Raw genomic sequence first — 576716 nt, 5'->3', positions numbered from 1 at the left:
ACTTTCAATGTTTGGCTCACCTTAACCTATAGCAGATGGGCACTGGCTTTAAGTTCTCATAAAGTCAACCCCTGGAGACTTGTTAAATAATTTATCCTCAGCTTTGGAAGAGCAAAGGTATAAGGTGATTAAGAAAAATGGAAAGCCACATGATAACGTGCCATTGATGGAGCGGTGTTGTCTTTCACTGGGGTACACGGTGAGTGTAGCAGTGAATGGGTTTGGAAGGAGCTCCGGGCAGGAAAGTTGGGCCTGAGAGGGAGGAGGCCTTGGAGCAGGCAGCTCCTGCCTTTAGCCCCAGCAGCTGCAGCAGAGAAAGTGAGAAAACCTCCACTCTCTACCCAGGGAATGGCCCCAACTTTAAGACATATTGAACCATGCTAATTTTAAGGCCTCCCAATATAACCATTTTATTTCATCCAGCTGTGAGGCCTGACTTTTGGCTGGAAGGGAGAGCCAGAAAGAGAGGGAGGCAGGGCTGGAAAAATAAATCCACAGGATGCCTGTCAGTACCTGCTTTTAAGTTGGGGGTGTGGGAACTGCAGGAGAGTCTCATGGGTGACTTGACGTGGACCCCCACCGCCTGCTGGCTGTCAGGGACCTCCTTTCCTGTTCTCTGTGCAGCAGCTGGAGAAGGAAGCCTCCTTCGAGTTTCAGGCGTGAAGCTGCTCTACTCTCACTCCCTGTTAATAAGAGGTCGTGTGCAGTGTTCATGCTTCAGATACTCACTGATTGCAACAACTTTAAGTAGGTGAGGCTAGGCAGGATCTGAGGCTGCAAACAACAGGAACCATTGCTCGTTAACAGAAGCAGAAGAGGAATTTTTAGGAGACTGAACCCCTTACAGCTCTGATGGCGATGCCACATGGAGAACCAGGCTTGAACAACACACAGGTGCCAAGGCAGTCTGGGCATGGGAAGCACAGCCAAGGTCATGCCAGAAGGCTCACTCCTGCTAGTCCTAGACTGCTTGTTAAGCAACTGTTAATGCACCGGGCCTGCCAGAATCACCCTTTAAGTACCCCATGGTATCCTGGACCGTTCTCTGATGACACAAAAGTCCAGGGACATTGCATCCAACTCCACACAACTGTGGCCAAGTCACTCTGCTTCATGGTGAGAAGCAAGCCCGCCTCCAACACACCTTGGGAGGTGCAGACGCTGGGAAGGGAAAATTTCCATACGTTTTATAACAGGGCTTCCTCTTCCACTGAGAGTTCCCTCTCCCCAGAGAGAGATAAAGAATGAGGAGTTCCCAATGTCATAATGCACATGCAGACTGATAGAGAGGGTTTGCATTTTGTAGTTTCCATGAGGTTCAGATTTCTGTAAGTTTCAAAGGAAAATTGGTTTTGAAGTTGCTTGTCCAAGAGAAGTTGATGTGTGTATCCCATGAGTCCAGCAGGTATGGGCTTTGTACATCTAGGAAGACAGCAGGAGCCAGAGAAGTTCCATGCCTATAAAATAACGACCCACTCTCTACAAGTGGCTGGACTGATTGGATCACAGGCAGGAAATCAAAAAGAAGTGTTTGTTTCTTTAAGCTCCTCGCCAGACATGACATGTGTTAGGTTGGAGCGTTCAACCCAGAACCCAGGGTGGAGTCCACTGGGCCTCTCTACTGAATCCATGTCATCCAAGTGTTTCTACCAGGTCCATGTCAGCCAAGACAGACCCCAGAAACGCCCCTCCCACTGCTGTGGAGGGAATGACTCCCAGCTGTTGGTCTTCTGTGTCCATTACCATTGTCATCGTTTTCCTATGGGAGGCGCTGAGGATACAGGAGGAAAGGGAACCCCTGTAGGAATTGGAGACTCCTCCATGTCAGGGCAGCAGTGTGATCCTAGCCTTCAACTTAGGGATGGGAGGGAAGAAAATCCTTCCCAGTCTTACTATTAATCCATGCACTAGGTAAAGTTTGAGGACATTTCCTTTTAGAGACCCAAAGTTTCCCATCTCTTGCATAAACAGATTCATTCTCGATCGCCAGAGTGTGTCTGACATGACGAGCAGCCCAGTGCCTCTCGCCTGACACTCACTCATCTCGTTGAGGCATGCATTTCTTCTCCCCCAACGGAAGGACCCAAGTTAGGCGTGTGGGCTGGGGTCACATTGCACTGGTTTGCACCCCTCTGATGTCAATAGCTATGCAGTCTCTGCAAAGCTAATTAACCCCTTTGCCTCTTCCTTAAATACAGACAGCAACCCTCCCTAACATTCACAGTGTGGTGGCCCTAGTGGGGTGGGTTGGCATGCTGTAGGAACCTAATACGTGTTCATTGTTGTTACCAAATGAGTACGTGTTCTGAACCCTCCTTTCCATCAACGTCTTCCAAATCATTATAAATTACAATGACCTTGTAGAGTGAATTAAACAGATCGGTGGGTGCAGAAAACTCACTTTTCAAAAAGGAAAGGTGGACTGGAGAGCTGGGGAGGAGAGGATTTTGAAGGGAAGGACTGGATGGTAGCAGGGCAGCACCCCTCCACCCACTCTTCCTCCTCGTACTTCCGCACTTCCATGTCATTATCCAAGCAGCCAAGGGGCCAGGAGGCCTGCTTATAATAGGCTCTCTGATTGGTGAAGATGTTGAAAAAGCACAAATTACTTTTTTGGAATTTGTCCTGAGGACCTTCTGTCTTCCCTATCTAGATCCTGTCCTACTCCTAGCACCTAGACGCACCTCCCATGCACCAAGTAGAGATACTTTGCATATAGTGGGAGTGCCATCCCGAATAACTCAAGACGAAAAAGGGGTGGGGCTGGGGCGAGCTGAAAGAGAGAAGGTGAGGGCTCATCCATTCCTCCCCAGACCCCACCGCCCCCAGCAGACGCCAGAACCATTCTGTTCCAGGTCCTGCCACCTCCAAGATAACTAGGGAAGTATCCACGAAATCTAATTTTTTTGCATCGTGTGGAAGCATAAAATGATACATGCAGTTTCATTAAGGTGTAATTTTTAAGTAAGTATTTTTTGTGAAACCCTTTAAATCTCTTTCAGTGGTTGGGTTTAAGCAATCCCTTAAAACTGAATTTGGGGGATAAAACGATCATAAAGCAAGTCCCTCAATTTCCCCCAATTTCTTTCAGAGTTGCAGAGTTTTAAGTTACAGGATGTTTTCAGCACCGTTTGGAGTTAGAACACAGTTTCATTTTACAGCCTGAGAAATGATTCCTAGAGTAAATACTCTTCAAAGAACTCTCTAGAATGAATGACTATTACAAAAGGCAGGTGCGGAGGGGGCAGGGGAAGGAGGAGATCAAGTAAAGTGGGATGCAGACATTTCTGGGAGTATCTGAAGCAACACATGGGTGGGTCAGCCTTGGGAGGCTGAGGAGGCCCCTGAGAGACAGAAGTCTTTGTGGGGATAGAAGCCACGACAGCAGCGGGACCTGAAGCAAACTCTGCTGTTGGGAGCAAAGGGAAGTTTTGAACATAGCGCAGGAGGTAAGAGGGAACAGGTCTCTAACTCTGGAAAACAAAGGGATTCAGACAGTCCCACTGTGTGCAGCAGAGAGGCAACTCAGACAAGCCCATGCCTCTGAGCTGTGCTTCTGGTGCCCACGGCAGAGGGAGGTGGCGGCGGCCAGCGGGAGATGGCAGAGTAGTAGCCGCGCTCATGGTCATGGACCAAATACTGGAGAGAAGCTTCACAAGGAGCCCAGCCCTTCATGGGAGCAAGAGGTGGTAGAACTGGGGCAATTATTGTTAATGTGCCCTTAGGCAGCGGTATGGTATGCAGGTAACCACTAACCTGTACTCCAGGCTCCTCTGTCTAGTGCTCAAGTCCTAGTCTGCCCCCTCCCACGGATAAAGACTATCACTCGAGCCAGCTTGCTTTATCAGAATCCTACGTGCAAAGCTTATAGACACACAGATCATAAACAGCACGGAAAGCTCTCCACGAGCGGTGCAGTAGCAATGCCCCTGTGAACAGGGAGAGATCACATGAGCACAGGGCTCTGCACCAGCTTTGAACCCACCAGGACGCATAAGCACATAAGTAGCCAGTGAGGTAAGCATCAAGTGAGAACGCCTGATATAGGACCAAGCAGAACTAACCACGGGGGAGCTGAAAACCCCTCCGTTCCGGGATCTACAGTTCCCACTGACAACTGCCAGCTTCCCCCAGCGCCAGCTCTAGCTCCTCCCGAGAGCCAGACCGATGTGGTTTTCTGAGATCTTATCAGTTCTGGAAGGGGAAGATGAGGAATTCCCGTGGCCTTCTGGAAAGGATCAAATGTTTTGCCTTCTACCTGGAGACTGTGATTCTTCTTGCCTAGGGGCTGAACTGGATGAGCTAATGTAGCGGACGGGTTCACGCAGACTGGGTTTGTTTTAAGACGTGTCTGCCTGTCACGGTGACACATGCCAGTGCGTCTGTGCTTAGGCAGCCCTTGGAGAACTCTGACGCTTGGTGGTTGCCGTCCACGCGGCCATACAAAGATGCGTGTCACTGTGTGCCTCCGGCCACTGTAGCCTGGAGTTTACTGGGGGTGCAGAAAGCACAGCAGGATGTTGACCTTTAACCTCAGAGGCCCCCTTAACCCTCTGGATCTAACGCCCCCCCCCCCCTTCTGAAGTGAGTGCGAGTGGATTCCATAACCTTCCTCTCACAGTAAGTCTGTGATCCAACGGGACAGACTCTTCACCATGGAACTTCTGGGCTCTCCCTTTGAGCAAAGAATGGGGTGCCAAAGATCTCAGGGAGCTGAGAGATTCATCTGGCCATCTGGGGCAGTCACCAGAATTCCTCCCTGCACTGCGGTCACGGTCACGTCTTTGCATGTCTACAGCCCACAATTGCGGTTTTGGAGCTCTGGATGGGTGCCTTCCGCTCCAGGGCTTCCTGATGTCTCCCATGCACTCACGCATTCATCACCCAGCACAGGTGCACCAACCACTACCGACTGGACACTAACGTTTCATCTGTGGATTTGAGTTGTAGCTACTTTTCTGCCTAGTTTCCTAGGAGGAAGTTACTATTAATATGCACCTGTCATAGGTGAGGAAATGGAAGTCAGGAAGTTGAAAGAAACACTAGTGGGTAAAGCTGCCGGCATCCCATATGGGTGCCGGTTCGAGTCCTGGCTGCTCCACTTCCGATCCAGCTCTCCGCTATGGCCTGGGAAAGCAGTGGAAGATGGCCCACGTGCTTGGGACCATGAACCTACGTGGGGGACCAAGAAGACTTTCCTGGCTCCTGGCTTCAAATCGGCACAGCTCCCCCCGTTGCGGCCATTTGCGGAGTGAACCAGAGGATGGAAGACTTCTCTCTCTGTCTCTCCCCCATTCTGTAACTCTGCCTCTCAAGTGAATAAATAAACAAATCTGAAACAAACACTGGAGTCACAGCCCCATGTAAGGCAGCCAATTCCAGAGACCAAGGCCTTGGCCATGACCCTACGTTGCCTCTGGGAAATTCAAAAGTGAGGCAAGCAAGGCAACTGCCCTCATGGTTCATGGTTTAGGGAGGAGGCAGATTTTTTTTTTTGACAGGCAGAGTTAGTGAGAAAGAGAGAGACAGAGAGAAAGGTCTTCCTTCCGTTGGTTCACTCCCCCAAATGGCCGCCACAGAACAGCACGCTGCACTGATGCAAAGCCAGGAGCCAGGTGCTTCCTCCTGGTCTCCCATGCGGGTTCAGGGCCCAAGCACTTGGGCCATCCTCCACTGCACTCCCGGGCCACAGCAGAGAGCTGGACTGGAAGAGGAGCAACTGGGACAGAATCCGGCGCCCAGACCGGAACTAGAACCCCAGGGTGCCAGTGCCGCAGGCGGAGGATTAGCCTAGTGAGCCGCCTGGAAGCAGAATTTTAAAACTAGTATAATGAAATATAAATATCTTAAAGAACGTGCTCTTAAAATAGGCTGGGAGGCAGGAGCACCTCTGCCTGTCTGGTCTGGAGGGAGGGGAAGCAGAGGGGTCGTGAGTGGGCCAAAGGGAAGTGAACCTGCAAGCTGCGGTGCAAGCTTCGATTACTCACAGGGTTTCTCTAATAGAGTCGTAAAGTAAATCCCAAATTATTGGCAGTTAAAAGCCTCATATCCTTTGGAAAACAAGAGTTCTCACTGGCAAGAAAGATTCAAGATGTTCGCCCAAGAAGTTAGAAATAAGCAATTTGTATAACCTTGTGCTCGGAGAGGCAGAAGCATCAGATAAGGGAGCTGGCCTTGTGGCATGGTGGGTACAGCCACCACCTGTGACATGGGCATCCCATGTGGGCCATGGTTTGATTCCCAGCTGCTCCACTTCCTATCTAGCTTCTTGCTAAGTTCACTTCCTATCTAGCTCCATCATCCTCGCGAAGATGGCCCAAGTGTCTCGACCTCTGCACCCATGTGGGAGACCCAGCTAAAGCTCCTGGCTCCTAGCTTCCACCTGGCCCAGCCCTGGCCATTGCAGCCATCTCTGTCTCTCCTTTTCTGTCTCTCTCTGTAACTCTGACTTTCAGGATAAATAAATAATTTTTAAAAAAAGAAAAAGAAGTATCATATAAGAACACAAATAGTAATATAAAACATCCACGTGGTGCTTGGCTCCCATGCTGGGCGAGACCCAGCTGAGACTGTTTACATTGGAAAATAAGGGATACTCAAAACAGGAAGAGAATGGGTTCATCGTGTTTGATGATCTTAGAAGAGGAGAAATCTGAGCTGGATTAGTGCTGCCCCATTTAGCACTGTGTAGGACAGAGTAAGCCTTTCTAGGCAAAGCTGGGCTGCCAGTACATCCGCTCACAACTGCTGCCTTGCCTGGTGATAACCTCTGTAGAACAGACTCCTCATCTTCTGCTCTCCCAACTTTGTTTCCCTAGGACACTCTTTATAAGGTTAGCCAAACTGTATACTTGCTTAGGCTTGGAGATAGTATTTCTCAGTGTGAAATGAAAAATTGGCCTTCTAGCCACACATTGGCTATGTGGGAAAACTGAAGACCTACAAATTCTAACGAACTCTCTGTAACCTTCTTACATAAATGTCATCAAAGTAATAGATCACCATCACCCCCCTTCCACGCTGGACCGCACAGAGCCCCTGTCTACATAAACAACCTGATTTAAATTTATATGAGAAACTTCTTGGGCTCCTGTGATGTATTGTGATTTGGAATAATGGGCAGAAAAAGGGCCTTGGTGCATTTGTTTGTTGTTCAAGAAGTGCAGTTGAAGATTCTTCATGGTGTTCGGATGTCTTTTATTCCTACATTCAGGAGCTAAATTATATTTTGTGTGTGTTTTTTTTTTAATTGTCAAATGCTGAGTTCCTGGCTAGTTTCATTTGGGCCAGCACAAGACGGTAGCAGCGCTGTTTTCACTGACAATGCCATGCCTCTTGGATCCTGTTTATGCTGCAGTAGCACGGATTTGCTTGCCTCTGCACTTTCTTCGTGCTATTGACTTAAGGCTCCTCACATCTTAATTCACAGTGCAACATTCATCAAGCTGTTCGTGCATACTGGCTACCAGTGACACTCTTGGATGTTGTGACTGGGCATTGCTGATGACGCCCACAAATTAAAGTCTTGCCCAGAATGTATAGGAAAAGTGAACCTAAGTCACGTTTTGTATGGGCTAAATCTACTCCTAGAATTTTGCAGGATAAACATAAAACAACTCAGCTTCCAAGGGTATCTTCTCATGACGCCTTTTGTCCATGATCAGAGCCTCCCTAACATCTGATCCTTTCGCTGCTGGCTGCACTCCTGCCTTCCAGCACCTCCACTGGTACAGAGGACCTGCAAGTGGCACTGGTCCATTCAGACAAGAATGCCCGTCATTTATCCGGCAGGGATTAAAACCCATGCAGGAGACTATGAGCTCACCACATCTCTTGGAAGCACAAGAGGATATTAACTGGCAGTTCTGTTGGCATCTTGGAGCAAAGGCCTCACAAGCCCTCTGGAAACATGTGTGCCCATCCCCGGGACACTGTTAGACTGCCTCGGAGTGAGTATTTCACTACTTAGATTTTTTTTTTCTTTTTAGAATAAGAAAAACACAGAGAGAGAGAGAGACAGAGAGAGTTTCCATCCATTGGTTCTGGACCAGGGCCAAAGCCAGGATCCAGGAACACAATCCAGATCAGCCACATGGGTGAACCATCAAGCATCAGAAAGGATAGAAGGATTGAAGAACTCTGACTGTTAGTGGGAAAGATTTGGTGCTTCCTCTGACAATGGCAGCTCTTCTTGGATGGACCATTGCTCATGGAAGAGCTAACGATCAGAGAAACAGTTCTCACCCACTCCACAATCCTTCCTGGCTTCTTCACCATTTCCCCACCCACTGAGATGCCCAACACCTAAAGCCCTAAGGCATGGCTTTATGGACCGGGATGGTTACGACTGTGTTGATGAAAATTGGCAGAGTGATTTGGAGAGGAAACCCACATGTGAGCTGTATTTTCTATTCTTCACTGAGACTCTCACAGGTGAGTATATGGTGACAGTGTTACAGCTGCTGTGGGTGTAAAGACATCCCCAGGTGCACGCTCTGAAAGTGACACAGGGGAACTGGCAGGGGGCTTAGGTAGGCATAGTGGAACTGGAATACTTTATTCATAACTTCCATGTAGCACTGCCTTGTAGCCACACCCTTTACCTGTCAATCCAGTATGTCCACTTCCCCATGATGCTCCTGTGTTACTCATCTGGGACTGGAAGGAAAAAGCACATGATGGACACATGTAAACTCTACATGGAGGCGCCATGAAGCTCCCAGAAAGCCTCACGCATGGCAAACCGTACCCTGTTCATTCTTCCATAAGACACCACCCCTATTTCATACAAGGAACTGATCCACGAGCAAACACTCTAGCCTTGCTTATGGGTCCTACTCTGGCTGCCTCCCACCCCAGCCTCTGGCCCACTCATGATGGGTGGCTGGCCACGTGTGGCAGCCCACACTCTCAAGTGAAGGTCTACTCACTCTCATTAAATAAAACCTGCTCTCACTTGTGCCCTGTATTTATGCCCCTACTTTGAGTTCTTTCCTCTGTGGGGGCAAGAACATGGTATAGAGATTGAGATACTTATGCCTCTAACAGAAGGAACATCATCTAATCACGCTAACTTCTCAAGTCTGCTTTTTGAAAACCTGTAGGTTTCCTGAAATACACGTTGTTACTTAATTGAGTTGTAATTTTACTCTTTCTTTGCCATGCTAAGGGAACCTGAAGGAACATTTTCAAATTAGAACCAAGGCCAGACCGGCGCTGTGGCTCAATAGGCTAATCCTCTGCCTTGCAGCGCCGGCACACCGGGTTCTAGTCCCGGTCGGGGCACCGGATTCTGTCCCGGTTGCCCCTCTTCCAGGCCAGGTCTCTGCTGTGGCCAGGGAATGCAGTGGAGGATGGCCCAAGTGCTTGGGCCCTGCACCCCATGGGAGACCAGGAGAAGCACCTGGCTCCTGCCTCCAGATCAGCGCGGTGCGCCGGCCGCAGCGCACCAGCCGTGGCGGCCATTGGAGGGTGAACCAATGGCAAAGGAAGACCTTTCTCTCTGTCTCTCTCTCTCTCTCTCACTATCCACTCTGCCTGTCAAAAAAAAAAAAAGAAAAGAAAAGAAAAGAAAAAGAACCAAGGCAGACAAAACGAAGGCAACAAGAACAGGGAGCATTTATATGATCCGTTTAAAAATGCTGTCTTTGGCCCCTTCCTATGAAGGATTTCTGGGAGTTTTGTATTCTTCTGGCTGGAGGCCATGTGGATAATGGAGCAGATCAGGTTTATCCTTTGTCCGTTAGCACAAAGTGTTCCCATCAGCCTCCCAGTACAACAGTTGTCTCCCTCTCCTCTCCCCAAAGGTGATGGTTTGGGCTGAGAGAGGATATGTTTCAGTTATGGATCCTTAACATTTCAGGCAAAAGCAAGCCCAATTTAAATCTTCCTTCTAAAAGATTTTCTGTTGCTTAAAAATACAGACTTTGTGGATCTGTGAACACCTCTAGATATTCCTTTCTTTAAAAAATGCAATGGAGTTGGGGCCAGTGCTGTGGCATAGTGGGTAAAGCTGCTGTCTGCAGTGCTGGCATCCCAGATAGGCACTGGTTTGAGTCCTGGCTGCTCCACTTCCAATGCAGCTCTCTGGTATGGCTTGGGAAAACAGTAGAAGATGGCCCAAGTGCTTGGGCCGCTGCACCCATATGGGAGACCAAGAGGAAGCTCCTGGCTCCTGGCTTTGGACTGGCTCAGCTATGGCCATCACAGCCATTTGGGGAGTGGACCAGCAGATGGAAGACCCTGATCTCAAGCTCTCTCTCTCTCTCTCTCTCTCTCTCTCTCTCTGCCTCTGCCTCTGCCTCCCTGTAGCTCTGCCTTTCAAATAAATAAAAAGAAATGCCACGGGGAAATCTATGTTGCCCTATATATCAGTAGATCACTCACATTCAGACTGATCCCACTACTGATCAGAGACGAAGCTTCTTATAAGGTTAGGCAGAGGTACACACAGAGGTCTCATTGCACCCATTGCCCCCATGGCCATGCCAGGAACCTGCCGGGTCTGTGTGAATGTGGAATGACTGAAGAAACGCACGGCTCCTGCCACAATCGGAGACAGTCGCCACTCGTATGGAGGAGAAAGCAGGTTGCCTGCAGGGCACAAAATCAGATTTTCCAGGTAGCACCAAGGAATTGATACCGTGGGTGACCTCTGCCCGCAGCAGCCCATTTCAATCTGTAGAAAGTGGCATTCAGGCGAGCTATCCTGCCTGAACAACAACAAGCCTGAGGAACGTTCCTGTCTTTGTTCTCACAGCTTTGTCCTAATTCACATGTCCCCAATGGCCTCATGCATTTTTTATGGAATTATTCATTCATCCACCTGAGACGCTAAGTGGAAATCAGATTGATCAACATACCCTGGCTCCAAAGGCTGCCTTTGTTTTTGTTGTTGTTGTTGTTGTTGTTTTGAGGCACACAGCAGTATCTTTTCTGGGTTTTTCAGATCTTACCTTTAAAAAGTTATCATCAGAAAGGTTTTTGGAAAATAGAAAACTGTAAGCTCAGATAAGCCACATCACTTTTTCTTCTTACTGATGACTCACTTATATATTCAAAATTAATTGGTTTCTTCTGGATTGTGGCAGAACATCTATCACTGAGAATGAGTTTTTCGGGTGATATTGAATTTATTTAAATACCAGATTAAGGTAGGCAAGCCAACCAACATGGAAGAAATTGCATGCCTGTCCTTTGGAATTGCTCAAAAATTAAATCATTTTGGAAATTTACTCCATAACCTATTGCTAGTCTTGCAATTCATGACATTGAATATGCCAGCGCTTCTAAACTAGGGTTATTCGGTTCAAAGCTGGAGACCATTCTAATTCCCCAGGTAAGGAAAATGGACTGAGAGCTCTAATGTAGCAATTTGGGGCATAAATTATACAACGGCAAAGAGCAGCCCTAAAAAGATCACAGCTCCTTGAGCTAATTTAGATTTTAATCAGATTTTTCATTCCAACTTTAATTAAAGCGTTTGACTTAGAAAAATGACTATTGGTAAAACTGACTGCCAGTAAAGCAAAAGAGAAAAGTTAATTGGAAAAAAATGTACCCGGACTGCTATGAAGATTCATAGCATATGTTAGGAAAAGGAGCAGAAGAATGCTTTAAGGAACTCCTATAGCAGAGTATTTTTCTTCCTACAAATAGAAAAATGCTGTGTGTCACAGGCTTCTCCTTAGATGCTGACATCAGAGAAAATAACAGAAAATTTCTTTTCTAAATTTAAAATTGAACAATAACCTCTAAATAACAGGTTATATCATATTAGCTTCTTCCACCTGTCTTGGTTGGGCTGATTTCTGTAGATATTAATCAGCCAATTCATTCTGGTTGAAACTTTACTGCCCAGGCCGGCGCCGCGGCTCACTAGGCTAATCCTCCGCCTTGCGGCGCCGGCACACCGGGTTCTAGTCCCGGTCGGGGCACCGGATTCTGTCCCGGTTGCCCCTCTTCCAGGCCAGCCCTCTGCTGTGGCCAGGGAGTGCAGTGGAGGATGGCCCAAGTGCTTGGGCCCTGCACCCCATGGGAGACCAGGAGAAGCACCTGGCTCCTGCCATCGGATCAGCGCGGTGCGCCGGCCGCAGCGCGCTACCGCGGCGGCCATTGGAGGGTGAACTAACGGCAAAAGGAAGACCTTTCTCTCTGTCTCTCTCTCACTGTCCACTCTGCCTGTCAAAAAAAAAAAAAAAAAAAAGAAAAAAGAAAAAGAAACTTTACTGCCCAAGCACCAGAGGATTGTTTTTTTTTTTTTTTAAGATTTATTTATTTATTTATTTGAAAGTCAGAGATACAGAGAGAGAGAGAGAGAGAGAGAGAGGTCTTCCATCTGCTGGTTCACTCCCCAAATGGCCGCAATGGCCAGAGCTGCGGTGATCCGAAGCCAAGAGCCAGGAGCTTCTTCCAGCTTTCCCACAAGGGTGCAGGGGCCCAAGGACTTGGGCCATCTTCTACTGCTTTCCCAGGCCACAGCTGAGAGCTGGATTGGAAGTGGAGACTGGCTCCAGGACTCAAGCCAGCACCCATATGGGATGCCGGCGCTGCAAAGGGCAGCTTTACCTGCTACGCCATAGCGCCAGCCCCATGCATTGGTTTAATTGAGGAAACAAATGGAAGAATCTAAGAGGACCGGATCTCAAACTGAAGAATCGGGTGGCACATCCCTGAGGCTACAAAAGCTGAGGTAAGGAGGCCCGTGCCTGGTTACAGCAACTCCACCAGGGTCTATAAGGGCAAGTGATTGGAAGATGGACAGGTGCAGGGGAGCAGGATGTTGCCATAGTGGAGGGGACATTGGAACAGGCTAAGGCAGGGACAAGGAGCCAGGGCTGACCAGAATGGAGAATTCATGTGAGGTAGCATGGCCTTGATGTCAGTGAGGTATCAGTGCCTTACATCAGCCAAAGGCATTTCTGGCAGGTAGGATGGACTATATTTTATACCTTTATGCTATTTTATGCAACACTGCTTCTTTGCTATAGGCACTAAGGTTCTGGGATGAGAGGATGCATCTTTGAAAAGAGCAGCAGATTACATGGCATAAAGGAGACGGGCAGAGGCAGAGGGAGGCTAAGAGGCCAGTGTGTGAGCACGGTGAGGGGCGCCTGTCTGAGCCAGGATGGTTGCAACAATGATGGGCCAGGCCTGTGGCCCATGGAAAAAGAAATCAGCACAACTCAATGGAGGGAGGGAGGGAACTCATCGTCGTGTTGGACCCAACCAGCGACCCAGCGTCAGGACTCCAGGGAGCCTAGCACTTAAGAGAGCACAGAGTCCGGTGTCGCAGACCTGGCATAGAAGACTCCACCTAGATCACGTTCCTTTGAGGGACAAATCCACACGCGCCAGGCAGCCAAGAAAGCAAGCAGGAAAGCAGAGGATCAAAACGAATTGGAAACGTAGGCCAGGAAATTAAAGACAGAAATCCAAAAACTGAATTAGAGTGCTACCAGCATCTTCATTAATCCTATAAATCCCATTTCTGATGTTAATACACACACATACACACACAAGCATACACACACACACCAGTTATAGAAATGCAGAGAAGAAAATACCTGGGAAAGTCCTGGAAAATTCAGGCTGTGTCACTGTGGTCCCCTCAAACAACAGCCTGGGCAAGGTGTAAGCGCTCATGCTTCATTAGAAAATAGAATCATTTTAATCAATTTTTTAAAAAATATATCATGTAGGATCTCTGTCATTAATGTGCTGTACACTGTTATTTAATGCTATAACTAGTATTCCAACAATATTTTTTCACTTTGTGTTGCTAAGTGAGGGCAAACTGTTGAAATCTTTATATATACTAAACTGATTTTCTGTATATAAAGAGAATTGAAAATGAATCTTGATGTGAATGAAAGGGGAGAGCGAGCAGGAAAGGGGAGGGTTGCGGGTGGGAGGGAAGTTATGGGGGGGGAGCCATTGTAATCCATAAACAGTACTTTGGAAATTTATATTCATTAAATAAAAGATAAAAAAAAAGAAAATAGAATCATGGGAAAGCAAGGATTAAGGAAAAGGGAGTGAAGGAAGGATAGGCATGGGAAAAAATCGCAAGGGCATGCATGAGGGCCTTGACCTCTGTACACAGCAAGGCACAAAGTGCCATGGCCCATTGACCGACAGGTGTATGATGTCTCATGACGTCATATGGAAACTTTACTGCAGAACAATTAATGTACCAGAGGCGGGGACTGAAGGTTTTCTGCTGACTTCCTCCACTTTCTTCTTTCCATTTACCGAAAAGAAGCCCATAGACGTTGCGCCCCTATTATCTGGACTGCCTCCTCCAGGCAGTTTTGGCAACAGACCTCATTTGGGGAAGCAGATCTTGTAACCTAAGCAGTGGCATTTTAAAGGATCCGAATTAAAGGAAGGGCTGAAGGAAGTCCAGGGACAAGTGAGGCCAGGAGAGTCCGAGGAGACCATGACATGAGTCCTACACTTGATGCATTGTTATGATGCATTATCTCGAGACAACTGTGACCAAGAGTCCTTCTCCCATGCCGACAATTTTCCATACTCCTTGCTTCTTTGATTTCTCCATTTTGAATTCTTATTTATTTATTTTATGCTTTTTTTAAAAAATGTAATTAGTTATGAACAGATCCAGTATAGTTTGTAGGTAGAATTCTAAGAATATGATGATATTCCTTGCCTCCCTCACTCCCTCCCACCCTCCTTCCATCTGCCTTCCTTTCATATTGTTCCCAATTCTTTAGATCTTCTATCAAAGGCTGTGTGAGGCAAAAAAGGGCAAGACCCCTGTCACTTAGAAGATCCTGGCCAGGCTGGCTAAGCCAGGTAGAGATGGTATTAAAATGAGGGGTGGGAAGAGCAGTAGGTTCCTAATGGTGTTGGCTTCATTCTCAGCCAAATCTTTTCCCTTTACGATTGGGAGAGAGGGGTTGGGATGAGTGGGTCCATTTCCTTGAAAGTTGGTCCCGTTCTCAGGAGAGGAGCAGGCAGAGGGGATGGCTGGACCACAGGGACACAAAGGCCATGTGAAACCCAAGTGCTTTCTTAAGGCCTGGGAGCTGCTGCCCGAGATGGATAGCACTGGACTAACCACCGTGTCCACTGCGGCCTCATCTCACAAATCCACACACTTGGAAATTACTTCAGGACCAACGCTTTAAAACATAAGAGATGAGAACAAGACAAAATAAAGCTTCGAGTTCATCTGCGTTAATGGTCTAGAGAAAAACCAGCCCTAAAAGGGATCACAGGCTTTCCCTGGAAGGCTACTTTCCAACCTGAAACCGGTGACATTAGCAGCAGCTCACCGGGAGCTTCGGGTCCATGTGAACCACGGCTCCACAGGCTCGCCCCTAATTAACCTCTGTCCCGCCGACTGTTCCATTCAGCAGGGGCCTGCATACGCTCTGCCTCTTAGTTGACCCAGGCTGCCTGCTCACTGAAGCTAAGCCCGATAGCGCTTTAAAAGGATGAAAAGATTCGCCATACCTGGGGCTACAAAAGGAAAGGCTGTGTGGGTGGAAGAAGAGGAACCATTAGTCCCCTGCTTTGTCTGTCCGAGGCCCCTGTTTTTTAAGCTGTCCGGTGTGGCTAATTAGAGAGAATTCCCAATGCGCCTTTTTACTATGCTTATAGCCAAGTTACCAATGGAAATCTGTTTCCTAAACAGATTTGATGCCATGTAAAATCTTTACCGAATGTTTCCACCTTTTTTTTTCCCTAAAATCTGATCACTTTCACATACCCTAATTTCTACTGTCTCTGGATCATCTTTAAATAGACTTACTTTGAAGAAAGAAAGTGGTCATTTAGCCTTGTCTAAGCAAAAAGTGTTGTAAAATTACAGTTCTGATGTGCTCTGTATTGAGTATATGTGTTTGTGCTTAGATCACCTTTTTTTTTTAAGATTTATTTATTTAAAAGACAGAGTTGTAGAGAGAGGTAGAGACAGAGAGAGAGAGGTCTTCCATCCACTGGTTCATTCCCTACATGGCCGCAACAGCCAGAGCTGTGCCGATCTGAAACCAGGAGCCAGGAGCTTCTTCTGGGTCTCCCACATGGGTACAAGGGCCCAAGGATTTGTGCCATCCTGCACTGCTTTCCCCAGGCCTTAGCAGGCGGCAGCTTTACTCACTACACCACAGTGCCAGCCCCCCATATCACCTTTAAAATGTATTGTCTCATATCCAAATTTTCTAGAGCCTTGAGAATAAAGCATGGGTGTGGCATTCTTTAATTTGAGCACTGAATCAATCAAATGGAAAGGAAAACATTGTCAGAGCTTCTTCATTCCTGGAAAGATCCAGGAATCCAAACTGGTTTATTTGTTTTTAAAAGGGAACCATTGCAATGGTTGCCACTAGTCATGCATCTTCAATGTCTCTGTGTGTCCGAAAGCATTCTTCAGGGCCAGCACTGTGGTGCAGTGGGTAAAGTGGCTGTCTGCAGTGTTGGCATCCCATGGAGGCGCTGGTTCAAGTCCCAGTTGCTCCACCTCTGATCCAGTTCCCTGCTAATGTGTCTGAGAAAACAGCAGAAGATGGCCCAAATTCTTGGGCCCCTGCACCCACATGGGAGACCTGGAAGAAGCTCCAGGCTCCTGGCTTCGGACCAGCCCAACTCCAGCCATTGCAGCCATTTGGGGAGTGAATCAGCAGATGGAAGACCTCTGTCTCTCCTTTATTTCAAACAAATAAATAAATAAATCTTTTTTAAAAAGCACTCATCATATCAATGTACATTCACATTTATTTATCTTTTTATATAAGTTGACTCTTCTAGTAAACCTAAGATATATTAGTCCTAAGAAACTCAGAAAATGTTAGTCCTCTACTCTACAAGACCATACCAAGGTCTACAGTTTGTAACAAAGAGTTCAACTGAATACTGTTGGCTGATTTCGAGGTAGTGGGAGGAGCTCTTTGATACGTGGCCTCAATCCAGTGGGTCTATGTCACTGAATTTTCTCATTTTCTGGCGCTCCAATCACTGAGCGTGGTGCAATAAATAAATAAAACCAGATAAATCAGAACAACCCCAGGTGGACAACACCACAACTGGAATGCATATCACCCTCTGCTCATCTCGGTTGGAAAGTTGGCCCCATTTCACTGCCCTGAGAAACTGGATTCATATGAGGTGGCTACAGCTGAACCCCTCACACTCCAGAGGCTCATGGAAATAAGCTGCTGTTTAGGCTCAGGAAAGGAACTACGGGAAGTTCCACTTTGAGAAAGGTAGTGAATGGAGCGCCATGGAGCCACTCCTCAGTGCGGCAACCTTAACAGTGGACGTTATTTTTAAAAGCAATCATTTCACATCTCTGAAGTTGCCCTAAGGACGTACAACAAATTAATAGACGTTTGTTCAGGAAACTCTACAAAGGCTTGGTCAGGACAGCAAGAGTCTGGCACAGGTGTCACAACCCACTCCCACCTTCCCCTATTTCCCAGGGCTCAGGGAAACAGCAGCTCCACTTTGGGTGAGCGTGGCCAAGGAGAAAGGCCACTTCTCCCTTCAGCCCCCGGTCAGGGGATGCAGTACACCTCACTGGCAGGTGACAGCCACACTCCGCTCCATCTTCAAGTTGCAGGGACTGAATTCCTGGTGAGTGCAGTTAAGAAGTCGCTCCCTGCGTCCCCCATGAGGCAGAGGCTCTTCTTCAGTCATGGCAGGCCAAGGTCAGGGAGCTCAAGGTCCTCACTGCATCCGGGGAGTGGAGAGTCCATCACTCTGCTGTCAAGTAGGGCTCTCTCTCTCACACCCCAGCTCCAGCAGTCCACTGCAGAGTTTTTGCCTGAAGGGCAGGACAGACCGCAAAGAACGGAGAGCTCTGACGCTCACCCTACAGGAACTGACTTTATTTGACACAATGTGTGGGAAATTCAAGCCCAAGGGTGTTCTCAGAAACAGTGGAGACTGGTGGCAAGCAATTAGTTGGCAGCTGGTAGCTCTGGGACAGTAGCAAGCCAGTTTTCCGGAGATGAAGGGCAAGGAGTAGCTAAGAAAAGCCTCCCTGGGGCTTAAATTTCAGAACACTCCCTGCCACAGGGGCTGGATTTAATAGGATCTAAGTGTCCCAGGCACTGTCCGAAATCACACCATAGTTGGCCAGCCATTAAAGAAAACATTAGCTGGGCAGGACCAAGTGAGACAGACCCCTTAACAGAGAGAGCAGAGCAGAGAACTCTGTTTAAGCCACGGTCATCTCAGGGTGACCCTGCCATGAGCAAGTCTTTACCCTTTCAGAAATGCCTTAAGCTTCACATTAAATCACTAGGCTGAACCAACCAAACCAAATAAGAAAATAGCATCAAAAACAAACCCCTTTGTGCCGGCGCCATGGCTCACTTGGCTTAGCTCTAGCCATTGCGGCCATTTGGGGAATGAACTAGCGGATGGAAGACTTTTTTGCCTCTCTGTAACTCTGCCTTTCAAATAAAAAAATAAATCTTTAAAACATATATTTTATAAAAGATATCCAATTTTCAACAAAAAAAATGTGAGGAATGAAAATAAATAAGAAAATATGACCCACACACAGGAAACAAAGCAGGCCACAGAAATGGTCTATGAGGTCACAGATGTTGGATTTAATAAAGACTAAAAGAAGCCAAGCTTTAAAAAGTAAAGCAAGCCATAATGACAATATGTCATCAGATAGAGAATATTAATAAACAGATACAAACTATTTAGAATTCTGGGGCTGGCGCTGTGGCACAGCAGGTTAACACCCTGGTCTGAGGTGCCAGCATCCCATGTGGGCACCGGTTCTGGTCCCGGCTGCTCCTCTTCTGATCCTGCTCTCTGCTATGGCTTGGGAAAGCAGTACAAGATGGCCCAGGTCCTTGGGCCCCTGCAACCGCATGGGAGACCCGGAAGAAGCTCCTGGTTCCTGGCTTCGGATCGGCACAACTCTGACTGTTGCAGCCATTTAGGGAGTGAACAACCAGATGGAAGATTCCTCTCTCTCTCTGCCTCTCCTCTCTCTGTGTAACTCTGACTTTCAAATAAATAAATAAATATTTTTAAAAAATTATTTAGAATTCATTTTGGAAGTGAGATTTACCCATTTATTTATTCATTTATTCAATCATCTATTTCTATTAGAATGGACTCATGAATATTTATTTGATACTTTTGGTTATAAATCAATAAATTTTGTTTATTGCTATGGAAGTACTCTTTTATTATTTTTTTTAAAAAAAATTGTTTATTTGAGAGGCAGAGACAAAAAGAGAGAGAGACAGAGAGAGCTCCTATCTGCTGGTTATTCCTGAAATGCCCAGAAAGTCCTGATCTGGATTGGGTTGGATCAAAGCCAGGAGACAAGAACTCAATCCAAGCCTCCCAGGTGGGTGGCAGGAACCCGCCCACCTGAGCCATCACCACTGTCTCTCAGAGTCCACATCAGCAGGAAGCTGCAATCAGGACCCAGGGCCAGGAGTCAAACCCCAACACTCCGATGTGAGACGTGGACATCCCAACTGACACGAACTGCCAGGCCAAATGTCTGCCCAAGAGTCCTCTTGTACATGAAACAAGGGAGAAATAATCTACAAAACCTCTACAAGATGATGTCTTTTGCTAATTACAGTCAAGCATGTACCCCCAAGGTGACCATCAGGATGGAATATTGTCCAAACACCAGGAATTCCTGCCAGCAAATAAGAAAATCTTAAAAATGTGTGAGCACTTTTGAAAGCACATTAGACCATCCCAAATCATTCAAATTCTATCTTTCTGAGAGCCTCGGGAGTATTACATGTGGCATTGCTTAACTAGGGCTCTGCAACAATAGAATGGAAAGAACAACAGATCAAAAGCTCCTATATTTCTGGAAATGCTCGCAGTCTAAACCAGTTTAGTCATCTTTAATAGGAAACATTGCAGTAGGTTCCAGGCAGCTGCCATGAACTTGTGAAGCATTCTGGCTGGTAAGAACCCCGCTCTCTACTTCCCTGAAACAGAGACCTAGGGCCACTCTCTTCCCCTAAAGCTGCCAGACAGCATAAGGCTAACCAGCCGTGAGTTTTGCTTGTTCCCTGGATGGACTCAGAAGCATAGGGTGCCCTTGTTCCATATGTGGGAGACTATCAGCATGGAAACGTGTGGGAGAAATAAAAGGAGGTAAGGATGCAGAACCGTAGAGCTGTCTACTCACCTCTGATGTCTATTGTCAGAGCTCTTGGAGAGTTGCCTACTGACTTCCAATCTTTTCCTCACTTCATAATCTGTTCAGGAGACGATGCATGACCATGGGACCATATGGGAAAATGTGTGGATATAAGCACGAATATGTATAGAGTTAGCTAAGGGCATATGTACATACACACTACACTGTGTGGTGAGAGATCTAACACAGTGGTCAACAACATCTCTCCAGTGTTAGCCATGGCAGGTCCAAACTCCAGCTCTGTCATTCTCCTCCACAGGAGGAGTGTGTAAATGAGGGAGAAAATATACCTGCCTGTGTGAGCCCTGTTAATAACAATTAAATGAGGGACCAGCACTGCGATATAGCAAGTAAAGCCGCCACCTGAAGAGCTGGCATCCCATGTGGGCGCTGGTTCTAATCCCGGATGTTCCACTTCCGAGCTAGCTCTCTGCTGTAACCTGGGAAAGCAGTGGAAGATGGCCCAAGTCCTTGGGCTCCTGCACCCATGTTGGAGACCCAGAAGAAGCTCCTGGCTCCTGGCTTTGGATCTGCCCAGTTCCAGCTGTTGTGGCCATTTGGGGAGTGAACCAGTGGATGGGAGACCTCTCTCTCTGCCTCTGCCTCTCTGTAACTCTGCTTTTCAAACAAATAAATAAATCTTTAAAAATAACAATTAAATGAGACTGTGAACAGAGTGTTTGACATATAGCAAAAACATGATGTTACTACTACTATTATAATAGCATTCTGTATGTCCCCTTAATCATTGCTGATAGAATAGGCTGCATCCAATTTCAATGCTGCATATTAAGCCTAGAGATGATCAAGTGATTGATCAAGAAATTGTTCCTTAGCACTTTCTCTACTTTGTAATCGTATTATTTGCAAAGTACTTTCTCAAATATTTACATTATTGGTTATACAAGTCACTTATGTGCACTACACAGGATGAAAGGACTAAGGAGAAATTGAAAGCCACCATTATTCTATCACACAAACATAAGTAGTAAAAATTCACATTTTGATATTTTCCTAATACATTTTCTGTGCATTTTAACCTGCTTAAGATCACAATGTTTATACAGTTTTGAGGGCCTAGCACTGTGGCGTTACAAGTTAAGCCTCTGCCTGCAGTGCCTGCATCCCATATGGGCACTGGTTCAAGTCCTGGCTGCTCCACTTCCAATCCAACTCTCTACTATGGCCTGGGAAAGCAGCAGAAGATGGCCCAAGTGCTTGGGTCCCTGTACCCATGTTGAGACACCTGGAAGAAGCTCCAGGCTCCTGGCTTTGGATTGGCCCAGCTCTGGCTGTAGCCACCATTTGGATGTGAACCAGCAGATGGAAGACCTCTCTTTTTCTCTCTCTTTCTCTCTCTGCCTCTGTAACTCCGCCTTCCAAATAAATAATAAATAAGTCATTTTGAAAGATTATAAAACAGTTTTGATGTTTTCATACCAAGCATTATAAAATCAATTATGTCACCAAAATTACAAGCGGACTTCTCATTAAATATGGCATATTGACTGCATGACTTTGCACCCTCTCCATTCTAAAACCCATTTACAATGAGCACAAAGAATTTTTCAAAGTGTACAATGATGGGGACAAAGGAAATGTGAGACAAACAAGAGCAAATAAGCGACTGCGGAAGCAGACATCTGGAAGACAGGAGGCGGAGGAGATGTGTAGTGTGTTTCAGAGCAGAGGACACCAAGACTCCAGATCTGCAGCAGGAGACGCCCAAGGAAGACTCCGTCCCCTACACAGCTCAGGCCGGCCCAGGACTCGGTGGCAACAGGTGTGAATGAAGGGCAGAGTCAGGTGCAGACCCGCAAGCGGGAGGACTCACTGTGCAACTGTCCATTGGGTTCTCAGCTCTTCCTCTCGTCTCCCCCAGGAAACCAAAAGTGTAGTCTCTGGATTACCTGAACCAGAGAGAATCCAGACTTAGGACTTCCACATGGCAGGGGTTAAGGAGAAAGCAGCAAGGGCACGCATTCAGGAGAACCAAGCGACATTCTGGATGCGAGTTGACAGAACTTCCCTGGCTCCTACCCTCTGCCTCACAAATGCTAACAGGTGTGCAACCTGAGAAAGACTAGTGGGGGAATCCTCTCTAAAAGAAAAAAGAGAAAACCCTGCATTCCCCTGGAGAGAAGAAGTTCAGATCATGACCTATGGAGGGTCCAGCTTGCTACTGTGTCATCCTCAGTTATGCAATGTCATGTCCCGCCTCCCCCTGCACCCACCTGTCTCTCTCTCTCTCTCTCTCACACACACACACACACACACACGGATTCCAGCAGGGTTTTGGTGCTTCATTCTTTAAAATGAACAGGACATGGAGGTCATCGAATAAGAGGGAAACCCCCTGTGGGGGAGGTTGCAGATACTCTCCTCCCAGATACTCCCCAATGACCCTGACAACCCCTTGCATCTGGGTGGGACCATAGCGACTGGTTCTTGCCAGTGGAATGTGAGCAGGTGGTTGGTGTCACCTCCAGGCTTAGCCATTGAAAAGCAGATGGACTTTTTCCATATTAAGAAGATAGCGTGAGGCCGGAGCTGTGGTGTAGCAGGTAAAGATTCCACCTGCAGTTCCAGCTGCTCCACTTCTGATCCAGCTTCCTGCTAATGCACTGGGAAAGCAGTAGAGTCCTTGGGCCCCTGCACCCACGTGGGAGACCAGGATGAAGCTCCTGACCCCTGGCTTCGGTTTGGCCTAGCCCTGAGCTGCGGCCATTTGAACCATGAACCAATAGAAGGATGACTTCTCTCTCTGTCTGCCTCTCCCTCTCTGTGACTCTGACTTTCAAACAAATAAATAACTCTTTAAAAAACAACAAGAAGATAGGGTATTTACAGACACAAAGAAGAAGTAAGGGAAAGGAACAATTAAAGAACAGGAAATCTTGGAAAATAAAAATATAAAAGCTGAAATATGAAATGTAGTAAGAAGATTCTACAAAGTCATAAAAATTTCCCAGAAAAAAAAGCATAAAGAACTGAAAAAAGACAAGAAAATTACAGCTTCCTTCAAGGAGGTCCCACTCTTAACTGATGCACTTCCAGAAAGTATAGGAAAACAGAGGGGGAACATTCTCAAAGAAATAACAAGAAGTTAGTCCCAAGATTTAAAGGGACCGTCAAATTCTCAGTCAAACAAAAGCAAACACCGAAGGCCAGCTGATGAAATTTGAGAATGCAAGAAATAGGAAGAAAACATAAAAACTTTCAATGGAAGAGGAAAAAAAGATCGGGAATGTTATTTACAGCAGATTTCACAACATCAGGGTCTGAAGGTTGATGAGACAGAGAAAGGATTTTAAACTTCTGAGAAAGAATTACTGCACACAAAGAATTCTGTACTGTGAGAACACAGAGGCACATCCAGACATGCAGCATTTCAAAACATCGACCTTGTCTGCAGCCTTGGTCAGCACCCCGATAGCCGCTCTCCTCCACTCTGAGGGAACTACATCAATAAAACGCAAACACGGGGCTAAGGCACGGAGACATCCAACGCCAGAGCATCACAAAGGAAAGCCCAGATTGACAGCTGCCCATCAGACCAGGGAGACTCTAGATGCAGACCATAGCAGATGGATGATAGACAGGGACTTAGAGAAGGGCTCTCCCATAGGAAGAATGAGTCACTGTCCAATTTGGTGGTTATGTGGAAAATAAAATGACAAATCTTTTGAAATTTCACTTTAGAAAATATCAATAGACAAACATAAAAATGAACAGAAGAGTGGCAACTCAATAACGAACTCAAAAAAGTATGTTCCACAATCAGGCAAATGTAATAATACATTGTGTGGCTCTCCAGTCAACAAAATGTGCATAATACTAATAGTGTAAATATTATCTTTGCCTAAAGGAATAATTCTATTATTAGGAGAAATAAGGAAGATGATACCATAGGTACTTCATGCAAAAAGAGATTTAAGAGAGTTAAGTTTTTGCTTTCCATAACAAGAAGACAAGAATTAAAGCTAAAGTTAATAAAACAAGAGATTGCACTATCAAGCACTGTATTTAGAAACGTGGATGTCTACCATAAGCAAGACTCAAAAGAACTGAAAATCTGTACCTCTTAGGGTGGAAAAAAAACAGGAGCAAGGGAGGAGGGGGCTGAACGCTGCTGTTTTTTCTGTTTTGTTTTGTTTGTACTATTGAATTTTCAATATATGTGTATGTACCCATCACATAATTTTAAAATTTAAAAAGCATCCTTAAATAGAAGTTTGACGATTATAGAGTACATTTTATCATGTGGATAAAGGTAATTATTTCTCCATTCTTTCACTGACAGGCATTTTCATACTTAGAGCCTCAACTCTTGTGTAACAGGCAAAAGGAGTGGGCACTTTGAAGAGTTTGCTTTATTTTACTCATTGCCAAATTGCTTCGCTGATCTTCAGTCACCTCAGTAGGGCACGGAATTGCTTGTCCCATTGTGCTGTTTACTATGCAGGAAGGGTGAGGGGCCAGCTCAGTTAAGCTGCCACTTGTGACACTGGCATCCCATACCAGAGTGCTGATTTGGCCCCATTACACTGTCCCCCTTTTAGCTCCCTGCTAATGTGCCTGGGGAAGCAGCAGATCATGGCCTAGGAACTTGGGTCCCTGCCACACATATGGAGACCCAGTTGGAGTTCCTGGTTCCTAGCTTTAGCCTGGGACAGCTCCAGCTGTTACGGCCATTTAAGAAGTGAGCAAGCAGATGGACGATCTCTCTCTGTCGATGTGCTGTTCAAATAAATAAATAAATCTTTAAAGAAAATTCATAAATTGTGAATTTAATAAGTAAAAAATGCTACCACTTTCTTGTTTTGGTTCTATTTCTTTTTACCCCTGAAATTGCCAATTTTTTCCCCTCCCTTGTGACTTCTCTGTTCATCTCCTTGCCTATTAATTTTAAGGATCTTGGTGTGATCATCAAACTTTATGACTTCTCTGAATAATTTTTCCCCAGATACAAATAGTTCTTCTATTTTATTATGTCCATATTGGTCTTCTTTATATTGTTTTTGACATGAAGACATTTAGCTTTTTTTTGTAAGGAAATATTTAATATTTGTTTTATTATTTTATTTTTCTATTGCTAACTTCAGTCTTTTACATATCTGAAAAGTATTAACACATTTCTTTGGTATGAACCCTCCCAACAGCGATTCAGTTAGTCCAGGATGACTTCCTTTCCCGATTGATTAGAGATGCCACGTTTGTCAAATGTGAAACTTCCTGTGTATGCTGGGATCTGATTCTGTCCTAGCTCTTGTGGATAACTGATTTACAGTTCCAGTTTTGCATCCATGTCACACTGCTTTAATACTTGCAGCTCCAGGGTATATATATTTACTCTCAATATCGGTGTCCCCATTCCTTTGCTAGGGATGGGGAAGGAAGATACTAGGTTTAGAAGGCTGGGCTCATTGTCCTCCATGGTTACCCATATGCTATTGTTGTTTCATGCAAGGCTGCTCTCTGGTTTTATCTCTTTGTTTCATACTACCTCTATCTTCCCAGACTTATTCCCCTACTCCCTCTGAAAGCAACAATTTTAATGTGTTTGATAGCTATATTTTTATTTATGCATATTCTTATAAGACATATATTCGTGCATTATTACTTCACATATACACATGTATATTTTACTTTTATTATGGAAAATTCCAAAATATACAAAAACTCTAGAATAGCATATGTGCCCATTATATCACTCAGCTTTTTATTAGTACAATTAAAATACCTGACAAAAGCTAACTTATAAAGGACAAAGGTTGATTTCCACTCATCGTTTTGAAGGTTTACCCTCTAGAGTTGGGATGGATGGATCTAAAGTTGGACACACTCAGGATCATCTGGTGAGCCAGGAAGAAGATGGAGAACAGCTGGGCTGACCTCAGTTTATATCACCAACCCTCTTGCAAAGAACTATCTTCCAAGAGCTAGCCCAACCACCCAAGGAACTCCCACCTCCAGACACAATAATTGGATCAAGCCTCTGACCTTAATCCATCAAACATCAACACTGATCCATTAACTGTTAATGTGAAACTTTGGGATTTAACTGTTTGCATGAGTTAAGGAGCCAAATCATGCTCAAACTATAGCAGTCATGTACTAATCACACAACTTCAACAATTACCAATACTCTGACATTCCAGCATTATCTCTGTTTCTACCTACTCCTACTCATTTGATATATATATATATTAGAATTCTGTGGGACTTTTCTTGAGGCAAATTGACAAATATTTTAATATAAGAACTTCAGGCGCAAAGTTTTGACAAGTTTATACATTTGTGTAACTCCTATCCCTATCATCACAGAAAACATTTTCACAATCATGAAATGTTTTCTTCTGTCCCTTCCTAGTCAACACCTCCTGTCCACCTCTGGGGCCAGTGTTGTATTACACAGTGCGTTGAGCCACTGCTTGCAATGCCCGTGTTGTTTACCAGAGTGCTACTCTGAATGCCAGCTGCTCTGATTCCTACCCAGCTTCCTGCTAATGCACCAGAAAGGCAGCAGAAGACAACTCAGGTACTCGGGCTCCTGTCACCCATGTGGGAGACCCAGATGGAATTCTAGGCTCTTGGCTTTGGCCTGGCCCAGCCCAAGCCAATTTGGCCATTTGGGGAGTGAACCAGCAGATGGAAGGTCTCTTTCTCACTCTTACTCTTTCTATATGGCCCTGACTTTCAAATTAATAAACAAATATTTGAAAATAAAAATTTCTCCTCATTGAAGTCCCCTGAGTACATCTTTAGGTGCTCTGAAGAGAAAGAGCTATACACTTCCCTGCAGAACATGGGCCCCAGAAAGACAGTTATGTGCCCCACTAGCAGATAGCAATCCCAGAGGAGGAAGGTGAGGTGCACTGCCTGCCATGTAAGACAACACATGGAACAGGGAGACCCCCAGGAACTGGAAGCATGACACTCGGGGACCACAAGGATGCCTTGTGGAAGAACTTCAGTGTCTCAGAGCCACCAGTATCCTCTAGGAGGCAACACTGTGAGCACACGTGAGACACGATTTGAGGACTCCAAGAGGCAATAGTGGGGATGCTTGGAAGGCTGACATGAGCAGTAGGGAAAGGAGCCACATTAATCTGAGTTTGGGCAAGGTCTGAAGAGTCTCAGATTTTTGTATTGTTTCACACTTTTATATTTTTGACTCTGGGATTCTGGAATTTGGATCAGACTTTGCACGTTTTAATGCATTAACCCATGTTTAAAAATATTCTCTAAATACATAAAAAAGACTGAGGTAACACTTTGCTATTTCAGAATACTTAGAACTATTAGTTGTCTAAAATAATTTTAAAAATTACATCAATAAGTAATAAAATGTACCCCAACATATTCTTCATAAAATGAAATTAAAAGATGTTCATTTAGTTAAAAAATATTTTAAGATTCATGCACACGAAGGATATTTTAAAGTCATGAAAATGCATAATATGAAAAAACTATGCATAGATTTTAAAAATTTTTTGCACCAAATAATTCCATTTTCCATGAACTTAAAAAAAAAACTGCTCAGATACAGACACCTACAGAGATATATAGATTTAACCTAAAGGAAGTGGTTAAATATTTGCTAATTCAATGTTTGCAACAACATTATAGAACATAATTACTTGGATATTTTTAGAAGATGGCGGAATAGGAAAGGAGCACACTGATAGTCTGGGAAGAGACAGTTTAATAAAAGTGGAAATACTGCAGATTCAAGGAAGAGTAGGGGAAGAAACAGCAGAGGAAACTTTTCTGGAACTAGTGATTCACAGTGGACCTGCGTGGAGAGTGTGGGAGCCCACAATTTGGTACACCAGTGGCGGGATCAACACACCAGTGCTGGAACACGAGGTGAGCCGAACCTCAATAGCCTGAGACACCAGCGGGCAAGAGGAAAGAAGAGACTAGAAGGAACAAGGCTTGAAACCCCATGGGGAAAAGTTCACCTGGCTAACTAGAAGAGAGAGGGAAAAAAAGTAACCCATACGGACATGAGTTTCTCTCTCTCCACTCACCTCTCAAAGGCAAGCAAGACAAAGAGCAGGCGCCATTTTGGACATACGTCATAAGCAGGGCGACCTCAGTCAGGACTGCACCGGCCCTCAGCCAAGCAGAAAAACCTGACTCTGCTTGGGGGGGGTGTGAGGTGAAAAAACAGGAGATTAGGACCTAGTGGATGTGTGGTGCTAATGAACTGAGACTGTGAAAAAAGAGATGGTGGGGGAGAGAACTCATGGAATTCACATGAGTACACTCCAGAGACGCTACAGTTTGGTAACCTTGGCAACCCAGTGGAAGACTGCCGGAGAATTTGAGCCCACACTGAGGGCAGCACAGATTCCCTATGTGGTCCTTGGGAAAGAGCTTCCGATCGCTGGCTCCTGTGGGTATATCATTCACCTGCTAACAACCTCCAATTACGCTCAGCTGTGCAGAATTACTTCCCTTCTGAATCAAAGAAAGAAAGATTTACCACGCCTAACCTGGGAGTATCACCTTTGGCACACCCTTAACCCTGAGGAACCAAACAGAACTCTCAGGCCACAACCATTTCAAGCCTCTAAGGCTCCATCAAAAGCAGACAGTCCACTTAAAACAGTCATAGTATAACAAGAAAAAACCACAGTGAGGGAAGGAGAATCCAAGGAATATCTCTACAATGCCAAGCAACAAACGCAAAAACCGAGAAAACAAGAACAAGGAAGACATTATGACACCCCCAAATGAACAAGACACCCCAAGCCAAGATTATGAAGATGATGAGATGGAAGAAATGCAAGATATGGATTTCAAAAACTTTATGATAAGAACAATTAGAAGTGTTCAAAAACAAATGTTTGAGCTACGGAAATCCTTACTGGACAGGATAGAAAATCTCCTTCGAGAAAATGAAATCTTAAGGAGGAATCAAAATGAAACGCAGAAACAAGTAGAACAGGAAAGTGTGATAGTGAAGAGAAATCAAAATGAAATGAAGAACTCAATAGATCAAATGACAAACACATTAGAAAGCCTGAAAAACAGAGTCAGTGAAACAGAAGAGAGAATATCGGACTTAGAAGACAGAGAACAGGAAAGTATACAGTCAAACCAAAGAAAAGAAGAGGAAATTGAGAATCTAAAATATATTGTTGGGAATCTACAGGATACTATTAAAAAACCCAACATTCGAGTTCTAGGAGTTCCTGAAGGCATGGAGAGAGAAAGGATTAGAAGACCTTTTTAGTGAGATACTGGCAGAGAACTTCCTGGGTTTGGAGAAGAACAGAGACATCCTAGTACAGGAAGCTCATAGAACCCCTAGTAAACATGACCAAAAGAGATCCTCACCATGACACGTAGTAATCAAACTCACCACAGTGAAACATAAAGAAAAGATTTTAAAATGTGCAAGAGAGAAACCTCAGATTACTCTCAGAGGATCTCCAATTAGACTCACAGCAGATTTCTCATCAGATATCCTACAAGCTAGAAGGGAATGGCGAGACATAGCCCAGGTACTAAGAGAGAAAAACTGCCAGCCCAGAATATTATATCCTGCAAAGCTCTCATTTGTGAATGAAGGTGAAATAAAGACCTGTCATAGCAAACAGAAATTGAAAGAATTTGTCGCCACTCGTCCAGCCCTGCAAAAGATGCTTAAAGATATGTTACACACAGAAACACAGAAACACGGTCATCAATATGAAAGAAGGTAAAGGAAGGAAACCTCACAACAAAAGATCACAGGGATTTCAAAGCATATATTAGAAAATATCTTTGGCAAATGACAGGGCAAAGTTACTACTTATCAATAGTCACATTGAACGTTAATGGCCTGAACTGTCCAGTTAAAAGACACAGATTGGCTGATTGGGTTAAGGAACAAAACCCATCGATTTGCTGTTTATAAGAAACACATCTTTCCAACAAAGATGCATACAGACTGAAAGTGAAAGGCTGGAAAAAGATATACCATGCCAACAGAAATGAAAAAAGCTCAGGCTAAAATTTGTGTTACCTTATTTAAAATGTTATTTTAATTGTGTTACTAGACATGATAGTTATCTTAATGAGAAAACCCCAGAAGCTAAAGGGTTAAATACTTGTAAAAGCCTACAGGTGCTTTCAAAAATACTGTGAAGTAAGCAAGTGCCTCTTGTTGGTTGATGAGTTTATAATTTTAAACATGGCAACTTAAAGTCTTTTGTCATCCACAGTTATGTATGATTTGCTGCTCATAAAACTAAAGCGTTGTTGGTTCTGTGATTAGCTGTCCTCCTATAGGTTCCTATTGACTTTTTCCATCCAATTCTATTGTATTCAGTACTTTGGGATGGCTCTGTAAACAGATGAAGCCAATAATGTATTAACAGTACCAACTGAGAGAAAGTATGGTTAACTGAGATTACTAAAAACAAAAAGCAATTCAAATCAATTGGCAATTTACAAAAAGAGTTTAAAGACTTTAAAAGCTATTATTAAAATTGCTATATTGGTCTATTATGTTAGGTTATATGTGTGTACATATTGTATGTCCACATGGGAAAATTTTATTAAGAGTTTTATGTTAATAGGCTTATAGATAAGATTGTCCATAAATTTAAGCTGCTAAAATTAATCAAAGATACATTTTAATTCGTGTGACCTGAATCTCTGTATCATGTTTCAAAATTGTTGGTAGAAAGAAACTAAAAACATTTTAGATGGTTGTGCTTAAGTTTACTGGTTAAACAAACTATACCATGTTAGATATTTAAGAGGTGTTTCCAAATACATGATTCTTAAAATTTATAAAAGGCATTAGATCTTCTGGTAAATGTTTTATTAAGTTGTTATTTAATTCATGAAACTGTTTGCTAAGTTTTCATGTGATATTGCTATTGTCAGTAAGCCATCTAGGACTTGCTCCCTCATTTCTCTATTCTAAGCCCAACTTGTTCTTTCATTTCTCTATTCTCTTCAAGGTAGGAAACTAATTCTATTATGAAGGAATCTGTAGGATGCACAATTTAATCTTTAGGCCTTATAAAAGAGATGGCTAACATTTTTCTGTAATAGCATAGCCAAAATAAGAGCTTAAATTATAATTTCATAGCTAGATTTACTTTACCATCAGCAAAGTAAACAGTAAGTAGAAAAAAACCTCCCTTGCAGACCAAAGGGAAAGAAAGTTTTAAAGTGAGAATATAATTTTCCTCATGGGCATTGTCTACCTTAGAAAAACTCCTACAGAACATGCCTGTGACTATAGACTTGTAGTTCAGGCCACCGAAGATTAGAGATGGGACTTGGGCACTCCCTTGACTTGCATCCTCTGGTCTGCTTTAACACAAACCAGGAGGAAAAGAAATCTGGGCATCAGAAGCAATGGGTGGAAGGCCTATTAATGGCTGTTCTGTACAGTGATCTGCCCTCAAAGAGACCAAACAGGCCAGTCCACTGCAGTGGCTTTCATGTGGTAAGCCTGGGCTTCAGCAGAAGTCAGCTTGTGAAGAGCCCTGGCAGCTCTGCCAAGAGTTGGATCACTGGAAATGGACCTGCCCTGGAGTTGAAGGATGCCCAGGTCAGAGCCATAGATCTTATTGGCTCTAAGCTGAAAAGCCCTTCACTCAGCCCAACTTCCAAAGTGACCACCACAGCTGAGGGGACGGCCAAGTAGGGTCAGCAACATTGCAGGCAGAACTGTAAATTTCTTGTTAGAGATGCCCCCTGCCTTTACCTGGCCAGCTAAGTCATGAAAGTCAACAGAGTGCCTTCCCCTAGGAGGTTCACACCTCCTTTAGGATATACCCCATGTGAAGAGATAGATAGGTCTGGGCCTCTTAACTTACAAGGCCTAAAGCCCAACAGATTATTATCAAGCCCCTTCTGTCAGGTTCTATTTGCCTCTCAATCAGAAAACTTAGTTGTAGCTTAGACAGCACCTTTCTTAGCTCCTCTAATAATGACTCTGTCCTTTGTTCTAGACCCTGTCTAGCGCACTTGGGCCTCATTTCTTTATAATCATAACCTCTACTCTACCACCAATGGCTCTACTCCCAACCTGTGTGTACTGATGGTCCTCTTCCCCACTTAATGCTATATAATTGTTCAAAATTTCTCTACAGACAAACCCCTCTACCTACAAAAGATGAGTGACTTTTCTCCCAGTCTTGGCTGGAATCAGCTTTCCGGTCTGTTGGGTGTTCCCCAATAAACTCTTTCCCTTAAAAAAAAAAAAAAGAGCGAGTTGCCTTTCTCTGAAGGGAGGAGAGAACTTCCACTTTGACTATGACCTTGTCTAAATATAATCAGAGTCGGTGAACTCGGAAGGCTTCCATAGCCTTGGCAATTCATGACAGGAGCCTAGGGTGGTTACTGGTGCCATAAAGTAGAGTGTCAATTTGTTGGGTCAGCAACAGGAGTCACTGTGCGCTTGCTCCTCATGTGGGATCTCTGTCCTTAATGTGCTATACATTGTGATTTAATGCTATAACTAGTACTCCATCAGTATGTTTCACTTTGTGTTTCTGTGTGGGTGCAAACTGTTGAGATCTTTACTTAATATATACTAAATTGATCTTCTGTATATAAAGAGAATTGAAAATGAATCTTGATGTGAATGGAAGGGGAGAGGGAGCAGGAAAGGGGAGGGTTGCGGGTGGGAGGGAAGTTGGGGGGGGGGAGCTATGTAATCCATAAGCTGTACTTTGGAAATTTATATTCATTAAATAAAAGTTTAAAAAAAATTAAAAAAAGAACATAATTACTGCAAATAATGAGAATCTGCTGTGTGTCTAAATTAGATATTGCTTAATTTGCTAGATTTTGACTTTAGAAAAGTGGTAGTATAGTGTAAGCAATCTTGCAATACTTTGCTTTTATCCCATTTCCACTTAGTATTACTTGTGAGATCTGGCATAATAGTTCTAACACATTCATGATTATTGCTGTATAGTAAATACTCCATTGTCAAAATGTGTTTGCAATCTTGCCTGTTGGTGACATTTTGGATTGTCAATAGGGTTCTGCATTTTCAGTGTATCCTGACTCTTCTTGTGGCTGCACCAGGATTTACCTTAGGGATTTATCCAGCAGGAGAATCATTCAGTTAGTCAGCAAAGCCAAAACAGTTTCCAGTGTTGTGGTACTAATGGAAACACACTTGTGTACATAAGAAATCCCTTTGCATGTTCATCAGCACTAGATATTGTCAGACTTCTCAGTCGTTAACCATTCTGGTAGGTGCAAAAGAGAATTTCATTTAGGTTTTAATTCTCATTTCCTGCCTGCTAATGGTGTACATGGCATTAGTCAGCTTTTTGTTTCTACAAGGAAATACGTGAAGCAGCTAACTCTGTAAAACAAAAGCTTCATTTAATTCACAATTATAGAAGCTAAAGTGCAAGATCAGGGAGCCCTGCTGACTTGGCCTCTTGTCAGAGTGGTGAATCTCAGTGGCAGAGGATCACACGGCGGGCCAGGAAACAGGAGAGAGTGCACCCAAACTCTGGCTTTTACAATCACCCTCTGCTGAGAACTACCATCTGAGGATACGCCCCCAGTGACCAAGCCCCTCCCACTGGGCCTTGCCTCCTAGAGGTTCCCCAACTCCTAAATGTCCCTTCACTTCCCAGGAGTGCCACCCTGGAGACCAAGCCTTTAACAAACGGGCCTTTGGGAGAACTTAACATCAAAACTAACATTCAAGCCATTATATATGTACATGTGTATGTGTATATACACATATATTTTTATGTGTATATTAATCATCTCTTTCCTTTACCATAAGATGTCTAGTTCTTCCACTTACCCAGTTTTTCTCTTGGTTACTTTTTCTCCATTGATTCCTTACCTGGGTTTATTATTTATCTATTCTTGGCACTACATTTGTGGGTATATGTGTTGCAAAGCTCTAAGTTTGGAACTTATCTTTCTGTTTTCTTTCTGGTTTTAGCTGATAAGTAGAAGTTGCTAATTTTCTTTGACGTGTCCCTATTTTTGGACCCTACCTCTCATTCTGCCCATTTCGTATAAAGACAGTGCAGATCCCACCTAACCTCTGTGGCCACGCCCCAAGAACAAAGGTGAAGACAGCCCTCTGGTGGGGAGGCCACCTCAGACTGACTGTTTGAGGGAAGAAAACTTCTTTGACCTACCTTAGCAAAATAGCAAGAGAAAAATGCATTTCCTTCTAAAAGCACTTTTATATCGGGGTGGCTATTGTGGCACAGTGGGTTAAGCCTGGTTTGGGACTCCCACGTTCCGTATCAGAGTGCAGGTTCAAGTACCAGCTACTCTGCTTCCCAACCAAATTCCTGCTCATGCATCCTGGGAGGCAGCAGGTGATGGCTCAAGTCCTTGGGCCCCTGCCACCCACGTGGGAGACCCGGATGGAGTTCCAGGCTCCTGGCATTAGCTGGGCCCAGCTCCAGAGGTGTGAGCATTTCAGAGAGTGAACCAGTCTCTTTCTCTGCCTTTCAAGTAGATGAAAACAAACAAAGAAAGTCTTCAAAAAGTCTTCATATCAGATTAGTAAACCTGGCTGCCCAGTGTCTTTTGTGACCCAGAGTGTCCTGTGCTAATGGCCGGCTCAGTGCCCCAGGCTTCCTCTCCTCTCTCTACGGGCACTCTGCCCTCTACCCAAGTCTCCTTATTAGGACTGTACTGATAAGGAGTAAATTGGTGAATCTGCCTCTTTTCCCTTGTGAAAAGTTTCTAATCATTCTTAGACCCAAGTTTGTCAGCCTTAAGTTTCCCAGTTCTGAGGGAAATAGCAGTAATCCTTTTCACACTTAGGTCATGCTAGCTTCCAGCAATTCTTCATGTGTGTGTGTTGGAAAAAAAAAAATAAAAAGGAAAAGGGAATACAATTATTTTACCACCTCCTTAGGTTTCCCAGAATTCATGAGCTGCCCTAAAAGAGTGAACAGAGGCTGGGACAGGACAACAAAATAACAAGCAGAAAAGTCCCCTACTCGTCACTCCCTCTGCACTTTGAAGGGTGACTGGCTCCGGCCATCCGGACGCAGGGATGAAGCCCACTGACCAGAGTGGACAAGCGCATTCGTCAATCTGGAAAGTTCGTTGGTGTTTCCAGACTTGGTGGCTTTTAAAACCGGCTTGGTCCGTAACACCAGAGACTCTGTGAGAGGAAATCATGGCTGGAAGCCCAGGCTGCACCCCCAGCGAAAGCCTGTGCCTAGGAAGGAGCCCCTGACCCGCCCCCTCCGGCTGGCCCGCAGGGTGCAGTGTTGGAGGGACAGTCCTTGTTTCCGGGAAGAGGTCCTGGGGCATGCTGCGACGTCCTCTCTGTGGGATAAAGCTTGCTTACCGTCTGAGGTGTCGAAATGGCGCGTGGCAGGTGCAGGGCAGGGAGTGGCCGGGGGATGAGTGGGAGGGCAGGAAGGAGGACCCCCAGCTCCGTGTGGGAAGCGAGAATGAGGTGGCAGCTTTTGCAGACCCATTGGAGCGCCAAGTGCCAGCTGAGGCCCAACTCCTTGTGTTATTGTGCGAGGCCGGGAAGAGATCTCTCAATTATCTTCAAATTAACTGCCTCTTGCCTTTCTCTGCTCCCCAAGGACCAATCAGAGCGTGTGGCTGAGAACACTGGGGGTCTGCTTCCCACTTCAGCGGCTTGCTGGGGTCCCTTCCCGCCTGCCCCTCCTGTGCAACCCAGCCCAAGTCATCTGAGCCACAAACTTCAGTGCTTTAATTAGGAGGCATCTGTGTGTCCACTTTTCACACACCATATGGCGCTGGCCTCCGAGTGTGGTTCATTTCCATGAAGGCACAGCAGCATTTTGAATATCAATTGTTGTTCCCACGTTGGGCAGAGAATAAATTCCCTGTGTTTTAGAGGAGACCGCACGGTCCAAGAGAAGGAAAGGATTTGTTCTTAACCTGGCAAAACTTGGAGGAAACGATGTCTTATGTTAGAAGAAAGTAGAATCCTATTTTTAAGGCTCAGAGGTTGGAAACCGTGAGAGGTATATTCTGAGAGTCTTCTAAGCATTTTAAAGATGTAAGATAAGCGCTGGCCTATACTGACATGAAGATTTTAAGCAGAATGTTAAAATAGCGTCTCTTATGTGATGAGTCTTTAGAGTTTCTGGAACCCAGTCTTGGAAGCTGGAAAGGCATCTACGTACCAGAACATTCTGCTTATACCTGCTCCAAGGACGGCTTTCCAAGGGCATGCCGCATGGGGAAAAATGAACCACTCGCTTCTACGGCAGCCATAGACTCATGTGGGAACCATGGCCCGATGAGATGTGGTCTTTGGGTTTGTTTTCTTTTCAAAGATTGTGCACTTGAAATAACAAATCTGGGTTTCCCACCGTTCACATTTCCCCCACCCTGAAGGGCGTACATAGGCGAGCCCAGTGTCAGGATCTTTTCCCCTGCATGGCGCAGGGGGAGATCCAGGCCAGATTCCAGCGTGGGCCTTTCCCTGCTATTATGCAAATCACTCAGCATGCAAATGATTCAATAATTAAACCATCATGGTGTTTAACTGAGCCATTTCTATTGTCTTTTCTGCTCTGCTACCATTTTTTTTTTTTTCTTGTTGGACGCCATAGGAAAAGGGTTAGGGAAGGCCCCTGTGGAAGGTGAGGGATTGGGCCAGAAAGAGCTGTAATTAGTCATTTTCGTTTTAAAATAAATAAAGCATTTGATGCTGTAGCATGAACACCAGCCCCCTGTCCCCTAGCGAGGGGACTGGTTTCTTTCTTCCTCATCACCAGGGGCTCTATTCTTCACTCAGGCCCAGGTGCCAGTCACCTCAATGTCCCCTTAGACGCCACTGCATAATTATGAGCTACCACATGTGGCTTCGGAGACACGATTTTAATTATCTAAACTCAGGCACACAACAGACTCAGAATTGAGTGAACAAAAGCCTATTAGAAGGTGATCCCCTGTGGTCACATTGTAATTATTGTCAGGGGCCAGGCCGGCTCTGGAATTATCTCTGCAATATCTTGCTCCCCCTCCATACTAGGGTCACGTGGGCGATGATTTGTGCTATAATCTCATCTCCTTTCATGGTGCGACACTGAAAATAAAGGGGTGGGGGGGGGGGGGAGCGGGGCTGCCGGGCTGCAGCCTGGAACTCAATTCCGAAAGCCACTGCAGATGCGCCAGCACAGCACAGCCAGCCGTGACTGCTGTACCCGCCGCTGTCCCGACACCCCACAAGCAAGGAGCTGAGAACAGAGGGGTGTCGCTGCACCCGGCCAGAGCAGCAGAAGGTCCCAGTACATGCAAATAAAGAGGAGCCACCCTGTGGGTTGTTTTTCAAGGTTTTCGTGATAGCATAAAGGGCAATGCCACCGCACTGGAAAGTCTGGAAATAAAGGACGTTAATGAGATGCTCGTGAGCCTTTTCTTTGCGGAAATTAAGGCTGCTTTACCCCTGTGAGACTCATATTTTACCCTTTGAACGCCTTGAGCCACGTAATGCAGATTTTCCATTCTTCACCACGACAAGGGCCCTGTTCTGCCTTCGCTCAGAAGCCTTAGGACTGCTTGTTCCAAAGTTACTGCCATTTTCATTGCTTATTTCATGAAACTGACTTGCTGGCTTTCTTTGCATCTTATTGTCTGGACACATAGCCCAGGAGCACTTCAAAAAGTTCATGGACAATGTGCATTATGAAAAAAAACTACATGCAGATTTCAGTTTTTTGCACCAAAGTAAGCTTGTCTTTTAATTCCATTTCCCACGAACTTTTTGAAGTCTCCTTATGGTGATTTAACTACAGCGTGGATGCCTACATTACAAACAGCTGATTCTGACTTGTCCTCATAGAACCGAATGACAAACCACGCATCTTATTATCATAAATGCTCTTTTCTTTCCTTGATTTCCTGTTGTTTTTTTCTCAAATCTACTTCGTTTTTTGAAAGATGTGCTGAACAAACCTACCGCCATCCCAAGCCAGCCTCTACTCGTGATTTATCTGTGTCTGTTTTCACTTCCAGATTAGCAAACCAGCGCGTGCTAGGTCCTGCTTGGGGTGCACCTAGGGCCTGAGTCTCTTTGGGTTTCCTTTACTCACCTCCAGAGGCCACACAACCTGTGTGCACTGAACTCTTGGAAGTGTTCACTGGGGACCAGTGCTGTGATATAGCAGGTCAAGCCTCTGCCTGTGATGCCAGCATTTCATATGGCCGCTGGGTTTTGTTCCAGCTGCTCTGCTTCCAATCCAGCTCCCTGCTAATGGCCTGCAAAAAGCAATGGAAGATGGGTGGGGCCCTGCCACCCAAGTGGGAGATCTGGATGAAGCTCCCAGCTCCTGGCTTCAGTCTGGCCCAGCCTCAGCCATTACAGTCATCTGGAAGTGAACCAGCAGATGGAGGATCTGTCTCTGTGTGTGTAACTCCTTCAAATAAGAAATAAATCTTTGAAGAAGAAGAAGGAAAGAAAAAGAGAGGAAGAAAGAAAGAAAGAAAGAAAGAAAGAAAGAAAGAAAGAAAGAAAGAAAGAAAAGAGGTCTTTGTGACTTTTCAGCATGCCGTGTCAGTTCTTCTGTTCCCTGGGCTGGAATGCCCTGCCTGCCTTATTCCCCATTCCACACCTTCTTGGACAATCTCGGTAACCGTAGCCTTTGCCTATTTTCCCTGGAGGCCTCACCTTCTTTGAAGCTAACTAGCATTTTCTAACTAGCACATTCACTCTAGCAGTACTTACCTTCTTCCACCCTGCAATATAATCATTTGTGTGCTTCTCTGTGCCCCTTTCCAGAGGGTAATCGCCTAAAGGCAGTGATTAAGAATTATTCATCGTTCATTCATTCAACCATCAAGCCATTCAAAAAGCACTCATCCATTTTTGGGCTATGAGCATTTATTGAGCACCTGCTGAATACTTGGGGATTGTTTCAGGCATTGAGGCCTCAAGAATGCAAAAGATTGGGGCCAGCATTGTGGCATGGCAGGCAAAGCCGCTGTCCACAGTGCTGGCATCCCATATGGGCACGTTCAATTCCTGGCTGCTCCACTTCCCATCCAACTCCCTGCTAATGTGCCTGGGAAAGCAGTGGAAGATGGCCCAAGTCCTTGAGCACCTATCATCCACGTGGGAGACCCCGAAGAAGCTCCTGGCTCCTGGCTTCAGACTGGCCCAGCTCCAGCTGTTGCAGCCATTTAGGAAGTGAACCAGTAGATGGAAGATTCTCTCTCTCTGTAACTCTACCATTCAAATAAATAAATAAATCCTCTTTTTAAAAAAGACACAGTTCTTGCAGCCTGAATTATCAAGGAACATAAGAGTTTAATAGAAAGAAATATCCAGTGTATCCTAGTTCCAGTAGGAGTGACCTAGCACAGTGCTAAACACACGACAGTGGCTCAAGTGATATTCATTGGATTTAGTTGGATTTAGGGGTATACCAAGCAAACACAATTTCCCCATGCTCATTTTTGAATATGAATCACATCACCTAAAATGTGCTATGTAATTTTGTTTCTGATACCTAAACTAAATAACTAAACTAAGGTACTCACGTAGCTCCCTTCGAATGATTCAAAAGGGAAAGAATCCAGAGCACATTCTTCATGCCTAAAACCTCAGGGACGCTTGCTGAAAGCCCGTTAGGTAATGGGGTGAGAGGTGGCAGGGAGTAGGCGAGGGGCAGCTGTAGTAATTGCTTCTGGAGAGCACGCTGGTCCCTTTCTTTCCACGGGTGTTGAGTGTCGATTAAGTGCCAGGCGATGCAGTGCAGAAAGTGCGACAGAGTTTCGTTGAGTGTGCATGTTGCTGAGGGATCAGGGAAGGCTGCGCAGAAGAGGTGGCCCTTAGCCGCATCTGAATGAGGGGATTCTGCGTGTCCCTGCTGGGGAAGCGAGTTCCCAGTCGAGAGTCGCTTTGTCTCTTGCCACGTTTCATCCCTGGCTTGCCTCTCTACAAGATACACGTTGTCTATTTGTTTTAATTAATACTAATAGGTGCTTCAATATGTTGCTTTTTACACCAATTCTTGCTTAAATTCAAAGCCACAGACTGAAAAGAAAGAAATCCAATGTAAAATCTGGAATTTAAGGATAATTGTTACCTGGTGCTGATTTCTTGGTTTTGACAAATGTGCCATTCTTAGGTAAGAGGAAATTGGTAAAGAGTACACTGGGATGCTCCATAGGATCTTTGCAACTTTTCTATTAAGTGTAAGATTATTCCAAAGGAAAAATAGGTCTAAACAAGACAAGTAGTCGATGATAAATGGTGCTATCTTTTGGAGTCAGAGCACAAAGGTGCCTCACCCTCATCCATACGAGCTTCTTCGTATGCTCACCCACGTCCTTTGTGAACGCAGACCCACTCACCCCATCTGTAACCTCTTAAGCTCTTGAACTCCCCCATTGCAATTATAGGTCAAAGTCTTCTCAACCGGATTGGATGAGGTGGCCCAAGGAACATTTTGCCTTGAGGCGCTAATGGTGACATAGGCTATCCCTGGGGTTCTGACCACAGCTCTGTCATTAGCCAGCTACCATTGTTTTGTTAACCTAATGAATGACTCCATAGGAAATAACAGAGTAAAGGCTTATTAAAGGTGAAGGCTCCATCCATTAAAATGTCCTTTGTCCTTAATGAAGGTCAGTGGAAGACTGATTGGAGGCGGAAATCTCGCTTTGTGCTCACCCATATGTCTTAATTAATCACTGTGTCACGCAGGCCCTCAGACAGGATTTGCCTTTGCCCTTATTATTTAAAAATGCTTGAAGAGGGGGTTGCAGAACATCTTAGCCTGTTCTGCCGTCATGGAAGTGTGTGTGACGTGCAGCGTACTCCAAACTATTTGAGTTTGTTTTCCAAAATAAAATAGTTTTACACACATATTTTTCATCTCTAATGTCCCTTGGCACACTGTCTGATATGACAGCACCAGTCACACATGCTTAGTAAGCACGGCACATGTGGCCAGGGTGAATTGAGATGGGCCATGAATGTAAAACTTGCACACTGGATTCGAAATCTCAGCATAAGAATATTAAATAGCTCATTGAATCTGTTTGTATGGATTATAAGTTGAATGATAACACTTTTTTTTGTATTGGGTTAAATAAAATATGTTTTAAAATTTTATCTCACCTGATTCTTTTTCCACTTTTTTTAATGGGGCAGATAGAAAATTGATTGCCTATTTGGCTCAAATTATATTTTTGTCAGAGGGTGCTGCTTTGGGACAACCAGAGAACTGTATCCAGTGACTACTTGAGCTCACTGTGTCCACAGCTTCTTTTAAATGTGATTTCCAGGCAATTGGGCAAATAAATGGTGTGATTTTTCTTTCATTCTCTATGTTATAGTAAACTAAACCAAATTGGGCCTAGCTGCTCCACTTTGTTTACAAGATTTTTGAAAAATGTAGCTGGGAATCTTCGTGCCACTCAACTCTTACTGAGAACCAGTAATAAGACAGCACTCTATGCTCTAGGCAATTTGTTCTTCCCCTTAGCTCAGTAATGACCTTGTCTCAAACCTGCCCGAGAAAAAGGCACAAGCCTGGGGGCTTTCAGAAGTTCATGGGAAATGCATACTATTAAAAAAATCTGTGTATAGATCTTCGAAAATATGATAACGTTTTGATAAACCTTATGTTTAAATTCTATTTTCCACAAGCGTTTTAAAGTGCCTTCCTATAAGCTGCTCCATTGCTATGCGTCAAATGAATCAGAAAAATAACAATGAGAACCTCATTTACTGAACACTTATGTGTATGATTTTTTCCCAAGTTCTTTTCCTGTGTTTTCGCATGGAACCTCCCCCTCACACACACACACAGCAGCCTTAGGAGGTAGATGTCAAAAACACTTCTATTTCGCACCTGAGGAAACCAGGAACAGAGAAGCCACCAAAGCGCCAGTTTTCACTCGGGGGCAATTGTGGAGCTGGATCTAACCAAGCAATCTCATGATTCAGTTATATGGTGTGGGGTGGGCAGTCAGCAGTCTAAACATTGACTTTATTTTTTTTTTTAAGATTTATTTATTTGAAAGGTAGAGTTAGGGGGAGAGAGAGAGAAAGAGAGAGAGAAAATTCCATCCACTGATTCGCTTTCCAAATGGCTGCAGTGCTTGGGCTGGGACAGCCCAAAGCCTAGAGCTAAGAGCTTCTTCTGTGTCTCCCAATGTAAGTGCAGGAGCCCAAGGACTTGGATCATCCCCCTTTGCTTTCCCAGGTGCATTAACAGGAGCTGGATCAGAAATGGAGCAGCCGAGACTTGAACTGGGGCCCATATGGGATGCCAGGGCTGCAGGCTGTGGCTTACCCTCTTGTACCACAATGTCAACCCCTAAACATTGAGTTTAAAGTGAGAAGGCAGAGGATACCATGCTAAACCTGACATGAAAGTATGGAAAAACGTGGAGCTGGCCCCGGAGTCTCCTTCCAGCAAGAACACTGGTCCCTGAAAGAAAATCTTGCATTGCAGCCTCTGCCTTTGCGACTCTGACTCTGGAAAGTTGATTGTTTGAAAGCTAAGTTACTTTAGTTTAGGCAACCGTCTATTGCACCCACCATTTAACACCTCATTTTGGGGGCTGGCGTTGTGGTGCAGCAGGTCAAGCTGCCCCTTGCAATGCTGGCATCCCATCCTGGAGTGCTGGTTCAAATCCTGGCTACTCTGCTTCTGATCCAGCTTCCTGCCAACGTCCTTGGGAAGGCGATGGATGATGCCCCAAGTAGTTTTGGGCCCCTGCCACCCATGTGCGGTAGTCAAGATATTCAAACAGAGAGGCTGAACACCAAGGTTTTTAGCAGGAGGCAGAGTTCACATCCAAAGGCTGAGCCCTGAACAAATGGAGTTTTGCCTTATATATCCTTGCTAGTTTCCCCTTACAATCTCATTCCCTTGTCCCCTTTCTGTAGTTACATACATTCTGACGGGGTACTCTAAGGCGATAGGGTTGCTTAGCGTTACGCGTGCACACAGTAGTGCTATTCGGGCCATGTTGCTCTTTCTTTGTTCCCCTGAACAGCTTTAGTATTTTTCTCCCTATGTGCACTAAGCTATATGCTGATTGGGTAGTCTAACACAATAGCGTTGCACTTGGGCAAGCAGATGCTGAGATTGCCACTTCCTCTTTGTTCCTGGAAGGCCTTCTGCCACAGTGGGAGACTGGAGTGGGGGAGCTCTGGGCTCCTGGCTTCAGCCTGGCCCATTCTCAGCTATTGCAATCATTTGGAGTGTGAACCAGAGGGTGGAAGAAGACTCTCTTTGTCTCTCTCTCTCCCTCTCAAGTAAATCTTTAAAAAACAAACCAAAGCACCTTGTTGGCAGGTTGAGATGGAGCTGCTTACCATGGCAGCCCAGTACTCTGTGGTGAGACTATGCCTTCAGCCTTACCTGGCCTCAGGGTGCTAACTGGCCCAGGTCAACCGGACGAGCTCAAGCCTCCACAGTCACCCTGACTGGGAAGAAGCGTGTTGTTGTTCTTCAAGGTGTGTTAGGGCTGGGGTCTTTCTTTGTGTCTATGGTGCTTCCACAGTCTCTGTGACGACTTGGAAAATAGCGCTGGGCAAAGCCAGTGTCGACAGACACGCAGCAGAAGGAAACTCTTTCCCTTTCTCTATTTTTAAAGAGTCGTAGGGATGTGGAGGAACTGAGCAGGAAAACTAGGCAAGAATAGTTGAGCTGGAATATCTTCTCACAATTTCTGCCAGCTCTACATTGTAACTCAATCCTTACCCATCAACCCATTCTGCCCACTTCTCCATGATGCACCTGTGTCTCATCCTGTACCAGCCAGGAGGAGACACCACGATGGCCACGTGGAAGTTAACCCCCGTGTGGAGGCACCAGGAAGCCTCATGCACACTGGGCTCCACCCAGACTCCACCCACTTGTACATTCAATAAAAGCACCACCCCCCGCTTCATAAAAGTGACTATTAGCCCTTCACTTTATGGCTTCTAGACCTTGCTTTTGGGTGTTTCTCTGGCCTCCTCCCACTCTTTCTCTCCTCCTAGGCAATTCGCTGGCCCCCAGGTAATGGTTTTCTCTCCATGTGGGGTTTCTCACACTCACACATGAATCTATACTCACTCACTTTTAAATAAATCCTGCTCTCACTTGGGCACTGCATTTATGCCTCCGCTTTGGATTCTTATCTCAGAGGGGCCAAGAACTTGGGATAAAAAGGAAAATACATAGGCCCATGACAATAGGCAAAAAGTAAGCTAGCAGAAAGAGAAGGAGACTGGGGTCCAGGTGGGAAGCAGACTAGGGTGTGAGAATGAAAAGATGAAATGCCCTCTGGATGCCACGGTGATCATGGTCCTAGGGCCAACCCCGAGATTAATTGGTTTCCTGATGATAAACATTTCACCTTACCACACAATCTCATCACGAAATGAATTGAGGTGCTCTCGCCCTAAAGTTCCTCAAAGTATAGTGACAAATTAATACTGCTGTAACCACGCCACCACTGCTTCATAGAAAGGGGCAGCTATGTAAAATGAATTCACTTCTGCCACTCCTCCTGCTCTAGATGGAAAGGAGTAAGTCACTGCCAGGAAAATTCACTGGGGATTGAGGACAAACGGGGTATACTTTAAAAATAAGATATGTCTTTTTCTGTATTTGAAAGGCAGAGTGACAGAGAAGACAGAAAGGCAGAGAGAGAGAGAGAGAGAAACACAGAGAGAGAAAGTGAGAGAGAGAGAGAGAATTTTCCTTCTGCTAGTTCACTACCCAAATGGCCACGACAGCCAAGACTGGTCCATGCCACACCCAGGAGCCAGGAACTCCACCTGGGCCTCCAGCAAAGGTGGTGGGGTCTCAAGCAGAAACTTGAGTCATTATTTTGCTGCCTCCCAGGTACACTAGCAGGAAGCTGGACTGGAAGTGGAGCAGAGCCAGGACTCAAAGCAGCTCTGTAATATGGAATGTGGTATCCCAAGTGGTCGTTTAATCTGCTGCCCCACTATGCCTGGCCTAACAAACATCTCACAAATGTTCAGAATTAACACAGTGGTCAGCTTGACTTTCAATACCGTAGAAGCAGTTTCCTGGTTATTCTTTAATTGCCTTGTGAAATAGCACCCCCAAATGATTGTGACTTTCAGAACTTGGCAAGTCATTCAGAGCACCAGCTTTTGGTCATTTCTTTTATATGGTGCACTTTTTACAATACATCTTCAGTTTATTGCTAAATCCCAGTAATCACAAAAACACGCTATCTGCTTCCAGATCTGAACTAAGAATGCAAAACACTTTCACCAAACTTTAAAACAATTCCTTGTCAGTGGCATTTGTACAATTTTTCTTTCCTGTCTCCATAAGGTTTTAATGTGTACTTTCTGAAGAGTGTGCAACTCCAGGACTCAAGGGAGTGAAGATGAGTTCCGAGAATATATCATGCGAGGCACCACACCCAACTTGTCTGGGATGTTCCTTTCTTTGACAGGGTGTTGCTATTTATAGATGTTAGCCTCTGTCTAATTTTAGACTTGTCCAGTTTTAAATCCTCAATCCTTTAGGCATCACCCATGACTAATTGTATGTTTTGAAAAGTACTTAGCACATGGTTGGTGCTCAATAAATGTTAAATAATTGAAAATGTTCACAATAATCACATTCATAAGCACACTGAGCAGAGGCTGTTCCTAAATATGTTTTAGCGGAGAGCTCATGGAGTTGTTGGCAGGCAAACATTTGGGATGATGATAACACCACATGGTCCTCTTGTTTTTTTCCAGAATTAAAAGAGAATTTCGTGATAGCCACACTGACTCTGGGGCTGGAGCTGGCAGATGCCTTTGTCCTAGTCCCTGGAACCTTTAGATGTGGTAGGTTACATGGCCAAGGGAGATCTAGGCTGCTAATCAGATGACCTGGATTCGGGGAGATGATCCTGGGATCACTGTAATCAAAAGAGGACCTTATGAAGCCAAGAGGAAGACAGAAGAGGATGAGTCAAAGAGATCTGAGGATGCTACCCTACCGCCTTTGAAGGTAAAGGGTGTGGCCATGAGCCACGGAATGCAGGTGGCCTCTCCAAGCTGAAGAAGGGACTCAGTTGGAGCACAGTCCTCCTGGAGCTTCGGTCTAGGACTTTGGGCCTCCAGAATGTGAGAGAATAGAGTGTGTTGTTTTACGGTAGCTTGTTTTAGCAGCAAATGAAAAGCAATTCAGGATCTTATTAGCATAGGCACACTGGCTGACCATTGGTGTTGAGTGGTTTGCAGGTGCTCTGGGTTTGAATTAGAATATTACCCAGCTTTACCTCAAAAAGATAACAACAGGGCAAAAATCAGAACTCAAAACCTCTGGGTTTACCAACAATGACCATTATGCAGGTGTGTGTATGAATGCCACAAGCCTGGCAGGAAATATGGGCAGTTGATTGTGTAAGGCAGAAAAAAAAAGTTTTGTTATGTTTTATTGAAAGTCCCTTTAATGCTGCCCTAATATTTCAATAATAACTTTTTAAGAAACAAGGAAAAAAGCCCATTTTTAGAAATAAACACATATACCAGTATTTCCTGACTGGTTCATATACACTTTCCAAGGAGTATGTGATCACATGTGGGTCTTACAGAATTTTTCTTTTCCCAGATCTTGAACGTCTGCCAGCACTTTATCCTAAAAATTAATCTGACCTAAACATGGGACGCTTCTCTAGTCTACAATAAAACCTCAGGGGCAGGTGTTTGGTGCAGTGATTCAGTCACAGCTCGGGAGGCCCGCGCTCCGTATCAGAGTGCTTGGCTGAATCCTGGTTACCCTTCTTCCCATCTGGCTTCCTGCTAATGTGCGTCCTGGGAGGCAGCAGGCAACGGCCCAAGTGCCTGAGTCCTTGCCGTACACCTGGGAGACCCAGACTGACTTCCAGCCTCCTGGCTTCAGTCTGGTCCATCCTCGCTGTTGTAGGTGCCTGGGGAGTGAACCAGGGGGTGGAAGATATCTCTCCCTCTCCCTACCCCCCACCAGAAAGCCTAACCCTTCACTCATCTCCATGGCTTTGCTGCTTGCAGCAAAGGAAGGGGTAGGATTTTCCAGGGCACCAAATGAAAGAGGTGCACTCTCTGGGCACCGAGTGCCTCCAGGGCTCCAGTCATCCCAGGTGTAGGGGCATTAGGGCTCAGGTCCCGACTTCTGAACACCAGTCTGTGGTGAGACGGACTGCAGGAATGATGATGGATTCGTCACTCTCTTCTCTCTCCCACAGTTACCATCAGAGTGCTTCACTCCCGATGAAGGGGCCCTAGGCACCAAACCAACGAGAGCACAGGAATACTGAACCTGAAAGTAGCTTTGTTCCCACACATTGAAATAAGAGTTATAACGTTCAGCTGCTCCCCAAGTCTCTCCTGGAATATGTCATTACCTGGAAAGAAAAGCATAAACAGTCCAAGTGGTAACGACTTCCAATGTTTACTCTTTCTTGTGTAAGTACGATATGTTCTGAGATTGCTGTATTGTGTAACATACACTAGAAAAAATTTATTGGGTAAGTTTTGAAGGTTCTTTTATGCATTGGCTGTGTATATTAAGATGCCTAAAATATATTTTATTAAATTATATCATGAGCTACATATATACCGTATACATCTAGCGAAATGTTTACTAATTTCCACCTCCTTTTTCCAAAACTGGATTAAATACCAGCTTCCAAATAATTGGCTTTTATTGATATAAACCTTTCTCTTTCATTAAATACAAGGGGGAGTATTTAATGAAATTAGTTTCTAATGAAATTCTAATGAATTTATTTTTATAGATGATTTCTTCATGTCTCCTAAATTTAAAAAAAATCACAGCTTAATACATACACATACATACAGGCTTGCCAAAAATTTACCACGCCAATCATATAAATTTTGCTGGGCTTTTTGTTCTATATTTGAATTCATATCTTACCTCTGCATCACACTGCACTGTTACAAATTTGAACAGCATATTCATTTATCATTCTGTATTTGAAACATTATAAAAATGAATTAATTATATTTGTCATCATTGTAATCGTGACCTAACCAATCTTATCAAGATACATTTCATCATTCTCTACTCAGATCTTATAATATTTCTCAAAACACATTTCAACACGCTTATTTCAATTGAAAACAGAAGTCATCATTTTTAAGACAGAAAGTAATTCTCATTTAGCTAATTTGCTTTAAAATCAATCTGGCCTTTGCTAATTAGAGTTTATTGTCCATATTTCCCACAATGCAATGAATTAAATATTCAGATTCTGAAAATATTAACTTAAAGAATATGATAAGAAAGTAGCATGTAGTAAAAATATTGAATTGGCAAATATATAATAAAATTAGCAATATGTGTATAACATCTTTAAAATATATATCAGGTAAATAGAGTATCTGTAAGTAAAAGAGCAAGTTTAACTGATGATCATTTAATAAGTCTTGGTGTATTTTTGGTATTCTTCCCAGAAACTGTGAAAGTAAATGACTATAATGACAAATTATTTTGGAAGCCAAGTGTTTTCCAATTCACTGATTTGAACAGAATTGAAGAAGTGCCTAATAAATTTGCCAGCTAACTGATCCTTAAATATAAATTTTGATGGTAGATCGATCTGATTTTTTTTTTTTTGGCTCAGATCTCAAAAGAAGTTCAAAGAGTTGCATGAAATATTGCAATAAAATTTTCCCTTTTTAATCTCATTTTCATGAAGAAAATTTCTCAATATTTCCACCCAGAAAATTGAAAAAGAGGAATAGGACTGATGTTGAGCCTAGCATTAAGTCATGGAAGAAGTGGAACCAAGAAGAGAAAAAACTGTTCCATTCATTCGATTAGAGGACACAAATGCTTAAAATGTTTCTGCTTTGCATTTAATAGTTATTTATAAAAACACGTTTAGGCTGCTTTATCAATTGAGTATTTATAATAAGCATAATGGCCAAAAAGCTAGAAGATTTTAACTTTTAGAGTGTCCCTGTCCAATAGAACTTTCTATATTGAAAACATTCTCTATCTGTGCTAATACAGCAGCCACTAACAAGCCACTCATGGCTACCGAACATTTGTGGCTAAGGTGATGCAGCATTGCATCTTTTATTTAGTTTTAGCTAATTCAAATTTAAATAGCCGCAGGTGGCTAATGGTACTATATAGGATAGTGCAGACTTACAGGTTTTTTTTTTATTATTATTGTTATTATTGCTTAAAAGTCAGAGTCACAGAGAAAGAAAGGTAGAGACAGAAGCAGAGAGAGAGAGGGAGATATCTTCTATCCGCTGGTTCATTCCCTAAATGGCCATAACAGCCGGGTCTGAGCCAGGCTGAAGCCAGGAGCCAGGAGCTTCTTCTGGGTCTCCAACATGGGTGCAGGGTCTGAGGACTTGGGACCTGTTCCACTGCTTTCCCAAGCACATTAGCAGGGAGCTGGATCAGAGGTGGAGCTGGGACTCGAACCGGTGCCCATATGGGATGCCAGCACTGCATGTGGCAGCTTTACCCTTTACCTGCCATGCCACAGCACCAGCCTCAAGCTTGGAGTCTTATGAATACATAGATTAAAATAAATGTCCACTTTGTATGCATATTTTTCTTATCTGAGTATGTACACACACAAAAAAAAAATACCAGACTATAATCAAAGAAGGACCACATTTCCAGGAGACTAAGTGACAGAAATTTTCAGTGGAGAAGGGTCAGGACAGAACACAGACTCTGTAGGACATCAAGGAAAGAGCTTCTGTGGCTGGCCATGTGACACAGCCAGCTGCCAGTTTGGAGTTTCCATCTTCCCAAGTCAAGGTAGGAAAAAGTTGTATCTCCAGTGAGGGACAATTCCATAATCACCCACTGGATTTGCCTCCAGCCTGGGGACCTGCCTGGGATCTGAGTGACCACTTGACTTTGAAAGGGAAGCCATATTGCCTCCCACTCCAATACTCCTGTGGAGCACCAGTCCAAACTGGCTGTGCAGAATCGCACAACTGATCTCTGTCCTGCTGTTACCAGAAGCGACTAGAACCAGAGTCGGGGCAATCTGTGTGGCCAAGAGCAGAGCCCTGGCGTCAGGCAGCTGTGGGAGCTTTGGGCACAAGCCTCAGAGCTGCACTCACACACTGTATGTGAGCCAGGGGGGTCCCCCTCAACCTCTTGGGGCCAGCACCACCAGCAGCTCATAAAAAGCCCAGACCCAACCTGAGGAATCTCCCTCCACACCTCTTAGCTCATGATGCTGCAAGCCCTGGACACAAACCTGAGCACCCTTTTGTGTGACTTGGGGGCAGTTTCATCTGTGCCTGTGGAACTTGAACTGTTGATGTTGGTGTTACAGTCTTTGAAGTAATTCTGACACATTCATGGTATCTGGAGAGCTGTATCTGCATCACTCTGCTTCGGACAGATGGCTGCCACTCTCTCCAGCACCTGGTTCCTACCCTGGGAGATACGGGTAACAACTCCCCTGAACCCTGCCACTCCAAGACTGGAAAAGTCAGTGCTCACTGCCTCAAACCCACTGGAGTCTACCCAATGGGACTGAGGGAAGATCCTGCCTGCATTCTACCTCTCCAGACCCAAACCTTGCCAGTTAAACATTTCTTGTATGCCTTGTAGTTACACTTTAAGACTGGAGTAGGGTTCAATTCATATCCCCCAGTCCCAAGCCTAAGGCTGTTGGTGTCATAAACTGGTTGTGTTCCACTAGCAGGGCCTCAGGAAGGGTCCATCCACATCACACAGTGCTAGGGCCACGGAGATTGGTGCCACAAGCTCCAGCATCACTCAGGCTTGCTAGTAGGACAAGGGATCAGCCTCCAATGTGTCTCTCAGCACCTAGAATGAGGCTCTGGCTATTATAATCCCTAGCATAACTGAGGCCAAAGTCTCTGGGGACTGAAGATACACACCCTAGGAAGCTCATGTTTACCATAAATTCACATTTATGCCACTACGAACTTGAGCAGACAAGGCTACTCTGTCACTTGTAGACCCAGCTGACATCGATCAAAGCAACAGAGGTTGGGTTTTGGGGCTCACCTACCAAAGTTAAGTAACAAGCCAAGCGATACCCTGCATTCTATCTAAGCCAGAAACATTTTTCCAGTAATACCTACTCCATAGAGGAGAAGGGCCTATTACACCACATGTCAACATAAGGACACAGGAAACATGAAGAAGCAAGATAGCATGACAGCTCCAAAAGAACACCATAGTTCTCCAGAATTAGACCCTGATCCAAAGGAAATTTATGAAATTCCAGAAGCAGAATTCAACACAATGATTGTAAGGAAACTCAATACATTGCAAGAAAATAAAAATAGACAGATTAGAGAAGTGAGGAGATCATGGGTGACATAAGTAAAAAGTTCACTAAGAGGTAGAAATCATTAAGGAAAAGCAAATAGAAATTTTGGAGATAAAATCTTCAATCAGTCAAATAAAAATTCTGATTGAGGGCCTCAACAGCAGAATAGACAAAGTAAAGGAAACATTTTCTGATTTTGAGGACAAGACTTTTGAAATAACCCAATGAGACAAAAATAAAAAGAAAATAATTTAAAAGAATGAAAAAATATGTAAATTAATAGGATACCATTAAATGACCAAATATTTATACTACAGGGATTCCTAAAGGAGAGGAGAAAGAAAAAAGATGTTGAGAACCTGCAAAATAAAATTTCCCTCAGACATCCAGATACAGAAACCTCAAACCCAAGTAGACTCAACCAAAAACATTCTTCTCCAAGGCAACTTGTAGTCAAATTATCAAGTTAAGGATAAGGAAAGAATTCTAAAGACAGTAGAAGAAAAAATTCAAGTTACATATAAAGGAAAACCAATTAGATTAATAGCAAACTTCTCAGGAGAAACCCTACAGGCCAGAAGAGAATGGAGTGATATATTTAAGGTCTTAAAAAAAAAATCTTCCAACCAAGAATTTCATATCCAGTGAAGCTTTCCTTTAGAAGTGAATGAGAAATGAGGTATTTCCCAGATAAGCAAGAACTGAGAGACCAGTCTCACAAGAAATTCTGAAGGGAGTCCCACATTAGAAGTAAATATCATAAAAATACATGACACTACCAAATTCACTAACACAGCAGATGCAACCAGTAACCAACCAACCAAATGACAAATGTTAGTTCTTATCTATCAATACTAATCTTGAATGTAAGTGGATTGAATAAACAAAAAATGAGCAGGTGTAGCTATCTTCATATTAAATAAAACAGACTTTAAACAAAAACAGTAAAAATAGATGAAAAAGGGCATTAAATATTAATAAAATGATTGATTAGTGAGAAGACACATAATCATAAATATGTATGCACCAACAGAAAACCACCCAGATACACTTACATATAGCATATGATATTAATACATATTAAAGTTAAAGAGAGAGATACACTTCAATACAGTAATAGTGGATGATTTCAATACCCCACTTTCATCATTAGACAGATTCTCTAGACAGAAATCAGCAAAGATATATTGCAGTTGAACCATACTATTCAACAAATGGACCTAACAAATATTTATAAGATATTCCACCCAACAACTATAGAATACAGATCCTTCTCATCAGAACTTAAGACATTGTCTAGGATAGCCCATATATTAAGTCACACATTCAGTCTCAGTAGATTTAAAAAGATTGGAATCATACCATGTATCTTCTCAGATCACAAAGGAATAAAATTAGAAATCAAAAAGAAAGAGAATAGAATATTCACAAATACATGAAAATTAAACAATACACTACTGAATGGGTCATTGAAGAAAGTGAAAAGGAAGTCAACAACATTCTTGAAATACATGAAAATGAAAACACAACATACCAAAACCTGTCAGTGGAGGGGGCGTGGTGGAGAGGGTGCTGATGCTGTGGCATAGCGGGTAAAGCCGAAGCTTGCAGCTCCGACATCCTTTACGGGCACTGGTTTGAGACCTGGCTGCTCCTCTTCTGATCCAGTTCTCTGCTATGGCGTGGGAAAGCAGTAGTAGATGGCCCAAGTCCTTGGACCCCTGGACCCATGTGGGAGACCTGGAAGAAGCTCCTGGTTCTTGGCTTCAGATTGGCTCAGCTCTGGCTGTTGTGATCATTTGGGGAGTGAACCAGCAGATGGAAGACCTCTCTCTCTCTCTCTGTCTCTGCCTCTCAAATAAATCTTTAAAAAAATCTTTAAAAAAATTCTTAAAAATCTTTAAAAAAAAAATCTATGAGATACAGTGAAATCAATATTAAGGGGGAAGTTTACGGCCGGCGCCATGACTCACTAGGCTAATCCTCCACCTGTGGCGCCGGCACCCCGGGTTCTAGTTCTGGTTGGGGTGCCGGATTCTGTCCCAGTCACTCCTCTTCCAGTCCAGCTCTCTGCTGAGGCCCAGGAAGGCAGTGGAGGATGGCTTGAGTGCTTGGGCCCTGCACCTGCATGGGAGACCAGGAGGAAGCACCTGGCTCCTGGCTTCAGATCAGCACAGCGTGCAGGCCACAGTACGCCAGCCAGAGCGGCCATTTGGGGGGTGAACCAATGGAAAGGAAGACCTTTCTGTCTCTCTCTCTCTAATTCTGCCTGTAAAAAAAAAAAAAAAGAGGGAAGTTTGCATTAAAAAAGAGAGAAATGTCTAAATAAAACAGCTAATGATGCATGTCAAAGACCTAAAAAAACAGGAACAAATCAAACCCCAAATCAGCAGGAGGAGAGAAATAATAAGGTTCAGAGCAGAAATAAGTGGGATTGAAACAAAAAAAATCAACAAAACAAAAAGCTAATTTTTTGAGATGTAAAAGTGAAAAGGAGATATTACAACCAATGCCACTGGAATGCAAAGGATCATAAGACGCTACCATAAAGAACTACATGCTAACGAACTGGAAAACCTCAAAGAAATGAATAAATGCCTGGAGACACATAATCTAGCAAGATTAAATCAAGAAGATACCCCAAAAAAACAAACAAAAAAACTAAACAGGCCCATAACAAGAAACACAAGGTTGAAGAAGTAATTAAAAATTTTCCAGGGGCCGAGGCTATGGTATGGGAGGTAAGGCCACTGCCTGCAGTGCTGGCATCCCAAGTTGGCGCTGGTCCCAGCTGTTCCACTTCCAATCCAGTGTCCTGCTGTGGCCTGGGAGGGCAGTGGAGATGGCCAGAGTCTTTGGGCCCCTGCACCTGCATGGGAAATCTGGAAGAAGCTCCTGGCTCCTGGCTTCAGATTGGCCCAGCTCTGGCCATTGCAACCATTTGGGGAGTGAGCTAGAGGATGGAAAACCTCTCTCGCTCTCTCTGCCTCTCTCTGTGATTCTGCCTTTCAAGTAAATAGATGAATCTCTGGGGAAAAAAGTTAACTTTTCAGCTGAGCGCAAGTTAAAAAAAAAAAAAGTTTGCCAAACGAGCCAGTGCTGTGGCATAGCAGGTAAATTTGCTACCTCCTATATGGGTGCCTGTTCAAGTCCGGCTGCTTCACTTCCAATCCAGCTCTTTGCCAATGTGCCTGGAAGAGCAGTGGAAAAATGGCTTAAATACTTGAGCTCCTGCACCCATGTGGGAGACCCAGAAGTTCCCAGCTCCTGGCTTCAGATTGGCCCAGCTCTAGCAGTCATGGCCATTTGGGGAGTAAACCAGCAGATGAAAGATTTCTCTCTGTGTGTCTCTCCCTCTCTCTCTGTAACTCTGTTTTTCAAACAAACAAATCTTAAAAAAAAAAAAAAAGTCTCCCATCAAGGAAAAGCCTAGGACCTGATGGCTTTACTAGTGAATTCTACAAAACATTTAAAGAGGAACCCCAGTACTTTTCAAACCATTCCAAAATATTGAACAGGATGGAATTCTACTAAATTCTTTTGATGAGGCTGGCATTACCTTAATACCAAAACTCAACAAAGACACAAGAAAACTATAAATTTGTATCCTTAATGAACACAGATGTAAAGATTCTCAACAAAATACTAGCAAACTGAATCCAAAACCACATCAAAAAGATCATACATCATGATCAAATGGATTTACCCAGAGAGGCAAGGGTGATTCAACATTTGCAAATAAGTGAGTGTCATAAATCACATCAATAGAATGAAGAACAAAAACCATATGGTCATCTCAATAGATGCAGAAAAGACATTTGATAAGATTCAACATCCCTTTGTGATAAAAATCCTCTAGAAATTAAGTATAGAAGGAGCACACCTCAAATTATAAAGGCTATATGCTACAACCCGACAGCCAATATGATGCCAAACAGGGAAAAGCTGGAAGAATTTCCTCTCAGACCTGGAATATGTCAAGGATGTCCACTTTCATCACTCTTATTCAACAATGTACTGGTATGATTAGCAAGATCAATTAGGGAGGAGGAAGAAGTAAAGGGCATCAGAATGAGAAAGGAGGAAGTCAAAATATCCATGTTTGCAGATGACATGATGCTGTGCATGGAAAAACCTAAACACGCCACCGAAATGCTGATAAACCAATTCAGTAAAATTGTAGGTTACACAGAGGAAGACAACCTGCAGCCTATTTATACGCTAATAATGAGCTCACCAACAGAGAACTCAAGAAAGCAATCCCATTCACAATCTACAGACAGAAATAAAATATTTAGAGCATAGATTTAACCAAAGAATGGTTAACCATTCTTTGGTTAAATCTACAATGATAATCATAAAAAATCAATGAAAGAAATACCAAGGACACAAAAAAGTCAAAAGATATTCCTTTCTTATACATTGGAAGAATTAATATCATTAAAATGGCTGTACTACCTAAAGCAATCTAAAGATTCGGTGCAACCCATATCAAAATCCCAAGGATATTCTTCACAGAATTAGAAAAAGCAATCTTAAATTCATACGTAACCACCAAAGACCCAGAATAATGAAAGTAATCCTGAGCAAAAAAAAAAAAAATCAAGCTGGAGGTACCATACCTGCCTTCAAAGCATACTACAAAGTTATAGTAATTAAAACAGCATGGTATTGGCATGAAAACCAACACATAGATCATTGGAACAAAACAGAGCTCAGAAATTAATCCATGTACATATAGCCAACTGATTTTTGACAAAAGTACTCAAACCATACACTGGAGAAAGGAATGTCTCTCCAATAAATGGTACTGGCAAAACTAGAAGGTACATATATAGAAGAATGAAATTAGATCCCTAACTCCTCCCATATACAAAAATCATCTATATCTATCTATCTATCTATCTATCTATCTATCTATATATATATTTTAAAGATTTCTTTATTTATTTGAAAGGCAGAGTGAGAGAGAGAGAGATCTTCCATTCACTGATTCACTCTCCAAATATCTACAACAGCCAGGGCTGGGCCAGGCCAAAGCCAGGAGCCAAGAATTTCATCTGGTTCTCCCATATGAGTGGCAGGGGTCTAGGTACTTAGGCCATCTTCTACTGTTCTTCCAGGCTCATTAGCAGGAAGCTGGTCAGCTGGGGCTTGAACCGCTGCTCCAATATGAGATTCTGGTGTTGTAGGCAGTGGCTTAACACACTGCCCTATAACACCAGCCCTACTGTATTTTTTTTAAATTGACTATGGTGGATATAAAACTTTCATGTGTTTAAATTCTTCTAATACTTTTAAAATAGAAATATATCAGTGTCTTTTTCTTTTTTTATAATTTTCTAAAGATTTTTGAAAGGTAGAGAGAGATAGTGCACACATGAGTGAGAGTGCTTTCATCCACTGGTTCACTTCCGCCAAATGGCCGCAGGACTAAGCCAAGCTGAAACCAGGAACCAGGAGCTTCTTCTGGATCTCCCAGGTGAGTGCAGTGGTCCAGGGGCTTGGGCCATCCTCCACTGCTTCTCCCAGGCCATCAGCAGAGAGCTAGATCAGAAGTGGAGTAACCAGAACTCAAATTGCTGCCCATATAGGGTGCCAGCACTGCAGGCAGCCGCTTCACCTGCTGTGCAACAGCGCTGGCCCCAGTTTATTTTTCAATGCCGATATGTATAATATGGAAGGAATTATCCTTGGTAATGTTTGCATTTCAATGATTCCAAGAGAAAAATTATGTGCTTTGCTTTTTAAACATTTCTTACATTGAGGTTCATCTTATAATGTTGGTGGGTCATAGTTCAGTTGACAGTATTGATTCTCTATTAGATATATATATATAATAGAATGCAACACATACAATTAGAATATCTTGCAACCAATTGCTGCAAATTTTATGGAATAGGATACTTAAACTTAAGATAAAAATGTAGATGTTAGTTTGATAAAATTCGGGTTATACAGTTTGGCAAAACCCTGCCACTGTGTAAGTAAAAACATCGTAAATGACTAACGTCCACTGTGCCCTGCAGAAGTTCAGGGTTTTAATCCCATCTTCATTGCACACACAGCACAAAGAAGATTGCATCATCTGGTCAGAGAACAGGCTGGGGGCTACGGGGGGGGGGGGGGGGGGGCAGGGCCCGGACCTGGAGCTCTCCAAGGAGTACAGCTCCAAGAGTTCTCAGCACAGCTGATCTCAGGGACTGGAAAACTCATTTTCCCAGTGCTCTTCCCTTGTCTTGAGGGCTGTTAGTTTCTTCCCCTATCTGCCCTACTTCCCTGCTTCTCTTAAAAGAGTTTTCTCTGATCACCCATCAAGACCCAGATAACAAGCCTCAGCCCTGAGACTCCCCAATCTCAAAAATTGCTCACTGGTCCCTAACCAAGGAGAAGGTTCTGATTTCTCCAGCCCAGATGAAATGACCACTCCTGATCCAAATAGGCCTGACTGGATGGGAGACATTAACACAATGCAGGAGTCACTGGGAGCAGAGACGGGGTAGTGGCTGGGGGTAGTTCCTAAGGATGAGAGCTGTGAGTAGGCAGGCAGCCCACACACATCAGCCATGCCTATGGTTATACAACAGCTGACACTTGGAGTGTTCTCAACAATTATGAGGCACCGTGCTGATGGCTTCAAACACTTTGGCTCATTTAGTACTGAGCACAATCCTGGGAGGGAGGTATTAATATCCCTTTTACAGAAGAGGAAACGGAGGCAAAGAAAGCTCTAGTGATTGCCCAAAGTCACAGATTTGGGAAGTGGCAGAGCCTGGATTCAAACCCACTGAGCCAAACTTCCCCAGCAGCAGTTCCAATTCTCTGTGGCCAGGCTCTGCATTACAGCAGTACCAAGCATGGGATTTCCATATCAGGAAACAATAACTCACAGGGAAAAAATGGTTGCAATAAGAATTTATCAAGGACTAAAAGCCATTGGCTACTTTGGGAACAAGGAGGACAGGAGAGGAGAACTCTAGCATTTTCTTTTCTTTTCCTTTTTTAAAGATTCATTTATTTATTTGAAACGCAGAGTTACGAGAGGCAGGGGCAGAGAGAGAGAGAGAGAGAGAGAGAGAGAGAGAGAGAGAAGTCTTTGAACCATTGGTTCATTCCCAAGATGACTACAACAGCCAGAGCTGTGCCAATCTGAAGCCAGGAGCCAGGGTCTCGCACATGAGTTCAGGGACCCAAGGACTTGGGCCATCTTCCACTGCTTTCCCAGGCCATATCAGAGAGCCAGCTCAGTTATGGAGCAGCCGGGTCTCGAACCGCGGCCCATATGGGATGCCGGCACTGCAGGCCGCGGCTTTACCTGCTACGCCACAGTGCCAGGCCCTCTAGTATTTTTAATACTTACTCCCGTTCAGGCATTTTGTATATATTTATGATATTTTATGCACACTAATAGAAAGCAGTAAGTATGAAAACTTCATTTTACTGTTGCAGAAACTCAAGTTCAAGGTCTCGAGTAACTTGCCCAAGATCCACAGCTCAGAGGTGGTAGAGCCTGAGTGCTTACCCAAGGCTGACCCCTTGGCCTGTAAACTCTCCTCCACATCCCTCAGCAAGGATTAGTGTTGGGACAGATGAGGTGACAGGCAAGGGAGGGAGAACTGCCTTCACTCAGGAGACGAGCCGGAGTCAGAGTCAACTTCCTCAAAGCAAAGTCACTTTCGACATTCACTTGCAGGTGTGAATTTGATTAATCCACTTAAATATATTTACTCTCTATCCCTTGTGTCTATACACGCATTCATATGGTTCGTGACTATTCTGGAAGTTTCTATCACATAATGAAGTTTCCAGTGAAACAAGGAAGAGCTCTGGCCGACACTGCTCCAAAGGTACAACTGCCTGATAAAGTTTATTTTTGCCCTGCCCTTCCTTGTAGCTAATTCCTCACTTGTTGATTTACAGTGAACTTTCTGGGGCTCACAGAAGAAGAATTTTAACTCTCAAGAGCTAAACACCAAGGGCTGGCGTTCTGGCACAGTGGGTTAAGTTTCTGCCTGAGAAAAGAGCTAAATGCCAAAGGCAGGAGCAAATATTTTTAAATTATCTTTTTTCTTAATATTTATTTACTTATTTGAAAGGCAGAGTTATGTATAGAGAGGGAGAGACACAGAAAGAAAGATTTTCCATCTGCTGGTTCCTTTCTCAAATGGCCACAATGGCCTGGCCTTGGCCAGGCTGAAGCCAGGAGCCAGGAACACCATCCAGGTCCTCCACATGGGTAGCAGAGACTCCAGCACTTGGGCCGTCTTCTACTGCTTTCCCAGCCATACTAGCAGGGAGCTGGATCCAAAGTGGAGCGGCCAGGACTCAAACCGGTGCTCACATAGGATTCCAGCATTGCAGGTGGCAGTTTAGTCCACTGTGTCGAAATGCCATCCCCTAAATTATCTTCTTTAACAGTGGCACACCATGGAGGGATTAACAAATGGCAAGTAGGTCCTGTTAGGCCCTTCTGAATGCTAAGAAACCATCTTTCCCTATTCTGCCCAGGAGTCGCAGCAGAAATACCTGGACAGCCTCGAATGGATCACACCAATGCCCTGAGCTCAGGGTACCCCCCAAGCATTTCTTAAATCTGCATATACATGTATTTCTTTTTTTCTTTTTTTCTTTTTTATTTATCTATTTGAGAGATAGAGTTACAGAGAGAGACAGAGAGAGAGAGAGAGAGAGAGAGAGAGAGATCTTCCATCCACTGGTTCACTCCCCAGTTGGCTGCAACCGCAGGAGCTGTGCCAATTCAAAGCCAGGAGCCAGGAGCTTCTTCCGGGTCTCCCATGCAGATGCAGGGGCCCAAGCACTTGGGCCATCTTCGGCTGCTTTCCCAGGCCATAGCAGGGAGCTGGATCTGAAGTGGAGCAGCAGGGACTCCAACCGGTGCCCCTATGGGATGCCAGTGCACCAAGTTGAGGCTTAGCCTACTACACCACAGCACTGGCCCCACACATATGTTTCTTTAATTTAGTGTGTGCGCCTTTACTTTTTTCATCTCATGGAACGTTGTCTTTGCAACAACACTTTGAGGGAGGTCTTTGAAGCCTCGGGTTCCAGATGAGGAACTGAAGCTAAGAGAATGTAATAAGCTGCCGAGGGTTACACAGGGAGGAGGTGACTTCAGCTGTGAGTCAAAACTCGTCCTGAACAACTCCTCCCACCGCCCTGAGAGACGGTCTACCAACATAGTAGCAACAAAGATCGCTTGGTCCTGATTTCTAGGAGAACCCTGTTTATGGTGCGTTCAATCACACTCCATTATCTGAGCCGTCTCACTCCTCTCCCTGCCTCCAGACCCACATCCATCAACGCAGGCTTTACTCAGTAGCCAGAAGGCTTTCTCCCAAAATGCTTGTGATCCTCCCCTGCGAAGACTCCATGGCCTCTGTGATAATATCCTAGAGTCCTGCACCTGTGTAGGAGAGGAGAGAGATTGGGGAGAATCATTGGGAGGACAAGGTTCTGCGGGAGGTCAAGAAGGGGCAAGTTCAAGTTACAGGTGAGACCTTAAACTACGACAGAGAAGGGACTTCCTTCTTCTGAGCCACGAAGGAAAATTAATTTTTTTTTGACAGGCAGAGTTAGACAGTGAGAGAGAGAGAGACAGAGAGAGTTATAGACAATGAGAGAGAGACAGAAAGGTCTTCTTTTCATTGGTTCACTCTCCTAAAGGCTGCCATGTCCAGCACTGCACTGATCCAAAGCCAGGAGCCAGGTGCTTCCTCCTGGTCTCCCATGCGGGTGCAGGGCCCAAGTACATGGGCCATCCTCCACTGCCTTCCCGGGCCACAGCAGAGAGCTGGACTGGAAGAGGAGCAACCAGGACAGAACTGGTGCCCCAACTGGGACGAGAAGCCGGGGTGCTGGCGCCGCAGGTGGAGGATTAGCCCAGTGAGCCACGGCGCCTGCTCGGAAGATGAATTTAAAGCTGGACTGTCAGAGGTGGAGCTCTTACAAGAGATATCCTGAGCAGACATGGGATCTTTGGGAATCTGCCAGAAGTCATAAAAGAAAACCTGGCCCGGGAGATGAACGCTGCGTTCGGTACTATTGAGAACACTCCCCGCGCGGCTCCCCTGCTGCCAGAACACTCACTCAGGAGTGATGTTCCCGGGGAGGACACGGGGAGGCGCCACCCCCACCTTCCTGCTGGGAGGCCCTGCTGCCCAAGCAGCTGGAAGTCTGTGAGCAGACACCCCTATGGGCCGGCTGCCTGGCCCAAGCTCCCGCCCCTCCCAGGCAGTCGTATCTAGTGGAGCAAGCAGCACCTAGCTCCGTGAGAAAGGCTCTCCGAGCTCAAGAGCACCCCACACCGTCAGCCCAGGACTGTCCCTGAGCCTGTGTCACACCTCAGCTTCTTCCACGGTCCAGTCTTGCTTTGGCACTGTTCTTTCTGCAGAAGTGGATCCTGAAGACTCTCCTTAAAAACCACCCCGCGCACTAAACACTAGCTCCAATCCTGTGTCTGCAACAAGCAGCCTAGAAGAACACTTCTTATGGGCAAGGCGCTGAGAATGAAAAGAAAGAAAACTGGTGTTCGTTCCCTTTGCTGTTCCCTGCGTCCATGCAGGCCATCACAGCACAGCACAGAATCAGTCCTCTGGAGCTGGGGTCACATCTTCAGCCAGTCTGTTGGCTGCCTGAGCTGTACCCAAAGCAGCCTCCCTGCTGCAGGATTCTTATTTTCAAAGAGCTCACCAGGGTTTATCCTTCTTCATAACATGTTGTAAGGCTGGCAAATTTCATCTTTCCACATGCTCACTGAAATCGAGACTTCTTAAATGCCCACCCGGGTAGGCACTGAGCTGGGACTTGGGGGGCAGAATGCAAAACGTCTCAGCCGTGACAGGAGTCCCAGGAGAATCCAGGGCCCGGCCTCCGAAACACATAAAGAGAGCTGACGTGGAAACACAAGCGGTATCTTTTGTGGAGATTCAAGATGGCAGAAGAAGTGGCCAGAGCACAGGGGAGACATTGCCTCTATTATAGGCACTGGTGAGGAGTACAGGTCCTGGGTTGGAACCGTGCCTGCACTTTTCTTTTCTTTCTTTTTTTTTTTAGATTTATTCATTTATTTGAAAGGCAGAGTTACACAGAGAGAGAATAAAAGGCAGAGAGAGAGAGAGAGAGAGAGAGTCTTCCATCCTCTGGTTCACTCCCCAAATGGCCACAACGTCCAGAGCTGTGTTGATCTGAAGCCAGGAGCCAGGAGCTTCTTCCGGGTCTCCCACACGGGTGCAGGGGTCCAGGGACTTGGGCCATCTTCCACTTCCTTCCCTGGCCACAGTAGAGAGCTGGATCGGAAGTGGAGCAGCTAGGACATGAACCCGTGCCCATATAGGATGCCTGCACCCCAGGCAGCGGCTTTACCCACTATGCCACAGCGCTGGCCCCTGCCTACACTTTCTAAGATCTTACTAAGATCTTACTAGGTAAGGCACCCTTTCACTCTTTTTTTTTTTTTTTTTTTTTTTTTTTTACAGGCAGAGTGGACAGTGAGAGAGAGAGACAGCGAGAAAGGTCTTCCTTTAGCCGTTTGTTCACCCTCCAATGGCCGCCGCGGTAGCGCGCTGCGCCCGGCGCACCGCGCTGTTCCGATGGCAGGAGCCAGGTGCTTATCCTGGTCTCCCATGGGGTGCAGAGCCCAAACACTTGGGCCATCCTCCACTGCACTCCCTGGCCACAGCAGAGAGCTGGCCTGGAAGAGGGGCAACCGGGACAGGATCGGTGCCCCGACCGGGACTAGAACCCGGGGTGCCGGCGCCGCAAGGCGGAGGATTAGCCTGTTGAGCCACGGCGCCGGCCCCCTTTCACTCTTAAGTCTTGATTTCTTTCTCTGTAAGGTAGTGGTTGTATTTGTCAGCTTGTGCTCCCCCAACAAAACACTGTAGATGGAGTAACTTGAACAACAGACATTTCTTTCCCCCAGTTGGAAGCCTGGGAAGTCCAAAATCATTTGGGTCCCTGGTGAGGGGCTCTGAGGCTCACTGACAGATGAGAGCCTTCCCGTTGAGCCCTTCCCTTCTGGGCAGGGTTGGGGGCAAACCCCCTGGTGTCTCATAGAGGGCCCCTAATCTCATCAAGGCCCCATCACCCTTGCGACTTCATCTGAACCTCATCACCCCCAAAGGCCTCACCGCCACCTTCCATCACTTTGGGGGTGAGGCTGCCAACATATGCTTTGCTGTGGGTGGGAGAACAGTTGGGTCTACAGCAGGGGTACAAACTGCGCTTTCCTCATTGGACTGTGAGGATTGAATGAGCCAATACACGTGGTCTGCCTAGACTGATGTCGGCCATGGGTGAAACGCTCTGCGTGGAAGAGCTTGCCGTTGACTGCTAAAGTCACACACGCTGAGTCAGACACTGGCAGATGTCGAGGTTTTCCTGCTGCCTCTCGATTCCTTGGGGTCCTATTGCCTCTCAAAGAAAGCGGGAACGTAAGCTTATTCTTGGGCATGAAGACCGGACCGCTTCCCATACAAACGTGTGCACGGAGAGCCCCTAGGCTCAGGGAGGTGAAAATCGCAAGCCTTCTGACTTACTTGGAGTTCATATCTCCCTCTGCACTCTCCTCTTTCATTGGTGATCAGATGCCTAACAATCTCGGAAACGCGGCCACTTAAGGGATTACTCTTGTGAAAAAGTGTTTACCCTTGAACCCCACAGGGTCCAAGCAGGTTGAAACATAAGCCATCATAGAAAAAAAGAGAATTTAGCTGGGTTAATCTAGAGGTGAGAGGTGAAGTGGGGTGAAATGGAATCCAAAGTATACTGGTCTCAGTGAAAAGACCAGTGAGTTTTAAGAGGAGCAGGCAATGGTTAGTTTTTTCAGCCTATCAGTAGCTCGGGAACTGTGAACAAAAATGATGCATTTTATTCAAAGGTCACACTTTACTACCTAGTGAAGGCTTTGGGATGTTTCCGCCTGGAGGCTGAGGCAGGCTGTGGGATTCAGTTCTGCTGCGGCATTTATGTCTTTAGTGAAGTAAACAAAGGATTTTAAGAAACATGTCTTCCATCCCCCTCTGGACTTCCGAGGTCTCCTCCTTGCTGACTTCATTTAGAATGCTGAATTCCCTCGCAACCCTGGACAAACTCACTGCTTTGATTGCTGCCGCCCTGGCGACTGCCTTTGTTGTTAGATGGTAATGGTCAGGGCCTGAATCCTACCGTCCCTGGTTGACTTTTTCATTCTATTTATTTTCGGCTCAGGTCCTCCTCCTTTACAATTAGAGAGGTTAATAAGGGAAAAGTGCGAACATACAATGTCAAGGACAGGGCTTGGGGGTAGTGGGGAAACCGTTTTACTAAGATAAAATTCATATGTCGTGAAATGTACCCTTATAAAGTGTATATTTCAGTGCATCTTAACATATTAGTAGTTGTAACAACATCACCACTGTCTCAATTCAGAGACTTTCACCACCCCAAAGAGATGTACCTAATAGCAGTTGCCACCAACTCCTTCACTCCCCCTGGCCCCTGCAACCACTAAGCTACTTTCCATCTGTGAATTTGCTTATTCTGGATATTTCATTATATAGGAATCATATGTTATGTGGCTTTTGTAACCTGCTTCTTTGATTTAGTAGTATTTTCCAGGTCTCACACATTCTTGATAGAGTGTAAATTGATTCAATATTTGGAGAAAGATTTGTGAATATCAAGCAAAACTTAAAATGCACCTTCTCTGACTCAGAAATTTTACATGTAGGAATTAGTGCCTCAGAAAGATCGCCACATCCCGAAGATGGTCGTGCAAAGACATTGCAGTATTGACGAAGACTGGAGAATACCTAAGGTGCATCAGTTAGGGGCCTGGTTGAATGCATTGTGGTTCAACCCTACAGTGGGTGCGATGCAGTTTTCCACAGGATGAGCTCCACATGGAATGTGTGGAATGCTCTCCACAATCTGTTATCAGTGAATATAAGGGAACATAGGAAGATATAGAACTATGTTTAATTTCTCCCTGTGTAAAAAATGTGAGTACTTGTATGTACATTGACATACCTGTGTATGAGCATGTATGTATTTTATATTCATCTATATGACTGCATACGCATATATAAATATAACTTCAAACGTTCATGGAAATAGAACTAAGACTATTTTAGTGCAAAAACTTTTTGAAATCCATGCATTTTTCATGAATTTTTTTGAAGAATCTTCATATGTGTGGATTTCAAGTATTTTGCAGCAAAACACACTTATATTTTAATTCCATTTTCCACAAATTTTCTGAAGTTATGTATAGACTGAGAGGGAGTAGGGGGAGCAAGGGGAGTCTGTATCCCTGGTAGGACTGTCACCAGGGAGGGAAGATACCTGCCTAGGGCATATGTTAGGAGATAGAGGAAAACTTACTTCTCACCCTGTGTCTTCTGGTATTGTTTGAATGTTATTTACCAAGTATATATATACCCACACACACACACACACACACACATATATATATATATATATATTTGCTGAAAATGTTACATAGAGATAAGATGAATGACATTATTAGGTAGCTCCATGTGCACATTTGGGTCTGGGAACCACAGAGGGAATCCCACACCCTCTGCCTTGCAGGGTTATGGGACTGACATCCAGATAGACAGGACCAGTCTCTGTGAAGCCTAAAGATCTCTGATTCGAAGCTCAGAGATTTCTGTGCTTCTCCTCCCAGAGTCCTGTTGTCACCTGCATGGTATTTTTCACTTGCCAATTACAGGTGAAATTGTTGCACGTTGAAAGGTGGCTTCCATGAGGCCTCTCTCCTGAATGCTCTTGACCTCAAAGTGCAGACATACTTTCTCAGACTGTGTTTCTGTCACTGAATTCCTTTGAAGAGGACTCAAGGAATCCAAAGGGGCAGGGCAGGTCTGGGATGCTGGCCATGATTTTCATACTGCCTTGACCTTAGGTGGAAGGGCTGCTTTTCCTTCCCTGTAGCCCCCAGGCACTCTGCAATCGACCTAACCACTGACCCCAAGCAGGAGAGGAGACACAGGCACCGTCTCCCACCAGCACTTGTTCTCTGCAAGGTCAAAGTCACCTTCAACGTCCATAGCAGCCAGAGCTCATCTTTTCCACTGGTGTTGGAACGAAAGCCAAACACAGATGATGCAACTTTCATTATTTTTATTTTTACTATGGAAAATGCAATTACTATTTCAACACTGCTTATTATGGTTTCATTTATTTATTTTTTCAGCCAATAAGCAGTGAGAAATTCTGTCTCACTTACCCATCATCTGAAATGGTTCTTCCACAGCTATACAAACACTTCTCAGTTGCTATCTAGAATAAAAATGCCAGCGACATCACGTATTAAATTCCATGTGTATTTACTTGGCATCTTTTAGATGTCTCTCCAAACTGCCTCAGTAACCTATGATGTCATAGGCTGGTAAAAATGTGTGGAGTTTTTCTTCTTGCTTGAGAGACGCCTAGGAAGAAGAGTGCCCATGAAAAGCAAATTGTAGTTTTTAAACCTGAAGCAAAGTTATTGTCACTGAAAAAATATTCAGTTACTGAAGTGTTAGCTAACACCCATTTATATACACTGTGATTAGGAATGAAACAGGCAAGTCCAGGGGCCTTGAAACCAAATCTCTCTTTTAAAAAATTACCAGGATAATGGAAGTTTGACCCAGCAGTTACGATACTGCTTGGGATGGGCGCAACGCACGCACACTGCAGAGTACCTGGGTTTGATCCCAGCTCCATTATTGACTCCACCTGCCTGCTAATGACATCCTGGGAGGTAGTATGTGATGGCTCCCTGCTGCCCATATGGGAGACCCAGATTGGTTTTCTAGCTCTTGGCTTTAGCATGCCCCAGTCCCAACTGTTGTGGGCATTTGAGGAGCGAACTAATGCGTGAAGATTTCTCTGTCCATCTACCAATCTTTCTCTGTCTGCCTTTCATATAAATAAAAATTAAATCCTTAGAAACCCATTGTGTAAATATCACACAGGCATGCATAGGAAACCTCATCCTTTCTAGGCACTGTAGCTGCTCTAGTCCTGGCAGTGCTACCAAGCACTGTTACAGGGTCTTCCTGCCACCAGGTTGGTGCACTACAAAGGAGCTGAGAATGGGCTCAGCATTCGATGCTGCAACACCAGCTTCAGTTTAGCCCGGTGAGAGCCACAGAAGGCGCTGTCCAGCCCTCAGCAATGCTCTTGACCTTGAGAGGTATCTATGATGGTTCAGTGGGAAACCCACTAAAGCTGACTTTGGCGGTGTCTTGAGATTAGCATCCTTCTCAGAAAGCCCATGCCTAAACCAAACAAAAAAATTCAAGTCCTCTTCTGCTTTGCAGTTGCCACTGCCCTAAAGAGTATTAGGTTTACCTCTGGCTGCATGTTTTAGAGCCACCTGGGCATGGGGGGAGGTTGAAAGTACACCAGTATCAAGGCCATGTGGACACTTCTCTGGTTGTTTCCAAGGGGCAGCCAGAGCTCCAACCAACGGAGCTCAGCATAAGCTTTCCTCATTTCCTGCCTGGATTATGACAAATGCCTCCTAATGTCCCGATGCTAGTCATCTCAATGTTTCACAATAATTGATTTATGTCCTCTGTTAATCCACGGTTTCAATAGAACAAATGAAAAAATAAAAAGGAGGCAGAGAGAAAAAGTTACCAACTCCAATCAGAATTAATGACACAATATTTGTTGTCTTTCCTGCCAGATTTTTTATGCACACAAAATATGTATCTTTTAAAAAAGACATCCTCCTGCTAGGGGAGTTCTCCATAGTCTCCTTTTTTAAAAAAAAATTATTTATTATTAGAGAAGCAGAGCTACAGGCAGAGAGAGAGTGAGAAAGGTCTTCCACCTGCTGGTTCACTCCCTAATTGGCTGCAATGGGCCAGAGCTGGGCTGATCTGATGCCAGGAGCCAGGAGCTTCTTGGGCACTTGGGCTGTCCTCCACTGCTTTCCCAGGCCATAAGCAGAGAGCTGCATCAGAAGCGGAGTAGCCAAGATTTGAACTGGCACCCATATGGGATGTCGGCACAGGCAGAGGCTGAACCTACTGTGCTATAGCACCGGCCCCTCTCCATAGCCTTCTATGCTCCTTTATGGATTGTGGGCAGATTTCCATGGCAGTAAATAGACATCCACATCCTTTCCAACGGCTGCCTAACATCTGACTGTGTGGCTGTGCCATTGTGTCTTTCACCGATTCTTTATTTTAGGGTTGGGTATTTTCATTGTTTCTTTGTGGGTTGTTGTTATTTTGCTTTGCTTGCTTGCTTGCTTGCTTGCTTGTTTTCTGGTTGGTTTTTTGTTTGTTTTTGGCTGAGTTACAGAGAGGGAGAGAGATATCTTCCACCTGCTGGTTCATTCCCCAAATGGCCACAATGGCCAGAGCCAAGCCAGTGGGAAGCCAGGAGGCAGGAGCTTTTTCCCAGTCTCCCACGTGGGTGCAGGGGCCCAAGGACTTGGGCCATCTTCCACTGCTTTCCCAGGCCATAGCAGAAAGCTGAATTAGAAGTGGAGCAGCTGGGACTTGAACTGGCACACCCATGTGGGATGCGGGAACTGCAGGTGGTGGCTTTACCCTTTATGCCATAGCACCAGCCCGTTTTCTGTTTGTTGTTTTTGGTTTTGTCTCTGTGTTTTTTTTTCCCCCCTAGGGAAGTCATATTGGAAGGAACCATTTGGAAAAAACAAGTTTACGGATTGACCCCATTTCCTTAGGATACAAACCTGAGGGTTAATTAGTGAGTTGGTGTAGGCATTCATTGAAAAATTTCCAAATTTGCAAGTTGCTCTTCCAAGCCATAGATATATAAGTAGTGTGCCAAAGTGTCACTTCCTCCAATCCTTTGCTAACCCTGGCCTTGTCATTTTTGAAGAATCTTTGTTCAATCTGGTGAGTGAAAAAATGATATCACCTGTTTTGTGTCTACTACTAGTGAATGTGAATGTCTTTCATCCATTTTTGGATATTTGAATATTTCTTTATGCTAATAGCTTTTTTATGTTCTTTATGCACTTGCTTACAAGGTATTCTTGTTCTTATTACTTGTGTGGAAAAGCCATTGTATTTCAAAGCTATTCAGTTTTTCCCAGTTTGCCCATGTTAGCAATTTTAAGTTTTTTTTAAAAAAAAAAATTGTCCTTTTAACTTTAAATAGTGGCTTTGTGGTATATTTTTAAATCTGTACGTGTTGAAATCTATCAGTTTTTTTGGTATGGTTTTAACTGTTTTTACCATACTTTGAAAGCTTTTCCTCAAATTAGAATTGCATATTTACCCATGTTTTTTTCCCTTGTACTTTAATAGTTTCACTTTTTATATAATTAAGCTTATGTGGCTAATTAAATCTTTGTGGCTGACTTTTATAGTACAGATGCGATCCCACCACTCCCTTCCTTAAATCCTTCCCTGTCTCTCAGTGCCTACAGAATTATGTTCAAGCTCAGAGTCAAGGTCCCTCACGCCCCACACATGATCCGGTCAACCTTTAGCTTTTATGCCCCTTTCATCTGTGCTCACGGTGTTCTTACTTTCTGAACTACACAGGTGGATCCTCGTCTTCCTTTACAAATAGACTATTGCTTCAAACTCCATGAGAATAGAAACCAAGACTGCCATTGATCATCTCAGCACCTAACACAGTATCAGGGAGGAAATACACACTCACCAACACTTGTTGAAAGAATAAATAACACGTCATCATCCCCTGGGAACCCCCTTCCATGCCTCCAGGCAGGATATGCTTCTCTGTATTGTGTTTCTGAAACACATTATCATGATCACTGTCGCAATGATGTTGTAGCATCAGTCATAATGTTGTAGCATCAGCCATGCCATTGTAGTATCAGCCACACTATTGTCACATAGGTCATGCTGTTGTAGTATTGGTCATGCTGTTGTAGTGTAAGTCATGACATTGTGGTGTCAGCCATGCTGTTGTAGCACCAATCGTGCCACTGTAGCGTCAGTCATAATGTTGTAGTGTCAGTCATGCTGTTGTAGTGTCAGTCGTGCTGTTGTAGTATTAGTCATGATGTTGTAATGTAAGTCATGACATTGTAGCATCAGTCATGACATTGTAATGTCAGTCATGATATTGTAGTGTCAGCCATGATGTTGTAGTGTCAGTCATGAGGTTGTAGTGTCAGTCATGATATTGTAGTCAGTCATGACATTATAGTATAATTCACGGTACTGTAGTGTAAGTCACTGAATCCACACCCACCCGGGCATCAGACTCTACTCACAACTCGCCCTTTGCTCCTCCACAAGGGTGGGACATGCAGCTGGTACAGGATACACGCTATTGAGTTCACATAAGTGGACTCTCATGTGGTCTCCCTGGCTTACAGTTAGTTCTGCCTTGGGTGTACCTTGATATGTCCTTGCATTTAGAAGGAAAGAGGCTGACCATCTCTAAAAGGCCAATGAAATTATTAAGTGACAGGGTGTGTGCCCGGGTGAAACATGCAATCATCAATAAGCAATTGAGAAGCAATGGGGGCACTGTGACAGCAATGCCTTCTGGCGCCCCCTGCTGGGCTCAATCCAGCATATGATTAAGAATCAGCCCTTCCCTAGGCAGAGTGGAGAGTGTGAGTTATTCAACCAACTAAATTGTCTCCAAGAATTTTGTATCTAAGAATTAACATCCTTTCAGGCCGGCGCCGTGGCTCAACAGGCTAATCCTCCGACTAGCGGCGCTGGCACACCGGGTTCTAGTCCCGGTCGGGGCGCCAGATTCTGTCCCGGTTGCCCCTCTTCCAGGCCAGCTCTCTGCTATGGCCCAGGGAGTGCAGTGGAGGATGGCCCAAGTGCTTGGGCCCTGCACCCCATGGGAGACCAGGAGAAGCACCTAGCTCCTGCTTTCGGATCAGCGCGGTGCTTTCTGTCTCTCTCTCACTGTCCACTCTGCCTGTCAAAAAAAAAAAAAAAAATTAATATCCTTTCAAGAGATGATGAGAACTGAGTTATTCATCTCTTTCCCCCGTGTTCATTTAACTTAGGAGTTTGATGGTTTTTTCCTGTCCTTCAACATAGTATTTTTCCTTATTTTATGCTAATAGCTTTGTTGTAGGCTTCCCTTCTGTAACAAAACACCTGAAATCACTTTAGAAGGTAGCAAAGTGCCCATGATAAGTAACAACAAAAAGTCTCATCTGCCTAGAGAGGTCGGTGCGTGAAGAACACACAGGGAGACCCAACTCACAGAGCTGCTAATCCCTTTCCCAAAGCGATGTTACAAGCTGGTTCCACTTAGTAGCTTGGGACAGAATTGGGGTCTTCTTTGGATGACTTGGATGATGATTATCTCTGACACTTCACCGACCTTGGGCATGTCATCTTACCGTTTCAAGGCTCCGATTCCTTATCCGTAAAGTAAGAGTGCAGGTGGGTTTATACAATCTCTGAAGTTCCTTCCCACCCTAGGACTGCATCCAATCACAGCTTCCAAGAAGACAGGGACAAAGAGACCACCCAGGCAGCACAGAGCCAGCCAAGTCTCCTGTCTGGCCCTGTAACCCTACCTTCTGTCAGTCACCCTCCTGCAGATAAGGGGTGGGGAGGCAACTCCTGGCCCAGCCACACAACACAAAGAGCCTGCTGAGGGCACCTGCTTTGTGCCACTCCCGCACAGAGAAGTCAGACTAGGAACCAACCAAGTGTCTCCTCCTGAACCAGTGTGTGCTGGACTGCTTTTCATGATGCCATGCTCTCATTTGTATGCCCAAGAAGCTACTAGTAATGAGCTCATTTGTAGCAGCTTTCTCTTCCCAAGAGACAAAACACGGTTTTGTCATGGGTGCCTGGTTACTCCACACCCTCAACGACTGTGCTGGATCAAACAGAGACCCGTGTCTCCTGGCTTTCCCTGAACACACAGGCAAGTTCTCCTGTTCACACTGCGGCCCAGGTGCAGTTGCAGGGGCTGGAGCAGGCTTTCCATGCTCACACCCGGCCAGCACAAGCAGCCCAAGGCGGTGGGAAAGACTAGAAGTGAGCATGCCCGTGTTTTCCCAGCTCACCTTCCACCTGTTGGGTGAGTCAGTGACACCTGCCATGGAGCTCACATCCTGAGTTCTGAGGTCTGACAGAGCTCCAGGGGCCAGCCCACTCTACCAGGGAACCCAAGCAGACACATCAGTTAGCCCCAGGACTAAGGAACTGTAGGCCTAGATGGCCTGGTTTCATAGCCTGTTTGTGTTACATAGATCTGAGCAAATTGTTTAAACTCTACCTGCTTCGGTTTCCTTATCAGGGAAAGAGGATCATTGTGATAACTACATAAGTGCGGGGAACAGCACCTGGCACGGAATAAGCCCACCAAAAAGTTAAATACTTTATGCAGTTGTCCCTCACCTTATCCATGGGTTCAGTTACCTGTGATCACCTCCGGTCTCTAAATATTAAATGAAAAATTCCAGAAATGAACAATTCATAAATGATATCATACTGCTTGGAGTAGCATGGGGAAATCTTGCACCATCCTGTCCTGTCCCATGAGGATGTGAATCGGCCCTTTGTCCAAAGTCTGCATGCTGGGGCTGGCACTGTGGCGCAGTGAGTAAAGCCACCGCCTGCAGTGCCGGCATCTCATATGGGTACCACTGCACGTCCCAACTGCTCCACTTCCCATCCAGCAATCTGCCGTGGCCTGGGAAAGCTGTGGAAGATGGCCCAAGTCCTGGGCCCTTAGGCCCCTGCACCCCCATGGGAGACCTGGGAGAAGCTCCTGGCTCCTGGCTTTGGATCAGCTCAGCTCTGGCCATTGTGGTCATCTGGGGAGTGAACCAGCAGATGGAAGACCTCTCTCTCTCTCTCTCTCTCTCTCTCTCTCTCTCTCTCTGCCTCTCCTTCTCTCTGTGTGTAACTCTGACTTTCAAATAAATAAATAAACAAACAAACAAAGCCTGTGCTCTGTACACACTGCCCAACCGAGAGTCACTTAGTAGTCCTCTTGCTTATTAGATCGACCCCTGGGGTATTGCAGTGCTGTGCTCCAGGAACCTTTATGTCACCCAATAATAGCCCCAAAAAGCAAGGGAAGTGAAGCTGGCAACTCAGCTATGCCAAGGAGAAGCCATAAAGTCATTCCTTTAAATGAAAAGGTAGAAATTCTTAACTTAATAAAAGAAGGATTATATGCTGAGGTTGCCAAAATTTTTAGTAAGTTATCCTTATTAATCTCATGCTGTGCCTAATTTATAACTTGAACTTTATCATATATAAGAAAAACCAGCATAGATGGGGTTGGGTACTGTCTGTGGTGTCAGGCAGCCACTGGTTGTCTTGGAACATACACCCTACAGGTAAGGTGGGCACTATTCTGTGCATCAAATAAGACCACGCTACCACTTGTGTCCACCTTGGTGAAGCACAGAGAATGATTCCTATTGACGTTCATGTTTAAGTCCTAATTTGTGTTCTCCTTCCAAGACCTCTTGGGTGGTATCCCTTCTCATGGGATCTACCAGAATAACAGTGCTGACAGTTGGTGAGGTTGCTAGAGAGGGAGACATAACAGCCATTCACTGCCTAAGAGATATATTTGAAAGGACATATGAATATTGAATAAAGGGGACAGTGCTGTGTCTTAACTGGTTCAGTCACCACCTGCAATGCTGGCATCCTATATGGGTGCTGGTTTGAGACCTGGCTGCTCCACTTCCAATCCAGCTCCCTATTAATACACCTGAGAAAGTAGTAGAAGATGGCCCAAGTCCTTGGGTCCCTGCACCCATGTGGGAGACCTGAAGGAAGCTCTTGGCTCCTGGCTTTGGCCTGGCCCAGCCCTGGCCCAGCCCTCCTTGGCCATTGTGATCACTGGGCAGTAAACCAGCAGATGGAAGAGCCCCTCCCCCTCCCTTCCCCCTCCGCTCCCCCTCCCCCTCCCTCTTTTTCTTCTCCTTCTCTTTCTCCTCCTTCTCCTTTCTTCTTCTTCTCTCTCCTTTCTCCCTATAACACTGCATTTCAAATAAATACAATCTTAAAAAAGGACTATTGAATAAAGATGATATTTTACTTGGAAAGCAAGCATAATATTCTAAGTATCCTCTGTTCATCCAGGGGACATTAACACACATCTTCAAGGCTTGAAAGTAAATATAGTCAGAAAATGGCAAGTAGACTCTCCCATTTTGCTTGCTTGTTTTTGCATTTATCTAATGCAACTCTCATGTTATTTCAATTGGTACTACATTTGTCAATGTTTATACATACAATAATATTAATATGCAATCTGATGCATTTTTTCCTGGAGGAATACACTCTTCTAAAGCAGGTCTACTGATTTTCTGACTGTAATCAAGACATTTGGATCAACTTAGTGATTCAAAAGGGTTGACTACTAAACAAGCACTCTTATGTTTAAGTAGTTCTGGAACCATGAATGCATGGGTATTGCCAGCCTGGCTCTCCATAGCTGACCACAGCCAAGGACGTTAGGAAGGAAGGACAAGTCAAGTCCCACATTAGCCATGAGGAAAGGTTTTAAAAAGAGCTGCTAATGAGGCAATTCACCAGTGCAGAGTTCTCCATCGCACTCAATCCGGGAAGCTAAGGCTACTTTACACAGATGCCTGCCGCTGTGCACACCCTGGAAATGCACCATCTTGGAAAAACTGAAAAAGGAACACATGGACCACGAACACAAGAAAAGTGGGCCTGCTGCTCCTGAGTTCCTGAAATTGTAATTTGATCTCATTTTAATCAGTTCCAATTCAAAAGGCACCTGTGGCTAGTGATGGCCATATTGCACAGTGCAAATAAATACAGGGGAATTTCCACTCCAAACTCCATGGTGATGTAAAGGGCTGCAACAAATCCTTGAAAATAAAAAATACAAAAGTTGCACATACTATAGTCAATATTCCCTCTACACATATGTACCCAGTTCTTGAAGATATTAAGCGTATTACCCGAGATGTGCTTAATGGTGTTAGCCCTGAGCCTCTTGCCATGAAAATGTCAAGGAAAGACATTAGGAGACAGTTTATTCCTTTATTTTTTCAAGTCCCTGCAATTCTCGGATGTTAGCCTGGCTTCCTCCGATGACCGGTGTCTGGATCAAGGTGTCCAAAAGTGGATATGCAAAGGCATTGCCGGAGATTTCCATGCAGGAAGAAGCTGTGACAGGATCTCATTACTCTGAAGGACACCCACAAATGCCCAACACGTTGACCCTTTCCTATCTGACTCGCTTCTGCTGTAAGAACTGCGAATCCTATTAGCAGGTGTTCCCCCAGCCCCCTAAGCAGTCTGTGAGTGACCCACACATTTGAACATCTCTGTGGCTGAACTACTTTGAAGGGCAGAAGTTGGCCCTGCAGCAAGGATGGGCGGCAGGTGGGAGGCAGAGCTAATATGTGCCTTGTTTGCAAGTTTTCATCTCAGTAGTTTAAAAATCAATTAAGGAAAGGAATGAGGGTCCTGATGAGATGGAATTCAATTCACCTCTTTTAATGATGCAGGGGATGAGGAAGCAGAAGGGTAATCCATCATCACATTACCGCCATCACCCGGCTTGTCCACGTTGCTGAGTGTTTATTTCCTTCATCAGGAAGACCCAGGCCCCTGCGTGCTGACTTAGGCATCAGGAAAATACACAAAGGATCAAAGTAGAGGGTTGGAAGCAGCACGTCTCCGATCAGAACTGAAATGGCTGCTTGTATTCCCTGGGTCTTAGCTTCTCATGAGTCCAAACACCTGTCACTAAACTATGTGACTGTGGGTGGCCCTATTTGTAGGAATTCCAAGCTCCTCTGACCCTAGATAAACCCTGGCACTTTTTAAGGGCCAACTTGGGTGCTGGACTGAATAGTGAAAAATTGCTGTCTAATTGATGAGCAGAGTCCTTTGATGTTCCAAGTGTATGCGTGAAGCTAAATGTGCTGTATCGGAAGGAATGCTGGATCATGCATGGGATGTGACCAAACCACTCGTGGGCTGCTTACAAGAGTCAAGCCATCAATAATGGTTTGGAGGCTGAGGTTACAAGTCATTCATGCAGATGCCAACTAGAGGCTGGTGCAGGCCTTGGTGATGCAAAGAACAAAAGCATGCTTGCAAGCATATAGTCTCAGATCATTCTATAAAATAACAGCCACCATGTATCTGGGTGTGCTTTCTACGTACTACGTCTCAATCTCACAGCTACTTTTGATGAGTAGTACCTTTTTCCCAGGTGAAGGACTTGAGAGCCAGAGAGGTTAAAAAACCTCCCCTAAGATCACAAGGATGAAAAGTGACAGAGGGGCTGGCGTGGGGCAGCGAGTTGAGCTACCACTTGTGACACTGGCATTCCAGGTCAGAGCACCAGTTGAAGTCTCAGCTGCTCCTCTTCCCTCCATTTCCAATCCAGCATTCCTGCTAATGTGTCTGGGAAGGCAGCACAGGATGGCCCAGGTGCTTGAGCCCCTGTTACCCATGTGGGGAGACCTGGATGGAGTTCCAGGCTCCTGGAACAATGAATGGTTTGGGGGCCAATCCAGTGCTTGATTCTTAAAGGGAACTAAGCTGAGGTCCTCACTGGCTGCATGTATCTTTGGCACGCCAACTCCAACTAGCAAACTGCTAAAATGGGTGAAAGTGCTTGGTGTCTCTTTCGGGCCTTATCAAACTTCCGGCGACTTCCACCAAAACGCTACACACACGCGCATTTCCTCAGCAATCCTGCGTTCAGAAAGTAAGCCAATACCCGTGCTAAAGGGCGAACATACATTGTGTAATAGTGAGAAGCAGGAAACAGTTCTTTTTAATCAATGAGGGGCTCATTCAATAAATTAGAGGACATCCATACACTACAACTGTCAAAAAGAATGAGGAAGCTTCCCAGAAAGTGATGTACGGTTAACTGAAAAAGAAAGGTGTTGAACAGCTTATAATGTGCTTTGGTGTAAAAACAGGAAAGTGAAGAGGGTTCTTCATTAGAGGGAGAAGCTATGGAAGACACTGGGAACAGTAGTTACTAGAGGGGTGGGAAGAAAGGAGATTAAAGATGAGGAACAGTGAGAAAAAGGAGAGTTTTATAGTTTGGGGGTCTGAAAGAAAGAAAGAAGTAGATTATATATAAAGATAATTGAAAATGAATCTTGATGTGAATGGAATGGGAGAGGGAGCAGGAGATGGGAGGGTTGCGGGTGGGAGGGAAGCTATGGGGGGAAAAAGCCATTGTAATCCATAAACTGTACCTTGGAAATTTAGATCTACTAAATAAAAGTTAAAGAAAAGATAATATTCAAAAGTAAAAAAAAAAAAAGTGTTTCATTTCCTAAGGACTCTCTGACTCTCTGACAGCATCCAAGTTTCTAAAACAAAGCTGTGATCTTCTCTCTAATAAAAAAGACTAGAATCCCAGTCCAGTGGCCAGGGTCCCAATGCTGACTTTCCCACTTCCTGATTCTGTTGATTGTCCTCACCTTGGCTTTCACATTTAAAATAAGAAATGCAGGAAATATCAATATCCTTGTGTTGATTGTTGAGCAAGATAACATGTGAGAGTGCATGATTAACCTTAGAATAGTGCAAACGCACAGTACTTGTTGTCACTTCCGTGGGGGAGATAGTCCTTGCTGAGCATCAGGGACCAGAGTTCCAGAACACACCATTTCTTCCTCTTTTGGCGTTGAATTTCACTAAGGAGTCTTGCCAGAATGGACTTAAGATGCTCAGCTCTTCCATATTTCCCATCTCTATGATCCAGTCGGCTTTATCGTCTTAGGTCCAAGGGTGGCTCAGTCCATTTTCTGCTACTATCACAGAATACCTGGGACTGAGTGATCTGTAAACAATAGACGTTTATTTGGGGCATGTTTCTAAAGGTTGTGAAGTCCAAGATCAAGGGGCCACATCTGGTGAGGGCCTTCTTGCTGCATCATAACCCATACAAAATATTGCAAGGCAGGGCCAGCGCTGTGGTGTAGCTGTGGCACATATGGGTGCTGGTTCAAGTCCTGGCTGCTCCACTTCCAATCCATCTCTCTGCTATGGCCTGGGAGAGCAGTAGAAGATGGCCCAAGTCCTTGGCCCCTGCACCTGCATGGGAGACCTGGAAGCAGCTCCTGGCTCCTGGCTTCAGATTGGCGCAGCTCCAGCCATTGTAGCCTGCAGTGAACCAGCAGATAGAAGACCTCTCTCTCTCTCTCTCTCTCTCCCTCTCTCTGCCTCTCCTTCTCTCTCTGTGTAACTCTGATTTTCAAATAAATACATAGATCTTTTTTTAAAAAAAATCACATGACACGAGAGAGTACATGTGAGAGAAGCAAGAGAGGGCAGAGCTGACTTTTACAAGAAATGCACTCTCTTGGTAAGGTCCTTCCTCACTCAGGTTCCACCTCTCAACAGCACTGCAGTGGGGCTTACCTTTCCCGTTCACAAATCCTGGGGAACACGTTCAGAGCCTGGCACCGTCTGTACTTGTCCGAGGAGTGATCCAGGTCCCAGGAGCCCAAATGTTCACTTGAATTGGTATCTGGGACTTAGCGACTCTCCCCAAAGATGATGCTCATGATGACGACGTCCACATCGCATCTGCCAGGAGCTAAAGCTGGCAGTGGCTCCTGACGAAGTGGACGTAGTGCAGAGCACATGGCTGCTGTGGCCCTGATTTCCCGGTCTGGAAGTTCTTCAAGGTTACATTTGCATTCTGGGTGGTAAAATGCCAAGCCCAGGCGCCTGCTGTGGCTGTCAGTGCTGACACCCATCACCACCCAAGGCCTTGTGCCTGCTCCCTCCTCTGGGGGCCGTGCTCCCGTGGCCCCGCCCCTCAGCTCCTGGTGAAGGTTTTCTCCCCAGTGGCAACACATCCTGGGAGGAGATGCTTCCTGCCCTTGCCAGGGACTCAGCTGCTAAAGCCGGCTCAGAATCCCCTTCCTGTGTGCGCTCCTAAACCCCCTTGAAGCACTTCTCTGCTTTGTAGGAAGCGCCTTCCCATCCTAGCAGATAAGGACCCCTCCCTGGCCTCGCCTGTCTTCTTGCTCCCCGCCCTCCCAAGATGGATAGAAGTTTCTTCTGCCCTAAAACAGGACAATGCCCCAGGCCTAGTCACCCCAAACACCCAAGTGCCAGTGTTCAAGCCTGGGCCCTGACTCTCAGCAAATGAGCCAGGCCTGAGCGTTGCTCCGGCTGTATCCCACATTTCCCGCCACCTAGAACCCCTGAGCTCCCAGCCAGTTCCCCACCTGTGCCTGCGCACCTGCAGGCCTTGTTCTGACCACTCTCTGGCAGATCTGAAATGTGTCCTTTTAAGGCATTCGAGCACCACCGTGACAAGAGAAGAAAACATTAAAAGAGAAGCTGATTGTGGAAACAGTTATTTTTTAGCTCTGATGGTAAATCTGTAAGCCACTCAGTTCTTTTTTTTTTTTTAAGATTTTATTTATTTATTTGAGAGGCAGAGTTACAGACAGTGAGAGAAAGAGACAGAGAGAACGGTCTTCCATCCACTGGTTCACTCCCCAAATGGCCGCAGCCAGGAGCCAGGAGCTTCTTCCGGGTCTCCTACGTGGGTGCAGGGGTCCAAGGACTTGGGCCATCTTCTACTGCTTTCCCAGGCCACAGCAGAGAGCTGGGTCAGAAGAGGAGCAGCCAGGACTAGAACCAGCGCCTGTATGGGATGCTGGTGTTGCAGGGGAGGGATTAGCCCACTGTGCTACAGCGCCAGCCCCAGCCACACATCTCTAGACAAGAAAATCTCCAGTTTATACACCAGCCTTAAACGAATTTTTTCCCCTTTTAATCCTTAGTAGCTGCTAACATTTATTGCATGAGGGCTCAGTGCCCTGCACTTTTTGAAATACTGGTTTCGGGTCAAGGTCCCCAGCAGAGCCCGAGACAGGGATGCCTGGGCACATAAGTGAGGGCTCTCACTGAGGAGAAACCAGTAAAGGAGCGAGAGAGGCAGGGTGGGTCTGGGAAAGGAGCCAGGTGAGGTGTGGTGCCAGAAATTGGCCCAGCCTAATTGCACAGGAGTTCTGGATCACGGATTTTATCAGCACTTTTTCCTCCCAGGAGCGAGGGTGCTGGCTCTTTAACCCTGAACCAGGCGGTCACTGCCATGAGCCACCTGCAGCAGGGAGGGGCTGGGGGAGCACAGCTAGCGTGGTCAGCAGGACCCCACCTGTCAGCCAAGGGCAAGTGGAGGAGGGTGCAGCTGCGAGCCACACCTGCAGCCAGTGAGGGAGGCTTTGTGTCTGAGGGGAGCACCCACAGCGCGTGCTCCAGCACCCTGCCATGTCAGGGTGTTCCATCTCCATTTCACACGAGGCACAGCGCCACTACTACAATCCCTGCTTTACAGAGGCAGAAATCAAGACCTGGACAGAGCGAGGGAGTGGACGGAGGTCACACAGAGCCGTGAAGAGGCTGAGACCGGCTGACAGCGGCGCCTCAGCTCCAGCTGAACCTCTGCTTTGCGTCGAGAGACTCGCGACAGCGTAAAGGGGTGAATTCCTGTCCTTAAGCACTGGGCTGGGCCACTTCACGTAGTGGAAACAGCCACTCAGGCGAAACCACGCTTCATCTCATGAGCAGGTATTAAATAGTCTCCATAACTGCAACATAAAGATTAAGACCCACATCTCTGAAAAGCAAATAATAAAGACTCGGTGACAATGTTATTGCACCAAAATGCACACAGGCACTATAATAATATATTACCCCATTTCTAATTTTAAAGCATCCATCCATGCTCTGTATTTAATTAAATCAATATTTCTCATAATTTTCATGAATATATAATTTTTAAAACTCCAAGCAAGAAGTTGAAAACAGTAGGAAATAAACTTCTCATACCCAAGTTACCAAAAACTCTTGAAAATGTGTCAAAGACCAAGAGTTCCTGTGCCACTTGCCATCATTGCATTCACGTTGGGGCCGTTTTCTTTCTCCTGACATGAAAGATGAGACAGAGCTACAATTTCCAGTGCTATGGTTGTGCAAATGGTACGGAATGGAACTTGATGTTCAAGAAAATGTTTTAAGAATAGAGATTAATGAACTTCCTTGAAGGGCGCAGAATATGTTTCTGTCACTCAAACTAATGATGCGCCCTTACAAAAGGCATTAGCGTGTGGACCAACGCCAAGGTAAGGGGACTACTCCCAGCCAGCAAAACAAAGAGGGAAACCGCCTTGGGTTAGCATCCTGAGAGTTTCTCTCTTGTCTCATGCTTAACAATGCCATTATACCACCGGGAAATTGTGCAAACACCTTTCTTCTGTTTCCAAAGCTGCTCCGTCTCAAGAAAAATGTGCAAAAACTAAGGGGACTTTAAATACAACCCCAACATCTCCCATTGCAGGCGCTTTGTCCTCTGGTTAGCATTATTCTTTGAGATAGAGGCAATCTCTCTGGGAGCCTCAGACCGTGCATTTCCTGTGGTACCTTGGCTGAGCTCCGCAAAGCCTACGGTTTCACTAGGTGTTAGGTAGCAAGATCTACTGTGACAGTGTGGGTTTCCCCTTACGGGACCTATTAGCAGGTCAAAATACCTAGCAAACCTGCCTAAGAGTGGCCCCAGAGGACCTGGGGACGGTTAGCTCAGTCAGTGCAGCGAGGAGGCAGCAGCTGAAATCAATCAGCTGAGTGGTCCCCATGGGGCCCTTAGCTTAGATACCTGAAAGCTAGGAAGGCAAGGAGAGAAACACATCTATTTTCCAAGTCTCAGAGGAGAAGCAGGAAGTTGGCTAATTAAATTTGGGAGCCCAGGTGAGGGAAAAGACTCCTGGGTTTCCCTAACCCAGGAAGGAGATAAATTTGTTGGAGAATTACAATACCAAAGCTCTCATTCCCTCCCCACCCTGCTTTGAATGCTTGAAAGTGGAGTGGAGGGTCTTTGGAAAAAGCAGGCACTTCTGTATTAAGACTCTGGGGGCTGCGGTGGCGTCACCATGCTGCGGGCTTTGGTGGAAGGAGGGTCCTGCTTGGACCCCATCCAAGGTGGGCTCATCACCAGCATCCCCTAGGGGAACTCTTCCATTCTCCAGGGGTTCTTCTGCCCTGGGCCACTCAGCCCGCTCCCTCTCGTGTCTGGCCAGACCCGTGACATTGGGCATCTCCTGTCTTTCTGATCTCTTAAGTCCTCCCCTTCCTTGGCTCCTTCCCCTTGGCCTGCACACTCAGCTGTCCCCTCCTCCGTGACCTTGCTTCTGTCCCAGCTTCCTGCTGTCACCACTCAACAGCAGCCGCCTGCATCCTACCCCATCCCGGCAAGTGCATCGTCCCAGTGACACTGCCCAGTGTCTGCTCTGCTCCCTCTCAGCTGTAGCCGTGAACTCTACAAATCACGGGCGCTCTGAAGCCTTCTCCTTCAGTTGCCTCCCTGACCGCAGACACTCCTCTGGTCTCACCAGCCACTAGCTGTAGACATGCCGGGAGACCCCGCTGCTTCCACACTCCTCTCCCCGCTCTGGTTCCTCCCTGACTGCTTAGCCCCTGCCTCACTACTGACCCCAGGCTTCCAATGCAAGCGACTGGTTAGGAGGCATCTCAGATCCCACCACTGCAAAGGCAAGTTCATTACCTTCCTTTCTCTGTACTTGCACTCCGTTCCTTAGAATCATCTTTGACTTGTTCCTCTCTCATCCGCCCGGTGCGCTCTCACTAGAAATTCTTGATAATGTTCTCTGTAATGTACCCAAGGCCTTCTTACCAAGGCCCTTTGAGACGGCCTCTTTCTCACTCGAGGAATTTAGAAAGTCACTGGGCCAACTGGCCTTCACCAGCTCCTTTCACTTGCTAGAGCTGTGCGTTTTTTCCTGGTATTTTCTCTACACGAAAACACTCCTTCTGGTCGCTGCCTTAAATCCATGAAATCATTCCAGATGGCACTCCCATCAAATCTCCCATCGATCTTTCTCTCCTCTACCAATAACTGCATAACTTGTGACTTGGATTATAACGTAAAGTGGGGTCAGAGCAAAGCAGCATGCCTGAGAGTTTGTTAGGAACTGTGAGCTCCTGGGCCTGCTGCTTGCTCCAGGTCCGTGGGGCTGGGTCCAGGCTCTGTGTTCCAACGCGCATGCCCGAGCATTCGGAGACAGGCTCAAACGGCAGTTGGGCTGCCTCGCTGGTGCCAGCGCTGTGTGTTTGGACGCGTCGCCCCCACGAGACTGTGCACTTCCTGAGGGCAGGGCCTGCCCTATGCCAGGCTATGCTGTAGTCAGTGGAGCTCAACACAAGCGTGCTGAGTTTCCACTCACAGCCGCCTGGAGCGCGGCTTGCGTGCTGCGGCTCTGTAAGCCATTTGCTGCACATCAGTAAAAGATCGACCTTCCAGTTGCAGTTCATGTATTTTATTTTTATTTTTTTGTTTATTCGCAGGATTTAACATCAGTAACAGGAAAAGAGGAACACGTCCTATTCCATAGAAATAACTCAGAAACGGTTTCTTGCCTAGCTATCAACTTCGCCTTGCTTTCTACCAAGTGACGGGAACATTTATGACCTGCCGGGCGCTATGCTATTTTTGCTAAATCCTCACAACACAGGCCGTGTGCAGTGCAGGCCAGGATGACCTGCATTTCAATGATGCCCAAACCGAGGCTCAGAGAGATTAGGAACTCATCTGTGATCACGCAACCAGAAGTAGCTCGGCTACACTCCACACTATCACACCACATCCCTCTGTGCTTCCGCGCCTACTAGCTGGGTCTGTCCTTTTAGGGTACCCTGGAAGACTCTCTTTGGGATCATTCCATTTTCCACCCCAGTTGTGAAACCAGGTTTTACTGCATCTCTGTGTGCCTGGCTTTGCTCCGCTCTTCCCAGGCACAATAGCATTTGCTTGCCAGTTTTCAGTAGACTCAAGGTCAAGGCGATTAGTTCCTGGGCAGAGCCTCTCTCCTGCCATTGGAGGGTATAGAGAGGATATACTCCTGAAACCCATTCAAGCCTGCCTGGGAGCCCTCTGAGTTGGACCGGGCCACTGGGCCGTTGCTTTTTAGGGCAATGTACTCCGTATGTCCTTAGCCTTTTAAGGCTTTGGAAAGCTCAAGTTCTGGCTCAAGGCTGCTTATTCATGATTGTCCCCCAGATAGAGGGAGCCTGGTTCTGGACAAAGCCTATGGGCTGGAAGGCTCTGCTGGCCCAAAGCCCTGTCTGGAGCTCTGGCCCAGGTTTTATGGCCTTGCACTTGAGAGCTGCAGAAGGCAAAGGTCAGACTCACAGCCGTCCCCTCGGCTTTCCTCAGGCACAGGTTTACCGGGGCAGCGGGACACAGGCCCGTGTTAGGACTGGGACTCAGCAGCTGGCTTGGCACCCAATCCAAGCCCCAGACCCCCTCTTGTTGTAGGGTTGGGAGGAGACTTGCTGGGGACTGTTGGGGTGGGGGCAGATTTGGAGTACTCCTCTGGGGCACAGCCTAGAAAGAAAAACTCCACATACTGGGCCGGCCAACTTTTGAGCACTTTCTTTTTTTTAATTTGAGAGAAAGACAGAGACAGGAGAGAGTCAGAGACAGACAGCGAGTTCCCATCCACCAGTTCATTCCCTGAACAGACAGAACTGGGTGAAGCCAAAACCTGGAGACTGGAACTCAGTCCAGGTCTCTAATCCCTACTGCCTCCCGGGGTCTGCATTAGTAGGAAGCTGGGGTCAGGAGCCGAAAGAGGCATGGAATCTAGGTACTCCAATGTAGGACGCAGGCGTCTGAACTGCCAGGCCAAGCACCTGTCTTACTGAGCACGTTCTGAGCATTGAGTCTTTAAGCTCAGCAAAAGCACCATTGGTCTCCATTCTTCCTTCATTCGTGGGTTAATTCACTCACTCATTCAACAACCACTCAGAACTAATGGAGCCTCAGCGATTGTTCTGGGGGCTGAGACACAAACAGAACCTCACATATCTCCTGCCTCCAAGGAATTCCACCTAGCAGGGCACCCAGTCCCTGGGAGTCCTGCCTGTGACTCACAACCCCCAGAAGTTGGAAGGAAATATCTTTGGTGCCTCAGGCCCAGGAGGCTTCTGGCTCCACCCCCTCACATGGGCAGGTTCAGGCCAGGTCTCCTGACACCTGGCTCCCTCTGCTGCCGCCGCCTCAGCCCTGAGGTGTCCTCCCGAGGCAGCCACAGCCTCAGTGCCCTCAGTCTCAGCCAAGAGAATTCTTTGTCTTTCCCTCACTCAATTGAGACCCCTGTGGCCACGCCCTCAGAACTTTCTAGAAATCTAAAGAGAAAATATTATCATCTTGACAAATGTGTGTCACTTCTCAGATCCCAGCCTTAACTACACACATGCTAGAAAAGTCAAAAGCGAGAAGGGTCTGTCACATCCTAATTTGGAAACTCCCCTACAGAGACCTGAAGACCCAGAGAAACAAAAGAACCCCGCCCACCTCCCCCTCGCATTGTCACCTCCCATCTATGGAAAAATGGCTGAGAGGAGAGAAGGATGGTGGAGGTGGCCAGGCTGACGGCACAGCCCCTGCACACCTTCAGCGAGGCCGCACCTCTCTGTGGGTGGCGAGTCCCCCGTGTGTCAGGAAGAGGACCTGCAGGAGGCGAGAGTGGCAGTGGGAGGCGGGGTGCCCTGTTGACCTCCCCAGCACTGCAAAAACCACGAAGCCCCTTAGCACCAGAGGCCAGGAGTGAGTCCTGCTTACAGCCCTCTAGGACACACACCTGCAGGGGCTGCTCCTATCCCTCTTCAAGGTGGGCAGTGAGGCCTCAAGCTAGGGAGGAGACCAGCGGATCCCAGATGCCACAGTCCACGGGGGTGACTCGTCAGGCAAGGATCAGAGAGCCGGGAGGTAAGCTATGTTCACATAAGCAGGTTCTGATGCTTCCGTGGGGAGAGGAGCCTCTTAGCACCCTCTGTGTCTGCAGGGGACGTGGTAGGGTGACTATAGCCGAGGGGTCTGGGGGCAAATGGGATGGCAGCAGAAACAAGAATAGAATAACTACCTCTCAGGAAGACGTGAGTCAAAACTCCTGCGTGCTGTTTTTCCTCCATTCTAGAACGTGGTGGTAGATCACACAGAAAGAGTTCTCCCTGTCCTTACTTTTCAACTGGCCCTAATCCGTCCAAAGTTTGGTAAGTTGTTCCCTCAAAGAAATGCAACAGAAGACTTGAAGCCCAGTCTACCCTCTCCAGCTGCAGGTGACACCTGTCAGCTTCCTGACTTCCTCCCCGCCCCGCAGCCTAGCGTCACGCAGTTCATCCCCCCCAAACCCCCACTCCAGGATCCATTGTCCGCCTTCATCCACCCAGTGCAGAGCTGGGACCAGGAGCCCTGGTGCTGTGCTCTACCCTGGGCCCCATTGCCGCTGGCCTCAGGTGGATGGGGTCAACGGCAGGCAGGAGGACAGGGCTCAAGGTCCTGCTCGCCGTGCTGCTGTCTTCTTCGGGGCCACCAAGTGGCAGTGTCAACCTCCTTTGGAATCTAGGACAAGAACTCCAACTGTGCAGCCTCGCCCCTGGGTTCTGGCCCTCAGCATGACTGGGGAACATGATGCTCTCCCTTTGCTTTTTGAGCCTGGAGGATAATGAGTTCCTGTCATTGCTACTCCTGGTGCCTCAACTTCCCTTACAGCTCCCTCCATCCTGCATGTGCCTCTGTAACTAGCCCTTTCGTTGCGAGTCTTCACTCAGCGGAGTGCCTTGTGGTTCCTGCCAGGATCCTGTCTGACAGCCCATATCCTGTACCAGTGTCCTCCGTCCCCAGCAGCAATACCATCCAATGGTTCACTTAGGCTTTTTTAACATTTATTTTTATTTATTTATTTGAGAGGCAGAGTGATATAGAGGTGTCTAGAGGCACAGAGAGAGAGAGAGCGAGAGAGAGAGAGATCATCTATCTGCTGGTTCACTCCCCAAATGGCAGCAAGGGCCAGGGCTCAACCATTCTGAAGCCAGGAGCCAGGAACTGCATCCGGGTCTCCCAGGTGGGTGGCAGGGGCCCAATCATGTGAGCCATCTCCTACTGCCTTCCCAGGTGCTTTTAGCAGGAAGCTGATCAGAAGCCAGAGCAGCAGGGACTTAGAACTGGTGCTCCAACCCAGGATGCCGCTGTCAGAATCTTAACCCCCTGAGACACAGTGGCAGCCCCGGGAATTTTATTTTATTTTTTAAAAGATAGAAATGAAGGACAAGCCAAAGGACATTTCACTTTATTTTTAAATTTATTTATTTTATTTATTTATTTTCATTTTATCTGAAATGGAAAGAGGCAGAGAGACAAAGATCTTCCATCTGCTGCCTTACTCTCCAAATGCCCACAATAGCTGAGGCCAGGCCAGGGAGAAGCCTGGAGTCCAGACCCCAATCCAGGTCTCCCATGCAGGTGGCAGGGGCCCAGGTACTTGAGCCATGACTGCTGCCTCCCAGGATGCACATCAGCAGGAAGTTGGATTGGAAGTGGAGTAGCCTAGGCTCTGATGTGGGATATGGTGTCCAATGCAGCAACTTAACCACTATGCCAAACACCTGCTGGTATCTATTCTTTATGAGGGGGCTAGGAACTTGCGTTTCAAAAGAAGGGGAAGCTGCCTGGAACAGAGGTTCTTTTGTGTCAAAATAGTATTTCACCGCTGGTTGCTTTCCAGGAGGCTGCTGGGCTGGGTGTCTCTCTGCATCCTGGGGTGGCCAAGTTGCCCAAGACCCAGCTCTGTCCTCCGCAGCTTTCAAAGTATGCTGATCTCCCAGGCCACCTCCCCAGGGAGTCTGAGCGAATTGGGCTGGGGTAGAACCTGGGTCCCAGGGATGACTCAGATGTCTGTCATAATCTCTCACATTGGTCAGATGAAGAAGAAAGGTATAACCTAGTCTGGGCCTAGCAGGGGGCAGCAGGTTAAACAGCCATTCGAGATGCTCACAGCCCATATCAGAGAGCCGATTTGAGTCCCGGCTCGGCTCCACTTCCAGTCGAGCTTCCTGCTGATGCACCTGGAAGGCAGCAGAAGATGGCCTAAGTCCTTGGTCCCTGCCATCCATGTGGAGAGCCAGATGGAGTGTCAGGCTCCTGGCTGCAACCTGGCCTAGCCTAGCCATTGCAAGCATCTGCAAACAGATGGAAGATTTTGTTGTGTCTTCTCCTCTCTCTCTTTCTCTGTCATTCTACCTTTCAAATAATAAAAATCAACCTTTTAAAAAAGAATTGCTTGGGGAGCTTTTCCCACATGCTGATGCCTGGCCTCCTCCGGACCTACTCTGAGGCAGGAAAGCGAATCTTCCGGGTCCCTTGTTGCACCGGCTCTTCCAAGGCTCAGGGTTGTGAGCAATGTGTTCACCAAGTCAATATTCTTTTGCACTTTTTCTTTGGGGGCCTCAAAGTGTATCCAGGACTCAGCCACCTGGGTTAATCCCTAGGTCCTACCGCAAGCCGACTCTTTCAGACTACCTGGGGAGGTGGCCTGGGGGTCAGCACGTACGCAGAGCTGGAAGAGATCTCGGCAGCTTGGTCAAGTTCTCTCACTTGAAGTCTGCAGTGACAGGAATCCAGAGAGGGAAAGGGACAGGGGGCTACCCCACAGCTCATTGTTGAAAAGCCGCCATCTAGATCTCGTTCCCCCAGCCTCAACTCCGTGGTCCTGCTCCTGAGAGATCTGGGGCTATTTCCAGGAACAAGTGCCAGGTCCCAAAACACAGATGCTATCGCTTCCTTCAAAATCCGAGTCTCTTAGCATTGGGGCCAGCTGGCACCCGAGGGGCTTCCGAGTCAAGGAAACACAGCAATGGGGGAAGGAGGGCCAGGGAGCTGAGACTGGGCTGCTAGAACTGACAAGGAGCACCTTGGCTAATCCAGTTGAAAGTCCCCATGGTCAGAGGAAAAAAAGCACAAACTTACAGCTGTTGTAGCCAGAATATCCCGTGCCACCACAGAACCCAGCGCAGTATGCCCAGGGCCCCTGCTAAATCACATGGGGTCTGCCAGGCCAATCATTCCTTCTACCCACGCTTCCTAAGGTGTTCATAATTAGTCTTTAAGTGCTCTTGTATTGAAAAATTATCACAAGGGAAAATGGAAATCGCGAGGTCATGTGGGGAGTCTCCAATGGTCCCGTCTCACCCGGGAGCTAGAGCAGCCCCTGGACATTTTCTGTCGCGGGGTCAGGGGGAGGGGTAACAGGAGAACTGTAAGCTCCATGTGCTGGGGGAGGCGGCCATGTGAGCCATCCTCCCCCCCCCCACCCCCCACCCCCCCGGCCACCCCACAAAGGAGGTGTGTAAAGACCCAGCTCTGCCCAAAGCCAGTGGGAGAGTTTGGAGTTTGCACTGTGGAGGGAGCAGGAGGGGCAGGTGCACACACACCGAGATACACTGGCTGACAACACCGCTCGGCAAGCTGCAGACTGGGACAGTGTCTCGTGGGTGCTAATTTACTCTTTAGAAGATGTAATTGCTATTATTACTCCAATGCCGATGAGATATGGATATTAGTAATTACACTTTTAAGTACCTGGCACTGCTCCTGCTTTGCCCCATCCCCCACAGCCGTGCATCCCTGAATGTCCTCGCAGTCCCGGGGCTTGGGCAGTACAGGGCTGCTGTGGCAATAAAGAGATCACTCAGCACCCATGGAGTTAGCTCCACATCCGGGAGCACAACTGCCGGTCCTGTACATGGCGAAAGAGGGAAAGAACTTGCTTCCATTAGGGATATTTTATAGAGAGCTTCTGGTCAATGAAAAGTCTATTTAAATTTTTAAAGAGAGTGTCTTGGCCATCGAGTACTTTCTAGCCTTCAGAGTCTATTACTGACCTCAGGTTCTTTGGTTCATTTGCAAATAGAAATTGACAGGAGGCCCAGTGTTCAACCCAGACAAGGTTTATTGGGGCTTATGCTCAAACAAGGAGACAGCCCTGCAGGAAGTACTTCCGCTGACTGGCTCCCCCGTGGGAGCTGAACAGGTGCTTTTATTTGCATTGGGAAGGCGTGATGCTTCCCCTCAGTGCAAGGACTTCTGGCTGCACCCACACTGGAGTGCTGGCTCATCCCCCTTGGAAGACCACACTTCAGCTGGCACCTGGCTCGGTGCTCTGTGCAGGCACTGGTTTTTTGTTACTGTTTTTGTGCACACAAGGTATTCATCATGGTGGTGCTGCTCACTGCCTCCACCCCAGGTTGGTCACATATCGGTCACTTGGGGCTGCTCTGGGCATCTGTGCAGGCCAGCAGGGGTCTTTTGTGGTTAGGATCCAGATGTTCCTTGCCCCTGATTGGTTTGGAGCTAGCGATGGATGCTTGTCAGGCCAGGAGTGGCTGGATTTAGTGAGCCCTGGTTCTCTCCTGTCTCCCCATCACAGGTGCCTGATTTGATGTGCATTCATAGAATCACTGTTATTGAGCCAAATTTTGGAATCCAAACAAGTTGAATTTGGGGAGAAATCTTGAGTAGTATCTTTGCTGTGAGAATCCATCTATCCTAGGGGCATCTAAAGTACATGCTTGCATCATTTCATCCTAACTACAAAATACACGGATACACTCCCGTCAAAGCTACCATAAGAAGATTAAGACACAGCTGCTGTTATTAAGAGATATTGATCCAGACAGGGGAGGGAAAATACCCCTGGGAAAGAAAAGAACTGCGTGTACTCAGACAAAACTCTGCCAGACAGGTGAGGGCAGAGGAAAGAGACTTGTGCTCAAGAAGAGGATGAAACATGAAGGAAATTAAATCAATTTAGGGCAACATCATTCTCACAATTTTTTTTCATTTTTAATTAGTTATTTGCAGATATGCCATTTAGCATATTCCCAAAGCTACTCACAATGGCCTCCTATATCTCTTCCTCTTGTGGGAACGGAAGTCAATGAATGTAAACTACATTGAGTAGAATTGAAGTTTAGATTTCAAGTCTTAAGAAGAAAATGTAATTCACTACAAAACATTTTTTTTTTGGACAGGCAAAGTTAGACATTGAGAGAGAGAGAGACAGAGAGAAAAGTCTTCCTTTTTCCATTGGTTCACCCCCCCCAAGTGGCCGCTACGGCCTGCGTGCTTCGCCAATCTGAAGCCAGGAGCCAGGTGCTTCCTCCTGGTCTTCCATGTGGGTGCAGGGCCCTGCCCTAGCACCTGGGCCATCCTCCACTGCACTCCCGGGCCACAGCAGAGAGCTGGCCTGGAAGAGGAGCAACCGGGACAGAATCCAGCGCCCCAACCAGGACTAGAACCCGGTGTGCCAGCGCCGCAGGCGGAGGATTAGCCTAGTGAGCCACGGCGCCGACCTACTACAAAATATTTTGAGTAGAGGGTTTCAACCATGAATGTAGGCTACTAAGATTTTGCAAGTGTGGTACATCTTTTGAATAATAAATAACACTTACAAAGAACCTTACTATGTGCCAAGTATTCTCTTTGATCTTTACCACACTCCATTAATTGGGTACTTTTATTAGCCTCTGCTCTTTATGGGTGAGGAAGCACAGAGAGCTCAAGGTCTACCGCTGTCAGAGCAAGGTTTTGAACCATGAAGATCTGATCCCAAAATGATCAGATTAACTCCTGTGCTGGCTGTCGGTCTGGAGACGTACAACTCAAGGCTCCCCTCGAGGGACAAGGTGCCGCCCAGTTTCAGGAGCACTGTCCAGCTTCCAGCTGCCTCATTGCAATGAGCAAGGGCATGGAAGGTCGTTTAGATGCAGCGCTGGGCACAGCTTACCCAAGGTCGACTAAGACCGACTAAGATGTGTCGAGTCCAAGCACTTTCTACCACCTAGTAGAAAGTTCAAGCACTTTCTACCCAATCTGAGGCAGTGCCATGCTCCCCCTCCAAGTCTTTATGCATATGCATATATATATTCATATTCTTTGATAGCATCAAGGAGAGCATTGTAATTCCATGTTGGATGATTGTGCTTGCTATATTTGAATGTGTGCCCCCCCCCAAAAAAAAATTGTGGTGGAAGCTTAATCCAGAATGCAATAGTGTGGGGAGGTGGGACTTATTGAGAGGTATTTAGGTCAGAAGAATTCCACCCTCATGAATAGGTTAAAGCCTTTTATAAAACGACTAGAGGAATGCGAGTGTGAGAATTTGCTCTCTTGCTTTTCCACCTTCTGCCATGGGATAATGCAGCAAGAAAGCCCTCACCAGATGCCAGCCCTACCTCCAGGACCACAAGCCAGTAAAGTTCTGTTCATTATACATTACCCACATTGTGGTGCTCGGGTGTAACAGTGCAAAACAGACTGAGCCAGTGTCAAAAATACAAGGACTGGCCAGCGCCGTGGCTTAACAGGCTAATCCTCCGCCTTGCGGCGCCGGCACCACCGAGTTCTAGTCCCAGTTGGGGCACCAGATTCTATCCCAGTTGCCCCTCTTCCAGGCCAGCTCTCTGCTATGGCCCAGAAAGGCAGTGGAGGATGGCCCAAGTGCTTGGGCCCTGCACCCCATGGGAGACCAGGAGAAGCACCTGGCTCCTGGCTTCGGATCAGCGAGATGCGCCGGCCGCAGTGGCCATTGGAGGGTGAACCAACGGCAAAAAGGAAGACCTTTCTCTCTCTCTCTCACTATCCACTCTGCCTGTCCAAAAAAAAAAAAAACAAGGACTACTTTTGAAAAAAATTCAAGGTTTCATCATTTTTATTTAGGGCCTCTCTTCAGGCTTTGGTGTGTAATTCCATTGCATGGAAGTATTCATGTGATCGATTCCTCTTCTTTCATTGGTAACTGACCAAACTTCCAACATCTGTATTCGTCAATTGGCTGTGTGTGTGTGTGGGTTGAACAGTAGCCCAGCATCACATCATCGATGTCAGAAAATCTTGCATCTTTTGCAAGACGTGGAGTTTCATTTTACCTTTTGTTTACTTTGTATTTTGTTTTCTTTTAGGTGTTTTCAACAATAGGCAATACGTAGGTAGCCCAGCCATGGTATTGACCCAATGGGCACGAATAGACCCAATGTTTTGCTAGTAAGTCTTTAACACCTTCTCAGAAAAACAAACAACTCTCATTTATAGCGTTCGCCAGTCACCATGAGTTAAATACTGCATCGCAGCCAATTCTAAGCTATTAATGTGATGTCACTGAATTAGCAGAAAACACACACCTGATTCTGGAGTGTACCCTGGCCAGGTGCTAGTGTTGTATAGGAAGTGCTTTCTGAGTGGTCCCAAATTTGTTAATTGTTAGTGTTTCAGTGGATGTGTTCACACCATGAAAAGTCTGTTTTCCTGGCAATCCTTATAACCTCTGAGATTCAGAAGTCAGGAAATGCATGTAGATCATGTAAAGCTATCTAGAGGGGCCTGACACAGTGGCACAGAGGGTTAAGCCACCAACTGCAACAGCAACGTCCCATATGGATGGCAGTTGGTGTCCCAGTTGCTCCACTTCCAATTCAGCTCCTGGCTAATGCACCTGGGAGAGCAGCTGAGAATGACTCAAGTGTTTGGAGGCCCAGATGAAGCTCCCGGGCCCAGCCCAGCCATTGCAGCCATTTGGAGAGTGAACTAGTGGATGGAAGACCTCTTTCTCTCTCTCTCTCTCTCTCTCTCTCTCTCTCTCTCTCTCTCTCACCACCCACCTCGCTCACACCCTTGTCTTTCAGACAGATAAATAAATATTTTTGGAAACTAAAGCTCTCTCAGCAAAAGTCAGCTTATGAAAAGCCCTGGCAGCTCTGCCAAGAGTTGGGTCACTGGAAATGGACCTGCCCTGGAGGCAAAGGACTTCAGGTCAGAACCACAGATCTTGCTGGCTCCAAGCTGAAAAGCCCTTCACTCAGACCAGCTTCCAAAGTGACCACGCTGAGGGGATGGCCAAGTGGGGTCAGTAACACTGCAGGCAGAACTGTAAATTTCCTGGTAGAGTTGCCACCTGCCTTTACCTGGCCAGCTCTCCTCCCAGGCCTGCTGGGTAATGGAAGTCAACAGGGTGTCTTCCCAAGGAGGTTCACACCTCCCTTAGGACATACCCCATGTGAAGAGAGAGATAGGTCTGGGCCTCCTAACTGACAAGGCCTTAAAGCCCACCTGATCATTATCAGGCCCCTTCTGTCAGTTTCTATTTGCATCTCAATCAGAGAACTTATTCATGGCTTAGACAGCAGCTCTCTTAGGTCCTTTAGTAATGACTCTGTCCTTTGTTCTAGACCCTGTCTAGCCCACTTGGGGCTTCATTCCTTTGTGATCATAGCCTCTACTCTACCATCAATGGCTCTACTCCTGACCTGTGTATATTGATGGCCCTCTCCCACACTTAATGTTGTATGATTGTTCAGAATTTATCTACAGACAAACCCCTCTACCTGCAAAAGATGAGTGGCCTTTCTCCCAGTCTTGGTTGGGATCAGCTTTAAGCCACATCCATCAAACAGTCCTCACAAGGGTCCAGAGACCCCCCCTCATTTCCACTCCTGTATGAAATCCTCTCATTACCTAGTTAATGCCACTCTTAGGATCACTGGTTGCTATTCTCATACTGTGTTTTATACTACAATGTCTGTTTAAGTGTTTATAGGAGGTGATAATGAAATGAACCAAGGCCTTCAGCAAGCAGGAGGTCAGCCAAACGCTGCTACAGGGATATACTTGGCTCCCCACCAGGAGACAGTGGCTTGAGACATCACCCCAGGCCAGTGAAGAGTGCTTCTTCACCCCATGTCAGCAGGAAGTAGGTCTAAAGACAGATCATTGTCCCTCTACCCCTCCTGGACTTTTGGGACTAATGTAACCCCATACAACTCCTGCTTTATAAAAAACAAAAGGGGGAAATGTTAGGAAAATGATGAAGTCTTATCTATGGAGCCATCTACACCCTGACACCATCCTAGGCTCTAGCCCTAGCTGACATTGCTGGAATCCAGGTGACCACATGGCCCAACCACCGGTGTCAAGCTCCACCCCCATCCTAATGAGATTCACTGCTCCTACTTCCCTGCCTGCCCCTGGCAAAGTTTTAAAAGGACCTTTTCCTGGGGCCAGTGCTGTGGTGCAGTGAGTTAAAGCCCTGGCCTGAAGCATCGGCATTCCATAGAGCCACCAGTTCGAGTCCCAGCTACTCCACTTCCGATCCAACTCTCTGCTATGGCCTGGGATAGCAGTAGAAGATGGTACAAGTCCTTGGGCTCCTGCACTCACGTGAGAGTCCTGGAAGAGGCTCCTGGCTCCTGGCTTCAGATTGGTGCAGCTCCAGACGTTGCGGCCATCTGGGGAGTGAACCAGCAGATGGAAGACTCTCTCTCTGTCTCTACCTCTCTGTAACTCTGTATTGCAAATAAATAAAAATAAATCTTTAAAAGTACATGTTCCTGAACACATATCTCTTTTCTCTCATTTGCTCTCTTTCTCTTCACTTCCTGATCTCTCTGTCTTTTTCTTTCTCTTGATCTCTCTCTTACACTTCCTTCTCTCTCTTCTCTCTTCACCCCTTCCCTCCAGTCTGTCAGGTTTCCCCCAAATAAACCCTTGCCCTTTAAAGAAAAAGAAAGAAAGAAAGAAAACTGGAGCTCTCTACAGTGGCCTGAAAGAGGGAAACAAAACCCAATAATATCCCATGGTATCTCTAGAGTCACTGATCTTTCCTGCACCTTGGTGAGGTTTTTTTGTTTCCAAAGATAGTAGTCTTGGGGCCGGCGCTGTGGTATAGTGGGTGAAGTGGCCTCCTGCAGTGCCAGCATCCCATATGGGTGCCAGTTTGAGTCCCAGCTGCTCCACTTATTATCCAGCTCTCTGCTATGGCCTAGGAAAGCAGCAGAAGATGGCACAGGTTCTTGGGCTCCTGCACCCATGTGGGAGACCTGGAAGAAGCTCCTGGCTTCAGATCGACACAGTTATGGCCATTGTGGCCAACTAGGGAGTGAACCAGCGAATAGAAGACCTCTGTCTCTCTGCTTCTCCTTCTCTCTGTGTAATTCTGACTTTCAAAAATAAATACATCTTTAAAAAAATATATTAGTCCCCCCAGTCCCTCCACTACTCGTATAGCAAGACTCTTGGGGCCAGTGCTGTGGCGCAGCAGGTTAAAGCCCTAGCCTGAAGCGCCGGCATCCTATATGGGCACTGGTTCTAGTCCCAGCTGCTTCTCTTCCAATCCAGCTCTCTACTATGGCCTGGGAAAGCAGTGGAGGATAGCCCAAGTCCTTGGGCTCCTGCACCCATGTGGACACCCAAAGGAAGCTCCTGGCTCCTGGCTTCAGATAGGCACAGCTCCAGCTGTTGCGGCCATCTGGGGAGTGAACCAGTGGATGGAAGACCTCTCTCTGTCTCTACCTATCTCTGTAACTCTGTCTTTCAAATAAATAAAGTAAATCTTAAATAATAAAAAAAGAAATAGCAAGACTCTCACACCTTCTTAGCAACATTCTCCTGTCTATGGCCAGACCACCCAAAACTCGCCCCATCTCATCTGATCTCGGAAGCAGTGTTCTGGGAAACACTGGGAGACCTGAAACTAAAGCTTAGATCTCTCTCTGAAGCACAGAGATTCCACTGCAAACTGATGGGCACTGCACAGTGTCCCTTCCCCAAACCCAAGTGTTGAATGTCTAACCCCCAGTGTGACTGCAGCTGGAGTCTGGGCCTTTAAAGGAGCAATCAAGTTTCAGTGATGTCGCAAGAGAGAGGCCTTAAACCAATGGGAACGGTGTTCTAGAAGAAGAGGGAGAGATGCCGGGGATGGGGATGTGCACATGCACATAGAGGAGAGGCCGGGTGAGCATGCAGTGAGAAGGGGGCCGGCTGTGAGCCAAGGAGAGGGGTTTCTAGAGACCAACTCCACTGGCACCTTGATCTTGGCCATGTAGGCTTCAACACTGTGAGAAAGTAGATTTCTGAGGCTGGAAGCACCCAGACTACAGACTAATGCACCCATGGGTAGCTGGGTCAGCCTTGAGCATCTCCTAGTTCCACATGGAAAACCCACAAACTTCTAATAGTCCTGCGGCAGGTGCAGACAAATTCGTGTGCATGCATTGATGTTACTCTCACCTTATCACTTGGTATGCCTGGTGCTTATTTAAAGATGGCTGAGAAGATTGATAGTGGACAACCTGCAGATTATTACAACTCACTCTACCAAAGAAACTGTAGCGTCACTCTCATTTAAAAGCTTGATTCTTGTTTGGAATGGCCATCATTAATACTAAACATTTTTGTGCATACTGTATTAAATTCAGTGTAATGAAAGATACAGAGGCTATTCAAACTGACCTTCAACGTTGGGTGAAGTAAGCCTGGAAATTCAGATAACCGCAGCTCAGCTTATCTGTTTGCTTGTGAAGCAGGATGATGGGGAGAATCAGTGCGATCTGGAGGTTGCTTTTCCATTGCATAAGGAAACGGGCGCAAGCATGAACAGAGCTTTCTTTTAAATGAGGAGTATTCCTTGGCCCAAGCAGACGTTACAGGCCAGAGTCTCACTAATCTCAGACCTAACTAACACTGCTCTGTTTGCCAAGCCCTCCTCGTCGCTCCCACAAGGCTGCCAGTAAGTCCTAGTCACTGGCTCCCGCTGCCAGCACACACAGCAGCTCTCTGTTGGAGGAAGCGGGAACAGAGTCTGACTCTTGGATCTTAACTACATCTCTGTTTGCTGCTCACAAAGAGCCAGTTGCAGATCTGGCCGAGAGACCAGGCTCTCTGGCTTTCAGACTACCTTGGCTCAGCTTCTCCATCCCAACCTCCCTGGGCCCCTCCTGGTTCCACAGCTTCCCAGCACACAGAGAAGCTTGCTGCTACACAAACCCCATGGGTCCCACTGGCTCTCTGCCCTTGGTGCTGACCCGGATCTTGTGAGTGCTCTGTAAAACTAAAGAAAATATGACAACGACTACGAACAGCGGCCAGCGCTGTGGCATAGTAGGTTAAGCTGCTGCCTACATTCCATACGGGTGCCAGTTCAAATCCTAGTTGCTCCATTTCTGTTCCATCTCTCTGCTAATGCACCTAGGAAATCAGGTGAGAGATGGCCCAAGCGTGTGGGCCCCTGCACCTACATGGGAGACCTTGGCTCCTAGCTTCAGCCTGGCCCAGCCCCAGCTGTTGCAGCCATCTGTGGTGTGAACCAGTGGATGGAATCTCTCTCTCTCTCTCTGACTTTCAAATAAGTAAATATATCTTTAAAAAATAAAAGGACTATGAACAAGCAAGGCCACCACAAAGGAAATGCTCATACATAAATGCTATAAAGAACTGAAAGTACATTTATTTCCTTGGCAGTTAAAACAATGGCATGTAAAAAATAATATTTCTATGTATCAAATTGTCACATTTTTAATAAAATAATGAGAGTGGAAGATAACCCTGGGCCCACCTGCGCCTTCAGTCTTCTGAAGTTCCCAAGAGTGGCGTGGCAATATGCATTAGACGCCTGCAGAGTGTTAACCTGCCTCCTGCTGCCAGCCAGAGCCAAGGGAAAGGCTGGAGAGTTCCTCTCCCAACTAGAAATACCAAAAAGATGAAGCATAATAGAGAATTATCCAGTCATGAGCCCCACCCCCACCCCCTGCAATGAAAGAGGGAGAGGCAGGGAACAAACACGGTGAGCTGGCCACTAGCTCAGCTTGTTGCTCTGATGGTCCCCGGACAATGGTGCTGGAGCCTGGAACCTACTGGAAGTGAGAGGGAGCCAAGAGGCTGCAGGACCCAGAGCAATTGCACTTCCCAGAACAATGTGCTGGAGACATGAGAGCTGCGCAGAGACCCTGAGCCGGGGCGGCCTTGCGTATTCAGTGGGATGGTGAGTAGCACGCAAGTGTGGAAATGTCAACCATTTAATAGAATCAGAGGCAAAACTGCCTGGTGCCCACACAGGGCTGGATGGGGGAGCATGTCCCCACAAGACACACAGGAAAGCTTTGCAATTCATTAAGCAGATACACAGCCCTAGGAAACATGAAGCTCTAGACTGAGCACTACCCCAGTGTTCCCTAAGAAATCTTAAAAGCAAGACTAAAGGGGCCAGTACTGGAGTGTAGCAGATTGGGCTGCCACTGTCCTCCCATATGGACTCCGATTCCAGTTGCTCCACCTCCGATCCAGCTCCACCCTAATGCACCTAGGAAAGCAGCAGGCCATGGCCAAAATGTTTGGGCCCCTACACCCATGTGGGAGACCCAGATAGGGTTCGTGGCTCCTTGCTTCAGCCTAGCCCAGCCCTGGCTGCTGCGGGCATTTAGAGAAGTGAACGAGTATGAAAGATCTCTCTCTCTCTCTCTCTGTGTGTATGTGTGTGTCTCTCTCTCTGTAACTCTGCTTTCAAACAATAAATATTGTTGAAAAATACAATAAGAAAAGGCCATGCTTTCAAAAGCAATATCCAACTACATACCACCCACAAGAAGCACACTTCAGTTACGGAAGCCAAATGGTTAAGAGTAAAAAGGTGGGGAAAATCTGCCAAGAAAGTCAAAGCGGCTGCGTTATATTTAAAAAGTAGACTTCATAGAATGAATATCACCAGGGATCAACAAAATCATTGTGTAACAATCAGGGAGTCAGCTCATGAAGAGAAAGGAATGATTCCAAAAGTCTGTGCGCTTAATAACAGAGCTTCACACTACATGAAGCAAAACTTACAGACTTGCAAGAACTAACCAAATCTGCAAATACAGCCAGAGATTTCCATAGCGGACTCTCAGTAATTGATGGGATGGGTATACAATAAAATCTTGTTTTTATTTGACAGGCAGAGTTAGACAGTGAGAGAGAGAGACAGAGAGAAAGGTCTTCCTTCCGTTGGTTCACCCCCAAATGGCCATTGCAGCCGGTGCTGCGCTGATCCGAAGCCAGGAGCCAGGTACTTCTTCCTGGTCTCCCATGCGGGTGTAGGGCCCAAGCACTTGTGCCATCCTCCACTGCCTTCCCGGGCCACAGCAGAGAGCTGGACTGGAAGAGGAGCAACCGGGAATAGAACCCAGTGCCCATATGGGATGCCAGCACCGCTGGCGGAGGATTAACCAAGTGAGCCACGGCGCCGGCCCACAATAAAATCTTAAGAATATAGATTATTTGAATGATATTCTTAACCATCTTGACTTATTGACATTTATAGAAAATTCTGCCTAATACAGCAACATTCTTCTTAATTGCACACACAGAGCATTTATCAAGACAAACTATTTGCTAGGTCATAATAAAGCCTCAACAAATTTTAAATGATTCAAGTCATACAAAATGGGTGCTCTGGCCTTGGTGGAATTAAATTCGATATCTGGAGCAGGAGGAACTCTGGAACAACTTCAAAAAGGAACCAAGTTGAAGGACTAATAGTGCCTGATCTGAACACTTACAAACTTCACTCATCATGGCCATGTAGCACTGAGCCAAGAGGCAAAACACCAAAATGCCCCAGGAGACTGCACGCCGGGCACGAGGGAGGGCTCCTCTCTCAGACAGCTCCCGCTCCTGCAGGGATGGCCAAACCTCTGTGACCAGGTGACACCCACATGCAGAGCAGAAGTGAGTACACGGGACTCTCAGATACCCCAGGCGCTCCCAGCAATGATGGGGGGAGGTGCGGGGGGGTACAGCACTACAGTTCCCACAGGCCTCGGCTAGCAGGGAACAGCAAGCACAGGCATTCTGTTTTAAGAAACCTCACAGGGGACCAGCACTGTGGCGTAGCAGGTAAAGCCACCACCTCCAGTGCCGGCATCCCGTATGAGTACTGGTTTGAATCCCGGTTGCTCCACTTCTGATCCAGTTCTCTACTATGGCCTGGGAAAGTAACAGAACATGGCCCAAGTGCTTGGGCCCCTGCACCCACGTGGGAGAACTGGAAGAATCTCTAGGCTCCTGGCTTCAGATTGGTTCAGTCCTGGCCACTGCCGCCATCTGGGGAGTGAACCAGTGGATGGAAGACTTCTCTCTCTCTCCCTCTCTCTATGCCTCTGCCTTTCAAATAAATAAATAAATCTTAAAAAAAAAGAAATCTTATAAAATTCCATGAGATAACCAGTGGTTATCTTGGGATGGTGGGGGCTATGGTCATTAATTTTCTTCTTTATAATATCTGTATTGTCTGAATGTTTTACAATAAACATGTATACTTTTATAGACTTAAAAAGCAATAAAGCTATTTTTAATTTATTTTAAAATCTCCAAAGCAAAATAATAGTAAAATTTTTTAGTATGATTCCATTATAATGAAATACAAACTCATTATAAATGTACAGAAAAAGAAGAATGGGAGACAATATACTAAAATATTAATGAAACAATGATTTGAGCAGTACAATTAAGAGTGACTTTTTTCCATTTTGCTGTTCTGTTCTGTTCTTGTTTTTTTTTTTTTTTTGCTCATTTGTCACTTTTATAATCAGAAAGACTATCAAGTTATTATGAATATATATATTTTAAGTATTGTAATAGGAATTAAGCTGGTTAGATACAGAACTGTATACAAGCCCATTTGTTTCTCTGGCAATTTATTTCTTATAAAAAGAGGCCACTGGACTCGATCAGCTTCAAAGCCCTTTCACTATAAGACTTACTCTTGAAATGTTCAGAGAGCAGATGTGAAGAAATTTGATACTTTGTGTTTATACATAAAAATACAAATAAGTAATACGAGGGGTTGTAATTATCTCCATAAACTTTCCCCTTCCCCAGATGATCTTCTGAGCTGGGCACTCTGCCCGCGATTTTCTTCTTTCAAATTAAGTCCATTGTTGATTCAGATGAGATGAATTCTGCACTTGCAGATTGCTAGGCCTTCATGTTTATTTATAAGCCCCTTATTGAAGCACATAACTTGTATTTGCTCAAAAACTGATGCAGACTTTTCCATGCCATACTGCCCATAAATTATCCAAATACCAAGTTTTCCAGATTGATTTTTTCCCTTCTCTCTCCCATTAAATCGTCACATTAATCACTCCAACATTTTCCTTCATTGAGGATGTTGATGAACGGGAAGTAAATTATCTGTCAATTGCATATTCACCAAAGTATGTAAGAGTATTCCAGACTTCTTAAAAAGTAGCTATACCAAATTGCCCACTAGAAATACCAGGAGTCTAATTTCTTTTGAGTTACAGCAGCAGATGTGCTGGGCTCTCCCTGGAAAGGCTAAGTCTCGAGCAATCACAGTGGTGCACATGAATTTGATTTTATTAGTTGCCATTATTATTTATGGTTTGCTGAGGAGCAGTGATGCATAGCTCTTTGTGGGCCCATGTCTTAGCTCACTTACCATGGCCGTCCTGGACCCAGAACATATTTTTCCTCTGTGAATTTCTTAAAAGCATCAGTTCACAATCTCGAAACTGAAAAGCGCGTCTGGAACAACTATGGGATAGGAGTGATGCTTTCCTGTCTGGTGTCTGACAACCTCCTGCAGGAGGGCCCTTGTTATAACCTGTCCAATACGGATACTGCAGACAGCACTGGGAGTGCCCTGCACTCGGGTAAGAGGCACCAGAGCGTTCTGGGCACATATGTGGGCTTTAGGGTCACATCAATGTGGAGCAGAGCCTACCTCTGCTGCTTCCTAGCTGCCACCTTTAGAAAGTTACTTAACCTTGGGGGTGATGCTGTGGCATAGTGGGTAAAGCCACTGCCTGCAGTGCTGGTATCCCATATGGGCACTGGTTCAAGTCCCGACTGCTCCACTTCCAATCCAGCTCTCTGCTATGGCCTGGAAAAGCAGTGAAGGATGGCCCAAGTGCTTGGGCCCCTGCACCCATGTGGGAGACCTGGAGGAAGCTCCAGGCTCCTGGCTTCGGATCAGCGCAGCCCTGGCTGTTGTGGTGATTTGGGGAGTGAACCAGCAGATGAAAGACTTCTCTCTCTCTCTCTGCCTCTGCCTGTCTGTACCTCTGCCTTTCAAATAAATAAATAAGTCTTAAAAAAAAAGTTACTTAACCTTTTGGGACTTCTCTTTCTTTGGCCATAAAATGGAAGTAATAACAACAACAACAACAACATCTACTCTTTGGGTTATTAGCCAGGATTAAAAGAGATAAGATCTTGTACATCCTGTAAGAGAGAGCTTAGAGAACAGGTAATACTCTGTAATAAGAAGATACAGACCAAGGGCTGTTGCAAAGGGACAGTGAGCTCGATTTTCTTCCATCTGCCCAGAGAGATTATTTGACCTCCCCAGGCAGACATTCTCATGTCTTGTGTCCGCTGAGTTACTTTCATTACTTACTGTGGTTTCACATCTTATCTTTAAGTCCTTGGTGTGGCATTCCTACTCCTGGTTAGCATTTCTCTACACTGACTTCCTTCTGCACCTGCGTTGTGGTGGTGGGTGGATAACTGAATGAGCTAGCTTAACACAATAAGCTTGAAAAGCAGCGCTTTCACTTTCCTGCATTTTAAAGCCCATTTAAAAAAAAAAAAGACAATAAAGGAAAGAAAAAAAAAACTGTATGCATTTCACTCTAGGATGCTGCATTTTCCTTTCCAACATGTTTTATAAAAATTATTTTATTTTTGTAGAAAAACAGGGAGGGGAGGCGGAGGCACAAGTATTTTAAATGTGTTTGATCAGCTGGGAGGTCAGTGCATGAAGAGGTTCAGCAAATGTTCTCCACTCAGAAACCAGCATTCACAGGGCCATGAATGGTCTTCTCACGTGTAATCCCTGCACCTCTTGGGGGCAACCAGAGCCTCCTAGTGGCCTTGCAGGGGAGTCACTCTCTCCACCACCACCATCACCAATAATGATAGTGGCTAACAACATGAATCCTATTAGATGCTGGTCACTGTCTTGCATTGCTCCCAGGTGTCAACTCATTCATACCTTCAAGAATTCTGAGACTGATGTGGGCAATGTGTGGCAATTAATTTCCAATCCAGGTTCTTGTCTCCCACAGAGGTAAAAACACTAACTTGACACTAGTACTGTGTGCTACAAGGAACAGAATTTGTTTAATGAAGAGGGAATAAGTGAACATTAATGGGGGGGGGGGGGCTTTCCCCCTCCCCCCATAGAAATACTCAACATAAGTGGGCCAAAGCATTGCCCATAAATGAGCACACAGCAGAAGAGAAAAAATGATAGTCCATCCCAATGTGTTCCACAATGGAAAGAGAGCTCTTTTGGCTGGTGCCACGGCTCAATAGGCTAATCCTCCTCCTGCAGTGCCAGCACCGCGGGTTCTAGTCCCAGTCAGGGTGCCGGATTCTGTCTTGGTTGCTCCTCTTCCAGGCCAGCTCTCTATTGTGGCCCAGGAAGACAATGGAGGATGGCCCAGGTCCTTGGGCCCTGCACCTGCATGGGAGACCAGGAGAAGCACCTAGCTCCTGGCTTCAGATCAGTGTGATGCGCCAGCCACAGTGGCCATTGGAGGGTGAACCAACAGAAAAAAGAGAGAGCTCTTTCCCATCTTGCACCTGTTTATATAAGGAAGGGGTGGTATAGCAATCAGATACACAACCTGTGGTGGAGTGTGAACGTGCACTGTTGTCCCGGATGTGACAGGTACACTCGGGAAGGTGGTGGTAGCAATCCAACAGTTAAAGAGACAGCATCGGGCCAATGCCACGGCTCAATAGGCTAATCCTCCAACTTGCGGCACTGGCACACCGGGTTCTAGTCCCGGTCGGGGTGCCGGATTCTGTCCCGGTTGCCCCTCTTCCAGGCCAGCTCTCTGCTGTGGCCCGGGAGGGCAGTGGAGGATGGCCCAAGTGGTTGGGCCCTGCACCCCATGGGAGACCAGGAGAAGCACCTGGCTCCTGCCTTCGGATCAGCGCGGTGCGCCGACCGCAGCGTGCTAGCCACGGTGGCCATTGGAGGGTGAACCAACAGCAAAGGAAGACCTTTCTCTCTGTCTCTCTCTCACTGTCCACTCTGCCTGTCAAAAATTAAAAAAAAAAAATTAAAAAAAAGAGACAGCATCATCAACATCATTTTGCAGGGAGACAAGAGTTCCAGTTCACCTAAACTTTAACTAGTAACACCTGCAAATACCAAAATCCACAGATGCTCAAATCCCTTACATAAAATGGTATGATATTTTAATATAACCACACTTACCCTCCTGTACACTTTTTTAAAAAAATAATTATCTATTTGAATGGCAGAGACAGACAGACAGACACACAAATATACAGAGAGAGCGGCAGAGCCAGAGAGAGCAAGAGACGTAAGAGAGAATCCTTCCATCTGCTTGTTCACTCCCCTAATGAGTGTAACAACCAAGAATGCGCCAGGCCAAAGCCAGGAGCCAGGAACTCTATCCAGGTCTCTCACAGGGGTGTCAGGAGCCCTAGCACTTGGGTCACCTTCCGCCATCTTCCCAGGTGCATTCTCAGGAAGCTGGGTGGGAAGCAGAGCAGCCAGCACTGGATATGGGGTGTCAGCATCGCAAGTGATGGCTTAATCCATTGTGCCACAACACAGACCCCCTCCCAGAAACTCTAAGGCATCTCTAAATACAGAGTAATTCCTACCCAAATAGCTGTTATGCTGTATTACATACGGAACAATGACAAGACAAAAAGTCTGGACATGTTTAGTACAGAAGCAATGTTTTTGTTTTCAGTCCATGGCTGGTTGAATCTGAAGATACAGACCCCATGGACATGAAGGGCAAATTGTACCTGTCAGCTGGTGTGTGGTATAGGTCACGGTCAAGAGCATGGGATCGGGCAAAGAGAACCTCGTGGACTCTGCTTCTTTTCCTCTCATCCATCTTTCCATGAATATCCCTCTGCAGCTACTTCAGAAACAATGAGTTGATTGACATTACCTGAAGTGAAAGAAATTTCTAAAGATAGGAACGTTTGAGGCGTTGGCTCAAGCACGAGTTTCCTTTTTCCAAACATTTACCATTTCCGATCCATAATCATGGGTGATTAGAAGAAGGGATAATCCACAAGGGATGGGCAAAATGAACAATAAAAGAAAGAATAGTATGGGAGCTAGACCTTCAATCCAATAAAACTGCCTGTGATACACCATCTAGAACAAACCAGACACTCACGGACATCGAGCTTAGAATTTCCCCTCTCCCTGATACTAAATGGGTGTGTGGAATATTCCATCACTGGGAGGGACAGTAGTAGGGCTGTGATGACTTCTGTATGACACTGATGAGATCAGCCTTCAACTAATTCATGCCAGGGGAGAGGGGAGAGAATATCTTTATTTCATTGGTTGTTACAGGTGGAGGACTGGCTAACGTCACAAGTCACTGTGAAAGCTTAACACTTGGTGGACATTTGTGAAATGAGGCCACTCCAAGAACAGCTCCTTTAATCATGTCCTTTTTAAAAGACTTGTTCATTTATTTGAAAGGCAGAGTTACAGAGAGAGGGGAAGAGGCAGAGAGAGAGAGAGAGAAAGAGAGAAAGAGAGAGAGAGAGAGAGAGAGAGAGAGAGATAATCTTCCATCTGCTGGTTCACTCCCTGAATGGCTGCAATGGATGGGGCTGGGCCAGGCCAAAGCCAGGAGCCCAGAACTCCATGCAGGGAACTAGATTGGAAGAGGAACAGCCAGGACTCAAACTGGTGCTCATATGAGATGATGGCATTGCAGGCAGCAGCTCAACCCACTGAGCCACAACACCAACCCCTTGGGTTCTAACTTGCAACAATAAAACCTATAACTGAAAGATTTGCCTTGGAACAAGTCCCCACCTAAATGATGAACTGTTAATTCCAGGATCAGGGAAGAAAGAAACTGGGAGGCTCCTTCATCTGTGGGCCCCCAAATCATGTTTAAGCAGGAGAAAAACTGGTGGGAGGGGATCAAGTAAGCGAGACCTCACCTTGCAGAAGGGCGAGCTGCCCTCCCAGCTCCTGTGGGCCACACACCCAGAGATTCTCTGCATGCCACTTGTGATGCCACCCTGGAGTGTGCATCGTGCGGTACAGAAAAGACAGGGAAAGAACAAAATGACGCCAAGGCCTGGCTTCAAAGTTTGCTGAGGGTTTGGGTTTCCTTGGAAGAGTTATTCAACCATGAGCTTCTGCTCTGTCAAACAGGCCAGTTGTAAGGGCCTCTCCCATGAGGGCTCTAAACTCATGTGAAGAAATGAGGGAGAGACGACGGACCAGTGAAAGCAATCCCTTCGTTCCTGAGTGAAGTTGTTGGGTAGTGTCCATTGCACTCCACTGACACAGAATGCATTATTTCTGCCAGCTCCTGCATCCCAACACAGTCAGGAGGACCAGCCACTGTGAGAGGGATTCATACAGGTGGGAAGGCTGTCAGCACAGCAGGGCAGGTGCTCCAGCCAGCACAATGCTGGGGCAGGGGAGACCAAGGCTGTGCCTGGCATCTGGTAGGTCCTCAGTGTTGCTCACATATACCACACACCTTACCTCCGCCTCCCAGGTGTCCCCCGTTGCTATGCTTGTGGATCAGTAGGAATTGTACTGGCATTTACTCACTCATTCAAAATATAATAAGATAGAAATAGAAGTTTCATAAAAGAAATATAGTGTTACAAAGTATACAGTAGAATGTCTAGCATCACAAACTCACATTAAAACCACACTAAGATAGCATTTTCCACTTCCATATTAGCAGAGTTGTATGATTTAATTCTCCTGGTAAGAATGTATTCAAAGAAACCCCTGTTGATGATGATGATGGCAACAACAAAGACAATGATGATAGCTGTCAGAAGCCTGGGACACTGCTGGTACTCACTACAGAGCTGGTGAATGAGTGAATGTCAAGTTCAAGAAATTCCATCTTTAGGGGCCACGCTGTGGCATAGCAGGTAGAGCCACCACCTGCAGTGCTGGCATCCCATAAGGGTGCTGGGTCGAGTCCCGGCTGCTCCACTTCTGATCCAGCTCTCTGCTGGGGCCTGGGGAAAACAGTATAAGATGGCCCAGGTCCTTGGACCCCTGCGCCCGCATGGGATACCTGGAGGAAGTTCTTGGTTCCTGGCTTCGGATGAACACAGCTCCAGCCGTTGCGGCCAACTAGGGAGTGAACCAGCGGATGGAGGACCTCTCTCTGTCTTTCTCTGTCTCTCTCTCTCCCTCTCTATGTGTAACTTTTTCAAATAAATAAATAAATAATCTTTAAAAAGAAAAGAAATTCCATCTTTCACATGACTGGACTTAGGCTGCCCCACCCACTCTGTGACATGCTGCACCTGCAGGACAGCAAAGACAGGTGGCGCCCTGGACAGACAGCTGTTTGCTGAGGTCCTATCTGGTCTAGAGGACTTGCTTTATCATTCTGACTCACACATCTAGCGTGGTGAATGACTGTGTATTCCTCCACATTGAACACTGGGTGGAAAGTGTGATGAGTTTTGTAATGGACTTGAAGTTCAAGGTATGATTCATGCTCTCTGAGAGTAATCTGTGTAGAGAACATTCAATATGTAAACTGTCCCCTGCAAGGTTTGGCTAGTGGTGGGATGGTTAAAAGCAAAACTTCTTGGTTCTCTCAATACTTAGGTGAGCTACAGAAGCGGTAATGGGTTGTGATTGGAACATCGTGTGTAAGTCTTGCCCTGGTGGTGGGTTGACACGCCCAAAGGGTCTTTCGAACACATTTGGGCCAGACAGAGATGAATGTGAGGAAACACACAGGAGGCACAGCAGTCTAGACACATTAGGACCAGTTCACTCCCATTGCACATGAGAAAACTGAGGTCCATCCTTAAAATGTCCAAAGTTAAACAGCCAGCCCTGGAACCCTGAGCAACTAATTCCCATGTCTGGGATTTTTTTCCACTGAACAATGTAGGCCACAGAATTCTTCATGCAGAGCCAAGTCCCCCTTTCCAGGGGAAGAGGACAGAGGAGGCATGCATGGGGAAATAAATCTAGGAACAATTTGCATGCACTGTATTTTTTCCATCCAAGCTCAGCCTGCCATCCCCACTTCTGCCTGCAGATCCCTGATGCACCTTGGCATTCCAAAGGCCCTCTGATGGCGTGCAAAGGGAATGCTTCTGCAGTTGAAATCAGTGCTTCCAAGTTCATGTGATCAGAGCACGTCTAACATTTAGTGACATGCTGTAGAGCTTGTACTCTCAGAACATTCGTCAGAAATGCTGGACTGTTGCTTGTGTAAATCTTTCATTGCTTGAACCAAGCCTCGAACAGGTGATGGAAATCACTGCAGTGGAAGATGGGACCCCAGAAATAGCTGTGGAGTGCTTCCCTGTGAAATCTGCTGATCTGTATGGGAGGTACCAACAGACTTTCCCTTCTAGTCATCCCTAAACCCTTAACCCTTCAGAGTTGCTGTGAATCCTGCCTCTTTCTTGTCCCTCTGAAATCTCAGTGCTGCCAGCATCTTAGCTATGCCATCTCCAGGAATAGTTCATATGCACAACTCCCCAGCCCGAGTGCCATGTCTATGCTCTGATCCCTGCCCAGAAAGGGGACCCTTCTTAGTGAATTACTAATCAGTTGTTCTAGAAATGTTTCTTCCCATAAATATGCAGAATTGCTATGTGTCAATTAAAAATAAAAATATATGTCAAAAAAATCCTTCCTCTTCAAATAATCAGAACAAGGGTTTGCATTTTACACTTCATGCAATGTTCCCTTAGCCTTAACTGAAACTATGAATAATTAAATAGCTAACTCCAAAGTCACTTTATTGGCATCAGCTGTCATGGGAAAGAAGCTGAAATCCTCCAAACGGATGTTTTCCAATAGCGGAGAATCAAAGGGCTTCCTGTGGGTGACTCTGCTTCAGAATTCCAAAACTTACTTGCAAACAATATTGGCTTCTCCTAGACCTTGGTCCCCAACGCCTTTTAGAGATTCTCTTTGTTTTATTAAGAAGCACTGGCTCAGGCCTGGCTCATTCATTATCGGCACAGTGACTCCCCAGGTTGGAAAGTCCCTTGTTGCTCCTTGTCCAGCTAGCGGGGAGTTAGTTATAGCTCGGTCCTGCCTCTCACTCTGATCAGCAAGAACAGCTCCAAAGGGAAAGTACCCACAAAGCGGCATGGCCACAAAGGGAGCAAAGGCGCGAGGGGACCTCCTCCTTGTCTCAGGGCAACACCCAGGGCACAGCTCATCCACCTCAAAGCAGGGGGATATTGGGGCCGCACCAGATGCACACTTGAAGGGTCACAGAGCACCTCCTGGGAGAACTGACCTACAGCGCTTTTAAACACTTATTTCTGTATTGATTTGAAAGGGAGAGACAGAGAGGGAAAGAGCATTGCATCTGCTGGTTCACATCCCAACTGATTCCTTCCTAGGGCTGCTGGTGGAAACTGCCTGGCATGGGGCAAGTAGAGAGAACCCCCAGAGCTGAGCCAGACAAGCACCAAGCAAAACACGTGTTGCCCATCTTTCTGAGGCCTCACACCTTATCTCAGGAGGTTGTTATTTTCATAAGTAATATGCACTCACGCAGGAAATTGGAAAACTTTTACATCAGGGTAGTTAGCATTGTAGTTCCCACGGTTCACCATGATACTCCCATGCCTTTTGCTTGTCTGAAGATCCTGCCACTATAAACAAAGGCTGTTCCCCTCCCTCACTGACTGAGGCTTGGCCCTGTGGGTAGAAAGGACAGTGTGCCAACCCCAAACCAAAGTCATAAGAGGTAGCGTGCACGGGTTTCCACTTGCCCCCTGGCACTTCTATCATTGCCACAAGAACAGGCCCAGGCTAGCCCCCTGGCCCAAGGAATATGAGATACATACTGTAGGCCCAACCTACAGTTTGAAGTCCAGCCCAACTGAGTAAAGCTCAGCCTAGATTGGTGTATTCACACACGCTTGGTTGTGTGTGAGAAAAACATGATCCTTTCAAGGCTCTGAGTCTTGGAGCAGTTTACACAGCATTCTTTTTTGTTTTAAGATTTATTTTATTGGGGCTGGTGCTGTGGCACAGTGGGTTAATCCTCCACCTTCAGTGCCAGCATCCCATGTGGGCACCGGTTCAAGTCCCGGCTGCTCCTCTTCCGATTCAGCTCTCTGCTATGGCCTGGGAAAGCAACAGAAGATGGTCCAAATCCTTGGGCCCTGCACCCACACGGGAGACCTGGAAGAAGCTCCAGGTTCCTGGCTTCAGATCAGCCCAGCTCCAGCTGTTGTGGCCATTTGGGGAGCAAACCTGCAGATGGAAGACCTCTCTCTCTCTCTCTCTTGCTCTCTCTCGCTCTCTCTCGCTCTCACTCTCTCTCACTCGCTCTCTTTCTCTCTCCCTCTCTCCCTCTTACTGTCTGTAACTTTACATGTTAAATAAATAAATAAAATATTTTTAAAAATATTTCATTTATTTGAATATCAGAGATACAGAGAGAGAGGGAGAGATAAAGAGAGAGAGAGAGAACTTCCACCCACTGGTCCAATCCCCAAATGGCCACAATGGTCGGGGATGGGTCGACCCAAAGCCAGGAGCCTGGAGCTTCTTCCAGGTCTCCCGTGTGGGTAACAGGGGCCCAAGCACTTGGACCATCTCCTGCTACTTTCCCAGGCATATTAGCGGGGAACTGCAATGAAGTGGAGGATCTGGGACATGAACCAGCACCCATATGGAAAGCCAGCATTGCAGGCAGTGGCTTTACCCACTATGCCATAACGCAGGCCCTGACACAGCATTCTTGTAGCAAAAGTGAATGACTACAAGTTTAAAGAGAAAAATAAAGCACACTCATAATCCCACCACTCAGAAACAACCCTCATTTGGTTATGTGTGTTTTCCTAATATTTGTATGGTGTGTGTTTGTACAGTTGATATAGAGTAACTAGGCAGGGAGCTAGTTAGGTCTAGTTAGGTTAGTTAGTTAGGGAGCTAACTGGAATTTTTGCCAGTCCTGCAATGTAACTTTGTTCCTTCACCTGTCAAGCTGCCCAAATTCCCAAGATGCACCTGTGTCTCATATAGGACCTGGAAGGAAGAGATGCCATGATGACCACATGGAAATTAAATTCCATGTGGAGGTGCCATAAAAGTCCCAGAAAGCTTCAGGCATGCTAAGACCTGACCCTGTTTGCTCATTCGATTAAGGCACTGTCCCTACCTCATAAAAGAGACTGAGAAGGGCAGGGGGAGGTGGGAAGGCTTCCTTTGCCACTGAGCCACACTTGGCTGGTCCTACTAGGGTTTGCGCTCTCTTCCTCTCTCTTGTAGGCAACTGTCTGCCCCATCCGTGATTAGTATTTCTCCATGTGGGGTGGTGGTTCACTTCCTCACTTTTAAATAAACCATGTTCTCACCTGTGTACTATATAATGCATCTGCTTTGAATTGTTATCTGTGTGGGAGCAAGAACCTGGATGAAGGTACCTAGGCCCACATCACTATGAACATACTAATATAAAGCATGGATAGCATCGCTTCTTGGCCTTTTGGCTATGATCAAGTGTAGTATCTGTTCTTGCCAGTTTAAAGCAATGCATATCCTGTTCATACTGCTTTGAAGTTTGTTCTTTTGTTCACTTAAAGGGAAAATTTTCCCAAGTCAAAAAACTTAACAACATTTTAACTCCTTTCATAACCATCTAGTGTTTCACTATTTCGTGGAGCATGCATTTTTTAAATTTTCTGTTGTTGACACTGCGTAGTAGCTAATATATTTTCTTTTTGATCAGTACAAAAGCATCAAGGCTAACACACACTTTAACATACACCCTCCCCAGTGTATCCCTGCCTTCTCAGAGATAAACGTTGTTAAGGTTTGAGTTGTCTCCATGTGGACATTCTTTCTGTGCCCTAATATGCAAACAAATACATCCATACATGCAAAGGATTTTAAACTTTGAAGGTGTTATAATGACACAACTTTTTCTTTTCACCAAACAGCTTCCTAGACAGCTTCTCCCATGTCAGTCATGTGGACTTAGCTAATCATGTTAAAATTCTGAATAACATACCACCAGGCGGACACGCCACTTAGAAGACCCAAGCACTCCATCATCAGTGGATATGTGAGTTACATCCAAGTTGTGGAATGTTCAATGAGCATCCCTCTTCACGTTTCTTGGATCATATATGCAAGTGTTTCTCATGGACCAGTATTTTCACAGGAAATTAACAACTTCTATAAATACCCTCCAAGTGGTTTCTAAAAAGTCTGTGTTCAATTTATCATCCCCTAACAGCACAGCAGGGAAGCCTTTCTCACCAGTGCCAACCAAAGCCCTGGTGTTTATTTCCAATTAACTCTGCAGCTTGTCTCAGAGCCTCAGCTTCCTCATCTTTTTAAAAATAACTACTAACTTATTTTTTAGGATTCATTTTATTTATTTATTTATTTATTGGAACGGCAGAGGGAAAGACAGAGAGAGGGGTATAGAGGTCTTCCATCCACAGGTTCACTCCCCAAAAGTCAACAACAGCCAGGGCTTGGCCAGTCTGAAGCCAATAGCCCCAGACTCCTTCCAGGTCTCTCCTGTGGGTGTCAGGGACCCAAGCGTTTGGGTCATCTCCCACGGCCTTAGCAGGTGCATTAGCAAAAAGCTGGATCAGAGCAGCGAGGACTTGAGCTGATGCCCCAGTATGGGATGTTAGTGTCGGAAGCAGTGGCTTACCACGCTGCCCACAATGTTGACCCCTGGCCTCCTCATTTTTAAAATGTCTTTAAGGAGTAGATGTTTATCATAGTAGTTAAGATACCACTTAAGACCCCCACATCACATATCAGAGTGACTGGTTCAAGCCCTGGCCCCTCTGCTTCCAATCCCCCTTCCTGCTAATGCATACCCTGAGAGGAAGTAGGTAATGGCTCATGTCCATGAGACCCTGCAACCTGTGTGGAGGATCCAGACTGGGTTCTGGTCTCCTGACTTTCAGCCTGGCCCAGCCTAGTTGTAATGGGGATTTTGGGAGTTATTAGTGGACAGAAGATCTCTTTGTCTCTCCCTCTCTTTTCTCTGCCTTTCAAATAAAATGAAAATAAATAAATACAAATTTTTGAAAAGCCCATGTTAATGTTAATAAAGGGAAAAAATTCCCACTATTATTAGTGGTAACACCAGCATTGTGGTGGAATGAGAAGGCTGTGCCAAGATGGTGCTGGTGAGTGAGCATCAGTTACTCAGGAAATGATGGTGAAACCCACCTGGCAAAGGAGGCTGCCTAGCAACAGGCAGTGATTGGTTACAGCATAAACCACCCCTTGACCGGATTGGCTGCCTCAGCTATATAAGCTGCTGCACCAACTGAAATAAACAAAGTCTGTGAGCTGCTCGCCTCTCCGGGTGACTCCGCACCTCTTGCCCCCACCATGCTTCTCCTCTCAGAACGAATCCACAGCAACACACCATTACTTTTATTGTTCTAATTGGCCTTTGAGCATTTCTCCATGAGGATATCTTTATCTTGTCTATTGCAGTGAATTCTCTTTCCCACCCCTGAGCTCAGTTCATCCTTCCTACTTCTCAAAATCCAAATTCCCACTATCTTTCAGGGTTAACTTCAGGTCCCATCTTCATTATGTAGTTCACAAGCCACTCTTGGAACTTTTGCACAAACGTCCTGCCTATGCTGATTTTTGGCCTTCCCCCAAATTACCAATCATCTAACAATTTTTAAATAGCTATTATTTATTGATTCTTAACTCTGTGTGAGACATTATGCCCAGTGCTTTGTAGACATTATCTTCTTTATCATTCCTACACTATTATTATTCTCATTTTATGAAAAAACATCTCGAGTTTCAAAGTGATTAAACAACCCACTCAAGGCTACACATCAGCGGCAGATCAGGAATTTGAGGCCAGCTCTCCAGGTAGCAAATCCTTTGCCATCAGCTGCTCCACATGGTCCTTGTCCCTTCAGTGAGTGCTATGGTCTGAATACGTGTGTGCCCCATTCGTATGTTTAACCTAACTCCCCATGCAGTAGGGATAGGAAGTGGGGCCTTCAGGCGGGGATGTGTCCATGAGGACACAGCTGTCATCAGCAGGATTAATACCTTACAAAAGAGGCCTCAGGGAATTTATTAACCCCTCCCATCAGCTGCTCGGGCCCTGCCCAGATACATCTTGGACCTGCCAGCCTCCAGTACTGTGAGAAATAGCTTTCTATTGTTGTTAGCCATCTAGTTCATGATGCTCTTGCTCTAGCAGCCCAAAGAGACTAAGACAATGAGACTGGAAACTCCTGAAGACAGGGGCAGAACGCTGGGTTTCTTAGTAGTCCCCTCACCATATAACAGAATGCCCTGCACTTGGTGGACACTCAATGACTGTATTCATCATCGGTAGAGTCTCTCCCCATCAGGGCCCTCATACCAGGCTCAAACATTCAATCATTCCTACATGCCATATACCATCACTTACATCTTTGGAAAGACGTAAGACTTTGTTGAGTAAAACACTCTGTCTCTCCCTATCCTTATTGTTCTGGTTTGGATGATAGTTTGGGTATCTCCCCAAAAGCCCATGAACCGGGGGCCTGGACTCCAAAATCTTATGCCAGTGGTTAACAGATTCAGGGTGGAGATCTGATCAAATTCTGGTGTCTGGTAGGTCAGCCTAGCGCAGGTCCTTAAGTCACTGAGGACACGGCCTTAGAAAGCAGCTTTTGAGAGCTGCTTGATTATCTGAGCCAATCCCACTTCCTAGTTCTCTCGGCATCCTGACTGACCAAGTGATCGCCTTCCACAGGTGTTCTGCCTTCCTGAGACACCAGGCCAATGGGGCTATTCAGTGTATTCAGTGTTAGACATGGCCCACCAATAGTTCCAGCCCAAATCAACCTTCTTTCTTCATCAGAAGCCCCTCGCAGGTATTTTAGCTGTCGTAGCAAAAAGCAGCCCACCGTGCTTATGCAAGAGCTACATGAGAAATGGGCTGCACAGCCCCTTGGCCTAAGGAATTTATTTTCTGTATTTGAGGGATAAAGCACAAACAACTGGAGTGAATTGTTATGAATCAATGTGCCTGAAACACCTACCTAGAAATCAAGGATTCTGCTGAAGCAAATCAAATCACATGGCATGAAACAAGTTGTTGGGGAGACAAATTTGAGGCCCTGTGAGGTAGATTTTATGCACTTATTTTTCTCTGATGACTTTGAACTTTTCTGGGAAGAGGTGGAAGGAAAGCAGAGTGCTTAATCAGACCAGACAGGATGCCAGCATGATGCACAGTGCAAAGAACACTCTGTCAGTCCACAGATTATTGGCTCCTCACCTCATCCTTAGTTACTGCCAATCTCAGTGTTCTCGATTCCAAATCCTAGGACCCCGACCAATGTGCTCTTGCGTCTCTTTCTAGAGCACCAGCTCAAGACATGACCCTCAGGCCTGACGCAAGCAGAGAAGCAGCAGTGGTCCCCACCAAGCTCCAGTGGCCGAACCATGCAAGCCGGCCATCTCCCCAGCCACTTCACCCACATCTGCAGCCAGGTTGCCTGACACCAGTGCTCCAAGCCTTTCCATGGCTGGGGCGGGCACCGAGGGGCAGAGCTGGCTCTGACATGCTCTCCAGTGGCATTTGCCCAATATAAACTCAAAGCTTACAGATGAGGGTGAGTGCTCTCACTCATCTCTTTCAAAAGTTTATGTGAGTATGCAGTGAAAACCGAAAGGGTATCACCAGATTGCCAAGTAGACCGAAGGGCCACACGCTATCTTGAGCTGTCCTCCAAAGGGTCTGTCACTGACCAGGTGACAGAGTGACAACCCCAGAGTCCTTTCTGTCAAGTGGAAGAGGGAAAGACGGGGACAGAAGAAATGATTCGAACTTCACCTTCTTTCCTTCTGGCTTGTGGCCCCGTCTCCCCCCCGCCCTCTCAGAACGCTCCTCACCACTCCCCGCTGCAAAGCCTCCTCCCCATCCTCTGCCATCAGAGCCACCTCAGCTTCCTCCTTGGCCTCCACCTCTGCCCCCAAGGCCACCTTCATCCTTGGCCTTGGCCCAGTCCAAGGTAATCCGCCTTGGAAATTCCATGGCCCCCTTGGCAGCTTTGGCATCCCCCTCACTGTTTTTTGTTTTGTTTTGTTTTGTTTTGTATTTTGACAGACAGAGTGGATAGTGAGAGAGAGAGACAGAGAGAAAGGTCTTCCTTTTGCCGTTGGTTCACCCTCCAATGGCCGCCGCGGCCGGCGCACTGCGCTGATCCGAAGGCAGGAGCCAGGTGCTTCTCCTGGTCTCCCATGGGGTGCAGGGCCCAAGCACTTGGGCCATCCTCCACTGCACTCCCGGGCCACAGCAGAGAGCTGGCCTGGAAGGGGGGCAACCGGGACAGAATCCGGTGCCCCGACCGGGACTAGAACCCGGTGTGCCGGTGCCTCAGGTAGAGGATTAGCCTATTGAGCCCCGGCGCTGGCCCCCCCTCACTGTTGAAGCCTGCAAAACCAAACCTGAACCACCGAATGAAATCACATGGTAGACGAGTGCTGAGCTAACGTCTGGAGTAGTGATCCCATGGGGATCGCCTGCTTATGTTGAGAAAAGACCTAAGGGACACAGTAGCTCCACAAGGAAAAGTCTAACTGGTTGAAGCTATGGTCTGAATGCCAGAATGTCTCACCAAACAGCCAAACATACCTCTGTGCGAAGACAGAAGGCTGAAGCATGCTAGTTCTGTGAACTGTCTCTTCTCTTGCGAATCTGTGAGCTGCCACCAACTGACAGAAAGGCGCTCAATGAGAAGACTCAAGCAGATTCTAGAGAAGCAGTGGAATGGGCAGACATTGCCAAGGTGAAGAACTGTCTTCTCTCCCATGCTCAAGGCTTTCCTGCCTGTCTCTGGAAACTAGGATCATCGTAGAGCATGGGATCACTGTAGAACATATCACTCATACTAAAAAAATCATCCTGAACAGGATCTGATCAGTCTTTGCCTGTACTCTGAACTCCATTACAGAAAGGAAACGACTGTAGAGAGGCAAGCTACTATTAAGGTGATTGCAGAATACCATTTAAAAAAAAAAAAAAACAAAGAAAATCTCTTCTCATAACCAATTTTAGCCTTAGAGAGCAGTGGCCTTGCAGATCTGTAGATAGCCATTTCTATTTGTAAGTTGCAAAGACACTGGAGTGAAAATAAAATTCCCATTTTGAAAATGGCAACAGTCAAAGATGATTAGGCCCTAGTGGTATCAGAAACAGGAAAATATCTCATACATAGCAAACAAAACAAATAAGCCAGGTGATAGATGTGATTATGAGCTAGCGATTCCACTGCCAGCCGGCCTGAAATGCGGCCAGTCCAGCCTTGGGCTAAAATGACCAAACTCATACTTGAACTCACTAGAACATGTTTGCACAGAACTGTTAAGCAATGTTGGTTGTTTGTGTCCAAAAAAACAGTCCACACAGTACGTTCATTGTTCCCAGCACAATACTAAGACTTGTCTTCCAAGACCGGAGCATTTTCCCCCAGAAAATAAATTTTGGAAAGGAATGACTTGGCCCACTACCTCCATCTTGAGCTTCAGAGCTATCTCCGTCTCATGGGAGAGGGTGGGGTGGTGCTCCCCGCCACCGAGAAGGGAGGCCTGGGCCAATGTGTAGATGAGATGTTGTTGGAGTGAGGAAGATGCTGGATTCGCCACGAGAAGGAATGTGTAAAAACGTAGAGCCAGTGGAGAGCAGTAGAGACTTCATCCATAGGTAGGGAAAGCCTCGGCCCTGGGTGTACTCTCATGCCAGAGACAGACTGGAGAAGGGATTTGAAACAGACCCTGCAGCCAGATGGCCGAGGGCTGCCTATTTCAGGCTGTGAGCAGTGTGGTTCTGCATAATTAGGGTGGCACTCCTGAGCATGAAATGAACTTGGACCCAAGAATGGGGTGGGAGCCAATGAAAAGCCCCTTCTGCAAAATGTTCCAGCTCAAACTTGCTCAGCATCAACCACAGCACTGAACACAACTCCGGCTTCCCCCTTTCTTCAAGGAAGATTGGCAGAGTTTGGGGACTGGTGATCTTTTTCCTTTCTCAAAAAATATTTAAGAAAACAAGCAAGCCATGATGTGACAGAAAGTGTGGTGTTCCCTGCTCTTCTATTTTTTTTCTTCCAGGATTCTGTTAATCCTGGTGTTATGATGGCCCAAGAAGCTCACTCCATGTCCTCACAGAGGACACTTCCGAAAGCGTCATAAAAACAATGACCAAAAACAATGACCAAAATGATACTAAGAGGGACACAATTATCACGGAGAGAATGCTTTCTGGTCTTAATTCTATACTAACTGGATCAGCTCATTTAAACCCACAATAAAAGTAAGAGGAACTAGGTGGCAGGTGGGCTCTAAATCCAGGCATTTAATCATTGCGTCCTCGTGACATTTCAGATCTTTTCTCAGGGCTGGTGCTGTGGCACAGCAGCACAGTCAGTTAAGCTGCTGCTTGCAATGCCAGCATCCCATAGCAGAGCCTTGGTTCAAGTCCAGGCTGCTTGATTTCCAATCCAGCTCTATGCTACTGTGCCTGGAAGGCAGTGGAAGATGGCCCATGCCACTGGGCCCCTTCCTGTCACATGGGTGACTCAGTTGTAGCTCCTAGTTTTAGCCTGGCCTAGCCCTGGTCCTTGTGGCCATCTGGAGAAAGAACCAGCAAGTGGAAGACCTCGCTGTCCATGTCTCCAACTCTGCCTTTCAAATGTACGTCTTTAAAATAAATACATACATGCTTCTTCCTAGCAAAATGTACTATTTTTCTGAGTGTTTTGTGGGCTGGGTTTCCAGGAACTTCTTCCCGCCTTCTTTAGAATATGTGCTCCTGGAGTCCATAGCAGCAGTCTGCAACGGGCAGATTGGACCCTCTTAACCTCTCTGGCACTAACTGGCTGTGCAACCCACTTAGTCTCATCAAACCTGCATCCCCATCTAAAACCAGGGTTAGTGCTATCTCCTCTCACATTTGGTGTGGGGATGAAGCATGGACTTCTCTGGTGGGTAGCACAGAGAGGTGTGGGAACACACAAGAACATGGACCCAGGGAGTACCTTGGCGTTCCTGTGGCCCCCAAAAGTGGAATTTTTCACAAGACATCATCTTGGTGACTTGAGTGGCCTGTATCTGGGCTCGAGGACACCAGTAGCCAGGCTGGGCAGGCAGGGCCCACCTGAAACTTGTAGTGTGATGGATTCAATCCCAGAGGCGTGTCAGAGCAGGGGCCAGTCTCCTTGGTGTTTACGACAAAGGCTGCCAAACACGCTCAGTGAGCAAGAAAGACTGCCTCTCTTTCCACTGCTGGATTCCGGAGTCCGTGGGAAGTCCGCATCAAATGAGGCTCCATGACACCCAGCAGGACGCTCTCGCAGAGGGGCAGGCTCTCCTCAAAGTTACACAGTAATTTGGGTGAATTCCGATTTATCTCAGGTCCCTCGTAAATTGATTGTAATCAGAAGCAGGCCACTTCAAAGAACCTGATAATGTTCAGGTGTTGGGAATTGTGTAGTAAAATCCACAGAGAAAACAGTGCTCTCTGCCAAGTGTTTTCCCAGCTATCAGGGCTATGGAGTCATTCTGCAGAGCCAGAATGGACGCCTGCGTCTCTACGGATGACGGTTGCACCAAAGTGCAAGGCATAGGGAGCTTCGGTCTTGATTCAGGCGGAATGAGATTACTTATCTCCATCTCCATGTAAGAACCACATGGTTGGCCGGCGCCGCGGCTCAGTAGGCTAATCCTCCGCCTTGTGGCGCCAGCACACCGGGTTCTAGTCCCGGTCAGGGCACCGATCCTGTCCCGGTTGCCCCTCTTCCAGGCCAGCTCTCTGCTGTGGCCAGGGAGTGCAGTGGAGGACAGCCCAAGTACTTGGGCCCTGCGCCCCATGGGAGACCAGGAGAAGCACCTGGCTCCTGCCATCGGAACAGCGTGGTGCGCCAGCCGCAGCGTGCCTACCGCAGCAGCCATTGGAGGGTGAACCAATGGCAAAAAGGAAGACCTTTCTCTCTGTCTCCCTCTACTGTCCACTCTGCCTGTCAAAAAAAAAAAATTCAAAAAAAAAAAAAAAAAAAAACACACATGGTTTTCAGGTGTCCAATAAAGAGAAGTTTTGCAAACAAATCCATTCGCTGTGGGAAGAGATGTCCCTGGATAGCCTTGGTCTTCACCTTACACCTGGCAATGTGTCAGGGTGACCAGCCACCCTGATTTGCCTAGTATGGAGAGGTTTCCCAAAACACAGAATTTTTTTCAGTTTTAAAACCAGAACAATCTCTGGCAATCAGAGATGAGCTGGTCACTCTAGAGGCTTGCTCATCCTTTTCTTATGGTCTTCTCTTCCCTACTCTTGCTTCCTCACCAGCCTAAATTAGGAGCCCTCAAGCTTGGTTGCATGTTGGAACCATGTGGGGAGGTTTTGAAAGTCCTGGTGCCCAGGCCACACTTCAGATCCCCATTATGTCACCAGCTCTAGGGGTGGGGGGACCAGGCCTCAGGCAACAGAGTATAAAATCACTGCTCTAAGGAGGCACCAAGTTAACAACTGGTGGGGGAGGGATGGGGTTGCCCATGGCACTTCTATTTAAAGGAACTCCTTTTATAACCCGAAACTGCTCATGATAAGAATAATTTCGTGTATTTGTATCTTTCAATTTCTTTCCAGCAGTAGTTGCACACACACAAGCAGTCATCATCTCTAGCTCTAAGCATTTTGGAAAATCGTTGACATCTACAAATTTTTCAAAACATGTTTATAATATATTTTATTTATTTTAAAGGTAGAGTAAGAGTAAGAGCAAGATCTTCTACCTGGTGGCCCACTCCACCAAATACCCACAACATCCAGGGATGGACCAGGTTAAAGCCAGGAGCCAGAAACTCCACGTGGATCTCCCACGGTGGGTGATAGAGATCCGGGTACTTGAGCCATCATCTGCTGCCTCCAAGGGTGTGCATTAGCAGGAAGTGGAGTAGCACCAACTTGAACCAGGTGCTCTGACATGGAATGTGGGCAGCCCAACAGCAGATTAACCCTCCGCACCACAACACCCATGCCTATCTAAAGTTATACAATCAGGCCGGCACCGTGGCTCAATAGGCTAATCTTTCACCTGCGGCGCCGGCACACCGGGTTCTAGACCCGGTCGGGGCACCGGATTCTGTCCCGGTTGCCCCTCTTCCAGGCCAGCTCTCTTCTATGGCCTGGGAGTGCAGTGGAGGATGGCCCAAGTGCTTGGGCCCTGCACCCCATGGGAGACCAGGAGAAGCACCTGGCTCCTGCCTTCGGATCAGTGTGGTGTGCCAGCCGCAGCACGCCGGCCACAGCGGACATTGGGGGGTGAACCAACGGACAAGGAAGACCTTTCTCTCTGTCTCTCTCTCTCACTGTCCACTCTGCCTGTAAAAAAATAAAGTAAAAAAATAAAGTTATACAATCAAATAAAGTTGAACAACACAAACTGAGCATAAATGTGACCACAAAGCTCTTCTCGTTGAGAATATCAGCAATCTTCATGACTCCTGAAATATTTTTTTTAAAGATTTATTTTATTTATTTGAAGGACAAAGTTACAGAGAGAGGTAGAGACACAGAAAGAGATCTTCCATCCTCTGGTTCACTCCCCAGATGGCCGCAACGGCCAGAGCTGTGCCGATCTGATGCTAGAAGCCAGGAGCTTCCTGCGGGTCTCCCATGTGGGTGCAGGCGCCCAAGGACTTGGGCCATCTTCTACTGCTTTCCCAAGACATAGCAGAGAGCTGGATCTGAAGAGGAGCAGCTGGGACTAGAACCGGCGCCCACATGGGATGCCGGTGCTTCAGGTCAGGCCTTTAAGCCACTGTGCCACAGCACCAGCCCCCTAAAATACCGTTCTTAATCTGACCCATCAGTTGTGCTTCAAAGCATGGAGCAGAATGCAAGTGGACCCTGAAGTGAGACAGCCCAGGGTTCAAATCTTCCTTCTTCATTTGTTGTTTCACCACCTGGAACCTTAATGTGCTGATCTACAAATGGAAGAGACCATGAGATCTTCTTCAGCGAGCCTCTGCAGGCTTAAATAAGAGAATGGATGTGTTGAGTTTTGCCCAGCGAACAATCCACAAATGGTAATGTCCTCACTGACTGGGAGGGAAAGTGGAATTGGTGTGTATCTACTTGGCAATGTTGTTTATTAGACGGGAATGTCAATACTTGTAAAAGCAATGGCTTTGGAACGGGGAGTTCCCCTTCGGAAACAAGACAACAGGAAATTGAAACCATCTCCAGCCCTTCAGCTCTGTACAGTGAAGACACTGTATTAAAATTTCAGCCACCTGCCTTGGTCAGTGCCTCTCTGGGCTGTCAGTTTTTGTGTGGGCTTAGATCTCGAGTCTAAGAACAAAGCTGTTCTCACCAGCAGAACCCAAATGGAGAGAAACATGCACTCTGGGCAAGGAATCAACCTAGGGTTTAACTCCATCTGTTCCAGGAGATGGGGAGGGGAGAGATAGAGGATCTGGGTACAATGCAAAGCTCCCTGTAATCAAGTGAAGTGCCTGCACTTGGCGTGGAAGAGAAGCCTTGAAGAGGGAAAGATTGATGCCATCTGTCCTCAGGTGGAGACTGGATCCAGCTCCGTGCACCCTGTGACCTCACTGTCTGGTGCCGCATGTTGGAGGTTTTCAGGGTGAATCCTTCCTGCTCACTCTTCTGTTTACAGAATGGAAGGCTGGCCCCAAGGCTTCCTGTCTATTCACAGAGCAACAAGTCGGGCTTCCGTGGTCTTGGTCCTCCTATGAAAGGCTGCTGGGGGCTTCCTCAGTCCTTAGTTGTCATCACCTTGCAGAAGAGTGTGCACACTACTGGCTCCATTCATTTTAGTCTCCTCCATTGCACAGAAGGCTGGGAGGTGGGGAGGTTCAACTGTAGATAACAATTAGCATAGTCAGTGTGTGTCCACTGAAATAATCTAATAAAAATTTCTATGTAGATCAGGGCTCCCTCCATCTACATTATCAGATTCAATCATGAAGCTTTATAAAATCCAGATTTCAGGGCAGGCATTGTGACACTGTAGGCTAGGCCATCCACGCCTTGGGATGCCCACACTCCATAATGACTTTTTGATTTTGAGTCCTGCTTTCACTTCTAGTCCTGCTTCCTGCTAATGTGCACCCTGAGAGGCCACAGAAGCTAGTTCAAGTATTTGGGTCTCTGTCACCCATATGGGAGACCTGGATGAAGTTCCTAGGACCCTGCTTCAGCCTGTTTCAGTCCAGGCTATTACAGGCAATTGGGGAGTGAACCAGCAGATAGAAGATCTCTCTCGCTCTCTCTCTCTCTCTCTCTCTCTCTCTTTCTCTCCTCTTGCTTGCTCTCACTCTTCCCTTCAAATAAATAAATATAAATAAATAAGTAAATAGTTTCTAATAGATGCTATGATTTCATCAGAATTTGGCTCCCCAACTCATACAGATATTTGTGCTTCTGTAAAGATTTATTTATTTATTTATAAGGCAGGAGAGACAGAGAGAGATAGAAAGGTCTTCCATCTGCTGGCTTACTCCCCCAGATAGCCACAACAGCCAGGGTGGAGACAGGCTGAAGCCAGGAGCCAGGAAGTTCTTCTGGATCTCCCCTGCGAGTAGCAGGGACCCAAGTACTAGGTCACTGAGGGCATACCCTCAGAAGGTGGTTCTCACAAAGGGGCTGGAGATGGACACCTGAGTCAGACTCAGCCATTCTTCCTCTGCTTCCTGGCTGCCTGCATATCCTTCCTCTGCACATATTCAGCCATTACCACCCTCCAGCCTCACCAGAGGCCAAACCAATAAAGCCGACCTGATCTTGGACTGTGACCCTCCAAAACCATGAGCCAAGATAAGCTTCCCTCCTTTGTAAGTATCATGTCTTGGACATTTAGCTGTGGGAACGATAAACTGACTAATACACTAGGCTACACCTAGATCTACTGCATGTAAACCTTAGGGAGTTGCAGCTAGGGAATCTCTATTGAATAGATTCCTCATTGGCTTTTGCCCTGGGTATAATTCAATCCAATATCCATTCTCTTCTCCCTTTGTCACCTGCTGCTCTAGAGGCTGAGAAGCCAAACATTCATTTTTCCCAGCCTCCCTTGCATGCTTTTAGGGATAGGTATGAAGTTAGTGTGGGCTGTGAAACATCATAGAAAGTCCAGTGTTTTGTAGAAAGTTCTCAGTGACCTGTCAATAAAGACTGGTACCCCCGTGCTCCCAGGCCCCTTTCATTTCTGTGTACCTCAAAGGCAGACTTGACATCCGGAACTGCAGCAGCCATCATGTGGCCATAAGATGTGGAGCACATGAGAAAAGCTAAGAGAATCACAGAGAGAGACCTGCACCAGGACCATGCCACTGAGCGAACTTGGGAGATACTGCTTTCTGGACGGGCTCTGTGGGAAAGATTTAAGCCAATCTGTTGAAGCTGCTCTGTGATGAGCTTTCAGCCGCTCCCAGCTGAATGCATTTCTTTTCAATGGTATGCCTCTTCTTTTTCCGGGGTTGGACAGGATGGGAGTGGAAGGAATAAAACAAAGAGAGGAGGGACTGAGAAGCCCTTCTTAATGGCTGCTGGAGGCAGAGGCCATGGCAGGCAGAGCTGATCTGTCCAGAGTGCCTGCTGCACGCTGCTGTTGTGCCCTGGACAGGCTTTTGCCCAGAGCTGCTGGCCCTCCATGTGCCACGCGTGTCCTGCACAGGCCTCCTGCTTGTCTCCCCGTTCCTTCTGTCTCCATCTTCTCCACGCTTTTTTCTACACTGGGGGTGCCTTCAGGAATATTGTTATTACTTTAAATTTCAAGGGGAAGAAGAGAACAGTTGGGTAGCAATTGAAAAGCCAATCATCTAACACCACCCCTCTGGCGTGACTTTTTCTTGAGCTTTCGGAGCCAGGTTGCACTCCCCCACTTGTAAGGTAGCAGCCTGCCAAGGTGTACATCCATTAGCATGGTTTCCCGGAAGAAAACTGTCTGATGGAGGTGGGGTTTAGGCAGACGCATGCTGGGTCTGTGGGAATGTGGAGAGTCCTGAGCTATGCCAGAGTTTGCCCCGAGATCAGAGGCTGAGGGTCCCCTCGTGAGTCTTTGCACCCTGGACCAATCTATTTTGTAGGCAATTTGGTGCCTGCTGAAACTGGGGTGGGGTGAGTTGGCAGGGAGACATGGGAAGGGGTAAATCCTCCACTCTCAGGCCTGAGGAGAGAGAGAGAATAATCCAGCAACTCTGTTTGTTGCACTGGATTGAAAGCCAGGGGTACTCATTTCCATTTTCCGCCATCTGATACGCGGCTGGCACAAAGCACAAGGGTCCACACTCAGGCAGCCAGCGTGCTCTGCCTCGGGCTTATCTCAGGCCATCGGCAGACCCCTTCCTGTGGCAGCACAGCCATCTGGTTTTAGGGCTGTCTGTGCTGCAGGGCTGATGCCAAACGGCTGGCATCAAGTGCTTTCCTTTAGGGCACCCTCAGGGGTTTCTTCTAAAAGACAGGCAGAGTGGACAGTGAGAGAGAGAGAGAAAAAGGTCTTCTTTGTCCGTTGGTTCACCCCCCAATGGCTGCTGCAGCCGGCACACTGCGCTGATCCAAAGCCAGGAGCCAGGTGCTTCTTCTGATCTCCCATGCAGGTGCAGGGCCCAAGCACTTGGGCCATCCTCCACTGTCTTCCCGGGCCACAGCAGAGAGCTGGCCTGGAAGAGGAGCAACCAGGACAGAATCCAGCGCCCCAACCGGGACTAGAACCCGGGGTGCCAGCGCCGCAGGCGGAGGATTAGCGTAGTGAGCCGCAGCGCCGGCCTGAAATCGTCTTTTGAACTTTCCAGCCACACAGCGGTTTAAAATGTGTAGGGACCTATGGCAATCAGCAAGGAGCACTTCCTGGCTCTGAGAGAGGCGCCTTGCTGCAGTGATCTCACGGTGTTGACAGAACCAACCCTCCTGACTCTGCCTGAGATCCCCTAACGTCACTCAGAGTCCTCCTCTGCCAGGAGATAGAAACGCAGACACCTTAAAAAGACCTTTGCGGGGAGGCCGGGGGGGGGGGGGGGGGATGCTCGGCGCTGTGGTGTAGCAAGTAAAGCCGCCGCCTGCAGTGCCAGCATCCCAAATGGGCGCCGGTTTGAGTCTTGGCTCCACTTCCGATCCAGCTCTCTGCTATGGCCTGGGAAAGCAGTAGAAGATGGCCCAAGTCCTTGGGCGCCTGCACCCACATGGGAAGACCCGGAGGAACCTCCATGCTGCTGGTTTTATCTGTGCAGTTCTGGCCGTTGTGGCCAACTGGGGAGTGAACCAGTGGATGGAAGACCTCTCTCTGTGTGTGTGTGTAACTCTGAATTTCAAATACATAAATAAATTTTTTTTTTAAAAAAAGACCTTGGCTAGACACACTTTTACAATGCTATGTGCATCACCAATCATGGGGCCAGACCTACAGGGACTACAGATGAGAATTCTTTACTCTGAGAAGGATAGAGGGCAGGCACCCCCATAAGTGGAATCATGGCTCTGATGTAGATGTACTGCCTCCTCCTGGTTTTCATTGGTGTGACTGTTTCTGCTTTGTTGACTCTCGGACGCCTGTGGGGGATAAGCATAGCCACACTGGGAGTTGATGCGTTTGAGGACTGCTAAGGACTTCAAATCCATGCAGGAGTCCATGTGCTTAGCACTGGTATAAGTCTACTTCCCCATTTTATAGATGAGAAAGTCGAGGCCAAGAGAGGCTAAACGAATTATCTAAGGCAGCAGGCACCAAACTTGCCTCCAGAACCTGTCCCTTAACCCCTGCTCATACTGTCGAATCCTCTTGCTGGCTGCTGATCTATGCATCTCCATCTCCAGCCACCGCCACACCTGGTGTGAGTGCTGCTGCTCACTGCACCTGCAGCAGCGCCGGCATGTGGATCCTCTTCTGGTTCCCCCCCCGAAGCTCAGATCGGTCTTCTCGCACAGCACCAGGGTATCTGGATGCAACGTCCGGAACGGTCCGCCTGGTTCCCTCACTCGTTAGCCCCTTCTGTGGTAGAGTCTGAGGGTGAGTCTCGAATCAGAAAAACTTCTCTACGCAGGATTTGCACTGAGCTGGCCAGGATCTCTTCGCATACAGCAGAGACGGCAGAAGCAGCAGCAGCAGGTACGACTAATGGAAACACTTCCATTTCTCAAGGAGCTTCCTATTTGCTGAGTGTCCCAGCCTAGGGGCACACTGAAAGAGTGGAAGAGCATTCTGGAGTGAGTTCCCAGGGCCCTTCCCCAGGGATCCAGTAAGCCCAGCCCCACGGTACTTGCTAAGAACCGTGCCTCTCTCGGCCTGCTCAGAGCATCTATGTAAGTGGAAAGTGTGAGGTGTTACGGCATCTATCCAGAGCTGGCAACAGTTATCATACTTTGGCCTTCAAATGAGGCAGGTTTATTTGAAAAAAAAAAAAAATGGAGAAATTGATGCTGAAGGTGTTGGAGTAATTTGGCCTCATAGTAGAATGGTGGTACCTGGCAGAATTGGGCCCTCTGACTGAACCCATCAGAGAGGAAACCAAGCTAGTCAGGGTGGATGGGGCCCCCTGCTGCCTGCCCCGGGCACCCCCCGCCAGGGCCTTCTCTCTATTCCCAGCCTGAGGGTTGTGCCACATGGATCCCTATTCCTCCCTTGCACTGCCACTGTCCAGACATCATGGTGCGGGCTTTCCTGAAAGACCCCGAGTCGGACGCTTGGTTCAGCTTCTCATTAGCAACCTTTAAGCCTCAACGTCTTCACCAGCAGGAGGAAGGTACTGATGGCCTGCGTGGTGCTTTTGAGGACTGAACGCGGCACAGGTGTGTGAGGAACGCCTGCGCTGGGCCTGGTGCCACAGCAGGTGCTCATCCAGTGTGTGGGTCTCCTGAGAATGTGCCCTCTTTCCACGCGTCTGGTGCCCACCTGGTTAGAGCAAGCAGGCAGGAACCCGCGGTGTCTTGCCCCTTTTTTCTGTCTTATATATTAGCAGGTCTTGACCATGTTGCTACAGCACCTAAGTGGAGAGGTGAGTTGCCAGTAATAAAACAGAACAGAGCAGACAGGCTACTTGTATGAGTCCAGTCGCTTCAGCTCTTTTCCCTCTTGGCCTTCCTGCTGGGCCGCTGGCAAAAAAAGGTGTCAGCAGCCACCTTGTGGGGTGTCGCACAGACCACAGCGGCTGCTCCTGTCACAGCATGCCGTAGATTTCCCGGCACACAGTAACGCTCCACACATTTCAGTTGCCGTTATTACTATTCCTGGTTCTGAGCACTGAAACTCAGAAGTAATTTCCCTTTGCAAAGTCAGCCTTCAGTCCCACTTACCCCCATAAGTATGCCAGGTTCCCTTCCATTGCTCACTGCTTCCCTGAGAGCAAGAGGAGGGGGCAGAGCCTCAGCCACCAGCCCAGGGGCACTCAGCATCCTGAGAAGGCCCACGGTGGTGCCACGCACGTGAACGGCGTGTGACATGTGCTGTCCCGACCCAAAGAACGACTGACACTGTATGGTGTTTGCTATGTACCAGGCATGGTTGGAGCACTTCACATATACCATTTCCTTTCATTCTTGCCACCGCTCCATGAGGAGCTATTATCATCAGTTCTAAGTGGGAGGAACTGAACACAGAGAGACTAAGTGACTTGCCCCAGACTACATAGTTAATGTCAGAGTCAGGATTTGAGCCCCAGCAGCCGGACCTCAAGGTCTACCTTCTATGCTATGGTACCTGGGAGAGGGGAGTGGGACTGTAGATAACCACTCATTATAAGGTTGCGCCATTCATTAAAGACTTTAAATTCCACCAATCAATAGCCTAATTGAGTTTTGAACATAACTGACACAGAAAACTGGGATCCTTCATGCTTTTTGCCTTCCACTTGGAATTCCGTTTCTGTGTTTGTGTGATCAGATAATTCCCAAATAAAGTATCAGCCTTCTGGTTCCAGCCCTCCCTGGCAGCTGGGCCTCTGGGAGTACAAGAGCAGACAACCTCATCCCAGACACCCTGTGGCAGGCAGAATCCTGAGATGGCCCCCGTGGGTCACATGTACATATAACCCCCTTGCCTTCAGAGTGGGTGGGACCTGTGGGTGGCTTTCAGCCAACTGAGGGAATGGCACAGGTGGAGATGTCACGTCCAAGGTTATAACACAGAGAGTCTCCTGCTGACCTTGAAGAAGGAGGCTGGGATTGTGAGGGCCTGAGAACTGCAGAAGCTTCTAGATGGGGACCTCAGTCGTCCATCTCAAGGGAGATGAAGTCTGCTGCCAGTCATGGGAGGAGGAGCACAGCCCACTGACACCTCAACAGTGACTTGGGGAGGCCCTGAGGCCAGGATCCAGGTGATGCACGCACACCATGAGATGATAAATATGAGCTGCTCTAAGCAGGGGCGTTGGCAGAGCTTGGTCACGCAGCAATAGAAATCAAATATGCACTGCCTTTGTCACCCTGCAGGTGGGCACACTGGACTCGACAAGACCAGATTTTACCAGAGGGAGGAAAAACCAAACCTGAGCTGGTAGGCTCCAAACACAAGGAAAGACAAGAAAAGGGGAGGGTTCGTTGCCTGGTTTGGCAACACCGGGTATGTGTTGAAACATTGCACTGTGTCCCATAAAAATGTAGTAGTGTTACATGTTAATCAAAAAGATTTTAAAATAAGCAATTGAAAAGAAACAAAAACCTTAATACAAAAGGTCATCTTCCAAGATTCAATGGAAAATACCAAAGAAATACAGGCAGAGAGGCATGTCTTCCTTTGGAGTTAACATTTTTTTGCCCAAGGAGACATTTTTCCTTCATTTGCGAGATTGTAGAGAGCGCCTCCGCACCTCCAGAGTCTGTCTCACCCATTTGCAGGCTCCGGGAAGGGCCTCACCTAAATCAAATGTAATGAAGAGGTGTCCTCCTTACACTTCTCCTTGACATTCCACTGACTTAAAACCTTCAACCCCAGAAAATTCTTTTCTGTGCACTTAACGTTCTCCTTCCTAAGCCTGCTTCTCGGAGGGGATGGGAAGCAGGCCGGCTACATCCTATGCACAGTAACACTTCATATATTTGCAGGCAGATAAATCCCTCTTAATGCTTGTCTTCCTGGAGGCCAAATCCCCCCGCTCCCACCCTATCTCTCTAGCTCCCCGACAGCTCTTGGGACAGCTTCCTACTACCTGTGTCTTTCCCTTACTAGAGTGCATGAACATCCAATGACATGAAGTAACAATTCTCTATCAGGATGGGGGGATCAGAGATCCCGTGTACCACAACACAAGCTGAAGAGAGCCCCCAAGGATTAAATGGGGTAAAGAGATCAGCAACAAGAACTAAGGAAGTATTAAGGAACCAGGAGCTGGTGAAAATTCTTCTTAGAGAATTAAGTGGGTGCTGGCAGTAGGAATTATTCTGGAGGAGAAACTTTATCACAGCCACTGTAAAGACAAACAGGAGTTGAAGAGGAGGCGATCCAATTCATTTTGATCAGCAGTTCTCCAAGTGCGGTTCCAGGGTCATCAACAACATCTCCCATGTGTTAGTTTTCTGGAGCTTCCCGGATGAAGTACTGGCCGCTGAAAACAACAGAACCCTATTCTCCCTGAGTTCTGGAAACTCAAAGTCAAGTGTCAACAGTGCATATCTTTCTCTTAGATTGTATTCTGGCCAGAAATCATGGGCATTCCTGCACTTGTAGACACACACTCCAATTTCTGTCTCTGTTGTCACACAGCACGCTCTCACAGGTCTCTGGGTCTAGGTCTCCTCTCCACTCCCTATAAGGATGCCAGTCACATTGTATTAAGGGCTACCCCTACCCCAGTATGATCTTATCTTAACTACATTGCATTGAATCCCTTGTCTTTTCTATTAGGTGAGACGATAATGAGAAGACAGTGAGAAGTTGGCCTCAGCTGACATTGAACCTGCCTGCACCTCAATCTTGGGCTCCCCAGCCTCAGAAATTCACAAAGTATTTTCTTTTATGTATAATCCGCACAGTCCATGGGGTTGTGGTGGCCCAGAAAGACCAACACAGAGGGTATGCCACTCAACCTGACATACCCAGGAACTGGTTACAAACGCATCCAGCTCCACCTGAGACCTGTTGTCAGAAGCTCTTGGGGAGCAGGCCCAGTGAGCCAAGCTCAACGAGCCCTCTAGGTGATGGTGATGTTTGAATTTGGGAACCAGGGATAATGGTGCACCTGCAGGATTTCCTAAACTGCCCCACATGATCTGGACTCAGAGTTCAGAAATCCAGAGGATTGGGGGACATCCTCAGGAACATGCAGGGTTTCATGGAGTAAACCTGAGGTCAGATCCTTGAGACTCTCAGGGTGGAAGACCTTTCAGTTTGCTCCCAATACACCCAGGGCCGCCTTGCACTTACATTGCAGGGGCTGAAGTGTTTTCTGTCATCGGCATTGGAGAAAAGCTCCAAGCGGGAGAAGGGGCTGATCTTTGGTCACAGCCCATACAGGGCCCTCCGCCTGACTTATCCCTGGCCCTTAATAGCAGGACCAAGGAGCCTGAGGGACATGACCTCCAGAATTCAAACAAAGCCCTGGAAGCTGGTCTGAGATGCAGGCAGGGCAAAGTCAGGGCTCAAGACATTCAAGGGAGAGAAGGCACCAAGTCTCAGACTCCAGGAAGAAAAGAAGCCATCCTCCAAGGAGACATTCCCAGCTTCCCCTTCGCTGAATAAACACACCTGCCCCGGATGCTAGATGAAGCTCCCGAATTTTAGTGCCGTCAGCAGAACTTCCTGGCCGTCTGGGAAGCTTCATGCTGTATCCTTCAAACTCACTGCCTTTTTATTACAAAGTGTAGCCTAGAGACTTGCACTGTCTCTTGGGGTGCAGCAAATGAAGGGACATGAAAAGACAGTAAGATAGCATTCAAAAACACCCCTCGCACTGTGTGTAATGGAAAATAATCACACTGAAAATAAATGGCAATGGGTCCTTTGGGACACACATTTGCTGTCTTGAGCCTGGGTTTCTAGTCTTCTGGAAGGAATTATGCAGGGACGGGGGCTCCTGCTCGAGCTGCAGGCTCGAGTTTCCTAAATGATATCCTGACTCTGGACACACGTGTCTCCGCAAGATATACGTCCCCCGGCTGGCGGGAGGACGATGGCTGCGTGGTGGCTGGTTAGACGAGTGCGTGTATTAAGCAAGGCAGCAGTTTTTGTAAGATTCAGACTTTTGCTGACTCAAGCACGCCTGGAGGAACAAAACTTCTCGCTGCCTTGATTTGTATGTAGGCTTAGTAATCTTAAATGCTTCTTAACAGAGAAACGGGGCCATTTAGTACAGGATTGTTCACGCAGGATTGTACACTCCATGTTCTTTGAGATTTGGGGAAGTCACATACTACTTGGGTTCTCTAAATAATGAGGATGCCATCAAATTGGCTGAAGGTCTGCAGGCGTGCGTTGGGGGAGCTCTATAACCTAACCCCAGAGGTTAGGAGGAGATGATGTGATACCCGCCACTCTCTATAAGGCTGCAACAGAGCCACCTCGCTCACCTCCTTCCACAAAGGAAACCCCCACTCCACTGCCCCACCCTACAATCCACCCCAACCTGCTCATCCTTCCTCCCTGCCAATCCCCATTCAGCACAACCAGGGGCAGGCTCTGCACAGCCCTAGCCAGGTCACCACTTGTGGCTATGTCTTTGAGATTAACAAATTCTGTTTCCAGCGGGCGGGTCCACCAAGGGGAAGGAGAGGCCTGTCTCCCATCCACCCTGGGCCCTTACTCCCCACAGGAGGGAAAAGGAATGCTCCTGGAGCCACAGAAGGAAACCAAGCCAGGATGGAAATGTTTGTTGGGAAGTAGATGAGCCCTCTGATGACAGTCTTGTTTTGCTGTCCCTTGACATTCCAAGAATTTATGCCGATCCCAACCCCCTCCAGGGCAGAACGCCCAAGCAGCTGTGCACTCAAACATAGGAGATGGTATCCTGTAGGAACAAAATCACCAAGTTCATGAGTTCTCAAACGTCTACACAATCTAAAGAAAGATGAGCCATCAATGACTGGTGACCAATGCAGTAACCACTGACCAATGCCAAAGTAGCCATTGACCAATGTCAACGTCGAATAGAACTTAAAAAAAAGAAAATTTCCCAACACAATGCTCAGCACTTCCTGTCTAATTCAGTTTCCAACTGTGGTGGAGAGGGGTAGATAGTCTGGAAATGTAGCTGTATTATGTTGTGTCCTTTTTCTAACCATCTTCGTTAATGAGCAGATTTATTTAGATACCACTAAATCATGGTAGGACACAGTAAGTGTTAATGCAAAGAAAATATAAAGCATCTGAAATCTTTGCTGCTAATGTTACCAAGCGTCTTCACAATACTGTCACCAGTGCAAACTCAGGCACACTCTTTATAAACTGTAATGTTCCGGATTAGGGATTCCCTTCCCAGCCGTTACACACAGCTTGATGAATATGTTTAATTAGGAAACTTGTAGTCCTCATATAAGCATAATATCATCTAAGGAGATATCAAGTGTGCAATGTTTTCTTAAAATGATCCTTTTCAGTCTTTTGCTGTTTTTTGCTTTTTTTGTACATAATGATTTATAAAAAAATTTTTCTCTCTTTTGTGTGTGTGTGTGCTTTTTTATGGGCTTGTCTCTCGCATTTCCTGTCGTGGGGCAGAAGGATACATTTTTATTTTGTAATAAGTTTGCCTAAATCGCTTCCTCAATCTCTCTCTGGAGAACCAGGTTCAATAAAAATGCTTCATGGGCTCTTTCCTTTGTTGCTCGCTGCCTGGGAGCTGGGGAGAAAATGGAAACCATCGTCATGGATCCGGGCCTGGCAAGAAGAGGACAAACAAGTCCACGGAGATTAAGAACAAATTGGGAGGGCGGGGCAGGGCCTGGGCCTCCCCCTAGCCCTGGGCTCCCCTGCACAGCACGCGGGAAGCGCCCTGGCTTTTGGGGTGGGGGTGGGGGCGGGTTCCTCTTCTCACAACCCCTTGCTGCCCATTTCTGTGTGCGCAGGCGGCTCGGTGATGGAGTAACTGCTTTTGTGCCTTTGGAAAATATTTATGGCTAAACACCGGGACTTGCCCTGGGAAATGGCCCTATAAATTTCCTGTGACCCCCATCTTCCGCAATCTTGAAATTGGAGCTCTGTCAACCCCAAAGCCTTGAGAGGGAGTTGGGGGAGGCTTTCAAAGAGGAAACACGATAGCGATTTCTTATCTTATTGGCAGCCCCGCGGGGTCCTAGAGAGCCACTTTGTTGGGCCTAGAAAACACTGAGCCTGCTGCGGGAGTGGGGGTGGGGGTTCAAAGCCTGACCTGCAGGTGCCTGGAAGACCCGCCCCGTCTGGGGACAGCGGCCCCTGTCCCGCAGGCTGCTGTGCGCGAAGGAGAAGGGCCACCCTCCGCAAGAGCAATGAGCCCTCGGAGAAAGACAGCTGCCAGCCTGCTCTGCTTGCCCTTGGGAGCGCCCCTGTCATCCAACTCCAGCAAGCACTGAGCGCCACACGGGCCTCCTCCGAAGCTCAGGATGCCCCTGTGAGGCTGCTCCCCCAGCCTGGAGCCACTGAGATCCGCTCTGGCGCTGGCGGTGGGCGGGTCCACACAGAGTGGCCTGCCTTTGCTGCATGTTTACCGCAGAGACACCCAGAGGTGGGCCATGCACCTTGTTAGGAAATGCAGGTCGTGGAAAAGAGCTGAGGTTCCCCACTACGTGCTCCGAAAAGTACATCACTGACGAATGTGCCTCCATTGTAAGTGACATTCTAAGCGCACAAAATCGGCTTTGTCATTGGAACCAAGGGACACACAGTTGGCCTCAGGTTAGCAGGTGTGGCTCCCGACCCTCACCACGTAACCTGGTCTCGAGGTGTGCAGCTTGTATATGTGGTGTGCAGCATGCTCGTGCGCGACAGAAACTGCTCCAACTTCCACGCCAGAAAACTGCCATTCTCATCCCATTTTCTCTTTTTCCTAGTTCTGAGAACGTACACTCAGTGTGCATGGGAACTGTTTTCCTGAGTCTGGAAAAATTCCAAGCGATGAGGATAGTCAGACAAAGCTCAGAACTACTTCCCACTATCTCTAGGGCTGGCAGGGTGAGGCTGCCAGGCCCTGGCCCTGGCATCCACCCGCACAGTGGCTGAACCCTCTCCACCACCACAGGCTTCCCTCATAGTGCATTTCTCCCCGACCGCCCCCAAAAGTGTCAGTGTCTGTGCTGGAGGAGGTGACTTGCATCCCCAGAGGAGGATCCCGAATATTATGTGCAAGTAGATTTTTCAGGGTGTATGGAAAATGGCATTAAAAGATCAACTTGGGGCAAGGTCAACATTGTGTTGCAGCAGGTCAAGCCACCGCTTGGGAAGCCTGGTTGGAGTCACTGGGGCTCTGCTACTGATCCAGCTTCCTACTAATGTGCCTGAGAAGGCAGTGGAAGATGGCCCAAGTACTTGGCCCCTTGCTCCTATGTGGGAGACCAATATGGAGCTACTGACTCCTGACCGCAGCCTGACCCAGCCCTGGCAACCATATGGAAAATAAACCAGTGGATGGAAGATCAATTGACCTCTCTTTCTCTTTCAAATATATATATATATATATATATATATATATATATATATACACACACACACACACATATATATATATATACATATATATGTGTATATTTTTTAAAAAATAATTTTAGTGCAAAAATATTGAAATCCTTGCATCTTCTTTTCAAAATGGGTGTTTTCCGTGACATTTTGAAGACCTCTCAATCTCTCCTCTACTCATCTCTGGGCCAGCAATGTCTACCACCTCACCAGAAAGGACCAGTGCCTCCACCTTCTGCACATGACCCAAGAGATGGGGAACATTCCTGGATGCCAACTGCTGCCATGGCCAGTGTTGGCAGCCTACCCTCCAGAACACTCATGACCTGCGCAGGTCTCACTTCATCCACCCTCGGATCCACAACTGGTGACAATGACCTCTGCCTTCCTGCAGTCCGAGGAGATTTCTAACAAGTGAGCCAAAATGCAAGCCAATGCATTCAGTAGCCTGGAGTTGAAATTAAACTGTGCTACTGCCTGCCTCCCTCACAAGACAGGAGCACGAGCCTTGGGTACTGTGAGGGGTGCCATTGCACCGTGAGGTTAGAGCCCTGCATCTCAGAAGGCTCAGCCCTTTTGTCCCTCAGGTTAAACCCTCAGCTTCCTGGGCTCTGATTGGTTATAAATACATTTAGACTTGTTTTTCTAATTTCTTATCTCACCTATGACCAGAAATAAAAGATCTGTCTGGGAATCAGTCACATTTTGAGTGGCATATCATTCCTAATACCTTTTCAGTGGAATTACACCAAAACACTCTCCTTCATATTCAGAGATCTTTGTGCTTATGATTAAATCACATAGGATCCAAGGACAACACTCATCGGACCACTGAGATACGCAATCTCTATATGCTAGACAGGGCGGTCATCATTTCCCACCAAAGCAAAGCCCTTAAGTGATTGGGACAATCATTTCCATCCCAAAACTTGACTTTGGCTTCCTATAGCTCACTAAAGACCCTACCAGGTGTACTTTGTGAAGTATTCTTTTTTTTTTTAAGACTTATTTACTTATTTGAAAATCAGAGTTACAGAAAAAGAGAAGAGAAGAGAGAGAGAGAATGATCTTCCATCTGATGGTTCACTCCTCAAATGGCTTCACAGCTGGAGCTGGGCCAGACTGAAGCCAGGAGCCAGGAGCTTTCTCTAGGTCTCCCACATGGGTGCAGAGACCCAAGGACTTGGACCACCCTCTGCTGCCTTCTTAGGCGCTTCAGCAGGGAACTGGATCAGAAGTGGAGCAGCCAGGACTTAAACTGTTGCTCATTTGGGATGTGGACACTGCAGACAGCCCAACCCACTGTGTCACAGTAGGCCTCCCCCACCTCCACCCTCTGTGAAGCATTCTTACCCATGGTGGCCATGGACTTTTGTAACAAAATCAGGATTCTGTGAGTAAGGAATAGGCAAGGTGGGATGGCTAGTGAGTAGGCAACCAGCAGTGTCTCCATTTTATTGGACAACCTTAGCACTAATGTTGTCTCACTTAATCCTCCATACAGCTCCACAAAGTAGAAGAAAATGGGAGTGACTGCTAATTTCAAATGGAAAACTACCACACGGAAATAGTACAGATTTCAAGGTATGATCATAACAAGACCATGACTACCTTTTTGCTGTGTTTAACTTTTCCTGCATAAGCCCTCTTTAGGTGGAAAACTGCACTATCCGCTATCTTACATATCCTTCCTCTTTGGCCTATGCCTCCTTTATCTCACTTTATAAAGGACTTGCTGTGAGTAAAAGTCATCCTTAATGCCACTCTGCTTTCTTCTCATATGATTGTTTCTTTGGAGGCAGCAAAGATGAAGTCGAAAGGATTGCAGGTAAAAAGGGCAAGCAAGGGTGTAAGTGCAAGGAAGCAGGTTGTCTCAGCATTAAGTAGCGTAGTGGCTGGAGAGCCAGAGGACTCGTCTGTAAAGGGTCTTTGGACATTGCTGACTTCTCTACCACTCAACCAGCTGCAAAGCTGAAATCCTCTTTTGTCTCTCTCCACTCAGGAATAACTGATTGACAATTGGGAATAAGGGAAAACCCAGCTCAATTGCCTTAAACAAAAAAGAAGGTTGATGAGCTCATCTGAAAGAAAATGTAGGAGACCACATTGACCAGGTCCATCCATATTCCTGGCTTACTTTGCCATCTCTTGGCCATGGACACCTATGGAAACTCCATGGATAGATTTCACCTTTGACCTGGTGATACTGGTACAGGAGTTCTGGACCTTGTACATGACAGCTTCCAACCTAACATTCCAAGCAGGAATGGCTATGATCAGGGTAGTAGATGCTGACCACCTTAATTAATTTAATGAACTAGGAATAGCCCTTGGTTCATGGATTATTAGGTTGAACCATATGAAACTACTAATAGTCAACAATGTTTGACCTGTGAAAGTAGTCATTTTATATGGTTCAATCTACCTCATGAAAGGTATATGGAAAAGGGTGAAAGTCAAATGAAAACACAGGTGGTTAAGAAAGTGGCCTGGAGGGGTGGTACTGTGGTGTAGCTAGTTAAACCACTGCCATATCAGGGCAAGTTTGAGTCCTGGCTGCTCCACTTCTGATCCAGCTCCCTGCTAATGCACTTGGGAAAGAAGCAGAGAATGGCCCAAGCCATTGGGCACCTGCACCTGTGTAGGAGACCAGGAAGAAGCTCCTGCCTGGCTCCTGGCTTTGGCATGGCTCACCCCTGGCCATTGCCACCATTTGGGAACTGAAAACAGTGAACAGAAGACCTCTTTTTCTTTCCCTCTTGATCTCTCTGTAACTCTGCCTTTCAAATAAATAAATCTTAAGACAAACAAACAAAAACAGAAAGTGGCCTGGAAGCCAACATGTCCAATGAGTGAGCATTATTTGGGTGGGGATTCTTCCTTGTGGCTTCACTGTGCACCATCTGTGTGAACTTGGATAGGCTTTTCAATCTATCTGTGCCTCAGCTTCCTCATTTACAAAATGGAGATTATAATAGCACCTACTTCTTCAGCTTGCTATGAGGATTCAACAACTTAACACACAAACATTTTAGAACAGCACCTGCCTCCCACAGATACAAGCCATTGTTGTTGTTGATGGTGGTGGTATTTCTTGGCAAATGCAATTTGTCATCACTGTGTTGCTTCCTTCATACTTGGGTGATGTCCCATCTAGTAACTAATATCAATAGTTGCACTCCTAGAGTATAATGTTCTGGAGGTTATTAAAAATTGGAGTCATCATTCAATTACATTTCATCACATTGAGGAAAGGTCGTTTTCATATGTGTGCTTACCCACAGAGACTCCACAATCACCGCATTCTCAAAGCCAATTAAAGTCAATGAATTACCCAAAGGCATAAAATTAATGAAGTTTTTTGTTTCATGTAATGGTTTTATAGGAAGCCCAGAGTGGCTAGAGAGGCACAGATTCAAATAAGATGGCTGGTTTCATGCGCTTCCTGGTCCCAAGGGAAACGCCAAGCTGGCTCACTCTCCATGATCTGTTAAAGAGGATTTACTTTTGTTTGTTTGTGTTTTAAATCCTGGGCCTTCGTATTATCTACAGCACACTGGGAAAGTCTCCTTGGTTCATCCCTCTAACAGCCCCAGGCAACTTGGGCGGTCCCACTGGCCCTGGGAAACTGCTCCACCCCTGCAAGAAGCCCACCAGAAAGAAACAGAGGGAGAAAAGCCAAGTGTTTCCTACTTCCTACTAATCACCCAATACTTCTGTAACCACTGGCCTCCAAAATGTGTGTGTGTGTGTGTGTTTCCCCACCAACAGCCAATCAATTTTCCAGTAGACACCAAGTTCCAATTCAATTCAATTCTGACCCTAATTGCCTGGAGATTGCACCAGATCCCACAGGTTGAAGGTTCAGCTCCACAAGATTGCTCCTCATTTCAGATGCCAGTCCACATATAGTATATTATCACCTACTGTTTTGACCAGTGGGCTATAAATCAGGAGTTCCATGACCCCCTTGTTGGTTGTAATTAATTCATGAGAGCAGTTCATAGAACTCAGGGAAGTACTTGGGTTTGCTCGCTTATTATAAAAGATAAAGATGGATGGATAGCCCAAGGAATAGATGCACATAGGTGAGATTTGGAAAAGGGACAAGGATCTTCTAAGCACTCTCTGGGAGGACACCCCTCCAAGACACTCTATGTGGTCAGCTATATAGAAGCTCCCCAAAGTCAGTCTTTTTGGGTTTTATGGAAGCTTCATTAAGTAGGCATGATTGGTTAAACCATTGGTCATTGGTAATCAACTAACCTTCAGCCCCTCCCTTCATCCCAGAGGTTGGGGGTGGGGTAGGACTGAAAACCCCAATCCTTTAATCCTGTCTTGTTCTTTCCTTTGATCAGCCACTCCATCCTGAACCTACATAAGGTTGTCAGCCTCCAGGCATCTTATCCGCATACAAAAGACACTCTTATCACTCCAGAGATTCCAAGGACTTTATGAAATACAAATCAGGAAATGGGAGTGAGGACAAAGACCAAATATTCACATGTATCCCACAATGTCACACCCACCCTCTACCAACTGCTCAGCTCAGCCTTCAGTAGAACCTGGGGTGCATTGGCTGAGCAGGGACAAGGAGGAGCTAGCTGGAGGAGGTGGAGGGTGGTGGTTCAGGTTGAGGAAGAATTATTCTGAAAGATGAGCAAGGCAGGCCAACCCTTCCTTAGGTGCCACTTCTACCAGCAACTGCCTGAGTGTTGGAGCATGAGTAGAGGCGAGCAGATTTCTTCTTGATTGACTTTTACAATCATGTCCAGCTCCAAACTTTTAGGACTCAGGGATGTGGGAGATCTGGTGATGTCTCTCCTATTCAGTTAGATTTTAAATTCCCAAGGAAGCCATCTGTTAACACACATTACCCAGGGGTCCACACATTGCCGGGTTCCAAGAATACAAAACCCTCGCAGGTTATACACTGATTTGCAAGACTCACCATAGTCTGCACTGTGTGCCCACACAACACAATTCAAGTTCATGATTTGTGTTTGCCAAGATAATAAGGCCATTGTAAGGAATCATCTTTAATTCAGTCTTTTGCATGATGCCAGTTTGTCATTGTCACAATGATATCAGTCAGCCTTTACTATGTGGGGACACTGTACCAGGCCCCTCTACAAAGCTCCTTTCCTGTGTTGTCTTATTGAACTCTCTTTCAGTTATCTGTTGTTGTAAAAAATTCCTGAGGTCCAATAATGTACACAGAATAGAGGTTTGTGAGTATTTAGTCACAGTTCTGGAGGCCAGGAGGCCCAAGAACATGGCACTGTCATTTGACAGAGGCCTTCTTGCTGTACCAAAATACAGTAGAGGATATTCCATGATGAAATAAGCAACAGTGCTAGCTCGGGTCTCTCACCTTCTTAGCCATTAAGCTCACCATGGGAGCCCCACACTTGTGTTTATGTCATCCTAATTACCTCTCAAAGGCCCACCTCCAAATCCCATTAGCACATGACCTTGGGGACTACATTTCTAGCTCTTGAATCTGGGAGGTCACACCTGAACCATAGCAAACCCCCAGAGTTATCCTCTGAGCCGAGATATACTAGCCCTATGCAGTGCAAAAGGACACTGAAGTTCATGACCATGGCCGTGTAGCTAATGCCTGACATGAGAAGAGTGCATCTGAAACTAGATGTCTGCCTCCATAGAAAATCCTTGTAACTTTTAAAACGCCTATGCTGTAAGATTCTTGGGAGTAGACAGGGATCACTCACATATCGTTGTGCCTTGTCACAGCACCCAGCACACAGCGTAACACCGACTAGAACTTTATTTGCATTACCCCACTGCCCACCACTCTGAACTAGAACATTTAGGGTTGGCTGAACTCCACTTTTGACTTCCAACAGCTGCCCTGTCCATTTCTGGCTGTCACCCCATCTTATTATTCTTGTCATGGTATCATCCATGACTACTGTGTAGCAAACAAAAGCAAGAACTATTAGTTTTGGAAGCTATCACAGGTATGAAATGAATTCTGAAAATTTGGCTCTCTGCCTGCTGAAATTTGAGGAATCAAGCAAGCACATGTTGTTGGTCAAGTTTAGGGATTTTTCTAAAGATGTGTGGCTCCCTTTGCTTTCGTTCCACATTCTTTGGGCGCTTGGCTGGATGTTCAGTGTGCAGCATTAAATTTAACTTTTCAGCCCTGATAGCATCCCAGGGTTGTTAAACGCACCAAGGGACGTGGTAATTCATCTTACTCAAAACTTTCACAGCTCGGTAAGCATGCATTCATTATCATAGAAATCACTTTAGCGTTGAACAAACATATCTGGCATATTCTCAGCATTCACATTTTCCATTTACAGCTAACCTGTCATGAAACATGCTTTGTGTATACAAATAAACAATTGGTGCGGAGACGATTTGTCGCTGTGTCTGGGAAAGAGAGTCAAGTTGCAGAGTGTTTAGGGAAGGAGGTTTCTCACTTCTCCCAAGGCTCTGTGCTTTCACTCCAAGTAGCTATTCCCCACCCTAGGGGTTTTCTCATTCTACTCCAGACCCAATGCAAGATTCGCATCCTGCCTGAAGCTTTCCCTGGGTGGTAACTCAGTGACTTCTCCGTCCCTAGGGAACGTGTATACAGTTTGTGCAACACTCTCTTCCCCGTGTTTCCCCCGGGTTGCTAGCTTATGTGGCTGCAATCCCTTCTATTTTTTTTTTTTTTTTTGACAGGTAGAGTTTTAGACAGTGAGAGAGAGAGGTAGAGAGAAAGGTCTTCCTTCTGTTGGTTCACTCCCCAAATGGCCGCCACGGCCGGCACTGCGCCATTCCGAAGCCAGGAGCCAGGTGCTTCTTCCCGGTCTCCCATGTGGGTGCAGGGGCCCAAGTACCTGGGCCATCCTCCACTGCCCTGCCGGGCCACAGCAGAGAGCTGGACTGGAAGAGGAGCAACTGGAACTAGAATTCGGTGCCCATATGGGATGCTGGCGCCGCAGGCAGAGGATTAACCAAGTGAGCCACGGCACAGACCCCCTGCAATCCCTTCTATTAGACTGCAAGGATTTGCTCACGTTTCTTCTATTTCTTTGTTGTGTCTCTCATGCTCCTGTGTTCCTCACAGTGTTGTGCCCCTGTTAGCACTCTGTAAATACGTGTCATTAGTGGGTACCAGCGTCTCATGTTTCTTTGAAAGTCTCCTTCAGAGATTCTAAAGACAGGCAAAAATCTGCAATGTCATCAGAAACGGGAAGGGTATCCTAAGGAATATGGAAATACACAGCCCCTTCCTCTCATTCAGGTTGCTTACAACTGAGTTGCAGAGGTAAGATTCTCTAGATGAAATAACAGAATACTTTGGTATGGCAGATTTTTGGTGTTTTCCACGTGCAATTGCAGTGAGCTTCCCAGTGGGTCATGACTCAAGTTACAAACTTGGCAACCAGCATGTCAGCAGGGGAACATGTATCACTTACCCTACACATTTCTGGTTTACAGAGTACTTAAAAATTTGTAAATTGATTATCAATACATTTTTTAAATAGATATATCACCAATACCCATATTTCTGACATCTTTTGAAAAATTAAATGTTTCTTTTCTTAGAAACTATAGGATATGCTAGATACATATGAGGTATAAGTTCTCCAATATTTCCACAGTAGTCATTATTTCCTCTAGCATTGATGCAAAGTGTCAGCTACCTTTTATCATATTTTCTCTGTATTTTTACTTTTGACAACATGGGCGAGATAAGCTGAAGTGCAACATATTTCAAAAAGAGTGGGTGGGCAGGGCAGTTATTTCTTGTGAAGAATAAGACCATATCCATGTGTTTAACAGGAAATGGTGAAATGGAGTCCGAGTGAAAGAATGCAGCTCAGTAGCCCACTCTGCAATAAGCCATGGTAAGAACCATGATCAGTGAACCAGTCAGGAATACATCAGCTGCAAGCAACAAAAAGCTAAAAAACATTGGCTTCCATAAGTGTATAAGCAGCTCCAAGATGCTGGCAGAGACACAGGCTCCTTCCATCTTCCTATCATTTTTGTGTGGCTTTCAGGTTCATGATTAGAAAGCATATGCACATGTTTGAGGCAGAAAGAAGAAAGAAGGGAGAAAGGCCACCTTTTCCATGGACCTGTCCTTCTCTCGGTGTTTCACTGACCAGGACTCTGTCTATGTCTAGCCCTAGTCTCAGGGAGGCTAGGAAATCACGTGGTAGCTGCCGAAGCTGAGCATGGAGAAGAGGACCTGATGGCTTTTGAGTGAGCCCCTCGTGTCAGCACCACAAACAATACTAAAAAGTCATGTGTAGGAGCGCTCATTTGGTTCAGTGATTAAGTCACCACTTAGGATGCCCTCATCCCACTTCAAAGTGCCCAGTTAAGTTCAAAGTCCCAGCTGCTGCACTTACGATCCAGTTTCCTTCTAATGCACACCCTATTGAGGAAGTAGAGGATGACTCAAGTTCTTGGGTCCCTGCCACCCATGTGGGAGACCTAGATAAAGTTCCTGGGTCCTGAATTCAATTTGGTCCAACCTTGGCTTTTACCAGCATTTGGAGAGTGAATCGATGGGGGAAAGATCTTTCTCTGTCTCTTAACCAATCTCTCTCTCTTTCACTCTCTCTCTCTCACACTCTTGCTCTGCCTTTCAAACAAATATAAATAAATGCACTTGAACAATTTAAAAAGCTATGTTTGAAATAGACAAGAATGTTAACAGCACCAGGGTGCATTTATCAACGTGGTCCTCTTCAGTCATTTGTAGGCATCTGAGGTTGCAATCCTCAGTTCATGACCTACGTTCACTTTCGCAAACACAAACTTGAATTAACCAATGTGATGACCTGGGGTGTGGAAGGACTCACATTGTTGAATGACAGAGCCCATCATAATCCACAGCATCCGCCTCCACGTGGACTTTGCTCTTCTGTTAGGTCCCATGCAGTAATGGTGGAGAAATAATAACATTTTATTTCTTTGTAAGCAATATCCCTAAAAAGAAAGCCAACCAGCTTGATAAGTAGCTTAAGTCCTATATTTATAGAGTCATTAAGAGTCTGAAAGAGTACTTTAATTTTTCTACCACATTTTATTGCATTGTATGGAGAATACTACTACGTTGTAATAATATTTGCTACTTGAGGATACACTGAGGATTTAGGATGTATCACAGATGAATTCCGGGGATCTGCTGTGTGCAATAAATCTCTAACTGTGTGGTGGAGATCAAAGTGTTTCCTTTAGAAATGCAAAAGAGGAGGTAGACTAGGGCAAGACTGTTCAGGAAGAAGCAACCAATTGTACTGGAGCTAATGGACACATAGGTAGACTACCTAAAGCTCACAGATCATTTTCTTATTATTACAGTGACATTTCAATGACCTAGAATTCAGATATTTTGTAACTTCTATTTATAACACTTTGCAGAAACAAGCACAAAAGCCACTAGGATAGCCAGAGTAAATGTGATGAAGTTCAAGTACAAAATAAAAAGATTCAATTCCTAAGAAAATCTCAGTCTGAGACTATTTACTAGAGTTTTACTTAAAAGTTCATTAAGATCAGTCATCTGGAGTCTTTGGTCCTAGAAAGCAAGAAGTTACAACAGAATGATAGCAAGGGAAGACACAAGACACATCCTAAAAATTAGAACTAAGAATTCTAAGGGCATCGCTAGTCAGAGACTTCTAGTGAAGTGATCTTTATAACCAGTTAGTCTTGGATCAGTCAATGATGATGGCTTTGAACACTCAGTCTGACTTCTCAAAGCAGGGGATATGTGGACATTTGGTTCAGCAGTTAAGTCACCACATGGGATGCCCACATTCCATATCAGAGTGCCTGGTTTGAATCCTGGCTATTCTGCTTCCAATCCAGCTTCCTGCTAATGTGTACCATGGGAGGCAGTGGGTGATGGCTCAAGTACTTGGGTCCTTACATCTGCATAAACACCAGGATTGGGTTTCTGGCCCTTGGTTTTGGCCTGATCTAGCCCTGATGGTTACAGGTAGTTGTGGAAGGGAGGGGAGAGGTAACCAGTGTATGGAAGAACTCTCTCCATCTCTCCCCTCCCCTACTTCCCTGTACTTCAAGTAAAATGAACATAAATTTAAAAGAAAATTCATATTAAAAAAGAAAAAGTTATAAAGTTATCTTGCATCGAGGATCACTGTTTTGGAAGACAGAGAAACACGTCATGCAATGCAAAAAAAAAAAAAAGATTTTCATTTGTTATTAAACTGAATGTAAGTTCACTCTTAAAGGAGATAAGTTTCAGTGACCTGAAGACTTCTCACTGGAGGACTATACTCCAAGAAAATACTGGAGAGAAGTGATCATATTATATCTATGTAGGTGAAGCTATGTGTGTATTTGTTCAACTTGTAAAAGCATAAGAAAACAATCAACGTTCAGTGAGATAGCCATCTCTTTAAAATTATAATCCATTTTGGTCAAATTGTAAATATTGACCATAGTTGAACACAGAATGAAATAAACACGCTCAGGGATATTTATTGACCCGCACTAAACCCATAAGTCAATTTGGTTCCAATATGAATTGCTTCCAAAGCACTCCCAGCCCCCTCCTCTCACCCACAACACAGCCAAGACTGGACATTACAAGACAGAAAACAGAGCAATCAGAGTAAAACGCTCATGAACCACAAGCATATGGAACACTCCAGCATGTTTTAATCAGTGTGGCCCAGCGGAGCCACAGTCCTGAGATGCATCACTTCCATAAATGGACATTGAAGAAGTATCAAGTAACAGTCTTAGAATTAGGCTCCTCTAAATTGTTCTCCTGTCCAATAACCTGCTGCTTAAAACTGGCACACATTACGTGGAATCCCATACCCCAAAAGGCAGCTCTATGGTACTCTGTGTTGGTTCCTCTCACAGCGCTTTGAGAGTGAAAGTGCTTTCTCCTCCAGCTCCGGGGGAGGAGAGGGCTGGGCCTTTAGCAAGTGCCTTCTCTCGGGTGTGCCTGCTGGGCCTTTAGCAAGTGCCTTCTCTCGGGTGTGCCTGCGTAGGTGGAGCTGTGCCAAGTATCTGCCTCGGGATGGGCTAGAAGGCCACATTGCTATGGAGGCGTTGTGGAGAAAGAAAAGGTTAGCATCCTTCTGCATCTGTGAATCCACTGCTAGCCCAGCATCTGCAGCAACACCAAAGTGCTTGGAGGGCAAAAGGTTAAACAGAGAAGAAATAAAGAAGGTTTCTGAAATTGAAAGATAAAGCATCTCTATTCAAGCATCACCCTTTTTTTGAGAGTTAACCTTGACTCTTGAACCATGAATTTGCCTCAGCCATCAATGCCATCATTGCATCACCTATAATTATTTCAGTATGTCATATGAGTGAAGCCCTCTACCATGAATTTTACATACATGCTTTTATTTAATTCTATGTGGTATGTTTTACTTTCCCAATGTATTGTTAAAGAATGAAAGGGTAGACAAAGAAACTTGTGTAACTAGTAGAAAGTGGTAGAATTGGAATTTGAAGCCAGTCATCTGATTCCAAAGCCCATTCATTGATTATCAGAGTAACACAACACCCTCTAACCTCTTCCATGGAATCAGGCTCAAGGAAACTCAGTCATGCCTGGAGGAAGTAGCTTAGTCCAAAAAGAATCAGTGTAGCAATGGAGGTACTCCTGCTCCTTAAGGCTCACATGACCAGGCTCAGATTCTGGTCTTTGCTGGTTCCTGTCCCCCTCTACTTCCAAATTAATCTTTCTAGAACCATTTATCCCCTAACTCTCCCTTCACTGCCATGCCCAAGGATTGTGATTCCAGCCTATCCATGTAGTTAGACCTCAGAGAGCTCAAGAATGAGTAAATTGTAGGCAAAAGATCTTTTCATTAGATTTGTCTTTAAACATGTATAGTAGCCTATTCTCAGAGCTGCTACTTATTAAATAAATCCCAAGTAAGTTTACACACCATTTTGTGGTTTCCTATTAGCCACCTGCCAATCATCCCAAATATGTCTCCCATGATCTTTTTTATTTCCTCATAAACTTGATTCATGTCTCTCTACTTAAATCTCTCTCAGCATTGTCTTCCTTTGGGTCCTTGTTCCCAGATCATCTTTAAAAATTTCTGTCCCTTTTATTAGTTGGTCCATGGAGACGAAGTCAAACATTGGGTTGGCCAGGAGAAAGAAGTGCTCCATACAGAAAGAGCTATCGAAGAGCTGAGCTCTTGTGCTTCATGCCATCCATCTCATCCCAAGTCATCACTTTTGTTCAGGAGAAGAGGGAGACCAAATCCATTTTCGTGCTTAAATTGTGACAATCAACTTCTTCCTTGCTCTCTCCTCCTTGGGGGCATTACCTGCTTGTCTCTTTTTGCCTGGTTGGTAGTTTCCTCTAGAAACTAAGTCGCTAAGCGATTTGCATGCTTGGGTGGCCGAGAAAGCTTAATCCCTATATTTATTTCTCCTTTGCTCCCCACCTACCGTCATGTGGTTTCATCATTGCTATCCTTTCTCTGACACCATAAATAGCCAGCAGTTTCTCATGGCCTTTGCCAGTTACCCACTCTCTGAAAAACTTCTTCCTACTCGTGGGAACCAAACAGAGCTAACTAACTTTCCCACCTCCTCCAAACTTATCTCCAACGCCTTCAAAGCCTGTTGAGTCTCAGCCCACACAACAGGTTGGGGGAAAAGAGGGACGTTGGACCAGCCAGAGTCTGGAACACTTAAGTGGCTGATGTGGAAAACTGGAAACTAAGGGAACATCAGGTTCAGCCCCAGGGTGAAGAGCTGCCCGGGCAGCGCTGGGACTGAGAATAGGAGCCAGACACCCCAGAGGGTTAACACAGAGCAGAAGTACATAAGGCCAGGGTGAGACAAGGTGGGAATCAGAAGAAGGGATGAGTCACACGGAGCAACATAATGCCTGGGGCCAATCCAGCAGAAGAGCCATGTCAAAACAAGTCACGGCAGGAGAAGCATGAGCTTGAGGTGAATCCAAGGGCAGACATCAGGGAGTCCTGAAGGAAACCAGAGCAGAGCTACAGGGAAGCAGAAGGAGTCGTGTGTAAAACAACAAGAAGCTGAGGGGCGCGGGGGGTGGGGTGGGGTAGGATCTCCATGGGTTGAGTCCAAATGCTGTCACTTAGCATGCCAGCCATCTTCTTTATCTATTTGTTCTAGAAGCAATGTCAGCCAACTTACTATAAAAACACCATGAGTGGCTTCTGATAGTTTGTTTCCCCCTAATCTAAGGCACTGTTTTCCAATCAAGGAAGTCTGGGCTCAGGCCCCACGTTTCCTAGTTACTAGGCAGTCGAACGATACCGCATGGCTTAGACCTGCACAGTGACTCACATGAATTGTTATGGCTTGACTTCATAGCTCAGGAGCTAGGACAGCTCCCATAACTGCTCTAAGTCTATTCTGTAAAATGGAGATATGATGTCTACAAGTTAGTGGTGACAAGACGAAGCCGTCAGTACCTTCTACCTTGTAAGTGCTCAATAAATATTAGCTATTGTCCCTAGGTTTCAGAAATAATTCCCATTTGGAATTGAATTTGATTGACAGAAAAACACTCTGAATGGTCCCTGAGCTGGTAGCCTTAGATATATATAACACACTAAGTATTCTGCAGTAATGACCCACAGAAAACTTTTTTTAGACTTATTAATTTATTTGAAGGACACAGAGAGATCTTCCACCTGATGGTTCACTCCCCAAATGGCCACAACAGCTTGGGCTGGGTTAGGCCAAAGCCAGGAGCCAGGGACACCCTCCTGGTCTCCCTCATGGGTGGCAGGGGCATAAAGACAATGGCCATCGTCCATTGCTTTCCCAGGTGTATTAGGAGGCAGCTGAATAGGAAGCAGAGTAGCTGGGACTCAAACCACCACTCTCAAATGGGCTGCTGGCCTTGTAAGCTGTGGCTTAACCATGTGCCATTACACCAGCCCCCACAATGAGCTATTTTATCTACCTCTAACTCAAGTTCAGTAGAGTGTATACTTAAAAGCACACATGGGCATCATAATCAGTCAGACATTTGTTGAATCGCAGCTCTGCCACTGAATGATCTTGAATGAATTACTCAAGTTTTCCACGTCTCAGCCTACTCATCTGTAGACTAGGGATAATAATGGTACCTGCAGAAATACTGCCTGTGAAGTGTTAGCACAACACATGGCCGGAAGTGAATGCTTGATGATTGGTGAGCAGATCTCAATTCTGATCTAGACTTGTTCAGTAAATCCAGGTCCCGGTGTGAAGCCACACCAACCCAGGTTCAGCGAAGAGAAAACTAAGTGCACCATCCTGTGATTTGCCTACTTACCCATCTCATACACAGATTTTAAGTCATCCCTACAGGTCTTGCTCTGACCATGGTGTCTGCCATTGGCTAGATTTTTTGGGTGATTGAATGTCTCGTTTCAGGTAAATCTGGGGGGTGATTTGGCTTGGTCTTGGACCAACTCTTATTTTCCTTGTGGTTTTTGAGTTTCAAGTTGGAGAAGAACTCTTGGAAGGAGGAGACTTCCTTGTTCAAAATAAAATAACTTGTGTTTAATAAAAAAAAAAAAAATTCAGTAGGTTTCCAGGATTTAAAATGGCTCTTATGAAGGAGACTATTACCTAGTTTCAGGGCAAGGGTCATGAAGATGAAGAGAGAGAGAACATTTTCTTCCATATGCAGATGGACTTCAGAACTTTGTGCTAAGAGCAGGCAAAGGCACACACATTGAGACTGAAAAGTCTGGAGGCGTTTGGCTAAGCCTGGTCTGCTTGTGACTTTTCCCAGTGGGAAGTTGAATGAAACCAGCAGCCTTGTAGCCAGATTGCATATTGCTACTGAGAAACATTTATGTCATCTCACAGAAAAATGCACAAACATGCCAACTTTCTTTGATGAAATCAAAGTTCCATTCCTCTCTTTCATTTTCCTGGCTATATACCTCGCAGGCTCCCTAGCTGCCACATGTGGTTCACTCTTTGCACTGGGATCAGAAGAGTTGATCAGCTCAGCTAGGGCATGGTGAGCAACCCATCCTGCATAAACAGACTGCAGTGGAAACATGGAAGCTGCTAAAGTAGCTTAGCAAGCACCATCAGAACACAGGCATGGTGGGAGAAGTGACAAGGGCTATTGATCCAAGATGGTGAGATCTTTGGTCCCTATAACATATGGTTGTGATTCTGTTAGACTCACTGGCTTAATAAAATGTATCAGATCAATTAATGAGTCGATTGAGTTTCTGGCATTTTCTTCTGATAGATAGCCTATAGATCCAAGGTGGTCTTTTTGATACTGTATAATCTATAGATTCATTACTTCTCTGCCTTTTGGCTAAGATCAAGTGTAGTATCTGTTCTTACCAGTTTAATAACCTATAGATTCAAGTCTGTGGGAAAAAAATTCAAGCCTGGAAAAGAAAGCAGAGTGGGATCAAGTTTGCCTCTACTTTACCTGGAGAGGTTCAGGAGATTTTTCTCATTCAGCACTACAGCACACTGGGCCCAGCAAATTGTAACTGCGAATCCACTGGATCAGAAAACAGAATCAGCAGGAGTTCCTACCACACCCAAAGGGAGACACCCAGAAGCCCTTCCTCTTGAGAAATGACTCCTTTCTCTTTAGGTTTAGCCTGGGCTATTAGTCTTGACCCAGGGAATTGGAGCAAAACCAAGTTAGTCTTGTTATGTGTTAAATGAACAGTCCACGTCTTACCAAACTCTTAATTACATGTAACATTACAACAGTAAGATTATATTCCCCTGAAAATAGCATCTTGCTTACAAATGCCATTCCCTTCTGCCGTGTGGGTTCTTGTGGTAACTCTCATGGGAGTTCCTCAGTGGGAGATCAAAGCAAAAATTTCCTCTCTAGTGATGACAATTTGAGGCTGTCTCCATTCAATTTCCTTCATCATCCCTGCTTGAGGGCGGTGAATTAGGACTGCCCAGGTGAAGTCATTGAGTTCATGACCTCAATGCCATGGTGAAAAGGGAGAGACAGGGCGTGGACAGAGAATCAGTCAGCTAATGATGACCCAGGAATGTACAGCATCATTTGCCATGTTTGACAATGACCCTGTAAGAACCCTTCCTTTCCACTCAGCACCATGGGGAAGTGGCTTATACCTCTTCTCTTATTTAGTGCTTGGTGATATTGTGAGAGTTAATAAGGTGGTCTATCATCCACTACCTTCTCAGATAAAAGGGCCTCTAGGAATGAAAATTGTATAAATGGAGTCGTTGGGATGGTAAATGCCTGTATACATATGAAGCATAGATAAGTAAGGGCCAAAGGACAGCTATTGGTGTAATCATGGACAATCACTGAGGATTTGCTCTGTATTCTCTAAGAGCTTTATGTATCTCAAAATCAAATTCTGAGGTCCATTTAGGCTGCTATGCCAGGTGCTGTAGACTGGGGCTGGGTTTGGGGGGGGCGGGGCGGGGAGCTTATAAACATTAAAATGCGTTTTCTCAGTTTCTGGTGAGGGTGATCTTCCAAGCTTCAGACGATGGATTTCTTCTCGTTCCATCATATATTGTAGAGCTGAGCCGTGTCTCCACTGTATTAACCAAAAATTGGGGCCCCTACTCTTATGACCTCATTTTACATAACTACTTCCCAAAGACCCTACTTTCCAATCCCATTACAGTGGGGGTTAGGATTTCCACATATTTGGGGGGGCAAGCAAATATTCAGCTCATAACAGATGTAGATAAATTATTATACTCAGTTCATGGATGAAAAATTGAGGCACCCAGAGTGTAAGTAATAACTTAGCTCATGCATGTAGCAAGCTGTAGCAATGGCTGCGAATCTAGGCAGTCTGGTTCAAGAATCAGGGCTCGTCACTATTACACACTGCCTCTACCTTCATTCCAGGTCTCTTAAGGTCCCTGCTTCTGTTGAATTTCATGTAAATAAAGACTTCCACGAAGCAGAGGAAAAGATGGTTAAATTTATTTTCCAGAGGCTGGAATTCTTTCTGGCACATTCCAGCTGATGAACTCCCACCCAACGAATTCAGAATGAGTTAACCTGAAATCACATGTGTCCCTGATCACCACTTCCCACCACCTTCAATCCCCACCACCACAATGCTTGGATGGCACCTTCACACTGCTCCCCCTGGAGGAGCACTTTGGAACTTCAACGTAAACTCTTCAGTGTATTGCAGGCAAAATGTCTACCTTGGCAGCATAAACACTAACACTGTACATGAGCAGGGCTAGCAATGAAGCTCTGTTCTCTGGCATTATGCCAGCCATTCCTAGAGGCTAATTTGTAGCCCTATGTTGCCCAGATGAGTCCATCAGCAGGCTTGTCACTGGCAGTTGTTAGAACTCCATAGTCCCCTGAAGCCCTTTCTTGCACTGCAGTCAGGGTCAAGACAAAGGGTGGGGTGGCTGTGCCCAGTGGGCTGCACGAGGCTGCCAGCCAGCACTCGGCGGCTCTGGCAATTAGCACAGCTCCTACAGTTCTTAAGCAATGTTGATGGACCCGTGTCTTTCATTAAGCTGCCTGAAATTCAGTCTCCTGGTGAATCCCAGGGGGAACATTGGGGAGGAAAGAGTTTATTTTCAGATACAGTTGAACAGCAACTGACTCAGGAAGCACCTAAAAATGATAATTAAATATTTCTCCAAGGAGTAAATTAAGATAAATATGCTCAAAGTTACTCCGTGTAGATCTGTTTAGAAAATGTCCAATTAAGATAATACAGACCACATTTCAAGAACTGAAGAGACTGTTCCACTTCACTCCTTTTCTGTCGTGGTTGATAGGTCTCTAAGGGAGTGGTCTTTTTCCTATCTTTGAAAGCTACAACCTACTAGGATGTAACCTGGTAGCACAGGGTCTTGTTCTAACCCTGATTTTGAGAGCCAAAGGCTTCTCGTTAAGAAGCAAAACTGAAGTTACCATAGACCAGTGGGATTGAGAGGACAAACCTCATTGTCAGCCAAGATTTATGCTCACTGAGCGACTCTTAGCACAGTTCTCTGGTGCTAAAAAATGAAGTGAGCATCTACTTTTTCAGAAAAGAAGTTTGTCCTGTTAGCATTGACTGGGCTTCCAGGACTCTCAGTCTGGCTTCCATGTGCATGTCCCCTGGAGGTCCTTGCAACTGATCCTTGAGTTCAAGTCCTCTCTGAGTTTCACTTCATTAATCCTCCACGAGAGGCTGAGCTTTGCAGTTAGACCATTTTATAGATGGAGCAAACTGGAGGGTGAAGGCTTTATGGCCACTAGCAAAGGCCCGAGCCCCTGTTCTCGGTCCACGCCTCCTCCTGCTCACCGCATGCCTCATGGCAGTGCGCAGTCAGCACTCTTCTCAAAATGTCCAAAGCGGGTGGGTCAGTTTAGCTTTGTGACCAGAGGTTTTCAAACCTCCCACATTTGGCAGGTCAAGGCAAGATCAACCATCCCACTTATGGAATCATTTTTTTGCTTAGCTGCCCATAAGGCTGGTGTATCTAAAACACATTGAGAAATGGAAGAAAACAACCGTTAATGTCTCTGACACATGAAATGCCTACCAGGGTCTTTTTCCCTGTGGTTATTGAGGTGAATATGAAAATAGGCTACTGTAAGCGGAGGAAAGCAAGTATTTGAATGGCTTGTAGTCTCCATGCAATGCAAATTCCTGCAGTTCAAAGGCAGAACCTGCCTTGTCTCCTTTGCTTTGGGTCAGGAATAGATCATTTATTACCCATCACCAGGAAGTACACTGCAGAGGCCTCATTATCTCCTATCCATGTTTTCCAAATCAATCAGCTCCCTGCTGCACTGCTGGTTTTTTTTTTTTTTTCTTTTTAAATTTGAATGTCAGCTAAAATTAGAATGCATTTTTTAAAAAATGTCAGAGCTTCGTTAACTTTGGCTTTGTGTTGGTCCTGTCTATCACTTTTGGTTGACAATGTTAAGGAAACTATTTTTCTAAGAATGCTTATATTGGTGCCTCTTTGGAATTTTCATGGTACTCTCCTTAAAGATCTGAATGGTGCTTAAAAATCAAGATGCTCCAAATTGCTAGAATCTATAAATAGCCACATTTTAGAATGCATAGGTGATGTTTTTGTATGTTTCCCTACATTTGAATTCACATTACATAAAATATCCTATAAGGTGGACATAGATCAGTGTTTCTCAGTGGCTGGGGATGGTAGTTGACATTTGTTCTTGGATATGACGGACTCATCCACTGCAGGACCTTTCGCTTCCTGGCTTCTCCTGCCCACTAAATGCCAGCATTTCTCCCCTTTACTGTGATATCTGGGCTCAGAACACGACACTCCAAAGTAGGGTGCTTGAAGGACCTCAGAAGCAAGGTCTTTCTAACCTTCCCCCATCCTCCTGTGCTCTGCCTCCATTGCTCTCCAATGAGACAGCATTATGTTAACAAATTAAAAACTCTAACACCAACAGTCACAACTCCTTGCACATCTATTCTCAAAGCTTTCACCTTTTATCTCCACTCCTAAAACTGAATGTTGATTCCAAGATGGAAGAATAGGTGGTAAGCTTACTGCTCTAGACCAGGGGAAGATAGTTAAAAAAAAAAAAAAAAAAAAAAAAAAAGGAGAAAATGCAATCTCATGAAAGAGTTAGGGAGAAAATAGCAGAGGAAACTCCATGCAAATCAGAGGGACACTGTGGACCTACATGGAAGCTGTGGATGCGCACAACTCAGGACCCCAGCAGCTGAGAACCTCAGCACCAGCTTTCAAGAGTGAGGTGAGACCAGACTGCAGCAGCCCAAGCCTCAGGCACTAAATCTGTGGGAAGACACTGGCGTCAGTCTGGCTTGGAGCCTTGTGGGGGACAGTGTACCTGCAACCTAGAGGGAAAAAAGAGGGGACACATTCTCTTTCCCCAGCCATCTGGCACCAGCATCCTGTAACTAGCTGAGAGAGGGCAGGCATGCCGTTTTGGATATGTGTTAGCAGTTGTGTCAGCTTGTGTCTGCATGTCCAGAAACCAGATAAGAGGAGATGCCTGAGTCTGGCTGGGAGGATTGACAGGGAGCTGGGTGCTCTTGACTACGGGAGCCTTGTGGGCTGGGACAGTGGATCATTGAAGAATTCAAGAGAAATCAAAAAATTTCTGGAAATAAATGAAGATGACAATACAACCTATCAAACCTTTGGGAGGCCAGCGCCCCAGCTCAATAGGCTAATCCTCTGCCTGCGGCGCCGGCACCCCGGCTTCTAGTCCTGGTTGGGACGCCAGATTCTGTCCCGGTTGCTCCTCTTCCAGTCCAGCTCTCTGTTGTGGCCCGGGAGTGCAGTGGAGGATGGCCCAAGTGCTTGGGCCCTGCACCTGCATGGGAGACCAGGAGGAAGCACCTGGCTCCTGGCTTCAGATCAGCACGGTGCACCGGCTGCAGCGCGCTGGCCGCAGCGGCCATTGGGGAGTGAACCAACGGAAAAAGGAAGACCTTTCTCTCTGTCTCTCTCTTTCACTGTCCACTCTGCCTGTCAAAAAAAAAAAAAAACTTATAGGATACAGCAAAAGCAGTGTTAAAAGGGAATTTTATAGCAATTGGTGCCTACATTGAGAAATTGGAAAGGCACCAAATAAATGAGCTATTAATGCATCTCAAAGATGCAGAAAAACAACAGCAAACCAAACCTAAAACTAGTAGGAGAAAAGAAATAATTGAAATTAGAGAAGAAATAAACAAAATTAAAATAAAAATACAAAAAAATCATTGAAACAAAGAGCTGGTCTTTTGAAAAAATAAACAAAATTGACACACCATTGGCTCAACTAACCAAACAAAAATGAGGAAGCAGATCCAACTCAATAAAATTAGAGATGAAAAGGGAAATGTAAAAACAGATACCACAGGGGCTGGTGCTGGGGTGTAGTTGTAATGGGTAAAGACACTGCCTACAGTGCCAGAATCCCATATGGGCACTGATTTGAGACTCGGCTGCTCCACTTCTGATCCAGTTCTCTTCCATGACCTGGAAAAACAATAGACAATGGCCCAAGTTTTTGGGCCTCTGCATCCACTTGGGAGACCAGGAAGAAGCTCCTGGCTCTTGGCTTCAGATTAGCACAGCTCTGACCATTGTGGAACCAGCAGATGGAAGGTCTCTCACTCTCTCTCTCTGCCTCTACCTCTCTGTAACTCTGCCATTCAAATAAATAAAATAAATCTTCAATAAAAAAACAGATACCACAGAAATAAAAAGAATCCTCAGAAAGAATTGTATGCCAACAAATGGGAAACCTAGAAGAAATGGATAGTTTCCTAGACACATACAACCTACCTAAATTGAACTATGAAGACATAGAAAACCTAAACAGACCCATAACCGAGTCAGAAATTGAATCAGTAATAAAGACCCTCCCAACAAAGAAAAACTGAGGACTGGATGGCTTCATGGCTGAATTCTATCAGACATTTAAAGAACTCCAACGCTTTTCCAGCTATTCAAAACAATTGAAAGGGAAGGAATCTTCCTAAACTCCTTCTATGAAGCCAACATCACCTTAATTCCTCAAACTGAAAATGATACAACAGAGAAAGAGAGCAAATAGACCAATTTCTCTAATGAACATAGATGCAAAAATCCTCAACGAAATACTAGCCAATAGAATCCAACAACACATCAGAAAGATCATTCACCCAACCCAGTGGGATTTATCCCTGATATGCAAGGATGGTTCAACATTTACAAATCAATCAATGTGATACACCACATTAAAAAACTGAATAACAAAAGCCATATGATTATCCCAATAGATGCAGAGGAAGCATTTGATAAAATATGACATCCTTTCATGATGAAAACTTTAAGCAAATTGGATATAGCAGGAACATTACTCAGCACAATCGAGGCAACTTACAACAAACCCATGGCCACATCAAGGCAACTTACAACAAACCCATGGCCAGTGTCCTATTGAGTGGGGTTGAGTTGGAAGCATTACCCCTAAGATCTGGAACCAGACAAGGATGCCTACTCTCACCATTGCTATTCAGTATAGTCCTAGAAGTTTTAGCCAGAGCCATTAGGCAAGAATAAGGAATCAAAGGGATACACATTGGGAAGGAGGAAGTCAAAACAACCCTATTTGCAGATGATATGATTCTGTATATAGGGAATCCTAAAGGTCCACTAATAGACTATTAGAACTCAAAAAAGAGTTTGGTAAAGTGGGAGGATATAAAATCAACACACAAAAATCAATAGCCTTGGGGCCGGTGCTGTTATATAGCAGATAGAGTCACCGTCTGAAGTACCGGCATCCCATATGGGCACCAGTTCAAGTCCTGGCTGCTCCACTTCCAATCTAGCTCTCTGCTATGGCCTGGGAAAGCAGTAGAAGATGGGCCAAGTCCTTGAGCCCCTGAACCCATGTGGGAGACCCGGAAGAAGCTCCTGGCTCCTGGCTTTGGATCAGCACAGCCAATTAGAGAATGAACAAGCAGATGAAAGACCTCTCTCTCTCTTTCTCTCTCTCTCTCTTACTCTCCTTCTCTCTGTGTGTAACTTTGAATTTCAAATAAATAAATAAATAAGTCTTAAAGAAAAACCAATAGCCTTTGTATACACAGGCAGTGCCATGGCTAAGAAAGAATTTCTAAAATCAAATCCATTCACAATAGCTACAAAAAAAGATCAAACACCTTGGAATAAATTTAACCAAGGAAAGAAACCAAGGACATCAAAGATCTCTATGATGAGAATCACAAAACATTAAGTACAGAAATAGAAGAAAAAAACAAAAAAATGGAAAAAATCTCCATGTTCATGGATTGGAAGAACTAATAGCATCAAAATCTCCCTACTACTGAAAGCAATTTACAGATTCGATGAGATACCAATCAAAATACCAAGGACATTCTTCTCAGATCTAGAAAAATGATGCTAAAATTCATATGGAAACACGGGGAACCTCAAATGGCTAAAGCAATCTTATACAATAAAAACAATGCTGGATAGATCACAATATCAGATTTCAAGACATACCACATGGCAGTTACAACCAAAACAGCCTGGTACTGTACAAAAATGGATAAACTAATGGAACAGAATAGAAATGCCAGAAATCAACCCACACATCTATAGCCAACTTATCTTTGACAAAGGAACTAAAATCAATCCCTGGAGCAAGGACAGTCTCTTCAACAAATGGTGCTGGGAAAACTGGATCCCCACATGCAGAAGAATGAAGTAGAACCCCTACCTTACACCTTACACAAAAATCTTCTCACAGTGAATCAAAGACCTAAATGCATGACCTGATACCATCAAATTATTAGAGAACATTGGGGAAACCCTGCAAGACATTGGCATAGGCAAAGAGTTCTTGTAAAAGACCCCAGACGCATAGACAATCAAAGCAATAATTGACAAATTATTATGTGTACCTCTGCCTTTCAAATAAATAAAAAACAAATCTTAAAAAAAGGGGAGGAGATCAGCACTGTGGTTTAGCAGATTAAAGCTGCGGCCTGTAGCTCTGGTGTCACACAGGGGCACCACTTTTCTTCATGAATTGCTGGATGCTGCTGTGTGAATGTGTCCTCCCAAGATGCATGCTGAAAACCTAATCACCAAGCTGATGTAGCAGGAGGTAGAGCTTTGGGAGGTGATTAGATTTTCAGGATAGGACTCCCGCCCCAACCCCATGAGTGGGATTGATGCCCTTATAAGAGAAGCCCCAGGAGCAGGCACCTAGGAGTGCCCGGGGCTTTAACTCAGAGTACCTGCATTCAGTTCCCTGCTCCAGCACCTGCCTCATTTCCCACTAAAGCAGATCCCAGGAGGCAGCAGTGTAATTGAGTTCCTGCCAACTTTGGAGTGGTGGGTAGAGACCTGGATTGTATTCTCAGCTCCAAGCTGGCCACTGTAGGCATTTGGGAGTGAACCAAAAGATGGGAGCTCTCTCTCTCTCTCCATAGCTCTCTCTCTCTCAAAAATAAATAAATAAGTAAAGTTTTAAAACAAAGAATCCCCAGGGAGCTGCCTTGCCTCTTGCATCATGATAGGACAGAGCTACAGGTGCCATCTATGAATCAGAAAGCAAACCTTCATCCATCACCAAATCTGCCAACGTCTTAATCTTAGATTTTCCAGCCTCTAAAACTGTGACAAGTGAATTTCTATTGTTTTTGAATTATCCAAAATAGGGTATTTTGTGACAGCAGCCAGAGAGCACTAAGGCATTGGTGTGCTGAATTCTGTCCACAGGTGCCAAGGTGGTAACTCGGCAATTGGGTTCTTCGGCTTCATACCAACATTTGGAAGGACACATTGGAGGGAACACAGTACTTGGCTCCTTGTAGCAGCAGGTGTATTGAAGTGATCACCAACAGGGTGCGTGTATACAAACACATATGCACATGTGTGTGCATGCCTACAGAGAAAGAATGCACACTGGTGTCTGCCAAGAGTGAACCACTGTCTCAGAATTTGGTGATGGAATAAAGGAGTAGAATTTCCTCTCGAGTCACTTCCCTGCACCAGCTCTTTTTATTCATTTGTTTCAAGGTTTCCACTGATGCTGTTTCACCAAAGCATGTAACAGATGTGCTCTCAAAAGCATCAAACCTTCGTCCCTGATTTAATTCCCATACCGTTTTTTTTTTTTTCTGTAAACAAGTCATCCCTAATCTATTTCCCCTTTTATCTCTATAAGTTAGGGAGAAAGAAAAGGCAGAAATAGTTATATTTTGGGGCTGGTGCTGTGGCATAGTGGGTAAAGCCGCTACTTGCAGTGCTAGCATCCCATTTGGGCACCAGTTCGAGTCCATGCTGCCCCACTTCGGAGCCAGCTCTCTGCCAAGGCCTGGGAAAGCAGTGGAAGATGGCTCAAGTCCTTGGGCCCCTGCACCCGGAGGAAGCTGCTGGCTTCGGATCAGCACAGCTCCAGCTCTTGCAGCCATCTAGGGAATGAACTAGCAGATGGAAGACCTCTCTCTGTCTCCCTCTGTTTCTGCCTCTCTGTAACCCTGCCTTTCAAATAAATAAATAAATAAATAATTTTTAAAAAATAATTATATTTTTAAAGGACCAATTTTTGTTTCTAATGTCAAGAGACATAGAAGTCAATATTGGTTGATTCAAATGACAAATACGATTTCTTTTTATTTCTGTAGCCTCACTGCATGCTTTCTCTCATGAGATAAGTGAAGATACTCCTTCACATAAGAGGAAAGGTGGAAAATGCAACAAATTTAGCAGTGACATTTAAGGGTGAATTAACATTAGATCACGTTTGGAGAGGACAAAACAGAAATACAGAGGCAAACTTGAGTTTTCCCTGAGTGTAAAAAAAATAATAATAATAGAATGCAGTCAGCCCATTCACAGACTGAAGCCTACAGGCTGTAACAGTGACATGTGCAGGTGTGGCCACACTGTGTGCCAGTTGTGTCTGCTGCTGCCTGGTTAGAGAACCAGGAGTACAGGCAGATAGCAAACCCCGGCTGGCAGCATGTTCTTGCTCCCTTCCCGGCATTCTCTCTCCTTCCTGGGACACACAAGTCCCCTCACAAGATTCCACCACCCCGGCTCCCGGGGGCTGAGCTGGGCCACTAGGACATTGTCCCCTGGGAAACAAAGTACCTCCGTGATGCTTTCTCTCTCCCCATTTTCTGATAGTGCTGTTAACAGCGCTTTCTTCAGAAGCTGGCCATGCAAGTAGAATCATTGCCATTTTTTAAAAAGATTTTATTTATTTATTTGACAGATAGAGTTAGACAGTGAGAGAGAGATTCAGAGAGAAGGGTCTTCCTTCCGTTGGTTCACCCCACAAATGGCCACTACAGCCAGAGCTACGCCAATCCAAAGCCAGGAGCCAGGTGCTTCCTCCTGGTCTCCCATGTGGGTGCAGGGCCCAAGCACTTGGGCCATCCTCCACTACCTTCCCAGGCTACAGCAGAGAGCTGGACTGGAAGAGGAGCAACCGGGACTAGAACCCGGTACCCATATGGGATGCCTGTGCCTCAGGCGGAGGATTAGCCAAGTGAGCCACAGCTTCACCCCTCCCCCCAATCATTGCCATTTGCAAACAATCAGCAATTTCCCATCAACCGGGAGGGGGCCCTAGGGGTCAGGGGACACTGCCCACTGGGGTCACAAAGCGTGATTCTAGTGGAACCTAATTTACTGAGCTCGGATCTCAACCCAATAGTAATATTTCACTCACATGACAATACAAACCGTGTTTGTTTTCAACACCAAGTGATTTTGCTCAAACTGAGACAATTATGCTCCAAATAAAACCTGAACCACACTGACATATCCGTCACTTTCTTATCTTGATGGCGTTCTCCACGCAATTTCTCCACGGCAGTTGGGCAGCCTGTCGCAGCCCTGGCCACCACTTCACTGCTGACTACACCCGGCAGGTTGGGCAATGAATCAGCTCCAGCCTGGAAAGCTGGCCTCCCTGCCAGGTGGTTTAAAAACCATTTACATGGTCCAGTTTGAGTTTCGAGTGTGCAGACAGATGGGTAAGAACCCACTGATCCAAGAACGTGTTTTTGTGTTGTCCTATGGCTCTTATTTATAAATAAGACCAAAAAAGGAAGGCGGGATGGCAGGTTGGCCATCTCAAGCCGATCTGTCTTGCACGAGTGGACAAGGCGGGGGGGGGGGGGGGGGGTCAGAGCTATCAACAGGCCGTTTCACTGGAGGAGATGTTATGTGTCCAGCATGAGGCACGTCCATCCGTCTTACTGCTTTGTCTCTCCTTTTTTTCTCTCTGCTCTCATGGACACACGTACCCACTTTAATTACTAACAGAAAACAGTGCATTCTGCACACTTCACAACATCTGTTCAGGCCTTAATTAATCCAACCCTCAAGGAGTCTCCATAGCAACGATGCTGAACAGGCTCTTCAGATTCCATCTTACAAAATCTTCCTCTAAGTGAGTGACTCAAGCTGTGGCCATGACCAAAATATGTTTGCATTGATTCTCGTGTCAGATATAACGAGAACTTCACACGGAGATGCTTGCATGGAAAGATTGAGTTTTAGGATCATACCTGGCATCACCATAGTAAAAACAACAATCCTAACCTAGGACCAGAAATTACGCAAAATTTTCAAGCTACTACGAAAAGAAAGAAGGAAATCTGGGGGCCAACGTTAAACCTCTGCCTGCAGCACTGTCATCCCATAGGGGCGCCAGTTCTAGTCTCGGCTGCTCTTCTTCCGATCCAGCTCTCTGCTATGGCCTGGGAAAGCAGTGGAAGATGGCCCAAGTCCTCGGGCCCCTGCACCCACGTGGGAGACCTGGAAGAAGCTCCTGGCTCCTGGCTTCGGATAGGCTCAGCTCCGGCCATTGAGGTCATGTGGGGAGCGAACCAGAGGATGGAAGACCTTTCTCTCCTCTCCCTCTGTCTGTAACTCCGCCTCTCAAATAAATAAATAAATCAGAGAGAGAGAGAGAGAGAGAGAGAGAGAGAGAGGAAATCACATTACCTCCTTTATGTTACAAGAAATTCCTGTGCTACCGAAGATTAATGACCACAGTTGCCTTGATGGCACCTATAGTTATTGTTTGTGAAGCAGTTGGAAGAAACACAATTGCTAAGAAGCAGCTCTTCAGGGAGGGTGATTCCTGGGCCTTGGCTCCACAGATTTCAGTTAAAAGCCAATTGTCCTTTGCTGGCTCCTGCCAGCATCTCACCTTAATCAGAGCTTGCCATCCATGCAGAGCAGACCAGGTCTTCCAAGGAGGCCGTGCAGCTGCCAAGGGCAATGGCAAGCACGTGTCTGAGAGTCTGCTTTAGCTCCGTGGCCTGTGCAGGCCCTCTCATGGATGCTGGCTATGTTTGCATTTATAGCTGAAGCTATTAGGTTAGAGATTGTAAAAATAAGCACTGGCAATGACCCTGAAAAGTTGTTCGGGGCTTCTCCATGTTGTGGGGGGCTGGGCTGAGCAGTGGTAGAGGCCATGGAAAAAGGAAGCTGGGCATTTACTGCTCCCCACCCCCCAATGGCATTTCAGTCCATACCAGCCTCCACGGTTCAATGTTTAACTTGGGTTGCTAACAAGAAGTAAACCATGCATCGGAGTTTTAGTTCCCCTACACTGCTTCCTCCTATGAATAGGCAAATAGCCTGAAAATGGCAGAGGAGAAAGAAGAAGAAGAAAAATAACTTAGACACCTTCTTGGGTGAGGGAAAAATGCATTTCAGCAGACAAATCAGATTCCTTTTGTGAAATAAAATGGGAACATTCAGTCGAGCCTCTGGACAAGAAGAGAGACTCCCCAAACTTTGCCAATGATTGGGACTTCGTGGGGTCTGGTGAAACTGGCCACGGGGACAGGCCATCACCAGATTCTAGGACAGAGCCAAGTCAAGCCAGAAGCCAGGAATACCAGAGGGGTTGCTGGGAGAGGCCGCGGTGGGACTCCTGCAGGAATAAGGGACCATTCTAGAACAACTAGAATCTATTGAAAGTGGCAAGAGACAAAGACCTACTTTCTCAACACGTTTGGCCTTTGTCCTCTGCCAGTGTTCCTAGCAGACTCCTGCATGCTGGTAGCCTCTACAACTTCTGACTTTCTGCTTTAAAGAGTTTTATGGGTAGGCAAAAAACTAAGATTCAGTTACTGGCCCATTAAGGTCTCCCAGCCATGAAGCTTCTATAGAGCTACGGAACGATGGTCTTGCTTCGAGTGACTTCCTGCAGAGCAGAGTTCAATCAGCAGCTTGAAGCCATGGCTTTGAACTCCGCAGCCAGACGCAGAGACATGTGACAGAGCAGCGTTCTAGGTCTAGTTCTGTCAACTCTTTGATCTCAGATTTCCAAGCACTCTGGTTTACTGCCCGCATTCAGCACGTTATCATGAGGCTCCCTCTCAGAGCCCAGCCTCCCAGCAAGCTTTAGTCTTGACATCTCTGAGGACACAAGAAAACAGCCTGTGAAACACTGAAGCCATGTCCCCAGCTGATTCTCCAACCACGAGCGTGTAATGACTGCTGTCACTTTCAGAGCCCTCGCCGTGTGCCACAGTCTATTGAGGCTTACATCCTACGGCTCCCTGTATCACGGACATGTAAACTCAGCTCTGAAGCAAGGTGCAGGATTGTGCAACTCCGAGAGGTTTCTCTCACATCGAAGTAATGAATGCAGGTGCTCCGGAGCACGATCCCACACAATGTGAATGGCGCCCCCTGGTGTTGTGGAACCGGTGGCCCTGGGGGAGATTTAGTAAGCGCTGCCCACGTCTGTTAGACCATCCCATAGCTTTTTCTGCCGATCTCATGCTGGTCAAGGGAGAGGCAGTCAGGAAACAACATGGTAAACGCTTCACGTCAACTATTAAGATCATTCTGGAATCACCCTTCCACGTGTCCCTTTCCTTTTTATTTTTTCCTTTTTTACTGAAGTTTTTGTTTCTTATTTATTTTCACTTATTAGAGAGAGGAGAGAGGGAGAGAGAGAGAGAGAGAGAGGGTACTTTCACGTTCCCTCACTACTTACATAAGACTGCTTGAAAACACCTGAGACAAATGGCTGTTCCCATTGGACACCTTAACCAAGAGGGGAGGGATTTGTGCAGGCTACCTCCCAATGGGATCTTGTTTTACAGCTCCTGGGCTTGGATTGCCCTTCTCACTGGGAACATCTTTTTCCCTTGCTCCCTGTGTTTGTCCTTCAAGCCGCCAGCATCCTCTGCTGTAGGACTGCTCTTCCATTCTGCATATCACCGGCAACCCCTGGGCTCTCCGTACCAGCTCACTGAGCTACCTGAACTTCTCCATATCCAGCGCTGTCTGTGCCTCTATGCATCAGGACCACCTGTCCACGCATTAGGCATCTCCCACCATTTGCTTGTTCATCCTTATTTTGTCCCCAACAGCCTGCTTGGCCTTTAGCTGTTTTATTGATGCAATGTGTGTATAAATCATTGAATCTTTGCAATTCTAATATTTGTTTATTGAATATATGAGTTAAGAGGAGGTTTAGAGATGCAATGAGTTCACAACTAACCTTACAGAACCTGTCTCGTATCTTCAGGCTGGCCAACCCCAGGCATCCGGATTCTCTATGCATTGTTTCTGGCTATGCAGAGGTAATCGCTCTTAAAGACTGGGACCAGGCTGAGCAGTTATTAAAAGTGTTCTTTAATGGTAATAGCCTGCCTATATTGAGTGATTCCTCTGCCCCAGGCTCTGCTCAAACACAATGTATGTATTAGTCATTTCATCCTTGCAATTATCATTCTATAAGGCAATCATCCGTGTTTTATAGGTGAGGAAACAAGAGAGGGGTGAAGTCACCTGCCAAGGACACACAAGCAGTAAGTAGCAGATCTGGTTCCAGGGTCCAGACCCCAACTGCCACGCTCTGTTGCCTTTTGATAGAAAGACAGAGAGAGGTTGAACATTAGTAACCACAGGCTGAGTATTCTGAGTTCAAGGTGGTCCTTGGCCACAGGAAGGGAAGTGTATTCCTTGTGCCTTTTTTTCTTTCGTCCATGATTTAATTACGTCACCTCTTTATCTTACATAATGCACATGTGTGTGAGCACACACACCCACACCTCCTCTGCCGCAAGTGTTCCCTTTCTGAATGAACAAGGTTTCAGCGGCTGAGTGGGCTGGAAGGTGCCGCACGATCCCAGCGACTATGCAGTCCTGGTGAAATGCAGAGTCATTTGGAGTCCAGATGAGATAATGCATAAATGCGCACAGCCTTGAAGGGACAGAGCATCCTCAGGGTCGGCACTGTAGCGTAGTGGGTAAAGCCGCCACCTGCAATGCCAGCACCCCATATGGGTACCAGTTCGTGTCCTGGCTGCTCCACTTTCAATCCAGCTCCCTACTAATGACCTGAGAAGAGCAGCAGAAGGTGGTCCAAGTGTTTGGACCCCTGCCACCCACATAGGAAATCTGGAAGAAGTTCTGGCTCCTGGCTTCGGCTTGGCCCAGTCCTGGCCATAGCAGCCCTCTGGGGAGTGGACCAGCGGATGGAAGACCTCTCTGTCACTCCCTCTCTCTTTATAACTCTGACTTCCAAATAAATAAACCTTAAAATAAAAAGGGGGGACAGAACAAAAACATTACTTTTCAGAACAAATCTCTAAAGGGTTGAATATTCCCTTTAAGTTCTTCCCTTGGTAGGAAAAGATCTTTGTGAGGAAATATATTTATGATCCTGGAAAAGAGTGCCATCTTCTCTTAAAATTAGTAAATTTGTATTGGGGGTACAGAGCAACTCTCCATTGAGATCTTAGGCTCTTCTGGTCAACACAACAAAATCCCATACACTACATTGTCTATAAAACACAGAAACATATTTCTCACAGATCTGGAGCCTGGAAGTGCAGAGTCAAGGCACTGCCAGCAGACGTGGTTTCCGGTGAGGGCCCACATTGTGCTTCACAGGTGGTGCCTTTTTGCCATGTCCTTCAAGCGGTGAGGCGGTGAGGGAACTCTTTAGGACACCCTTTCTAAGGGCACCGCCCCCATTTGTGAGGGGTGCACCTTCCGGATCCTCCCACTCCCAAAAGCCCCACGGCCTATAACTTCAAACTTTAAGGAATAAAACAAAAACAAAACCTCAGGGCCTGAATGAACTTTTCCCCTCTCCTGCTTCCTCTCTCTGGTTAGTTTTGTGATTCTGGATGAGCTGAATATTTCTCTATTTTCAGCCTTCATATGGGGAGATGGTGTGTGTGTATGTGTGCGTTTGTGTGTGCATGTGTGTGTGTGTATGTGCATCCTAGAGTCCTAGGGTCTAGATAATTTTAATAAACTACAAAGGAAGACGATGAGGTCAAAGCTATTTATTGACAACGACTGGAACATACACAAACATCTCTGAACAACAAGAGGGAACTCACCCAGGTCATTTCCCCACACAGAAACCCAGGGGACTCGGCGGCAGCAGGATGGGCCAGCTTTCCAGGATGCGGAGCGGCTGGCCAGGCAGGAGCTGCCCGGAGAGGGAGGGCTCCTCCTCGGGGCGCCCTCAAGGACTGGTAGCCATCGGCGCTCCAGGTGCTCACAGGGCAGGGACAGAGCATGAGGACAGGAGTGAGGGCTCCTGTGCAGTTTCATTATTTACATCAGAAGGGGCCGGCTGGGGGGCTCTGGGCTCCAGGCTGTGCTAAAAGCTGCTGCTGCTGAACTGTGGCTTGAATCCCTGCCACATGCAGAGCACAAAGGTGACTCTGCAGTGCACGAGGCTCAGGCCCTCCGTGTGTTCAGACAGTGTCAAGAACGCTGCCCAGGAAGGACATGTTGCCTCAACGCTGACCATGACAGGTCTACACCTTTGATGCCCCCAAGAGACATCAGCACATGAAAGCCAACTGAGAAAGGGCCTCTCCCACATCCCCCTGCCAGGGCAGGCACTGAGGCCACTCTGGATCAGCAACTGCTGTGCCTGTGAAAGTTCATCCCTTATGAACATTGCCCTTTAAGGCATTTCAACATCCAGACAACCTGGAGAAAAACGCAATTTTACTGTAGGGCCAAAACAACTTTTGGAATAGCTCTTCTCATTCAAATTATGTTTCTCTTCCAGAAATCTGAACTTAGATGTGATAAGTTAAAGATGATACAAACAGAGCTGCTTTCAATAATTTAATTATTAGATGCATGCCAAAAAATGAACTTGCATGAAATATTAAATATTTTTCTTAAAGCAATTTGGACACAATAACACATACATAAAGTATAGGAAAAAAAAATGTTTCTCCCAAAAGTGCCAGTGTTTTGTTTTGTTTGAAAAAATAATGACAATGCAATCAGAGGTAAACAATATTTTCTTCCACTCCATCTCCAGTTTCCCCATCTTGTCTGGTCACTGTCTGTAGACCGAGCTTTGCTTCTGCTGCGAAGGTCTGTGGCTGAGGGTGATGTGGATTGGAGATGTCCGGGGCTGGGGACTCACCCTGGGACGTGTCCAGATCTGCAACAGACAGACAGCATCGGTCACAGGAGACTCAGCTTGGGATCCACAAGAGATTAGAAAATGCAATGCCTACAGAGTCAGTCTACAGAGAACGGCCAAGCCGGGGAGAAAGGGACATGTGGATTCACTAGGACACGTTCGATCACATGCACCAATGTCTCCTGCAGCTAAGATTCACCCTTACAAAATGCTCCTAGGAAAGCTCAAGTGAAGTAAGACCTGCCTATTCACAGCTACGGCTGAGAAAGGGGCGCCCATGCACTTCTCAAGGGGGATCCGGGCCTTGGCTAGGGCAGCGAAAGCAAATAAGCCACAGGTGCACCTGCAAGGTGCCCTCCCTCAGGACACCTCCACGTTAAGGGTTGACCTCGAGACCCACACAATGTATTTGTGACTTTATTGATGTGGGCAAGGGTAGGAAGACAGCAGCCTCACCATGATGCAAGTCTGTTCATAGCACACAAAGCACTTACCAAGAATAGCCAGGTTCTGAGGGAAAATCAGGCCAATAGCAACTGTGGCTGGGTTGTTTTTTTTTTTTTTCTGGTTACCTAGCAACAACAGGGCACTGTGTAGTCTCCCTTTTTTGAGGGGGGAGGCACCTTCTACTATTATAGTTTAAAGGAGAAATGAAGGTTGTTTTGATTTAAAGACAGACACTTGCTGCAAACCATTTCTCCGTGTGTGTCCATTGATCAGCTCCCTGAGGCTCAGCTATACGGTAAGATGACAAACGACCAGCCTGCAGGAGAGCAGGCAGGCAGTGCAGGTAGAAAGGGGGCTGGCCAGCCATGGGTCCACCTGCTCCTCCTTTGGTGTTTGAGAAGAGGCCATTGCAACCCTGCCACCTTTGATCCAAAGTCTTGATTGTGTAGATGGCTACACAGACCTCCTGGCATTCTGATGACAATGTTCTTGTGACTTTGTCCTCCTGAGCAGCCTCCTAGGCTGCAGAGAAAGCGTGAAGCAAGGGTTGGCTGCAGGAATCAGGGGCAGAATGTGCCCTCGGGGCTCCATCACTGGGGAGGTGCTGGTCTTTGCTATACCTCATTTCATCCCTCCTGGCAATAGGAGGTGGTACTGAGCCGGGAGGAGCAGCCAGGGCCACCGCAGAAGACAAAGGTCACCTTAAGGGGCCCTGACAAGAACTGAACTGTGCCTGTGAAGCAAAGAAGGACCCCTGGGGCAGGGGACAAGGAGCTAAGGAGGGATGCTTTGATGCCAACGGGGCACAAAGAGAACAACCCCATTTCCATTTCTGGTGGGGTGACTTGATACTACCAACCCTGATCCAAACACCAGGAATTCATTCAGGATGTAAAACCTGCCTGAAGCGGCCTCTGCCGCCGCCATGGTTTACAGAGCGCCTTTCCCAGGTGCAGGAGCCGCACCGGCTCTTTTATACTCAGTGCGTCTACGCCTCAAAGTGCCGGAACCCACAAGGTACAGGCTGAGAAACTGAGGCTCAGCTGAGTTAAACACTTGGCCCAACATCATGCAGCGAGGAAGTCAGATCCGCGCTCAGAGGACTCCCCACTCATCACTCTGCTCTGATTCTCATTTCTCACTGGGCTGGGATCGGCTTGACCATCCTTTCCACATTCAGAGACCCTGCGTGTTCTGTACTCTCCTCACCTGGTGTACGTTTTGAAGAGTCACTTTGACCAAAAGAGAAAGAAAGCAAAAGTTGCAGAAGACATTCTGAGCCTCTCAAAATCGGCACAGCAATTATCAGACCTCCCTCATGCATGCAATCAATCCAACCCAAATATCTCCAGGCAATGATCTCATTATCAGCACAGGATTACAAATCCACCCAGAATGTTCTGGTCTTATTTTATTCCAAAGTATGCCTATGGTCACAACACATATTTATGCTTTCAATCTCTTTTCTCAGTCAGTGAATGAAGCCATTTCACCCCGCCATACAAACACCCCCAATTAGACTGCTGATACTCAAGACAACAGGACTTCAAGGAGAAAACCTCCAAACTTCCATGTAGCAGATGCTGGCCGAAGGAACAGGCCATCTGCAGTGCCATGTCCCCACCACCAGGTGGTCCAGCCAGGGCACAAGAAGTGCCCCATCTTCAAAATAACAGACCGCCCATTGAGTGAGGCAGCTGGGAGGTGACTGCTGACAGATGTGACCACGCCAGGGACACAGGAAGCCCTGAATCTATGTAATGTTCCTTCTTCTGGGATGTGGCGCCGTCAGCAAAGGATCCACAACACTGAGGACTCCAGGCAACCGAGCAGGCCCACTAATAATGGCCTTGAGAGAAGATTTGTTTTAAAAAAAATTTCCAAATGTTTAACAGAAAGGTTTCTTTTATGTTAAATTGTGGGCTCTCATTCAGGAAGACAGAGAACAAAGAACGAATGTGTGTAGGGAGCTGGGGAGAATGTGTGTGTGTGTGCATGTGTGTGTGCATGTGCGTGTGTGTGTCAAGAGTCCAGAGGTTTAATCAGAACTTTTTCAAATCAGGACAAAAACACAGGAGAAAGGCCTTTCTGGGCGACAGCTCAATGGGCCCTGAGGCGAACGGCCAGCGGTGGTTCCAGATGTTCTGCTGATGCTGTTGTGACATCGTGGCTGTGTGTCACCTGCTTGGGAGCTCAATTTCCTGTGTTCCTGCGTGGTTTGTACCTGAACTGTGCAGACAAGGTCAGGCAGTTGTCTTTGAAATTAGAAACCGTTGGGTGAGTTCTGATTTTATTACTTCATGTCAACCCTAAAAGCTCTCCAACACAGCAACTGTATGCTCCTCAAGGCCCGCCTTCTTTGTCTACACTTTCCATCCTAGAGAAAATGGCCATCATAAGAGCCTTCCACTAAAACAACATTTGTCAAAATTAAACCTCACTGAATCAGAAAGCAGAATCCGTGGGGAGTAAAACTAATCACCGGTTTCCTTTGTGATCAGAACGTCTGTAAATTGGTAGACAAAAATATAGAATACCTTTTTTTTTAAAAGGGCAAAGAGATATTAATACAATCATAATTTGGTCAACTAAAAGCCAAACACTATTAAAATAAAACGGAACTTCAAATTAGAAAGAACTTTTCAATACAAACTTCTCAATACAAATTTTCATCTTGACATAAAAGAAATAATTGGATCCTCATGCTATCTCTGGGAATTGAACACAGTAACCATGATTAACCTTAAAATAAGGACAACTGAGCGGAAACACATCAAAGCCACCAAACCTGGCTAAACCAAGCTGAAAGTAGAGTCTCACCCCGAGGTGGTTTTTTTTTTTTCCCTGCTACGTAATTGAGCTTTTATTCACACACTAAAGTTTCAGCCTCTGCAAGAAATGTCTGTACTCTGGGCATGAGGGCTGGGATAGAGACTGGGATCTAATGCAATTTAGTGCAACTGTTATGTGTCAGTCAGACACAGGACTCTAAAACCTTGCAGGTTTCACGTTTTTGCTGGCACCGCTCTGCTTTCTCGTGAGTATGCAGGGCAGAAAGTGCCCACAGTGAGTGTCTGGCCGGAGGGCTGGAAGCCAGACGCCTTTCCCCAAATCTGCTCATCCGCAGCCTTTAGTCTAAGGCGCTGGCTGACACCTGCACTTGGCTTTTCATACTGTTTTCCGTTCACCTGATTTTAGGATTTCTAACTAACAGCGAGGACAACCACTCTTCCCTAGAATCAACTGGACAACTGCTTTCAAATCCAGCCTGTGAACTCAGTATTGAAAACCTGTGTGTCTTACTTTAAATGAATAAAACACATCTATACTGTGAATCCAATGAAATCTTGGAAACCACACGATAAAATGCAAGTAATTTCTCCTCTCTGAGATTCAGCTCATGAAGGACTGGACTGAAATCATCCTCATCAAGGCCCCCTCAACTCAGCATCGCGAATTGCTCGATTCGTGTTTGAGGTCAGCGATTCACCAAATACCATGCTAGAGGCATAAAAACAATTAATGCATTTTTTCAAATGCTTTCCATTCAGGAAATGCAATCAAATTTGTTACTGGAGTTGCACTGGAAATCATGTTTTTAAGGTTATTGCCAGACATTTGTCCCAACCCTCTTCCAACAGCCTTGCCAACAGCACATATTTGAGGTGGGCCCACACACAATCCTCAAAGGATAGTATTTGGAAAGTTAATTAAGGAGTGGAAGATAATGTCCCCAGTCAAAATCTGCCTGTCTGAGAGCAACTCATCAAAAGGAGATCTGTGACAAGTCCAAAAGGGTTGTCAACTGTCCTAGAGGCCAGAATTACGGTGCAGTGGGTTAAACCGCCACCTGCAATGCCGGCATCTCTTATTAGAGTGCCCATTTGAGTCCCGGCTGTCCACTTCCAATTCAACTCCCTGTTCATGTGCTTGGGAAGACAGAGGAAGATAGCCCAAGTGTTTGGGCCCCGAAGTCCATGTGGGAGACTCAGGTGGAGTTCCTGGCTCCTGGCTTTGGCCTGGCCCAGATGTGATCATTGTGGCCCTTTGGGAATGAGCCAGTAGACACCAGAAAACATCTCTCTCAATCTCTCTCTCTCTTCTACCTCTCTCATTCCACCTTCAAATAAATAAATCTTTTTTAGAATACTTAAATCATGGAGTTGTTGCTTAGGAGAAAAGCATTTTAAATCATGATTCCTTTTATACAAAAGTTCAACTGAAACTTGAAAGCACCAGGACAACTTTCAACATGTGCATCAACTGCCAAGTCTGAATTTAGCTCAGCAGTGTGCCCGATGGCCAGGCACCCAGAAGCCCAGCGCAGCACAAGCATGTTTAGTCTGCTGTCGTGAGATCACTCACGACGCCGCTCGGCCCGCTCTGCGTGTCGTCCCATTCCCTCCTTCCCGGCCAAGGTCACACAACAGAACTTCTTGTCTTCCAAGCCCGGGCATTGAGCTTATTTCAGTTTCCCTTGTACTTGTTATTACAACGTCTCTTGTGCACGTTCCGAAAAATCAGAATTCACACTTTCCTAGATTATCTCTACTTCAAAAAAACAGATTTTATCATTGATGTTCCAAGTCTACAAAGTAAGTTGTATTCTTGCCTTAGAGACTGAAACTTGCTTATACTCAGAAACATTTAAAAAATTGTTTCCTGATGGCAGTACTGGCAATGGCTGTTTTTTCTCAAGAGCATTAATGCACAACATTTTCCTTCTAATGGAAAACATTTATTGTGCAGAGCTGGAGGTATCTTCAGAGCAAAGGAAAATTGGTCTCTTTCGCCTTAATTTCGCTCAAGTCAATTTTCCACAGTGAGCCACAAACAGGATGTGAACCTCTGGCATTAAAAAAAAAAAAAAAAAAAAAATCTGGAGTGGATGTCTGAAGCAAAGAATGCGAGTGAATGTTGTGTCATGATTTCTTTTCTATTTCTAATATACCAGCACTGCCCCTGAAATAAACAACCCAAGTGTGCTTGGGGTGGGGGCGGGGGTGTTGGCGTGCATATGTGGCACACGCATGTATAAATTGGTAAAGCAGAAAGGCAAGCTGTGTCATAATTTTTTTGAGGTTGTGATTGTGGGAGTTGGACTATTATTTTCTTCTCAGTAATGAACATGTTTGGAATGGGCTACATTAGCTGTGTAAGTAATACCAAAAGATGCACAACTATTGAAGCAATTGATACCACGAAGACCCCTTGCTTACATGGATTTTAAGAATTTCTGCACCAAAATAAATTTATTTTTAATTGTATTCTTCTACAAATGTTTGGAAGCACCCTCATGTGCAGGGTCTTGAACAAAAAGGTGCATGAAAAAGGAGTATCATGAAAACACTATGCATGAGTTTCTAAAATTTTTTGCAGCAAATCAGCTTATCTTTTAATTCTACCTTTGAGGTACCCCCACATTAACTGGAAACATGATACAATACATTGGCCCTCCCTGATGTCTGGACTCGGGTCTGCTCTCACACTTTTCTCTCCTGGTGAAGAAGTCATGACCTTCACTTAGGGTATCCTTCTCCTCTCCCTTGAGATGTATTTCAAAGTGGGTTTCCTTAAATCGGATTATTAAGAGCTCTCAGTGATAAAAGAGCACCATGGCCAAGTAGGCTGCTGAAACTCAGGGCAAGTCAGGTGTCTTAAGTGACAGATTTCTCAGAACTTTCATGTGCATCATTATTCCTTCTGGAGAAAATAATAGGCGGGATCACTCGAGGGGCAGCCTGCCCCACGCTCAGGGAGGCTTTTCCCCAAGCATAGGTTACAGCATGCAACATGTGCTGCAGCACGGTACATCAGAGAACTAGACAGCTCTTCTAGACTAGGAAAGAGACACTAAATGACCAAGGCGCCAGAATAAATCAGGGGTGAGAAGCTGGAAGTATGTGAGGTTTTCCAATTCAGAAGCTCCGGACCCCACACACAGTATCTCCCGTGGAGCCAGGCAACCATCGTCAATGAGGGCTGAAACATCAGGAGAAACACTGATGGGAAACTCGATCACGGGCGGATCAAGCTGCTGAGATCTGAACCTGCAGATGTTAACACCACAAACAGAAAAACAGACATTATGTGTCACATGACAGACTGCAACAGTAAATAAGGAGCACCATCTATGGAGTTTTTTTTTAATTCATGTCAAAAACGTGAATCTAATCAAACATTTATTCCCAACTGCCAGTGGACAGGAACTACAGTGGCTGGAGAATATGCTAAGATATGTTAAGTAACACCTGTGGTGACCCAATCAGCAAAACCCAGAATGCAGAAAATTCTTCTGGAAAAAAAAAATCAACCAATCTTTTCAGTAAATATTTGTAAGGTGAAAAAAGAGATATGAGAACTTCAGGTTAAAATAGATTTAAGAGATATATCAACCAAATGCAATGTATGGAATTACTCAGAATCCAATTCAAACACACCAAGCAGAGAAAGCATTTTGAGAGAACTAGAAAAATTCAAGGACTGCCAGCATGGTTGGAAGTAAAATATTTTAGGCGTGATAATGACACTGTGGTGACAGAACTCTGAGTAGTTTTTAAAGTTGTTACCTTTCTCACAAAGATACTGAAGTATGTTTGGATGAAAGTCCTCAGGGCATCTTGGATGCACTTTAAGGTAACCCAACAAAATAGAAAAGAGAAACAGGCACTGACCCAAAGTGGGCTGTGGTCCAGAAATAGTTAAAAAAGCCAGCTCTGGATGGGGGGGGTTCTTAAATGATTTTGCTTTTGTATATGTTTGAAAATTTCCATGATAACTTTTCTTCAGCCCATAGCCTCCCATACATTTGGATTATATTATTGTACAGGGTTTTCTGTCTCTCTAGCAGAGTAGCTACTATAACTCTGATAAAAATGGAACACTGTGGCAATAAATCTAGAAGCCTCCTCTGGATGCCAAGTACATTTATATCAATTTTAATGCAACTATATGACAAGCTATTGGCAAGAATGTATATGGGTTTGTATCTATTTAGAAAGATACACAAATTTTCCATAAAATAGATAAGGTTCATCGAGTTTATAGCTACCCATAAAAAATGATACCAATTCTGGTAGTCTTTTCTCTTGCACAGAAAACCTAATAACGTCTCCTAGGTGAAATATAATTCAGAAAATATGTTATTTTATACCTTAGGTATATTTGTCCTAAGCAATGAATTGATAAGTTTCTCTTGGAATATAGATTCCTATTTTTTAGTTCTTTTTTAATTAAAAAACACTAATACTTTTATTAGAGAATAAAGCAATATTTTATACATTAGTTTATTTTACAATAAAACATTTTATGTACAACTGTAGAGAAATCAGTGCAGATAATTCCAACTTAAAATGAGTTATAATTTAAAGCCCCATGGCGGTGCTTAATATATAAATTGGAAAATGCTTTTACTATTTAATTTTGATAATATAGGTATGGTTTGAATTCTAGGATCCAGGAGCAATATTAACTTAATTCATTGAAATAGCCCTTCTTCTTAAAATTCAATTGTATGAAACAAAATTCCTATTAATCTTCCCTCTTATCCTTGTAAATTTGAGTTCATTTAAAGCTAAAAAGTGGCATTTAAGAAACAGGAATTTAAAAAAATGCAGTTAGTCCCACAAAAATGTCAATTTCAGGTCATCCTAATGGTAGCTGAAAGATACACTAATGTATACTGTTGAATGAATGGTGAATAGCTGATGAAAAACGTCCATCTCTTCTCACTGAAATCATAGGAAATCATGGATTTGGAATTCTGGCCTGTTGAAAGGACCTTGGCATCTTAGCAAGTGTAATCACTGTCTTCATAGGAGGACGAGACTGACAATGCAGTCAAGGCAGAATCACATCAGGGATGCGCCCATCAGGCTCCGGTGTTGTCTGACCTTGGGTGATAGTCCTCAGATCTAGAACTTCCATTTCCTCATTGGTGAACTTGGGCTCAACTTCAACCCACAGCAATAGTCAGGGTGCCATTCACGGGCAGGCACAACCCTGTAGAGCAACCCCAGAACGGCCTGTCCTACAGATAACACGGGCTGTAAAGGATTAGCAATTCCTGGTCTAAAGCAGTACCTTGACGTTCCTTCCACAGAAAAACAGTATCACTGTCAGAATGCAAGTGACTGCATAAACTTGAATTTTCTCCGATATGTAATGATACACATTGAAGTTTTGTACAAACTTTAGTAGTTTCTCCATTTTATTAGTAGGACCACTTCTCAAAACTAATCAAAAATACCCAAAATTCTTGAACTGGAAGATTTCTCCAGTTTCTTAGAACACTAACCTTTTGTATTTTTATCATTTTCCTCCAAACACTCAACATTTATATTTATTTTTAAGGTATTTCAGGGTGATCTATACACATGAATAGCCAGGGTAATGGAAAACTCTGAAAATTATAAAAACAGGCACAATTTTCTGTATTTTACACATATCTTTCATTCAAGTCATCCCCCACACCAATCCAAAACGGTAAGTATACTACAGAATGTGAGAGAGGAAGCCTAAAATAGACCCAGAATCAAACCTAATTTGGAGAAGAACAAAACTTAGAAAACAGAGCTAAAGAAAACTTGCAAAAACTACCTTCGAAAAATATTCAGAGTCGTTTCAACTTCACAACAAAATTCCACAAAATAGGATATGTGTGTATGTGTTTGTGTATGTATATCTTGGGAATTTAAAATGTGCTAGGTCAAATTAAAAAAAAAATCAACAGAATAGTAAGAGGTTAAGGACAAGAAAATCGCCCTTAAAGAACAACAAAAATAGGAAGAAAATGAGAGCAAAATCAGAGGATCTCTGAGGCCCAACCTCCAGCCAGGAAGATAGAATGGAAGGGATACAATTTTTCTTTAATGGAAGAAAGTGAAAAGCGAAAGACTATTTCTGAGAATGGAATTAAATATGCCTCCGGATTTAACAAGCCTAATGAATGACCAGTGAAAATGATTTTAACAAAGACCACACTAAGGCAGGCATAATATAAAATTCAGATGAGAGGGGATTTTTTTAAAAAGAAAGTTCTAAAACCTTCTAGAAGAAGTGAGAAAGGGTCAGGCACAAAGGCCCTCCTAGGAGTCAGAACAATACAAGTAACTCAGGAAAGGAGGAGAATCTATTCCTTCAAAATTCTGAAATAAAATACATTTTTATTTAGAATTCTTATACCAGATGCATTGTAAAACCCAAGTGGATGAGTAGCAAAACTAAATGAATGACATGAAAAAGATATTTCAACTAATCTGGGCAAATGCATATACCCTATGGATTTTTCGCCTGAGCCAGGCCCAAGCAAGGAAGGGGCATTCAGAAGCTTGGGATGGAGGGCTCAGAGGACTCAACCGAGGACAGACAGGACAGCCCAGGTGACAACTCCACAGTGGCCCTGGAAAGCAACAAGTAGAGGGCTCCAAGTGAGTAATTTCCAGGAAAGAAAATGAAACGGATATGGATGGATGTTCTGAGTGGGTAAAACATTGGTAAGTTATTAAGCGAGGTACAGGAACTTTAGAAGAAAACACAGAAGTAGGAATGAAAGCACTCACATGAAGAACCAGTGCTTAAAGTCTTGTGGGATGGATATAAATGATAGTCAATAATATGTTTAGTAGTTTCTGCATTTCTAGTTGATTTTTATCCTTCTTGAAATGGCCCAACATCCCTGTCTAAAAGTAGAAAATCTATTGAGTCCATTAAAAACAATGCATTCATAGGGCTGGTAGTGGGCCTCTACCTGTGGCTCCAACACTTCATATGAGCACCAGTTTGAGTCCCAGCTGCTCCACTTCCGATCCAGCTCTCTGCTAATGTGCCTGGGAAAGCAGTGGAAGATGGCCCAGGTTCTTTGGCCCCTGCACCTGTGTGGGAGACCTGGAAGAAGCTCCTGGGTCCTGGCTTCAGATTGGCCCAGCTCCAGCCATTATGGCCATTTGGGGAGTAAACCAGCAGATGGAAGACATTTCTCTCTCTCTGCTTCTCTCTCTGTAACTCTGCCTCTCAAATAAATAAATAAAATCTTTTAAAAAAATATGTTTGTGTAACAAGAGTGGACTGTTTTAAAATTCCAAAACCTGTGTGTTGGATATAAACAAGTATGAAAAGGGAATTCACAATAGAGAAAAATCTAGAAGTCAATGAAGAGGAACTGATATTACATCTCATTGGTAATCAGCAAAGTATGAATGAAAGAATGCCCATTACACTGACCAGAAATGCCCATCATATTGGCGAAAATGTAGATGTAGAAGCATAGTTTTTTTCATAATACACGTTTTCATGAACTTTGTGCATGGATTTCAAAACTTTTTGCACCAAAATAAATTTCAATTTCAATTCCATGTTCCATGAGCATTTTGAAGTGTCCTTGTATATACATAGCAATAGCATGAAAATATACACTGGAAATGACATATTTACCAATTTTAGTTTACCCTTGGTAGGAAAGAAAGGGAAACAATGCAGGGAGGATGTCAGTTATATCAGTCACATCTATTTCTTCAAAAGGAAAAAGGCTAAAGAGGCACTGGAAGCAAATATGGAAAAAACTGTAAGACCTATTACATGTATGGTGAATACATATCTACTTTTTTGTAAGAGAAATTTTTATAATGAAAACATTTACATTATTCACTGAATTCAACTTACACAGCAACTAAAATATTCAAATAATTCAAATATTCAAATAAAAGTATGACTTTTATTTGAATTCTGAGTCCAAAAAAAACTGTGAAAAGGACACAGACACTTAAGAAATAATTGGAAATGTAAACATATATTTAATATTTGATATGTTGATACTATGGGATTATGGTTAAATTTTTCCTATATATGGTAATGGATTTACAAAGATAACCATTGGGGCTGGTGCTCTGGCATAGTAGGTTAAGCCTCCGCCTGGGGCGCTGGCATCCCATATTGGCGCCGGTTCAGTTTGAGTTCTGGCTGATCCACTTCCAATCCAGCTCTCTGCTAATGACCTGGGAAGGCAACAGAATATGGCCTAAGTGCTTAGACCCCTGCTACCCATATAGGAGACCTGGAAGAAGCTCTGGCTCCTGGCTTCAGCCTGGCCCAGCCCCGGCTGATGTGGCCATTTGGAGAGTGAACCAGCAGATGGAAGACATTTCTCTCTGTTTCTCCCTCTCACTGTCTGTAACTCTACTCTCAAATAAATAAATAAATCTTCTTTTTAAAAAAGACAGCCATTTTTAAATATATATACTAAACTGTTGATGGATGAATAAATTTCATTTTTTAATAATCTATATTTGAAGAGCAGAGTTACAGAGAGAGAGAGGGAGAAAGAAAGAGAGAGAGAAAAAGAGAGAGGTCTTCCATCTGCTGGTTCCCTCCCCAAATGGCCACAATACCTAAGGTAGGCCAGGCAGAAGCCAGGAACCAGGAACTTCCTCCAGGTCTTTCATAAGTGCAGTGGTCCAAGCACTTGGGCCATCTGCTGCTGCTTTCCCAGGCACATTAGCAGGGAGTTGGATTGTAAGTGGAGCAGGGACTGGAACAAGCATCCATTAAGGGATTCTAGCATTGCAGATGATGGCTTAACCTGCCACGCCACAGTACCAAACCCCCCATACATGATTTTTAGAATGTGCCTCAAAATAATATAAGATATGAGTGGGCAGAGGATACAGGGTTGGCATCTAACTCATGACTGGCCATGATATTTTGGAGTTAAATGATGGGTTTGTGAGTGGCTGTACCCTCCTCACTTTAGCTTCTTATATGTTTGAATTTGTCTCTAATAATAGCTGTCAGGTAGACAAGAAATATTTCAATTTTAAATAATCAAAACAAAATATTCAAATCCTACTGCCCCTATTAAGAAGCAGAGACAATTTTTAAGATTGTGTTGAGAGGCCAGTGCTGTGGCGCAGTAGGTTAATTCTCCACCTGTGGCGCCAGCATTCCTTATGGGCGCCGGTTCTAGTCCTGGCTGATCCACTTCTGACCCAGCTCTCTTCTATGACCTGGGAAAGTAGCAGAGGATGGCCCAAGTCCTTGGGCCCCTGCACCTGCATGGGAGACCCAAAAGAAGCTCCTGGATCCTGGCTTCAGATCGGCTCCCGGCCATTGCAGCCATTTGGGGAGTGAACCAGTAGAGGGAGGACCTTTCCCTCTGTTTCTCCCTCTCACTGTCTGTAACTCTACTTTCAAATAAATAAACTCTTTTTTAAAAATGAAAAAAAAAAAAAGAGAGAGAGAGTGTGTTGAGTTAAGGGACATGTAGCTACAAGGACCAGGTGGTGCTTTCATGGCATTCAATTCCTCTTGAGCATCATGGCTTTCTCCTCCCACAGCCAGAAACCAGATTTTCTGCAAACTGCCTGTAGCATGACCCTGGTTCCGCCTCTTGTGTGGCTGAGAGAAGAATCAAATTCATTTCCCTGCCAGCTGAAGAAGGCAGGAAATCAACCTAGGAATTTTAATGCCGCATTTAACTTCGGACTGGCTCAGAAGACAGTAAAGCAGCTGTTAAGATTCTTTAAGCATACAAAATGCAGCATTTCTCTTTAAAGCAGAAGGCGCCGAGAATCCAAACACACCCAAGCTAATTAGTTCTACCTACTCCTTAATAACGATGCCCTCACCAGAACCAGATCTAAAAAAGAACTGGCACCCAATCCTTTACTTCAAAGGTCTGCAAATGAGTGAGTTTTTTCCTCTTGATCAACTACAAAAATACAAGATAATGTCAAAGACCATCCTTGCCTCTTCTGAGAAACACACGTACAATTTTCAGAGCAACATAAATGTTGCTTCTTTTTAGAAACAAGACACATTAATTTTGGAAATCTTATTTGTTTGAAGTAACATTTGCAAAGAAACCAAACCCTGAAATATCTTTCCCAACTACAGGCTTGAGTGTATGGCACTCAAAAATGACTATAATTTTAACAGTACAATATATAGAAAATGCTATGCTCAATGCTACTCTTATGCTCTTGAATATTCTTTCTCCATTTATGTTTGTTATCAGAGTAAGAATTTGGAAGCTACGCTTCAATATTTTTAGGAATTGTTCAAGTAGAAAAGTAGGCAGTTTATAGAAAAGAGGCAAAATTAAGACTTTACCAAAACATACATATATGTCACAAGATGAAATGCTCTGTTCTCTGCAGCTGTCTCTCCCTACAGGAAATGACTTAAAATTACCTTGTGCATACAAATGACATACGAAGCTACTCTAGCCGTTCATCCTTGTACTTCCTGACGCAGATCCCGGCTGTGACAAACAGCCAGAAAGCCAGCAAACTTTTCCACTAAGTACCCACCAGGCGACACGAACTCCCCAATTCCTACTGTAGCCTCCTCTTTCAGACAGATCTCTTTCCTCTGTAAATCATAACACTGCTTTATAATTAAGTGCTCTCTCACGGAATCAGCTACTGAAAGCATGGATCACGAAGCCTGAGCCTATGTCCAACAGCCCTAGCCCCCGGCAGCCTGCTGAGGACCACTAGGCCTGCTGCCCGGAAGAAGTCTAGCACCTCGCACAACAGGAAGCTGACCATGGTAAAGGCAGGACAGCCTGCTGAATGGCTAATGAGCGCTGTTCCCAGGCGGGTGCCAAGTAAGACCCTCCATAGAGGGATGGCTTCCAGATGTGGGGGCCAAGGCAGGCTGCAGGGAAGAGAATGCCTCTGAATTCGGCCCTGAAGCTGGCCAGGATGTTCCCAGAAGAGAAGGAGGTCTTCCTGGTGGATACTGCCACCACTGTATGGGGGTGGAGGGAAGCTAGATGTTATCAAGAAAGGGCTGGGTCAGGCTGGGCTTAGCTATGTCCATGGGAACCCAGAGGGAGAGAGAATAGACACCCAGATCTTGGAGGGTCTTGGATGGGAGTGTTGGGCGTTTACCTTCAGATCAGCTGGGCTGCTGCTGGTGGGCAGATCCCTCGCACGGCCCCAGTCCACCTGTGTCCTTGGCTTTACTGTACACACTGTACACACTGCACCCTCAAACTACAGGCCCAGGAGCAAGGGGAAAAGGGAGTTGTGTTCCTCCTGTGTTTTAACCACCTACAGTGAACTCACATGTAGTCAATGAAGCATCCATCCCCTAGATGGCCAAAGCACTCATTTTTTGTCAGTTAGTAGTGAGTATTTTAGAATGAAAATGGATTTAAGCCTCTTATTCACTCATCCTGCAATAAGCACTGGAAATGTCCATTGTGTGCCCCGAACTTGGCTGGACACCATGGCAACGGAGTTGAATGAAACCTCCCTGCAGCTCCTGGAGGTTCATATCAGTAAAATATCTCTGAAAACAGGTCCAGAGTTTCTTAAAAGCTAAACAGACACCTAGCCTATTAGTGACTCCACTCCTACACGCTTATCCAAGAGAAATGCAAACACAATTCACAAAAAGCCCTGCACGAGGACATCACAGCAGCAATACTCGTGATAAGTCCAAAACTCGAAATAACCCAGCTGTCTACAAACAGAAGTAATAAGTGCACTGGTATATTCATCAGTGGTAGATTCCTCGGTAGTACAAAGGGACCGACTACAGATCCATGCAACATCATGGCTGTGTCTCAACAATAATACACAGTGAAAAAAGCAGAACAAAAAAGGTCCCAAGTGGCCAATTCCAACCCATGCTAGAATAAGCAGAATTCACCTGCAGTGATGGAAAGCAGAGGAATGGCCTGTTCGGGGTGGGTGGAGTTGACTAGAAAGGGGATTTAAGGGAATTGCTGGGAGTGATGGAAATGTTCTGTGCTCTGGTGGTCTCTGCACAAAAATGGACACTTAGTCTCTGAGCATTTCACTGTCGGTAAAGTATATCTCCACGAGCAAACTGTATAAAGTATTTTATGGTCTAGAAGGCAAATGAGTGAGAAACTCATGAGGCAGGTTCTCAAGGGCCACCTAGGCGAGGCTCCCAACCCAGCCCGGGAGGGTCTAGGCAGATTTCTGGAAGAACATAACCCACAGCTGCACCCTGAGAGATGGCTAAGAGGGAACCAGGTGGTGTACAGGCTGGGGGAGAGGATATTTCTAACATGGGAAAAGGATGTGATGTGCGAGGGGGCACTCCAACAAGCTCAAGGATAATGGACTTAGAAGATGAGCTTATTTTGGTGCTACAAGGATATTCAAAAAGTTCATGGAAAATGCAGAGGACGAAAGAACTATACATGGATTTCCCATGTTATTTTTGCACCAGAATACATGTATCTTTTTAATTCCTTGTTTCCACAAGCTTTTGGATGAAACTTCAAAATGTACAGGGGGCGTGGCTGACATGTGCAGTCACACGGCTGGTCCACAGGGTGAGAAAAGAGGGAGCACCAGGAGATGAAGCTGAAACACCAGAGGCCAGATGGAGCCTCCAGTGCTTCCTCACGGGTGAGCAACTCCCAGCACACAGAGGGTTTGAATAAGCCTAAGACAGCTGACCCAGAAAAACCCAAAGAGGACTGGACGCCAACCCCATCCCCAGGCTCCAACGCTGGCCTAGGGGCTAAACAAACAACGCTCTCCCTGAAGTTCATTGTGTTGGATTTGGGTTTCAAAATGCAGCCCATGTGGGAAATCACGCGGGGATCTGTCATTGGGACTCTCAACTGTTCCCAAGGGAGAAGAAATGCATGCGAAGGGTGTGCCACGTGCAGGGAGGTGATTTCAACATCCACTGACATCACTGCTTTTTCCAAAGCGTGTTTCAAAAACCAGTGGTCCTGGAAGACGCCAGGCTGAGGCGGTGGCTGTGTTAACTAGATCTGGGAAGTATCGCTTTCTGGAAATTCACAGGGCACACAAGCACAGTGAAGCTTGGGAAAAGTTGCAGAGTCCCCAAACCAGCATTTCCCAATACTATCTGATCATGGAGACATTTATCATTTAACACCTTGTAACAGCCAGTGGAGTTGCCAAGCATTGTTTGAGAAGGGCCAACGTAGATAATACCCACATGAGGCTAATTGTAATCTTTCTGGTCATCAGAACAGGCATATTGGAAGCAGTCCATTGGCTCAAGCGACCAAATCTATTTTCCTAATAATTTTCTCCTTTCTCAGCACACAATATAATAGTAACCATGATAAAATTTTTATTGAGAGCTCAAAAAGTTAGAATTTTACATTGTCTTATGTAAGCCTCATACCACCTACAAACCACATACTACTAGAAGTACAATTTTATAGAAGAGGAAACGGAGACACATGAAATAAGTTTAAATACCTCCTTAAAATTTCACAGACATAGGAACTGGCGTTGTAGCACAGTGGGCTAAGCTGCCACTCACCACACCGGCACCCACTCTGGAGCACTGGTTTGAGTCCCAGCTGCTTGGTTTCTCATCCAGCTTCCTGCTGATGTGTCTGGGAAGGCAGCAGAAGATGGGCCTCTGACACCCACATGGGAGACCAGCATGGAGTTCCTGGCTCCTGGTTTTTAGCCTGGCCCAGATCTCTGGCTGTTGTAGGCATTTGAGGAGTGAATCAGCAGATGGAAGATCTCTATGTATCTCCGCCTTTCAAATAAATAAGTATGTCTTTAAAAATAAAACAAAATTTCATAGATAATAAGGGAGTAGGCAGTGTTTAAGATGCCCAAGTAGCTGGGTTCAATTCCTGGCTCTGTTCCTAACTACAGCTTCCTGCCAATGCAACCCTGGAAGGCAGGTGGTGGCTCAAGTAATTGGGTTTCTGCCGCCCACAAGGGGTACTAGGATCGTGTTCACAGTTCCTGGATCCAGCTCCAGCTGTCATGTGTATTTGGGGAGTGAATCAGCACATGGGATTGCTTTCTCCTTCCTCCCTCTACCTCCCTCTCTCCCTCTCGAATAAAAAATGAAAAGTAAACTTTCATAGAGAACAACAGAATTGCAATCTGAATGCAGGTGTAATTCTCAAGCCTCCTGCCTCGAGCCAGTCTGCCATTCCCACTGTCCACGATTAATGAAATGCATTTATTTGCTCCTCCATTGGTTCATTCATTCATTAAAATCTCTCACTTAAGGCCGGCGCCACGGCGCAATAGGCTAATCCTCCGCCTAGCGGCGCCGGCACACCAGGTTCTAGTCCCGGTCGGGGCACCGATCCTGTCCCGGTTGCCCCTCTTCCAGGCCAGCTCTCTGCTGTGGCCAGGGAGTGCAGTGGAGGATGGCCCAAGCCCTTGGGCCCTGCACCCCATGGGAGACCAGGATAAACACCTGGCTCCTGCCATCGGATCAGCGCGGTGCGCCGGCCGCAGCGCGCTACCGCGGCGGCCATTGGAGGGTGAACCAACGGCAAAAGGAAGACCTTTCTCTCTGTCTCTCTCTCACTGTCCACTCTGCCTGTCAAAAAAATAAAAAAATTAAAAAAAAATCTCTCACTTAAAAATGAAGTACTGATAAATGCACCTAAGATTCATTATATTGGAAAAGTGTGGTTTTACTCCATTTTTGTTTCTGAAACTTACTTGTAGGGGGTTGGGGATGGATTCTATATTCTCATCTTTGACCAGCAAGAGGGACATTATGTCACCTACTTTTCTCATAGGCTATTCCTGGCTCAATTTGTTTCTTGGTCATTTTGGTCAAAGATGAAATTGCTAGGCAGCTTTCTATCTTAGTGTGTGGGTGTGTGTGTATGTGTGTGTATACGTATGTGTATGTGTGTATGTGTGTGTATATGTGTGTGTGCGTTTTTTCTGGGTCAGTGTGAACTCAGCCATTTAATCAAGTCCTTCATGAAATCTCCCTGAATAATGCATCCTTTAAGTTAACCACTGGTCTCTGAAACAATTGAAAATAACTATCACCAGAAGTAGTATAATTTTACTGGCAAAAATCAATGTGCTACTCTTAAGCTCACCTTGACTTATAAAAACAGGAATTTAGGGTCCGGCGCTGTGGTATAGTGGGTTAATGCCCTGGCCTGAAGCGCTGGCATCCCATTGGGTGCTGGTTGGAGACCTGGCAGCTCCACTTCCTGTCCAGCGCTCTGGGCCCCTGCACCCACATTGGAGACCGGGAAGAAGCTCCTGGTTCCTGGCTTCGGATCGGCACAGCTCTAGCCATTGCAGCCATTTGGGGAATGAACCAGCAGATGGAAGACCTCCCCCACTCTGCCTCTCCTCTCTCTGTAACTCTGACTTTCAATTAAATAAATAAATCTTAAAAAAAAAAACCAGGAATTTAATTGTGTTGCTACCTACTTAAGGAGTCAAGGACTGCAGATGCTAAGTGGAAGGCGGGAGTCTGAATCGGACCGATGTATCTGCCACGGCTCTGTGTCTACATCTCCCATGTGACAAATACGAGGGGATGCTCTAATTTATTGGCAGCATCATTTGAAAACTTCCTTCTACAGGCTTACAACAACCAGTAATAGCTTCCATGAGGAGGGTACTTTCAATGTGATTTCTCTGAGCACTTTGCTCCCACCTCAACACAGCTTGGAGTCTGGCTTTGTGCCCTTTGGATCATTAAGGCAACTGACAGCCAGCTCAGGGCGGCAGCAAGCACTCAGAAAGGCAAACCAGGATTGGATTTTTCACAAGGCTTCGCCTCAGACTGCTCGTTCAGCAGAAAAAAAAAAAACTGAAAACGTTTAAAAAACAAACTATGCCGGTAGTCGCAAAGAGCACCCTGTAAGAAGGCGAACCACAGAGCCCCTTGCAATCTTAGCACATTCTTTCCAGGTGGCCACGGCTCCAGGGCCCATGCCCCAGGCCCCAGGGAGACATCAGCGAGTGTGCAACTGTGCTGTTTCACACTGGAGTCTGAGTGCCAGCCGCGCCGCCCGGCCACATGCTGACTAACAGACCATCACATTTTGGCCAAAACCTGCATGACATTTTCTTCCCTCTGGTCTACATGCCGGTGAAAAGTAATTTGCATTTGCAAAACTTTGCGGGTGTATTTTAGGGCCCTAAAATATCCTGCTGAACAGAAACACCACGCATCTAAAAATACAACTTCTGCTTGAGGCTATCATGCCAATCTGAATAAATGAACAAATAATCAAAAATAGCACAACATTTGGGGACGAATAAATTCATGGGGAGCCAGGAATTGAACCTACTCATTGGAAGCAAACCAGCTTCCAACCTTTACTTTCTTTAAAGAGACTTCAGATGGAACATATATTAAGCTTCCCTACTCTTGTTATAAGAGCATTCCAAAAATGGAACCTTAAGAAAATGCATAAAGATAACACAATATCCATACACCAAAAGGTTTAAGCTTATATAATTGTAAGAATATCAAACAGTTCCACATTTACTGTGCTAAAATTAGGGAAAAAAAATCCATCATCGCTGAACAGTTCACTGCAGAGACACATCTGAAATGCAAAGAATATAAGCTTAAGATCTGAACACAGATTCCAGGAGCTTTTGGCAAGGCCAAGTATGTGAAGTCTCCCTGACTTCCAGTACCACACTGTGCCATCTGCCTCCAGCAAATGTCAGTGTTTTCCCCGGCTGGAAACACGCTTCCTTCCTGAATCATCCTACAAACACTTGCCAAAATATGGCCTCTTGAAGTTGAGCTTGATTGTCCTGAATTCAAGGGGAAGCACAAACCATAGCCCTCTTTTATAATCCAGGAGAATCAAGAATTCCTCCTGTCCACAGGATCAGTTTAAAAATTACATTTATACATTCCTATTCTGAGAACCCAGTAGAGGGTCAAACTGTCTTTGAGAAACAGGAATCTCAAAACTCAGGATCCACAGGAAAGCACCGAGGCTTCTGTACCCATTAGAAACACAGCGTGGGGGCTGGCACTGTGGTGTAGTGGGTAAAGACACCACCTACAGCGCTGGCACCCCAGATGGGTGCCAGCTCCAGTCCGGTTGCTCCTCTTCTGATCCAGCTCCCTGCTAATGTGCCTGGGTAAGCAGTGGAGGATGGCCCATGTGATTGGGCCCCTGCCACCCACATAGGAGACCCTAGTGAAGCTCCTGGCTTCGGCCTGGCATAATAACCCAAGTCGTTGTGGCCATGTGAGGAATGAACTAGCAGATGGAAGACCTCTCTCTGTCTCTCTGCTTCTGCTTCTCCCTCCCTGTAACTCTTTCAAATAAAATAAATAAATCTAAAAAAAAAAGAAAGAAAGCAAAAAGAAATACAGCATGAAACCATCTCCTCATCCAAGGCTTTGCATGAAGAGGTCTTTGAGCACGCAATTCCTGTTTTTTGGAGCTGGTGAATTTATGAGACTCTCAGAGTGCAATGCCTTTATTGCAGTGTTACAACATTCCGTATGATTAATTGATTGCAAATCACTGCACGGGTGCCAAGATCACTAGTAGGAAGCAGGTCATTAAATAAAATTAAAACTCTGCCAATGTTTTGCTTGTAAATGTTTCTTCCAAAGCCTTATAGCACCATTCCTTCAAAAATGGCCCCGATTCACCAGAGAAGCAGTCTTCTGTATTTCTAGTGATGATCCAAATAGTCTATATTTAATACAAACATCCACCATGTTGTGTTTTAGAAAGAAAAAGCTGTAGTGTAATGAAATTTGTGCAAACAAAGCTATGCAAAAAGATTTACCATGAAAAAAATCAAATTCTGAACAGCCATGCTATGCAATTGTTCAGTGACAGGCTGAGTCCCTTGCTGCCTACTGCGAATCTTTAGAAGCCTATGTTTTTTTTCTTAGGTAAATCCTCAGGCCAACCATTAACATTTCCAATGGAATTAATATAAGTATCTTATTCAGAAACAGAATGGACACCTTGGGTCCTTATTCGAAGAACCTCAACAGTGGTTATTCATGGCAAATGAACAGCCCTGCAGACCAAACCTAAGGCCCAGGCTTACTGATTTATGATCCAGCCCAGGGTCTGAGCTGAATCACTCCTGCTTTGCCAGCTGCGACTGAGAAGTAGCCAGCTCAATACTAACTGATAGAATCAAAAAGGGAGAGAAAGATCCAACATGGGAACCGGGATACACAGCAGACTCATAGAATGGCAGATGTCCTAAACAACACTCTGGCCTCAGAATCAGCCCTCAAGGCATTCGGATCTGGCGGAAGAACCCATGAGAGTATAGCAGGCATGGAAAGCCAAGATATCACGGAAAAAAAAAAAAAAAAAGACCTAAATGAAAGATCTCTGTGAGTGAGATCCCAGTGGAAAGAACGGGGCCATCAAAGAAGGAGGTACCCTTCTCCGAAGGGAGGAGAGAACCTCCACTTTGACTATGACCCTATCGGAATAAGATCAAAGTCAGCGAACCCTAAAGGCTTCCATAGCCCTGGCAACTCATGACTAGAGCCTAGGGAGATTACTGACGCCATGAACAGGAGTGTCAAATTGTTAAGTCAGCAACAGGAGTCACTGTGTACTTACATCCCATGGGGGATCTGTCCTTAATGTGTTGTCTAATGTGCAGTGATGCTATAACTAGTACTGAAACAGTATTTTTACACTTTGTGTTTCTGCGTGGGTACAAACTGATGAGGTCTTTACTAATTATATACTGAATCGATCTTCTGTATATAAAGATAATTGGAAATGAAAAAAAAAAAACAACCTGGTGTTAAAATGGAAATGGCATAGAAAATTAATTAATTTGAAAAAAAAATATGTAGGATCTCTGTCTTTAATGTGCTGTACATTGCTATTTAATGCTATAATTAGTAATCCAATGGTAGTTTATTCACTTTACGCTGCTATGTGGGCAAAATGTTGAAATCTTTACCTAATATATACTAAACTGATCTTCTGTATATAAAGAGAATTGAAAATGAATCTTTACATGAATGGAAGGGGAGAGGGAGCGGGAAAGGGGAGGGTTGCGGGCGGGAGGGAAGTTATGGGAGGGGGGAAGCCATTGTAACCCACAAGCTATACTTTGGAAATTTATATTCATTAAATAAAAGTTTAATAAAAAAAAAAAAGAAGTAGCCAGCTCAAAATGGAAATGTGTTTCGTTCTCTTATCTGGGGTAAAGCAAAGGGATATGTTTTTTAAGATGCCACCACAGTTAATTTTAGGATTATTATAATAAATATGTGAGATTTTAGGCAACATTTTAAGGCACACAAGTAGAAGATCATGCCAGGGAAACTGGTTCACATTCTAGAAGTGTATTTAACTAAAAAAAAAAAAAAATTCGCTGTCTTGCCTGGGGAGACAAAACGGATGGTTACATAGAATCTAGCAGAAGAAAAAGGCTAGGAAAGTGGTTCATTGATGTTGAGCTAGCCACCCATGCTTAACTTGCTGGCGTTCAAGCTACTGTGCGGGTAGAAGAGAAACACCCGGGTGACCCAACAAGCTGACTAGTTGTTAGTGACATAAGAATAAAATGCTAAATTATTTATGTGTCATCTTCCTAAAATGACAGCGATGGATTCATTTCTACAAGTTTACACTAATTTAAAGCATTTAATGGGAAACATATTTCCACTTTTTACATTTTCATTTGCTACAAATGGCCATATGGGGGCTACATGTGCAGTGTTCTAAGTGGAAAAATCACACACATGAAAAGGTCTCTCTAGAGTTGCACAAGGAGTACCTGTGCCACACCAAGAAATGGTACTGCACATCCACAAATTTGTTTCAACGTTTGTGAGGATGAAGAAAAGTTTGTAATTTTTAAAGTCTGCAAAAAAAAAATTTAAAAATAGTCCGTGACAAGATTCCAGTTGGACAGCAGAGGGAAATAATCGTGCAGTTACCTATACTTCTTCAGAACACCACCCAGCAAACCCTCATGAAAGGTTTTGAATCCCAGCCCTCCCCCGATCCAGCCTGAGCCACCCATCTCTCCTGCCTGCACTGACTGTGACATCCATCGCTCTGCCATCTTTCTTCACTGTCTCCAATGCCTCACCAAAGAGTCAAGTGTGTGGTTGAAGTTCACAGTTGCTTCCATTTCTACTGAAGGGTATCAGCTCCTCCACTTACGTCATAAGTATTTATCAAAGGTCCACTGTATGCCAAACTCTGGTTGGTGCTTGTGATAGAGCAATTAACTAGGAGCCAGGGGGCCCTCCACCCCCATGAAGTTGCTCTCCAGTGGGGCAGCCAGACATTACATAGGCTCTTACACACATAATTCATGTAAATTATAAGTGCTAACAAGAGGTGCTTCCTGGTGATTCTGAACCTTGACTTTCGTCAGTTTATTTAGCACTAACAAGGGTAGACTGAATCAGGATAACCAAACTCAAAAAGAGATTTAGGACCATCAACCAGAACAGAAGTTTTAAATTTAAAGTGAAACGTGGTTTACACCGGGATACTCCTGTTGGCTGCTTGTGACAATTTCTCTCTAGTAGGACAGCACACTTGAAGTACCAATGCATGCTCAGAAGCTTTTCTGGGAGTTCATTTATATACTTGTAATGCAACCAGCAAGACGTGCCTGGTCCATGGATACGGGAGCTCTACATCGCAAATTGAGATGTTTAGTCTTGTTAGCAGAACAGCCTGCATTTGGTTCAGAAAATATGGCTGCCTGAGGCAAGCGGTTCCACTGTAGACAGAGCAAAGGGAAGCTACACTACATGCTGGGCTTTCAGGGCCTCCTCCCGGGGACAGCTCTGGGGATGCGCTCACCAACGCCACCTTGAGGCCAATACAGAATGACAGTTCTCTTTTTATCCTAATTATTTTCATTCTGGGCAAAAAAAAAAATCCTCAACTTACAGCCAAATATTTTTTTAATCACAATCTAAACTGCTGGCTATCTAATGACATTTAGAGACAGGTTCATCTCACTCAGAAGGCCACCTCTGAGTCACAGTGAGCATTTTCCCAGCATGCAGGGTGGAAGCTGATGTGCACTGGACCCCCAGGACACGCTGGGCATCTTTAAGCAATCCTGGTAAGACTTCCTTTCCTTCTGTCCAGATGGGAAACTAAGACTTAGGCTCCCATACAGTAGGAGCAGGAGGCAGGGTGTGCTGGAGCCCTGTAACAGTCAATGCAGCTCTGCACGTTAGTAGTACAGGGACATGTGTCAGATATGCTGCTTCAGGACCACAAAGGACAGAAAGAGACACACGAGCAAGCAGCCAACCCTGATGCAAATCCGACCGAGGAACAGGTAGGTCAGTGTGTTTCTTTATGATATGCTGCTGGAAACCCTGATGTGTTCGATCCATGGCTCCTGTAACAACCCCCATCTGTGTTTCTGACTCATCATGGGTGGAGGGGGCCTTCCCCAACACCATCACAGGATTCAAGGGGTTGGAGTTGGGGGGCAAGGTCTCTCCACGATTCAAACCCTTGGCCTTAACATCCATGTAGTACAGTCAGCTAGGCCTTTCTGAACTCATGGTTTCCCAGGGACTGAACAGCAGGTGAACGAAGTCACCTTATTGGGAAAAGAGACAAAAACCATCATCTCACAGGAGCATTATAAATGAGGTCATGAACTCAAACTTCCTTTTGAATGATAGTCTCACATTACTACACTATTAATTATTTAATTCACTCAAAAGCAAATTAATTTAGATAAACATCCCAAACCAGGGATGCTCACCCCTCAACCTGAGCAGAGGGAAAAGCAACGTGGAAATGCCCTCTGAGGTATGCAAACTCCAGTCACTTGTTTTTATGAGTGGTCCTGAAACAGCTGAGCTCATTTTTTCATTACTGTCTGTGGCTTTTCTCAAGCTACAGTGGTGGTGCTGACTACCTGCACCAAGACCTGATGGCCCGGAGTAACGACAACAGCTACTGTAGGATCCTTCCAGAGAAAGGCTGCCAGCCTCTGAACCAGAGGGTCATATTCTCGCTAGGCAAACATAAAGCAATGACACTCGACAGGGTTCACCCCGTTTTAATCAGGCCCTGGAAATGGAACATCCATGGTTGGATGGGATAGGAGAGAGGGAGAAGATAATTCTGAGACACTGAAGCATGGAGAGGCTGCGGCCTCCTTTGCCAGTGGTGGGTCCTTGCCCCACAAGTCGCTGGATCTGGCCTTACCCTTCAGGCATGTTTGGATCATGAATGGTTACAAACCACTTCCCCTGCACACCATCCCTTAACCACCTTGAGAATGAAGTCACACCATTCTAGAAAGGTCGAACACGTGGCCCACAGACTATACAGACATGGGTATGTATACGTGTATGTGATTTTTTCCCCATTTTTTAAGCTAAGGATGACCCAAAGTCAGAGCTAACCCTTGGAAGCTTTCATTCTATGTGGACTCCCACTTTAGCAGCTTGTCCAAACCAGACTGGAGCCCAGGGCGGGCTGAACAGGCAGCCACATGGCTGGCTGGCTGCCTGGGCATCCACCCACCTGCTGGTTTTGCTCTCCTGCTGTGTACTGGGCTCCATGCGCTACAGCGGGATGGCCCTGGCCCAGTTGGCTCACACAGCCAACCTGCCCCCAGAGAATATGCAATCAGGAAGCTGGCAGCAAGCACCCCGCGGCTCACCAGGCTCTACAAGCAAATGTCATGTTTCCTTCCCCTGGTACAAATTCTGCAAAAGGCTAAAGTCAGTCATCTACATTTTCTGATGAGAAAGCTTAAAATTAAGTCTCTGTGCCCAATTTTTTTTACTTTTGTCACAGTAGAGATGACCAAGAACAAGGAATATGACAGCTTCCTTTAAAATAATGCCTACAGTGATAGTCAGCATTTTAGCAGAAAGATCGAGTTGCCCAATGATTTTCCAGTTTTGACTCCTTCAAACTCCTCCAGATGTATCTAGATATAATCTGATGCTATAATGAATGTATTCAACCCTTCAACTTTGGTTTCATTTATGCAATCTATAATACAGGCATCTAATATCTCCCTAATCACAGAAAAGAGTGCAAAATTACCAAAGCCCTTTAATCAAAGTCTAGCTTGGAAATACAGCCTAAATGTCCCGTGTAGGCCACATTAGCAGGAAATGAACCAAAGGACCTAATATTTTCTGCTCTAATATCTATATATTGACATAGGCTTAAATAACATTATCAAAATTTTACTGTTATGTAAATTTTTTATGAAGTTCAATTCACTTTTCTAACCAGGTTAAAAAAAATTAGCAGTGTAGTTAAAATTATCATTCAACTTTAGTACAGTTAAAAAATTAAGGTTTTCATGATGCCCAAAACCACTGCAGAGAGAAAAATAATCATTTTATTCCCTGTTAAGCACTGAATTGCATCCCACCCAAAATTCACACGTGGAAGTCCTACCACTGAATACCCCTGCTACCGTGTTCAATGAGGCCCCTGGGTAGGCCTTAATCCAATAAGACTGGTGTCCCAATTCAGAGAGATCAGGACACAGACAGGGGGAGACCCTGGGAAGACAAAGGGAGATGATCCCCAATTCACAGCCATGGAGGGAGGCCTCGGAGGAACCCAGCCCTGGGTAGGCACTTGGTACCGAGGCTAAGACAAGCGTGGGATGCCTGCATCCCATATCAGAGTGTGCCTGGGTTCAAGTTTCCGCTGTGTTAGTTCCAGCTTCCTGCAGTGCATACCTTGAGAGGCAGCAGAGACAGCTCATGTAGTTGGGTCCCTGCCACTCAGGTGAGAGAGAGACCCAGATTGAATTCTGGCCTCCTGGCTTTGGCCTGACCCAGCCCCAGCTGTTGCCGGCATTTGGGGAGAGTGACCCAGCAGATGGACGATCTCTCTCTCTCTCTCTCTCTCTCTCTCTCTCTCTCCTTTGCTGTCTCTATTTGTCTCTTTTGTCTCAGCCTTCAGGAATAAAGAAATACAGCTGAAGCTGCAGCCTGTGGCACCTGTGACAGCCACCCTGGCGAGCTCATGGAACCTCCTCTTCCAACACAGTTTTGTTGCTGAGGCTTATGGCAGCAATGCCAATTTCAGTTTTATGAGAAATTGCCTGAAGATATTTGATAAAGCCTCTTCCCACACGGATTACAAAAATAAAGTGCCAGTTTCTGAATTATGGAATTTTTAAAAAACATTAGAAATTGCCATATTCTCACATCTCAAAGACTGTTACTTAAATATTAATTACAGATAGCTATTTATTTGAAAATTTTCTGGTTTTTTTTTTTTTTGCCTTATGTCAAAACTTGTCATTGGAAATTGAACACAGTTGTCTATACTTTTTAAAAAATTACCAAGATACTTTGAATACAATGCTTTGAATTTTGAAATGTTTTTCTGGGCAGCAAATATTAATATGTAGTTAAAGTAAACATTCTATTGGAACCCAAACTTAATAAAGTTACTTTTTTCAATATTTACATGTTTAACACATAAAATTTGGCTCTTGATTTGTTTTATCGTATGCCTGGTAAAGTCATACTGCTTTTCTTGCACTGAGGAGAGCTTTTTGGGCAAGTTGCCCAAAAAACATAATTGAAAAGTGAAACTCAGAAGATTTCATATTTTATACCATAAATAAAATCAAATACCACTACAAATAAAATCAAATACCAATTTGGATTTAATGTTCAAATATCCAAGAATTTTGTTCATGAAATAGCTACTAAAATGGTAGAGTGGCATTGTCCAAAGTGCCAGGGAGTACGGTGGAGGATGGCCCAAGTCCTTGGGCCCTGCACCCCATGGGAGACCAGGAGAAGCACCTGGCTTCTGCCATTGGATCAGCGCGGTGCGCCGGCAGCAGCGCGCCTACCGCGGCGGCCATTGGAGGGTGAACCAACAGCAAAGGAAGACCTTTCTCTCTGTCTCTCTCTCACTGTCCACTCTGCCTGTCAAAATAATAATAATAATAATAATAATAATAAAACATTTACAAAAAGTATGAGGTTATCCTTAGGCACCATCGAGAACACAAAGTATTTTGTAGAAAATGAGCCTTGTGGGGAAACTAGTGAGGTTCGAGAGTATTTGTGAGATCTGAAGATGCCCGGGTCCCAGGCAAGAGCTGGCTACAGCTATCCAGAACATTCAGAAATCTGTGCCGAATGATGAGATTAAAACAGGAAGAGTAGGAAGGAAAAAGGTTCACACCCAGGACCTGGCCCTTTTCACAAACATCCCAATGGGCATTTCCATGCTGATATGTGCAACAACTTCTTTACGACGTATAACTCAACACAGCTCTCCAGAAAGTGAAAACTGACACCGTAATGATTGAGGGCATGGACTCCAGCGCCAGTCTTCCCAGGTTCAACTCCTGCTCTGCCATTCACCACCTGGGTGACCTTGGACCTTAACCCCTGGGTATCCTACTTCCCCCTCAAAAATGGAGACAACAACAGAGCCATCTGAGTGGGCTGTCGTATGAAAGGTTTCTCCAGGTAAAACCTGAGCACAGGGCTTGAATCTGATAAATGTCAGATAATTACCTGTGGCAGCGTTGCAGCAAAGCAATTAAGAAATGAATCCCAATCACACATTAACCAGCTTGGCAAAGTCAGACTGAACCAACCAAATCCCCACCTGAGTCTATGAGTCAGCCTTTTCTCAGCCACCATGAGAGAAGCTAACTTCATGAGCAGGAAAGGGCTCTTGGGGCTCGAGGTTGTGGAGGTTCACAGTCCACCATCAGTCGGTTGGCATCTGGTCAGGGCGTGCCTGCCAGCAGAGTCCAAGGCGCACAGGGCAATCACAGGGAAGACACAGCACATGTCTCTGTCTCTGTGGTCTCTTAGAAATCCAGGATCCACCTTAACAACTCCCTCCAATCCAATCTGCTAGTAAAATGGTATGATCTTATCTGGGGTGCCATCTTGGGCTCTGGTCCCACTGCCATTTTGTACAATAAACTTCGATCCTAAGCCCTGCCTGACTGACTAGAAGTCAGGTGACCGAATGGCCCACCCTAAAGCGTCAGCTCCACCACCATCCTGACAGGATTCGCTGCTCCCACTTCTTTACCTCGGCAAAGCTATATAAGACCTGGTCTAGTACGGGGTGCTGTTCTTCTGTGCAGGGGGAGGCAGCCTGTTGGGTTTCCCCCACCCGACAGTAACCCTTCTCCCTTACTCCGGTGTTTGGTGTGTTTTGAGGTGACCTTTCACAATCTCTTCCCAAAGACCTCACCTCCAACAAGCATAAGTGGATTAAGTGTACATCCTCTTTGTACTATTAACATAAGACTCTGGGGACCCAGCCTTGAAAGGACACTCAATATCCAACTAATACCCAAACCATAGCACTAGGCAACACCCAAACACATTTGAGAATTTTATTACAGGCAATTCTTTCCATTATCTCTACTGCTCCTGAAATTCACATTTTCACTGATCTGAGCTGGTCCTGTATGCACAGGCCCAAGACAAAACAAAACAAAACAAAAAACAAACAAAACCAAACCATTTTTTAAGCTGTTACCTGAAACAGCTGACTTTGGGCCTAACGATGGAATGAGCAGCCGGCCTTAATGAAATCCTTGTTAAATACACACTGGACAAGAACTACCAGCCCAAAACACGGCGGGCAGATCTTGTCAGTGTACTGTGAACGCTAGGATGGTAACCAGCAGTGGTCACGGGTGATCCTTCAACCAAAGACTCGGCAGCAACGCAGGAAAGCAAGAGAGCACCTGGCCTGGCTGTTGATTCCAGCACAGGCACCACTTCTCAGGCCCCAGGGCAGCCTGCAGCCTGCTGTTCTGGGCTCGGCCCTGCAATCACCACCCACCAAGAACCTGTGTGGAGAGCGCCCACAGAACCCAGTGAGACCACCCCCAGTGGCAGAGGACAGGCCTCCTCCTAGTGTTAGAGCCAGCAAAGCTGAACAACTTTATCTGGCCCTGACCACTCTCTTAAGAACGTACATCCAATTTTATCCACCTCCCCGGAACCTTCTATTCTCTGGCTTTCCTTTCTCTCCTCCAGAAATTGCCTATCACGCTTAAGCAAACAAACATAAGTAGGGGTTTTTTGACCAGTTGCAAAATTCCAGTGGTTAACAATGCACACAGAATTTCTGATCTAATCCCTACTTATAAATACCAGGATGTTCCTGAGAGATTTAAGTCAAAGTTGATGCTCCCCCCTCCTGTCAATGTCCTCAGTGTCCTTGGCCTACATTGAACACAACCATTTCTCAAGCGCAAGTGCGCTTTCTCCACATTTCCCTTGGCGATGTCAAATTCCTCACATGTGGACAGACTGGTTCTGTACCTAATCACTGTTTATTTCCTTAGTACATTTGCTATCTACTGCATGTAGGCGGCCAGATGTTTAAAAGCCCGCTCCTTTGAAGCACAAGTCAACAGAAAAAAAAAAAAAGATGGCAGGGACACAGAAAGTAGAAGAGCAATTCTTTCAAACAAAGGCTGAATGTGGCTTAACTCAAACGGAGTTTCTGAATTATGCCAAAGCCAGTACACAAATCTCCGCTGACAAGACCAGAGGAAAGTCCTGCGGACAGTGCGCCGATGGATCCACACACAGCGCAGCAACCCTGCCCGGGAAAGCATTCTGTGAGCTGGGCTCCGCGCCGCTAACGTGGCAAAAAGAACGCCCTTAAGGGGCCACGTTTTCTAACCTTTGACATTTTTTTCTTAAAATCTATTCCATTGCACTTTTTTCTTTAACGGACATTCGAAATGATACTTTAAGAACCACTGTGGTCTCTCCCATGCTCACAAGAAGCCGCAGCAGAGACTACAGAGTGCAAGGAAGTAGCCCCGGCCGGGAACCCATATCTTTGGGGACGGGGGTAAGACAACCTGCAGGCACTGAAAGAATGATTGCTCTCTAACGGGGAGCAGCAAGGTAGTGTCAAAACTCCTGCTGCTGAAAAATTATCCTCCCAACCGACACACTAAGAACAGAGAGGAAGCAGGGGAACGGAGCTGCGACCAGCCCCGGGGTCTCTGTACCCCTGCTTGTTTTATGTTCCTGAAACATTTCGCTGTCAGTGATTTATCCCGCGTCCATGTGGCCAGCCATGTTTATTCGATCGCATACCATCTGTTTCTCGGTAGAAGGGTTTCAAGTTCTTCTCATTCCCTACCTCATATCCCACAGAAAACGATCCATAATAGACGTAGATCTCAATCATCTGGATCCGTGTGGAGTTGGTAACTCGAGCTGCCTTCCCCTTACTTTTGGCGGATGCTTTAATGGGATTAGCAAATTGTGTTATTACGAGGTACTTACGAAGAGACAACACCTTTTTTTACAATGACAAATGATGTTAACAGTTTCATTCCGGGTGTTTAATAGCAGTACAGAAGTACACTGAGGGGACAGGAAATTGCCCAGATAGACAGTAAAACCCTACCACAAATCTGTCCATATCTTTTACTTCGGAGAGTGGGAGGATGTGTGTCAGGATAGAGCAAGGTCTACGGCGGGAAAGAATACCAAGGTGCTCCACTTCTAAGGGGACTCTATCGTTCAATCCACAGACCGGAAAACCTGTCCAGTTCTTACATTCTGATGGTATCCCTATGCCTTATGCTTGTTGAGAAACTGGCCAGCGAAGGCAGACTGGAGATTTCCCCAAAGAACAGTTTACGCTACCAACTCCAGCTCAGCAGCACCAATCTACCCCAGCCCAGGGCTCACTTTGACGAGCTCTACAGAACAGCCAACCAGGTAGAGAAACAACTGCTTGTGGAAAGGACACAGACGATGTGTAAAGCGTTAATTACCATTGTTACAAGACTCCTGGCTGCCTTCCTGGAGAGGAGTCTCCTGATGACAGGCCCCGGGGGCTGTCCACAGTTCATGGTTGACATCCACAGGCAGAGGATCATCTGTCCTACGGTCCACTTGGTTTTCGCAAGTCCTGATCAAATCAGCATGTGACAGACTTGGGGGGTGCGTGCCGTCCTGCTGGGCACCTTTGTTGAAAGTGTCCAGGGACATTTGCACTAATGCGTCATTGATGAAGAGCGAGCCCTCATGGCATAAACTCGCAGATCTGTTAAGTTCCATTGCCTGGGTAAAGGAACACAGGAAAAGTACAATCATTTCTCTGGCCACTACACGAGTGCCAGAAAGTCCTTACTCCTGATAGAACCTGGCAATCAAGCCTTCAGTGAGAGGGAAGTTACAAGTGTTGCTCAGTCCTCCCACCCCCTTTTAATGAGCTAGTCCCAGAACTTCAATTCCCGGTGCACAGCAAGTCTTATGAAACAGACAGCATAGACAAGTGTCCTATGCCATTAAAGTGCTTCGACTTCATTTTAATCAGAGAAAGCACCACTTCCATATCTACTAAATAGAAAAGTTTTTTCTATTTAGTTTTTGATGCAACCTAATTCTTTCATATGAGCTTACCAACTTTTAAAACTTTGCACACTACAGATAAAAAGTAAACTTGCATGAAAAAAATAAGTTCCTCCGATGAACAGAACTGTCAGACGCCATGAGAGAGGATGCAATGGAACACAGACTCCCCTGAAAGGTTCTTCCTGCTCCATCATGAATTCATACAATTCATTTATTACTAGTGAAATGGATTTTGAATGAACCAAATCAGATTTACAAAGATGGAATAAAGTTGGCATAATGGAATAGTGTCACACTTGCCAAAGATACCATCTGAAATATACCTTATTAACTCACTGGTCCAATAAAAGGTACATCTATCATAGAATATGGTAGATTATTCTCATCCTCTCATAAAATAGATCATATAAAGAGGGTCCTTCAAACAGCTGTTGTGTAGCACGCATGCCTCCAGGACAGCTCGCCCTTGCCTTACAGGGCCTCACAATTCTGTGTTCCTACCTTGGGGAAGGGCATCTCAGAGCACAAAGATTTGATAGGACTCAAACTTTTAAAATTTCCATTTTTAAAGCCAAGAAACAGGACCAGCATATTGGTATAGCAGGTAACACCACTGCCTACAATGCTGGCATCCCATATGGGCACCAGTTTGAGTCCTAGCTGCTCAATTTCCAATGCAGCTTCCTGCTAAAGCGCCTGGGAAAGCAGCAGCAGATGGCCCAAGTGCTTGGGCCCCTACCACCCACGTAGGAGACCCGGATGGATCTCCTGACTTCAGACTGGCTGTTGTGGCCATTTGAGAGGTGAACAAGCAGATAGAAGCTCACTCTCTCTCTCTCTCTCTTTCCCTCTCTCTGTAACTCTACCTTTCAAGTAAATAAATACATCTTAAAAAGCAAAAGTCAAGATACAAGTGCAGTGCCTCTGATAGTTCCCAGCTTTTGCTCCCTACAAACCAAGAAACTCTTAGGAGCTCAAACCCCCAAAGACACAGAACAACCAGGACTGAATGTGTCCACGGGAAGCTGCTGAAACCCTTCAGGAGATCCATACCTCCTTGTCCCCGGCAGGAAAGGCGACGGGCAGGCTCCTCTGGCGGCCGTGCTTCCAGCGGCACAGCAGGCCCTGCTGGACGCGCACCTGTTCCCGTTCCCGCTCCACCATGCGCTGGCCCTCACGCAGCCGCTCCAGGTTCTGCTGGTACTCCTGCAGCTGGTGGTCCAGCTCGCCCCGGTTCCGCAGCAGCAGCTCCTCCTGGGACTGGCACTGCCGCTCGCGTGCCTGCAGCAGGCTCTCCTTGGCCTCCTGCTCCCGCTGCTGCTGGTCGCACCTGCGGTGCCAGCGCCATTGCTCCTGCTGGAACTGGTGCTGGAGCTGGTGGATGTCCAGCGCCTCGCGTGGCCTCTCCAGGTTGCGGGACTTCTCCTGGTCCAGAAAGGGGCTGCCTCGGAACGAGAGGCCCTGGGCCAGGCTCTCCTGCTGCTGCAGGACCAGCTTGTGGATCTCAATGTGGCTGTCCTGAATGGTCAAGGCAGCCTGGGAGAGAAGAGAGGAGAGGTAACTACACGTAGTAGGGCCTGGGAATTTATAAAAAAAAAAGAAGAAGAAGTAACTCAAAGCCACAAAATTGCTCAGCAGTATCTGCAAAAGAATGGGCCCATGACTCCCACCCACACCAAAATCTGCAAATGCTCAAATCTCCTTTATAAAATGGTGTGGTGGGGCTGGCACTGTGGCATAGCAGGTAAAGCCACAGCCTGCAGTGCCGGCATCCCATATGGGCTCTGGTTAAAGTCCCAGCTGTTCCACTTCCATTCAGCTCCCTGCAACTGCCCTGGGAAAGCAGTGGAAAGTGGTCTAAGTACTTGGGTCCCACGTGGGAGACATGGATGGAGTCCTGGCTCCTGGCTTTGGCCTGGCCCAGCTGCAGCCATTTGGGGTATAAACCAGCAGATGGTAGATGGATCTCTTTCTCTCTCTCTGTCTTTCTAATCAGCCTTTCAGATAACAAATAAACCTTTTAAAAAATAGTGTAGTATTTGCATTTAACCTATGCAATCATCCTGTATACTTTAAATCATCTGTAGGTTACTTATACTACCTAATATAATACCCACATCATTTCATTCACATGAATTCAGCATAGCCAATTCAAGTGCTGCTTTGTAGAACTTTCTGGAATTTTTTTTTTTTTTTCAAATCTTTTGGATGTGGAGTTAGCGGGATCCACAGATGCAGAGCTAGTGACCACGGAGGGCTGGCTGCACTCATCTCCTCTCCTGGAAATGTGGTTTGTTGCGGCTGCTGGTCAATATTTACATTATGTCTTCTGGAGGAGGACGCTGTGCATAAACGCCTAAGACTCTGCTCTGCATGTCGTTCGCCTTCTGAGGTCTCCCCAGTTAGTAATTCACAAGAATTTAGGGATCTATATAAACCTACTAGTACCCTACACTTGCATCCCAAACCAGAAATTACTTTCATGAACACATAAAAAAATGAAAGTCAACTGTTTGGAGACTTCTGGTAGTTTTTCATAACACAATGCCAAAGAATAACAGCTAATACCATTTAGAGGAGAAATGTAAGTGGCTAAAGCTAGTCTCTATATTCCATATATGACAACAGAAAGGTCACACACAAAAATGAAGCTGAAATTCATTTGCTAATAGATTGCTAACAGAAGGCTGAAGAGATTAAGAGAAAAATAGATATTATAAACCCCAGGGGCCTTACCAACCAGATTTTAAAAATGTTTTGGGTTACGGTATCCGCCTATGAAAAGTTTGGCAGCATCACAGGAAATAATTACAAAGATTTGGAAGGCGTCCACAAAACCAAAACAAAAAGAAGAAAAGAAAAAAAAAAAAAGAAAAAGAAAATCACTGTGAATGCCCTTGGAAGCTTTTAATTTTAAAAGTTCCCATGGCAAGTGCAAAGAAGTACAGAAGGGACGAACTGACCACGGACACGGCCTCGGCACAAGTGCATGTTGTGACTCGATATGAGAACACCTGGCTCTCCGAGGGATAGGTTCCCATTTCTGCTTCCTAAGAACTTTCAGAGCTGTCCGTGTGACAGATGTTTGGGAGATGGGGATTGACCACTAGTCCTTTGTTAGCTCAGCAGTTTCCTATGCTTTCAAAATGTAAAGAACTAAGATTATTTGAAATTTGTACTTTTCTTACTTAAGCATGTTTTTATTGGGGCTTTTGAAAAAAAATTCCTGTTTTGAAATTGGAAAATTGATTTTTAACATTTCAGACTTGTTGGGATCTTTGATTAATGGCCTTCAGGAGGTGTTAACAGAGAACAATTATTATCACAGAGAACAGGCATGATCTACTATGCTCTTTTTTTTTTTTTCTTTTTTTTTTTTTTAACTTTTATTTAATGAATATAAATTTCCAGTGTACAGCTTATGGATTACAATGGCTTCCCCCCCCCCAATAACTTCCCTCCCACCCGCAACCCTCCCCCCTCCCGCTCCCTCTCCCCTTCCATTTGCATCAAGATTCATTTTCAATTCTCTTTATATACAGAAGATCAATTTAGTATAAAGATTTCAACAGTTTGCACCCACATAGAAACACAAAGTGAAACATACTGTTGGAGTACTAGTTATAGCATTAAATCACAATGTACAGCACATTAAGGACAGAGATCCCACATGAGGAGCAAGTGCACAGTGGCTCCTGTTGTTGACCCAACAAATTGACACTCTAGTTTATGGCGCCAGTAACCATCCTAGGCTGTCGTCATGAGTTGCCAAGGCTATGGAAGCCTTCCAAGTTCGCCGACTCTGATCATATTTAGACAAGGTCATAAAAGACAGGGTGAGGATAGTAACCAATGATCCTAAGAGTGGCATTTACCAGGTTTGAACAATTATACAGCATTAAGTGGGGAAGAGGACCATCAGTACACACATGTTGGGAGTAGAGCCATTGGTGGTAGAGTAGAGGTTATGATTACAAAGGAATGAGGCCCAAGTGCGCTAGACAGGGCCTAGAACAAAGGACAGAGTCATTATTAGAGGAGCTAAGAAAGGTGCTGTCTAAGCTACAATTAAGTTTTCTGATTGAGAGGCAAATAGAACCTGATAGAAGGGGCTTGATAATAATCTGGTGGGCTTTAGGCCTTGTAAATTCAGAGGCCCAGACCTATCTATCTCTTCACATGGGGTATATCCTAAGGGAGGTGTGAACCTCCTAGGGGAAGGCACTCTGTTGACTTTCATTACTTGGCTGGCCTGGGAGGAGAGCTGGCCAGGTAAAGGCAGGCGGCATCTCTAACAAGAAATTTACAGTTCTGCCTGCAATGTTGCTGACCCTACTTGACCATCCCCTCAGCTGCAGTGGTCACTTTGGAAGTTGGGCTGAGTGAAGGGCTTTTCAGCTTAGAGCCAATAAGATCTGTGGCTCTGACCTGGGCATCCTTCGACTCCAGGGCAGGTCCATTTCCAGTGATCCAACTCTTGGCAGAGCTGCCAGGGCTCTTCACAAGCTGACTTCTGCTGAAGCCCAGGCTTACCACATTGAAAGCCACTGCAGTGGACTGGCCTGTTGGGTCTCCTTGAGGGCAGATCAATGTACATGTCAGCCATTAATAGGTCTGCCACCCATTGCTTCTGATGCCGAGCTTTCTTTTCCTCCTGGTTTGTTTTAAAGCAGACCAGAAGATGCAAGTCAAGGGAGTGCCCATGTCCCATCTCTAATCTTCGGTGGCCTGAACTACAAGTCTATAGTCACAGGCATGTTCTGTAGTAGTTTTTCTAAGGTAGACAATGCCCATGAGGAAAATTATATTCTCACTTTAAAACTTTCTTTCCCTTTGGTCTGAAAGGGAGGTTTTTTCTACTTACTGTATACTTCGCTGATGGCAAAGTGAATCTAGCTATGAGATTATTATTTGAGTTCTTATTTTGGCTATGCTATTGCAGAAAAATGTTAGCCATCTCTTTTATAAGGTCTAAAGATTAAATTGTGCATCCTACAGATTCCTTCATAATAGAATTAGTTTCCTACCTTGAAGAGAATAGAGAAATGAAAGAACAAGTTGGGCTTAGAATAGAGAAATGAGGGAGCAAGTCCTAGATCGCTTGCTGACAATAGCAATATCACATGAATACTTAGCAAACCGTTTCAACCATTAGATAACAACTTAAGAAAACATTTACCAGAAGGTCCAATGCCTTCTATAAATTTTAAGAATCATGTATTTGAAAACACCTCTTAAATATCTAACATGGTGTAGTTTGTTTAGCCAGTAAACTTAAGCACAACCATCTAAAATGTTTTTAGTTTCTTTCTACCAACAAGTCTAAAACATATGATACACAGATTCAGGTCCCACAAATTAAAATGTATCTTTGATTGATTTTAGCAGCTTAAATTTATGGACAATCTTATCTATAAGCCATTTAAAATAAAACTCTTAATAAAATTTCCTATGTGGACATACAATATGTACACACATATAATATAGCATAATAGACCAATATAGCAATTTTAATAATAGCTTTTAAAATCTTTAACTCTTTTTGTAGATTGCCAATTGATTTGAATTGCTTTTTCTTTTTAGTAACCTCAGTTAACCATACTTTCTCTCAGTTGGTACTGTTAATACATTATTGGCTTCATCTGTTTACAGAACCATCCCAAAGTACTGAATACAATAAAAGTGGCTGGAAAAAGTCCATAGGAACCTATAGGAGGACAGCTAAACACAGAACCAACAACGCTTTAGTTTTATGAGCAGCAGATATTCAAATTTTTGAAAAAAGCACATATTTAAATAACCCATAGCTCTTAATAAAAATTCAGCTGTTTTTGAACAATTAGAATTTAACAGACATCAAGAGAACATAATAGATTACTTTAACACATTGCTTTAACAGAGCATCAGAGTTTAATTCTATGTCAAAGAGAAATTGAGCTTCCTGTGATCTTTTGCTGTGAGGTTTCCTTCCTTTACCTTCTTTCATATTGGTGACCATGTTTCTGTGTTTCTGTGTGTAACACATCTTTAAGCATCTTTTGCAGGGCAGGATGAGTGGCAACAAATTCTTTCAGTTTCTGTTTGCTGTGAAAAGTCTTAATTTCACCTTCATTCACAAATGAGAGCTTTGCAGGATATAGTATTCTGGGCTGGCAGTTTTTCTCTCTTAGTACCTGGGCTATGTCTCGCCATTCCCTTCTAGCTTGTAGGGTTTCTGATGAGAAGTCTGCTGTGAGTCTAATTGGAGATCCTCTAAGAGTGATCCGACGTTTCTCTCTTGCATATTTTAGGATCTTTTCTTTATGTTTCACTGTGGTGAGTTTGATTACAACATGTCGTGGTGAGGATCTCTTTTGGTCATGTTTATTAGGGGTTCTATAAGCTTCCTGTACTAAGATGCCTCTGTCCTTCTCCAAACCTGGGAAATTTTCTGCTAGTATCTCACTGAAAATGCCTTCTAATCCTTTCTCCCTCTCCATGCCTTCAGGAACTCCTAGAACCCGAATGTTGGGTTTTTTAATAGTATCCTGTAAATTCCTGACAATATTTTTTAGATTTCTAATTTCTTCTTCTTTTCTTTGGTTTGCCTGTTTCCTTTCCTGTTCTCTGTCTTCTAAGTCTGATATTCTCTCTTCTGCTTCGCCCATTCTGTTTTTAAGGCTCTCTAATGTGTTTGTCATTTGATCTATTGAACTCTTCATTTCATTATGATTTCTAGTCACTATCAGAGTTTCTTGTTCCACTAGTTGTTTCATTTCATTTTGATTCCTCCTTAATATTTCACTTTCACGAGAGAGATTTTCTATCTTGTCCATGAAGGATTTCTGTAGTTCAAGAATTTGTTTTTGAGAACTTCTTAATGTTCTTATCAATTTTTTGAGATCCGCTTCTTGCATTTCTTCGATCTCATCATCTTCATAATCTTGAATTGGGGTGTCTTTTTCATTTGGGGGCGTCATAGTTTCTTCCTTGTTCTTGTTAGCTTGGTTTTTGCGTTTGTTGTTTGGCATGTTGGAGATATTTGGTTTCTTCACTGTGGTGTTTTTTCTTGTTACACTATGGCTCTATATTAAGTGGACTGTCTGCTTTCAATGGAGCCTTAGAGGCTTGAGATGATTGTGGACTGAGAGCTGTGTTTGGTTCCTCAGGGTTGAGGGTGTGTCAAGGATGACACTCCCAGGTTGGGTGTGGTAAATCTCTCTTTCTTTTTTTGATTTAAAAGGGAAGTAATTCCGCACAGCTGAACGTAATTGCAGGTAGTTAGCAGGCAAATGATATACCCACAGGAGCCAGAGATCGGAAGCTCTTTCCCAAGGACCACACAGGGAATCTCTGCTGCCCTCAGTGTGGGCTCCAATTCTCCTGCAGTCTCCCACTGGGTTGCCAAGTTAGATGCTAATCTCCTGTTATTTCACCCCTCCCCCCAGAGTCAGGTTTTTCTGCTAGGCTCAGGGCTGGTGCAGACCTGAGGTCGCCCTGCTTATGACGTATCTCCAAAATGGCGCCTGCTCTGTCTTGCTCGCCTGTGAGAGGTGAGCGGAGAGAGAGAAACTTGTGTCCGTATCAGTCACTTTTTTTATTTTTTTTTCTCTCTCTTCTAGTTAGCCTGGTGAACTTTTCCCCACGGAGTTTCAAGCCTCGTTCCCTCTAGCCTCCTCTTTCCGCTTGCCTGCTGGTATCTCGGGCTATGGAGGTTCGGCTCACCTCGCATTCCAGCGCTGGTGCGTTGAGTCTGCCGCTGGTGTCCCGAACTTGGGCTCCCACGCTCTCCACGCAGGTCCACTGTGAATCACTAGTTCCGGAAGAGTTTCCTCTGCTGTTTCATCCCCTACTCTTCCTTGACCCTGCAGTATCTCCACTTATATTAAACTTTCTCTCCCCCCGGACTAAGTGTGCTTCCTGCCTATTCCGCCATCTTGCCGCCTCTCCCTACTATGCTCTTTAAATACGAAACAATTAGCACTTATTCAGGACCCACTCACAACTGCTGACCTGGCAGAGAAAACCGTAGACTGTACATCACCACTTAATTCTCCCTGATCCTCAGGGCATCCGCATGGTAAAACAAACAGAAATCCATGATTTTAAATGTCAAAACTACCATACACAATGCTAACTTTCATGTAAGGGTTGCAACGAGAGCAATTAGTGCTAGCATGAAGCATTCTTCATACCCACTTCACACTTAGGGTAAGAGCCTTCTCCTTCCTGGAGTCTGAAGTTTGCATTCATATTGAGGACAGAGACCCATACTTGTTTTCCAAATTGAGGAAAATTCTCAATTCACCTGCTCTTCACTTTACTTTGCTGGCTTTCTCTCTGTTCTTTCCCTCCTTCCTTGTCAATACTGCATCTGTGACTCTACCCTCTGAATGTAGAGGTCAAACTTCATTTCCTTCTGATTCAAAAATTCTTGTTTCTGTAAAAACCCCAATCATACGTAAGATGTTCAATTTGAGAATGCATAAGCCCATACGCTTAGACCAGTTCAAAAGCTTTGGTGAAGAGAATCCTCTGTAGACCTCGACATTTCCCATGCTACTCCAACCTAATGTGATGCAAAAACTAGATCATTGAGGTCACTGAGGTTTTCTGAACCCTAGTCCACACAGGCCTGCGCTCAGGGCACGACAGGAGAAATGCAACCTTGCGAGCGTTTTCATCAGATGAACAAGCCAGATGCCCTAGGTCTTCAACCCCCAAGATCTAATGTACTATCCCCACTATATATCCCTTCTCAGTTGACAGTTAAAAGAAAGAATATTTGCTTTACATGATAATTTGATCTCTACAAACATCTATCCCAGAGCAGCATATCAGATGTAAGAGGCTAAAGGCCTTCCCCTAAATCATGAATGAGACAAGGAGCTTATTCTCAACAGCATTATTTAACACATCTGCAGAAGTTGTAGCCAAAACAGTAAGCAAGAGGCCCACCCCAGTACTAGGAATAATGTGATAGCAAAAGCCTAAGGGATTGGAAAAATAAATTCCACAAAATGTGGTCTGATTCAATCACTGAGAACTATGGTGTAGATCACCAGGTGATGAGATGGAAGTGATGCTGGTGAGTGTTTACAACCTGACTCAAATCTGCAGGGATGCACAACAACACGGTTGTAAGAATTCCTTCTGGGGCTGGAGCTGTGACGAGCAGGCAAGGCTGCCGCCTCCAACGCTAACATCCCATATGGGCGCTAGTTCAGAGCCCCAGCTGTTCCACTTCTGATCCACCTCCCTGCTAATGCACCTGGGAAGGCAGAAGAGAATAGCCCAAGAGCTTGGGCCCCTGTGCCCATGTGGGAGACCCAGAAGAAGCTCCTGGCTCCTGGCTATGTATCGGCTCAGCTCCGGCCGTTGTGGCCATTTGGAGAGTGAACCAGCAAATGGAAGACCTTTCTTTGTCTCTCGTCTCTTCCCTCTCTGTCTTGTAACTCTGCTTTTCAAATAAATAAATCTATTTAAAAAAAAAAAGCTCATGGAAAGAGCATATTATGAAAAAAGAATGTATGGGTTTCAAAATTGTTCTGCACCAAAATAAATGTATCTTTTTAATTCCATTTTCCAATGAGCGCTGGGAAGTTCCCTCGTAAGCAACTTTGGTCCCATTTGCCGCCATGTGTTCAGCCCTCAGCACCGTGGCCAGCAGAGGCAGGGAACTCCCTAACTGTTGAGTGGCTGAATAAGCAAAAGTACGAAGGAGCACAGGAAGCAGTTAACCACTCTAAAGGCCTAAGGCCGCATGTGGAAGTGAAAAAGCTTAGGTGTGAACCAAAGTTTTCACCAGAAAACGTGAAGCCAAGCCAAGTCATAAGCATCAGTATTTTTTAAAGATATGAACTGTTTTATGGTTTCAGAGAAGAACAGTATGAAATGTAGCAGGGTGTTGCCGCGTGATCACCAAAGCAGGCACGTTCAAGCCATCGCGCTGAGGTCCACGTGGGCGGCTGGCACTCACGTCAGATCGTTCCCTACCTCTGAAACGCTCTCGCTCCTGCAGTCTGGCAGTCATTAACGTGAGGTATGTGAAGAGAAACATTGACAAGGTCAGAGAGCCAGTTACCTGAAGGCTATACAGGAGACGCGTTAAATTCTGTATGGCTTGCAGAATCTGAAAAACAAGGCCGTGAGTGTCAAATTCCCGAGAAAGCTTTCATTGTCCACAAATTGAGAGAGGGTGCTGATCACTGAACGTATGTAGGAGCTCACCTCTGACTGCGAAGAACCTGGGAAACTTCTGCATTCCACCTAAAACACATAAACACACAAGAAAATGAGCGCACACTCTGCTTCGGGAGAGCCACCCTGTCACGCGGGGAAACGTCTGGCCTGAGTCAGTCACTCCAGCCTCTCTCAACTCGATTCCCTGTCTGCACCCACGCTGTCTCCTTGCCTGAATGGAAGCCTAGGGAATGAAGCCAGCAACGAGAGCCCCTCCCTGCAAGCTCGGTGTTTGAGCTGCATGGCCACTCTCACCCAAGCATCCCTCCAGACAACCAGGGAGGACAGCAAGAGGCCCTGCAGACGCTAGGTGGCAATGTTCACCTGTGCAAGCCACACTCTAGAGTGACCACTCTGCGGCCAGGTTGAAGTCTCCTCGGCCAGGCTGACCTCTTGCATCCAAGAGGCCAGATCTGGACACTCGAGAGCATCGTGCCTGGTGCTGGAGCTCCATGATGCCAACAGAGCCGGTAGCTGGGGACCAACTGGGAGCAAAGACAGCTTCCAGGGGGCGCTGGGCTGGCCTCGGCCAGGTCCTACCCCTGTCGGTCAGGGCTTGTGGGCCCAGTGATTCCCACAGCACATGTGCTGTCAGCAGAAGCCATGAACGAGAACACAAGAGCCCACCTGCTCCTTGGGGACAGGGTCCTTGTCTCTTCCACAGCACACATGAAGGGTGTGTGTGAAGAGTGGGGTTTCCAGTCTCCGGGATTGAACTGGACATCTGCGTGTTCATTTTCTATCTGCTCTCACTATCCTAGTGACACATTGGACTCTCTGGGCTTCTGGTGCATTCGCAAACCCAAGGGTGACTCCTGGCATCAACTGGCACTCAAAAATGAATGCCAGGCCGGCGCCGTGGCTCAACAGGCTAATCCTCCGCCTTGCGGCGCCGGCACACCGGGTTCTAGTCCCGGTCGGGGCACCGATCCTGTCCCGGTTGCCCCTCTTCCAGGCCAGCTCTCTGCTGTGGCCAGGGAGTGCAGTGGAGGATGGCCCAAGTGCTTGGGCCCTGCACCCCATGGGAGACCAGGATAAGCACCTGGCTCCTGCCATCGGAACAGCGCGGTGCGCCGGCCGCAGCGCGCTACCGCGGCGGCCATTAGAGGGTGAACCAACGGCAAAGGAAGAGCTTTCTCTCTGTCTCTCTCTCTCTCTCTCACTGTCCACTCTGCCTGTCAAAAATAAAAAAAATTAAAAAAAAGAAAAAATGAATGCCTATGAGGTGAATCTGATTGTCCTCCATTCAATAAATAAGCAATGATCACCCACTAAACTCCATACTGTTTTCTATAGAAGGTCATCAGATTCCCTCGCCTCCAGGAACCTACAGTCTAAGTCGGTGACTTGCTTTTGTCCCAGCAAACCTAAGTTTAAGCTGTTAAAAAACAGTCGGCTATGGGAACATTCTCAGGTAACTTTGAACTTGTGGCTGAACGGGATGCATTCAGGCTGATGGTGCCGTGAGGAGCCTACAGGTCTCTTTCCTCACACTGCTAATCAGACATGGCATTGCTAAGTCCCCTAAGGAGAACGTGAAAGGCTGCAGAGAAAGCCAAGAGGCGTCAGTCCTAAGCCCTCCCTTACAGAAGACAATGGGACCCAGAAGCCCGGACCTGTCTGAGTGGGCAGTTCCAGTTTCCTTTCTGATTTTGGCCTTGCCCATCCACATTCTATAACTTTTGTCATACCAAGGTCATAGGTGACAGAGTTTTAAGCTCTGTAAAACCTGGAAACACAGCAATGAATAAAATCGCGCCGCATGTGGTTACTTGTACTCAAGAACATCACATCACCTTTTTAACAGAGTTGGGCTGCCACCTTGTGGTACCAGTGCGTAACTGTGTAGGTGACGCACAGAGTGTTTCTCCTCGTCAGGTAACTGAGTCAATATTCTTTCAAGATTCTTTTAGAAACTTGTTTTAACCCTACCTTAGTACAGAAATTAATAATAAAATACCTACTGTATACCTTTTAAGGTTTTATTTCAAGTGATTCCTATCTACACATCAGTTTAATTTATCAAAATGTGTTCAAGGCAAAATTTCCCAGTGACTTTCATCCAAGCAGGAAAGCTTGGCGCTGATGCTCACCTGCACAAAAGGGAGGCCTTAGGGGCGGGAGGCATTGCCACTCCGCGGATTCAGCTATTCCTGACAACTCTCTCCTTCCTGCTTACTTTCTAACAACATAAAAGCAGCTGCAAGCTACGAACGTCACACCAAAAAGCAAGATTGTCCTAGAAGGATGAAAAGCGGGAACATTTTAATAAGAAATAAGCCAGGAGGCTGAGTCAGAAAAAGGGATGCAAACACCGCATTCTCCTAGTCACTTTGGCCCTGCAGAGAACGTTGAGTTACAGTTGTCTTCTCAGCGGATTTTTTTTTCTACATCCTTGGACTTGGTTTTTCAGTCATACACAATTTATATGAAAAATACAGAATATATCAAATGTGACACAGATAAGAGAAGGCCTGCCATATGTCATTTCCCACAATGGCCCAGGCTGGTGCTCAGGAATGCACCTAATTCCATTTCAGATAAAGCTCAACTCTCGAGCCTCAGACAACACCAAGCAGGCCAACTGGCTGCCTCCCAGCTTCAAGTTTGGACTCTTTCGCTATTTCTGACATCTCAGTTGCACTGGAAGTTAACAGAACATTTTATGCATTTAATTTGTAAAGACAGAGTTATAGCCTTTGTACTAGGGATACTTCAGAAAGTTTATGGAAAACGGAACTAAACAGTTTGGGTGCAAAAGAAAAAAAAAACCCTGTGAAACCCATGCAAACAGTTTTTCTCATAGTGTGCATTTTCCATCAATTGTTTGAAGATCCTTCACATACCGAGATGCAATGGGAACTACTCTGCCCCAAGCAAAAACTGGTCAGATTAGATTTAAAAAAATCTACAAAAAGTAGGTGAAATGCTGGTGGTAACAGGAAAACAGTTTGATAGGAGAGGAAGTTCAAGGAATGTGGAAGAAGCAAGAACATCCCAAAGTGGAAATTAACTTCCGCTACATTAGCGCCATCTGGTTGCCCAGGGGCCCCAAATGCCCAGGCCCGGTGCTCAGTGAAAGTTTCCCAACGTAGTGAGCGACAAGCAAGGGTGTGCAGTGAGAAAGGGAAGAGCGGAAGTCAGACAGCGCAGACAGCACACACAGGCGGGCTTTCCATCCGGGGTAATGACTTCTCGGTTGTGTGTTTACACCTACATGACACAGGAAGAACAAGCACATTGGAAGGAGAAATAAGTTAGAAAGTCTAGAGACAAATGCTGAAATTCACGGAGCACAAATGCAGAAAAGCACTTTCACTGCACTCGTGGCACCTGAGGCTGGTTCACGACACGACGTGATGGGTGCTGGGTGCTAACAAAGCGGTTGACAATACCTTCTCCACCGCATCGGGGATCTCCTGGCCGGTTCCCACACCCTGGGTCCCGCTGTCCTCATCCCAACAGCCTCTTCCTTCTGCCCCCTCTGGGCCAAGCGCTGTAAGCACAACATTGAGAAAGAAATAAAAAAGATGACATCAGTCAGCAGCCAGCCACTGGGTCCCCCACACAGCTGACAAAGCAATGCCACCTGGAATCATGCATGCGGCGTCCTCTCCTCAGAGGTGTCCCTGCCCACGCGGGGCTCACACGCTCCCAGCCCAGAGACCACCCCACACAGCCCGGGTCCTTTCCACGTCTTGCTCGCACTGAGAGAGCCGCGCGCTGCTGGGGGCATACAGAGTGCACCACAGGGCTCATGTTCAGTGATGGGGAGGAGCCTCGTGGGGAGGTGGGTAGAGCCGAAGCATGCTCTCTCGGCAGTGCGCTGGGTGGCCCGTCTGAGAGCAGCGGATGAGAAAGGAGGCTCAGGTGGAGGAGTGCAGGGCAGGAGGCACCCTCCAAGAGGGCTGGAGGTGGCTGATGGCAGCTCTCTAGGATGCCAGGGGCCGCTTCAAAGAGCATCAGCAGGACACTCGTTCTGTTTGCTCCCCTACTCTGGGCGACACTTCCTCAGAAGTGGTTTCCCCACTGCTACTCTTCCCAACTCTGAGAGAGAAGCCAAAGGCCCTCCCCATCCAGGGCCGGGCCGGCCAAGTGGAGGCAGGGGATGGCCCGCGGACGGGTCCTCTGTCCCTGCCCTGCTGGCAGGTTCAGGCAGGCACGAGAGGCTCCAGGTAGCCCAGCTCTTCCCAGGAGGCAGCAAACGCTCATCCACCTGCTCCAGTGTCCCAGGGACCGCAAACAGAAGGCTCCACTGGGGTGATGACCTCAGCAGACCAGGGCCTGACTCAGAACCAAGCCTGCAGTCACAGAAGTGCGGGTAGCGCCCTCAGCAACTCTACAATCCAGCTTTGGGGCCCCAGGCTCTAACTCAGCCCACACTGAACAGGCCTGCAGGTTACGAGACCCCACTCCCCTGCCCAGTGCCTTCTCTACCTGAAGCCCGGTGCCAGACCGCTCGGAACAGAGCCTATTAACAGCTCTAGCAGTGCCGTGGGGTCCTTTTGCAACTCTCCCAAGTCTTGGGGAGATGTGACTACACAGGGGAGAACTGCCAGGGCCCTGCAGGAAGGCCGGGCCGGGCCGCCACACGCTCGGAGCAGCTGCAGGGCAGACAGGCCTCCCCAGCTGTCCCCGGGGTGAGGCCGAGCGTGGCAGAGCCCAGGCGGTATTTTTAGACGGCCTTTTCTCTGTGGCATAATGAGGCTCCTCTCTTAAAAGGAAGTCACCCAGGGCAGTACACCTCCCCTGGGTCACAATGAAAAACATATGTGCACATTCTGGAAATAGAAACTCAGGATTAGATAAAACCCAACTTGAACAGGGAAAATAATCATTGGTGCTAGTTAAAAAAAAAAAAACAAACTTACAATTAAAAAGCTATGCTGTTTCCATTTATCTCAATTAACCAAGTTATTCTGTGTCAGTCAGTCCTAAGAAAACTCAATCCTCTAATCTCTGGCTATGAAAGATATTTTATCTCGTGCATATAAGACCTTGTGGGAGTAAGGGTACCACCCACCCATGACGAAAAATGAACTCTATGCTCCTATCTCAAAAACTTTATGGAATTAAGCATTTAGCTAAATACACATGTAGCAGTATGATCAGGTTCAGAGCAGCTAATTCTCTAGATTCTGTTTTTAATGTTGAAATGGTGTTTTAATAAATGAATTCTGACTTGAGTTAAAGGTATGATGATGCAAGTTAACAATCCTTTGGCACTTGTGTGTGTGTGTGTGTCGGGGGCAGGGGGGGGGGGTCCATGTGTTTCCAGCTTCCTGAGTCATGTTTGCTTGGTTAATGAACAGGAGATGAAATTGAAGAATTTTGTGCACTAACGCAAAGACCCTTTTAAAAAAAAAATCAAACAAGTGTAAAAGTCCTCTCACAACTGCATCCCTTCCGTCACCTCAGAAGTGAGGCAGGGGTCTGAGGAAGGACCGCGCGTGGCTGACCACACCACAGCCGCCCCGCGCTCCGTGCCTGCAGCCGCAGCATCAGGACGGTGCCTGCAGGGCGTGGATTTGTGGCCAGCACAGCGAGGCTCTGATCGTTTTCTGATTTGAAAAAATACACCAAGTCCCCACCCCCGGCCCCCCACGAGGGCCAGAGCAGTGGCTTTATTTTCGGGACCTCTCTCAGCTGCGGACCTTGTGCTCGGCTCAACCCCAGGCCTGTGCTGTCACTTACAGGCAGCAGGTGGCCCCGGCAGCTCCTGGGAGCCAGGTGCGTCCGTCCAGGCGGAGTCTGCGCAGCTGTCCTCGGAGCGCTGACTGGCCTCTCCCACCTGCGACGCTTTCACGGCAACCTGCAGGCTCTCAGCTGGGTAGAGAGACAAACATAGACGTAAACAACAGACAGATGATCTAGACCAAAGGTTGGCAAGCTGCACCTGGGCTGTGCCTGCCTCCACATAGGGCCCAGGAGCTACACTGTGTCTTTACACTTGTAAAGGATTGTTGCAAGTACACCCTGCATTCAAAGTTCTCCAACACACACTCAGAATTTACCACCAGCCCTTTGCAGAAGTGCGCTGACCTGCAAACCAGACCAATGCTTTCAGCATCTGCATACCACACAGCACCAGCTTGATTAAAAAAAGTCTAAACCCACTGCATAAAAACATCTCCAATGCAGCATGCTGGAAGACGTTCTGCAATTCAGTTCATTTAAACAGAATAATCAGATGAGAATTTTAAAACCTGGCCAAGCGAGCAGTTCTTGCACACAATATGTCTCTCCACCCTTGCTTTAAACATCAAAATTCAATCTTAACCCTGGGTCAGATTTTCTGGAGAAGATGGGATTTGTACTTTCACTGAGTACCAGAGGTTACTCTGGGGATTCCAGGCTTAGGTCAGCTTAGGAAACACCACACCAAGCAGCAGAAGATTCGGTTTACAATCAAGGCGTTTCAGCGACCACCTGGAAGTGCGTAATTCCGACGGCCTGACACACACTGCTAAGACACTCTGTCCAGTGATTCGATTCAGAAACTACTCGGCATTCAATTCGGGCATCTCCTCTGCTCTAGGAGCCGCTGGGCATTTGGACGACAACGGATAGGCAGGTGGAAAGAGACACATGCATCTGACCACGCTCAGGTACCTGCGGTCAGCTCCAAGTTCTACATCCCAGCTATGACAGTGCTAAAAGGCGCCCATAGCAGGGAGGAGCAGGAGAGCCATGTGAGAAACTGGGCCTGGGAAAAAGTGCATGGGGTTGGGGGGGGGGGGGCAAGGGAGCAGGAGCAGGAAGGCTGCACGGCAGTGAGCGAGGAGGAGGGGGGAGGGAAGAGCAGCAGCCCCTCCGGGCGGCCCCAGGGAGCCCTGCCAGGCGCACTACTGCCTCTGTCCAACCCCAGGAGATGGAGCTCTCACCTTGATGAGAATTCCCACTCGGGCTCTCAGGGCAGCCCTGGTGCTGAGGAACAATGACCCAGTGGGGGATTCTCCAACCTGCCCACGGCCCCAGGCTTCCTGAGCAGCTGGGTCCACCTGTGCTCCTGGCACAGGAGTCACAGGTGAGGGCGCTCACAAACCAGCTTGGTGAGGGAGGATGTTAATGCCATTGGCTAATTGAGAGCTGGGAACTCATTCAATAAAGGATTCATCAAGGATAGCGAGGATGTCTCTGGCTCTCGTCAGCCCACCGGGAAGCCCTTTAGGCTTCACTGCTACAACACATCTTGAACCTGTCCACTTCCTCCACCCCCACTGCCCACTGCCCTCGTCTGGACCAGCGCACCAACATCTCGCTTCTCGGAGTCAGCAATTGCTTCCTCCAGTTCTCCAGGCAAACGCGACCCCTTCCAATCTGTTCTCCGTTCCGCAGCCCAGGTTCTTTCTAGGATACAAAGAAGCCGTGCCACACCCACCACTGAGGCTTCCCAGTGCCTTTTCACCACGTGGAGAGTGACGCCGTTTTAACCACGGCCCCCAGCGCTCTGAGGCCGGGTCCACCCACGCTGCCTCTGCTCAGGGCAGCGTCCCGACTGCCGCCACCCTGGCCTCCTTCCTTTCCTCGGACGAGCCACGGTCACTCAGCCTCGGGGACTTGTATTCACTGTCTCTGTGCCCAGCAATGCTCCCAGCCCCGGATCTTGGGACAGCTGGCTCCTTCTCATCTCCCAATCCTTATGGCAAACAAACCGACTTGGTGGGAGATGTCTTGCCCATCCGAGCCCCCCTGTCCCATCTCTGTGACTTTCTGGGGTTGCCTGGTTCCCTGTGCACTGCCTTTCCCCACCAGAAACTTCACGGAAGGACGCTCAGTGGATGCTGGCTGAACGGCTGGGTGATGCACCTGTGAGGCCCGCTTCCGACAGCCCACTGCCCCTCTCCGGCCCCCACCTTCCTTGACTGTGAAATAGAGATGAACACTCCCAAGATTTCTAAATTCTCCCCCGGAGCTGAAGTCCTGAGGCTACAGGAGAGCCTAAACCCTCAGTGCCATGGGCACCTGCCGACCACACCCCGACGTGTCCCTTCAGCTTCCTCCTCTGAAGTTCCTGCCAGAGGGGACCACTCAGCACCTTCCTTGTGACCATGCATCTGTAAACCACGTCCCGTTCTGGCCACCGCCCCCTGCCAGTGTTCCTTAGGCACAATTCTCCCCCACCTTCCAAACTGCTCAGTCCATGAAATTCTATGAACTCAGCCCTCCCACGAGCCTGGCCTTTCACCTCCTGGACTTTCTCATCTGCAGTGAGCTTACCTTGGCTACCACCGCCCATTGTTATCACCTGGGCTTCCTTAGCTGCACTTTGTCAGTCTACTGCCCGAGGGGCCCTCAGAGAGCTCCTTTTAAAACATACATCAAGCCACCCTTCCACTGAAAACTCTGTAACGTGACCCATCTCACCCTCGTTGGAATTCCGATTCCTTACCTTAATCCACGTACTCTGAGACCTAATTAACCCTTGTGTCTCCTACTCCCAGCCTTCACTTCACTGTACCTGAGGTGCCCTCCTTGCTGTTCCTCAAACAAGCCTGGCACTCACTTGCCTCAGGGCCTTTGCACCTGCTCTTCCCAATGCTGGATCACTGCAGCTATCACATGGCTGTCTTGCTTCCTTCACAACTGCTTATGTGTCAATGTACCAAAGAGGCTCACTCTGTCGAAGACAGAACCACCCCAACTACACCGCTCCCCACCCCTTCCCTGATGCTTTGTGTTTTACACACTTGGTACCCCCTTACATCTCTGCTTCTTTATATTTCACTGCTTTTGGAATACAAATTTGAGGAAGGTAAGGATTCTGTTCTGTCCTGCTGTAGTCCCAGCACCAAGACTACAGCGCGTGTCGCGTAGCAGGTGTTCACCTAACACTTTCTGAATTCGCCAGACCAAGTCCTTGTCAACGCTTACCTTCTTTCAGCGCCGCCGCCAGTAAGGACGCTGCCTGCGGAGGCTCTCCCGGGTCGGGTTTAATGAGGAGGTGGGGTTCCAGGTGCACATCCTCCAGTCCACTCAGTTCTCCAAGCTCGGCATAGATGTGCAGCTTCTCCTCCAAGTACGTGCAAATCTGCTGGTCTTGGCTGCTGAGTATTTCTGTGAAATGACATTCGCCATAGAAGGTTAGCAGTCACACACACAGCAACTAACGTTAAATCCGAGTCGCACGACAAGGGTGGTGCTGCATACATGGCACGGCCCGATTTGAAAGGAAAAGCACGAGTTAGTGGCTGGGCTAGAGCCTCTTCCACTTGGCGCCCGCAGCCGGCAGCAGGAGACTCATCGCTCGCTCAGCTTCCTCTCTCTTTTCTGTAAATAAGGCATTCGCGCAGTGTTCATGTCCTCCCCCATTCCCCTGCTCCAGAAAAACTCGCAGAAGCCACTCTCTGTTTATTCGTGCTGTTTTCTATTAAGACTACACAGTAAGTGCAGGAATGAAAATTGCAGAGGCTCTGTCCGTGGTCAGTAAATACCCACAAGGAAAACAATGCAAGGGCAGAAGCCACTTGGGCCTCAGCGATTCTTAGTCAAAACCAAGCACATTTTTTTTTCTAAACAGCCAATTCCTTTGACCATCACTGGGCACGTCATTTTCCTCGGATTTCAACATGCTACAGAAGTCTTACAGCTCAAAGGGTCCTTTCCTGGCATGGAAGGCACCATGCCTATTCCTCTCGAGGAGCGTTGGAACCACCCAAGTCCATGCTGGCCGCCTACACATGCTGAGTCAACTGGTTGGGCTGGGGCCCAGGAATCAGCATTGCTGAGGTCTCTCCAGATAAGACCCCTGGCAAGGCAGAGTGGAGAAGCATCAAGCCCACCTAATTCCCTTCCGTCATGCATTTGTAAATCAAGGGCCTTGTCCACAAAGTCACCTGGCTGTGACATGACAGTGCTGGGACCTATATTAATCCATCAGGCAGGAAGCCCAACGATCACCTGCAGGACAGTGCCCACACCATGTCAGAAGAGTATGTGTGTGGCTGTCATCTTATTTGAGCATTTCTAGTGCCAGTATTTTTTTTTTTTTTTTTTTTTTTTTTTTTGGACTTGGCTAACACAAGTTAGTTGACTGAATCAACTAGCCCTCCCTGCCATTTACGATGCCTGGGCTTTCCCAACACCCAAGGAGCATACCACAGCCGGGAGCCAGAAGCACAAGTACCAACCTTGGCATTGCTGAATTCTGGCCACTCTGGCTTCAGCTCTCCGCCTCTCTTCGTCAGATTCGCTTGTCCTTCCTCCCTCTTCTTCTGGGCAACTTGAAGAGAAACCAGGCGAGAGAGAGCACTGAAGCCAAAGCCAAGTACACGCAGGCCCATCAGGAGGACACGGGGACTTGGAAACAGAGTTGCTCACAGAGGAGAAAATGCGGCACTGACAACTCATCAGCCCTCCTTGGCTCAGGAATCCTGTCCCCTTGAGTGCACTAAAGGACCTTGCACAATCCAACATGGTTCTCAAAGTCAGCAACACAGGTGACTCAAATACTCCAACACGAACATGTGTGATGCTGGGAGGGCACTAGGAGTGCGCAGTGGGGGACAGAGTGCCAAGGTCCACACAGGTACGACTGAAATAATAATTTTTGCTTTATGTAACATTTGGGCACTTCTACTCTTAATGGCGGTAGTAGGGTTGAGGGGATGAAGGTAGGGGGCCAGGTTGAGTTGGAGGGCGTGCAACGGAGATGGAAGAATTTTAGAGAATGTCGGGATCTCACTAATCAAATTACCAGTAAGACTGACCACTCCAGCCTGGAACCCTTATTTATCAAGACTGTCATTGCAGAAGCAGCGAGGAATAAGTTGCCATAGGACACTTCATCCACCAAGGGAAAAACGTTTATTGAATGATTCCTCAGTACCGGGCACATGGAGAAAGGAAAGACAAGGTCCCTGCCCTCAAGGGGCTTCCAATCTAATTAAACATACATATATACAGAGAATAGCTACAAGGCAGTATATGACAAGCATCAAACAAATGCTTCAGAGGGCAGGTGTTAAAGAATTCCAGGTAAGGAAGAGACCGCTGGAACTGAGGAGGTCTTCATGAGGGAGGCGGGCACGCACTGCACCAAGCCAGGCGGGACACACAAAGGCAGGGGGCGGGCGAGGGTGTTACGTGCAGGGAGGCGCGGAGGGCAAAGCGGCAGGAAGGGGGCTATCACAGGCAGGTGCAGGGGCAGGGGCCAGACCATCCCAGCTGAAGCAACATTTTCATGCAGGAGAGACATGGTTAGAACACTGTCTCCATCCAAATGAGCCCACTCCCAAGATTACAGACAGAAACGGAGGTTACCTTTCCACTGCCTGCTGGATCCGCCTCATCCAGTTATTCCGTTCCTCCTTGGAAGCAGTGTGGATCTCGTACATCTCGGGACCAGCAGACGACGCACTGATCAGAAACATGCCTCGCTCCTCATTGGCAACTTCTCTAGCAATCAGCTTCTGCAGTGAAATAACGGATGGCTTCTGATCCTGCGTAAAACAGGAGGAGGTGCAGGTGAGAGAGCACCCTGGCCAGAGTCAGGACGGTGAGAAACACATGAGCTACAGAAAGCAGCAATCCCAGGTCAACTTTCATTGTACTTCCAACCTTTTCAAAACAGCTCAGAGGTTGGTGTGATCTCCAGCTGAGAGCGTGTGGAGGAAGGAGGATGGACAGGGAGGATTCTGGAGAATATTTGTCCTGGACAACTGGTGGTTCAAAATGACAGCTTTTTAAATGAACAGCCAGGACAGTGTGGCGGGGGGGGGGGGGGACCCAAAATGCTGTGGCCCAGGAAGGAGGGATTTCTCTCGGAGCACACGGGAAGGCAACAGTCTCTCGACTGTGATGGAGAGATTGAGGAGGATGGGGACCTGAAAAGCTCCTTGGACTGGGTAGTTGCAAGCATCACCACTTCAGTAAGATGATGGGAACAGAACCCCAGGGAGCACAGGGGGCTGTACAACTGAACGGTACGCGTTCGAGGTGAGACCCTGCACTCCGCAGGTGCAACTGGCCAGCTCTGTCGCAGAACTTCTCTGCTTCCCCCTGCAGTGCCTCCGCATTCCCCAGACCAGCAGAACCCCAGCAGGCAGCAGCAGGTCAATGCCATGCTCATGTGCCCACCACATTGCCTTGCCCAAAGCTGGCACGCAATAAGTGCCTGCAGAACCACATCTAACGCAAGGCCACCAGACGGGAATAGGAAGAAAGGCCACTTTTTTAGCACCCAAGACCCGGCTCTTCTACCAACATGGACTGAGTGTGAGCCTGCAATGGACAGTGGTTCTGAGCACCTGGGGATCCAAAGGGAAGGAAAAAACCTGAAAGTACGGACTTGGGGAAGTCGCTGCAGTTGAGGGCACTGTCAGAGAATGTCAGCATAATGAGCAGCTGGGGGGTGAATCTGAAGAACTGGTTAGTGGCTTCCACCGCTGTCTCCACAGGCAACGGTGGGCGTGGTTTTGCTTCTCCCTCATGGACTGGGTGACAGGCCTCCACCCTGGCACTCTGTCCCCCGGCTGCGCACTCCTAGCACTGTCCCTACATCACACAACTTTCAGGCAGCTAAGGTCGCGTGCCAGAGTGCACCCAGAGTGTCCCAGCTAGGAATGAGGCCTGTCTTTCTCAGGGTAGTGGGAGAAAAATTCGTCATGAGGGGACAGACGAGTAAGCTACCCAGGCTTGAACTCTGCCTCTGGAAAGGGAAGCCAAAGCTGTTTTGTGAGTCTTTTTTGAATGCTGCCTTCTCCAACCAGGGAGGTCCTCTGACCATTGTTATTACCCGGTATTCTATCACCGGACTAGCTCCAAGCCCCAGCCTACATGGTCACTTTGAAATTACCTTCTGTGATATTCCAGAGAGTCCTACTCAGCGTGCCAGGACTGATCAATGCATCAACCTCTCCCTGCACATTTTGTAGGTTTGAATGTGAATTCAATCTGAACACTGCAATCACTAGTAACAATGGGAACATAAAAAGTGTATAATCTTGCTAGTGACCATATTATAAGGGTTTCACTAAGAATTTCAGACATTTCTCATGAAAATGCAGGACCAAACCTATCACAGCACCATCACTTGGCCAAATACTTACAACAGCAGCAAAGATGTATTTCTGGTCTTTTTCTTGTAGAAAGAGCAGCACATCCGTTAGAAGGAGAGCCAGGATATCTTAAAAAAAAATTTACAGGCATTAACAACACACAGTTCAGATGCCTCTAATAAATATTCTAAGTTCATGTTTGGTATTTTAAAAATTTAATAAAAATAAAGACAAATATTCAGGCTAATTATGAAAGCTTTATAAAGATACATATTATGATAGCCAGAGATATAATCCATAAATGTTAGCAGAAATCAGTGTTTAAGGCTGCACGTTTTATGAGTAAACATATCTCCAGCAAAATTTAGTGTTGTAGCTTTCAAAGGGGAAGAAAAATGTCCAATAAAAAAAAGAAGGGTCGAACAAAAGTGAGCAAACCCTTACCTTAAGGGAAAATGTTAATTAAACATAGCAAAAAATAAGAGGACATCAATTACATGAGGGTACTTCAAAAAGTTCTTTGAAAAATAGGATTCACAGGTAAGTTTATTTTAGTGCAACCATTTTTGAAATCCATGCACAGTTCTTTCATAATACACATTCTCCATGGAATCTTTTGAAGACCCCACATATATAGAAACGTGCTGTTTGGTTCATCGAGGTCAGAATAAGGGTTGAAATTCCATACTTCCTTACAGATTGTTCACAAGAACATCTTCACTACAATCGCAAAGTCACCAACAATTGATTTCAAACGGATAAAGAGTAAATGGAGCAAGAAGAATGACAGGTTGTGATTGTGACTTGTTTACCACAACAATGCTGGTTGTCAACCAACAAATCCCATTTCAGACATTAGCTGCAACTTCCACCAAAGAGGGATCACCCTCCAAAGAGTTCTAGTCTTTGAGTAACTAGAAGGTAGCAACCTTTTTCACTCATGCTTACCTGGGAGGTTCTTAAGATAAAGAATACTAGAAAAAAGTAGACCAACCCCATGGTCACACGGCAGACTCATCCCCAAACCAGTAAAATCAGAATCTTGGGGAGGAGACTTGAGCATCAGTGTGAGAATTTGTTTAAGTTCTAAAGATGATCATAGTATGTGGTCAAGGTCAGAAAGCCTAGGTCAGGAAAGGTACTAGTATACATAGAGTCAGTTGTTAAGAGTCGGAACATAGGGGCCGGCTCTGTGGCATAACAGGTAAGGCTGCTACCTGAGAGGCCCACATCCCATATGGGCACTGGTTCCTATTCTGGCTGCTCCACTTCCAATACGGTTCCCTGCTAATGGCCTGAGAAAGCAGTGGAAGATGGCCCAAGTGCTTGGTCCCCACCACCTGTGTGGGAGACCCGGATGAAGCTCCTGGCTCTGGCCTGGCCCAGTCCTGGCCATTGCAGCCACCTGGAGAGTGAATTGATAGATGGAACATTCTCTCATAATACCTCTCTCTCTCTCTCTCTCTCTCTCTCTCTCTCTCCCCAACCCTCCCCACCCTCCGTAACTCTGACTTTCAAATAAATGAATTTTTTAAGAAGTCGAACGCATGGCTTTAGACTCTAACCAGATCAGTAGAGCCAGGCCAATGCTGTCTGCCAATGGCAGCACCGAGGAAGAGTGGCTCACACCAGCACCAGCACACGCCTGGCTGCACTCGGTTACTCAGGAACAAAGGTGACTTCCAGAGCTGGTTCACCTCTGCCTGGATGGCTTGACCGCCCCAGGCTGCCCTGGGCACCCAGCAGCCCGTGGGTGTGAGCACGCTGCCTTGCTCTCAACACACCACATCTGCCCTTTCCATATTTCCAGGCCAAAGACCAACAGAACTCTCAGTTGCGGTCTGTGCTCTGCCGAAGGTGTCGTGTGTGTGCCCGAGGGAGGCTCGGCCTGGCAGGGCCCCGGTACCTTTGAAGCGGCCGGTGGCGGTCTTCCAGTACACGAGGCCGTCGTGCAGGAGGGTCCTTTCTTGGCTCACCAACGCCTGCTTCCTGAACACATCGCCATTCTTGAGCTTCGTGCACGTTTTGTTTTCAATCTTACTGAGGATCTCCAGCCACTTTTGGTTTTTCTCATACTCGTTGACTTTCAGGTCCACGGCTGCCAGCATGTCTTTGATCAGGGACAGCGCTCTGCATAGGTCTGTATGTTCTTCAGAACTTTCTGCTTGGGAAAAAGGAAGGAAGAGCACCAGATGATACGCCGGAGTGCTAGGGAGCAACATTGTTTTTTCCCTTAGCTTTTCAATATAAATGTGGCATCCAAGCGAGAATCCCGGAAGAAAACTGTTGTATTAATTCAAACACGATACCATCCCTCCGCATCCCCCCGCCCCGAGAAAAGAACCATTACATGATTTGGTTAGAAAATGCTTGCTTTGAGCTGAATGATTATTGCCCTTGTTTCAACACTAAGCTGGTTGAGACACTTATTTGTAATACTTTAATTTTTTAAAAGTGCTTTTTAGAAAAAAGTTGTTTGAAAATTAACTAGAAATTGATAGTGTAAACTCTTAAGAATTAGAATATTTGCCAGCTTATAAGAAGATGGAATGCAGTACAAAATTATAAACAGTGCTAATAAAATCATGATGAGTCAACAGATTGGTACAATTCTCCATGTCAAGGTAGTCATATTTATAATGTAAGACATAAATTTAGTATTACCTATATTGTGTGTGTCTGTTGGGTATATTATATTGGCACTGAGAACATACACAGGAAATGCTATTCATGGAGTATCATCTCTGCCCATGTAGGCACATTCTTCCTAAACTTGACCACATAACCACAAACTTCGTAATGTCAATCTCTTCAGTATTTTTTAATCTTAGCGACTAGTCTTTTGAGTCCCATGAGAAATATACACAAGAGCAAATAATTCAGGATAGAAGTTAGCAGAAAGATGAGAATGATGTGAGAAAACTGGCAGCATAGTACAGAATCTAGGTTCTATGTTTTGTTTCTCAATTTTGAGAAAACATGTTCATAATGTTTACAAATTAAGACATATTCATGTCTGCTAGTATGTTTAATATAGACTACCAAAAATTATATTAAGTGTAGCTTAACGTATAAATCCTTTTTTTAAAGTGTGTATTTGGAGTTAGATCTAATAAGGAAATCTTATTTTCAAAGAGAAGTGGAATTAATTGGACAACCTGTACTTCCTGTATTTGGGTGCACACAACTCAGTATTAATTATATCAGAGGAAGTTCTTTAAAGTTCCTAATGGTTAAGGATTGAAGCTCCTTTAATATAAAGGATTGCTTTCTAGCCCTGGAGAAAATAAATATTAAAAACTTTTTTGACCTAAAAAATAAGTATACATACAATAGCTACAAAATTCCATCTGATGTTTTGTTTGTCACTAAACTGTCAATATTTAATGCTTCCAGCAAAAGTACCAGTTAAAAGTCAAGTGCAAAGATTAATCCTTATAGTTTATTTTCATGTCTCCTTTAATTAAGGCTTCTACTCATCAGTATTGAATGGGGAAATTTGCTAAAATTGTTGTGAATTTTTCAAATAAAATTGAGGACGAAATTATAGAAATGCATCTCTTTCAAAGGCAATGGCCGTTATTTCTAAGTTTTATATCCGTTAAACTGGTATAGTTTGTTTACATAATTTATGTACATGGTCATTCTGAGTACTTTTTTCTTTTCAGAAAAACATTTGGATAAGTAAAGCTAAAATAGTCATTTTAAAAATATATAGACCATAAGGACTAATGGGTTTATTTAAGCTATTAAATCATGATTTGAAGGTGGGGGAAATAATGAAATATACTTGTTAACTAGTGTTCCAAACATGTTCTTTGCATTGTCTTTAATATCAAGTGACAGTTAAAAAAAATAATGATTTTATTGATGTGCTATTTTGGAAAGAGAAGCTTGGCTTTTTAACAATCACTGATAATGGTTTGGTGTTTTTTTGTTTTTTTTTTTATCCAAACTGAACTGAAATATGCTCCATACTCCATGTGATACTTTTAAAATATTTGTAATAAGTTCTAATCTACCTTGCATTGAATGTTCTGATCCTTATTCTAAAAATTATGCTGGTATTACATTCAACTTAATGGTTAAATGAAACGGTTTTTATGGCACAAAGATTATTTTTCCACTATTTTTGTCATAATTTGGCTCACTGAGCTACAATTTCTGAAGAAGTCCTACTACTTTGTCACTAAGGACAGGTAAACAAAAATCATCTCACTTTGTATGTTTGATCCATAGAAGGATGTGTGATGTATAGATCAGCTCTTTTTTTTTAACCAGTACAAGCTTTATCTTGGTTTCCAAGTATTCAGAGTGCTGCTGGTGAAAATTAAAATGTATAGGCATTTGGAAATTATATCTATTGGGCAATGTCCTTTCAAACTAGGACCAGTGAAAGCCTTCATTTTTTTTCAGAGCTGAAGGGTAAAAACCACACATTTAAGATCATATTTATTGGTGCATGTAAGCTATTATCCTGTCTTACTGAACTGATTAATGCTGTTGATTGTTGAAATGTGAACTGTAGCTACTGTTGACCTTGTAAATATCTGCAAGAGATGAAAAAATATTTTAAGTTATTGTAAATAAAGATGTATAAAATTCAGTATCAGTCTGCAATGCAGAAACATCTAAGATGTTATATATTGTGTTTCTTGAGAGATGTGTAATATTCCTTAGATGTATCTAGTTACATTAAGATTGTAAATTTCTTTTTGTACAATATAAAAATACACCTTTATTTGGCTTTAAAAAAAAAAGAAAGAAAAAGAAAATGCTTGCTTTGGCTAACAACATGGCGAGTGAGTTCCAGGGAGGGATCTGAGTGTCCCCACGGCAGGAAATGTGCTTTTTGCTAGCGTGGGCTTCCCTTCCCCTTCTCAGACACGGGGACTCAAGCCATCCTCACGCCACACTCCTGAGAACTTCATCCTGCTGCAAGGCCGAGCCCAGTGCATCAATCACTCGACTCATGCCAACAGAGCAAGCAACCATCGATCCCTGTCGTCGCTCTTTAAAACGCTGGCACCTGCTCTTCTCTCCGGATGATCTTAGCAAAATACTCTGGAGTGGTCCTGGAACAGCCAGCTGAAACTCCAGATGAAAGTGAATTCGCGATTTTCTGTCTTTGATGACACCGACTACCTAGCTGAGACTTACTGAAGCCTGGAGTGAAAGGTAACGTTTCAGGAGGTCAGAAGGTGCTGGAAGGAGAGGGAAGGAAGCAAAACCGGTAAAAAAGCTGAAGTTTCTCAAGAGCCCAGAGCTGCAGAAATAAACACTTGGAATTGGCAGCCGAGTGGCTGAGAGCAAGTCCTCCAAAAGCTCTAAACACTCCCAGGATCTAACTGTCTTCAGTGGACACAGTGTTTTATCAGGGACCGATCCTGGCATCTGCCTTCACAGGGCGGATCTTTATTCTTCCTATTGGCAAAGAGTACACCCACCACTATAGCGCACCTGACTTCCACTAAACCCCTCTTTTCCAAATAAATAAATAAATAAAAAGTTCACTTTTACAAAAAGCATCTCATACACAGGAAAGAGAAAATCAAAGTTGGGTTACAAGATGATAGCTAAAACCAAGAAAAGGCTCCAAGTCCTTTGACCTTTGGGGACAAACGACCACCTATGGAAGGCTGTGCTACTTTAAGTGTAGCAGCATCAGCCTCACCTGGGAGGCTGGTGAGAAATGCCTGCCTTGGCCTCTGCCCCAGACCTACTGACTCAGAATCTGCGTGTAAACCAAGTCCCCAGATCAGGAGAATGGCTGATGAAGTGTGAGGAGCACTGCCACCCTCATCATGGGAGCCAGTGGCCCAGGAGCCCAGGGAGTGACCCACCACCAGTAAGGCCTGGCCAAAGGAGGGGGCCTCCATCCAGCTGCCATGCTGACTGCCCCTGAGGAGCCGCACGTCACCCTCATCAGTCCAGATGTTCAGTCCGCAATCAGTGGTGCTGTTCCCCAGGAACATGGCACGGACTGGCTCCTGGAGTAGCACTAGCTAGCTAATGCAACTCGACAGATTTTTAGTCCTTGAAGTATTGCAGTAAGCTTAAGAAAGGGAATACAAACAGGCTGAAAAGGCTTAATTTTATTTAAATTCTTCTGCTGACAACAAAATTTATGTTATTCTATTTCTGTTCAAATTTTGTTGTTAATTGTAGGGCACAATAAAAATGAGACATAAGAGGACCAGCATGGTGACACAATGGGTTAAGCTTCCACCTGAGATGCCGGCATCTCATATGAGTGCCAGTTTGAGTCCTGGCTGCTTTTAATTAAGCTCTCTGCTAATGGGAAGGAGGCAGAGGATGGCCCAAGTGCTTGGACTCTTACAACCCATGTGGTAGAACAGGATGGAGTACTGGACTCCTGGCTTCAGCCTGGCCCAGCCCCAGTTGTGGTTGCCATTTAGGGAGTGAACGAGCAGATGCAAGATCTCTCTCTCTCTCTGCCTTTTATTTGAGAGGAAGAGTTACAGACAGGGAGAGGGAGGGGAGAGGGAGGAGGAGAGAGAAGGGGAGAGGGAGAGCGAGAAGGAGAGGGAGGTCTTCCACCCTCTGGTTCACTCCCCAAATGGCCACAACAGCCAGAGCTGGGTCAGGCTGAAGCCAGGAGCTTCTTCCAGGTCTCTCACATGGGTTCAGGGCCCCAAGCACTTGGGCCATCTACTGCTTTCCTAGGCCATAGCAGAGAGCTGGATCAGAAGAGGAGCAGCCGGGACTCAAACCAGAGCCCACATGCAATGATGGCACTGCAGGCAGTGGCCTTACTGGCTATGCCACAGCACCAGCCCCTAAATAAATCTTTTTAAAAATGGAACATAAGGAATAGATGTTACCATTCATGCCTGAATTTAGTTCTAAATGTGACTAAAGAAATGGAAAGAATTCATTGTGTGTCTACTCAGGCACACCCCTTCCAAGAAAGGGAAAGATGTTAGAGGAGCACAGAGCATCTCATTACTATGCTAATTGTTTCTAAGTCAACTGATGGTAATGAAGGCAATAAAACCAGCTCCCACCCAGGGCACTGTGTTTGTAGGAGGTCCAGCTCTGAGATATCCTCACTTAATTCTCACAATGATTTCAAGAGAAAACCAAGGCTCAGTTGATGGACTTGAACTGCTGAATGGCAGGGGCAAGCAGATTCGATGCCCACACAAGGTCACACAATCCCAACCCAAGCCCTTGTTGGTAAAATACCATGACCACCCGAATCATAACTTTTATGAAAGAGCAATATGCTAGTTTGAGGGGTAGGTATTTTTATTTCTCCAGCCTCTGCACTGATCAGTATTTACTTTTTCATAGCCTTCTGTATCAGCCACTGCACTAGACATCGAAATCCAGCTGTGAGCCAGAGACACACGGGGCCTACAGATGTCCCAAGGGGCTTACAGGCCAGCTGGTGCTTTACTGGCCTCTGAAAAGGTACTCGGATGTGACTCCTTAGAACTTCAAGAACTGACCAAGTCACAGCTCATTCATACAATCACTCTCAATCTAGCAATCCACTGCTCAGGAGAACTGACATTTGGTGACAGGATCAGTGGCATCTCGCTTCACTAGACGGCTGGGGAGCTAAGAGGGAGATGAGGAAAAAGGGGCGCTAAGGAGGTTTGGAACCGGGGCAGAAGGAGAGGCCAAAGCAGAGTCGAGGTATGAAGAAGCCTTCCAGGTTCGAGATCACTTGTAGGAATTCAGATTATTAACCACGCTGCGTCATAAAAGAGAAGGCCTCGAAAAAAAATTCTAAGGCTGTACCAATTTCCCCATAATGAAAACCTTCAGGAATTAGAAGCCATAAGCATTTACGGCTATTGATGACACCACGGCTACGTTTAACCTACAAGCGTTTGTCCCAGAAGCCATCACTCACCCTTTGTGTACTGCAGTATCCTTTCCACCAACACAGGGTACTTTGTGATGCGCTGAGTAACCAGCAGAATGCATTCTGGAACTCCTCGGCGTCGAGCCAGCAGATTACTGTTCCACAGCTAAAAAATACGCACAGGCATTTTTATATACACAAATTCTACCTGGATGGACTGTCTAGGTGCGAATGTAATGATAGGAACCACCAGCAACAGGATCATTCTATTCAGATGTAACATCGAATCCATCACCAGGAATTAAAATGTGATGCGCAGTCACTAAATTGTATACTTTGTCACTAATTTCAATACCCCAGCCTCTCCAGGGTTTCAGGAAGCTTCAAGTTACTCTTGAATGGATTTGTGGCTAATTCCCATGGGGAATAAGTTCCAACTCCTAAGTGCCAGGATACGTAGATAGCAAAAATTTTTGAAAAATAGTTCGAAATCAGAGTTAGATTTTGAACACGATTTTGCAGTTTATTGCGTGTGCATGTGTGTCTTCCTCCACACTGCTTATTACCCATTATAACAGTTAAAGATTCCTCTCATTAGAGCAGCATTTTTCTAAAAATCTCCAAGTATCCCTTAAGCATTCAACTTCTTACACATACATGGGAAAAGAGGGAAGCAAATCTGGTGGCATTCTAAAAAGTGAAGGCAAAAATTCAGAACCCAGGATACTTTGTTGATTAAATATCTTCAATAAATAAATTGGAATTAAGATTAAAGTTAAGAGAAAAAGTCTCCACATACAATATGTGAGCCCTGATTGGATCCCAATTTAAACAATCAAGTTTGATGAGATAATCAGGGAAATATGAAAATATCAAGGAATTATTGCTAATTTTATAGTATGACAATGCTGCTGTCATTTCTTAAAGATACATCACCTATTATGGATAAAATTATATGATGCTGAGGATTTGCTTCGAACTAATTGAGCAGGGCTTGAGTGGAATCTGCGTTTATTTTTATTCTGGTTTTTCTCATCTATAACATGTCAAGGCATGGAACAGTTTCCCAGAATATTGCAAATATCCCCAGAAGTTTGGAGGACATGCCCTCACAGATATAAGACAGAGAAGGAAATGAGCTGGGAAAAATATTTTACTAACACAGATGAAGATATTTTCCCTGTTTGCCACAAAGCCTAACACTTTCTTCTCCTTTCCCTGCAAAACAGCACCTAGATGTGCACCTGCTTAACTCCTGTAATACACAAGCATGAACTGTCCCCCAGATGGGCCAACCACTTGGCAATAACGTTGGGAAACACTTGCCTTAATAAAATTCTGAAACTTCTTATTCTGCTGGAGCTCTTTAAAGAGGCTAACGGCCTCTTTGTGATGGCTACAGAATTCTCCATATATTTTCTTCATTTTGCTTGCGTTCTCTTCTGAAAACTGAGAACAATGACAGCATTTCAATAACGGCTTTAAGTTTAGTAAGTTCCAAACACAGAAAAGAACATGCGATTTTCATATATTTCAAAGTGTTCTTTGCAAATAAGTAATAAGCACCACAGAATTTCTGAACGCAATGGCTTCTCTTTCCCAGACGCTTTTTAAATTAAATTACAATTTAAATTAGAGTACTCTTGGGGTACTAGTAATATTTTGTTCTTAATTTGGGTGTTGATTATGAGTGTGACCAGAGGACAAAGAACTTATTCATCTGTCTATTTATGTGCATTTCTTGGTCTGTATAGAGTATTTCAATAAAATGTCTTAAAGGAAGTAGTTCAGCAGTAAGGGCCAACCTAACCTGATCAAATCAATATTACAGTGAATTAATGTAATTATCATATTACAAGTTGGAAGGCACTTGGTGTTTTTCTATCAATTTTTTAGTTTTTCTGTAACTTTATCATTCCTATTTTTAGTTTTTGGACTTTCATAGATTAAAGGAAGGGTATGCGACAACATTTGGGGACCTTGGAGAACTCTGTCCTTTCCTACAAATCACCTGTTGGCATTTACATCGGCTATTGACCACGTCCATGAACTTGGTCCTCGGCAGAGAATTTGATTTCTGTCCACACATCACAAACAGATGGACAGGCAGGCTACTCACAGCCGAGATGAGAAAGAATGACAAATAACCAAAATGGCAGTTTATTAACTGATAAAGGAAAGCAGAAATGTGGATTGGACGTTACAATAAGCCTGAACTATAGAAAAATCTACACAGGAACCCACTTAGAATCATAAGCTGCTATAGGAAGAATTAGCTCAGTGTCTGGAATGCCAGTGTTTTCAAATCATTGCAACAGAAACCAGAACACATCCTCCTCCCCTTGAGAAGTGAAATGTCCATCACCATTTCCAGCCTTTCCATCTTCACTCAGAGTCTGCTCTGTGCTTGAAGACAGCACTTCTCAAAAATGATCCTCAGACTACTTAAAATCACTAAAAAATCCACATGGGCACAAATATGAAAAACACATACAGGATGAGATTTGTGTGCCAAAAGCAATACAAGGCCAATGAAGGCAATGACACATGTAATTAAATACCAAGTTGCTGGATTGGAAGACTCAACACAGCAAAGAAGTTAATTCTCTCCAAACTGTTACACATGTGTAATGCAATTCTTATCAAAATTCCAGTGAGCTTTTTGTAAATACAGCCAAGAGTATTCCAGAAATTATATGAAAAATAAAAGGAACCAGAATAGCTAAAACAATTTTGAAAAAGATTCACAAAATAGAAGAATTCAAGCTTCCAATTTCAAGATGTATTGTATTGCTACAGTTAAGATCAGCAGAACCCATATGTCCAAATGATTTTTGAGAAAAGTGCAAAAGCAATTCAATAGAGGAAGGATTTTCAACAATAACAATAAAACATCAACTTAAAGTCTCACATACAAAAATTAACTCAAAACAGTAGCTAAACTTAAATGTAAAACATAAAATTATAAATATTTTAGAAAAAAATAGGATGAACTCTGGCATCTATGGCTACACAAACAGTTCTTAGACTTGAAACCGAAGACAAGATCCTTAAATGGATAAAAATGATGAGCTGGATTTCATCAAAATCAGAGAATGAGAATACAAGTTAAATAGTTGGAGAAAATATTGGCAAACCACTTATCTGACAAAAGCTAATATCTATAATATGTAAGGCAACTCCATTTTCAACAATAAGAAAACAATCCAATTAGAAAACTGGCAAAGATGTGAACAGATGTTTTACTGAAAAGATTATACTAATGACAAATAAGCACATGAAAATACACCGTCATTAGCCATTAGGAAAACGCAATTTAAATCACAATAAGATTTACACCTCTCAGACTAGCCAAAATCAGAAACAGTAATAATGCCAAATGCTGATATGGAAGCAGAGAGACTGTTGATGGAAATGTAAAATGGTTTGACTACTTCAGAAACCAGTAGACAGTTTCTTACAAAACTAAACATGCAACTACTATACAACCTAGAAATCTTCCTGGGCATATATCCCAGCAAAATGAAAACTTAGGTTTGTACCAGTATCTGCAAATGAATGTTTATAGCAGCTTTCTTTATAACAGCCCCAAACTAGAAACATGACCTTACACAAGTAAATGATTAAACAAACTGTCTTATGTCCATAGTATGGAATACTATTCAGCAATAAAAAGCAATGAATCACTGATAAATACAACAGCCTGGATAAGTCTTGAAAGAATCATGGTAAGCGAAAAAAAAAAAGCCAATCAATATTTTACATGTGTAGTCCCCATTTCCATAATGTTATTGAAATGACAAAATTATAGAAATGAGAACAGATTAGTGGGTTGCCACAGGTCAGGGAGAATGGCCACAGAATATTTCTTGTGACTATATCAATGTCAGCATCCTGGTTGTAATATTATATTATAGTTTTACTAGATGTTCCCATCAGAGGGAAAATAATTTAAAACATGAAAAAAAATTTAAATTTTCCAAATCCCAGATCCTACAAGAGCAAAACCACTGGGTGCTGGAACATAGGAGTCTTCATTTATAACAAGCTTCAGGTGATCCCTACGTACATACCTGAGGTTGGAAATTATTGGATTTTGGCTAACCTCCCCCCCCCCCCCCCCCGCCAAACTTAAACTCATCATTTATTAACAGTATACTACATTAGTTTTTTCTGTGTGCACATCTTTATGTATGAGAGGATTTCAAAAAGTACATGTAAAGAAATGGAATTAAAAGATGTTGATTGGGGCTAGCGCTGTGGCTTACTTGGTTAATCCTCCACCTGCGGTGCCAGTATCCCATATGGGCACCAGTTTTAGTCCTGGCTGCTCCTCTTCCAGTCCAGCTCTCTGCTGTGGCCCGGGAGGGCAGTGGAAGATGGCCCAAGTGCTTAGGCCCCACACCCTCATGGGAGACCAGGAGGAAGCACCTGGCTCCTGACTTCGGATTGGTGCAGTGCCAGTCATAATGGCCATTTGGGGAGTGAACCAACAGAAGGAAGACCTTTCTCTCTGTCTCTTCCTCTTACTGTCCGTAACTCTACCTCTCAAATAAATTTAAAAAACTTAAAAAAAAAAACAAAAAAGATGTTTATTTTGGTACCCAAAAAAACCAAGAAACATTTGAAATTCATACATAGAGTTTTTTCATAATACATATTTTCCATGAATGTTTTGAAGCCCCTTGCACTTTTCTGGAAACTTCTCAACTACTGAGTTGTTTTTTTGTTTTTTGGCTTTTTAAAAATTTTTCACTGTGAAACAACAGTTATCTATTTAACCAAAGTGCCAATAAAATTTCAAAGACAAATAGAGAAAGTTTCTTAGCTGAAGATCAAAACCCTCAGATCATAGACGATTCATTTTCTTCTGAACAAAGATCATAATAAAGACAACATGAAGCACCAGAAATTATTCTGATAAAATACAACTTAAGACTGAAGGTAAATAAAGGGCTTATTAAGAGAGGCCAATATTCCAAGAAAACCTTGTTGTTATAGCAGAAAGGATCATATTCTAATTTTGCATCTGTGTACTTCACCTTGTTTTTAACATTTAAAAATTAGGATTTTACAATTTTTTAATCTTTTGTCACATTCACTTAAAATGTAGACATTACACACATATGTGCTATTTTTTCTTGAAAGCAGAGATGTTACTATCAGAGTGAGGGACTCATGACAATGACCATGATGTGGGGAAAGGAGTACCTGCCATGCACATGCTTCAGTGATGAAGTATTTCTAACTAAATACCAAATGATATCACATCTGCCCAATTTTTATTCTCTCCTGTGTATTAACTTCCACAAATCAAACATGATCTTATCATTCTGCATCTGGCTTATTTCACTTAGCACACTGATCTCCAGTTGCATCCATTTTGTTGCAAATGTCAGGATTTCATCCTTTTTTAATGCTGAGTAATATTCCATCATTTTCTTTATCCAGCCATTAGTTGATGGACATCTAGGTTGATTCCCTATCTTTGCTGTTGTGAATTGAGCTGTTATAAACCTGAAAGTACAGGTAACTCTTTCATATGCTGATTTCATTTCCTTAGGATATATTCCCAAGAGTGAGGTAGTTGGGTCATCAGGTAGATCTATTTTTAGTTTTCTGAGGAATTGCCATAGTTTATACTAACCACATTCCCCATATTCACAATTTCTCACCAACACCAAGAATTCCCAATGACCAAACTATAACATAGTCCAGCCCAACTTCCTGAAATCATGTTGACTCAGTAGAGTGTGGGATTCACTCAAACTCCCCTTTCATACATTTGTAACCAGCTTTGTCTCTTCCTTTGTTCCCACTGAGCACCACGCCCACGTCCACTGTCTCAGGATTTTGCCAATTTAATCCTCAGGAAATTATAAAATTTTAGAGGGACGCCTTTCCATACCCACGAAACTTGGTCAACAACCAGAACATAAAAGCAGACTTAACTCCTCTTTTCTGAATACCAAGGATCCTTTCGCTGAAAGGGAAAGGGGTTATGCTTCATCCAAAGGACCACTTCCCAAACCTTGTTCTCAGTATAGGTCCTGGACTTATCCAGGGAAGTGACAAGATGTGCAATTGTTGTTAACTGTGAAAGTAACTTAACAATGAAACTGGCTTAAGCAATTCGAATCAAAACACAGTGAAGTCATGGTCATTTGGAGCAAGGAAAGAGATGCACATAATCTCAAATGACCAAATAAATATCCTGCATTTTATGTTTGAATGTATTCACAAACTCACTTGGACATTTTTATTCAACTGTCTTGCAAATACCTTATAGTCAATTAACTTGCACCATAGGTTTGAGGTAAATTATAAGGCCAGAACAGGCTTAGACTTTAATCTGCAACGCAGATATCTGTTTGATTTTAAAATATTCTTTAAAATGTGGATTTCTACATTGTTCAACATGTAAGAGCAACTGTTGGGCAACAAATCTTTTTTTTTTTATTTCATAAATGTGAATTTACAAAGTGCAACTTTTGTATTGTTGTGGCTTCCCCCCCCCCCAACCTCCCTCCCTCCCGTGGCCCTCCCCTCTCCCTCTCCCTCTCCCATCCCGCCCTTCATCAAGTTTCATTTTCAATTACCTTCATATACTGAAGATCAACTTAGTATATACTAAGCAAGGATTTCAACAGGCTGCACTCACACAACCGCACAAGGTATAGGGTACTGTTCGACTAGTAGTGTTTTTAAGTTTCATAGTAAAACACATTAAGGACAGAGTTCCTACGTGGGGAGCATGTACCCAGTGACTCCCGTTGTTGATGTAACAATTGGCACTCTTATTTATGACGTCAGCAATCACCCAAGACTCTTGCTATGAGCTGTCTAGGCTATGGAAGCCCCTTGAGTTCACCGACTCTGAACTTGTTTAGTCAAGGCCGTGTCACAGTGGAGGTTCCTTCCTCCCTTCAGAGAAAGGCGCCTCTCTCCTTGATGGCCTGTTCCTTCTGCTGGGGTCTTGTTCACCAGGATCTTTCATTTAGATTGTTTTTTGCCACCGTGTCATGGCTTTCCATGCATGTGAGACTCTCATGGACCTTTTAGCCAGATCCGAATGTCCCAAGGGTTGATTCTGAGGCAGGAGTGCTGTTTTGGGGGTTTGGGCAACAAATCTTAAACTTTGTTTTTGGGCATTAAAAATATCTGTGTTTAAGCATATTTATACCAGCAAACTTAACTCCCTGATTTTTAGCCAAAAGGCCAACAGCTGAACGCCAGCACTGGAAGGGTAAATATACTTGAAAAATTCATATTTTGGGAATTAGCCTCATGGCATAGTGGGTAAAGTCACCTGCAAAGCTGGCATCCCATATGGGCGCCAGTTCGAATCCCAGCTGCTCCACTTCCAATCCAGCTCCCTGATAATGCACATGGGAAAACAGTGGAAGACAGCTCAAGTCCTTGGGCCCCTGAATCTACATGGAAGATCTGGGAGAAGCTCCTGGCCCCTGGCTTTTGCCTGGCCCAGCCCTGGCTTTTGGGACATCTGGGGATTGAACCAGCGAATGGAAGATTTTCTCTCTCTCTCTCTCTCTCTCTCTCTCTCTCTCTCTCTCTCTGTGTGTGTGTGTGAGTATGTGTGTGTGTTTATGTCTCTTCCTCTCTCTGTAACTCCGCTTTTCAAATAAATAAATACACCTTTAAAAAGAATTGTATTTGGGGGGAAGATGGTATTTTCAGCTCTGCCTAGGGAAAGCCACACCATAATTAACATGGATGGATCTCCATGCCTTTCCCCAAGGACTGCAGGTGACTGTTTTATTTCTGTTATCTCGTATCTGTTCTAGATTCTGAAATGTGTAGTAACAAAATAGGATTCCCTAACTGATTGGGACTTATGAGGTTAAACACTTCTCTAGAATGTCACCATGGATGGCTCAAGACATCTTAGTCCTGGCTGCTACTGATCAAAGAGCAGATTCTGGTTCAAATCCCGATTATGTCACCTAGGAGATATATGAATTTGAGAAGGTCATTTCCTTCTCTATGGGCCATTTTTTGTATCTGTATGAAGGGAAAGATAACATCTATCTCATGAGATTGTAAAGGTTAAATGATGTAATGTACACAAAGAACTCAAAAAATATCTGCCTTATCAGAGTTGCTGAATACATGTTATCTAACGTCTCCCTTGGCTTGTTTCCTGAGTTACCCCTTCAGACAGATCCTGGGGCCAATACCCACTGTCAACAGCAGGTACTGATGTGGTGGTTTTATTAGGAGGGTGGTCCAGTCCATTCTTGCTGATGGTTCAAATATCCCAAGCACTTTTAAAAAGTGCCTTTACTTAGTGACCCTTGCTTCTCTTATCCCCCAGGCATCCACTCTAGGGCTCTAATCCAAACAATTTGCCTCCCTCTTCCTAACATGAGCCAGTATTTATCCTGGAGACATTGGTGAGACTAGCACAGGCCTACTGGGGGAGCCATGTTATCAGAGAGCTCATCAAATCATAAAGGCTAAGTAGAAACTTCACACAGGGATCATGCTCGTGACCCCTGGTGGAGCAAAGAGGCCTGGAAGGATCAGCCAAGTGCTGTGACACAGAGAAGCCCGTCATTGGATCCATCATACAAACCAATGTCCAATAAACAGACACCAACCAAACCCATCTGGCAATCACCATACTGAAATAAATTCCATTTCTTCATAGGCTTTCAACCCTGTGGAGAGTTTGGCAAACCTTTCAAGTTTTGGAGGTCAGAGGCTTTAAAAAGAATCTTTCTTACCTGTTGCACCAGAATATCTCCAATTCGGCTGATGATAAAATTCTTTTCATTGCCAGCACAGGACTCCTGCCTTCGCTCCTTCATACTGTAGAAGAAGTGCCGATGGATCTCAAGCAGCTCATCTAAGCAGGGGAAGATCTTGTCCACGGTGCTGTGGTCCAGCTGCAGCTCCTCCTTCATGCCCTTCCTGAAGACCTCAGACATGATGCACAGGGTCTGGATGTGATGCATTTCGGTTTGCATCAGCTCTGAAACGTGGCAGCAGAAACGTGTTTTAAACAAGACTTACAAGACACGTATCTCCATCAACGCAAACTAGTAGACTAACACGTAAGTCACACACAAAGAAAAGAAGGAATGTTTAGAAATAACTAAAATGTGTCTTCCAATATAAAATTCAGCACTGATTAAAAATTCAAAATTCAAAATACTATTTTCTTAAGATGTTACATGAAGATATATAAGCAAGTCAAGTCCAGTATCTATCAATCTAATGTATCAGGAACTCTCGTGATACAACTACTAAGCATCTTTAGGTATCTTTAGCTAATAAATAGGTTGTATTCATATCTGAATGCTCTATAAACTATAACTCTGGTTTGTGCTTTGAGTAGGAGTATAATTAATTTGGTGAATTAAATTGAATTCAGTGTAATATAGTTCCTCAATGCAGACAATACTAGTTTATTTCTAGTTTGGGATCTGTCTCCAAATTTTCACTTTCTCCAGGGGAAAACAATGTATCACAATTGAAGTACAGCATGAAAAAATGAAAAGGCAACCCACAGAATGGGAGAAAAGATTTGCAAATCATGTATCTGATAAGGGATTTGTGTCTAGGAGATCCACCCATCCAATCAACCAACCATCCATCCATCCATCTACCTCCCTACCTACAAGTAAAATTGTAAAAACTCTCACAATTCAACAATTAAAAGCAACCCAATATTTCCACGAGCTCACTTTCTGTAGACTCCTCAGGAGCTAAGAACTTACCTGTATCATTTAATGGAGTCCATACATGACTAAGACCATGTGCAAACTTGTCTTTTTGTGTTTGGCTTATTTCATTCAACATAATGACTACCAGCTGCGCTCTTGTTGTTTTTGAATAACAGTATGTTGTCCTTTTTATGGCCAAGTAGCATTCTATGATGCTACAAACCACATTTTCTTTATCCATTCATCAGTGGGTGGACACTGTGGTTGTTTCCACTTCTTGGCTATTGTGAACAGTGCTGTAATAGACACGGGAGTGCCGGTGTCTCTTTGACAGATTCATCTCAATTCTCTTGGACACACACCCACTGGTGGGATTGTTGGATTATGTACCAGTTTCCATACTTTTTTCCATAATGGCTATACTGATTTACATTCCTACCAACAGTGCACAAGGGCTCATGTTTCCCCACATCCTCACTATCACTTGTTATCTTTTCTCTGTAATTTTAAAAGATGTATTTATTTGAAAGAGTTACAGGGAGGGAGGGAGAAAGAGAGAGAGAGAGAGAGATCTTCCACTTCCTGGTTCACTCCTCCAGATGGCCACAAGAAGCCAAGAGCTTCATCTGGGTCTCCCACATGGATGTAAGGGGTCCAAATACTTAGGTCACCTTCCACTACTTTTAGCAGGGAGCTGGATTGGAAGTGAGCAGCCAGGACACAAACAGATGCTCATATGGGAGGCTGGCATCACAGGCAGCAGCTTTACCCAGTACACCACAACACTGACCTCTATCTTTCCTCTTTTTGATAATTACCAATATAACTGAGATAAGGTGGTATCTCATTAGAGTTTTGATTTGCATTTCCCTGAGCACTGTTTCACATACCTGTTGGCCACTTTATGTCTTCCTTTGAGAAATGTCTGTTTAGATCTTCTGGGATGAGTGAAGATGGGGAAAGTTTGATGAGTACTTAGTTATTTCTAGATAGGAGTAAGAAGGTCTGGGGTTCAAGTGCACAGTGGAGTGACTACAGTGTCAATGTACTGTCAATTTCTCTCTAAAACAAAAACTAGAAGCTAGGGTTTTGAATGTTTTCCTGACAAACAAATGTTAAATGTTTGAGGACATAGATGTATTTACCCTGATTGGACATTACACAGTGTGTACATGTATCAGAATACCACATGGTACCTCATAAATATGTACAATTTTTATGTGTCTGTTAAAATTTTTAAAAATTCAACAATGGGCAAAGGATTTGACTAGATATCTCCCCAAAGAGATAATGGTCAATATGGACATGAAAAAATGCACATCATTAGCCATTAGAGATTGAGGCACCCATTCACACACCAGTATAATTACAATAAAAAAGAGGGACAATAAACAAATGTTGGTGAGGAGGAACTGAAACCCTTCTACAATGCTGGTGGGCACGTAACATGGTGTAGCTACTCTAGAAAACACTCTGGCATTTCCTCTCTAGGTCAAACATAGAGTTACCAAACAACCCCAAATGCACAAACAACTCAAAACCTATATCAGCCAATGATTAGAAAAACAAAATGGAGTATTAGTCAGCCATAAAAAGGAATAGAACATTGACACAGATTCCAACAAAGATAAACCTGGAAAACACTTCGCAGAGTGACAGAAGCCAGTCACAAAAGACCATGTATGGAACCACTTATGTGAAATGTCTGGAGTAGGCAAATTCAAAGAGACAGAAAGTGGATTTGTGGTTGCCAGAGGGAGGGGGTAGGGGACACAGGACATAATGAGCACAGGGTTTCTTTCGCAGTGACACAAATGTTCTGGAATGAGTTAGTCCTTGACAGTGGTACAACTCTGGGAACAAGAGAATATTTCAAAAGTTGTGGTCAATGGAATTAAGAGATAGTGTATCCTGGCCAAAAACATTTAAATTCATCCTTGGGGTTTTCATAGTACGCATTTTTATGAAATACTTGAAACCTCTCATATGAATGAACTTAAAACTTTTTACACCAAAATAAACATCAGCTAATTCTATACCTATAGAGGTTTCTGAAGCTCCTACATACCCTGGAAATCACTGGAGAGCACGCTGGGAGAGGATGACGTCTACGGGACGTGCATTATTCCTCACTTTTAAAATGCATCTTGACAGAAAACAATAAATCACAACTCGGGGGAACATCAGAAGTTCTATATTAGTGAAAACTGCTTCTCGGCCTTTTGGCTAAGATCAAGTGTGCATTAATGAATACTTTCAAACTCACTGCATGTTTCGGGAAAGAGCCCAAAATATCAGCCACGAAAAACACCTAAGTCTGAACAGAGCCTTACTTACTGGTTTATCATAAACAAAAAATCTCAATCGGGAATCACTGACTATAATTACTATATCCTACCATGTTCTTAGTTCCTGCTCTGAGCTAAGAACTTACCTCTGTCATTTAATTTAATCCATTAATCCATCAGCCCATCATGATCCCAAAGACAGGAATGATTTCCTTGTCTTTAAGAGGGAAATGAAGAAGAGGAGAGGGCGAAGGGTCACACCCAGGGAGCAAGCCTGTCTCACAGCCAGGGCCACGCCGTGTGTGAGAACTCATCCCGAACGGGTTACATTTTAACAGTATATGAAATTGAGAGACCAATCATGAAAACTGATAGTATAACACACAGATTTGCTTATATATATATGTATATGTGTATATGTGTATACTTGTATGTATACACACATACACACACACACATATAGCTAGCTAGCTTGGGAAATACATCTTCCTTTCCAAAGTCACTCCCACTAGGGGCTGGTGCTGTAGTACGGCGGGTAAAGCTGCCGCCTGGGATGCCGGCATTCCATGTGGGTGCTGGTTCATGTCCTAGCTGTTCTACTCCTGGTCCAGCTCCCTGCTAAAGGGCTGGGAAAAGCAGTGGAGGATGGCCCAAGTGTTTGGGACCCTTTCACCCATATGGGAGAGAACCAGACGAAGCTCCTGGCCTTGGCTTGGTCCAGTCCTGGCTGTTGCAGTCATCTGGGGAGTGAACCAGCGGATGGAAGATCTCTTTGTCTCTGTCTCTCCTTCACTCTCTGGAGCTCTTTCAAATAAATAAATAACTCTCAGAAAGAAAGAAAGCCCCTTCCACCTCCACAATCCTTGACAGATTTTAAAGCACTTATGTCCACAGCCTCACGTGTGTCATCCTCATCTCCAGTGGACATTTTGGCCCATCTTATAAACAAAGGACCGTAACAGTCAAGAGCCAGTCTCATCTTTAGAATACAGGATATTCTTGGAACCACTTTTCAGCACCGACTTGGTACTTGAAAATTTTTTGTGATTCATTTTTTCCTAATTCGTCTGTAAGTCTACTTCCTCCAATTTAGATTGCCCTCACTCCAAATAGCACGAAAAGGGGAAATCTCACCACGGCTGTATTCTCTGCACAGAACTGCAGCACACAGTTGAGCACTGCCCCAAGCCACATGCTACCACAGGCACTGCTCTGAACGACAGCTCCTTGGTGTGTGCAGTCAAACCACAGGACCACAGGCAGGAACCCTGTCTCCCCAACACTAAAACAAGTGAGCGTGCACTGTGATTCTTTTTTTTTTTTTTTTTTATATTTTTGACAGGCAGAGTGGACAGTGAGAGAGAGACAGAGAGAAAGGTCTTCCTTTTGCCGTTGGTTCACCCTCCAATGGCCGCCGCGGTAGGCACGCTGCGGCCGGCGCACCGCGCTGATCCGATGGCAGGAGCCAGGTGCTTCTCCTGGTCTCCCATGGGGTGCAGGGCCCAAGCACTTGGGCCATCCTCCACTGCACTCCCTAGCCACAGCAGAGAGCTGGCCTGGAAGAGGGGCAACCGGGACAGAATCGGTGCCCCGACCGGGACTAGAACCCGGTGTGCCGGCGCCGCAAGGCGGAGGATTAGCCTAGTGAGCCACGGCGCCGGCCTGCACTGTGATTCTTATACAAAAGAGCGAACAAAGTACTGGCTAAGCCTAAGTAAACTTAGGATATGGGAAATGAAATTTACTTAGTATAAGGTATAAACAATGCCTCATTCAAGCTTCACAACGTTTTAAACCCAAGGATTATTATTCCCATTGTATAAATGGGGAAACCGAGGTTCGAGTGAGTTACATAATTTGTCTGAGATTGGGTAACTGGAAAATGGTAGAACTGAGCTGTCTGCATGTTTTCAAATTCCGTGTTCTTTCCTCTGCTCCACACTGCTTCAGCCCAAGACAACATTTTAAATGCTTACCAAAAATGACATCTTGTCTTTTGATGACATCCTTTTCCTGTTGACTACAGAATAAGGGATCCACTGCAAGACTCCACGATTCTGCTTCAAACTCCTGGGCATCACTGCTGAGGTCACTCCATAGAGAAGAATCCACAACATCTAATATGGGTTTAGACAAGAAAAGCCAGAAGCACAGTAACTCAGAGGACAAAAGATCTCCCCAGCTACCCATGCGTATGCATTCATCACAGCAAATATAGAAACTTCTATAAACAGGGAAACAATGAAGCCAAAATACTGTCATTTACATCTGGAAACCAGACAGATGGTCGCAATCAGGACAGCTTCCACAACAGTGAGGAAGAATCAGATATTAAAATAATGATTGTGTGTACTGGGGGGAGGGGGGAGACATCAGAAGGGCTTTTCGTTTGTTTTGGGTTGCACTCTTCGTTTTATTCAGGGAAGCTTCGGGGCCCATAATATGCTTGCTGAATCTGGACCCACTGAATGCTTTTGCCCCAGGTTATTTGGCACTGTTTGCTCAAGTCTGGTTTCTGAACTGGTGTGCTTGATTTGCACTTGGTTGGCAAAGGCACAAAGCAGAGTGTAAGGGCCTAGGTCATAAGTGAGTGCAGGCTTTCCCGACAGAATTAGCCACAACACACAGGTGCATCTCCCAGGAAAACCAAGCCCTATTTGCCCAAACAGCACTCATGGGGAGATTAGATTCCAGTTTGGAGCAACAAAGTTGAGAAGACGATGGATGAAAAGGCTTCCGTTTATAAGAGAGCCAGGTTCCAGGCAGCAGCCACGCCTCTCTCCTAACCGCCACCCACCCCCCGCCCCAGTTTGGTTTTCCATCACTAACTGATACAACTTGGATACAAAAACGGAATCCTCTCCTACAAAATCCACTTTAAAAAATGCTCTTATTTTAAAAGTTATCATTTCTAATGTAGGAACCAGTTCTAATTCACCAGGGTTTGAATGATAAATAAGCACACAATGTGTCTCACTCTGTTCGTTATGCTTAGGATCTCTTTTCTAGGGAACACATCCACTTAAAATCTGCATCCCATTTCCTTGGTCTCTATCAGGTTTTCACTCCTTTCTTGATAAAGCAGAACCTATCCCAAAGAAATATCAGGAAACAGACTTATTTTTAAAAGAAGAAAAGAACCTGCTTTGGTCTTCTATCCTGCAGAAAGTACCCCTGCCTGGCGAATGTCCACAGAAACCCAAGTAAACACAAATGCACACGCTCCTCACCTTCCATGATGAAACACTCTGTGGAGGGAGAAGAACCCACGGATTGCAGCACCTCATCGGAGTGCGACCTGCTTCTCCAGTTGCTGCTGTCACTCTCTGACTCCAAGGATGTCACTGACCTCCGGAAGCTTGGCAGGAGAGGAGGAGAAAAGTGAGCCCAGGCAGCTTCTCCAAGCCATTAAGATGCAAACACACGCTTTGCCTTACCTTTCCAAGGTGGGGCCTGGGACACTTCTGGACAAAGGATGCACCTGGCCCGCACTGTCCTTCCTTCCCGTGGGCAATCCAATGGGCATGGAGGAAGAAGTGTGCAAGGAGAGACCCAGCTGTGGAGCGTCTCTAAACGAGGAGTCTGGAAGTCAGAGCGGATGCTTCAGGTGGTTGGCACAGAGGACAGTAATGACAAGGCAGTCACTTAAAAGCCAGAAACCGAACCCCTGAACAACCTCTTGTAACGTGTCGCGCGCCCAGCCTTGACACCTGTGTCCCTGCTACATCCTGACACTTGTTTCAAATGTCCCTTCCAATTTCACACCCTCCTGATACCCATGCTGCGGGCCATCTTCTGCATCTGCGCTTGGAGACTTGTGGGTGTTTGGGATGACACAAACAAGCACATGGAATGGGGAAACACTGGACCAGCTTTCCCATAAACCTCTGCTTGCACTCCTTAAACCAGTTTTAACTAGATGGAGGGTGTTATTAGCACTGGAACTGGAATGTGTACTGTGGACGTAAACAAGCACGCACACATGGGCAGCACACGCCATTGAGGGTATGGAATGGTGCCAGGGAGTCTACTCTTTATGGCATACGACTCTCAAGACAGAGGAAACCGGCAACCCCAGCTGGGCTGTCCTCTCTCACAGTGAAAACTAAATGGCACTTTCCTACTTTTCTGGTCAGTTCTGGAACGTTCTGGGTGTAGATGTGTTTACAATGATATTTACTATAAAGGACTCTCAGAAAATATTTCGGTCACCTAACAGAGCTATAAGCATATGTATTCCTGAACAAAAGGGGAAAATACTTAAATAGACATTAGGAAATTGCAAAGGATTTCACATAGATAATTTCCTCTTGTTTTCATGATTACTGCATAAAGAGGAGAAATAGATGATGGCTTATCAATTCTAAGGTGCTTCTTAATTTTCACCTTAACCTTGTGAAATTAAGCTTTAAAACTGATACCAAATGACTTTGAGTCAAGGCAAAGGAGTAAGTGATGTGAGAGCTGCTCCTGCCCCCAGAAAATTAACCCAGAAGCAAGTTACCACGAGTCCCCATAGTTAATGGTCCTTTGACTGAAGTGATTTTTAAAATATCACCCAGCCACCCCTTGTTACAGAACTGAAACGTAAACCAACTTTACGTAGAACAAACTGCAACATTTCTCACAATAATGCACAGGATTTTCAAACCTAGGAGATGTCAGTGTGACAGGTTCTTGCATGTAAAGCAAAGAACTGTCATATGTCACCAAGCATTTTCAAGGTAAATTATTTAAATCTCAGTCATGTATAATTTAGGAACAAAACAGAACCAAGAGATTTTAAAATATAATGCAAACAAAACTTCAAGATATCTTGAAATTTCCCTGCCATCCTACAGGTGCTAAAGAGGTCACAGCCTCAAGCCCAGCTCATCAAGGCACCAGGTCACTATGAGAATGGGTGACAGGGACTGCCAAGAAGCTATAGACTCCAAACTTGAAGGGCTTTTCCACCAACCTTTGTGATTCATAAGAAAGCGATGTGTACTTGTGTGGATATGTGCTACTGGTGGGAAAACAGGTCATATACGTTTAATGTAGCGTTCCCTCTTTTCCCCAAAAGGTTATTCAATCAATAGCATCTCTATTCCACTAGACAGTGCCTTGGAATTAAGACCACATACTGACATCCTCTCCTTATAGCTCTCCCTAACACAAAAGATCATCTGGCACACACCATGAAAAGCTCTTGGGCTGGCACAGATGCTGATACCTTTCTTGAACTCTCTGTATACATTATGCCAAGCATGTGTTGTGAAAGAAAAATAATTGGGTAAATCGGAAAACAAAAGGAGGAATTTTTACAATGGAAAAATATGTGGTACATATTAAAGTTTAAAAAGTTCAAGTCATTTTCCACACCACTTACTTCCAAGGATGGTCTGTGGTTTGTTCTTGTTGTATTTCTCTTGGAATTTCTGGTAAAGAATATTAGAAACACAGAAAGTAAGATCAAAGCAGCACTGGACTACGGGAACATGCACACAGCCACACGGAACAGGATTCCCATCTGCATCATTTTCATTACACGTATTTTGCTTGCAACCAACAAAGAGAAATTCAAAGCCAAAGGCGTTAAATGCAACGAAGAGCAAAGTCTGATGACAGTGACATGTGCAATTGATCATGAAGTGAGCCTTGTGGCCACACGCCTCAGGAAGACTCCCAGCTGCATTAGGAGCCTCGGGGAACCAGAAATCACCAGATCATGTGTCCTGACCAAGGCGGAAACTGGAGTTCCTATCAACACTGCCAACTTCCTTCTGGCTTCTTTCTACTCCCAGCTACTCCTCTTGCCTACACAAGACAACCACCTTGAGCATGTCTCACTCCAAATACAGAGAGAATTCTCTTGTCTGCTGGGTCTACAAGAAGGTCCAGGATGGGAGTGGGGGTGGGAGGTGGGGTCTCAGGGCCAGCAGCAGCCTTCCCTGGGAACTCCTGACACAAGCACATTCTCAGGCCCCAGCCCAGACCTGTGGGCTCAGAAGCTCAGGCCCCAGTCTTAACTGGCCTTCCAGGCGATGCTGATGTTTGAGAATCACTGCTCTAGTCTTCGTGTATGTAAGCTCAGGGTCTGCAGGTGAACCAGTCCCCCAGAAAGCCCAACCTATCCAGCTACCATGGAACACCAGGGGCCACACTAGTGCTTTCCCCTCTACAAGTGCACAGGGAAGTCAACAGCTATGCACTCGGAGCACATGTGATGGCATCACTTCAGAAATCAATGTAGATAGCAATAAAAAAGAGTGAAGGCACAAACAAACAGTATGAAGCAGACACACGGACTCGTCACAGGACGGGGAGATTACCTTGGGACACGGAGGTGCGGCATCTCTGCAGCCCTTGTGGACACTCGTGTTGCAGTCTGAAACAAAGGGAATAGCAGACAGAAGCGCCCACGTTCTTTACATTAATCAGAAATGAGTACGGCTACTGCAGGCTTTTGCTTTTCTTGGTTATTATAAAATTGACATGTAAACATTACAAGTGTTTAGAACACTTCATGAAATAAGAATCACCCATAGCCCCCTTCAGATGCAAGGAACCCTGTCACTGTTGTCACCTCCTTGAGATAGTCGTCCCTTTCTGCAGACGGTCTTACTAACCATGAGACCTGGAACGAGGCACCACTTCGGTGACTGCCTGAGAACCCATTCTCCATCACGCCCATCACAGCACACAGCTGGCCGCCAGCGCCTCTCCACGCCCACACCAGGTAAAAGGCAAGTGATGATGCACAGCAAGAAAGCAAACAGATGTACGGCCAGGCTCTGGTAGGACGCCCTTGAACCTCTTGCTCATGTTTTATGTCATCAAACAATGTGGCTGCTCACTGGAACAAGGTAAGGGAACACTTCCCCTGCCCCCTTCTGACCATGTGCACAGAGCCCCAGGCTGCCTTCAGGCAGAGCCACAGGAGTGCAGGGACTGCTTTCTGCCAGGCCCAATTCCCCTCCTGTCTGCACACACGTGCATCGCCCCGTCATCTCAGACATCCCCTCACGCTGCATCTCAGAGGAGCCCAAGACAGACTGGGAAGTTCGGTGGAAGGAATCCCTCCATTTAGTTCATCAAAACTGTGCTGGATGAGTGCCAGGCACCCACCGGAAGCTGCCCTCCCGCTGCAGGTGTCAAGAGGCATTTTAGCCTGTACCCCTGTAACCACTGAGCAGGGCTGAGGCTACCCAGTGCACTGGCCCTGTTGGCAAACATGGAAGTCCAGGGGCTCTCTCCTCTGTTCTCCTGCAGAAAAGGAAAGAAAAGGAAAAGGAGCACAGGCAAAGCCAAAGATACCGCAGGACAAAGCCATGCTGGAAAGTCACAGGCAGAGCGGGCCGCGGACCATGAAATCCAAAAAGAGAGGAGAAAAATGGAGATACCTGGAAACGTGTTCTTAGTAAGAAACAGAGGATGGAGCCTCTGTGAGACAGATGCAAAGGGCCACGGAGGGAGAAAAGGATGAGAAATGCAGCCAGCAGGATGAGAGCTGCTAGCAGGGACCGCAGGGAGTTAAAGGGGCAAGAGAAAACTGAACTAAATCACGAGAGCGCGTGTGACGAAAGCACAATGACATTAAACTTGAAAGAGTCCCTCTGAATGTGGAGAAGCAGTGGAAAGTCTTAAAGTAGAAGCTGTCACACAAAGACGCGTGGCCAAGAACATACCTACTCAAGCAGAGAGTCAGAACAATTCAGAAGTGACACTAGTCAGAGCGACAATAGATGAAAATCTCATAAAGCTGAAAAAGCAACCAAAGTGGAAAATCAGAAAGTCTCACGGTTTGCTAAGAAAAGTAATTCAGTGATACCTTTGCTATAGACACATCCTGACCATATCCACATGATTAAAAAATTCAAAGTCCTCAACCATCTAGGCAGAATAAAAAATAAAAAAAAAAAAAAACAACGGGGGGGTGGGGTGGGGTGGGGAGTGACCAGCAAAGAAATAAGACCAGGCCAGTCCCAGGCTTTCTCACTATAATGGAAAATATTCAAATAGATTGAGCCAATGTTGATAGAGTACCGAAGGGTATAGATTTTGGTCCAAGAATTACTTCACTAAACATTTTTTACCCTTAGGCACAGAAGGCTGCAGAAAACAGATCAATTCCATTGAGAGCAGAATCAAAATTAAAGGCTTTAGAATAAAATGGCTGTAGTTTAAATCAAAAAGGAACAAAAATGATCAGTAAAACAAACTAAACAAAGAATCGCATCTAAAAAATTATAAGTAGGAACACAGCTCAATAAAAATGTCAAATTTTTCTTGAAGTAGAAATTACCCTTGAAAGACTAAACATAGCATCATAAAGGGAATATAGTAATATAGTAATTACCTCAGTGTATCCACAAAGGCTGAGGAGGGTGGTAAACAGGAGGGAAATAAAAGAATATTAAGTTATTAGCCTAACATAGCCTTATCACTATCATTAGCAGATATTAAAAGAGTGTATCTTGCCAATTCCCTGGAAAAGATAAAAGCAAACAACACATGGTCTACATAGCCCAGCTAGACATCAAGGAAAGCAGCAAGGAACTATAAAAGATAGCTGGAAGCACTAAAATGAAATGGGAATTTAAAAAGCACTGTTATAAAACAGTATCTTACAGTTACAATTACCTTTAGCAAAATTAAAGACATACACCCCAGATCAAAAACACAGTCAGGACAACAAAAGGGAAGCAAAAGGGATACAGATTTTAGACAAAGTAGAATTCCAAGCAAAAGGCATTTAATGGTATTAAAAGCGCAACTGTATGTTGATGAAGTTAAACCTGCAATGAGGGTGTGATTTGTGAACTTTTATGTACCAGATAAGGTGTCATCAAAGCATAAGCATTGAAATCTATTTATAAACTGGAAGCATTTTACAGATAAAGTTATTGTAGAAAATCAGCAGCTCAAGCTTTAACAGAGAAAAAGGACACCAAAATATTAGATGCTTATAGTGTATGGTTTTTGGATTAGAAATATTAATTTTTGGCCGGTGCCACAGCTCACTTGGCTAATCCTCCGCCTGCGGCGCCGGTACCCTGGTTTCTAGTCCCGGTTGGAGCACCGGATTCTGTCCCGGTTGCTCCTCTTCCAGTCCAGCTCTCTGCTGTGGCCCGGGAGTGCAGTGGAGGATGGCCCAAGTGCTTGGGCCCCTGCACCCGCAGGGGAGACCAGGAGGAAGCACCTGGCTCCTGGTTTCGGATGGGCGCAACGCACCAGCCGTAGTGGCCATTTGGGGGTGAACCAATGGAAAAAGGAGGACCTTTCTCTCTGTCTGTCTGTCTGTCTCTCTCTCTCTCACTGTCTAACTCTGCCTGTCAAAAAAAATATTAATTTTCACAGCTAAAAAGAAAAACACAATATACTCATGAAATAAAACATCTTAACAGACATAGCAAAGATTGCACATGTCATCTATTATCCAATATAAAAAATAACAAGGAAACCTTAAACCACCAACATCACCCTCCCCCCCCAAAAAAGAACTATAAATCCTGAAACTACTTCTTAAAGAATTTTCTTTAAGGCAGTAATCACAGATGTGGACTTCAAAATGTGCAAAAACTGTTCATTACAACAATATTTACATTGATATTTCCATCAAATGGAACACTAGCATTAAAAGCTAAGAGAAGTGCAGGCATCTGGCATAGTGGTTACAATGCCACTTGGGACCCCCACATCCCACACTTGAGAGCACCAGTCTGAGTCCCAGCTCCATTTCTGATCCAGCTTCCTACTAATGTGCACCCTGGGAGGCAGCAAGCTCACGTACTCAGGTCCCTGCCACCCGGACTCAGATTGAGTTCTGGGCTCCTGGTGTCAGCCTGGCCCAACCCTGCATGCACCTGGGAGAGTGAGCCAGCAGGAGAGAGTTCCCTTTCTCTGACTCTGTCTCTCAGCCTTTAAAAAGCCAACACTTTTGTTATGATTAGAAGGGATTCTATTAAAATATTAATTGTAATTTTTTTCTAGATGGCAAAATTTTTGGATAATTGTTTAACCATTTTCTGTGAATCCTATCCCACTTTTTTAAAATAATAACTATTTTAAAGACTAAATATATTCTGGGGACTTGCAGCAATTTCTCTCTTCTGCTATAACCTCCATCACAATCCCTTTAATCTACACAATATGAACCAACATCTTTACTACAGTGAACCCTGGCTCCCTGGGCTTTATAAAGTCACAGAATCTGCATGAGTGTCCAAGGGTCAGCTATGTGATAGCTGCTGTAGGGGCTTCACAAAAGCCACTGCATGAGTCTTTCAAAACTTTATATTTTATTCACTAAAACATAAAGAGATTGTACATAATGAAATATTGAAAGGAACAATAAATATATCATAAAAGAAATGTGAAGGACTACGGAGACAAGGGTCAGGGAAGATCTCCAAAAAGGAAGCTAAATGTGAGCACACTGCAAAAAATTCACAAAACAATGAAATTAAAAGACCATTTTAGTTCGATGCAAAAAAAAAAAAATGAAATCCATGCATACGTGGGGTCTTTGAAAAGCTCCTGGAAAGCCAACTTTGTGGCAGAGCAAATTACAACACCAGAATTCCATATCGGAGCTCCGGTTGGAGTCCGAGCTGCTTGGCGTCCAATCCAGTTCCCTGCTAATGTGCCTGAGAAAGCAGCATAAGATGGCCCAAATGCCTGGGTCCCTGTCACCCATAAGGGAAACTAAGATGGAGTTCCAGGCTCCTGATTTCTGTCTGGCCAGCCACAGCTGTTGTGGCCATTTGGGAAGTAACCAGAGGGTACCCTTTTCCTGTTCTCTCTCTCTCCTGCTTTGACTTTCAAATAAATAAACAAATAGCTTTTACACAAAGAATAAGAAAATTTCATGGAAAATGCATACTGTGAAAAACTATGCAAAGGTTCCAACATTTTTTACAACAAAATTCACTGACAGACTTTTTTTTTTTTGGGGGGGGGGAGGGGCGAAATATATTTAATAGATGAGTTAAAACTTACCCCAGCTCAGTTTTATGAAAACTGAATTTTCCCTCATTTTGCCCTAATTTTTTTAATTTTTACTTATTTATTTGAGAAGTTGAGAGAGAGACAGAAATCCTTTCTGCTGATTCAGTCTTCAAATATCCACAATGGCTGGCACTTGGCCAGGCCAACTGCAGGAGCTGAGAACTAACCCAGGTTTCCCCTGCGGTGGCAGGTACCCGGTTACTTGAGCCATCGCTGACATCCCAGGATGTACATTAGCAGGAAGCTGGAGTCAGGAGCTGGAGCTGGGTACTGGACTCAGGTACTCCAATGGGTTTCTAGCTAACCACCCACCCCTCACTTTAAATTAAAAAAAAAAATGTTATTTAAGGAATACAGACTGAATGCACAAATTTAGGAACATAATGATTCTTCCTATCCTACCTCCCTCTTGTTTGTACTCCCACACTTCTTCCTCCTCCCTCCCCTATTCCTATTCTTATTTTTCACAAAGATCTATTTTCAGTTAACTTTATACTCATAAGACTAATCCTACACTAAATAGAGAATTCAATGAATAGTATGAAGAAAAAACAAAAACGAACAAACAAACATTATTCCTCAACAGTCAAGATAAGGGCTATTCAAAAGTGCAATTTCACTCTTATAGATTATTTTTAGGTGCTCTATTATTTACCATACATCAGAGAGAATATATGTTGTCTTTGGGGGAATGGCTTATTTCACTAAGTATAATGGTTTCTAGTTGCATCCGTTTTGCTCCTAATGTCAGGATTTCATTTTTTTTATCGCTGTGTAACATTCCATAGTGTATATATACCATAATTTCTTTATCCAGTCTTCAGTTAATGGACATCTGAGTTAATTCCAAGTTTAGCTATTGTGAATTCAGCTTCAATAAACACAGGGGTACAGATTACTCTTTTATATGGTGATTTAACTCCCTTGGGGTAAATTCCCAGGAATGGGATAGCTAGGTAATATTGTATTATTTCCACAGTGTCTTCCATAGTGGCTGCACCAGTTTACATTCCCACCAACAGTGGATTAGGGTACCCTTTTCCTAACGTCCTCCCCAGCATCTGTTTATTGATTTCTGTATGAAAACCATTTTAACAGGCGTGAGGTGAAACCTTATTGTGGTTTTGACTTGCATTTCCCTGATGGCTAGTGATCCTGAGCATTTTTTCATGTGGCTGTTGGCCATTTGAATTTCCTTTCTTGGAAAATGTCTGTTCGTGTCCTTTGCCCATTTCTTAACTGGAATGTTTGTTTTGTTGTTGTTGAGTTTCTTGAGCTCTTTATAGATTCTTGATATTAATCCTTTATCAGATGCATAGCTTGCAAATATTTTCTCCCATTTTATATTGTCTCTTCACTTTACTGAGTGTTTCTTTTGCAGCGTAGAAGCTTCTCAATGTGATGTAATCCCATTTGTCAATTTTGGCTTTGATTGCTTGTGCTTCTGGGGTATTTTCTAAGAAGTCTTTCCCTATGTCAATGTCTTATAGGGTTTCACCGATGTTCTCTAGTAACTTGATGGTATTGGGTTACAAATTTAGGTCTTTGATCCACTTTGAGTGAATTTTTGTATAAGGTACAAGGTTTCATAATTCTACATAAAGAGATCCAGTTTCCCCAGCACCGTTTGTGGAAGATACTGTCTTTTTTTGAGAGGTTGGTTTTAGCTCCTTTGTCAAAGATAACTTGGTTGTGGAAGTGTGGATTGATTTCTGGAATTTTTATTCTGTTCCATTGGTCTATACATCTGTTTTTGTGCCAGAACCAAGCTGTTTTGATTATAACTGCTCTGTATTATGTCTTGAAATCTGATATTGTGATGTCTCTAGCTTTGTTTTTGTTGGATAAGATTGCTTTAGCTATTTGAGTCCTCTTGTGTTTCCATATAAATTTTAGCATCATCATTTTTTTCTAGATCTGAGAAGAACATTGTTGGTATTTTGATTGGGATCACATTGAATCTATAAATTGCTTTCAGTAGTATGGATATTTTGATGACACTGATTCTTCCAATCCATGAACATAGAAGATTTTTCCACTTTTTTAATGTCTTCTTCTATTTCTTTCTTTAACGTTTTATAATTTTCATTGTAGAGATCTTTGATGTCCTTGATTAAATTTATTCCAAGGTATTTAATTTTTTTGTAGCTATTGTGAATGGGATTGACCTTAGAAGTTCTTTCACAGCTGTGGCATTGTCTGTGTATACAAAGGTATTGATTTTTGTGTGTTGGTTTTATATTCCCCCTCTTTATAAAAATCTTTTATGAGTTCCAATAGTCTCTTAGTGGAGTTCTATGGATCCCCTATATACAGAATCATGTCATCTGCAAATAGGTATAGTTTGACTTGCGCCTTCCCAATTTGTATCCCTTTGATTTCTTTTTCTTACCTAATGGCTCTGGCTAAAAATTCCAGGATTATATTGAATAGCAATGGTAAGAGTGGGCATCCTTGTCTGGTTCCAGATCTTAATGGGAACACCTCCAATTTTTCCCCATTTGATAAGATGCTGGCTATGAGTTTGTCATAGATTGCCTTGATAGTGTGGAGGAATGTTCCTTCTACCCAATTTGCTTAAGGTTTTTTTAAATTTTTTTTGACAGGCAGAGTGAGAGAGACAGAGACAGAGAGAAAGGTCTTCCCTTGCCGTTGGTTCACCCTCTCATCATGAAAGGATGTTATATTTTATCAAATGCTTTCTCTGCATCTATTGAGATAATCATATGGTTGTTGTCCTTCAGTTTGTTAATGTGATGTATCACATTGAGTGATTTGCAAATGCTGAACCATCCCTGCATACCAGGGATAAATTTCACTTGGTCTGAGTGGATGATCTTTCTGATGTGTTGTTGGATTCTATTGGCTAGTGTTTTGTTGAGGATTTTTGCATCTATTCTCATCAGGGAAATTGGTCTATAGTTCTCTTTCTCTGTTGTTTCTTTTCCTGGTTTAAGAATTAAGGTGATTCTGCCTTTGTAGAAGGAGTTTGGGAGGATACCTTCCCTTTCAGCTGTTTTGAATAGCTTGAGAAGAACTAGAATTAGTTCTTTAAATGCCTGATAGAAATTCAGCAGCGAAGCCATCGGGACCTGAACTTTTCTTTGTTGGGAGGGTCTTTATTACTGACTCAATCTCCATCTTGGTTATGGATCTGTTTAGTTTTTCTATAGTCATGGCTCAATTTAGGTAGATTGTATGTGTCCAAGAACCTATCTGTTTCTTCTAGGTTTCCCGATTTGTTACATACAGTCTTTATAGTAATTCCTGATGATAATTCTTTTTATTTCTGTGGTATCTATTGTAACATACACTTTTTCATCTGATTTTACTGATTTGGGTCTTCTCCCCCCCCCCCCTTTTTTTTTTTTTTTGGTAAGCAAGGCCAATAATGTTCCAATTTTATTTTGTCAAAAAAACAGCTCTTCATTTCACTGATATTTTGTATTTTTTGTTTCAGTTTTATTTCTTCTCTAATTTAATTATTTTTTTCCTCCTAATTTTCGGTTTGGTTTGTTTTGTTGTTGTTTTTCTAGGTCCTTGAGATGCACTGATAGCTCATTTATTTAATGTCTTTCCAATTTCTTGATGTAGGCACCAATTGCTATAAACACTGCTTGTGCTATATACCATAAGTTTTGATAAGATGTACTGTCATCTTTGTTCATTTCCAGAATTTTTTTATTTTCCTATGACCCACAGTTCATTCAGGATGATGTTGTTCAGTCTCCATGTGTTTACATATGTTCTAGAGATTCTTGAGTTGCTGATTTCCAACTTCAATCCATTGTGATCAGAGAAGATGCATGGTACAATTTTGATTTTTTAAAAATTTGCTGAGATTTATTTTATGGCCTAGTGTATGGTCTATCCTAGAGAAAGTTCTATGTGCTGATAAGAATGTGTATTCTGCAACTGTGGGGTGAAAAGTTCTGTAGATATCAGTTAGATCCATTTGGTCCATAGTGTTGATTAGCTCTGTTGTTTGTTAATTTTTCTGTCTTGTTGATTTGCCATTGATGAAAGTGGGGTAGTGAAGTCCCCCATTACTATTGTATGGAAGTCTTGGTTTTCCTTTAGATCTGTTAACATTTCTTTTTTTATTTAAGATTTTTTATTTATTTACTTGAAAGTCAGATTTACAGTTAGAAGCAGATGCTGAAAGAGAGAGAGAGAGGTCTTCCATTCACTGGTTCATTCCTCACATGGCTGCAATGGCTGGAGCTGAGCTGAGCTGCTCTGAAGCCAGGAGCCAGAGCTTCTTCAGGGTCTCCCACATGGGTATAGGGGCCCAAGGACTCTGGTTGTCTTCCACTGATTTTCCAGGCCATAGCAGAGAACTGGATTGGAAGTGGAGCAGCCATGACACAAACTGGTGCCCATATGGGATGTTGGCACTGCAGGCAGCAGCTTTACCCACTATGCCACTGCACAGGCCCCAACATTTTTTTTTTAAATAGGAAGGTGCCCTGTAATTGGGTGCATATACATTTATTATAGTCACATATTTCTGATGAATTGATCCCTTAATCATTACATTATGCTCTTCTCTATCTCTTTTAACAGCTTTTGTGGTAAAGTCTATTTTGTCTGATTAGGATGGCTACACCAGCTGTTTTTTGCTTTCTGTTAGCATGGAATACCTTTTTCCATCATTTCACTTTCAGTATACATGTATCATTGTTGGAGAGGTGCATTTCTTGTAGGCAGCAAACAAATGGACCTTGTTTTTTAATCTATTCAGCCAGTCTGTAACTTTTAAATGAGGAAATGAGGCCACTTACATTCAAGGTGACTATTGATAAGTAACTACTTGGTCTTGCCATTTTTCCATAAATATTCCTATTGTTTACTCTGGATTTCCTTTGTACTTTAACTGGGAGATTTTCTACCTTCATATTCTTTCATAATGATGACTATCTTTTTGTGTTTATATGTGTATCACATCCTTAAGCATCTTTTGTAAGGCTGGAGATTTATGGGATTCTATCAAATAACTGAACATACAGGTCTTAGGAGTCCCTGTAAGTGTGGAAAGAAAGAATGGATTATAAGGCCTATTTAGTGAAATAATTACTGAAAACTTCCCCAACAATGGAGTCAAACTTTCAATAGTAAAACGTAAAGAAAAAAATATAAAATGTCCATAAGCAAAATGCCAGATTACTTTCAGAGGATCTCCAATTAGACTCACAGCTGACTTCTCATCAGAAATCCTACAGGCTATGAGAGAATAGAGATACATAGTCCAAATCTTAAGAGAAACTGACTTTTTTGATTCTCTGTTTTTCATGAAGTACCACTGTATCTAGATCCATGCAGAGAAGCGCGGGGGAAAAGAGAGAGGGAAGATGATCTGGCAGAGGCAAGAAAACATGTGCAGGAGAGGAGGAAAAGGCAGCAGGTCTGAGAACCCAGGCAGCCAGCAGGACTTTGGGACTAGTTAGTAGCTCACAGATGAGCAAAGTGGATGACACTTCAAGAGCTGGGGCTTAGCTCAGTAAACAAAACAGACAGAAGTTCTTAAGTTTATATGGGGTGATGAAAGTGGTGTTTAAAAAGATTAGTGTGGAAGAAATATTCCTATTTAGACAGAGAGAAACTAGGACAATTCACTCAGCCATCCAGGAGGTGGTACCAGTGAAAAGAAAGAAATGGAAACATGACGGGCTGGGACAAAAGGGAAATGGGTCTGTATGGCCAAGGTTTGAGTTTGCAGGGCCATTAACACACGCAGGAGGGCAGCCTTTTGCATGTGGATTGTGGACATATGGGATCTGAGTGGTCAGTGTGCTTGCAACCATCTTGGTTTACATCTGTCATTCTGCCATAATTCTCAAAGGTGTCCATCAACTGCACGGTTCTCAGTCTTCCGCTACTAGAAATGTGCAAGGAGAAAGTGAGGGATAAGACTAAGCTGGGAGGAACAGGTGTGAATGTGGTACTCTAGAATGTAAGATCAGGGCTGGCACTGTGGCATAGCAGGTAAAGCTTCCACCTGTAATGCCAGCATCCCATGTAGGCACGAGTTGGTGTCCCAGCTGTTCTGCTTCTGATACAGCTCCCTGCTAATGTGCCAGAGAAAGCAGTAGAAGATGGCCCTAGTTCTTGGGCCCCTGCCCCCATGTGGGAGACCTGGAAGAAGCTCCTGGCTCCTGGCTTCAGCCTGGCTCAGCCCTAGTGTTGTGGCCATCTGGGGAGTGGACCAACAGATGGAAGCTCACTCATGCTCTCTCTCTCTCTCTCTCTCACTCTCGCTCTCGCTCTCTCTCCCTCTGCCTTTCCGTCTCTGTAACTCTGCCTTTCAGATAAAATAATTAAATAAATAAATATTTTACTTTAAAAAAATGTAAGATCTAGTTTTAGGAACAATAAAGGGTGAAGAACTAAGTGCTGAGTTTGGGAGGTGCTCAGGGCAAAAGTAGCAGCACAGGTGGTAAGACAGGACAGCAGTGTGCCATGGTCAAGAGAACATCCACCTAAAACGAGAGAGGTGGACAGGAAATCAGGAGGAAAGACTCCCATGGTCCACTAGAAAGTGATCCCAAATGTCCATCAAAACCAGGATTTCTCTGAAGTAGCGTGGACAGAGGTCAACATGCAGATGGCTGATGAAGAATGGTGGGGACGGACATTAACGCACGGCATGGACATTATCCAGCTTAGGGGTCTGTCTTAGAGAAGAAAAAGGTCTTAGATGTGATGGGGGCGGGAGGGAGGCAGTAAGTCCTACAAACAAGAAGCAAGCACGTGCCCCTCAGACAGAAACTGGCTGCGGAGACGGCAGCAAGCCTGGAACAAAATACCTGGAGGAAATCTTTAAAAAAAAAAAAAAGTAGCAAATTAAGCCTTTCAGATCCAGTAAAAGAAACTGTCTTCAAGAAATGCAAAGCCAAAGCACACAGTGGAGTTGATATAATTAAAGACAGCATCATGGTAAGAAAATCCTATGTGCCTTTAATGCCACACACACATGGCATGTTTATCAGATGTACAACTACTGATACGACCCGTTTGTAAATCAGTTCCTCCATCCTCTAGGGCATAAATGAGGACCTTTACATGCAACTGTCCTTTGCAATTATGGACAGCCATTGCACCACCCACAAGCCATATCTCCCAGTGCTGGCTACCAAAAGCTCCCATGAAATGTATTTCACTTACCTGGGCCTCAATCCTGTATCTCTGGATTATTCTCTTATTCAACATATATTTACTAAGCACCAGTGACATGCAAAGTATTATTCTAGTCACAGCAGAGAAAAAGTTCAGGTGATAGAACTCCAGCCCTGATAGAGCTTATGGTGAAGAACACAGATAATAAAGTCAATACAGAAAGCATATACAAAGTCTGATGGCCGTAAATACCATAGGGGAAAACTGCAGGGAGGAGAGAGGCCCCGAGAGGTCAGGACAGGTGTGATGGAGCAGGATTATCTGAGCAACCCCCAGAACTATGTGAAGCTAGCTGCAGGCAGTAGGAACACAGGGAAGACCCCAAGGAAGGAACACACCCGGTAGGTTCAAGGAACAGCAAAGACCCCAAAGGGATCCAGTGGAAGGGACAAGGAGGGAGGAGAAGAGAATGGGACACGTCCTGGGGAGCACTGTAAGGGCTCTGGCCTGCACTCAAGGGACATGGGAAGTTGTTGGAGGATTTGGGACGCAGGGATCCATAACCTAATGAGCTCACACTGGCTGATGCTTTGTGGACAGACACTAGGGGATAAAAGCATTAGGATACCAAGTGGAATGCTGCTGAAACAGCGGCTGTGGACCAGAATGTCATCAGTGACTGGGGTGACAACTGGCTGGGTTTTGAATATATTTTGAAAATAGAGTCACACAAACAAGACTAATGTCTGCTAATACTAACTGATAAAATCAGAAAGGGAGAGAACGATCCAACATGGGAAGTGGGAGACACAGCAGACTGATAGAATGGCAGATGTCCTAAATAGCACTCTGGCCTCAGAATCAGCCCTTGAGGCATTTGGATCTGGCTGAAGAGCCTATGAGAGTATTTTAGGCATGGAAAGCCAAGACATCCTGGAAAAAAAAAAAAAAAAGAAGAAGAAGACCTAAATGAAAGATCTCAGCGAGTGTAAATCCCAGTGGAAAGAACGGGGCCATCAAAGTAGGAGGTACCTTTCTCTGAAGGGAGAAGAGAACTTCCACTTTGACTGTGACCCTGTCGGAATCAGATCGAAGTCGGCGAACCCTAAAGGCTTCCATAGCCTCGGCAACTCATGACTAGAGCCTAGGGAGATTACTGACACCATAAACAAGAGTGTTATATTGTTAAATCAATATCAAGAGTCACTGTGTACTTACGTCCCATGTGGGATCCTTAATGGGTTGTCCAATGTGAAGTAATGCTATAGCTAGTACTGAAACAGTATTTTTACACTTTGTGTTTCTGTGTGGGTGAAAACTGATGAAATCTTTATTTATTGTATACTGAATCGATCTCCTGTATATAAAGATAATTGAAAATGAAAAAAAAAAAAAAACCAACTTGGTGTTAAATTGGAAATTACATAGAAAATTAATCAATTTTTTAAAAAAAATATCATGTAGGATCTATGCCATTAATGTGCTGTACACTGTGATTTAATGCTATAACTAGTACTCCAACAGTATTTTTCACTTTGTGTTGCTATGTGAGGGCAAACTGTTAAAATCTTTACTTTATATATACTAAACTGATTTTCCGTATATAGAGAATTGAAAATGAATCTTGATGTGAATGGAAGGGGAGAAAGAGCGGGAAAGGGGAGGGTTACAGGTGGGAGGGAAGTTATGGGGAGGAGGGGGAAGCCATTGTAATCCATAAGCTGTACTTTGGAAATTTATATTCATTAAATAAAAGATAAAAAAAAAAGGAAAATAGAGTCAAGAGGATTGCTGAAGACTGGGATGTAGGAAACGAGAGAAAGGGAAGTGTAAGGAAATATTCTGAAACTGTTGGCATGGAATGATACCTGGCAAGATCAGTTTTAGGAGGGCTCTCTCTAGGGAGTGGTCGAGAGCCCAGTGCTGGGCCTGCATCCTCTGAGATGCTTGTAGATCTGTCAAGTCAGCAATGAGGTACACAGGTATGGGGTTCATGGAGGCCATCACTCACGGACTGAAAGTACTGACTCCACTCAGGTTCGGTGGTTGTGAGGCTGAATTTTTCATAGATGTAGAGCAAGAAATAGGTTTATGCAAACCTGTTTAGCAATAATCCCATGCCCAATGGCATTTATTGTCCAAGGAGACAAACCCAAAGACATCACTCTCTGGACCTGAGAACTTACTGGAACACTGGAATGACTCTTTTCCCAAGACGGTTTTATCACAAGCTGAACATTGCAGAACACCAGCGAATGTTCCTGGGACAAACTGATGTCGACTGAGTTTCTCTTTGTCTTTAGCATCCTTGCTTTTCATCTTCAAAAACAGCAGGTGCAGCAGGAAGGTGGGGAAATGAGAAAAGGAAAATGGCATCAGCCAAGCTTCTTGCAGAAGTCAGAGAACAGAGTTTCTACATTTTCTTTAGGGACATAAGGACATTGTGCACAGAGGAGCACAATGACACCAAAATGGCAGTCTCTGGCATGTGCTGGTCTTCACATTTCTAATGACTTGGACAATACGCCAGAAGAAAACCTGCAACTGAGTTTAAAGGGGAAGTGGAAACTCTACCACTTACTGAGAAACCAAGCCACCTGTGTCTTAACGGAGACGGGGACAGAACCACAATCACCTTGGATTTATTCCGAGGACTAGTCATCCTATTCATGAGGAAGCTGAAAGTCCGGCTCACTTTGTATTTTTCAGACTCCGATTTGGTAGGTATGATGTATTTATCCCATTCTTCTTCCTGAATTCTACGAAAAGGAATCTGTTACCAGGGTTTATAGGACATAAGGAGGGCACAAAGGACAGTATGCCCAGACACACGCATGCATGTGTGTATGCACATGTGTATTTCTGTATTATGTATTATGTGTATGTAGGTGTATATACACATTGCCTCATGAAATCTTTCAAAGAAACTACATTATAGATAGACTAGTATGTGATTACATAATGTGCAAACATTGCTCTCACAACTTTCTAAGACTTTAGTTTTTATCATCAATTCTTGACAGATTTAAATTACACTATTTTTTCCTTTTTTCAAAAATGATTTGCTTATTTATTTGAAAGGTAGGGTGAGAGAGAGAGAAAGAAAGAGAGAGAGTGAGAGAGAGCTTCCATCTGTTGGTTCACTACCCCAATGGCCACAACAAAACCAAGAGGTAGGAGCTTCCTCCATGGCTCCCATATGGGTGCAGGGGCCCAAGCACCTGGGCCATCTTCTACTGCTTTCTAGGCCATAGAAGACAGCTGGATCAGTAGTGGAGCAGCCGGGACTCAAATCAACAGACTATATTATTTCTACAAATCATTCTTACACTCTAACATGTATCTACCAGGAACATATTGTAACAAAACCAAGTTATCTAAGCTCTACATTGGGTGCTTTAGAATCCAAGCCTATGGATGCTATTAGAGATAAATCACTAAATGGCTTCAGAGTTTCCTCAGGGCCATGCAGATCTAAGGACATAGTCTGGAGAGTGTGAGTCTTTCTACTTAAACCCTGAACACTCAGTGAGACTGAGACTGCTATGGAGAGGAAGGATTTGAAAAAGTTAGAAGGAAAAGGAAGTGAATAGAATTGAGTGCACCCTACCAGGTCCAAGACTTCACTTCCTTTCTTCTCCCACAACCACCTCTAGTCACTTTTGATAACTCTCTGCTTAACATAATCTGAAGTCTTCCATAACCCTCAGTGACTTAGTCAGTCTCTCAATTTGCAAAAGTCATAATATTTGCTGCACTCACTTTGGAAGAAGGAAAAGAAAAGCATTTCAGAGCCTAGAAAGGATCCTCTCTTGGGATGTAGCTTCTACCACCACCAACCGCCAGCCAGTGTCAGAGAGAAGAGCACTGTGGTGAGGAGACCTGAATCTCAGGATCAAAGAACGGCCAGGGCAGTGTGGATTCTGGGGTCAAGAGGGCCCCTCCCCTGCCTCCCAGCAGGAACACAACTCAGCTCTCTCAAATAAAATAAACTTAATTCCCAGTTACCCAACTGTACTTGCAATTCTCTGTGTTTCAGAAGACTTTATAAAGGATAACACTTTCAGTTTTTATCCTACATCTTCTATAAACTACATGAAACCAAATCACTTAGCTTTTTAAGCTCACAGGTTGGTAGGAACCAAGAGATGACAAAGGAAAAAAACATGCCAAAGCCCTCAGTGTTAAAGTCTTGGAACTAGCACCCAGTCTGGTAGCAGTGTGAATGTCGCAGACATGATCCACCAGCAGATTAGGAGAATGGGTAATACGTGTACACTCTGAGCAGAGGCAGAGGTTGGATGATTCTGCTTCAAACCTAATGTAACTGTGTGATATTCACCTTTATTAACATTAGTACTATAAACAAAAACTGAGAAAAAAATTCTCAACTGATTGCATAATACAATTTAATTACCTTTTAGTTTTTAACAATCTGAGAAGAATCGAGTTCCTTTTTATACCCCAGAACAAGAATGTCTTCTTCATTATCAGTTTGACAACCAACAGAATCACTCACAATAAAATTCTACAAGCTCCATTCTTCAGAGACTCTCCTGGTATAATCTTTTCAAGAGGTAAACATTTAAAATATATTAAGAATATGTATGGATCCTCACTTTTTTCATTCAACTCTGAAAAGAGAGAGAGAGAGTGGAGAGAGAGAGAGATCTCTCTCATCCCTTGGTTCAGGCCAAAACAAAGCCAGAAACCTGGAACTCAATCTGGGTCTTCCATGCGGGTGGCAGGGACTTGAAGCATCACCAGTTGCCTCCCAGGGGCACATCAGCAGGAAGCTGGACTGGAAGCAGAGTAGCCAGCACTCAAACCAGGGCCTCTGATATGGGATGTGGGCACCCCAACTGGCATCTTCATGGCGGAACCAAACGTCCACCCCCAGATTCTCAGGATCTTAACTTTTAATTGATCATATCCACAATTTTCTGTTTAAAGAATTGGGCATCTGAAGAGCTAAAAGGAATTCCCACTCTGCAAGAAATAAAATAACTGTACCATGCCATATAATTTACGAAACTGGGATGGACAGAATGTCTCTGAAATGAGCCTGCAAGGGAAGAAGCACCTTTATACCTAGGTACCAATCCTTTTCCAGAAACGAACGGATTAATACAAGTAACAGAATTCCAAGGAAGGAACAAGACCAGAGCAAAGCATTAGCTACGGCTGAGGATCTCAATGCATAGCCAATAAGATATCAGGGATAGGGCAGCTGAGATGAATCTATTCTACCAGATTCACTACGGGATATGACTGAGAGAGGCAGATGCTTTCAAGAGAGATCAAGCAACAGGGGGAGAATAAAGAAAGAGTGATAGGCCGGCGCTGCAGCTCACTAGGCTAATCCTCTGCCTGTGGCGCCGGCACACAGGGTTCTAGTCCTGGTTGGGGCGCCGGTTCTGTCCCGGTTGCTCCTCTTCCAGTCCAGCTCTCTGCTGTGGCCCGGGAGTGCAGTGGAGGATGGCCCAAGTGCTTGGGCCCTGCACCTGCATGGGAGACCAGGAGGAAGCACCTGGCTCCTGGCTTCAGATCGGCACAGCGCACCGACTGTAGCAGCCATTTGTGGGGTGAACCAACGGAAGGAAGACCTTTCTGTCTCTCTCACTGTCTAACTCTGCCTGTCAAAAAAAAAAAAAAAAAGAGAGAGAGAGTGATAGGGAATGAGGAGTGAGAGAGAAAGGGACGCCATACACCTCTCATCCAATTTAAAACACTTCAGAAGCGATTGTTTAGCTAAGTACAACACTACTGCTCCAGTTACAAATATTCTTGATTTTTTTAAAAAAGAAGAAACCTTATAATTGGTCTGCTGCTTCTCTAATTGTTAAAAAGATGACAGGAGAAGATTGCTAATCAAAACGATGACCACAATGATGATCAAATTCTAGAATTCAGAAGCAAGCTGCTTAAACAATGCAATAAATGTAAGCTGTTGAAAACAGTACAGGCACGTAAAACACTCAATAATTGTCAGCTATTACAGCGTCTGCTGTCATCCCCACTGTCACTGCCGTGGTGCCATCATCGTCTTTGTCATCCTGCCCTTTAAAGGCATTCTCTACTGTCCTGTTTGTTTCCCTTGAGAGTTTCTATTCTGATCTCATGATAAAAAATAGAAGAGGGCTGGCGCCGCAGCTCACTAGGCTAATCCTCCACCTGCGGCGCCGGCACACTGGGTTCTAGTCCCAGTCGGGGTGCCGGGTTCTGTCCCGGTTGCTCCTCTTCTAGTCCAGCTCTCTGCTGTGGCCCGAAAGTGCAGTGGAGGATGGCCCAGGTCCTTGGGCCCTACACCTGCATGGGAGACCAGGAAGAAGCACCTGGCTCCTGGCTTCAGATCAGCGCAGTGTGGCCATTGGGGGGTGAACCAACGGCAAAAGGAAGACCTTTCTCTCTGTCTCTCTCTCTCACTAACTCTGCCTGTCAAAAAATTTTTAAAAAAATAGTAGTGAACAAAAAGATGCCATTTCCTTCTAAGATTTAAAACAAAATAGTCCATCTTGATCTATATATTAAAATGTTCAGAGCTTTAGCATTAACATCACCAAAATGAAAGCCCCCCTACTCTTTTTCGGATGATGGCTCAAATCCCAAGCTTTATCCTATTTCTAGAACTTGTTGTGCCCATGAGCCCCACTGTGCCACTGCATGAGTCATGGGCAGTTAGCTATTCAAGGCCAACGTAACTCGGAAAGCACACCTGCATACTTGTTGGCCTCCCAAGCTTGACTCTGGCAACAGCTCTACCTTCTAGGAAAACAGTGAGAAGCTTACGTGCAAGCTTTCGAATATGCATATCCACCAGAAAGTGCGTGGTGCTTAAGTACTCTCTGCATCGTTTATTCTTTGCTTCAAACCTAAGCAAAGATCCATAAAGAGAGGCAGCAGGGATGCTTTAGGTATTTTCTACAACCGACCTCCCAGGGGTCGCTTCCTCTAATCCCAGAGAGCAGGCCCAGAGCACAGTGTAGCCTTCCTAAAGTAGGCTGCGCTTCCCCTGCTCTCCCTGGGACTGCACAGTCCACTGTGAAAATAACCCAAGATGAAACGCCCTGTCCTGGTGCTGAGTCTACACACCTGAAAACAGGGCTGGCCGTCTGCGTGGACACAGACCGCAGAGGGAGCAGGGGGTCGGAGGCAGGCTGCCCACACAGAAATCCCTCACGAGACACTGCACAGACATAAAAAACGACACACAGACATTTCTAACCATGGACCAAGCAGTCCTTCAGGAAAATTGGAAGAGTTTAAGTACCTTTTGTCTCTTGGTGGCTCCGATAGGCTGTAAGCTCTTTGCTCTACAAGACACAGAAAAATCAAATGAAAACAAAGGCAGACACATGAGCAGTCACGTGGTATTCTGACACGCACATGCTCAGTCATATTGTACCATTCTATACAGGAAAACAAGTAATCTTATAAAAGCAGAGGCCATTGCTCTGTCTTTATCACTTTCCCTAGTTTGGAGAGGTTGGGAAGGAAGCCAAAATACAGTAGCATGTAATGACTCGGGAAGGAAGTTAGCATGAGCAAGGGGCAGCAACACTTGCAGAGTGCAGAGGATTAGTTCCATCGCTTCGATTGTGTCCCACCAGAGCCTCAGCCCTCTTTCTTAACACCAATTCCCAAACACACACAATCCACAAATATCTTAGCTGCCTTTGCGCAAAGCTCAAAGGCCAAGTCTTGCAGGCCAGCATAAGGAGGAGTCCATCTTAATTTAGCTGCAGTGTCTTTATGAAACCCTAGCAATAGCCAGGTCTGAGCTGTGCTTTGTGGGCCCGTGGGAAAGGGAGAACCACCTTTCCCACTGGACTTGTGGAGGGTGGAAGGGCAGGCTCATGCAAGCAGCTCAGCGCCATCTTGTTTCCCAGTGGGGGTGGGGCAGAGACACAGACGGACTCAGACAAGGAGAGAGACTGAAGGAGGGAGTGGCCACTATGAAGTACACCATCTACAGCTCAGGGACAAATCCTTCGCCATCACAACCCAGAGCAGTGAAGAGGCACAACTAGCTACACAGGGGGTCTTTGAAAGTTCACAAGAAATTTGAATTATGAAAAACTACATATGGATTTCCAAAACTTTTGCACCTAAATAACCTTATATTTTAATTCTATTTTTTTCATAAACTTTTTGAAATTTCCTCCTATAAGGAGGAGAACAAATAAATATTCCCTGAAATATGTAAATATTAACATTGTATTTAATGCTATCTTGTGCATAAAAGAAAACCTACTTTGAAGAATTTGACAGCTCTATTTTACAGTCACAATTAAATGTTCCTCAAAATTAAGTCACAGGCAGAAATCACGGCACTTATTGTAAAACGGCTTAAGTTCCAACAGAATAAACCATGTTCTGAAGATAAGCAAGCTATAAAGTAACAGAACAATTTATGCAACTGGACAAAATCTAATAGGATTCCATCTATCTGTTCATAGTAAGCTTGAAAACCACACTTAATTCACTCATCAAATTCTTAAATGTAGAACACTTCTGTCCATCTTGATGAGGCTGTAAAAATAATCACTTCAACAATGCCCTTTCTGTCTAAACTCACAGAGGACCACAGGGAATTTAAAAGCTTGCTTTTGGTTTATGTACACAGCAGTAAATATTAAAGCTGCAACCACTGAACTCGTGACTATCGTGAGGATATTGGGCACTGCAAATGAAAATCCAAAGGACTGAAAGACCATCCTATCTTTGCATATTTGCACTATGGCTCATGCTGGGTATGCAAGCTCCCTATTAGAGCCCAAGAGACTTATACTCTTTGGAAAAAGTGTTAGGACTATTCAGAACTCACCAAGGGAGTATTTACAGCAACACAAATGTCCACATACTTTTGATTAAGCAAATAAAATAATGAAACATTAGGCTATAGCTTTGAACTAGGCCAACGTACACACCTATGCTTGTATTACACAGAAGCAGTTAAAGTTACTCCTTCTTCATCAGGAGTTCATGTATTCATATGCTCATGGTCTTGGCTCACTTCAATGGTATCAATGCCAACATCTGCAACAATACAGTTCTCCCCACTGGAATCCCTGCATATTGCCTGGCTGCAGTTCTTAACTTCTAGATAATATGAAACTTTATTCAGACAGCTTTGTCTTTAAATTTACTTTTCTAAAAACTAAGCTCTATTTATTTAAAAAAGGGGGGAATTGATATCAGCTTTTTATTCTCTTTAAGTCAGATGAAATATAAAGATCTAAGTTTTACACAAGGCAAAGATATCTTTACTTGCTCATTAAACAATTAATCAATTAGGGTTCTTGTTCCTTCTAAACAATCAACCTCTGGTACTCATCTGCCCAATAATTTCAAACTTCAGAACTCTGTACAAATCAGGGATACCCAGATATTCAGGCAGGGCCATCGCTTTGCACAGAAGGCTTCCTACTTGTTCACAAACACTAATAGTGCAAAGTTAATTCACCCACTAGCACCATCAGCCATCAAAAGAGACTGCAACCTAACTAAGGTTGGAGGAAACCTGGAGACATTAGAAAGATCCATGAAATGAGAAAAATGGAAGCAAAACCCATGAGAGCAAATGCAATCCACCTTTGCTTTCCCTTTCCTCTCAAGGTAACTATGTCCTCTCCTACTTCCTCTTAGAACTTTTCTCCATTCCAGAAATAAAAACTGACATTTGCTCTCAGTCTCAAGTTCATCCCTCTTAATAATATGTCCCAGGAAAAATCTCACTTAGCACATTTTATATTTGCTGCACCGTAGCTATCAAATTCACTCAACACGTATTCACTGGACATCTACAATATGCAACTCACTCTCTGAGGAGGTGATCCCAAACCACAATGATTACCTTTTTAGTGTCGTTTCACATGGCCTAACAGTGCAAAATAAGACAATAACAATTTAAGAAAGTAAAACAATAAGAAAAAGAGGAAGAAACAAATAAAATAAATCCTGTTTTCAACATTGTCTATTTGGGAAACTGAGAATGCTTAAACACACCCCTTGCTTTCTGAATATTTTAAGACTCTAAAAGCTAATAGATAAGAAAGGCATTATCTCACGCATTGACAAAAATTTCATTAAAATGTCAAATATACTGCAATGGGATGGATCCAAATATACCCCTTAAATATAATTATTATACATTATTCACGGAAGTCTGAAATAATTACATTTCAAAATAAAGTTGAAAATAAGGCCAGTGGCTGAGAGTGACTACAAAGGGATCGATAAATTGCCCATAACTGTTGTATCTATAGATCAGAATTCTGAAAATTTATAGATCTGAATTTTCAAAATTCATCAGGCTGCATGCTTATGATCCACGTTAGTATTGTATAGATATATTATATTTTGGTTAAAAGTTCATTTTTTAAAAGTTAGATTTCTGATTACTTATTTACATTGCCACAAAAAAATAAGATCAGATACATTTACTCATGTTGCAAATACATTATTATTTCAACTCTTTAAAGTCCCTTTCTAAACAAAGAAAAAATCCATTTTGCAATGCTTTGGTTCTGAGGAGTTGGATTATTTTAGTACTTGGTACTGGAAGCCAAAGTAATTTGTGATAATTGGCTTAAATAAAATGCTCCAAGCCCTCACAATATCTGCCTGGACTTAATTCTAGTTTGCACCATCACAGCAACAGAGCTGTGCATGCTAATTTCCAATGAGAAAAGGACTTAGGAAAAAAAATAACTATGAGAAAAAAAATGAAAATCCTTGTTGCTCTTCTGTGTCCTTACACTAGAGTCTGCTCTGGAACAAAATGGTGAACAGGGCTTACCCTCGCTTGAACTGCACACTGTGAAGTCACGCACCAACCGAGTTTTTCCTAAAGAAATTTTGGTTGACGAGCAGGAATAAGAACGTGAGCGGATTCCAGAAAGCAATGATTCCTAAAAGAGATTATCATAGAGCTTTTCAAAAATTCTACATGAGACTTGTTATATATGTGCTCATCATAAATGTTAAACGACATTTTTTAAAAAGTTTTATTGAATATATTTAAGGTATATAGCATGATGTTAAGGGATACACAAAGATAGTAAAATGATTATCATAGCTAAAGATCTAATGCAAACATGAGGACTACAGGTAATAAATCAACGTTTTAAGTCAGAAAGAGAAAAAAAAAGAGAGCAGCTCCCTCATGCTGGTTCACTGCTCAAATGCCTGGAAACCGGAAGTCAGGAACCCAATCCAGGTCCCCCTCAGGAGTGGTAGGGGCCATCACCTGACCTGCTGCTTCTCAGGGTTTGCATTGGCAAAAGCTAGAATTAGTGGCAGAACCAAAACTCAAACTCATGCATTGTGACAAAGGACACAGGAGTCCCAACAGCTGGGTCAAAAAGTCCAACCCAAAATGTCACCATCTTTTCAATGCTTTAAGTAAACATGAGATTCTGAGAACAGTTCCTATGTATACTTTAGGATGCAAGTATGCCAACCATCATGGTAAAAACTGAAAAATTACATTTCTCTGCCTGTTCAACAATGAATTATTTTTTTTACCTGAACTATCAGTTACTTTGCTACTGTATACTATAGCATTCAAACAAAGTTTATCTGAGCAGAGAGCTCTACATTTGTTTTTTTTACAGGCAGAGTTAGACAGTGAGAGTGAGAGACAGAGAGAAAGGTCTTCCTTCTGTTGGTTCACCCCCCAAAAGGCTGCCACAGCCAGTGCTGCGCTGATCCAAAGCCAGGAGCCAGGTGCTTCTCCTGGTCTCCCATGCGGGTGCAAGGCCCAAGGACTTGGGTCAATCTCCACTGCCCTCCCGGGCCACAGCAGAGAGTTGGACTGGAAGAGGAGCAGCCAGGACAGAATCCAGCACCCCAACCGGGACTAGAACCTAGTGTGCTGGCGCCGCAGGCAGAGGATTAGCCAAGTGAGCTGCGGTGCCGGCCGAGAGCTCTACATTTAAGGAATACTAGAAGGTAGAAGAAGAAGCAGTTACAAATATAAGAGGTTTTAAAACTGTAAAGCAGCTACTTGAAATTATAATATTATTACAGCTTCTAGGGAAAAAAATACATCAGGTCAATGTACAAATCCTTCTAGCCTGGGTTCATTTTTCCATAGACCTTCCTTCCTTCACTTCCGGGAGTGATCTTTAAACATCACTGATTAGTATATCTTTAATATTACTCCTTTTAATGACAGCTATTTCTCTTTTCCAAATTACACATTATTTCTGTTTTTATATTGGCAATATTCATAAAAATGCAGGATGGCAAAACATCTAAAACATAGTTTTCTTATGTTTCAGAAGGTTTAAATGAATAGGCAGTAGGATTCCATTAAAGCAATGTATAGCACCCAATTCCTATCCCATAGAGGCCTTAGGATTGATCCTATCCATGGAGTTCTAGGGTATCACTAAACATTGCAGCTTTCTCTACTAAAATCAAGCCTTTGGAAACTGTCTCTGCCACCATACACAGTCCCTCCTATTCCTCCTAAATGAAAACACATGGTCACCCTGTGTTCATTGGTTTAAGGAAAGCAGAAGGAAACTGAAAACAGAAGCCTGACCTTGCCTCCAAAGGCCTTGGGCTGTGGCTCCCAACTGTTTTATCAGGGTGTACGTGCTGGGGCTGCATGTTGAGAAGGCCAGCCTGAACTGTCCTAAAACCCCAGCAGTGAGCTGGCTACAAAGGACCTAGCACAATGAAGTCATGCATGGTAATCATTTTTCAAGACAATGAAACCTTGAAATTGTCTAGGGGCCCAGGCTATGCTGTAGTGAATTAAGCCACTGCCTGCAGAGCTGGCATCCCAAATGGGCACAGGTTAGAGTCCCAGCTGCTCCACTTCTGATCCAGCTCCATGGTGATATGCCTAGGAAAGCAGTGGAAAATGGCCCAAGTGCCTGGGCTCCTGCACCCACATGAGAGACCGGAAGAAGTTCCTGGCTCCTGGCTTTAGCCTGGTCCAGTCCTGGTCATGGTGGCCCTTTAGGGGGTAAACCAGCGAACAGAAGATCTCTCTCTCTCTCTCTCTCTCTCTCTCTGTCTTTCCCTCCATCTCTATCTGTAACTCTGCCTTTCAAATAAATAAATAATTAAAAAAAAAAAAAACTTTAAAAAAATTTGCCATGATGCCAGCACTGGGGTGTAGCAGGTAAAGTCACTGTGTGCAATGTTAGTCTCCCATATGGGTGCCAGTTCAGAGTCCTGGCTGCTCTATTTTTGATCCAGCTCCCTGATAATTTGCCTGGGAAAGCAATGGAAGATGGCCCAAATGCTTGGGCCCCTGCTACCACGTGGGAGATGCAAAAGAAGCTCCTGGCTCCTGGCTTTGCTCTGACCCAGCTCTGGCTATGGCAGCCATCTGGGGAGTGAACCAGCAGGTAGAGAATTTCTCTCTGTCTCTCACTCTTTGTAACTCTTTCAAATAAATAAATGAATCTTTAAAAAAGAAACTGAAAAATTTTGGTAAAAAGTCATACTAGGTAATTTCTGAAGTAAAGCAAGATCTATTTTGTAGGACAGACACTTCCTGAACAACATGAAACTATTTTTCAAAGACTGAATTATTTTCCTTTCCAAATAATAAAGAGCTTTTTACAATTTCATTTAAAATGCAAATCTAAGAAGTATCTATATGGAAAAAAATATCCATTTCTTATTATCCAGAAGTATCACAGAACCTTCAATTTCAAAAGGTAATCATTGCACTATAGGTCTCAAAGCCAAGCAAAAAGGACCAAGAATCTGTGGTCAGAAGTCTAAATTTGAGCTCCAGCTCTATCACTGGGGTGCGGGAAATCTGGATAAAACACTAACCTTTCCAGAAGCTCATCAGCTCAAACAATGAAATAAAACAAGGGGATGGAGGAACTGGCATCGTGGTGCAGTGGGTTAAGCTACCGTATATAATGCTGGCATCCTTTATCTGTGCTGGCTCAAGTCCCAGCTGCTCCACTTCCTACCCAGCTCCCTGCTGATGTGCAGCAGAAGATGGTCCAAGTCCAATAGAACCCAAATAGAGCTCCTGATTCCTGGCTTTGGCCTGGCACTACCCCAGCCACTGCAGCCAGGGGGTAGAAGACCACTCCCTCTCTTTCTCTCTCTTTCTCTCTCTCTCTCTCTCTCTGAAACTCTGCTTTTCAAATAAATAACTCTTTAAAAATAAATAAATAATAAAAATTTAAAAACAAGCACTACTTAGATCCTAGGTGAGTTATGAGAAAATTCATATGTAGTACATACATAAAAGATTTTATATATTGCAGGTAATGCTACAAAAATAATGCATTATCATAATAACCATATGTTCACAGTAAAAGAAGTTCTGGCATAGTAACACATTGTTTGAGAGGAGTAAACAATTCCAATTAAAAGAAAAGAAATGGACAATAAAAGGAATGAAGTAGGAAAAAAACACATCCAGACACAAAAATGCAAGGTTGGACAAATGTATTTACTTTAAACACAGACACACACACACACACACCAAAATGAAGCTTCAGTGTGCACTGCCAAGAGAAAGCTTGGCTCCCATGGAAACGCTGACAAAGTGTGTGATGCTCCGATTAGTTCAGGCAGCCAGGATACCTTCCTGGGAATGCTGCTGCCTTACTAAGCTCATTTCCCTCCTGGGCCAAGCAAATGTGTATGTGACCCACACAAGTCTGATCGCATAAACTCAGTGCCACGAGTTCTTCTCCCCTTCCTTAATGGATGATGACAGAAATCATCGTACATACGATGAAATGTTCCAAATATGTGAAAGACGGTCTGTCCTCATGGTGAATTAAAGAAAGTACAAGCCTGCCACTGGCCTTTAAAGACTAAAACAGAGTGCGAGAGATTTAAAAGACAGCATCAACCACACAAGGGCCTTCTCTCACCTCTGAAATGGCTCAAATGTGTGAATAAAACACAGTTTTTCTGTTAGATAGAGATGGATGGATTCAGACAACAAATTCTCCATACTTCAAATAAACAATACCAGTAAACAATACCTTTGGCTGCAGATTACTTGAGAGAGAGAGCGACTCAGTCCTGGAGATATGAAAATCTGGTATTGTGTCATTCTCAAAAGAATCCAATTCATCGGCAGCAGGAACCCCGGTTCTTGAGGCACCGCGAGACTCGGGAGGGTAGCAAACATGTGTGTGATCAGAATGCCCATCCCCCGCACTGTCAGCATCCAAGGCGTCCAGGCTGGAACTGAAAGCACAAGGTTAGAATGTAACCAGGGGAGCAGCCAGCACCGCTGGATTTGCTCTCAGTGCAGATTCCCTCACGGGTGTGACACGCAGTGGCTGGCCACTTAATTTCCAAGCGATATTTAATGAGTTTTTATATATATATATATATTTATTTATTTATTTTAAAGTCAGTTACACAAAGAGAGGAGAGGCAGAGAGAGACAGAGAGAGAGAGAGAGAGAGGGAGGGAGAGGTCTTCCATCTGCTGGTTCACTCCCCAGTTGGCTCCAATGGCCAGAGCTGTGCCGATCCAAAGCCAGGAGCCAGGAGCTTCTTCTGGGTCTCCCAGGTGGGTGCAGGGGTCCAAGGACTTGGGCCATTTTCTACTGCTTTCCCAGGCCATAGCAGAGAGCTAGATCAAAAGTGGAGCAGCCAGGACTAGAACCAGCGCTCATATGGGATGCCGGCACTGCAAGTGGCAGTTTTACTCACTACGCCACATTGCTGGCCCCTATTTAATGAGTTTTATTACTTTTTCTTCGCTCCAAGTCTCCTTTTTTTAAAACAACATTTCATGTTTCCCCAAATGAATGTTTCTCCCTGGCCAAAGCCAGACCTCAAAGGCACCCAAAGAAACAAAAGCTGGTTTGAGTTAGTACTAACCTCACTATTTATGTTTTATAAATCTAACCATTATAAGCTGCAAATAGTAACTCTGCAAATATTTAACATGCAGACCAAACAAAGCCACTGGGCTGCTAGGAGGCTGGCCCTAGGGAGGAGGGAGATTTGCATATGAGAAGATGCACTGTGGCAGGCAGGGGCACAGGTGAGGAGAGACACATGCGGGGGTCTCCTCAGAGCTGTGTCAGATGCAGGTCGGCACGGAGCTCTCCCGGGTTCCACTCATCCCACACTGCATGGCCATTTTTAGAGATTTCTAGAAAACACTCCCAGGAACAATCCACTGCAGGTGTGACTGCTCCGTGACAACTTTTCTTTCCTCATTTCACTTTCACAATCATAACACTACAAGCAGAGACTCTGACCCTCCACATTCCCACTTCATTCCACAACATTGATGTTCAGATCAATCAAACTTCAAGGCCAACAGTTCTCATGAAACTTTGAATTAACCTTTTGGGTTGTTTAAAAAAAAAAAAAAGGTAGAGCAGGCATTAGAGCAAGTGGGTTATGCCACCACTTGGGACATCTGCATTCCATGCCAGAGTGCCTGTTTCAGTTCCAGCTACCAGGGCTTTGGATCCAGCTTCCTGCTGATGGGCACCCTGGAAAGACGATGGCTCAAGCACTTGGGTGCCTGCCACTCATGTGAGAGACCTAGATGCAGTTCCAAGTTCCTGGCTTCAGCCTGGCCCATCCCTGGTTGTTGTTGGCATTTGAGGGATGGACCAACAGATGGAAGATTTTCTTCCCTCCACCTCACCTTATGTATGTGTATGACCCACAGGCTAAAATCACAAGCTATCTAATGAATGTAGAATATCAACTTAATAAATCAGATGCCTCGTGGAACAGAAGTCTTACTATCTGAGCTTCTAAAGCAAACATTTCACTCTCTTTCTAATCCTTGAATCATTTCAGTAACTTCTGGGCACTACAACACTTGGCCAGCAAGTAAAGGCCGCTTCTTGGCACCACTGAGGATGCCCAACGTTGGGGCTTCCTCCTTCAGGAACTCACCCAGGGCCTTCACCTTGGCATTGAGGAGAAATCTGAGACAACACGTTGCAGGTGGGCTTCACGCTTCACCTTAATTCGGTATTCAAGGATCTTGGAGTCCATTAGACTATTTCTTACCAAAAACCAACCGTGAAGCTCAACATTTCTGGCAAATGCTGGGACTCTGAATGGAACAGGAATGCGGTAACAGATACTTCAGGGTGCCCTGTGGTTCCCTAATGAGACGAAGGAGACCTAAGGCACGTCAAAACTTGCTGATATCTTGTGGCTCTGCATTTGTCTCTTGGCTCCTGATCTCTGCACGAAGGTGGTGAGTTCCGAGTGATGGGCAGCCTGTGGCAACACCCTGATCCATCACAAGTCTTTCTGGTTGCAGACAGCGTCTCTGCATCAGTGGGAATGCACCCTAGAAGTACCTGCGGTAATTTATGCCGTGTATTTTAAAGCATTCCTTTTACTCACACACAGTGAACCACTACTTTTCTTGGTGAAGCTATTAGCCTAAGACACTGACAGGGCACTACACTTCCAGACTACCTCTAGCTAGATTCCCATTTTAATTTTTTTTTTAAGATTTATTTATTTTATTTGAAAGGCAGAGTTACAGAGAGAGGAGGGGAGAGACAGAGACTGAGAGAGAGATCTTCCATCTGCTGGTTCACCCCCCCCCCCAAGATGGCCGCAGCATTTGGGGCTGGGCCAGGCTGAAGTCAGGAGCCAGAAGCTTCCTCTGGGTCTCCCACTTGGGTGCAGGGGCTCAAGGGCTTGGGCCATCTTCTGCTGCTTTCCCAGGCACTTTAACAGGGAGCTGGATCGGAAGTGAAGCAGCCGGGACTCAAACCGGTGCCTATATAGGATTCCAGCACTGCAGACAGCAGTTCAACCTACTGCGCCACAGCACTGGCCCCTAGACTCTCATTTTACAACAGTAATTTCCTACTTCCCCCTAGAGGAATAAGACATCAATGCATTATTCTGTGACCAGAATTTTCTTCTCAAAGCATAGAGTACTTTAGAACATATGCCACATGCTCTTTCATGATGTGAAATGCATTTCTTACTGCAGATTGCAGTAAGACAAAAAGGTTTTGAGAAATACAAGTTTTAGACTGAAAGAAGCACCTGTTTTCTGCCATCTAACTTTCTGTTATATAAGATTTTTAAGTAGATGCTCTAATGCTTATTTTCCCCTTGTGGCTTCTCAAAAGAGCTATTACACTTAGATAACATAATGGTTATAAATTGTGCATATTTTAGTGACACTAAAATACTATTTTACACCTTAGAAACCGAAGACTTAGGTCCTAGCTAGCCTTGTCCTATATGAACCCCAGTTTTTATTGTGTGCCCCCAAATTTCCCCTTCATTAGAAGTTCCAAGCGTGCCAGACTGTTCGTGTTCTCACATTAACGAATCAGGTTCATGTCACTCTGAGCTCACTGTCAATCATGTTACACACTCCCCGTCCCCTTCCCTTCTCCCCCACGCCGTGACATCCAGCCCGGCTACAGGGTCAAACAGGGCATCCCCAGGGTCACTGTCCTCTCCCCACTTCCCTACATTTCTCAGAGGAGAGGGGGTGCCCCTAAGACAGTCAGCCTGTGGGACCAGTCGGCGTGGGGTGGGGGGAGAGGGTTCTGAGGCATGGCCTCGCCTTCCTGTCCCTGTTTCTTCTTCCCTCTGCACTGACATCCTGAATTACCTTTACTCAGAGTAGAGGTTTCTCCTACATGCTGAAGAGGAAATATTGTCTGCAGCAGTGAGATGTTTGAACCCCCCAGAGCCTTCCCAGGGTCAGAGAGCGGGACTCAGACAGCCACTCAGTGGGCTGGTGACAGCGCAGTGTCCAGCGAATATTTGCACAAGCAAGACAGACAGACCTTAGTGCCTTTCTACCTCTATGTTCCTCCAGGGCCTCCTCTAAAAAAATCCCGTGAACCTCCCCGGACCTGGCAGGCCACAGACATGACGGGGCCTGGGGACTCCGCCACAGTGCCCCATCTCACACACTGCAATCAGCTCTGTGGATTCAGCGGCCCCTCCTCCCAGGGCGACACAAGTCCACGCAGAGCCCAAAACAGCCCATCAATTCAGGAATCACACATGACCAATTCCAAACAAATACTAACGTCCAGAATATAAATCTAAACATGACCTCCAACTCCAATACCTGTTACTTAAAGTTTCACAACCTTGAGTTAAATTGTCAGTGCAAAACAGAGCACAGAGATTGGACCTCTCCTTTCTGATCAACTGAATCTCTGCTGGATGCTCACTCACCTATGTGGATGTTCATTCACAGATAAACATTGATACATACAAACAGGATGAATGGACAGAAACAGGAAGACACAGGTCTAAACACACAGAAACACATGTAACCATGTTGTATACAATAAAACTTAAGTGTTAATGACATTTTTATATACACAAGAAAATATAAGTAAGGCAACCGTGATTTATAGAACATAAAAATGAACAGGCACATAGGAGCCCACCCAACTGACACTTGAACTTGGGCCACACCCTGGACACATTCCTGCAGGCTAATGCATTCCATCCCTCACTAGACGTAACAAATATCTTGAATTTGGGGATCCCCCCCGCTTCCTTCTCTTGTTTTTCTTCATAGCTTATGTACATATATATGAATCCTAATAACAAATTTGCTTAGTTTTGAATATTATGAAAATGGAATCTAACCTAAGTGTTTTATGGCTTACTTTTGTTATTCATTTTATGCTTCTGAGATGCATGAAACTATATGTGTAGATTTAGCTGTTTAATTTTTAATTTAGTTAAATTTTTAGTTAAATTTAAAACTGAATTTTTAATTTAGTTAATTGATTTTTATCATATCACACAATATTTCATGGATATTTGGGCTGTTTTGTGCTGCTATAAAAATGAGGTATCCTGTAAAAGTTCACAGAAAATGTACATCACCTTTTAATTTCACTTCTCTATGAATGTTTTGAAGCCCCTCATACTCACATATAAAAGGGGAATCCACAGAGTCAGTGGGAAGTGTACATTATGAAAAAGCTATGCATGGATTTCAAAACTATTTTGCACAAAATAAACTTAGCTTTTAGTTCTATTTTCCACACATTTTTAAAGTACTTCTGTATGCATCCTAGCATACCAGAGGAAAGCACATATTCAACTTCATGTGATAATCTCAGATTTTCCAAGACTGTTACACAGTTTGGCTCCTGTCACTTACATATAGGAGTCTCCATTGTCTGCATTGTCACCAAAACAGTTTTAGATTTTTCAAGTTTTTGTCAATATAGTAAGTATAAAAGGATAACTCAATGAGCTTCCCTCTACTAGACTTTAGTCCATATTCTTAGGTGCCTTCCTTTTCTTTTCCTTTTTTTTATTTATTTGACAGAGTTAGACAGTGAGAGAGAGACAGAGAGAAAGGTTTCCTTCCGTTGGTTCACCACCCAAATGGCCGCTACGGCTGGAGCTACACCAATCCGAAGCCAGGAGCCAGGTGCTTCTCCTGGTCTCCCATGCAGGTGCAGGGCCCAAGCACTTGGGCCATCCTCCACTGCCTTCCCAGGCCACAGCAGAGAGCTGGCCTGGAAGAGGAGCAACCAGGACTAGACCCTGGTGCCCATATGGGATGCCAGCACCTCAGGCAGAGGATTAACCAAGCGAGCCACGGCACCAGCCCCTTTTTTCCCTTTTTAAGATGTATTTATTTATTTGAAAGAGTTACAGAGAGGGATAGATGGAGAGAGTGCAATCTTCCATCTGCTGGTTCACTCCCCAAATGACCACAATGGCCAAGGGTGGGCCAGGCCAAATCCAGGTGCCAGGAGCTTCATCCGGGTCTCAGACATGGGTGGCAGGGAGCCCAATAACTCGGGCCATCTTCCACTGCTTTTCCCAGGCCATTAGCAGAGAGTTGAATCATAAGCGGAACAGCCAGGAACAAACTGGCACCCACGTGGGACATCAGAATTCTAGGTGGCAGCTTTACTCGCTATGCTACAACGCCAGCCCAAGTGTCTTATTTTCAAATCAACAAATCCTGGAATCAAAAGAGGAGCAACATTTTGATGTACAGATGAAACTTGGAGGGGCTGATAAAAAATTTAAAAATAGGATTCTCCAAGTCTAGCTACAAGGTTCTTAGAGTTTCTATGTTTTTTCTCTAGGCTATGTCTTACCTTCTTTTCTTCAGATGGTTTTGTTCTTTCTTGAGTCCATGAAGACCTAAAGAAAGATTCAAATTGTGCATGAACTGGATGGTGATGTAAAGGGCCACTGGGCTTCAGTATTTCCCACCAGTCCCCTGTCCTCCCTGCCTGGGAACATACCAGGGCTGGTTTCTGTAGGAGGGAGGTACATGTGGTTCTCAGATCCCAGAGTGGAGCCCATGGATTCAGCACTGGTGCTGGCGGGGATGCCCTCTATATTAATATAGTTGATATCCAAATCGCCAACCTGGAATTTGAAAGAAAAACATTTGTTGAGCAAAAGCAGAAAGATTGGCTCAGTTAAGAATCAATAAAATCCTCCCAACTTAAAAACCTTCCACCTCATTTATCTTTTTTGTTTGGCTTGTTTTTCTTTTGTTTTATGTAAATAGAGAATTCTTTCATGATATGTTTTTGTTCATGTGTCTGCTGTCACATGATTTACTGAAAACGATCGCCCTAGTATTTTATGACGTTATTCACTATTACAAAACCAGAAACTGATTATGCTCTTAACATTTTAAGAACCAGTGACTCAAAATGAAGGAGAATGTCTGAAATACTTGGAAAGAAAAAGAACAAGTATATAGCTTTAATGCAAAGAGCAGTTCCTAGCGGAGAAGGTAAACAAGGTAACAGTGGTCACACAAATCTGAGTCCATCAGGGAAAAGCACCAACTAAACACCAAAATGAAAGATGATGAGGTGCGTGTGCACAGCATAAATGCAGCACAGAGAAGTCCCACAGCTCCAAGGTCCCTGCAAATAGTAACCAAAGCCAGCAAACAATTAAACTCTTGTTCCTTCCTTAAGACTGCAGACTGGGACAATCTGAATGGCAGAGAGAACAGGGAGCTAGTGAAGGACCTACAACTTTTCTGCAAATCATCACCAGAAGGAAGCAGCCCAGCCTACCTATGTGAATAGAATCCTGGTTGATCAAAACACTAGATCTAAGAAAAGGGCTTTGAAATCCTCATGATTTGAGGTGCTGATCATCAAAATGACTCATTTCTGAAGAAGGAAGTAAAACGGAAGACAGCCATACCACCACCACAAACAGGTATCATCATTGTCATTTATGTGACTGCTTAAACTAGTGTGTGAAAATCTAATGGGCTATAGGATATTTACGAACTCAAAATATCTCCTGACAGCATACTTACTACTTTTAAAAAGAAAAAAAAATGACTTTACTGAAAAGAAACGTGGCAGATCAAAGATGAAATAAGCCAGCAACTATGGAAAAGTTACATCATGCGCCTCCTGATACAGTACACCAAGAAGGGTACATCACCACATCCATAGAATTCTAGTCCAGTGTTTATAATGTGAATCCAATTGTGGCAAAATTTCAGACAAACCAAAATTGGAGGACATTTTATCAAAAACAAAAAGAGATCTATATTCTTCAAAATAAAATCAAACTCATAAAATTCTAAAGAAATGTTAAAAAGACTAAAGAGAGATGACAACGAAAAGGCAACACCAAAGGCCATCACTGATACAACTCGCTAAGCCTAAGTAAAGTCTGAAGATACTTAATAGCATTGTGTCAATAATTCCCTGACTTTGGTAACTATATGGTGCTTATATAAGAGAATGTCCATTTTTCAGGAACGTATACCATGAAAGGTTAAGAAATAAATATGTGCCACTTTTTAAATTTAAAAATATTTACATACACATCTCAGCTGTTTGCATGCACATACATATGCGCACATACACACTCAGAAAACAAGAGTAAAATGTGGTAAAATACTAGCATTTGGGGAAATTAGGCAAAACACATACAGGTGTTCTTTGAATATGAAATTATGTTCAAATAGGACACTCTTTCAATGTAGTTTAAATGAGAAATTTTTAATTCATCCTATGAATTTCCTTATCAGATAGGTTGTTACCCATGAAAATCAGTGGGAAAGAGCAATATTTTTAGGTTTCTGTGCTAGGTTGAGGAAGACAAAGGAAATTAGATGCTTTCCAGATATTGCTAGAAATTATTTTAAATATGCCCAATTTGCTCTTCTCACATTGTCCTTGCTATTCAAGCCAATACAAGAACAGTAAAAAAAAAAAAATACTATGTGTTTCTATCCTACACCTATGTAATGAACTTAGTGATTTGTAAATAGATTTAGTGTTGTTTCTCAGTTTTCATCGCACCAATTTAGTAACTTCTATGTCTCAGTTTATAGAATTGAGCTACTTGAGTTACCTGTAAATGTATGCCTCACTTTTTCTGCTTTACATTATCAAAGCTATTTCTAATCCCAATTTATTTATGGTTTGGGAAATCTTGCATTTTAATGTATCTTAGAACACATGAAAACATAATTTTCCCACATGATACTGAATCACCACAAAGGTTAGATATTTGAGGTAAATGGAAATAGTCTAGTACTCACTGAAGTCCGGAACGAAAAATAAATATGAATTCAAGAAGTATTTTGCTTGCACTAAGAAAATATGGCAAAAGGAAAAAATCCTTTAAAAGCAGAACATGGCAAAGATCTGTATACTGAAAATTATGAAACACTGAAGAGAGAAACCAAAGATGACATAAATGGAAAGATACCCCATTCATGAATTAGAAGAATTACTTATTGTCAAAATATCTATGCTACTATAGATACTATATAAATATCTATGCTACTATATCTATAGATTCAATGCAAATTCTAATGGCATTTTTCACAGAAAGAGGGAAAACAATGCTCAAATTGGTATTGAAGCCACCAGAGACTCAAAATAACTAATTCGATCTTGAGCAAGAATAACAAAGATGGAGGCATCAGATTTCATGACTTTGAATTATATTACAAAACTGTAATGAAACACTATGGTACTGGCCTAAGAACAGACATATAGATGAATGAAACAGAAAAGAAAATCCCAAAATAAGCATACACATACACAGTCAATTAATGTTTAACAAAGACACCAAAAATATACAATGGGGAAAGAACAGTTTCTTACATCATACACAAAAAAATCAACTCAAAATGCATTAAAAACTTAAATGTAAAACTTGAAATTGCAAAACTCTCAGAAGAAAGGATGGGGAAGTTTCACGATTCGGGTCTTGGCAATGACCTTTGAGTGTGACACCAAAATTACAGTCAACAAAAGCAAAATAAAAAAGCAGGAATACATGCCACTAAAACATCTCTGCACTGTAAGGGAAGCAATCAACACAATGCAAAGGTGAGCTATGGAATGGGAGACAATAATTACAGACCTTATTCTGACAAGGGGTCAGTATTCAAAATACTTAAGGAACCCCTATAACTCAATAACAAAAATATTGTAATAACCTGATTAAAAATGGGCAAAAGACCTAAATAAGACCTTTTTTTTTTTTAATCCAAATCATTTTCAGAGAATTCAAATTCAATAAGATTATCACCTCACACCTGTTAGGGCAACTTTCATCAAAAGGTCCAAAAATGAGGCTGCAGAACAAACAGAACCCTTTGACCCTGTTAATGCGAATATAAATTAGTACAACCATTATGGAAACTAATGTGGAGTTTCCTCAAAAAAGAAATTGAACCAGAACTACCATTTAATGGTAGCATAAATCCAAGGAAAATAAAATCATTATCTCAAAGAAGTATCTGCACTTCCACGTTCCCTGCAACATTATTCACAAAAGCCAAAATACGGAAGTGTCCATCAATGGATGAATGGCTCAAGAAAATACTGTATGTGGGGCTGGCTCTATAGCGTAGGGGGTGGGGTGCCGATTCAAGTCCCAGCTGCTCTTCTTCTGATCCAGCTCTCTGCTATGACCTGGGAGAGCAGTAAAGTCCTTGGGCCCCTGCACCTCCGTAGGAGACCAGAAGAAACTCCTAGCTCCTGGCTTCAGACTGGCTCAGCTCCAGGTGGCCATCTGGGGAGTGAACCAGTTGATGGAAGACCTCTCTCTCTCTCTCTCTCTCTCTCTCTCTCTCTCTCTAATTCACTTTCAAATAAATAAATAAATTTTTAAAGAAAATACTGAATTGAAGATCCTCCCCAGCCTCACACCTTTCTCCTTCTCTTTGTGTAACTATTTCAAGTAAATTAATAACATTAAAATAAGAAAAGAAGTTCTGGAGTCCTACTGTATAGAATGGTTAATAATAATTCATTGTACAAACTTGAAATTCGCTGAGAGTTGGTCTTAAGTATTCTTGGCATGCACACACACACAAACTATGTGAGCTGATGGATATGTTAGATTAGCTTGATTACGGTCATCACTTCACAATATTTTTTTAAATATCTATTTATTTGAAAGGCCGAGTTACAGAGAGGAGAGAGAGCGAGAGAGAGAGGTCTTCCATCCACTGGTTTACTCCCTAGATGGCGGCAACAGCTGGAGCTGAGCCAATCTGAAGCCAGGAGCCAGGAGCTTCTTCCAGGTCTCCCATGTGGATGTAGAGGCCTAAGGGCCTGGGCCATCTTCCACTGCTTTCCCAGGCCACAGCAGAGAGCTGGATCAGAAGAGGAACAGCAGGGACTCGAATCAGCACCCATACTGGATGCTGGCACTGCAGGAGGCGGCTTTACCCACTACACCCCAGTGCCAGCCCCCAAAATGTATATTAAAACATCACTTTGTAAACCTTAAATATCTACAATTTCTATTTGTCAAATATCTGAATAAAACTAGAGCATACTGAATAAATAATAATATAGCTGGAAGACACGATTACCCTGTATTTGGAAAGAATGTCCCCAGCGCTCCCCCTTGGTCCCATGCCCTGTCCTAGACTCTATAACTAGGGCTCACACTCAGCAGGTTTACACCAAAACGACTCTACCAGTTATTTACAACTGCTGTCCATTCTCATTTATTAGTTTCACTGTCACTCTGAGTACTGCTCCACCCTTTGCTATTGATTCTATGCATTTGTTTTAACAATGCCTTTTAAAAAAAAGGATTTATTTATTTATTTGAAAGTCAGAGTTACACAGAGAGAGGAGAGGCAGAGAGAGAGAGGTCTTCTATCCAATGGTTCACTCCCCAATTGGCCACAACGGACGGAGCTGTGCCGATCCGAAGCCAGGAGCCAGGAGCTTCTTCTATGTCTCCCATATGGATGCAGGGGCCCAAGGACTTGGGCCATCCTCCACTGCCTTCCCAGGCCATAGCAGAGAGTTGGAATGGAAGTGGAGCAGCCAGATCTCAAACCAGCGCCTATGTGGGATGCTGGTGCTTCAGGCCAGGGCGTTAACCTGCTGTGCCACAGCACTGGCCCCTTAATAATGCTTTTTAACACTAATGGAGAAACTAGAGATATTTAACTAAAGAGCTGTGATTGATATATAGTATACAGAAACAAAATCTGTAAATAATAGTGCAAAAATACACATACTAACAGCAGCAACAGAAAAGTAAAATGCCAGGGCCCAGCACTGTGCGTAGTGGGCAAAGCCACTGCCTATGATGCCAGCATCCCATGTGGGTGCTGATTCGAGACATGACTGCTCCATTTCTGATCCAGCTCCCTGTTAATGTGCCTGGGAAAGCAGCGAAACAGATGGGTCTCCACATGGGAGACCCAGAAGAATATTTGGGTTCCTGGCTTAGGCCTGGCACAGCTCCAGTTGTTGCAGCCATTTGGGGAGTGAACCAGTGGATGGAAGACCTCTCTCTCTCTCTCTCTCTCTGTCTCTCTCACTCTCTCTTTCTCTCTGTAATTCTGCCTTTCAAATACATAAATAAATCTTTTAAAAAAAACACAATAGAATGCCTTAATATCCAGCACAGATGAATATGCAAATGCATCTTACATGGGGATTAGATATTTAAAGTCAACAGACACAGCAGAAATTTGGCTGTCAAAAATACCCTTGAAAATCCCTTAAGTCTCCTGTAAGTTAGGGAGGTTCTACCAGACCCACCCCTTACGAGCTCCTCAGCAGGGTGAGGTGTGTGCTGTCAGGGTGAAAAGCTCTCGGGTAAACCTCCTGATGAGACCTCAGGGCAGCATCCACAGCGTTAGAAGCAGCACAAGGACGCTGCGTTTCGAGCTCGTGACACCAGGGCCTTACCGGATCGATCACCATACAGTTGGCATAGATCTCATCTCCTCCGTTCAGCAGGTCGGAGAGCTGGCCTGCAGCTAGCAATGCTGGGGGGCGCTTGGATGCTCTGAGGCCCTCAAAGGAGCGATCTGGAGGGAGAAAGAAGACAGGACAAATGGAGTAGGGGGAATTCATTCCACAGCTCAGCTTTTCACCCTTAGTCTAACCGTAAGGAGAAAAATCAAGAATACGTTTTTGAAGATGGTGGTCTGCTGTCTTCATATTTTAAGATCTACATGCTGGAATTTTCTCTATCCAAACTGTCTCAGTTATCTAGAATCATTCATGCAATGATGTATTGGATGCTTCTAGATAGAGAAATATTTTCCCAGTTTAAGCACTACTTTCATCATTACTAAGGATCTTTTTTAAGTCAGTTAGACCTTTGCCTTCAATATCCAATATATTAAACCAAATTTTATTTCTCTATATTAATAATGAAGAAATATTAGTGATTACACTGTTATTCTCAGGGCCCAAGGACAGGTTCAGACTCAATGCTTGTTACTAATGTACCCAAACAGTACAGAGCCTAGCCAGGCATTCCTGCTCGTTACTGCCTGCAGAACATACAGTTTTACAGGGCGAGAATTTTCCTCCTGTTTTAATTACAGAAATGGTTGGGCTCACTTCCACATTCTCAACTGTGTTCTAAATAGGTGAGGTTACTCAAAGTTGAGTCACAGAAAGTTGAGAAGTTACTCTCCTGTAGGGAACAGAGGGGTGAAGACAAGAAAGCACACTGCAGCCAGATGGCCTAGTTTCCTGCGACTTTGGCCCATGTTCGAAACCTCCAAAAGCTTCCCCAGAGTTTCCTCACCAATAAAAAGTGGATTATTATTATGCTCTCTTCATAGGGTGGCTGTGAGGATTATGCAAGTCCAAACACGTAGAGCAGTTGACACTAAGTGCTCAATAAATATTATGTATCACTATTATTATTATGAATAGATTAGCAGCCATGTTCTTGGTGAGGTAGGAGGCTATGAGCCATAGCGTTAAACTAATAATACAGTATCCACATCTGTAAATGACTTTAGTAGAGTAGGTCTGATGTTGCGCCCATAACAAATGTTGTCTTCACTTCCACCCAACAAGTTTTCTTGAGTGGGCACAAAAGGGATGGGTGTTGCCTCTACTCCATTAGAAATGGCACATGCCCCACTTTCCGTCTTACTTTGTTATCATCCATGGGAATGAATCAGAATATCAGAACACGAAAAAGATTTGTAAACATTGGGTTCACATACCACAAGCAAAATAGCCTATTCTTCCAGAGAGTCCTAGATGCCATTACAAAAGTTACAAAGACTCATGTGTTGTACAAGGCAAATGGCCCTCGCTCCAGATTCTGTGTCTAAGCCTACCCCCCCGCCCAGAATGCCAAGTGAGACTGTAGTAGGGAAAAGGAAATGAAAACATTTTATTGCTATTCTATAATGCATTATTTTATCAGCCAGCAACACAATGGGAAAATCCACAAATACTTCCCAAGTACACCTTTATCAATTACTATATATTTGGATTCTAATTACACAAAAGAATAGCAAATTCCCAACAGTTATAAATTAAGAACCTGACAGAACACCTTCAGTGTATTCAGAGACAATACTTGGACATTTGTCATTTTACAGAATGTTCTAAAAACAATCATAAATAACAACACTCAAAAATAATCCAACATAAACTACTCTCCAGTGTCATAGTTCACAGACTACAAAACTCCCATACTTTTGGGAGGCTATTTATGCTGCTTTCCAAGCACTGCCAAATTAAGATTCCATTGATAACCGGACTGAGCAAAGACCGAAGAAGATACTCAAAAAGACAACTGCAAAGAATTGATGGATTTCATTTTAAAAACATGGAACCCAGTGAACTCTGACTCCAAGCCATGTGGCACCAGCAAGTGCTCTGCTGGGTCACCTGCAGCCACATTCCTAACCACCGAAGAGAACCCGGTGCTCAAACCTCTGACTGCTCACTCACTTCAGACTGAGCGGGGCCAGAAACCAGCACTGCTCTCATCCACACAGGGAACCGGCACTTGAATAGAGTGAACTTCCTCACAGGTCCACCCCGGCCTCTGTGGCCAGTCAGAATCCACAGCGAGGTCACATCCAAGCAGTAAAAGGTGGTTGAGTCTGGGTGCTTGGTCCCAGCTGGGGTTGAATCTGTTTTCTGCATGATTAATCTGATCCGGGTTTAAGAAAACGAAGCAATGTAGTCAGCAGGAAAGGGGCACAGTCGCTTACCCTACGCAGAGTGGACAGGGAGAGAGAGAGACAGAGAGAAAAGTCTTCCTTTTTGCCGTTGGTTCACCCTCCAATGGCCGCTGCGGCCGGCGCATCTCGCTGATCCGAAGCCAGGAGCCAGGTGCTTATCCTTGTCTCCCATGTGGGTGCGGGGCCCAAGCACTTGGGCCATCCTCCACTGCACTCCCAGGCCACAGCAGAGAGCTGTCCTGGAAGAGGGGCAACCGGGACAGAATCCGGCGCCCCGACTGGGACTAGAACCCGGTGTGCCGGCGCTGCTAGGCGGAGGATTAGCCTGTTGAGCCACAGCGCCGGCCACCCTACAATTCTGAAACCTAGAGAGAGAGAGAGCTCTGAAGACCCAAACATTCCTGCCTAAGTTTAGTTCAGAAACATATTTGGTGCCATCACCCGACCCAGCGCATCAGGACCACGGCCCGACTTAGGCCACGTGGGTCACACGTGTGCTGCTGAACACCACCGTGCGTGACGAGGGCACTGCCCTAGTGTCTCCCACGGGAGTCACGGCATAAAGTACAAGCACCATGCCCAAAAAGATGCACAAGTGCCCACTCCAAGCCAAATCTGGTTCCAAGAGTTTCAGAGCAGAGACTGTGGACTCTACTGTACTAACCACATCTGGTAGCAGACAGCCTTTGTCGAGCTTCTGACCAAATGCACACTTTGGCCATAGCTACGTATCATTTCCATTATTACACGCGCTACCACTTCTCTTCGGATTGCCTCATCTTTTTCTCTTTAAGCAAATGTATGTTTTAAAGAAATATTTTCTCCCCACTGTCGGCAGAAAGCCAGCATTCTCTGTCAAAAGTGGAGGGAAGTGTGCACACCAAACGGGGGGAATGAAGTCCTGTTGGGACGCAGCTGCCTACCCATGCGCAGAGAACGAGGCCTGCTCTCTCTGCTGGAAGGCAGGTTCCGGAGGACTTGGGGCAGGGGTGCCATGCTGCGACTTCCTCTTTCAATCAACAGGAAGGTCAAACGCAAGCTGAAAAGGGAACGCCTGCCTTACTATCTGATTCAAGGTCATCTGGCGTTAGGTCGGCCGCGATGACTTCCCTGAGACAGAAAGCCTTACTTTAGGGGCAGACGGTGACATTACTGCACGAGAGCACAACACAGCAGCCCAAAGGGGAGAAAATCCATCCCCCTCTAGGTCCGTCACCATCGCCTGCCACAGATTGAGCCAGGACTCTCACGGCGACTGCCCACATGTTCGAGTCTCTCCCCAGGGCATGCGTAGCCTCCAGTAGCCAAAGGACACCCAGAGACAACAGGTTCTGGAAGGAAATACAAACTGACAGGAACCCGGCACCAATAGGATGGCCACTCCTGCAGTAACTTCAACAGGAAAGTGGCCAACTACGTTACCTTATGTCACCCCAAAGAAAAAGCTACAGTGGTATTCATTTCCTAACAAGACTGACTCTTTAGAGGTTTTCAAGAAATAGGACTTTATTACTTCCATATGCAATGACTGTCGTAGCAACTAAGTGAACAAATATTGGTCCCAAAAAAGGTCCTTCAGGTTCCTTGGCAATGAGCATACAGAAATCATTTGCAATGAGAATAACAGCTCTGTTTCAAGCCTATCTTGTAAACAATTTGTCTGGACAAAAAAAGAAAAATGATCTTCATTGTTTGGCTGATGACATTGATCTTTAATATTTGGTAATCCTATATTTCAAAGACAATGTAAAAATAACCAAAGCTACAAACCTTAAATTAGTGAAAGGCTGTGATGGTAAAAGCCTGGGCCTTGGAGCCAGACTGTCTGGGTTCAAGCCTACTTCACTACCTGTTAGCTGTGTGACCTCGGGCAAATTACTTAACTTCTCTGTGCCTCCATTTCCTGGTCTGTAAAAAGTAAGGATGATGAGACACGTGTCTCACAGGACCGCTGTAAGGATTCAGACTCTGACTCCTAGGGAGCTAGGCAAATGCTTGCTAAGATGATGCTAGTAAACACGGTCATGCTTTCATAGTCCCATGCAGTTTCGATTCTTGACAATCAAACAATTTCCTCCTTGGCTATAACTAGACATGTTTTCAACCCCAGACAACTGGAAAACACAAAACATTCCATTTGCTACACAGAGAGTCTTGAAAACCGTGGAAGTTTTATTTCAGGCTTAGCTCGCGTTAATGCATCGTGAAAGCCCGTCCTGGCTACAAGTGAAAACATGAAAGGTGAAGAGCAAACGAAACCTGTCAGCCTGCCCACAGGGTCTCCTCCGAGGACTCAAGGAAGAGACCTCAGGCCACAGAAGGGGATCCGAGCGTGGGAGCAACGGGGCGGCCAGACACTGGGAGGCGGGGCTTCCCAAGAACACAGGGAGGGCGTGGAAACCAGCAAGTCCCGGCTCGAGCCAGTGGACGGGGCCAGCTTCTCTGTGGAGCGCCCCGGGACAAACCTCAGAGGGGATCCCCGCTCCTCCCTGCTACGTAACTCCACCAGGGCTCCCCGCAGCGGCAGTTTTGCTCAGCACGCCCTTGTCCTCCTCGCTGCCCGGTGAGGTGCACAGAGTGACTGAACATGAACGTGTTTCACCCAGAAAGAGGAGGGAATCGGCGCTAGGAAGGGGGACGGGAAAGGCAGCTGTCTTCCCGTGCTCTGACACGTACCCACAATGAGCAGCACCTTGCAAGCTGGCTGCTCCTGAACTCCAACTTCCCATTCACAGGGGCCTGGCAGCCAGGGGAGCACGCGGCCTGCTGCCCTGGTTATGTAACAGACCACACCCAGACACCAGCAAGCCCAGCGAACTGGCTGCTGGCCTGGTTTGGCCCATCCAGGTGCCAAACTCTCGCCGGCTGAAGCCACCTGCTGCGGCCTCTCAGTCCAGAAATCGCTCATCCGCGGCTGGACGGATTTGTTTCATTCCCTCATTCATCCATTTGCTCATTCATTCCCGGCATTTCCTTCCCAACCTAGAACTTCATGAGCACAGCGAGCGGAAAGACTCGGTAAGACTGACCGACCACCGGAACCGGATGAGGCTTGGCTGAGAGCTCCGCTCCCAGCACGCCACTGAAGCAGGTAAGTCCTCCTTGGCCACCTGTGACCTCCTCCTCCGGCAGAGCGCATGGCCAGCGCGCAGTGCCACCTCCTGGGACCTGCGGCAGGAGTTGATGGGGTGGGGGCCTCCCCTCCAGCCACCAACTCTCTCCAGGATTGTCCCGCTCAGTGCCCATGGCTGGTGCTTCCTGACCTTCTCCATCTGGGCAGGTTGCACTGCTGCAGGGTCAGTCCTCCGAAGTGTTCTCCACCCACCCCCGGGGCACCTGACAACACAGCATCGCACACCATCACACGACTCCCCTCCCCAACAGTGCCACCCAGACGGCCAGCACCCATGCCCAGCACTCAGGGCCAGCACAGGACTCCTGGTTTCCCCGCTCTCCCAGCCAGCTCCTCCCAGCAGCTGGCAGCTCTCTCTCCCTGGAGTCTCTCTTGCCTGTTCTTGTTCTTTCCCAATGAAACAGACTCGGAATCTGACCGTTTCTCTTTTGTTTATTTTTTTCAGTTGGCTACACCCAGTTTTAATAGATTAGCACAGATTTCATTCTAATTTTTATTCTTTGATCACAAAGTTAAGGCTTTTTTTTTTAAAGCTTAACAAGTTTTTTTTTTTTAAATATATTTGTTTATTTAAAAGGCAGAGTGACAGAGAGACAAGTCAGACACTGAGACAGACAGAGAGATCTTCATCTGTTGGTTTACTACCCAAAATGGCTGCAACGGCCCGGGCAAGGCCAGGCCGAAGCCAGGAGCCTGGAACTCCATCTAAGTCTCCTCTGTGGGTGGCAGGGGCCCAAGCACTTGGGATATTTTCCATTGCTCTCCCAGGTGAATTAGTAGGAAGCTAAATGAGAAGTGGAGTAACCAGGACTCAAACTGGAGCCCATATGGGACACCGGTATCACAGGTGGCAGCTTAATCCGCCACAACACCAGCCATAAATTTCAGCACTTTATAACATTTTGCCACATTCCCTTCATATGTAAACATTCTATACACATACGTACATGCCACGCTTCCTTGAAGACAGATTCTAACATCATTAAGCGAGGGGTTCCTGACAACGATCGTAACGTGGGGAAAGAAGGACATACTGCCACATATGTGGCATCACTCAGGGAAGCCGTATCCACAACCACGCACCAAACGAGGTGACATCCACACAATCTTACACTCTCTATGAAAATTAACTTCCAGCAATAAGAGAAAACGTGAGAGACTTGTCTTCTGTGTCTGGCTCACTGCACTCGGCATGAAGATCTCCAGTTCCGTCCAGTTTACTGCCACAGAATCTGGTCTCTTCTGACCCCTGCCACCGTTCTCCTAAGCCAGCCACCTCCGCCCTCCCCTTCTACTACTGCACCAGTCTCCGAGCTGCTGGCCCTGCTTTCACTCTCAGCCCCTGAGGGCCCGTTCTCCACAACACAGATTAAAAAAAAAAAAGTCATCCCTGCCAAACCCGCCAACGGCTTCCCTTCTCATCCTGAGTAAACGCCAAGTGACAGCAGGGCAGACGGTGCCTCCCATAACCTGCACCTGGCCTCCCTGCTACTCCGTGCCCCTGGCCATTTGCACTTGCTGTTCCCCTGCCAGCACTGCCCCTCTCTGAGTCTCCACGTGCCTTGCTTCCTCACTTTCACAAGTTATCTTGCAAAAGGAGGTGTTCCCTGACCATTTGCTCTAATGGCAACGTGCTACACCCTCACACCACGCACCATCACGCAGCATGCGACACACTGGCTTACTGTATGGTGTGCCTTTCCTGCCACCAGCGTGCATGTGCCTGAACAGCAACGCCGAACGCTTTGGCACTGCAATCCCAGTGCCTAGAACCCCGCCAGGCACTCAGCAGTACACAAGGAACACTCCCTGGGGCAATGGACCCCCCTGCCCCGTAAGGCAGAAATCACGGAGCAGCTGCAGCTACGAGAACGCTCGCATCAGGTCAGTAAGGACATCTCCGATTCGGGAGGTGCTCTTGTGTTTGGCCCGACTGCTCTGGTTGGAGTCCAGGTTGTGGTGGGAGTGGCACTGTCCCTTGTGCATTCTTTCTTGACGGCCAGGCATTTTGCGACAGTGAGCTGGGCCCGGCTGGCCTGGAGCCCTGGGCCTCTACCACGGTTCAGACAAACTCCCTGAAGCAGTTGCCCTTGCCTGTCCCTCAGAGGTCCCTGCAAGTTTCCCCACAGCCGCAGGCCTCCCTGGGTCCCTGCCCCTTGCTGCCTGCTGCTCGGCTTTCATCCGGAGCCACCGACCGCACTCTGGTGATAAGTAGGGCAAGGAGCTCCGTGGCAGGGGTCTCAGAGACAAAGACTGTGCAGGACACCACACAGCTCATGCATATCCTGTGTCTAAGGATATCACTGTTTAATGCCTTGGCTTAAAATATCAAATAAAAATTGTTAAATGTTTTAAACTGTGATTGCCTTTCAAATAAATAAAAAATAATTTTTAAAGGCGGGGCAGATGTTCAGTGCAGTAGTTAAGATGCTTCGGGATACCATATCCCGCAGCAGAGTGCCTGGGTTTAAGTCCTATTAGTGTCACTCTGATTCCAGAGTCTTGCCAATGTACACCCTGAGCAATAGCAGGTGACAACTCAGGTGATAACAGCAGGTGATAACTTGGGTCCCTATCACCCATGGGAGATCCAGATGGAGTTCTGGCCTCCTGGCTTCAGCCTGGCCCAACGCTAGCTGTTACAGGTATTTGGGGAGTGAACCAGGGATAAAAAATCTGCCCCCTCCTTTCTCTCTGTGCCGCTCCATTGCCCTTCCAATATGTAAAAATTAAAATACCAGATAGATTACCCTTTTGCAAAAGTAATAATGGGCACATCAAGGAGACTCGCAAAGTAAAGGAAGCAGGAAGAAGATAAGAAAAAGAGAAAAATCAATAAAAGGGAGGAAGTAGAAGCAAAATACAAGGTGCTGCATGAGTCAGCATTTATTGAACCGCTGTGACATACTGAGTAACTATGGACAGGATAATACTATTCTTTTTTTTTTTAAAGATTGTATTTATTTTACCTGAGAGTCAGAGTTACAGACAGTGAGAGGGAGAGACAGAGAGAGAGGTCTTCCTTCCATTGGTTCACTCCCCAAATGGCTGCAACAGCCGGCGCTGTGCCGATCCGAAGCTAGGAGCCAGGAGCTTCTTCTGGGTCTCCCACGTGGGTGAGGGGCCCAAGGACCCAGGCCATCCTCTACTGCTTTTCCAGGCCACAGCAGAGAGCTGGATTGGAAAAGGAGCAGCCAGGACTAGAACTGGCGCCCATATGGGATGCCAGCGCCACAGGCAGAGGATTAACCTACTGCGCCACGGCGCTGGCCCCAGGATAATACTATTCTTGGAGTATATGTCTGGCACAGAAGTTAAGACATTGCTTGGGATGCCTGTATCCCATCTGATAGTCAAGTCCCAGGTCCACATCCAATTCCAGCTTCTTGCTATTGCTCGACCTGGGAAGTGGCAGTGATGGTTCAAATAGTTGGGTCCCTCACACCCACCTGGGAGACCTGGATTGAGTTCCTAGATCCCAGCTTCAGTCTTGCTTGGCCCAGATGTCGTGGGCATTTGGAAAATGAACCAGTAGATGAGAGATTTCATCCATCGTATGGGAGATTTTCCTGTTTGCCTTTTCTCTCTCTCTCTCTCTCTTTCTCTCTCTCTCCCTCCCCCATTTCAAAGAAACTAAGAATAATAAAACAAAATAAAGGCAAAGGGCCACCAAATTTTAATCAATAAATAGGATTGCTCCTATTATAGCCAACACACAAGCACACACACACACACGGGTCTTACTATGGACCAGGCATGGTATGACATACATGTGCCCCTTTGGATGCCAAACAACCCTTTGAAGCTAAGCTATTTATTATTTCCAATTGTTGCCATCTCACAAATGAAGACATTGTGTTGCCATTTAAGTAACTTCCCAAGGTCATACAAGCCCTGAATGTTAGCTCTGCACAGGCATTCTGCCAGGTAGTTCAAAGAACTTTATTTGATCACTGGGGCTACCGAGTATCCCATTTTTGAACCAAAGAAAATGGCATTTGAGCAATGTCTGGTATTTTCCCATTAAGAAGCTTCACTGTCGTGTTCCTGTGTGACTTCCATGTGGGTACATTTGCTTACTTCCCAGGCCTGCTACTTACCCCTGGTGACCTGCTGCTGGGATCTGACACTGTGAGCCATTACCAAAAACATCCATCAGCCAGTAAACACAGATTCGCTCTGCTCAACATCACAGCACCATTCAAGGCACTCACGAGAAAAGACTGGAAGATAAACAGAGGTGCCAACTGCAAGGGGTGGGATGGACGTGGCTCTGATTTTCAACCCTATTATCTGTGATTGTGAAATTTTTTTCACCATAATCATCTTCATCTAAAATGAGAGAAGCAAGTCTTCTTTTTAAAAATTTGCTTCTTACGTGAAAAAATTCAATTTAGTGGATTATCTATAGATTTCCGACATCAGATAATACTAAGGGTCCTCAAAAAATCTATGGAAAATGCAAGTCATGAACAAACTATGCACGGATTTGAAAAAAAAAAAAAATCGTGCAGAGATAAACTTGTGGTTTAATTCTTTTTTCCATAAACTCTTTGTGTGTCAATGCGTTGACTGGCAATGTTTGCCCAAGAATTCACAGGTTGTTTTTTTAACCATCTGCCATCCTTAACTGTGTGAGGTGTTATCCAATCTTCACTTTGTAGACAAGGAAGCTGAGTTCACCTGTACAGGCGAGGAAGTGGCTGAGCCAGGACACAAACACATTTCTGGCAGAGACCAAACCCCATTCCTTGTCACTGTGGTGCACTTCTCCCACTGTCCCAAACTCAAAGGGACCGGTGCCCAGCTCTGAAGTTAACAGGAAGCCGTCTCCACCAACCGCCGCAATGCGATCAGCAAGGAAGAAGAAACCCACCCGGCCGCCGAAGGGCAGCACTTTCCAGGTAAGCACTCCACGCCTCCTCTCCCACCCCTCCTCCACGGCTCTCTTGGGATTTCCCTGATACTGGTCTTGGCCTTGAAAATCTCTCGGCCTTACTCCCCTGCATGGGACCTGTTGTTTTAGAGAAGACCCTGCCAGATTGCAAAATCATCCCGAGCTCAGGCATTTCCTGTGGGCCACATGCAAGTCCAGTTACTCTGCAGATTCTGGTCGGCTCCAGGCTGCGTCTGGGAGAGCCTCGGAAACCTCTCTCTACAGAATCTCGGGCAGGGACCTAGACACCCGTGTCACCCTCGGAACTCACCTCTCCTTCCTGGGATTCTGCAAAACCACAGGGCAAGAGGCCAGGCCTTGCAGGTCAGTGCCGTCAGCCACAGTCGCAGTGGGTTCAGAGGTGCTGGGAGGCAGGGCTGCTTCTCTGCCCTCCCTCTTAGAACGGCGGTCTGAAGCCCCTTCTACCTATAAAGCACAACTTGCTGCTCTAAAAGCAGACCCAAGAAAGATCCTGTTCTGCTATTTTCAAAGACCTAATTATCAAAATTATTGAGGGAGAAAAAAAGGCCTGCCCTCCTAACACACAAGAGGCACAGGGGGAAGTGGAAGGGGAGAAGAGAGTCCTCGGAGAACAGTTCTCGCCCAAATCTTTCCAAGTGCTCATTCCTAATTATAGCGGCACAAAGTAGCCTTCGAGAGTACAAATGTTTACGTTTGAGCAAGGACTCTCAAGCGCGTAAATAACTTCTTTCTGTCTCTGATTCCCTTAAGCGATCCGGTAGGTATTCAGGCACGTGTGGTGTGTGGAGCTCGGCGTGATTAGATCCAATCACCACTTCCTTCCCTTCTTGATGCAGTTCTCTGAGGCCCAGAGCAAGTGTGTCTACATAAAGGGAAAACTGGCAACCCGAGGGCAAAAACTAACACATTATGCAAACACCAGGACAGACTGGAGGCCTCGAATCAACCAGCAGGACTCGGATACGATCACTTCAAGTGATTACAAACATTCACAAACACAGGAGGACCATGCCACCACAGGCCATCTTCACCAGGAATGCGACGAATAATTCAAATCCTGCAAAATCTCACGTAGAGACAGAAGCACACGGGAACGATTCTGCTCATTGTCAAAGTCACAAGGGTCCCAATTTTCCAGTGCCCTTCTCTATAGCCATGTGTGTTTTGGTCCTGCCTCCCCCCCCCAAATATCCTTAAACATAGCTGAGTTCTACTCTAGACAGAGGACCACGTGAGCAAAAAAGAGAATCTCCATGGAAATGCAAACTCACTTATCTTGTGTGTGTCCTCAGGAACATTCTGAATGACTGAATGATGAAAGCAAAGTGCTGCCTGCCATTCTGGATTTCTTCTGGTTGAGGACTTACTTAATTCCTGCCTCTAGCTCCATTACCCCAAGCAACTCTGGGGCACCTCTGCTTGGGTGATCACTCAAGAGGGCTGGATGAGGGATTTATGAAAATTCGCAACTAGGACTTTCCATTTTCAGGGATAAAGGACATGAAAGGGATAAGACCAGTGGCTTCCTTGGCTGTGGAGGGCAGTGTGAGACAGGTGCAGGGCCACTCTCACAGTGAGTGGGTTTCCCTGCTGCCATTTTGGGCCTGCAAGAGATCACCTGGCAGGCTGCCCCATGCTGTCAGAACAACCATCACCAAGACTCAGTGGGAGAGCAAGGCCAGGCGGCAGGGCCAGGCTAGGCCTGAGCTGCTCTCGGTTGTCCCAGGAGTAGAAATGGGGTCCCCAAGGTCCCAAAGGCCTCTGGGTAGAGCAACAAGTGACTGAATTTGCACATATGCGTCCTGCCATGGGGCCCTTCCTGGTGCAAAGGAGAGACCCCACGGCAGCAGCCGGGACAGAGATTCTAAGATTTCTATAGTGTAAGAGCCGGGGCGGGGTAGGGAGTGGGGGGCGCGAGTCAGGGTGAGGCCAGCGGAGAATGACCAGGTCCTCACCAACACCCAGGACAGGATCCCGGCTGCAGTTTGGTTACAGATGCCTGAACAACCAGTCATAAAGCTGTTCAGGCAAGAGCCAGGAAAGAGGAAGGTCAGGGAAGGGCCAGGCCAGGAGGACCCAGCGGCTGCATGCATTCAGGAATCAGGCCTCCCCGCCAACCACCGCCCCACCTCCACCCTCTACCCTCACCAGGAAGCCACATGCAGTACTGGCCTGGTTAGGAAAGGGGGAAGGGGAAGAAATCTGAGACACAGCGCAGTTACCAAAGATGACTGTTTACATTAGTGCGTGAGACCAAGTTTTCTGTATCGGGCTAAAGTCCTCCGCTCCTCTCCCCTGCTTCATTGCCTGCAGGGTAGGCAGAAGACCAAGTGACCACACAAGAAAAATAGAGTATTCGGGTGTTGTTTGGGCTAATCAATATTTACTCCTGGTTTCTGGAATCCAGGCCCTTGGAGAGGTCAGCCAGTCCCCATCTTCAAGGAATTCAGTGACTTAGGGTACAGATGTTAAATAATAGCTGCAATCAGCACTGGGAGGACTATTATAAAAATATACACAAGGCAAACTGGCACCAAGGACATAACATTAGGCTCTAAGGGAATTCGGGAAAGGCTTCCTGGGAAAGGCCCACCAGCTGCACCTTGAAGGACGAGCTGCAGATTCTAGTTGGAGGTAGAGGAAACATTGCCCTGGCAAAAAATAAAAGGGGAGGGAGGAGATCTATTAAAGCCACGTGAATTCACAGAACAGAATTTAATGTCCAGCTTTTGAGACAGTAGGAACCTGGTCAGCCACAGGAGCCTGAGACAGGACAAGGGCTCAGAAGCTAGTAGGACACTACGATCGTTCCTTCCAATGAACAACTTCTTCCCAAGAAGAAGGACTTCTTCCTCCCAGCTCCAGTCTGAAAAAGCCCAAAGAAGGATTCTCACTGGTCACGTTTGGGTCACATGTCCATCTTGAGCCAATCACTGGCCAGGCAAGTACTACATGCAGTTGGCCCATCTAGGTGGGATGCTGATCTCGACACACCCAGGAAGGCAAAGCCACATGAGCAGTTGATGGCATCATTTGGACCTGAGGCCAGATCAGTAGAAGAACCACCCCTAAAGAACGTGAGTGCTGTCCAGGGAAGGGAAGAAGGATGATAAGCAGATAAAACAAACTGTGCAGACCAACACAACATGCGGCACCACCCGTGAGTCAGCCATCCACAAGACCAGGCTCTCCCCTCACTGTGATGCACTCTCCATCTGCCTGTCTCTACCCATTTGCATAGGAGGCCCACCCCCACCTGTCAGAACTCCCCAGCTCACCACGGACTACTGAAGTGACCACCTTTCCATGAGCCCCCATCTCGAACTGACCTCTTTACCCTGACCTTCAACAGTGATTTGTCCTGAACTCTCCTGTGGAAGTGAATCACTTTCTACCTTCCTCAGTTAACACATCTGAACAATACACAGTGGCCCCTCCTCAAAACCAGGAGTGGGGGGCAGGACATGGGGACAGTAAATTGCTAGACTCCCTTCCACCCACAGAGATTAATGGACAAAGATACCTTGCCTAGGAATTTGAACTAGCCAGGAACGGGGGCAAAATCACTTTCCAAAATTTGGCCATTTGTTTAACCAAGGGCCGTCAGCACTACGTAGTTGTGTTTATTGGCAAATGGCTTGCCACTTCCTAACAAAGGTAGGCCTCTGAGCATAGCCTCACACTGAATCTGCACTCACGGGATCTCCTTGGAGACCTGAAGAGATCTCGGGGAGTTATGTCACCTTTAGGAAAGGGTTTCTCTTCCTTAATAAAGACTTCCATGGTGACTTCTTCCTCCGCTGGTACTCAAGCATCCTTTCAGAAATTTCTGGATTGGGCACAAGCACTCCCAAGTCTCTGTGTGTATTCAAAGCAACTTCATAAAAGAAAGGGGAAAAGGAAAAGAACAGGGAAGCCCGTGAGGTCGGAGTAACTGCCCTCTAACCATGAGCCTGGAAACCTCCGGAATGCATCATTCTAAATTCTTCCCGGGTCAAGGACTGTTTTTCAGATCAGGTACCCACCCTCTGAACATTAACTAAGGGGTCTCCTGAGAAGGCCACCAGGTACACCCAGGGTCTCCCAAGGCATCTGCCTCCATCTGGGACAAACCTTGAACTTTCCAGGAAGTACTCTGACCCCATCCTTTGCTCAATCCTGGCCTCTTCTTCTCCTAAGCCAACTGACAGATAACCAGTGCTCCAGGCCTCTGAGCATCCGGCTCCAGCCCCATGTGAGTTATGTGCGTGAGTGCCACGTCAGTGTGTGGGCGAGGCACCAGGATAGGACGGCACTGCCATCTTGCTTGTCCAGTCTCCCTTGTCATCTCCTTCCAAGTCAATAATTCACAGAGGACAGGCAGGAGCTAAGATGACAATATACATGGCACCCTGGGGCCCCAGGGCAGCTACTTACTCTGCTAAGAGTGGCGAGACCTACTGGGAAGAACAAAACCTCTGAAGTCCAGTGTCCTGATTCCAGACCTGGCTCTGCCACCCACTGGCTCTGATCTGGGGAAATTCATTTGCCTGCTATGGGCCTCTGAGTCCCCAGCTAATAAGTGAAGATGGTAATTACATGTAACATACAAGTGCAGGTCTTTTACATGTAACACATGAGTGCGAGTCTTTTGCATGTAACACATGACTGCAGGTCTTTTACATGTAACATACAACTGAAGGTCTTTTCACATGTAACACATGATTACAGGTCTTTTACAAGATTACACATGTGCAAGACACTCAGAGGCCACTCTCCCATTCATTCTCCTTCCCTATTCTACCACGATTGCCGCGGCCCGAGTTTCCTGGTTTGGCTTTGGAGATAACTTTAAGACTGTCTAAGCTTCAGTGTCTTCACCTATAAACAGAGATAATATCCATATTGCAGCGTTATTTTGAGAATCAGACATCATAAAAGTAAAGCGCTTACTATGGCCTGCCAAACGGTAGTTATTAAGATTAATAAGGTGCCCCATAAATATTAGCTGACTGCGACTACAGAACATCTGTGGCTATCCACACTCTCTAAGGCTGTCAGGTTTTCTGCTATACATTGTCTGCTTTGGCAACTACAGACCAGCTTTGCAGCAGCAAAAGGAAACAAGGAGGAAGCAAAGCACGTCACACGGTGCTGCTGGAGAGGCGCATGTTCCGAGCTGGAGCAGAAGGGAGTGACAGCCACTGCACAAGCAAAGAATCCTTCAGTATTTGCTGGGGCCTCATGTTTCCTACGAAGGTCTGCATTTTAAACATTGAGTGACAGCAATGGGGACTTTAGGTAAGATCCAATTTCTGTACCTTTAAGTCTTTGATTAGTAAACACCAAATGTCTTGGTTGAATTTCCTATGGAAACCAACACAAAGATCTAGGCATTCCTAGAGCCTCTGAAGCAGAACAGTAGTGGGTTGGGGCCTGCTCCAGCGATTAACCACTGGGCTCCCGGGACAGCCCGCTCCAGGGTCACTCATGAAATGACACAGGATCCCTTCTGAGGAATACACTGTGGACAGCGTGGCTTCACCGCTTTCATCACACCCCTCTTCTCTCCCCCTAGATACGAGTCACTCCCAAAGGCACCACTACGAAGTGACACCCTTTTCCTTCTAAAGGCACCAAGGTAAACACAGTAGCAGGCACACTTTTTAGATGAAATACGGTGTTGGTGAGTTTGTGCGAATGATGCCGTCCTTGTTACCAAGTGCTCGCTCTCAGTGCCCATTCCCTGTCCACACAGCGTTTGTCCGAGAGCAGGAAAACCAGCGCTAACAAGAGGGTCAGGGCAGGGAAATAAAAACAGGGCATCAAAGACAGGAGATTCTGGACCAAATGCAAGTGAGGTTTGCAAAGGGCCAGAAACTGCAAGTCCTGAAAGCCCCCTTGGCGATTTCCCAGGAGACTGGAATCTGCATCTGGGGATGAGAGGGGAGAGCATGAGGCGTCCAAGCCACCCTAGTTTGTGAGGATGACTGCAGCACCGCTACCATCCCCTACAAGCAGAAAGATGGCGGTTCTCCAAAAACTGGTCATCTGGGAGGAAAATCGTATTTCCTGTTCTTTCTACCACTAGAACACCTGGCTTCCGGGAGCCAGTGCTGAGGGTCCTGCAGGCGAAGACAGCGCCTGGCACTACAGAAACACCTGCTGAACACAGGAATAATTCCCATCCCTCCAGGGTCTTCTACAATGGGCTGGCTGGACCAGGTTGTCTCAAAGCAGGTGTAGGTCCTGGGACTCCACCCGTCGACTTCACTCTTCACAAGGACCACATCATCATTGAATGAAAAAGAAAAGCTACCCACCCCAGCCTTCTGCTACCAACCTGGTTTTCATTCGGTTCTTGTTTGTCACCAGCAAATAGTTAATCATTTTCATACCCTAGGTACTTGCTTTCACTTGAATCGGGTTTAATTTATACATAGTTATGTGATGACTAGATTCTGTTAAAGCTCAAACTGGCCGTGCTCCAACTTTGGATTTAAAGCAAGAGCATGGTGAACGCAGCCCCTGCCAGTGCACTGGCCTCCCCAGGCTGTCACTGGCCTCCTGGTCACCTCCAGGCTGTCCAGGTCTCAGGCATGGGCGGCCAGTCGGTCAGAGAGTAGAAAACAAAGCCATACAAAGCAGGTGCCTCCCGCCTGTACCTACCCAGAGGTTTTCAAGTCGCACAGAACAGCTCCTGCCCTCAGGAAACCTCTGGGTACCAGGGCCACTCACGCTCACCCTCAGGTATTACGCTTTAGGGTACAGCTGCCCTCCTGGAAGTACCTGAAGTGTCCTTATTAGTTGGCTCTAGGGAATACTTTCAAGTTTACAGGAAAGCTGGAAGAATCACAACAGCACAGGAAAACACCCATATAAACTGAGATTTGCCCATTGTTGTCATTTACTCCATTTTCTATTGGCACACAAGCTTGCTTTTACAAACACATGCTGTGTCCCTTTGTGTGTACATTTTTCCTTAACCCATTTATTATTTATAAATTATTTACTTATATTTAAATTATATATTTGTTTATATATTTATATATGGTAAGTATTATATTTTTATGTTATACATTTATTTATATATATTGAAATATTTGTCATTTCCTTAACCCATTTATCATGGCCCTTTAATATATACCTCTATCCCTCAGAGATACACAGGCTTTTCTGTTAAAAATACTATTCGTATAAATCCCTTTCTTATGACATCAATAAAATGAATAAAATGGAAAGAAATGTTTTCATAGATACAAAGTAATAAAAAATGATTATAGAATTAAATGTGTGTGTATAAAGTTACTTGAAAAGAGATCTTAGTGAAAAATAAGAATGGGAATAGGAGAGTGAAGAGGAAGAAGGGTGGGTATGGTGGGAAGAATCACTGTGTTCCTAAAGTTGTATTTAGGAAACACATGAAGTTTGTATTCCTTACATAAAAGGTTTCTTGGGGAAAAAAATCATTTAAAATGTAGCAAGAAAACAGTACGTTGAACCCAAGCTAATCAAGTCCCCGGCTGCAATTTCAGTTGAGCAGAACCCAAAATGTGCTCACTCTGAAGCTTCACCCTGGCTGGCCAACTCACCTTATTCCTGGAATTGGCCTTGCTCAAAGCCAAAGAGAAAACATCAACAACAAAAAAGCAACCACTTCCATTCTATTTTAGAAGGAAAGAAGAAGACCCTTGAAGCTGGGGTGCATTCTAGGCTGGCCGAAGTGCAGGTGGCACAGGAAGTCCTTCTGCTCTACGGAGTAGGCCTGGTCCCACAGCAGCACGCAGCAGGGACGCCTCAGAAGCCCACCTGTGCTGCCAGCAAAAGCTCATGCGAATATTCCTTGTCCAAGTGCATCACAGATAAAAGCTTGGGAGTCCCTACCCAAGGAGAGAGGTAGGAAGGACTCCTCACCACCTTTCTTGCTTTTCTAACCCTCAGAAGCCAACAACGGCCACTTGCTAAGCCCAGCAGTGACTCAGGGCAGCACACTGCCCCGGAACTCGGCCTGCTCCTTGGTGTCCGAAGCTTGACCACAGAAGGGGTGGCAAGTAAGAGGCAATAACATAAGCCCACCACAGTATTAATCACACTACCAATCAGTGGATCTTCTTCCTCTGATCTAAATGATTTTGCAGGCTTGGTGATTATTTTTAGTGAGCTTTATAACATACAGCCATATTCCCTGGAGGTACAAAGGCTTTCTGTTGAAATTAGTATTTGAAACTCTCCTCCTTCTAACAACTGAAAAAGTCAATAAAACAGCATTGCTTATGTACAAAAGATGTAATAACCATATGCTCGCACACTAAACAAAAGCAGAAAGCAGGGGTAGAACACATGCGTCATGTGCCGTATATCCCAGGAGGACTGGAAATGTTTAAATCAACAGGACTCTTTACTGTCAGGGTAACTCCAAGGTAACTCTGATTAAATGAATCCAAAACATTGACCTTGAACTAAACTATCCTTTTTTTTAACAGAGTCACCCCCGCATACTAAGACCAAGGGGGCTACAAAGAGAAAGGATCAGAAGAGGAAAGAGGATTTTCCCCACAGAAGTCTACCTGCAAAACATTTCTACAGAGAAGAGTTTTCTAAAGACGTGTATAAACATGTGCTTCATCCCAAAACAGGCTGGCAAAGAAACAAGGAGAAAGGCGAGCATATGAAGTCGTCCCACTTTGGCTCTGGGGAAAAGAAAAGATACCGCGATCTACCTTGCTTGGATGCCCTTCGGCGAATCTTCATTTTGGGAAAGGAAGGCCAGGAGTAGTTAAAAGGTGAGTCGGAGTCGGAATCCATCCTTCTGTGTTGGCGAAGTGAACGGATTCCACAGTACGCTCAGGAAGAACTCGTCCCGGCCAGGAGGCAAGCCTCCCGCGTGATGTAGAAGGAAGGAATGAAGCTGGATGAAACAGCTCCCCAACACCGGGGAGGGAGAGGCAAGCAGTGTTTTGCTTGCTTCGGGCGCTCAGGCATGTAGCCCGACAAGGAGGCTGTAAATATTAAAGCCACGCCAGGCCAGGGAGAGGGGGAGCGCGGGGGAGCTAAGCGCCTCGCCGATACATCGCAGTCCAGTTATTCAAAAGGTCGCTGGGAGCAAATGAATCATTAACTCCCCTCGTCTTGGTGCTGGCAATGGAAATAAAGAAGGAAGGTAGCTGGGAATTGAAAGAGAGCTGCCTGTGACCCAAGGAAAGCTTCCCAAGGCAGGCGCTTGTTTTGCTGTGAAGCCGGAAGATCGCCTCTCCACAAAGCCACCCTCTGCGCTGCTGGGAGATGAAGGTTGAGGCTTATGTGTGTGGACAGCCAGAAAGCTCGATGCCCAGGCAAAGGCAGGCCAGCGGATTCGGGCTAGGGCTCTTTCCAGGGCATTCTATGCTCTCACATCACGGGCGGCCTGAACAGCTTTGCAGATCTAGGAGCCAAAACAGCTCGGATAGCTCACTGAACAATCAGTCTGCCCGTCCTTTTCATCTTCAAGCAGCTGGAAGCTTTAACTTCCAGGCAGGACTGCACTCATCGCTGGGATCTGTGCAAACTCATCTCCTACTGCTCAGCACAACTAGGCATTCTCATGAGCCGTAAACAAGTTTGGCCATCGAGCCCAAGGATTTGGGCGCCTTTATGACTTGGGTCTATACTTTCAGTCCATTTCAATAGAGCTAGTGACTAATTCACCACAAGCCAACCGTTCTTGCACAGTCTCCCTAAACAATTCCGCAGTAATTAGCATTCAGTAGAAGCCTATTACTGCCTCCCCATAAATCATGGTGCTGCTCAAACTTCTTCCCCGCTTCTCCGGGCACACGGATGAGATCAACTACAGCGACAAGGGTCCAGGGCAGCGTACCCCGAGTCTTAAGAGGGAATGCTCATTCAGCATTTCTTTTAGTAGCAGTAATAGCAAGGCGTGTTGTTTGTTTTGTTTTGTCGACTAATGCCCAAAGACACCACGGGACCTCAGACACAAGATGAGGATCCATGCAACTCTGCACACCTGCAACATGACAAGATGCATCTGAAGTAGCATCCATCACTTCAATTCTTTTCCAAGTTGTTGGCAGTACCATGCCATGCTGTACAGGAAAACAGCCGCATCGCCTTCTCTGTGACAGCTAATCCTGTTTAAATGGGTAGAGCTTGATGGAGTGGCACAGACAGGAGAGGAGAAAGGGGAGAAGCCCGTGAAGTTCAAATTCAAATCAAAGTCTGAATTACATAAATCACCACTGTGTTTTTATATGGTTTGCTACATAAACATACGACTGGGAAAACATACAACTCAAACATAGTTGCAAACATTGCAACCAAGAGCAAAGAACAACGAACATATTTTCTAGTCTGTGTCATTTTATTGAGGAATCATTGCATTTTGTTCTTAATAAGCAGAGTATAGTTGTAAGCATAAATTCCAGCAGGTAAGGGAGCTTACGTTCCTATAGATCTGCTCACCACTGTACCACCAACGCCTCCCCATACAGATCCTTAAAAACAATACACAGAGTCATCAGGATGAGGCTTTCCCTTCAGTCTCAGTGTTAGAGCCCAGTCGGCTGCCTGGGGCCCTGTGGGCCTTTGCTGAATGAATGAAAGATTTACAACCTGCAGGGAAGCACCTTCACGTGACAGCTATGGTAATTTTTGTATCTGCTGATTAAAAACATGTCTTGACAGAAAATCTACAAGAATTTCTATGAGGTGTTTAGAAACATACATAACAATATTTAATCTTTATTTGTTTTTAAAAAAGTATTTAGGGGTAGAAAAAAAAGCCACTGTGCTGTGAGCTCCACAGAGCGCGCTTGGGCTGTGTGCAGGTCCATGGCACCTGTGGCTGTCTCCACTGGCACGGGCACTCATCAGACACAAACCACATGCTGACTCTGGACAGCCTGCTAGCGTTCTGTATTGTCACTCTTTTTGGGATTTATTTATTTATTTGGAAGTCTGAATTACAGAGAGAGAGAGAGAGAGAGAGAGAGAGAGAGAGAGAGAGAGAGATCCACTGGTTCACTTGCCAAATGGCCACAACAGCCAGGCAAAAGCTGGAAACCAGGAGTTTCATTCAGGTCTCCCATGTGGGTGCAGGGGCCCATGGACTTGGGCCATCTTCCACTGCTTCCCAGACGCATCAGCGGGGAGCTGGTTCCAAGTGGAGAAGCCAGGACTTGAACCAGTGCCCCTGTGATGCTGGCACTGCAGAGAGCAGCTTAGCCTGCTGTCCTGCAGCACCAGCCCCCATCACTGCTCTTGAATGACCCTCTGAAATGCCAAATTTCTGAGCAGGTGAGAACCTCTAAAGCCCTCATTCTGAATTGGTGGCGGTTTCTGTGGACCCTTGCTTCACCAAAGGTGTGGGATGCCATATTTTTCTATTTTCCTGGTGCTGTGGGAAAGAGGGAAACACGATTTGATTAAAGTACAAACAGAATTAAAGTAATATGATCCACAGAGCTGGTCAGAAATGTGATCACGTGTTTTCAGGGGGCTACCGCTGTAGAGAGCGGAGTCTAGGGCAGGGTTTCTCCAAGGGCATCAGCAGCAAGGGAAATAATCCATTTAAAATTCAGATTATGAGAGCCTAGCTCCAGACCTGCTGAATCAATCTCTGGGGGTGGTCCAGGAACCTGCACTTAAAACAGGCACCAACCTCCAACCCAGGCAATCCTCATGCCCAGAGAAGTTTTTAGAGCCACTGAACCAAAGACAGATGCACCACAGGTCAGCAAGCTCCCAGGGCAGGCAGCTCCTTCCCTGAGCTTCAGTGACAGATCGGAACTTCAGGGCAACAGCCAGACGGAGATGTGTGAACTTCGTAGAAGCATTTCTATTTAGTCAGGTGCCAGCAGATTTGGCTGAACCTAATTTTCCCCAAAGCAGTCCTTTCTGACCAGTTACATACTACTTGAAGATTAACACAGAAATGTTTCTTCTTTTAAAAGACCTATTTATTTGAAAGGCAGAGTTACAAAGAAAGAGAGAGAAAAAGAGAGGGAGAGAGAGAGAGAGAGCGAGAGAGAGAGAGAGAGAGCTTCCATCTGCTGGTTCACTCCTCAAATGTCCACAATAGGCAGGGTTGGGCCAGGCCAAAGCCAGGAACTCCATCCAGGTCTCTCATACGGGTAGCAGGGACCCAAGGACTTGGGCCATCTTCTGGTGTTTTCCCAGGTGCTTTAGCAGGGAGCTGGCTTGGAAGTGGAGCAGCTGGGACTCCAGCCAGTTCTCATAGGGGCTGCCAGAGTCACAGGTGGTGGCCTAGGCCCCAGAAATAGAAATATTTCTGACAACAAACCTTCAGAACTACCCAACCAACACACATGAATTTCATACTCCAGATATCAAGAGGGTTCCCGGTTCCCAATGTCCTCATCTGCTTTTCCATTTCTCAACATTTTTTAAATAATGCAGTGATTTCCACTGATCAGCACAGCACAACTAACACCGAAAGTGAGGTGGAGAATATCATTTGCACCTTCCCCTTCATTTCTAGGCCAGCTCATTTTCTTGCTTACCAAAGAATTTCTCCCGAATGGAGCAGGGGGGTCACTTATCTCATTTTCTATATTAATTGAGCTGTTTCTGTGTTCTATTTTGTCAATATAATAGCATGTAAATTAATTCACAATGTTATTTACATCTCATTCATATTCAGTGTGTGACTCTCTGCTTTGACTGGTTGATTACAATTGTAGCTGGCAGAATTCAGTGATGTATTGCCCAGGCTACCTGGTCCCCAGAAATCTTACAAACATTACCATGCTGGAGTATGAGTGACTCCCTGTGAGATGCCTTCATCTTACTCTGCCTTCTTTCATTAGAAAAGCCCTTCCTTAGAAAATAACCTCTATGCGGTTATAATCACCCAGGGCAAATGCTGCTGCCTTGAAGGTTCAGCTTTCTGGAAGACCCCTATGGAAATGTTTTATCATCCTCAACATTTATGCATACACACACACACACACACAATCACCTGCTGCCTTATCATCATCAACACACACACATACACACACACATATCACCTGCTGCTTTATCATCATCAACACACACACACACACACACATCACCTGCTGCTGCCGTGGCTTGAATGTCGCCAAGTTCCTGTCCTGGGATCTTATCCCCAAGGCAACAGTATTGAGAGGTGCAGCCCACCCTTGTGTAGGAATCAATGCTGTTACCCGGAGTGGCTTAGTGACCAAGGGAGTGCATTTGTTACAAAAGCGAATCCAACCTTGCTCTCTGTAGCTCCTGCCTTCCCTTGCCCTTCTGCCTTCCGCTATGGAAGGCCCTCACCACATGCTAGCACCATGCTCTTGGATTTCCCAGCCTCCAGAACTCCGAGACAAACAACTCTGTTCTCTGTAAATTACCCAGTGTTACATATTCTGTTACAGCACCAGAAAATGCACTATGAGATCTTTTAATCGCTTCAAAGCCGTATTTATATTTTGATTTGGATTTTAGCATTTCCTTATCATCCAATGGGTGCCAAAATTCCTTGAGGGAAAGAACTACATCTTACTCACATTTCTACAAAATCACAAGCTAAAAAAAAGAAAAATCATGGTTTTGAGACATACATGTCTGGGCTCAATTAGCGGCTCTGTAACTTATTTACTTAGTAGTCCTGACCAAGTCATTTATAACTTTCTGAACCTTAGTTGTCACATATAAAATTGGTATTATAAAAAAAGAGTACTGTGATGATGAAATGAAATTATAGCAGTAAAGAAGTTAATACAATAATGTTTAATAAGCTTTAAAAACACAATCATTTGGCACAGCTGCATGGAATACTTGCATCCCGTCTCAGGGTGCCTGGGGTTGAGTCTTGGCTCTGCTCTGTTCCGGCTTCCTGCTAATGTGCACCCCAAGAGGCAGCAGTGATGGCCCAAGTCCTTGGGTCCCTACCATCCATATGGGAGACCCAAACTCTGTTCCCGGCTCCTGGCTTCAGAGTCCTGGCTGTTCCAGGTGTGTGGGGAGTGAAATAGAGAATAGGAGATATAAATTCATGTTTAAAACCAAAAAATATATACTTGTCAAATCTAAGTTTCTGTTTCACTATATTTTTCTTCTATATTACAGACACTAGAGCATCTAGTCTTGACCTCAGGAGTGATGCTTTGAATTGCAAAACGGAGTCGTGGGAATGCAAGGACGGTCCAGGAGAATGAGAGCAAGCCAGCAACAGGAGGAAGAGGAGTGGAGGGAGCCTTTGCTTTGTTGTGCTCCATTCTAGGCCACCAGCGGCCCGAGTGTTTAACACTACTAGACACCATTCTTATAAAGTCATAAAAAATCCAGACAAAACAAGGCAAGGCCTCTGAGGCCAGGGCAAGCCTTTCCTGGAAACCTGAGTCAGTGCTGGGACCATTTAAATACACACCGCATCGTCGGCAGCCTGGGCTCCCAGCGTCAGGTACACATTAGGGAGAGTCAAAGCCTTCCTGAAAAACCCCTGAGAGGTCTCCAGGCCCTCTCCCAGCAGACCCCACGAAGACAGATCTATCTGAGCCCATGGAGGGACGAGGCACTCCTACCTCCAGTGTGCCGTTCACATCAGACTCCAGGGCCGCCTGAGGTTTAAGTGATTCCCACCCAACCTCCCTCCCTCCCCAGCGTTTTTTTGCAAGGCCCATAAAATCAAATTTTCCTAATACAGATATGAACTGAGAACATGGTGATTCATAAATTTTCTTTTTTATAAATATCTTGTTATAACACCACCTACTTTTTAAATATTTATTTAATTATTTGAAAGGTAGAGTTACAGAGAGAGAGCAAGGGAGAGAGAGAGAGAATCTTCCAATCTTTGGTTCACTCCCCAAGTGGCCTCAATAGCCGGACTGGGCCAGGTTGAAGCCAGGAGCCTCTTCTTGGACTCCTACGTGGGTGCAAGCACCTGGGCCATCTTCTGCTGCTTCCCTGAGCATATGAGCAGGGACCTGGATGGGAAGAGCAGCCAGGACGTGAACCAGCACCCCTGTGGGATACCAGCTCTGTAGGCCATGGCTTTAACCACTGAGCCACACTGCTAGCCCTGCAGGCCAAGGCTTTAACCCACTGAGCCAAGTGCAAATTCTCATAAATCTTCATGACTGGAATTATGAATGGCACCCTTCTGAAAAAATCAGGATGCTTTCATCTTACCTACCTTTATTATCCTTATTTATCTGAAAACACACACACACACACACACACACACGTTCCTGCAGAGTTTCTGATGTGCCTCTGACATCACCCGATTTTCTAAAAGAAAAAAAATGAGGTCAATCTGGGAGGCCAACAAGATGAAACTACCTGTAGATGATCTGTCTGCATGCAATAAAGAAAAAAATGGAATTAGCAAAAACAGATTTGCAGACGGAAGGGACAAGTTGAAGAATGCATTGTATCTCAGAGTGTCCCCTCCACCACCCACATTTAATATCACTACCAAGACAGTCCTGCCTGGAAGATTCTCTGAGGGGAGAAAAGACCTTCGCAAGCCTCTTTTTCAGTACTGAAGTTGCTGAGCGTAAGACGGCACATGTGCAAAGTTGTTCTGAATAATGATTAGCAGGGCTTGTGCTTGTATCTGGTGTGGGCAGCTGTGGGGGGTGGCAGTGAGGGGCCTGCAGGTGGCAGAAGCAAGGACAGGAGCCGTGAGTCTCAGCAGAATGGGAGAGGTGGTAGAGGGGGCAGCACTGGAAAATATCTCATTCTGGCCAACACAGGGAGACAATCCTGCTGGCAGAAGAATCCTTGGACACAGAGAAATACCTAGAATTACACTGTCAGTCTACTCAGAACATGTTCCGATCCCAATTTGCCTAAACTCTTAAAAAAGAAAAGTTCCTTATCCGCCATACACTGATTCACAGACTTCCTGTCATCAATTTCAAGATTTTAAGTTCAATTTAATGTTCTTCTGACTTTTACATGGTCATTCACACACAGATAAGTTAACTATGAGGTTTTGGATAAGAGTTTAAATAATTTAGTTCAACATAAATTATAAACTATTAACTCCACAGCTCTGATGCCAAAATGCACATAAAACGTGATGCATCACCCTGGTTTATAAAAATGGCTGTTTGGGCGGGAAGTCGGTGCACTGGTTAAGACAGGACTGGGAAACCCACATCCCATATTGGCTTTGTCCCAGACTCCAGCTTTCTGCCAATGCACACCCGGGAGGCAGCAGGTGACAGCCCAAATAGTTGGGTCCTTTCTCCCACGTAGAAGACCTGAATCAAGTCCCTGGCTCCTGGCTTCAGTCTGGCCTCACCCTAGCTACTCTGGGCATTTGATGAGTAAACCATTAGATGGGAGACTGCTGTCTGTAGGTGTCTCTCTGACTTTCAAATAAATAAATAAACGTTAATTTTGAAAGAACCAGCTCATCTTGTATATGCTACTGGGATGTTGCCACTTCCAGAGACTCTCAGCATACAGTTCAAGGAAAGATGTATGTGCATGCTAGCCTGTGTACACAGGCAGAGCTGCAAATATTTCTCTCTGCAGCCATGCACATCTGTATTAATTCAGGTGATGCAGCACGCCAATGTCTACAGCTGTGATCTGTTACCACATGGATCACTGTAGTCCCCTGGCCTTCCCACTCCAACAGTGAGAAACCTGGCACCTACCATCCATGATCCACGAACTGAACTGTTCAATGCCGGAATACATGTGTGGTGATCTCACACATGATAACACACACCTCTGTGAGAAAACTTTACCAACTAGAAGTTAGTGCTATGTCAAGTCTTCTGCCTTTATTAGAGATGCCACTCATTTTCAAAGTTCCTTAGGTCTACACATCCCCTCACTTCAGCAAGTCTGTTCTCTTGTTAGTTAGATTGTATTGTCATGTTCTGCATTCCATCCTATCGTCTCCCCGCCTGATATTTACTTGTAGACATTAAATCCATTCTATGTGCTGTAAAGTTCTATGGATTTTGACAAATGCATACTGGCCTGGATGTACAAATAAAGAATCGTACGGAATAATTTCACCACACACACACAATGATGCAGACATATAAAAACAATATAGCAAAGGGTCACTCTGACCACAAAGTGGCATCAGATTATGCCTCAAGGTTAAAATAAACATCCATGACACCACACAAACTGAAATAAGTCATTGCTTCAGTACGTTGTGGAGGAGGGGGCTATAGCCCCCCTATAGAATTCCAAGTAATTGACGTGGGCACCCCACCCATAAGGAAGTATACAGAAACTCCCTGTTCCTAAAGTGTGGGCTTCCCATCGTCACTTCCTCCCAATGTCTCTAGCAAGAGAAGGGGGGCAGGGGACAGCAATTTCCAGTGGGGCAACCAGGAATCAAGGTGAACAACAACAGTGACAAATAATGATGACAGCGCCGTGATGGAAGTGGCCCTTCACCTACGTGGTCTTCCAAAAGGTCACAGACAGATCTCACTTAAGGGACATCATACAAAATACCTGATGGGTAGTTCTCAAAAGTGTCAAGGTCATGAAAAGCAAGGAAGGTCTGGGGAACTAGCACAGCCAAGGGGTCTTGGGAAATACGGTAACTAAATAGAATATGAGGCCCTGGATGAGATCCCAGGCAGAAAAAAGTGAAATTCAGGAAAAAGTAAGCAGCCAGCGCCGTGGCTCAACAGGCTAATCCTCCGCCTTGCGGCGCCGGCACACCGGGTTCTAGTCCCGGTCGGGGTGCCGGATTCTGTCCTGGTTGCCCCTCTTCCAGGCCAGCTCTCTGCTATGGCCCGGGAGTGCAGTGGAGGATGGCCCAAGTGCTTGAGCCCTGCACCCCATGGGAGACCAGGAGAAGCACCTGGCTCCTGCCATCGGATCAGCACGGTGCGCCAGCCACAGCGCGCCAACCGCAGTGGCCATTGGAGGGTGAACCAACAGCAAAGGAAGACCTTTGTCTCTCTCTCTCCCTCACTGTCCACTCTGCCTGTCAAAAATAAAATTAAAAAAAAAAAAAAACAATAAACTGGTGGACTTTATTTTGGCTGGCGCCGTGGCTTAACAGGCTAATCCTCCGCCTTGTGGCGCCGGCACACCGGGTTCTAGTCCTGGTCAGGGCGCCGGATTCTATCCCGGTTGCCCCTCTTCCAGGCCAGCTCTCTGCTATGGCCTGGGAAGGCAGTGGAAGATGGCCCAAGTCCTTGGGCCCTGTACCCCATGGGAGACCAGGAGAAGTACCTGGCTCCTGGCTTCGGATCAGCACTGTGCGCCGGCCGCAGCGGCCATTGGAGGGTGAACCAACGGCAAAGGAAGACCTTTCTCTCTGTCTCTCGCTCTCTCACTGTCCACTCTGCCTATCAAAAATAGAAAAAATAAAATAAAATAAGTCAATAAGTGCAATAAGATTTTATTGACTTTTATTGACATGAATCAAAGAAATAAAATTTGAGTCCGAATTTACACAAAAGAACTTTGTATTCCCAATGGCCTTCTTGGGATATTTCTCTGCCAAACAAAATCATTGCTAAGCTACAGGATGCGGTAGGGAGCAGACACCCTACATCCACACACACACATACACACACACACACATAGCAAATGCAATCCTCAATCCTGGGACATGGAGAGCGGTCTGCCAAAAATTAGACATGGAAACTGATTTTCCAGAAGGGAAGGGCTCCACTGAGATTCTCCCCGCCTCCCCTTTTTCCTTTGTGTTCATGTTTCACACAACATTCCTGAGATTTCTGCATAGAAACACAAGTGTTATTAAATAACAACCAACCAGGGTCAGCTTCCACTTACATGAGTCCCAGCTCTTCCACTTCATGCTGAAGACCCTGTGTGGAGCCATCTCGAAACTTCATTTACACAGGGGGGCTTATAAGGCAGTTTTATAAGCATTTATAGCTCAGGAACATTAATCCCACTTCCAAACCTTTAGTGAAGCCAAGAAGAAAAAGAGAAACCAACCTCAGTGGTTCTATTTGTTTGGCTGCTTGCCCAACTAGCACTACTGATTGTACAGTGTCCTCCCAGGTCCAGGAGCTGCACAGATGTGCCCACAAATGGACATCCTGAGAGCATATCCAACACTGTTCCTAACAGCCTGCTTCAGGGGGTGTTCTACCCCTTCCTCGGGCTCACACTTGTCCTGGGCTTCCTGGGGGGCTGGTTCTCCCTCCTGGCCCTGTCTACAGCGGTGAAAGGCTGGGTCTTTGGGGCTGAGACGTCTAAAGCTCCCATCTTGCTATCTGCTTCCTTCTCCTCCCCACTGGTCTGTTTGGGCTCCGCTGGTTGGTTGGCTTGCAGGTTTCCTTCCACGTCTGTCTGCCTGGTGCCCAGCCTCACACCCTCAACAACCACCCAGCCGTTGTGGTCTCCTCATTTTACACAGAAGTCATGAACGACAACCGCAGGGGCGTGAGCCAAGCGCCCAGTGGGGCCTGTGATTTGGGCCCTCACACGTGCAGTTCAGGCCACCTTATGAGATCCACCGAACACGTTAGATAAGGCTAACGGGAGGGCTGTCTGGCCTAATACGTTTGGGGAGGACAGATGGCATTTTACGTTTCTTCTCACAGAAGCAATCCATATTCTTTGTAGAGAACACGCACAGCATCATTCGGAGTTACCTTCTACAGAAGAGCCTGCCTGTGGTATGTTCAATGAGTTACGCAGACCACAAATTGCATTGTTCCTGTGATCACAGGTCTGTTAAGAACACGGACGCATAGGAAACACGTTAGTAGGAAATGCACTCAAAATTAACAGGCGCTGTCCTTGGGTGAGAGAATGATAGGGATTTTTTTCTCCACTCTAAAATTTCCAGTTTTTCTTCCGTGAACATTTATTATTCTATTATAAAAGACTGTTTTTTATTTTTATCAAAAATGCTCATCTGGCAAGATGCATTTAACATCTTGACTGGCACTTGGGCAAGCCCATTCTCCCCCATCACCTGCTGTATGCACAGAGCTGCAAGAGTGGGAGACGCCCCATGGCAAGAGGAGGAGCCAGCCAATGCCAGGCCCCAAGGCTGCCCTCCGTGTCACTGTCTCACCCGCCACTTCCCTTGTGGAGGATGTGAAAACACACTGAGTGCCTGTTTTGTCATGTCACTTTCACCAGTCCTTCACCTTGCCCACCCCAACAGGTCACTCTAGGGAAACAAATGTCCTGTCACCAGTCACGCAGATAGACTGCAGGAGACAGATTATTGCAGGAGAATCCCGTTCAGCACAGCACCACTGTCCTGCATGGCCTCACACCACCTGCTGGGGGAGCCAAAGCCCCACCCTCCAGGAGGCTCAGTAATTCTCCCAGACCCTGGCACACTCACTTCTCAGTCCTCAGGCTGGACCTGGATGTTTCACTGGAAATCTTCCTTCTAGCCCAAGCCACAGAGTTCCATTTTCTCAGGGGCAACCCTCTAACAATAGAGTCCTGCGGCCAGCGCTGTGGTGCAGTGTGTTCAACTGCCACTTGCAATGCCAACATCCGTATCACAGCACCACTTTCTCATCCAGCTCCCTGGGAAGGAAGCAGATGATGGCCCAAATGCTTGGGCCCCTGCCACCTGCATGAGGATCTGGATGGAGCTCTTGGCTCCTCACTTTGGACTGCCCAGCTCTGGCTGTTGCAACGGCAACCATTTGGGGAATGAATGATCTCTTTCTCTCTCTCTTTCTCACCCTCTCTGACACTATGCCTTTCAAATAAATAACTAAATCTTTCTAAAAAAAATGCATAACAGGGGCTGGTGCTGTGGAGTAGCACATAAAACCACCACCTCCAGCACTGGCATCTCATATGAGCACCAGTTCGAGTCCCAGCAGCTCCTCATCGGATCCAGCTCTCTGCTATGGCCTGGGGAAGCAGTAGAAGATGGCCCAAGCCCTTAGGTCCCTGCACCTGCATGGGAGACCAGAAGTCACTCCTGGCACCTAGCTTCAGATCGGCCCAGCTCCAGCCATAGTGGCCATTTGGGGGAATGAACCAGCAGATGGAAAACTCTCTCTCTCTCTCTCTCTCTCTCTCTCTCTCTCTCTCTCTCTCTCTCTCTCTTTCTCTGCCTCTTTGTAACTCTTTCAAATAAATGAAATACCTAACAGAATTTAGGATTTCAGAATGCGATGGCGAGTCTAGGTGGAGGTTTTAGAGCAGGAAGTTCAAATATGCAGAGACAGTGCAGAAAAAAATGTATACAGGTAACGTGCACAGCAGGCTCTGTGGACAGAGGGAGGGGAAGAAAGAGAGGGAGGAAGAGAGAAAGAGGGAGGGAGGGAGGGGATGGAAGGGAGGAAGGGAAGGAGGGCGGGTGAGCAGGTCTGCAAGGCGGCAACCATGGCTGTTCACAACTCGGCTGATGGTTCAGGCGGCTGGGCTGGAGGCTGGGATTCCGACTCTGCAGCAGGTTTGTCTTTCCCACTGCGTGCCCACCGCTCACCCACTTGTTCCTGACAGTTGCTCACTCTTCTCCCTGCCACAGCCTGCTCTGGACGTTAACCCTGCTGGGAGTAGTGCTCCCACTGCATAATCCCACCAAGCCCTTTTACTTGCATCAGGTGGACCCTTTCTCCCTCTTCCCCTCTGTATTGGCCCCTTTCATTTCGTCTGCCTTCGTTTCTCCGGCTCTTCCAAATGCTTTGCCTCTCGCCTCTCTCCGTCTGGAATATGAAGGGGCTCCATGGCAACAGTGACATAATCAGACCCCAGCCCTCCAGCCCATGATTCTCCCTTTTGAACCAAACTGCAGGCCCTGATAGCATCTACAGAGGCACGCCTGTCACTCCTGGACAAACAGAAATGTAATTCTACTGTCAGCTACTCATCAAGGTGGTTCTTCGGTGCTGGCTTGGATGAGCTTACCAGTCACTTCCCATCCCAAGACTTCATTTCTCCAGTCAACTGTCACTTCTGGAGTGTAAGTGCACGGCCAGCATGACTCTGGATGCTCTGGGGCGTCAACCAGAACAACACAAAGGAATGTACTCTGGCCTTCCCTATCTGATACAGGGAAATTAAATACAATTGGGTTTGGCACTGTGGCACAGAGAGTTAAACCACAACCTGCAACACCGACATCCTGTATCAGAGCACTGGTTCAAGTCCCGCTGCTCTGCCGATAATCCAGCTCCCTGCCAACGGACCCAGGAAAAGCAGTGGACAATGTGGCTGGTGCCACGGCTCAATAGGCTAATCCTCTGTCTGCGGCGCCGGCACACCGGGTTCTAGTCCCGGTTGGGGCGCCGGATTCTGTCCCGGTTGCCCCTCTTCCAGGCCAGCTCTCTGCTGTGGCCCGGGAGTACAGTGGAGGATGGCCCAAGTGCTTGGGCCCTGCACCCCATGGGAGACCAGGAGAAGCACCTGGCTCCTGGCTTCGGATCAGCACTGTGTGCCGGCCGCAGCGGCCATTGGAGGGTGAACCAACAGAAAAGGAAGACCTTTCTCTCTGTCTGTCTCTCTCACTGTCCACTCTGCCTGTCAAAAAAAAGAAAAGAAAAGCAGTGGACGATGGCCCAAGTACTTGCGCCCCGTCACCCATGTGGGAGACCCAGATGGAATTCCAGGCTCCTGGCTACAGGCTGGCCCAACCTTGGCTGCTGTGGCCTTTTGGGGAGTGAACCATCTCATTCTCTGTCTCTCCCCTCTCTCTTGGGTGTCACTCTGCCTTTCAAGTAAGTAAATCCTTTGTAAAAATAAAATAAATTACAAGCAATTAAAAACATAGCTCTTCAGCACAGTGACTCACATGTCCCATGCTCAACAGACGGCTGTTGGCCGCTATAATGGATAGCACAGCTGGACGACAGCCCAGAAAATTCCACCAGAACAGCACAGCTGATGCGACCACACTGAACTCACGTCCCACAACTCTGAACACTGCAAGTCGGCAAGGACTGGCACCTCCACCCCACACGCTTTATCAGCGCGTTCTCAGACTGGGAGAGGACCCACACATACAAAATATCAGAAAAGGGGCAGCGTTCAGCCCAACAGTTAAGACGCTGGTGAGGACACGCGCGTCTCACATCCAGGTGCTTGGGCTTGACTTCCAACTACAGCTCCCAACCCCGGCTTCCTCCCAATGCAGGCCCTGGGATGGCTCAAGCAGTCGAGTCCCTGCCATCCACATGAGAGACCTGCACCGAGTTCCAGGCTCCCAGCTTCTGCCGGGGCCAGTCCTGGCCTTGGAACTCACTCTCGCTCTCTCCAGCTCTCAAATAAATAAATATTATCTTTAAAAACAAGAGAGCTCTGAGGGGGACTCTGAGGAGAGCAGTCCGCTCCTGACCACAGGTCACCATCTGAGTACTGCTCTCTTGCTGTTCCCTTCTCTGTCTCCGAAAACCCTTTGCACCCGCTCTCATGTTCGCTGCAGATAACAGGGTGTGTGTGTGTGTGTGTGTGTGTGTGTGATCAATCCCGAGTGTTTAGTAAACAAAGAAGCAAAGGCCAGCACGGGAAATACTCAGCATGGCCTTTTTCATAAATCCCCAGGTCGAAGCCTCACACGTGTGCCCCCTTCAGGCACCATGATGTCACTGCATGCATACTTGGGTCAGCTCAGGCCACCATGGCTTCCACAGCTAATGTCTTCTCATCCAGCAAGTATACCAGTCTGACACTGCAGTAAGTTTTTAAAACCTAGAGTTAACATATAGTCCTACTACTGAATGCATTTAACAGCCAACCTGCTGTCCACTGCAGCCCAGAAATGCGTCATGGTAAACACGCTGCAAAGCTCCCATTCGCGAGTGCATGATGCAGTCTCTACGTGAGACATTGCCCGTGCCTGAGTGACAGCTGTGTCACGCAGACACATCTGCCTTCCTTCCCCCTCCTCCTCCCATCTTCTGAAAGGCGATCAATCTCCTTCCTCACCCAGCAGGAATAGTCAAGGCACGCTCACTGCAGGTGCAGGTCGAAGTTTTTGTCCCATCTCAGCACTCCCTCCGCTGGCTGGTGGCCAGGCGACAGGCGACACACTGCCCCCCTCCCCTGTACTGTGCTGCACTGTTTCCAACCTGCTGTCCATGCTCTACTGGGTGCCTGCCAAGCACAACAATGGGAGCCTGGCTACCAGGGAGCCCCCGCACCAGTGGGCTCCCAGTGCCTCCGTGGGTCACCCACCTTCGCTGCTAAGCTCCCCTCGGCACTGTCTGAGCTTTTCCTGATTTATTTATTTATTTATTTATTTATTTATTTATTTATTTATTTATTTATTTTGACAGGCAGAGTGGATAGAGAGAGAGACACAGAGAGAAAGGTCTTCCTTTTTGCCGCTGGTTCACCCTCCAGTGGCCGCTGTGGCCGGCGCATCTCGCTGATCCGAAGCCAGGAGCCAGGTGCTTCTCCTGGTCTCCCAGGGGTTCCAGGGCCCAAGCACTTGGGCCATCCTCCACTGCCTTCCCGGGCCATAGCAGAGAGCTGGCCTGGAAGAGGGGCAACCTGGATAGAATCCGGTGCCCCAACCGGGACTAGAACCCGGTGTGCCGGCGCCGCAAGGGCTTTTCCTGATTTTACATCGGGCCTGAGCACTTGGCCGGCAGCTCACGCCTGCAACTCCAAGGACAGCTTTGCTCACATGTGCCTTCTAGGGGGGCTGAGCTACCTCTGTGTCACTGAACCCCAAGAAACCAACCGAGAGGATTCGGGCCCATCTGCTTCCTGCTTTCCAGTCGCAGCAGGCTCCACAGACCAACCAGGTGCCCAACGCAGGCACCTGCTGGTGGCCCCGCTGTGTCCTCCACCCCAGGAACTTCACTGTACACTGCGCACTGCCTCGTGACTCGAGGCTGGGGCCCCGTGAGCACTAACTAAAAGCAGAAACAGAAAATGCAGTGGGAGAGGCTGGCGGGAGCTTCCTCACAGAGCTGGGAACTAGAACAGATGAGATTTCCCCCGGTCTGGGAGCAAAATGGGGTAGAGCACATTGGCTCAGCTCTGGGGATGTCTTGTGGGTATGAGGTGGGGGTGGTGGCAAGCAAGGGGAGCCTAGAGCCGCTCACCAAGAAGCTCTAAACATCAAGGTCACAGCCACTTCCTCTCCAGGGAGGCTCAGCTGCTTCACCTGAAACCGGACCTGGCAGTGTCTGCTTCCCAGGAACAACAAGGCAACTGGGTAAGAGTCCCAGGCAGGGTCTGGCCTGCCGTGAAATGGCTCGGAAAAAGCGCCGATGCCTTGTTTTGTTTCTTAGATTGTCAGTGGAGCCCCGATCCTTGAAGCCACGCTACCATAGCTGATGCTAAAGAAAATGCTACTTGAGTGGGTTCTGAGAAGCAGACCAGGTTCCCAGAAAGGAATATTGCATATTATAACGTTTTAGGGGCCGCCGCTGTGGTGAAGTAGGTTAAACCTTTGCCTACAGTACCGGCATCCCATATGAGGGCCAGTTCATGTCCTGGCTGCCCCACTTCCGATCCAGCTCCCTGGTGATGGCCTGGGAAAACAGTGGAATCTGGTCCAAGTGCTTCGGCCTCTGTACCCATGTGGGAGACCTGGAAGAAGCTCCTGGATCCTGGATTGGCCCAGCTCCAGCCATTGTGGTCATTTGGGGAGTGAACCAGCGGATGGAAGACCCCCCCTCCCCCGTCTCTCCCTCTCTCTGTAACTATCTCTCAAATAAATAAATAAGCCTTTTAAAAACTTAAATTTACTTTCTATAAGTGAAACTGAACACCTTTTCACTTGATTATTGTTGATAGCCTTGCCTGTTTTCCTGCTGGACTCCTGTTTTCTTACTTTTTATTTGTTGAACTCTTTATTTAGTGGAGCCAATGAGCCTTTGACTATAATATAAATTAAAAATATTATCTCAGGGCCAGCGCTGTGGCATAGTGGGTTAACTGTCTTGCTGGCATCCTATATGGGTGCCGGTTTGAGACTTGGCTGCTCCACTTCCGATCCAGCTCTCTGCTGTGGCCTGGGAAAGCAGTGGAAGATGGCCCAAGTGCTTGGGCCCCAGCACCCACGTGGAAGACACAGAGGAAACTCCTGGCTCTTTGCTTCAGAATGGCTCAGCGCTGGCCACTCTGGCCATTTGGGGAGTGAACCAGCGGATGGAAGACCTCTCTCTCTCTCTCTCTGTCTCTGCCTCTCTGTAACTCTGCCTTTCAAATAAATAAATAACTCTTTTAAAAAAATACATTATCTCAAAAAAATAAATTCTATGAGTACTAAAAAGTAATAAAATAGTTTTCCGTCCCTCATGCCCACTGGGGCCATGACTTCCTCATGAGTGCAGGATAAGCTGGGAGCAGCGCGTACCCACGTCGAGGTTGTCCTGGTCTTCGTGTCCACTCAGCTGCCCCTCCAGGCTGCTGATGCCCTGAAATAAAGTCCTGGGCAGTGGTGGGCTGTCTTGGTTATTTTTACACTACACTTCTGCTTTTTCCTTTATTTTTATGAACGAGACAAGCACATCTTGTAACCAGAAAACTACTCTTACCCTCCACTGCTGTGTCACTAAGAGCTAACACAAAGGGAGGGATCTGGCCCAGTGCAATCAGCAACACAGCTGAAGGCTGGCCACGGGCTAATTCTTCCCAGAGAGCATCTCCCAGATTCTCCGGTAATCCCACTGATGGGCGACCCCCATAGATGTCAAACTGCAAGCACAACTCTGTCTTGGAAAATGTATCTGTATCACCCATCTTGCATCCCCAAGAGCTCAGATGGAGCTGGGTTTGTTCATAAAAAAAAAGGGGGGGGGGGGCCAGTGCTGTGACGTAGCAGGTAAAGCTGCCGCCTGCAGTGTTGGTATCCCATACGGGCAGTTCATGTCCCGGCTGCTCCAGTTCCCATCCAGCTCTCTGCTGTGGCCTGGGAAAGCAGCAGAGGATGGCCTGGGTCCTTGGGCCCCTGCATCTATGTGGGAGACCTAGAAAAAGCTCCTGGCTCCTGGCTTCAGATAGGCTCAGCTCTGGCCATTGAAGCCCTCTAGGGAGTGAACCAATGGAAGGAAGACCTCTCTCTCTCTCTCTCTCTCTCTATTTGTCTCTGCCTCTCTGTGACTCTGCCTTTCAAATAAATAAGTAAATCTTTAAAAAAAAAAAAAAAAGCAGAGGCTGATAATCTGATCCTGGATCTCAGGTATTCTGAATGTACCTTGGGACTTATCTGCTTTTCTGTGGTTTTTTTTTTTTTTTTTTTTTTTTTTTTTTTTAATTTGTCACCACTAGATCTTCACTTCTACTCTAACTCTGCAGAGAAGTACCGAGAAAGAAGCAAGATGGGGAACCATTACCTTGACGTTGTCCTTGGAAGGCAACAGTCCATGGGACCCCACGTGCTTAAGCTCTGCAAAAGCAATCATTCTCATCAGGATCCGCTGATGGGAGCTTGTGTTTTCAAAGCAGCCACCGTGGGCCAAGGGGTCTGGCACCAGTGGGCATCCAGGGCTGTCCTCTCTGCACCAGGTCTTTAGATCAGGTTCTCAGGAACCCACTCCCAAGCACCTGATCACGGGGCTGCCCACGCTCTGCTGCCAGGTATGCAGACCGAGTGAGAACACACCCAGGAGTGCTCACAGGCAATCCTGCATGCCCTGGACCCCAGTCAGGGCCACTCGCCACCACAGGCTCTCCAAAGAGTGGGTGGAGATGTGACCACGCCCACTTTGAACAAAGCCCACGCACCTTATTCTTCCAATACCACAGATTTCAGTTCCTCTCCAAAGAGCGCCATTCTTTCTAGAATAGGTTGGCTTTGCCTGGCACATCAGGGAAAGTCCAGAACCCTCCTCTACCCCCACCCAGAGCCCTCTGCATGGGAAGGAGCCAGGTCGTGGGGCAGGGTAAGTGGGGAGAGGAGGCTCAGACTGGGCACTGACCAGCCCCTGGCATAGCAGGTGTTCTTTGAGTGAAGGCTTTCCTGGAGACACGAGTGCTGAGGACGTTATGAGATGAGCAGGAAGGGCCACTGAAGGGGGCAGTTTCTCCCTCGTCTGACGGATGGGTTCTCTTCCCAAACGCTCAGTCACCCATGAGCCACTGCTACTGAAACAACCACCACTGAGAGCAGGTTTGGGCCTGGAGCAATGAAAGTGAAGATACTGACCCTGAACGTGAATGAATACACAACACCTGGGCGCTCCTGGGAGCTCCGTGTCCCTGACCCCACGGCCCTACTGGATGGGTTTATAGACTCTCTGCTCTACTTTGCCAGTCCTACTAATTCTTCTAAAGATTTATGAGTTACAGTGAGAGAGAGAAAGAGAGAGACAGAGAGAGAGAGATAGCTCTTCCATCTGCTAGTTCGCTCCCCAAGTGGCCACAATGGCCCAGGCTGAGCCAGGAGCCAAGAGCTTTCTCTGGGTCCCCCGCATGGACACAGGGGCCCAAGGACTTGGGCCATCTTCTACTGCTTTCCCAGGCCATAGCAGGGAGCAGGATCGGAAGTGGAGCAGCCTGGACTCGGACTGGTGCTCATATGGGATGCTGGCACTGCTGGCAGTGGCTTTATCCCCTAGGCCACAACCCTACTAATTTAAGTTCCCTAATGCTTCCACCCTCCAGGTGGATTTAATGAAGTTCTTTATTGCAGAGCAACAGTTCCGGGAGTTTTTATCCATGTTTCTGCTTAGGAAAAGTATAAGGTACTCATTTACATGGCTGTCCATGACACATTGTAGCAAGGATGGCCAATAATAAAGATGGAGTAAGTCAAGGAGGAGCGGAGAAGCCAGCAATCTCACCTGGTGTGTGTTTGTAAAAATCTACTCAGGTAACTCCCAATCTGATATCGAGCAAGTAATCCTACTTGCACTCCATAGCCATAGCACTGCTCTTGAATTAGTAACTCACATTAGCTTCTGCATCAAAGATTTAAAAAGCAGTAACTTCAGTTTTGAGTGCTGGCATCAACTGACCTCAGCAGGGAACCAAAGGCAAAATTGACACCCAGCCTGAGCTCTCTGGATCCCTGCACAACCCACACAGGACCTCCAGGTGGCAGCAGAGTCCCATTTGCGGGAGCAGCCTTGCCAGAGACCCGAACCTCAACAGGTGAATTTCATCCTTCAACAGCCTGCCTTTTAAGCTTCAAAATCCAAAAACTAGGTTAAAACAAAGCTTGGTTTCCACCGCATAGATGCTAAAATCTGACACACAGAACCCACCATGCAGTCTGCCACATTTCAGGCACACAAAATATTGGGTTTGGTTTGTCTTTGAAACTCACATTCCTAAACTCTAAAAATTGGAATGAAAGGGGAAAAATACCACCAAAATGTTAAAAATATAAAAAGAAGAAGAAAGAAGAGGGGGGAGGGGGAAGAGGAGGAGGAGGAGTTATCCAGAATCAAAGTTTCAATAGGTACATCTGCAGCCGGTATCACCTTGGTCCATTACAAAAGACCATAAGCACCTAAGTAATTACTGCGTGTCTAAAGAACCCTGTAATTCAGCATTTATCAGGAAAATGGCGCACATTTTGGAGGAGATTGCTAATGGAAAGGGCGCTGTCACCTCAGTGCAGTTTTGATAGCAAGGCTGTGATCAGACCTGGCAGTGTGTTGTAGTCCAACTTCCACCCCTCGCCACACACACACACACACACACACAGGAGACACCTGTGAGCTAGTCGTTGTACAATGCCATAGCTACCTACACTTCTCCTCGTAGCCCACTATGAGTTTTTCACTTTAAAATACCACAGACTGCATTAGAATAGTCTTCATAAAAATTATGCTTCTTCACTTAAAATATAACTTGCAAACTTCAGGGATTTTTGGATGAAGACTGGATCAAATATTTATGACCAAGTGCAGATTCAGGACAAAAACCTATCTTTGGTTAATCTAGGACTACACAGAGCCGTATCTTCGAGCTTTCAAAGAATTTGGCATTCATTCTGCTGGAGTTTAATTAAATTGCTCTGGGAGAGTTTGTGCTCAGGGAGTAGGATCCTTTTACACTACCCACTGTGGCACCAATTGCACAGTGCAATCAAACCACGCATTGCTATAGCAACCCCCAGCAGATAATGGTGTCAGTAACTCTAGCAGTGTCTTTTAAAGGCCCACCCAGAAGTGAGGCTGACTCCCTGCAAATCGGGCTTACCGAACTTGATAAACGTGTTCTCTTTATTGCCACACCATCATGGAACAAGAGACAACCTCTAAGACATATGTTCCCTGGTGACACTCTACCAGCCACAGGGTTTGAAATACAGGGTGAAGGAGCCATAAGATTAATACCACTGTGTTATTAAGAAGCACATTTGCGCAAAAGATCTCAACCCTTTGCACAAGTCTCACTGTCTCCTTTGGCCCAGTAGGGACCACAGGGACTACAGGAAACCGAGGGGAAAGTTCACATCAAAAATACAGGCCCCCCGCGTTCTCCGTTAGCTGTCACCTGGCTGCTGTCCCCAGGAAGGAGGAGGGACGAATCCTAACCAGAGGCAGCCAGCTCACACCACGGGCTTGCAGGTCTCCCTGTCCACAGCTGAGTCCACACCTAGCTTAGACCCACATGGCCGTGCTCTCACTCCACTGGGACCACCTCACAAATACCAAACACCCCCCTGATGGCAACAGGCGACAGCCCCAAGCCTGCCCCTGGCAACACACTGCAGGTGCTTCATGGCTTTGAATGCAGCCTTTTCCGAGTGCTGCAACCAGCGCTTGCACCCCCAGCCTCTGCCACAAAGCCGCTCCCGCAGCGGCCGCTCCTCTCCACCCACTGCCGGAGGCCCACAGCACACAGAGTGCACACAGGGACAGGAAGACTAAGCTGTTTCCTTGTTTGCGTTACCAATTCAGACACCCTGGTCAACACAGCTTCCGAACTGCCAGATGGAGCAGGCAGAGGAAGGCTCTCCCCTGGTTTCCTCCCCTCCGTCCAGCTCTCTCAGCCTGAGAGTCACCTTCTGTCCCCAGTGTGCATTGGGGTTTCACCACGCAGTACCTCCCCTGTGGACACCGCTGCGCCGTTGGGTCCCAGGGTGCACACACACCTGACCGCTGCTGCGCATGGGAACGCACTTGAGAAGCTGCCTGTCACTCCTAAGTCAGAGACCAGTGCACCACTTGGAACACTTGTTCCAGTACCCTAATCACTCCTTTCGTCTCCACGGTGGGAAGGCTGATACGAGCGTTCACTTGCCTGCCCAGGGTCAACACGGGCAGGGAGAAATCACGAGGCACCCAGGGCTACAGCCAAATGGGCCGGTCCTCCAGGGCCCGCCCCTTCACCGAGGCAGGAGCTGACACCCACACTCCTGCCCTCGGGCGACTCCCAAAGGTGCTCCTTGGGGGATTCTTTTTACATGTGTGCTCTGTAGTAGTCCAGAAAGAATTTAAGACACCTGCTTTTGAAGCGCCCATACTTCTTTTGACCCACAAAATTGTTCAAAAACAAGTGAAAAGGACTAAGAGAAAATATCCGTATAACCACCATGAAATTTGGTGATCTCTCTCTCTCTCTCTCTCTCTCTCTCTTTCACACACACACACACACACACTTCCAGCTGGGCATATAAATACATACAGATGTTTATATATATATATATATATACCCCTTTGTTGAGGTATACATCCCATACCATACAATTCACTCACTTAAAGTGCCCAAGGCAGTTAAGTTTAGGGTATTCACAGCTGTGTAACCACCACCACAATCAACTTGAGAGCATTTTCATCGTGCAAAGAAATTGCACATCCATGAGCAAACCCCCCCCCATTTCTCCCCGGCCATCACACCTCCTCCACCCCAGCCCTAGGGAAGAACTCATCCACACTCAATCTCAATGGATTTGCCTTCTGGACAGTTCATCCAAATGGAATCACATAATTTATGGTCCTTTATAACCGCTTTCTTTCACATTTACATGTATACATATCTATACATGTGTGATATATGTGAGACACATGCATATACACATATGGGTATATATCTCCCATTCCTCAGCTGATGCACATGTGGGTTGTTCCCCCTGTCCACTGTGAATAATGCTGAAATGAACACCCACATACAAGCTTTTGTGTGCCTGTGTTTCCATCTCCCTGGGAACTGCTGGTTCGTGTAACTACGTTTAATCTATTTTTATAATATAGATTTTTTTACATCTCCTGTGCAATATCCCCAACCCTAAAATCTCAGAAGAATTCAGTCATGGGGGGAAAAGACACCCTCAGCCCCAAATTTGGTTGCAATTTCAATTAAGCAGAAGCTCTAAGTCATTCTATTTCAAAGTGAAGTCGGGGAATAATCTCCCTAATTTAATCAGCTGCTTAAATACAGCAAGCCGTGTTTCAAACACAGAAACAAAATCCAATTTTCTCCAGGGACTACTTTTATTTCCCCAAGACTTCAAACTTAGATTCTATTTCAATTCAAGCAACGACTCAATTAGTTGAATTTAACATTTGTCTCTTCTCTGCTGGCCCACTAACTCCACCCAGCCCAAACAAAGTATCCATCGCAGAGGGGAAACCAATTTGCTGCATCTGGCTGAGTTCTAAGGAGCCTCTGAGTCCTAAGCTCAAAGGCAGAATTGGATTTCTCCCCAGCTCAAATGATGGTTCTTTAATTCTGATAAGCCGGGCGAGATGGAGAATTTTATTACGAGTGAGAGAACGCGAACATTACTACGATAATATACGAACTGAGCATCATATCAGCTTGATATCCTATCTTGATATCCTTGGCAGAATTTCTTCTCTGTGGGAAGGAGGGGGAGCACTGGTACCTTCAGTCTCCAGAGAAAACACGGAAAAGGCTGAACTGCTCTACAGAATGATGGGAACAACACATGTCATTTCCTGGGGCTGGGAGCCACACGTCCCCCTGTTTTGTTTTTTTAATTTCAAAAAATTGGCATTGTATTAGCTTTTCATCACTATAACAAAGGACCCAACACACACTACTAACTTAGGAAAGACTGATTTAACTCACGGTTTGGAGGTTCAAGTCCAGGGTCAGGTGGTCCCAGTGCCTGGCACACAGCAGTGTCTGGAGAGGGAGGCCAATGAGGAGGAACACATCGCAAGCCAGGGAGCAGACAGCAGCTGGGCCCAACTCAATGTCTATAACCAGCTGTCCTGCCAGGACTGGCTTCCAAGGCAAGTCCCCAGAGACCGAAGGACCCCCCGCTGGCTCAACACCACCAGCTTAGGACGTCACGGTTTCAATGTCTGGATGAGTCCAGCACACCATAGCACTGACGCGATCACTGCACGTAGTTGTAAGGTTCCGTGTGGAAATTCAGTGCAGGTACACAGTGTGTGATGATCAAAGCAAGGTAATTAGGATTTCCATCGCTTTAAACGTCCTGTTTCTCAATAAAATGTATGATAAGGTGCTGTAAGCACCAATGACCTTGCTGTGTGTTCGGTGGAGGTACCTGCCTCCCAGCCTCACTCCAAATCCCACCCTCTCCCGGTTCCCAGCCTCCAGTAATCACTGTTCCGCTCTCTTCTTCCACAAAGGCGATCACGACATACTTCTCTTTCTGTGCCTGGCTTTTTAATTGTGTTGAAAATGCCAAAACACCTTACCTGCAGGTGAGCAGTGCTAACCGAGTCCTTGGACGCAGTGTCCACACAAGGGTTGGGACAGAGCTGTGTGCCGGATGACTCACCACCGCATGGAGCAGCCTCCCGCACTGCTGTCCCATTGCTCCAGCCCCTCAGCAGGTAGCTGTCCCCGCGAAAGGACCTCTGCCTTGATAAGATATCCGAGCCATGTGCAACAGTGCTCCTAAAAAAGCCCTCGAGTCAGAGCGCTTCAAACGAAATCTGCCAGGGGAGGAACCTGCGTGTGGATCAACGCCCTCTTGTTTTCCCAGGAACACCTCTGAGAAGAACCGACCACACAACTCCCTCTACGTGTCCCAAACGGAAGCACAGAGAGAAGGGCTGAATTGTGCTCACCACTGGTCACTACAGCCACGAACCCTCAGGTCCTGGTGTCTGAGAACACATCTTTCCCTTGCAATCACCATTGGCACACGTTACAGAGCTCGGTCTCCCGATTAGACGCCCTTTGCTAAGCAGCCACTATGTTGGATGCTGGGCCGGGGTGCTGCCTCTGTGCTTCCTCATTTCCATCTCATTATGAAGGAGGGATTCAAGGATATCCTCAGCTTCTACCCCTACCCTGCCTCCATACAGCCAAGTCGCTCGCAGGATGCTCAAAAGCTGGCGCACAGCCGAGCTGAGTTCTCAGCTGGGTGCACCTGCTGCTGGCATGTGGCTGCAAGACACAGCTGTTCTTCTCCCAATCGTCAGGGCTTGAGACAGATGAACAGCTTGGAACAGAGCTCACCCGAAGTCATTTTCCCTCACACAAAGACGGGAGACGAGTCTAGGGAGGCAGTCCCAACCCAGGGCAGACAGAGCCTCTGCTGGAGGACGAGCTGGGACATTTTAGCACGGGTGGTCAGAGAGCAGACTTACCTGAGTTCCGACTGCCTGGGCAAGCTGTGCTACCCCTAGAGGACCTAGAGGAGTCCCAGAACCTCTCTGGGCTGCCACCGCCTCATGCCCAGGTGGGAAAGTTTGATTCCCGACTCCCAGAAATGGCCTTCCCCACCTCCAGTGGTGTGAGCACTCCAACAGTGCACAGCCTACCGGCTCATGGTGCCTGCCCAGAGCCCAAGACAGTGCCTGGCACACAGCAGGCGCCAACCAGTGCCTGAGTGACACCAAGTGACAGTGAACTTCTTGCATGCTGGGGCCCTTTGTTTCCTGCCTGTTTGTTTTGGTTTGGGGTTTGGGTTTGGTTGCTGCTGTATCACCAGTGCCCAGCACAGAGCCTGGGATAAAGGGGGCCGTCAAACACTATTTACTGAACATGGGACAAGGACGGCAGCCATGTCCGCCTGCCCTGCCTGTCTTGTGCTGGGTCCCAAGGCCTCTCCTGCCTTGCACAGAGGCCTTGCGCCTGTGGGCACTGCTGTCTTGGCCCTGACAGACACGACGTCACACACCCTCCTTTGCAATCCCTACGCCTGTGCAATCGTCGGTGGGGAACAAGATAACACAGTAATGGACACCAAAGTTGTCCCAGCTCGTTCTCTGTAGCAGAGGCTCTGTGTTGGGACTGCCGCTCTCCAGTGGTTGAGGGAAAATGATTTCAGATGAGCTCTGTTTCAAGCTGTTCGTCTGTCTCAAGCCCTGACCGTCAGGAGAAGAACAGCCGCATCTTGCAGCCACACGCCAGCAGCCAGCGTGCTCGGCTGAGAATTCCCAGGGTGACATGACTGCCTGCGTGGGTGGCGAGAACAGGGCGCCGAGAGGGGAGGCTCAGCAGAGATGCGGACAAGCACCAGCAGGCCCCTTCCAGGAGGCACCGAGATGCGCACAGAGGGGTTCTCAGGCTCAGCTGTGTGGGAACAGTTAGATGGACAGGCAGCATGGCTTCCTGGCTTGTTCTGACCCGCTAGAACCTACAAGACACGAAGAGCATTCTGGCCCTCATCCGGGGCTGCAGGCGTTTCGTGAGCTGTGTGTTCTACTTAAGTACAAAGAATTCACGTTGCTCAGAACAGCTTCTAAGACTGCTGCTCTTCACAAGGCTCTTGAGGAACAGTGAGAGATGAGCGAGATCAGACAAGGACAAGGGGGCAAGGAGGGAACCGGAGCTAGTTTGTGGATTAATAATTATTATTAATTAGCTTATTAATCTGAGCATATTAAAAATGAGATGTTTTCAGCCACTTATTTCATTGGGGATATCTTCTCATGATTCTGAAATTATAATCACAATCGTGAAATTACGGGAACATAATTGGTCCACTGGCAATAACAAAAGCAAGCATCACATTCTTGGAGACAGCAAAGTTAACCTCCAGGCCAAAGCTACTCTAGTCTTGTAATCACGGACAGCAATGATACGAGCTTAGGGTTCCCCTCTACTCGCTGCTCCTCAGGAAAACACAAAAGCATGATTTGCTAAGAAGATTCTAGTTAATCCCAAAGAGAAAGTTTGTTTTGGGGTCAAAAAAAATTTTTAAAATGAAGGTTTTGTTCAGAAGTTTTGTTTGGGGCCAGTGTGGTGTAATGAGTTATACCACTGCCTATAATACCAGCATCCCATATGGATGCAGGTTTGAGTCCCGGCTGCTCCACTACCTATCCAACTCCCTGCTAATGTACCTGGGAAAGCAGCAGAAGATGGCCCAAGTCTTTGGGCCCCTATACCCATGTGGGTGACTCAGAAGAAGCTCCAGGCTCCTGGCTTCTGCCTGGCCCAGCCCCAGCCATTGCTGCCATTTGGGGAGTGAACCAGCAGATAGATCTCTCTGTGTGTATTTCTCTTTCTCTTTCTCTCTCTCTCTCCCTCTCTCTAACTCTGCCTTTCAAATAAATAAATAAATACAGCTTTATATATATATATATAAAAGTCTTATATATATATGTCTTGTTATATATATATCTTGTTATATAGTCTTGTTTTATATATATATATATATCTTGTTATATAGTCTTGTTATATATATATATATATATATATATATATATATATATATATATATATGTCTTGTTTTTCCAAGAGTCTCCCCCAGGCACCTGAATGGGCACAAACTATTTTCACTCTGTCTGAACACTGCCCCCTGCTGGAATGTGCACAGGGTGTCGCCATTCCTCCAAGGGCAGGCAGACAGAAAGCATTATCTAGATAAGGTCCATAAAGCACACACGGTAATTATTTGGAGTTGGAGGGCCTGGTTTCCCTCCAAATTCTTTTGCTTATTGGTTAAGTGACTTCAGGCCAACAGGCAGCTAGCTGTCTCGTGACCCATCCAACTCAACTGTCTAAAACCAGGCACCGTGTTTTGCCATATCCTGCTTCCTGTAAGGTCTGTCACACCCAAGAACACCCCAAGGATGGAGGAGTCACCAAGACGCTCACCAGGGCCTCCCTCAGGCCAGTGCTCCCCTTCCCTCACCTCTCTGCTCTGGCACAGGCCCCCGCCTGCCCGGACTTCGGCAGCCCCCTGGCCGGGGCCCCAAGCCTGCTCCATGCACCCCCAGGGCAACCTTATTACAACAGTGACCTGATCTAATTTGCTGAAAGCAGCTCCCAGAGCTGTCAGGGCGGAGTCCTGGCCCTGTGCCTCGTCTACCAGCCCTGCCAGTCTGTCTGCCTCTCCAGCCTGTGTTCCAGGCATCACCACCACCGACAACAACACACATACACGGAGAGAGAGACAGACACACAGTAGGACAGCAAACTGACCTGTACTTCTCCCAACACACCGCCTGCATCAGAACTCTGTCCTGCACGTATCTCCACCGGCTGACAGTCCAACCTTTCCTCCCATCAGATCACAGGGCCACCCCCTCCAGGAAGCCCTCACTGACCACTTGACTCAAAGTCTGCAACATGTTCGTGGTGATACCTGCAAATGACTCCTTGAGAGTGTCTCTCCCTGTGCTGGGAGAGTGTGTTTTTCTGCCCCAACCATAAACTGAACGTCCCTTAAAGACAAGAAGTTGGAATTTAACCATTTATTGAGACCTTACTTTGCTCTAAATTAGTTGAAGGTGGATTACAAGGAAAAAAATACACAACATGATTTTAAAAATCAGGAGTTGATTTTTTTTAAGAGCAAAAGAAGGGTAACATAAAAATGCAGTCAGAAGTCCCTCTAGTGCTGGTGCTGTGGTGCAGTGGGTTAAAGCCCTGGCCTGCAGCGCCAGCATCCCATATGGGTGCTGCTTTGAGTCCTGGCTGCTCCATTTCCAATCCAGCTCCCTGCTAATGAGCCTGAGAAAGCATCGGAGGATGGCCCAAACTCTTGGGCTCCTGCACCCATATAGGAGACCCGGAAGAAACTCCTGGCTTCGGACTGCTCCAGCTCTGGCCATTGCAGCCACTGGGGAGTGAACCAGCAGATGGAAGACCTCTCTCTCTCTCCCTCTCTCTCCCTGTAAAATAAAGCTAAAAAACAAACAAACAAGGAGTGCCCTCTGCTTTCACAATTGGTGGGCCAGAAATTTCGCCCTGAGTTTTCCTCAGCCACACAAAGGAAGAAACCTGATCGGTTACAGTTGCAGCAGCAAATGTGGGCCAAGTGCTCAGGAGATGCCTGAGTTCCCCGCGTCCCAGCCCCAAAGGGCATTTGCCCTACAGTTCTACCAAGAGAAAGTGTAAAGTGAAGCCCTGCCTGCTTGAACAGCCCAGCAGGCTGTGGCTCCCCGCCCAGAGCCAGCAGCAGCACCCACAGCAGAGAGCAGCGACTCCCTGAGGCCCTGGCAGGTGCAGTGCATGTAGCAGAAGCTCGGCGGGCTGGCTCCAAGTCACGAGCAGGTACGCGGTGCCGGACCATACAGCCTCCCAGCAATGTGCCATAAATCTCCCTTCCCCAAAACCACTTCTTAACAAGCACAGGAGCAAAGTTCAAGACTATACTACTCAAAAATTACTTACAATGCAACTGTTCTGTTGCCAGTGAAAATCAGAATCCACGGCATTAACCAACTATTAACACTGGGAGCTTAGGAATAAGGATCTTCTTTGATTTTTTCCTCCCTAACCCCAGTTTCGGGCATGGTCAGATCAATGTCCCTTTACAGTCGCATATTTCCCAATATCCCCTCCTCCACACTGAATCTACATGAAGAGATAACACAACTCATCCTCCCCAGATATATATATATATATATATATATATATATATATATATCTCCATCTTTAAAAAATAAAAATCATATAATAAGCTCAACTCAAGTATGGAGCAAAAGGAAAGCAGTTGGTAATGCTAAGTATTTTAATATCCAAAACCCTGGCCCTAAGCACTCTGATGGGGCAGTTTTTGTAACTGCTGGGTTTAGACAGAACACACCCAGAATCCGTGCCACACAGCAAGTATGGGGATATGCAAAGACAGAGGTGATGATGGCTCCTAGGATAAAAGCCCGTATTGGCCGGTGCCGGGGCTCACTAGGCTAATCCTCCGCCTTGCGGCGCCGGCACACCGGGTTCTAGTGCCGGTCGGGGCGCCGGATTCTGTCCCGGTTGCCCCTCTTCCAGGCCAGCTCTCTGCTGTGGCCCGGGAGTGCAGTGGAGGATGGCCCAAGTCCTTGGGCCCTGCACCCGCATGGGAGACCAGGAGAAGCACCTGGCTCCTGCCTTTGGATCAGCATGGTGCACCGGCCAAGGCGGCCATTGGAGGGTGAACCAACGGCAAAGGAAGACCCTTCTCTCTGTCTCTCTCTCACTATCCACTCTGCATGTCAATAAATAAATCAAAAATAAAATAAATAAATAAATAAATAAATAAAAAGCCATGTTCACGGCCAGGACTCAGTAACGGACCAGCCTTACATGCGCACAGCAGCGGGGAGAGCGCCTGCTTGCGTACATACGCTGCTGTGATTCCACATGCCACCAAGTGCAGCACAGTGACGATGAGCTCTCTCAAAGCCTCTCTCTCCAGGGGAGAGCTTTTTGGCCTTGGGATGAAGATGCCCATTAAGATACCCCCATCCCGTATCAAAGTGCCTAGGCTACAATGCTCAGCTCCAGCTCCCAATTCCGGCATCCCGCCATCGCAGACCCCAGGAGGCAGCAAGATGATGGTTCAGGGGGTTGGTTCCCTGTCACCCATGTGGGAGACATGGACTACGTCCCTGGCCCACAGCTTTGGCTGCATCTAGCACCCACCATTGCAGGCACTGGGGAGTCAACCAGCAAACAGCTCTCTTGCTCTCTCCTCTCTCTGCTATGAACTCCCACGGTGAGCAGAGTGTGCAATCAGTCTCGTAATCGCCCTCAGGATATGGTTCTGTGCCCTGAAGAACAGCCCACATCACTGGCCCGGAACTCTGTATGCCAGTGGTGCTCCCTACTCTCCAGACAACAAAAACACCTCCGTGATCTGCAGAGCCGCCATCTAAATGCCACTGGCCCCGCTCAGAGCAGGAGCTCCAGAAAGGTCAAACAAGCTCAAGGACCAGAGATCGACTGAAGGGCCGAATGAAGGAAGAACCTGAACCCTGGAAGGAGGAGAGTGATTTCTACGGCTGTGGAGAGTACTCTGAGGATCGGGAAGGCGAGAGGACCCGGTGCCCGGCTGAACGAGGCCTGGCACACGGCACCCAGTGAGTGCTTGCTAAACGCAATTCGTAAACACTACGCTGCCTTGCATACTTTAGAGGATCCATGACCCCTGTCCCCTGCCTCTGAGCCCCTTGGTCCCTGCTCTGCTTCACCACCTACAACATACTGGTCTCAGCATCTCCGGGGATCCCTAAGTGGGGCAGGTACACATGTACCTTCTTCAGTTTCTGCAGCACCGGAGGGCATGGTTGGTCTGTCCTCTCGTCTGGCTTCTTGTTCAAGAGCCTAAGAAAAGGAAGAAAGAAAAAATCACTGAAATTCACTTGAGGCTTTAGACAGGCAACAAGGAGAGAAAAATCACCATCAGGCACCTCAGACATAGGAAGTCGGGGAAAAGACAGGTGGGTAGAAGGAGCTGAGAACACACAGCCAGCACCTCCAGAGGGCAGAGGGCAGACTGTCCCTGCCACTAATCCATTATCACGTCCTCGGGTCCCACAAACCAGAAGGTGCTCAGGAACGTGAGGCATGAATGAGAGAAAGAATAGAGAATCCTGAAATCAGAAAGGCTGCCAGTTTATACACCTGCCCTCCTGGGCAGACTCCCACCACACCCTAAGGCACTGGCACGAGATGTGGGGCAAGACCACACCCCAGGGGGTCAGAAACAGATGCTTGAGCTGCAGGCTGGCCACGCTGGCGCGGGGTGTCCCTGGCTGAAGCTAAGGAGGTGAATGAACCTCCCTACGACATTCATAGAAGAGCTGCCCTCTCAGGACTGTCTGAACGGCCAGTGAAAGTATGAAGAGACACAGAATCGCGTGTGGATGTGCCCATGGTCAAACAGCCCACAAATGCATCGGCACATGTTCCAAAATACGCCAACAGCATCCTTGGGCAGATAACCTGTCACAGACCCCTAAGTCCCCCCGAGCATGCCATTAAACCCACAGCATTGAGTGCCTCGCTCTTTGACTATTTCAGAGTATGTCCCACCCTGGGACTGCAGCAAACAGAAGATAAAAACACACGCAATTTACTGAGTCACAAAGGGGCAGAGGGCACTGAGGGCTCGGTCTGCCACCCTCCCTAGGCTGTCACCCACCCCAGCCCTACCCCAGGGCTGTCTTCTAGGGCCCAGGATGTAATCAGTGTGGATCAGAGGAGGTCTGCATTGGAAGGTACCCAGGAATTGGCAGCAAGAGTACCTGGGCTGGAAGAGAGGCCACCATACAGGCTCCAGGCCTAAGACAGCCACCTGCTCCCAATGGTCACTGGGAGCAGCCTTAACCCTGAACCGCATGTCTTACCATGAGGGAAGCTGCCAAGCCTCTCTGAGAAGAGTGGCAGTCCCTGCTGTGTTTTGTTTTGTTTTTAAGATTTATGTTATTTATTTAAAATGCAGAGAGCCAGAAGGAGACACAGAAGTTTTCTACCTGCTAGTCACTCCCTAAATGGCTGCAACGGCCAGGTCTGGGCCAGGCCAAAACCAGGAGCCAGGAATTCATCCGGGTCTCTCACGTGGGTGGCAGGAGGCCAAGCACTTGTGCCATCTTCCACTGCCTTCCCAGGCTTGTTAGCAGGGAGCTGGATTGGAAGTGGAGCAGCCCGGCCTCCAACCAGGGCTCTGACGTGGAATGCCAGCGTTGCAGTTGCTAGTTTAACCTACTATGCCATAATGCCGGCCCCATTGCTGACTCCTGATTATAACACAAAATTTAAAATTAGGAAATCCTATTTTAGGTTTGTAAGTTGGATGTACTAAAATTTACTGTTTTATGAGTTATTTTAGATGTGACTTTAGAAAACATGTATTTCCTAGTTACCTTATTAATTTTATCCCAGTTTTAGAACTAAATTACCAGGTCGACGCTGTGGCGCAGAGGGTTAATGCCCTGGCCTGAAGTGCCGGCATCCCATATGGGCGCTGGTTCTAGTCCCGGCTGCTCCTCTTCTGACCCAGCTCTCTGCTATGGCCTGGGAAAGCAGTAGAAGATGGCCCAAGTCCTTGGGCCCCTGCACCCACGTGGGAGACCCAGAAGAAGCTCCTGCCTCCTGGCTTTGGATCGGCACAGCTGCGGCCAATTAGGGAGTGAACCATCGGATGGAAGACCTCTCTCTCTCTCTCTCTCTCTCTCTCTCTGCTTCTCCTCTCTCTGTGTAACTCTGAATTTCAAAATAAATAAATAAATCTTAAAAAAAAGAACTAAATTATCAGCCTTCTAACAGAAAAGGCTTTCTTGTGAGTTACCTTAAAAATGTTCAAAAGATGAAGTTAAATTTTCGCCCACCATTTAATTTTCTAGTACCGTTCTAGTTTGGGCATCTAAATGAAGTACAGAAGTATTTTTCAGGCTGTCAGCCTCCACTGTAACACAGCATGAAAACATGGATCTTCCCCACTGCGAACAGGCCCAGCTTCCGGATGTGACCGCCTGAACAGCCCCAGGACTCGGCGGGACAAGCTCAGGTTTCTGCAGCAGGGTGTGGTGCTGCTTGTTCTTAAGGGCTGCAGATTTCTGAGCAGTGCCTACCTAGCACTCAGAGCTGGCACTGGTGCCAGGGTAGGAGGAGAAAGGCCTCTGAGAAAGAAACAGGTTCTTCCTATCCCCAGTGAAAAAGGCTCTGGAGGCTGGGACAAATGCTTAACCATGTCTAAGCCAGGAGAAAGCTCAGGAGTAGATGCTATACATGGAAATGGCCATGAATGCAACTGCTGTAGATAAGAATGATAATATACACCATAAATCAAGAGGAAATATCCAGTAGTAGAGTATTAAAACCTAATCACGGGTAAGGCTGGCTTACAAATGGAGGGAACAAGAATATAATGTCAACTATGATTTTTCCCACTGCCAAAATATATAATAATCTTCATCCTACTGATCTAACGCAGTTTTCAATTCCACGACTCCCAAGGTTTCATTACAAAAAATAAGGTACTACCCCCAAAAGCCATATTCCCCAGACAACACATCGATGCCTGCACTCTCTCGAGGAGTATGCGTGATCTGTGCATCTGTAACTGGCCACAAACCTTGACAAGAAAGGCTCTATCCCAGAAGTATTTCCGGAAGAGTTTGATATCTGCCTCCAGCAGGTGCTCGGCTGTGTGGTTGAAGGTCAGGGTCAGTGTCTCAGATGCGTGAACGTACTGCAGGGAGGCGTCCTCACTGAGCTGCACTCGGGAGCAGCCTGGGGATGGTCTGCCCTGAAAACTGAAACATCACAAGTCACAGTCCACAGACACCGCCAGAGACACCACCCGGATCCCAGCACCCTCACTGCCCCAAGGACTCCAACCCAGCCTGCAAACCCTCCTTGAAAATGACATACAAGCAATAAATATGTAAGATCAAGGGAGCAGACACTCACAAGGCCAGCTTTCCTTTTCCACCCAGAGAAAACGTCTATTGGAAAGTCATCGACATGTACCATCTACTCTGAAGATCTACACAAATAGTAAAACAGTTCTGACTTTTAAACATAGTACTTTACCTGAATATTTCTTTCTCCTTTTAATCTAAAAAGATGCCTTGTCCTTTCCTGGGGCCACATGTACAACAAATTAGCCGGCAGCCAACAGCTTATTAGGTGATTACAGTGGAAAACAGACATGATCTCCAGGGAGCATGGAGAGGCTTGGATGTTACAAACAACTGAGCTATTCATAATACACTGGTAGCAGTGTAGGAAATCACTTTCTCATGCAAATTAAAACATGCATAAATTTGATCATGTTATATTCTTGAATACACTCATAAACAAAGGAACAGTAGTCCCAAACTAAATTCTTGAATATCAGCTTGTTTTCTGTTCTGTCTTGGCAAAGAAGAACTGCATATTTATTAGCTCTATGCAGGCTTCTTGTCTAGTGTCATGATATTCTGGATGGCCTCAGTCATGAACCAGCAGCCATAAAGAAGCCTCAGGAGGAAAATATTAATGCCCCCAGAAAATAGCCCACCTCACATGCTGTCACCCTCAACAGACTGTTTCCAGCTTCCTCACATCCCAGAGATAGCTCCAAGCCTCTCTCCTCTACCGTGACCTCATTCTGTTAATGAGTGCTCGCTTCACAAAAATATATTCCACCTCCAATGACACAGATGTGATCTCCATCAATATAGACGAACAAAGATCCACAAAGAGCAACTGTACTGTAAGGCTCGAGGAATCTCCCCAAGCGCTTGACACTAATTACCGGCAAGGACTCTAGAATCATCTCACAACAACTCCCTGTACTGACCACAAGGCACAAAGTGACGGACGCTGGGCCCGAACAATGAGATCATTGTTGATAATTTAGAATGTGGAAGGACCATCACACAATCAGAATTTAGCTCAGCCTACTTCTCATCTTGTGCATGAATGAGATTACATTAGACATGTAAACTTTCCAGACACATACTATCTTATGGTCCTGGACACAGTAAAAAGATAACAAAACTACCAAAAGATGAAGAAGTTGGGGCCTCAGTAGAACACTGAACCATCCACAATGACTAAATCAAGGATTTAAATCAAGTCATTCTTGCTAGGTCCTTTTTAGCTAAGAAAGCATGCTCATGTTAGACCAAAGGCCCATCTGTTTAGATGGGCTTGCCCCTCGGTTGACAGTCACTTGATTAAACGCAAAAGAAAACTAGAGAAAGTTCTGATTGCTACTCTAATGTCTACTTACAATCATGTAGGCATAAATTAATTTTATTGAGTTCTACAAGCCAAACATGAAAAATAGAATACATAATAATACTCTAATACTATTTAACATTTATGTGGCCCTTTGTAATTTTCAATGTACTTTCCCATTTATGTTTATATATTTTTGCCACATATGAATCCTCTTTCTTTTTTTTTTTTGAATCCTCCTTTCTTAAGAGCCATGAGCCATGCTCAGTAATAAACAATATGCTTGCTGTTTACTGGAAATATTGATGCCATCATCAACATAGAGAACTGCAGAATTTACAAAGTATTCCCTTTACATTATTTCACTAGATACTAATGTCAATCTCACTGTCTACAAGACTTTTGCTATTCATTGATTAAACAAAAAAAATTTATATTCTCTCAATGAATATGATGTGCCAGATATTATACTACAAATATGGGCCATGGGAAAGATAAAAATAATCCCAGCCCTCAAGTGATTAAGGAGGGAGACATATAGAAAACAAATGATCATGTATATATAAAAACATAAATTATGATTAACACTGTGAATTAACTATAATCATAACACAGCCTCTCTGAGGAAGTGACACACAGCTGGGACTTGAGAGATAAGGAAGGGGTAAGCTACTGTTTCCCCTGCTTTTTGTTCATCATCTCCCCCTATGGAAACTTTCGAGACAACTTTTTACTACATATCCCTCTCCTACAAAATGTTAATACCAAATATATTTGGATATCTGTTTGTGTCTTTGTGTACTGTATGTTTTATATATCTGTGTATCTACTCACAGGAAAATATAAACCATAACTACCTTATGGTTTGTAATTTTCTTTTTTTTCTCATCATGCTTGGCCAACTTTATAGAAAAGATTAAGAAACGACCAAGTAGCTAGACTCACTTTTTGATATCTTCCACCAGCTTGGAGTGCCCACCCTGTGAAGCCAAGTCTAACGGTGTGGACCCCTCTTCGTTGGGTAAAGCCAGGGCCTGGACTCCCCCAGGGAGACACAGGAGGAACTGGGAAAGCTTGGCCAGGCCCCACCTCACAGCCAAGTGCAGGAGAGACTCCCTGTGCAGAGACACTGCAGAGAAAAGGGAAACACACAATGTTAGTTCCTCCGTTTACAGAATTCGTTTGTATGTTGTAGTCACAGAAAACAATGTAGTTAGGCCTAATAAGAATGGCAGAGCTAGCAGGAACAACAAAGTGCCTAATCCTCATTGTAAAGCACAGAGAGATCAAGTGCCTGGTCCGAGATTGGGCAGCCAGTAGGTGCTGGAGCCAGTTCTGCTAACTTCTGGTTCATGGTTCTCTCCACCCTCTACACCACACACACATGTTACCTGTCACTGAATGTGCACACAAGTCATGCAGGGGAAAGGCCATCCTTTGGAAACAGACAAGGTGTCCTTCAAGGAGATCCGGCTGCTTGGGCAGGGCAGGCTCTTAGAAGTCAAGTCCACAAAGCAGCCTGCATCTCCAGAGCTGCTCCCCTCAACAAGACACGCCGGGCCTCAGGTGCTCGAAAACCGGAGACGATGCTCTTCCTCAGACTTCCTAGCAGTGCTGTAGATCCCCAAGATCCTCTCAATATTGCCAGAGCCACCCCAATGTTCTGCTTAAAAAGCGAGGCCCAGGGCCAGTGCTGTGGCGTAGTAGGTAAAGCCACTGTCTATAATGCCCAGCATCCCATATGGGTGCTGGTTCAAGTCCCAGCTACTCCACTTCTTATCCAGCTCCCTGCTAATGCTCCTGGGAAAACAGCAGAGGATGGCCAAATTACTTGGGCCCCTGCACCTGTGTGGGAGACCCAGAAGAAAATCCTGGCTCCTGGCTTCAGATCGGCAAAGCTCCAGTTATTGCAGTCATTTGGAGAGTCAACCAGCAGATGGAAGACCGTCCTCTCTCTCTCTCTCTCTCTCTCTCTCTCTGTGTGTGTGTGTGTGTTTGTGTGTGTGTGTCCCTCTTCCTCTCTCACTGACTCTGCCTTTCAAATAAATAAATCTTTAAAAAACAAAAAAACGAGATCCATCCTTTATTGCACACTCCCAGAAAGAGGGTTCCCGCTTGGCCAATGTCTTGGTCTCCACTGTGGTATCTGCAGCTCTGCAGGATGACTGTTTCCTGTCTGTCATCCTGCAGGCTGAGGGGTCCCTGGAGCATTTTATTCCGAATATCTAACTCAGTAGCACAGCCATTCAGTACTCGTGGACTTGAATGGCAACTGGCTGCTAAAATCTCAATTATTTGTGTAGGTTTAAATTATCTAATTTGCACAGTGTGTGTGCACCTGTATTGCTTCTGCCTGGAACACAGCTGGCCCATGATACACCTTACATTGTAAATATGCAAAAGTATAAATTTCCCACATTAAAAAAAGCTAAGCCGGCCGGCACCGTGGCTTAACAGGCTAATCCTCTGCCTTGCGGTGCCGGCACACCGGGTTCTAGTGCCGGTCGGGGCGCCGGATTCTGTCCCGGTTGCCCCTCTTCCAGGCCAGCTCTCTGCTGTGGCCTGGGAAGGCAGTGGAGGATGGCCCAAGTGCTGGGGCCCTGCACCCGCACGGCAGACCAGGATAAGCACCTGGCTCCTGGCTTCGGATCAGCGAGATGCGCCGGCCGCAGCGGCCATTGGAGGGTGAACCAACGGCAAAAGGAAGACCTTTCTCTCTGTCTCTCTCTCTCTCACTATCCACTCTGCCTGTCAAAAAAAAAAAAAAAAGCTAAGCCCACGAACCTCACAAGCATCAAGACACAACTTCAAAGAAGCCTAATTTTAGCAGGTGAAACATGAAAATCACAGCACTCGGAATCTTCTACAATGAGCATCCAGTAAGAATCTGAGCTACACGCAACCTCCCACTGGGTCATGTTTTTGCCTGAGTTTGTGACCTGAGAGAGCCCTGGACAACACGACACGACTGTGGATTGGAAGCCCAGCAAGGAGCGAGCTTGTCTCCCATCCCCCATCGCCGGCCCAGTACATGCATGTGCGCTATCATGATCTGCTTGCTGAGTGAGTGAATGAACGGCCAATAGCTCTCTCCCTCCTGAGTACCTATGAAAGTGCGTTTTCAACAGCCGTCCGCAGCTGCCCTGGGGAACGCCTGTCCCTCATTGCCTCTTCAGTAAAGTCTGAGAGCAGAAGCTACAATCTCGCCCACACCCTTCCAGCTGAGGACAGTCTGCCCACTTCCTCACGCTGCTTCCTGCCCACCCTGACAGGACGGCTACGTTCCGTTGTCCAAACTGGCATCGGCTCACTGCTCCTAGAGACTGTGCCCAGGGAAATGACTGTTCATCACAGTTCAAGCCCCAAACCCATCCTAAATTATATCACAACCTTAATCAATCCTCATCAAGGTCCCCTCATGGGCTGCCAACCCTCTGGATTAAAACACCTGCATTAAACCAAACTTCAGGGTCTCAGCACATTCCAACCTTGCCCTTCCCCTTCCAGACACCACCAAGGCTCCGGTAGGTGGTGACCTCTCGCCCCATGGCAGGCAATAAAGTCAGCTCCATGAATGACAGTTGGGAAGCCTGTATCCAGCAAAGCTGGAGGTTGAAACAAGTAGAAGCAAACATGCCATGGCACATGAATGCGAGAGAAGACTGGCCTAGTTTACACTGTTAATTGGCTTACAATGTTATTTCGGCATCTAGATCAACGAGTGTAAGGCTTTATACTGGAAATATGGAAACTAGGCTTTAGCACAATGAAATGCCACTGGATTCTCTATAGAGGTTTAGTGTCCTAGTGACACAGCACAGTACCCCCACCCCCCCACCCCCATAAAACAACATCTAAAATTCCAAATATCAAAACGCACACACATCTGATTAATAGACTTGACGTTTTCATCCTAACATAAATCAAAAAAGCCATGTTGGCTATATGACAGAACTTATCTCTAACTATTTTCTCCTTTACGTTTTTGACCATTACCCTTATTTGATTAAAGTAGGGTTTTTATTCTTAACATCTGGCCGTGTTTGATAATATTTACACTTTTCTTCCTTTTTAAATAACAACCAGGAAGAGAGTTCTGGGGATCATGTAACAAAGCAAACAAGCACATGAGCACACACGGGTGCTCATGCTCCCCCGGACAGCGCACAGTGAGACCCCAAACAGTGACAGGAGGGTGGAATTTCTAAGTCAGGGATTCCCTCACCAGAATACGGTGAGAAAGGCCCCCATGGCTGCTCAGATGGCAATCTTCTTCCAAGAAAAAGACGATCCAAACAGAATATCTAAACCCTTTGTCTTCTCTGTTAAGCAAAGCCACTGACAAAGAACAGCAGGGTGCCCACCATTTAAAGGGCACTCCCTATAGTGTCTGGTGCAATGCCCTGTAGATCATGAAAAGTGGGGTGTGGCTCGCTGTATTCAATCTAATCGACCAGAGCAGTGTGGGGGTGCTGAGTCCTCCACCAGGAGAGTTCTCCAGACTTGTGCTGGTCCCAGCTCCCTGTTCTCCCCTCTGCCTCCATCCTCAAATCTCATTCAACAGGAACGACCAGTGAACATAGGGGATAGAATCACTTCCTGTTGAATGTCTCTTTCTCTCCAACCACTTCCTGGGGGAGGAGGGAGGACAGGGGAAGACAGGACCTTCTAATGTTTAAAGTAAACAAATGAAAATCAATCAGACTATTGTAAGAAAGACTGTTCCCATTCTGTCTGGAACCCAGAGAGCAGAGTAAGGCAAACAGCTTGAAACAGGAAGCACCATGACATATATAAGCCATTCTGCTTGTCACAGAGTGTCCCCTTTCTAACAGTAGCAGGAAACAAACTGTGGAAAGCAGTGGGGGGAGGGGAGGTGGGTGGTTAATGGCAGCGAATTGCTCTGGCTTTGTCGCTCACTAGATGTGTCTTTTCCTGTTTAGTAGGCGCCAGCAGTTGTTTGAGCCTAATGCAACTAAGACAGAATTACTAATAATTGCTCTAATGGGCAACACGGTACCATCCTGAGAGCACAAACACCCCAACGCAGAAAGGAACTGAACAGTCCGGGTCATTCCATCACCAGCCCCATCACAGCACCACAGGGCCCACCAGCCCCACACCGGGAAGAAGCTCAAGGTCCCCGCTTCTTGCCCTCCCAAGCATCAGCTTCTATAACATGGGAACATCTTGGAAGGGTCACGGAAAGTGGAATGGAAAGGTAAGCCCATTTTGGTGCAAAAAACTTTGGAATCCATGCTCACTTTTGGCAGAATGCACCATTTTCCACGGACTTTTTGAAGAGCCCCCAAACAGCTCCAAGGTTACTAAGAGTGCTCAGCCTCCTGACTTGACTGAGCGGGACTCTGAAACACAGCACACACCAGGGGCGCTTCCGGGGCGTGTGAACCAGCACAGGCGGGACTGCCAAGCAGTCTGCTTGTTAAAGGAACATGGCTTTGTCTACTGCTATGGCACCTGCACAAGGTCTGGCTGTATCTCAGCTTGGAAGACTGAGCCATACACTGGCCTGTGTTGGTTCACTGATTATAACAAATATGCCACTCCTGGGCGGTTCGGGGGGGAGGTGTCAGCAATGGGCAGAGGGTCTACAGGAAATCTCTGCATCTTCTACTCAAGTGTGCTGGGAGCCTAAAGTTGCTTGAAAAATAAAATCTACGAAAAATACTATAGTTAATTGATTAACCAAGCCCTCCAAGTCTCACAATCCCCACTAGGGGAAATGGAAATTGGGACAACCACTTTGGAACAAAGAATGGCATTATCTAATAAACTTGAAGAAACTAATGTCTCATAGCAAATCCACTCCATATTTACAGATAAGCCTTTGCAAGGAATATGTTTTGTGCCCTTGAGAACATGCATAGAAATGTAAAATGGTCAAAGTTAGTAGTAATATTCCCAAAAATAATTTGTAGTATAACCATGCAGTAGTATTCTAACAAAAGCAAAAATGAATTACAGAGCAACACAGAAGAAAATAACAAATAGGATGTAGTGGGAAAAGTTTCAGGTCACAAGAGTATGCATAGGGTGTGTTTCCATTAATACAAAGTTTTTAAAAAATAAAAGCTGGGGCTGGCAATACGACACAGCGTGTTAAGCCACTGCCTGCGAGCCCATATGAACACAGGTTCAAGTGCCAGCTGCTCCACTTCTGATCCATCTCCCTGCTAGTGGGCCTGGGAAAGCAGCAGAAGATTGTCCAGGTGCCTGAGTCCCTACCACCCACATGAGTGACCTGGATAGAGCTCTTGGCTCTTGCCTTCAGCCTGGTCCAGTCCCAGTCATTGCAGTCATTTGGGGAGTGAACTAGGGAATGGACAATCTCTCTGTCTCTCTCTCTCTCTCTCTCACTCTCTCTGTAACTCTACCTTTCAAGTATTAAGTAAATACATACACACACACACACACACACACACATATATATATATATATATATATACATACACAGCAAAACCATAAAGAAAAGCAGGGAAAGGGTTACTATAGAAGCCAGCATCATACCTATGAAAAGAGAGGCGAGGCCGGCGCCGTGGCTCAACAGGCTAATCCTCCGCCTTGCGGCACCGGCACACCGGGTTCTAGTCCCGGTTGGGGCGCCGGATTCTATCCCGGTTGCCCCTCTTCCAGACCAGCTCTCTGCTGTGGCCAGGGAGTGCAGTGGAGGATGGCCCAAGTCTTTGGGCCCTGCACCCCTTGGGAGACCAGGATAAGCACCTGGCTCCTGCCATCAGATCAGCGCGGTGCGCCGGCCGCAGCGCGCCGGCCGCGGCGGCCATTGGAGGGTGAACCAACAGCAAAAGGAAGACCTTTCTCTCTGTCTCTCTCTCTCTCACTGTCCACTCTGCCTGTCAAAAAATAAAAAAAAAAAGAAAAGAAAAGAAAAGAGAGGAGAATGTGACTGGGAAAGGGTGAGGGGTGTTGGTACTTCTGGGATCCACGGACATGTGTGTGTCTGTTTTTCTGTGTCTAGCTCCATCTCCTCCTCCCTCTTTTCAAACACACATGTACATGCATATATCTTTTTAAAAATAGTTTTTTTAAAAAAAAAAATCATACTGACATTAAAGGCCCCTACTCCCCAAACAATGCAATCAGAATTTCTGAACTGGGTCTCAAGATTCAGTCCTTTCTAGAGTCTCAAGCAATTTTAATGCAAAGCCAAGGTTGCAATCTGCTGTTTTTAAAAAGTAAGACATATCTAGTCTATACTTTATTACATCATCTTCTTGAATAGCTCTTAAGCTCTATTAGTTAAAATAGTTCACCAGAGAACAACAGTCAAAGTTTTCTGAGACTTTTACATTTTTAATCCACACTACTTGCTGCTAAGCCAGGAGACCGCCTTCAATACTTAGCAAAATATTAAAGCTACAAATGTGATGGGTGCAATAATCTAAAAGCAAATGACAGCTTTAACTTCAAATTAATTCAGAAGTACTTCTCTATTGTAGGATTTAGTAATGTTTCATAACACTTGAGTGGAACCATTGAAATGTCCTTCATGCAGTAGCTTTTTAGAAGACCAAACTATTATTTTTAATTCATATAAATCCAAGTGATTGCTACTCTGATTTCCAAAGCCACATGTATCTCCAAAGTGGTCTCAGTTTGTACATCTAAGTTATTTAGCAGACAAACATTGAATGAGACCACGACTACCTTCCAGGCTCTGTGGGCACAAAGATGGATGCAGTTCCTGCCTTTGAGATGTGTGAAGCCCCATCATTTTGTTCAGAACAATATAAATACATAGGCCAGGAAGTTGCCGTCTGATGAACTATAGCTGTCGGCTTAGACACAAAGAGCATAATGGGAACTAGGAAACCACCTGGCACATAAGAAAAACTATCTGCAGGTCAAACTGATTCAACCTACACCAGATATCACGATTTGAAAATGTGCAGGTGTTTACAAAATACTGAGCAAAGAGCAAAGACAACAAAAGGAAAAATATTATCAAAAATGTACATGAAGGGCCGGCACCGTGGCTCAATAGGCTAATCCTCCGCCTTGCAGCACTGGCACCCCAGGTTCTAGTCCCGGTCAGGGTGCCGGATTCTGTCCCGGTTGCCCCTCTTCCAGGCCAGCTCTCTGCTGTGGCCAGGGAGTGCAGTGGAGGATGGCCCAAGTGCTTGGGCCCTGCACCCCCTGGGAGACCAGGATAGGCACCTGGCTCCTGCCTTCGGATCAGCACGGTGCGCCGGCAGTGGCGGCCATTGGAGGGTGAACCAACGGCAAAGGAAGACCTTTCTCTCTGTCTCTCTCTCTCTCTCTCTCACTGTCCACTCTGCCTGTCAAAAAAAAAAAAATTGTACATGAAGAATAGAAGAGAGAGTCTGGCAAGGGTATCACACACAATCAATGAAAGGCTTTCAGTATTGTCAACAAGCATGGAGAAGGGATTGGCATCTGCCATTTATGTAGTCCACATGGGGCCCTGGCATGCAAATAAACAAATCAGCCTTCTTATGGAAGAGTGGGGCTTGGTGAGTCCAGGATAGGCGTTGCAAACTGAAACACATTCAGGAGAAAAGCATGGAAATAGGACATCCTAAAGAGCACAAGGTCAACTTGGCAGACATGACTGGATCACAAAGCCAACAGCAGAAGAGGAAGTTGGAATACATATAATGGCAGCCTCTAGCTCCCAGAAGCTTCCTCTCTGTCTCAGACAGATTTGAAAACTCACAGAACCACCACTCTTGACAGAAAATGATCCAGGAAAACACCCACCACAAACACATCATCATTCCAGAAAACTGGCATCGTGGAGTTCAACACTGGCATGTACTCTTTGGATTTTTGCATCTCACATAGGCTTGACTTTAGCTCCCGGAACTGGCACTGAATCAGTTGAAGCCATGAAAAGTCTTTATCAGCACTCAAAGATAGCAAACCAATTTCTGACCTTCACATTCTGGGGCATTTCCAGACTGAATCATACAATGTGGGCATTGGTGTAAGATGTTAGGAATCCAGACACAACACTGTACAGTTCAAAGGCGGGATGTGGTTTGAACACTCGGGGGAAACCACTTAATTGTCAACTTTCAAGTTGCTTGACCCATAAAAGGGGATTGATATCTGCTCAGCCTACTCCCCAGGAATGTCAAGGAGCTGGAATGCAAACAACATATGGCACAGGGTTCTCGAGATCTATGAAGGTAAGAGTTGGAGAGACTTAGCAGTTGTACAAATTGGTCTGATATTCTTAATACAAAAAATACAGGGCCAGCATTTTGGCACAGAGGGTTCAGGTGCCACGTGTGATGCCAGCATCCCGTATGAGCACTAGTTCGAGTCCTGGCTGCTCCATTTCCAATCCAGTTCCTGGGACAGCAGTAGAAGATGGCCCAGTGCTTGGGCCCCTGCTACTCATTTGGGATACCACGATGGAGTTCCTGGCTCCAGGCTTCAGCCAGGCCCAGCCCTAGCCATTGTGGCTATTTGGAAAGTGAACTAACTCTGCCATTCAAATAAGTAAATAAATGTGTTTTAAAAATACATAACAAAAGGCGGTGCTGTGGCATAGTAGGTTAACCTTCTGCCTGGGATGCCAGCATCCTATATGGACACCAGTTCATGTCCCGGCTGCTCTTCTTCCAAACCAGCCCCCTGCTAATGTGCCTGGGAAAGCAGTGAAAGATGGCCCAAGTGCTTGGGCTCCTGCACCCACGTGAGAGACCCAAAGGAAGCCCCTGTCTCCTGGCTTCAATTGGCTCAGCTCCAGCCATTGCAGCAATTTGGGGAGTGAATCAGTGGATGGAAGACCTTTCTATTTCTCCCTGTTTCTGCATAACTCTGCCTCTCAAATAAATCTTTTAAAAAATGGATACTAGACAGTCCCTAAATTCATTTGTGGTATGTTTGAAAACAGTTTTCCTCTGGTTATGATTTAAAAGCATAATTGAAGGGAACTAGCTGCCTGGTTAGGAGGCACTATAATTGTATCAGCGGAGAAGACCAGATTTGCCATTAAGACAAATGTGCTATAATCCCATGCCTCAGGGCAGCAGGCAGTCATTAGGTGTTGTAAGCTGCAATTATGCCAGATCTCCTCTCCAGCCTGTGCAATAGATATTTTTCTCTCATTCGTTACTCAAATCCATCAACTGACTCACTCCACAGACATTGCAGACAGCCCTTGTGCACCCAGCCCTCTTTCATGCCTCCCTCACAACACCAGTGAGTTGGATTTCTCAGACCTCCTCCCCGTTGGTCCTACAGGCACCGTGATCTGTTTGGGAGGCAAATGAAAATGCACTACGTCTAATTTTATTACTGATGAGCAGAAATGTGTACACTCATCATGGCCTGCCTCCGACCATCTGAAGTCTGCTGTGGTAGTCTGAAGTCAAGCACAGCCAGGAAACCAGCCTCTCATCCGTGGCCAGACACGGTTCCCTCCAGGGAACAGAGCCTCACACCAAAGCCCCCGACCTCTGCAGCTTCAACTGGTGGCTTCATCCCCTGCTTCAGTCATGGGGGCACAACCAGCAAGGGATATTCAATGAGGGTAGAGGACAAAGGCAAGTGGAATCAACTGAACAGGAAATCAGTCTTAAAAGGGGCTGCCTGGTTGGGTTGGGAAAAAAAAAAAATGATGCACGAACAAAACAAAGAAACTGCCAGCACCACGGCTCAATAGGCTAATCCTCCGCCTGTGGCGCCGGCACCCCAGGTTCTAGTCCCAGTCGGGGTGCCGGATTCTGCCCCGTTTGCTCCTCTTCCAGTCCAACTCTCTGCTGTGGCCCGGGAGTGCAGTGGAGGATGGCCCAAGTCCTTGGGCCCTGCACTTGCTTGGGAGACCCGGAGAAGAACCTGGCTCCTGATTTCAGATCAGCGCAGTGCGCCAGCTGCAGCGGCCATTGGGGGTGAACCAACGGCAAAGGAAGACCTTTCTCTCTGTCTCTCTCTCTCACTGTCCCCACTCTGCCTGTCAAAAAAAAAAAAAAAAAAACCAACAAAGAAACTGGGGCCGGCACTGTGGCATAGCAGGTAAAGCCACTGCCTGCAAGTGCCGGCATCCCATATGGGCACCGGTTCAAGTCCCGGCTGTTCCACTTCTAATCCAGCTCTCTGCTATGGCCTGGGAAAGCAGTAGAAAATGGCCCAAGTCCTTGGTCCCCTGCACCCGCATGGAAGACCTGGAAGAAACTCCTGGATCCTGACTTCAGATCAGTGCAGTTCTGACTGTTGCAGCCAACTGGGGAGTGAACTAGTGGATGGAAGGCCTCTCTCTCTCTTTCCCTCTCTGCCTCTGCCTCTCTGTAACTCTGCCTTTCAAATAAATAAATAAATCTTTCAAAAAAAAAAAAAGAAAGAAAAGAGAAAAACCAGCACAATCGCACTCATTCCATTCTCACTAGGTGCCAGTGACTACGACCAGGTTTTTCCATGCCTTGTCCGTAGAGCGCGCTGGCTCGGATTCAGTACTTTACATGCATTATCTCATTTAATCCCGGCAGCTATGCTGTAGTTTATGCCCTGTTATTATTCGTTATGTTATAGAGGCAGAAACCAAGGCTTGACACATATACAACGGCCCACCTTAGCAACTGAAGGTGTGGAGATGTTTGTCCCTGTGTATCCCAGTAGAAGCGACAGAGGCCAGAAAGGAATGCTGCCGGTGCACACGCTGTTTGAAACATGTTTGGATTTTCAAAGGAATCACACAAACCGCAAGAATCGGTTGTTATTACAAGGCATTGAATAATTTCAAAACTTTTTAAAAATGGAAATTTATATTTTTTAATAAATCTGTCTTTTAGGGGTTTTGTGCCTCGTGGTGCTCAGCTAATGATTTCTCAACTTCACTTCCCAGTACAGAGCTTTGAGGCAGAACAACATGGCTGATGTCCCATGCTATGTGCAGGCCAGCGAGCCAGGTTCCTAAGCCCCACACCCTCCCCCTTGTTTCCTGGACCTGACACATGAAGCCAGGGCCAGTCCACAGCAGCTTCTCTGAGCCTGGCCACTGTCTCTTTCTCTACCCACAGCACCTGCTCCAAGCCTGGTGGTTGTCTCTCTCTACCCACAGCCAGCAGACTGTGCTCAAGGATCAGAATACAAGCCAAGCTCAGGGTCAAGAGTGAAACAAATCTTGCTATCTTGTTTCTTACAGGTTACAGATCTCTTTTCTAAGAAAGAGATACAGAGAGAGATCTTTTCCACAGTCAAACTCTGCTAGATCATAGGTTTCCTCTCCTGTCGCCTGGAAGAAGGTGACGGCTCTGCTGTGTGTGGCTCGGAGCAAGCAGATGTCCCGTAAAAGCGGCAGTGCCCACTGAACCTTCCAAAATGAGCTGTTAGTTCTCTTTACTGCCTTTTCCCACAGATGAGGAGCAATGCTAACAGGGACCTGGACTCGCTGCGTGAACACTAAGCTGTCCAGGCACAGCCGAACGGCCGCCGAGTAACTGCTCCTCCAGCCTGCCTGAAGTGCTCTCTTGGCCTCCGCATTTCTTTTCCTTTTTCTGCCAGCGCCCTCCTCCAGAGGGCCCCGATTCCTGACGGCCCTGTTAGCAGAGTACCGTGCCCCTGTGCCACCGTGCCGCCACCTTCTTCTTGGTGACAGCCTCACACGGCTTTGCCTGCCCATGACACTCGCAGCTCACAACAAGGGTTTCTCTTCTCCTTGTAAGTCACTTTTCATCACACGGTGATTTCTTCCTTTACCAAAAGCCACTACTTGGATGATTCCTGACAACATGTATTCTCCAAGAAATGAATCATTTCTCTAACTTCTGGCCTCAGGTTTAACTCTGACTCCACTGTTGTACAACTGAGTTAAGAAGCATAGTTGTAATCTGATCATTGGAATAAATAAAATAATGAATTCTCTAACTCGCTCTCACTGAGTCCTTCCAGTTCTGCCAGTTGGTCCTCTTTGGGGCCAGTTCTCCAAGCAACCAAACCACCCCTTAAATACATCAGGTATATTTAAGCCCTGCAGAAAAATTGCAAAAGCTCAACAGGCTAACCCTCAACATTTCTTCTATTCACGGAATCACTTGTAAAAGGAAGAGGGAAGATTAACTCTTTTTTTTTTTTTTTTTTTTGGACAGGCAGAGTTAGATGGTGAGAGAGAGAGAGAGAGAGAGAGAGGTCTTCCTTCCATTGGGTCACCCCCCAAATGGCTGCTATGGCTGGCGCGCTGCGGCCGACACACTGCGCCAATCTAAAGCAAGGAGCCAGATGTTTATCCTGGTCTCCCACGGGGTGCAGGGCCCAAGCACTTGGGCCATCCTCCACTGCACTCCTGGGCCACAGCAGAGAGCTGGACTGGAAGAGGGGCAACCGGGGCAGAATCCAGCGCCCCGTCCGGGACTAGAACCCGGGATGCCGGCACCACAGGCAGAGGCTTAGCCTAGTGAGCCGCGGTGCTGGCCAGATTAACTCCGTAAAGTTGATTTTAAAAAAATTTAATAGACACAAGTGTATTTTGTTAAAGATTTCTGCCCTACAGATTCAGGTAATGGTCTCACTTTTACAACACAGACTTTGTTAGACTTTTATGATTGCTATAGCAAAGAATCTTCCTCCTCCATAATGAACAGAGAGCTTCCACTGTAAGGAGACCTCTGCTCACAGGAACCACCTTTACCGAGAGAACTGCAGAAGAGTACAAATTCATTTTTCAAAATAATAGTAATTTACTCTGGCGAAAATCTTGAGAGGCTGGTGCCATGGCGCAGCAGGTAAAGCCGCTGCCTGCAGCACTGGCATCCCATATGGGTGCCGGCTTCAGTCCCGGCTGCTCCACTTCCAATCCAGCTCTGTGCTATGGCCTGGGAAGGCAGTGGAGGATGGCCCAAGTCCTTGAGCCCCTGCAACCCGCATGGGAAACCTGAAAGAAGCTCCCCGCTCCTGGCTTTGGATTGGTGCAGCTCTGGCTGTTGGGGCCATCTGGGGAGTGAACCAGTAGATGGAAGACCTCGACCTCGCTCGCTCTCTCTCTCTTTGCCTCTCTGTAACTGCCTTTCAAATAAATAAATAAATCTTTTTAAAAAATCTTGAATCTGACCATTTATATAGAGAGAGCGAGTAATATTGTAAGTGCGAATATTTGTGAGAAATACTCTTCATACAGCTTTTTTTTTTTTTTAGGGAGTGGCCTCTTTTGCTTTTAAGTCAGAAAATATGCCGAGGACAAGCTGCACCTGTTCTCCACAGGTTAGGGGAGGAGTGGCTGTGTTCACAGGAGCAAGGCGGTCAGTCCCCCGAAACAGCATCTACAGCGCCTGGGGGGTTTACCCGAACAGCAGCCCCCCACCCCAGCTGTGACAGGCTCCTGGGAGTACAAGCGAGGGGAAGCCCCTGGATGGGTAGGAAGGGAACGCACTCAACTCAAAAGTCATCTGAACACTAATCCTAAACTATTAGCATGTTTTATCCTGGTTCACGTAATTGTCAACATTATGCCAATTTCTGAAAGAAAATTTCTGGCCAAAAGAATAAACAAGCAGAAAGCCCCAAACAAAATGTTTAAGAAGATAAATTGTGACATTTTGCTAGATAATTGTATTGCTGTTCAACAGTTGACTTCCCATTTGGAGTTCTGCAACCCTGCAAAAGCCATCATGAAAGCCATCTCACAGAAGGAATGGGCTTACTTGTAGGAAACAAAATCCAATTTTATACATGGCCCCAAATCAAATCAAACCTGGGATATTTCCTCCCCTCAAACACACGAGGGAGTCACATTGTGACTGAGGAGGGGTAGGAAGCAAGCCAAGGGAAGCTCTGCTCTGCTCCACAGGCTCCCCCTCCTCTCGGGATCTGGGCCTTCCGGATAACCTCAGAGACTGAAAAGGCAAACAGACGAGACGCTCCTCCTCAACAGCACTGTTTCCAGGGACGCTTCCCTCAGACTCTGAAGGCAAAACCATTACAGAAACCAACTAATAAGCATCCAGTAATTCGATTTATGCCCAAGGAGATGACAAATCAACACAAAGAAGTTTTAGCCAGAGAGATGCGGCAGGGCATCCGGTCTAACAGTGAAGGCACCCACTAAAACGCTGCATCCCACATCAGGGTCTGGATGGGATCCGTGGCTCTAGCTCCTGCCCCGGCTTCCCACGCACCACACCCTGGGAGGCAGCGGGAATGGCTCCAGTAATGGGGTTTCTGTCACCCACGTGGGAGACCTGGATTAAGTCCCTGGCTCCCGGCTTCCGTCTAGCCCATCTCTAGCCCTGGTGGGCACTTGAGAAGCGCACCAGCTGATGGGATTTCTTTTTCTCTGTATATCTCTGCCTCTGAAATTACTTAATTAACTATTTAATTTTTTTAGGGAAAAAAAGTGAATAGTGAAGCTTTCAAATAGTTGTATAAGGACTAGAAGAAAGAATGACTAGGGAAGAAACCATTCTCCACTTATGATGCCATTACCACTAGTATATTATAAACTCCAGCAGGCGTCTCGCCTCAGTTTCTCACTTCCTCATTATTTATCATCCTGAAGGCAAGCAACACTCATAAAATACACACTAAAAACAGATGTATGAGCAAGTAATAAATTCTGAAACTGCTTAGATTAAAACTTTACTAAATTAAGGGTTAAATATAACTAAGAATAAATCCAAAATAGCTCAACCTCAGCACAGCCCCACCAAATGATTTAAACGGGCAATAAGTCAGAATGTGTGCATGCAGGCCAGCACTGTGGCTTAGCGGGTAAAGCCACTGCCTGCAGTGCCAGCATCCCATACGGGCGCTGGTTCGTGTCCTGGTTGCTCCGCTTCTGATCCAGCTCCCCGCTAATGCGCCTGGGGAAGCAGCAGAGGATGGCCCAAGTGTTTGGGTCCCTGCCACTCATGTGGGAGACCTGGATGAAGCTCCTGTTTCCTGGCTTTGGCTTGGCCCAGCCCTGGCCATTAAGGCCATCTCAGGACTGGGCTAGTAGATAGAAGATTGATCTCTCTCTCTCTCCCCCAACTCTAAATCTTTCAAATAAAAAAAGGAAAAAAAAAATGTGTGTCCTGTTTAAAAAAAAAAAAAAAAAAAAAAAACTAGTATAACCCAGTGGATCCAGGGCATCCATTTTAGTCTTTACCAAATGTTCTTGTTAATAATTAGTAATTAGAAACTTGTTCATTCGTGCTCATTTACTTGATTTAGTCAATGCAATAAACCTCTAGGCTCCCCCCATACTCAGTATCTAATATAATTTCTAAAGTAAAAAGTCAAAACCAACATAGAAAGATTTATATTTGAATATATTTGTCTAACTGGTCGATTTAGTTAAAAAAAATGGAATAAATCTGACAAAAGTATCCTGATAAATAGAAAAGTTATGGCAGGGCCGGGGCTGTGGCATAGAAGGTAAAGCTGCTGCCTGCAGTGCCGGCATCCCATATGGGCTCCGGTTCGAGTCCCGGCTGCTTCACTTACAATCCAGCTCTCTGCTATGGGCTGGGAAAGCAGTAGAAGATGGCCCAAGTCCTTGGGTCCCTGCATCCACATAGGAGACCCAGAAGAAACTCCTGGCTCCTGGCTTTAGATTGGCACAGCTCTGACCATTGCGACTAATTGGGGAGTGAACCAGCGGATAGAAGACCTCTCTCTCTCCCTCTCTCTCTCCCTCTCTCCCTCCCTCTCCCTCTCTCCCTCTCTCCTTCCCTCTGTAACTCTAACTTTCAAATAAATAAATAAATCTTTAAAAAATGAAAGTTATGGCCTTGCCATCTAAAATCAAGCAATAGCCATAACATACATATATAACAGTGCTGAGCTACAAACAGGTGGTGGACTGAATGAAATCCCAGAAGATGGCCATCAGCCCTCAAGTGAAGCCGAGCTTAAAACACAGATGTCAACCCTGTGCCAACACTGATGTGGTAGAGTAGCTCCATTGCAAGTCCAGGCTGCAGGCAATGCTACATACAGCACTATCAACCACCGCAAGAAGGTCTAAAAAAGCTCCCTAGAGATATTCAAAGAGCACAGAAGATCAGGACTTTATCCTTTGTCTGTAGCTCCACTTGTCCAAACCAACTGCGATTTGTTCCCATGCCTGGACATCAAATGTGCTTTCTATATACAGAAATTCATTCACACACACACAAACACACACACACAGAAGCCTACTTTTACTGAGGACTCAGTATGCTCAGACACTGGTCTAGAGGCTTTGCCATGTTGTATAATTTAATCATCACCATGAGCTAGTAAGGTGAGTGCTATTATGCTTCATTTTAGAAATCAAAAATGTGTAGCAACAGGACCGAAGTACATTGCCCGGGTCTCATAGCCACGAATCAGCAAGATCAGGACTTGAATCTGACTACAGAGCAGATATTCTTAACAACTAGGACACTGCAATTGTTTTTCCATGGAGTACAATGTCTCTTCATGAGAGAGAACTGGACGGTTTTTGTCTCACGAAAATCCATGTGTGAGATATAAATCCTGGCCCGGGAGTCAGGAGGGGATGGTACACAAAGCTGCCCGTTCTAAGTGTATGGATAAATCAAGGGTCATTACAGACGGGGGCTTGGTAAACAAGAATACCTCTTAAAATAGCAATGACAATGGCAGTAAGACGGCCCTTAACAACTTAGTGTCTAGTCCAGTGTTCTCCAAACACATTTGATCATGTATTTCTACCAGCAAGAGTAACTGAGCATTGCATACCCAGCATGGAAAACTGCAGGCATGTACCACTAGCAATCCACAGATTGAATATCAGGAAATCTTCATTTACTTCTAAGTTTGGGCAAGAAAAATAAATCACGTGGGTAACATGAATTTCATTCTGGAAGCCCTTAGTTGAAGAAATTTGTGTGCGGTTTCCAATCTTCATGGACTTCGACCATTTGTAACTTTACTGACACAAAATGCGCCTCTGCACGCATCTAACTAAAGGGGTTCAGGGGGCCTTGCGACTGCCCCGCCTCTGTCCCTCCCTGAGGCTCTGGCACTCCGGACTCACACACTCGAGTGCGGTGGCTGGTCAGAAATCACGACAGCTCTGTGTCTTTGTCAAATGGATCTGCCTTCCAAACAGTAAATAAACCTCGAATAGTACCCATGTTAATATTAATTACGAATAACTAGATAATTATTAATAATTATTAATAATCATTAATAGTCATTGATAGTAAGACATCTTTAAATGTTTTTAAAACCCAAGAGGTTTAAGCCAGAATACATTATATATGTACACGTGTGATATACCTATACCTGACATAGATACCATAAATGAGTACATACATACATGAAATATGAAGGATATATCCCATGAGATCTTCAAGTATCACAACTTCAACTCCCCAAATACCTCATATCCCTTGTTTAGGTCCTTAGGGATAACGGTGAGCAAAATAGACACAACCCATGCCTCAGGAAGCCCACCCCCTTACACATGTCAATCAGCACACAGGATTTAGGCATGGATCAGCTCTGGCCTAGACATGTGACTTCTCTCTAATTCAATACCTTAAAAAGTAAGAAATGGGGCCGTCATGGTGGTATAGCGAGTAAAGCCACCGCCTGCAGTGCTGGCATCCCATGTGGGAGCCACTTCAAGTCCTGGCTGCTCCGCTTCCAATCCAATTCTCTGCTATGGCCTGGGAAGGCATGGAGGATGGCCCAAGCCCTTGGGCCCCTGCACCCACATGGGAGACCCAGAAGAAGCTCCTGGATCCTGGCTTCGGATCATCTCAGCCCCAGCCGATGCAGCAAACTGGGGAGTAAACTAGCAGATGGAAGACCTTTCTCTCTCTCTATGCCTCTCCTTCTCTCTCTGTATAACTCTGACTTTGAAATAAATAAATAAATCTTTAATAAAAAAAAAAAAAGAAAGAAAGAAACTTCCTTAAGTGACCAGGCGAGTTTTTGCATAGCCCTGATGAAAGGAGAGATCTGAAGATCCCCTCTGATGGTGGTGTATGGCCTATAATTCTTTTTTTTTAAAGAATTATTTTATTTATTTGAAAGAGTTACAGAGAGAGGTAGAGCCAGAGAGAGAGAGAGAGAGCAACAGAGAGAGAGAGAGCGTCCATTCCACTGGTTCACTCTCCAAATGACTGCAACAGCCAGAGCTGAGCTGAGCTGATCCAAAACTAGGAGCCAGGAGCTTCTTCTGGGTCTCCCACGTGGGTGCAGGGGCCCAAGGTCCTGGGCCATCTTCCACTGCTTTCCCAGGCCACAGCAGAGAGCTGGATGGGAAGAAGAGCAGCCAGGACTTGAACCGGCAGCCATATGCGATGCCAGCACTGCAGGCTGGGGCTTTAACCCACTGCACCACAGCACCGGTCCTTGGCCTATAATTCTGTTCACAAAGCTCACACCCTTTCACCTGGAGTAGCACACTTAATCTTATCTATTATCATTTCAGTCAACCTGTAACTGCACTGGAATTTATCAGGAAGCAGAAATTCTTAAAAATTATACCATCCAACCACAAAACTAAGATCATGGGAAGAACAAAGACAGCAATATGTTGTAGTTAATAAAACACAGAGCAACAAATCACATAACTTGTAATTATCATACACAGCATCTATTAAACATCTCTTAGTTCAGCCTAATGCCTGGTATGTGCCTATAGAACATCTATAGCTCTGTTCACACCAGACTCTAAATAGTTGGTATATTTTGAGATTTGTTTATTTATTTGAAAGTCAGAGTTAGAGAGAGAGAGAGAGAGAGACAGAGAGACAGAGAATCTTCCACTTGTTCATTCACTTCCCATATGGCCACAACAGCCAGGGCTAATTAAGGCTGAAACCAGGAGCCAGGAGCTTCATCCAGGTCTCCCACATGGGTACAGGGGCCCAAACAGTTTGGCCATCCTCTGCTGCTTTTCCAAGGTAATTAGCAGGGAGCTGGATTGCAAGTGGAGCAGCCAGGACTGGAACCAGTGGCCATATGGGATGCCTGTGTTGCAGGTGGTGGCTTTAACCCCTACACCACAACACCAGGCCCAAACAAACAGCTGGTATTCAGAATCCAATTGGCCTTTAGTAATTCCAAAAGTTACTACAAATGTAACACAAAGATATTATAAAAGTTTAAAGAGACAGGAATGCTAATGGTCCTGACCTGGCCAACACACATTTACATACCTGTTTGACCTATCACACCATACGCCTTAAATATCTACAATTACTATGTGTCAATATACAATTTTTTTAAAGTTCAAATACCCAAATGTTGTCAGTAACATTGACATCTTTAAGGGATGTCAACCCACAGGTCACTTCCTGCATGACCACGTTTCTTCTAAGTGTTTTGCAGATCCGCTGGCATGCTCTTCCCTGCACAGTGATCCTCCCTATTTGGAAATATGCCAACAGTGCCCCCTTCTCACAGCAAGAAAACTTGCCAAGGGCGGTGGAGCCCCAGCCTAAAACCACGGGACCCAGAGCTTGCCATGAAGAACCACTCCTTTCCCACTTGAGACCAAGCTCTTCTCCTCCACCTCCCCACACCTTCTGAGACGGCGTAGCATCAGCCAGCCCAGAGACAAGTGGCTCAGGCCTCAGGGAACCCAGCCACATCGGAGCCAGGCTCAGGAGCAAATGCACAGGGACACCCACCCACCAGGAGAGCAGACACTAAATTGTAAGGGGCGTTCTGAGCCTGCCACGGGGAGGCGACATCTGAGTTTTCTGGCAAAGACCCACCTTCGAGGGAAGGGCTTCCCAAGACAGTCCACCCCAGAGGCAGCTCCAGCTGGGTCAGAGCCAGCACGAGCTCCTCATCCAAAGCAGGCAGCGCTCCCACCGTCAGGGCAAACGGGGTCAGCAGAGTCTGATGGCTGCAGGTTGTGAGGCGATCGGCCTGGGTCACCAGCAAGCGGGCCAGCCTGCAGGCCATGTTGTCCACATAGGTCACGGAGCCGGAGCCCATGATCACTGGCGAGTAACCCTCCGAACAGAGGCACACAGACACCGCCACTGTCTCCTGGAGCCCGTGGCCTGGAAGACAAGAAGGTGAGCGGGTGAGTCCCAGGGGGCCCCCAGGGAAGGCTCCGCAGCCCCACCTGAGCAGAGCACACTCAGCAGGAGGGCAAGGCACACAGCAAAGGCCACCCAGTCCTGTCCGTAAGACACTTCTGTCAGTCCCAAGCATCGGCATCTGGCAAACCTTCACCTTTTACTTCTATCCCGAATTCAAGACTGGCGTCCTGAAGGCCTTTGTCCTTTCCGTCTCTGTCCTTTCCTACTAAGTCATTGTCTGTGTCCATAATTAGGTAAGTGCTGCTTTTCTAAGATAACACCAGAAAATTGCAGAAGTTCACCTACTTCCATGGAAATCCTTTGAACGGGAGCTAAGGTAAGTGAAGTCTACTCATCACCCACTGCCTATAATAATATATACATCATCCAGTGCTCCCCACTTCCACAAGAGTTGCACTTGTCTTGTGTGCATTCTTTTTTTTTATTATTTATTTTTTTGACAGGCAGAGTGAACAGTGAGAGAGAGAGATAGAGAGAAAGGTCTTCCTTTTTGCCGTTGGTTCACCCTCCAATGGCCGCCGCGGCCAGCGCGCTGCGGCCGCCACACTGCGCTGATCCGATGGCAGGAGCCAGGTGCTTCTCCTGGTCTCCCATGGGGTGCAGGGCCTAAGCACTTGGGCCATCCTCCACTGCACTCCCTGGCCACAGCAGAGAGCTGCCTGGAAGAGGGGCAACCGGGACAGAATCCGGCGCCCCAACCGGGACTAGAACCCGGTGTGCCAGCGCCACAAGGCGGAGGATTAGCCTGTTGAGCCATGGCACCGGCCTTGTGTGCATTCTTAATACCCAGGTCAGCAAACTTCTGTGTAGGCACATTTTTACACTGCCCTTGGCAGAATTTCCAGAGGTGAGCGGTACCAAACTGCTGTGATTACAGAGCAGAGAAGAGGCACTCGCTGCCACTGGCCCACAGCACGGCCAGTGGGCACAGTCATTCCTGCTTTGCCTGTTCCCCAAAGCCTTTCGCCAGAGGCTATGCTGCCAGGCCTTCAAGGAACAAGAGCAGGCCAAGCTTCTTTGAAAAAGCACTGCCTTCATCCCTACAGGGAAATGGTGGCAGCGGTGGGAGTGCAGAGTGCACCCAGCCCACCGGTATCCCTACAGAAATCTGCTTTCCATGTTCCTGAAGGGTTCCATGGGAAAACTGGAGCCAGGGAGATTGAACGTCCAGAGCTGGAAACAGAGAGTATTGTCCCCCTTTAGGGCACCCACAAACATGAAGGGCATCTCACTTCTCAGCAGGCCACAACAGAACCAGAAATATTTTCCTTAACACACAAGGAGAGAGAGGGGGTTTGCCCCTGTGTATATACAAAGAAAAAGGTAAAACAAGAAGTCTTGATGTTAGGAGTGGTGCTTTGGTTCTTAATTTTATTCTCTTTCTATAAGAGGAAACGACAATAATAACAAAAGAAAAAAACGAAAGTAGGAAAGACATAGGTGTAAATGCCTAAGCAAAGGACAGAAGAGACCAAGAGCCCAAGAAAGCCAGATGCCACTAACTGATCAGTTATTTTTTTAAAACATTCATTTATTTATTTGAAAGGTAGATTAACAGCGAGAGAGAGAGAAAGAGAGAGATAGAAGGGAGAGGGGAAGAGAGAGAGAAAGAGAAAAAGAGAGAGAGAGATCTTCCATCCACTGGTTCATTCCCCAAAGAGCTGCCAAGAAGCCACCAAAGCCAAGAGCCAGGAGCTTCTTCTGGGTCTCCTACATGGGTGCAGGGGCCCAAGCACTTGGCCCATCCTCTGCTGCCTTCTCAGGCTCACTATCAGGGAGCTGGATCAGAAGCAGAACAGCCAGGACTCAAAAGGCACCCATATAGGATGCCAGCTTTGCAGGCAGGGGTTTAACCCACTGCACCACAACGTGGCCCCTGTTTTTTTTTTTCTTATAAAGATAGAAGCTAATGGGCCAGTGAAAGAAATGCTTAAAAATGCTCACAGTCTCAGGAATCAGACAATGAAGCCGTTCGATGAGCAAGAACAAGCAGGTCTCTCCAGCTTGCACCATGTCCATGTTGTCTGCCACACGCAGCAGATACACTTTTTAAAGCCAGTCCATCTGAACTCAGAATAGTGATTAGCAGGGGCTGGAGAGGATGGAGGGAGGAAGGATGGAGGGGGGGTGGATAACACATAACAAAAACATTAAGAGTGAGGCCAACCTTATCTGTAAGAAAAACTGAAGGTTGCCTGGATGATAAAACTTAAGTGGCCCTGAAAGACCCACAGTTAAGAAAAACTAACCCACTAACAAGGACAAAAAAACAACCTCCCTATCTTACAGGTAATGACATTTTATTTTATTTTTTTTATTTTTTTGGAAAAGTAAAAAGAACAGAGATGGGGGGGGGGGGCTGCAACAGTGAGGACTAGGCAAGGCTAAGTCTAAGAATCCAGATCTCAATCTGAGTCTCCCTCAAGGATGACAGGGATGCAAGCACTGGAGCTGTCATTTCCTGCATCTCAGGGTGCACATTAGCAGGGGGCTCAATCAGAAGCAGAGAAGCTGGGCCTAGAACCTGGCACTGCAATAGGAGATGCAAGTGTCCCAGGCTGCACCCTAACCCTGCACCAAACGCCTGTCCAGGTAATGACATTTTAGTTCCACCTTAGGTTAAAGCTTGATGTTCTTAGATGCACACTCCACACCCTGATGGAAATGTCCAGTAATGATCTGAGAAGGATTGGTCACTTATAATACACTAATCTGGCATCTGTCACCAAGACACTTGAAGATAACAACTGGAGGAATTCCAGGTTTCAGAACATGAGCATTTTAGGGTCTGGGAGAGAAAGCTCTGGAGCCTAAAATCAAGGAAGACTGTAGCTGCAGAGAATGCCCAGGAAAGAATCCCAGCAACCCAGAGAGCGAGGTGGGGGAGGGGAGAGCCTGGGGCTGCCAGGCTGACCACAGGGGAATGAGGAAGAAAGAATGAAGGCAAACTTTGTCTGTGTGTGCTCTGCCCAAGAACCCACTGGGATGAAGGAGAGCATAGTTAAGATATAGTGTTTCTTGCACTTGACTGCATTCAAAGCATAAATAACCTTGAGAGTCAGGTGCAGCCAGACACAGTCAGGGCTTCTGATGGACGGACCTCAGAGGCGAGCTAACACTGGGCGAGTGGCTTCCCCACGGGGGCACACACACTGGCATGCAGGGCCCCCGGCGCCCTTGCTGGCCCATGTCCCTGGGCTGACAATGAGGAAGACACCTCACCTGGCACGCTGGACTGCAGAACATTGGCCTCTGCACGCTCTGCGATCACGACGTGTCTCTGATGCGACCCATTGTAGATGAAGTAGAACTCGGCATCTTCAGGAAGATAAACATTTTTGCCGAATTTCGCATAGACGGTCGTCTGTCCCTGAAAAACCAATGAGTCAGAGCGTAGTCACGCTTCCTTGTCCTGGCTCCAGGAAACCGAGAACTGGAGGGCCCAGGCCCAAAGCAGTGTCAGTCATTATATTCACTCCATGTGGCTCAGCTCAAGTGTCACAAATCCTTTCCAACAACAACGTGCTTGACATGGAGGAAGACACTTCCTGTTAGACATAGGTGCAGGTGTCAGAGCTGCTTTGTTCTGTTTGTAAAGTTGAAGCAATTCAGAGCATAGAGAAGAAGTTTTTTTTTTATTATTATTATTTACTAGATGCACAACTGTGATGTTTCATTGCCTTTTCTGAGTCCTACCTGTTAAATATCCTTGCTTGTATTAATTTTCAACCTGTTCCTGAAATACAACTATTAGTATGAAAATTCAAGATAATCACTCCTAGCTCTGGCCTCACACTGTACTGGAGCACGGTAGGTTGCAAGAACCTTAAATAGCCACCAACATGGTTCCGTAAACAGGACAACTGTTGGGACAGTGGGGACTGGCTATGCCAGTTCCCATAGCCCGTTGTTCTCCCCTAGGGGAGTGCCGAGTCCTTGTTCGCAACTGCTCTGGCCCCACACTTTCTCTGGGGAACTTTTGGTTGGCACAAGGCCCTGCAAAGTGCTCTGGCGCCAAGCAGAAGAACTGCCACTTTGGGTCACTGAGGCACGGTCTCAGGACGATCGTCCAAGGAAGTGGGGCAGTAGGCTTTTTGCACAGGCTGAATTGGCAAGCGTGGTCACCCACGAGCCTGCCAGGTCATCCGGGCACCCCAAGAGACTTCAGAGGACTCGTGACCCTCCCCACTAGAAACTAGAGGCAAGACAGAGCCAGACTCCACGGAGGAGGCACATTCCGCCCAGCCTACAGGAGCGGCCGGGAGATGGAAACTAGGAGGAGAAGGGGTCGCCTACTTGGAAAGCCGCCAGAGCTCAGTGCCTTGTGGAGAAGCATCTGGGCTATTGTGTGCTTGCCCAACCAAAACACACCCGCTCCCTCAGAGGTCCTCACCCTGCAACCACAGAGCACAGTGAGCAGAGTCTCCCCTGTCTCCCTAACATCTGTTTGACAAAGATCAGCACGACACTCCAGAGGCTACTTGAGGATAATCAGAGCAAAAACAAAATCAGTGTCGGGCTCTTTGTTTCCAGTAGCCAAGTGGTTCTTAGGCCCAAATGCTTTTTAAATGAAATAGCTGTTTTCTGGTGCTTTGCAAGCCATCACACACACATGTAAGTTGTCTGAAATGATGAACTTGGATGGACTGCAGGGCTCTGAGAAAGCCATCGGTTCTCAATTTGCAATTGTCCCTTCTCTGATGGGAGTGTGTACGCACACTCACACACTCTCTCACACACGTAATCAATAGAAAGCAACATGCCAAGAAAAATCTACCATACAATAGCTTCAAAAAAAAGTTCAGGAAGGAGAACTGAAAAGTAAAAAACAATAACAAATGTCTGACATGACTGAGAGAGGAAACTTCGATGAAATTCCATTTCCTAAAAAAGGAAGAACAGCTTGCGTTAGTCATGTTCCTGGTTGCTAAAGGGATTGTTAATTCTCCAGGGGCAGAATCTAACTTGGCCCGTTTGTAACTATCTTTTAACAGAAAGTGAATTGTATAAACAGATCAAAGATTTTCAAAGATCCCAAGGATATCTAATCTGCACCTATTCAACATAATGGTCGTATTGTAATTTAGTTGGATGAACAAGGACTATAACTTATGAACAACCCTTTCTAATGCAATATAAACCCAAACAACCATTGTATAATTCATTGTGCTTCCCTTTCAAGAACCACACCATGCTTTACATTGGTAACAACAGACAACATTCATATCAGAACTAAGATGTATCCACAAAAAAAGCAAAAAATATCCAGAAATCCTCACACTAAGGATAACATTCAGCAATAAGAGGAGGTACTTATTTGGTGATCACAAAGACAGAAGGATATAGTTAAAGATATCACAGAGACTAAGGTAAGAGATGATAAAGAAACCAACAGAGAGACTCCATGAGATAGAAGGGGTGGGCAAGGGGACAGTATTGTGGTACAGTGGGTCAAGCCACTACCTACAACACAGGCATCCCATATGGGTATGTGTTCATGTCCCATCTGCTCCACTTCCTATCCGTTCCCTGTTAATTAGCTTGGGAAAGCAGTGGAAGATGATTCAGGTACATGAGCACCTGTCATCTAAGTGGGGGACCTGGATGGTGTTCCAGGCTCCTGGCTTCTGCCTGGCCCAACCCTGGCCATTGCAGGCATTTAGGGATTAAACCAGTGAATGGAAGATCTCTCTCTCTCTCTCTCTCTCTCTCTCTCTCTCTCTCTCTCCGTTTCTCCCTCCATTTCTGTAACTCTGTCTTTCAAATAAACAATTCTTTAAAAAAAATAAAAAAGGAGTGAAAGGAGAGGGAGACTGGGAGAAAGAATGAAGGTAAATGAACTAGGACATAAATACACAGAAAAGACAACTCGACAGAGACGGATCTAGGTCAAGACAGGCAGGAGGACGGGCTTCTGAAGGAATGTGCTCAGGAACAAGGATCCCTCAATTCATCCACCACATGGGACAGCTGTGGCGAACGCTGCGGCCACTGACACCCTGCTCGTCTTCCTAAAAGGCCACCAAGTTCACTTTTTGGCAAAGATAAATTACGAATCACAGAATTCCAGAACACCCTTCACTTCCCCACCTGGATTCAACTGGAAACCATCAACCTTCCTAAGTAAATTTGTTGGCATCGCTACCAGGAGAGCTTGGACTCTGTCACAGAAGCACAGAGATATGCTATAATCTTTCTATCAACTCACTCCATCCCAAACAGAAATCACCCAAAGACTCCACCGGCATGTCTGAAAACCATCAGAGGTGTGCTAGGCAGAGCTCTCTTCCCAAATGAATCTATACATTTAGTGGACTCCAGCTGAAGCCCACACTGATTTTTTTTTCAAATGACACTCAACAAGCTTATTGTAAAGTTCATCTGGAAGAAAAAGAAACACAAAAATAGAAATAAAAGGCTGAAGAGAGAATCATGACTGGGCTCAGGCAGGAGGGCAGAGCTTGCCCTACACAAAGCAAACCATAATAAGTCCAGAGTATTTAAACAGTGTGATAGTGGCACAGAGACAGACCTTAAAGTAGGAACTCCAGAGGCAGGCCCATGTACCCATGGAAACGATGCAATAAAGGTGGCATTCAAATCAGTGAGGAAAGTGTAGACTGCTAAATAAAGATTTTGAAACAGTGGTTATTCATTACGGGCAAAAAAATACCTTTTATCAAACAGTGAAATTCTCAGTTCAGTATCTCACATAAAAATCTATAAAGACATAAAGGTAGAAATTTATTTAAAGTTTTCCTTATTGGACAAAATGATAGCATTGAAAGACATCCACATTTCTGCAACACTGACACCACCCTGGAGTCTCAACTTGGTTTTGTTTTTCCTAATGCTTCCAGTCTTTTCCTTATGTACAGGCACTTGTTACATAGCTGTACTCCAGGCATAAATACTGATATTTCCTTCTCTCTCCTTTGAATGATATTTGTTACACTAAGATCTTTGGTACTCTTTGTGAATGTATTTCATCAAGTGTTTCATGTTCCATATTCTATGATTATATCAATACTCCACTATTATATGTGATATGTTATCTCCAAATTTTTAACATTATATACACTACTATAATAAACATTTTCATGTATATGTTTATGCTTTAGGGTATGAGTTCCAAAAAAATTTCAGAAATGAGTCCAAGAATGTGAACAAATCGGTCACAAATGGCTAACCTGCTTTCCAAAACTTACGAATTTTCATCAACATTGAGGCTGGCACTGTGGCACAGGTTAAGCTGCTGCCTGCAATGCCAGCATCCTATTTGGTCACCAGCTTGAGTTCAGGTTGCTCTACTTCCAATCCAGCCCTCTGCTGTGGCCTGGGAAAGCAGTAGAAGATGGTCCAAGTCCTTGGGCCCCTGCACCCATGTGGGAGACCCGGAGGAAATTCCTGGCTCCTGGCTCCTGGTTTCGGAATGGCACAGCTCCGACCATTGCGGTTAATCGGGGAGTGAACCAGCAGATGGAAGACCTTTCTTTCTCTCTGCCTCTCCTTCTCTCTTCTGTGTAACTCTGACTTTCAAATAAATAAATAAATCTTTAAAATAAAAGTGTCCCAAGTACTGTCATGCACACTGGAGACCCAGATGAAGCCCCTGGCTGCTGGCTTCAGCATGGCCTAGCCCTAGCTAGTACAGTCATTTGGGGAGTGAGCCAGATGATGGAATCTCTCTCTCTCTGTAACTCTTCCAAATAAAATAAAATGAACCTTGGAACAATTTTTTCTCATCTCTACATGTGCTAGTCAAGTGTCATTTTCATCCCAGTCTTGCCCAAACTATCTTTTGTATTATTTCCTATATTAATAGATTAAAAATGGTGCTCTAATTCATATTTAATGAATACTGATTCATCATATGTAATGTATTAATTACTGATTTAATTCATTGTTTTCCTTTTGTCACTGAAATTCTTTGCCTACTTTTATATGAATTTATTGCTGGATGGCACAACACTGTTAACTTTAACTTAAAGAATCCAGCTCTTCTCTCTTCTGTGTCACACCTGAATCATTTACCTGTAAACTTTAGTCAAACTTGTCCCCTTCCCAATCAGTATCAGAATCACACTCTGTTCCGCTGAACAGTGGGGTTGTGCACCTCTGACCCGCTCAACGCCTGCACAGGAAAAGCCACCAGAGCACCTCCAATGACGCTGAAGGGACAGCAAGTACAGACTAGAAAGGTTTTCCGACTATAATCGTGCCAGTCTGTTTCAATGTTAGCACAAGAAGTATTGGTCAAATAAAGCAATGCTTTCATCCTCGAGCATTTCTCTAGAGAATTCTCCTTGTAAATCTCACCAGCACTCCCCGAGGCCAAGCCTTCCGCTGAACTCTTCCTAAAGACTCAAAAAGGCATTCGGCAGTTCTGCCACTTGGAACCCCTCATCCAGCTCTCCCATCCTCCGCAGACGCCTCCCAGGTGGCAGGTCATTGGCACTCATTTGCGTGTTCTGAGGATGGCTCTATGAGTCTACATCTCTAACACCCTGCAGAACTGAGAGGCAGCATTAGCCTAACCACTGGGTCGCCTTGCCTAATGTTCTCGCTCCTCTCCTCCCTACCTTCCCGCTCACACTCTATTGGAAGACAAGGCACTGGAATCGAATCGGACATTGTTGATAACAACACTATCTGCTGGGCAACAGCCTGACCTGATTTCCACAACATCAGGCATGAGGGGGCAATAAGCAAATACTGTATCTACAGAGGCTGACAACAGGAACAAATGGGGCTGTGGCAAGAGTCTATAAATGGGTTCCAGGCAATCTCAAAACTATAGCAAAATAGTGTGTGTGTGTGCGTATGTGTGTGTGCACGTGTGTGTTCACTTTCTGAGGAACAATGTCCTCTTCTTATTCTCAAAGGCATCCAAAGATTCAGAAAAGTTTGTGAACAGGCAGAAGTGCAAATTGAACACATGCCTTACAATGGTCACCTTTTTAAATGATAGTCAGACGTGGTCCACTGGGTTTCAAGGTATCCCAGCATTCTTTACAGCTTTTATGTTGGGGTGATCTGAGGCAAATGTGAGTTGACACGTGCAACATGAAGATGAAAACTTCCGAAAAGGTGCTGTGAAAACCACTGGGCCAACGTAAACTTAGTCCTCCAAGGAAATAGTACACGTATCTTTGTTCTTAATATTGAAACTTACTCTTCTTGTAATAAAAAAATATTTCTACACAGGGCCTTCCTTGCAGAGTACACAGTGCTGAACTTTGTAAGAGCCTCTAAAAGAAATGGATGTATTATTACCCTGTTTTATGGGTAAGTAAATACAACCACAGGTACTAGTTAGTACTAATATTAACTAGCTCCATGCCCCAGCATCCAATGGACAAGGTTGCATTTTCTTGACTTCTGCCCCACCCTCCAAGTGAGCTGATGCTCTTTGAGAGCTTCTCAAGCATACAGTGTGGATATGGTGCCACAGGAAGTCCTGTGGACACAAGCTATTTGATTTCAAAGGACTGTATTTAACTGAAGCTCTTCTTTAAAAGAAAGTGTGGAAATGCAAGACCTACTTCTCGTGTGCGCACATATACGGACTTTTCTGTATACCAGAACTTCACAATTGATAGAGTGCTTCCTTGTGTATTTTCTCATCTTGTTCCCACCATGACTCTCAGGAGCCATCGCTGTGATCCTCTTTGAGAACTCTGAAAACATCACATCTCGAGAGCAGCAGAGGCAGAAACCCCACCCACGGCTCCCTAGCCAGCCCAGCACCCGTCTCTCCCATGGCGTGACCGCAGACAGCGGGGGTCCAAATGCTGAGCGATGAACACACACCTTTACATTTAATTCATCATCTTACATACTTAAAATAGGGCTTCTCATGCTGAAGTCTGCAGGCAGGTGTATAGGCAGGTGGGGAAATGTCCCCAACGCCCCCAAAGATATGCCACAGTTTTAGGCATTTATTTGGGGAACTTGCCTTTTAATCAAAGTCTTAGGAGCACGTGATTCCAAAACAGTTTTTAAAAAATAAATAAATAAAAAGCACTGATGTAGAGAATGCTTAAGCGTCTATCTTTTGTATGGTATCAAGGTTACTCAAATTTATCAAAATTCACATAAATACAAATTGGTTAAGGCCAACAGGATATAACAGAATGTCATTTTCTGAAGGAAGGTTAACTAAAATGACTTAAAAGATTTCTAAGACATTTCTTCAGAAACATTCTTTGGAGTATGAATAACACTGAAGTCAATATCCCTACCGAGAACAAAACGAGAAAAAAGATTAAAGAATCATTCCTAAAGGATCAGAGAGCAGTGGAAATACTGAGGACAAAATGTAATAAAATTCCAAAGAGAGGAGAATCGCTCAGAGGTGTGATAGAAGCCAGAAGACAATGGAATGATACTGACAGAGATAAAAGAAAACAATTGATGTCCGAAAATTCCATTCCTAGGAAAAACACTCTTTAAGAAATCAGAATAAAGTGTTTAAAACAAACAGTGAGGAAATTCATTGCTAGTAGACAAGGAAATTATTCAAACAGAAATAAAATGATCTCAGACAGAAACATGTAAATGCAGGAGGAAATGAGAAACAGTGAAATTGGTAAATACATGAGTACATATAATTAATATCAATCAAATCAGTCAAATGTGCAAAGTAATTTTATAAAATTGTGTTTTATAAAATATATAACAAAATGTTTGACCAAACATTATGGCATAGAGCTTAAAATATTTGTAGAGGGTGGGTGTGTGGCACAGTGGGTGAGGTCACCTCTTGAGATGCCCACATCCCAAATCTGAGTGTCTGGGAAGGAATCCCACCTTCACTTCTGATCCAGTGTCCTGCTGATGTGCCGAGGAGGCAGCAGATGAAGGCCCACGTACTTGGGTTCCTGCCACCCATGTGGAATCCCAGATGGAGTTCCTGACTCCTGGCTTCAGCCTAGCCCAGTCCCAGCTGTTGCAGTCATTTGGGGAGTGAACCAGCAGATGGAAGCACTCTCTCTCTCTCTCTCTCTCTCTCTCTCTCTCTCTCCCTCTCCCTCTCTCCTTGCCTTCTCTGTGTCACTCTTTCAAGTAAACAAAAATGAGATCAAATATTTGCATAACTACAATGTATGACAATAATGTAAAGATAGATGGAATTAAAGTATCTAGCAGTACTGCAAAAGTGTTAAAACTAATAACTTACAATATTTATAACAGGTCATATATGAGTGTACTTCAAAATAGTTCATGGAAAATGAAATACAAATGTAATATACCTTTTGAAGATCTCTGGTACATGTTTTAACTTAAGCATAATTGTTAACACTGGCAAAAGAATGCATAACTAACAAATTATAGAGGGAAAAATAAGTAATAGAAATAGTCGATTAAACAAAAAGAAGATAAGAGAATCAAGGAACATAAAACTTGTGTGCCAGATAGACTGCAAATGGCTATAAAAGGAGTCTTCAGAAAGTTCATGGAAAATGTATATTACCTTTCATTCCATTTTCTATGAATTGTTGGAGCCCATTGTATGACAGATATTAATCCAACTATATCATCAATTAAAATAAATGTAAATGGACTAACTGCTTTAAAAAGAACACCAAAACTGTCAATTCAGACTTTTTTAACTCAAAAAATAAAAAACAATACCTATATACTGCTTACCAGAGATGTATTTTAAAAGTAACACAAAAAGCTAAAAAATAAAAAAGACATACCATGCAATACTAATCAAAAGAAAGGTAGGGTAGCCAAAATAATATCAAAGTGGATTTTAAAGCAAGACATATCATTAGGGAAAGAGAGGAAGTTTTCAGCATAAAAAAGGCCAGTTGAACAAGATGATATCGTAAGATTAAACTTTTATGCACCTAATAATACAGCTTCAAAATATAAAGAAAAGGATTAAAAATCCAAAAGAACAAATAGACGAATCCACAGTCTCCTTGGGAAATCTTAACATGTCTCAACAGCTGATAGAACAATAAGACAATAATATGACAAAGACAAAACGGATTTGATTGAAACAATTAAAACCACAAATTAAATGTATATATTTATGAAAGTCACCCAGTATTCAAACTTCTGCAATAAACTCAAGAATTCAAAAAACATAAACACACAAATCAAAACAATCTTATGTATCTTTCACGTATGAGAGAATGAGTCACCACGACAGAGCTGAAATAGCCTTTGTTCTTGTAGCACAGAATTGACTAAAAAAATTCATGATAGAGGTCAGTAAGTGACCCCAGATTCCTCATAAGACCAGAAGCAGGCTTTTAAAAACTCTTTTGCTTCCGTTCTTTTCAAAATCAGTGACTTACTCACCAATTCCATGAAAACATACACGGAAAATAAATGTCTGACCCTTTAAATGGCAGATTACAGAGAAAAATGCACTGGGTTGGGTAAAAGAAAACTTAGATAATAATCTCCACTCTTGCATGATCTTGGTATTTCTCAAATAAAGGCTCTGCATACAGTCCCCCAAACAATAGCTACATAAAGAATAAAGCAAAATGCAAGTTAAGCGTTGGACACAAGTTGGTATTTTCATCTTACTACCAGCCTGAGTCATCACTAAAGACAGCCACGCAAAACTGCTATTTCAGCTCTACTCAACACTGATGAAAACCTAGGAACTCCCACAGAATGAGCCTGGTCCAGCGCCACTCTACTCCTGTCTGACACTCCTGGGCCACAGAATACTTTGATATAAATATAGACAAAGGTGACAACACATTCAGAGGCAAAGGACAAGGATGCCAAAGGGATGCAAACCCCGTGTTGTCACAGGAGGAACAATTGAAGGAACTCGGATTGTTTTGCCAGAGAAGAGGGGACTTAGGCGTAAACAGTGAGCATTGCAAATATCCGAGGGTCAATCATGCAGACAGGGATTAGACAGATTCTGCAGGCCCCAGGGGAGAGCAGGGAACAATGGAGGGAAGAACAGGGGGAAAAGTCCAGCTCCAGGGAGAGCCTTCGAAGCAACAGAGGTGTCCAAGGACCACCAGGATTGCTTCCACTCCGGAGGAAAAAGGCACCACCAAGATATTGTAGGGGTTTTCTTATTGTCTTTCTGTTTGATTTGTTTCTTCTAAGAGAGGATGGGACTAAATAACTTGAAAGCTTACCCAGTCTTGAGCATGCAGAATCTAAAATATCTGGTGAGTAGCTCCTAATTAGTAATTTCAATATAAAAATGGGTGAGTCTAGATCATCGGGACTTTTTAAAACTAATTTCTCACTTTTGCTTTGCTTTCTGTTGCTAGCTCCCTAGGTTGATGTTCAGTTTATTTTCATTCTCTTTGTGCTCGCTTCAGCAGCACATATATTTTCATTGTCTAAACTGATGATCCCCAAACTGAGATCAGGGGAACCCTAGGTTCTAATAAAAAGATGTTATAGGTTCAAAATCACCCCCTCTAAATTTTATTTTGAAAATATGTTTCCGATTACTCCTAAACCTAAAAAACATTGCCATTCACTAAAATGTATTATTTACCAATTTTAAGGAATGGAAGAACTGAACTGCCAGGCTAAGTCATTATCCACTGAATGACAATTTGAATTCAAACTAGAGGGGCTGGCACTTTGGTGTAGTAAGTTAAGCCTCCCAAAGGGGCACCAGTTCAAGTCCCAGCTGCTCCATTTCCAATTCAGCTCCCTGCTACTGGCCTGAGAAAGCAGTGGAAGATGGCCCAAGTGCTTCAGCCCTTGCCCCCACATGGGAGACCCAGAAGAAGCTCCTGCATCCTGGCTTCAGATGGGCCCAACTCTGGCTGATGCAGCCATTTGGGGAGTGAACCAGCAGATGGAAGACCTCTCTCTGTCTCTCCCTCTCTCTGTATGTAACTCTGCCTTTCAAATAAAGAAATATTTTTTTAAAAAAGAATGCACTTAGAATCATAAAGTTTTCATCAAGTTTATGTATTAGTTCCCCATAAAACTCTGGAAAAAATATTTCTACTAGCAAACAATAAGACACCCCACCCCACCCCCACCCCCCGCCACCCCATGGCCTGATCAGGATCTCTAGGGCCCTGTGACTACAGGGCGCCCTCTGCCGTCCCGTGAGAGGCCAGCAATGCTCTGACAGAGACCAGTCACTGACAGCCTAAGAAAACATCCCTCCAAGGCCTTTTCATACTTCATGTCATAAACAAGCTTTATCTTTGCAGCTCAGAACTCCAAGCTGCCCATTCTTCAGATTCAGGTTGAACCCAGACAGACAGTAATCCTACATGGTTATTATTTAACACTGGAGATTTTTGCCAAGCCGAGTGTTGTCTGAAGGTCAGTATGGTTCACCTGACATCACTGAATACGCCAAGCCCAAAGCAAAACTAGTCAGGAACACAAAGAAGGGACAGCAACCAGTGGCAGAAATATAGGTCTTCTTACCTCAGAGCAGAGCCACACAAAGCCCTTCTTAGAATGGTACAAAATCTGGGGACAGTGCCCTTTGCCCTCTCATCTGGCTAGCATCTGTACCAGAGCACTCCTTCTACCCTCAACGCGTGTGTATGTGCACATGTGCGCGTGCAGGCATGCGCGTGCGCAGATACACACACACACACACACGGCAAGCCATTCTCAAGTAACAGCACTCCAGGTCCTGCCAAGCCATGCCCAATGCAGGACAAAAGAACCAGGAGCCCTCACCAAGATACACATTCAGGACTCCGCAAGCTACAGGGCTCAAAGCAGCTTCCTAGCTCACGAGAGCAAAACCCTTCACGTTAGGTGAGCAAATCAAAGATCTCTAACAACAGGTGACTGATCTGGGTCTATCAGAGCAGACCTGGGCCCAGAGCTCAGGCTGTCACCCTCCACCCGATCCCTTCCGACACTGCCCCAAGCTGTAGTGATAGACTCTGACTCCTAAACACACCCTCTTCCTCCCCAGGATCAGGGTCGACTGTTCCCCAAAGCCCCCCAGAATCCAGTCTTCATGGCTTCGTGTCCTCTCAGCGTCTGCTGCTCTTTGCCCTCCTCAGTTCAGAGCACAGGCAGGTGGAAGGCAGCCTGGGCACAGCCTGGAAAACACGAAGCCCTGGCAGAACCCAGAAAAGGGGCAAACAGCAGCCCGCAGGTCAGCTCAGCCCCAGCTCGGAAAGAGCCCGTGGGAGAACAGGAAAGCCAAAGACACAGACAGGAGGGCTCAGCAGGGAGGAAAGGCAAAAATAAATCACTGGGCAGCGGGCTGATGACAAGGGCGAGCGGAGACAGTCAGAAAAACAAAGCGACGTGGGACTGCGCCCACTGAAACAGGAGAAGCACACCAGGGATGGAAAACAGACTTGAGGAAGTGAGCAGGAGAGAGGCACTTCTACCCTGGCGGGACTGCAATCTGGAAACACTCTGCAAAGAGGAGGAGGACGAGAGGAAAAGAACAGAACCTCTGGCCCTGACCAAGAACCATCCGATCCAACTCAAGAGCTAGGGGCAGCTTTTCACACTCGAAAGTGCGTCCTGCCACATGATGCACTCATGTACTGAGCTTCCCTTCTTGCAACCGGCATAGCTTTAGAATGCAGAATTGGTCTCTCTCAATCTCTCTCTCTTTCCTTCTCCCTCTCTCTTTTCCTCTCGGGTCAGCTGTGGAGATGCCAATGGCTTGTTTCACCAGCATGAACACTTGGCCAGGGTACACTGAGGTTCACTCCCTCCTGATTCAGCACCAAGCCCACCAGTCCAAGAACAACCATGGCAGCAACAGGTGCAGAGACCTGAATCTCAAAACCTGAGAGCACCAATCATCTTCAGAATAACACCTCCCACTTTCTTGGTGCTTCCCTCCGCACAAGGCACTTACTTCTGCACTTGCTGGCTCATCTGATTTCAGACAGGTGAGTGACTGGTCCAGGAGGCCCCAAGTGGTCAGAACCAGCCCCTGTGTCTCCTGGTTCAGTTGTTCATGCCACAGATGTGCGCTAAGTAGCTCTCAGGTGCTATGGTTGAAACTACCTACATACCTGCATGAAACTTACTCCAGCTATAACTACAAGGGTGGACCTGGGAGGCCTGGAATAACCAAGCTGGGCTAAGGAGGCGGTTGTTTCAGTGAGACAGCAGGAAAGCCTGGTACCCACTGGGCTCCCTCCCATCCTCTGCAGGTCTCAGTTAAGCCTCTCCTCCTTAGAGGCTTCTCCAGAAGTGTCAGCAATTCTACTTTTCATGTTTAGATTTCCTCCTTTTCTTTTAGAAATAAGGCAGGGTATAAACTAATCATTTCTTCCGGTAGATTCTAGGTCCCATGGGACCTGGACAATCCCTCCTGCACAGAAAGGTTTCAAAAAGTTAATTAACTGATTGATTACAAGGAAAGAACGTATTTGCAAAACCAAAAGACTCTCTCTTCCTACTCTGTGTGTGTATGTGTGTGTGTGTGTGTGTGTTTCCACCGCGATCTTTCACACGCCACTTTTTTCTTAGTCCAAAGATAGTTTCAAACTTTCATTCATCAAGTAATTATGGAGCACTTATTTTTAAAATCTCTCAAATACTATTTCAGGAACAAGAGATGCCAACAGTGAGTGAAGCGAGAAAACCCCTGCTCTCACGGTTTAAAGTCTGCTGTTGGAAAGATACAGTAAACAACAGCTATCAGATAATAACCGTGCTAAACAGAGCATTAGAAACAGTAAAAAGCAACCCTCAGGATTTACCCAAGGGAACTGAAAACTTACGTCCACACTAAAACCTACAAGTGGACGTTCATAGCAGCATTACTCAGAATTGTCCAAACCTGGAAGCAGCCAAGACATCCTTCAACAAGTGCTATGATGTGCACACAACTCAAGGTGTCCTCTGAGGGCTCGTGGTGGAGCCTGGTCCCCAAGTTCGTGACGAGAGCTGGCAGAACCTTTAAGAAGTGGAGCCTTAGATGCTTAGGTCACTGGGGCACTGCCCTTGGAAGGGATTAATGCTGGCCTTGCAGGGTAAGTTCGTTCCCACAGAGTGGGTTGTCATCAAAGAGTGAGTTGGCACTGAACACTCTGATGACAGCATCACAGTGTGTATGTATTATTATTACACGTTGGTCCAAACCAACAGAATATATAAACACCAAGAGCGGATCCTAATCTAAGCTTGGGCTTCAGGTGAGTTTGATGTGTCATGACTTATTACAAATTGTTCATCAAACTGTGACATCCTGGTGGGGGACACTAACAAAGGGACAAGTTACACATTATGGGGGTAGGGGAAATATGAGAAATCTCTGTGCCTTATACTTGGTTTCTCTGTGAACCTCAAAGTAGTATAACTAATAATGTTTAAAAAAAGAAAAAATGGTGTCAAAGTGCTACTTTAAATTGGACCAATAGGAAGACCTGTGAGAGGCACGGGGGCTGAGACCTGAACCAAAAGTCTTGAAGTTTATGAGGGAAGAGAAAGGAGTAGAAGAAAGGAGTGGGAAGAAAACAGAAGGGACGGATCAAGGATGAAGCAACAGTGTTGGAAACAACCAGGCAGAGCTGCCCAGCGGGGTATAAAACAAAAGGAGCTACTTGGGCAGCTTTCCTGAGCAATGGTAAGAGCAAGCGGGGCTGGCGCTGTGGCACAGTGGGTTAATGCCCTGGCCTGAAGCGCCGGCATCCCATATGGGCGCCGGTTCTAGTCCTGGCTGCTCCTCTTCCCATCCAGCTCTCTGCTGTGGCCTAGGAGAGCAGTGGAAGACGGCCCAAGTCCTTGGGCCCCTGCACTCGTGGGAGACCAGAAAGAAGCTCCTGGCTCCTGGCTTCGGATCGGCGCAGCTCTGGCCGTTGTGGCCAATTGGGGAGTGAACCATCAGATGGAAGACCTCTCTCTCTCTCTCTGCCTCTCCTCTCTCTGTGTAAATCTGACTTTCAAATAAATAAATAAATCTAAAAAAAAAAAAAAAAAAGAACGGTAAGAGCAAGCAGGAAGGTGACCCAGCCACCACAACAGAGAAACCCACAAAGCTGGCCAGTACATGCTGTGGTCTAAATGTTCCCCTCCAAAACTCACATGGAAATTTAACTGATGGTATTATGAAGTGACTGGAGGGGCTGGTGCTGTGGCATAGCGGGTAAAGCTGCCACCTGTAGTGCCAGCATCCCATATGGGCACCAGTTTGAGTCCCGGCTGTTCCACTTCTGATCCAGCTCTCTGCTATGGCCTGGGAAAGCAACGGAAGATGACCTGCGTGGGAGACCAGGAGGCTCCTGGCTCCTGACTTGCAATCAGCACAGCTCTGGCCACTGCGGTCATCTGGGGAGTGAACCAGCAGATGGAAGACTCCTCTCTCTCACTCTCACTCTCTCTCTCTCTCTCACTCGCTCTCTCTCTCTCCATTTCTCTCTCTCCCTCTCTCGTTGGCTCTCCTTCTCTCTGTAACTCTGACTTCCAAATAAATAAATGAATCTTTAAAAAAAAAAGTGACTGGAGAGCCAGCACTGTGGTAAGGAAGGCTAAGCCTCCGTCTGCAGTACTGGCATCTCACATGGTCACCAGTTTGAGTCTCAGCTGTCTAATCCAGTCTCAGTTCTAATCCTGTCTCAGTTCTAATCCAGCTCCCTGCTGATGATCTGGGAAAGCAGCAGAAGATGGCTCAAGTCCTTGGGCCCCTGCACCCACATGGGAGACCAGGATAAAGCTCCTGACTCCTGGCTTCGCCATGGCCCAGCCCCAGCCATTGCAGCCAATGGGGAGTGAACCAGCAAATGGAAGATCTTTCTCTCTTTCTCTCTCTTTCTTCTCTCTCTCTATCTCTCTCCCCCTCTTTTTCAAATAAATAAATCAATCTTTAAAAACATAAAATAAGTGCCTGGGTAGAGAGCAGAAGCCTTGTGAATAGATCAATGCTGTTATTGTGGGAGTGCATTACGGCAAGAGTGAGATGTTATGAAGTAGGCTGGGCCCCTCCTGCTTCCTTTCTACTGTGCAGACTCCCTTCTGCCTTCCACCATGGGGTGATGCGGCATGAGGACACCACCCGATGCTGCACCATGCCCTCTGACTTCCAGCCTCCAGAACTATGATATACACGTACCAATTACCCAGTCTGTGGTATTTGGCAATAGCGGCAGAGAAAGGACTGACACAGTGTAATAAAATAAAAGCCAGGTGTTGCTCAAGTCATAGCCTCATTGCTGCTTGGGGGACCGTCTGCTAAGCAGCTCCTGCCACTTGGGGCCCTGTTGCCTGTAACATATGGTTCCCAGGTTGCCCTGCTCCATTCCAGCCGTGAGATGAGAAAGAACGTGCAGTCACAGGTTTCCAGCTTGACTACGGCGCCCATCTCTCCTACCACCATGCCACTGGCAAGGACTCGGCTACAGTGAGTTTCATAGCTGTGAGTCCAAGAGAAGGAAGGAACAATTTGGTCATTGGCTCAATCTCTGCCACAGGCCTGACACGTTGAGTGATTCCCAGAGAACATCTAAAAGCTAATAACGTCATCAGACCTAGAATCAAAATTGAATAAACCTCAGAAAAGGAAAAACAAAACAAAGGGGGAAAAAACACAGAAGAGAGCCAAGAGCTCATGAATCACATTGGAAACGATGGCCAAGGAACAGCCTCACTCGCACCCAGCTGTTTGCAAACAGCATAGTCTCTCCTGACTTCTCCCCACGCTAGCCCTCCCCTGCAAGTGCACGCTCCTGAAAACACAAGCTCCCAACTGGTGAAGTTCCATTCCCTGAGGCCAACAACTCAGTGCCTACGATCTGGACGCCACCAGCTCCTCACTGCCCTTTGTCCACCTTCCTCCATCCACATCAGAAAGCAGCAGCCCACCTGGGAAGGGGTCCGTGACTACACAAGGCTGAGAAATGTCACACTCTCTGTGCACTGAAGGATATGCTGCTGCCACCATGACAAATACAAATAAAAGGACAGCGGTCTAAAGGGCACTTAGAAACTGCAAGCCCAGACCAAGAGAAAATTACAGCATTGAGCCCTCATCCTCCTAGGGACAAGCGGCCGCAGCACACGTGACCACTGCTGTCTGTCCCGCCGTGGATTCCCAGAGTGGACGCTGCCGCACCCTAAGCAGCATTCACAGTTGGCCCTCCTCTAGCCAGGGCACCTGTTCGTGAAAGCGAAACCAGCAGCGCACACGGCCACCCTCAGGATCAGAGCCAGCCTGCAAGCCACGTCTAACTGCTCTCAGTTAATCAGTCTAATTCCACAGTCCTTGCGGGAGGTGTCTGTTACAATCTTCATCCGACAACAGGAGAAACAGAGGCAGGGAGTGCGCTGGTCACTTCCACCAATCACACGGCCCGGCAGGAGGCTGAGCCAGGCGGTCTCTGACCCTCTCATACCCAAGCCCGCACGGAGGTGCTGTGCACACTGGTGGTTCTCACACGCTCTTCAAATCCCTGGAAGGCAGGAGGTGCCTCTGCTGCATAGGACTGTGGGTCAGTCCCTCCAGGTCACAGTGACATGGATGAAGCCCTTCACGATACCCGGGGCTTTCTGCCAATTCCTACTTTGCTGCTCAACTTTATTCTCCATTTCCTTGACTGCATCTTGAACTGCTGTAAAGCTCACATTTTTTTTTTCTAGATTTATCTACTTATCTGAAAGTCAGAGTTACACACAGAGAAAAGGAGAGGCAGAGAGAGAGTTCTTTCATCTGCTGATTCACTCTCCAATTGACCACAATGGCCAAAGCTGCACCGATCCAAAGCCAGGAGCCAGGAACTTCTGGGTCTCCCACGCGGGTGCAGGGGCCCAAGGACTTGGGCCATCTTCTACTGCTTTCCCAGGCCATAGCAGAGAGCTGGATTGTAAGTGGAGCAGCCAGGACTTGAACCGATGCCCATATGGGATGCTGGCACTGCAGGTGGTGGCTTTACCTGCTATGCCACAGTGCTGGCCCCAAGCTCACATTTTAATACCAGCATGATGCGCTTCTTTTGTTTCTTGTGGTAAATTTGGACACCTCTGATCAATTATCCTGCATCAAAACTGCTACTTTGGAACACAAGATAAGGTGGAAACAGCAACCACAGAAAGCAAAGTAATTGACAGAACACACTCAACCCTGGGTCAGCTGGTAGCACCCTCATGGGCCAGCCTCATTAGGGCTCCCCAGTGGAGCCTTCTTTTTTTTAAGATTTATTTATTTATTTGAGAGGCAGAGTTGCAGGCACAGAGAGGGAGAAACAGAGAGAGAGAGGTCTACCATCTGTTGGTTCACTCCCCAAATGGTTGCAATGGCCAGTGCTGGGCCGATCTGAAGCCAGGAGCCAGGTGCTTCCTCCAGGTCTCCCATGTGGGTAGAGAGGCCCAAGCACTTGGGCCATCCTCTGCTGCCTTCCCAGGCCATTAGCAGAGCTGGATCAGAATAGGAGCAGCCAGGACTCGAACCAGCACCTATATGGGATGCTAGTGCTGCAGACAGAGGCTCAGCCCCCTATGCCACAGCACGGCCCCTGGGGCCTTCTCCGGGGCCAGAACCTCCAGCTCTGCATGTTCAGTGCCAGGTGTCGTGCTCCCTCTGTGGCTGCCAGCGTCTGCGTGCGGGACGAGAGGGAGAAATGCCAGCCTCTCAACTCGCCGTAACTGCAGGTGCTAAGTTCAGAGAGGGCTTGCTGACATTATTTTCTGTACTGGTTTCTGCAATTTCATTATTTAGCAGTTTAAAACGTTTTTAAAACTCTGTCAATAATAGATTTATATAGCACACCTGACTCAGAAGAAAAATTGAGTTTTCAGACTAGCAAAGACAAAGGAGCGGATCTGGAGAGGCACCACAAAGGGAAACCACAGATTGACAGAGTGTGACCTAGAACTCAGCGGCTGGCTGGGAGAAGACAAAGAAACAATTGTTTCAAGGACGAGAAGCCTTTCTGAGAAACAAGCAGAGCTCTACGGTGTCGCCCGCACCTGCTAAGGGCTTCAGTGAAGGCACAGACGTCCTTATCCAATTTACCAAAGACAGAAGCGACATTGGGAGGGTCGGGTATGACGAATCAAGACTCAAAAAGAACTCAGTAGGGCCAACACTAACAACTTGAACTTTGCCAACTGTTAACGAGAGTATTGTACTTAAAGAAAACTCAACAGCATGAAAGAGGATGGGAGAGAACCAGACGAGCACTGTTGATGTGGAAAGAGCTGGAGAGCTCACAGGGTAGGGATGCAGGATGGGTATACAGCGGGATGCACCTGCCCCAGATGAGCTAAGACGACCTGAGACTGCAGGACAGTGTCCCCTGCAGGGAAGGTAAGGGTCACCTTGCCCTAGGTGTTGCACAGAGCCTGCTGGGGTACTCTGCTCAGCTGGAGGTACTGTATTCAACTGGATGTTGAAGGCAACCAGGGTGGTATGGCTCTCAGACCCATGCCATGTATAGGAAGGCTACTGAAATGGAAAGGTTTATGCTGAAAAAGAGAATATTTAATGGAGGGATGAGAAGGCTATTCTCAAACTTAAGGATTATGTCCAAGAAAATGCAGAAGTAGTATACAACGTCTCTGGGAGGCAAAACTAGAACCAATGGAAAGACTTCCAGAGGCAGATTTTAGACCACAAGGGAGAACTATTTTGTAATAATTAGAACTGTCCAAACGCGGACTCTCTCTCTCCCTCGTGCAGTAAAGAGGTTCTCTCCACCATTACAGGTGTGTGAGGACTGTAGATGGCCTAAAGAGGTTCTCTCCACCATTGCAGGTGTGTGAGGACTGTAGATGGCCATCTGTTGCTGTTGTCAGAGAGAAGATTCCCTGCTGAGATGCAACACATAGATTCCTTCATGAAAATGGCTCTCCCTTGCTGATATCCAGCAAAACACAAAAGCAAAACTGAGAGTGCTCACACAAGACTAGTGAGTGAACTCCCCCTAATTCTGAGCAAGCAGCCAGGGAACCTGCTCATGATGGTCACTCTAAAATGTTTTCTAGGTGGGCACTCAGCCTAGCACTTAAGACATCAGTTAAGACATCTGTGTCCCTAGTTGAAGTGCCAGGTCCGATGCCCAGCTCTGGCTCCTAACTCCTGCTAATGTGGACGCAGGGAAGCAGCAGCAATGGCTCAAATAATTGAGTTCCTGTCCACAGTGTGGAAGACCTGGATTGAGTCCCAAGCTCCCGGCGTCAGCCTCAGCTGGGGGCCACTGTGGGCATTTTGGGTGTGAACCACCAGATGGGAGCTTTCTGTCTCCCTGCCTCTCAAATATATACATACACAAACGTGTTCTTCATATGTTTCCAAGAAGAGATTTTCCCTTCTTCCTGGTATTCCCACCTCCCCGGCTTTCCAGGAAGTTCTTTCTGACACCTAATCCAAATTTCTCCTACTCCAATTATACCAATTCACAGGTGCACCAAATTGGGTTCCATAATGGACCATGACAAGAAGAAATTTCACATGAGACCTGCCCATTAATAATGAAAAAATATGTGCAAAGCAAACTACTAACCAATGAATTTTAAAAAGCTTCCAATCTCAATGCCAAATGTCATTTGAAACAGTGTTAAAAATCATCTACAGAGTAGTTTACACACTCTGATTTCTGAGTGCAAACACTGCCATTTTTAAAAAGATGCTTTATTTATTTTAAAAGATTTATTTTATTTTTTTTTAAGAGGTAGAATTACAGAGAGAGAGGGAGAGACAGAGAGAGACGTCTTCCATCTGCTGGTAAATTCTCCAGATGGCCACGACAGCCAGGGCTGGGCCAGGCTGAGGGCAGGAAGTCTCCCATATGGGTAGCAAGGGCCCAATTACTCTGCTGCTTTCCCAGGCACATTAGCAGGGAGCTGGATGGGAAGTGGAGCAGCCAGGCTCAAACCAGTACCCATATGGGATACTGGCACTGCAGGCGGAGGCCCAACCCACAGCGCCGGCCCCAACACCGACTTTCTTGTATAAGAGCTCTGATTTCATTTCCAGACACAATTTTCTATGTCTATGCAGAAAGAACAAGATATTAAACATGGAGTATTTAGATTAAAATCACTCAAAACTGAGGGGAAACTACAATTGGACAGCAGGAATACAGGAAAGCTTTAAAAGGTTGGTGACAACATTGAGAGCTTGAAAATGCCTGATTCACTTAAAAGGTACCAAAGTACAAATTAAATAAAACATGTCCTCCTCTCGTTTCCTTAGTAACTGGATAAGCTGCCTGGATACACCGCTTAGCACAGGCTCCAGGCTGGCCTTATTCCTAGCAATGTGCGCTGTGCTTAGTAGACTGAGCACAGACCAGGCTGACACACTCCTGCACCAAGCTAGTTTTCCTACCAGGAAACCAATCAATTTTCCATTAAAACTCTTTAACTCCCAGTTAACTAGACAGTGTGGCCTAGATTCTCTTTAAATATGTCCCCAACAAAAATAAAACCAAAACCAAGTTCTAAATCAGAACTTTTGGTAACGGCTGCAGGTTTGCTTTAGATAATACATGTCCACAAGCAAGACAACAAGCTCCTAAGTAGAGAACTAGAAGGTTGTTCATAGGTTGGCTGGTCCTGCCCAGCAGACAGGGAGTTCAAATCCCAAAAGTTCCAAAGGACTTCCTTTTCACTCAAGACAACCAGGGGCAACTCCGTCCAGGGCTGCTGGTGAGTTTTTCACTGAAAAGTGTTTGTGTACCTGAATGTGCACATAGGTACACACAGGCACGCGCACGTGAGCACACACACACACGTTCTCCTCTGGTTTGGGTCTTTATAACCATGTTTGGTCTAATGGGGGAAAGAGCTCACACTGCCAAGGCAGTCATCTTGCTCACTAGATTGTCAACGGATCCTGGCAGGCATTTTATCCTGAGAAATACGTGTCTTGAAGTTGACTCTTCTTAAACACCCAAAATGGCAGCCACATCTTGGAATTCTTCTCGGATTCTCTTTCTGCTCTTCCTCTTTGCCAGGCGGATATCAATAGCCTATTCTTTAGAGAATCCAAAATCACACCAATGTGCCTAGGGCTTTGCAAACCAGGCATGAGAGGCACTTCAAGGACATTCCTGTTTTTTCCCAGATGCCAACAAACCACAAACCAGCAACTCCTTTGCTGTCTCTGTAAAGGGACCTCGCTTGAATCAGTCATGCAAGGACCATTAAAAAAGAGAACGATCTTGAGTTTTTAGTGTGTTATTTCATGTATGATAGTCTCTAACCTTAAGAAAATCAGTGTGAACTTTTTTAGGAAAATGAAGAACAATAAATATTTTTATAGTAATCACTGAAAGAATTGGTACAAGCAATTGATTCAAGGAAAAAAGGTCAGAATAGTGGAAGGAGCAGAAGCCTACAATGCTGTAAGCTAAGTGTCGGGGCACTTCTCCCCAGGGCTTAGAACACTGGTGCTGGCCATGCTGGTGAGGTTTCAGATGGAAATGTGGATCCTACAGGACTAAAGGCCACTCTTGCTACCTGGAGGCAAGGAACCTGGCTGTACTGTGTCCCTGTCCTGAGACTCTGAGGGACCCTGAATCTAAAGATAGGGAGCTGGTTTATTTGGCAGAGACGTGAGCGTGCAGAAATGTTCAGGCTGCAGCATGGGTGTGGCTAGTACCATTAGTAAGTTTACACTGAGAATCAGAAGCAAAAGGGAACAGAGCAGAAAGATCTGGAAAAGTCTGCAGCCTGGCCAGGGGAGGAATAAAGGAAAATCTTGCTCAGGACAGCAGAGCTGGAGAAAGGGCTTGCTAAAGAGATTAGTTCAGGTAAAAGGGAGCCTTGTGCTAATGGGCTCAACAATGGAAGAAAACCCTGAGGGCAGTTCAGAGATCTTGAGGCTGCCGCTCCCATCATTGTCCCATCAAAGGCCTGGAAGGGCCAACCAGTTTCCAAGAGCCCAAGGGTGCCCTGCGCATCCAGACCAGCCCCAGGTTCTGGCTTGCTGGGTCCAGGCATGACTCCTGTTGATGGCAGACTTCGGCGTTGTCCACATGATGCTGGTTTGGCAAGCCCGCAGAATGCAAGAGTTAGAGTCAAGGAGGCTTCCAGCATGATCTCAAAGGAAGGCCTGAGAGCCAGAGTTGTGCTGTGGGGTTGCAGCCTCTGCATGGAGCAGGGTGGAGTGGAGCTGTGAAAATGGAGCTGCAGAGGAGACCCCAGGGAAGTAGAGGTGCCAGCCACGTGAGCCCTGCCATGAAAGGTGTAAGCCACCTGCCAGGCAAGCCTGAGAAAATCACAGACATCAATGTGCAGCCTCAGACACCAGCCCCGTGGGCGAAGTCCCACAGAGGCATAGAGATCTCCAGGTAGATTTCAAAGGTGTTTTGCACAAAGTAGGGACCCAGACGGCAACCGGTCACAGGAGCAGAGTCACGGCAAGGAGACTCCAGTAGGGCAATGTCCAGCAAAAACATGGGGGTGGAGCTGCCATACAGAGTCCCCACCAAGGCAAGGCCTAAACCAGCAGCAGAGAGGAAACTATAACCTGCGAGAACTGAAGCATGGGCTAGACCAGCAGAGTCAGGGGCCAGGGCTGCCCAAGCCGCCAGGAGCCAAGCCGCCACCACCACAAGCCCAGGATGGATGCCAGACCTGGACCTTTAAGACTTAAAGTCTGTCCTGTTGTTTTAAGTCTCCCTGTAGCTCTATTAATCTTTTCTGTGTCCTTGTCTCGGCTGTTGGGAACAGAAATATATACCACGTACCTGTTCTGTCGTCTTGGAAGTAAGTAACTTGCATGTGGTTGTACAGGAATTCATAGCTTACAGAGTTTGCCTTGAAGCTCAGATGAGACTATGGACTCTAAGTTAATGTTGGACTGAGCTGGCCTCTGGGACTTCTGGAGGTGGAGTGACTGACTCTACGCTGCGTGTAAGAAGGACATGAAGACTGCTTATTTCAGCAGAGTCTGACCCGGCTTCTCTCGGCTTCCTGGCTCACCCTGTGATGGCTTCCCTGCACCGGCTCAGCCTTGGCCAACCTCTGCCAGACGCCAGATGAATGGGCTCGCCCAGTCCTGAAGCGTGACCCTCCAAACTGTCAGCTGCGATAAACCCTTCCCTCCCCCAAGACGCTTCTCCAAGGTATTTTAGTTAAAGTAATGATACGCTGACCCATCTGGGGCAGCAAAGGATATCTGGGGGATGACGAGAATATGGTACGTCTGGATGGTAGTGCTGGTCACAGGCTCACAAGTGTCTATCAACACCCAGAACAGGGGCTGGTGTTGTGGCGTAGTGGGTAAAGCTGCCACCTACAGTGCCGGCATCCCACATGGGCATGCTGGTTCAAGTCCTGGCTGCCCCACTTCCAATGCAGCTCTCTGCTATGGCCTGGGATAGCAGCAGAAGATGGCTCAAGTCCTTGGGCCCCTGCACCCACTTGGGAGACTCAGAAGAAGCTCCTGGCTCCTGGCTTCAGATGAGCAAAGCTCTGGCTGTTGGAGGCCAACTGGGGAGTAAACCATCAGATGGAAGACCTCTCTCTCTGCCTCTCTCTCTTTCTCTCTCTCTCTGTTACTCTTTCAAATAAATAAATCTTTAAAAAAAAAAAAACAAAACACTCAGAACAGTGCTCAGGAAGGGAGAACTTTACACGATGTTCACAACACCTTAATAACCCAGCCCCTGAAAAAGATCACCCTGTAGAACTGGAAGTCTGTGCCTGCCTCTGACAGCCACCCCAGGATTCCAGGGAGCTGGAGAGAAGCTGGTCAAAGGGAATGGCTCAGAAGACAGCACCTCCTGGCCTGCGCCGTGGCTCACCTGGCTAATCCTCCGCCTGCGGCACTGGCACCCCAGGTTCTAGTCCCAGTTGCTCCTCTTCCAGTCCAGCTCTCTGCTGTGGCCCAGGAGAGCAGAGGAGGATGGCCCAAGTGCTTGGGCCCTGTACCTGCATGGGAGACCAGGAGGAAGTACCTGGCTCCTGGCTTTGGATGGGCACAGTGCACCGGCCATAGCAGGCATTTGGGGAGTGAACCCACGGAAGGAAGACCTTTCTTTCTGTCTCTCTCTCACTGTCTATAACTCTCTGTCTCTGTCTCTCTCTCTCTCTCTCTCTCTCTCTCTCTCTCTCTCTCTCACTGTCTAACTCTGCCTGGCAAAAAATTTAAGAAAAGAAGAAGATAGTACCTCCCACCTGCTACTGTCAGGAACTATCCCCAGACACAAACCCCAGAACCGACTCAGATAGCTGGGGCTCTAGTCGCCGTCTAGTGCTTCTCATTTTCCTCTTGCCCATGCCAGAAGCACTTCTAGTGGATTCATGCAAGACGAAACAGTCACCAGGCCAATTTGCTTTGTTCAATTTAGAGATTAAAATGCCCTCCACACCTTTATGGCAGCAGAAAAGCGTACTTGGGAGGGGACAGAGATTAGGATGGTTCATGCTCCTAAACAGATTTGGGACAAAGAACTTTCTCTCAAGCTTAATGTGGGAACCAGTTTCTTATTTTGTTCTGTTTCTTCCTCTTCTTCATTTAGAAGAGCATAAATATTAATAATAAACCTTAACTGATCCTTCCTGAGAATATTAAAAGAATATATTTAGGCTAGAGATATAAAAACTGGCTTTTATAAAGTAAGAAATTTTTTTTCTTTAGAAACATTCTTTTTCTCCAAATGAAAAGAGTGCTACCCATTTTTTAATGGAGAAAATAAGAAAGCAGCCTAGAATGGGTACATGAACAATTACTGGACAGCAATTACATTAATCTTTTTCCTAGACACTTCAAAAATAATATCAAGCTCTCTTCCACTTGAATGTGGATCAAAAACATCTTCATATTACATAAGAAAGGGCAACCAGCAAACTAACATTATTGAGAGAGAATGTTCTGGCTAATTAAGATACTAAATTATTTTAAGGTCCTAATAGGACTGTCTACATGTAGGAAAAAAAAAAAAGAAGTATGAGCCTAATCTGTTTATTTAACCAGAACACCAATGAATGGCTGCTTTAAAACCTGGTTAGCGTTACGTATTACTATAAATGGATATGTAGATAGATATCCATGCTCATCCTTTTCGTCTTCATTGCCTCTGGAATCCTAAATTAATAAGGATGTATCATAAAATAGTGAGCCATCTGCCTCACTGGTTCTTGTCAAGACTTTTCTGGAGGTGAAACTTACATTAGGAGTTGTACTGTTAAGGTTCAATCTGGAACCAAATGTCCAACAATAAAGAAAAGCAAGAAAATTCACACATTGGGGTCCCACTCAGAGCGAAGTGAGCCCTTCCTAAAAGATGAAGTCCTGTATATTTGGAAATATATACCCTGAGAAAAGAAACAAGATGTGTGGGAACCTGCTCAGGCTGCAGGTTAGGAGACCTGGGCCGTTTCAATCTATCTATTCAACCATCCCACAAACACTGACTGCATCCCACACGCTCACAGTCCCACGTACCTACTAAGTAGTTGTGCAACTTTGGGCATGTCATTTATAATCCCTCTAAGCCTTAAAGAGGGGGAAAATCATACTTAACACACTGGGTAAATCACGGGAATTAGATAAAAGGTTTATAAACAGCACAGTGCCAGGCATGTCGTGCATGATTAAGAAGAGTGATTATCTCCTTCCTGCTCTCTTTCTTCTGAAAAGCTAGTATTACACATTCACAGGCATCTTTCTGCTTAGTCTACTCAACAAACATGTGGCATAGAAGCTCTCCTAACTCTGAGTCCACTTATGTCAGACATATTTGTATGCTACTGTTGAATAATTTTTTAATTAGCAGTGAAGTGTACCAAACTTACACGTTCCCAGATGGAATCGCTAAACCCTGACTGAGTGCTGAGGTCTGCAGAAAATTTCCCAGACTAGCACGGTGCCAGCACTGGCGTCATCCAGGACTGCTGCTAAGCCTTTATTCCTAGGGTATCTCCGGCACAGTGCTACAGACCCGGGAGCAAGGCTACAAGACTGGCAGCTATTGGATGTATGGTCACAATAATAAGCGAACCTCCAATCACAAAAATGAATAAAAGCTTTAAGTAGCCAACTCTAATCAAAAGCAACTAGCCTGACAAGCCAAATTCAGGCTCATTTTAAACAACGGCCCCACCCAACAGCCTCAAAACAGAGGCAGCGCCCAGGCAGAAAGCAGGCCTGAAGTCATTGGCCAATGGACCCAACTCCAGCCACCATGGAGAGTTGGGAGGTCTCCCTCCCTGCACCTGCAGCAGGATCTAAGCAAGGTTTTGACTCTACTTCTCAAGGGTTTCATGAGTTTTCCAGTCTCCACAGAGTGGCTCATGCAGGCAGTGACTTGAGAAGGCAATGGAAGTGAGACAGTAGTAGAAGGAAGTCTGTGGCCAACAGGTGTCCACAGAGCCCTGAACAGGTGCATTTCACAGAGTCTCTCGGACATCAGGGCAGGGAGTGTGCCCTTCCTCCTACTCCAGGGCCCCCATACTCCCTAAGACTCTACAGAGCACAGTCTCTGGGGCTTCCCGGACCCATTAAGGTCAAAAGGAAGAACATGAAAAAAAGAAAAAGGAAAGAGAAATCCAAATTCAAGAGTTCCTCACTCTCCAAATTCTCAAAACTAAGATTTTAGTGAGAATTAATATAATGAAATGCTCAGTATCTAGTTTTTAAAAGATTTATTTATTTTATTTAAAAGGCGGAGCAACTGAGGGAGAGGGAATGGGAGAGAGAGACAGAGAGAAGTCTTCCATCTGCTGATTCATTCTTCCAATGACTGCAACAGCCTGGGCTGAGCCAGGCTGAAGTCAGAAGCCAGGAACTCTAGCTGGGTCTCCCACATGGGTGCCAGCAGCCCAGGTACTTGAGTCATCATCTCCTGCCTTCTCAGGTGGATTAGTAGGCAGCTGGATGGGAAGTGGAACAACCAGATCTTGATATGGGATACCTGCAGCTCAGGCAGCAACTTAACCTGCTGCCCTCAACACCAGCCCTTCCAATCTCTGTTTTAAAGCTAATGATAAGGAGTTTCTAAGAAGGCAGAATATGGAGGGCACTCACTGCTCTACTCTAGGGGAAGACAGCTTAAAAAAGCAGAGAGAGTGCAATTTCAGGAAAGAGGGAGGAAATTTCATGTAAATTAGATGGACACTGTGGACCTATGTAGAGGATCTGAATGCACACAACTCAGGACCCCAGCAGCCAAGAGCCTCAACATCAGCTTTGGAGAGTGAAGCAAGACAGACTGCAGCAGCCCAAGCCACTGGTGATAAAGCTGCAGGAAAAGCCTGGCGTGAGTCCAGCTTAGAGCCCTGTGGGAGACAGTGTACCTGCCAACCTGGAGGGGGAAAAAAAGGGAGCACATTTCTCTCTCCCTGGACCACCCAGCACCAGCGTCTGCTAACTAGCCCAGAAAGCACTGGCGCCATTTTGGACATATGTAACAGCTATGTCAGCTTGTGTTTGCACAATCAGCCAAAAGGAGTTGCCTGAGTCTGGCTGGGAGAATTGACAGGGGGCTGGGTGCTCATGACTGTGGGAGGCTTGTGTGCCAGGGCTGTGAAAACACTGCAGCTGCGTAGGAGGGTGCACGGTATGGCGGGGACTTTGGGCAGTCACTGTGGGTAGCTCCACAAGCTCAGGGCTCCCTGATTCCCTGGTGAGGGTCATTGCTGTGGGATCCTTTGTGTGGTTCTTGTGGTAGCCCAGACAAATATTGTACCCACTGGGGCTAGTACCTAGGCATTGGTTTCTTTTGAGGAGAGGAGGTGAGTGTGAGAATACACCAATAGAGCAGAACACATCTTCCCTCTGATTAAAAAAAAAGAGAGATTTACCATACACAACTTGGATGTCATCTTTAACACTCTCCTCACCCTGGAGCACTGAACAGGGCTCGCTGGCCACACCTCTGGGTAGCTCACCAGGCACATGTCTCTGGGTATTCACTGAAAGAACAGACACTCCACTAGGCCACACAGTCCAAAGATAAAAGACATCACAAGGGGGAAACAAAAAACCAAGTATCTCCACAAATGCCTAAAGTTAAACACAATGATTCAAGAAACAGGAATAAGGAAGACAACATAATGCCCCAAAAGAACATAACACGTCAATACTAAAATGTGAAGATGAAGAAATTGAATAAATGCCAGAAATGGAATTCAAAACACTCATTGTAAGATTAGTTAGAGGTAATCAGAAGCAAATCCACAAACTGAAGAAATCCATACATTACATGAATGAAAAATTTTCACATGAAATTCAGATTTTAAAGGGAAATCAAAATGAAACATTGGAAGCAAAGAATTCAATAGAGCAAATAAAACATGTGGTGGAAAGCCTTAACAGTGAGGCAGAAGAAAGAATATTTGAGTTCAAAGGCAAATCCCTGGAAATTTTACATCAGCTCCTCCCTAAAAAAGAAGAAATTAGGAAAAAAAAAATACTGTTGGCAATTTGTGGAATGCTATCAAACAAACCAACATACAGGTGTTAGGACTTCATGAAGGCGTGGAAAGAAAAAAATGTATTAGAGGCCTTTTTAGTGAAATAATTACAGAAAATTTCCCCAATTTGAAGAAAAAAAAAGGATGTCCAAATACAGGAAGCACATAGAACTCCTAATAGACATGACCAGAAAAGATTTTCACCATGACATGCTGTAATCAAACTCCACAGTAAAACATAAATAAAAGATTCTAAAATGTGCATGAGAGAAACGCCAGATTGTTTTCAAAGGATCTCCAATTAGACTCCCAGCTGACTTCTCATCAGAAACCCTATAGGCAAGGAGAGAATGACAAAATGTATTCCAAGTCTTAAGAGAAAAAAGCAGTCAACTCAAAATACTGTGCCCTGCAAAACTCTCATTTATGAATCAAGCTGAATATAGAGCTCAGCATACATAAATATAACATAACAAATAACATAAATAAAACATAACAAATAACAAATAACATAAATATAACATAACAAATAACATAAACATAACAAACAGAAATTGAAAAAATTTGTCATCACTCGTCAGTGTTACAAAAGATGCTTAAGGATGTGCTTCACACAGAAATACAGAAACGTGATCATCACATTGAAAGGTGAAGGCAGAAAATCTCCGAGTAAAAGTACTAGAGAAATCCAAAGTAAACAATAGGAATATTTATGGGAAAATGGCAGGGCTAAGCCATTATTTATCAACAGTCACTTTGAATGTAAATGGCCTCAACTCTCCAGTTAAAATATATAGGCTGCCTGAATGGATTAAAAAAAAAACAAAACCCTGGGGCCAGCACTCTGTCACAGTGGGTTAACGCCCTGGCCTGAAGCACCGGCATCCCATATGGGCACCAGTTCAAGACTCCACTTCCTGTCCAGCTCTCTGCTGTGGCCCCGGAAAGCGGTGGAAGATGGCCCACAAGTCCTTGGGCCCCTGCATCCACGTGGGGGACCTGGAGGAGGCTCCTGGCTCCTGGCTTTGGATCGGCACAGCTCCAGCCGTTGCTGCCATCTAGGGAGTGAACCATGGGTTGGAAGACCTCTCTCTCTCTCTCTCTCTCTCTCTCTCTCTGCCTCTCCTCTCTCTGTGTAACTCTGACTTTCAAATAAATAAATAAATCTTAAAAAAAAAAAAAAAAAAACATCAGGGCCGGCACTGTGGTGTAGGGGGTAAAGCCGCTGCCTAAAGTGCCGGCATCTCACATGGGTGTCAGTTTGAGACCTGCTGCTCCACTTCCGATCCAGCTCTCTGCTATGGCTGGGAAAGCAGTAGAAGATGGCCCAAGTCCACGGGCCCTGGACTCATGTGGAAGACCTGGAGGAAGCTCCTGGCTCCTGGATTTGGATTGGCGCAGCTTTGGCTGTTGCAGCCATTTGGGGAGGGAACCAACAGATGGAAGACCTCTCTCTCTCTCTGTCTCTTTTCTCTCTCTGTGTAACTCTGCCTTTCAAATAAATAAATTTTCAAAAAAAATCTATTTGCTGCCTATAAGAAACACATCTCACCAACAAAGATGTATGCAGACTGAAAGTGAAAGGATGGAAGAAGATGTTCCATGCCAACAGAAACCAAAAAGGAGCTGGTGTAACCACCCTAATATCAGACAAAATAGACTTTAACAAAAAAAAAAAAAAAAAAAAAAAAAAAAAACCTGTTAAAACAACAAAGAAGGGCACTATGTAATGATTAAGGGGTCAATTCAACAGGAAGAGGTGACTTTTACAAATGTATGCCTAATTATAAGGCTTCCAGCTATTTAAAAGAAAGGTTAATGGATCTAAAGGGATAAATAGACTCCAATATAATGTAATGGGGGACTTCAGTACTCCACTTTCAGCAATGGACAGATCAAACAGACAGAAAATCTGCAAGGAAACAACAGAGTTAATCGACACTATAGAGCAAATGGACCTAACAGATATCTACAGAACTTTGCATCCTACAGTTTCAGAATACACATTCTTCTCACCAGTGCATGGAACTTTCTCTAGGATTGACCACATGCTAAGCCATAATCAAAGTCTCAGTAAATTCAAAAAAAAATCAAAATCATACCATGCATCTTGTCTGAAAATGGAATGAAGCTGGAAATCAACAACTCAAGAATCTCTAGAACATATGCAAATACATGGAGACTGAACAACACGCTCCTGAATAAACAGTCTGTCATTGAAGAAATCAAAAGAGAAATCAAAAAATTTCTGGAAATGAATGAAGATGACAATGCAACCTATCAAAACTTATGGGATACAGAAAAAGCAATATTAAGAGGAAAGTTTACAGAAATTGGTGCCTACATCAAGAAATTGGAAAAGTACCAAATAAATAAGCTATCAATGCAAATCATGATGTGCACCCCTTTTCCTTCTCATTTTGGATATGGGGCCTTTCCCTTATCAGCCTGAAGCATCCACCTGCCTTGGTGCCTGGGCATTGGGAATGAGGAGAGGGGACATGCTGGCACAGATGCAGCAGAAACACAGAGACACATCAGCTTCCAACATTCAGAGCATGACTTTACAGTAAGGCAATGGGCTTGGAAGTACAGGCTTTATCAGTAACTGAGTCTGAAAACTGGGGCTGGCATTGGTACAGTGGGATAAGCCATCCCCTGCAGCACTGGCACCCACATGGTATTTAGTGCCATGCTCCACTTTCAATCTAGCTCCCTGCTAGTGTGCCTGGAAAAGCAGCAGAGGACGGCCCAAGTGCTTGGGCCCTTGCACCCATGTGGGAGACCCAGCAGAAGCTCTTGGCTTCTGTTAGGTAGGAAGTCAGATATGAGCTTATGTGTGTGTGACATAAAGGCCTAAAGAGAAGACATCTATGTCCAGCATATGCATTTGCATCTCAAAGTCGTCCTGATGGTGTTTCAGGGGCAGCCCAGTATTCGCATCCTGCCCTGCCCCCTTCTACCCGATAACTGCCAGGTGGGCCCACTCCTTCTGCCTGACAGTCTTCCACAGTCTCCCAGATGCAGCCCAGTATCTGCATCTCAAACACCCCACTCCAGATCCCGATTCTCTAGGGGGTCCTGCCCACCCTTCCTCTAAACCCAGGACAGTGCCAGCTAGGCTTCCTCCTGTCTGGTACCTTCAGGGGAAAACTCAGATAGAAGTTTTTCTATTTACATCCAAAAAGCCTCTTTGTTCCAAGAGGAGCACATGTAGGGAAGCAAGACCCATCTCCTTAAAAACCCCCGGCCTCAACCAGACTGCGCGCTCAGCCCTCTGCCTCTATGCTGAGTCGCCCGCCTGCCTACCCAGGTGTAATCTCTCCACCCAACCATGTAACCTCGCTCCTTCCCCCCGTCCGAGCGACCAAGCACTCTCTCTCAGGTCCTGTCTGGAGAGGTGCCCACCCGTTTTTACGGATGTCCCTTCTCTAATAAACTTTGCTACTTTTTACTTCCCACTACTCTGTCTCACGCCTGAATTCTTTCTTGCGCGAAGACAAGAACCCTGCCATTCTCCGGTAACATTTCACCTGGCTCAGTCCTGACCCATGTGGCCATCTAGGGAGTGAACCAGCAGATTGACGACCCCTCCCCCCCACCGACCCTCAACCCCCGGGGAACTCTGCCTTTCAAATAAATAAGATGATTTTTTTTGACAGGTAGAGTGGACAGTGAGAGAGACAGAGAGAAAGGTCTTCCTTTTCCGTTGGTTCACCCCACAATGGCCGCTGTGGCCAGCGCGCTGTGGCCGGTGCACTGCGCTGATCTGAAGCCAGGAGCCAGGTACTTCTCCTGGTCTCCCATGTGGGTGCAGGGCCCAAGGACTTGGGCCATCCTCCACTGCCTTCCCAGGCCACAGCAGAGAGCTGGACTGGAAGAGGAGCACCCGGGACAGAATCCGGCGCCCCGATCGGGACTAGAACCCTGGGTGCTGGCGCCGCAGGCAGAGGATTAGTCTGTTGAGCCACAGCGCCGGCCTAAGATGAATCTTTTTTAAAAACAGAGAAAAAAAAAAAGAGTCTGAAAACTTCAGATCATGATCTCTTTTACAGAAGACAAAATTTCTCTAAAATGCTAGGGAGGAAGCTTGCTGCCTTAGGGCAGAAAGAAAGAACCCACCAGGAGGAAAGCCCAACACTCATTCTCCCCTAGGAGCAGGATTACAAGCACGGACAGGGCTGAAACATCGAGTCCTCATCTCTCCCTGGGTTTCAGCCCCAGAGATGAAAAAGGTGTCAGATTCACTATGGACTGCACTGGCCCACTGTGATCTGGGGTGGCCGCTCCTGCATCCGCCCAAGAGATGGGCAAAGCACAGCACGCATAGCAGCGTGCAGGCCGGACCCAGGTCAGGGGGCGTTCAGCTGTCCCTCTCCAGTTTCACTTCTGGTATGGTGTAGATAGGACCAGAAGTGCCTGTGCACCCCTGAGGAGCACAGAGATGCTAGCAAATTGAGAGGCAGCAGGCCCAGCCAGGTGAAAAGAAAGATGTCCCCCAGAACGACGGAGGTCATGGGGTGACACTGAAGGCCACGGGCTGGAAGGAGGTGACAGAGACACGCAAGGATCCAGATGTCAGCAGGAGCTGAGAAGTGGAGTCAAGGTCAGCTCAGGAGCACAGCTGATCTCCACACGGCTGAAATCTCAAGCCCAACAGCAGACGCAGCCATGAGCCAGACACCCAAAGACGGATGAGTCCCCAGGACCCTGGTCCGAAGCCAGGGAATCTCCAATCCCAGACTCTTTCCTGCCCACACGTGCAGAAACTGTCCAGGAAAAGAACAGAGGGGGAAGCCAAGTATCTGGGAGATCACTTCATCTAAATCATTGAGCAGGCAAAGCCCTGAGGGATTGTTTTTAACACTGTATCAGACTACAGATACTAGAGTGGGCTCATTTTGTTATCTCCTGCTACCACTGAACAGGGTTTCAGGAGCACTAAGTCTTTCTTAAAAAGAAATGAAGAAAATAAATGTCCTCACACCTGTGTATACCTTGAGCTCTTCAATGGTTTCAATGGAATTCAAAGACAAGTTTATTTGGGTACCAAAAAAAAACCTGGAAACCCAGGCAAAGCTGTTTCATAATACATGTTTTCCATGAACTTTTTTTTTTAAAGGTTTATTTATGTGAGAGGCAGAATTGCAGACAGAGAGAGGGAGAGGCAGAGAGAGAGGTCTTCCATCTGCTGGTTCACTCCCCAAATACACATAATGGCCAGAGCTGGGCCATTCCAAAGCCAGGAGCCAGGAGCTTTTTCCAAGTCTCCCACTTTGCTGCAGGTGAAGGGGAGGCTTAACCTTCTGCGCCACAGCACTGGCCCCTTCCATGAACTTTTAAAAACCTCTAGTATGTATAAAGTTCAAAATTCAAAATTTTTTCACCAAAATAAACTTATCTTTTAATTTCATTTTCCATAAACCATTCAAAGTACCTTTTTGAAATCCTACTAACTAGTATACAGACGACAAATTCCATTTTCATAAATATTATTGTCATACAATCGGATCACTTCCGTGACCAACAGCAACAGTTCTATACTGCTCTGACTGATAACAGCCTGAACTTGGACATGAGATTCTTCCACAGGTTCATACACTACAGTTATGGTTTAGTTTTCTTCTGTCCCATCTCATGCACAAAAACTTTGAGTTCTCTAAGATTTATTTCTCAGATCTAGGGTAATAGCTGGTGTGTACTGAGCATTCAACAAACTTTTGCCCCATCAATAAGAATAGTAGTGAATGACTACTTAATAATAAAAACACAATCACTTTCTATATTTTTATGGGTGGGTGGTTGTATTGAATGCATTCTAAGTTACTGTCATCACTCCAGTTTTCCAAATATCATATTGATATTATATAAAGAGGTTTCCCAGAAAGGACTAGAGTGTGGCAGCAGCTAGGGGAAAGAGAACTTGGAGATTAGTGACAATGTGAAAACACGAGGCTAAAAACAAAGAGAAGGAAAGGACCACAACAACACAACTGGAGGGAATAATTCAACAGGCAGATTCCCAGGAAGCCAGTCATGTGATCAGAGAGAAGGGAAAAAATGGGGGGCAAAATAGGGCTCAGGCTGAGCTCTATAATGGGAGCAAACCAAATATACTAAGCAATTTGCTTTGTTAGTGTAGCAACAGGCTGGCGTTGACAAAGCTGACTACAGCTACAAACTACAACTAGAGGATGATGGCACACCACATTAGTTAACATGAACTACCTGGGTGGATTTTTTTGGAATTTAAAAAAAATTCATTCTGGGGCCAGCACTGTGGTGTGGAAAGTTAAGCCTCCACCTGCAGTGCCAGCATCCCATATAGGTACCAGTTCAAATCCTGGATGCTCTACTTCCGATCCAGCTCCCTGCCATGCCTAGGAAATGGAAGATGGCCCAAGTTCTTGGGTCCCTGCACCCACATGGTGCAGAAGAAGCTCCTGGCTCCTAGCTGCAACCTGGCCCAGCCCTGGCTGTTGCGGCCATTTGGGGAGCAAACTAGCAGGTGGAAGATCTATCTCTTCTCTCTCTCTCTTTCCTTCTCTCTCTGTATTTCTGTCTTTCAAACAAATAAATAAATCTTCAAAAAAATTCATTCTGGATCTCACCTCAATAAATTCTGTAAGTTCACCAACTATTCATATAAAGAACATACTTTATCTTCAATTTGTAAACAGTTCACTACAGCAATATCCTTTTTAAAAAGAGATTTATTTGTTTGAGAGGTAGAACTACAGCAAGAGGAACAATCACAGACAAAGAGAGAGACAGATCTTCCCTCTGCTGGATCACTCTGCAAATGGACGCAACAGCCAGGGCTGTGCCAGGTCAAAGCCAGGAGCCAGGAGTTTCACCCTGGTGTCCCACATGGGGACAGAGGCCCAAGCACTTGAGCCAGCCGCTGCCTTTCCAGGAGCATTAGCAGGAAGCTGGATCAGAAGAGGAGCAGCTGGGACTCCAACACTGGATCCTGGAAGTAGCGGCTTAACCTGCTGCACCACGATGCAGCCCCCACAGTGTCCTTCTTATGGGGAGAAAGAAGTGGAAATTTAGCCATGAGATTTACATCTTAGATAAGAACTTTATAATATTCACAATGCCTTAGGGTTCATAAATGTTTCTCCTGATATTTAGTTCAATTAAATATTTCTAAGTCAAGTTCATTTAGCTGAAACAGATATTTTCTTCAAGCCTTCAAACAGTCCTTCAAAGTACCTCCTTCTTGGAGCACTGATATTGCTGTGGGCAATGCTGAAAACTATACACTGGGAAAAAGCTCAAAGAAGGTCACTAAGAACCTGCAGCAGCTGGGCTTGGCCAAATAGAAGCGTTGTTTCCACAACAAAGCAAACCAAAAGGAACACAGACCAGTGCTCAAGGGCTCAGGCTCACATGGTGGATGCTCCCCGGGGCCAGGGAGGCAGCCAGCAAACACTGGTTGATCAGAACGCTGAGCTCTGAGTAGTACAACCGGTTATACCAGCAGTAAGTACCATACTCCCCCCAGTTTACTTCAGTCAAAACAACAAACAGAAGCAAAATGTAAGCAACAAAGGCTTATATAACAGGTGTACAATCCTACTGCAAACAAGTAACAGGAGTGAAAGAGTACAGTGTCTCCACACAGGCCCTTGGCATCCAAGTCAGCCCTCCACATCCGCTTCAAAAGCACTCAGGCAGCACAAGGCGTGTCTGTACTCAACATGTACAGGCCTTTCTCCTGTCATTATTCCTTCATCCATGCCGGAACACAACCAGAGAGCAATAACTTTCGTATTAGTGATTTCAAATAATCCAGAGATGATTTCCAGTTTACAAGAGGAGCTGTGAGCCCCAACGTTGTGTCAATTTAAGAAAGGGACTTAGGAGCCCTTCAGGCAGCCAAGGGGTCCCACAACCACTGCTCCAGGAAAACACAGGGACAAATGTCTATCAAAATAGACACAATGCAGACATCTCACCCAATCCTCAAGATTTGTCATCAAAACACAGATACCAGGGGGCCAGCACGGTGGCATAGCAGGTAAAGCCACCACCTGTCAGCACCAAAACGGGCATCAGTTACAGTCCCGGCTGCTCCACTTCTGACCCAGCTCCCTACTAATGTGCCTGGGAAAACAATGGAAGCTGGCCAAGTGCTTGGGCCCTGCCACCCACATGGCAGATCTGGAAGAGACTCCTGGCTCCTGGCTTTGGCCCAGCCCAGACTGGGCCATTGTGACCATTTGGGGAGTGAACCAGCAGATGAAAGATCTCTGTCTGTGTCTCTCCCTCTCTCTCTGAAACTCTGCCTTTCAAACAAATAAATGAATCTTTAAAAAAAAAAAAAAAAGACTTCAGTCAAGAATTAATTTAGGGGGCTGGCATTTTGGTACAGCAGGTTGGGCCACCTCCTGCAACACTAGCAACCAATAAGAGTGCTGGTTTGAGTCCCAGCTGCTCCACTTCCTATCCAGCTCCCCTGCTTCTGCACCTGGGGAAGCAGTGGAAGATGGCCCAAGTGCTTGGGTCCCTGCTACTCACATGGGAGACCCAGATGAAGTTGCAGGCTCCTGGCTTCACCCTCAGCCAGCCCTGACCCTTGAGGTCATTTCGGGAGTGAACCAGAGGAGGTACTCTGTCTTTCTCTTTCTCTATCACTCTGTAATTCTTTCAAGTAAACAAATAAATAAATGTGTTTTTTTAAAGAACTAATTTAGGAAATAAACTAATGATTAGGATCAATTCAGGTAATAAAGGTGCCTAGTGTATCACAGTTTATCACAGCAGTCTCCTTCTTTTCTTAAGAGCAAGTGATTCAAATTCAGGTTAGTCTTCATTCCAAAACAAGCCTGTAGTTTAAACAAGAAATTATCCTCTTCTTCTTCTGAAATACGTTAGCCTGACAAGCTCTGGGCTTTGAGCTGTTACTAGACTATGGAATGTGAGGTCATAGCAGTACATGGAGAGAAAATTCTGATCATCATTCACCCCTCAGTTATAGAACAAGTGAGATTTCCTTGCAAAGTCAGTATATTTTTTTAATTTTTAATTTTTTTTAACAGGCAGAGTTAGACAGTAAGAGAGAGAAAGAAAGGTCTTCCTTCCGTTGGTTCACCCCTCAAATGGCCGCCAGGCCGGCGTGCTGTGCAGATCCGAAGCCAGGAGCCAGGTGCTTCCTCCTGGTCTCTCATACGGTGCAGGGCCCAAGCACTTGGGCCATCCTCCACTGCCCTCCCGGGCCACAGCAGAGAGCTGGACTGGAAGAGGAGCAACCGGGACAGAATCCGGCGCCTCAACTGGGACTAGAACCTGGGGTGCCAGCACCACAGGCAGAGGATTCGCCAAGTGAGCCGAGGCACCGGCCAAAAGTCAGTATATTTTTTATCACAGAGATTCACAGAAATGACCTCTAAATAACTGTATTTTTTTAAAGATTTATTTATTTATTTGAAAGTCAGAGTTACACAGAGAAGGAGAGGCAGAGAGAGAGAAAGAGAAATCTGGACAGAGGACCAATTTGCCAATTTGCAGCAAAGTCTGGAGCTGCACCGATCCAAAGCCAGGAGCCAGGAGCCTCCTCCAGGTCTCCCACGCAGGTGCAAGGGTCCAAGGACTTGGGCCATCTTCCACTGCTTTCCCAGGCCACAGCAGAGAGCTGGATTGGAAGTGGAGCAGCCAGGACTCGAATTGGTGCCCATATGGGATGCCGGCACTGCAGGTGGCAACTTTACCCACTACACCACAGCGCCAGCCCCTAAATAACTGTACTTGAACTCAAGGCTCTAGTCCTAAGAGATGACCCTTAGGAGCTCATGAATGGCTCAACAGGCAAGTGAACGGATTGTGGGGACAGTCTCACTTGGTTCTGCAGCTACATGGAATCTGCTACCCAATGCATAAACACACTTTGTATGTGCTATGGACTATAGATAAAATCCATTTTCTGCTATAATCAGTGGCTTTAAAATAGCACTGAAACACCAAGAATAAAATAACATTCTCTATAAAAGCACCTTGACGTGTGTTGTGGACACCTGCCTTTTGGATTGTTCACGGTTTCTTTTTCGTCTGCACGGTATCTGAACGCCTTCCCCTTCTGAGGGCCTCGCTCCCTGTATGAGCCCTTGTGGTGGAAGACCTCCCTCGCAGTGCAGAAGCCCTCCCTTCCTCCCCTAGCCCGTAGCCAGCAGATGACCCAGGCTCAGCTCCGTCCAGTCCCTCCCATGCCCTAGGTTTAAAGAGAGTGACACAAAGACCCAGAACCCTTCAGTGCTATTCATGGGAGCACCGGCGACGACCACCGATGGAGAGGGCAGCACAGTGGCAGCAGCGCCAGCGGCAGACTCAACCCGGGACAGGAAGGCACCGCCACCCGTCCCTGTGGGCAGGCCTGCTCCTGATGCTGCCTTAGGTTTCATCTCCCAGTCATACTCCACTGCTGGCCCGAGGCAGAGTTCTGTCGCCTGCATTCACATAGGGAGAAACGCTGTCCTCCGAGTGATAAGAAATGAGAAAACCTCGTGAATTAGTGCTCAGTTTGAATTACAGAGAGACAGTAAATTTCTTGGTAAAGATCATATAATGGGCCGGTGCTGCAGCTCAATAGGCTAATCCTCCGCCTGTGGCGCCGGCACACCAGGTTCTAGTCCCGGTTGGGGCGCCGGATTCTGTCCCAGTTGCCCCTCTTCCAGGCCAGCTCTCTGCTGTGGCCAGGGAGGGCAGTGGAGGATGGCCCAGGTCCTTGGGCCCTGCACCCCATGGGAGACCAGGAGAAGCACCTGGCTCCCGGCTTGGGATCAGCGCGGTGCGCAGGCCGCAGCAGCCATTGGAGGGTGAACCAACGGAAAAGGAAGACCTTTCTCTCTGCCTCTCTCACACTGTCCACTCTGCCTGTCCAAAAAAAAAAAAAAAAAAAATCATATAATGAACAATCTTGCTCTATTTTTTTTTTCCCTATCTAAGCTAAACATTTCTATGCCTGGCTGAAGCTTCACAACACCAACATGTTAGGAAGAAAAACAGCTGGGACTGGTGCTGTGGCGCAGTGGGTTAAAGCCACGACCTGCAGCGCCAGCATCCCATATGGATGCCAGTTCGAGTCCTGGTTGCTCCACTTCAGATCCAGCTCTTTGCTAGGACCTGGGAAAGCAGTAGAAGATGGCCCAAGTCCTTGGCCCCTGCACCTGCTTGGGAGACCCGGAAGAAGCTCCTGGTTCCGGCTTTGGATCAGCTGAGCTCTGGCCATCGCGGTCATTTGGGGAATGAACCAGCAAGTGGAAGACCTCTCTCTCTCTCAATCTCTCTCTCTCTCTCTCTCTCTCTCTCTCTCTCTGGCTCTACCTCTCTCTATAACTCTGACTTCAAATAAGTAAAATAAATCTTTAAAAAAAGAAAGAAAGAAAAACAACTCAAATCTCTTACTGTATGAAACTATCACTAATGATCCAAGTCTAAACACTACTTAATTTTGGACTGGAACTGACTAGAAGAGGGCACACGGGAATCCTTGGGGTCCTGAAAATGCCATCTTGATCTAGGAAATGGTGACACAAGAGTGTATTTTTATAAAAATGTATCATGTGGGGCCGGCACTGTGGTGCAGCGGGTTAACGCCCTGGCCTGAAGCGCAGGCATCCCATATGGGCGCCAGTTTGAGACCTGGCTGCTCCACTTCCAATCCAGCTCTCTGTTGTGGCCTGGGAAAGTGGTGGAGAATGGCCCAAGTCCTTGGGCCCCTGCATCCGCGTGGGAGACCCAGAAGAAGCTCCTGGCTCCTGGCTTCGGATTGGCGCAGCTCAGGCCATTGCAGCCATCTAGGGAGTGAACCATCGGATGGAAAGCCTCCCTCTTTCTCTCTGCCTCTCCTTCTCTGTGTAACTCTGACTTTCAAATAAATAAATCTTTAAAAAAATAAAAATGTATCATGAGTTAAAGCCACCTTAAGATTTGTTTATGTGACTGCATGTAAGTTTATCTAAATAAATTCCTATGCATATATACATATAAGTCATACACATCGAGACACATAGACATAAGGCCCATTAGATGTCATCATACTGATGATAAAGCAAACACTTAGGATGTCCTCAAAATAATCCCCACCTGGCCTGCTCTCTCCTTTGACACTGGGCTTTCCCGAGCATTCTCTGCTAAGGATGGAAGAATGGCCACCGGACACATTTCCATGCCCAGGAGTAGCCTTCAGAGGCTCGTGGGAAGGGACTCGGCCTCACTTCAGTATTGTGTGTCTTCATACAAGAAAGCTCCGCAGGGTTACAGCAGAGAGAGCGAGAGCACCACTCTCCCCACTTCTCTACATCTCCGTCCCCAAACCCAGGAACCGATGTCGCTATTCTTCCAGTCCTGTCCTCATCGAATATCCTCAAATTCCTTTTCTTATCAGGGAACCTCGATCACCCCCTGATGTCACAGATGATAAGCATATAATTAACTATGTGCCAGTCACTGATCCAGGCATTTAATGTGGCCAACTATCACTCCCCTCACTCTACACATGAGGAAGCTGAGACGTGTGGAGATTGGGTGAACCTGTGAAGTTACGGCACTGTCATGAGAGCCAGCTTGACCTGCATCTCCCAGCTTCACCCTCTACTTAGATCTCAAGGCTAAAGCATACTCAGCATCCCCTTTCCCTCATTTTCCCTGATGATGATGAAGCAATGATCTATTTTTTTAAAGATTTATTTTATTTATTTGGAAGACAGAGTCACAGAGAGAGGTACAGACAGAGAGAGAGGTCTTCCATCCACTGGTTCACTCCCCAAATAGCTGTAACAGCCAGAGCTGCGCTGATCCGAAGCCAGGAGCCAGGAGCTTCTTCCAGGTCCCCCACGCAGGTGCAGGTGCCCAAGGACCTGGGCCATCTTCTACTGCTTTCCCAGGCCACAGCAGAGAGCTGGATCAGAAGAGGAGCAGCTGGGACTAGAACTGGCGCCCATATGGGATGCCGGCACTTCAGGCCAGGGCTTTAACCTGCTATGCCACAGCGCCAGCCCCAGTGATTTCTATTTTAAAACATCCATTTGTCACTTGAAATTTTTGTTCTTTCTCTATCTCTCAACAAAACATAAATAATACCAAATGAGAAGGAATAATTCAATCGGGAAGCTATATATATTTTTAATCTTATTCATTCATTCCTTTAACATGAGAATGAAAAATATTTAATTTGCCATGTAAAATTCTATGGTAGTTTCCAAGCTGCAAAAATCCGCCTTGCAAACATCGCATATGCAGAATGGCCAGCACTTAGTCGACCCTTCATGCTTCCCATCCTCCAGATGGGAAGGCTTCTTACTGATGCTCCAGAAATGTCTGTTTTTTCAGAATTGAAGTCAACAGACCTGGAAGGATGATGGTGCTCCCATTTCCCCTGGCTGTGCTCCTGTCTACCACTCTCTGTCCCCAAATCAATCCTTTACCTGTCCCAAGAGGCAGAGGCAAAGAAAGGAAAGTCATGTCAGAGAGAGGGAGAGGGAGAGGGAGTGGGAGGGGGAGGGGGAGGGGAAGGAAGAGAAAAAAATACAAGGAAAGCAAAGAAGAACACTTAAAAACAAAGAAAAAGAGGGCAAAACAGAGAAGCCAAGAAGTGCCGCAAGGGTGCTGGCTGCATTTGAGAATCTCTCGCTGGAGTTGCTCCCCCGGAGTTTGCCTGGACAATGGGTCTCACCAGGCTGGCTTCTTGCAAATTGGTTTTCCATGATGACTTGCAGAAAGGCTATGTAAGGAGAGTGCACTGTTTTTTACAATTAGAATAATAACTGGCTCATGATATGCTGCATTTTAATAAAAATTTACTCTTCACACAGGGTTTTTGCTCCATCTCCTTAGGATTCTGGCATTTCTCCCATCATAAGTGAAAGGAGATAATTATATATGGGGAAACCACAACAAATGGTGACTAAAAACAAACCCTCTCAAAAATGCTCATCATATTCTATTTAAATAATTTTAACCAACGGTTCAACAAAATAATGGTCTTCCATCCCAAAACATATAATTTATTTATTTCCTTCCATTTTCCTCCAAAAGAAATTGAGAGAAGGGTAACTCACGAACTAGGTCAAGGGCGTGGAAGGCAAGAAGTAGGATTATGCCTCTGCTCTGTGAGTTTAATGAGGACTTTTCTATTGTTCTGTGTACAATAGAGGCGTGCTGATAATTTCAAGGGGAAAGTTCACTGAAATCTGTGCCAGTTCCAAACTCTTATTTTCCCTGTTCCTCCACTGGCTAACATGCATGCAAAATTCTAGGCAAACTGGGCCTGGTTTGCTGGAAGTCCCAGACACAACCCTTTAGAGAAGCTTGGCATAGCACTTTACCAGCAACATACACATTTTACTGGTCCCAGCATTGCAGGAAGTAAGCCCCTTGCAGAAGAAAAGAAAGAGTCCATCACACCACAAGGTACACAGAGGTTCACAGGTCAAAAGATCTAAGGGATGGCGTTTGGCACAGTGGTTAAGTCACGGCTTGGGATGCCTGCATCCAATGTCAGAGTGCCCAGGTTCAAGTCTCAGCTCCATCCCTGATTACAGCTTTCTGCTCATGCACACCCTGGGAGGCAGCAGGTAGTGGCTCAAACAGTAGTTGGGTCCCTGTCCCCCAGGTGGGAGACCACACTGAATTCTGGCTCCTGGCTTGGCAGCTTTCTTTGGGCATTTGGGGACTGAACCAGCAGATGGGAGATCTCTGTCTGTCTTTCACTCTTTCAAATAAATAAAATGCAATTTTTAATTCTTTTTTAAAAAAATCTACACTTGCACCTCAGTCAAAAAGCTGCACTGCATGTAGGATCATAGTATTATCATCTTATTTCCTCATGTTTCATAGCAGGAAAGGTTCCTAGTCTACTTATGTGGAATCTATTTCTTCAGATGAAGGTGGATTATATTAGTACCAAAAGCTGACAATGATATTACAAGAAACTAAAACTACAGACAAGTATTACTCTTGAACACAGATGCACAACTCCTCCATTACCAGCAAATTAAACCCAGCAATACGTAAAAAGGGCAATGCACCAAAACCAGAGTGTGTCATCTCAGGAATGAAAGATTGGCTCAAATTCAGATACGGGTCAACGTAATCCACCATATTAACAGAATAAAGAAGAACCATCTCAACAGATACAGAAAAAGCAGTTAACAAAATTTAATATCTATTCATGACTTAAGGCACAAAAATCGGTAAACTAGGAATAGAAACTCTTTTTTTTTTTTTTTTTTTTTTTTTGACAGGCAAAGTGGACAGTGAGAGAGAGAGAGACACCCTCAAATGGCAGCCGCGGCCGGCGCGCTGATCCGAAGCCAGGAGCCAGATGCCTCTCCTGGTCTCCCATGGGGTGCAGGGCCCAAGGACTTGGGCCATCCTCCACTGCCTTCCCGGGCCATAGTAGAGAGCTGGCCTGGAAGAGGGGCAACCGGGACAGAATCCGGCGCCCCAACCGGGACTAGAACCCGGGGTACTGGTGCCGCAAGGAGGAGGATTAACCTATTGAGCTGCGGCGTCGGCCAATAGAAACTCTTAATCTAAAAGAGCATCCAAGAAAAAAAAGAAAAGATCAAGCCTAGAGCTAATATTATGCTTTTAAAAGTTGTATTTATTTGTTTAAATTTATTTGAAAGGCAGAGGGACAGAGAGACTAAGACAGACACAGAGAGCTGCCAGAAACTGGTTCACTTCTCAAATATCCACAACAATGAGTGCTAGGCCAAGCCAAAGCCAGGAGCCCAAAACTTAATGTAGGTCTACCAAGTGTCTGGCAGGGATCCAACTAATTAAGCCATCACCTGTTGCTTCCCATGATGCCCATTAGCAGAGAGCTGGAATCAGAACCACTGCCAGGACTTGAACCCAGTCACTCTGATAGGGGAAGTAGATGTCCGAGCAGCATCCTAACCACTGTGCCAAGCACCCATCCCTAATACAGTACTTAGTAGTGAAAGATGGCTTTCTCACTAAGGTAAGGAACAAGAAAAGTTTATCTGTCCTGTATTACTACTTCTACTTAATACTGCAAAAGAAAGGAAAAGGAAAAGAAATGAATGACCCAAATATTCAGAAGACATAAAGCTGTCCATATTTGAAGATAACATGATTGTCTACATTTTTTTAAAAAAACCCAAAGAACTAACAAAAAAACTTCTAGAATTAATAAGTGAGGTTGGCAAAACTAATGAATACAAATGCTAACTGCATTCCTAAATACCAGCAGTGAAAAAATGCTTTGCATAATAGTACCAAAAATTGGAATATTCATGTATAAATCTAACAAAGCAGGTATAGGATCTGTATGCTCAAAGCTGTAAGACACTGATGAAAGAGAGAAAACCTAAATAAATGGTGAGATATACTGTGTTCACATACAAGAAAACCCATATTGTTAATTTCAGTTTTTCCCAATGTGATCTAAAGGTATGATTCCAATCCAAATCTGAGCACTTTATTTTAGCTATCAACAAGTTGATTATAAAATTTATATAAAAAGGCAAACAGGAATAGCCAAAATAATTCTGAAAAAGAAGAATCAAAGTAGGGGACCCATCCTGCTCAATTTCAAGACTACAAAGCGACAGTAATCAATATGGTGTAATACCAGTGACATGATACATCCATATGAACACAGCAGAGAGGACAGCCCACAAATAAACCCACCTAAGTACAGTCAAGTGAATTTTGTCAAAGTGACAAAGACAACTCAGTGGATAAAGGACAGCATTTTCAACAAACGGTGCTGGAACAACTGAACAAAGAAATTTAAAAAAATTCTTCATACATATCTTACACCTACACAAAAAATTAACTCAAGGGGCAGGTGTTGCGGCACCCATATCCTGTATTAGAGTGCTGCTTTGAGTCTCAGCTGCTCTGTTTGCAATCCACACTCCAGCTAATGCATCTGGGAATGCAGCAGATGATGGCCCAAGTACCCGAGGCCCTGCCACATCTGTAGAAGACCCAGATGAAGCTCCTGTCTCCTGGCTTCAGCCTGGCCCAGCCCTGACTGTGGTGCACATTTAGGGAGTGAACCAGCAGATGGAAGCTACTTCCCTCTTTCTCTCACCCTCTCCCTCTCTCTAAATAAATAAATACTTTTAATTAACTCAAAAGCATCATAGGTCTAAATATAAAATGTAAGACTATATTATTTGTAGAGGAAATATAGAAAAATATCTACATGGCCTTGAGCTTGGCAAAGAGTTCTTAGAAACCACACCAAAAACATGATCTATAAAAAGAAAAATCAATAAACTGCACTTGTCAAAATTTTTTAAATTTTTTCTGTAAAAACCATGGTTAGAGACTGAAAATACAAGCCACAGACTAGGAGAACATATTTATACATCACATTATCTGAAAGGAAATTCTATCCAGACAATATACAGAACACTTCAACTAACCAATAAAAATGCAATTAAAAAAAAAAAAAACAGAGGAAGAACATATCTTAATAGGCATGTCATCAAAGGAAAGCAATAAACGGCAAATAAGCACATGAAGAGATGTTTGGAATCATTGTTCACAGGGAAAGTACAAATGAAAACCATGATGAGATACAACTACACACCTAAGTGAATGGCTGCAATAAAACAAGAGCAATGCTGTGTGGGTGGGAAGGTGTGAACAGCTGCAGCAACACCCATGTTCCCCGTGGAAACAGAAAACAATACGGCCACTTTGGACAATAATTTTGCAGGTTTTTTATCACATAGTTTGTGATAAGACCCAACAACACTACTGCCAGTATTTTATCAAAGGAGGTTGAAATGTTATCTTCACAGAACAACCTGTACACAAATGACCACAGTTTTACTCATAATCACCACATGATTTCACACCGCAGTTTTATACATGATCACTGCCCTTCAACACACAAATGGTTAAACTGCGGTACATCTACACAATGGAATACTACTCAGCTATTTAAGAGAACAGTCTACCCACTCATGGTACAAATATGATGAATCGCAAATGCGTTTTTCTAAGTGTTAGGAAGCCATATCCAGAAAGCTATGAATTGCATGGTTCCATTTTGCTTTGTTCTAGAGAAATCAAAACTATAGGAAGGAAAAACTGATTAGTGGTTCCCAGAGATTGGGAATAGAAGGGTTTGACTGCAAGAAAACACTGAATGGGGACGGAACTGTTTTCCACAGTTTTGTGCTGGTGGCTGTAAGACTGTACATTTGCCAAAGCCCACAAAACTCTATCATATAACAGGTAAATTCCACTATACAAAAATTTTTAAAAATCAGCCAGGATTCAGCAATGGAAGGTGGTCCAAGTCCTTAGACCCTTGCACCCACATGGGAGACCCAGAGGAAGCTCCTGGCTCCTGGCTCCTGGCTTTGTGCTGGTCCATCCCCAGCCCTTGCAGCCATTTGAGGAGTGAACCAGCAGATAGGAGATCTCTCTCTTGCTCTCTGTCTCTCCTTCTCTCTCTGTAGCTCTGCCTTTCAAATATATAAATAAATCTTTTTAAAAAAAAAAAAACAAAAGACAACTCTGTGCTGCATTTGGAAAATCTATATTCTCACAAAGGAACAGGTCTATGTTCTCACAGGGGTACAGGTTAGCAATAAACTAGCTGACAACTGTACTGTTTGAAAAAAGTATCGAATCCACTGTATATGAGAGCAAAGGGTGAATACTAGCAGGAAAGTTGTGGTACTGGGCTGGACACCAGTAATAGCAGTATACATAGGATACATAGAATAAAATTAATGGAAATCTATGAGCTTGCCTCTACATATTAGTTGGGGATGGTTAAATTCAATTGTATTTATGGCTCTGTTCAAGAGAGTATATAACAGTTTACATCTGCATATCTGGGAATTCAAAGCTCTGATGAGTTGCAGTTCTGAACTCTGTGGTATGCAACTCTCCAATCAGCCCACTCTCTCAAGTCCTTCTCCTTTGTTGGAACTGACATAGGAATGCTATTTCCTGGACACAGGCATAACTAATATCACCACAAACTTCAGGTGACCAAGCACAGCCACCCATTTATTATCAGCTAATGTTTCCTTACACACTTCACTTACACACGCCACCACGATGACCACAAAGCCAAAGAGCCCTCCAAATATTGCAAACTTCTGAGTTTTCCTCTCGTGTCTGGTCATAGCAACAGGATGAGAACAACCAGGAAGGGCCAGATGGAGGGGGACACTGACTGTGAAGTCCAGCTCTGACACTGGGGGCATGGTGGGCAGCCCCACATTCCAAGGAGAGGACCTGGCGTCAACACAGAGGTCAGGCTCATGTAACAGAAGGCAGCACGTTCCAATAACTGAGCAAGATCCTAATCCCAACATCCCTGGCTCTGCAGAGACCAAGCAGTGCAGGGACAGTGCTGCCGACCCCACTCCAAGGACAAGGTTCACCTTCACCAGTCTTCAACAGCTCTTCAAACTCAGGTTCAAGTTACCCACTGCTCATGCCCATGCCTAGATAACTGTGTTTGCTGATGCTAAGACAAGAGCAGGGAGAGAGAACAGGGAAAGGGAGTAGGTGGGTTAGGACACCTGCCGAAAAGTCACTGGCCCTTGGCACCTTGACTTCCTCCCCCACCCCTTAGTTTCTAAGTTACATTCACATCCAATTTTTCTTTTTCAAAGCCTTTAACTTCTGAACTAGAAATCATAATCCTCAGTTGTTCACAGCCTGGCTTACTGCCCACTCTGGCTGCATTTCCATTTGGAAAGTTATTCGGACTTCTCCATGAAGCAACCTCTAAGGAGAAGAGACCCTTCTTATAGGTAGACGCTAACTAGAAGATTCACTGACCTATGCTGAGCCAACAGGTACATCCTCCGGGCCCTCATCATCATGAGGTCGACACAGGAACATTCGCTGGTCTACAGGGGAGAAGCAGAGCTCTCCCAGTAACCCACCTTAGATGCCATCCAGCTCCGTCACCGTGCGTGCACACACACACACACACACACACTTCTGGGAAAGGAAACGATTTTTAAAGGCTTTCAAATCACTGAATTAAAGCATGAAAGGAAAAGAGGTAAGGTGCGCAGTTCCACCAGTGCTGTGAAGGTAGCACGTGAGCCCCACAGGTACCACTTTAAATAGTGCCTCCTGCAGCCACCTGACCATACACTTACGTAACCCAGCTAGCACACTCCTGATTGTTGCCGCTCTCCTCTGACGGGCATCTGGTGGCCACGCTGGACATGTGCAGGTGCAGCAATTCCCCGTGGTTAACAGAAGGAAACGACTGGGGGAACCTTGCATAGAGTCCCTCCGACTTTGGAAGAAGCCTCACGAACCAGAGCCTTGAAGCTTCTTTAGCAGGTCTACGTGCGGTTTATACAAAGAGGGAGGAAGAGAATTCACATCGCAGAGCCGGAGTGGGTACGATCCTTGCGGGAGGTGGCTGAACACGTGCTGAGCGTGCCCTGAAACCACAGGAGCGCTCCCGGCACGGTTCAGGCAGCCTGCCTGGGAGCAGGGCTCAGCACGCACAGCCAAAGCAGGCCTGCGAACAGGCAGCACGCCAGTGGGCTACGGACGGCGCGTGGTCTTGGAGAGGGCACAAACGCTGCTTGCGTCGCGTGATTGGAGCAGAGATGCAAGTGAACCAGGGAGCTCGGGGCCGCAGCGTGGCCCCTCCAGGGAGGCGCGGGTGGCGCTGGCCTCAGACTCTCCGAGACCACGGTTGACGGTGGTGTGTGATTCGCCGGGTGCTTACACTTGGTTTTGTAAGATGTTTTCTTCTAAACGTAGAGGACAGGAACATCAACCCTTTCTGACCCATGGTGAAACTGTTAGGAGCAGAGGAGGCAAGGTAAACTCCACCCCTGAAACTGTGTAAGTGAATGTGTGTGCACGGGAAGTTTCTAGATACGTGATGGCTCGGCTCATGGAAGGCACCACCAATGTGGGAATCTTCTTATTTTTTTTAAAAAAAGATTTATTTGGAAGGCAGAATGAGAGAGCGAGCAAGCGAGCAAGAGACAGACACTGATCTTGAAGTCTCTACCTCACAAAAGAGTTCCTTAACTTTGTTATTACATAATTTTTCTGTAGTCCATATAGTACCTTGAAAATGTAGTCAGGATTCTCACTCCGGAACATGTTCTCTCCAGAGGTACAATGATGACAGTCCCCTCCTGCTTGCCCCGCCCTCTCTCTGTGCCCCTGGAGTACAGAAAACAAAGATGATTGTCCTCACCCCACAACAGCAGTGGTCACACACTTGCTGGGAAAACTCACACAACCATACAGAAGTAATAGGCAAAAACAACAGAGGGCTCCTGGATAATTCTCAACCACTGTATATACTTCATGGAACTAAATAAGAACATGTACTCACTCAACAAATGTCTACTGAGCATGTCCTATGTGCCAAGCACTGAACTGGAATTGAAAATCAGTGGACTTAAAAAAAAAATTTGTTTAACCTCTGCAATCTTGATGCAACTTTAATGGAAAGGCACAAAATGAAACAATAACAACAAATCCTTCTCAAAATGCAGACTGGAGTGTCTGGAGGACTTCCTTGAGGGTTGTGACATTGGAGCTGAAATTCCATAGTGAGTGAGAACTTAATTCTATGAAGGTAGAGGGATGACCAGCGTTCAGAGGTCCTGGGGTAGGAAGAAGAATGGAATCCATGAGGAACAGAGAGAAAGTGCGTATTAGCTTCTAGTACAAGCATTTCTGTAATCCTCAAACATGGCCAACAACCATCTTTAATTTTCACCTACCGTTTTGTCCATTGGATCCTCTGCTAGTGGCCCAGCCACTACCTAGACGGTTTCTATAAAGAATCGGAGAGCAGGCTTGCCTCCCCGCCTTGAGGAGTCCCCAGCAATTCAATCAACAACCATTTACTGATAGGCTGCGGTGCACTGGACACTGCACTAGGGACTGGGGTATCAAGAAGGGTAATGATGTGAGCTCGTGGGACAGCTGGCTTGTCCTGGAGAACGCTGAGACGCAGAAGATGTGGCGCTCAAATGCCAGCTCCACCGCAGCCAGCGGATCCCTCAGCTGCACCAGGCACAGCTGCTGGTGGAGAGCACAGGAATGCTGACAAGGGGACGCCACCTCACTTCATTCAACTTCAGTTTGCTGACTTCTGAATGCAGGGTAATAATTCCTTCCTCACAGAACTTCAACAGGAATCTATGGGGCCAGCGCTGTGAAGCAGCAGGGTAAAGCCCCAGTCTGCAGTGCCGGCATCCCATTTGGGCACCGGTTAGAGACCTGGTTGCTCCACTTCCAATCTAGCTTTCTGCTATGGCCTGGGAAAACAGTAGAAGATAGCCCAAGCACTTGGGCTGCTCTGGGCTCCTTGTTTTGGATTGGCTCAGCTCCGACCTTTGCAGCCATTTGGGGAGTGAACCAGAGGATGGAAGACTCTCTGTGCCTCTGCCTCTCTGTAACTCTGCCTTTCAAATAAAAATAAATAAATCTTAAAAAAGATTCTATTAAAGAGTATACTGCATAGGGTTTGGCACATAGCAACTACATTTAAAATGCTTGCTTTGGGGGCCAGCGCTGTGGCACAGGGGCTTAAGCCTCCATCTGCAGTGCCGGCATCCCATATGGGTTCGAGTCCCAGCTGCTCCATTTCCAATCCAGTTCCCTATTAATGTGCCTGGGAAAGATGGCCCAAGTGCTTGGGCCCCTGCATCCATGTGGAGACCTGGATGAAGCTCCTGGCTCCTAGCATTGTAGCATTGGCCTGGCCCAGATCTGGCCATCGCACCCATTTGGGGAATGAACCAGCAGATCAAAGATAATTCTCTCTCTCTCTCTCTCTCTCTCTCTCTAATTCTGACTTTCAAATAAAAAATTAATCTTTTTTTAAAATGATGCTTTTTAAGTGATTTCACTGATCCCAAATATCTATTTTACTCCAAATAATTTTTCCTACCTTCAGTGTGCACACGAGAAATCGTGGCATTTTAATTTTTCTTTTTATAAAACAGGGAGGTATTCTCTTCAAACTAGCCTTACCCCTCTAAAGCTCGGTGATATCTGGGGCACTAGAGGGTGCCATGCATCCTGATTGTTGCCCCAAGTCCCTATAGGTAGGAGGCAGCTTCCAAATGCTAACCTAAATCATAAAGGAGAAACACGCCTTAGAAAACTGCCAACTATTGGCCGGGTTAAGAAACTATGGTATATATACACTATGGAGTACTACTCAGCTGTAAAAAAATAAAAATAAAATCCTCTCTTTTGCAGCAAGATGGTTGCAACTGGAAACCATTATACTTAGTGAAATAAGCCAGTCCCAAAAAGACAGATATCATGTTTTCCCTGATCCGATGTAATTTATAGAATACCTGAAATGTAATGTATTGTTGTGAAACAGACATTTCAAGAATAAATTATTTTTTTTAATTTATTTGCCAGGTAGAGTTATAGACAGTGAGAGAGAGAGAGACAGAGAGAAAGGTCTTCCTTCCATTGGTTCACCCCCCAAATGGCCGCTATGGTCGGCGCTGCGCCGATCCAAAGCCAGGAGCCAGGTGCTTCTTCCTGGTCTCCCATGTGGGTGCAGGGCCCAAGCACTTGGGTCATCCTCCACTACCCTCCCGGGCCACAGCAGAGAGCTGGACTGGAAGAGGAGCAACCAGGACAGAATCTGGTGCCCATATGGGATGCCGGTGCCGCAGGCGGAGGATTAACCTAGTGAGCCACGCTGCCGACCCCTAGATAATTGTTTATAGCCCTTCTCTCTTCCACTGAAGAACAGTGTTTTGTTGTCTTTCTCTTCATACTATTTGTGGAACTCCTTTACTTAGAGTGGAATTAACTATATGATCATTAAATATACTGAAAATAGAGCATTGTAAAAATCAAGAATGGGGGAATCTGAGAGGGAGGAGGAGAAAGAGTCAAAATGTTATACTCTTAAATCTGTTTATATGAAATACATAAAACTTGTATAACTTAAATAAAAATTTAAAAAAGAAAACTGCCAACGACGTACCAGATGCACTGCTGTGCACCACAGGACCTGGCCACAACATCATGCCCCACTCCTACTTCAAGGGACATTCCTGGATATGGATGTGGAGCACCTTGGGCAAAATTCTAGGAATAAAGAGAAAATACAGACATGGCACCCGGGCACAGCTGCAAAGTGAGAGGAAAGCCAGGAATAACTGTGGCCTGGGGGGGGGGAGGGGTAGCCACATTCACAGGCTCTAAGAAATGTCCACGCTGAAGAAGCTGGGGCAGTGGCCCAAAAGCCACTCAGAACAGGGCACCCGAGAGGAAAAGGGCAGCCAGCAACAGCAGGTGTTGACGGCAGCTCCTGTACAGAGGATGAAGGACAGAGGAACTGGGAGAACTCAGAGCTAATACGGGACTCCTGGAACAACGGAGATGCGGCGACAGAAGGCAGGAAAATGGAAAGGAAGTTGTCTAAAGGAGAACCCAAGAGACTTTTTACAAATCTAACAGCCTGGATTTGCGGTCAAGACTGGATATAACCGAGTGGTAAGGAGACTTAGCTGGAAGGGGAAGATGGGCCGGGGGCAGAGGGCCCATACGTGGGAGTCTCCCAGGAGGCGCCACGGCTGAAATAACAAGAATAGATGAGCCCGCCTGGCAGGAGGAGAGGAGTGGGCACTGGGGAAAACCCACAGAGGCACGAGAAGAAAGCACAGCAAAGATCACTTGGAAGAGAGCCAGCAGAGTTCATGGACACCAAAAGTGCAGTTCTGAAGTATAAATCGGAGCACGCCCCAGATTAGCCCCCAACCACGGCTCTCAGGATTACCTGGGTCCCCAGGGGCCTGTCCCCAGCCTGGCCCCGCCCACCTCGCTGGCCTCTCTCCCCTCACCAGCCACTTCGACCTCTCCCTGTCCCTCAAGTGTAGGAAGTCCATTTCCTCTTCAGGGCCTTTGTGCTGTCTGATCTCTGTACCAGAACACTCTCCAGGGGACCCAAGAGAGGCTCGCACACGCTTCTCCACATCACCACACCGCTCTCTGAAATTCTCATTTCCTTGTTTGTTTACCCGCTTCTCTCTGTCTTCCCACTCCCATGTGGGCTGTGAGGGAGCAGAGGCCTGAGCCTTGTTTCCCACTCTCAGCTATAATAGTGCACGGCACTAAAGGGGACTTAAGGAAAAAACAGTTTAGGAAGAACAAAACTAGAGCCCTTCACAAGACCCATTCTGATAATAATAATAATATGGCTAAAGCTAGACTATATTAAGTTATAGAGAGGGAAAGGAGGCCGGAGCTGGAAGCCAGTTATTCAAAAACATGCCCACCCTCAGGGGAGGGGCGGGCTGGCTGGTAAGGCAAGAAAGGTAGCTAGGACTCGCCTTCGGTAAGGGCTGCCTTTTGAGACCTGTAAGTCAGACCGTGTGGCCAGATCACACCTCTCTGACCCTACGAGAGGCTCTCCCAGAGATTACTCTCACCCCTGCCAAAAACCCTTGCTTAGGTGCTAATGCATTTTTAAAATTCAGAACAAAACACCAATGACTTCAAATTCCCTATGAAAAATACAAGGCTGCACCTGACTCAACTCGTGGGACTGTCGCTGAGAGAGGGGAAGCAAGATGACAGCGGGCTGTAAGAACACCTGGTACGTGGGTGCCCTCTGCCCTCAAGCTCACAGCCCCAAAGCAACGCCGTCAAAGCCGGTGCTGTGGCCAGTTCTTCCTGCAGCCTCCTGAAGCTTCATGTTTCACCCTCAGCCTTTGCTCAGCCGCCCATCTCCTCAGTGGTGACCGCAGGAAGGAGCACCGACCGAGCGGTGCCACATGCCAGGGACGAAGCCACTGCAGGGTTTCCACCACGTTTCTGAGTTGAGGTTTTATGAAAGCCCCCAAAGCGGTTTCTGCCCTCTTTCTCTTGCCAGAACTATCGAGCGGTCTTGAGCAGCAGCGCAGGAGCTCCAGAGCTCACGGGGACTGCATCTGGTGGCTCCCGGCCAGGCACGCTGAAGCAGGGGCCATGGTCTCCTTTGCTCTGTGATTGTAACTTGCAGCTTTGCCACTGGGAGCCCCTCAGAAGGAAGACAGAAAAAAAGGCAAAAAGAGAAAAAGCAAGGCCGTGCAGGTAAGACGGGACAAGGTTAAACTGAAGCAGCGGAGAAAACAGGAGACCAACGTGAGCGAGCGTGGCTGATGCCCTGATGGTAGGGACCGTCCAACAACCAGGTGCCTGTTCGTGGAGATGCAAGGGTGGCTGTGTTTGAGACACCAGTAGTGTTCATCTAATTTGCTAAAACTGCATTTGCACAAAGTAAACCTGTGCTCTAGAAGCTGATATGAGGCAAAAGTCTCCCCAGTGCCACTTGCTAAGACAAAATTAGCTTTACTGACGAATCTTAAAAGATGTCCTCAGGGCAAGCATGATGGCATTAGCAGTAAAGCCGCCACCTGCAATGCTAGCTTCTCATACAGGTGCCGGTTCGAGTCCAGGCTGCTCTATTTCTGATCCAGCTCCCTGGTGATGGTCCAAGAAAGCAGCAAAGATGGCCCAAGTCCTTGGGCCCCTGCACCTGTGTGGGAGACCCGGATGGAGTTCCAGGCTCCTGACTCAGGCTGGCCCAGACCTGGCTGCTGCAACCATTTGGGGAATGAACTAGCAGACAGAAGATAGAAGATCTCTCTCTCTCTCTCTCTCTCTCTCTCTCTCTTCATCTCTCCCTCTATCTGTAACTTTTTCAAATAAATGAATTAATTAATTTGGGAAAAAAAAAAAAAAAGGAGACCCTCTGACACCTGAACTAATGAAACTTCTACTGTCTTGAGCTGGAGACCCAGATGGAGCGATGGCCATCAATTACTGGGCCCACTCTTGGTCTAAGGGGAGGAAAGACACCTTAGAGCGGGGAGACACCTGTGCTCACATCGGGAAGCCCTGGGGAGACAGCAGGGCAGGAGAGGGTGAAATGGCACCCGACTACCCGGCTAGCAAGGAAACACCATTGTGGTGCCACAGCAATGCGGGAGGTCATTTTAACTCACCAGTGAAGGTGGGAAAACCCCAGACATGTGTGGGATGAACCCTAACGAACTTCTGATTCAAAGACCTTACTTTACGCTTTCCAGTTCCAGCCTTCAGAGATCCAGAGAGTCAACACACACCAGCCAAGTCACTCTCCCCCGCCCCTGGAGTCTTGGTTTCCTCCTCGGCAGAATGCGGGTGCCCAAGCAGAGGTCTCCGAGGTGTCCCCCCAGACAGGGACCCCATGCTCACGGTAGAAGGAAGCCAGGCCCAGGCAGGGCAGCCCGCCGGGCGGCAGAGCACAGACGGAGAAGGGGCAGCATCTGGGGGTCAGGATTTCCTTCAACAGGAACCAGAAGGCACAGGAGTCTGCGGGATTCCGGAAGGAGATGTCTGCCAGGCAGCAGGGAACAAAGCCACCAGGTCAACTCAGCGCCTCATAGGAAGCTGCTCCCCCGGCCTCGGAAATGCCCCGCGACCCAAGAAGCCCACCCAGATAAGCTGGGACCCACACAGCCCACTCAGATAACGTGGGCCCAATGCTCAGGCCAGGACCAAGGTGAGCACTGCCCAGCCGAGTCTTCAAGGAAGTTGAAGCATGGAGCGGGCTCTTAACAGCAACCACATCTTTAATACAAACTGGGAGCCCAGCAGCAGTCAACATCCAGGGCACCAAACACAGCAAGACACCATGACTCAGAACAAAAGAGCAACGCAAACGAAGGATGCTCAGGGCATAGGGGAGAAGCCTGGCTCCAACTGGAAACAAGCTCCTGAAACAGGAGCACCACTGTCCAAACGGTTAGCCCATCTGCAGCGTCCAGAGGAAAAGATGTGTCTATGTATAAATATATATATAATATATTTAAAAATTTATGTAAAGACACAATCAGTGGCTACGATGAACCCCTTGGTGCAACACGTCAGAAGGGTGGAGAGAGAGAGAAAGTCCACACGTGGAGGCTCACGGATGCACATTCTGATAAAAATCTCCATGTAGCAGCGGCTCACATTAGCCAGGATTCAAGACATGGAAGAACTGAAACACTACGCAAAAAAAAAAAAAAAAAAAAAAAAAAAAAATAGAACAAGCAAGGGAACTGCTATTTTCTTATCTTCCGTAAATTTAATCAATATACAAAATAGAACATGCTAACTTGCTTTGTACAATGAAGATGAGAACATAATCTCCAATTTCATAATTATCACAGTTATTAAAGAACTAGGGACAGGTATTTCGTCTAGCAGGTAAGATGTCCACATCCCATATTGGAATGTCCAGGTCTGAATCCTAGCTCTGCTTCTGATTCCAGCTTCCTGCTAATGCACCCTGAGAGGTAACAAGTGACTCGGTACTTGCCACCCTCGTGGGAGACTTGCATTGGGTTCCCAGTTCCTGGCATGAGCTCAGCCCAGCCCTGGTTGTCACAAGCATTTAGTGAATCATGGAATACATGGAATCAATCTCTCTCTCTCTCTGTCTCTGTCTCTCTCTCTCTCTCTCTCTCTCTCTCCCTGTGTGTGTGTGTGTGTATGTGTGTTGAGTAGAGAAAAATCTGGAAATGTCTACACTAAGCAGTGGTTCTCAAACTTTAGCACATATTAAAATCACTCAAAGGTGTTAGGGAAATGCAGACTGAGGGCCCCACTAAAAGAGTGTCTGACCCAGCACCTGCGGGTGAGGTCTGAGAAGCTGTGTCCAGCGAGTTCCCAGAGGGTGTTGCTGCCACAGGTTACTCTCAGGAGTCCCCTGGGAGGGGTGGGTATGTGGCACAGGGACTAAGGCACTGATCAGGACACCTGCATCGCACGTTGCAGTGTCTGGGTTCGAGGCCAGGCTCTGCTCCCGATTCCAGACTCCTGCTGACGCGCACCCTGGGAGGCAGCAGGTGAAGACCCAAGCAGTTGTGTCTGCTACCAACACTGGAGACTCAGATGAAGTTCCCAGCTCCTGGCTTTGGCCTGACCCAGGTGTGGATGTTTCAGGCACCTAAAGAGTAATCCAGCCGATGCAGAAGCACACGCATACTCCTGCTCACTCTCTCGCTCTTTCAGATAAAATAAATAAATATTTTTTAAAATAAAACCCCTTATAAAGAAGGTAAGAAGAAGGGAGGGGAGGGGAGGGAGAAGAGAAGGAGGTAGCTGGGAGAACAGAAAGGTGGGGTGTGGAACTGATGAAGGGGGTTATGAGGGTCTGTCCAAGCTAATAAACCCAGCCTCTCCCTGTGATTCTATTTATGGAACACCATGGGTGGCTGGGTGTGTATATTTGCAAAAAAAATTCCTGAGAAGGCTGCCAGCAAAATACTAATGGAAGTTCTTTCAGAAGTAGGATTTTTAATTGATCTTTATTTTCTTCCTTATGATTTCATTTTTATATTCTTTGAAATGAGCAAGTGTCATTTAAATAATTGTTCAACATACGGCCACTTTTATTAAGAAAAAAGGGAGAAAACTTTAGAACCAATAATTTCTCAAACAGCGTTCTTGTTTTATTCATAGCACTAAACCAATATTTTGGGAAGATTAAATTAACTGGGCCGGTGCTGTGGCATAGCAGGTAAAGCCGCCACCTGCAGTGCCAGCATCCCATATGGGCACCAGTTCGAGTTCTGTCTGCTCCACTTCCGATCCAGCTCTCTGTTGTGGCCTGGGAAAACAGTGGAGGATGGCCCAAGTCCTTGGGTCCCTGCACCTGTGTAGAAGATCCAGAAGCAGCTCCAGGCTTCTGGCTTCAGGCTGCCTCATCTCCAGCCATTGCGTCCACCTGGGCAATGAACCAGCAGATGGAAGACCTCTCTTTCTCTGCCTCTGTCTCTCTGTAACTCTGTCTTTCAAATAAATAAATAAACCTTTCAAAAACATTAATTATGCTACATAAAAATAAAATCATTATTGGAAAAAGGGGAGCTCTTGAAAGAATGAGCAAATCAAACATGTAACCATCCTGGAGTCACAAAAACTTAGAGCAACCTCAATATAGCAAGTGTTTGAAAAGCATTCACCAGCAAAATACATAATTGACTTATGAAGGAAAAACCTCTTCCTCTCTCAAAATCCAATTAAATACCCAGGAAGCAAAATCTCTCCTTTTAAGCTGTCCTTGCAATGCTTCCAACTGTTTTATGTACAAACCAGATAATAACAAAAATAAGACTGAAAGCAATAAACTAAAAGCAATCCAAATACAAATAAATCCAGCTTTCAGTACAGGACTCTGAAGCTCCCAAGTGGTGTCAGTTAGGTTCCAGGTCTGGAAACAAACACCTGAGGTCAGTTACATCGATGCTAATTCACTCTTCTCGGGGCCCTGGCACTGCTCAGAGCATCACCGCTACAACACTTGGCTGGCCTAAAACACAGCTCCTCAAACCACCTAACCAGGCAATCTTAAACATGAAGCCAGGACCTCCGCCAGCCTGCAGGCCTCTGCCGCGTTCTCTTCTGGAACAAACAATCTAGACCCCCGGCGCTGCCACCTCAGTGGCCCTCCCAGCACGTTCGCAGGAAGCCACTCAGAGGCTGGGACTGCATTTATAAGGTTCACATCCGAGTTGTCCAACTCTACACTGCCATCCTTGCCAACCCCCGCATCTTCTCCAGTCCTAATCCAGCACAGCATCTCTCTGGTCCTGCAGCTCACTGGCCCACCGTGGTTCATTTTTTAAATTCAGGAAGAATCCATCACTCCCAAGACCAAGTTAGAATCTCCTTCCTAAAGATGACCAAACAGAAATGAGCCAAGACGTTGTTGGCTGAACCAACAACTCCTTCTGAAACAGATGCCGGGGAGGTACAGGGCAAATAGACGTCGCTCTTCCTTTGTGCTCACCTTAAAATGTAGATGATTCCAGCTATCAAACTATGTAGGCATAAGGAGGCCGGCACAGCCTGGAAACACGCCTCTCTGGTTGGGAGAGGGCCAACACAGCACGAAAGCGCTTCACAGAAACCAAAAGGCACAGAATCTAGAACTGAGCTGAGAGCAGGAAACACTCTTGTGACACTACAAAGAACTTCAGTAGAGAATAAAGACAGAAAGGTCTTTCTGGAATTCAAACCTCTTCCCCGAGACAAAACAACCCAGGCCTAGACTATTACTCGTCCTGCACGAAAAAAAAAATAGCAGAAGACACAAAGGAAGGAATCCTTAAAGAGAAAACTGAAACTTTTCCTTATGAACCCAGACAAAACGCGCGGAGAATGAAGCAAGTTTCAATTACGTAGATTTTCTTTAGGTATGAAGATATCGACCGGCCATCTTGGGGAAGGATTTCCTACAGCCAGCCCAAACGGGACACAGGGAGGCATTTTAAACTGCAAGAATGCTACAGAACTGGGGGTTGCAACCAAAGGAACAGAGAGCATCTGTAAGGCTCAGCTGATGAGGGGACCTTTTTTGCGGTGAGTAGAAGCTGGGGAAATCATTTGTAGCATTTGTTTCCTGGGGGACCGACCACTGCTCCATTTATGTGGTCCAAGGCTCCTTGAGTTAAATCACATTAATTCATATCTCTTTAAAGTGTTTCAGTGAGGTTTCTCCTCACTATACAACGATGTGTAGCATCATATTTGAAGATTTCATCCAGTATGCTATGGACTCTTCATAACTTCTACTTTTGCAGGAGGGGTAACTTAATTATACACCTGCCAGAGTTATACTTTAGTGTGTTTTGCCAAAAGAACCATTCAAAACAGCAAAGAAGGATTTCTAGAGGTATTATAAAAATTAAGAGATCCAATATAGCACAATCGTTCAAATGAAAAAACGTCATCTTGCTAAGTAAATCCCAAATACCCTTGATCAAACTCAAACAGGCATAGAAAAACTCTTGGAGAACATGAAAGGGCTTCAAAAAGTTCCAAAACACTTTTCATTCATGATGAAATTAACATGAGATTTTAATTTCTTTCTTTTTATTTCTATTTCTAGGTTTTTTACAATGAATATGTACATAAAATATGTATGCATAAGAAAAAATATTAAGAGTTCATAAATCAAAATATAGTAAACTAGGAGAAATTAGAAGTGAATATTTATCAGACCTCTGGAAATAGAATGGCAGAGAAGAGGCTTTGTCCCAGGTATGGAACCAAATTGTAGGGGGCGGCACTGTGGCATAGTGGGTAAAGCCACTGCCTGTGTGCCAGCATCCCATATGAGTGCCGGTTCGAGTCCCAGATGCTCCACTTCTGAAACAGAAGATGGCCAAGTCCTTGGACCCCTATACCCACGTGGGAGACGTGGAAGCAGCTCCTGGCTCCTGGCTTCTGATCAGCCCAGTTCCAGTGTTGCAGCCATTTGGGCAGTGAACCAGTGGATGGAAGAAGACCTCTCTCACTCTCTCTACCTCTGCCTCTCTGTAACTCTACCTTTCAAATAAACAAATAAAATCTTTAAAAAACAAAAATCCATTGTAATATAGTGCTAGTGTCTGCTCTACATGCCTGCTACTCATCTGGTGGAATTTAAGACCTGTTTTCATGGCCGGCACTATGGCATAGTAAGTTAAGCCACTGCCTGCGACACCAGCATACCCTATGGGTACCAGTTTGAGTACCAGCTGCTCCACTTCCAATCCGGCTCCCTGCTAATGGCCTGGAAAAGCAGCAGAAGATGGCCCAAGTCCTTGGGCCCCTGCACCCACAAGGGAGACCTGGAAGAAGCCCGTGACTTCTCCTGGCTTCAGATCAGCCCAACTCTGGCCATTGCAGTCATCTAGGGAGTGAACCACCACATGGAAGATCTCACTCTCTGACTCTCCTTCTCTGTCTGTAACTCCACCTCTTAAATAAATAGATAAATCTTAAAAAAAAAAAAAAAACTTGTTTTAATTATAACATACTACTTCTGACCTCTTACCTCATGACACCAAGTGGCCAAATTGGCTTGAGTCCATTTGCAATAATATCGACAAAAAGTATTAGGTGAATACAGCAAGATACAACCCAATATACAGTAAGAATTTGTTATGTTAAAGAAATTTAATGCTTTTCATCTAAGATATCATCACCTACAAAGTGCATTCTACATTCCACTTGAAAAAGATGCTAATTATGACATAATTTTTAACTACCTGGAGTTTTATTTATAGTTATTAAGAGAGCTCTTCTAAATTGAATTATGGGTTCTTATAATATTCCTGCTGCTGTCTTTCTGTGTACACAGTAACCCTTCATTTCAATGCCACATAGCAGCAAAAGCAACTAATGCATGTAGCTCCAGCAAGGAACTGAAGTGACAAAACTATGAACCGTCACAAGCGAGGTAGCAGGTGCTCAGGGAATCATACCTACTGGGACACACAGTGTGTCAGAGCAGCTCAGTCACAGAGATGTAAAAACAAGAGGAATTCACATCTTAGACTTGACAAGATACACAAATATTTTCATATGATAACATTAAATATGTAGCCGAGCTGTTGGTTTATATTCTTAGCACTTTACTGTACTTTTCATTTTATTCCAATCAATTTTTTGCACTCATTGGGTTCATTGAAATCTCTTCCTGCCTTTGGCAATGTGGATCGCCCCTACTATCATCTGTTCATAATGTACTGGGCCAGTGTTCAAAGTAGCCATACCAGGAGGTCACTCCCGCCTCAAGGGTGATAATATGGTTGGGTTTGTGGATTGGTCTTGAGGTAGGGCAGCAGGGTGGAATGAGTATTGCTAGGGAGGAGTAAGGCACAAGAAACAGCATCAACCGTTAAGACTTGGGAGTACTTTAAAATTCAGCCTTGGGCCTGACTTTTCTTTTATCTTCAGTTCCGGCTCTGCAGACCCAGCTGTCTACAGACACATGTTCATGGCCTTGAGAACCTAGGAAGCAGCTCTCTCATTATTCTGAAATCCATTTGTGTTATTATTTTTGCCTTCCCCCAGGGGAAGAGAGTGTTATGTGAGGTGTGGGAGGCAGGGAGGGGAGGGTAAGCACCCTAGCTGGGCAGACAAGTGTGGGAAGTGGAAAAATATATTCTCCTCAATAGAGTATTCTGATGAAATCTGTTCCAGTGCCATGATATTTTGTTCTAAATCACAGTTCCCCCACACACCCACCCCACCCTCCACCAACACAGTCCCTTCCCAAGAAAGGCAGTGTTGCCAGAAATCAGAAGGAAGGAAAGAAGATGAGGCCATCTGTCTCGGAAGTGGGACAAGACAGTTCACTTCCCTGGACCCCAGGAGCTGTTCTCAGAACCTTAGCCCTGGAGCCACATCTCGCTGCGCCTCTCTTTCCTCCACACCCTCTGTCTATATCTCAGCTTCTTTATTTTGCATTCCTATTTCATGCCTTCAGCTGACACAAACATCATAAGACATCCAAACCTTTCCCCAAAAAGACACACAGAGAAAAATTCTTAGCTATTCACAGGATACCACTATAGAAGAAGATGCTCAAAATTCACCCACATGAATGACTTGAATACTTCTGAATCCAGGAATTATACAGTTAAAAAATTACCTGGCAGGGAACTATAATTGAAATCCAATCTCTGGAAGCAGGAGCCAACCAGCTTTTTCAAAGGCTCCATGCAAATACTTAAACTAGACAGTAACAGTGTGTGGTTTGCAAAACATCTCAACTCAACAGCAAGCAAAACATTTCTCCCCACGTCAGGAGTCTCAAGTTCAGAAAGGGCCACCTGGATGTGCAGCCCAGCGCTGGGGAACTTACGTAGAGAGGTACTTCACTGCAGCTCAACTCCATGGCTTCTGCATCTGCAATGGAAACAACAAACAGGAGCAGTCATTGCAGGAAGCCCCAGCAACCCACCAGCGGGGCTCTCTGTCCCACCCTCAGCTGCCCACATCGTCCAGAGGGGAGAGAACTCATGAGACAGGCAGATGGCACAGCCAACAGAATAAAGGAATAGGAGTGAGAAGCTATCTACGTAGAATATTCTTCCCCAGAACACAGCATGGCCCCTCAAAAACAAACACAGAGGGCCAGGCGTGCGTGCAGAGGCTGTTACTGCTTGGGATGCCCACATCCCATATATGAGTGCCTGGTCTGAGTCCCCATTACTCCACTTCTGATCCAGCTTCCTGCTACTGTGCCTAGGAGGCAGCAGATGATGGCTCAAGTATGTGAGTCCCTGCCACCCACATGGGAGACCTGGATGGAATTCCGAGCTGCCAATTTCAGCCTGGTCCAGCCCCAGTGGTAAACCAGTGGATGGAAGATCTCCCTTCCCCCCACCCCCACCACCTTTAGCCTTTCAAATAAGATGGAAATAAATAAATAAAAGTTTTTAAAAATTAAACAGAATTATGTGATTTAGCAATTGTGCTTCTGGCTGTAGAGCCAAAAGAATCGAATGCAGGAACTCAAGCATTTGTACACCTACATTCATAGCACTCGTACTCAAACAGCTGAAAGGTGGAAAACAACCCGAGCACCATCTGTAGATGATCAAAATGTAGCATGTACATGTGCTGGAATACCAGCAGACTTGAACAGGGACACAGTTCTGACACCTGCTACAACACGGATGGGTCTTAAAGACATAAGCAAAACAGACCAATCACAAAAGGACACATCCAGCACGATCCCACTTATAGGAGATTCCTAGGTATTCAAATTCATAAAACAAAGTAGAAGACAGGTTACCAGGGGTTAGGAATTGAGGGGATGGGAAGTGACTGCTTGCTCATGTTTATTTGAGACAGAGACCCAAGAAAGAACTCCCATCTGCTGGTTTGCTCCCCAAATGCCCACAGTGGCCAAGCCTGGGCCAGGTACCTGGAACCCAATCCAAGTCTCCCACATGCACACTTGAGCCATCACCTGCCCCCCAGGGTGCTCATCAGCAGGCAGCTGGAATCAGGAACAGAGCTCACACGCAAACCGAGGTCTTCCAGTATGGGATGCAGAAATGAAACACGAGGCCAAATGCCTGCCCCTGGGAAGCTACTGCTTAATGGTGCTGTGATCTGGAAGCAGGGTGTGCCCCAAGAGCTCACGTGTGGAGAGCTTGGTCCCCAGAGGATGACATGGAAGGTGATGGAACCTTTGATAGTGGGGTCCTGGTGGGAGGTGCTCGGGTCACTCAGGGCCCTGCCCCTGGAAGGGGGTGCTGGTCTCCTGGGGAGAGCTCTCAGATGAGTCGTCACAAAACCCTGCACCACCCCGCTCTCTCCCTGGCTTCCTGTCTTACCACGTGACCTCTGCCTTTCACGCAGGCTCCCGGGACTGCAATGCCATCCTACCCCAAGGCCTTTGCCGGACCACAGCTGATGCTGGCGCCATGCCGTAAGTCTCCAAAACTGTGAGCTAAGCTAACCTCTTTGCTTTACAAAGTCAACTGCCATGGGTACTTCCTTAGAGCAGCGCGGGGGAACCTCTGCTCTGCCAAGGCCTATCTGGGTATTTATAACATCAGCTGCCGGCCACACAAGATTATCGACTTAGAAATGAGTCTGCTATAGATTTATTGAATTTCCAGTCCTGCCTATGGCTGCCTTGGCAGGGCGAGACTAAATGATTTCATGGTCCTAATGCAGCCCATGAACTAGTTCCCCACTCCTGCACTAGAGTCACAGAAAACAGACTGATACAAACAGGTACGGGGTTTCAACAGGAAAGATAAACGTTCCAGAGAACAAGGGTCGTGAAGCTTGCACAACCATGTGAATGTACTTAACTCCACTGAACTGCATGTTCAGAAATCGCTGATGATAAAATATATATTACACACATACATATATATATATATATGATTACTATAAGAAAGCATAGTAAAGAGTGGACATTCAGTGTAGTAGTCAAGATGCCACTTGGAATGCCTACAACTTACACTGAAGTGCCTGGGTTTGAATCCCAGCTGTACCGTTGTTTCCAGCTTCCTGCTAATGCGCACCTGGGAGGCAACAGGTGATGGCTCAAGTAACTCAGCCCCTGCCATTCACCTGGGCCCAGACTGAGTTTCCAGCTCCTGGCTTTTGCCTGCCCCAGCCCTGGCTGCTGTGATAATTTGAGAAGTGAACTAGGTTTAGATAAAATCAATCTCTCTCTCTCTCTCTCTCTCTCTCTCTCTCTCTCTCTCTCTCTCTCTTTCTCTCTCGTCCCTACCTTTCAAATAAATAAATAGATATTGTTTAAAAGAAATTCCAAGTAAGGGGCCAGTGTTGTGGCACAGCGGGTTAAGCCACCGCCTGCAGTGCCAGCATCCCATATGGGCACCAGCTCGCCGGTCCATGTCCCAGCTGCTCCACCTCCAATCCAGCTCACTGCTATGCCTAGGAAAGCAGTGGAAGATGGTCCAAGTCCTTGGGCTCCTGCACCCGCATAGGAGACCCGGAAGAAGCTCTTGGCTCCTGGCTTCAGATCAGCGCAGCTCTGGCTGTTGCAGGCAACTGGGGAGTGAACCATCCGATGGAAGACCTCTCCCTTTGCCTCTCCTTCTCTCTGTGTGTAACTCGGACTTTCAAATAAATAAATAAATAAGTCTTTAAAAAAAAAAAAAAAGAAATTCAGGGGCCGGCGCTGTGGCTCACTTGGTTAATCCTCCGCCTGCCCCACCAGCATCCCATATGGGTGCCAGTTCTAGTCCCAGTTGCTCCTCTTCCAGTCCAGCTCTCTGCTGTGGCCCGGGAGGGCAGTAGAAGATGGCCCAATTGCTTGGGCCCCTGCACCTGCATGGGAGACCAGGAAGAAGCACCTGGCTCCTGGCTTTGGATCAGCGCAGCGCTGGCCGTGGCAGCCATTTGGGGAATGAACCAACGGAAGGAAGACCTTTCTCTCTGTCTCTCTCTAACTCTGTCAAATAAAAAAAAAAAAAAAAGGAAAGAAATTCAAAGTAAACAATAACTAAAAACCAAATCTGGCTCCAGCATTGTGGTACAGCACATTAAAGAGCTGCCTGTGATGCCAGCATCCCATATGGACACCAGTTTGAGTCTCAGCTGCTCCACTTCCAATCCAGCTCCCTGAAGATGTGCCTGGGAAAGCAGAGGAAGATGGCCCAACTGCTTAGGCCCCTGCACCCATGCAAGAGACCCAAATAGAGTTCTAGGCTCCTGGCTTCAGCCTGGCTCAGCCTGAGTTGCTCCAGCCATTTGAATATAGTGAACCAGTAGACGGGAGATCTTTTGCTCACTGTATCTCCCTCTCTCTGTAAAGCTCTCTTTCAAATAAATAAAATAAATTCTTATTAAAAAAAACCAAATTGAAGTATCCCTAAGTATTAAAATCATTAAACCAAAGGTTTCTAAAATAGCACAAGTTACTGTCATTTATTGTATTACATGTAAATTCATATTTTTAGTGAGAACAAAAAGGATTATTAGTAGAAAAATTACTATAATGTTTAATATTAGAATTTTTGTACAATTTTATATGTGTTTTACAATATAGATCATTACACAAGATTTATAAATACATACATTACATAAGCTACAAGCTACCTTTTTTTTTCTATTTAATAAGACCCATGACAATATTTTAAAAATCTGCTCCTAAAATGTAAGCCTTCTTCCCTCCCTGACAGGCATGCATCTGTGGTCCCATAGCTTCCCTTCCTCCTTAGCAGCATCAAGCCTGACCCGGGCCGTGGGGTGAGCTCCCTGGAACCTCCACAGTTCCATTCGGCCAGCGAGAAGGTACACTGAGCTGGACGACAGGGCAAAACCCAATGTCACAAAGCCTCAAGAAGGTTCTGGATTCTCCACACTTTTTCACTTTCCAGTTACTGTGAGGCCAACTGCACCGAAGGCCTGGCTCACATTTGGGTTGTGATGCGATCTCAGCCAGCGAGGGCTGGACAGCGTGCAATCCACATTTCACTTTATATTTAGTTAGGCATGTCGCATTATTCCTGCCCACTCTACCTTCTGCCATTTTTTCAGGGCAGAAATTCAAAATCCATTTGGAGCAGTCATTATTTGGTTTTTCAGAGACACCACTCTCATTCCTTGAAAAATAAACTAACAGTGAAGTCTCCGCAGTACTCAACCCCAACCCCTAACCTTCTGAAACTATCAGGATTCCCCAGCTGACGGCCAGGCAATTGGTCCAATCAGGACGCCTGCACCCCACATCAGAGGGCCTGGGTGCGCTTCCTGGCTCCAGCTCCTGGCTCCAGCTTCCTGTTCAGGCACACCCTGGGAGGCAGCAGTGACGGCCTCAGCACTGGGTTCCTGCCACCCACATGGGAGACCCGGATTGAATTCCTGACATTTGGGAAGTGACTGGCATGGGGAGAAACTGGCTCTCTCTTGTCTCTGCTTCTCAAATAATAAAAAATAAAAAAATAAACTTCTGAAGAATTTCCTAGGTGAGTTGTAGAGAAAACAACTTGAGGGAAATATGAACCTCTTAGATACTCAATAAAAACATCCAATGGCTAGCTTACTGCACCACAAAGCCAGCCCCTATAGACCATTTTAAACAGGCTAAATTTTTTAATTAAAAAGGAAAACAAATATAATAATTTCAAACTGAAATGTTGACATTTAGAGTTTCATTTCAATTTTCCCAAAATGAATTCCTCCTTTATAGTCAACAGCAGTAAGTTCTGTGCTCGCTCGCAGGGCTGCATGGCGAGACGAGGCTGTGCCTGTTATGTCAAGTTGAACGACAAAACCAATTTGTGTTTGCATTTGTTTGCCAACGTGCCGGAGCCCCTCACTATTCACAAGTCATGCTCTAGACTTTATTTGATTCTTTAAAGCTCCACCGGTAGTTTCTAAAATTTTCACACTCAAGAACGTTTAAAGAAGCTATACTATATTTTCTTTTTAAAAAAGATTTATTTATTTGAAAGGCAGAGTTACAGAGGGAGGGAGAGACAGAGAGACATCTTCCATACACTGGTTCACTCCCCCAAATGGCCATAATGGCTGGGGCTGGGCCAGGTGGAAGCCAGGAGCCAGGAGCTTCATCCAGGTCTCCCATGCGGGTGGCAAGAGCCCAAATACCTGGGCCATCTGCTGCTGCTTTCCCAAGCACATTAGCAGGGAGCTGATTCAGCAGTGGGATGGCGGGAATCTGAACCAGCACTCATAGGGGATGCCAGTATTGCTGGCAATGGCTAGCTTGCTGCACCACAATGCCAGCCCCTATAGACCATTTTAAACAGGCTAAATCTTTTTAATTAAAAAGGAAAGCAAATATAATATTCAATTCACACAGAAAAAAAATCAGTTACTAACTTTAAAAACTTCTAGATTTCTCATGGTTTTGTTTTCTTTTTTAAAAAAAAGATTTATTTATTTTATTTTCTTTGAAAGTCAGAGTTACACAGAGAGAGGAGAGGCAGAGAGAGAGAGAGAGGTCTTCCATCCGATGGTTCACTCCCCAGATGGCCGCAACGGACAGAGCCTTGCTGATCTGAAGCCAGGAGCCAGGAGCTTCTTCAAGGTCTCCCACATGGGTGCAGGGGCCCAAGGACTTGGGCCATCTTCTACTGCTTTCCCAGGCCATAGCAGAGAGCTGGATCAGAAAAGGAGCAGCAGGGACTAGAATCGGCGCCCATATGTGATGCCAGTGCTTCAGGCCAGGGCATTAACCCGCTGTAACACAGCGCCAGCCCCTCTCCTGGTTTTGGATCTAAATGAAATATTCCAAGACAAATTAAATATAAAACCCATGTCTTTAATTTTGTCTTTGAACATGCTAATAATCATTGTTCATGTGCTTTTTTAAAAAAGATTTATTTTATTTATTTGAAAGACAGAGTTACAGAAAGAGGTATAGAGAGAGTCTTCCATTCACTGGTTCACTCCCCAGATGGCCAAAGCCAGGAGCCTGGAACTTCCTCCGGGTCTCCCACGTGGGTGCAGGGTCCCAAGAACTTGGGCCATCTTCTGCTGCTATCCCAGGCCATAGCAGAGAGCTGGATCAGAAGAGGAGCAGCTGGGACCATAACCAGTGCCCCCATGGGATGCCGGCATCTCAGGCCAGACCTTTAACCCGCTGTGCCACAGCACCCGCCTCTGTTCAAGTGCTTTTCCAATGCCAAATAGCAGGCAATGCTCAAGGAACACCTGTCAACATTATCAATAACTACGTTTGGAAAGCCGATCACGTATCAGGCACAATCGTAAATATTCCCCAGGTCTCATCTCAGATGACCTTCAAGCGGCCTTGAGAAGCACAGAGGAAGATCTTGTCACAGGAATATGCATTTCTTGCCATTCCACCAATTTACATTGAGAAGCAAAAGCTATCTAAACACAAAAATACTAGAAAATGAACTGTCCATTCATAAAAATTAAGCTCCACACACAAGCAAAACACCCTACCCATTCATTCTCCGTGTGCCTCTCCTACTCCACTTTATGCCAGAATCTATTCTCTAGCCATCCCAGCTTGGTGGAGCAACAGATTTCTTTGTGGTTTGTCTGTTTGCTTGCTTTGGTGTTGGTGTGGTTACAAGTGGCATAAATAAAATACAAATACATTTAAAATAAAATTGTGGTGCAGTGGGTTAAGCCACCAGCTGCGGTGCAGGCACCCCATATGGGCACCAGTGTGAATCCCAGCGGCTCCACTTTTGCTCCAGCTTCTGCTAGTGCACCTGGGGAAGCAGCACAAGCCGGTCCACGTGCTGGGCCCCTGCACCCACGGAGAGACCTGGATGGACTTCCTGGCTCTTGGGCTCAGCCTGGCCCAGCCCTGGTACTGCAGCCATTTGGAGAGTGAACCAGCGAATGGAAGATCTCTTTCTCTCTCTCTCTCCCCCTCTCTCTGTAACTCTGTCTTTTAAATAAATGAAATAACTGTTCACACAAAAAAGGAAATTTTTTTCAAAGCATAAGATTTTCCATTGGAGAACCACTCCAAATACATATAAAGCTGCCAACGAAGGAGAATCTGGCAGAGGCCTACAGACAAATAAGAAGGAGAAAAACAATGGGCTTCCAAGATACTAATTTCCATATTAAAGGAATAAAACACGTCCTGCCTACCCATGAGAAAATGCAAGATGCCCTCAGGTACTTCTTCTTCTTTTTTTTTTTTTTTTCATTTTAAAAGAGATTTATTTTATTTCTTTCTTTATAAACTATTCATTTCAACTCTTCCAAGACACCTATTCTAGTATAATTCTTTTTTTTAACTTTTATTTAATAAATATAAATTTCCAAAGTACACCTTTTGGATTACAGTGGCTTCCCCCCCCCCCATAATTTCCCTCCCACCCACAACCCTCCCATCTCCCGCTCCCTCTCCCATTCCATTCACATCAAGATTCATTTTTAATTATCTTTATATACAGAAGCTCAATTTAGTATATATTAAGTAACGATTTCAACAGTTTGCACCCACACAGAAACACAAAGTATAGAGTACTATTTTAGTACTAGTTATACCATTAATTTACATTGTACAACACATTAAGGACAGAGATCCTACATGGGGAGTAAGTGCACAGTGACTCCTGTTGTTGACTTAACAATTGACACTCTTGTTTATGGCATCAGTAATCACCCTAGGCTCTTGTTATGAGTTGCCAAGGCTATGGAAGCCTTCTGAGTTCACCAACTCTGATCTTACTTAAACAAGGTCATAGTCAAAGCGGAAGTTCTCTCCTCCCTTCAGAGAAAGGTACCTCCTTCTTTGGTGGCCTGTTCTTTCCACTAGGATCTCACTCAAAGAGATCTTTCATTTAGGCTTTTTTTTTTTTTTTGCCAGAGTGTCTTGGCTTTCCATGCCTACAATACTCTCCTGGGCTCTTCAGCCAGATCCGAACGCCTTAGGGGCTGATTCTGCTCTCAGGTACTTCTAATAAAAATGACTCTCATAATCATCTTTGCAAATCCAACATGACAGCATGGATGGTGTGGTACGCAAGCCGTCAGTTTTGTGGGGAAAATTCACAAGTCCCTCCCCAGTTAATCATGTGTACATGCACACCCACACAAAATTCAATTTGTGTTCATTCTTACAAAATTGAACATTAAAACACGCATAAGATCAACAGCGAATTACAGAGCTGGAACTCATACACACTGTCACACTACCTGGAGAAGAAGGAACAAAGTCTCAGTAAAAACCTGTGAAGCTGCGCCAGTGCTGTGGTGTAGTGGGTAAAGCTGCTGCCTATAGTGCTGGCATCCCATATGGGCGCCAGTTCAAATCCCAACTGCTCCACTTCCGATCCAGCTCTCTGCTATGGCCTTGGAAAGCAGTAGAAGATGGTCGAAGTCCTTGGGTCCCTGCACCCATGTGGGAGACCTGGAAGAAGCTCCTGGCTCCTGACTTCAGATCAGCACAGCTCCAGCCATTGTGGCCAATTGGGGAGTGAACCAGCATATGGAAGACCTCTTTCTGCCTCTCTCTGTGTAACTCTGACTTTCAAATAAATAAATAAATCTTAAAAAATTAAAAATCTGTGAAGCTGGCACAGTGGAAATTGGTCAGAAGACAGCAACAAGACCTACTATTGAAGGCTCTATCGGCTTGCTCCATAGTGGAGTTTTCTCCCCAGGTTATGCGATACTAAGTGGTTTTAAAGTGAAGAAATTGAATTACTTGGTAAACTCAGAGGCGAGATGTCTGAAGCACACAGTCTAACTATGCAATAGGATCTCATTAATTCAAAACGGGGGCGGCGGGGAGCGGGGAGGAAGACCGGAGCCAGTCGGGCTGACACGTAGAGGAGGTTTAACACAGAGAGGAACAAGAGTGAGCTGCTCACATGGCGTCCCAGGATACATCTGCACACAGACAGACGATTAAGCCTTTAAACAGCTTTTTCTCCATCTACTAAACATCCTCTTTGTAATCTTACTTTTGCTCTGAGTTTGGAAAGACGCTGTTTGGGATCCATGAAAGCACATCCCTACCCTATCCAGGCATCAGTTTCCTCCTTGGTAACAATGTCTCCAACATCTCTCAGTTCCAAAATCCAGCTCGCTGCCACTGCCTGTCTGCAAAGCACCCTGCCCTGCATCTTGGGAGGGATGTTAAAACACAGAAAACACCGCTCCCGTTGTTAGGGAGCTCACACACTAGCTGGGCGGACAAGAGCCATATCCACGAGAAGCTAGGGGCAGCAAGGAGTGAGAGCCCAGATCTGGCCCCAGAACACAGCAGCAAGAAGAGATCCGGGTCTCTAAATGGAGTGGAGGAGGCAGCACAAACAGACTCAGAAAGGAAATATATATATTTCCTTTCACATAAATATAGATGTCTCCCTTTCAGATAAATAACAATAATAAATTTCTAAGTGAGCAGACTTATAAGCCCGTGATCCTAAACCAGAGACCTAACAATAACTCCCCAGTTACTCAGGACCTTTGAGCCAGAATTTAACCAGATATGGGCCAGCTTTCTGTCTGTGTCCTCTTCTGGCTTTCCCTCCTAACAGAACACATCACCAAGTTCAGCGAAGGCCCAATCGATGCTGATGATCTCTACCTTGGCACAGCTAATGACCACATCACACTTATCAGACTCATGCTTCTTATTTCCCCATGATCTTATTTCTAGTCTCTTATTTTCCATTTATTTTTTGCAAAGGTGGAGCAGAAAAAATAACAAATTATATATATGCGATTCTTGGCTGCCAAAACCCAATGAGCAGGCGTGAAAGACCCACAGCCCTTCACTGGCTGGCGCCCAGAAGTCTGGGTTCAGGGCAGGAGAGATGGCTCCATGGCACAGCTGCTCAACCTGTGAGAGTGGGAAGGAGAATCTGGCAATGTCTCCCAGAGAAGCCGAAGCATGTGCTACAGGAATGGTCCTGGACCAAGACTGGCAGAGAAGTTTGCTCAACTTGCTCTTACACTGTCAGCTTCAGGGCTGCCCACTCCTTAGGCTGGGGGGGGGGGGGCACTCCCTGGAGAGTCTTGTGTGGGATTGCTGTACGTTCATGCAATGCTAATTAAGTCATGAATTCATAATATACGGCCCCTGGAATGCTTTACAGAGTCCATGAACTCTGTGAAATTAGATGTAAAACCTTGTGTGCATGTGCGTTTTTCTGACAAGAGTTTATAGCTTTTATCAGATTCTCAGACAAGATCTGAAGAAGGCTAAGAACTATTTATTAATTATGCTGAGCATCAAACTTAAAAATCTTTGCTCTGTGAAAGCCCATATGAAGTGAATGAATAGACAAGCTACAGACTGGGAGGAAATATTTGCAGGCTGCCTAGCGGACATAGAACTCTCAAAAACCGAACTAGAAAACAACACAGGCATTTCACCAAAGAGGAGACGTGGTGGTGAATCAACACACAGGAAGATGTTCGACATCACTAGAGAAATGCAAATTAAAACTGGAATAAGATCTCAATACATATCATTCAAAAAGGCTAAAGCAGTAATCACATCACCAGATGCTGGAGAGGACATGGAATAACTGGATTGCTTGTGCACTGCTGGCAGGAATACAATACGATACCACTATTCTGAGAAAACAGACATTGGCAGTTGCTCAACAATTCAACACACAACTGCCACCAGCAAGTGCACTAAAGGCCCTTGCTCCTGGAGAAATAAAAATTCATGTGAATCTATTCACACACAAATCTACCCATGACCATTCATCGCTATCTTATATTTATAACAGCCGAAGACTAGAGTCGATCCACATGTCCTTCCAGGCTGACAGCTAAACTCCGGCACGGGCAGACATGCTTCCGTGCACACGTGCATACCACAGTGGCACAGACCCAGCCCACAGCATCCGCACATCTCAAACTTTGGACTGAATGTAGTCAGACCGACAGTGCCTGTGTCTGTACCAAGAGCGTGCATACTTTTTTCCCCTTGTCATTATTCCCTAAGCTATACCGCTGTTTACACACAATTTGCATTGTGTTCATCATTACAGGTAATCCAGATGATTTAAAGGATATGGGAGGACAAGCATGCATGATATGAGAATACTAGGCCCTTTGATACAAGGGCCTGGCCCACGCCTGGAGTTTAGCATCTGTGAGGGTCCTGGGACCAATCCGCCCCAGGTGTCCACGGAGGACTGCACACCACTCATCAGTTAAAGGCAGCACAGCTGGTGCACAGGGGAAGCCACAGGACATCACGCTGGATGACAAAAGCTGACACCAAAATGTGACAGGTACACGACTTCATTTACACAATGACATCTGGGAGGTGAAAACGTTGTAGAAATGGAAGGCATGTTAGTTGTTGCTAGGGGGTGGTGACACCCAGCATTGGGGTGGGGGTGGAGGGAGGTGGTTGTGACTGTAAAAAGGCAACCCCCAGGGATCTTTGCTGTTTTGGAGCTGTTCAGTGTCTTGGTTGTGGTGGTGTATGGACCCACACAAGGGACAAAACAGGACAGAAAGTTTAAAATGACCATACTGATGCCCATCAATAAAACCAAGGAAACCTGATCAAGAGAAACAATGTATCAACACCTCTACTGGTTGTCATACAGTTCCATAAAGTATTAGCCTTTTGAAAAACTGGACAGAGTATACAACTTATCTCTGTATTGTCTCTTACTACTGAATGTGAATCCAAAAATATCTCAATGAAAATTTCAATTAAAAAAGCTATGCTAGAATGTATACATCCTAATCAGCTTTCTCTCTTCTTTAGCGGCTACCATAGGTGAGGTTTTATTTTTTGTGAGTTTTTATTGTTGTGGTGGTGGTGGTGGTTATGTGGTGTTGTTTTTCTTTCGCGCTTTCCACTGGTACTGCCATTACTTAAAATATGATTAGAATTTCTTCCCCAGCTTGGGACGTGTTGTCTGATTCTTCTGTGTAGCGGCAGGGCTTTATCCTTGGTGATGAAAGAACGTGGATTTTGCAAATAGCAAATTCAGACTCATCGTGCGGAGCAGCGTAAACCAGGTAGGAAATACCGCTTGTGAGTAAAATCCAAGTAACTGCAGACCTTGACACTGGCTTCCCTTTGTGGAGTCCCGGGCTCAGGGGTGTAGAGAAGTCACTCTTCTGGCTGGACACCCCTCCCAGAGCAGCAAGAAGTCACTGAAAGGTTGGACGTGAGGAATCCCGGACCTACAGCTCTACATCCCAAAGGCTGCTGAACAGACTGGCGAGAGAAAGAAGTGGAGGCAGAGAGAGCAGCCGGCGCTCCCCCACACCCCGTCCCCGGGCTCGCCACAAGTCCTCCCTTCCAGGCAGCGAGGAGGGTCAGCAAATCCAAGCACCGAGACGTCGGCCAGCTGCCCGTGCCCTCTGGCTGCACTGCGGGCAGCACACTGCTGCCATGGGCAACAACCCCCCCACCTCCCCCTTCCCAGCCAGGCTGCCGGGTCTTTGTAGAAACAGAGAAGTGCTTCCCCTCCTCGTAACAACTAAGAGCCTGTTTTTCTAATATGTATTTATTTGGATTGTACAATTTGTAACACTTTCCATAGTCCCTTCATCTGAAGTATCATATACATACATGTACCTGCTATTCTTCCTGAAAGCAAGGATATTCACGTCAGCATCACAAAACATGGGCTTCATGACTAAGATCACAAAGACAGGAAAGAATACACATTATTATGTAGGGGGCATAATTCGGTGAGACAACATTTATAACTTTTTATACACCAAGTAATATGGCACCTACACATTTTTATACTCTCTTTATATTAACTCCCATGCCTTTCTGAGTCTAGTTTATTTCATTTAGCTATCCAAGTGCATCTGTTTTGTCGCAGATGTCAGGATTTCATTCTTTTTCATGACAGAGTAATATTCCATCATGTACATATACCACATTTTATTTATCAATCATCAGTTGATTCCATGTCTTTGCTGCTGTGAACTGGCTGCAGCAGCATGGGAGTGGAGGTTATGCTGACTTCATTTCCTTTGGATACACTCCCTGGAGTGACATAGCTGGATTATATGGAAGATCCACTTAAGAAATTCATAAGTTAAAAAAGCTAATTACCATACCCAATTCTACACTATAGCAGACAAATCATAAAACCTGGAGAAATTAGGGCTGGCACTGTGGCATAACTGGTAAAGTCACAGCCTGAAATGCCAGCATCCCATATGGGTGCCAGTTTGAGTCCTGGCTGCTCCACTTCTGATCCAGCTCCCTGCTGATGACCTGGGAGAGCAGCAGAAGATGGCCTAAGTGCTTCCGTGCTTGTACACCCGAGGGAGTCCCAGAAGAAGCTGCTGGCTCCTGGCTCCTGGCTTCAGTCTGGCCCAGCCCTAGCCATTGCGATCATTTGGGGAGTGAACCAGCAGTCAGAAGACCTTCTTCTCTCTCTCTCCCTCTCCCTGTAACTCTGCATTTCAAATAATTAAAATAAATCTTCAAAAGCCTGAAGAAATTCTAGAAGAATGCATTCTTAACATTTAGACATATGACTATTCAGCAAAGATTAAATAAGCTGAGATTTAGCCCAGAGATAAGATTTTTATTATTTCAGAACAGTTGTACAGTACTGCCTATCTGCTTTGGGCTAAGTAATAAACAAACATGTAGTTTTCCCTTCAAGTACTTTTTCCCTTCAAGTACCTTTCAATCTATTTGTAAAGAAAGGATACAGAGAAGTAAAATAAGCAAATAACCTAAAGGAATAAATACCAAGGATCATAAAAACACTCACTTATCCTGCAAATATTTACTGAGTGTCTGGTACACGCCAGGCACTGGGGGATGCAAAGGTGAATCCTGTCCCAGAGGAACTGCCAGCCCAATGATAGAGAATACAAAATCTGGATGTGGTCCAATGACACTGGAGAGGCAGGATATGCAAATTAGTGGGCAGCTGAGCTACCAGCCATGGCTTTCCAAGCAGATGAGCCCTAATATGAGTTTTAAATAATGCAATGTTTTGTTTGTTTGTTTATATTTGATAGGAAAAGTGACACAGAGAGAGATCTCCCATCCACTGGTTCACTCCCCAAATGCCCACAACAGCCAGGACTGGGCCAGGCTGAAGCCAGGAGCTCAGAACTCAATCTGGGTCTCCCACCTGAGTGGTAGGGACTCAGTCACCTGAACCACCACCTGCTATGTCTTAGAGTTCACAGTAGCAGGAAGCTGGATCAGCAGCAGAGGCAGGACTTTAACCCAGGCACTTCAATATGGGATGCAAGTATCCCGAGTGGCCACTTAACCCACTGCAGCACAACACAACACCTGCTCCAACAGAAGCTCTTAACAAGGGGCACTCCTACAAAGGCAGGGGTGGGAGGGGCTATGGAAATGAAGATGGGCAGCTTTTGTGGTTCTCGTAATGACTGAGTGGGAGGGACCTAGAGAGAGGACGAGGAAGAAGAGAGCCACTGCTGGCATTCAACACCCAGGAACCTGGCTGCTGTGTCCTGTGACATCAGATCAATCTTGCATGAAGAACTGTCCCATCCCAGGTGCCAACAGCATTTCCTACTGAGAACTCCTGAGGCAGACAGTGGACTTCCACCAAGCAGCCCCTGTGTGTCCTGAGAAGAGAACACGCATGGGAAGACACGCATGGGAACACAAGAGAATAGCCCAGTCACAGCCCCACAGTCTCCTGCAGGGCTGGGTGATGGTAACAAATGAGGAAGAAGACTTTTCCCAGCCCCAGTGGTGCATCCTGCTGAGGAAGGAGAACTTCAAGCCAACAGGTGTCGTCTCTAAGTAGGGGAGTATGCAATGCAAAGTGTTTTAAAGAGAGCACAGTGGCAGCAGGTGGAGGACAGACTGGAAGGAGAGACAGGGAAGGCCAGCACCACCAGCCAGGAGGTCCCCACTGCCCTTCAGGTGAACAACACTGGGAGCCGAATGAAAGCCCAGTCGCATGCAAGCACAGAGAAATTCAAGAGATGTTTAAGGGGGAGAATGGACAGGTCTTAGTGCTGAACTAGATTTCAGGGGACCAGGAGAAACCAAAGATGACTCCTTGACTCCCAATAAAGTTAGGTGAAGGCGCCACTGACCAAGATGAGGAGAGTGGAAGGAAAGCAGATGAAGGAGCCGGAGGGGAGTGGGAGGAATGCAGTGTGATGACTGTTGTCCCAGGGAGGTAGAAACACAGCTCTGGGGGCCGGCGCTGTGGCGTACTGGGTAAAGCTGCTGCCTGCAGTGCCGGCATCCCATATGAGTGCTGGTGCGAGTCCTGGCTGCTCCACTTCCCTCCAGCTCTCTGCTGTGGCCTGGGAAAGCAGCAGAGGCCCCTTCATGGGAGACCCAGAAGAAGCTCCTGGCTCCTGGCTTCAGATCAGCCCAGCTCTGGCCATTGTGGCCATTTGGGGAGTGAATCAGCAGATGGAAGACTTTCTCTCTCTCTCTCTACCTCTCTGTTACTCTGCCTTTAAATAAATCAATAAATCTTAAAAAGAAAAAACAGAGAGGGAGAGAGGGAGGAAGGAAGGCAACACAGCTCTGGGCTCAGGAAGAGTGGATGGGGCTGCAGAACAATCCCCGGATGACGGTGCAGTAGTTAAAGCCCTCGGACAGAGGAGGCGATCAACGGAACGGGCTCGTGGAGATGCAGAAAGCCTCATCTCAGACCACAGACCTGGAGAGCTGCAAGAGAAAGCTGGAGGAAGAGGAACTCATACAAGACATTCAGAAAAATAACCATCAAAGCTGACAGTTCCTGAGCACTGTGTATCATACAACGCAGTGTTCTGAATGCTTTTTAATTCGTCTAATCTCCATGACTGTCCAGAGGACTTGGTATAATTATTTCCATTTCAGGGACCAGTGTTGTGGCACAGAAAATTTAGTTGCTGCTTGCGACACCAGCTTCTCACATTGGAGCACCAATTTGAGTTCCGGCTGCTCTGCTTTTGATCTAGCTTCCTGCTAATGTGCCTGGGAAAGCAGTGGACAATGACCCAAGAACCCGGGTCCCTGACAGCCAAAATGGAAGACACGGATAGAGTCCAAGGCTCCTAGCTTCAGTCCCCTGGGCACTGTGGCCATTTGGGGAATGAACCAGCAGATAGAAACCCATTTCTCTCTCTCTCTCCCTCTCTGTCATTCTGCCTTTGAATTTTCAAGTAAATAAGTAAATGATGATGATGATGATGATCCCCCATTTCACAGATCAGGGAAGTGAGGCACAGGAGGTCACAAATTAGTAAGTGTTAGTTGCACTATCGATGGGTTAGAAATGCAGAAGGGGTGGGCCGGCGCCCTGGCACAGTAGGTTAATCCTCCGCCTGTGGTGCCTACTGTGCCGATCCAAAGCCAGGAGCCAGGAGCTTCTTCCTGGTCTCCCATGCGGGTGCAGGAGCCCAAGGCTTGGGCCATCTCCTACTGCTTTCCCAGGCCATAGCAGAGAGCTGGATCGGAAGAAGAGCAGCCAGGTCTCAAACTGGCGCCCATATTGGATGCCGGCGCTTCAGGCCAGGGCGTTAACCTGCTGCGCCACAGCGCCAGCCCCAATAAAGACAGTTGTTAATGTTTTTTTGGTTTTTTTATTTTTGACAGGCAGAGTGGACAGTGAGAGAGAGAGACAGAGAGAAAGGTCTTCCTTTGCCGTTGGTTCACCCTCCAATGGCGCGGCGGCGCACCGCGCTGATCCAATGGCAAGAGCCAGGTGCTTATCCTGGTCTCCCAAGGGGTGCAGGGCCCAAGCACTTGGGCCATCCTCCACTGCACTCCCGGGCCATAGCAGAGAGCTGGCCTGGAAGAGGGGCAACCAGGACAGAATCCGGTGCCCCGACCAGGACTAGAACCCGGTGTGCCGGCGCCGCAAGGTGGAAGGATTAGCCTGTTGAGCCACGGCGCCGGCCCAGTTGCTAATGTGATTGAAACCCACCTCCACCCTGGGATCCTGTGACCTGCACAGGAGTGTGACTACACAGAGTGAGAATGATCAATACAAATCCCTGTCATATACGAAACAAAGACTGTGAGAGTCAGCACTCAGAATTCAAGATCGAAACAGTAAAGAATGTTCCCATGGGATAAATATTGAAATACTGACTTACAAAGAAATCTTCAACTAACAAAATAAATATGTTCATTTCATTTTTGCTTTTATTTGAAAGGCAGAGAGAGAGAGAGAGAGAAATATGAATCTTTTAAAAAATATTTATTTATTATTTATTTATTTGAAAGTCAGAGTTACACAGAGAGGGGAGAGGCAGAGAGAGAGAGAGAGAGAGAGAGGCCTTCCATCCAATGGCTCACTCCCCATTGGCCGCAACGGCAAGAACTATGCTGATCTGAAGCCAGGAGCCAGGAGTTTCTTCCAGGTCTCCCACGCGGGTGCAAGAGCCCAAGGACTTGGGCCATGTTCTACTGCTTTCCCAGGCCATAACAGAGAGCTGGATGGAAAGTGGAGCAGCTGAGACTCGAACCAGCTCCCATATGGGATGCTGGCACTTCAGGCCAGGGCTCTAACCCACTACGCCACAGCGCCGACCCCGAAATATGAATCTTTCATCTGCTGGTTCACTCCCCAAACACTTGAAAAGCCAGGGTTGATCCAGGCAAAAGGCAGAAGCCTAGAACTCAGTCTGGGCCTCCTGCATGAGTGGCAGCCATCACCTGCTGCCTCCCAGGGTGCACATTAGCAAGAGGTTAGAGCCAGGGCTCAAACCAGATGCTCTGACCAAAGACACCGGTGTCCCCAGTGGCAACTGAACCAATGTGCCAAACACCTGCCCCTACGTGTTTATTTGTTAAAATCATCCTGACTATTAAAAGGGGTGTAGGGGGCCGGCATTGTGGGGCAGCAGTCTGTGACACCAGCATCCCTTATAAGTGCCAGTTCCTGTCTCTGCTGACCACTGCCGATGAAGCTCCCTGCTAATGGCCTGGGACAGGCAGCGGAAGATGGCCCAAGTACTTGGGCCCCTGAAATCCACGTGGGAGACTTGGGTGATGCTCCTGGCTCCTGCCTTCAGCCTAACCCAGCCCTGACTATTGCGGCCATCTAGGGGGTGAACCAGTGGAGGGAAGATGGGTGTCTCTGTCTCTGTCCCTGTCCCTGTCTCTCCCTTTCTCAGTGTAACTGATATGGGAGATAGGGTTAGGCTCATGAGCTGGAAGTCACATCCCCTGCCCCCATGCGACCTCACAGTAACCACCCACCTGTCAATCTGACTATGTAAGCACCCCCCTTTCGGAAGTGAATAAGAAGCTGAAGAGCACTGAGCCGCCCGGGTTCGCTTCTCTCCCTCACGTCCCTTGCCTGCCTGCTCACCGCTCTCCCGTCCGCGCCCTCTCGCTAGCAGCCTCTGGCCGGCTCCCTGGAAAAGGCTGGTATGGAGCTCCCCTTTTACTCTTCCTGACTCACTTTCCCTTAATAAAACCCTCACATTCCTGTGCATTTCTCTCACTTTCCAAATAAACCCTGAACTTTACCATGTTGTCTGTCTCACTTGAGCCGTACTTAGAATTCTTATCTAATTTTGGTTTATGTTCTCCCATAACAATTCTGGCTTTCAAATAAATAAATAAAGCTTTTTAAAAAATAAATAAATCAGGGGCTGGCAATGTGGCGCAGCAGGTTAACACCCTGGCCTGAAGCACCGGCATCCCATATGGACGCCGGTTAGAGACCCAGCTGCTCCACTTCCAATCCAGCTCTCTGCTATGGCCTGGGAAAGCAGTAGGAGATGGCCCAAGTCCTTGGGCCCCTGCACCCGCGTGGGAGACCTGGAAGAAACTCCTGGCTCCTGGCTTCAGATCAGCACAGCTCTGGCCGTTGAGGCCAATTGGGGAGTAAGCCATTGGATGGAAGACCTCTCTCTCTTTCTGCCTCTCCTCTCTCTTTGTGTAACTCTTTCAAATAAATAAATAAATCTTTTAAAAATAAATAAATAAATCATAGGGATGTAGAGAAGTATAAGCTCCTCCCTTTGGGACATTTACAGAGACAAGTCCCAACACACCAACAGCTCAGCAGCGATCCAGAGCTAACTGACCACTCAATAATAAGGCAGATGGCTCGGGCTTTCCAAAGGACCTCAGTGAGGCCAAAAGAATTGGCAGCTCAGAAGGGGCCATGGTCCTTGGAAACTGGAAAGTCACCAGTTATTAGTCTAGGACAGTGGACCTAAAACTGAAAGTGGCTTCTGTTTTGTATCTGGTTTCATGCTGATGGGGACCTGTGCATGTTCACCAAGACAGAGGAAAGAATTGAGGGTACAAAAGTGCTGCAGAGGGGCCGGCGCTGTGGCGTAGTGGGTAAAGCCACCGCCTGCAGTGCCGGCACCCCCTATGGGTGCCGGTTCAAGACCCAGCTGCTCCACTTCCAATCTGACTCTCTGCCATGGCCTGGGAAAGCAGTGGAAGATGGCCCAAGTCCTTGGACCTCTGCACCTGGATAGGAGACCTGGAAGAAACTCCAGGCTCCTGGCTTCGAATCGGATCAGCTCTGCTGTTGTGGCCATTTGGGGAGTGAACCAGCAGATGGAAGACCTCTCTCTCTCTGACTCTACCTCTCTCTGTAACTCTGTCTTCCAAATGAATAAATAAATCTTTAAAAAAAAAAGCACTGCAGAAGCAGGTCCTGGCGCCTGGTACCTGCAACAGGGACCTCTGTGCCCTGAAGAACTACCCCAAGTCCTCCTTTGAAAACCAAAACACCTTAATTTTGCTTTTGATGGCTTCATTGTGCTTTTCCGTAAAGCAAAGCAAAAAGGTTAGCAACTTGGAAACATCTCCTCTGGAAATGGGGTTCCTCACAGGATATTCCCCTAGGGAAGCCATATCACTTAGCTTTGTAGGAATACCTTAGTGTAATCCCTTGCGAAACTAGTGTGCAGATTCCTTCTTTAAAAAAGGCAGAGAGGTAGGTACTGTGCCACCATGGGTTACACTACAGCATGAGACATGAGCTTCCCATATCAGAGTGCGTAGGTTCAAGTCCAGCCTCCACTTCCTATCCAGCTTCCCACTAATGCACAAACCGGGAGGTAGGAGGGGTGGCTCAACTCCCTGGGTCCCTGCCACCCACATGCGAATCTGAATGGAATTCCTGGCTCCTGGCTTCAGCGTGGCCCAGTTCCAGTTGTGGGGGAAGTTTAGGGAATGAAACATTGGATGAAAGATCTCTATCTCTTTCTGTCTCTCTGTTGCTCTGCCTTTCAAATAAATAAACTTTTTAAAATGAGTACAAAAAGACATCTACTAGGTAAAATTTGTAAAAATTTCACTTTGCATAACTGCTAACGTACTTAATATATGCTAAAGTTCATTTAAAATAAAATGTGGGGGCTGGCACATGTAGCACCAGCATCCCATATGGGCACTGGTTTGAGTCCTGGCTGTTCTACTTCCAATCCAGCTCCCTGCTAATGCACCTGGGAAAGCAGCAGAAGATGGCCCAAGTGCTTGGGCCCCTGCACCCATGTAGGAGACCTGGATGAAGCTCCTGACTCCCGGCTTCTGCCTGGCCCAGTCCTGACCATTGCAGCCATTTGGGGGTGAACAAGCAGATGGAAGATGTCTCTCTGTTTCTCTCTCTCTCTCTCTCTCTCTCTCTCTCTCTCTCTCTCTCTCTCTGCCTCTCCTTCCTTTAACTCTTTTAACTAACTAAATAAATATTTTTAATGTAGTGAAAAAAATTGCAAACATACGATCTGGATAGATCCTGTTGGGGTAAATGGCTTTACTTTATGGAATATAAGCTCCTCAGGGGTGTTCCACACCCAGAGCCCGACATTTTGACTGATGCACCATCGCATTGTAGGAGGCAATGCTCTAAGTGCCCCACACGATAAACTACAGGCTGTGCTAGGACCCTGTGCTTCAGGGGACCCAAGGCAGAAACTGACAAACCACAGCAGATCTCCCTGTGCCAGGAACTGAACTGCCCTCTACCTGTTCTGCAAAAGAAATGCAATCCAAAAAACTAACGTGGTAATAAGCAAGAAGAGATGAGGGTGGGTGTGCACCAAATCTGCGGTCAGCACTAAATACTTCACACCTCATTAACAAAGCTAACTGTGATGCATCTTAACCACGACAGATCCACATACACGCACACACACAAAAGTACAGCAAATGTCAACCTATCCTGTCTCTCAGGCTGTCACTTCCTAGTCCTCACTAGGTGACAGCTGATTGAGTGATGTAATACAGGCGAAGATGAAAACGGGCATAAAGTCTTTCTGTTCCCAACCAGCAGATCATGTCTTGATTTAAAAAAAAAAATCAAATGTAGGAACATAAAGAAAAGCAAGACATACAGTTTGGGGTAAAGTTGGGAGCGAGCAGGCCAATTCATCAAATTACAGACCATTTCTAGCCTATTCCTTTGTGTGCGTACTCATCTACAGCTCTATACATAATACATCTGTCTAGGTGTGTGGCCTATAAGATTATGTTACCAAAATGTAAGGAATGGGGCTGGCACTGTGGCATAGCAGGTAAAGCCACCACCTGCAGTGCTGGCATCCCAGATGAGCGCCAGCTGCTCCACTTCCTATCTGGCTCTCTGTTACAGCCTGGGAAAACAGTAAAAGATGGCCCAAGTCCTTGAGCCCCTGCCCCCACAAGAGAGACCCAGAAGAAGCTCCTGGCTCCTGGCTTCAGATCAGCACAGCTCCAGCCATTGTGGCCACCTGAGGAGTGAACCAGCAGATGGAAGACCTCTCTCTCTCTCTCCTTCTCTCTGTGTGTGTGTGTGTGTGTGTAACTTTGACTTTCATAATAAATAAATCTTTAAAAAATATGTAAACAAAGCCTCAGTTTAGATGAGAGCTCACAGAATGCTTAGTAAAACGCAGATAGTACACAAAATCTTCCAGAGGTGAAATGTGCCCAGTAAAACTCAGTTAGTAAAAACCGAGTGATGGTCTGAACCACCACATCTGGATCACACTCCTTGTCCACCTGCTTGCTTTGGGCTCATACCACAATAAGCCTCAATAATACACTTTCATCTTCCTAACCACATTTTTTAAAACAAAAGTGGTTCTTTCCAATTTTCTCCATCCTTAAGATGGTCACTTGGAAATCAATATCTTTCTCTAAGGAGAACTGTGTTAAACATCAGTATCGTTGAGCAAGCATTGTGGAGAAGCAGGTTAAAATGCAGCCTGCAATAGCGGAATCTGATATGGGCACAGGTTCAAGTCCAGGCTACTCCACTTCCAGTCCAGCTCCCTGCTGGTGTGCCTGAGAAAGCAGTGGAGGATGGCCCAGGTGCTTGGGCCCCTGCACCCATGTGAGAGACCTGGAAGAAAATCTTGACTTCGGCCTGGCACAGCCTGGACTGTTGAGGCCACTTAGGGAGGAGATCAGTGGACGGAAGACCCCTTTCTCCCTTTCTCTCTCTCTTTCTCTCTTTCTCTCTCTCTCTCTCTAACTCTGCCTTCAAATAAAGAAAATAAATCTTTTTTAAAAATCAGAATTGCCTCAAAGATTTTTTTTGAGAGAGAGAAAGAGCGTGCTGCCATCTCATAATTCACTCCCCAAATGCTCACAACAGCTGGGAGCTGGGAACTCAATCCAGGGCTTCATACGGGCAGCAGGAACCCAGCTACTTCAGCCATGCCCTGCTTCCTCCACCATCTGCACAGCAGGAAGCTGGAGTCAGGAGCTGGAGCCAGGAGTCAACCCGCAGCACTCTGATACAGGACGCAGGTGTCCCAACTGCTGGCCCAAACTCCCACCCAGGGGCTCTTTCCTTTGGACTCTGCATGCTTCCCCCCATGCATCTCGCTACCTTCCCTCCGGCGACCACACCCCATCGGTCCTAACAGCAGTGAGACTTGGGCCCGCAATGATCCCTTCTTCTCTAGTGTGTCCACATCCTCCTTCTTCAGCACCCCTCCCCCAGCCCCGTGCTCAGAACTGGAAATTCTAAGTCGAATAAGGCAGGGCCCCTGCCCACAGGAACCACTATTGGAAGACACAAGTCACAGGCATCCTGTATAGTGATCGTTACAGAGAAGCACATGGCTCTGGTAGAAAACAGGGAAAGACATAGATCTTGCTAGAAATGGGCAGGGTAAGCGTGCAGGATGAGTAGAAAAGGCTTTGCTAATTTTTAAAAAAAGGCTTCCTTTCCGCATTTGTTATGGATTAGTCCCAGAGCCCTATTACTCAGAGCATCAGTGAGGCTGTATTTAAGAATGACTTTAAATGCATAGTTGAATTCTAATAAGCGAGCTCTCCAAAAGTCATAAAATAAAGATTCATTGAGAAATAGAGTGAAAACCTACTAAGGATCTCTGTGCTGAAGACGACTTGTGCTGGTCTCTGCAGCCTGGAAGATTGTGTTTAACGGGCACCAAGGACAAAAGACAAAGTTCTGACCCATGTGTGGTAGGCACTTAGCACTGAAACCCACGCACGAGAAAGGGCCCACAGGGCGACATCTTAAACAAGACCAACGGAAAAACGTCACTTGTAGCAAAAGACAGATGAGCAACTGCCTCTGTCCAAGCCTCAGTCTCTGATGGGGCACTGGGGAAGAATCTGTGCAGTGCTTGAAATGAAATATTAATATACTAAATGGAGAGCTGGCACCGTGGCATAGCAGGTAAAGCTGACGCCTGCAGCGCTGGCATCCCATATGAGTGCCGGTTTGAGTCTCAGCTGCTCCACTTCTGATCCAGCTCTCTGCTATGGCCTGGGAAAGCAATAGAAGATGATCCAAGTCCTTGGGCTCCTGCACCCATGTGGGAGACCCGGAGGAAGCTCCAGGCTCCTGGCTTCAGATCAGCCCAGCTCTGCCCATTATGGAGATTTGGGGAGTGAACCAGCAGGTGGAAGACCTCTCTCTCTCTCTCCCCCTCTCCCTCTCTCTAACACTCTCTCTCTGCCTCTGCCTCTGCCTCTGCCTCTCTATAACTCTGCCTTTCAAATAAATAAATAAATCTTTTTTAAAAAGGCCAGTCTTGTTAAAATATATATTATTTATTTTATATAATATATTATATATGATACATCATATATCATATATACATATATATCATGTATATACATATATACATATACATATATGATATATGATGTATCATATATACATATATAATATAAATGATATATGCTATAATATATATTATATATATATATATATATATATATAGTCCCAGGCTGATAGTGCACCTGTGGTTAACTCAGAATTACAGAATTCTCAGTTTCCTTGGATATAAGCTCACAATTCAAAATTACAAAAACACTGAACCAAATTATTTAACACAAGAAAGTCAGTACAAACAGCAAAATTAGATCCTTCAGAACTTCAAGTAACAGATGAATCAAATGTCCTGCACATTAAGTATGTTTAAATAAATATGTTTTAAAGCAGCAAAACACAAAAAAAGGAACAGTACTACCCAAAAGACCAGACCAACTTGATAAAGAACAAAATAGAACTTCTGAAAATGAAAGACATGGTGGCTAACGTTTCACTGGACACATCAGATAGTACAGGAAGAAACTAAAGACAGCACTAGAAAGTGAAGGGCCAACGCTGTGGCACAGCAGGTTAGGACTGGCACGTGAGACACTGGCATCCCACATGGGCGCTGGTTCAAATCCCGACTGCTCCTCTTCCGATCCAGCTCCCTGCTAATGCACCTAAGAAAGTAGCAGAAGATGGCCCAAGTGCTCGGGCCCCTGCGCACGTGGGAGACCTAGGGGGAGTTCCTGGCTCCTGGCTTCAGATTGGCTCAGCTCCAGCCGTTGCAGCCATTTGGAGAGTGAACCAGCAGATGGAAGACCTCTCTCTCTCTCTCTCTGCCTCTCCTCTCTCTGTGTAACTGTGATTTTCAAATAAATAAATAATTTTTTTAAAAAAAAAAGATCTTAAACATGAAATAAAAAATAAAATAATCCAACACACTTTTTATAGGAGTTCAAGACTGATATGAAAGAGACGATACAAAAGAAGAAATAGTTCAAGAGATAATTTTTGAGAACTTCCATGAATTGATAAAATATGAACTCTCAGGTTCTAAAAATATATGTAGCTCCAACAGATTCATATTTAGATACACCACAGCGAAAGACAGAACATAACCTCAAAGAGATTTGTCAATTGTGGGATTTCATTTTAAATAATAGTTTATGTGACCACGAAAGAAAGTATGGGAAAGTATGTAAACCATAAATGTTGGTTTTCTTACGTGTAAAATTGCAGAGAGTGAAAGAAAAGTAATCAGCTTTTTAAAACATCCCTTTGGGACAGGCATTTGGCACAGCAGGTAAGACGTCACTCGGGACACCTGCACTCCGTGTCAGAGCATCTGCGTGCAAGTCCCAGCTCTGCCACTAACTCCAACGGCCCACTCCGCACACCCCGCGAGGCAGCAGCTGACAGCTCAAGTACTTAGTGCCTGTAACTCATGTGGGAGACCTGGATGGAGCTCCAGGCTCCTGCTTTCAGCCTGGCCCAGCCCTGGCTGTTGTGGGTTAACCAGCAGACAGAGCTCTCTCTGTGTCTTTCTGTCACTCTGTCTTTCAAATAAATAAACACAACTTTAAAAATAAAAATAAAACATCCCTCGTTATGGTTTGATTTGTAGGGATCATGCCTTTTGCTTGTAAGTTTTAAAAATTTTTTAAATTTTTAATTGAAGTTTATACTGAATTTTATTTTATATTAATAATTTCAGTTTTAAAGTTTTAATTTGTAAAATTTTTAGTCTTATAATTTTTAAAAAATAAATTCAATCACAAAAAGGAAAAATGAACAGCTTTCACTGCACTTTTTAAACTGTGCATCAAAGCCTCAGTCTTCCCATCTGTGAAAATGGGTGATAACATCCAGTTTGCCAGGTCACGCAGAAGGTCAAATCAGCAACTGTGAGGAAATCTCACAGGTGTTTTGTTCAGTTGCTATTCCAAGGCAAAATCGGCCTGGCCCTAACTCTGCCCATTAGTCCCAAACTGTCCCCTGAAGCCACACGGAGCCAGGGCCCGCTTCTTTCCTCCCAGCTTTGAAGGCCCTGTCCCCAGGGCTCTCCCGCCTCCTCGCACCTTCTCTGGGGGAGAACTCACATCGCTTTACTAGGTCAGCACAGTATGTCACACGCAGTGCTTCCCATACAGGTGCCCGTGCTAAAATTGCCAAAGGCACAGCCACTCAGGCTGACACCCCCAGAACCCTCCTGCCTCACCCATCCATCCACCACGCAGGCCTCACGTGCAGCCCCTCCCCCATCCACCCTCCTTCATTCCCGTCCCGTCCTCTCAAAGGGCTCTCCGGCCCCTCCCCGCCCCAGCCTGCCCCAGGAGTCTGCTAAGTGGACGCCAGCCACATGTCCCTCCCACCTCGAATCCATCCCAAACACGGACGCCAGGTTAAACACTCAACTTTATACCCCAAAATCACCGCTTCCACCACTTGACTCCTCTGGTCAGGCGCCAACCTCGGGCCCCGGGGCCTATGTGAACTCTACGCTCCTTACTGGGCATCTCAGGCGTTGTTTAATCCACACACAAACCAAGATCAGCGCCTTCTCACATAACCCCTACGCAGCTCACACCAGCTCCCAGTGTGCCCCACATCCAGGCTCTCCCTTGCCCAGCACAAACCTTACCACTTCCACGAGGTCCTCCCTGATCAGTCCAACACTGGGCATCCAATACCAGGGTCTGAATCCTGGCTCAAACGCCCATTGGCTCCTGGGCGTTACTTCACCTGGGTTACTTCACCTGGCTCACAACACCTGCCGTGAGGATCAAACGGAATCCAGTGGGCAAAACACCTAGGACAGGACCATCATGCAATGAGTTCCCCAACCCTCGGTTTCCCCCTAGTATCTTATTTTACCCTGCGTTCTAATAATTATGTCATGTGGGGCCGGCTCTCTCTCTTTCTCTCTCTCTCTCTCTCTTTCTCTCTCTCTCTTTGTCTCTCCTCTCTCCGTGTAACTCTTTCAAATAAATAAATCTTAAAAAAAGATGCTTATTGAAAAGAAAATTATGTTATAGCACTGTTTGCTAATTGCTTTGGGTGCTTATCTTATCTCCTTAGCTACATGATTTCTCTTCCATGCTTTTCACCTGGTCCACACGTGTCAGAAAGCAGTGAGAACAGCAAGTGCAGTCATTACACGCTTGAGTAAGGCTGGAGGGCAGGGACCGATCTGCAACCGGCACATCTTCATTCAGCAACATGTGGGCACTGGGAAGCAGCAGGCAGCACGTGCCAAAGACATATTACTGAGCAAGGGAAGCTACCATCCTAGCCATTCCAAAACTTCCAGTACCATTTATTTATAGATAAATTGTAATTTTAAAAAGTAAATTTTAGAGCATGTTAGAAGTTGATACATGCTATTTGAAAACTGAAGTGCATAAGAATAAAACAGCATGTCAGAGGTGGGTCCAGGGGGTAATTTTTTTTTTTTTTTTTGACAGGCAGAGTGGACAGTGAGAGAGAGAGACAGAGAGAAAGGTCTTCCTTTGCCGTTGGTTCACCCTCCAATGGCCGCCGCGGCCAGCGTGCTGCTGATCCAAAGCCAGGAGCCAGGTGCTTCTCCTGGTCTCCCATGGGGTGCAGGGCCCAAGCACTTGGGCCATCCTCCACTGCCTTCCCGGGCCACAGCAGAGAGCTGGCCTGGAAGAGGAGCAACCGGGACAGAATCCGGCGCCCCAACCGGGACTAGAACCCGGGGTGCCGGCTCCGCAAGGCAGAGGATTAGCCTAGTGAGCCATGGCGCCGGCCCCAGGGAGTAATTTTTAAAAGCCACGGTCAGGGACAGCCCCATGGACACGAGGCTCTGAGTGACCAGGCAGAGCACAAAAGTCCACAAGGAGGCTCAGAACATCTCTGGAACACGTGTGTTCACGTAGCAGCAAGGGGGCCAGTACATGAAGGGCTTCAACAAGTTCCTAGAGAATGGAATTTAAAAGATGCTGGGTGAGGCCTGCACTGTGGCGTAGAGGGTAAAGCTGTAAACCTGTAGTGCCAACATCCCATATGAGTGCTGGTTCGAGACCTGGCTGCTCCTCTTCCGATCCAGCTCTCTCCTACTGCCTGGGAAAGCAGTAGGAGATGGCCCAAGTCCTTGGGCCTCTGCACCCAAGTGGGAGACCCAGAAGAAGCTCCTGGCCCCTGGCTTTGGATCAGCACAGCTCTGGCCCTTGCAGCCAATTGGGGTGTGAACCAGCAAATGGAAGACCTCTCTCTCTCTCTCTCTCTCTCTCTCTCTGTAACTCTGCCTTTCAAACAAATAAATATATATATATATATATTTTTTAATGCTGCCTTGATTTTTTTTAAATGCTTATTTTGGTGCAAAGAAAATTTTGAAATCCACACATAGATTTTTCCATAACACGTTTTTCATGCACTTCTTGGAGAGCCCCTCCTACCTCAGATTGGGGGAGGAGGAGCCGAAGGGAAGAGGAAGGCAAAGGCAGAGGAGCCCATGAGAGAGGACTGCATGGAGAGCCAAGGGATCCCGTGAGGGATCTGGGTGGAGGGGCACTCATCGCGACGGGACCATTCCCACTGCCCAGGACAGAAGCGGGAGACCCACTGCAACCACCCAGGCAAGAGAGGAAGCGTGGGAGGCCGAGAGAGGTGAGAGACGCTGCACACATTCCGAAGATGGGTTCTCCCGGCAGCCCCCAAGTCGGGTGGCAGGCAGCCACACACAGCGCTCAGGCTTGAAGTCTGACGCAGGACGATCCGGCCATCCACACGGACGGCGATGGCGGAGGAGGTGCAGATGCGGGGAATTCCGCTTCAGACACAGCCTGGCTGAGATGTGCCCCGCGGGGAGCTGTCGCACAGACACGGGAGGGACCCAAGGCTGGGACTGGCTCTGCCCAGCACGCCCTTTGATTCACACTTGGACCGGAAGGGGAGAAGAGCTTAAAGGGAGCAAGAGGAGCGATCGCTCCTGCCCTTGAGGGTACTGAATAAGAGAAGAGGAAGCCTTTTCCACCGCCGGCTGCAGGGCCTGAGCCGGACTGGCAGGTGCAGCCTTATCCCTCCCCGACTTGGAAAGGTACCCCCAGCCAGCGGGCCGGGAACACCCAGAACTGTCCAAAGCAGACACAGGCTGCCCGCTGGCCGTGTGGTGTCGGCGACCCGCCGAGAAAAGTTAGGCACATCTACGGCCAGTCCAGCTCTGCCTTCTGCCTTCCTTTCTCCATGTGTAAGATCGCCGCGGGGAAAAAATAGTTTCCACTGCCTACACACAGGGCTTTTCTGAGCTTAGTGAATTAATGTGTGCAAAACACTATGAGCTGCTCAAACACAGGGACAATGAAACCCTATTGGTCAATTTCGGAGCCATGTTAACTGTTTGCTGGCAAACTTCACTGATGATTAGACTCGGCTACCAGGAGTTATCTCATAGGGGCTGTTGAGGCAAAATGAGATAACACGGGCAAGCCCTTGGTGAAGTACAGTTCTGATGGGAAGATTGCTGGAAAGGACCCGCCAGGCAAAAGTGCAATGGTAAACAAAATCATTGTGAGCCAACCAACAAAAGCCGCAGCTCCAGGAAGGTTCCATGGGGGTTCCATGTGTTGCCGCGTGAGCCACAGTCAGGCCAAAACCCTCACCACTGTACAAGCTGGGAGTGCAAGGCAAACCCACAGAACCGAGCCCATCGTAGGAACCGTCATGAAAAGGGCTCTGTTGAAAGCATTACCCGAGCTGGCGCTGTAGCATAGCGGGTAAAGCCGCAGCCTGCAGTGCCCGCATCCCACATGGCCACCTGTTCGAGTCCCAGCTGCTGCACTTCCAATCCGCTCTCTGCTGTGGTCTGGGAAAGCAGTAGAAGATGGGCCCAAGTCCTTGACCGGGAAGAAGCTCCTGGCTCCTGGCTTCAGATCGGCGCAGCTCCAGCCACTGCAGCTAGCTAGGGAGTGAACCAGCAGATGGAAGACTTCTGTCTCTCCCTGCCTCTCTGTAACTCTGCCTTTCAAATATCCCTATTTTTTGGCCCCATTCGAATGGGCACAATTAACCTGGAAGTGGCGAGGCTACCGTACAGACTCTGCTCAGAACCCAAATAAATGGTTTTCCCTGCTCAGTGTGATTTTGCATCAGGACTTAAACAGCTTTTCACCGTGTCTCATTCCTGGCTGAAAATGAGCCAAAGACTACATGCACACACAACCGTCAAGGGAAATCTTCCCGACACAGCAAGGAGTGCTCAGATCACCGTGTCACATGATTCAACTTCTCATGTCAGGAACACAAAAGCAAGTGGCACCCAGAAGATGACCAGACAGACCAAGGAAACAGAAACAAGCCACGCGCGACAAAAGACACCATGATTCATCCGAATCTGGACCAAAGACTGTGGTGCGTTCATTCCGACAGCATTCGCCAGCGTGCAGCCTCATGAGCCTGCTGTGGGCACGGCAGGCAAGGAAGCCTGAGGACTTCCCAGGGTCACCGAGTCCCAACCCCTCATCAACAGCTGTGGCTGAAGCGCTCTACAGCTATGTGTGTCATCCACGCGCCCAGTGCAAACCAGCCATTCTCCCAGCGGAGTGCGGGATGTGCGGCTCAGTGCGCCAACACGAAGCACACACTTCCACTGTGTGCTGTCTCCCTGGGAGGAACAGAGCAGAAATGCTCCCACAGGGGCCAGCACAGCGCAGGGGGCACCAAACCAGGTCCCAGTGCTGGGCAGGAGCAGTGGGTGCAACCAGAGGAAGAGACTGGGCTGTGCTGTGTCACAAAGGGGGAGACCCATCAGCAGGACTAGAGAGAGGGGACAGGGGGCTGGGGCAAATGGCATCGTCCCCCAGATGCCCTGCAGATGGAGAACTTGTCAACCTGGAAGCCCTTCCTCCCCTACGGCTGTGGACAAGACACGAGGGGCCAAGGGCAGAGACCAGAACTGTAAGGATCCACGCTGACGATGCTAGTCTCCATCCTCAAGTTAAGGGGGCACGTAGAAGAATAAACACAGATGCCCAAAATCCTAAGTGAAGTCCAAGTTCTGTTTTCCTGAATTCACTCTTAACTGACGCACTCAAACTCCACCAAATACACTATAATATTAAACCAAGACCTCTGCATTAAGTTAAATTCACTCCAAAATAATTTTATTTTGCATATGTAACACTGACAGGCAGCCCATCTCATTCCTGAGAAAAGCAGGAAGTGGAAGTAGCAGCAGTTCCCCCAAGTGTCAGGTTGTAGAAAGAAACAAAGCAAAAACATCTGGGTTAGGGACGCCAGCATCGCCTCCGGCTGGATGTGCGACTTCGAGCAAGTCAGGTCATCTCTTTGAGACTCAGTTTCCTCATCTGTGAAATGGGGCTACAAGACGGTTAGGGAGGTGAAATTAAATGTCAGTAAAGCACCTGGTACACACAGACTCCGTGTCTCCCCCGGCAATGGAGGATGTCTCCTGTGCCCTCTGAGGCTTCCGAAGCCCAGTGGGCCACAGGGAGGGGATTTGGGTTCCTGCACCTGCGGCTTCCAAACTGCGTGACCCTGAGACAGCCATTCAACCACTTGGGAGCTCAACTTCCTCGTTTGTAAAATGGGCATAACAGGCATTTTCCACTGCTGGGTGTGCAGGGATTAAATGAGACTCATGGAAACTTGAAAGGACTCCAGAAACGTAAAATATTATCATCACCCAGCACCTGTGTGCTTGTGAGTGACCTTCTAAGAGAGAGACTTCTGACACCACCTTGGAATTTCCAGTTCAACCACTTTCCTCGTGTCACTCAGAAGCCTGCAAAGACTCTAGTGCTTATTATGCTTCTCAAACTGTTTGCCTTCCAATCCTCCTTACCGCGGCCCCGCCCTGCCCAGCTACCCAACGCTGCTTCCTGCTGCTCCCCCAAACCTGCATCCTGTCCCTCCAGTCCACACTCATTCCCCTTGTACACTCCTGCTCACACCACCAGTGCCCCTGCCTACACCACCCGTCCTTCCACCTCTCTCTCTCTCTCTCAATGGACACATCCTAAAACCCGACTCTTTCACCTCCTCCAAGAAGCCCTCTCTGATTACTCCAGCAATAAGAACTGTCCCATAGTTCTGAACTCAGAAGATGTTCAGTGGATAGTGTATGATTTGACTAGTTCCTCTATTCCTTTACTGTTCCTACTGTCTCCTCAACTAGCCAACATGCTTTTTGAAAGAAAATTCACACAGTCTCTTCCATTCCCCATCTCCCAGCACTTGACAATGGTTAGCACGAGAGAGCCTGGACTGTGGGTTCTCCAACTTCTTTTTTTTTTTTTTTTTCAGTTTGTGATGACAAGTTTATTTTATTGTTTTTTGAGATTTATTTATTTTACTTGAAAGTCGGAGTTACACAGAGAGAGAAGGAAAGGCAGAGAGAGAGAGAGGTCTACCATCTGCTGGTTCACTCCCCAGATGGCCGCAATAGCCAGAGCTGGGCTGATCCAAAGCCAGGAGCCAGGAGCTTCCTCCAGGTCTCCCACGTGGGTGCAGGGGCCCAAGGATGCGGGCCATTTTCCACTGCTTTCCCAGGCCACAGCAGAAAGCTGGACCGGAAGTGGAGCAGCCAGGACTCGAACTGGCACCCACATGGGATGCCGGCACTGCAGGCAGAACGGTACACAGTTCCAAGCCAGCAGCGGCTCTGCTCCACTCGTCCTGCTCATTTCAAGATTGCCCAGCCTCTTCATAACTCCTCAGCTGGAACCCTCGACTCTGCATAAGTGAGCACTTGTTCCGCTCGATGCCAGAGGAAACCAAGAGCAGCAGAGCAGGCGCTCCCGGCTGGGACTCCGTCTGGCCACTTACATCCACGGCCAGCAGGTGGAATGGCCTCTTTCCTTGTCACCCTCAAGCCATGAGTTCAGAAAAAGGCGCATGCCGCGAGTTATGAGATTGGGAAAAAGGCTGGCGATAACCCCGAAGTCTCACACTGCGAGCAGCACACTAGAGAACTGCGTGCAGTCACTATAACTGATCATTTTGTGAAAAATACGCAGTAACATAAAGATTAGCAATAAAAAAGTGAAAAAATGAAATACGTTCAGTGTATTTGCTGGATGACCTCCATGGTGTTAACACACATAGCAGTGAGCTACTACTCACTGCAGGCTGTTCTGTTCTTTTTAAAAGATTTCTGTCTCTCTTTATTGCAAAGGCAGAGTGACAGAAAGAGGATGAGAGAGAGCAATCTTCCATCCACTGATTCATTTCCCAAAGAGCCAGATCTGGGCCAGACTGAAGCCTGGAGCCTAGAACTCTCTCCTGGTATCCTACATGGGTGGCAGGGGCCCAAGTACTTGGACCACTTTCCATTGCCTTCCCAGGTGCATAAGCCGGGAGCTGGACTAGAAATAGAGCAGCCAGGAGTTGGACCAGCACCCTGATAACACGGTCACAAGCAGCAGCTTAACTCGCCTTGCCACAATGCCAGGCCCTGGCTACAGCTTTACAAATTCACACATCAGAGAGTGACAGCCACAGAACAGCAGCTTGGGTGACACTTTAACACACCCCATGATCTACCATAACATAAGCAAAGTAAGCACATTTGGTTTCAAGCCCAATCTCTCCTAGTGCAGTACCTTTCTCTCCGTCCTTACTATTGAGAAAATCTGTAGCTGCCTCTCAACACACATGCGATCTTCTAAAAGTTCACAGGAAATGTGTACTAGCAAAAAATTATGCATGAGTTTCTGAAACTTTTGCACCAAAACAAACTTATCTTTTAATTTCATTTTTCCATTAACTTTTTAAAAAAGATTTATTGTATTTATTTGAAAGGAAGAGTTACAGAGAGAGAGGGAGAGACAGAGAAAGAGAGAGATTATCCATCTGCTGGTTCACTCGCCAGATGGTCACAATGGCTGGAGCTAGGCCAGACCAAACCGAGGATCCAGGAGCTTCTTCCGGGTCTCTGATGTGGGTGGCAGGGACCCAAGCACTTGGGCCATCCTCCCCTGCTTTTCCAGTGCAAGAGCAGGGAGCTGGATTGGAAGCTGAGCAACTGGGACTCGAACTGGTGTCCATATGGGATGGCGGCATTGCAGGCAGCAGCTTAACCACAACACCAGCCTCCACTATCTTTTTGAAGTCCCCTGGTACAGTAATCATGTACTGTCTACTCCCATCCAAAAGTATTATTATGTCCATTTTATGAATTGAGAAAACAGATTGTGGGGCCCAAAGTCACCACTGAAACACAGTTGAGCTGGGAACTGAGTTCACGTGTATCTCACTGAAAGCTTGTATCACCTGCTGGGGCATTTCCTGTCCCTGTCTCAGGTGCAAGGGGGCACAGCCAACAGTCACATCCCCATGCACACACACAGGTGGCTGAACTCCTAGGAGCGCTTAGCCCAACACAGCTCTTTTCAGCACTTGTAACACCTTTGAACTAACTGCACTATTTGTCTCTCAAAAGCATTTTGATCTCTCTACTTTCAGAGTTTCTACTCTTCCTCTGAGCGCTAATTATCAGGATATATTCATTGGGACAGATCAGAAGCCTACGTGTGGCAGCAATTTCCAGCATAACAACATGTTACAAATGGGCCACATACCAGTGCCCTGGAGTGGGTGATGTTGATTCCAAAACGGCCAGTGTGGCTCATGCACTGACCCACGGGCATGGGTCTGAGCAGCACCTGTAGCCAGGTTTCACAGGAGGCTCAGGGTTCTCAGCTGGAACTTCAAGAACACACTTCCTCCTGCTCCAATCCTGGTAGTGGGATTGCTCGCTTTGTTCTCTCCTCTACAAATCTGGAGCCATGGAAACCGGGACATCCCAACTCAGGTGAGAGACGGGGCCTGTGTGCAGGCCACCACTGCAGGTGGACGGGGACGCAAGGTCCTGTGCTAGCAGTCTGTCCACACGCCCCTTCACTGCAGACAGAGGGGGGACTCATCGCCTAGCCTCTTCTCAGCCACTGCCCACAGCATCAGCCCAGTGCTTGGGGAACAGATTAAACAGATTTCTCTCCAACAGGCCCTTCTGAGAGTTGCCAGGCACTTGACCTACTGGTAACGGATAGGAACACACAACAGAAATAACAAACAAGGGCTGGCTACCATTTGTTTTAAAGATGTACTTATTTGAAAGGCAAAGTGACAGGAGGAGAAAGAGAGGGAGAAGGTAACAGAGAGAAGGAGAGAGAAAGAGAGAGGAAGAGATCTTCCAATCACTGGTTCATTCCCCAAATGACCGCAAGAACCTGGCCTGGGCCAAGCAAAGCAAGGAGCTGGGAACTCCATCCAGGTCTCCCATGTGAGTGGCAGGGACCCAAGTACTTGGGCCATCTTTGCTGTTTTCCCAAGCACCTTAGTGAGGAGCTGGATCAGAAGCAAAGCAGTAGGGACTCAAATCAATGCTCTGATATAGGATGCCAGAAACACACGAAGCAGCCGGCTAGGCCACAATGCCAGATCCAAGGTTACAAAATTTGTAAAGGCTTCCCTTTATGATTCTATCAGTTAGTATTAGCAGACACTAGTCTTGTTTGTGTGATCCCTTTGACTCTTAGACCTATCAGAGTGATCAATTATGAACTGAAATTGATCACTTGGACTAGTGAGATGGCATTGGTACATGCCACCTTGATGGGATTGTATTGGAATCCCCTGGCATGTTTCTAACTCCACCATTTGGGGCAAGTCTGATTAAGCATGTCCCAAATTGTACATCTCCTCCCTCTCTTTTTTCCACTCTTATATTTAACAGGGATCACTTTTCAGTTAAAATTTAAACACCTAAGAATAATTGTGTGTTAATTACAGAGTTCAACCACTAGTACTAGAACAAAAACAACAAAAAATACTAAAAAGGATAAAGTATTACATTGTTCATCAACAGTCAGGACAAGAGCTGATCAGGTCATTGTTTCTTATAGTGTCCATTTCACTTCAACAGGTTTTCCCTTTGGTGCTCAGTTAGTTGTTGCCGATCAGGGAAAACAAATGATATTTGTCTCTTTGGGACTGGCTTAATTCACTTAGCATGATGTTTTCCAGATTCCTCCATCTTGTTGCAAATGACCGGGTTTCATTGTTTTTGACTGCTGTATAGTATTCTATAGAGTACATGTCCCATAATTTCTTTATCCAGTCTACTGTTGATGGGCATTTGGGTTGGTTCCAGGTCTTAGCTATTGTGAATTGAACTGCAATAAACATTAATGTGCAGATGGGTTTTTTGTTTGCCAAATTAATGAGATCCCAGTGGAAAGAATGGGGCCATCAAAGAAGGAGGTACCTTTCTCTGAAGGGAGGAGAGAACTTCCACTTTGACTATGACCCTATCAGAATAAGATCAAAGCCGGTGAACCCTAAAGGCTTCCATAGCCTTGGCAACTCATGACTAGAGCCTAGGGAGATTACTGATGCCATAAACAAGAGTGTTATATTGTTAAATCAACAACAGGAGTCACTGTGTACTTATGTCTCATGTGGGATCTGTCCTTAATGTGTTGTCCAATGTGAAGTGAAGCTATAACTAGTACTAAAACAGTATTTTTACACTTTGTGTGTCTGTGTGGGTGCAAACTGATGAAATCTTTACTTAGCATATACTGAATCGATCTTCTGTATATAAAGATAATTGAAAATGAAAAAAAAAACCTGGTGTTAAATTGGAATTTGCATACAAAATTAATCAATTTTTAAAATAATATCATGTAGGATCTCTGTCTTTAATGTGCTGTACACTGTTATTCAATGCTATAACTAGTACTCCAACAGTATTTTTCACTTTATGTTGCTATGTGCGGGCAAACTGTTGAAATCTTTACTTTATATATACTAAACTGATTTTCTGTATATAAAGAGAATTGAAAATGAATCTTGATGTGAATGGAAGGGGAGAGGGAGCGGGAAAGGGGAGGGTTGCGGGTGGGAGGGAAGTAATGGGGGGGGCATTGTAATCCATACGCTGTACTTTGGAAATTTATATTCATTAAATAAAAGTTAAAAAAAAATAAAGACATTAAATGAGAAACCAATAAAAAAAATTGTAAAGGCCACATTAAAATAGTGTGACTAAATAAAATTAACCTGGAACCGAGAGCTGGTTCAAGTATGAGGTTCAAGTGTGTGGATATCACTTTACTTCACTCATTAACAGTCTGCCCTTATTTCAGGTATGGAAAGCCAAGACACTATGGCAAAAAATTATCTACATAAAGGACCTCAGTGGGTGAGATCCCAGTCAAAAGAGGTGATCATCAAAGAAGGATGTACTTTTCTCTGAAGGGAGGAGAAAATTTCCACTTTGCTTATGGCCTTGTCTAAATGCTGACAGAATTTGTGGATTCAAAAGGCTTCCATGTCCTAGGTAGCTCATGTCAGGAGCGTCAGGTGATCACTGAAGTCATACTAAGAGTGTTAATTGTTAAATTAACAACAAGAGTCACTGTGCACTAACTCCCCATGCAAGACCTCTGTCCTCAAAGAGTTGTATTATAACTATGTCTAAGTGCTCTCAAAAGATATATTATTCTTGGATGCTTCTTTAAAGTTAATTAAGTTTATAAAAAAAAAGTGAAATTAACTTCAAGATGCAATGACTTTTAACAGCCTTTGTCTCAACTATTGAGGGACAGTTTTTTGTTTTGTTTTGTTTTGTTTTTGTTTTATGGAATTTTTTTTCCATGCAAATTGTCAAACTCTTTACTTAGTATAGAATTGGCCTTCTAAGTATAAAGTTAATCAAAAATGAATCTTGGTGGAGAATGGGACTGGGAATGGGAGGGAGGAGGAGGAGTGGGAGAGCAGGTAGGAGGGCGGGTAGGGTGGGAGGAATCACTATATTCCTAAAGTTGTACTTATGAAATGTATAAAGTTTGGATTCCTTAAATAGAAGGTTTCTTGGCGAGAGGGAGAGCATGTCCTTGAGCAACTGCACATTTCTGAGCTCCAGTTTCCTGATCGATAAAACCAGGGGCTTGACTTACTTTACAGCTACAGCTCCTCTTAAAGAGAGGCACTACGAAAGCTCTGATTCTCAGAATGCACCTCCTTGCTCAACCAAGTCAGCACCCTTGCTCCACAAAGCCTCCTCCAAGCACTCCTCAACCCTATTCTAGATGAGGTACTCCTGGGCCCTTCTCCTTCCCCCACCCCATCCCCTCATCACCAAACAATATATACCAACAGAAGAAAAAAAGCCACGTAAGTGATTTTTAGAGGGCAGGATCACACTGTGGTTATATGCCCACGAGTTCAATCCTGGTTGTCAGTCTAGTTTGGCAACTCATTAAGCTTGTGACCCTAGGCAAGCCACTCAGTCCGAGCCTCTGTTCCCTCATCTATAAAATGGAGACAATAACACCTGTTTCTTAAGACAGTTGTAGGGATGAATGAGTAGCACAGAGACAAAGCCTGGAGCAAGAGCCTGGCACATGCATGTGGTGTAATGCCATCATCCTGGCAGTGGTGCCATAAACACTGTTTTCCCAATGGCTGCCACAGTCTGATTGAAGTTAGATTCCTTCCCAGAGGAAGGCCAACGTAGCAAACCCATCCTGAGAGCCACCTACAGGAAGGAGAGGAGAAGCTTCTGTTTACTGGGGGTGCTGAGAAGACGGGAGAAGAGGCAGGGGAAGCTGTAGATGAAAAGTGGGAGAAGCAGGTGCAGCCCTGCCCGTTTATCCCGCCTCTCTCCCCTCCTTTCACTCCCCTCCTCCTTCAGCAGGAGAGGGACCAAGCACGTCAGCTGCCAGCCCAGGAAAGCCATTCCTGCAGCCCCACCTGACCACAAGGATGCAAGACTAGGAGAGATGGGAACAGCCTGTAACCTTTCCCATTTAACTTGTTTAGGGAACATTCGGCCCTTGTTTCATTCATTTCACGAGAAGCAGCAATCATGTTTCATTTAATTCCAGGAATCACAGATAAGTTCGGCTGACATACTGGCTTCTGGTAATGATGTGTCTCACCTACAAAATATCATCCTCTGCCTCCGTCTCCTGACAGCCACGGATTTATCAGTATTTCCTGGAAATGGCATATTTCCCCACAGACAGAGCAGGCACTGTCAACGCAAGGGCTCCACTCTGTTCTCTCACAGTGCAGTCGCACTCCACAGAAGCAAGAGTCAACATTTTTGGGAAAATAGGAATTTTCCAGATACTGGGTATATTATTTTCCAAAACAGTGTTTGTGCAACCAAAGAGCTGCCGTGATATTAGAACGTGAACAACACCCAAAACCATCTCAGAACGTAAATTAATGGCAAGTTAACAAATAGAACCAAAGGAAATCCATGCCCCTCACAAAAAGATCATGGCTTTTTTGAAAAAAAAAAATTTTGACAGGCAGATTTAGACAGTGAGAGAGAGACAGAGAGAAAGGTCTTCCTTCCGTTGGTTTGCCCCCCAAAATGGCCGCTATGGCCGGCGCGCTGTGCCAATCCAAAGCCAGGAGCCAGGTACTTCCTCCTGGTATCACATGCGGGTGCAGGGGCCCAAGAACTTGGGCCATCTTCTACTGCATTCCCGGGCCACAGCAGAGAGCTGGACTGGAAGAGGAGCAACCGAGACAGAACCAGCGCCCCAACCGGGACTAGAACCTGGAGTACTGGCACTGCAGGCGGAGGATTAGCCTAGTGAGCCACAGCGCTGGCCCTTTTTTGAAATATTTTTGAAATATTTTATTAAAAAAGAATTCAACATGCATATAAAAATTGTTCATAGTTATGGGGTATTATGTGATGTCTAGATACATGTAATATAAAATTGGGGTAGATAGAATCTATCTCCTCAAGCTTTTAAAACTTCTTTATGGTAAAATTGCATCTGTTGGTTCACTCCCCAAATGGCTGCAATGGCCGTAGCTGGACCAGTCCGACAACAGGAGCCAGGAGCTTTCTTCAGATCTCCTTCATGGGTGTGGGGCCCCAAGACTTGAGCCATCTTCCACTGCTCTCCCAGGCACATTAGCAGGGAGCTGGATTGGAAGTGGAGCAGCCAGGGCTTGAACCAGCACATATATTAGATGCTGGCACTGTAGGAAGTGGCTTTACCTGCTATACCACAGTGCCAGCCCCTCTAGTTATTTCTTAATGGAGTATACTATCTATAGTCACCCTACTGCGCAATAGAACCCAAGAACTTCTTATTCCCATTTAGCTGTAACTTAATACCCCTTCCCTTCCCAGCCTCTGGTAACCACCACTATACTCTAACTTCTATGAGATTATCCAATTCTTAGACTACACACATGAGTGAGGTCATGTGATATTGTCTTTGTGTACGGGGTTTATTTCAGTTAACATAATAACCTCCAGTTCAATCCATGTTGCTGCAAATGACAAGATTTCATCCAGCTTTATGGCTTTATGGCATCCATTGTGTATGTAGCACATTCTCCATTCATCAGTGGACGGGCACTTAGGTTGTTTCCATGTCTTGGCTATTGTGAATAGTGCTGCAATGAACAGGGGAGTACAGATGTCTCTATCAGGTGCATGTCACATCCCTTGGACGTACACCCAGTAGAGGCATTGCTGGATCATTTGCTGTTTTTTTAAGGAACTTCCATACTGTTATCCACAATGGCAATACCAATTACATTCCTACCAATGGTGTTCAAGGGCTCCCTTTTATTCACATCCTAACCAAACTTGCTATCTTTTGTCTTTTTTCTTCCTTTTCTAATGTTTATTTTCTAATGTGTATTTGTTTTCATCTATTTTAAAAGCAGAGAGAGAGAGAGAATCTTCCATCCACTGGTTCACTCCCCAAATGCCTACAGCAGCCAGGGCTGGACCAGACTGGTGCCAGGAGCCTGGAACTCCATCTGGTGTCCAGGTGGGTGGCAGGGACCCAAGCAGTTTAGCTATCATCTGCTGGCCCCCAAGGATGCATGAACAGGAAGCTGGATCAGGAGCAGGGACTGAAATTGCCACTCCAGTGTGGGGTTTGGGCATCCTGCTGTGCCACATCAGCCATTCTTCAGTCTTTTTGATACTAGTCAGCCTAACTGGAGTGAGGTGACAGCTCAATGTGGTTTTCAATTGCATTTCCCTGGTGATTAGTGATGCTGAGCATTTTTTTCATGAACCATTGGCCAATATTATGACTTTTCATGCTTATGAAAGAGGAAGTCAAAGCATTTGCCTAAGAATAACAAGTACAGCAAGTGCATGAAATCCTCACTCAATTGCTTCATTCATTCATTCAACTAATATTTAACATTTGTCAGTTAATTAAAATATGCCAAATAAAGATCTGGAGAAAAGACAACTGAATCTTTACTCTTAAATAGACTAAAATAGATAGTTATATGCACAAAGTGTCACTGGCAACACCAAACACTAGGATCGAATTGGGATAAGGTGAGATCAGAGACTGGTTAAGGAGAGATATGACAGAGACTGCTGGTTGACCATCAGTATCCATTCTCCTCCCCCATTCCAGTGGTGGACTCCTTCAACTTTAGCTGGGCACATCGCCAGTCAGTCAAGGATGCACTGTCCAAGATGGAATCCACAAGGCACATGTGACTCTTAAGCACTAAAGTATGCCTAGTCCCACGTGCTGCTGAAATAGGTTAGGTATAGTGGGTTAATTTCACCTCTTACTTTTTACTTCAATATGGCCATTAGAAATATCTTAAATACCCATGTTGTTCATATTATATTTATATTGGGCAGTGCTGAGCTGAGCTAGAAAGTTCATCACCCAGCCTGCCCTGAAGTTAGGTGCAAGCATATGATAAAGTTGTGGCTAACAGGATGTGAACAGGAGCAATATATACAATATCTGAGTTGAGTTCGACAAAGGAAGGGTTTTCCCTCCCTTCCTATTGGCTGGATGTAGGTGGTAGTGGTGAGCCAGTTACTACCATACCAATGAAGACAATGCCCAAGGGATGGTGGAGCAACAAGAAAAGGCACATGGTCCCTGGATAACCTCACAAAGTAAACTGCTCTGCTCTCCAGACCACCTACCAGCCTACACTTTTATGTAAGAGAGACACTCTCATCTCATTTAAGCCTCAGGTTGAAATCCCTTTAATATCCTCCAGTATATTTTAGCTAATACAGAAGGGTATAAAAGAAAGGTTCCTGACAGAGCACATATGTGTGAATACATCTTGAGGAGCAGGAGTTAGCAAGAGGAAGGAGAGTGAGCCCATTAGCCAAGAAGGCCAGGGGAAAGGAAAACAGAGTCTGAGGCACAGGAGACAAGACACAGTGAGCTCTCAAACAGGTGCATGAACTTGTAGCCGGGAGCACCAGAGGACGAGGCTGCAAAGCCAGGTCAAATCCTAGAAAGCCTTGGGAGGTAGGATAAGAATCTGGAATGTTTTCCCCTGTAGGAATAGCAACTCCTGAAGCCCTAACTCAAGGAGAGAACAATGAAGTCTGTGTTCAGTTGGATCATTTGGGTGCCAGGGAAGGGCTGATCTATGACAACAGTAGAATGGAGAGGATGTGACAGAAGGAAGGCCTGAGTCACTCTCGGGCAGTGAAAACGGATTCTCAAGCTGCTGGCTTGCGCGTCACCAACCAAGGCAGGAAGAGGAGCCATTCTTGGTGGAGGAGGGAAGTGACAAGTCCAGTACCAGACATTCATTCTGAGACATTGGCACTGGTGACAATTCATGCCATGAACAGCTTCCGCTTGCCCAGTGTTCAACTATAATCAAGGATATAGATTCCAGGTGGGCATTTATGTAGACACATAGAGATCACAAACATCAACAGGCAAACCCGGGAAAGGAACAGACCAGGAGGAAGGACAAGACGGGGATGAGAAAGGGAGGGGGCAGAATAGATGTTTACCCAAGGGGTTAAAGCACCCATGTCCCCCCTTAGAATGCTGGGTTCAATCCCCAGCTCCGGTTCCTGACTGCTTCCTGCTAATACAGACCCTAGGAGGCAGCAGGGATGACTCCAGTGTTTCCTGCCATCCATGTTGACCATGTTGAAGACTTGGATTATTTTCCTGACTCTGGCCCACCTCAACCATTACAGTCATTTGGCAAGCAAAAGTGAACTAAGTTGAGGTAGCTATCTATCTGTTTCCTTATCTCTCTCTCCCTTCCCTATCCCCATCCTCTCAAAAAAAAAAAATTTAAGGGGGAATTTCATTAAAATCACATGAGCATAAGACACTGCTGAGCAATGGGCACTTGGTGCAGCGGTTAGGACATCGTTTGGGATCCCCACATCCATATCAGATGCCTGGGTTCAAGGCCCAGCTCCACTTTCATTCCAGTTTCCTGCTAATGTGCACCCTGGGTAGGAGCAGTGATCGCTCAAGTACTTGGCTATCCACGTGGGAGAGCCTGGCACTTGGCTTCCTCCTGGCCCAGTCCCTGTTGTGGCCAGTATTTGAGGAGTGAACCAGAGGAGGGAAGACAGATATCTCTCTCTGCCTCTCTTCCTCTCTCTGTCTGTCTCTCTCTCTCTCTCCCTCCCTCCCTCCATCCCCACCATCTTCCTTCTCTCTCTCTCCCTCTCCCCTAAATAATTTTTAAATGAATACTTAAACAAACAAAATGACACTGCTGAAACTGTCCAGGTCCTGCACAGAAAAAAGGCAGGGAAACAAAAATGTGCAAAAAAATTCTTAGCAAGAAATGGAGAATAAAAAGGAACTGAAGGTATTACAAGAATTTAAAGCAAATGTTTTCTCAAAATAGGCCCTTCTGAACTGCTTCATTAATTTTATTTGTTGTGATACTTCACTTTCTCTAATTCATTACTGTGTTTCTTGAAGAAGGATCACACCACCAAGATATAATTCCACTCAATTTTATGAAAAAAAAAAAAAAGTAAAAGTAAAATTGAGATGCAGTTATTTCTTTTTACTGGTCTAAATCCCTGGGATATGCTACTTTCATGGAACTTACATATTCACTTTGCCTATTTTTAAAGAAGAGATCACAGCATTTTGGAATTTTGAAAACTGCTAGTGATTGGGAATCCTAACATGTTACTTATGCAAACACCTTCAAGTAACATGACCCTGAGCAAGCGGCCTCCACCCTCTAAGCTCTAGTTTCCACGTGTTTAAGCGATGATAAAATCTGACCTACCACCCTACCTGCCAGAATTAAGGATTCAGTGAGAGATCAGGAGGAGCTTCTGTAAGCTGTATCTGCATATACAACTTTATCTTCTCACACGGAAGAAACTCTGCAAGACAACTTAGATGGCTTTGTTGTATGGAGCAGAAAGCTAACACCCAGAGTGGAAGCAATACAATAATTAACCAAGATTTTCATTTAAAAAAAAAAAAAGCTTTCTGGGTAAAAATATTAATCCATTGCAGTGGTGCACCAGGCCCCACCTGCCAGAGATTCTAATTCCAGGGGCTTTGGTGCCTAGGGTTTGTATTTGAAACACCTCTCTAGTGGGATGAAGAACTGGCTGGATTTGAGACTACTCTTTAGCTAGAAAACACCACCCAGTCACAGACCCCCTCAGCACCTACCACGCAGATGGCTGGACGCTGCCCACCCATCCACCCTTCCATGGAGCTTTCTTTTTTTGTTTTTAATGAGACAGGCAGCCAGCCAGAGAGCTCCCAGTCACTGGTTCACTCACCAAATGCCTATAACGAGGAAGCTACAAATGTAATTGACATCTCCCGTGTGTGTAGCACCAGCCCAGTTACTGGAGTCACCATCCACTGCCTCCCAAGGTCTGCATTAATAGTAGGCTAGGATCCGGAACCAGTGTCGGGGATCGAACCTATATGCACCCCAATGTAGTGCACACGCATGTTCACCACCAGGTCAAGCTCCACCCCCACCCCCATGCAGCATACACCCCGAGCACCCAGGCTGCACAAGCCGCTGAGTTAGGTGCCAGGGGCCTGCAGTCCGGTGTGGGGAGATGAAAGCCAAGATGGAGATGAGTGATGACGACACTATGTGCTATGATAGAGGTGGGCAGTGGGGGTCGGCGGGGAGAGAGGCAGCTGCCTCAAACCTCTGGGAGCCCTGCAACAGGGCTTAGCCAGGTTTTATCAGGGAGGAAGGAGTGAAGAGAAAGAGGAAAGGGGAGCAGAGGTCAAAGTGCCAAGGCGGACAAGCAGGTAGCGAGGCTGTTCAAGGAGCTCCCGGGACATCTGTTTAGCAGGAGGCAACCTCTGAGAGGCACACAGGAATTAGGAAGCCACTGCGTTAACCCAGAGGAATGGGGATGCCTGGTGAGCATAGCTGAGGCCACAGGAAGAATTAATTCCACAGAAATTAACTCAAGGTCTCTTGGGGTTTTTATTATTATTGTTATTGTGAAATACACAATGCATTGCTATATATGGTAGTAATGGGCTCTGCCTGTTTCAATATTTATCTATAACCAGGATGCTTGCTATCTTTGCTGATAATGCACGATGGGAAGACACAGAGCGATGTGCACTCCTTGTGCTCTGACACCTAAACAGGTTGGTCATTTAATCCCTCCAGGTGACACGAGTGTGGCTGGCAGTCATCTTACAATGGCCAGAAAGGAAATCCAGCAAAATTCTTACTTTGTTAGACTATGTATATACTCAAATGATGCCAAGTAAAAATGTAATGATAATAAAATGTAAATAAAATTCTTAATTTTTTTCCAAAGAAACAAGGAAGGCAATCACCAAATTTTACCAGTTATAAAAGATTTATTTATTCATTTGAAAGAGTTACAGAGAGAGAGGGAGACAGAGAGAGAAAGACAGAGAGAGAGACAGAGACAGAGATCTTCCATCCACTGGTTCACTCCCCAGACGGCCACAGCAGCCGGAGCTGAGCAATGCTGAAGCCAGGAGTTTCTTACAGGTCTCCTGTGTGGGTGCAGGGGCCCAAGCACTTGGGCCATCCTCTGCTACTTACCCTGGGTCATTAGCAAGGAGCTGCATCAGAAGTGGAGCAGCCAGAACAAGAAACGGCACCCATATGGGATGCTGGTACTGCAGGCGGTGGCTTTACCCATTACTCCACAACACTGGCCCCAGAACATTTTATTTTTTTACTGCATATGTTAATTTAAAAACTTTTTTTTATTAAATTTCAGGGGCAGGCATTATGGCACGGCAGGTTAAGTTGCCTCTTGAGATGCTCATATTCCGTATCTGAGTGCCTGGGCTAGAATCCTGCCTCAGCTTTCAATCTGGCTTCCTGCTAATGCCCCTGGGAGGCAACAAATGCTCGCACATGTCCTTGGGAGTACAAATACTTCCACATGGGAGACCTGGACTGAGTTCCTGACCCAGCCCTGGCTGTCGCAGGCATTTGGGGAGTGAACCAGCAGATGGAAGAGCTCTTTCTTCTTTCCTCTCTCTCTCTCTCACCATCTACCTTTCAAATAAATTAATCTTTAGTAAAAAATTAAATTTCAATTTGAAGGATTTAAATTCAATAAGATATTTAAAGTGTTAAACTGTCACTTACAAAATAAAAATATAAAACTCACAGCTGTCAGCCCGTTTCACTACTGTTCATACTCCAAGTGGTCAAAGGATGACAGATGTAACTCGAGCTTTGTTGTGGTCTTTACCTTCACTGCTTATTTACTGTACTGCTGATCCTACTGCAGCCATCGGGTGCAAAGTGAAGCCCAGGTGACCTGGAACGATGCCCAACTTCAGTGAATTTACTTGCAGAGCAAACGTGGATAGCTTGTGTCAGGACCCAGCTATATAGCCAGGAGCTGTCACAACTAAATTCCACATTGAACACAATGTGCATTAAAGGATAAATGGTTAGAATGTGCTCTTCTGAAATTTACATAGATATTATTCAAATGCAACAGTGATTGTAGCGATTGTTTAGAACTTAGATTAACTGAAAAGGTGTTTTGTTTTGTTTTTTAAGGGAATAGTAGCATTAACAAATATTGTTTAAATTCCTGGAGCCTGCCTAAACTGACTAAAAGTAGGTTTAAAAGTGTTTTAAATTTTCTGCACAAAACGTATGCCTGACCTGGTGGTTAAGACGCTGCTGAAGACACCCACATGCCCACACTGGAGTCCCTGGGTCCAGCCTCCTGCTGCAGGAGACTCTAGGAAAGCAGTGGTGATGGCTCAATGGTGATGGCCCCTGCCACCAGTGTGGGAGACCTGGACTGAGCTCCCAGCTCCCAGCTGCCACCCTGGCCCAGCCCTTGTGGCTGTTTGCAGAGGGAGCCAGAGAATAGGAGCATCCTCTTGCCACCTCTCAAATGTAAATACACACACACACACACACACCCTGCTGTCTGTACCGGGTTGGGGTGGGGGTGGGCTCACAGACCTTGGGATGCCATTGGAAACTGAAAAGACTCAAGGTCAATAGTGAACAAGTGCAGGGTGGTAGAGGATGGAACAAAGGTAGACAGGTTACATCCTTGGGAATAACTGATCGAGCAATCACCCTCAGGTTCAAAACACACCACGTTTAAATGTAAAAAGACCTCTGGAATGCATTAAAAATGCTGGGAACACACAGGTATGAGAGGATGAGTGGCCAGGATTTCACCTGTAAGGCACTGTATCTATCCTGATGAAAGAAAAAGCCAAAAACTTGAAAAAATGATCATAGAGCAACTGGATAGCCAATGAAGCTCTGGGGAAATATTTAAAACACACACACACATACACACACACACTTTTATTTTTCCTTCTAAAAAGATATAGAATGATTATGTATATCAGATCCCCCACCAGATTGGTATCTCACATAAATCGTGATAAAAAGATGAGGCATTTTCATTTCACTGCGAAGATAAATCTGAACATGTAGAGGCAGCAAAACTTTGGTGGACCAGTCGGTGGAGCATCACTTCTTCTGGTCTCCCCCTACATATGGACAAGCAGGTTTCCCTCCAAGCCTTGTGCAGAGGAGAAAGGGTTCCAGATGCCCACAGACTGGGCACCAAGAGGCCAGAGGTGAGTTCCTTTGTCTGTAACACAGACGCACACAGGAAGGTGGTTGTAGGAATTCACGATCACATGCCTGAGACTCCAAGCACAGTGCCTAACAAAGGAAAAGCAACGGACAGACAGTCACCATCCGCTTGGTTATTCCAAGCCAAACTAGCAACACTGTCTTCCTATAGCTGATGAAAACATCACCAGCTACTTCCGGTAACAGGGCCCTTAAATGCCTCAGGAACTGCTTAGATGGCTACCTAAGGTGCATAAGCTTCCTTCTGCTAATTGCACAGATTTCAAAGTCTGGGCTAATTAATAAGATCCCCACCTTCTGCAATAGGAACTCTGTGTACCTTCAGAAGACAAGAACCAGCTGGGGAATTTTTTTTTTTAATGAACCCAAAGCCAGATCCCAGGAGAGCAGTGTAAACTCAATAAGCCAAGGTGTACTCAGCATTCCAAATGGCTTTGTAGGGGAAGCAATTCTATCTGAGTATACTACCACTGCCACTGATGATGACTTGAAATCCAGAGGAAGTGAGCAAAAGCAGCCCCTTCCTGCTCTCTGCTCTTCATCTTGCCCACCCATGTAAGAACGAAAGTTCTTCATTCTCCACGTCTGAAGGATTAGCAGAGACTCACCCTTGGGAACCCTGAAACCACCTGTTTCTTACCAGATATGGGAGACAGTTACAATTGGTCTCAATGCACGTGGAAGGAAGCTTCAAAAAGTCTGTGGAAAATTGCACTAAAAGATAAACTTCCACTGGTGCACCAAAGTATTGAAATCTGGGGCAAGTGTTGTGGTCCAGCAAGTTAAGCTACAGCTTGCTACGCCAGCATCACATATTAAGAGTGATGGTGTGAACCCTGGCTTCTCCACTTCTGATCCAGCTCCCCGCTAATGTACCTCAGAAGGCAGCAGAAGATGGCCCAAGTGTTTGGGTCCCTATATCTTTGTGGGAGACCTGGATGGAGCTTTGACCTGACCCAGGAATAGCTGTTGCAGCCATCTCTCTCTCTCTCTCTCTCTCTCTCTCTCTCTCTCTCTCTCTCTCTCTTGCTGTGCCTTCCAAATAAGATAAATCCTGTTTTAAAACAGGAAATCCATGTGTAGTTTCTCATAATGCACCTTGCCCATGAACTTTTGGAAGACTTGTCTAGGAATGGAATTCAAAATCTTTTGCACTGAAGTAAACATCTTTTAAGTTAATTTTCCATGATTTTTTTTTTTTTACGTATTTGAAAGGTAGAGTTAGAGAGGGGGAGACAGAGAGAGAAATCTTCTACTGCTGGTTAAAACCCCTGATGGCCACAACTGCCAGAGCTGGGCCAGACTGAAGCCAGGAGATAGGAGCATCTTCCAGGTCTCCCACGTGGATGCAAGCGCCCAAACACTTGAGTCATCTTCCACTGCTTTCCCAGGTGCATTAGCAGAGAGCTGGATCAGAATTGGAGTAGCTGGGACCTGAATCTTCGCCCACACGGACGCTGGCATCCCAGGTGACGCCTTAACCCCTATGCCTCAGCGCCGGCTCCTCCATGATCCTTTAGAAGCACCCTTATGTTTCCACTGATACATGACAGAATTTAGCTTCAGTGGTAAGCATTTTTCCTCAGAAGGGGGCTTGTAGTCTCAGGAGATGTCTCACTGGTTCTTTTTCTCAAGGGCCTGCTACACTGGCTGAGCAAGGGAAGACCCTGGCTGAACAACACAACGGAGTGTCTGTGCACATGCCTGCAGAAGCAGGGATCCCCAGGAGCACAGGGCCACTTGTCAGGCAGCGTCCAGGCCTTCCTCCCCTCCCGGGAGCAGGCTCCGCGCTCTTGCTTGTTAAGAACCGCACAAGTGCTAAGTTAACAAACTCGGGCATGGCACAGTGCCGAGGGAGCATCAGTTCCCACATGCATATTTCCAGCAACAGTGAGTCTAGGCCTAAAGAACTTCCGGCAAATGCGGCTGTTGTTTTGGTTTTATATTTACATAGCATTTAAACTGTCCAAACATAGATGGAACTGGAACTTATTACATTAAGTAAAATAAGCCAAGCACAGAAAGACGAATATCATGTGATTTCACTCATGGGTAGGGGTCTAAAGAACAGGTGATCTTGGGAGCCGCGTTGTGGCACAGCAGGTCAAGTCACCACTTGTGACACCAGCATCCCACATGGGCACTGGTTCGAGTCCTGGCTGCTCCACTTCTAATCCAGCTTCCTGCTGATGTCCCTGGGAAAGCAGCAGATGACAGCCCAAGTGCCTGGGCTCCTCTCATCCATGTGGGAGGCCCAGATGGAGTTCCTGGCTTCAGCTTGGTGCAGCCCAGCCATTGAGGCTATCTGGGGAGTGAATCAGTGGATGGAAGATCTCTCTCTCTCTCTCTCTCTCTCTTTCCCTCTCCCTCTCCCTCTCCTTCTCTCTCCCCCTCTCCCCCCTCCTCTCCCCCCCTTCCTCCCTCCCTCTCTAACTCTGCTTTTCAAATAAGTAAACTACATCTTAAAAAAAAGAGACACATCAAAGATTTTTTAAATAATAAGTAAATAAATAAATTAATTAATTAAAATACATGATCTCATAAAAATATAATGGTATAGGGCTGGCATTGTGGTGTAATGGATTAAGCCACCACCTATAGCACTGGCATCCCATACAGATGAAGGTTCAAGTCTTAGCTGCTCCTCTTTTGATCCAGCTCCCTACTAATGCACCTGGGAAAGCAGTGGAAGATGGCCCAAGCGTTTGGGCCCCTGAACCCATGAGGGAAACCCAGAAGAAGCTCTTGGCTCCTGGCTTCAGCCTGGCCCAGCCCTGACTGTTTGCAGCCATTTGGGGAGTGAATCAGAAGATGGAAGACCTCTCTCTCTCTCCCTCTCTCCCTCTCTCCCTCTCTCCCTCTCTCTGTAACTCTACCCTGCAAATAAATAAAAAATAAAAAAGTATAATAGTGGGGAAGGAGGGATTAGGGAAGGGGTGACTGATGGGCAGTGGGTTATGGCTGGCTGGGAGTGAGCAGCTCTGCGGTTTTACCGCACAGAAGCATGACTGAAGGTATTGTTAATGTACTGCATATTTCTCTACACTTGTTACACTTGTTACAATGCACACATGTAACAAGACATCACATAGCACATTCTACAATAAATAGATAACAAGCTCCCCAAAATGTACCCTCCTATAGCTTCATGTGATGGATGAACTATTCAGTTTTATCTAAAGGACTGGTGTTACCCCCATGTCACAGAGGAGCAAACCGGGAACACAAAACACTCATTTGTAGTTAACCTGGGTTTGCATCCCCAAGGATAAATTTGAGCCTGTAAGTGAGAGCCAATGCTAAGTCAAAGTGACCTCCAAACAAACCCTTAACCTTATAGAGAGAATAATTTCTTTTTTTTTTTTCCTTTACTCTTTTGCCTTTTGCTACCATTAGTAATACAGAAGAAAGTTACGCTTAAATAGTATAAGATCATCTGACCCCTCTTTGGCACCACCAATAAGAAAGCCCTGCCAAGGTGATAAGCGGCATTCTGGTGCAAGCACACGAAGCAGCTTAATAAGGCTGCTAACTTTCTTAGGGCATGGCACTCGGCACAGGTGACTATATATTGCTTATACAGTTGCAGAAGGTGACAGATAGGAAACAGAGGGCTGGGGTCCCAGTGTCACTTATGTGGCCAGGTGCCTGCCTGAGCCCCGCAAGAGTCTGGGTCCCAAGTGCCCAGCCCAAGCCAGGGTCACCCCACTCTCTTCTCTTGCACTACTCAACAGAGGAGGGTGAAGGCCTCCAACTGGCCATTGTCCAGAGTGCTGGCTCTTTCCTTCTCTGGCATTATACCTTAATCTTATTCCAGTTTTGCCATTCACCTTGGCTCTAAATATAATACAGTGCAAAAAAGGGACACTGGCTTTAGCGTTGACATGTATTAGTCTGTTGATCGGAGTGCCAGTACATATCATGCTTCTTCTGTACAATTTATCATGCTTAAGTAAGTTGAAGAAGTTCAAACCTGAAAACATAACAGGGAAAGCTAGTTCTTAAGTATCATGAACGCTTACACTGAGATCACTAGCAGAATTGCTCCTAATTGAAGAAATGTCAATTCCCACACGTCTCCTTAAAAATCTATTTATAGTCTTCAGCATTATATGGGATACACTATAAAGTTACACGCTTTTAAATGTCTAGTGATGTGAGGCTCACTGTCTACACGGTGGAATCTTATACAAGAAAGGGCAGGCTGCTTGTGGAAGAAACCATTGTCACTTTTCATCATGAGAAATTATCCATTGTATACTTACATTTATTTATTTTTGAAAAGATTTTATTTATTTATTTGAGAGGTAGAGTTACAGACAGAGAGAGAGACAGAGAGAGAGGTCTTCCACTCACTGGTTCACTTCCCAAACAGTTACAGTGGATGGAGCTGGGCCCATCCAAAGCCAGGAGTCAGGAGCTTCTTCTGGGTCTCTCTCACAGGTGCAGGGGCCCAAGGACTTGGGACATCTTCCACTGCCTTCCCAGGCCATAGCAGTGACCTGGATTGTAAGAAAAGCAGCCGGGACTTGAACCAGCGTCCATATGGGATGCTGGCACCAAGACAGCAGCTTTACCCGCTATGCTGTAGTGCTGACCCCATATGTTCACATTTAAAATGCACTAATTCTATGTTTCAGGGTAGTTCATGCCAATTGTAAAAAAATTTTTTTGCTTTATTATATGTGTGTGCATGTGTGTGTGTATATATACACACAGGTAAATGACTAATCTCTTCAGAGATGATTGAATGAGCAATATTTCATCTAAATTTGGCCTCAGGCTTGGCCTGTCAACAGTCACGTTTTCAAAGCTGCTTTGTAAGATCCTACGTGCTGGAGCCATGACGAGTGGCCCGCCAGACAAAGGCATCCCGGCTGAACACCATCCATCCCCAAAATAACTGCACATTCTCTCGTCCTTGAATCAGCCTTGGGTTCACACTCACACAAACAGATGTGCACTACCTGCCCTACAGAAGGGACAGCAGGATCTGTGAAGTGGACCCAGCGGGGAAATCCACCACATATTTGGAATTCTACGGGAATAAGCTAACAACAAGAAGAAACCAGGCACCTGGCAGGAAAAAATGCTAAGGAAATTATTGAGACGTGATACACTTCCTGTCAAAACAACATACGAGGTGGTGATTCATTCACTTAGTATCTTCTAAAAACTGCGACTTCAATGCTCCGTAAGTCTAGCGAGATTCAACTCTGGCACGGAAAGGTTTTATTTTTTAGCTTTCAGTACTGAGTTTGTGTCCCAAAATAAATAAAACTCAGCATGTACTCACTGTATTCATAACAGGCTTTCACGTCACTGAGGCAAGATAATGCGCTGTAATTTACCTTCCCTAGTTTAATTTTGGCTTAAGCAGTGGCACTCAATATAATTCAAAGTTGTGGGGTGCACAGCCCTGCACTGGGGGTCTGTCCTCCGGCAAACATATGAGAATCAGTGTCAAACATTTCCAGAATTTGGTAAACTGGTTTCAATTCTCAAGGGTCTACAATTAGCACACACACACACAACACACACACACACAGAAGTAGGTGTTTACCCGTATTTAAGATGTAAAGTCATAACAGGCATATTGCCAAAAGAAACTTAAACTGGAAACCAAAGAATAGTCACTTCTGTTTAATAATATCTGAGTTTTTCTCCCCACCCAAAATAGGTACTATAAATGTTTATTTATAGGCCCAATTTTGCAAGGAATTTCTTGAGCATTAGCAACAAGTAATTATATATGTCCAAAAAGGTTCCAAAACAAGTGCAAAAGTTCATGGATAAGTTCTGCCACCTCAGAGGCGCTTTGCAGTGAGAGGTCTATTCCAGTTCTGTCTTTATAACATCTCTGAAACAGACACATGTTTACAACACAGATGACATTTAGGATACCACAGTAGGAAAAAAAGGAAAACTGCACAGTCCGTTCATCTGTGTTCTAGCAGGCACGGCCCCCAGGGATGCCTTCCCCCAGACTGCTCAGCCCTGCCCCCCCACCTCCACGTCCCCATGCGTTTCCTGGCTTTTGCGCCGGCTGATTCCGGCGCAGCGAGAGCTCCTCAAGAGCTACTGGGAAGCCTCCTGCCGCTGAGTACCGGCAGCCCACGTGCATCTGCCACGCACTAATTAGCAGCCAAGCTCAGTGCTGGCGCGAAAATCAGATGAAGTCCCCAAACTCCCTGGAGGGGGAAAGCTTTGGAAAGAACTCCCGGATGACACGAGGGTCTAGCATCTCTACACACTGCAAGTAGAATCCCAAGTGGAATACTGGCCAATGTCCAAATCGCCAACAAATAGAATACCCTTACCTGGAGGTTTGGAGAGGTAGAGAGATATCACGCTTAAAAGGTCACCTTCCTATAAGCACGGGCTCATCTTCCTTAACACTACCAGTCAGGAGCTACAGGAAGCACCAGAGCTTTTAAAGATTTGCTATAGCTTTTAAAAAAAAAAATGTGAAATCAAACAGAAGGAAAATCATTAAGTTTCTTGAAAGAAAATGGGCAGGTAGGGAGCAAAGAGGGGGAGAAGTGGGGGGAGGGTGGAGAGAGCATGAACTGTTAAAAAATGTTCCCATTTTAGCTGAAAAATGACATTAATCAAAAACGCCATAGATTTCACAGCCTGTTCTCTATCAAGCCTAAATGGAGTTAGGCACATTAAGCTCCATCTGCTAAGATGAAATTAATACCCATTTTCAGACATCTTAGGATTCAATTAAAAATAATTACTAGATTATCACTGGCTGATTCCACCTCACTGCTCATGAAGTGTCCTGACAACAACGTGAGCTGCGGTGACAAAGTCGTCTCAGCAAAGGTACAACGTGCAAGAACCATCCTCACGCCCAAGTGCCCAAGAACTCGGATGTGGCCAGACAAGGGTTCCCTCTGGTGAGCCAACGTCACGCTCAGACACCACCCTGACTTCCATGAAGACACAGAACCTGAGAGATGGAACCACCATGGAGATGGACGGGCCCCAGCCGCTGGCATTTCAGATGAGGTCATCAGGGCCCAGAGAGGTGACATGTCCACCCAGCATATCGGTGGCAATGCTAAGGTTTCAACCCGAATTCTGCTTCTGGTCCAACCTTTGCCATACTCAGGTTGAAATCTCTTTAAAACCTTTCTCTTGGCCGGCGCCGTGGCTCACTTGGCTAATCCTCCCCCTGTGGTGCTGGCACCCCAGGTTCTTGTCCCGGTTGCTCCTCTTCCAATCCAGCTCTCTGCTGTGGCCCGGGAGGGCAGTGGAGGATGGCCCAGGTCCTTGGGCCCTGCACCTGCATGGGAGACCAGGAGGAAGCACCTGGCTCTTGGCTTTGGATCAGCACAGCGCGCCGGCCATAGCGGCCATTTTGGGGGGGGGTGAACCAATGGAAGGATGACTTTTCTCTCTGTTTCTCTCTCTCTCACACTGTCTAACTCTGCCTGTCAAAAAAAAATAGATTAAAAAAACACCTTTCTCTTGCACACAATCCATTCATCTACAAAGAACATACCACCAGCAACTGACTGCAATCCACACCAAATAAGACACCTTATTCATTTGAGTCAGACATCTCATCTACCTCTACTACAAGGTGCAATAACAGCTGATGAAGATAAAGCTTCCTACCATAAATACAAAGGGGAAAAGAATCATTACTCTTTATTTTTAAGGCAAGAAAAGAAAGGTCTTCTGATAAACCAGTATCTAAGTTACACTCGGCATTCCTATGAAGATGAGTTTTTCCTTAAACCATTCATGGTAAAGTGGAACTTTCCCTGCCTCACCCCCACTTTTGTGAAAGGAATAAGCCAAGTAAAAACTTAATTTGGAACTTTCTGTTGACATACAGGAGATAACCCAGGGGGCGCATTTGTATTGTATAACAGCCAAAGTCACCTTCTTACATAAGATTTTTAAATGCTCTAAGAAGGCCAAAAAGCAAAGGGCATGCGACCTTTGCCTCCTAATAAACAAATTTCTGTAAAACAGCAAAGATTCCTGGACCAGGAGTAAATTATCAGTGTATTTCTGATGATCAAACGGGAGAAGACACAACATAGGATGACAAGAAACATACAGTAGCTTAAAAGAAGAACTTCTATTTACCCCAAGCATCCACCAGTTAAACCCCATCATACCGTCGGTAACCAGCTGGAGGCATTGTCCTCTGCCTGGAAGAATAGGCAGTGGCCAGCAGGAAACCTCAGTCCCCAGGGACTTGATAACTGAAACAAAAGCAACTTCCAGAAACCAGCCCCTGAGAATGACGGGCTGCACACTGGGCAACTCCATGAAAAGCAACACTTAGGGGTTGGCTGAGCTGCTTCGAGACACAACGATGGCTCCGCGGTAATAAAAGGCAGACAGAGTACACTCGTCCAGAGACTGGGACATCTGGGCCCGATGCATGACCTGGGACGCAGCACGTCATCAAGTACTTGGGTCCCCATGGCCCACAGGGAACACAAGAAGGAACTCCTGGCTCCTGGCTTTGGCCTGGCCCAGCCTGGGCTGTTGCTATCACTTGAGGAGTGAATCAGCAGATGGAAGACGCATCCAACCATCCATTTCTCTCTCTCTCTCTCTCTCTCTCTCTCTCTCTCTCTCTCTCTCTCTCCCCTGCTCCCACCCTCCTCCCCCCATCACATTGCCTTTCAAATAAACAAATAATTTTTTAAAAAATATATGAGGAAATCATGCTTTTAAGAGTGTCAGACCACAGGCCCAAATAACCTGAGATTTTCCAAAAGCTAATGATAGTAAGATTTTTAGTTCAAATTATTTTTAAAGCTAAGACATGGAAGACTGGAGAATCGGATCTTCTTGGAGCTGGTGACAGAGTGTAGAAGACTGAAAACGAGGGAGAACTCCTCTATGTCTACAAACATTTTGTCTTCCCTTGAGGGGGGATGATTTTCCAGTTAAAGAGAGAAGAACGCATCTCTAAGTGGGGAGGTCAGCATCAAGTTCCTCTGAATGAGCTCCAGGCTGTGGGGCATGGCAGGATAGGAAAGAACCCACGGAGACCTTCTGACCATCAGCCATCAGCAACTGTAGAATGACAGAAGGAAGCAGAAGGGAGACAGGCACACACCATTCCAATTTTCAAAAAGGCAGAGTCCGGGCCGGTGCTGTGGCGTAGCGGGTAAAGCTGCTGCCTGCAGTACCGGCGTCCCATATGGGCACCCATTCGAGTCCCAGTTGCTCCACTTGTGATCCAGCTCTCTGCTATGGCCTGGGAAAGCGGTAGAAGATGTCCCAAGTCCTTGGGCCCCTGCACCCATGTGGGAGACCCAGAAGAAGCTCCTGGCTCCTGGCTTCGGATTAGCTCAGCTTTGGCCGTTGTGGCTATTTGGAGAATGAACCAGCGGATGGAAGACCTCTCTCTCTCTCTTTCTCTCTCTCTCTCTCTCTCTCTCTCTCTCTGTCTCTCTCCCTCTCTACCTTTCTACCTCTCTTTCTCTGTGTAACTCTGACTCAAACTAAAAAATAAATCTTTAAAAAAAAGGCAGTCTATTGAGAGCATTTCATGTTGATCTTAGACAAGATTCTAGAACAGACTATCAAAGGGTGGTGGATGAGCACCTCAGAGAGGAAGCAGTGGCTACCTGGAGCCCTGTGGATTCCCCAAGAATGTCACCTAAGAATAACCCCATTTCAATGTGCTGATGAGTTACTGCTAATTAAAATGACATAACAGATGCCATATACCTGTGTGCCCTAACGGCAAGATGGAAAATTAAGCATCAGATGTTGGGGCAGATACGTTGCAATGACTGCTCTGCCCTGTACTATGTCCTGAAGACATTAAAGAAATACATTTCAAATCTGGGAATAACTTGAACCTCAGAGAACAGTGAACCAGATACACTGTGAATGGCTAGCATAAACGGACACACACGGCAAAATCCATCTGAGAGAGAGACGTCTTCAGTTCCATTCATGGGACTAAAAAGCCAACCACGCAAGTCTCTGAATGAGGAGCTGGGACTCCGCAGCCATGTATGTAAAAAGAAACTCTGCAAGCCCGAGACGACTGTGACCCCCAAGAATCAGCAGCCCATCCAGGAGCACCGCGCTTAGGAAGCCGCGGTTTACTGAGCAATCAGTCTATCTCAGGATTTGTGAGTGCTTTACACAGACTATCTTACTAAGTCCTTCCAACAACACTATGAGATAAACAGATTAAAACTGCGGCTAGACACTTAGATAGCCTGCCCGAGACCGGCAGGACTGGCAAAGCCTTCAGTCTCCGGCATCTCCCTGAATGACGGCTGCTAATCTTACCCCTGGGGGCTCTACTCCTTCCCTGGATTAAAGGGGTCTCAGCAGGCATGGAGATGTGCCCAGCTCCGTCCACCAGCAGCAGGGAGAACTATGCTTGAAGAATACAGAAAACTGGGGTACATGCAACATTTAGGGTGGTAAAAGGGTTCAAAATCATGTCACTTAACACGGATGATAAAAACTGAGGTTCTTCTTTTCCAAATTCCATAAAAGAAGGCTGCCATATTAGAGAAATTATCCAGGGGCCTGCGCTGTGCTGTTGCGGACTAAGCCTCTGCCTGCAGTGCTGGCATCCCCTGTGGGTGTTTGTTCTAGTCACAGCTGCTCCACTTGTGACCCAGCTCTCTGCTATGGCCTGGGAAAGCAGTAGAAGATGGCCCCAGTGCTTGGGCCCCTGCACCCACGTAGGGGACCCAGAGAAAGCTCCTGGCTCCTGGCTTCAGACCGGGCCAGCTCTGGCCATTGCAGTTTTGGGGGAGTGAACCAGCGGATGGAAGACCTCTCTGTCTCTGCCTCTCTCTGTCTGGAACCCTACCTTTTAAATAAAATCTTAAAAGAGAGCGAGAGAAATTTTCCAGAATGGCCTCTAAGCAGAACTATGACAGATTTAGCATAAGGTAGAATATTCATTAAAAGCCCAAGCTTTCCACCATAGACGGGTGTAGCTTTATGCTTATGAGCTCCTTATCACTGCAGGTGCTCGGGCACAGACTGGTCAGCCACTTGGAGGTACGCTATAGAGGGGCACTGAGCATCTGCTACAGACTATAGAAAAACGTCCAGGTTTCTTTCCATCCAGACTCAGATTCTAACCACGACTTTCATTCAACTCTCCAGGCAGAATGACGCTATTTCCTCCCTGAGGCCCACGGAGTCACCCATTCCCATCTGGGAAGACCAGTCATTCACTTCACCTCTTTCCCCTGCATCCAGAACGGAGCTCCCAGAGCAATCCACACCCGGGACACAGGCCAACCCCAGCACCAGGCTTTGCAGCAACGCTGTAGACCAGAAGGACTCGAAATGACAGCAAAATAACGAACCAACCAAAATGTGTAAATTCCGCTTTGATTCTCCTACAGAGGAGCCTAGCTCAGGGTGCCTGCCATCAGTGGGCTGAAGTCAGATTGAAGAGTTGAGAGTGACACACACAGGCGCCCAGGGGCAGGCGGCACGTGGTAAACAGGAGGCACTGCCACAGAGTGATAGCTGCTCAGAAGGCAAAGAAGCTTGATTGCTATTAAGTTGGTCAAAGGTTTTGGAAAGAAAGTTTGAGCTGGGTTTTGAGGACTGCGATGGATGTTAGCCAGGGAGGAAAGGAAAGTTATCAGATGCACAGGCAATCATTGGCATCATCGGCAGGGGACTGCTTCCCACACCCTGGCAGACACCAAATCCAGACGCTCAAGCCCCCTTCTGAAAAATGGTGCCATACTTGCACAGAACCCACACACATCCTCCTGGCTACCTTAATCATGTCCAGATTACTTATAATACCTAATACACACACAAGCTGGGTAAATAGCTGTGGTAGTGTACTGTCAAAGCAATAATGACAAGGAAACACAAGTCCGTACGTGTTTACTGCAGACACAATTCTCTTCCTGGTTGTTTCCATCTGCAGCTGATTAAATCTACAAATGCAGGCTGCGCAGGTACGGAGTGGGCTGCACACAGCGGCTTCCCAGGCAGCTGTTCATCCCTGCTGGTGTGAAGGGAGGGTGCTCAGTGGAGAGAGCAGGCACACCTGACACTGACAGCACAAAAGGACATCATGAGAAATCCCTTTCCTTGAATGCCATGCCACAGAGGAAGCCAGAAACCACCTAAAGGTTTAAAAAACCGGCTGTCAAACCCAGCTCTAGAGTGGACTCCCCCCCCCCTTTTTTTTTGACAGGCAGAGTGGACAGTGAGAGTGAGACAGAGAGAAAGGTCTTCCTTTGCCATTGATTCACCCTCCAATGGCCACCGCAGCCGGCGCACTGCAGCCGGTGCACCGCGCTGATCCGAAGGCAGGAGCCAGGTGCTTCTCCTGGTCTCCCATGTGGGTGCAGAGCCCAAGCACTTGGGCCATCCTGCGCTGCCCTCCCGGGCCACAGCAGAGAGCTGGATTGGAAGAGGAGCAACCGGGACAGAATCCAGTGCCCCGATCGGGACTAGAACCCAGTGTGCCGGCACCACAGGCAGAGGATTAGCCTATTGAGCCGCGGCGCCAGCCTGGACTCCCCTTTTTTAAAAATGAGGCCAGGTCCACCGGACTGGAGTGGTTCTGAACCCAGTTGCTTCAATGAAGTAACAACCAGGCTTGAAATTCTGGGTCAGGGGCTCAGAGCAAACAACCCACCGTCTCATTCTTCACTAAGCACCTGCTACCTCCGGAAATTCTCTCACCTGGTCATATGGCAAAGCAGGAGGCTGCTGGAGCAAGAAGAGGAGAAAGACTGTTGACAGAGAAGCAGAGATAACACAGAGACAATACAACAGGTCACAGGGCCAGCGCTGTGGCGCAGCAGGTTAAAGCCCCGGCCTGAAGTGCCAGCATCCCATATGGGCACCGGTTCTAGTCCTAGCTGCTCCTCTTCTGATCCAGCTCTCTGCTATGGCCTGGGAAAGCAGTAGAGGATGGCCCACGTCCTTGGGCCCCTGCACCCATGTGGGAGACCTGGAAGAAGATCCTGGCTCCTGGCCTTGGATCAGTGCAGCTCCAGCCGTTGTGGTCATCTGGGAAGTGAACCAGTGGATGAAAGACCTCTCTCTCTCTACCTCTCTCTGTAACTCTTTCAAATAAATAAAAAATAAATCTTTAAGAATAAATAAAAATAAAACGGGTCACTAGGGGAGACAGAAATTTGCCACAGAAGGACTCTGCCTGAACCACAGAGCTCAGCGAAAACCTCATGACTTCCGCCAGGCTTAGAAGTCCTTACTGAGACCGCCTTTCCGCGTGGGGATGATTTTGAGGGTGAAATTCAGCAACAGTCAGCCCCTCGCCTGCCCTCTTTCCAGGGTTGCACCAGCACCCCACTGCCCCATCGGAGCTGCTCCGAAGGAAAGGACCAAGGGAGCCGTGTGGCCCACACACGTGGGATGCAGACTTGCATGTCTGAAATCCCTCTGGACTAAGCTCAAAAAGATAACCGCAAGTCACTGCAGCCTGTGGCTGGGTGATAATCAAGGGGAGATAAATGACAGTGGCAGTCGCCTGCCGTCCCTTGCAAAGCTTGTGTGCATCACTGTGGACACAGCACTGCCCCTGCGGATGCTGCGTTCCTCACGGCGGTGCCCAAGGCAGCAAAGGCGGAACCGACACGCACTGCTCTCTTTCAAACTGCACTGAGCACACCGAAGGCTAAGACTGGGAGCTTCTGAGAGAACAGCGAGTCTAATCTGTCCTGTTGGACTGGATGGGGAAACTGCAACCAGAGAGGGTTCCTACACACACAGCTGGAAAGTCACAGTCAGACTCCCAGGCAAGGGCCCCTTCCCCTGAGGCCACACTGACATCGCCCCCTCCTTTGCAAACCTGGAAGGCCAGTCAAAGCCACCACTCTTCTGAAATGGTCATTTTTCCATTTGTTGGAATTATAGCCATCAGCATCTTCCACCACTTCCTCTCTACCAGGCACTGCTAGAAAGGCGCTCCATCAGGTAGCCCACCGACCCCTCAACTTGAGCTAGGAAGCGGGATACGGCACGATCCCCATCTTACAAGTGGAAACGCAAGGCAGAGTGCAGTCACACAGCTGGGCCTTTCCAACCCAGACAGTCTGGCTCCACAGCCCATGCTCAAAACCATTTTGTTAGGGCTTATAAAATCCAATGTCTGTGAATTATAAAATTATGGAAGAAAAGAAGGAAATCTAAAGCACAAAGACCATGGTCACCAGTGTTCAACTGCATATGTTAATTTCATTTTAATTAATATTAATATTATATAATATTGTTAATTCTGTAATATTATGGTATTAATATACATATTACTTTCATTAATATATGCAACACTTGTTTATCTCTCGATCTTCTATTTACTAAGGAAGTGTCTGTGTACACTTGGAAGAAATATATAAAGCATATTATGAACATTTTAAGCATATATTCTTAGCATATATTCTTAGCAATCCTGCCCCCTCACCAGAAGGAGCATGCTGTCTGTGTTGGCTTGGGAAGATGCTTCTGGGTCCACATAACTGCTCTCTGCCCACGCTGGCCCTCACTCCTAGTATATTTTTTAGTTTTCATTATTTACTTGGAAAAGTAGAGAGAGAAAGAGGGAGAGATCTTCCATAAACTGGTTTATCCCCCAAGTGAGCATTAGCCACAGCTGAGCCAAGCCAAAGCCAAGAGCCTTCTGGTCTCACATGAAGGTCATAGGGCCCCAAGCATTTGAGTCATCTTCTGCTGCTTTCCCAGGCGTGTTAGAAGGGAGCTGGATCAGAAGCCGAGCAGCCAAGTCTCAAACCAGCATTCAATATGGGAAGCAAGCATCGCAAGTGGTGGCTTAACCCACAACACCAACCCCTGCTAAGCACATCTTCTCCTGCTCTTAAAGGAACATCACTTTTATGTTAACTTTCTACAGAAATCAAACCTTGAATTACTAATAATTGAGGAAATGATTAAAGCAAAACATCTCTGAAGATTAATAAAAACACATTTTTAATAAAAGTGCTTAAACCCAACATTACTAAAACCAACGTCCATATTCAATTACTTTTGCACTTTCCCTCTTATTAGAAACAATGTCAAATCTCATTACCTTGGTTATTCAGGGGAAAAAATCCAGGAGCAATAAAGGTACAAATAAGCCAATTACAGTTGTGCCTAAGATCAACTCTCAAGGGAAAAATGGAAGGCAATTAAGAAGATGAACAATCACATCAAAAGAGTTACATGATTTATTTTAGCAGCCGAATGTCTCCATATGGAGTAGGCAGAAGTCCACTATGAAAATGCAACAGATCCAAAACACTCGAAAGACAGAAACGTGTTTCCTTGGACATGAAATCTATATCCCAGAGATTAAAGCAAAGAACAGAGGCAGGCACACAGTAGGCCTTCCATAAACGCTGCATGAATGCAAATGAAGACAACACTTCACTGGAACGCAGGTGCGTGACAGAGACTGCGCAAATGGCAGCGTGCTGTGCTTTTGAGAAACTTCTTTTCAATACCGTAACAATATCCGAAGAACCACGGGTCACAGAGACTGGACAAAAGGACAAAATACATCCAATCCGGGCAACATGCTCTAAGATACAGAACCTGAGCTACGCTTCTTAAGCAAGAAAAATTGTCTCTAAGCCCAGGTTTGCCTGAGTAAGAGATCTGGACTGGAGCCCCACGGAGTGGCATAATATTTAACAGTACAATTCCAACATGGCAAAGTTCCCTGGATTTGGTGCATTTCAAATATAACACTGTTCTGAGTTTAGCACCTTTGGTAGGAGTTGCCCAGCCTAAGCCACCTCTTCATAACCAATCTTATTTAAGGTCAGAGGGGAAAAAAAAAAATCGTAGAGCCACTCTGCTCCACTGAAAGCAACATAAATACAAATGCAATTAGACAAAACCTACATAAGCCAGATCTGCCATAGCTGAGCAGTAAATTGAAGCATAATAAAATTATACAGTCAGCCTGGGAGTTTGAGAGCAATTTAGGTTCTGTTCTGTGCCATCCTAGCCATGCCTCCCTAGTAAGGGGTTTTCCAACATTAAAATCAGGAATCTTTCTTCCTGGGCGTCAGCCCTTGGTCTTAAACTCTGGCAGGACTAAAAGTGAAAAGCTTAAATACCAACAAGGTGGTGACTGATTTTGTACTAAACACTCAGCAGAAAGCTACGAGTATATCCCGCTGCTGGCTTTCATACCTGCTTAGAACACATTTACTTACCTAGCCTGCTAAAGGTCACCTGAGATTCCGGCCCAATTAAAGTCTTAGCCACAAAAGTGGTTTCTTGTTAAGATCACAATAAGAAAATACTCCAAAGGCTTCTGCAGCATGGACACGACGGAGCGGGACAGCCAGGCAGGGCCCCTAATGAGGCGCCCCAGAACTGCAGTCACCAACTGCCATGTGCTTTACCTTTAAGGGCTGAACTGCGGGAAGGGCAGCCGGCACTTCAGAGGGAAGTCTAATGCACACCTGTTACATAACCTGTTCTTGGCTGGCCAGATTATGCGCCTTTGATAAGGAGGGAAACCGTCAAAGGCAGGACAAACACTGATTCTCTGTTCTCCTGTCTCCTCTCCGCCAGGACACACATCTGCGGCCCACGCCCACGCTGGGCCTCAGTTTCCACACCAGGAAACACAAGGCTTGATGCCAGCCGCATTCTCGTCTGGTCCAAGTTTCCAGCAGGACAGTGCCCCTATAAAGTCCGTATCGGGACGTGGCATTGAAACACCCCGCGATTATGTGGAATTACAAACCCCACGGAGCACTCGCGGCAAAGGGGCTTCCTTTGATGAGGCTTCCAACACGTCAAAGCAGGACACACACGGCAAGCTTGCCAGGGGAAGCGATCCGCCTGCTTAGACGGGGGCAAGGCACATCCCGGGAACCCCAACAAGGTAGTCTTTGGTAGGGTTTTGCTGTGAAAAGGGCATTCCACTTATCCCGGCAGCTTCGGGGTCTGGGAACACCAGACCACTGGGCTTTGAGTAGCACCCTACAGGGTCAGTTCTGAAGAAGCTTCGTACCAGCAGCTGCATGGTCAGTCGGGGTTAAACCTCCGTAGCCCCGGCTATGCGGGGATTTGAGGCCTGGCAGGGGTCAGTGGGGCCTGGCGGATGATGCCCACTTGGAAATCTAACTAGTGTCTCAGAAACCAGGGCTGGGTTTCCAGGGCAGCCTGAGCATCCATTGCTCCCACAGCCCTGGAGAGGCCACCGTGCCCGCCTGGCTGCCATTACGGCCTTTGAGAAACCCTAACCCTGGCAGGGCAGTGTGCCACTGTGCCTGCCGCATGTATCCCAAGGGGCACACCAACGCATCGAATAAGCCCTCGGAGTCCCTCGGAGCTCTGACCATCTCCTCCCAATCAACTCTACCGGCAGATGCCTCTTAAAAGCTGCGGATGCAAACATTTCCACCCCCTCTCTTAACCCCAGAGCAGAAGCACAGACGGCAAAGGGGGACTCCAGCTTCCAAGGCTCTCCCTTCTCCAAGGCAGGAGTGCCACTGAGCCCACCCGCCAGCTTCCACCCGCCCAGCCCCGGTCCCCCGAGCGCGACCGGCGGGGGGGCGCGCAGGGCCGCTGCCTCCCTGGGGGTGCGCTCCCGGACGCACCGCGCCAGCGACCCCGCGCTTCACGGCTGCCACCCCCTGCACTTGTTGCCGCCCCGCGGGACCAGGAGGCGGCGCCCATCCCTCGCGCCGTCGCGCCCGGCGCAGCGCCCCATTCCCTCCACCCTTGGCCCCCGTGTCCCCGGAGACCTCAGAGCAAGTGGCCCCGCGGGGGAGCACTCCGATGGACAAACTTTTCCGCCCACGGCTGCAGGAGACGCGGAAGATGGAGCCCCAAAAAGCATTACCTGGAGTCGCGCCCCCGCAGCCTCCCGAGTGCAGGCTAGGTGCTGCCCCCTGCGCCCTGCCCGAGGGCCGCCCCCGGCCCGCCGCGCCGCCCCGAGCCAGGAAGGCTCTCCCCGGAGCTGCCAACGCCCGGCGGCGGCCAGGCTGGGGCCAGGCGGAGGGGGCGGAGTCGCGGGCGCGCTGCGGGCCGGGCTGGCTGCGCCGCGCCTGGGGCCGCCCCCGCTCCCCCCGGCGCCTCCCCGCTGCCACTGGATCCCCGCCTGCCCACCTCCGGGCCCCGCTCGCCGCGGCCGCATCACATGGCGCGGCCCGCCCGCCCCGCGCGCCCCACACGGGCTCGGGAGGAAACCTGAAGCCGCGCCGCGCTCGTGCGCGCGCGCGCGGTCTCCGCCAGCCCCGGCTTCCCTCTCCAGGCACGAGCTCTGGGATGGCGCGGAGGCCGGTGCGGACCTGCCGGGCCGGGGGACGGCCAGGTTGCAGCCGCGGGCGGCGCCCGCGCGCCCCGGGGCCCCCACGCCGTGGCGTCGCTGGAGGAAGACGCTGGTCTGTCGGTTCCCGAAAGGATCTGTGCCCGGCCCGAGGGGTGCTCGGGCTGCCCCTCCGCCGAAAGCCACCTCACCCTGACATAATGGGACCCGTGGCCTTTACATGGGATTATTTCAGAACCAACAGACGCCTCTTAGCTCTCGAGGCTCGTGCTGCTCTGCTGGAGAGCTCAGGCAGCGGCCGTGGGCTTCGAGGTTACGTGCAAGTGCCTGAAGGCGGTTGCAATTCCAAAACCCGCAGAAACCCGTAACCACCTCACAGGGAACCACAATATGGAAGGGGTTCCCTGCCGTGCAAGGAACGTCCCTTGTAAAACACCCTGGAGACCCCTACCGCAGCTCTCGAGGGCACACTGCCCATGTGACTTTTCTTGAGTGTCTCTGCTTTGATTCTCGGCTTTGCTTTTCCTGCAAAGCGCTGGGCCCAAGAACAAGGACTGGGATGTGGCCCCAGGAAGCTGGCTGCGGAGGCACCAGCCGGGAAAGAGCATCCCTGCCCAGCTGTCACCTTTCACCTCTGCTGTCTTTGGCTGTTTCTGCCTCCCTTCCCGTCTCCACCTTCCCCAGTTCGCCTTGCTAAAGGAGAGTGAAAATAGGCCAACCTGTGTTCACGGCAAAGGTGGCCCTTCTGCGTGGTGTGAGAGGCCTTGGCATTGTGCGGGTGACGATAGGCTGTCACCCCAGCTGGTTGTACCCCGCAGAGTTGTAACCTCAAGAGCCCATGATGAAAAAGAAGGTCACCTGGGGCCGCCCGCAGCGCCTACATCCCATATGGACACCGGTCTGCTCCACTTCCGATCCAGCTCTCTGCTATGGCCTGGGAAAGCAGTAGAGGATGGCTTAAGTCCTGGGGCCCCTGCACCCGCGTGGGAGACCTGGAGGAAGCTCCTGGCTCCTGGCTTCAGATAGGTGCAGCTCCGGCCTTACGGCCAATTGGGGAGTGAACCAGTGGATGGAAGATCTCTCTCTCTCTCTCTCTCTGCCTCTCCTTCGCTCTCTGTGTAACTCTGACTTACGAATAAATAAATCTTTACCAAGAAAGAAAGAAAGAAAGAAAGAAAGAAAGAAAGAAAGAAAGAAAGAAAGAAAGAAAGGAGGGAGGGAGGGAGGGAGGGAGGGAGGGAGGGAGGGAGGGAGGGAAAGAAAGAAAGAAAGAAAGAAAGAAAGAAAGAAAGAAAGAAAGAAAGAAAGAAAGAAAGTCTTGCCCTTTGCCAGGGTTTCAAGGTGCTTAAGATAAAAATAAAAGCAAGCATACTCTTGTTGGAAATAAAACACCAAATATATCCACCAAAATATCCACCAGTGAGTGACTGAGTTAACGCCCCAAACTCTGGTGATCAAAAACATTGCCAGGTTAGGGCCCTGTGTTCTTATTCTCATTTTTCATTCACATCATTAATATTGAATCTTTGTGTATTCTCTTTTATTTCTTTCTATCCCCGTGAATTCTGTCCTGCGTGTAGATAGAAATAAAAGACATCACATGTGAGAAGAAGAAATGTAAGACATTACTCCCACGCCTCTTCTGCACCAGGAACAAAGCAGCAAAACTAGTTAGTTGTGATGCTGTCACCAGCAAGGACATCCAATCGTTCTAGCTGGCGTTTTCTTGCTCCTCTCCAGCCCTGAGCTTGATCAATATTTAAATAAGTACTTGGCTTTCAACTTCCCTGGGTTCAACCATGAAGCCAAGTGAGCTCCTGCCACCTTAAAAGAAGCCGGAGCAGTCGTTGGCCGGAAGCTGACCACTCTTTCGAGAACCCCGCTGCACCTGACTGATAGTGCTGCTCCAGAGACTGGTCCCTTGGGACACGGCCAGCGCTCAGCTTGGCTGGGGCCGCTTTGTTTAGAATCCAAAGACTGTGTGTCCTCAGTCCACAGGTGAGGGACATCTAGCCAGCAAGAAGCCAGGTGGGCCATCCCGATTCCATTCACTCTCCAGACAGGCCTCCTCCGCAGACCCCTCTGTGTGTCCCTGCTTGCCGCCCCCTCTGACTTCTCTCAAAGCATGATGGCTTTGTCACACGGTCTAGCTCCTCAGTGTATTCCCTGTCCTCAGTTGGTCTATCTTCAGGGCTGGTACTCTCTTCAACTTGCCATTTCAAGAACAAAGACTGGGCCGGTGCCGTGGCTTAACAGGCTAATCCTCCGCCTTGCAGCGCCGGCACACCGGGTTCTAGTCCCGGTCGGGGCACCGATCCTGTCCCGGTTGCCCCCCTTCCAGGCCAGCTCTCTGCTGTGGCCCAGGAAGGCAGTGGAGGATGGCCCAAGTGCTTGGGCCCTGCACCCCATGGGAGACCAGGAGAAGCACCTGGCTCCTGGCTTCGGATCAGCGAGATGTGCCGGCCGCGGCGGCCATTGGAGGGTGAGCCAACGGCAAAAAGGAAGACCTTTCTCTCTGTCTCTCTCTCTCTCTCACTATCCACTCTGCCTGTCAAAAAAAAAAAAAAAAAAAAGAACAAAGACTGGGGGCTGGCGCTGTGGTGCAGCAGGCTAAAGCCCCAGCTTGAGGCACCCGCACCCCTTATGGGCAACGGTTCTAGTTCTGGCTCTCCTCTTCCAATCCAGCTCTCTGCTATGGCCTAGGGAAAGCCATAGAAGATGGTCCAAGTACTTGGGTCCCTACACATACGTAGGAGACCCAGAGGAAGCTCCTGGCTCCCAACTTTGGATGGGCTCAGCTCTGGGTGTTACAGCCATTTGGAGAGTGAACTAGTGGATGGAAGACCTCTCTCTCTCTCTCTCTCTCTCTCTCTCTCTCTTTTTCTCTCTCTAACTCTGTCTTTCAAATCAACAAGTAAAAATTTTTAATTGCTCAACTGCAGGAGCTGATTCCCTTAACCTCACGCATTGAGGGCTGGTCAGTCCAGCCATTCCTAACGTGGACATAACACTGTAAGTAGCTGGGGAGCTTTTAAAAAGTCCCAATGCTTGAGTCCCGGCTCCCACAGCTTCTGAAATAATCGGTCCGGTGTGCAGATTGAATGTTCCGCTCTTATTTCAAAAGCTTTCCAGGTGATGCTAATATGTAGCCAGGATGGGAACTGAACATTTCACAGGACATTCACATGGTATTCACATGAGCAGGGCTTCAGCACGATGGGCACATGAATCACCGGGGATCTTGTCAAAACGCACATTCTCCTTTAGCATCGGTCTGAGCCCAACACTCTGCATGTCTGGCGAGCTTTAGCAGTGCCCCTGCTGCTGCGCCATGGACCATGTCTCAGAAGCAAAATAATGTTAAAGGATTCAAAATGGACAATGGGGAAAAGATGAAACAGAAGAAAGCACGTTTGTTTATAAAGGAAGTCTTAACATCCCTGCATGTGTTTAATCCACTTGTATTTATTGAACACCAACTCTGTAACCTTTGCAGACGCAAGTAGGGCACTTGTAGCCAGTTTTGAGTGGGAGGTCTTCCCCAAAGGACTATCAGTCTCTCAAATGGGACCAATGAAAAGGTTTTAGGCTAAGAAAAAAAAAAGGATTGTTAGTATATAATATTAATATATTGGTATTTATAACAATTTAGTAATAAAATTTTATATATTTTTATTTTTCTGGAGGAAGGTGTGTATAAAGGCAAAAGAATCCCAAGCCCACAAAAGTCATCATCTGTTGTGTTCTCAAAATCCAGGTGTTTTAGGGAAGCACACAAAGCCTACTGTCGCTGATCTTGCACATTGATGTTTGGATAGATGACAGAAAGATAACGGGGACCTCATAAATGTGACTCTCAAGTAGAGCTGGCCCAATGGGTACACAGGGTCCAACACTTCACATGTGCTTGATTGAAGGAGCACTTGGAATGCACCGTTGACAAACTTTGTCCCGCTGGTACCGGAGAGTCTAAGATTCTCCGTTATCCACCCCCTCCAAAGTCAGCCCTCCCAGTCAACCACCAAGAGACCCTTTCGTTCTAACACTCACCTTGTAGCTGCAATGCCTTTTACCCTGTGCATCTGGGACCACCTCTTGGGAGCCTCTCCAGCAATTCTTCTTTTCAGCGATTCTGAAAAGAAGACAAGATCATGAGATTCCATTTTACAGGCCACACCTATTCTAAACAGTTCCACATGGCTAAGAACTTCACCTTCATTGCTGTTATCCAATACAAGGACCCCAGCAAAAATCAGTCACTGTTTTACTATCCTCTCTGATAAGAATCAGCCACATAGGGCCATTCAAATTTTTGTTAATTAATTAAATGGAAGGTTAAGCTCCAAACTGCATTAGCTGCAAATTGAGTACTCAGTAGCCACATGTTCCCACTGAGCAACATGTCCATCATTGCAGAACATTCTACCAGGCAGTGCTGTTTCCTGGGGTCCCCCTTCCTGACACCCTGAAAGGCGAGGATGGTTTGGGAAGTACCTACAATCCAGCTCAGACACATCTAATTGCTAACTGATCCACACCCACATGGGACACTTACTCTGCTCTTTTCCCTAAGTTTCTAGGAAACCAACTTTTGGTTGATGTCCCCTCCCTTCTCTTTAAGAAAGACATACCTTGGGGCTGGTGCTGTGGAGCAGTAGGTTAATCCCCTGCCTGCGGCACTGGCATCCTATAGGGGCACTCGTTGGAGTCCGGCTGCTCCACTTCCGATCCAGCTCTCTGCTACGGCCTGGGAAAGCAGTAGAAGATGGCCCAAGTGCTTAGGCCCCTGCACCCATGTAGGAGACCTGGAAGAAGCTCGTGGCTCCTGGCTTTGCATCGGCCCAGCTCTGACCTTTGCAGACATTTGGGGAACGAACCAGTGGGTGGAAGACCTTTCTCTCTGTCTCTCCTTCTCACTGTAACTCTACCTGTAAAATAAATAAATAAAATCTAAAAAAAAAAAAAAAAAAAAAAAAAAAAGACATACCTTTAAAGAAAAAGATTGATTTGAAAGGCAGACTTACAGAAGGAGCAGGGGAGAGGGAGAGGGAGAGTTCTTACATCCACTGGACCACTCCCTGAATGGCCACACCGACTGTTGTTCCATATGGAATGCTGGCGTTGCCGCTGGCACCTTGAGCCCTGAGCCACAGTGACCATCCTCTAGGACAGAACTTTTTTATTGGATTTGTATAGATCAGGTAAATCCTGACCTTGAACTTCTCAAGGAACTGCAGGGGTTTCCCAGGACCTAGAGCCATCTTCCTCTTAGGACACAATTGTTTTATACCTCTGCTTTTATTTTTCTGACCAAAATGACTTCAGGTACTCCCCCACCCCCCCATAACTCAGAGGTCTTTCTGTGGACATCTCCGGGACACAGCTGAGCAGGCAGACCCGCTGGGTGATGCGGCAGATGCGCGGTTGGTCAGTACACCTTCCCTCCAGCCGAAGTTCTGCTCCTGGGAGCAGGCCCGAGGTGCTCAGGGTGTGGCGTATGCGACAGACAACTCAACACCTAGCGCCTGCAATCCCCGGACAGCTGCAGAGCAGCGACCTGACATGCCACCTCCCAGCCCACAACCAGTTTTCATGGTTATATAATAAAGGCCTGTAAGACACAGAGTTGATCATTGAGATGCTAACACCATTTTAATTAGGGTGGTGCAACTTAGTCACTGATAATACATGTGGGACAGAGTGGGTGTGCAACTGTCACCTGGGCTGTAATTAGGTTTAAGACTGCTGGGGACATGACAGATGGTGAGAACGAAGCCCTGGTGCACTCTACGTGACACCGTCTGGAAGCTGGTTTGGACAGATATTCCTCATGAAAGAGAATCAAGAGCCTCTTTTTCCATTTACCAAGAGCAGGTGGAGAAAGGGAAAAAGTTATAAATAAGGTTACTATGAATCCATTTCCAGGAAAAAAAAAAGCTTAAGCTTTGAAAGATTCATTCAAGTAGATCTGATGGCTCTTTACAGGCTGGTGTTATAATCCAAGAGCTAAATATGGAATCTTGCCCCTGAAGAAGGAAGACTTAATAGCCGAAGTTAGACATCCTGCGGTTTCTAAATATAACTCAGAGACGTGGTCAGTGCTGAGCACACCGCGGGGGAACTGTGTCATTGTCATAGTTGTTGTTAAACCTGAGAAGACCTCTTCCCACTGTCGGGTGAACAGGCTACTGGAGCACCTGAGGCGCGTGGGGCAGGGAAGCTTATAGGGACCCCGTATTCCTGCTCAGCTAATGACACTTAGGAACCATGTACAGTGGATGGAGGAAAGTTAAGAGACTTGAAAAACATGAGGAGCTTTGAAATAATATGTCCTGGACTCTTCTTGACTCTACAGAGTGAAGCATCCCTGGGACAGTGGGGCTGCAGCAAGTTAAGCTGCCTCTTGCCACACCAGCATCCCGTATAGGAGCACCGGTTCCCATGCCGGCTGCTCTGCTTCCCATCCTGCTCTCTGCTAATGTGTCTGGGCAAGCAGCAGAAGATGGTCCAAGTGCTAGGGCCCCTGCCACCTGCGTGGGAGACCTGGGTGGAGTTCTGGCTCCTGGCTTCAGCCTGGCCCAGCCCTGGCTGTTTCAGCCATCTGGGGAGTAAACCAGTGGATGGAAAATTTTCTCTCTCTCTCTCTCTCTCTCTCTCTCTCTCTCTGTCCCCCCATCTCTGTTTGTAGCTCAGACTTTTCTTTAAAAAGAAAATGTTTGATATTATTTTGTGATAAAAATAAATTAATCGGTTCTCATTTTGAAAAATCACCTCCTCCACGTGGGACTGCTGAGCGGAGAAGCAGCCTTGATGGAGGTGGTGCACAAGCTCAGCGTGTCCTCCGACTTTGCACCAGGCCTGACAAACCTTTTCTGTAGAGACCCAGGCAATAAACATCTTAGGCCCTGTGAGCTGCGCGGTCTCAGTCCCAATCACTCAGCTCTGCCACTGTCATAGCAGCACAGAGACAGAGAAAACGTGAACAGATGAGCTCATCTGTGATCCGAGATAACTGCATTCACAGAACCAGGTGGTGAGCTGGATTGGACCCACTGGCCACTCTCTGCCCACCCCCTGCTGTAGACTGTTGGAATTACCAGGGCCTCTTTTAAAGCCACTGACACCTGGGCACGCACTCAAAGGAGGACACATAGCCACAGGGAAGACCGCAGTAGGACAAGAGTCCAGGATGAAGCTAGAGGACAGAGAGCAGAGATGGTGCAGGGCAGAAATCTACCTCGGCAGGTTTTTATTAATATGCTCCAGAGGCATAGAAGAAAGTAACTGGGGCCAGCGCTATGGCATGGAGGGTGAGGCCACTGCCTGCAGTGCCGGCATCCCATATGGGCGCCGGTTCGAGTTCCAGCTGCTCCACTTCCGATCTAGCTCTCTGCTATGGCCTAGGGAAAGCCATCGAAGATGGTCCAAGTCCTTGGGCCCCTGCACCTGCATGGGAGACCCAGAAGAAGCTCCTGGCTCCTGGCTTCAAATCAGCTCAGTTCCAGCCATTGTGGCCAACTGGGGAGTGAATCAGCTGATGGAAGACCTCTCTCTCTCTGCCTCTCTCTGCCATTCCTTCTCTCTCTGTGTAACTCTGTCTGTCAAGTAAATAAATAAATAAATCTTTAAAAAAGGTAATTTATCTGTAAAACAACAATGGACTATGTGATGGGAACAAGTACAGGACAAGAAAGTATACTTGGAAATTTCAAAATATGAGAGAGCAAATTTTAAAAATTCAACAAGGGGGTGAAATGAAGTTAAGAAAATATATAATTTAATTTAATTAATAGAACTAATTTAATTTAATAATTATTGGTTTATTATTATATATTATTTAAGTTAATGTGATTAACTTATAAATTAATAAATTATTATTAGATAATACTGTTTCCAGCTATAATAACTTGGAAAAATGTCCAGGACAGACTACTGAGGAAAGCCAGTTGTAGAACAGTATGTGGACTGAGAGTCCATCTTTATTTTGAAAATAAAATATTATAAGGCTGGCGCCGTGGCTTAACAGGCTAATCCTCCACCTTGCGGCGCTGGCACACCGGGTTCTAGTCCCTGTTGGGGTGCCGGATTCTATCCCGGTTGCCTCTCTTCCAGGCCAGCTCTCTGCTATGGCCCGGGAAGGCAGTGGAGGATGGCCCAAGTGATTGGGCCCTGCACCCGCATGGGAGATCAGGAGAAGCACCTGGCTCCTGGCTTCGGATCAGCGAGATGCTCTGGCCACAGCGGCCATTGGAGGGTGAACCAACGGCAAAAAGGAAGACCTTTCTCTCTGTCTCTCTCTCTCACTGTCCACTCTGCCTGTCAAAAAAAATAATAATAAAATAAAATATTATAGATCAATATTTTTAAAAGATTTATGTATTTATTTGAAAACCAGTTAGAGAGAGAGAGAGATCTTCTATTCACTGGTTCACTCCCCCAAATGGACATAACTGCTGGGGCTGTGGCTGGCCCAGGCCAAAACCAGGAGCCTGGAACTTTATCTGGGTCTCCCACGTGGGTGCAGGGCCCCAAGCACTTGAGCCATCCTCTGCTGCTTTTCCAGGGAGTTAGATTAGAGTGGAGCAGCCAGAACTTGAATCAATACCTATATGGGATGCAGATGCTGCAAGTGGTGGCTTAAACTACTGCTCCACAATGCTGGCCCCTAGATCAATGTATGTTTGCAAATGCATTGCAGCACGTGGAGAAATCTTCTCTAGCACTGTCAAACGTGAATATCTTGGGAAAAGAGTGAAATGGGACAGGGGAGTTAGTGAAGAGTCCTTTAACTTTGCATCCACACATGACAGCGTATTAAAAATTTCATAGAGGGGCCAGCGCTGTGGCATAGTGGGTAAAGCCGGCACTGTAGGCTTCCATATGGGCACCACTTTGAGCCCTGGCTACTCTTCTTCCAGTCCAGCTCCCTGCTAATGTGTCTGGGAAAGCAGCAGAGGATGCCCCAAGTGCTTGGGCCCCTGCACTCACACACAGGAGACCCAGAAGAAGTTCCTGGCTCCTGGCTTTGGCCTAGCCAGCCCCGGCTGTTGCAGCTATCTGGGGAGTGAATCAGTGGATGGAAGATCTCTCTCCCCCTTTGTCTCTCCCTCTCTCTATAATTCTGCCTCTCAAATAAATAAATAATCTTTTCAAAAATTTCATGGAAAATGGAAATTAAAAACCCTTGAAATCCATACTTAGTGAATTCTTCAAAAAGTTCATGGAAAATATATATTGCAGAAATGCTGTGCATAGATTCCAGATGTTTTGTGCCAAAATAAACTTGATTTTCTAGCTCCAGTTTCCAATGAACTTTTTAAGGTCCCTCCTAGGTTTGATTTTTTTGTTTGTTTAAAATGTACATGTATTTCTTCTGTAATTTTTAAAAATAAAAGTTAATAAGAAGATTACCTACAATATTATGTTCTTCCCTTTGCAGGATCTCTGGGGGAAGGAGTAGAAGATCACCATGGGACAGGAGGGAAAGAAAATGCAACTCCTGGTTAGGGAAAGCCCTGAACTCAGATAAGGAATCCAAGCAGCAAGAGGCATTGCCCTGCCCTGCCCTGCCCTGCCCTCAGGGGCTTCTGTGCCAAGGAAGACTGTTCAACTTCTCCATCACAGAATTAAGACAGAATTTGAACGTGTTTGAAAATAAGGTGAAGGATTTTAAAAGAAGAGAAAGAAATGAGTAAATGATCTACCATGCATAAAGAAATAGGGCGAGAAATGAATAAACTTAGAGTTTTAAAGGCCTAGAAGAAATAAAATTGAAAAGTAAATGAGAAAAGCATTCACAGCCACTTACTTCTAAAAGCAGTTAATTGGCCCTGCTTCCTCACCCATGTCCCTTTTTTTAATAACTTGCTCAGTCTCGTGTGTACGTCTGTGCCATGCATTTCTTAATGTTGATTTCTGTGCACGAAGATACAGAAAAGGGAGGTGAGGGGTGGGATCAGGGCGAGTGGTCAAGGGGAAGACAAGTATTGGACGCAGCAGCACAAAGAGGCGTTTGCCCTTCCCCTCCTCTGAGGGGCTTCAAAGTGTTCCTAGAAGATGGAATGAAAAGACAAGCTTAGGAGGCCGCCATAGGGTCACCTAACGTCCCACACTGGGACCCTGCATTTCAGTGCTGGCTCCCTCTCAGTTCAAGCTTCCTGCCAATGTGCGCCCAGACAGGCAGCAAGTGAGGGCAGCAGGTGGTAAGCTCCCGCCACCCACGTGGGAGACTTGGAGTGAGTTCCCTGCTCCTGGTTTGGCCTGGTCCAGCCCCAGCTGTTGTGGGCATTTGGGGGATGATCCAGTAGATAGGTGTTCTCTATCCCCTGCCTGCTTCCCTCCCCTCCCCTCACCGCCACCTGTCAAATAAATTAAATCAATAAATGACTTTTTAAGAAAGGCAAGTTTATTTTGGTGCATAAACATTTTGGTAGCCATTCAAATAAGGAATCTTCAAAAAGTTCATGGAAGCGTTTGTTATGAAAAAAACAATGCATAGTCTTCAAAACATTTGCGCACCAGACTAAACTTTACATGAACTTTTAAAAGTGCCCTTGGATAAGCTGCCTTAACAAAATGGTTAAAGTGTTCAAGAAAGAATGGAGATGGTATTCCGTGAACATACCGGAGTCTGCCTTGCGCCTTTGATACAGACTGCATGACGAATTGTATAAGCCATAATAAGTAAACACCACACCGCAAGATCAAAGCCCTGAGCGTGAAGGCAGCATTAATCACAGCAAACGTATTTGCTTTTCTGCTGGCACCAAAAAGCAATTGTTTCTCTATAAGTTAAACATACCCCACGGTACTAGGCTGATCCAAAGCGGCACACTTGGCACCAGAAGGGGAAATTTATCTTCCGTCCATTGTATGAGGATGTTTTTCTCCAGCCAAAATGATCAACTTCAATGAAGGTTGAGTCTGCCCTCCTCTGTAAATATCACCAAGCCCAGCATTTTAGGTTTGCATAAATGAAAAAAAGAATGATCTGTTTGTTCACTGGATTCCACTAATGTAGTAAGGGTTTCCAAGGAGAGAGGCATCAAAGTCACAAACCCATCTGAGAATCCTAGACAAAGCTCAGCCCTTCTCCCCAAACCAAGGCACACATTTTCTCTCCGTTTACATAATTCTGTTTTACTTGTCAGACAGTTCTTGGCCATCCCAGAGCCAATCACTTGCATTTCTTGGTAGCAACAACAGACAAAACAGACTCCTTGGGCCTGGCACTGTGGTGCAGTGGGTTAAGCCACCACTGTGACGCTGGCATCCCGTATTGGAGTGTCAATTGAAGTCTCGGCTGCTCCACTTCTGATCCAGCTCTCTGCTAATCCATCTGGGAAGGCAGCAGATGATGGCCCAAGCACCTGGGCCCCTGCCACTCCTGTGAGAGGCCTGGATGGAATTCTTGGCTTCTGGCTTCAGCCTGGCCCAGCCTGGCTATTGTGGCCATGTGGGGAGTAAACCAGCAGATGGAAGATATCCCTGTATGTCTGTCTCTCTCCTCCCCATCCACCCACCCACCCACCCCCACCTGCATTGCTCTACCTTTCAAATAAATAAGTAAATGTTTTTAAAAAATTAAGCGACCAGAGCCAGTGTTGTGGCACAGCAGGTTAAACCACCACTAGCGATACCAGCATCCCATAGGGGCACCAGTTCATGTCCAGCTGCTCCACTTCCAATCCAGTTCCCTGCTAGTGCACCTTGGAAGGCAGTGGAGGATAGTCCATGTGCTTTGGGACCCCGCACCCACGTGGGAGACCCATTGTGGCCATTTGGGGAGTGAACAGCAGATGGAAAATCTCTCTCTCTCTCTCTCTCTCTCTCTCTCTCTCAGTAACTCTGCCTTTCAAATAAATAAATATTTAAAAAAACAGGTGTCCCCTTAATTCTCATTATTAATGGCATAATTTGTCTTCTTTACCAAATGACTAAAAGATGATACTGTTCTGAAATAGGGATCTGCAGTAAATCCTTGTTTCTAGAAGGGTCTTTGCAGCCCCTTCCCCAGCTGACCCGAGCATGTCCTGTGCCACATTCCACTCCGTGCATCACGTGGTTCCTTGTGCCAGATGTCACCTGAGGCCTGTTGCTCCACTTCCTAACTGGAGATGTTGGTTCACAACTGTGTTTCTCTCATAATCGGTGCTATTACTGTACCTCCTAGCAGCTGTGTGTTTTCCTCCGCCTACACCTCTCTTGGGACAAACTTCCCATGTTTGAAAATGTCCCACCTTTGAGTCCCAGGTCCTTGGCGGAAGCAAAAGCCAGAAACGTGCTTTCCCAGCACCCTGCCGCTGGACCCTAGAATGTGACCCAGTCCTCCCAAACAGGTGCACCACGGAAGGATTTCATTGCAAACAGAATGAGGTTAAAAGAGGGCCTTCGGGGCCAGTGCTGTCAAGAGTGGTTGAGGCACTGTGAGAAACTCGCCAAGATTTCAGACATGGCATTGGCAGGGGGATCCAGTGCCCAGCACCTATGATGCAGGTTGTGGGTTCCCTGCCAAGTGCTGGCAGCCATGGGGCTCCCCTGGAATAGGTTGATGGTAAATCTGAGTGCTGCCCCTGCTTGCATAGACTCCAAGCCTGAATCTGCAGCCCCTTTGCAGCTTCTGTGCACCATGGAATGTTTTTTAAAATATTCTCCTCTCCATGATTAATTCACCCACTATTGAAGAATCATTATGTTCCCAGGCATGGTCCATGCTAGCAGCACAGTAACAATAAACCCAAAACTCCTGTCTTTGGGCAGCTTCCATTCTATTAAAGAAGGCAGCTAATAAACCAGTAATTAAAATAAAGACATGGGGCCGCTGCAGTGGCATAGTAGGTAAAGCCACCACCTGCAGTGGCAGCACCCTATATGGGCGCCAGTTCGAGTCCTGGCTGCTCCACTTCCGATCCAGCTCTCTGCTATGGCCTGGGAAAGCAGTAGAAGATGGCCCAAGTCCTTGGGCTCCTGCACCTGCATGGGAGACCCAGAGGGGCTCCTGGCTTTGGATCAGCGCAGCTCTGGCCATTGCTGCCAACTGGGGAGTGAACTAGCAGAAGAAAAACCTCTCTCTCTTTGTGTAACTCTTTCAAAAAATAAATAAATAAATCTTTAAAAAATAATAAAATAAAATAAAGACCTAACATGTCAGATGAGCAGGGAAGGGAAACAGGAAGTGCTACCAGGAAGGAGCCACTAAAAGGAGTTTGCAATTTTAAATAGGAGGGGCAGGGAAGACCTTACGCCAAAGAAAGATGGAGTTTAAGTAGACCTGATGTGGAGAGTAAGCCTGGTAGGGGTGGGAGGTGGCAGGGTCCCCAGAGTACCAACAGCAAGGGCAAAGGTACAGGGCAGGAGCATGCTCTACCATGTTTGCTAACAACAGTGGCAGGAACTGAGCAGATCCGAAGCCAGGAGCCAGGAGCCTCTTCCAGGTCTCCCACATGGGTTTAGGGGCCCAAGGACTTGGGCCATCTTCTACTGCTTCCCCAGGCTATAGCAGAGAGCTGGATCAGAAGTGGAGCAGCCGGGACTCAAACTGGCACCCATTTGGGATGCTGGCACTGCAGGCTGCAGCTTTACCCGCTATGCCACAGCACTGGCCCACTAAGCATTATATTTTTTGTTAATAAAGAAATTGTGCCAGAAGGATGGGTTGATCTGGCTATGGGTCACTAATATTGCCTCAGTTAGACCAGATTTCCCAAGAAGCTTCTCAGGTGCCTCCTGATCCGTTGAGCTCCACCTGTCAGAGCAGGAAGAGGACAGTGGAGCCATTGTCTCTGTGTGCTGTTTCGGCTAGGATGGGAAACTCCTGGCTCCTGGCTTTGGACTGGGGCAGCTCCTGCCATTGTGGCCATCTGGGGAGTAAACCAGCAGATGGAAGACCTCGCTCTCTCTCTGCCTCTATCTCTGCCTCTATGCAACTCTGTCTTTCAAATAAATAAATAAAATCTTTTTTTAAAAAAAATAATGCTTAGAAAAATGTATGGCCTTGTTAATAGCAAAGTTTCAAGTGGGCTTATTTGGACATTTTTGTCTTAATAAATATTAGTTTTAAGCAACAAAGAAAATCAGCACTCAAGACATTTTCTTCATCAGACATTCAGAGCTCAAATAAATGCTCAGGGACTATTCATCTTGGTGTAGGATTTTGGGGCTTTTTTTACTTTTTATTTTTAGTTTTGTTAGTTTTTAACATATTCAACATAGTTCATAGATACAATTCTAAGAATATAATGATATTCCATCTCTCCTTCCCAACCTCCTTCTCTCTCCCTTTCTTTCATTTTTTTTTTAGTTTTTACATTACAGTTAAGTGCTTAATGCTCCACCAAATAAAAAGAAAAAAAAAGTAAAATGCAAAAAGATCCTAGTTTAGTGGGAATAAAGGCAAGTGTTATAAACAATAATAAAATGGAAAGGTGCCATTTTATTTGGTTAGTTAACCATACAGTAAATTTCATATTTTAAATATTTATTTATTTATTTTGAAACTCAGAGTTAGATCAGAGTGAGAGAGAGAGAGAGATATCTTCCATCCACTGGTTCACTCCCCAGATGGCTTCAATGGCTGGTGCTGGGCCAGGCAGAAGCCAGGAGCCAGGTTTCTCACAAGGGTAGCAGGGGCCCAAAAACTTGGGCCATCTTCTGTTGCTTTCTCAAGCCATTAGCAGAGAACTGGATCAGAAGTGGAATAGCTAAGACACTAACCAGTACCCAGATAGGATGCCAGTGTTGCAAGCGGTGGGGTTTACCTGCTATGCTCCATATACAGTAAATTCTAAAATAATTACTGATCATTAAAACTCTAGTAACATAGCATTCTTAACCATTGAGTTGACAAAGGTATAAAACAAAGGTTGACAAAACTAAATTTGCAGCACTATTGATACAACACAGTATTCCTTTTTTTTAAATTTTAGCTCCCACATATAAGGGAGAACATGCAGTATTTTTCTTTCTGTGTCTGACTTATTTCACTTAACATTATGTTCCTTAGCAAATGGCAGAATTTGATTCTTTTTTTTAGCTGAATGATATTTATAATTGAATAATATAGCACATTTTCTTAATCCGTTCATCAGATGATGGATACCTTGATTGAATCCATATTTTGGCTACTGATACAGTGTGTTCACGTCTTTGGGTGCATACCCAGTGGTGGGATTGCTGGATCATGTGGCGAGTCTATTTCTAGTTTCCTAAGAAATCTCCACACTATTTGCCACAGAGGCTGTCCTAATTTACATTCCTACCAACATAGCATAAGTGTTCCCCTTTTCCACATCCTTGTCAGCATTTGTTACTCTCTGTGTTCTGGATTTTAGCCATTCTGACGGGTGAGGTGATAGCCCATGCGGTTTTTATTTGCATCTCCCTAGTGATGTTAAGCATGTTTTCATATACGTGTTAGCCATTTGTGCTTTTTCTTCTGGGCACTGCCTATTGAAGTCCTTTGTCCATTTCTTAACAGAACTGGTTGTTTTTTGTCAAGTTTTTTAAATTGCTGATATATTCTGGTTATTCATCCTTTGTCAGGTAGCTGGCACTTATTTATTTCCATTTTGTTGGATATCTCTTCACTCTATCAATTGTTTCCTTTGCTGTACAGAAGCTTCTGATTTGGATATAATCCCATCTGTTAGTTTTGCTTTTGTTGCCTGTGCTTTGAGGGTCTTGTCTAAGATGTCATGCCCACTCCATAGAGAGCTATTTTCTCTTGTTGTTTGTTGTTTTTAATATTTGAAAGGCAGAGCTACAGAAGGAGCAAAAGCAAGAGTGAGAGAGAGCGAAAGCGAGAGCGAGAGAGAGAGAATCTTCCACCTGCTGGATCACTCCCCAAATGGCTGTAATGGTTGGGGCTGGGCCAGACTGAAGCCAGGAAGCAGGAGCTTCCTCTAGGTCTCCCACATGAGTGCAGGGGCCCAAGGACCTGGGCCGCCCTCTGCCGATTCCCTGGGTGTTTTAGCAGGGGGCCGGATCGGAAGTGGAACAGCCCAGTCTCGAACCGGTGCTCATACGGGACATCAGCATCACCGATGGTGGCTTAACCTGCTATGCCACATCCCTGGCCCCTAGAGTTTTTAATCTTTAAGTCTAAACATGACTCAAAATCATGAGGTAATCAAAAAAAAGATTAACAAATTTGAATGCATCAAAATGGGCATTTTTATGGCAGAAACACCCTCAGCAAAGTCAAAGGACAATAGAGGAATTGGAAGAAAATATTTACAACAGGGAGAAGAAGGACTAATGTACCTCATATACAAAGAACTCTTAAAATTGAGGAACAAATGGACGCTGGTTCAAGTCCCGGCTGCTCCATCTCTGATCCAGCTCTCTGTTATGGCCTGGGAAAGCTGTAGAAGATGGCCAAGTCCTTGGGCCCCTGCACCCATGTGGAAGACCTGGAAGAAGCACCTGGTTCCTGGCTTCGGATCAGCGCAGCTCCGGCCATTGCAGCCAATTGGGAAGTGAACCAGTGGATGGAAGACCTCTCTCTCTCTCTCTCTCTCTCTCCCTCTCTACCTCTCCTCTCTGTGTGTAACTCTGACTTTCAAATAAATAAATAAATAAATAAATAAGGAACAAAACAAAAACCTGATAGAAAAATGGCAGGAAGTACACAATAATATATATTGATATATTATTGATAATTAGAAATTATATTATAAAATTAGAAAAAGTAAAATTAAAACAGCATAAACAATTGATAGAGTGAAGAGATATCCAACAGAATGGAAATAAATATGTGCCAGCTACCTGACAAAAGATTAAAAACCAGAATATATCAGCTGGCCAGCGCCGCGGCTCACTAGGCTAATCCTCCGCCTTGCGGCGCCGGCACACCGGGTTCTAGTCCCGGTCGGGGCACCGGTCCTGTCCCGGTTGCCCCTCTTCCAGGCCAGCTCTCTGCTGTGGCCAGGGAGTACAGTGGAGGATGGCCCAAGTCCTTGGGCCCTGCACCCCAGGGGAGACCAGGAGAAGCACCTGGCTCCTGCCATCGGAACAGCGCGGTGCGCCGGCCGCAGCGCGCCTACCGCGGTGGCCATTGGAGGGTGAACCAACGGCAAAAGGAAGACCTTTCTCTCTGTCTCTCTCTCTCACTGTCCACTCTGCCTGTCAAAAAAAAAAAAAAAAAGATAAAAAAAAAAGAACATATCAGCTTATATATAATAATATATAAGCTTTTTGCTAGTGTACTAGTGAAACTTTATAAAGAAAGGGGTGGGTTTTGGCTCCTGGTTCTAGAGGTACAAGATCTGGAGGCTTCACATGGTAATGGCCTTCTCACAAGCAGAGTCCTGAGGTCACACGGAGTGGCACATAGCAAGAGACATGGAGCCTGGTGTCTACACCTGTGTGTGAGTGTCTCTCTCTCCCTGCTTGTAAAGAATGCTGTATGGGGCTCCGCCCTAATGATGTAATTTAATTACTTTCCAGAGGCCCCACCTCCAAACAGCACTATCACATTAAGCTTCTACCCTCTTCATACCATTCTACCCATCTCCATTCATAGGAGACCTTGGAGGATGAAACTCCAGCACGGGTCCAGGTAGGATAAGTCATATTTAAACCACAGCACGTGAGCAGACAATCATGAAGATACAAAAATGGACCACCAACATATGAAACAAATCTCCAAACTCACTCAGAATTAGAAAAAGTAAAATTAAAACAGCACTAACATATCATTTCTCACCGATCAGATTGGCAAAATGAAACACTTGGTAACTCATTGTGTAGGCAAGGCATCGGGGAAGCTGGCACTCTTGGCCAGTGCCCATGGGAATGCAAACTGGTACAACCCATTGGGAGGAAAATTTGGCAACACCCAACAAAGCCTTTTGACCCCAGCAGGCCCACAGGAATTTACTCTGAAGTTACACCACCAAAAGTACATATGCACAAGGTTATTCATTATGGCAGCTTTACAGTCACAAGGAATGGACACAATGGAAACGACCATATGCAGGAGAGCAGAACAAATGCGGTACATCCGGAGAGTGAAGGCCACACAGCTGTCACAGAATGCGCGATATGTCTGTGAAGGGACTTGGAGCTATCTCCCGTATATACTGGTAGGTGAGAAGGGAAAGTGCAAGATTATCCATAGCATGCTACCTGTGGTGTGAGAAAGACGGGCACGCGCCAAGTGTGGCGCAGTGGGGTAAGCCACCACCTGCAACACTGGCATAGAGTTACGTATGAATGCTGGTTCAGATCCCAGCTGCTCTGCTTCCAATCCACCTCCCTGCTAATCAGCCTGGGAAGCAGCAGCAGATGACCCAAGCACTGGGGCCCTGCCACCCAAGTAGAAGACCAGGATGGAGTTCTAGGCGCCTGGCTTCAGCCTGGCCCAGCCCTGGCTGTTGCAGACATTTGAAGTATGAACCAGCAGATGGAAGATGTCTCTCTCTCTCTCTCTCTCTCTCTCTCTGTCACTCTGCCTTTCAAATAAAAAAAAAATCTTAAATATATATAAATAAGGGGATATAGGAAAATAACATGAATCTTTTCATTTATGCCAAAGAAAAACAGAAACTATAGAGATGAATTGTCTCATGGGGTGGCCAAGGTATGAAAAAAATGGTGACAGGAAGACAAGGAATGAAGTTAGTAGGGATGAAGTGGGTGCTTTGACTGTTAATGTCATAGTGATGGTTTACATACTTCAAACAAATAAAAAATTCATTACCATCAGCCAGGGGAAATGCAAACACTAACAGGTGAGACTAACTGCATTACTCATACAAATAAACATGACTACCCTGTAGGGGTGTGAAAGAAAAGAAGGAACCTGGAGAACTTCTGCTGCTGTCGGGTGAAACAGCAGAGAACTGCGCTCAGCTGCCGTCCTCTCCCGAGCGACTCGCTCTCCCACAGAGGTAAGGGAGAGCCATTCCACACTCTATTTCTAAGGCTTGCTACAGAAGTGGATAGCTGTAGCTCAGACCCACGTTTCCCATGGCTAGAGAAGGAAGTCACCAACAAGGAAGAGAGGAAGGTCGGAGTATCACATTGCACTTTGCATGAAGCAGAATGACATCGTGGGGACAGACACACACGTACAGATGCAAACACGAATACAGATGTGTGCAAGTGCACATTCACTTCCACTTCTCAGCTCCATCCACGCAAAGGGCACCCTGGCAGCCCCATGTCGCCCTGGGGCTCAGGCCTCCCAGGCTTCTACTGCTCCCCCACATAAAGAGCTTCTTGAAGAAGTGGTAGATTCCAGGGCTGGGACAGGGAAAATACAAGATGAGCCTGGAACACCTGCTGGTACCAACCCTAAGGAAATGTTTTAAGAAGGACAGAACGATGGGGCCGGCCTTGTGGTCTTGCAGGTAAAGCTGCTGCTGGCAACACTGGCGTTCCATGTGGGTGCCAGTTCGTATCCTGGCTGCTCCACTTCCTATCCAGCTCCCTGCTGATGTGCCTTGGGAAAGCAGGGGGAGATGACCCAAGCGCTTGGGTTCCTGACACACATGTGGGAGGCCTGAGAGAAGCTCCTGTCTTCTGGCTTCTGCCTGGCCCAGCACTGGCCATTGCGGCCATCTGGGTATGAACCAGAGCAGTGGATGGAAGACCTCTCTCCATCTGTCTTTCTCCATAACTCTTTCAAAACAAGTAAATTAACAAATACCTCTTAAAAGAAAGGGGAGGGCATGGCATACTGGGAATGTTGAAAGGGCTTGGACTCATCCTGAATAGCTCCCAATAGCCAAAGCTGGAACAGCCCGAGCAACAAAGCAAGGCAGAGCCGTGTTGGATTACAACCCTGAGCATATTCTGAGCCCACGCTCCTGGATAGGTGGAGGAGAAGGGACAACTCCTTACCAAAGAATTCCAATCATGAAAGAAAAAAAATTCTTTTCTTTTGAACCACATAGTAAACATTGCTGCTGGCAAGGTCTACCTGTGGGGTCTAAAATTAGTGGGAGAATGTTTCAGTGGAAATAAGGTGCTTGAATCCTCCTAAGTATCGTCTCCAAGAAATCGCTCAGTTACAGAGGGAAAAATGGTAACTTAATGGTAGAGAGGGTCTGCGCTGTGGCAAAGCAGGTAAAGTCACCACCTGCAGTGCTGGCATCCCATATGGGCGCTGGTTTGAGTCCCAGCTGCTCCACTTCTGATCCAGCTCTCCGGTATGGCCTGGGAAAGCAACGGAAGATGGCCCAAGTCCTTGGGCCCCTGCACTCACATGGGAGACTCAGAAGAAGCTCCTGGCTCCTGGCTCCGGATCAATGCAGCTCCGGCCGTTGCAGCCAATTGGGGAGTGAACCAGCAGATGGAAGACCTCTCTCTCACCTTCTCTCTCTCTCTCTCTCTCTCTCTCTCTCTGTGTGTGTGTGTGTGTGTCTCTCTCTCATCTCTCTTTCTGTAACTCTGCCTTTCAAGTAAATAAAATTAATATTTTTTAAAAATGGTAGAGAAACCCAGCTGATGATAGCTTAACTTCACATCATCAGCAATAAAACATAACAGACATCGGGTAGCCCTGATGTGCTAGGGCGCAGTATCCCCTCTGTGGAATTCCTGTGAGAAATGCAGACCCCGAATCTGATCATGAGAAAGTAGAAGAGAGATATTCTACAAAACATCTGGCCGGTGTCATCACGATTCTCCGGTTCCAGACAACAAGGCAAGGCTGAGGAGCCACCACAGTTGGCAGCGGGTAAGGAGACACTGGAACTAAATGCAGCGGAGGATCCTGGGTAAAGGGACCTCCTTCTGCTCCCAAGGAGTGGGGAGGGGCCAGGCAGCGGCGCTGGGCAGACCGATCTGCTGCCATGACTGGTGTTGCACAACTGTTTCTTCCCCGGCATTCACCGTCATAGTACGGCTGTGTACGTTGTCACCGTTAGTGCAGACTGGCACTTTTCTGTTAAGTCCAAAATTATTTCAAGCTTTAAAAAAATAAATAAATAAAACTTCCAAGGTCCTGGGGCCTTCTCTGTTCTTGAAACTTCCATTGTTGTCCAGTTCTGAAGAGACCACAGACTCACCTTCTGGTGTACACAGGCAGAGCACGCCACTGAGTCTGATGTCCACCCCCTTGGACTTCCACGTCCAAGTATTGTTGCTGTGTTCCATACCCTGGCCTCTCATCACTTACAGCTGTTATCCATTTAAGCCCCGCCAGCCACTGGGTTAAGTGAGCCATTGATCAAATTTCAAATACTGCCCCCACTCCTGGTTTTCCAGGATGGATCCAGAATATTCATACCCTTACCTGTGAAAATGTTAAGAAAGATATCCAGAGACGAGCTGTTCCATGCCACTGTTTGGACTACTGATGTAAAAGTTTACATTCGTTGAGCTTAGCTCTGCGTCTTCTTCTTCTTTTTTTTTTTTTTAAATTTACTCATATATGAAAGGTAGAGTTATAGAGAGAGGGAGAGAGAAATAGAGATGTCTTGTATCCACCGGTTCACTCTCCAAATGGCCACAATGGCCAGGGCTGGGCCAGGCTGCAGCCAGGAGCCTAGAACTCCATCCAGGTTTCCCATATGGGCTGCAGGGGCCAAAGCCCGTGGACCATCCTCTGCTGCTTTCCAGGTGCATCGGCAGGCAACTGGATGGGAAGTGGAGCAGCCGGGACTCAACACGGGCTGCTGGTGTTGCAGGCGTTGGCTTACCCCATAGAGCCACAAAGCCAGGCCTCCCCTGCTGCTGTTTTCTAAGAAAAAAGTTAACTGATGACATGAACTGCTTATAGTCAGAGCAGAGGGGATGCTTTACTTACAAGACAACTAATTATGTGAGTTTCCTTGGAAGAGCCTAATGGGTTCATCTTTTGATATTGCAAATCATCCCACCATCATGACTTAAAGAAAAAAAAAAAACCTGCAGCAACCAATACAGTATCTCTACTACAGGAGGTATCTTTTTTACAAAACAAGAAAAGATGATAAAGCAACACCTCATCAGGGGTTTGCTGATCAAATCAGTTTTCTGTTACTGCTTCAACTCCTCCACTTGCAAACTGGGGGTAATATCCATTCTCTGTGCCTTCACAGGGAGCATTGCCTCGTGGAATTGTGTAAGACAAGTACCAGGAACCTTCCTCTAACACCCTCTTGACTTCAGGCCCTGGGCATTTGTTTCCTCTGCCCCACGAGGCCATCAACACTTAAGTTCGTTTGCTGGGGTCGGCAAGTAACCTCCAGGAAAAGGAATCCCATGCCTTCTGTATCACTGGCTCGGCCTGGTAAACTCAGTATCTCATTCTCTCTCGACAGCTTTGAACAGGTTGACCCCTGCCTCCCTGAAACACTTTGCTCTGTGGTTGCTGCGACAGTCTGCTCCTCCGAGCCCCTGCTCCTCAGAGCCCTGGCCAGCTGTTCCCGGGCCTGACGCCTTCCCCTGCAAGTCCCAGAGTGCCCTCTTTCCCGAGGTGAGTGCCTCCCATTCCGTGGCTTTGAAGGCCATCCAAATGCTGCCTTCCAACTACGCATCTTCAACTTGAACCTGTGCACCAAGCTCCAAACTCATTCATCAATGCCACTCAAAAGATAGTGCTTGGACTGGGGCCAGTCTGTGAGCTGTCCATCGCCTGGCTACAGCGACGCCAGCACAGACACTGAAGGTGAGCATTCAGAACACGTTATAGCAATCTGACCTTGCCATGACACGCAAGTACAAGGCCGTCGGAGTCATCCCTTGACCAAGGGATGGATTGTTAGATGATCTGCATGTTACGGGACTTAGGCAATAGTTTTTGAGGTCACTTTTTCAACTTTAACTCAAACATGTATTTTAAAAAACTAAGAATGGGGTGGGTGTTGGGCAAAGCAGTTAAGTCACCACTTGGCACACAGCCATTCCATAATGGAGTGCTTAGTTCAGCTCCCAGCTCATGGGCACCCTGGGAGGCAGAAGTTATGGCTCAAGTACTTGGGTCCCTGCTACCTATGTGGGAGACCTGGAGGAAGCTCTGGGCACCTGGCTCTGGGCTGGCCCAGCCCTGACTGTTGCGGGCATTTAGGGAGTGAACCAGCACAACTTCCCTTTCTCTCTGCCCTTCAAATAAAATGAAAATAAGTAAACAAAAAAAATTTAAAGTGGCAGGCACTGTGGCACAGCAGTTAAATGGCCACTTAGGACACCGCATCCCAGGTCCAGAATGCCAGGGACTGAGTCAGGCCTCCGCTGCCGATCCATCTTCCTGCCGCTGTGTACCCTGGGAGGCAGCAGGTGAGTGGTCAAGTAATCAGATTCCTATCACTCACGTGGGAGACCCCGATGCAGACCCCGGCTCCTGGCTTCAGCCTGGCCCAGTCTTGCCCATTGCAGGCTTTGAGGAATGAACCAGTGGATAGATATCTCTCTCCATCCCTCTCTCTCTGTCTTTTTCAAATAAATGAAAATTAATTAATTAATTTAAAGGGGGGGGGGGGATGTTCGTAAACTGCTGCTTAAAACCAGAAAAAAAATTGATCAATTGTTTCTCTCTCTTTTTTTTTAATTTTTGACAGAGTGGACAGAGAGAAAGGTCTTCCTTTGCCGTTGGTTCACCCTCCAATGGCGCGGCGGTGCACCGCGCTGATCCCAAGGCAGGAGCCAGGTGCTTATCCTGGTCTCCCATGGGGTGCAGGGCCCAAGCACTTGGGCCATCCTCCACTGCACTCCCGGCCATAGCAGAGAGCTGGCCTGGAAGAGGGGCAACCGGGACAGAATCCGGTGCCCCGACCGGGACTAGAACCCGGTGTGCCGGCACCGCAAGGCGGAGGATTAGCCTAGTGAGCCTCGGCGTCAGCTAAAATATGGTCATTTTGATTAGCAGATTTGTATCTACTAAGTAGGGAAATAAATATGTCTACTTATCTTTAATGTCAATTAACTGGTGGTGCAAAAAGACTCACTGTTGTTTTTTTTTTTTTTTAAGATTTATTTATTTATTTGAAAGTCAGAGTTACACAGAGAGAGGAGAAGCAGAGAGAGGTCTTCCGTCCGATGGTTCACTCCCCAGATGGTCGCAACGGCCGGAGCTGCGCCGATCCGAAGCCAGGAGCCAGGAGCTTCTTCCTGGTCTCCCACACAGGTGCAGGGGCCCAAGGACTTGGACCATCTTCCACTGCTTTCCCAGGCCATAGTGGAGAGCTGGATTGGAAGAGGAGCAGCCGGGACTAGAACCGGTGCCCATATGGGATGCCGGCGCTTCAGGCCAGGGCATTAACCCTCTGCGCCACAGCGCTGGCCCCAAGACTCACTGTTTTTGTCAAGAAAACACACAACTCTTCTGAATTAAATGCTAGAAGTAAACAGAATGATAATGATGGAAGTGATGCTAAAGAAATGAAGAACAGAACTTCATATGAATTTTCCTCCAAAATATGATCCCTCGTAAGTTGAGATCAGATTTGAGGCCTGAAATATGGAATGCTGAGACCTCAGAAATGTTGTATTTGGGGATGTGAGCTACTGGCCAATGAACTCCGGAAGCCATCACAACCAAAGTAGCGGAGTGGGCATTTAGCCTAATGGCTGGGACATCGGCTAAGCTGGAGTGCATGGATTCGACGCTTGGCTGCGGCTCCTGACACCAGCCCTCTATCAGTGCAGACCCTGGGAGGCAGTGATGACGACTCACATAGCTCGGTTCCCTGCTGTCCACGTGCGAGACCTGGACTGTGTTCCTGGCTCCTGTCTTTGGCCTGGTCGGATCCCCCTCACTGTGGGCATTTGTGAACCAAAGGATGAGAGCTCTCTTTCAGTTGCTCTACCTCTTAAATAAATAATTCAATAGCTTTCTCAAAACCTAAGGCAGGGTATGCATACAAAACATGAAGATGTGCAAAACCAAAGGAATTCTTTAAAAGAATATTGAAGTCCATGTCATGACGGGCCTAGCTCGGAGAAACGCATCGTTGGGCAATTTCATTGTTGTGCAAACATCCCGCAACATGCTCACAAAAACCTAGGTGGTTTAGCTCAATCACTGCGTGATGTGGCCTCTCGTTACAATCAAGTGACACTGCAAACAGGAGCTGGATGAGGTGACCACTGGCAGAACCTGGCCTGATGATGAAAAGGATCATCTAGTAATGACATGAGCAAGGAACATGGTCATCCATTATCATCATCAAGTATGATGAGCTGTACTTTATAGAGCTGACAGCCCCAGCGCACAAACACGTGGGCAGTCATTGTGCTATGGGGTTAGGATGGCTACAGTATCACTAGGTGACAGGAATATTTAGTTCCATTATAATTTTTATGGTTTATTTATTCAAAAGTCCGAGTTACAAATAGAGGGGGAGAGGGAGAGGGAGAGGGAGGAGAGGGAGAGGGGGAGTGGGAGGGGGAGGGGGGAAGGAGAGGGGGAGGGGGGAGGGGGAGGGGGAGAGAGAATCTTCCATCCACTGGTTCACTGCCCAGATGGGACCGGGCCAGGCTGAAGCCAGGAGCCAGGAGCTTCTTCTGGGTCACCCACATGGGTCGCAGGGGCCACTTGGGCCACCTTCTGCTGCTTTCCCAGGCCACCAGCAGGGAGCTGGAGCAGAAGTGGAGCAGACAGGACATGATGCAGCGCCCATATGGGATGCTGGCGTTGCAGACGGCAGCTTTACCTGCTTTGACATCACAATACAGCCCCTGGATCCATTATTATTATTGTTATTTTTGACAGGCAGAGTGGACAGTGAGAGAGAGAGACAGAGAGAAAGGTCTTCCTTTGCTGTTGGTTCACCCTCCAAAGGCCGCCGCGGCCGGCACACTGCGGCCGGCGCACTGCGCTGATCCCAAGGCAGGAGCCAGGTGCTTCTCCTGGTCTCCCATGGGGTGCAGGGACCAAGCACTTGGGCCATCCTCCACTGCACTCCCTGGCCACAGCAGAGAGCTGGCCTGGAAGAGGGGCAACCGGGACAGAATCCGGTGCCCCGACCGGGACTAGAACCCGGTGTGCCGGTGCCACTAGGCAGAGGATTAGCCTATTGAGCCACGGCGCCGGCCAGCCCCTGGATCCATTATAATCTTATGGGACCACTGTCCTCCATGTGGTCTGCTGTTGACCAAAACATCTTTGTGCAATGCCTGACTGCGTGACAGATGCTCCACACTTTCTACATAACCGTTAGTGCTTTACTAGACTTTAATACCAAAAACAAAACAGAACTAAAAATATGATGGAATTAAATTTATAATTTATAATACCAAGATAAGCCAATACATGAAATAACACCTTCTCCCCCACAGTAAGATGAAAAAATTTAAATGGCTCATTGGGTTAAGCCATCCCTTGAAACACCTGCATCCTCTATCAGTCCCAGTTCGAGTCCCGGTTCCTCTGCTTTCAATCCAGCATCCTGCTAATGCATCCTGGGAGACAGCAAACAACGGCTCGAGTGCCTTGGGAGGCAGGGATGCAGTTCTGGGCTCCAGGCTTCGACCTGATCTGGCCCTGGCTGTTGTAATCATTTAGAGAACCAGAGAATGAAAGCTCTCTCTTGTTCTCTTTTCCCACCCCCTCCCCCATTCCATAGCTCTGCCTTTCAAGCAGTGAAAATAAGTAAACAATAAATGGTAGCCGAGCTCCTCCTGTGTGAGGGACTGCTTCCAGGTCTCCCACGTGGGAGCTTTGGGCTTCGAGGCCCCAGTGAGGAGAACAGCTCAGGTGGTCCGTTTACACCCTCCCGAGAGGAGCAGTAAGGGGTGAACACAAGTTCAACACAGAAAACCAGGCAGAGTAAGAGGCCAGACGGACAAGCCGAGGGAATGGAAGGCACTCTACTCAGAGAAGGCCTCTTTTGGGTGCATAAGGTGCAATATTTAGGTGGACAAAGAGCCACTGAGTTTTGTAACCAATGAGCTATTGACTTTTCATATTCTTTATTTGAAAATATCACTTTTTGGGATTTTCAGGTATAAAGTTATCTCTCTTTCGAATAGTGGTGATTTGGATTTTTTAAAAATTTATTTATTTATTTGAGTTATAGAGAGGTCGTCCATCTGCCAGCTCACTCCCCAAATGGCCAAAACAGGTAGAGCTGGGCCAATCAGAAGTCAGGAGCCTCTTCCCAGTCTCCCAGGAGGGTGCAGGGGCCCAAGGACCTGGGCCATCTTCCACTGCTTTCCCAGGCCATAGCAGAGAGCTGGATGGGAAGAGGAGCAGCTGGGCTTTGAACTGGCGCCCAGCTGGGATGCCGGCACTGCAGGTGGCAGCTTTACCCAATAATGCCACAGTGCTGGTCCTGGGCTGCTTTTTTCTAACATGTATCTGTATGTTCAGTTTCTACTTTCGATGTCTAACCTTTCCAGAACAGTGCTAAGTAAAAGGGGAGCTAGTCAGCACCCTTCTCTAGTGTTCAATGGGAACTCCCCAGCACATCGCCGTCAGAGCGTGCAGCCTCCACGTTAGGGAAACAGAAACCTGTTTCATCAAGAACCTTGGTTTCTCATTTCTGCAGTGAATCTCAGCTGGCAGCACGCATGAATTCTTCGTTCTTAAGATTCCGACATCCATGATATCTGCCTGTGGTTGACTTTTGTGTGGGAGGGGCGTGTCCCAGTCAGGGTAGGCAGGGTGATGCGGTGACAAGAATTGCAAAGTGGGCTTGCATTGCAAGGCTCTAACTCCTGCCCCTGCCCATGTGGTGGTATCACCTTCCGTGTCCTCTTCCCTCTGGACTGAGGGGGACACTGCCGGTCATCAGGGCAGAGGTGAGAGCATGAACCACCAGCTGCATTTTAAGCCTCTGCTCCATTGCAGCTGCCTCATTTCATCCGCACAGTGTTCCAGACCGCAACAGGGTGGGGATATATATTCCTGCCACTGGAGGGCGCCGCAGCCCGAGGGCAAGCCAGACTCAATGGCGGGATCTGACCCCTGCACCAAATGCTCTGAACAGGCTTGTCAGGTGGTTACTCTGGCTTTGCTGCTTGAGAAAATGCTGCTGCAGGGTTTCTTCTCCAGCTTCCAGACCGCTGTAAAGGGCACTAGAATTGCCTGGTCCTTGCAAGTCTGGAAGAATTTGCTAAGCCATAGCTTCCCCCGCTGCCTTCTCCACACTTTCTTGGATCCGTGGTCTGTTTCAATGTCCTCTTTGGGGCCTATCTGTTCCTTTGTATTTTCAAGAAAAGCATCCATATAGCCCAACTTTTAAAATACATTTGTATAAAGCTGTCATCTAATAAATGGTTTACATTTCCTCTGTATCTAGGTTACTTCCTATTACTTGTTTCTGATTGTGTTTATTTTCATTAACCTACATAGTATAGAAATATGAGGGTTCTTAAAATCGTGGGAAGCCACAGGCATTTAGCTTAGGAGTTAAGGTGCTGATTAAGATGTGCACATCCCATGAGTGACCAGGTTCCATCCACACCCAGCTCTGGCTCCTGATGCCAGGATCCTGCTAAAGCAGCTGCTGATGGTTCCCGCCACCCCTGTGGGAGCTAAGGATTGAATTCCTGACGTTCAACCCTGTCCAGGCCTGGCACCACCAACGTGGGTATTTGGCAGTGAACCAGTGAAAGAGCTCTCATGCTCTCTCCAACTCTCTATCTGAAATAAATTTTAAAAGGACATTTATTTTGCTGTAATTTTTAAAAATTTATTTTATCTATTTGAAAGGCAGAGTTAGAGGGTGGGAGAGAGACATCTTCCATCCACTGATTCACTCCCTACATGGTCACAACGGCCAGGGCTGGGCCAGATCAAAACCAGGAACCAGGAGCTTCTTCTCTCACTTCTCCCCCCGGGGTGCAAGGGCCCAAGCACCTGGACCATCCTTTGCGGCCTTCCCAGGCCATTAGTAGAGAACTGGATCAGAAGTGGAGCAGCCAGGACTCCAAGCAGCGCCCACATGGGACATAGATACCCAGACACAGCTTTACCTACAACACCACAGCGCCAGCCCTATCCTTTACTTTCAAAATTCTTGGAAGCAGTCATGTTAAATTAGTAATACCCTCACTACATTATTTTAGGAAATCAATTAAGAAAGTATCTTTAATAATACATGTAAAAGAAAACCTCAACTTAACACTGACTTAGGTGACCGCAGCGCTATTACTCACTAGGTAAGCTAAGAGAAGCTGCTCATTGCCCCAGCAGAAGTCACCTTTGCATAATCACAAACGTGATACACACAGGACAGCAGGTGAGGCCCGTTCCTTTCAGCATGGCCTTTGTTCTGCCAACAATACCCCAAGGGAGGGCATCTTTGCCCCAGTGACAGATGTGGAAGCTGCTGCCCAGAGCAGCTGGGTCTTTCCCCAGTGTATAATACAGCTCATGTTCTTTCCATGATTCCATACTGTTGAAAAGTTTAACCTTTAGCCATGGTGAGATTTACTTCCATATTTCTGCATAGCATCTAAAAATAGCAATAACCAAATACCTTCATTTTTGTTCTGGGAGAACTCTCATTACTCCCTGGGACACAAGAAAGGACTGAGGAAAAGCAGGCTTCTCACGGTTGTCAAACCCAACACTGCCACCTAGTGTACCATCGGGGCATTTGGGGAGTGACCACTGGGTGGAAGCTCGTGTTCTCTCTCAGCCTAGTAAAATGTAAATCAGTACTTTTAAAAAAAATGTTCAACTGTCACCCAGCGACGCCCCAACAACTCCATTTAAAACTGCAATCCAGCTCCCATCCCCAGCGCTGCCCACCAAGAGGGTTGACATTATGTAGCACCACCTGACAGCTACATCACAGCTCCTTCACCAAACATCTGTCTCAACTAGATTACTTCCAAGAGAGCACAGAGTATTGTCTATTTTGTTCCTTGCTATAACCCCAATTCCTTGGTCTCTAACGTGTGTATCACAGTAAATATCAGGATTAACTGTCTTCCAAGTTATCTGGTTGGAAACATAAGAAACCTACTCACATTCACCTAAGCAAATTTATTACAAAGATTCCAAAGAGATTCTCAGACTGCCGGGGGAGGAGGTACAGCCAAGACAAAGGACACAGAGAGCCATCAGGACGAGCCGGCTTTTTCCCCTCAGTCTGATCTGCCAAGCATGCTGAACTGTTCCTGTGCACTTAGCATTCAATCTTTCTTTGCAGACCCAAAAACAGCATTTTCCCAGATCATGAATTTGATTGTAAATCCCAATCATGAAGGTCCATTTAGAGAAAGCTGGAGTCAGAGGTACTGTGCTGGCCCAGTTAACTATGGCCAAAAGAATGGGAATGAAGCCATCTCCTGAACAGTAAGTGGTTTTCTTATAGCGTCTATGAGGGCATTCTGCTCATAGAACAGACCATATATAGTTGCTTGTTAAAGTGAAGCTGTTTGACGCTTTCCTGAAGCTTTTCAGCTAAACTTACAAATATTCCATTTAGAACACGAGTACATCTTAATAGTCACTTTCAAGGGAGTCTTCAATTAACGTTTGGTAGAATTCATTTAAACTGAATAGACTACATTCCTTGTAACACCCACCCACATTTAAAATTCAGATTCCTTCAACAACTTACTAGTATTTACACATTTGAGAAATTTCTCCTTTAAACAGCACTTCAAATGCTTAACCCAACAAAGCAAAACCTTCCCAAGTGCTTAATTCTTATAATAAATTAAACATGTGGTGACTTTCTAAGTTCTCTGAAACATTTCAGTATTTTTGCAGGCTTAGTAACATTTCAAAAATACCTCTCAATTAAGAATCCCACGTCTAAAACTCCTGTTAGGCACTTTAAAGTTAGAAAAAAGTCAATGTCACATACTGTAATATGCCAATCTTGTCTAAATATGTATCTCAAACAGTATATAGTAATTCGTCTCAACAAATATAAAAACTCCTTTCGAACTTAACATAAAAGCATTGGTGACCATGGGACCACGGGTGACTACCTTGGTTAATTCAGTGTTGAAGACTGCCAACCTTAGATGGTTGTGGTGAGAAACAAATGAAGTAACATACAGAAAACTTCATGTCACATCACACGATTGATGGCACTTAAGTTTTAGGTAAAATATCAATTTCTACCAGTATGCAAATCATCAGTAAACTTATGATTTTAAAAAAAAAAACAAGCTTTTAAATATACATTTAATTTTAAAAAATCTTCAACCTAAAAACACCACTTTGGGTCTTGACTCTTAATCAAGGAAGCTGCTGGTTTCTTACGAGCCACTGTGCTGTACAACTGTTTAAACCAATTTATAAAAGGGAAACTAGAGCCTACCTTGGGGCATACGCCCTTACTAGAACATAAAAGTATCCTACTTTTTCCTACTAAAAAAGCCCCCAAAATCTAAATTCACAGAACCCAAACCTTACAGAGTCTTCTTCTGAAGCTTCTTCCTGCTAAAGCCACACATTTTCCTACAGATTATTAGCTGAGATGGGCTGGGACCTGGAGGAAGGTGGGAGAGGTAGTAACTATGAAATCTGTGCTAGGCATCAGCTATCCATCAGGAACCGACACAGCCAAGAAGAAAGGCAGAATCTCTTTATAAAAGAAGTCGGATTCACACCAAACTTTCCACAACACAACTATTTCTCAAAGCAAGCTGCTCTGGTTTGAGGTTCTGAAACAGAGATGATTGGGAATGACAGAAGAAATAATATAAATACAGATTAAACAGTTTTCAGAAGGTTAGGTAGCTACAAGATAAGCTCCAAACGTAAGTACAAAAGGCTGAAAGGCTATTTATTGTAAGAAAGAGATAAATTTTATCAATCCCCTGAAGCAAGGCAAAAACTGTGTAGAAAAGCTACATCCTGAAGGGAAGAGACACAGAGTGGCCTACCAACGGCTACTGTAGACCTTGTAAGGAGTCAGATAAAATACAAACCTGGGATGGAACACAGAGCCTTTAGTTGTCACATCTATCCTCATCACACTCTGAGCACCCAGCCAGCTAGGGCTAGCTATGGTTGACCACTGATACACTACACAGGTGATCTAGGACACAAGCCAGTGGCATGCAGAGGGGAAGCAAACCCCGAGGGCGCTGACTGGAGTGGACAGAGCTCCTCGGTGTTGCCCTCTGTGCTGCTGTGTGCTTCTCCAGGACAGAAGTAAAACGCCAGGCTCCGATCCTATGGCAGGATTCCCAACTGGAAAGAGCGTTCATATTTGAACTCCCCCATGAATGTCAAGTGTTGATACAGACCTTTGCTGTATTAAAACTTGCATCAGCTCATCCAAGGTGGACATGTGACATTGACAACTGAGATCTTCAAGCCAAAGATGTCATAAAATAATTTAAACCATTTCACGGAAAAACCATGTTCCGAAACATGTACTTATTGCCCAATCACAATTATTCCAGTCTCTTTCATAGAACTGCTTCTGTAAATAGTTTTTAAAAATGTATCAAGTAGGTTCTCTGTCCAATAATTAATAAGAGTCAAATCTATCCCAAGTTAGGAGTTCTTCTATAGTGTCTCATTAAGCAGACACTATGATTCTATCTTCTTGTTATCTAAAAATCCATCAGATGTATGTTCCAATGTAGAAGTGCTTTCTTTCCTCGTCATGGTAGCAAAAAGCATATCCATCATCCCCAAGGTTTCCAGTAGTTCTCTTTGGTAATCAATCTCTTTTTCTACAAGTCCTTGAAGTATCAAAAACTTCTTATCAACTATGGGGGACTGACCAATCACAGGCAGATATATATCTAAAGAGAGAGAGAAACCACGTTAACTAGAAACATCCTCCCACCCAGTAAATAAAAAACAATAAACCTAGTCTCATGAACTGAAACTTACACCACTGTAAGCATTTTATCCCATTTTAAAATGCATTGATATACTGGTATTATTATTCTTGGAGTACTGATTAAAACTAGCTATTTCAATCTAACCAATTCCAAATTTGAGTTTATTTGACACCTCTACTTTTACAAGCATGTTGGAGTTCTCAAGTTTCATCAACTACTTACCAATAATTATTTCAGCAGCATTGATCAAAACAGGGGCAAATCTTGGCTGAGACAGATTCCTATAAAGCAAAATTTCTGTTTAATAAAACTTGCAAGCTTAAAAAGTTCTTTAAAATAAACTGAATTTTTTCAGCAGCTCTCTGAAAGATCAAACTAAAATAAAAGTCTCCAGGCTGACCCTGTGGCATAGTAGGTTAATGCCCAGCCACCACCTGTAGTGTCGGCATCCCATATGGGCGCCAGTTCAAGTCCTGGCTGCTCTACTTCCCATCCAGCTCTCTGCTATGGTCTGGGAAAGCAGTAGAAGATGGCCCAGGTCCTTGGGCCCCTGCACCCGCGTGGGAGACCCGGAAGAAGCTCCTGGCTTCAGATCAGTGCAGGTCCAGCCATTGCAGCCAATTGGGGAGTAAACCATCGGATGGAAGACCTCTCCCTCTCTCTCTCCTTCTGCCTCTCCTCTCTCTGTGAAACTCTTTCAATTAAATAAATAAATCTTTAAAAAAAATAAAAATAAAAACACACCTTATCAAAAAATTAAGAACACGGCTGATTTCCTTTTCATCCCGACCGGCCAGGGCATTGGCGAGCACTCCTCTTCGACTGAGTTCCTTTATGATGGAAACTGTAATCTCAGGTGTCTTTAAGGAACAACTGGGCTAGAAAAATTTTCAGAGTCAACATCAACAGGAAAGACAGCACAAGAAAACAGTCATTATTGTTGAACAGGTTTTTACCTTCCCCTTCACAAGTCACGGTAATGTACACAGCAAGGAATGAATTCTTTTAAAAGTGCTCCTTACTCAGCGCTGGTGCTGTAGCAAAGTGGGTTAACACCCTGGCCTGAAGTGCCAGCATCCCATATGGGCACCGGTTCTAGTCCTAGCTGCTCCATTTCTGATCCAGCTCTCTGCTATGGCCTGGGAAAGCAGTAGAATGTGGCCCAAGTCCTTGGGCGCCTGCACCCACATAGGGGACCCAGAAGAAGCTCTGGCTCCTGGCTCCGGATTGGCATAGCTCTGGCCGTTGAGGCCAACTGGGAGTGATGGAAGATCTCTCTCTCTGCCTCTCCTTTCTCTCTGTGCAACTCTTCCAAATAAATAAATAAATCTTTAAAAAAAAAACAAAAAAAAAAAACAGTGCCCCTCACTCACCTCAAGGACTCGGTCAAGCGCTTTAGAGATCCGAAAATTCTTCAGATCCCTATCATACAATTCTAGGTGTTTCTTTGCTGGCCTGTTGATCGAAATGTCATCCTGTATGGAAAAGCAAATTCATAGTGGAGAAAAATCACTATTTGTATGAAGTTCCGCTGAAACTAAACTTTCATAATAAAGTAGCATTTCTAAAAATCAGAGTGCTTCTAAACTATATCACATGTCCTTACTGTTAGGATTTTAATATACACAAAATACAGTTGCCTCAATTCTGGGCAAAAATGACTCAGTTTCAATCTCTTTACATGGCAGGCAGTGTGACTTGGTAGAAAGAGAAATAAACGAGTTAAAAGACACTGAGATCTCATCCCAACAACACTGGCTACTAGCAACACACCTGGACCAATCACAACATCCTAGTATCTTAATCTTTTCAAGCACCAGGTGGGGACGTTATTGGCTCTGCCACTTTGCAGGGTTGTTGAGATCAAATCAGAAGGGATGTGAAAGGCACTAGTGTGAGTCTGGTAAAGCGCTACAACATTATGCTATGACCCAATAAAGCAATCCTATGCCCCATGATGCACCAGGAATGTCCCCAACTTGGCAATGTGTAGACAACTGTGATGTAGAGAAAAGCAAAATAACATTAAATGCCAAGTGTCCTTTCCAAGAACATGCAGAGATGGAACTGGCTACTCTAAGAAATTTCACTTTGTAAAAAAATATGAGACAAACAAAGATACCTGCTGCTTCATGTAATTTTTTCCTTTAATAAAGGTTCGATACGCAGGCCGTCTTCTCCTGGGCAGAGACTCCTTCTTTGCCTCAGATTTTCGATGTTTGACACTCAGAATTCCATTGGTCATTCCTACAACTATTGTCTCATCTTCATGCTAATGGCAATGAGAAAAATTAGTTAGTGTATTCCTAACTCATAATTTGTACTGCCCTTACTTCAAAATAGTGCGTTTTCTGCTTATCTTAAACTGCACCAATAGTTCCATTCAGACAGGGAAACGCTGCCTAACAATGATCTACCAAAATGTTAGCAGAACCAGTTTTTCCTCTAGGATTCCCCTATGTTCACAGAACTTTAATTATAATTGCTATAAAACATCACTGGCAAAGTTTGTAAAACAGATAATATAGCATCTTGGAAAAGTTTCAAAATAATTTTTCTGCTTCCTCATATTAGAAAAAGAATAAAACAGTAGAAATTTTCCCTAGTCTTGTTAAAGAAAACATTTTTAAATTAGCTTTGCCATGGGGCCAGCGCTGTGGCGCAGCAGGTTGACGCCCTGGCCTGAAGCACCGGCATGCCATACAGGCGCCAGTTCGACGAGACCCAGCTGCTCCACTTGCGATCCAGTTCTCTGCTATGACCTGGGAAAGCCGTGGAAAATGACCCAAGTGCTTGGGCCTCTGCACCTGCATGGGAGACCCGGAAGAAGCTCCTGGCTCCTGGTTCTGGATCGGCACAGCTCCAGCCATTGCAGCCAACTGGGGAGTGAATCATCAGATGGAAGACCTCTCTGTCTGTCTGTCTGTCTGTCTCTCTCTCTCTGTGTAACTCTGACTTTCAAATAAGTGAATCTTAAAAAAAAAAAGTTAGCTTTGCCTGTTTCCACTCAGATTTCTATGAAAATACCCTCCTGCCTGCAAGCGACTCCTCACAAAACTTGACAGAAAGAAGTCAGAAAAGAAAAGCAGGTAATTCACATTGTTGCCCCTCCACATCCCACTGTGGATTCTCGCTCAGTGTCTACTTGCCTTCCTGGAGTTTTACCATACCTGGAGTTAATGAACTAGAAAGGGATTTACCAACTGCCAAGGCCCAGCCCTTACTGCTAACAATGCCTACAGCACTGCATATAGATTGAAGCTACAGAGTGAGTGAGCACCCAAATCAAGTCAGGCTAAGTGATCAGGACAAGTCATACATTCTCGAAATTGTCTACACAGCTGATGTGGCTTATTCAAACCCAAAGAAGCCCTAAAATGCCAGTTTTAACAGAAAAGGCTGGTAACATCTTTAAAAAGAGCTAAAGTACTTACCGAAAGTGCAAGGCTCAAAATTGAAGCTGCATAATCAAAACTGTGGACTACTTTGTAGGAAGTTGTACTATACACTTTCACTTTCCTGATAAGAAAGAAAAGCTTTGTCACAAGTCATCTTGGAAATGAGCATAAAATGCAAAGTTCCTATTTTCTGAAAACTCAAGAATATTAAAATTTATACATCAATAAAAAATGACCAATAATTTTAATCCCAAATGATTTCATCACTAAATCCCCTAAAAAACGAACTGTATTTCAGCACTAACTTTAAGATTTATATTTAAAGATCTTGACTAGCTACTTATAAAAGAAACCAAAGGACACACCAGAAACCACTGTCACTTGGAGATAAAATTCTGGTCCAAAAAAAAATTTCAGGGCCGGTGCTGTGGTGCAGTGGGTTAACGCCGTGGCCTGAGCCCCGACATCCCATGTGGGCACTGGTTCCAGACACAGCTGCTCCACTTCCAGTCCAGCTCTCTGCTATGGCCTGGGAAAGCAGTAGAAGAAGGCCCAAGTCCTTGGGCCCCTGCACCCACGAGGGAGACCCGGAAGAAGCTCTTGGCTCCTGGCTTCAGTGCAGCTTTGGCCTTTGCGGCCAATGGGGGAATGAACCAGTGAATGGAAAACCTCTCTCTCTCTCTCTCTCTCTCTCTCTCTCTCTCTCTCTGCCTCTCCTCTCTCTGTGTAACTCTTTCAAATAAATAAATAAAGTTTCGATGAAAGCACCCTGGGAAGTCAAAAGAGCAGTGTTTCTCCACCCCAGCACTTATGACATTTTAGATCAGAGAATTCTTTGTTCATAGGAATCTATTCTGTGTACTGTAGGACATTTAGCATCATCCCTGGTCTCATAAGCTCAAGTTGTGACAAAACCAAAAATGTTTCCAAACATTGCCAAATGTCTCCTGGGGAACAGAAACCACTCTGGTTTGAGAACCACTGCAAATAGTCAACTGACACTTAGCTTTTTAGGGACACTTCTAAAAACCAAGTCCCAAATCACTAACACTATTTCAGAGAATCTGCCGTATATTTACACAACAAATTCCTAAGAATGCTAAATATTTTCTAGCTTTTAGAATATTTATACTTTTTAATAAACATGCTGAAATCATATCTTTTCCCAACAATGGAAAATAAAATAAAATTATTAATAAATGAATATAAGTAAATCCTAGAAGTATGCTATAGTTCTTGCCAAATTGTGGCTACCAGTACTTGAACCGTGACTAGTGAGGAAGAACTGAATTTATTTTAATTAAATTTTAAAACTGAAAAAATATAATAGTATAAATATTATTGTACTTGTTTTAGATACCTAATTTCTTTCTATGTTACACTGATTTCATGTTGAAATGATATTTTATATATTATACTTATTTTTATATGAGATATTGGGCTAACCCAAATACATTACTGGAATCAATTTTACCTAGATTTTTTTTTTAATCGTTTTGAATGTGGTTACTAAACGACTTATGTGACTCACATTTTATTGCTACTGGGAATCACTATTCTAGAATATTAACTAATGAAATATGAAATGTCTAGTTAAAATAGTAAAATTTGTACTACATTAATGTACATAAATATTCACATGAAGTTTTAAATTTTAAACAATATAAACTAGTACACCTGCACTCACAATAAAAAATTTAAAATACATACACATTAATTTAAAAAAAATAGAATAGTTTATTTAAAAAAACTCACTGTTCAAATAGTTCTATATCATTGCTTAAGTACATATGTTAAAGCAATGAATTATGCCAAGGAAGGAAACTACTGACTACTTGAAAATCAAAGGTCAAAACTTTTCAACTGAACCTTTTTGCCCCTGGTGGAAATCATCAGAATCTTTATCACAAATACTGATGAAATTATTCATTCTCTCAAACAGTAAATACCTGTACACTAGTAATGCTGAACAAAGAAAATTAAACTGCTAACCTATCCAGCGAGCCAGAGAGCAATCTCTGTCCGGAGCTGCTCAGACATAAGCACGTCACAGTCTTGTGATGATTTTTCAAAGACACTAACAACTGTCCTCCTTTCAGCATGTCCCAGACTTTAACATAACGACCTCCTAGAGAACAAAAGAGCAAGCATTAATTCAATATTCTGCACCTATGTTCAAACTGTGAAAACCTGAAAAGTGGATTCTTCACTGGGCACGCCACAAGCCGTCCCACCTATTCCTTGCTGGGTGTGTCACTAACAATAATCATAGCCCACCTCACAGAACTGTCATGACCCATAAAATGATCTCATATTTGTAAAGCACCTGGCAACATTAACAAGTGTAACTAGAAATATTTCATTTTAAGAAAACTGTAGTGAAGTCATTCTTTAAAAGAAATTCTATAAAGATATGGAAATGATTAATGTAGATCTTATTTATTAAACATTTTGTGAACCCCAACAAAACTGAAAACTTCCCTATAATTTTACTCTGAGTTAGAAGGGTTGTTTCAGGCAATTTAATGAAATGATTTCCAAAGAAGTTTTAAGTTAGCATTTTCTCTCAACAAAATACCAGGCAGAAGTCTGGTAGTGAAAACAGCAAAAGGGGAAAAGGGGAAAGTGCAGTTCTTATCTTCTGTTGTTGGGGACAGAGACTAGACCCAATTCACAATTTGCACTTTCAAACTCACACATGCAGTTCAGAGGGATGACAGTCTGAAACCACTGGTCTAGTCTACTCTCTCATTTCCAACACCTAGACATTAAGCGATTGCACATGATCACAGTTAGGTAGTGGCACAATGGAGAGCAGCATACAGGTAACTATCTCCCTGTTCAACTCAGTCTTGTCTCCATTTCTCAAAATAACAGTAAGAAACATAGATACATCTGACATTATCAATGTATTTGTAAATCAAACAGGTACTCGGTAATAGAAAAAAACAGGGTAAGCAAAAAGAGGGGAGACACACAAAGTGATGTATGTAAGTACCAAGTCCACACAGTACCCTTACTTTGTTCTAATGTCAACACATTTTTACTTTATTGACAAAAAAAAAAAGTCAAACTTCTGGTTCTGTTACGAATATGAAAATGCACTAATGCTACATAGAGCAATAACAAAACACCCTTAGTGCCAACCTGAAGAGAGATGAATCAAGCCTTCTTTTGACTGCACATTATCTCCTCTGGCACCACCGGCTATTTGCCGGGTAAGAGCATTTCAATCAAGGAAGTCACACAAAAAAACCCAGCCTGAGTCTAGATCTGAAAGAACCTGCTTTCAAAAGCTGCTGCAGACCCCTTAGGCAGGAGTACAGAAGGAGCACATACATTTCTGGAGTCAAAGATGACGGCACAGGGGTCAGTACATAACGTAGGTTCTTGCAGTTCGAGATATTTCACATCTGCTACTTAGTCGGGACAAACTAGTTAAAACTTTTTATTTCCTTAGTTGTAAAATTGGACATCTACCTCATCATTGTCTAGGGCATATGTAACAGCACAGTCTCTGGCTTAGGTTGGGTACTCAATAAACATTTCCCTGTACCATTTGTCAGTTGTTTATATATAACACATGCAAGTTAGGTATACACTGAGAAACTATAAATAGTAACTGGTAAGGACTTATCTGTTCAAGACCAACGATATTGATGAAAGCCACTTTTAAAAGAAATACCTGAAGATACAAGAAGACCTCCAGAAGGGAAAAGCAGAACACTCTCCACTGGCTGCCCGTGCTCCACAGAGAGAACACTCTCATCTGTTCGTGCATCAAATATCTTCACAGTATGATCATATGACCCTAAAACAACAATTTTGGTATGATGTGAGTTTCCCTGTTTAAAACAACAAAAATCACACTTGTGTATATCCACATAAAAACTTTATTTTTTTAAGATTTATTTATTTATTTGAAAAGCAGAATTAAAAAGAGAGGAACACATACAGAGATCTTCTATCAGCTTGTTTACTCCCCAAATGGCCACAATGCCAGGGATGGACAAGGCCAAAGCCAGGAGCCTAGAACTCTATCCAGATCTCCTAAGTGGGTAGCAGGGACCCATGCACTCAGGCCATCCTCCACTGCCCTCCCAGGTGCATTAGCAGGAAGCTGGATCAGAAGTGGAGCAACCAGTACTTGAACCAGTGTTCATAAGAGATGTTGGCATCAGAGGTGGTAGCTTAACCTGCTGTGCCACAATGCTAGCCCCAAGACAAAAATTTTGTTTATTTTTACCATTGTTTTTTATTATTAATATGTAACACTGCTTCTTAAAACTTTTTAGTTAGTTTTTAACATTCAACATAGTCCATAGATACAATTTTTTTAAAAAGATTTATTTATTTACTTGAAAGGCACAATTAAGAGAGAGACAGGGAGATCTTCCACTCACTGGTTCACTCCCCGATGGCCTCAAGGACTAAAGCTGGACCAGGCATGTTGGGGCAGGGGTCCAAGGACTTGGGCCATCCTGCACTGCCCTTCCAGGCACACCAGCAGGGAGTCAGATTGGAAGTGGAGCAGCTGGGACCAGAACTGGCAGCCCACCCAAATGGGTGATGGCGCCGCAGCCATAACCCATTGCGCTATAGTGCCAGTCCACATAAATACAATTCTAAGAATACAACAATATTCCTTTCTTCCACCCTCTCTCTTTTTCCCTTTTTTAGTTTTTGGGATAACATAAATTTACCTTACAGTAAAAAGGCTTAATGCTTCACCTGATATGAAGTTTAACAAGCAGAAAGTAAAAAAGACTCTAGTTTAGGGAGACTATGGACAATGGCTATAAATAATAAGTGAATGGAAAAATGACCATTTCACCCATATACAGTAAATTTCAAAGTAATCACAGATCATTAAAACTATTGTAGTATAACACTGTTAACCACTGGTTTGACAAAGGTATAAAACAAAGATTTCTTTTTTTTTTTTTTAAGATTTATTTTATTTATTTCAAAGACAGAGTTACAGAGAGAGGTAGAGGGAGAGCGAGAGCGAGAGCCAGACAGAGAGAGGTCTTCCATTTGCTGGTTCATTCCCCAAATGACCGCAACAGCCAGAGCTGAGCTGATCTGAAGCCAGGAGCCAGAAGCTTCTTCCAGGTCTCCCATGTGGGTGCAGGGGCCCAAGGACTTGGGCCATTTTCTACTGCTTTTCCAGGCCATAGCAGAGGGCTGGATCAAAAAGTTGAGCAGCCAGGACTTGAACCAGAGCCCATAAGGGATGCTAGCACTGCAGACATGGCTTTAACCTGCTGGGCACAGCACTGGCCCCCAACAAAGTTTTCTACAAAACTATATTTGCAGCAATACTGATACATACAGGCATTTCTTTATTTTTATTTTTGTTTTTGTTTTTTTAAAAAATTTTAGCTCCCACATATAAAAGAACATGTAGTATTTGTGTCGAGTCTGTTTCACTCAAAACGATGTCCTCTAGTTGCATCCATTTTAACGCAAATGGTCAAATTTCATTCTTTTTTAATAGCTCAGTAATATTCCAATGTGTATATATACCACATTTTCTTTATTCATCCATCTGATGATGGGCACCGTGGCTGATTCCACATTTTGGCTACTGTGAAGAGTGCTGCTACAAACATGGTGGTACTGGGGCCAGCACTGTGGCATAGTGGGTAAAGCTGCCACTTGTGGTGCTGGCATCTCATATGGGTGTCAGTTCCTATCCCGGCTGCTCCACTTCCAATCCAGCTCCCTGTTAATGGCCTGGGAAAAGCAGTGGAAGGTGACCCAAGTACTTGGGACCCTTGCCAACCACATGGGAGATGTAGATGAAACCCCTGGCTCAGCCCTGGCCAATATGGCCAATTGGGGAGTGACTGGTAGATGGAAGATTTCTCTCCCTCTGTGTAACTCCTTCAACTAAACCAAATATTCTTCAAAAAATAATAATAAATATACAAATAAAAATAAACATGGTGGTAAAGGCATCTCTTTGATACAATGCGCTCATGTACTTTGGGTATATACCCAGTAGTGGGGTTGCTGCATCAAACGGCATGTCCACTTCTAGTTTTTTAAGAAATCTCCAGTGACACAGCAAGTTAAGCTGCCACCTGCAGTGCCACTAGCCTAAATGAGCACCAATTTAAATCCTGGCTACTCCACTTCTGACCCAGCTCCCTGCTGGATGTGCCTGGGAAAGCAGTGGAGGATGCCCCAAGTGCTTGGATCCCTGCTACCCCTGCCACCCATGTGGGAGACCCAAATGAAGCTCTTGGCTCCCGGCTTAGGTCTGGCCCAACCCCATGTATTGCAGCCATTTGGGGAGTAAACCAGCAGATGAAGATCTCTCTCTGTCTCTCCTCCTCTCTCTCTAACTCTGCCTTCCAAAGAAACAAGTAAGTTTAAAAAAAGGGGGCGGGGGGATCTCTGTACTGTTTTCCACAGTGGCTACACTAATTTAAATTTCCAAAAGAAAACCTTCCATGGAATTTTAAAGACACACATATATCCATGAAGACAGAGTACCTCCAAATGTAAAAGCACTGAACTTTACTCCAGCATCTATCCTGCTCTGATCTTAAACTATTCCTCTCTTCAGACTACCATCCTGCTAAATCACAGGGAAGCACAGGCACTCAGAAAGACCATGATGTCTGCTTCCCAGCTGCTAGACCAGGGTCCTAAGCCGTTAGGTTCTGATGGTCTATGAAGTCTTCAAGACAGCCTCAGGTTTCCAAAGACATCTGGTGGACAAGAATCACCACCAAGAGGAGAATATGAAAAACTACATGGGTAATTAATCAAAAACATATTCCTTTGTAAAAACAACTGCAAAGCCTTCCACCCAAGAGTCCCATAGCTGCATTCAAGTGTATCCTTGTGAGATTATCTACTTCAGGAGGGAAGAGTTCACCAACCTGTCACAAAGAGATCTGGATTCAGTTTGCTGGCACAGCCACATCTTACATAATCAGAATGTTCTCTGAATGTCAGGATTTCTTTGGAGTTTGGAATATCCCATAATTTGACTGTATAATCATCTGCCCCAGAGATCACATGGTATTTGTCAGCCGTAAAATCTACAGTATGAACTGCTCTGAAAGATCAAGGATCAGTGTATTAAAAAGCAAGAAAAAATTACAGTTCTGAAGCCGCCTAACATAGAACACTTTTTCCCAAATAACTAAAAACGTAGCTCAGTTTCCATAAGTGTTTATAGAGAGAAATTATGAGAGAAAAGAAAAATCTTTAAAATGGATGTTTCTCCAGAGCCAATTAAGAAAGGTACAATGAAGTTATTAAGAATACTAAAGAGTATGGTCGGCGCAATGGCTCACTTGGCTAATCTTCCGCCTGCGGCGCTGGCACCCGAGGTTCTAGTTCTGGTTGGGGTGCCGGATTCTGTCCCAGTTGCTCCTCTCCCAGTCCAGCTCTCTGCTGTGGCCCGGGAGGGCAGTGGAGGATGACCCAGGTGCTTAGGCCCTGCACCCACATGGGAGACCAGGAGGAAGCACCTGGCTCCTGGCTTCGGATCGGTGCAGCACACTGGCCGTAGCGGCCATTTGGGGGGTGAATCAACGGAAGGAAGACCTTTCTCTCTCTCTCTCTCTCACTGTCTAATTCTGCCTGTCAAAAAAAAAAAAAAAAGAATACTAAACAGTAGCCTTAGAATTGTATTTTCTAACACGTTATTAATTCTACTTAGCTGTTTAATGAAAGTAAATGTTCTAAATGCTGGAGCAAAGACACTTTTAATTTAAAAAAAATTTTTTTTGACAGGCAGAGTTAGACAGTGAGAGAGAGAGACAGAGAGAAAGGTCTTCCTTCTGTTGGTTCACCCCTCAAATGGCTGCTACAGCTGGCGCACTGCGCCGATTCAAAACCAGGAGTCAGGTACTTCCTCCTGGTCTCCCATGTGGGTGCAGGGCCCAAGCACTTGGGCCATCCTCCACTGCCTTCCTGGGCCACAGCAGAGAGCTGGACTGGAAGAGGAACAACCGGGACAGAATCCAGCGCCCCAACCGGGACCAGAACCCAGGGTGCCGGCGCCGAGGGCAGAGGATTAGCCAAGTGAGCCCCGGCGCTGGCCTTAAAATTTTTTAAAAAATCTTTTTAAAAAGTTCCAAAAAGATTCCACTAAATAGGATCATGTTAAGTGAGTTTCTGTTTTATTGGAAAAATTTTCACTTCTGGGGCAAGACAATCCTGACAATACACAACAAAAAATACAGGTTTTAAATCAATACTAAATTTCACCAATAACATTGGTAATCCTAAAACACAGTTTCAATATAACAGCTATTCCAAAATACTGCAAATTAAGAAACAGAAGGGGGCCAGCGTCATGGCTCACTTGGTTAATCCTCCACCTACAGCGCCGGAATCCCATATGGGCGCCGGGTTCTAGTCCCGGTTGCCCCTCTTCCAGGCCAGCTCTCTGCTATGGCCTGGGAGTGCAGTGGAGGATGGCCCAAGTGCTTGGGCCCCTGCACCCGCATGGGAGACCAGGAGGAAGCACCTGGCTCCTGGCTTCAGATCGGCATAGCTCTGGCCGTAGCGGCCATTTGGGAAGTGAACCAACGGAAGGAAGACCTTTCTCTGTGTCTTTCTCTCTCTCACTATCTGACTCTTTCAAATAAAAAAAAAAAAAGAAAGAAAGAAACAGAAAATCCACCTTCTACCATGACTTCCACCTGAGAGCCTCTCTGACAGCCCCGGCCTGACACAGAGCTCATTCCTACACCAGAGGGCTGCCCCTTCAGATCAGCGAGTCACAGCCTCAACTGCACCATGGGCCCACCGGGAAGTTAACAAAAGTGACACATTTCTCTAAATGTCCATTTCCAAAAATGCCACATACAATTCTAGAGAATTCGTGCATCCCATGAAACTGAACCACAAAGTTAAAAGCTCTGTCTTAGGACAACGAGGGAATCAAGTATAAGTAGGCACATAACCTGCACTGAACTGCGTTTATGCTTTTGCTCACAGCCCAAACAAGAGAGCTTACAACAGAACAAACAAGAGCACGTGAAAACCAGCTGCCTCGTACTTTGTGTGGCCTTCAAACTGTCTGAGCGGAGCCCTCCCACCAATGTCAAACAGCTGAACTCCGCCGTCTTCACTGCCAGCTACCAGCAACCTGCCGTCCTGCCGAAAAGTGGCACAGTAGGCTGTGTCTTTAAATCGGGAAAAAGTTTTTATGGGTTCTTGGGAATATCGGCCATAAATGTGGATCTACAAGATAAAAAAGCAGTATGTCAGCAGACGGCTCAAGACGGGTAGTGAATACACAAAAGAAAAGAAATGGAAATGGAATATGGTACTTACTCTCGAGGAAGCCGTGACAGCATAATTATACGGAGGCTGCGGGGAAAAGTCTACTTTTGTCACTGCACCAAACTCCTTAATCTGAACAGGGGTCTTAATGAAAAAGAACAGAGTATTAAGAGAGCTGCAGCTGCTAAGACCTATTCAGACACTGTATAATTTCTCACTGACCATTCCTTTTGATTCTTAGTAATATTTATTAAGTGGTATTTAAGTACAGAATGAACGCAAAAAGGTTCATATCCCATCATCCAGACCATCCCTATTGCCATTAAAGCAAATTTTAAAATGGCTAGAAAGCTACACCCAATTGTCTCTTCAGCTTTGAGCTTACTGCAATTCCTACCAGACCAAGAAAAAGTTATGTCCATAGCAGTGTACATTTAAACACGCATTTTTTTTTCTTAATATTTATTGATTTGAAAGTCAGAGTTACAGAGAGTGAGAGAGAGACAGAGAGAGATCCTCTAACCACTGGTTCAATCCCCAGATGGCCACAACTGCCAGGGTTGGGCCAAGCCAGAGTCAGGAGCCAGGATCTTCTTTCAGGTCTCCCATGTGGGTGGCAAGGGCCCAAGCATTTGGGCCATCTGCTGCTGCTTTTCCAGGCACATTAGTAGGGAGCTGGACTAGAAGAAGAGCAGCTGGGACAGGAACCGGCGCCCATATTGGATGCCAGCACTGCAGGCAGCGGCTTAACCTGCTATGCCACAATACCAGTCCTAAACACATGTTTAAATGACAAAAAATGATTGCCTCCTGCAGACCACTGCACATCTTGCAACTTTTTGTAACTTAATAACAAGACTCAGCTAATTTTTCATATGCACAAGAGATTCCCCACTGTGACACATCATCAATCCACTACCAATGAACATAGATTTTTCAAGATTTCTATTACAAGTAATACCTCAATGAACATTTTTACACATACATTTTAGCAAACTTGGAGAGTATATCCACTGAATATATTTCAAGTTGTGAAAGGAGAAGGCCCAAGTGTATGTGCCTCTTAAAAATCCTGACAGATACTGCCAAACTGCCTCCCCACAGTCTGTATGAATTGCCCTCTGTCAGGTAACGATTAAAATGTTTCAATTATGCCACTAAGATAGATGCAAAACAGTATCTGAATTATTGTCTGAACTTGCATGTCTTTATTTGTGAGTGAAGTTGAGGCTTTCAATATATTTATTGGTCATTTATGTTTCTTTTTTTCACAAACCTATCAGTCCTAAGCTTTGTCCATTTTTCTACTGAAATGTTCACTTTAAAAAAAAAATATTTGTAAGGTTTTTTAGATGCTAAGAACTGGGGCCGGCATTCTGATGTGAAGGTTAAGCCATGGCCTGCAATGTCAGCATCCCATATGGGTGCCGGTTCAAGTCCCTGCTGTTCCACTTCTGATCCAGCTCCCTGCTAATTTGCCTAGGAAAGCAGAGGAAGATGGCCCAAGTGCTTGGTTGGGCCTCTGCACCCACGTGGGAGACCCAGAAGAAGTTCTGAGCTCCTCGCTTTGGAATGGCCTAGCCCCAGCTGGCCATTTGGTGAGTGAACCCAGCAGATGAAAGATCTGTCTGTCTGTCCCTCTCTTTCTGTAACTCTGCCTTTCAAATAAATAAAATTAATCTTAAAAAAGAAAAAAAAAATGCTAAGAACTAATTCTACACCACTTTTTCATTTCTTCCTTAGATTAACAAAGTCTTGAAAATATCTTCTTATAAAGATTCAAATTCTAAAATGTAATTCACTTGACACTGTTTAATCATCTGTTCTTTGTCAGTTACTTATATGGCTAAACTGATCAGGCAGTTTGGACTTATATATAAAATTTCAGGGGAAAACAGGTATCAAATTATCTGCCCCAACTATAAGCTGATAGACTGCTTTTAATAACCCGTTCTGTCAGAGCACCCAAAGCATGGAATACTGCTGAGGAACTAGCGTAAACACAAACCCCCTCTTCATCACCTTCCATACTCACCTTATAGTTGTTCCAGTACAGGGTATCCTGAGTGATTTTTTCACCAAGTATAGGGTAAGTCTGAATAGCTACAGGCTTATAACCAGCCATGATTTCATATAATTGCACTGTTGTCCAGGGTCAGTAGTTTGGAACTAATGTTAGAAATAATTATAGTGACTGCCTTAAGTCTGAAAGAGAAGAGATTTTATATGAACATATTATTTATAAACTTTTACAGTTACAATATTCACTATGCCTTCCTTCACCTCTGAATGGAAGTTTATAGATTAGTGACCCACAAACCATTTCAGCATAACCCAGAAGAGATTATCTGCAGCTGGAAGTGGGATAATACAAGTAAGGGCCACCACATGGCATCATCTACTCAGTTACACACTGAGGCTGCACACAGTGTTCTCACCTAGCAACCAGCTTACAACACTTGAGAACAAGTCTGGCTCAAACTTGCAGCAGCTAAACTAGAGAGAAGCTCACTGGATTACTGTTCAGTTTTTTTTTTATTTAACTATTTGGAAGCAGAATGAAACACAGAAAGAGAGAGAAAGACAGGGAGAGAGAGTGCCACCACCCACTGTCTTCCAGGTGTATTAGCAGGAAGCAGGAGCAGAGGGGAGGCAGGACTGGACCCCAGGCACTGAGGTAAGGGATGCTGGTATGCAGCAGCTTACTCACTGTACCACAACATCTGCCCCTACTGTTCAGTTTTGACAACAGGAAACATTAACGTAAAGCTGCAAATACAAAAACGTCCTGAAACTAAGCTAAAGATGGCATTTAATCTGTAAGAGGATAGTCCACGGACTTGATTTACCAAAAGTCTAAAGATGGTACAAGAGGAAAGCAAAGTCAATATTCTTTTTTTTTTTTAAAGATCTATTTTATTTATTTGAAAGCGTTACAGAGAGATGTAGAGAGAGGTCTTCCATCTGCTGGTTCACTCCCCAAATAGCCACAACAGCCAGAGCTGGGTAGATCCAAAGCCAGGAGACTCTTCTGGGTCTTCCACATGGGTGCAGGGACCCAAGGGCTTGGGCCAACTTGAACTGCTTTCCCAGGCCATAGCAGAGAGCTGGATCGGAAGTGGAGCAGCTGGGATACAAACCAGTGTCCACATGGGATGCCAGCGCCACAGGCAGAGCCTTAACCTGCTATGCCACAGCACCTGACCTGCAGGGTTAATATTCCAATGTAGATGTTTAAATTAAATTTAAGGAGCCAGCATTTGTGGTGCAGGGGGTTAAGCTGCTGCTTTCAAAGTCAGCATCCAATACTGAGTTACAGTTGCTCTGCTTCTACCCAGCTCCCTGCTAACACACCTGGGGAAGGCAGTGGAAGATGGCCCAAGTGCTTGGACCCCTGCCATCCATGTGGGAAATCAGGGTGGTAGTTCCTGGCTCCTGGCTTCAGCCTGGTCCAGATCTGGCTTTTGCAGCCACTTGGCAGTAAACCAACAGATGGAAGATTTCTCTCTCTCACTCTGCCTTTCAAATTAATAAATATGTTTTTAAAATAAAATTTAAAAGCTTAAAATGAAAAGGTAATGTTTTGCTATAGGACCTTAAAACTAGGTTAATTTAAAAATAGCACACAAAACAGTAATAAAGCAATTCTGAAATTAAATTCTAAATTAGGAATAGGATAAAAATAAAACTTTGAACAAATGTGTAATTAAGTCAAATCACCTTTCAAAACTATTTGATTGCAAAAGAGATTCAATGTTATCAAGTAAATAATTGCAATGATGCTACTCCTCATCTATTCCCAAAAGCCTGAAAAGATCAGTAACATCAAAACAGGGGCCAGCGCTGTGGCATAGCAGGTAAAACCGCCACCTGCAGTGCTGGCATACCATATGGGCGCCAGTTCAAGTCCCAGCTGCTCCACTTCCGATCCAGCTCTCTGCTATGTCCTGGGAAAGCAGTAGAGAATGGTCCAAGTTCTTGGGCCCCTACATCCATGTGGGAGACCCAGAAGAAGCTCCTGGCTCCTGGCTTCGGATCAGCACAGTTCCAGCCGCTGTGGCCAATTGGGGAGTGAACCAGCGGATGGAAGACCTCTAACTCTCTGCCTCTGCCTCTCTGTAACTCTGCCTTTCAAATAAATAAAATAAACCTTTGGGAAAAAAAAATCAAAACAGCAGGCAGTTGAATTTTTGTCCATTCAAGTACCTGTGATGTGCAGGACACACCAGTCTAGGCTCTAGGGATACAATGGTGAGGGAGAGACCGGCAGGTACACTCACACTCCACAGTAGGCTCCCAGCCAGGCATCTAGACTCAGCTTTGACCTCCTCACCCCTAGCAGCCAGAATGCTAACAAGATCTGCTAATTTTACCTCCTGACTTCATCTCTCCTTCCAGGGCCTTAACTCAGTGGAACTTCACATCCAGTGAAATAGCACAAGACAACTTTACAGTCTCCGGGACTCCTCCATCTATCTTCCAGAGTCACCACTTGGCCTCTGCTTTGTTACAAAATCTACCACTGCTCAGAAAAACGGGCCAAGCCCCTCATGACACTAAGGCCCTCTGTGGCCGGGGCCCAGCTGCACTTCCCAGCCTCATGTCTTCTTCCCAACAGCTTACAGTCCCCTCTACACAGCGCGTTCTTTCTGGTCTCATGTCTTTGCTCACCTGTTGCTCTCTGCCAGGAACGCCCTTTCCTTTCCTATGTATCATCTAAGGTCCCACTCAGGGTCACATCCTCCAGGAAACCACCTTGGACCCATAGTAAATATTGCAGACCTTGCCGACAAGCAAAATGGAGAATATTGGGAAATTATCCATATGGCAAGAAAGGAAAAAAATCTTCCAAAATCTTTATGAACGACCTCCCTAAAATAAGCATTTAATTTATGACAGAGAATGAATTCTTTTAGGGAAAAGGATAACATTTTACTTAAGTTCAAAGTCAAGTTTTCTTTCCTTTTTTAAGATTTACCCATTCACTTGAAGGCAGAGTTACAGAGAGGCAGAGGCAGAGAGAAAGAGAGAGAGAGGTCTTCCACCCGCTGGTTCACTCCCCAACTGGCCACAACGGCCATAGCTACGCCGATCTGAAGCCAGGAGCCAGGAGTTTCCTCCAGGTACCGCACGCGGATGCAGGGGCCCAAGGACTTGGACCATCTTCTACTGCTTTCCCAGGCCATAGTAAAACTGGATCGGAAGTGGAGCAGCTGGGACTCAACCCGGTGCCCATATGGGAATGCCAGCACTGCAGGTAGCGGCCCCCAAAGTTAGTGTTTTCCATCATCAAATAGATTACAAAAGCTCGTCTTTAAAATTCATTCTTGGCTCACTGGACACACAGAAAACACTCACCGGGCCAGACCTGCGCCCCTCCATCTCCACCCGGCCTCTCATTATATCAAGTGGATAAACAACGGGCACCTAACTGCCTGGTGAGAAGTACTGGAAGACTTCCCAGGAACAACTGAGAAGCGGAAGCAGCGGTCTGCAGGTTACAACGCCACAATCAGGAGCGGGGACGGGAGGGCCGCACAGTGCAAACAGCAGGATCGGGGAGCGGTCCACACAAGGCAGCACCGAACACACGCCGTGAGGAACCAACTCAAAGTTCAGAAGAGGAAGATTTTTAATTCTACCGCACAGGCTTCCGAAAACCAGACCTGGACGTATCACAGGGAAACCGTCTCATCTCCTCGGCGCGAGGGCAGGGAAGGGGTCATTCGCAACTCAGAGGACCTCCCACACCAAGACAGGAAACTCTCCCGTGCCTCGAAGAAGTGCGGACTGCTCCAGGGACTAAGAACGCTGGACGAGACGGCGTGATAGCAGATGAAAACCTAGGTCCAAGCTAAACTGCAAGGGTCCCCAGAAGCCGGGGAAGGAGTGTGAGCTGCTCTCGCGCGCCGCCTCGGAAGCCCCAGGGGAGCATGCCAGCTGCCACAGCAAGGCCCGGGGTACATCTGGGCTACCCTCGATGGCAGCCGCCTTCACCTACCTCCGCTGGGCCCCCACGGTCCCCCGACGCACCCGGGCTCCAAAGACACTTTTTCGGTCCCTGCAAGTTCCCTACCCGAACGGTTCTGGAGAACTTGCGCAAAATCACGCGGATCCACCAGGAGTCGCCGGCACGCACGGCACACCCGGCGTCGCGCGAAGATGACGTAAGCGGCGCATGCTCCCGAGAAGCACGCAGGCCGCGCCAGACGCGGAGGCGGGGCGCGGAGGCGGGGCGACCGGAGAAGGAGGCGTGACCGGAGGCCGAGACGGAGGCCTCGCCCCGGTGACCCAGAGTCGTCTCCCGAACTGACCCTGGGTCGGTAGCCCTGTAGCTGGACGGAGCGCGGAGCTGAAAGGCCGCGTAACCATAGCAAAACCCGGAGCTCCTCCAGGCTCCACTGAGCGGAACACTCTTTTGCCAGAAGGCGAAGGAAGAATTCGGAAGTGACGTCGCGGCCACAACAAGCCGGAGCCTGCCCTGGCTCCGTGGCCGCAGATGGAAAGGCCCGACTTGCTGTCTGCCGTCCAAGGCGGTCGCGAGGCCCTGCGCGCACCCCCGCGCGGCCTCCCGCCCCTGTCCCCGGCGGCGTCCGCTCGCCGCGGATGAGCGAGCGTTTCCCCCCCAGGACTCTCGGAGCGCAGCTGGCCGCGGCGGCGGAGCGGACGTCCTCTCCCGCGGGTGTGCCCTGCAGCGAGTTCCTGGCCCAGGACGCCCGCCGCCTGTGAGGCTTCATTCATCTGCAGAGCACCTTGCTCTCTCCCTGTGGGACAATTCCAGAGCGGGAGGACTCGGGGGGCTTCCGTGGCTGGCGTCCCCCGGGAACCAGCGCGCTTGCTCGCTTCGCCTTTCTCGGGGCGCGCGCGTTCTCTCTGGGCCTGGGCCTGGCAGGTGGGGGACCCGAGCACCCTCTTACGGGTCAAGTCCTTTCCCCGCCCCTATCATTGCTATTCAAAATGTTGGCCTCCCTGTCAGCTTCCTTCTGCGCTCTGCCTTCCCACCCCCGGCACGAGGGCTGCTGTTCTCCCCTCTGAAGCCCTAATTTGCAATATAAAAGCTGTTCTGGGCTGGAATTAGTATTGGAGAGGCCTTCATTGATGACTGAATCTCGGAGAATGTACGCGAGCCCTCCCGGGATTGCACAGCTCGGTGTTGGGAATGGGATGCCAGTGAGGAGTAGGAAGGAATGTGAAAAGTTGCCGGAGTTCCATCAGAAAACATTTGACGGAACCTGGTAGTACTGTGCTGTGGGCAGAGATGGATGTGAGCGGGTCCCCATCCTGGAGTTACCAACTTCAGAGTCTAAATGGAAAACCTCAGGAGCGTTATTCCTGCCCAGTAAAGATCTATGCAGGCTGCTGGGAGCGCTCTGGGTGTTGCTGGGAGCCCGCGCTTGGCTGGGAGAATGCAGGGGGTGCTTCGTGCTTGCCATGTCGGGGAGCTCCCTTTGACTCACTGAACTAATTTCCTGCCCTCTTTTCCTTTGCTAAAATCTGTGATTGTTTTCTTACCATGTGTTATTTCTTCCAACTCTTTCTTCGGTGGGAGTTTTGGATGAGTTGAGTACCATGGCTTTTCTTTGTTTCTTTTATAATTTTTATTTGACAGCAGAAACAGAGAGACAGAGATCTTCCCAAATGCCTTGCAACAGCCAGGGCTGGGCCAGGCGAAACCAGGAGCTCAGAACTCCATCCAGGTCTCCCTCCTGGGTGACAGGGACCCAAGAATTTGAGGCATCATCTGCTGCCTGATGCTCCGTACATCGGCAGGGCCTCAGACCAGACACTCTGATATGGGATGTGGGTGCCCCAAGCCGCATCTTAACCATTGTGCCAGGTGCTCGCCCCTGCTGCTGCTGACTTTAATTGGTCAGGATGATGGAGTCAAAAGTGCACTCCTTTTTCTCTTCTCTATGGTGGACTTAATGATCACCTGCTCTGCCTACTCAAAGAACTGTAAAAAGGATCAGTCTTTGGAAATGTTTTTGAAACTGTAAACAGTGCTTATCTGTAAATGTGTGGTCTGCCAGTCCCTGCTCCACTGTGGTCTCAGTACATTTTTTTCTCTCTTCCAGTTAATTCCAATTTTAAAACATCCTGCACCCTCTCAAAATTTCTAAGAGGCAGTAAACCGTAGCATAAGAAAATTAACTAGATGCTAATTTTCTCTCTGTCTCAAATTGATTGTATATCTGAAAGTTACATATCTTAGGATGCCAATCAATCTGCATGCTTTATTTTTCATTAAAAACCCTACATTTAAGTTGCTATTGCTTGATCTGAACAAAAACTGATAAATATAAAGTCTTTCAGTACATATAGTCTTTCAGTACCTAGGAGTCACAGGTGTTATAGGTAACTGCTAATAATAATAAACTTGGGTACATTATGAATTATGTTTCTTAAATTCAAACTGAGGGCCGCTTAAATGAATATAGCATGTTAAAGAAATGAACCTTAAGTGAGAGGTTAAAGTTTTAAAATGGGATAGTTTATTTTCATTATTTCTTTGATCTTTTATCCACTTAACAATATTTGGATGTAGGAAAGGGCAATTGATGGGTATAAGGTGGTGACTGTGAGAATGTTGCTGGTTTTCATCTGCTCTTTGCCAGGGTCCTGAACGGTTGGTGGTGGTATCCAGGTATCCATAGTTTACAGCTGAGACTGAGGCACAGAGAGGTTGAATAACTCATCTGCGTTTGTGTTTACACTCAGGTTTTCCTGCCTCTGGAAATTGTATGTGTTGCAGTCTTTTATGTGTAGGAACATTTGTAGGTGTGTAAAAGCATTGTTTGAACACTTGATCAAAAAGTTTTTTTTTAATGCTTAAGTCGATGTAATACTTTTTTCTGTTTTTTTTCTTTCAGATTTTTTAAAAATCCAAATTTCCAGAATACACTGGATATCACTCATCATGAAGAAATGTTTTAACTAGTGAAACTACAGTTGGAATCATGGCCACATCAGCAAATCTGGATGTTGGAGCACAGCTGATAGTGGAAGAGTGTCCCAGCAGTTACACTCTCCCGAGCATGCCAGACATTAAGCTAGAGCACCCACTGGACCCAAGCTCAGAGGAGGGGTCCGCTCAGGGTGTTGCCATGGGAATGAAATTCATTTTGCCAAACCGATTTGATATGAATGTGTGTTCCCGATTTGTGAAGTCCTTAAATGAAGAGGATAGTAAAAATATTCAAGATCAAGTTAATTCTGACCTGGAAGTGGCATCTGTCCTATTTAAAGGTTGAAAGTTATGGTATAAATATATCTGCATTTGTTTTAGTTTATTTGGGTGTGTGTGTGTGTGTGTGTGTTTTCAATCATGAGATTTTCAGTTTGGAAGTCATCTTAAACTGTGATTTTCTAGAATCACACAGAAACTGAAATTAAATAATTTTATATAATATCCATCTTAAAGGAAGTGCATGTTGACTTTTTAAAATTTTTTGTCTGTTGTTTTTTTAATTTACAAATTCCCTAATGAAGTTCCTTACTGTACTTTTTTAAATGAGAGGAGAAAAATTTCCTTGGCCTTTTAGAAACTAATCAGTTTCATATAAGGGTACTTCAGATAGTTCCTGGAGGTGCTGGTGCCATGACACAGTAGGTTAATCCTCCGCCTGTGGTGCCGGCATCCCATATGGGCGCCAGTTCCAGTCCCTGCTGTTCCACTTCAGATCCAGCTCTCTGCTGTGGCCTGTGAAAGCAGTAGAAGTTGGCCCAAGTGCTTGGGCCCCTGCACCTGCACGGGAGACTGGGAGGAAGCTCCTGGCTCCTGGCTTTGGATCGACGGCCAGTTGGGGAGTGAACCAATGGAAGGAAGACCTTTCTCTCTCTCTTCCTCTCACTGTCTGTAACTCTAGCCCTCAAATAAATAGTTCCTGGATAAATGAAACCAGAGCAGTTTATTTTGGTGCAAAAAAAATTTGAATTTGTTGTTTTTCTTAATGTGGATGTTCCATGAACTTTTTGAAAAGATTTATTTATTTATTTAAGAGACAGAGTTACAGATAGACAGAGGCAGAGGGTGAGAAAGAGAGGGATCTTCATCCGCTGGTTCACTTCCCAGATGGCCGCAATAGCCAGAGCTGCATGGATCCGAAGCCAGGAACAAGGAGTTTCTTCCGGGTCTCCCACATGGGTGCAGGGGCCCAAGCACTGGGGCCATCTTCTACTACTTTCCCAGGCCACAGCAGAGAGCTGGATCAGGAGTGGAGCAGCTGGGATGGTGCCCACATGGGATGTTGGCACTACAGGTGGCAGCTTCACCCACTGTGCCACAGTGTCAGCCCCTCAAGAACTTTTTAAATACCTCATATTCTCTATTCCCTAACTATTTAATCTGCATTAGTTTCTTGTGCTACAATGTAATAAAGTCTTTCACCATGCTGCATATTTGCTTTTATGATGCCTGTTAATGATAAAATATTATCTTAGGATATTATTAGGAGATATTAGGATAATATCGCTCAAGGTAAATACTTTTCTGGAACTTTCATTATGGTAGTGTGGACTTTATGACAAAATAATATCATTTGATAGTTATGAGTTGAAGCTATTATACGTCACACATTTCCTTTTCAATGTCAGTGTTAAGATAGAGTTTTTATTGGAAAGCTTTGTCATTAAAATACTGCTACTGTGTTTAAATTTGTTTGCCTTAGCCGAATGCAATATCCACACATCTGCTTCTCCGGGAATTCAAGTAAGGCACGTTTACACTCCCTCGACAACGAAGCATTTCTCACCCATAAAACAGTCAACCACGTTAACCAACAAACACAGAGGAAATGAGGTCTCGACCACACCTTTGTTAGCACATTGTAAGTATTTGCTGCTGATGTTTTAAAATGCTCCTATTAGTTTCACGAGTTTGGCTTTGAAACATTATTTTCATTAAATGCATTTTTTTTCAAGCTTAAATGATATCCTAGTACTTTTAATAATTTAAAACTTTTTCATACACTATTGCATATTTAAATATTTCTTATGTTACTCTATTAAGGACCAATACAGATTGAAATATTATTAATAATCTTTATAATTTCATTGTAAAAACAATCTGTTCTTCTGAACTTTTTGCAAATTAAGACAATGTCCATGTTTTTGTGTTTCTGTTGTACAAAGCTTCTTGTTTTACTTGTAAACTGAATCACTGATCAACAAATGATTTTGTAACAAAAGCTGAGTGATTTATCTTACAGTGTTAAATTTGAACATAATATGAATATGAAACCACAATTTTTCAAACTTTGAATCCAGTTTTAAAAATGTAGAGTCACACTAGAGGAGATAAGAATGAATTAAGTTTCTCTACTTAAACTAGAAGACATTTTACATAATATGGGTGTATTAATGAAAAAACTGAGTAGCAGTTTGATGTTAGTAACTGCATTTGAGAATATTATGTAAATGTATCTCTATTCTGTAGCATGGGGAAATCTCTGTCTTTAGGAAACACTAGCTCCCTCCTGGTTTCTGAGTCACATGCTATAGCAGTTGAGCCTCTCTTCCTGTACAACTCTCACTCTACCATTTTTCGTCTACTCACATAAATTTGCCCATGCCTTCTCATTGGTTTCCTTTGTATATTAAATCTACCCAATCATATTACTGAAGTCAGTGACGAAGCAATACTAACTTTTTCTAAGGAGAACTCTGCTAAAACAATGAAATAATGAGATTATCCTAAAATATTCAATCCGAACTTGTGAGTTGAAAAGAAAGAAATAGAGGGGCAGGTGTTGTGGCATAACAGATTAAGCCACCACCTGCAATACCAGCATCCCATATAGGTGCTGGTTTGAGTCCCAGCTGCTCCATTTCCAATCCAGCTCCTTGGTGATGGCTTGGGAAAGCAGTGGAAGATGGCCCAAGTGCTTGGGGACCTACCACCCACATGGGAGACCCAGATGAAGCTCCTGCCTCCTGGCTTCAGCCTTGGCCCAGCCCTGGCTATTGTGACCACCTGGGGAGTGATCCAGTGAATGGAAGAGTGTGCTTGCTCGCGCTTGCGCTCTCTCTCTCTCTCGCTCTCTCTCTCTCTCTCTCTCTGCCTTTCACATAAATAAAATAATCTTTAAAAAACAAAAAAAGTAGAGATCATCTGGTTTACATCACTCATGTTAGAGAAATGTTTAATCCATCATCCAGGATCATGCAGCCAATTAGCCACAGCAACTCAAGAAGTTGCTTTCAAAGCCAGTTTTTCATTTACAACCTCACTCCTTCTAATGTTAGGAAAACCATGAAATCTTGAATAAAAATATTTGGGACTTGAATGGAGTCAAACAACCAGAAACAAAGGGAGTAGTATCTCTGTGTCTTTTGGAGCTGTCTTCCTCATATGTTTGGATGCAGAGGTAGTATTTTAAAAATTAAATAGCTAAACCATTTCTTCAGAGTAAATTTCATTAATAATGACAAAAAATTTGCAGATGTTGAATTACCTTAAATATATGTATAAAAGTGAATTCTCTGATATGTAATGGGTTCTTGTAATGTTAGGATATACTTTAAGTTAGGCTTTTAAAATGATAGCATGCTTTTGAAAAAAGAACATAGCTTCATGAACATGAACCATGGGGTGATGAACATGTACGTTTCAGATAGACATGAAGCATTTATGTATTGTTTCAGCTTTGTCTGTTCACCAGTTGGCAGCTCAGGGAGAGATGCTCTATTTGGCTACTCGTATCGAACAAGGTAATAGCCTATTTTTAAATATTTTGTTCAAAACTTTCAGTGGTATTTATTAGACTTGTTATTGTTTTACTTTAATACAGGAAAGTATAAAGACAAAAACAAATAGTTACATAATCTCACCAGGCAGATAACTCAACAGATAGTTCCAAAAATATATAAAGTTATAACTTCCTGTAACATCCTGTTCTTTCTTTCAGAAGCAAACATTATTTCCTATATTTTCAGAAAATTTTTCTAGAAAGCATTTCTACAGTATTCTGGATTATGAGAAAGGATATATTGCTTTTTTTATTTACACAAGGGAAAATGCTATACACACTGCATAGCGCTTTATTTTTATTTTTTTACTTAATGTTTTGGAGACCTTTCCATATAAACACATAAAGATATATTTCATTTCTTTTAATAATTCCATGATTTTGCGATGTATCACATACATGGATAGTATGTTGTTTATTTTTTAACTCTGCCCTGTGGTTGCCATTGACAACTAACAGTATTGTTGACACCGTGGTATCAGTAGAGTAAATTTGTGCAGGTGGGTTTTCTGAGTCAAAGGCTATATTAATTGTTGTTGTTCCAGGTGTTATCAGCTGTTTGTCCTCACGCCACAGCTAGTGTTCTGATTTCCCCTGACTCATTCACACAAGATGTTATCAGACTTCAATTTTTACTGATCTTTAAGTGAAAATGGTTTCTCATAGTAGTTTTATTTTTAATTTTTGAATTATGGTCTGTTTGAACTTTGTTGTGTGAACTGTTTCCATAGATTGATTTATGTGAAGTCTGTGAATTAAGGAAATGACCCTTTTGGATTTTATGTTGCACATAGTTTTTTCCCCTATTTTTGCTTTTTCCTTTAACTTTGTTTATAATGTTTTCAAACAAAGGCTTAAGTGCTAACTGTTTAAGTGATAAATGTATTTTTTTCTTGGTATCTTGTGGGGTTTTTTACTTTACTTAGAAAGGATTTCTCCAAGGTAATAGATAAATTTATCTATCCCTTACTATGGCACTTCCGTGGGTGGGTTTTTGCTTGTTTTTATATTTCAATCTGTGACTCACCTGGAGTATGTTTTGGTGTAATAATGTAAAGATCAGGCTTTAATTTTAATTTTTTCAGAAGTTAGCCAGTTGTTCCAATATTGTTTGTTAATTCCAGGGAGTTTTTTTTTTTAATCATGCCATTCTTGCATAAGAAAGTCATAATCATTATATCCTGATTGTCTGTCAATATATGGAGATTTCATTCTCACTCTAGTAAATAAATTCAAGGAAAATGCTGTGGGTTTTGGAACTATAGATGAAGTCCAGGAAACATAATAGGTTTCAAGTAGAATTGTGTGGTGCTTCTGTATTTCACACTATCCAGTCTTCGTTCACATTGTATTGTTAGCCAACCACAGAATGGGAGAAATTCAAAGTCAGGAATGTTAGCTCTAGAGTGGAAGATAGTGTTAGTAAGATTTTTGGAGTTTTATATATTTATGTAATGCTAAGGGCTCTCATGTAGTCGTATTTTTTATTGTGGGAATCCTCCTGCCTACACATCATACTGAACAAGGTACTATTCTTTGTATTGGAGAAGTTGCGTGACTTGCCTGGTCACAACGCTGCAGAGTGACAGCAGGCTTCAGACGCTGGTCCCTGGAGTCTGAGGCCAGTGTCCTGTGGACTGCCTGTGCTTGGCATTACGTCCTCTCTGGTAGTGTCTGCGGTAAATAGCCTGCTCTGTGAGCCCAGCTGTGTGCGTTGAGGCACAAGTGAATACATTCAGACAGCCAGTGCAGCAACACACAGTAGTACTTCAGCAAACAAAACTCGCACCACGAGAACTGCACTGCGTAATAGGATCAACTTTTTGGAATGCCAGTATTTTCATAGTGATATTAATATGTGGTTGTTAAATTAGATCACAAAAATTGCTTTTCTTTTAAATAGAAAATGTTATCAATCACACGGATGAAGAAGGATTTACCCCTCTGATGTGGGCTGCAGCACACGGGCAAATAGCTGTGGTAGAGTTTCTACTTCAGAATGTAAGGAAAATGCCTCAGAAACTGTATATGTAAAGTTACTTAAGTTCAGTTAAGTCCTCAATAAAGTTTCGATATCTCCAGCCAGCTAGATGTAATGATGGTGGATACAAAAAAAAAAAAAAAAAAAAATCAATGCTATTCATATTCTGGTGGAACTTGGATCTTGTTAGGAAGACAGTGCTAATGGTCCCTGAAACAGTGGGAAATAATGTTCTGTCCAGACACTTCTAAGTGCAGCAGGACCAGAAGCACTGTCAGCCCTGTAGGAAAAGTCTTCACGGAGGTGCTGTGACGCGACTGTGGAGGGAAAGCGTAGTCAGCCTTGAGGTAGACAGAGGGAGGAAAGAAGCATCAGACGGGCTTGGTAACCAGAGCATCCATGGATCAAAGTTTCCACTGTGTGTGTTAACCCCAGAACGTGACCTGACTCCAGTGCTGACCTGTAGTTACTGCTGACAGATAGGACAGCAGGCTCCTTGGAAGTCATTTAAAAGTCTTTTGTCTCCACTCCTCGCACGGCAGGGTGCTGACCCCCAACTTTTAGGAAAAGGTCGAGAAAGCGCGCTGTCGCTGGCCTCCAGCAAGGGCTACACAGACATTGTCAAGATGCTGCTTGACTGTGGAGTTGATGTCAATGAGTATGACTGGGTGAGTCCGGGGCACTGAACTTACAGTCACTCGCATGGGGTGGGCATTTGCCTAGCAGGTGACGCTCGTGTCCCTGTCAGAGTACCTGGGTTCCATGTCTGCCCCTGGAGGTAATTGGGGTCCTGCTACCCATCTGGGAGACCTGGATTAGGCTCCTGGCTCCTGGCTTCCTCCTGGCCTCGTCCTAGGCATTGTAGGTATCTGGGGACTGAACTAGATGAGAGTGCCCTCTCTCTACCTCGCTCATTAGCTCTGTCTGTGTCTGTCACTCAAGTAAATATTTTTTTTATCAACTTTTTTTTTTTTTTTTTGACAGGCAGAGTGGATAGTGAGAGAGAAAGATACAGAGAGAAAGGTCTCCCTTTTGCCGTTGGTTCACCCTCCAATGGCCGCCGCGGTAGCGCGCTGCGGCCGGCGCACCGCGCTGTTCCGATGGCAGGAGCCAGGTGCTTCTCCTGGTCTCCCATGGGGTGCAGGGCCCAAGCACTTGGGCCATCCTCCACTGCACTCCCTGGCCACAGCAGAGGGCTGGCCTGGAAGAGGGGCAACCGGGACAGGATCGGTGCCCCGACCGGGACTAGAACCCGGTGTGCCGGCGCCGCAAGGCGGAGGATTAGCCTAGTGAGCCGCGGCGCCGGCCACTCAAGTAAATATTTTAAAATTTTAATTACTGAAACATTCTATATTTGGTTTTGGGGAAACATAATGAATTGTGTTAAATACCTAAAAGATTCATTAATTTACTTAGAAGAAAAAGTTAATGTCATAAATGTAATTATTAGTTCTGATTTAAGTCTTCCTCACAAAATGTTAAAATTACCTTAAATTACTTTCACAAGCCCAATTTGTGGTAAAACTTCTCACAGCAACAATAAATGGCTGACTCTTGTTCACCCTATGGAACCCTAAATGACGTTTTCCTCTTGCAGAATGGAGGGACACCTCTGCTGTACGCTGTCCATGGAAATCATGTGAAGTGCGTAAAGATGCTCTTAGGTAAGCGGATAGAAGTCAGATTGTAGAAGGTGCTACGTCAGGTCGTTACATGGTCAGCCCGGCCTTCCCGGTCTCACTCAGGAGAGTCGATGACTCATGTTAAACACTCAGGCGCGCTGCTCTTCCCTGCAGCACTGGCTGCCATGGAGCTGCCCGTGTGAAAAGCAGCTCCATCGCTCACTGGACCCTGGTTGGCGTGTTCGTCCTTGGTGCTTTCATTCTGGGGTCACGCCTGTCTTCTCTGCCGATAATGTCTTTATGCATGAGTTTTGTCCGTAGCTGTTTATGAATTTCAGCCACTGTAAAGGACCCCTGTTTGTTGGCAGTGGCCTCCTGCCAGCCCAGCAGAGCGGGTTCTGTGCCCTCCATGTCCTCTGCGTTTGGTTTTGCCTCAAACACCGCTCTCCACATTTGCTGAAAATCTGCCTGTGGTTTGCACTTGAGCCAGTGATAGGCAAACACATGCATGTTTTCACTGTATTTATATAGATTTTTCTGTTCTGGTGTAGAAAATGGAGCTGACCCGACAATTGAAACTGACTCTGGATATAATTCTATGGATTTAGCTGTAGCCCTGGGCTATAGAAGTGGTGAGTATTTTAAAACACTCGGGTTTCATTTTAGTGAAGATCTATAAATAGTATAAGCCAATGGCCCAAGCCATTTTCATCAGTAAGAGTCATAAAACTGTGTGTGTTATCCTAAGCCTGACGTGCTTCCTAACTGTGGGCAGAGCAGACAGGTTCCTACACAGTCTGGAAGTGACTTTGTTACTATGCTTTCCATCAACTACAGTGACGGTAGGATGGGCAGGCCCCTGTTTACAAGGTTTATTTAATGTTTCCATAGCAAACTACTGGACTCTGGACTCTCCCCAGTTTCAAAAATATAAAAACCAAGATCTTTGGGTAATTGCTAAAACGGACCCAGGTTTTGTTTTTGAAGTATTGCATTTTATTACTGCCCTTAGCCTATGAACGTATACTGTTAGAAACAATATAAAGAAAATTTCCTAAAATAAATTTAGAAAAAAATTGGGATGCTGAATTGACTTTGATCATTTTTAAATTTTGTAGTCATTGGCTGTGATGTTGATGACGTGTCTGTTCTAGTCCAACAGGTTATTGAGTCCCATTTGTTGAAGCTGCTTCAGAATATCAAGGAGTGACACAGCCCTCAGAGAGTCTTCTGCCCTTCCGTTTACTTCTTGGTCCTTATAAATGATAGTTTTGTTTACTTATAAATTTTTACCTCAGTTGCAATATTTACTGATTTTTAGTAAATTTTAATAAATATTCCTTGAGTAACTCACTGGTTTATAATAAAATTAATGTTGATGCTTTTTTTATAAATGTGTAAACTGTATATTTAAAATTATAAATTAATGTTTCATGGCATGTACATTTTTATGGTACAGATGGTTATATGTCTTTGTATCAAGTGTTGTAATTTGACATTTGCAGAAATTCTTCTTCCCTCTTCATCTTTATTCTTGTTTTAACTCATTGACTTTACATAAAGTTTGGGGGGAAAGCTTGTTGTTGTTGAATTAAAAAGTGCACAGTGTGATTGTTTACGAGATGATATTAAGTAAATAAGTACTTTTTCTGTCAGTTTACATGCCAGTCTTAAGATTATAGATTATATAAGATTTTTTAGAACTTTTAGTTTAATCCAACTGTCCAGCTAGGACACTTCATTATATTAAACAGTATAATTGAAATAAATTAAATATAACTAAATCAATGAACACTGATTGATTGTCATTTTTAGAAGTGTATCTAGAACATTTTTCTTTTTTTTTAAGAGTTATTTTATTTGAAAGACAGAGTTACAGAGAGAGAGAGAAAGAGAGACACAGAGAGATCTTCCATCCACTAGTTCACTCCCCAAATGGCCAGGGCTGGGCCAAACCAAAGCCAGGAGTCAGGATCTTCTTCTGCATCACCCACATGGTGCAGGGGAAGCATCCTCTATGAAAGAAGTCAGTTCTTCAGTCTAAATGAGATGTTCTTTAATTCTTCTAAAGGAGCACAATAAACTCATGTTTCACCAGACTGTAGAAGGGAGAGCCACAGGGCAGAAGTTAACTTTAGCAGAGTGTGGGATTTGAATCACTTCATCTGGAAAACCAGTGTTCTATCAGTCGTGGTACTTTGGGTGTAAGCCACCCAAGTTTGGGTAGATGCAGAATGGAAGGTGGCTGGGATCTCGATCAGGAGAGCATTTTGCCATTTGGGGCGCTGCTGTTAGGTTAAGCTTCGGATCCTTGTTTATCATTTTGCTCAGGCTTTAGATTCCCAGATGGCAGAAGTCTGTTTATCAGGGGATGTAAATGTGTTGTTATGCAGAGTTAGGGGTGTAAGGGATGGCTTGATTGAACAACCATCAGTCAGACTGCCTAAAAGAAAGAGAGGAGAGAAACACGGCAGATGTTCACTCCAGATGCAACCCAGGCACTACAGTGTAGGAGACAGTACTACGTAGGTCATACACTTGGGATGATTTTTTAGATTTCTTTTTTATACTTTTAAAAGATTTTATTTGAAAGGTGAGAATGGGTGTCTGTGAGAAGGGATAGATATCTTCCACCTGCGTATACTTCTAGGACTGGGCCAGGCTGAAGCCAGGATCCAGGAACTCCATCCAGGTCTCCCTCATGGGTGGCCAGGGCCCAAGTACTTGGGTCATCTTCAGCTGCTTTCCCAGGTGCATTAGTAGGGAGCTGCATTGGAAGCAAACTGGAGCTCAAAGCAGCAGTCCAGTATGGGTTGCCAATGTTGCAAATGGTGGCTTAACTCACCGACTGGACCACAACACTGGACTCAGATTTTTTTTTTTTTTTTTTTTTTTTTTAGATTTTTATTTATTTACTTGAAAGAGTTAACACAGAGAGAGGAGAGGCAGAGAGAGAGAGAGAGATTTTCTATTGTTCACTCCCTAATTGGCCACAATGGCCAGAGCTGCGCTGATCTGAAGCCAGGAGCCAGGAGCTACTTCTGGGTCTCCCACATGGGTGCAGGAGCCCAAGAACCTGTGCCATCTTCTACTGCTTTCCCAGGCCATAGCAGAGAGCTGGATTGGAAGAGGAGCAGCCAGGACTAGAACCGGCGCCCATATGGGATGCTGGCACTGCAGGCAGCTGGCCGCTTTACCCACTACACCACAGTGCTGGCTCCTGGTCTCAGATTTGATAGATATTTTAGGTGGACAGTGGATGGGTTGGACAGGTGGGTTTTAGAGGTTCCTGCGTAACTAATAAGCAGACATTGAAACTTTTGTATTTGTGCAGTGAATTTGGGTTGTACCCCCTTAGGACACAGTGTTATATTCCAATACATACCTAAGATAGTTTTCCCAACTGAGGCAAACAGATTTTCTGGTACTATTGATGGATTTACTTCGAACCATTCACCCATTTGGGTCCTTGTCACGAGTTGCAAATCCCTTATCCAAAAAGCTTGGGACCAGAAGTGTTTCAGATTTCAGATTTATTTGGATTTTGAAATAACTGCACGTACATAATGAGATATCCTGGGGTTGGGACCCAAATGAAAACAAGAAATTCATTTATGTTTCATAGATGCCTTACACACACAGAGGCAATTTTTTATAATATTTTAATACTTTTACACATGAAACAATCTCACACATGAAGTCAGGCGTGGCATTCTCCATTTGTGGTGTCACAGTGCTTACACTATTTTCAGTTTTAGAACATTCTGGATTGCAGGTTTGCAGAACTGTGCTGCTGGCATATATCCATGAAGTGTTCAGTAAGTGAGCTGTTTAAAGTCCATCTGGACTGAAAAGATGGGATCTTTGAATCTACAAATTCTGACTGAGCCTTTGCTGTGGTCCACGGTGTCGGGAATCAGCAGTGTCTGGTTCCCACCACTTTTCCACCTGTCGGAAGCTGTGCCATCTGTAGGCTCTGAGCTTAGAGAATTACCCTCAACCAAGAGCTCAATAAAAGTGGAGATGATAATGAGACTGAAAGTGCATTAAATTTCTTCTAACAATATTAAAAAGAAGAGAGCCAAATTCTGTCTAGTATTCTACATAATTATTTCATTTAAAAAAAACTATCAATATTTTCCCCTAGGGGTAAGAGTATTAATACAGTGTATTTACAGATATCTGGGGCCTTTCCATAGGTTTCTAATATCTGAAGTACGTGCATTAACTTCCTACCCACACACATTGAACCTCAGGAAGGCTGAGCATCAGTTCCTCGCCTGCTCCTCCAAGGAGACTGAGCTACTGAGACAGAGAGCGCCAAGCAGGCCCGCCCGTCTGGGCCTCCCCTGTGTCACAAGTGCAACCACAGATCTCTGCAAGCTTCCAAGTGCTCCCGGGACACCTCAGAGATCGATGTAGGTACACATACGTTTCTAAAATAAAACGACCAGAGAAGTTAGAGACATGTAGTGGTTGCCTCTTTAGCCAAAATGACAGTAAAATATTCTGAGATACACATGGAAGACAGCACAGTTATAAGAAACTTGGCTCTTGCAACTGAGGAGACTTCGTGTGTTTTCACATAATCAAGGGCATGATAAAGGCAACACAAAGCAGAGGAGGGATTCTGGTGAGACGTGGGACTTCCTACAGATCAACAGATAAAGAAGGAACGTTTGCTGGGGTGAGAGCTCCAAGACCCACTTACCATTTTAACAGAAAGAAAGCCACACTCTAACTTTGTCTTTTTTTTTTAAGATTTATTTATTTATTTGAAAGTCAGAGTTACACAGAAAGAGAAGGAGAGGCAGAGAGAGAGAGAGAGAGAGAGAGAGAGAGAGGTCTTCCACCTGCTGGTTCACTCCCCAAAGAGCTGCGATGGCTGGAGCTGCACCGATCCAAAGCCAGGAGCCAGGAACTTCCTGGGGTCTTCCCACGTGGAGCAGCCTGGACTCGAACTGGCGCACACATGGGATGCCAGCACCGCAGGCTGCAGCTTTACTTGCTATGCCATAGCGCTGGTCCCATAGCTTTGTCTTAATGTAAAATGTATTACTAAAGCTTTTGTGAGCTCCTTTCTCTCAAATCACCTCGTATTAGGCGTCTTTAAAAAATTCATGGACAGGGGCCGGTGCTGTGGCGCAGTGGGTTAAATCCCTGTCCTGAAGCGCTGGCATCCCATACAGGCGCTGGTTCTAGTCCTGGCTGCTCCATTTCTGATCCAGCTCTCCGCTATGGCCTGGGAAAGCAGTAGAAGATGGCTCAAGTTCTTGGGCCCCTCTGCACCCATGTGGGAGGCCTAGAAGAAGCTCCTGGCTCCTGGCTTTGGATCAGCGAAGCTACAGCTATTGCAGCCATCTGGGGAGTGAACCAGCAGATGGAAGACCTCTTGCTGTGTCTCTGCCCCTCTCTGTAACTCTGTCTTTCAAATAAATAAAATAAATCTTTAAAAAAAATTCATGGACAATACACATTATGAATAAACCATGCCTGGATTCCAATTTTTTTTTTGCAACAAAATAAACTTTTTTTATTCCATGTTTCCATAACCTTTCTAAAGTATCCTCCTATATAAGACCATCAAAACTGAGAGAGGGACCAGCTCTGTGGCACAGTAGATTACACCGACACTTGGGATGCCAGCATCCCATATCAGATCTCAGGTTCGAATCCTGGCTGCTCTGCTTTAGATCCAGCTTCCTGCTAATGGCCTGGGAAAGCAGCTGAAGATGGCCCAAGTGCTTGGGTCTGTGCCACCCGTGTGGGAGAAAGATAGAACTCCTGGCTCCTGGATTTGGCTTAGCTCAGTCCAAGTCATTGTGGCCATTTAGGGAGTGAAACAGCAGATGGAAAATCTCTCTCTATCTCTCTGTTTCTCTCTCACTCTGCCTTTCAAATGAATCAGAAGAAGGAGGAGAAGGAGAAAAGGGAAAGAAATTTTCCCAAATTCTAACATGCTTGTATAGCTTCTTTTCTGACTGAGGTGCTATTAAACCTAAAGAATTTAGGAGAGGAATTTTATTCCCTCTCCTCCTTCCCTCTCCAATTATATGCCCTCTAGGTTTATATTTCCCTCTCTTCTTTCATATTCTGAAACAAGCTGACAATTTAGTTTAGGTCAAAGCTATTGTCATTTCTTAAAAAGAATGGCATGTACACAGTTGCATTTCTCTGCCATTAATTTTAACATAATTTCCATCAGCATTTACAATTTTAACTACTAATTCCATCTTATGATGTAAGCTTGATGGTGAGAATTATCTGTCATATACAATCTTTTTCACATAGTTTAGAAGGTCATGAATAAACATACAAGTTTTGATAGTGACATACATTCCTTTTATTCACTAAACATGAACACTCATTTATAATGTATACCAAAAATGTGGCAAATTATAGCAAACGAAAATGAGAAGTGAGGGGCCTCATGTTGTAGCACTGTGCGTGAAACTGCCACCTGCTTGCTGGCATCGGGTGCTGGTTCGAGTCCCGGCTGCTCCACTTCTTCTGCAGCTCCCTGCTAATGCGCCTGAGAAAGCAGCAGAGGATGGTCCAAGTACTTGGGTCCCTGCACCCATGTGAGAGACCGGAAGAAGCTCCTGGCTCCCAGCTCCAGCCTGGCCCAGTCCTGGCTGTTGTGGCCATTTGGAGAGGAACCAGCAGATGGAGGATCTTTTCTATGAAACAGGAATGTGATGTCACTAAGCCTGGGACCTCTCACAACCAGAAAATACTGAATCAGACTCTTCTTCGGAGAGTCTTTGTCTCCTGTGACATGGAAAGAACGCGTCCCCACCACGGCCTGGCTGGGGTTCAGGCGATCTCCTTGTCATTAGTCTCTCTCCTGTCATCAGCCGAGAAGTAAACTCACGCAGAGTTGGTGACAACGCTTTGCTCACAGCATCCTGCTGTCCAGACCACACCGTTCATCCGGAGTCGCCTCCAGCGAGCGAGCTGCGACCCAGACACCTGAAAGGGAAAGGTTCATATGTTTATGATTTTTCTTGATTTTTACAGCAGTGTCAATGCCCTAAATGAAAGTCTGTGTTTTAAAGAGAAATGTAATGAATGCTTATTTTAAGCACTGAGCAATAAACATTTTTTCAAGTCCGGAGATTTTAACTCTCTCTGGAATGCAGCTTAGCTTCCTGGTCTTTAGTAAGATTTTGCTGCCATGCCTGTTCATTTTTAGATAAGGGTCCTGCAGAACACTGGTGGAAAACAGGTTAAAAGATCATTCTATTTTGGTGCAAAAAGATTCAAAATCCATGCACACAAGGAGTCTTCAACACACTTAAAAAAATGCATGTGATGAAAAACTATGCGTGGATTTCAAACTTTTTGCACCAAAATAAACTTTTATATATATAATGTATATATATAAAGATTTATTTATTTATTTGAAAGTCAGAGTTACACGGAAGGAGAAGGAGAGGCAGAGAGAGAGAGAGAGTGAGCGAGCTAGAGCAAGGTCTTCCATCAGCTCATCCACTCCCCAACTGGCCGCAACAGCCGGAGCTGTGCCAATCCGAAACCAGGAACTTCTTCCGGGTCTCCCACGCAAGTGCAGGGGTTGAAGGACTTGGGCTATCTTCCACTGCTTTCCCAGGCCATTGCAGAGAGCTGGATCAGAAGTGGGGCAACCAGGACTCGAACCAGTGCCCACATGGGCACTGTAGGCAGTGGCTTTACTGGCTACACCACAGCACCGGTCCCTAAACTTATATTTTAATTTCATGTTTCCACAAGCCTCTAGATGTACCCTCATATATATTTTATATTTATATATTATATATTTATATATTTTATATTATATTTATATATACTTACATTTATATATGTTTATATATATAAAGTTGTCATTTTACATTCTTCCATTAGACTAACAACATGGCTCTGTATACATCTCCCTTATATATGTAGGTAAGTTTTGTGCAAGTTATATCATTGAGTGTTTATATTTCCATAGGTGGCACTTAATGTATTCATATCTTTTAAATGATTTGCTTTGTGATACATAAAATGTTTACAAATCTGAGCATTCTAAACTGGCTAAAATGAGAACAGTAGGAAAAGCAAACTGCCTACACAAAAATCTTTTTTTTAATTTTTTATTTATTTATTTTTATTTTTTGACAGGCAGAGTGGACAGTGAGAGAGAGAGAGAGAGACAGAGAGAAAGGTCTTCCTTTGCCATTGGTTCACCCTCCAATGGCTGCCGCAGCTGGCCTGGAAGAGGGGCAACTGGGACAGAATCCGACGCCCCAACCGGGACTAGAACCCAGTGTGCCACTAACGCAGGTGGAGGATTAGCCTATTGAGCCGTGGCACCGGCCACAAAGATCTTGAATTAAGTATCTTTTTTTTTTTTTATAGGCAGAGTGGATAGTGAGAGAGAGAGAGACAGAGAGAAAGGTCTCCCTTTTTGCCGTTGGTTCACCCTCCAATGGCCACTGCGGCCGGCGCATCGCGCTGATCTGAAGCCAGGAGCCAGGAGCCAGGTGCTTCTCCTGGTCTCCCATGGGGTGCAGGGCCCAAGCACTTGGGCCATCCTCCACTGCCTTCCCGGGCCATAGCAGAGAGCTGGCCTGGAAGAGGGGCACCCGGGACAGAATCCGGCGCCCCAACCGGGACTAGAACCCGGTGTGCCGGCGCCGCAAGGCGGAGGATTAGCCTGTTAAGCCACGGTGCTGGCCGAATTAAGTACCCTTTTTTTTAACATTTAAATGTTTTTGGGGGGGCTGGTGAGTAAAGCCAATGCCTGCATCCCACAGGGGCACTGTTTTGAGTCCTGGCTGCTCCACTTCTGATCCAGCTCCCTGTTGATGGCCTAGGAAAAGCAGCAGCATAGATGGCCCAAGTGCTTGGGACCCTGCACCCATGTGGGAAACCCAGAAGAAGCTCCTGGCTCCTGGCTTCAGCTTGGTCAGCCCTAGCCATTGTGGCCATTTGGGGAGGGATCCAACATAAGGAAGAGCTCTCTCTCTCTCGCTCTTCCTCTCTTTTTGTAAATGTAACTTTCAAATAAATAAATCTTTAAAATTTCTTTTCTTTGGTAGGCCTTCCCTTGTCATGTTTGTATACCTAATAAGAGCTTGGGAAGCTTGCCACCATACTTCTTGCTGGTGGATACTACCCATAAAGTTCAAATGGTAGCAGAGGTCTTCCCATTTTCTATCATTCACAAGTGTACGATGCATGTATTTTGGTCTCATTAAACAAAACAACAAAACAGCATGACAAGGGTATAAATGATTGTAACTGTTTTTAGGTGTACAGTTTTACAGGAAGTACAATCATTTAAGAAGAGGTACAACCCAAAGAAAATTGTGTAACTAATCTTTCATTAAACTTCAAGTGTTTATTCTGTCCTTTTAAACTGTTATTTATTTATTGGGGAAAGAGAGAGAGAGATCCCATTTGCTGGTTTACCAATCAAATGCCCGAAATGGCTGGGACTAGGCCAGGGCTGAGGCCAGGAGCCAGGAACCCAACCAAGGTTGTCCATGTGGGTGGCAGGAACCCAATTACTTGAACCATCACTGTGGCCTCCCAGAGTGTGAGTTAGCAGGAGCCTGGGGTCAGGAGCCAGACACAGATTCCCAGCCTTGGCACTCAGCTCCAGGACAAGGGTGTCCCAAATGGCATCTCGGCAGCCAGGCCCAAGGCCTCCCCCTCACCCCCATTTTGTCTCTGGCACTGATTTCTTGCTTGGGACGTAAGGCCCTCTCTATCGGAGTGACAGCTGTGTGATGCCAAGCGTGTGTCCAGGACCGCAGTCTGCCCAGGTATTGCCACGCCAGTGACCGGAAACAGGAGGCTTTCCTGAGGGAAGCTACGCTTCCTATGCTTCATGGGATGGAAGTTAGACTGGGTACATAAATATGAGACTGGCAGGGCGGGGCCCGCGGAGGTCTCCTGTCTGTGAACTGGACAACAGGCCAATGCATTGTATGTCTGTGCCATGCCGTACTTTTAAAAAAGTTTAAATTTTATTTATTTTCATTGTATTTCAGAGAGAGGGAGAGAATCTTTCATTGCATCCATGCCCAAATGCTTGCTTCAGCCAGGGTGGACGAGGCCCAGCCAGAACTCATTCGGGGTTTCCACATGGGTGGCAGGGACCCGTGTCCTTGTGTCTTCCAGAGTGCGCATTAGCAGGAAGCTGGAATCAGAACTGGAGTGAGACTCGCGTTAAGGCACTCCAATATGTGACACAGGTGGCCCAGTGGCTTTTTAAAAGAAACAAACACAGATATTTATTTATTTATTTATTTGGCAAAGTTATAGAGAGAGAGGAAGAGATCTTCCATCTGCTGGTTTAGTCCCCAGATGGCCACAGTAGGCAGGACTGGGTCAGGCTGAAGCTAGGAACCAGCAGCTTCATCTGTGTCTCCCAAGCACTTGGACCATCTTCCACTGTTTTTCCCAGGTGCATTAGCAGGGAGCTGGATCAGAAATGGGAGCAGCCAGGACTAGAACTGGCACCCATATAGGATGCTGGCGTTGCAGGTGGTGGCTTCACCTGCTACCCCACAATGCTGCCACCACCACCCCTCCCCACAGCTGGCTTCTTAACCGGTGTGTCAAGCACCCACCTCTTTCACTTTTTAATCAGAAACTTAATGAGTTCTTCATTTGACAAATTCCGAATGTGATGCAAAGCAACAGACTTGCTCCTGTGATTTGTGTATCCGGGTTGGGGTGGGCAGTTCCATGTTTAACTATTTCTGTTCTCTGTCCTCTTCCCACCCACAGAAGAGGGGTTGCAGTCAGATGGAGTCCATCTGCCACCATCAGCCGTGGAAAGCACCATTAATTCCTTCCTGGTGCTCAGTTGATCTTCCGTTCATCCCCGCTGCTCCGAAAGGTTAAGGAGACTTCTCCCACAAGCCACTTACAGAGCTCGTACTCTGGGCCACTGACAGAGGGGGGCCTGGGAAAGCTGGGGATCCACGTAGGGGTGGCTCCCCGTCCCCTGCATTTACGTAGTCAGCCTGCTGCCCAGGCTACCGGATTGGCTCAGAATGATCTCCCTTGGTCCATACCTCCTAGGGACAAGTCTGCAGCTCTGACACACCCACAGCTGGGTTTCCTGCTCTACAACAGTCCTCTTGATTGACACAGCGGAAGCCTGTCTCCTGAGGGGACTCACAGGACCCAGGACCTTCGGGTGGTCCTCAGGAACAACCAGTTCTCAGCGGAGGGTGCACAGTGGAACCATGCCAGAAGCCAGAAGGGAATAGATCACAAGGGTCTGATTTCATTAGCCTGGGTGGTCTCAATAAAATGGGTGGTGGTCTCTTGTGTGCTGGCAATAGCTTCCCTGGTGATTCTAAGGTGACATCATGGCTGAGAACCGTTGCTCTGGGAACAAGTAGCTTTGGGTAGTAAGTCTGGGCCACATGCTAACATTTGCTTTTCGCATTGTCACCTTGTCTACCAAAAAACCTTTCAAAAGGATCAAGTCACTTATCCTTTGTCCCCGGCTTGTTGGTGCCTGCTACGATGCTGTTGTCACCATCCATGCCTACCCTGTAAGCCTAGATGGCAAAATAAAGAGATTTCAAAACACTGTGTGACCTTCTCAGAGTGGGCGATTCACCTTGCAGGACCAGCCTTTCTTCTCCTATGTTGGGGAGTCGAGCCGGTTTCCAAAGCCACGTGTGTTGGCTTAGCTTGTTTACCGTGAACACAAAGAGGAGCACTGATCACCCAGTAAAGCAACGCGCACCCACAGATGCTGGCGAGCTCATCTTGCTGCTGCTTTGCCCCAGGGTTGCCCGGAACCCGAGCCACGGGACTCATGCCGGCTCACAGGGTGCATCCGCAAGACCAGGTAACCCCTTCTCCACCGTTCGGGTCTCTGGTGAAGTCTGCTCTCTCTTGCTGCGATGTCCTGGTGTCTGTCCCTCAGCAACCGAGGTCAAGTGTTGGTGCCCGTGCCTCAGTGGTGCCCTGGCTGTGCTTAACAAAGAACCAGGGGGCCGGCGCTGTGGCGTGGGGGGTAAAGCCGCCGCCTGCAATGCCAGCATCCAATATGGGACCGGTTTGCATCCTGGCTGCTCCACTTCTGATTCAGCTCTCTGCTGTGCCTGGGAAAGCAGTGGAGGATGGCCCAAGTCCTTGGGCCCCTGCACTCCCGTGGGAGACCTGGAGGAAACTCCTGGCTCCTGGCTGTTGTGGCCAATTGGGGAGTGAACCAGAGGATGGAAGACCTACCTCTTTCTCTCTCTCTCTGTCTCTGTCTCTCTCTCTCTCTGCCTCTGCTTCTCTGTAACTCTGCCTTTCAAATAAATATATCTTTAAAAAAAAAAAAAAAAGAACCAAACCACCCACTGAGCCAGAGTTTGGCTTCCCTGCCCACCCCTGAGGGTGAGCCACTCTCTGCACCCTTCTAGATTCATCCGTGGGGCCCTTCCTCCCCAGAGGGCTCTGGACACTGGATCAGTTTTCTCGGCATCCTCCTTGGGTAGAAATCCAATACACCAACCAATGTGGTTATCTCCAAAAGCAGAGTGGTCTCCTGCCCGGAAAGGCACAAGAGGAACCCTCCGGGGCCTGGAATGTTCTGGATTTTGAGCTGGGAGTGGTTACAAGGGTGTACACCTGTGCAGAAATCCCCCTAGCTGTACAGGTCAGATTGGTATGATATTCTATATGCTTTTTTTTTTTTTTTGACAGAGTGGACAGTGAGAGAGAGAGACAGAGAGAAAGGTCTTCCTTTTGCCATTGGTTCACCCTCCAATGGCCACCGCAGCCGGTGTGCTGTGGCCGGCGCACCGCGCTAATCTGAAGGCAGGAGCCAGGTGCTTTTCCTGGTCTCCCATGGGGTGCAGGGCCCAAGCACTTGGGCCATCCTCCACTGCACTCCCGGGCCACAGCAGAGAGCTGGCCTGGAAGAGGGGCAACTGGGATAGAATCCAGTGCCCCAACTGGGACTAGAACCCGGTGTGCCGGCGCCGCAAGGCGGAGGATTAGCCTAGTGAGCCGAGGCGCTGTCCTCTATATGCATATTTTTTTAAAGATTTATTTATTTGACAGAGTTACAGAGAGAGAGAGACACACACACTCAGAGACAAAGAGACAGAGAAAGGTCTTCCATCTCTTGGTTCACTCCCCAAGTGGCTGCAATGGCTGGAGTTGAGCCAATCTGAAACCAGGAGCCAGGAGCTTCTGCCTGGTCTCCCACGTGGGTGCAGGGGCCCAAGGACTTGGGCCATCCTCCACTGCTTTCCCAGGCCACAGCAGAGAGCTGGATAGGAAGTGGAGCAGCCGGGACTCAAACCGGTGCCCATATGGGATGCCGGCTCTGCAGGCTGGGGCTTCAAGCTGCTGTGCCACAGCGCCAGCCTCTATATGCGTATTTTTGAAAATAACTTTTTAATTAGAAACAAAATGAAAAGCAGTCGTCCTCTGTAGCAGCTAGCACTACGGAAGACAGAGAGCTCAGTGACAGTGGAGCTGCGACTTGGGCGATTCTGCAGCAGGCTGTAGTAGAGTGGCCACGCCGTGTTTGTTTAACTAACAGCAGCCAAGGGTCCTATGGGTGGAGGCGAGGAGCCCAGCTCCTACCCAGAGCTTGTCTGGCCAGGTCCCCTCTGGGGAGCCGAGGAAACCGTACTGCACGTACTTGGCCAGTGGCTGGAGTTCATCTGTGAGATAAATTCCTAGAAGAGGAATTGCCTGATCCTAGGATGAGGGTCCATGAAATCTTGGTCGGTTGTGCCAGCTGCTCTCCAGTGTAGGCTCTGTGGCCTGCGGCCCGCACAGCGCTCAGGCACGTCCCTCTGCTGTTCAGTGACCTGTGCTTTCTATCTTGGTCCTCATCCTTCCAACCGACAGCGGTGGCTCCTCCCACTTCCCATCCCCGCAGCACTGAACATCTTCGGACTCGCGGAGAAGCCATTTCTGCTTAAGCAGTCATCTGTACTCTCTGTTCACGTCTCTATTAATTAGTGACCTTTAACTTACTACTTTTTAAAAAGATTTACTTCATTTATGTGAAAGGCAGAGTTACAGAGAGAAAAGGAGAGGACAGAGAGCGAGGTCTTCCACCTGCTGGTTTACTCCCCAGGTGACTGTGACAGCCGGGGCTGGGCCAAAGCCAGGAGCCAGGAGCTTCTTCCAGGTCGCCCAGGCAGGTGCAGGGGCCCAAGCACTTGAGCCATCTTCCACTGCTTCCCCCTCCCCGGCAAAAATGAGTCACTGTGTCTCCATGTAGCTAAGACTTTCCCTTCTCTCCTAGGTGACAGGCGCCACCTCTCTTCCCATCACAAAGGAAGTGCCTTCAGAGCAGAACCATAAAGGTGACACTTCTATTTTATTTCCTAAAGTAAATAAAAACCCTGCAGAGCAAGACATGGTTGGGTCACGTCCCAGGACCCATCCTGGGACAGCTGCATCAGCCGCAGCCCAAAAAAGACAGCTACCGTGTCGGTGGGCGCCTCCGACGCTGGCTCGGGGAGTTCCGCGGGCGGGCGGCAGGTGAACTCCGAGCCTGGAGCCGCCGGCTGCAAAGCCTGATTCCAGCGCCGCGCTCGCTCCTTCTTCGTCCCCAGGGCGCGGGCGGCCCGCAGTCACCTCGCGCACACTCACATCCGCCGTTTCCAATGACGGTGAACAGGCAGGCTGCTTCTTAATTCCTGCCCCACCAATTCTAAATAGTCCAAACCACTCACACAAGTAAAATGCAGCATTTTTTTTTCTTTCAGTTTTAAAACCTTTTTTTTTTTTTTAATTTGGCGCGTGCGCGCACACCCACCCAGATCTTCCATCTGCTGGTTTGCTCTCCAATGCCTGCACTGGGGCTGAGCCAGTACAACCCAGGTTCCAGGAACTCAACCCCTGTGTCCCACGTGGGGGGCAGGGAACTGTATGCTGAGCCACCACGGCCCCCCAGGGCCTGCATTAGCAGGAATGCTGGGATTGGACTCACATCCAAACCGCGGATGCTAGAGTGCCAAGCAGCATCTTAATAATCTCTATTCCCGCTGAAGACCACTTTCTGGGATTTTTTTTCTTGGGGGGGGGAGATTCATTTATTTTAAAGTCAGCATTAAACAGAGAGAGGAAGAAGCACAGAGAGGTCTTCCATCCTCTGGTTCACTCCCCAGATGGCCACAAAGGTCAGGGCTGGGCCAGGGGAAGCCAGGAGGTTCTTCCAGGTCTCCCACATGGGTGCAGGGGCCCCAGCAGTTGGGCCATCTTCCACTGCTTTCCCTGGTACATTAGCAGGGAGCCGGAGGGAAACTGCACCAGCCGGGACTGGAACCGCAGGGGGAGGCTTAAGCCACTAACGCCATAGCACCGGCCCCTCGTCATCACTTTAAAAACCTGAAAGCGAGCTAGCTTCTTTACCCTGCGCAGATTCAGATCTAACCTTCTGATTTTGCTCCAAGATGTGTAGAAGTTAAAGGAAAGGGGGAGGGGTACCTGGAGGATTAGTCTTAGCCACAGCACAGGCCTGGGCCCCTCCAAGCATCCCTCCTGCGAATCACACCTGGCGCAGGTGCGGGGCGTGGTAGAGGCCTCCGCCCGGGGCACCTCGGAGCGGCTCGGCGCGGGAAGCGGCCTGACAAGGGAGGAGCCCGCGGCCGGCAGCCGTGGGACCCGCATCGCGGGGCTCCCGCAGGGCGCTCAGCTCAGCTCGGGCTCAGGCACAGGAGCGAAGCCCGAAAGCTAAAGGCTAAGTCCCTCCCCCCACAAAAGCCACGGAGCCGCCCGTAGAACGCCTGCTTTTCATTTTTCAATTGAAAGCGAGGGTGCCAACTGCAGATAATTGTCTGTTACCTGCATTTTCCAGACAGAAAAAGAAAAAAGTCAAAAAATAAAAGG

At 45.9% G+C, this 576716-nt stretch overlaps 3 protein-coding genes, 1 non-coding gene and 2 pseudogenes across 7 annotated transcripts; 3 read left to right on the top strand and 3 right to left on the bottom strand.

Annotated features, from left to right (window-relative positions):
• The first annotated feature begins 112505 nt into the window (after positions 1–112505).
• LOC133774760 (U2 spliceosomal RNA) lies at positions 112506–112664 on the top strand (annotated as a pseudogene).
• A 4977-nt stretch (positions 112665–117641) lies between these two features.
• Positions 117642–117777, bottom strand: LOC133774727 (small nucleolar RNA SNORA75). Its single transcript, XR_009868125.1, has one exon. It is a non-coding gene; the product is annotated as a small nucleolar RNA SNORA75 (small nucleolar RNA).
• Positions 117778–151902: 34125 nt separating this feature from the next.
• Positions 151903–152081, top strand: LOC133774757 (U2 spliceosomal RNA; annotated as a pseudogene).
• Positions 152082–168379: 16298 nt separating this feature from the next.
• ARHGEF28 (Rho guanine nucleotide exchange factor 28) lies at positions 168380–498868 on the bottom strand. The gene is given in 35 exon segments (XM_062212247.1): positions 168380–169496; positions 201431–201719; positions 203067–203549; positions 212077–212124; positions 212223–212261; positions 215630–215730; positions 217929–218060; positions 221109–221291; positions 222365–222456; positions 223497–223675; positions 225284–225360; positions 227139–227393; positions 233118–233235; positions 234396–234518; positions 241817–242064; positions 247023–247163; positions 248277–248404; positions 248484–248628; positions 250418–250466; positions 251361–251416; positions 265341–265473; positions 265790–265913; positions 270425–270467; positions 273956–274067; positions 278142–278349; positions 284219–284285; positions 284288–284495; positions 290294–290415; positions 340769–340838; positions 343591–343771; positions 346131–346314; positions 365849–366142; positions 369407–369554; positions 433080–433123; positions 498809–498868. Coding segments are annotated over 34 exon segments (4977 nt in total). The 5' UTR covers positions 433113–433123; positions 498809–498868; the 3' UTR covers positions 168380–169332.
• A 30493-nt stretch (positions 498869–529361) lies between these two features.
• Positions 529362–550686, bottom strand: UTP15 (UTP15 small subunit processome component). Its single transcript, XM_062212245.1, has 13 exons — positions 550529–550686; positions 546563–546732; positions 544579–544671; positions 544301–544485; positions 542166–542344; positions 538955–539080; positions 537262–537397; positions 535306–535390; positions 533994–534143; positions 533245–533346; positions 532616–532749; positions 532094–532152; positions 529362–531829 (listed from the first exon to the last, which is right to left on the bottom strand). The coding sequence occupies exons 2-13, from the start codon at positions 546650–546652 to the stop codon at positions 531612–531614; spliced, it is 1557 nt and encodes a 518-aa protein (XP_062068229.1). The 5' UTR covers positions 546653–546732; positions 550529–550686; the 3' UTR covers positions 529362–531611.
• Positions 550687–550773: 87 nt separating this feature from the next.
• On the top strand, positions 550774–562668 carry ANKRA2 (ankyrin repeat family A member 2). 4 transcript variants are annotated; one of them, XM_062212242.1, is made up of 10 exons: positions 550774–551252; positions 553246–553305; positions 553398–553773; positions 555195–555353; positions 557170–557235; positions 559177–559274; positions 559797–559922; positions 560852–560918; positions 561428–561508; positions 562031–562668. In XM_062212242.1, the coding sequence occupies exons 3-10, from the start codon at positions 553485–553487 to the stop codon at positions 562084–562086; spliced, it is 942 nt and encodes a 313-aa protein (XP_062068226.1). In that variant the 5' UTR covers positions 550774–551252; positions 553246–553305; positions 553398–553484; the 3' UTR covers positions 562087–562668. The 4 variants fall into 4 exon arrangements, with proteins under 4 accessions (XP_062068226.1, XP_062068227.1, XP_062068225.1 ...); XM_062212243.1 differs by lacking the exon at positions 553246–553305 and having other exon boundaries at positions 562039–562668; XM_062212241.1 differs by lacking the exon at positions 553246–553305.
• The last annotated feature ends 14048 nt before the right edge of the window (positions 562669–576716 follow it).

This window comes from Lepus europaeus, chromosome 15 (genome assembly GCF_033115175.1).
Source record: "Lepus europaeus isolate LE1 chromosome 15, mLepTim1.pri, whole genome shotgun sequence".
NCBI classification, from domain to species: domain Eukaryota; kingdom Metazoa; phylum Chordata; class Mammalia; order Lagomorpha; family Leporidae; genus Lepus; species Lepus europaeus.
The sequence above is the reverse complement of the archived record's forward strand: the minus strand, read 5'-3'. Positions and strand labels throughout refer to the sequence as shown.

Bases quoted from the DNA above. Each gene is read 5' to 3' on its own strand.
- UTP15 (XM_062212245.1), bottom strand. From the start codon at position 546,652: ATGGCTGGTTATAAGCCTGTAGCTATTCAGACTTACCCTATACTTGGT. The intron at 539,081-542,165 runs GTTGGTGAACTC...TTGTTGTTTTAG, and splicing joins TCCAGATCTCTTTGTGACAG to GGTCATATGATCATACTGTG. The intron at 532,153-532,615 runs GTGTGTTTTTAT...TTTGCTTTATAG, and splicing joins GTTCTTAATTTTTTGATAAG to GAATCTGTCTCAGCCAAGAT.
- ANKRA2 (XM_062212241.1), top strand. From the start codon at position 553,485: ATGGCCACATCAGCAAATCTGGATGTTGGAGCACAGCTGATAGTGGAA. The intron at 553,774-555,194 runs GTTGAAAGTTAT...TGTTTGCCTTAG, and splicing joins GGCATCTGTCCTATTTAAAG to CCGAATGCAATATCCACACA. The intron at 557,236-559,176 runs GTAATAGCCTAT...TCTTTTAAATAG, and splicing joins GGCTACTCGTATCGAACAAG to AAAATGTTATCAATCACACG.